Genomic DNA, 576,716 nt, shown 5'->3' with positions numbered 1-576,716 from the left:
GATGGTTTTCTAGAGAACAAATGATGGTTCTCTAGAGAACAAATGATGGTTTTCTAAAGAACAAATGATGGTTCTCTAGAGAACAAATGATGGTTCTCTAGAGAACAAATGATGGTTCTCTAGAGAACAAATGATGGTTCTCTAGAGAACAAATGATGGTTCTCTAAAGAACAAATGATGGTTCTCTAGAGAACAAATGATGGTTCTTTTTGTGAAACACAAAAGAAGTTGACGAGAAAACATTTGATACGAAACTAAAGGTAGAAGAGTTTGCTAAATATTGTATGCACAAATTAAGAGCAAAAATATTTTACTGTCTTATGAAAAAGAAAAATGAAAATGTTGTTTAGGTATGTATTGATATGCCACATCACCAACCAATTCCTAAAATAAGCGTTGGTGAAATATTTCATGCTCGACAATTTTGGCTCTATAATTTAACATTAGTTCGACATGATCAAGCAGTGAAAAATAAAGATAACCTATTTATTTATACCTGTTTGGAGACTCAGAATGGTAGATAATTTAATGAATTGTCTTTAGCCCTGGTTCACTATTTGTCTAAATTATAAAAAGCTATGATTACAGAAAAAAGATTTTTCAGAGCATGAAACAGTGCAAAAACTAGGAAAAGATTTGTTTCTTTAAGATAACCAAAAAATGGTCCACACAGTTTTTTAAAAAATAAACCATGTCTAATAAAAGATCAGAAAATTATTACTTAATTTCAAAGAAAAGATTGAAGTGCTTTGTGTTTATTCTGTAGAGCATGACTTTGTCAATTCTTTATTAAAAAAAAGGAGAACATTTTTTGAAAATTAATGGCAAAAAATCTTTGAGGTATCAGATGATGCGAGGGACTTCTATGCCAGTGCTCTTGACAGTGTTGAGAGAGTAATGTAAAATGCAGTTGATGAGTTTTACGAAGATAAACCTTTTGTTTAAATTTAATAAAAGTATTCTACTACACTTTTGTTTTATTTTCGTTACCATAGAATGTTCTATACTGTTATCTTAAAATGAGATTTAAATTCATCTTCTAAAAAATTTTAATATTAAGTCCATTCAAATAAACTTTTGTCCCAAACATTTAGCGGTCATACATTAATGACGTCTCTGCCGAAGGGGATAAGGGTATCAGTAAATTAATTCAGATGGTAAACAGAGGTAAAATGAGGATCAAATTTTGATTTAAGACAATTTAATTTTTGATTTAAAAATTTAATAATGACATAGTCCATTCGAAATTACTTGAAAAACCTTTAATCGATATTTGAGTCTAGTACCCCATTCACACTAACAAAACCGAGTTTTAATAACACTCCCTTTTAAAACGGTGTTTTATTTAGCTACCGTTTTTTTAAACTCGTTTATTTGAAACAGGGTTTTAAAAAGCAGTGTGAACGGAAAAATGCGTGACAAGTTTAAGTAACCACGATTAAAACAAGTTTTTATTTTTGGTGTGAATAGGGTATAATTGATTTAATAATGCATTTTTATGAGGTTAAAGAACCGTTTGTTTTTTTATTATTGTATGCTCACAAAGTATTCTATAATAGAGAATACATTTAAATACAACTTTATTACGCTGTAAAAGGCTTTTAATATTGTAAAAATAAAATAATTGCAATAAATTTGGCATTATACGTCTGATTTTTTCAAAAATCAGTTCTAAATGGAAAATCTAATTCATTTGAATTAGAATTCATTTGAATTAGATTTCCCTTTTGATACATATGATGATATAATGGTTTTGGTTTCAAAAGCGTCAAATTAAACATCAAATAGTAAAGATGCTATTAATAGTTAAAAAGGCCATTTGCTATAAACTGTGATGTTGTCGTCAAATTGTGTTGTTGTTGTTGATGGTTTCCAGATGCTTCTCAAGAGAAAAATGATGGCTAAAAAACAAGATTCTCTCACTATAAACATCTAACATTCAAATTAATTATACTCGAAGGTCTATTAGAACATAGTGTAAAAATTATTTCTTAAAAAGTGTCAATTTCAGTTTCTTTTACAATTTCTATTTTTACAATTGTTTTAACGTTTAACTTGCAAGTTTTCTTTAAAAGCTGTTTTTCTTTTTTTATGAAATGTGTTATAACACATTTCATAAAAAAAGTATATATACCCTCGTGGTATATATACCCACGATTACTAATCTCAAAATTGAGAGGACTTTGAATCACGCACTTACGCAGGTGAAGACTTTCCTTTCCAACGACTTTCAGTCTTATTAATTTCTTAATGAAATAGTTTTTCTTGGTCATCAAAAACATCACACATTTTTTTCAGAGAAAAAAGTAAATGTAAGAAGTTTGAATAACAGAGTTGTAGTCTACTCTTATAGTTTTTCATCATTCTTGATCTAAATTTCAAAATTAACAGCTGATTGAGAAGCAACTGTCTCAATGCGTGCAAAAATATATTGTTAGACTAATATATACTGTTAGAATTCGTTCATTATATTATAGTTTTTAATATTGCATTAAATAATTCATAGGCTAGGCTTAGCCTATTAAACAAACTTTCTTTTATGCTGCGAAACGAATAATTACAAAATTAATAAATTTTAGAGGGTAAATCGAGAAACTATAAAATGCAAATGAACCTTTTAAATTAATAAATGTCTGAATATATTTTTGAACCAAAAATGTCTTTTTAAATCGTTTATGGATTTGTTTATAAAATCCGAACCAAAAACCGAAATTGAAAAACTATCAATTTTAAGTCTTCAAATCCAAAACAATCTTTAAAGTAGTTTATAAAACCTTTTACGGGAGAGAAAACGATTTTTACGGGAGAGAAAACGATTTTTAGATGAAGCGCATTTATTAAAAGCGTTTGACTGCAGCCCCGTTGAGACGGGTCTTATGCTGGATGTGGACCCATCAATTTGAGTGATGAAAAAATTCTTTTGCTGATTACTATATGCTTTTTTTTTTAAATAGATAAATTTTAGTATTTTAATTGGAAGGGAAATGTTTATAAACGTTTTTTTCGCCACAAAACAAAACAAAAAAGAATTTGAAATTTTTTGAAACAATTTATAACCACTATGATAAAGCCACAAATTTGTACAAGTTAAAAGTTATTAGATATTTATTCCTTAAAAATCATTTCTAGACAAGCTTTGTTATTTCTCATTTAAAATCAGAATTTATTTAGCATAGTCTCACTTAAAATTCTAAATTGCAAAAACAATTTTTTCTCGCACAGATTCATTTTATCTTTTCTCGCTAAAAAGTTGCACAAAGTTTCAAGATCACAGGAAGAAAAAAAACGGCAATCCGATTTAAAAATTTTAACTCGTCATCCTCGTCTAATAGATAATTTATGTTTGTTTTGAAAAAAGAAAAATAAAGATCTAGTCTGTTAGAAAACGTTGAAAGATAAATATCGATGACTAACTACTACTTTTCTAGCAACTTTTCAATTCTTCGACGATAAAAGATGGCAATCTTCAAGTGAAAATTGTGAGGAATGAGAATTAAATTAAAAACAGAGATCGGGGAAAAAAAAAACGAACAAACGAAGGCTCATGAAATCGTTATGTAAATAAATGTTAAAAAAAAATAAAAGCGGAATAATGAAAAGTTAAAAACAATGACTGAGAAAATACGTACACATGGAGACCTATTTAACCAGCCATATAAATAAGTGGGTATAGCAAGGAAACAAATAATAATGGAGAACTATAAAAGTTTAAAAATAGAGTTAGGAAGAAAGACTTCTTGAAAAAATTATAAAGAAGAAAAAAACTAAACTTAGTTTTTTAAGAAGAGTTTTTAGAGAGAGAGAATTTTTGTGATTGAAGAGTTTTTGAATAAACAAGACAAGTTTTATAAGTAATCGAAGTAGAAAAAAGAAATTGTTGATAAAACAGAAGAAGTAAAGAGTAAAACAGAAGAAGCAAAGAGTAAAACAGAAGAAGTAAAGAGTAAAACAGAAGAAGCAAAGAGTAAAACAGAAGAAGTAAAGAGTAAAACAGAAATAAGAAAATGATAAAACAGAAGAAGTAAAGAGTAAAACAGAAATAAGAAAATGATAAAACAGAAGAAGTAAAGAGTAAAACAGAAATAAGAAAAAAATCGATTAAATAAAAATAAGCAGAAGTTTCGTCGCTTCTAATGAATAAAAAGAAAAAAAGATATTTGCATAAAACTAGAAGAGTAAAACAGGAGTAATTGATAAAAATAGTTTTAGACCCTACAAGTAAAATACAAAAATACTATTTTTAATTTTGTTATCGTAATTAATAAAAGATTACACACTAATAAAACGCATATTGAAAATTGTTGTTATTAAGTATATATTTACTTATATTGTCAGCCTACAGATGTTGTCAAGCCTTTTTCTTTTTGAGCTGTCACTCAAAAATTTCTTGATAAAATAAAGAAAGGTGTTACCAGAATACTGTTGCTACTCTAGAAAAAGATTTTTACAGCAAACAAACACTAAGAAGCAAAAAAAATAGTTTAAACTTAAATAGTTAATGAAGCAGATCGAAATTTTTCTTTTTTGTGTTTTTTTGCTTTTTGTCGGTTAGCTTAACTGAAAAAAAAATACTATACTATACATATTTTTATTTTTAGTTAACAACGCGTTCTAAGAAAGTGAAGTTGTGAATTTAAAAATGTGCTCTACCAAAAATTTTTCTGAAATTTGCAGCGTCTTTCAAAATTATTTTCTAGTATTTTTGTATTTATAAAATTGAAAAATTTATGATTTTATTTACATGATAAAACATCTTTTATGAGCATTGTAAAGAAAAAACATAATTAGTTTTTAAATAAATATTTTGTTTTAAAATAAACCCTTTATAACTTTTTTTTTTTTCTCTAGATTTTCAGTTTGTTGCTGAAAAGACCTATCTTTGACAACTTAAAATGATGATAACACTTGCAATCGGTAGAATTAGTAGTAAACAAATCAAGCATGATCCAATCCACAATTTTTGAGCCGCTCTAGAAGCTTTTTTCGCTTTCAACATATCGCCATCTTTAATAGCTGTACCGACCTATAGAACAAAAAATAGTTTATCGCAACCAATTATCTCATTAATGTGTAAGATTTAAATTTGTTCTGAGATTTTTAGTACTCCAGAAATTTTCATATGAAAATAAAACGCATGCTTCTTATGGTAACATAACGAAAAAGTTTTCTTAGAATTTAAGTGCTATTAAATAATCGGTTATACTTAAAGACTCGGCCTACTTTATACGTCGGATATGTTGCATAAATAGGCCAAAAATTAGAAGGCTAGTTTTTCAATATCTTAAGTTTCTGTATTTTAAAACTTAAAATAGTGATATTTGGTATATATATATATATATATATATATATATATATATATATATATATATATATATATATAAATATATATACTTTCAAGGGCAATTACTCCCTTCGTTTTTAAGCTAGAGATTAAACAAAAATAGTATTAAATAGAGGTTTTATTTCTTTATTTATATCAATTAAGTTTGTCTTCAACCAGTCCGTTTCTTCGGATTCGGCCAACTTTAGGACGAGTTGACCAACTCGTCCTAAAGTTGGCCGAATCCAAAGAAACGGACTGGTTGAAGACAAACCAAATCCAAAATTTTTCAGAAAAGCTTTATTTTAATTAGTAGTTGCTTTACGTCTTTCGCTTGCCCGTTACCCTAATACACTATGCCTTCGATTGGGCGACACTCCGGCACGGCTGGCGGATTGTCAACTTTTTTGACAAAATTGATGTCATGGGCCTCATAGCAGTCGGTCACGGTTTTGGCGTAATGCAATGACTCCAGGTCCGGCCAAAATACGTAATTGCCATCGGTATGATAAGCATTGATGAATTGCACTAATCTGCTCTTGATTCAATCCTCTTCGTAGATGACTTTGTTGACTAAGAGGCCGCTAGGGACCAAAAATGGCTTGGAAATATCTTTGTCAGGAGCGGCTAGCCAGACGAGCACCTTGGGTTCGAACTTGCGCTTTTTACAATATTTAACGCTCGATGGAGTCTTGTATTTGTCACTGGAGTTGTATGTAACGTTTCCTTTGAACATCGAGTGGGACAGCATAAAGAAAGACTCATATCAAGGATGGCCAATTTTCCCTGAAAATCGCGATAAAGACAATCAATGCCGGTCTTGATTCGCTCATTCTGGCCCTCTTGTCAATCAGGTATATTATGTTTGGTATAGGTTTTGATGTCAGTGTACCTGACAAGAGTTTTAATGATATGTGAATGAGTGCATCTAAATTTTCGACCGGCCTGGGTCATCAAAACCTTATAATTGTGGTCAAACATGGTTTTCAGACGATTGATGACCTTGGGGGTAATAATTTTGGCCGCACGACCACTTCCTTGCACTCTTTTGTGTCCAGAATTGTTCTCAGAATGTTTGATTACATCATACAAAGCGCTTCTTGGAATTTGTTCAGTATTGAAGTGATCTTCGGTGAACTTTTTACCTTGCGATTTTAACATTAAAGTAGAACTTGTAAATCCGTTTTCATACCTGCTTAGACACCATTTCTTTCTTAATTTTTAATAATTATCTAAAAACAAGTATATTAACTTATAGAGAATTAAATGAACTTTAAAATGGATTATATAAAATCTTTATAAGATCTTTATATAAAAGTGCTGCATTTTTTCAATTTAGAGAAACAATTATGTAACTGTTTAGAGACAAAGTTCTTCAAGTTTTATTCATCACAAGTTCATTATTTGTACACGAAAGTTAATAAATTAATCAAAAGTATTAAAAAAAGTTGATTTCTTTCTGGACAAAACAAGTGCAACTCGACAAAATGTTGACCAAGCTGTATTTCGCTATCAATATTTCGTGGCGAATCCTTTGTTGTCGATCACAGCCTTGCATCTTTGAGGCATAGATTCGATCAAGTGATCAATGAAACTTTGTGGAATCGCTGCCCAGGCCTTTTAGATTTGTTCAAACAGTTGATCCTTATTACGAACACCTTCACAATTAATTCTGCGGTTGACGATCTCCCACAGGTTCTCGATAGGGTTGAGATCCGGAGATTGAGGCGGCCAATCCATTACCGATAGGTGGTTATCTTGAAACCACTGCTTGACTACTTTTGCAGTGTGTTGCGGATCTTTGTCTTGCTGAAAAACCCGTTTTATTGGCATATTCCATTCAGCATGAGGTAACATAACATCTTTCAGGATATTTTTATACATGAAACGGTCCATTATTCCATCGTTTCGATGTATTGGACCTAGACCGTTAGCAGAAAAACACCCCCAGACCATTACATTGCCTCCACCATGCTTTACGGTCTTATGGCAGTAACGTAAATCGAGGCGTTTTCCGACCGGTTGACGTACATGGCAAATGTCATCGCTCCCAATGATGTTGAACTTCGATTCATCACTGAACAGGACAGTTCGCTATTTCTGCACATTCCAGTCAATATGAGATGTAGCAAACAGGAGTCTTTTTTTCTGGCTTTTTAGTGAAATCAGCGGTTTCTTAGCAGGGCGTCGAGAAAACAATCCGGCTTCAACAGCACGTCGTCTGATTGTTCGGTCCAATACAGGCAGCTCTAATTGCTTTTGTATCTCGACTGATGATATCCAGGGATCCTTCTTGACGGATCTGAAGATCATAAAATCCTCTCTAGAAGTGGTGGAACGCGGTCTTCCACCTTTGTTATCTGCTGCCAACTTCCCCGTAGAACGATATTTGGAACATAGTCTTGATACGGTCCATTTTTTCACGCGATATTTATCACAAATACTTTTTTGTGACATTCCACTTACGTAATCGCCAATAATTTTCTTTCTTAGTTCCAATCCAAGACTGTCGGGAGCCATTTTTGCACTTGAAGTCATAAAAATAATAAATATTTCTGGATACTACTGGATGCTTCCAGATGCTTCTTCTGGAAACTTCTGGAAGCTTCTGCATGCTTCTGGAAACTTCTGGATACTTCCTTTAATTATTAAAAAACTTCCGTGACGTTGACACGGACTAGACTTGAGAAAATGAAACAAACCAAAAAAAGTTGCACTTGTTTTGTCCGCTGCAAAATGGCACTTGTCAACGAAATTCTGCCTGTATGCTGTCACCTGTCAGCTGATTGCTCATGTCATGGCATGCTATGACTCCAGACTCCTGAACTGTTTGCTGTGGTAGTATAGTTCGTTTCGTTTTTAAGACATGTAAAATTAGGAACACTTTTTAGCATTGTTCGATGTTGGTTGCAAATGTTTTGTCCAATACTGTATATATCTATACTACACATATACTACATTTCTTTTTTTCTTCATTTTTTTCTTTGTCTGTTTTTGAAATATAATACAGCATCTTTGCGTTTACTGCCACATACAATCTTTTCTTCATTGTTATAAAAAGTATTTATTACTGTTCAATTGACAAGAGAAAGCCCCCTCTCGAAATAATCAGCACAAACAAAGTATTGGTTCAAATTAAATTCGTATAAAATATTTTCGCTAACTTTTCTGATGTCAGGAATTTCCAACGTATATAGACTTTGTTTCACTGCACGTAAAAGTTGTGGCTTACCATCCCCTATAACAGCTGCATTTCCTAAGATATTATTAGAGTATTTTATTTTTTAATTGGATACCCACCATAAATTAAAGTTTTGAATTAATTTTGATGTTCATCATAAAAATAATTTTGAATTGCAGCTGAAGTTGTTTCATGGAATATATTTAATGCAAAGTTGACATCTTCTTTATAATTAGCTGGATAGAGTCTATTTCCCTTATATACCTTTCTTAAGTTTACTGAAAGAGTTTCGCCTTTTTCATGTGCTCGATGAAGCAAAGTCCTAGAGACTTCTCCTGCAGACTCTTTTATGTTAAAACTAAAATTAGTGAACTGAATTGGTAGGAAAATGAACTTTTTAGTACAAACCAAATTGTTTCTTAGGTTTTTAAGCAAGCGTACACTATCATATATCAGATAAATTTTATAATCATTGTAAGTGATAAAGAAATTTTCTGGTTTGTCAAAATCATAAATGCTGAGCAATTTTGAATAGGCTAAGATATTTGTTGGATGATTCAGTAATCAATCGTCGGATGTTAAAGCCTGCAGATCTTAGTGTATTTAAACTTTCCTCTATTTCTCTTTAATGAAATCTCCACTTCTCTAATGAAGTCTTTTTTTGGATGGCTTTAATCAAATTAGGCATTGATTTCTTGAGGCCAACAATCATAAAAACTATTACTTCATTGTAGAGATTACCCTCTCGATCTTGTACTATTAATCTTCCACTGCGATATTCACAAGATTGCTCCAGATACATTTCATCTTAAAAAATTACACAATGATTGCTTATTTTGTCCTCATTCAACAATAACTTTAATAATTTTATTGAATCAATTCCATCTGATACTAACTTCTTTAATAGTGATTTTGTCAGTAAAGGAAGTTGTTCCAAAAGATGCGAATAAGTCGGAAATGATGAATACCTTTGCATTAGTGCAAAACGTAACACTTTTAAATAATATGGAGGACAACCTTTAAATTGAAAAAGATTAGTTTTAAAAGTTCATAAACAAAAGAATAAGAATTCCCTTCAACAAAGTTGTGCATGTAAAAAGACACCAAATTAAAATTAAACTTTGATTGATCTAAAGTAATGAAGAAGTGAAAGTTGACAACTTTTCGAATGTAGTTTTATATGCAAATTGTCAATCAACAATTATTGATTCAAGGAGTGAAAAGAGTACGATTCCGAGGCGCAGACCCTTATGTTGCATAAATTTATGCAACATAAGGGTCTGCGTCTCGGAATCGTATTCTCGAAATAAACCGGGAAAAGCGTAACAAGACGAGAAATTTCCCGGAAAAAAATAACAAGAGAAAGGAAATGATTGTCCCGGAATAAAGTTATAAATTGGGGCATAAACTTTTTCAGGGAATTTAAAAACTGTGTCCCGTATAATTACAAAACTTTACGAGACAGATCAATTATATTAACTAGATATCTAACTCACGCTTTGGCAGTGAAGAAAATTTTTTGCCAACCAAGTTAGTTTTGCCAGCCAGAAATGACGCACAGTGACTCAAAACAACAAAAAATGGCTTCAAAACCCTCACAATTTTTTGGTAAATATGATGCCCTTTTTTAAATAATATTAAATTAGAATGATGATTTATTTAAAAATTAAAAAATAGTTTTTTCATAAAACTTATATTTTACATTTTATGGTTAAAGAAGTTAAAAATTTTATTATTATTTTTAAAGAAATCTAAAAAATGAGAGATTTTTAATTAGTAAAAATGGAGAACTTTTAATCTAAATTAAAGTCCATATTTACTTTTAAGAAAATCTTTAAACTTTATATTTTTTGAAGAAATGCAAATGTCAATGAACCCATAAAAACCCTGTCTTCCGCCATTTTTTAACAATGGTTTATTTTATCAAAATAAATGAAAATGGCGGAAAACAAGGTTTTTATGGACTCATTGACATTTGCATTTCTTGAATTTGAGTTTTTTACTTGTATGACTTGTTTCAACATATCAAATATAGTTTCATGAGACATATTTTTGTCATTATATGCTACTTAGAAATTTGTTAAAATGTTTTTATTTGAATAATGATTTACTATTCAAGAAGTGCTAGATATTTGAAATAGCATTACTTAAAAACTTCAATATTTCCTGTAATATACAAGTAACATTATTTACTTAAACACTATAGGGAACGTCATGTGATGATTGTCAAAGAAGTTATAGCATAAAATGTTAAACAGTGTAAAGTGAAAAGTAATATAAAGTACTCAAAAATGTTTCTGATATATATTAATGATTTTAAAAACAACAACAACAAAAAGATTAGATCTTATCCCAAAATATACGTTAGCTAGGAGTGGATAAATTACAATTTTGGAAGGATTTTCTAAACGAAATTAAACAAAACTGAAGAAATTAGCAAAGAGAACATAAATTAATGCTACATTAGATAGATTTATTTCAAAAGTGAAGAAAAAAACTAAAACAATGTGGTAGAAATTATGTTTTTTTTTATTGAAAAAGAATATCAATGGCTTCAAGAAAATCTTATGACCAATAAAAGTAGCCATTTTGGTTTTGGAAAACCCCATAAACAATTGGTGGTCCTTGGAAAGCAAAGGAAAAGAGAAAAAATAAAAGAACTAGGTATTGAACATCATGCTCTATTGTTAGTCTCTGCAAGAATTACACTTTTTAAAAAAAGTCAAATGTTTTATAGATCAAAAAAGTTTAAGACACTTTGGATAAAACTTTTCCCTTAACTATGAGTGTAAAACAAACTCTTGCATTAGAAGTGAATACTGACCTATGCGGTAAACAATATTAAATGATCAGAAACTTAGCCCTTGGATACATATTTATCCCCTTCTTCCAATATATTTTAGTGGAAAGAGTTAAATACTGTCCCAAAAATATTTTTTTCCCCTAATTTCAGTTGTTACCATTAACTTTTATAAAGCTGTGTTTATATAGATGGTATAACAAAACCAATAATAACAGCTGAAATAAACAATTGCAATTATGTCCGAAATTCATTATATAAATTTCACATTAAGGATTAACTAGTATGTCTCGTTATGTTTCTTATGTCCCGTTAAAAAGATGTAAATTACGGGAAATTGTAAAGTTCCTATTTTGTCCGGGACATCTCGTCTGGTCTCGGTATCGTCCCGGATTTCAAGTGAATATTGAAAATTGTCTCGATATTTATTGCTAATCGGGACAAAACTTTTAGGATCGTCTCGTCTCGAATAAAAAAGATAACGAGACGCAGTTAAAAAGCATGAAAATGATGTATGTTAATGAAATAATGTTTGTTGAAGAAAATAGAAAAGTTCAAATAAAACACTTAAGTTATAGATGCTGTAAATTATATAGGATAATCGCATTACCTGATTGATATACTTTTTTCATTCGGAGTCATTATATTTTCCATTCTTAGAAAAAACATTTTACTGATTTGCTTAATTCAATTATGGCTTGATTAATTATTGAATTGTCATGGATTTTATGCGTATCACAAAGATAATGGCAATATTATATTTGACAATAGGTATTGCGTGATTGCACAATAAACGTTTAATATTAGTTACCACGTGATTGTTTGCCAAATGTTTTTTGGCAATTGAAGAGAGAGCTTCTGAAGGAAGAATACTGTCTGAGTATTTTTATCATCGTTTGTGACAAAATCAAAATATGATCAAAAAGTTTACAAAAAATTGAGGTACTAAAACGCTTTTATTTATTAAAAAATTTACTAAAATGCTTTTATTTATTAAAAAATTTACTAAAACGCTTTTATTTATTAAAAAATTTACTAAAATGCTTTTATTTATTAAAAAATTTACTAAAACGCTTTTATTTATTAAAAAATTTACTAAAACGCTTTTATTTATTAAAAAAATTACTAAAATGCTTTTATTTATAAAAAGATAAAAAATAAAAAAAGCAAACTAACAATAGAAAAAAAACAAAACAATTTATTAGATGAACTTAGAATAAAAATAAACACTTCTAGTTCGGATAGTCATATCTTCTTTCACACCTTAATTCATTTTTTTAGCTTAATTACTAGAAATAAAATTACTCCAGGAAAATGTTTTTAATGCACGTACAGTTGAATTTCAGGGCTTTAGACACCTCAATAACTTGCATGTATACAACTAATTTTCTCAAGCTCTCTTCTTCATCTTTCTTAACTTTGTTTTTGTTTAACGTGTTGAAGAAACTTGTTCATAGCTTCGTAAAAGAACTTGCATACGGCACATGAGGCATCCTTCATGGCTTTTTTTTGTTTGTAGTTGTTCAAATATAGTTCAAATATAGTTCAAATATAGTAAATTTTCCTGTCTGGTATTCTTAACTAAAAAAATGAAACTGAATTTTCCAGCTTCTGTATAATGCCAATATTTATACTTTTTATAAATATTAGAGTTCTTTATTTTTGTTTTGGAGTTGTAAAGAAGTAGGTTATTTTCACAGATTTTTAATTACATAAGTGTAATATCTCACAAAAACTAGTTTTTATAATTTCTCAGTTAGAATATTTTGATAACCCTGCATTTATTCATTTAATACACAGTGACATTTTTGGCTTTACTTTTTGTCAAACTATAATTTGGTTTAGGACCACTGTGTACCGCTTTGATACCTCTACGACGCAGCTAGGTTTCTTTGTTATTCATTATAAGGATTTCTGCTAAACGTTTTTTGATCCAATATCCCTATTGGCAGCCCCTCTTTGATAAATTATTTTATTTTATAATCTGTCAAAGCTTTGATCTTAAATAGTTTTAAGAAGAATAAGTAAATTTGTTTTGACATTGACCGACATGCCAAATGCATGCTGGCGCGGCTGACATGCCAAATAAGCAGTATGTGATTCGTAAGTATAATTTTGTATCTTTAATCTAAAAATAAATCTTAAAACGAATGTCTCGTTCTTTATTGAACTCCTTATTTTTTCTGCTAAGATATTTTTAACTATATGTTGATAATCTTACATTTACTAAATACTTCTTTCACATATTTTTTCTTCAATGAACTTTAATTTTATTGAAAAACTTTTAGTCTTATTAATAAGTCCCTATTTTTTACTTTCAACTGTTCAATTTCGAAAGCAAAACATTCTAAAAAGTTCTGTTAACATTTTAAACAAAAACATTAAACCAATCGCATAAACTGCCGTAGCGAAGATCCCTTTCAAGTAACTACTTCATTTGACATGATTTCGAATCTCCTACAACAGTCTTTTGTTCCCTTTTAGAAATAGTATTTTACAAATGTTAATGTTTTCTCACTTAATTTTAGTATTCTCGAAAACTGCGTTAATGTCGACCAAAATTTTTTGTTAAACAAAGTGATCTATGACTAATTATAAAGTTGTCAATAAACCAAATGAATCCGATAAGAAGTTTTTTTGTAACTTTTTAAGAATACAAAAACAACCTTTAAAATAATTTTAATTACTATTACCATTGTTTCTTATACAATTGTTATTATTATTATTGTTATCATCATCATCATCATCATCATCATCATCATCATCATCATCATCATCATCATCATCATCATCATCATCATCATCATCATCATCATCATCATCATCATCATCATCATCATCATCATCATCATCATCATCATCATCATCATCACCATCATTATTATTATAATTATAATTATTATTATTATTATTATTATTATTATTATTATTATTATTATTATTATTATTATTATTATTATCATTATTATTATTATTATTATTATTATTATTATTATTATTATTATTATTATTATTATTATTATTATTATTATTATTATCATTATTATTATTATTATTATTATTATTATTATTATTGTTATTATTATTATTATTATTATTATCATTATTATTATTATTATTATTATTATTATTATTATTATTATTATTATTATTATTATTATTATTATTATTATTATTATTATTATTACTATTATTATTATTATTATTATTATTTATTATTTATTATTATTATTACTATTACTACTACTACTGCTACTGCTACTGCTACTACTATTGTATTTATAATTATTTCTATTATTAATCATTATAACTATCATCATCATTTTATGATTATGTAAAAGACTTACTTCGAGAACCTTGCATATTGCACAAGCGCCCATTGGCCAAAAACAGAAGAGACATGTAAACACTGAACAAAAAACATTGATGTATTTGTCTTCGTTCACATCAATAGTGATGTTTGTTTCTTCTTCTAAACGATTCTCGGAAACATTCTAAAAAAGAAAAGAAATTGTGGATTTACAAATACTCTTGGTATATTTTAAAAACTAAGTTTTGGATTGTGTCGTTGGTACTGTGTTTTCAAGTTTTTTGTATCATTTTCATGGTGTTTTATCTTTTCAAGTAAAACACGGGTAATTTACAACAAAATGCTTGTTAAATTAGAGTAAAACCATGCTCAGCGAGTCGTACTTCAAAATAAACCGTGCTTAGCGGATCGTACTTCAAAACAAACCGTGCTTAGCGGGTCGTACTTCAAAACAAACCGTGCTTAGCGGGTCGTAATTCAAAACAAACCGTGCTTAGCGGGTCGTACTTCAAAACAAACCGTGCTTAGCGGGTCACACTTCAAAATCTAAGAACTTTTTTTTGTTGAGAATTTTGAATTTTTTCTTTTTCTTTTTTTACGAAGAAAATTAAAAGCTATATGATAGTATTTTTTTATTTGATATTTAACATATTTTTAATTGAAAATTCTAAGTTAAAAAATTAAAATGAAAACTTTTAAAATTGTTTTAACAGAAATTTATTATTACTATAAGTTTAAAATGGGCCATGGTTTATTACATCGTTTGTTACATACAAAGTAAAAGTAAAAATAATGTTAAAACTACAATTTACATTTTTATGCCTAAAAAAATTCATCGCGGATGACGTATCTTTTTGCAAGACACGTTTCCTTGCAGAGTCAATGACCACACAAAACGTATTTACATGCTAACATCTTCATGAAACGTTTTTTTCTGCATTTCTTGCATTTAATAACTTTAAACATTTTTCTTGCTTATCATAAAACATTACCAACGTCAAAACAATAATTTTGGTAGTTTTATTTGATTTTTCTGCGACTTTTGGTAACCATAATTCTTCTTGATCCTTGACCTTTTCAATTAAATGTTCTTCTGTCACTTATTTGCCATCAACTCTTTTATTTGCTTTGATTTAGCAAGAAAGTTTTGAAATTCATCATAAAAACAAGGAAAAACTTAAAACTCAAACAGTTTATAAACAAAGGTGGAAAATTTCTTTATCCAAGTTCTTTTAGCTGAAGAACTCGCAACTTCCTTCACAACAACAACAGACACCAACAACTAAGAGTAACAAAATATGTGAAGAATGAGCTGGAAGGCATACTATATGTTATCATCTCAACAAATCTCCACAAACCTCAAGGAAATATGTGTTGCATGACCATCTAAAAATAAAATAATTTTATCTACCAGTTTTTTTTTACTGGTAAAAGTTCTTAAAGTGACCATGTGATAAATGTATAAACTATTACACGATTTTTTTTTAAGCACCCATCCAATCAGAAGTTTTATCCAAGTGTCATACAAAAGATTTTTCAACTTGTATACAATAAGTAATGGTAAAAAGACTTCATCAGCATTGCAGCAAATGTTCACAATATAACTAGCATTACAATTATTAACAGTGAGTTTTAATACGCGCCAGGATAGCTAGTCTTGTTCGCTTTTAAAACCCGTTTCATCAGTATTTCATATGTACGATACTTCAGTTATGCCAGAAACTTGATATTGCTTAATAGGATTGTTAAAAAAAGAATTCATTATTTTAGCTGTACATAATTAAGACTTTGATGATGGTAATTTGTCAGGTTTTGGTTCAAAAAGATCTCTCGACCATCTTCTCATTAATCCATATTATCAATCTTTGGCACGTCAACTACCAAGTTGATTACTTTTTGAGGGACCTTATGCCTTTTGTGGAAAACTTGAAAGAGCTGTTAAGAACTCCTTTAAACTGTATCTGACATTAAATTTTAGTAATGAAAGATTAAATGAAAACTAATATAACTAATGATAATAAAGATATAACTATATTTACTCTATTGCTGATCTGTCGTTCTGTTTGGTTGTGCATCGGACCAAGAGGATGAACTGGATAAACTGATTCAATACTTGAAGAATAATCAGGGGGAAGGTCATCTCGCAACGTTACCTGACATTCAAAATAGCTAGGAGGAGAAACAGTTTCAGCTAACGCTGCTTGGGATAGGGTAATATACTCAGGCGGAGGATCATAATGTTCCAGACCTCTACAACATTGGAAATACTCAGGTGGTCTATCATTTTGGCAGTTACCAGAAGAGGGTTGATTAGACCCTAAATGAATAAGATTTTATTTGAAGCTAAAGCTGTAACCTAATGCAGTTTAAAAGCCTAAAACTCAGTTTTAGTTTTTGCTTCACAAGTCTCTCTTTTGCATTGCAATATTATATAACCTTACTTTAAACCCTTTGTGCAACAACGCATGCTTAAATAATTTTTGGCTAACAAAGTTGAAAGAGTCATAGGTGCAGGAAGTTAAGTTATTTAACTTAGATAAATGATCAAGAAGTTAACAAAGAACACATGTCATCATAATTAGTGGCAGAAAAGAGCCATGAAAGCTTATTGACTAATTAAAAAAGAGCATCAACTAAGTTTACTGATAAATATAGATAACCATATAAACAGATAATATGAAATCTTGTTATGACTGAAAAATAAAACCGTTGTTTTCTTAAAAATATATCGATAAAAAATAAGTGTGTTAAAAGCAAACTTAAAAAAATTGATTTTGTAAATATGTCATGGGAGGTGTAAAATCTTGAATAGCATAATGCAATAAAAACCTACCTGTCATTTCCTCATGGAAGTTTTTGACCACTTGTAAATAAATTAATAGATCATCTTACTGGGTTTTTTTTTGGTTAAAAGCAGTGCTATAAGTTTGAATCGCACACTTTTTGATGCTTTAACCTAATCAATTTAAATTTATGTCAGCAGTTTCGACTTAAACGAGTGAATATTACATCATTTAATGAATATCGCATAAATGCTCTATTTTCTTTAAACAATAGTAATAACTACAATACTTTTAATAATCCTTATTATCATTCTAATGAATCATGCATTAATAAAAAACGCTTGTAAACAATATTTTAGTGATTTCGTTTACTGATTTTCCACATGTTAAGAATTAGGAAAACGGCTGAATTGATCGCGAACTTAAAATGACGTAACAGTCTTTTTGCTTTACGAAGGATATCTAATATTAGATGATTTTGTATTAAACCAAATCTTAAAAATTTTCTAGGAGAATCTAAGAAAAAGTATTGAAAAATAATTAGCATTTTGACAACATTTATTAGATTAACCGAAAAACATTTCCGTCCTAAAATCATATCAGCAATTAACACGTTCAAGCGAGGCGGGAAACAGACAAAGGCGGGAATTAAGACGGTAGTTTGTGTTTTAATAAATTTGATTTTTTTAAAGTCATATTCTAGGTTACTCAGTTATATTCTTGGTTATTTCAAGTAAAATGTCGTTACATGCCAATAATGCAAAAATATGCGTACTCAATAATTGCTTTGTGACGTTATTAGTTTCTACGAAAATAAAGAAATTTTAAACTTTTGGAATTTTTAGAGAGATTTTAGTAAAGTGGGTTTGTGTTAAGAAAAAAATTGTAAGACACAACACAACCAGTACGCAAAACAACCAGTATGCAACACAACCAGTACGCAACACAACCAGTACGCAACACAATTAATTGTAGCAGATACAATCACGATTACTGGTACTGGTTGTGTTGCGTTCGTGTTCATTATTATTCCACACGTAGTTAATTTTATTATCCTCGAATGAAAATCAAGCTAACACAAACAAGACTGAGAAGATAAAACCAGAATTGTTATCTGTCCAATATGTCCAAGACAAGTTTCTGCTGACATAAATTATGTCCGAAATAATTTTCTGCTAACTTACTTTGACATAATTTTAGATCTGAGACATTTTCTGCCGACATAAATTATGTCATAAAATATTTTATATCATTAATCGAATCATTTCTCTAATTAATTGATTTACATCAACATCCAGCTTGATTCGTTTAATTAATTGAATCTCATCATCATTTCGATTCCTTGGAGCCGAAGTAGCTTCAACTAAGACGATTTCGCCTGCTTTTTCTTTGTGTTTTCGAAGAAGGTGACCTTCCAGGTTACTTAACTTGCCTTTGTAAATTTTTTTGCACACTTTACACTTTCCTCCTTCTTTACTAATTTCAAATTTTTTTCACTTGTTTATGCAATAAATTATTCTCCGTATTTGTCTTTAAATCTTAAGGAAAACAAGAACAGTGACAAGAAAATAGTTATTCCAAGATCTATTTATATCACAGGACAATCTTTTAAACCGCGAAAAATGAATAATTAGATGAATAATCGTTTATTAATGCGGCTAGGAAAATCGTTTTAATTTCTCAAACGTGTAAGCGGCCATTCCAAGTCTTTTAATTGTCATATTTTAGTCGTTTTATATGACAATTAAATTCAGTGTTGCCAAAATTTTTTACGTGTGAAATGCCAAAAGCGTGAATGTAAAATGCCATAATAATGCCTTTTCTCATATCGCGGCTGTTTCAAAATGATTCCGTCACTTTATCTTCAACAAATTTCATCAATGAGATCAACTAGTTAATCTTCGGATTGGAAGTCAAAAGGTGTTTTTTATTATCCCTTAAAAATTCTTGAGGAGCAAAAATTAATTTGAACTTTTTTTCCAAAGTAAATACTTTTTCAAGAATTTAAATTTTTCTGTGTCAAAATGCCAAAATAAAGGTAAAAGACCATAAAATACCATTAGATCAAAAAAAAAAAAATGCCAATTTTCCAAATATAAGCATCCTATAAGGCCATGATTGAGGGGAGCAGACACATAAGTATTTGATTCTAAGGGATTTAATTGCCAGTTTATTTGTTTGAGTTGTATCATTAACAATCTGAAAAGGGATATTTTCTCTTTAAAAAACGTGTAAGAGAAAAAAAAAATTTAACAACCAAACATTATCATTGATATTTGTTTTATTTGAAATAAATTTTCGGTTAAGATCACAACTCTTCAAAAAATGATTCTAACGGTTCGTTTAAATTAAAAGATAAGTTTTGGCCAGAGATTTTCTTACGGCTAAAAATTGCATTCTAACCGCTGCTTGAAATTGTCGGTTGAACTATGGTTAATCTATTTTAACCTGAAACGCCGCGCTGCACTATGCATCGCTTAGCGGAAATAGGATTTTGTACATAATTTTTAGTGATTTTTCATACTTAAACTTTTTAAGTTTTTTTTTTTTTGCATTCAGTTTTTAATTCTCTATAAAAAAAAATTATTTTTAGTTTTTTTAAACTTTTGACATCTTAAGGGTTTTTTTAATGTTTTAAAAAACTCGCATTTTTTGTTAAAATCTTTTCAAAGTATATGATAAGAGTTAAATTTCTATATTATTTTTATGCGAAATTAAAATAATAATGTATTTAATTGAATGTAAAACAAGAAATGGAAAAAAAAGGTTTTTCAATAGAATTTTTTTGCTGATTTTTTGATTTCTTAAACATTGATTGATTTAAGCATGTGGTCACAGAGGTCGCCTCGCTTTTTTTGAATAAAATATAGCTACTGCGAATCGACTTTACTGCCATGGAAAAAAATTGAGGCGACCTCTGTGACCTCATGCTTAAAAATCATTTTTACTACTGTGAGTTTTCTTCAAATACCGACTAAATTCTGTGAGGTAAATGAAAATTCCGTAGTTCAATAACATACGGTAAGTTTAAATTTGATTCAGTTTTACCTTGCGAAGATTTTTTTCAATGATATATTATATATACTAGATGTCTAACTTGCGGGATTTTATTGGACAAAAAGTGAAGCCGCTTTTTTTGTTTACAAATTGAATCCGCCATTTGTAATAAGGGCAAAAACTATATCCGCCATTTGTAATAAGGGCAAGAACTATAGGGTAAAGTGACCAAATTCCAGCCGCATCTTTACAAAATAGTTTCTACAGACATATTAACAAGAAGGTCTATATGAAAACTATGCATTTCTAGAAAGATAAATCTTTCAGCATTTAGGATATAATTACAGCATTTATTGTAAATGAAAATTGTTTGAAAAAACAACGATAACAAAAAGTATATAAATTAGACCAAAATACAACCACTATGACCAAATTTCAGCCAGGCGTATGCGGAATTAACCTAATTACAGCCAATATCAAAGACAAGTTTTTTACCAATACTTTTATGGGTTGGCATTTAAAGTACTTAAAAATTAATTGCATTACTAAATATTGTATCAATAGTTTTTTTAAATCTACAAATTAGCCGGTTGACAGATAAACAATAAGTAAAACAGTTTTAGCAAATTTGGACTTAAGATTTATTTAGTTTAAATTTAAAATGAACATGTTCTTAAACATCAATTAGAAAATGATTGCTTAACTTAATAAAAAGCATTAATCAATAAATAAACTTGCTTAAACTTAATAAGGATGCCTTAACTTGTAAAAAAATATGTTTTCAGGAGATGAGTTGCACCACCTTGTCCAAAGGCAAGAAAAAAAAAACGTTTACATGTTAGTAACAAATAAAAGGAAATTTTTTTTTAAATGCAAATAAAAACCAAACATAAAACTAGGTTTAATATTTTAAATAAGAACCTATTATGTGTAAATCAGGATAATTAAAGTCAATGTAATAATCTGACCTACTGTTTTAAAAGATTTGCATAGAATATAATATTTATGTTAAAAAAAAAAAAAGAATTCAGTGAACTATATAAAAGACTTTTTTAAGCAATAAGAACAAAAATTCATAACAACATAATCAAATTACACATTGTTTTTATACTTTTATTGGTTCATTTTTATAGCGAAGGTTTTTTTCTAGGATTATCTTTTGACAATATCTTTGCTTCTTTTATTTTTAAGTTTTGTAGTCTTTTCAATTTACGCATTTCTTTTTCCGTTTCATTTTGAGCTTTTTTTTTGTACCTGCTTTAATTGTGACTCATATGCTTCCTTAGAAGTAAGCACAAAAAACTTGTCTGCATACTTAGCTTTTTTGGTTTTTGTAAAATTTGCATCTAAATATGGCAAAATATCATTATCTCCATCTCCTGGATAAGATGAATTTTTAAAAGGGAAATTTGGGGCAAAAGATCGAGTTTTTACAAAATCAGAAGTTAAAGGAGTTGAAACTGTAAAATCAATTTCATACTGATCAATAGGCTGTTCAATTTCAGAGTCTGACATCATCCTAAAGCTGTCTTCAAACTTACTAGTAAATGCAGCTTTATTACTTGCAGCTTTTAGTTTTACAGTTTTCATACTTAGTTCCACTAAACCACCACTTCTATGTTCTGGAATTTCTACTACGGTTATTGGTTCAGCTAAATAGTCATGATCATTTGCTATAGCAAATCTTGGGTTGGTAATTATATGTTGTTCCAACTCAATATCTGGTAAAAGTATTTTTGTGCTGTCTGTTATTTGATTAATCTGCTCAACTGTTGTTGTATTATCAATTGTTTTAATTTGATCAAAGAGATTAGTCACTAACCTGTCTTCAGAATACACATAGTTTGGCAAGTAAGCTTCAGCTGGAATAATTGAAGGATTATATGGAAAGATTCCACATGATTTAAAGCCAGATTCAATATTGGCTTTTGTCATACTTTTATTCCAGGCCTTGGTTAAAAGTCCTGTGAAATTGGCCTTGTTTATTATAACCCCAGGGTGATCAAATCCTGGGCTGCTTTATTATATGAAACTTTGAATGGCTTAAATACAGTTCGATCGCAAGGTTGAAGCCAATTGCTTGTATGAGCAGGTAATTCAACAATTTCAATTTGGTTTTGTATGGCCATATCTATTAACTCCACGAAATTGTGGGAATCATGGCCATCCAAAATTAAAACTTGTGGACGTTGTGGTCCAATGTTTTTTAAAAATGTAAGCTCAAACCATAGTTTTGCAATCCCTTGTTTAGTCCAACCAGATTCACTTGGACTCCAGTTGGTTCCTTCAGGGGCATCTAGAACTTGAAAACTTTGAAGGGATTTTACTGTTTTCCCTTTTGGAATCACATGAGGTGGTAAGGCTCTTCCTGCTGCATTCACACAAACAAAGTAATCATTTCTCGATTTCCACTGGTTCTCATATGTAAATATTTAGTACCTTTTGCAGCAACAATTTTGTGTGCCTTAAAGTCTAGCTGCAGCCCTGTCTCATCCATGTTCCATATTACTTCAGGCTGACAGTCTTTAATGACTTCTTTAAGTGCGGTGAAATAATTTGCCACCTTTATCGGATTCATACATTGATGACGAACTGATGCTGTTGATTCTGGTTGTCGAAGAGTTACTTTTTTGTAATGGCAGTTGTTTAGTAGTCTCCACCATTTATTAGATGGTTTTCCATTCTTAAAAGAATATCCATATTTTCTGGCAAGCTTGCCAGCATATACCATGAATTGCTCTTTACCAAAACCAATGCCCATCCTAGCTCTGTTGTCTGCAAAATCAAGTAACTTTTTTTCAAGATCAAGTGGCATTAAACTTTTTCTTCCTGCTTTTGCACCAATCTCAATTTTTCCTTTTATCCTGCTCTGCAAAGTTGCTCGGGGTACTTTAAAAAATTTAGCAGCAGCTCTAACAGACATTTTAGGTGAAGTAATAACACTGTTTATAGCTTCAAGTAACACTTCCTCTTTATATTTCAAATATTTACCTCGAGTTGGAAGACATTGTTTCTTATTATGAAATTTTTTTTATTATCAGCCATTCTAAAATGAACACTTTATATTATAAATTATCAAAATTTTCAATTAAAGATTATTTTCTCATATAATTTCATTTATCAGCAATAATCTACATGAAACAATATATATTCAATTATTTAGACTTTTGTTTATTTTTAAGTCTTCGTCCTCATATTTGAAAAATATTACATAAATATTTAACTAAATAAGTCCATATATTTAAGATTGATAACTTTTAGGATATAAATATAACATAAAGTAGTTATATTAAAAGAACAAAATCTAATAATATAAATATCTTACAAGTATGAGTAACTTTTAGACACTCGTGAACCTAATTTCGGTCTTGGCCGGAATAAGGTATAAAACCTGGCCGGATTTAGGTCTTTCTACCAGGTGCATTTAATTCAGAAATACAATCTATAGAAATGACTCAGCATAATTATAAAACTAAAATTGTCTTTTTAAGAAATATATTTATAGTTTAAAATAATTGCCATTTCGTTAAGTAATAAATATTTAATGTTTATAAGCTTCAAACTGGATGCTTACGTAATCTTTTAAATCTAAGCTAGTACTTTTTTGAGATAAGTATTTGTTATTATAATACTTCTATTATAAACACCCGCCAACTAAAATAATGTTGGTTTTTTATTGGCTGAGTTCATACCAGTCTCAAAAAATTCGGATTTACAAACATAAAGCAGAAACCAAGACAGAAATATTAAATTTAAAATGTGGCTGAAATTTGGTCACTTTACCCAATCCGACGTGCGAAATAAAAGTTAAAAATGCACGTTTTTGCCCGAATTAGAAATTCACATTTCGGATCGAAGTTAGACATCTAGTATATATAATATATCATTGGGTTTTTTTAAATTATCAAAATGGCTACATTCACTCTTCGTCAACTTTTAACACATACATTTTCAGAGCAGGTGAAATAATCAGAAACTGAAGTAAAATGTAGTCTCTTCAATATGATCAAACATTCAGTTTCTAGAGAGTTTGAGTATCTTTTAGAGGATGAAGATAATTCTATTAAAGTCTTAGCACAGGAGGAACGTGATAACATATATATTATTTGCAAAGTCGGTGGTGATGTTCAGAGTGACCAATCTGAGTTTCAGAATGCAGAAACTATGAAGAGAGTTGTGGATGAAGACACTGTGAATATTTAAGTGTTTGTACTGTTGGAGAGTCGAAGTAGAAAAAAGTTACTATGGAAAAATTGTAATCCAAATAGTCCAGATGCAACCCATCATCTTATGTTTTGTTTTTCCAAAAAGACTGCTAGTTTTATTAAAGAGAAGTTTGAACATTTACAAAATAAAATTTTGTCTTTAGAGAATATTAAGTTTACACTTTATGAAAATACTTTTGTTATAAATTCAAGTTTGTCAACTATTTATACCACAATGAATGATGGTAAAACACTTAATGCTGTAGTATCAAAAATGCTTTTAAAGAATGTAGCATCTCAGTGCTGTCATGTATGCCAAGTAAGTCCTAAGGAGTTTAATTTGGAAATCATTTGGAATAAAGATAAAAATGTAGAAAAGAATATATTGAAATTTGGAATTTGTAGTCTTCATTTGTGGTTATGCAGCATGGAGTGGGTTTTTTTAATATTGCTTGCAAACTTCCAGCAGTGAAACAAGGAAGAAAAATTCCAGCAAAAAATAGCCAAGAATTTATTGAAAACAAAAAAAACTCCAGCACTTGTTCAAAATACAATTAAAAATAAGGGTATCTTTTGTCAGGAAGGGAAATGTTACATCAACACTGGAAATGTTGCATAAAAATTCTTTAATAATCTATCTGTGACTGGAAGAATTTTAAATTTAAATACCACTATGATCAAATTATTTGGTCTCATTTCTGATGATCAGTTTTTAAAAACCATTCCAATGTCACAGTCTTTGCATAGAATGGTCGTTCATGGTGTTTCTTTTATTAAATATTTTAAGTATTCAATAGGTTCTTTGTCTGAGAGTGCCATTGAAGCCAGGAACAAAGCCAACAAAATTGCACGAGTATGTCATGCATGTTTAACTTCTTTTGTTGAAAATACTAGTTTTAATACTAAATTTTGTTGAAAATCTACTTGCAGAGATGTATTTTCATACATCTCTGCAAGAAGATTAAGCTGATAACTGTTCTATGCTCAAAAAAAAAACAACAACTAATTGTTAGAAAAGTTGAAACATAAGAATCCCAAACTTTTATGTTTGAGGAAAAATTGCATCAATTGGCCTCAAATTGACTTAATTTTGCCATATTTTTGTTTTCCTCAAAGATGTGTTTAAAGTCCTATTTCTACTTAGTGATGCATAGTGCAGTTCTTTAAGGCTTGTTGTAAATATTAAATGTTGCTCCACATAAGGACTGCTGAGACATGTTTAGAATGAAAATTTTAATTATATTTCAATTATATACATTTATTACAGTGAATACAGTTTTTTCTTGGATGTATAATTATTAGAATTAGAATTTGATAGATAATTTCTATGATAAATAGTGTTTATCTTAAACTATACTATTTATTACAATAACAAAACTATTTAAAATTTTAATGTTTGTTGTTAAATAATTTTAGGAAGTCAAAGAGTAATGGTTCATATAAGGAAAAGAAATCAAGGAAGGATTATTAAACTATGCAGCTATAATTGATAAAAAACTTTTAAAAAACGGCTATTCTCATAGCCACATATTGTTAAAAACCTATTTTAGCATCAGAACCTTTATTCTGCATTTGAGGGGAATGGAACCTCTGGAGTATTTATTTTACTTTTATTTATAATAAAATACTTGTTATTTACTTTTTTATTTAACATGAAAATATAATTTGGAGACTAAAAATGCCTGTAACCCATAAAAAAGATAAACTGATATATCAGACTTAGAGTTTCAAATATAAAAAACTATCGGTTTTATATCTTTTTAATCAAAAATCGAATTAGTCCGGATAAACCAACTAAAAAACCGGAATGAAACCGGTTTTAAAAAAGACCGGAGTTTTTTTTATAAATATATGTATAAACAAACAATATCTCATAATTAATGCTTTGTTAAAAAAATTACTTCAAAATGTTAAACAGTTCTCTAGTTATAAGGCTATTTCCTTTTTTTCTATCAGCGCGACGCATAGTGCACTGGTGAAAAATTAAATTTTTAATAAGGTTTGCTTCGACCATAAATTGTTCGAACTATCCTTGAACGGAGTTAAATACTCTGACAAAGAATTATTTTCTATTTTTTATTATGTTGCAGACATAGAATTTATGCTGTAAATGGTTCGTCCCTTTAAAAGTTCTACTTTTCTTTCTACTTAACTTATTCTAATGTGGCACAGGACGCCATATAATGAAAACCACACTTAGTAATAAAAACTAAGTTTTAGACTAAGTTTTTACATTCTAATAAGGGGAAATCAAAACTTTTGTTTTGCTCGTCAAATTAATCTGAAATGAGCTATAAAGTTGAAAGATTTTTTATTCTAAAATAAGAAACAGCAAACGTCTCAGACATAAAGTTATGCCAAAATATGTGAAAAGAAAGTATTTCTGACGTAATTTTTGTCGGCAGAAAATGTCTTAGACATGAAGTTATATCAAAGTAAGTGGACAGAAAAATGTTTCTGACATAATTTATGTCGGAAGAAAATGTCTCATACATAAAATTATGTCAAAGTAAGTGGATAGAAAAATGTTTCTGACATATTTTATGTCGATTTAAAATGTCTAAAAATGTCTCTGGATAAAACATTAAACTCTGGATAAAACATTAAACTTAGTTGGAAAGTTTACATTTAAAATAATGATTTGACCAGTTACTTATTTCCTCTGTTAAGGAACTTGTAGATTTCAACTTCATCTGTACCTTTGCTGTAGGAGGAAGGTTGGGTACAAACTTTTATTTTGTTAATAACCAAAAGTTATTTAGTGAAATTCGTAACTCTTCTAAAACATATGGTTTTTTTGCTTTTGTAATTCAATGTAATAATATGAATTGAGTTAAATTGTTTTGGGTATTTTTACTTGTTTGGGTATTTCTACGGGTATTTTACGGATATTCTACGGGTATCAAGTATCGGGTATTAAAAAAAATCGGGTATTAACCAATTTAAAAAAAAAGAGTACTTTATAACTTTCGGATAATTACCCGATATATTTAATTCGGGTAGTACCTGAAATAACTACCCGGATCCGAGTTTGGGTCCCGGGTCACTAGTTGGTGCCTTCTTGAATATCATAAATTACTGCATTATCAATACTTTTCATTGAAGCAAAAGAGACATTGAACCGAGTTTCATTTTTAAAAGCTTCATTAAATTTTTCTCTAGGTAACTTTTTGCATTTCTTTAAATGATTCTTTTTTGATTCTTTAACTTCTTTTTCATCAAGTTTTTCCAACTTTCATCTGCAATCTTCTTTTGACGCTCATCATGAGTATGAGGCATATTAAACAACAAAAGAAAAAAGTTGTAAAAAATAGATCTTTAAAAAAAAGTAAAAATAGAAAAAATTAAAAATTACTTACGAAATGATAATGCGGTATGTAAAGTATACAGGGTTGGCTTTGTAAAAGACAAAACAAACTTTAAAAAAAGCTTTATATGTTCTGCAAACCATCAAAATTTAATTACCATTAAGCAACTGCTTTATATGATTTTATTCAAAGGATGTTGGTAACGGTTAACAAAAAAAAAAAAGTCAATCAAATTTACCAAATTGATAAAATGAATTTTTTTAGAAACAAGTTAGTACCTCTTCAAGCGTCAAACAACAGATGTTTTCTATCAGCTTATGATGTTATCAGGAACGAAGAGAGAAAAAAAAATAGCCAAACTGGTTTTAAATCTTTCTTGATCTTAGAACATCTTCTGCTAAAAGAGCAGGTTAAAAAGTGGCGACATAAATCATGAAAATGCAGGTTCTAACCATAAAATTACATTTTTTATATGCAGAATGGCCAAATTCACTATTCTAAGCTTTTATTAAAAGTTTACATTATCACTTGATGAAAGTTTGCTCATACCAAGTCTTTTATGTAAACCTTTAATGTAGGTACCACTGATCTCAAAATATAACTGGATAGCGTATTCAATTACCTTTTTCAACAAAAATTGAAGCCAAAATTGGCCTCCCAAGATGGCGGCGATCGGAGCTCTTAGCGGTGATCTATGTACATTTTATAAGGCTTTTTACAGAAATATTAAAGAAAATAAATAGAGTTTTGAAAGAAAAACTAGACTATGAAATAAAGTTTTAACGACTTTAACGAAATGAAATGATTTTCAAAAAAAAATCAGATGATTAAAGTAATTATTTTGATACTAAGGTACAAAATATTCGATATACTTTACGATTAAATAATATTTATGCATAATCTATGTACCTTTTAGTTCTTAGTTACCCAATGCAGTGTGCTAGAAGGTTGATAACATGACTGTATGGTAAGCGGCAGTGGTGTCTACTTACAATTTTGACAAATTTTATATTTTCAATTTTTGTAGCAAGATACCAGATATGTACATGCTGCATGAACTATTAGCTGAGTGCTGTGAGTACACACAACTCAGGGGTTCCTTCTAGGATTGTTTAATACATATATGTAATTAATGGATATAGTATTTAATAAAAATATTAAGTACAAAATATTATTTTCTAATATATGTTATTCTACTTATATATATTCTTTGTAATATTTCAGCTCTCAATAATTGAGTCAATTGTTTTTAACTTGTTATTCAAAACAAATCATTAAGGGAATGTTTTGACGACATATATTTTGTATGTTATCAAACATTATCAACATTATGTATCTTATCGAAAAATTTTTGATACGTAAATTTACAATAAACTATCTGCACTAAATGTTGGAATGCATTAGTACTTTCTTATCATTTCAAACAAACCAGTTTTTTAAAATTCAAAGACAGAGGAGGTTTAATTAAACCAACTAAAAGTGTTGCTATCATATGCAAAGAAACTGAAAGATGTTTCCAAAGGTTGCTTGCCTCAATAAATGGCCACCTTCCAAATGAAATAGGAATTCAAAATGGCATTTCTAGTGCTGTTTTGAATTCAGTTGATTGCTCAAAAATATTTAATGAACAAACTTCTCATATGTTTGACTCAGCTATAACTGATAACCATTTATTTGCACTGATTAAACTTATTTCAAAAAACTATGCAAAAATATATCTTTATCACCTGGGTAAAATATATATATATATATATATATATATATATATATATATATATATATATATATATATATATATATATATATATATATATATATATGTATATAATAACTCTAGAAGGAACCTCTGAGTTGTGTGTAATCACAGAGCTCAGCTAATAGTTCATGCAGCATTTATAATTTTTTTAGTGCCTATTTGATGAACTAATGCCTAAAAAACATTTTATCTTAAAAATAAAATCAGCTGCCTACCATGCTGTTGTGTTATTAACCTTCTAGCACACAGCATTGGGTAGTTAAGAACTAAAAGGTATATAAATTATATAACAAATGCTAACTATTTGAAACTTGAGATTTCTGCATAAGCAAACTAATACTTTTTCTTTACTTTTATTAAACAAACTTAATTTAAGCAAATTAAAATTAAAATTTGTACTTAGTTTTATTGAGAATTTTTATTTTATTATATTTATTCTAAAAAACGAAAAACAGAAAGTTAATATAGAGCAACTTTTTGTAAGAATATGTTTTGTTAAATAAAAAAATATTTATATTTGAAATTTATGTAAATATGTAATATTCCGTTATTTTTATGAAAAAAATCTTATGTTAAACAAAAAAACTAGATTTTTATTAGAAGATTACATATTTATCAATATTTGAGCTTAAGATATAAAACTTGATTATCATCAGTTTTTTAATTTTCATATCACCATTCCTTAATTCCGCCGCCATCTTGGGAGGCCAAACCTGGCTTCAAAAAATTTTTTGGTATACGCTATCCAGTTATATTTTGAGATCAGTGGTAGGTACGTGCGTATCTGGGTTTTTACGGCACCGATTTTAAAGACAAAAACTGTGACCTTTTTTTTCACAGCGTGCTCGAAGTCGGTGTGGTAATGATGTATATATTTGTCTTTTTTTTTAGAATTTTATATCAGTTTAGACTATTAAAAAAAGTAGAATGTTTTATGTTGAATAAATTATGGTTTTTTTTACGTGCAATAAATTTTTCAGTTTTTTTTATTGCTATTTAAAATTGTGTTCCTGTTCTGGCACTGCATTAATATTGAAGACATGTTGGTACATATTTAAAGTTTTACAGGCAACTGTATAGATCTATTTTCTATGTCCCTGCCAAATTTCATCAAAAAATATTTATGTCCACATACCCGAAAACGCTGAGGCTTTTAATGTATTTAAAGATCACCTCCATAAATATATATATATATATATATATATATATATATATATATATATATATATATATATATATATATATATATATATATATATATATATATATATATAATTATTTTAAATATTGCAAAAAAACGCGATATTTTTTTATGCATGTTTTATAAAATTTTATCATAAATTTTACTATTACGTTTTAATCATTAAAAATACTTTGTTTTTTTAATTCGAAACTTTTTTAGTTACGTTTTTTAATCGTTTTGCACGTTTCACTATGCAAAATCATGCGCAAATTAACAATGATACTATTACAAAGCTGCCGTTAGCCGAACGCGAGTTTTATACAAAAGTTGCATTTTTCTTAAGCAATGCTTCATAAAAATAATGTTACTTAAATGAGCATAACTTTTTTTGTAATGATTTTTTTTTCATAAAGTTTTCACCATTTCATTACAAATTCAGAGCTCTTTCGAACCATATATAAAACTTGAATAAATAAATGGTTTGAAATTTTTACACACGTACCTAATTTATGGTATCACACGGTGATTCAATACTTATTAAAACTTGGGATTTTATTATGCGCATGCGTTAGCTGCAAATATATAAATATCATTATTTTAATTAAAAGTGTTAAGCTTTCATTTTACTGTGCTCACTAGTTTGCCCGTTTGCTTATGTTTTTTTGTTGTTGTTAAGCTTGATCTTGTAAATAAAGCAAAACCGATCACAAATGAACTTGATTGAGTATTGTAATTATTAGAATTTGAAGTAGTAAAGTTGCTTTGTTGGGATCAACAAAGCTTTGTTTTTAGCGAAATTAACACATTTTATTCATTTACATTTTAGAAGAACTGAAATTTTTGTAAGATTTTGGTAAGTTAAAAACAATACTCCTTCTTTTTATCTTTTCAAAAAAAAAAATCCCTATTACCAGTCATTTTTTTATAAGAAAGTATAGTGTTTTTGAATAGGGAAAGTTTCACGAAAAAAACTCCGTAAAATATGGCGAGTAATCACCAACAAAAACTTTCCAGATCATGTAGAATATGTGGAAACCTTTTAGGAAAAGACAGTTTAAAAACTGACAGTAAAATAGATCGAATTTATAAAGCTTTAGGAATAAATGTATCAGAAGATTCTGACTGTAGTCATCCAGAGAAAATGTGCATGAAGTGTTATACTTCTCTTAGAAACATCGAAAATAGAGGCAGTAAAGTTTTCAAAGCTCCAAAAATTTGGGTAAAATGTCCAACAGTTGAATGCAAATGTATTTTTGGTATTCCTGGTCCAAAACCTCTATCTAATGTTGGGCAACCAGGAAAGGGTAAAAAATTGACAAAATTTCATATAAAATCATTTCTTGATTCATTGCCTATACAAGAAGATAAAAAAATTTTAACAGAACTAAACCATGAACTAAATCCACATACAGTTTTATGCATTTGTAAGATTTGTGGGGAAGTTATGAATCAGCCTGTCATGCTAAAGAACTGTCAACAATCATTCTATAGCTTGTGCATTTTATCAAATGTTAAAGATAAATTAGAAAATCAAATTGTCCATTATGTAAAACTAACTTTTTGAAAGACAAAAATTTTGAAAATCATGGCTGCAGAAAAACTTTTAAAACAAACTTTTTGAAAGACAAAAATTTTGAAAATCATGGCTGCAGAAAAATATCAAATAGCACCATAGATGAAAACGACCAATTAGTTAGTATAAACAGTTTTTACCAAATCACTGACACAAGTGAAATCCCACGAGAAGCCAATGATGCTGTTTTACATATCATTAAAAAAAAGTTGAATCAGTCCAGAACATCTACAATAGATTTTTCATCAGGTGGGCCTAGGGTAAGAAATATGTTTTTACTTTATAGCAAGTTAAATAGTGTTTACTTTTCTATTATGCTAGATATAATTATAATTATTAGAATTGTAGTAGTATTTAAACTTTATTACATCATTTTAATGCAATCTATATTTTAAGCAAGAGTAAACTAGTTTGATTTAGTTTTTTTAATATTAAATATAACTTATAAAAAAAATATATATATAAAATATTATTTTATTTTCTATTTGAAGTAAAGTTTTGTTTAATTTACAGCCACTTTGTTTTGTTTTTGCTCCCAAAGCTAATAAAGATAGCGCAAACTGTAGTAACAGCACTCTAAGAAAAGGAATTATATAATTCAACCATACAGCTGGTAGTTCTAAGGACTCTAAAATCTGTCAAACAGCTGTAATGTTAAAGTCATATGATAATGATGAAGCAAATAAAATTTTAAATAAAGCCAATATTGGAAGAGTGGATTTAAATGCAGAAGAAATGTTTGCTTTAAAAGCTGATATGGATATTCCTTGGAATAAATTGAAAACTATGGCTGGGTAAATATAAATATGGAACTTAAAATACTTTTTGTAATTTTGTTTTTTATTTGAGGACTTGTAGTTCATTTTTACAATTTTTTATAATTGCAAAACTTATTGCTTGTATATTATTATTCTAGGTGGTTAAATTCGAAAAATATTAAAACTGCTCGAAACAACATACAAAGAGTTGTTGCAAAGGAATGGGCTGGAAATGATTTAGTTGCTTTAGATGGACCATTTACATTTCAAAGTGAGAATGATAATGATGTTGTTGAAATTAAACTAGCTCCTTGGGCATATATCAATGACCAACCTCAAAATATAGAAAACCTACTAAATCTTATGGAAAAGTAATAACTCATTAATTTGAGATATTTTTAATAAACACTTAAATTTATAAATTACTAGAAAAATAAAAGTTAATCTTTATACTAATTTGTATAAAATAAGTATGTATATATATATATATATATATATATATATATATATATATATATATATATATATATATATATATATATATATATATATATATATATATATATATTGATATATATATATATATATATATATATATATATATATATATATATATATATATATATATCTGTGTGTGTGTGTGTGTGTGTGTGTGTGTGTGTGTGTGTGTATATAAAATAACCTGTTTTATTATATATAATAAAAAAGTGTATTGCATAAAATAATATATTTAAAGCTCAATGCTAACAATGCCTTGATTTATGAATTGATTTGAATTTTTTTGATATTTTTATTTATAGCATCAACTATTGCTTGAGTTATGCAATTCGATTCCAAAGCTAGTTGTAGACCTTGGATTTGTAGATACTGGTGTTCACTTACAATCTATTGATGTGAGCCAGAAATTTAAAAAGTTATTTTCATATTATTCTAAGTGTCATAATATTATGAATAGTTCACACTATTTCAAAGATAATGATATTCAGGAGCTTGGTAAATATATAACTAACTTTTTCGATTTTACTCTTGTAAATATTTCTCTTGATTGTAAATTATAATACCTAAACTACCTCTTGTTACTTTTACAGTATGATATTATTGAGTATTATTTTTCTTTATGTATTGTATAACGAAAAATCTCGTCAATTTTTTAGATTTAGCAATCAAAAAACTCATGAAATTTTATTGATTTACATGGCCAGATGCTTCTGTAACACCTAAAATGCATTTACTTGAAAACCATGTATATCAGTTTATTGAAAAATGGAGATTAGGAATTGGTGTGTATGGTGAACAAGGTGATGAAAGTTTACACGCCGAATTCAACTATCTTAATAGATTATTCTGGCATATGAAGGTTTGTAGTCGGCTAGAAAGCACTGTTAAAGAACATTTTTTAAGAAATCATCCTAAAGCAAAAGATATAAAGCCAATTGTAAAAAAAAGAAAAATGAGTTTATAAAATTTTACATATATTTTTGTAAAAGAATTTTAAAATTAGTTGAAAATTTGTTATAAATTTTAAAAGTTTAAAAGAAAAACAAAATCCTAATTTAAATTTCATTTTCAAATTGACCTTATTGATTTTAACCCTTAAGCATAAATAAGCTAACCTTACATTTTTTTTAGTCAAAAAAATAAAATAATTTTTGCTCAACGTTATATAAATTATCTCGATTTAAAAAAATGACTGGTGAAAATGATTAACATAAAATTTTTCCTTAAAGTATCGAGAATAAGAATATGTTTTAGTTTTTATCCAAAAAATTTTCAGTCGCAAGATATTCTTTAAATAATTGAGGGGATGCTGTTTTTTTTTCACCTAAAAACTTAATTATTTTAAACAAAAAAATCTCTTACTTTACGACTTATTATTATTATTTTTTTAAATTTAATAAAGAGGTTATCAATTATATAATTTAAAAACTTTTTATTTTTTTGATTGCGAAGACTAAATAGACATTTAGAAAGGAAATCAATCACTAAAGTTTTAAGTTTTTACGGAAAAACTGCTCCGCCATTTTTTTAAATTTTTTATATGGTGTAATTTAATGCGCATGCTCACAATAACATCCTACGCTTAAATCACCGTGATCACGGAAGGGCAAACAGAAAAAGCTGAATGTGGAAGATGTAGAACAGATCTAAAGTTTTTAAAACATTCCCCAATGTTTTTAAGCAGACCTAAGTAGGGTGTGTTTCTGAATAAAGGTTTACCTTTTTCTAAGCCTTGATGACGAAGATAGAAAATACATAACACGTTTTTTAGAAAAATACGAATCCTTCCGTGACAAATTTGAAATAAAAACTTTTCTCTAATGGACCATATAAGTAATATCTTTCTGAAATTCTCCAAAGTTTTATATTTTGACTCGATCAAGGTTTTATGGCTCAAAACAAAGTTTAAAAATATGAAAAACTTTTATTATGGTGATAAAATGTCCGTGACAAGAATTCCTGTGGTTCCGTGACAAAAAAATTTAACTTCCTTTTTTTTAGTTCTTTTTAGAGCTTTTTACTGTTTGAGTTTGTTTGATGTTTGTTTTATGAATTTTCTTCGTTTTGTTTTTCTTATTTAACTTTAGAACTAAATAATATAATGTGGAAAAGCGTCATTCACACAGACAGGAGGAATATTTATGTTGGTTAAAGAAAAAAGAAGAATATTTAAAAAAATGAAGAATATTTTAAAAAGGAAAGAGAGCGAAAGAAGGAGTTCCTTTTGGTTTTTGTTTGTTCTTCATCATCGACAATCCATAATTAAATTTATCTAGAGGTCTTAAATTGGTTCTGTACATTTTCTTTACACGTTCATTAATACATACTTGATTTCTTGGAATATGAATAATCTTCTCTTTTAGTTGGAAACAGCCTAAGAAAATGGAATATCAAATCAAGTACTTGGTCGTTCAGCAGAAAAAATTAAAACGAGCTATGCCAAAGTAAAGTCCACTACAAGTTAATGTGTATTTCTAAACCACAATACTTTTGAGTCAAGAAAAAGTTAAAACTTATAACTTCTTTTGTTTCCCCTCCACCCCTACCTCCACCCCTACCCCCACCCCCCACCCCCACACAATACTCTTTAGCTTCATATTTATAGCATTAAAATTGGCAACTTAAAATTTCAACTTCTTTAATGGTTTTTAAAAAAACCCGGTTCAGAAAATATTTTGCTAAATGTATAATAAATGGATAATAATCTTAAAATTTTCATAAAATCATGAAATAAAGAAATTTCTGAATTGAAACGTCTAAATAAAACGTCGCAAACTTAAAGAGGAGATAATTTGTTTTAATTCTTTTTGGGAAAAGATGTTTCAAGTAGACCCCAATGTTTACAGATCCTAAACGAATGTAAATTTAGGGGGTGAGATTTTTGACATTTTAAAAATCTTAATATAATTACAGTACAGAAACGTTTCACAGTGGTCCAAATGGTGGACAAAATGAAAAAATCTATATTTCTGGACTAAAATTTTTTTATGATTTTTTGAAACTACAATAAAATTCGACTTAAATGGAAAAGACTAGAGGTGATTATCATGCCTGGTTAAGAAATGACAACCTTTCAAAGTTTTAAAAAACATGTTAAAAAAACGTTCACACCGCAGAGTTAGATTTTTCACATACATTTTCTAATTTTAATTATATGCAGCAGATTTATAAACAAAAATTTAAAAAAATATTTCATTTCTCACGAAATTGAATGAACAAAATAAAAGTATTAACTCCTTTTTTTTTTTTTAACGTTATTAATAAAAAAATTTCATTTCTTTTAAAAAAATTTAATGCAAAAGTCAGTTTCTGCAAAAAAAAATCTCTTAAATTTTGTATACTTCCTCAAATATCTCAAAAACCGGAAATTTGGTAATACTAAACCATATATTATTTAGAAACTTCATACTGTTGCCATTGTTTTGGTATGCCACATATATTTACCAAACACCCGGTTTTTAAGTTATTTGTGGTTATAAAAACTATGTTTAATTGTTTCTTTAAGCATAATGCACAAGTTATTTTATCTAAACTTTTAAAAAGACTAAAAAAATAGCAAACGCTCAAGTTTAATTTTTTTATTTTACATAAACAAAGTATTAACAATGTCATTTTCATGTACTTTGAAACATGTTTTTTTACTATGCCCTATCTCACTACACAATTTGCATTGTAATCGACCTTTGTTCCTTTGCTCGGTAACTAAAGGGTCAGAGCCCACCCAGAGTCTTTTAAAACAATCTTCCAAGTTCTGCAACTGATTTGTTTTTCTTGATAGTTTTTCTCTAAATATTCTAAGTTGTTTGTTGTTGGCCTCCATGCCTTCCTCGCTCCATGATTTAAGTCCTGTATCATTATTTAACTCAATAAGCTCCCAAGTATGTCCTAATAACTTATGAATAGTCGGTGTCAAACTAACCCAGGGCATTTCTTGTCGAAGAAGAATGTTTGTCTCCTTACATATATCTCTATATTTTTTTATGTTAATTTTCTGACTAGATGACATAGCACGAATAATATTAGACAACAAGAAACCGTACTGCTCTGCTAACATTCTGGCATGTTTATTTGAAATGTAGTCAGTAATCAGTTTTCTATTTTTCTCATTATAAAGAAGATTTCTAGCAACGTTGCCAGTTGTAGTACTACCCCCTTGACCTGATGAATCTGCAAAATCCCACTTGATACCTGTTTTTTTTCCAATTAACTCCTGTATATTTTTTTTCTCTATTTCAAGGAAGTGCGTAGTACTGGCTGTCTTAGACTCTGTCCATGCGTGAACTCCTGCAGATAAATGAACCACAACTTTCATAAAGTGGTCAAATCCACGGAGTAATGCATGGAGTACTTGTACAGACCTTACGTTAGATCCAGCTATTGGACTTGCTGTTTGTCCATGGCGAACATCATAATCCTTTGACTTTTTAGTTAAAGAGCCGTCTTCTTGAACTAAATCCAAAAATATCTGCTCCATGGTTTCGATGTCTCTATTTATAACGAATCCCTGTTCAATTGTACATATATCTTCACATTGTTCCTTAGATAAATCACAAAGATCACAGTAAGCACCTCCAAGGCCCTGAAATATATTTGATGCTTTTCTGTCAAAACTGTCTGCAACAATGTTTACTTTAATATTCAAATATTGTCCGTTGAAGATAATAATGAAACCTTCCTCCTTCATTGTTTTTATATCCGCATTAAAAACGGTTAAAGATTGTGCATTCTCACGTGATTCTTTTCCCATTTGAAGCATAAGAGGCCTCTGTGAAAAATCTGAGTTTGGAGATATTTGTTCCCATATTAAGTTGTTTCCATCTGCATTAGAGTTTAAAAGTAAAAGTAAAAAACTTCTTGTTCTGTATAGAGAACCATATTGAACGGAGAAATTACCAGAAACAAAGTAATATACTTTTACTAAATTGTTTTTATCGTGTTCAGTGTTTAATGTTTGTTCTTATTCTGAATTGAATAATTTTATTTTAAAAAGCTTTAACCCATTTGGCGACGAAAATGTGGTTAAACAGTTTTTTTTGTTAATTGTTATATATGGCTTTTAATGTTAATTTTTGAGGGTTTTAATTCAATATAAACTATTGCTAGAATTCGTAAATAGGAAGTTTTAATTCAGTGATGAATGTCATTACCTAATTCCTGTGTTTAATGCAAGCTATAGCTTGCATGAATAGTTGTAGTTATAACTACGCAACATAAATAAAATACTATACAATATTTTTATTTTGTAAATACAAATCATTTTTTATGGTTTACAAAATTACATAATTAAAAAGTTTGATTCGGCGTAAAAATTTAGGCTGCATACACAGTAATCGCAGGGGTTGGAAAATGGTTTTCGCCGCTCCTTTATGAAAAATACAAGCAAGTAAAGGAAGGAGGTAGTGCTGTTAGGAAATTTAAAAACTAGAAAGAAGGATTTTTTTTTTTTTTTTTTTAACACCCATAAAAAAGTGACGCCCTGGGCGGATCAGCACCCCATTTTTTGCACGATTGCTACCCTGATGTTAACACATAGGCCGCAACTTTATAATATAAATCTGAGGCAATTTTGACCTGCCTTCAAATAGTTATATAAATTTGTCCGCAAAACAGCCCAAACGGACCACTGTGCGTTTAATGTTCAACGTCGTTTCGTCATTAGTTACTAGGCTTTGAAAGAGCGCGTTTTTTAAATGCACGCGGCCATTGGAGAAAGATCTCTTAAGCGAGTTGAAACATGTTTTTCCTTTTGGAATTTAATTATTAGTTTAGATTTGGAATTTAATTATTAGTTTAGATTTGGAATTTAATTATTAGTTTAGATTTGGAATTTAATTATTAGTTTAGATTTGGAATTTAATTATTAGTTTAGATTTGGAATTTGATTATTAGTTTAGATATATTACATAAAGTATCATATTAAGGTAAATAATCATCGTTAAGATCATCTTATAATTGAAGTAAGTATATAAAATAGTTATATATACATTTTTATTAGATAAAATAGAAGGGATTTAAATTTTAATTATATATTTAATTCTTAATAACAATTATAGAATCAACTTTTAAAATATTTTTTTTTAAAGTTATTGATGATACTTAAGGGTTTAAAAAAACTACTGTTCCACTAACAACTTCAGGAAAAATACTTCACGATGAGTTAATGGAAATAATTTCAAAGAATCAATAAGTTAGTACCTCCGTAAGTTTTTAAACTCAAATCATCATAATTAAGCATACAGTTGTAGTACAAGATTTTTACGTTATAAGACCATTTCTTTAAACAGGCCATCAAAAAAAGTTCTAATTTAATGTTAAAGTTATGAAATAAAAATTTAAAATACTCAAAGAGTTCAAAGCAAAGATGCCAGCTTAATTTGATAACAAACCATGGTTCACATGGTAGTAAAATGCAGCAACGCAAATTGGGAATGTGATTATTTCAGCTAATAGCATCCATGCTCTTAACTTTACTGTTTGAATCATTGTTTGAAATTCATTAGTATCGTTCACATGTGGAAAGGGGCGGTTGGGTATTGAAACTTGTAAAAATCTGCAAAGTGGTTCCCAACCTTCACATATATTATATTCAAGTAGTTTATGGGCTGGTACAATATCCTTGACTTCTTTCTGATAACTTTTATAAAAGTCTATTTCTTCGCCTCGATTGAATGATTTCACAAATTGCCCATGTGCATTAGACTCATTTTGAAAATAGAACTTTGCTAATAAAAACGTATCTAAAAACTTGAACTTGAAAATTTTAAGAGGAAACGTCTTGTGCATGCTGCACAAACTGCAAACTGTATCTTTCACCGATTGACGCCATTCCAATGGATCTCGGGTGCTTAAAATCACTTTAGCATTTGGGTAGGCTCGTAATGCTTGTTTGTAATGGAAGCAAAATGGGGAATCAACCCCGGCTAGAAATCCGTTCTCTAAGAAAAATTGTTTAAATTCTCCATCAGTTGCTTTTCCACTGTAGATTCTCTCCCACTCCTTCTCATAGTGATTTATATAACACATATGCGTGACCTTTCCTCGTAAAAGAATTCGCAAAGCGACCATTAATGAAAGAGTTCCAGTGCGAGGCAATGTTGCACCAATAACAATAAATTCTGGCTGCTTAGCAGGCAATTGTTTGTCTATAATCAAAATAAGTTTTTACATTTAAAAATTAAAAAGTTTTAAACCTTTTTAGTAATTGACCCAAATTAAATCAACAACAAATTAATTGCTTGCATCAACTTTTTAGTAATTGACCCAAATTAAATCAACAACAAATTAATTGCTTGCATCAACTTTTTAGTAATTGACCCAAATTAAATCAACAACAAATTAATTGCTTGCATCAACTTTTTATTTTAGTTGTTTTAAGAAAATATTTTAATGCATAATTAGTCCAAAAGCTTTCTATAATAAGTTAAGTCCAGCTTTCAGTTTTTCTGAGTCTGAATTTTTATTTATTTTCTTATATCAAAAGTACTCGTGTTATACTGCATCTGGTTAAATATGAGCCCAATCTTAAATATTTTTTTGAAATATTTTGCTGGTTAACAGGTTATGCAACAATATTTCAATATCGAAGTTTTTTAAAAATTAACAGAAGGTTATGCAACAATATTTCAATATCGAAGTTTTTTAAAAATTAACAGAAGGTTATGCAACAATATTTCAATATTGAAGTTTTTTAAAAATTAACAGAAGGTTATGCAACAATATTTCAATATCGAAGTTTTTTAAAAATTAACAGAAGGTTATGCAACAATTTACTGTAAGTAAGGAATAAAAACGGAAGAAGTTTCAAATGTTTTTTTCTGTTTAATTTTTTTTACTGATAAATTTTTACCTTTAAATCTACAAGATAAAAGAGAGTGAGAGAGTGAGTGAGAAATTGAGAGAGAGTGATAAACTGAGAGAATGAGGAAGGGAGAGAGTGAAAAACTGAGAGAATGTAAGAGAACCTTAGCGAGTGAGGAAGGGAGAGTGGGAGTGTGAGAGTGTGTGAGAGAAAGAAACTGAGAGAATGCATTACTCAATTGTTTCTTTCTTTTTTATTTTAGACATTTAACTTTATTTCGCAACGTGTTTAATTAGTATTTTTAACATTCCGATACAAGTTTCATTCAACGCAACTTTTAAAATTATTTAGAAGTATAACAAAGCCCTTTTCAAACATGTTTTAGGACCAATGCCGTATTTACCTATTTGCTAAATAAGCTACAGTTTCAGGTCTCACAATCTGCTGACATTTAAACAAATTTTTCTTAAGTTTAATTTCTTTTTTCTTTTTTTTTTTCTTTTTGATTTTTTTTTCATAATAGAATTTCACAAAAATACTCTTAAATGAACTTTTAAAATCTTTTAATGAAAAGCAAGGTTTGCTCTTCGGAAATCAAAAGATAATGGAACTATTTCTGGGTCTTTGGAATTTTTCACACCTGTTCCACCGTCTTTTAAGCCCTTACTGTAAAACTTTAACTTCAGTATTTAAGTTGATAGAAAATATACAAAGTATTTCACGAGGAAGGGACAAATAGCTATTTGGCAATCTATTATTCTGCAAAATGCCAATAAAATATATTGATTGCAAAATGCTTTTTACGGGACCAAATTCTTAGTAAAAACATACTTTGTAGAAAGTTGTTTCAATTTATTTTAAATATCCACTCAAAAGGTCTATTAGAAGCAATGAACTCAAAAGGTCATTTAGAAGCACTCAAAAGGTCTATTAGAAGTGTGAGGAGGGGAGATGAAGAAAATTGTAAAAATTATCCTTAAGTTTTCACCCGACTCAAGCTTATAACATTCGAACGAAGAAAAGAATGAGTCAACCAAAATACCTGGTGGATACACATGTTCAATGAGTGAGTCACATCATTAATGTTTAAAACTGTTAGAAATACAATGATATTAATTTAATTAGTTCTCGAAAGTTCTGTAACCTTTCTGAGACAAAGACTAATAAAAAGAAAACTTGTAAAAACCTGTCATACAAATAAATGATTGAGCGAAAAAGAAGAAAAGTTAAAAATAACAACTAAAGACGTATACATGGAGACTAATTCAACCTGTCATGATAAATAAATGATGAATGAGTAAGGCAACGATAAACAGCCAAAAACTATAAAAAGAAGGGAGAGAAGAATACAAAAACGAGGAGGACGAGAAGGAGGAGGAGAAGATTTTGACAGTCCTGCCTCACTTTCTATCACTCTCTATATCTGCGCTACCATTACACTTACATAGAACCAACCACTTTTGTCACATTTAATCATCACATCTTTAAAATAAAGTATTAAAATAATATAAAATAAAAATAAATAAATAAATAAAAATCCACCGCCCTCACAGAACCAATGAACTTACCTTATACCAATAAACTTACCTTCTTCAAATATTTGGAGCGTTTTGCTGTTCATTTTTTTGTTTGCGTTTATACAAGGCACAATTATTTTACAAAGTTATGCTCGCTATAATCAAATTTACAAACGTCAGTAAATGTTATTGCTTAACCCGGTTTAAGGGTTAAGCAATAACATTTACTGATGATACAAATTAAATGATTATTACTAATTAAATGATGAACCCCAATCTTATAAAACGTTTTGTTTTTTAAGAAAAGAGTTTTTAAAACCTTCTCAGAAAGTGTACTGTGTGCTATAAAATCTAATCTATTGATTACATTTTATGACACGCATAAGTACACTTTCTTAGTATGTTTCAAAGATGTCTGAAAAGAAGTCTTGTTTTTTCGCGAATGAAGCTAAGCTGCAAAAACATAAAAAATCAATCAAATATACCCCCAGTCGAACTTAACTACATATTGGTGACCACGTTTTGCGTAATTTAAATCGTTAGTTTAAAACCATGGTGTTTTTAAAGCCCACGCAACAGAAACTGCTTTTGCGATATTGTAAACTGCTTTTGCGATATTGTAGATCGAAGTCAAGCTTCCAACCTAGCTGTTAACGAAAAAGATTGTTTTGGGATAAATAATATGAGGTGCTTTGGCACTTTTTATCACTAATTCTACATTTTTCTCTGACTAACAGCAATATTTTGACACGTAAATTGTTCTCCACTTTCTATCAGTAGAAAAAAAAATTTTCTCAACATATTTCTGCTCCTTTTAATGTTAATAACATAATTTGGGAGTTCAATAAAGATTAAATAAAGATTAAAGATTAAATAAAGATTAAAGATTAAATAAAGATTAAAGATTAAATAAAGATTAAAGATTAAATAAAGATTAAAGATTAAATAAAGATTAAAGATTAAATAAAGATTAAAGATTAAATAAAGATTAAAGATTAATAAAAGATTAAAGATTAAATAAAGATTAAAGATTAATTAAAGATTAAAGATTAAATAAAGATTAAAGATTAAAAAAGATTAAAGATTAAAAAAGATTTAAGATTTTTATAAAGATTAAAGACTAATTAAAGATTAAAGATTAATTAAAGATTAAAGATTAAATAAAGATTAAAGATTAAATAAAGATTAAAGATTAATAAAAGATTAAAGATTAAATAAAGATTAAAGATTAATTAAAGATTAAAGATTAAATAAAGATTAAAGATTAAAAAAGATTAAAGATTAAAAAAGATTTAAGATTTTTATAAAGATTAAAGACTAATTAAAGATTAAAGATTAATTAAAGATTAAAGATTAAATAAAGATTAAAGATTAAATAAAGATTAAAGATTAAATAAAGATTAAAGATTAATTAAAGATTAAAGATTAAATAAAGGTTAAATAAAAATTAAAGATATTATTAAATAAAGCCATTCTCACAAAAAGTATTGAAGAAAAAAAACTAAAGAGTTATTTAGAAATTTCACAGCAACACTTTATTTGATCAAATAAAAAAAATAATGATTATAATTTAAATGAGCTTGTTACTGTATAGCGTCATTCACAGATCAAAATTAGATCTGGTGTGATTGGGAACCTGTGTATGCGGTAGTTCAACAAAACTTATGTTTTTTAAAGATGATTTTAGTGTTGCATACAAATCAGGGTTGGCATTAAAAAACCCACCCAAAAAAACCCACCCAAAAAAACCCACCCAAAAAAAACCCAAAAAACCCAGTTAAAAAAACCCCAAAAACCCGGTTTTTTTGGGGTTTTTTTAAAATAATATTTTATTTAAAGGATTCTTTTTGCTTGGTTTTTTTTCTGTGATTTATTTATTTCAGAAAAAATTTAAACATAATTATGATTAATTAAAAGATAATTATTGTTGAAAGGAGGATATGGATATGATCAGAATATAGTATTTAATAAGAATCAAAATTTTTAAAAGACATGATTTTTTTGAAATATTTCTGAAAAAAAAATTTTAGTATTTTTTACAATATACTTTCAGTGATCTCAGTGGCTTTCATCAACCATATCAAAGTCAGGCCTGTGTTCTATCTTACAAATTACTCAAGAAACTTTTATTCAAACAGTATTATTATTTGTGTAGCATTAAGTATATTTAACTTGCATATTTCGATGCAATGTGTATTTTTCAGAAAAAAATCTTTATAAAAGAATGAACTGGAAACCAAAGACACGTTGGCAATTTGTCAAGATGGATGGTCTAGTATTCAGAATGACCCAATAATTGCTCACTCATTTTATGATGGAAAAAAGAGTTATCTGTACAGTATAGTTGACTCAGGATCAGAAAAAAAAAACTGCAGAATACTGCTTCAAAATCATCAATGAAGCTATAGTTAGCATAAAAAATATTATAATAAGTTTGTATTTGCTGTCTGCACTGACAATGAAGCTAAAATGAAGAAAATGAAAGAGCTGATCAAGCAAGAGTATCCTGATATGTTAACATATGGCTGTAATGCACACTATATGAATATGCTACAGAAAGACATTTGCAATTCTTTTTCGACAATTCTAAAACAGGTTGTGGAAGTTGAGAAATATTTTAGAAATGTGCATATGGCCCATGGTTTGTTAAAGGAAAAAGATGGGTGCATGCCTCAGCTGCCAAATGAAACACGCTGGAACTCTCAAGTTGCCTACATTGAGACATACCAGAAAAATTATAACTTCTACATTGAGATCTATGGAGAGAAGATGGAAGATTTTCCAGCCAATATTGGAAGAATAATTGAGAATATAGCCATCAAATGTGAGGCAAGTCGTCTTCTTAGTGAAATGAAAAAATTGTGGATTGCCTTAGACAAGATTCAGAGTGATTCTTGTCATCTCTCTGACGCAGTTCATATCTGGTATTCATTGATAAAGGATGAAGAGCTATCCATATACTATAATGCAATAAAGTAGAGATTTCAAGATGCTGTACAACCCTTTCATATTTTGGCCTATATAACTGACCATCGCTATGTAGATGATTACAAAAGCTTCATTGATAATGATAATGAAAACATTGCAGAACAATGGTTAGAGGACAGGAACCCTGATTTCTTGGGTTTTTTATACAAGTTTAACTTGAAGGACAGGGAGGTGTTCCCCAAGCAAATGTTCTCAGAATCACTGAAGGTTATCTCTCCATCAGAATGGTGGAAAATCATTAAAGGAAAGGTTACTAGATCTCAAATCAGGGATAAAGAGGTTTCTGCCAATTTCTGCAGCTTTCTAGCTTCTCTACACTCCTGTCCTGCTAGCTCAGCCTCAATTGAGAGATGGTTTTCAACCTTTGGATTTTTCTGGTCGAAGATCAGGAATCGTCTTGGTGCAGATAAGGCAATGAAACTTGTGAAGATTTACAAACAATTTTACAATAGCTCAGCAGCTGACAGCAGTTCCTGTGATGATATCGAATCTGATCAATAAGTAGGTAAGTAGTAGGAAAAATCGTTTTTAACTTCAGAATAACCATTTAAGTTCTAAAAAAAAATTCTATTTCTATTATTTAAGTGTAATTTATATTTGTTTTATTTTATTCTTGATGATCCCAGAGGAAGTGTTTAACTGGAAATCTGTCAAAAACATCTGAAAAGCTGACAAGAATTGAAAATTATTGTAATAATCAAACAAAGTAAAATTATGTAAGAAGAATTTTATTTACAGTTCTTCAATTTATTAAATTTTCCTTGTAAAAGCTCTTTTCAATCAATAAATATAACTATTACCATGTGTTTTTAATTATTATTTTGAAAAAAATAAATGTATAAAGATAGTTTGAATGCAAAATAGGTATTATGTCTTTCATTTTCTAAGCAAAAAAAACTATTTTTAAAAAAACCCAAAAAAAAACCTAAAAAACCCAATAAAACCCAAAAAAACCCAGTGGGCTAGGTTTTTTTTAAAAAAACCCGGGTTTTTTCTAACCCTAATACAAATTTTCTGCCATAAATCGATGACGAAGATGAGGTTTTATGAAGAGATGAAGAGTTGAACCAAAATTACATAAGGCAGACTAGACATTAAAATTTTTTTCTGAAATCCTGTAGCATTATATGTCTAAATATAAAAATTATTTTAAATTCGATTAATAAATGTCTAATAGAGAAGTTTGTACCTTAAAAACTCAAAAAACCAAACGCCGATACTTAAATTTATCAGCTTTAGAATTTAACCACACTAAAAATCAATCTTCGTTTATTTATACCTGTCCTGTTGGACAGTCTCGATGTCCAAGAGGACATTGAACATGACAAACTATATAACACGGCGGAATTTGTTGCCTTAAAAATTAGTAGAACAGAAAAATCTTGTCTTAAAATGGCAAATAAGATTTAACAATATTTATATAATTTGATTTATATATGATTTTCAAAGATTAGATTTTGTTTCGTATTGCCGAAAAAGTGTGGTTATAAGTGAAAGATCGAAGAATATTCCAGTAAAATAGCGAATACGCACCCCACAAAACTTATTTTAATGATAGTTTTTGTCCTGCAGGGTTTTCATTTAGAAGAACTGATAAACATGTGTTTTATCTTCGAATATATTTTGATATTACTCCCAGCATGAAGAGTATTTCAAATGATGAAGACATATAAAGCCACAAACAAAAGGAAATCCAGTTCCATTACCTGAATGATTTCAAGAAGGTAGTATTTGTTGTTGATCAGTACCAATGCTTGTTTATTTTGTTTCCTCTATGTATGAAGCTGCGGAGACGGTATCAAAAAGTATATTATCAAAATGATAAAAATTATCAAGTTTATTTAAATTGTTTCTTTGTAAACCAAAAGGATGTCCAATCTACTCAAATGAAAAAATTGAGTTTTTTCTGATGCACAGAAGCACATCAAAAAAGGCCTATAATTTGCTGTTAGAAGATTTTCCACTTCCTTTGTCTTATTTAAAACCACTTTCAAAAGGTGGCATTGATCCGATATTGGGATTATCATTACTGTTGGGAAATTGTATTGTGAATGCTAACTTAATGTGGGTTTTAAAAATACAACGCAAAAAGTTATTAAAAAACCGGCATAGTTGTGCTCTAATTTTTTAACATAAAATACATCCTCATGCTTTTAACGTTCAGATTTATCAGCAACTTACCAAAAATAAATTGCATGCTCAAATCGCATCTTTAAACATCGTAACATAAAGATAACCTGCGACATTAAGGTAAATGACACTGAAATCAACAAATATGCGTTTGATAGGTTTTTGTGGTTTAGTATATTGTCTTTTTCTAATCTCGACAAGAAATCTTTTAAGCCGTTGACGTGTTTATGGTTTGAAATAGTGTGGAGCAGCTAATAAGGACCATTAATAGACTTGTAATAATATTATCGAGGTGAAAGGGTTATTTTAAAATTTTAATAAATTTATGCCAATTATTTTATTTACAAAAAGATGGCCGATGTAGGGAGAAATAATAAAAAAGTTTTACATTGGAAAAGTGGAATTCTCAATACTTTTTTAATTTTAAAATGATTTTCGATTTAATTTACAGATAAAAACCTATTCAAATGTTTTAAATTAAAAAATTTTAAAAATATTCAAATACAATGTTTTAAATCAGAATAAATTATATTTGTTTTAATATTTTTTTTACATTTTATCTTTAAGTAATGCTATTTGAGAAGTTTCGTCTATTAAGAAATCAAAACTCTGTTAGGAAATAAAAAAGAGAGCAACTAATGAATAATGTCCGCCCAACCTTCTAATCGAGAAGGTCCATTAAAATGGTAATTATCTATGTGCCATGGAGACGTAACAAAGACTGAGTAGTAATCAGTTCCTCTGAAGAATAATGAATATGCAATCAAGTAATAAAGTAGTTACTTTGAAACCATATTTGACAATCGTCCATTATAAAAGTATTTATAAGATTTTATAAAAGTAATAAAGTAGTTACTTTAAAACCAAGTTTGACAATCGTCCATTATAAAAGTATTTATAAGATTTTATAAAAGTAATTATAGAATAAAAAATTGCTTGAGACATAAAAAACACAGTTAACCTTCTATAGGTTTTTAGGATTGAAAAGTTATGCAAAAACCTTTTTAAATTTTCTTGGAAGTTTTTAAAACACGAAGTTACAAGAACAAGAGGTTATTAATATAACCATAAAATATAATTTCACCAAATCAGAAGCATATTTTTAAAATTGCAATCATTTCGCGAACATTTTACAAAGACAGTTGACTGTGCACACATCGAGCTGAAGTTCTATCTGGGACATCCTGAGAACATCTTCATAATAAAAACTGCAATGTTTATACTAACTTTAAATATACATAATAAAATAGGCAAATATAATTAAATAACAACAAGATATTACTGAAAAACAAAGTTCATTTTCTAGTGTTTTCTACAGAAACTCATTACGAGCATTTACAGTCAACTCCGATGTATTTTGTGTAGGGAACTCCGATTAGCTCAACTTCTCCGTCATTGTTGATGCTTAACTGTACGAAGGTCTTCTTTTCTTCCACATTTTTACAGTGTTTATTCAAACTGCTGCAGCAAGATAAGAGTTCTGTTACGCATGACGTGTTTCTAACCACCATTGCCAATTTGAAATAGTTGATTTGAAACTGCTCATTGTTTTTTGGGTAAAACATCACTACCTCGTAAGTACCAGCAGGCATTATCATGCTACTTGTCTTTGATTTGCACTCGCTAACAGAGTTGTCTTGAGCAGATTCTCCCGTTACCGATATCAGATTTAAGTTTGAAATTTCCTTCTCCACTTTCTCATACAGCCCCCTCAGGTTTTTGAAGGGAAAGTTTTGCGATTGAGATATTAGGTTTACAAAAGCGGGTAAATGTTTGATTTCTTTATCGCTGTCCTGAGAAACTGGCAGCGCGTAAACAAGGTGTGCTGCGATGATGGATAACAGACAGATCGTTTGCATTCTTCTGGATGGATGTTTAAACGCTGAAAGAGATAAAAACAACATCAGTTTTATGAAAAGGTTAAAGTTGAATCAAGTTTCGAAGGTTTTTTTTTTTTCGGTTTTCCTGTAAATTTCATGTATTAATTTTCATATATATATATATATATATATATATATATATATATATATATATATATATATATATATATATATATATATATATATATATATACCTAAATGCAATATGAATTGAACTCTAGTAACTACCTTTATTAGCTATTGTCCTTTTGACTCTTGTCTCTGACTTTAGTCCCTTTTTTGAGTCTCAGATTTTCCTCTTCACTGTGTTTCAGCTTTGCCATTTTTATCGCAAAACCCTGTCATATAATGTCAATTGCTCTACTGGCAGAGCTGACACTAGTCAGCTCTACCAGTATACAGATTGCTAACGAAAAACAACTTTTCATCTAGCAACACTTTCGCGTAGGAGGAAACACATGCGATCCTTTTTTCTGAAATTGTTGTTGTGGTAAGCGATTGTAATCTGAGAAAGTGAAAACAATCCTAAGCAAATAGAAGAAACTAACAGAAGAAAGTGTTTGTTTACTCATTTTATTTACAAACTTGTTTACACATTTTTGTTATGATTGTGTTTTTGCGGTAGCGTCAGAGATCCATGTTTTCTTTATACAAAAATCATTTCATTTTCTAACCAGCTACTTTCGTTTTCCTCAGTAAATTTTAACAAGTTTGCATTTATTGTTGATTTCTTTAAACTAAGATAAGATGGGAACATTACAAAGTTTTTAATGAAAGAAATAATTCAAAGAAGAGTAATGCATATTTTGATCAATTTTAAATGTTTTGTTTTTTGAAGAAGAAAAAAACAAAAAAGAGAGCAGAATCGTAAAAGTAAATGTACCTCCCAGAAGATATGCATTACATAGTAGAGCATTATTATTTCTATTTCACTAAATACTCATTGTAACGTCAACGAAGCTCAACTTCTCAATCTTTTATTGATTAAAATACTTCTTCTTTTATGCGGTAGTGATTTTTTTGCGGTATTCACTATTTTACGGAAAAATAGTTTAGAGTATTTGACACGTTCTGACCCTCTCACAACCTGTGTACAAATGTCTATAAATCCATTCTGAACAAAAACTTAATATTTTTCATCGATTTATAACTAAAATTTAATGATGAAAGTTTTCCTTCGATAAAACAGAAATCAATTTTGTTTTTAACAAGCTACTTTGCTACTAAAGGTTTGGTTACAAACATAAGGTATCTGAGCATACCTCGTTTGAAAAACCCACCGTGACACATGGTATCACTTACTTGTATAGATACCATCCATATTTGTTTGTATGTAAAGAAGCTATCCGAAATGATGCTACAATCTCAGTACTAAATATGTATAAAAAGCTTTTTTTCAAAAGTTATTAACATTTTATGATTTTTAATTTGAACTATAGGAACATTCAGAAATGCGTTCCAACTTTTAAAAAATGTAATATGTCTTTAATCGTCTTTTTTTTGAAATATGTTAATATGGTTTCAAACTATTAAATTTTCGCTTCTTTTAAAAATATTTTTACTTAAATAAAAAAAAAAAATTACTTAGACAATAAAATATTTAAGTCAAAATGTTTATAAATAAAAATTTTAATTTAATCTTGAGTCACATGTTATTTAGTGTTTATTATTTGTGTAATTTATACGTGTTATTTATTTGCTATATTTATTATTATGCTATTGTGTATTTTGTGTATACTTTGATTATATGTTCTATCTTTGAATAATTTATATATAGAGTTATATATTATTTCACTTGCTATTGGTATATAAATGTAATATATGTGTGTATATTACACATATACATAATTATGTATATACAAAACTGTAGCTGTAAAACACAAACTCTCTCTCTCACACATGCTCACATATACAGCTGCTAAAAAAAACTGTAGCTATAAAACACAAACTCTCTCTCTCACACATGCTCACATATACAGCTGCTAAAAAAAACTGTAGCTATAAAACACAAACTCTCTCTCTCACACATGCTCACATATATAGCTGCTAAAGAATTCCACATCAAGAGAATGACAATAAAAAATACATTTCAAAACTGAACTCTGGTGGTTGCCCATTCATGGGTTATTCAAAACCTAGGTTAATTTTTTCCCATGAGCAAGAAAGCTTATTAAAAAATTATTCATTGCAAATGGCATCTGTATGTTATGGGTATACTCCTAAAGATGTAAGTTATCTTGTATATGAGTGTGCTGTTCAATATAAAATCAAAATACGAGAATCTTGGACTGAAAATAAGATGGCTGGTAAACAATAGATGATAAGTTTTTTAAAAAGAAACCCTAAACTATCTATTACGAAACCAGAAGCGATGATAGGAGCAAAATAGTTTAACGCTGAAAATGTAAAAGTGTTTTATAATAAATTAGATGAAATTATGGATATATACAAATCGATTCCTTTACAAATATGGACGTTGAGAAACTGGTGAATCTACAGTGACAAGACCTAGTAAAATTGTGGCTGCAAAAGACAAAAGAAATGTTGGTGCTGTGGTATCTTGGGAAAGAGGCATCAATGTCACAGCGGCAACAGCTGTATCGGCCACAGGAAATACAGTGCCCACAATGTTTTTGTTTCTTCAAAAAAATTACAAAGATTGTTTTGTTAACAAAGGTTAACCAGACTTTATTAGGGTAGGTAATTGAAGTGGCTGGCCTACAGATATAGAATTCAAAAAATTTATGCAACATTTCATTAAGCATGTGAAGCGTTCAAAGAAATATAAAATGTTGTTGATTTTGGACATTCACTCTTGTCATTTACATTTAAAAATACAAAATTTAGCAAAGGGGAATGAAATAGTCATGTTGTCATTCCCACCACACTGTAGCCACAAGTTACAGCCACTAGACGTATCAGTATTTGGACCTTTTAAAAATAACTTATCAGGTGCATAAGATGCATGGTTGTGGAACAATCCTGGAAAAGCTACAACAATTTATTATATACCAACAATTGTCTTAAATTCATTGCCATTAACTATGACAATGAATTTAAGACAATTCTATCCGTAGAATGCAAACATTTTTGCCGATCATGATTTCTTACCATCATTTGTCATAGAGTGTATAGAACCAGCAAAACTTGAATCTAAGATATCACACGGAGCTCATTCTGAACCACGTTTAACATTATTTTCAAGTAAATCTTATTCCTTAAGCTCCTGAAGCATTTTCTCCGGAAACTGTGACCTTACCCAAAGGTAGTTCCAAAAAAGATATATTCAGCTGGACGAAGAAAAAGAAAAGCCACTATTCTTACAGATACTTCAGAAAAAAACTTAAAAAAGTTAAAAAAATTATTTACCTGTACCTGTAAAATATCAAAACATGAAAACTTCAATACAACTTAAATTTATAAGCTGAAATTTTTAAAAAATGTTTATTTACTATTGATGCCCCATTTGACACACTGGTTTTACTCAAAATTAGTTAAATGATATATTGTATACTGATATAAGTATATAAACTTTCACTAAGTTTGTTATAAAAAAAACATTTTTTCGAACTTTAAAAGACGTTTGAGCAAATTGTGTATAAAATAGAATCGAGAAGAATGTTTTTATTTAAAAAAATACCGCACAAAGATTTTGATTATTTAAAGAAGGAGTAAATAAATTTTTGCAAAAGAAGCTGTCCCTTCCACACCCCTCTATCTCTGCTTCTAGGTATACATCCTTTGAATATTAAATATATGTTGATGAGTTTACTCAAATGTCTTTAAAAAATAGATTAGTTAGATCTCATTGTGACGAGTTTGTTAATTCGTAAAAATCAGTTGAAATTTGTCGCTTTTCGTGTTTTCACTGTTGAACGATTTAATATTTAAATTTTATTAACTTAAATCTACTGAAATATAAATATACATTTTTCTTTTCATAAAAATAAGAATTTAGAATAAATTAAAAAGATAGATTTCTTAACATCTAGAATTGTAGATAATTTACCAATTTATTAGCAAATTTAAATGTAATTAATGAAAGCTGGTATAATAATTATACGATCCACGACAAAAATATGTAGGGCAAATTGAAAATTTTTCGTTATGCTTGAAAAGATATTTTCTTTTTTAAATTTAGTTAATTGATGACGTGAGTTTAGGGGAGGAGGTCTACTAAATAGTTACGTTTGATAAAAGAGAGGGATTAAATAGTAGGGATGGCACTTTTACTTATTTTGATGTAAAAAAAAAATTACTTTAAAAAAAAATTACTTTACATAACTTAGATTAAATTATGAAATATATTTACATTTTAAAGTAATTCATTTTTTAAAAAATAACATTATATTACATATAAAATTACTTACATAAAGTTAATTTTAAAATACGTAACTTATTAAAAACTTATTAAAAATGCGTTATTTTTTTATTGCAAGTAAAAGTAGTTTACATAAAAGAGTTATTTACTTTTTGTAAATTACTTTTAAAAGTAAGCCGTGTGAAAGTAATTTACTTTAAAAAGTAATTTAGATTTATATTTATGCAAACAGTTTGTATGAAAATGTAATTTACTTTTTACATGTAAAAGTAAATTATTTTTGAAAGTGATTTTACGTAAATGTAAGATTTTAAAAAAGTCATATTTACTTTAAAAAGTAAGAGAATTCTGCATCGTAATATGAAATTACTTTTATGCGTAAAAGTAACGAAAATTAATACAGGCAACTTAAATAAAAACTATTTGAAAGAAAAATTAGTTACCATTACAAGTAAATGTAAATTTTTATCATTGAAATACTATACTTTACTTAGTAAGTAAGTAAAAAGTTATTTTATTTACTTTTATCAAGTAACAAAGTTATTTTATGTTGTTTTAACATACTGATTGGTAAAAATAACAGCGTATTAAGGAGAATTGCCTGCTTCTGGGTACTTCTAGGTTATAATATTAGGAATTATTCTGCATGTATGCGGACCATTTTTGTGGAGGGGTTTTGTAATTTGTAAATAAGGTTTTGTAATTTGTAAATTAGGGGCAAGTTTAATAAACACGGTGGGTTGCTTCCTATCCATGCCAATCCTTGACTACGTCACTTTTCCGACGGAGCGCACTTTTTCGAAAACTTCCTTTATATTGCGCTTTTTGATTAAACATTATTTTTTATGGTGATATAACGCATCAGCGTTAATAATCCCTTCCGGCGGCAAAGTAAGATTATGCCGAAACACGAACGCTTTTTGGAGGTGCAAAGAATTGCCGTCCGCCTCCCAAAATATTTTTGCGGGCAGAATGTTTTTGCCTCTACCTACAGTAGCTTCCGCCTTCCGATTGGCGGCCGCTGCTGGAAATTTTTTTTGGAGGCTGGCGCCAACCAAAAGGTGAAAACCACTGGCGGTTGCCGTCAGAAGTTATTTTGTATGCAAAAAGATGAAAAGGTTGCCTTCAGTGGTTTCCACTTCTTAACTGGCGTCGGCCGCCAAAGGGAAGGGGGGTGGGTTGGGGGTGGGCGCAAATTTTCGCTTCCTGTCGCCAGAAAAAATGGAAGAAAGTTCAACGTTTGTTTTTACATTATTAAGCAATTTAAAGATTAATTAGTGCAAAATACATTTTTTCAAAAAGTATATTTTTATGCGGAGAGAGAAAACCTCATAATGACAGTAAGCAATTCTGTCGCAAAAAATATATTCTATTTAGGAAATAAAATATTCCGTCTTTATGAAATCTTTAGTTATTGAAAAAATTCAATTAAAGCCGTTAATCAACTCTAACGTCCCTAAACATATTTCATAATTCGTTTAACGTATTATCAAATATGTTTAGTGTGGGGCATGGACCTTTCAAAAAGTTTTGCAAAAATTATAAATCAAGTATAAATTATTTGATTAAAAACGATTTCCGTCAGGGGCATCGGAGGCCGATAGACTTTCTAGTAAAGGCTTATGCACCCAAATAATTTTCATTTTGGTCATCGTGGTTGTTGTTATCTACCACACTGAATAACAACAACCACTTTAACGCTATTAACAAGAACTACGCTGAATATTAATTCGAAATTTAGAAAATTATTGTAAAATGCAGACCAATTTAGTCTAACTGCATGAAAAGTCTGAATCAAAAATAAAAAAACTAGTCAGTGTTTTAAAACAAATTACAACTAAAATTTTGACACTTTAAAAGCAAATTAAAAGCCAAATAAGATTTGATTGCTTTTGTTTAAGAATATAATAAAATGTACAATTATATAAACGAAATCAATCGCTGAAGCAAGAAAAAGGCAGCAATTAACCATATCGCTAAGTCCCATTTGAAAAGTATTTTATAAACCCGTAGTATTATAGCCAAAGAAATCTTCAAAAAATATCCCTTATTAAATACAACTTAAAAAAAAAATGCTCCTTATAATAAAAAAAACAGCCCCATAAATCGCTGGGGTGTGGGGGAGCCTAGCCACGGTCCTGTTTGCAAATGCTAAAATGTTTAGGAACTACATAAATAATATATTAAAAAAAAACAAACAACTGATAGTTAAAACAAACGCTATAATGTGTTAAAGTAATCGCACAATTTTTTTGATTTGTCAAATCACCGAACCCCGCATTGGCATTTTTAAAAGACATGTTTCATAATAAAATGTATAAAAATTCTTCCACACCATCATAATATAAAAATATGAAATACAAACTACATAAGTGAAATATAAAAATTATGAAAAATGTAAAATACAAACTATAAAAGCGAATTACTTCCATTCTGAGTTACATTAAATATCAAATTTTAAAGTAAGTTTAATCATATCTTCTCTTTAAGGAGCATTGAGTAACGTAAGTTTCTTGAGCTCATGTTACATCTTTCTTTTCGATGAATAAAGTTAGCAACACTGAATGAGGATTCTAGCTCTACCGAACTAGCAGGCGAAGTACAAACCACTCTTGCTTTAGAGGCTAACATTGGAATATCTTTTTCATATTTGTATCAAGTTCATCAAATTTCCAATTATTTTGCTTTAAAGCGTAATTGAAAAAAAGACAACTCTTCTTTGATATTTCGCTTTGATTGTGTTTTTTCTATGCATAGATTGACACCGCACAATGTTGCAAGTTTAGCGAATCCATTTTTATGGTTCACAGACTGTTCAGGTGAATCTTGAAGTTCGAATCGAACATCTGAATCTCTTCTAAAAATGAAAATGAGTAATAATATTTGTCAATATGGAAATCTTTTTACAAAAGTACTTTAAAAAATTATTTACATAAGTTTAAGTATATTTAAATTTAAAAACAAATAATATTTTATAACTAACCACTTCTCGGCTGATTTTGGTCATTTTGCAAACAAGTGTTTACAAACGTTGACCTTCGAGGATATTGTCGGAGCATTGTATTTGAAAACGTTTTCAACAGTTTACTTTCTGCTTCCTGATATTCTTTTTCTGTAAGACACTCGTTAGTTCTCGGATCAAAGAAACATGCCAGTAAAGTTTGTAACTTTTGTTTTGGAGATATCTTTTCAATAAAGTATACCTTCATAAACTTTAGAAGACTGCTTCGTAACATGTTTTTTTTTCTCGACCAAAGAAGACGATTGCGATCAAAAACATTTAGCTGAAGATTCATTTTCAAGAAAGTTCATTAACGTATTTTGGACAAATTTGGCCGACGAAAGTGTTGGAAAATTTCTAGTAGAGAGAAGTTAAGTTGCTTCAAAGAATGGCGCAAGATTATAGTGTAAAATTTCTAGGAACTTCCAATCTTCTGATAACAGATTTAGTTTCTTGAGTTTACTAACTTGTTTTTCTGTTAACCCATTGATAGTACCAGGATCTATAGTAATTTTATTATAAACATTTTTAGCTTTAATTATCTTACTAATCATTAAAAAAGTTGAGTTCCAACGAACATGAAAATTTGACGATAAGTTATTTATTTCTAGCCCCTCTTTCTTAACCTCATCAAAAACAAATGATTGCAATATTGAAGACCTTTTAAGACCAAATAAAATGATGGATGAAAAGTTAAATAACTGATTAACAGTTTCATCTGTAGATGCTTCTTCCTCCTCGCTACTTTTATCATCATCCGAGCTCACGTTTTCCGTTTCAAAAGTACACGCATTTTCTACTTGATTGTTTACATCGTACATTTCAAGGTGTTCGTCCGACGATATATTTTTATTAGACTCGATATCGCTTTCATTGTAGTTATTGCAATAAATAAGATCCTCTTCGATATCTGATGTGCCATCTAATAAGCTCTGTGATGGTTTGGCCCACAACTTTATTCCATGATTTAAAACGAGATTTAAGTTATGACAAACGCATGAAAGCCGTAAAGCTATAGATCCCATCGCCTTTTTAATGTCTTCAGCGTTGTCTGTTGTTAGTGACATAACTTTACTATCAATATCAAGTTTAGTAATTTCCTTTTCCACGAATGCTGTAAGTCTACTACTTAATTGTCTTCCGTAAAATCTACGAAAGCAAACTATATTTGATTTGTATTTAAACTTCTTTGTTAAATAATGCGCTGTTATGCAAAGCCAATAGGATCCAACCCTATTTTTCCACAAATCGGTTGCTAGAGCAATATGGGTAACTGACTTAAGTTTAGCTCTAAGATTGTTCTTGTATTGATAGTATTGCTTTCTCAATCGCTTTGCTATTGTCTTTCGATGAGGCGGTTTGTAAATTGGGGCAAGAATGTTTAGAAGGCGTTGCATACCAGGTTTAATGTTTAGAAGGCGTTGCATACCAGGAAAATCGTTAAAAGGACGGCCATCTTGAATAATGCAGTTTATTACGGCTTCATCTATTTCATCTTTGTTCTGCATCCCAATTAACTTATCTTGAATGAGTAGTTTTTTTTGAGAATCGTAAAGGTACTCAGATTTTTTATGAACATGGAAAATATGTTTTCGCAAATTTAGTTCAGGCCCACACACAAGGTTTCCATTCTCCGGGCACATCAAACAAACATACTTATTTGTGTTGGCAACAAATGAAAATAGGGTCTTAATAGGCAATACTTTTATTTTACGGACTGATTTTATAACTTGATCATCGTCGGTATCAGAGTTCGAACCTACAGCACAAACAATAGTTTATAAAAATATATTTCAAGTATCAACGCAAATTAAAGACTGACACAAATACATGACTGTACAGCAAGTAATTATTCTGGGTCATTTAATTTCTTTGACCTTTCTGTTTTCATTCACAAGTTCATCTTAATATTTAAATAAAATTTACAAACATACCTGAATATGTAATATTGTCACCAGATAGACGTCTTGCTTCAACAGTTGGCGTGTTTGTTTCAGATAAAGTCTTTTCTGGCGATGTATGTTGATAAAATCTTGCGTTCCAAATAAGGGTCTTTTAGATAATTTTCTTTTTTTGTCTTTTTTTCCAGTCATTGTTGTCGAAAAAATTAAACAAAATTAATATGGTGCTCGCCTTGTTAACGAGAAGTCTCAGATTCAAATCGTAAATAAAGACCCTGATAGTGATTTAATTTAATTAGTTTCCTCAATCATTTTTATGTCTTTGAAGTCCCATACAGAATAGTTGGATTTATGGAACATAAGGTAATTAAACGATCGAAAACGAGTTTGTAACATAATTAAAGAAAAAGTAGAACATGTGAAAAAATTTTGAAATTTGAAGTTCGCCTAAGGAATGATTTGAGAATAGTAACTTAAATCAGTTATGTAACATAATTTCAATTAAAATTGCTACAACTGTCGTAATTAAAAATTGATTTACCCACAAACAATTACAATTAGGAAAACGTCATGATCACACTGAATTAAGAACAAGTAGGTACGTGTGTAAAAATTTCAAACCATTTATTTATTCAAGTTTTATATATGGTTCGAAAGAGCTCTGAATTTGTAATGAAATGGTGAAAACTTTATGAAAAAAAAATCATTACAAAAAAAGTTATGCTCATTTAAGTAACATTATTTTTATGAAGCATTGCTTAAGAAAAATGCAACTTTTGTATAAAACTCACGTTCGGCTAACGGCAGCTTTGTAATAGAATCATTGTTAATTTGCGCATGATTTTGCATAGTGAAATGTGCAAAACGATTAAAAAATGTAGCAAAAAAGTTTCGAATTAAAGAAACAAAGTATTTTTAATGATTAAAACGTAATTGTAAAATTTATAATAAAATTTTTTAAAAATATGCATTAAAAAAATATCGCGTTTTTTTGCAATATTTAAAATAATTATATATATATATATATATATATATATATATATATATATATACATATATATATATATATATATATATATATATATATATATATATATATATATATATATATATATATATATATATATATATATATATATATATATATATATATATATATATATATATATATATATATATATATATATATATATATATATATATATATGGAGGTGATCTTTAAATACATTAAAAGCCTCAGTGTTTTCGCCTTATTTTTATCGTTACTAATGAATTTCAATGAGAGATAAATATATAAATAACAGTTCTAATAAAATATATCATTATAATGAATAAAAAAAACAAATTTACTGAATTCTCTACTGTAAAAAACCGCCCCTCCCCCTAACACTATGTAACGGAAGTGGAAATACATACCTCCACTGCGTGGTACAATAGGGTATGTGGTCATGAATATTTTTTGATGAAATTTGGCAGGGACATAGAAAATAGATCTATACAGTTGCCTGTAAAACTTTAAATATGTACCAACATGCCTTCAATATTAATGCACCTCCGGAACAGAAACGAAATTTTAAAACCGAATGAAAATCACTGGTAACTGTAAAAAAAACAACAGAATTTATAACAAACAAAGTAACAGTAACAATAGCAGAAACAGTTTTATAAAGTGTAGCATTCACAGTAACGCTAAAAGAGGTGAAAATGGTACCTCCACTGGGTCGAAAAATACGGTATGTGGTCATGAATATTTTTTAATGAAATTTGGCAGGCACATAGAAAATTTCAAATATGTACCAACATGCCTTCAATATCAATGCAGTGCCAGAACAGGAACACAATTTTAAATAGCAATAAAAAAAACTGAAAAATTTATTGCACGTAAAAAAAACCATAATTTATTCAACATAAAACATTCTACTTTTTTTAATAGTCTAAACTGATATAAAATTCTAAAAAAAAAGACAAATATATACATCATTACCACACCGACTTCGAGCACGCTGTGAAAAAAAAGGTCACAGTTTTTGTCTTTAAAATCGGTGCCGTAAAAACCCAGATACGCACGTACCTAGAACAAGTTATCTAAACTTAAAAAAATCTCCTCACAAAAGTTTCGGCTCATTTTGGTAGTGGTTTGAACAGAAATTTTGGCCGAAACCGAATAAGTAAAAAGTTGTCGAAGCAGATATTTTTCGCTCACTAAATTGGTTGTCAAAAAATTATTTTTTTCTACGCGCCAACAAAACATGATACATACATACATACATACATACATACATACATACATACATACATACATACATACATACATACATACATACATACATACATACATACATACATACATACATACATACATACATACATACATACATACATACATACATACATACATACATACATACATACATACATACATACATACATACATACATACATACATACATACATACATACATACATACATACATACATACATACATACATACATACATACATACATACATACATACATACATACATACATACATACATACATACATACATACATACATACATACATACATACATACATACATACATACATACATACATACATACATACATACATACATACATACATACATACATACATACATACATACATACATACATACATACATACATACATACATACATACATACATACATACATACATACATACATACATACATACATACATACATACATACATACATACATACATACATACATACATACATATATATATATATATATACCTTTACAGAAAAAGTCTTCAACTTTATAATTGTAATTCCGTTACGGAAAGAGCTCAAACGTTCAACGGCGTTACAGATTTAACAATTTCAATATCTTTTTACCTGTGAATATGATAAAAATGTTGAAGCGGTTTTTAATGACGATATTTGAGGGATATTTTTGGAAAACTATCCGGTATAAATGAACAAGAAAATTTGTAAAAGGAGATTTTTTGGAGAGAGAACTATTACAATTTTGTCGATATGATAATAGTTATCCCTCCAAAAAATTTATTTATGTGGCAAGAAAGCTAAAATGCTGGCCAGTTTTAATGGCCTTATTATAATCTGTTTCTATATGCCCTTACTATATTTAGTGTCCCTCCTTAAATTTTAAATAATAAAAACATTTATACATAAAACCTTTAAAAAAACTACTTATAAATTTGCCTATCAAAGAATCTTTTCTTCCTAAACGGGTGTCTCCCAGGGTAAATGCGTTTTCTCCTTACTACTATGTTTAGGCTATTTCTAAATTGGTTTAAGAAAGAAACCCGAGAACCCCACCCAAATATCTCCCTGACAAAAAATAAAAGAAAAAGAAAAAAAAAAAACAAAAAACTTTTGTTTAAATTAAAAGATTGCCTCCCCCAAGTCCTAACCGTCAGTTGTTGTGTGTACTATTTTGTGCATGTTCTCCCTAACAATCAGTCGATGTATATGTACACTCCGCTGCACTAATTCCAAAGAAATTTGTCGATAAAACAAAAATAAAAAAGCAACAAATAAAATAAAAAATTTACACATTAAAAGCGGTATCAGGAAAGAAGCTGATACAAAAATAAAATGACAGTAAAGCGTATCTAAATATATAAAAAAAACTATTTAGGCATTTTTCCTGGGAGGTTTTTTCAGGAGGATATTTTTCTTGATACCGTCTGAATTCCATACGTTCCGTCATTGAAAATTTTCAAAAAGATAACTGTTCTAGCCTAAGACTAGTAAAATTTTTCCATGTTGGCCAGGAATTAAACTTTTTTTTTACCCAGGGTCTAACAATGGTTTCAAAGCAAATGCGAAATTGTTCCGGCGCTAGGAATGGTTTTAATTGCCAATATAATCATGGATTGGAGTCGATTATTGATATTTTAAAGGTGGCAGGGAAAAAAAAGTCTGAATCCGTTCAGACCAGTTGTTGCCCCAAATTAAATTAGCTATGCTTTACTGCAAGTTTTGATTCACTACATTTCACTCTCTCATACAATATCCTTTCAGAGAAAATGTTGACCAAAAGTAAATTTACTTACTTTTTAAGTATAGATTACTTTTAATTGTAATTAAAAGTTATTTAAAATGTAAACTTAAGTAATCAAAAGTAATTTTATGTAATTTACTTTTAATAGCCATTTCATTTTAGTTATAAAATAACACATGTCTACTTAGGAAAACTAATGATATAAGTAAATTTTATTTACATTTAATTGCATGTAACTTTTTTATAATGTATTTTAAAATGCTTTTTTTTTTTACAATTACTGTAATATAATTTTTCTAAAAATAAATTCTTTTTAAATGTAAAAGTAAGTTACATTTCGATGTAAAATTATATTATGTAATGCAGTTTTAAAAAAGTAATTAACTTTTAAATGTAAAAGTAAATTACTTTTCCATGTAACTCAATTTTAAATGTAAATGTAAATTACTTTTTTATATAATCTACTTACATATAACTTACATTTGAAAGTAAATTCACCTTTCTTTACAAAAAAAAATTGTTTTAGAGAAGTAAATTACTTTTAAAAGTAAATTTAAGTTTTTTTTGAACGCTTACAATTATATACGCAATTTACTTTTTCATAAAGGCTTACTTACTTGAGTAAGTAAAAAAAAAAGTAAGTAAAAGTGCCATCCCTATTAAATAGTGATGAAAAATTGGTTGCATAACGTGAACGATCCTTTAATCTCAATTTTTTTTTTCGTAAAGAATGATGTATTTTAAATAAAGGCCGAACTGTATTTTATTCAGACATTTAATTTTATTCAGACAGTTAGTTAAATCTCTCCAATTTGCAATGTGAGTTATTTCATTATGAATAAACTGCAACTGACCTAGTTTTTCTGTTAGCCAATTGTTTCTTATGCACTTCAAAAGATGAACATAGTCATATAAAATATAAGAACCATTTTGACATAACCAAGGTTTTCCCTCTACTGTTTTGAATTTAGAAAAGAAGCTTTGGTTAACTTTATTTCCATCTGTAATAATTGCAATTATTTTACCATTACACGTAGAAGTTTCTATGCTGTCTACAATTAATTTGCATTGTTCTAGTTGGAAATCTGAAGTCAGATTACTAACTGGTAAAACTCTTGCTGAAAATTCAGGTCCACCGTAAAGACTTTGACCATAAATGAAAGTACAGTAGCAGCTAATTTCTCTGGATCATTAACAGCGTTTCCAAAAATATTTCCACTTTGATATAATAATGCTGCTTTTACATAAACTTCATCTATCAATAAAACACAATTTCTTTTTTTTTTCATCTCAGTTCGATAACACAGAACTTAAAAAAGTTAAATCATCCTGAGAGTTTATTTTTGAAGTTATGCGTGTCAAAGTTCGAATACTTGGCAACTGATAATCATAACATAATCGATGGTAGGTGGAACGACTTGTTGCAAAATATTCAAAAGCTCTCGTTATTATATCAGCAGAATTGACAGCACAACCAACAGAATGATCTCCCATTACATTTAGATGCTCAAGAATTATTTGAATTTTATGATCCTTATCCTTAATTTTCAGATATCTAAGGGCTTCGTTTAAAGATGACTTTGTACAAAGAGAAGTGATTTTGTTATTTGACAGAGGTTTAATAGTACATTTTGAACCAAAATGAAATGCTTCGAACAACAAACTTTGATTATCAGCAAAAATAGTGGAACTTCACAATTGAATACTTTAGATTGGATGAAAATTGAATTTTTTTGCTTGTCTGTAATCAAATCATTATCATTAGAAAAAGTTTAAATTATCAATTATTTTATATTCTTCTAATTTATCTTTTCTGATACCTCTTTTTGAAGAAGAAGATAAAGTCTTTCTCATTTTTGGTGGTGGAGAGGAGAGACAACTTTTAAAGATATTTGGAAACACTGATGGAGCATGAATCGGTCTCAATTTACCACGACATAATGTAAACTCCGCTTCATCTGGCCAATGCAATTTACAAACAGCAGTGAATTTTGTAACGGTCCAATTTAAACGAGGGATACTCATAAACCATTTATTTTTTTCAGATTCTTCACGAGGGAATTTATATACAGATACATTACAACCTGAAGACTTATAATTTGAGGAACATTTTGGAACACAGCATTTTAAAGGCATTCTGAATTATTTAATTTAAATTCACTTGAAGAATAACTTTAGATATTTATGGAATATAGCAATCAATATTTTACACCTTTATCTAGGTATGTGCGTATCTGCGATTTTCGGCACCGATTTTAAAGATAAAGTCTGTGACCATTTTTTCACCGCGTGCTCGATGTAGGTGTCGTATGGATGGATTTTTGAGTGTTGTAAGTTTACTGCAATTTTATTTTTGTAGAGTGTTGTAAGTTTACTGCAATTTTATTTTTTTTGCACTTACTAATTTTTTAGTGATTTCATTGCTATTGAAAACTTGATTCCTGTTCTGGAAGTGAATTGACATTGAAGGGATGATGGGTTTATTCTCTAACTTTTGAATCAATTTTATATATCTATTTTCTATATACCTGCCAAATTTCATAAAAAAATAATGACACGCTCATATTCTATTTTTGCACGCAGGAAAGGTACAAAATATTCTTCTGTTGTAGAGGTTGGGGGGGGGGGGGGGATTTGCAATTAAGAGCATTTTATGTATTTGACTTTTTTATTCATTAAAAAATTGCTTTTTTAGAAAAATGAAACTTTATTTAAAATATTGTTGATTTTTTAAAGTATTCAAAACGTGATTTACACACAAACACACACAAAAAAAACCATATTCTGTTATTAGTTGAATAAAAATATAACCGAGGCAAAGTAATGCGCTATAAACTAAACAATGAAGTTCAATTATAAAACCACCGTAAGCCGAACGCTAATTTTTTAGGTTGGTTGCAGTTTTCTTAAGCATTCCTTATAATGAATTTTTGTCACTTAAATGGGCATAATTTTTAGTAGAATCATTAGTTTTTTATGAAATTATCACCATCGTAATACTGATTTAAAGCTCTTTACAAAGATGTATAATAATTAAATATTTGAATAGTTTAAAAATTTTGCACACTTTATCCAAACAAAATTTGCGTTTTTAAGGAGTTTTTAAAAAACGGCCTTCAGTCAAAAAAATCGCGCACGGTGTCGAGGCCTTCTATAAAGAAGGCCATGATGGCGATCAATGTAAGATTTCGTCTCTTTGAATCTTTTGATAATTGTTAGCACCGAACTATGTAATCGCTTTATTATTCTTCCAATTTCACAAGCGGATTTACCTTCCTGATGAAAATGCACCACTTTTACACGATCTTCATAGGTAATAGCTTTTCTGCTCATTTTTTCAAAAGAAAATAATTTTTTTTGTTTGAAATTAAACACTTTTATTGGTATTTTGGTAATGACTCAGGTCATTGATAGAATATTTAAACAAAAAAGGTAAAAATAAATAAAAAAAAAGATGTTTCCGCCGCATTTAGCATAAAAAATTCTTTGTGGTTCTTATCTTTTTCACAAAAAAAATATTAAAAAAATTTGACACATAATATTTAATCCTCATTTTTACAGGTTCTATTAATTAATTTTCAAAAAAAAAAAAAATCTTTTTTCTTATGTTCTATTTAATATGTTTGAAAATAAAGACTATTTTATTATCTTTAGAATAAAAAATAATTAAAATTATTTAAAAAAAAATATTTTTTTTTATTTAATGGTTCTTAACTTTTTCATAATACTGTAGTTTCACATTTTATATCAGTAAAACTGTTCATACAAAAGTTGAATACTATTCCTGAATTTAGATCTCAACCTTGTTTTTGATTTGAGTTTTGATACAATCCATTTTTAACGAAAGTCTGGCTTTTTGTTGGATACTTGACAGCAGAAATAGAAGATTCAGAAATAGAAGATTCATCTTGTATCGTGAAACTTGTATTTTAGTTTATACAAAGATATCACTTATATAAACATTTGTATAAGCAACTGGAACTTTCTATCAAAAAATGTTTAGACATATTATCAAAGCGTTATACGCATGAAATACCCATACTCAAGCGACTGCGGTGGGTTTAACATGACCCACGTGAATAGATATTTTCTTTAGTATAATGAGATATTGTTTTGACATTAAAAATAAAAATTACAAATCACTAAACAAACCAAATAAAAGAGTCTTCGCAACAAATTGGAAAATACCACTATGCTCATTAAAATGTCTACTATGCAATCAAACATTTTCAACAGGACATTGTTGAGATAAAAATAGTTTATTGTCTCGAGTTTTTCAAATGCTGTGTCATCGTGTTAGTGCATGTTAATGCTGTGTCATCGTCTTAGTGCATGTTAATGTACTATAAAAATGCTGTGTCATCGTGTTAGTGCATGTTAATGTACTATAAAAATGATGCTTTAACTTTTAGAGAATTATTAGAGAATTCCGAGGTCTCGAACACTCTTATTTTAACTAAGTGATATAAGAAATGAAAAGACGTATCAATTGCAAGTATAATTATCATTGGCGTATCCAGACGAGGGCAAACATCAGAGATGGAGTGTAAAAACTATTTAAAAATTCATTAGTTTTTGTTACTAACAATTCATTCTCAATGTTTGCTTACTGGCCATGCCGGTGGTGATAATTTTGTTATGGTAGATCATGTACGAAAAACGAAAAATTTATTTCGATTCCTGAGCAAATTTTACTTCTTTAGTTTTTTATTGAGAAGTTTGAAGTTAGAGAAATTTATTATATTTGTACTTACTTATTAATCTTCGTCTGCTTAACGAGGTTTTCATTAAAAAGATTTAAGTATGTAAACAATATCTCGCGTAATAAAAGATTAGTAAATCAAATTGGAGAGTTTTTAGCTTTGTAAGAAAGTAAATATATTATTGATTCAAAAATGGATGAAAAAAAATCTCATTTCAGTTCATTATGAACTTCTTGTTTGGCAGTTTCATTAGAGCATTAAGAGACGTCAATAGATCATTTTAAAGTAAAAACAAGTTTCTCCTTCTCAAAGATTGCATTTTTAAAGTTACTCCTCTTCAGAAAATACGTAATTTTAGCGAAAATAAACGAAAAAAGAAGTCACTTAATTAGCATTAAGTTTCATTTATTGATAAAAATCATTTTTAAGATTGGTTCTCATTTTTTAAGTTCTGTTTTTCAGCTATTTATTGATATTTATTTGCTGTGTGATATAATGATTTGTGATGTGATATAAGATATTTCCCTAAAGTCTTTAATTTAGCTTAATATTTATAAAAAAAAAAAGAAAAAACTTAGCTTAACGGTTTTTTTCCCCTCTTTGTTAGAAGCACAAAAATCGTTGATCAATGGAGGGTTGTTACACTTGCTACACTGCAATATTTGTGGTTATTGCTCCATTACTTTACTACTTTTTTAAAAAGATCAACACCCATGCTATTTGCACGACAAATACCAAGTTAGATGGAAAAATTGTGATTATTACAGGTGCTAATACAGGAATTGGAAAAGAAACAGCAATCGACTTAGCTAAACGAGGGGCAACGGTTGTTATGGCTTGCCGCGATTCTAGGCGAGGAGAGAAAGCTTTGGAAGATGTTAAAAACTTGAGTGGGTCGCCAAATGTTTTTCTGAGAATACTTGATCTTGCATCTCTCAGCTCCATTCAACGTTTTGCTTCAAAGTTTTCAGAAGAGTTTGACGCACTTCATATTTTGATTAACAACGCAGGGGTAATGATGTGCCCTCAATGGAAAACTGAGGATGGGTTTGAAATGCAATTCGGAGTTAACCATTTAGGACATTTTGCACTAACAAACTTGCTCTTAAAACATATGGTGAAAACTAAAGGAAGAATAATTAATGTTAGCTCTATGGCTCATGTTTACGGTGTTATTAAGTTTGATGACGTTAACTTGGAGAAAAGTTACGGCAGGTTTAAAGCATACTGTCAAAGCAAATTGGCAAATGTCTTGTTTACTAAAGAACTGCAAAAAAAACTTGCTGGTTCAGGCATAACAACGTATTCTCTTCATCCTGGCGCAATTCAAACCGATTTGCAGAGACACGTGATCTACTTTCAATTTCTTCCGCGATTTTTAGGAGTAAAAAATGTTAGAGAAGGTGCTCAAACTACAATATACTGCGCGACCAAAGAAGGATTAGAAGAGCATGCCGGAAAGTATTTTAAAGAGTGTCACGTGACAACGTCTTCAAACAAAGCCTTTTTTGATGACGCTCAGGCCAAAAAATTATGGGAGTTGAGCGAAAAGATGACTGGAATTGTTTTTCCGTTATAAGCTGAACTTTTTAACATTTTTCAACTAAAATTAATTTGAATCTTTAAATGTTTAAGATCATTTTACACTTAACGAAAAATTTTTACTAAAGTTTTTAAAAAACTCTTTGAAAGCAAAAAAAAACTCTATTATTATATTGCTATCTTTTTCTAAAACTAAATAAATTTATTAAGTGATGTATATACATGCCACAGAGACTTAACAAAGACTAAAAGGTTGTCAGTTCCTTTGAAGAATAATGAATATGCAATCTGATAAAAATAAAGTAGTTACTTTGAAACCATATTTGACAATCGTCCATTATAAAAGTATTTTATAAGATTTTATAAAAGTAATTATAGAATAAAATGTTATTTGAGACTTAAAAAGCACTTTTAACCTTCTATAGGCATTTGGGGTTGAAAAAGTATAGGGGAGAGGCAGGTACCCCCCGGACACTTAACGAATACCCCCGGACACTTAACGCTGAAACTAAAGAAGTTATTTAATCTTAAGTGCCACAAAAACATTCGTTTCATATAGTTGTGGCATATGCAAATTATCTATCCCAATACACCAAAACAATCGGTTGGGAGCGCTAAATATTGTTTGGTACCATCAGAAGAACGACGCATCATCATATTTAATTTACTTAACACTTTATCTAATTTTTATTTATACTTTAACTTTTTGTTAATTTGTGATCAAATTTAATTTACAATACTTATTTTAAAAAATTAATTTTTGCTATTCTTTAAACTTTTTTATTTAAACAGTTATTTGTAAATGAGGTATGATTGGGTGGTACCTAACACATGTTTTGAGGGTACCTCCAGACAACTTTTCACTTTAAGAAATTTATAAAGTAACAAAGTATGATTTTATAAGTAAAGGATTTATGTGTATGCCTGGGGCTACATTCAACTTGAATATTGTGTTTCATCATTTCTTTTGAAAGAAAATAAAATAAGGTCAAAAACTAATTCTTACAATTATGGATACAGATTATGTTACATTTGACAAAGATTAAACTTAATTTTTTGCATATTCATAACTTTTATAGTCCGCAAACCTGAATCTGAAAATATTCCCATAATCCTGAGGGATTAGGCACAATAATTGTGTTAAAATAGGGGATATTGTTCTACCTTTGACCACGTTGTACCTTTAGTCACTTTATCTTGTTGGCTTACTATTATCATTTTGAAAAAACATGAAGTGCCATTTAAAGTATTAGTCTGTGACAACTCTTCTTACCGTAAAGATCATGCTTGGGATAGATTATGTTTATCCACAAGAAATTATAATTTTTGGCTCTTAAAAAGTAAATATTTGTGTTTATTTTATTTTGATAGAGCTGTCATAAAAAGTTATTTGGTTGATGTATGATACTATTAATATTAACCAACATCTTTTTTTGTTATGAAAAAATGTTAAGATAATAATTTCTTAACCTAAATAGGGTATGAGATGATAATGAGCAGATGATAATAAAACCTATGACCAGCGTAGGATGTTGTACCTTTGAATGATCCATGTTGCGCTTTGATATTTTGCGAACTTAAACGAAAATTGTAAAGTTCATGTACTTATGTATAACTCGTCTGATGATCATATCTTTGCTAAATTTCTCTACAGCCATAAGAAAGTAAGAGCAGAAAAATATTTTATATAAATTTTTGTTTAAAATATGAAGGAACAAGGTTGGTTTTTTACTCAAGAAGGTATAATGATAAGTTATCTCAAGAAGGTGTAATGATAAGTTATCTCAAGAAGGTATAATGATAAGTTATCTCTACGTAAACCAACATATCTTGTTCGATCTTCTCCATTTAATAAAAAAACCATAAGAATTATGTAAAACTTATAAATAGGTTTCAATATGTTATCATTTTGAACAATCAAACATTTAAAACTAATTTATATCTTTAACTAAACAAAAAACCCCCGGAAGCAAAAGGTGGTCAGAGTACAACAGGTTTCCCTATTTGTACCACAGATTATGATCTATAGGATATATGTGTGGCATTATGTAACTTATATTGTGAATGGTAAAAAAAAAAAATGAATTGAAATTATGTATAAAGATTATGACCGGGGCTACCCTCAAAATTTGAAAGTTGATGGTTTTCTTACCTAATTTATTTTAAGCTTTGTGCATTTGTTAAGTCATTGCTTGTTTGTTTTTTGTTAAGTCATTGTTTGTTTGTTTTTAATTCAATAAATGTTTCAACTTTCGTTAAAATGGTTATTTCACTTTATTTTCCGTTAGCATATGGCTAATATCTCTATTATTGTTAAGTGTCCCGGCCTACCCCCATCTCCCTTACGCATACCTTTTTAAAAGGTTTTGTGAGTTTTTATTACAGTTTGCAGTAATCATGATAAAATGTCACATGAAAACATCTTGATAATAAAACTGCAATGCTCTACTCTTTTATTCTAACTTTAAATATACATGATAAAATAGACAAATATAATTAAATAACAACAAGATATTACTGAAAAACAAAGTTCATTTTCTAGTGTTTTCTACAGAAACTCATAACGAGCATTTACAGTCAACTCCGATGTATTTTGTGTAGGGAACTCCGATTAGCTCAACTTCTCCGTCATTGTTGATGCTTAACTGTACGAAGGTCTTCTTTTCTTCCACATTTTTACAGTGTTTATTCAAACTGCTGCAGCAAGATAAGAGTTCTGTTACGCATGACGTGTTTCTAACCACCATTGCCAATTTGAAATAGTTGATTTGAAACTGCTCATTGTTTTTTGGGTAAAACATCACTACCTCGTAAGTACCAGCAGGCATTATCATGCTACTTGTCTTTGATTTGCACTCGCTAACAGAGTTGTCTTGAGCAGATTCTCCCGTTACCGATATCAGATTTAAGTTTGAAATTTCCTTCTCCACTTTCTCATACAGCCCCCTCAGGTTTTTGAAGGGAAAGTTTTGCGATTGAGATATTAGGTTTACAAAAGCGGGTAAATGTTTGATTTCTTTATCGCTGTCCTGAGAAACTGGCAGCGCGTAAACAAGGTGTGCTGCGATGATGGATAACAGACAGATCGTTTGCATTCTTCTGGATGGATGTTTAAACGCTGAAAGAGATAAAAACAACATCAGTTTTATGAAAAGGTTAAAGTTGAATCAAGTTTCGAAGGTTTTTTTTTTTTCGGTTTTCCTGTAAATTTCATGTATTAATTTTCACATATATATATATATATATATATATATATATATATATATATACCTAAATGCAATATGAATTGAACTCTAGTAACTACCTTTATTAGCTATTGTCCTTTTGACTCTTGTCTCTGACTTTAGTCCCTTTTTTGAGTCTCAGATTTTCCTCTTCACTGTGTTTCAGCTTTGCCATTTTTATCGCAAAACCCTGTCATATAATGTCAATTGCTCTACTGGCAGAGCTGACACTAGTCAGCTCTACCAGTATACAGATTGCTAACGAAAAACAACTTTTCATCTAGCAACACTTTCGCGTAGGAGGAAACACATGCGATCCTTTTTTCTGAAATTGTTGTTGTGGTAAGCGATTGTAATCTGAGAAAGTGAAAACAATCCTAAGCAAATAGAAGAAACTAACAGAAGAAAGTGTTTGTTTACTCATTTTATTTACAAACTTGTTTACACATTTTTGTTATGATTGTGTTTTTGCGGTAGCGTTAGAGATCCATGTTTTCTTTATACAAAAATCATTTCATTTTCTAACCAGCTACTTTCGTTTTCCTCAGTAAATTTTAACAAGTTTGCATTTATTGTTGATTTCTTTAAACTAAGATAAGATGGGAACATTACAAAGTTTTTAATGAAAGAAATAATTCAAAGAAGAGTAATGCATATTTTGATCAATTTTAAATGTTTTGTTTTTTGAAGAAGAAAAAAACAAAAAAGAGAGCAGAATCGTAAAAGTAAATGTACCTCCCAGAAGATATGCATTACATAGTAGAGCATTATTATTTCTATTTCACTAAATACTCATTGTAACGTCAACGAAGCTCAACTTCTCAATCTTTTATTGATTAAAATACTTCTTCTTTTATGCGGTAGTGATTTTTTTGCGGTATTCACTATTTTACGGAAAAATAGTTTAGAGTATTTGACACGTTCTGACCCTCTCACAACCTGTGTACAAATGTCTATAAATCCATTCTGAACAAAAACTTAATATTTTTCATCGATTTATAACTAAAATTTAATGATGAAAGTTTTCCTTCGATAAAACAGAAATCAATTTTGTTTTTAACAAGCTACTTTGCTACTAAAGGTTTGGTTACAAACATAAGGTATCTGAGCATACCTCGTTTGAAAAACCCACCGTGACACATGGTATCACTTACTTGTATAGATACCATCCATATTTGTTTGTATGTAAAGAAGTTATCCGAAATGATGCTACAATCTCAGTACTAAATGTTTCAAAAACTACTCTGAGTGGTTTCCCGTGATTAATTAAAATATACTTTTCTTTTATTTGTTTCTAATAAGATTTCTTTTATTTATATTTGTTTCTAATAAGATTTCTTTTATTTATATTTGTTTCTAATAAGATTTTATTATAAGTGATATTGTACATTCATAAAATATTCATATCTTTTGTACTGTTAATGCAACCTGATCAATGTAATGATTAAGTTTTTGTAATGATTATGATGAATAAGTGTACTAAACAATCTGGGCATGTTTGGCATTCAAAATTACAAGAAACTAAGTGAATAAAAAATTAATTTTCCGTACTTCAAAAGCAAAAATATTTTTAACATTGTAAAAAAACAAAAAAAAAATTCTCAGAAACAAAATTTTTTAAAAACGGAATATCATGTAAACTATTTTTTAACATCCATCTTTGAAGATGAACATCCGTCGTTGAAGATGAACAGCCCTGTAACAAATACAATTTTTTATTAAAATAAAGACATCAGACATCAAAGTCAAAATTACGATACAACAACTTTATTGTAGTGCCTTCCATTTCAAAATACTATCAATTTTTTATGGAGAAAAAAAGTGTTAATCTATTTTTAAAAAAATTTCGAGTGGTAACACAAAACTTCAGTGAGATACGTAAATTTTGAAAAATCCATCTCAAACCACAATTTTTAGCTCACGAAACACTTCAATATAAAAATGGCTTTTAGTGTGAAGTTTTATACATTTTTTTCAAGATAATTATTTATCAATTATTTGAAGTCATGATTTTGTATAATACTGTTTTACTTAGAAATTTATAGTAAACGTCAAAAAGAATGATGCAACTAAAGTTAATCAATATACATTAAGGGTCTGCGTATATGATATTGGAAGAAAAAAAATCATCCAAATGACGAGAGTTCCGAAATATACCGAGATTTAAACTTAGTATATTACCGGTAAAAATTTTTGTAACGATTTTACGTCGTAATCATTCCGATGACACTTTTTTTTCCCGATATCATATCGGTATGATAACGATATGGAAATGAAACGATACGCAGACGCTTAATATTTAAATATAAATCTAACTCATTTAACCATTGTCTTTTTTATTTTTAATAAAAAAAAAAAAAAAAAAAAAGGAAGAAGAAGATTTATTTAAGGTAAATTGTCATTTATATTGATTTATGTGATCATAATACGGGTTATTGATTTAAATCTAATAAATAAAATCAATTATTTAATTCCCTTTTTTATTACTCAAACGTTCAAGTTCTATACCGACAGAGAGAAACCGACAGAGCAACTTGAAGCATTTTTGGGACTGCTTTCAAGATATCAAATAAGAGGAAAAGTTATTTAAAAAAAAATCTATAGCAAAATCAAGTTTTAACATTAACAACATTTTTAGACATACGTCATATAAACTTTATTTATTTGATTTGAAGCAAAAAAAGGATTTCTATGAAGCAAAAAAATGAATATGATTTATAAGATAAGATAATTATAACTTACCTTATTATTCATAAAAATTTATGAATAATGAGATAAGTTACCTTAAAACCAAGTTTGACATACGTCCATAATTGATTTAACAAAAATAGTAATAGAATAAAAAATTGCTTAAGACATAAAAAGCACTGCTAACCTTCTTTAGGTTTTTGGTGTTGAAAAGTTTTACACAAAGCTTTTTAAAAGGTGTTGAAAGTTTTTAGAACACTATATTTTATATTATAATCATCATAAAATATCACGCTTTACAACGTTTATTTTAAAAATAATTTCAGCAAACTAATAAATATATTTCGCATATATTTATAATAAATATATTTTCGCAATTGTAATCATTTATAAAAAAAATCACTAAAAGTTACGCTAATACGTCCTGTGCGCACACATCGAACTGAAGTTCTAACTGGGACATCCTGTGAACATCTTAATAATAAAAACTGCAATGTTCTACTTTTTTATACTAACTTTAAATATTCATGATAAAGTAGGCAAATATAATTAAATAACAACAAGATATTACTGAAAAAGTTCGTTTTCTAGTGTTTTCTACAGAAACTCATTACGAGCATTTACAGTCAACTCCGATGTATTTTGTGTAGGGAACTCCGATTAGCTCAACTTCTCCGTCATTGTTGATGCTTAACTGTACGAAAGTCTTCTTTTCTTCCACATTTTTGCAGTGTTTATTCAAACTGCTGCAGCAAGATAAGAGTTCTGTTACGCATGACGTGTTTCTAACCACCATTGCCAATTTGAAATAGTTGATTTGAAACTGCTCATTGTTTTTCGGGTAAAACATCACTACCTCGTAAGTACCAGCAGGCATTATCATGCTACTTGTCTTTGATTTGCACTCGCTAACAGAGTTGTCTTGAGCAGATTCTCCCGTAACCGATATCAGATTTAAGTTTGAAATTTCCTTCTCCACTTTCTCATACAGCCCCCTTAGGTTTTTGAAGGGAAAGTTTTGCGATTGAGATATTAGGTTTACAAAAGCGGGTAAATGTTTGATTTCTTTATCGCTGTCATGAGAAACTGGCAGCGCGTAAACAAGGTGTGCTGCGATGATGGATAACAGACAGATCGTTTGCATTCTTCTGGATGGATGTTTAAACGCTGAAAGAGATAAAAACAACATCAGTTTTATGAAAAGGTTAAAGTTGAATCAAGTTTTGAAGATTTTTTTTTTTTCAGTTTTCCTGAACATTTCTTGTATTAAATTTGTATCCACATATATATAAATATACATATATATATATATACCTAAATGCAATATGAATTGAACTCTAGTAACTACCTTTAATGGCTATTGTCCTTTTGACTCTTGTCTCTGACTTTAGTCCCTTTTTTGAGTCTCAGATTTTCCTCTTCACTGTGTTTCAGCTTTGCCATTTTTATCACAAAACCCTGTCATATAATGTCAATTGCTCTACTGGCAGAGCTGACACTAGTCAGCTCTACCAGTATACAGATTGCTAACGAAAAACAACTTTTCATCTAGCAACACTTTCGCGTAGGAGGAAACACATGCGATCCTTTTTTCTGAAATTGTTGTTGTGGTAAGCGATTGTAATCTGAGAAATTGAAAACAATCCTAAGCAAATATAAGAAAGCAACAGAAGAAAGTGTTTGTTTACTCATTTTATTTACAAACTTGTTCACACATTTTTGTTATGATTGTGTTGTTTTTATGTGTTAATTTTTCGGTAGCGTCATATTGCTTTTGTACATAAATCATTTCATTTTCTAAGAAGCTACTTTTTTAATAAAGGTTTGCTTATAAATGCATTGTCTGAGCTTACTTCGTTTTAAAAAACCACTGTCACATATGGTATCTAGCCACAAGTTATGGGGTAAGAAAATTTATGAAACACTCTTTTAAATTATGTATGCGCTACAAATAGCAATCTATCATTTTGGAGCTTCTTGTATATTATAAACATATATCATAAACTTTTACATAAAGAAGAGTCTATTAAGCAGAAATGATTGGAGTCGGAGTTGGAATTAGAATTGAAACTCTTTCAAGTCGACTCCACAGGTTCTTAAATTGGGATTAGGTTTTTAAGAACAGGAAAATTCCAAGTTTTTAAGAACAGGAAAATTCCAAGTTTTTTCAATTTTTATAAACAAGTATCACGTTTTTATACAAAAAAATGATACTTGTCTATAAAAATCCAAATATATATAATAAAGTTTGTCAATTAAATTTTTATGCACGTTAAAATTGCTCCAAACTTCCAAAATACAAAAATGAGACTTCGTGATCATAGCGAATCTAATAAATACAGAGGATTCCATGTTTATTGATTATTTGTCAGAGCTAATTGATAATTTTTCAGTTTTACAACTTGCAAAATACAAGCTGCTTTCAAATAATATTGTCTGCAACATGCTCATTTACCACTCAATAACATCAAGATAATTATGAATAGAAATGACGTGTAGTTTTTGTTCTATTTTACAACAAAGGCAATTTTAAAATCTCCATTTTCTTAGTAGCTTATTACATGCAGTGCTTCATTGTACTGCATATAATATGGTTCTATGATTTACCGGATTTTTTTAATAATCGGCAACTCGAAGTATCAGTGTTTTGATTTTCTGTTAATAACAGATAAAGTGCAAACTTCTGTATCAATCATTTAAAGTAAATTAAATTTAAAATAACTTTTATATTTAGATCAAAAAAATGTTGTTAAAGGTTTTAGAAAAAAAATTGAAATACCTTGAATACCTTATATTATTTTTTTTCAACCCTTCAAAACACAAATTACCATTCGATTAAATTCGTTAAACTTATTTTTCAAAAGAAACACATTTTGTATGAATATTAATAAACTTTAGAAAATTTGATTAGTTTTAAAAGACTGATATTGGAGTTGATACTTAGTTCGCTATTATTCGACTGAGATATTGAAGACTGACATTGAAGATATAAAAACTGATATTGAAGTTGGTACTTCGCTATTATTCGTTGTTAACGGAAAAATGGAACGCCACATAATAAATAATTATCAAAAACTGACAATAAACGTTTTAACAAATTTCTAAGTAGTATATAATAACAAAACTACTTTTCTTAAAACTATATTTGATAAATTAAAACAAGTATACAAGTAAAAAACTCAACTTCAAGCTTCCCACTATTTCCATTTGTTTTGATGTAAAATAATGTTAAAAAATATCGGAAAACAAGATTTTTATGGGTCGATTGACTTTTGTATTTCTTCAATAACTCCCTATACCGCAGGCAACCGCAGCAATCCCTTCATATTCTAAAAGTAACATTGTTAATTAAGTGAAAAAATTCATATTTCCTCGGAACTCGGTGGAACATCTTTTTAGCTGATATTTAATCAAAAAAGTATGAATATATTTCTATTTTATTTTAGAAAATACTTTTAATTTGAACTCATAATTCAGATTTTATTTTATTTTTTAATTAAATATATTTGAAATATAAGAGTTAAAAGATCTTAAAAGTAAATATAGAATTTTATTTTGGTTAAAAAGCCTCCTTCAAACGAAATAAAAAATTCTCATTTTTCAAATTTCTTTGAAAATATTATTAAATTTTTTAACTTTTTTTAACTATAAAATAAATAATGTAAGTTTTATTAAGTAACTTTTTAAATAAAAAATCAATGTAATTTAATATTATTAAAAAAAGGGCACTGTATTTACAAAAGCGTAGTGAGGGGTTTATTACGATTTTTTTGTGTTGTTTTGAGTCGCAGTGCGCCGATGCTTATTAGACATTTTCGTTATTGACTGATTTTGCCCAAAAAATTTGTGAAGAGTATTTTTAAGCATCGGTGTTATGTTTTTCGGTTTTTAACAAATAGCAACGAAAGAATACAAATTTCTATACCAATGATTTAAAATAAACCGAATTAAAATTCTAATTTAAGTATTTAGACATACTAATCTATTTGATTTAAAAAAGAAAAGAAAAAAAGGAATACTTTGCATAGCTTATGTAACTTTGTTTTAATCCTTCGAGACATTCGGTGCAAAGTTGCTATTCGATTAAGAGCCGTTTAAGTTGTTTTTATAACAAGCTTTAAACCACAAATTTATATAAGAATATAAACTTGTCATACTAAAAAAACTTATGCTTTAAACGCTTAAAGAGTTCTTTTTTAACAAACTTTAGAAAGTTCTATTTTTCTTAAAAGAATGGCTCAGAAGTTGATTATTATTCGTTATCATTCGTGAAAAACTTAGCGCCGATGGTTTAGTGGTAAGAAGTTAATCTACAACAACTTGTATAAATGGTAACTTGTATAAAAGAAGTCAATCTACAACATCTAACATCTAATATCTAGATGAGATGGAAAACAGGTCATATTTGGGATTGACCACCAGAAATTTTCCACCGAAAATCTCATTGTGGTTAACGGCACCAGAATGATAGGGTTTTAGAGAAAAAAATTCAGAATGCTCTTTTCTTGTAGAAGTGCGTGATAGAAGTAGCAAAACAATTTTTACCAATAAAAGAATGCTGGAATTATGCAGAAACAGCTCAACTTGGCTATGGAAACATTCTAGAATTAAATGATCAACCTGTACTATTTGAGCTTGTTAAAAGTAAACTAAGTTCTATGGTTTAGTGAAACCTAGTTCAGGTCAAAGATCATCTGCATTTCATTTTAAAGTAGTATAAGATCGCATCGAATTCAAATCAGAAATAGTACTATTACATTTTCTTACACCAATGAACTTCTGGGAAACATTAGCCTGTTTGCTTCTCAAATGAGGAAAAAGTGTATTTCCACTGGAGTTTTATAATTTATTGCAAAAATTACGACGATAATCTTCTGTCTTAATTGAAAAGTTCAAATATTAAAAAATTTACTTGCAACCGGCTTGCAACAATAACAAAAAAAAACTTTTAAAAATAATAATTTTAATTAACACCATAAAAAATTTTAAGTTACATAAACACGGGAGCTAGAGAAGAAGGTTTAAGTTTGGCTTCAGACTAGTCTTAAACTTAGTCATAACCCTAACATTAAGATCTTGCGGTAATCCTTCAGTTAAGCAGCGTAAAATAAATACATCCTTTCGCTTTTTTGTTGTTGTTAGAAAAGCGTCTGAACAAATCACTCACGCCCGTAGATAAAAAAATGAATAGTAATGAGTTTTTTATAAAAGGTTTCGTAATGAATTTAAATATTTTATATGAATGCAAATACTTTTGGAGTTATTTTGAAATAAACTTTTATTTGAAAAAGAACAAAAACATAACAAGAAATAAAAACACCACAATATTTTAAAAGCAAATTTATTATGTGTATTGCTGTCTTACCGTAAGAGAATGACAAAAAAAAAACTGCATTTAGAGAGGATATTGACGATGTAAACAAGAAATAAAAGCTGAAAACAGTGAATCGTTTTTATAACTTTGGCGCTTGGGCTACCACGTGGCATGACTAAATCAAAGCAATTCATTCTTAAAACTTTTGTTTTAGTTTATTAAAAGTAATCAAAAACTAGATACTTTTTTTGGAAAATGAAATTAAAACAAAAATAATGAATAATTTTTTATCTTTGATTCTTAAGAAATTTGTAAAGCTTATAAAGTTTAAATAGAAAAGTTATAATTATTTGCAGTTTTAAAGTTTATTCAATTAAAGTTAATTATGCAATCTAATTATGTAAAGTTTTCTTTCTTTTGTTTTAATTAAAACAAAAACAATCTCCTCCGTAAGTGCTGAAAAAGCGTTAGGATGTATTTATTTTACGCCGCCTAACTGAAGGATTTACCGATCTTGCACCAGTTTGAGATTTATTAAAATGTTATATGAGATATCATGGAGTATATTATCGATTTTGTTCGCATTTATTTTTGTTGTTTGGTTTTTTATTCCTAAATTCTGTAGACATGCTATATGCTCTACAACTACAAGACTGGATGGGAAAACTGTACTAATAACAGGTGCAAATACAGGTATTGGTAAAGAAACAGCTCTAGAACTAGCCAAGCGTGGAGCTACTATTGTAATGGCTTGTCGGGACTTGCAAAAAGGCAGTAGTGCTGCCCAGGATATTAAAAGTCAAACCAAAAACGAACAAATTTTTGTGAAAGAACTTGATTTGTCATCACTATTGTCAATTCAATTATTTACAGATTCTTTCTTAAAGGAGTTTAAGTCTCTTCATATTCTAATAAACAATGCTGGTGTTATGTGCCCACAACAAAAAACAAAAGATGGATTTGAAATGCATTTTGGTGTGAATCATTTGGGACATTTTGCATTGACAAATTTACTTTTGAAGCAGATGGCTGCAACTAAGGAACCTTGTAGAATTATTAATGTTTCCTCTAGGTTGCATGAGTATGGAAAAATCAATTTTGATGACATTAATTTTAAAAATAATTACTCGATTTATAAAGCTTATTCTCAAAGTAAACTGGCCAACATACTGTTTACAACAGAGTTAAATAGAAAACTGTTTAAGTCTAATATTACAGTATATGCTCTTCACCCAGGTTTGGTATCTACAGACATGAGTAAACATGACTTTCTTGTAAAGTATATTATTCCAAAATATTTTCTTAAAACTCCATTACAAGGTGCTCAAACCACAGTTTACTGTGCCACTCAGGAAGGTTTAGAAAAGCTTTCTGGATGTTACTTTGCAGAATGCCAGGTGACAAAGTCTCATCACAATGCATTCTTTGATGAAGGTATATCAAAGAAATTATGGGAGTTAAGTGAAAAAATGTCAAAAACTTTTTTTCCTTTGTAGACTAATACATTCTCCGTAAAGTTTTCTTATGACAGTTTTAAATGTCTCTAGTGAGTCAGTTTATAGCAGATATACTTGATGATTTTTGTATGTTATATAATGTCACATAGATAATTAAAACAAATCTTAAAATATTTTTTGTAACTACTAGCTGTCTTCCATTAAAATAATATAGTGATGTTGTAAATATATATGTATACAAAAAATATACAATTACCTTTTTTTTTTTTTTTTGCATTTTTTAAGTCCTAAAAGATATATTTTTAGATTTAGTGCTTGTACCAAGTAATCCTTTACTTTTTTTCATTTGAGACATCTTATTTGTTTTAAATACAACTATTCTACTGACAGGGATACTCAGAGCACTGGCAATTTTTGAAAAAACTAATTGTAAATACTTACAGCATAACAATGTTACACTAGTAATTCAAGTAGTTTCTCAAAAATTAACTCAAAAAAACTTTAAATTATAAAGTTGTTTTAACTGTTCAGTCAATGTTTTTTTTTAATTCACCATTGAAGTAGAAAATTAATTTATGGAATGTTATATGTGTTCCATATTATTTTATCTCCCATAAATAATATTTTAAATTTTTGAAGTTTGAATTTGTTCCACTGAATTTTAAGTTTTTTACAAATTCTTATTACACTAACAATCAGTGGCGTATCTAGGGTAGGGCAGGCAGGGCACGTGCCATGGGCGCCAACCTAAAAGGGGCGCAAAAGAGGCTTAGCATAGAGCGAGAATATACCGAAGAAATTGATTTTGACAGTGTTATTAAGAAATTTGCAGCAATTAAAGCTAGAAAAAAAATATTGTAATATATGTTACATAAACAAATTGTTTATTATAATGAATAATGAAGTTTTATTAAAAGTTTGTGTCATCATTTATTAAAAAGTTGAAGTTTATATGGGGGAGGAGGGGCGCAAGATCGGTGTTTGCCCAGGGCGCTATTTACCCTAGGTACGCCACTGCTAACAATAATGTTATCATTATTTGTTATTTATAAAAAAAAATCTTTTGATTTTAAGTCTTTCAAGCATTGAACACTATTAAGTATATATATTTATATTAATCTATTACTATTTAATCTATTACTATTTATACTAATCTAAAGTAAAGAAAAATAAACAATTAAATGTGAACAAATTTTAACTTTAAATCTTCATAAGTAAATTGTTTTTGAATAAATTTAAATAAAACTACATTTAGTTTTAAATGACCTATATTTAGTTTTAAACCAACTTTATTTAGTTTTTAATAATAGTACTAATTTTTAGGTAAATGTTAAGGGAAAAAAATCTAACTTAAGTTTTGTTTAAGTTTAGTAACTAATAATGGATGACCGCATGTTTTACACAACAATTTCTCTTGTTATTCTGACTCTCTGGATTTTGTTTAAGTGGTTTTACAAACATGCTGTCTGCACTACTGTAACCAGGTTAGACAATTATATAGTTATTATAACAGGTGCTAATACAGGAATTGGTAAAGAAACTGCAATTGATTTGGCTAAACGAGGGGCAATAGTTGTTATGGCTTGTCGAGATTTAAAGAGAGGGCAAATTGCTCTAGAAGATGTGAAAAAACTAAGTAACTCTAAAAAGCTTTTTTTGAGAAAACTTGATCTTGCTTCTCTCAGATCCATACACAAATTTGCATCAGGATTTATACAGGAATTTGATACACTTCATATTTTAATAAACAATGCAGGAGTGATGATGTGCCCTAATTGGAAAACTGAGGATGGGTTTGAAATGCAATTTGGTGTTAACCATCTTGGACATTTTGCCTTGACAAACTTGCTGTTGAAACATATGGAAAAAACAAAAGGGAGAATTATAAATGTTAGTTCAGCTGTTCATAAATATGCTACAATAAACTTTGATGACATTAATTCTGAAAGAAGCTATAGTAGAAGAAAAGCCTATGGCCAGAGTAAACTAGCAAATATCCTTTTTACAAAAGAACTTCACAAAAAACTTTTCAACACAAAAATTTCTGTGTTTTCTCTTCATCCTGGGGTTATTAACACTGAATTAGGAAGACATTCAATTTTTAAATACCTTTTAAAAATTCCTGTGTTTAAGTCTCCTGAACAAGGTGCTCAAACAATTATTTACTGTGCTACCAAAGATGGGTTAGAAAAGGAATCAGGTAACTATTTTGCAGAATGTCAAGTGAAGTATTCCCCCAATAAAGCTGTCTTTGATGATCATCAAGCCAAAATGTTATGGGATTTGAGTGAAAAGATGACTAGAATAACTTTTCCTTTATGAAGTTTTGTATTAAGTTTTAAGTGATTAGACAAAACATATATTATTTAGTTTCTAAAATACTTAAATTTCTAAAATAATATATTTTAGCATTTTTATGTTATTAGATTTGTAAACTTAAATTTATATTACTTATAACGCTAAAAGTCTTATATAAACTGTTTATGTTGAAATTTGCTAAGTCCAATGGTCAAATTTAAATAGAAATTATAAATAAGCTGTTTTTTTTATTAAAATGAGAGTTTGTAATTTTATAGTGTTTATTATTTACTTTTTTTTTTTTTTTGCTGAAAAGTATAATTGTTGAATAAATTTCAAAGTTGTTATTTTTCCAATAATATTTTTAATTGAAAAAATTGAAAAAAGAGAAATTGAAAAAGCTTAATACTATCACAGAACTATTGTATTTTTTTTGTGTTTTTTTTTAAAAAGCTTTGAAATTTAATTATGTAAAAATATGAAGAAACTATAACTTTATGACTAGTTTAGTAATTTTTGAGTAATGCAGTGATTGATATTAAAGCCATCCTACATATTGATGTTGATTTGATAGCTTTTTACATTTAAATATAAATATTGTATTACTTCATTATAGTATTATTAAAATAAATGGGACCTTTCAGTCATGCAATGTGTACCACAACAACACGCCTTGATGATAAGACTGTTGTTATAACAGGCGCAAATGTTGGGATTGGTAAAGAAACAGCATTAGAATTAGCAAAGCGTGGAGCAAAAGTTGTTATGGCTTGTCGAGACTTAAAAAAAGGGGAGGATGCTTTAAATGATATAAAGGCTGCAAGCAATAACAAGAATGTTTTTTTGAAAAGTTTGGATCTTTCATCTTTAGATTCAGTGAGAAAATTTGTTTCAGAATTTCTTGAAGAGTTTAAAGAACTTCACATCTTGATAAACAATGCTGGAGTAATGATGTGTCCATATTGGAAAACCAAAGAAGGATTTGAAATGCAAATAGGAGTGAATCATTTTGGTCATTTTGTTTTAACAAACTTACTCTTAAAGCGTATGGTAGAAACTGGAGGTCATGGAAGAATTATAAATGTCAGTTCACTTGCACACCGTTTAGGCTATATCAACTTTGATGACATTAACTCAGAAAAAAGTTACAATAGTATAAAGGCATATGGGCAAAGTAAACTTGCGAACATCCTGTTTACTGAAGAGCTGCAGCGAAGGCTGATGAATACCAACCTTTCAACTTATTGTTTGCATCCTGGTTTTGTAAAAACAGATCTAGGTCGTCACGGACTTTTCACCAGGTTTTGGTATGCTACAGCTGGGAGTTTACTTGCGAAAACACCACAGCAAGGGGCCCAAACTTCTGTTTATTGTGCCACTAAAGATGGATTAGAAGAACATGCAGGGAAGTATTTTAAAGAGTGTGATGTTTCACCTACTTGCAATTCAGCCTGTGGTGATGAGATGCAGGCAAAAAAACTATGGGATTTGAGTGAAAAAATGACTGGTACAACATATGGGCTTTAATTCTAAGCAATTCTAACCAGTCATTATTAGTGTTATTATCATTTTTTTTTTTTACTTCTTTTTGTAGTTCTAAATTTCTTACCAAATTTTAAATTAATCTCCGTGTTCTCAGTGTTTTCTTTAAAAAAGAAAATTTAAGTTTCTTTTCTGTTTTTTTTTTTAAATTTGTTATTAGAAATTGGTATTGAAAAACTCAACTACATTTTCGAAAATGATTCAGCATAGTATTTTTCATAATGAAATTTTTCTTCATCAGCAGTTTCTAATTTTATTTATTTTTCAATATTTCGTAAAATATTCAAAGACAAGTATAAAATCTATTATAGAAAATATTCATTATTTTAAACTTTTTTCGAAACCACTTTTTATTTAAAGGCTTTATAAAAAGCTGCATGTTAAACTTTATGAAAATTTTTTTTTAGTCTTATAAAATGTTTAAGTATTTCGGCATCAAGACCGTTATCTCTTGCATTGTTGTTGCTGGTTTCTTCATTTACAAAAAGATATTCACCGTCCTATGTGAAGCAACCACTAGATTGGACGGTAAAGTTGTAATTGTTACCGGAGGAAATACTGGTATAGGTAAGGAAACGGTGAAGGACTTAGCAAAGAGAGGTGCCACGGTTATAATGTCTTGTCGTGATATGAAAAAAGGCGAGATTGCCGTAGAGGAGATAAAAAAGGAAACTCAAAACAACAACGTCCTCATTAGGTACTTAGATTTAGCATCTTTAAAGTCAATAAAAAATTTTGTGTCAATATTTTTAAAAGAGTTTGACGAACTTCATATTTTAATCAATAATGCTGCCATCATATGCCCTTCTCAAAAAACTGAAGATGGGTTTGAAATGCAGTTCGGTGTAAATCATTTAGGACATTTTGCTTTGACCAACATGCTGTTGAAATGCATGGTAGAAACAAAAGGGTTTGGAAGAATTATCAATGTCAGCTCTCATGCTCATATGTACGGTAAAATAAAATTTGATGATATTAACTCTGAAAAAAGTTACGGAGTTCAATCAGCTTATGCTCAGAGTAAGCTTGCTAATATTATGTTTACAAAAGAGTTGCAACGAAAGCTTAAGAATACAAATATTACAGCCTATGCTGTCCATCCTGGGTTTGTTAAAACAGAGATAATGAGGAATTACCTGTCCGGTAAAATTTTTATTGCAGTATTCGGCACTTTTCTTGCAAAAAGTCCTAAATTAGGCGCACAGACATCAATCTACTGTGCTGTTGCGGATGGACTGGAAGAACATGCTGGTAAGTATTTTTCGAATTGCAAAATGGCAAGCACATGGAATAAAGCTTGTGATGATGAGGGACAAGCAAAAAAACTGTGGGAGATTAGTGAGAGCATGACTAAAATTGCCTTTCCGCTTTAAATTAATCGAAAAACACATTATAATCATTATAATTTTACTTCATCATGACATTAATGGCTTTTAATTTTGTGGTTTTTTTAATATTTCGTTTTTGATAAAATTTTGAGTAATGATGAGATTAGCTGCAATTTTTTTAGAATTTCTGAAACTTTTTTGTCATACCTTTAAATGTAAGTTTTTAATCCTAAATGTTGAAAATTATTTTTCTTAACCTGGTTTAACTTTTTGTTTTCTTACAATTATTATTTAACAGTTAAAAACTTATATTCTGTTAATTATGTTAATTATGTCTTAGCAAATATCTACTCACGTATAACGAATACATTTTTCTCCAAAAAAGGAAAAAGCGTTAAACAAAGAAATAATGAAGCTTTTAAAACTAAAATCTTGATCCCTTAAAGAATTTGTCTTGAAAGAGCAGTAGCCGTACATTTGGGCATGAACTTCAAAATAAAAAGTAGCTTTAAGTTGAGTCTTATTTAATAAATGCATGCTCTGTAATGTAATTAGAGATTTTCATGTTTGCGTCAGTAATATATAAGTTTTTGTCAAAGAGAGTCATCTCCAAAGGAAGTTTTTCTAAAACGATAATAAAACTTCAGCAAAATCATAATTATATTTCACAAGCAGTTCGCCGAAATTTGCGCTAACACAATTCCTGTGAGTTCATCAAATTGGAGTTCTAACTGGGACATCCTGTGAACATCTTAATAATAAAAACTGCAATGTTCTACTTTTTTATACTAACTTTAAATATTCATGATAAAGTAGGCAAATATAATTAAATAACAACAAGATATTACTGAAAAAGTTCGTTTTCTAGTGTTTTCTACAGAAACTCATTACGAGCATTTACAGTCAACTCCGATGTATTTTGTGTAGGGAACTCCGATTAGCTCAACTTCTCCGTCATTGTTGATGCTTAACTGTACGAAAGTCTTCTTTTCTTCCACATTTTTGCAGTGTTTATTCAAACTGCTGCAGCAAGATAAGAGTTCTGTTACGCATGACGTGTTTCTAACCACCATTGCCAATTTGAAATAGTTGATTTGAAACTGCTCATTGTTTTTCGGGTAAAACATCACTACCTCGTAAGTACCAGCAGGCATTATCATGCTACTTGTCTTTGATTTGCACTCGCTAACAGAGTTGTCTTGAGCAGATTCTCCCGTAACCGATATCAGATTTAAGTTTGAAATTTCCTTCTCCACTTTCTCATACAGCCCCCTCAGGTTTTTGAAGGGAAAGTTTTGCGATTGAGATATTAGGTTTACAAAAGCGGGTAAATGTTTGATTTCTTTATCGCTGTCATGAGAAACTGGCAGCGCGTAAACAAGGTGTGCTGCGATGATGGATAACAGACAGATCGTTTGCATTCTTCTGGATGGATGTTTAAACGCTGAAAGAGATAAAAACAACATCAGTTTTATGAAAAGGTTAAAGTTGAATCAAGTTTTGAAGGTATTTTTTTTTTTCGGTTTTCCTGTAAATTTCATGTATTAAATTTGTATCCTTATTATATATTTATATACATATATATGTATATACCTAAATGCAATATGAATTGAACTCTAGTAACTACCTTTAATGACTATTGTCCTTTTGACTCTTGTCTCTGACTTTAGTCCCTTTTTTGAGTCTCAGATTTTCCTCTTCACTGTGTTTTAGCTTTGCCATTTTTATCGCAAAACCCTGTCATATAATGTTAATTTCTCTACTGGCAGAGCTGACCAGTGTCAGCTCTGCCAGTATACAGATTGCTAACGAAAAACAACTTTTCATCTGGCAACACTTTCGCGTAGGAGGAAACACATGCAATCCTTTTTTCTGAAATTGTTGTTGTAGTAAGCGATTGTAACCTGAGAAAGTGACAACAATCCTAAGCAAATAGAAGAAAGCAACAGAAGAAAGCGCTTGTTTACTCATTTTATTTACAAACTTGTTTACACTTTTTTGTTATGATTGTGTTATTTTTTTTGTATTGATTTTGCTTTAGTGTCAGAGATCCATGATGTTTTTGTATAGAAAATAGTTCATTTTCTAACCAGCTACTTTCGTTTTCCTCAATAAAGTTATATAAATGTGGAGTTATTAAAGATATATTTAAATCAAGGTACAAAGGCAAGATATTAGAGTTTTTAAAAATATTAAAAGGAAAAATTCAAAGAAGAATTCGTTTTTTAAAAGTTTATAATTTTCAAGAATCTAAAAATAATTAAATAAAAAATTGAAGAAAAATAAAATTTACTTTCTAATATCTATGAAGACAGAACAAAAAAAAGCAGAAATGTTAAAGTACATGATTCTGCTCGGAATGTATGCGTAACATAGTAAAGCATTATTCTATGTATTTCATTAAGAACACATTATAATGTCAACGAATCTCAACTTCTCAACGGATCTTTTATTGGTTAAAAGATTTTTTTTTTGTGGCTGTGAGTTTTTTGCAGTGTTCTCATTTTCACGGAAAAAATAGTTTAGAGTAGTTTTAGAGAGATATTTGACTCTCATAAATCTTGTGCAAATTTCTATAAAATCATTCTACAGGGTGCGGCATTAAAACTGAGAATCTTTTAAACGTGGACACATTTATTTCAATTTTGAAAAAACGGAAAAAAAAAAGTTGACAAAATTTTTAAATAATATTTTTTGATGCCTTTTGACTCCTTTTTAACAGGTACCTTTAGGCTGACCACATTGTTGTGAGGCTTAGCTACTCTCAACAAAATCCCAGATCACATAGTTCAAGGTTGTCAGGTTGGATGAGTTTAAGGGCCACATTGAAGTTGACCAGAAATTCTTGAAGTTTTCTTTGCACTAAGTCGGCTTTTTCTTGGCCTTGTGCCGTCCCCATGCATAGTCAAAAACTTTGTAATTGGCATTTATGCATGGCTTCAAAACAACAGTTTTCAGAACTTCCTAGTAATCATTCTAGCCAATTTGAAAAAAAATCTCAACTGTTTGTTGCCTCCAAAAATAATTTTAAAAAATTTTCTTTCAAAAAAATAATTGTTTAAAAATGGATTTTCAACTGAATATTGGTTAAAATCTTTCCTCAAAAGTAATCCTGAAATAGTTCTTAATACCTCTGAATCTATTAGCAAAACATCACCAATGGTTCTACGTAGCAGATCAAAGGGATTTTTTGATCATTTTCACATTTATTTTAGAAAAGAAAAGATTGCTTCATGCCCTTTCTTATCTATATGATTTTTCAAGGTCGATTAGGCAAATTTTGAATTGAATCTGAGCACATGAACAACTTTCAACGAAAGGTTCAAAAAAAGTTAACAAAGTTAATTGATTAAAATCTAAAAAAAAAAACAACATTGTTTGCAACATTCATTTGGGACTAATAGTTCTATGTTAAAAACCATTTTGAAAAGAAAGATTACTCCATATGAATAATCTTGTTTGTGGAACTGTCAGTGGTGATTTTCTACTCACTCAAAATGATCCTTGAAATTGAAGTTGATATTCAGAAAAATGATGAGTTTTGAAAAATATAGCAAGTCTTGTTTTCATATTCTTCGACAACCATTCAAGTCACGTTTATGTTTCTTTATTAAAATATCGCACCGACCGGCGAATTCACATCATTTCTTTTTCTCCTAGTTGCACGCACATTAAACAAATGGCCAGTCATATTAGGATGGAAGAAGGAAGTTAGTGATTGGAAAAGAGAAAAGGTTTTCACTGAATATTGAGAATATTCATCTTAAGCGGTGTTATCAACTTAGATGACTATTCCAAATCATTGCCATCAGTATCATCATTTTCATCATCATAGTTGAAATTCAATTTATGTTTTTTTTCTTTAGTTGCTCTTTCTTTTTCTGTTGCCTTCAAACGTTCAATCACAACATCTTCAGTAAGGCACTCAACTTCAATTTTTCTAACGTTTATTTTATTACTATTTTTATTTTTTACATGTGAACCATTGTTAAATTGACTTTGAAAAAACACTTTCATCGCATACTCTAAATTGCTCATATCCGTTTTTATAAAATACCTCTTTCATTTTTCGTTTTTTTTTTTTTTTTTTGAAAAAACAAAAAAGATTTGTAATCAGTTATCAATTATCAATTTAACTGTATTTTTTCAGTTTTTATCACATACTTTTTCTTTTCGTTATTCAGAAGATTTTATTACTGAGGCCTTAGTTGCAATTAATTTGTATAAATATTAAAATCAATAGTACAATGTGTTCTTATTAATATGATTAATATGAAAAAAATTATCTATCGAATTGTGTTTTTTTATTGATAAATGTTTTAATTTTCATTGTGTAAATTTTGATTATAAATTTTGATTAAGTGTCCGTCATACACGATATATACGACGGACGGTATAACCCAATTTTACTATATAAATAACAAAAATAAATATATAACTCAATTATTAACAAAATATTGCACAACCAAATAATGGAAAAAAAAGTAGCTAAATTAAGAAGGAAAAAGATGAGAGCCATAAGAAAAGGATTTTTTGATAATGACTCATATATGTCAGTTTTCGAGTTGATTGGTTTTTGTTTTCTCATTTTCTGAGTCACTAAAACTTTCAAATTTGAGTAAGGGTATCTTTTTCACTACTGGGGGATTTTTTTTTTAGGTTACTGTTTTGACCAAAAATAATAAGGCTTTTATAATTTTTAGGATATTGATAGGACACTTAAGATATTAATAGGACGCATTTTACAATAAAATTAAAAATCGTTATTAAAATGTCGTCATTTTGAATCTACAAATATTATGATGATGATTCTGATCAAATCCCCTTATCAACATGTTGATCTTTTTTCAAAATTTTAAGGCTCAAACTCTGACTAGTTAAAAAGAAATCATTGTTTAAAAATGCAATTCAAATAGTATGTTTTGTTGATTCAGCATATTTTTGAGGATTTTTTTAATTTTTTCACTTTTAAATTTACTTGAGTTGAAATCTTTTTATTACACAGTTTTTGACAAATAATACACTAGTGGCCATAGAAATGGACACCCCTTCAAAATATATGAAAACTTCACTTTGGTGTGTTTTTTAAAAGAAAATAACCATATTTATGCGGTTTTCTATATTGATTATTATTTTTTAATGTGTTTAGATTAAAAAAAGCTAAAATTTTGATTTAACTTCACAATTTTAATATAAAAATATAACAATTTAATGACAGTGGCAAATTATGGTAAATTTAAGTTTTACAGCTTACAAAGCATGTTATTAAAAAAATGGCTTATAAAAAAAAACTTAATATTTTGTTGGATATCCATTATTTTTTATTACTGCAGCAATCCTACGAGGCACTGAGTCCACTAAATTGCCCAAATCTTCAGTGCTGATCACGTGAAACCAGGACTTGATTATAGCCTCTATTGATTGTTGTTTGTTCCCAGGTTTTTCTTTCCTTACAAGTTTTTTCAGTCAAGACCACAGGTTTTCTTACAGATTCAGATCCGGACTGTTTCCAGGCCACTTCAAAACGTTTATCTTTTTGGCTTTAAACCAATTTTTGACAGTTTTTGCGGTGTGGCATGTAGCACTGTCCTGCTGAAACACACAGGTCTCTGTTTTGCCCTCAAACAAATCATCAATCGATGGGAGTAATTTGGCTTCTAATATGTTTTCTTGGTATTTTGTGGCGTTTAAATTACCATCCAAAATGCGGATACGACCCACAGCATCTCAGGTCATGCATCCCCACACCATTACACTTATGGGATGCTTCATTGTAGCCAATGTGCACTCAGCTAAAAGATCTTCACCGTGTCTTCTTCTCACATAATTGATTCCATCACTTCCAAAAATGGAAATTTTGCTTTCATCACTCCAAACAACTCTTGCCCAGTCTTACTTTGTCCACTCCTTGTGTTCTTTTGCCCAAATCAAATAATTCTTTCGTTGTTTTTTTTATTTAAATATGGTTTTTTTCTGGATCTTCTTGCTTTTAAACCATTTTCAAAAAGCCTTCGGCGAATCGTTATTGAACTAACCGAAACTCCAGCGGCCTCTAAATTATTTTTATTTTCAGCTGAAGTTGCTCTTCGGTTCTTAAGTGCAAGCCTCATTATCATCCTGTCATCGTTGGCAGTTGTCTTCTTAATTTTTCCATTTTTTGGCATATTTTTGAAGGTATTGGTTGCCTTAAACCTTTTGCACACCTTCCTCACTTCAGATTTTATTGCTCCATTTCCCAACTTTTTGGCAATTTCTATGTACGAATAACCTTCTCCACGTAATGTAACAGCTTTGTATCACTTTGTAGGTGACCAACAAACCTTTCGCCATTGTAAATAAAAGTGCAACTTTAAAAAACACATCTTTAAGAGCACTTTCGACTTTTCACCAGCAATTATTGAAACTCAACTAAATGACTACAAAACAATGATCTTGTATTTGTAGCTTAAAAGATTTATGGATAAAAATGTATATTAGTAACGTAATTAACTATTAGTCATCACAATAAATAGACTAATTTCACAAAAGCACAAAAATAATGAGACATTCACCTTTTACTAGAGAAACCCATTAGCAGAGCAATGACTCATTTTTGACACCAATTAACAATAACAATTCATAATTATGTTTAAAGTTAATATAAACGATTAAAATTTGCAATTTCCTGTAAGCCAAATAATAGATGACATAGTTTCAGGGTCGGACTGGCTTGAAAAAACGGCTCGGGAAATTTTGGTCACGGCGGCCCACTTCATTGTATGTTGCATAGATTTCATATATATATATATATATATATATATATATATATATATATATATATATATATATATATATATATATATATATATATATATATATATATATATATATATATATATATATATATATATATATATATATATATATATATATATATATATATATATATATATATATATATATATATATATATATATATATATATATATATATATATATAGGGGCGCCGAGGGCCTTCACGCCGCCAATGACAGCGACTATGATTAACCCCCTTATTTTTCTAAATTTTCCTATATTATATTTGTAAAGGACATTATTGTTTATTATTATTTAAAGTATAAAAAAAAAATTTAAACTTCCCAGCCTAAATATTGATAAAAATAAATATTTCTAAAACACTGCTGTAAGTTCAATATTGACTAGTAAAGCAACTTTTTCATCGTTTGACTAGTCGATGCCAAGACATCAATTATTGCATCGTTATTAATTCTCGGAAGAAGGTCTTTTTCACAAGACATCAGCATGAATGACTGTAAACTTGACTGGCTCATCAAATTTCTTAATCAGTTCAAAATATATTTCAATTTCGAAAATGAACTTTCACAAGCAACTTGTGATGAGGATAATGTCAGCACAAATTTGTAAGCCAGAAACAAATTTGAATACACAAGACTATGCAAGTTAAACTTCTGGAGGACAAAGTAACAACAAACAATCCATTTTTTGCAAGATTTGCATTTATTTATGTGGCTGTCACTGTTTTCCACTTCTGGAATTGTAAAGACAGTTTCAGATTCTTCGGATTTATATTGTTGCATGTTGTCCGAGACAGAGTCAGATACTTCCGTGTCAAATATCAATTTATATTCATCTTCAAGAGTTATTTCGAAACTTTCCCATTTCCTCGCAAAGTCCGATAATTCCGTTTGAAGCTGATCATAAATTGTTTTACACACAATAATTATTATATTATTTTAAAAGTAGGAAAAAAATTATTAATTTTTTATTATGCATATGGCTTATTTCAAGCTTATGCGCAACATTTACAAATAAATTCTGTTTTTCAGTTTATACAGATGCTGATTTAACAATGTGAAACCCATAGGATAAAGTTTCGGCGGCGTCCCCAGCGCCCCTCCTTTTACATTTAATCATAAAAATCAAGAAAAATATTTATAACACACAATATTAAAATAAGTAAGCGACATTTTTTAGAATTATAGATGTCTTATAAAATGAAAACATAAAATTAAAACGTTAATTTAATAATAATAAAGTTAACCCAGCAAGCACACAACGTTGAAACAACGTTGAAATAACGTTGATCAACGTTGATCAACGTTATTTCAACGTTGTTTCAACGTTGTGTGCTTGCTGGGAAACAATATAATATTGTTAATCTTTATTTACAGAATAATGATAACTAGTATTCGAATTTCGAATACTAAACATTTGTATAACTATTAGACAAATAAATTTTTGTTTGAAACCGTAAATTCAAAAGAAACTAAAGCTGTAGATGACTTTACTTTTTCTTTCTTATTTTCTTTTTCATTTTTTTTTTATGCAAATTTTCTTGTAAGTTCGTTTTAATTGTTTATAGCACATATATTTTTTGGAAATGATTTTAACTTAAATTTACTATTAATATAAAACTTCTTTCGATCAGCTCAAGGTGGCCGCAAAAATTTATATAATTAGCCGGCAGATGGCCTTAAATTAGATGTAATTAGAAGCCAGAAAAAAAGTTATTTTATTTTTAGTTAAATTTTAATTTACATTTTATTTGGAAAACAAAATGTAGCCTAACTAAAAATATAATATAATTTTTTATGCCAACCGGCCCACCGGGAATCTCCCGGTATCCCGAAGGCCCAGTCCAAGCCTGCATGGTTTAAATATAAAATTAAATAGTTAAATCCACCAAATGCATATGTCAATTTTTCTAAGAAAAATGGTAAAAATTACAGGGGTGTCCATTCCTTTGGCCAGTAGTGTACATCGAAAATCTAAGTATTGACAGCTTTACTATTTACAGGTTTGTACCATTTTACAGGTTTTGTACCATTTTACAGGTTTTGTACCATTTTTAAAAGTTTTGTACCATTTTAACATTTCACTTCGATTTTAAATTCATGAGTGGGCTGGGTATTTTTTGTTTACTGTTCTTTATAAAACACATCAAACAACGATATTTTGCGAATTTTTCTATTTTATAAAACACATGAAACAATGATATTTCGCCAATTTTTCTATTTTAAATCAAATTTTGAAGTAAAAAAAAGCTTACATATATAAGTTTTACTTAATTGATTAACATTTGTTGTAGCAATTATGTTTTGCTAGTTAAATGTTAAATTAATTAATTAAATATTATTTGTTTGGTGAAATATTAAGCATAAATTAGCACTAAAAGCAGCATTTTTCGTAAGATGAGAAGCAATCACTTAACCAAGATCAACGCATTTCCTACCATTAACATTTCCTTTCATTTCCTACCATTAACATTTCCTTCCATTTTGAAATAGTTTTATTTCTTCAATAAAATACATAAATTTTGGTAACAGATCACCCGCTCAAAACTTTTCAAAAGTGCAATTAAAAATTATCGTTTTGGACAGATTTTTTTAAAAAAAGTTTTTTTTAAAAAAGTACGAAAGAAAGAACACGGAATGAAAAACAATTACAAATAACGAACAGTTTAAAAGAAAAGATGACCGTCAAATCATTAAATAATTTTTCAAAGTAATTTGCTTTAAGTCACTGCAGATTAACAACATGAAGTTGATTTATGTGTGCATTTTTTTGAAGTTCGTTTTTTTGGAAAAAAGTTTCATCAGAGGTGATTATGATGGGTTAGTACAACAAAACGTTTTGCTAATTTGCTTACTTTTTGATTGCGGTTTGTTTTTTAACTCGATGACTTTTAAAATAATATAACTTTTGTCGTTAATTTAGTGATAGTGTCGTTCTTATAAACCCGACAAATGACGATGTAGACGATTTGAGGAATTTTCTGGATACAAACAAAGTAAGTAAAGTGTTAAAATAGCAGATGTTGATGTTTGGAAATGGTTTAAAATTACATATTTAAGCCATTTGAAATCATCATATTTGAAACCTGAACATCTTAATGACACTCATTCAAAAAGATGTGGTGCTCTTTGTATTATAAAAATTAGGGCAAAATTAGGGCGAGGAAAAATGATATTCGATGGCAAAAAAAACAAGAAGATCGGCGATCGTATTATCAAACAAATGTGGTGATAAATACGTGAATATTTTTGTGTATTAGATTTATCACTATATTTGTGAAAAGCAAAATTTTAGAATGAACGAGAACCTCATAAAATCTCCATGTTTTTAATAACCATATTGTTAAAAAGAAGACGATTAAACTTTACATTTAATATTTAATGCTTGCTGGCCTGATGTTGACAATTATCACGAGGTTCGAGTTTTATATTAGAGATAAATTTTTTTTGCCTATACAGTTTCCCAAAAATTAAACTGAAAGAAGTAGATCATTTTGTCGTCTTCTGAAAGATTTCTTAACGTCTGCGTGAACAACTGAACACATGACATCTAGTGAAGTGTAGTTTTATTCTGAACTTTTGAAGACGTTATTTTCCTGCTGTTTCCATCAATTTTTTACAATTTATTTTATAAGAAAAATTTATCAAAAAAGGTTTCGTTTTTAAAAATGTTCTTTCCTTGCTTTTCTAACGAACAAGCTTTCTAATTTTGCTTTAAGTAGTTTTTTTTTATTTGTTTTTTTTTTGCTGCTTTACGTTGCAATTTAATTTGGCGGTTTCATTTTACGTCTGAAAATTTTAAAACGTCGTTTCTACTTCTAATAGTTTTTTCTCCATTTTTCACTTCAGTAAAAAAAGAAAAAATTACCTTCAACTATCATTTAAATTATCATCAATTGTCATATAAATCATACAAAAACGTGTTTAAAATGATCGATATCGTGTGCTTAGAATAAAAGCAATAGGGAGTAGGGGTGGGGGGTGGTGGTAGTGGGGGGGGGGGTGGATGGATAAAAAGTTCGTTCATTTGAAGCCTTAAACAAGTTTTCTTTCATCGCGATGATTTTGATGATTTGTGAGTCTTCTACTGGCATTGAGTTTAAAAATTCATTAACTTATGTTTTCAAGTTTTGCGTAAATTTATAGCATTTATTATTTAACATTTAATGTTTTGTTTAATTATAACTGTAGTTACATCCATTTTTATGAATGAATATTAATTTTTAGTTGGATGTTTGGCGTGACGGTGGTTTAAATGGCCATCCTTATCAAGTTCGCGTAAAGAAGCGGCAATTCCAGAAACTCAAGATGTTTTGTGACAAGGCAGGTATTCTTCTAAATGTGACCATTTCAAATATTCAAAAGTTAATAGATGAGCAGAGTATCAGTCATTATACGGAAGAGGGAAGTTATTTGCCATTTATGCCGATCTTCAATTACACAACGTATAACAGATATAGTGACGTAAGCGCCTTAACAGTCATGTTCTCTTTGGTTTTAAACGTAAATTTAATCAAACCACCTTTATTTCTGTAAATAGGAACTTGTATCCAGACCTTTAAACAAATGTTAAGGAAGTATTTGTATTTTATGTGATAAGGCATTATCTAATTTCAATCTTTTGATCTAAAGATCTTTTTTAATCAACATTTTTAAGGTAAAATATTTGTAAAAAAAAATACCACCCGGTGTTTTATGGAAACTATTCCTAAAGGTTTTTGTTTTAGATAGTTCAAGAAATTTACAATTTGCAAAATCTTCATCCACACTTAGTTCAAGTGTTTATCGTTGGGCGATCGTTCGAAGGTAGAGAGCTCTTTGCTGTCAAGGTAAAAGTTAATCTATCTCTTGCGCACACTTCCTCCCAATATTTATCTCTTGCGCACACTTTCTTGCAATATTTTTATATGCATATATAAATATGACCGCATACATATCTTGATATATCTTGGTTCATTTTTTTCATGAATTTTTAAACGCATTTTTAAACTTGAAAATTTATAGTAAGTTAAAGTAATAATATTGAAACATTTTGTTTGTATTTGACAGAGGATCATCACAATCTTTTTAGTTATCACGCACACGCTTCAGCAAAAACTTTCAAAATCTCTATAAAACCTTAATTTATAAAAAAATTATAAAGTTTAAAAAAAATACAGCTTCTTTAAAAAATTTTGTATTTTCGAGATTGATAACAAAATTTTTTAGTTATAAACATTTTGAAAAAATATTCCGTGTACACATTTTTCAAATTGCTTTTTTAAAAAATCTGTTTTAGTATTTCTTTTAGGTATCCTCTAGGGTTCAATTTTCTAACAGAAAACCTCTCGTTTGGATAGAAGGAGGTGCGCATGCGCGAGAATGGATATCTGTAGCTACTGGGATGTATCTTTTGAAAAAAGTAATAGATCCTTTTTGTAACATTCCGTAAAACTTTATTGATATTTTATTGCTTTTTTGTTTTGAAAATGGGTCAAACAATTTTTAAATAGATGGTTTCTGAATTCGGAAAAGATGAGAGAATTACGAACCAGATGGAGAAAAATGCGTTTGTATTTGTGCCCGTGTTTAACCCTGATGGATACGAGTATTCTCACACTACGGACCGCCTATGGAGAAAAACAAGAACGAACTTTACGTCATCAGAATGTCTCGGAGCTGACCCAAACAGAAATTGGAACGTATCTTGGGAAGGTTAATTCATTCTGAAATAATTTTCATACAAATTACATTTTTAAAATACTTTTCTTTTTATAAATTCCTTTTTAACAGCTTCGTTGGGAGCTAGTGACGATCCGTGTAGCGATGTATTCAGAGGAGTAGAGCCTGAATCTGAGCCTTGTGTATACTATTACGCAAACTTACTGCGGTTAAAGAAACACAGACTGCTTTCTTATTGGAGTCTTCATTCTTTTTTTCAGCTGTTATTGTTTTCCGACTCATACTCTCGAACTGTACCACATGATATTGAAGAAATGGTAAGTTATTATTAGTTGCCGCTTAGTGTAATGTAAAATGACGCTTTTTGTAATTATTCATCATGTGCACGTTTTTTTGTGATTTTCATCTTAAGAAAAAAGTTGGAGAAATTTTTGTAAGCGCCGTTGAAAAAAGATTCCAGACTCCTTACAATGCCGGCAGATCACCAGCGTTGTTAGGTAAACAGGAAATTTAACTTACTTTAAAATAAATTGCTTCAGTGTTGAGATTTCTATGGGTTACTTTGGAAACTTTTTAAACTAATTATATTAGAGGAAATAAAGGAATCGATGAAATTGAATAATTTAGGTGTAAGTTTGTTTTTGTTTTTTTTAAATCAATTTGTTTTTTGCACTGTTTTACGCATTCTCTGTTTAAGCTTAAAAAATGACGCTCTGTTACATTTAGATACCCTTCTCTCAGGGGTATCAGCAGATTACGTTCACGATAGCTTGAATGTCACACATTCGTACACTATCGAGCTTAGAGATCGCGGAGGGTTAGGCTTTTTGCTTCCACCAGACCAAATAAAAGATACATCAGAAGAAATTTTCGATGCTTTGATTGCATGCTGGACATACATAAGCAACACAAAAAAGATCTAGTTTATTTGACGATCATCTTTGTTGCAAAAGAAATGTTTTGTTGTGTTTTTGTTGCTCTGAAGAATTTTTTTTTTTATTTCTTTTACTTTTTAATCATATTTAAGAATATTGTGATCTTTTTAATCATATTTAAGCAAATTGTAAAAAAATTGTCAACTGCGATGGCTATACGAACCTTTGACAAAGAAATTTGTCAACCACGATGGCAATACGACCTTTGATAAAGAAATTGGCATTATTTAAACGTGAATGACGTTATTTTAAAAGAAGTTGGCATTATTATTTAAACGTGAATTAACATTTTTAATGATAACCAGCATTTTAAATTCCAAATGAGGAAGCAAAAGATACTGCGATAATTCTAAAGAAGTTGGAAATAACACGCAACGAGTTGCAAAAACAAAGCATTCTTTAGCACATGTAGTTGCATCACGTTATTTCCGTGAAAGTACCAAAAGATACTAAAGATAAAAAGTATATGAACATTGTTCCTCGTAGCGACTGATCAACTAAAAATATTTTACATATTTTTAAAATCTTTCTTAAATTTTCTCGTTGTTTGTAAAAGTAAAAATTTGGTTGTGCAAGCTGTTCAAATACAGATTTTTTCCTTTTTTTTTTTTCTAAGCTTTCACAATAGAAAATTTGATAAACCAAATTAATTAAGCTAAATTTAATAATGAAGTACCCACTCCGATCCGCTTAAAAATCAGGGATGCTTGTAACAGTAATTCTTTAATAAAAACTGCATCAAGTTCACAAAAATCAGTTGGCTTTTAGATAATTAACATGAGCATCCAATTTTTTTTTGCTTTAAAACTTTACAAACGATCTTTTACCTAATCAAAACTATCATACAGCATCATATAAATAACAACATCATATAAATAACAATATGATAAAAATAAATTTACAAAGATTGCTGTTTAATCTTTATCAAAAATTATGAATTTATCAAATTTAATTTTAATAATAACTAGAGAACAAAAAAAAAAACAAAGCAATTTGTAAAAAAAACAGTTTATTCTCGCAGTATTTACAATTGTTCCGGTTGTTGCCATGACGATCTCAAAGAAATCCTATGAAAACTTTTAAGTTTTTAATCAAAAGTTATTTTGTAACATTTTAAAGTTAATCACAGTACTGAACAGTTTTGATTATTGTAAAGCGTTTTATACGAGATTAGGGTTGATTCAACCGCGAATAGACGCATACTCTTAGGTGGCTATGCTTAAGCAAAAGGCTTTATAGAGTTTAATAATATAATTATGTTGTATATAGTTGATATCAAGTTTTGCCGCGTGTAAAATATGATCTTCAAAATCCATGTAAATTCATTTAAAATTACAGTTTTAATTATAAACTTAAATATGTGATTTTTTCTAGCAGTCAAATAATTTTTTGTAAAGAGCGCTTTTGATAAATTGACTATAGCTTAATCAACACACATCTTACATCCTTATCTTAAACCCTCACCCATACTCTTCCATAACAAATTTATTTCAAACTTAAATATGACAACTTGCTTATGTATAGGTTAGGTGTTGCTTACATTTGCTTACGTATTGTTTACGTATTGTCGCTATTGCGTTCGGTCGTTATTACGTTTATGTGATTTTCTAATGAATATTTCATGTACAGTGTGAGCAAAGATAAATGAAAAATCAATTCTTATTTTAGAAAAAGTTTCTTTTAGTTAAGAAAATTTCTATTAAATCAAAATTAGTAGCCCGAAAGAAAAATTGCTCTCCCAAAACTTAATTAGCTTTTATATTGATTCATTCGTATGGTTTTAAGTGGCTTTAAGCATTTTAAGGCGGGAATCAATCTGTTTTTTACTCTTGAAAACCGTTAACTTTTTCGAAAATACTCACCTATATACACACAAACGCACGCACACACGCACATATATATACGTACCTGTACATATATAAGGACATCTTGTTCGAGAGCAGACATTTTTGTCTGACTTAGTAAAACAAAAATCAAAATAGTTCATATATATCACACGTCATATATACTTTTTTTTTCTTTTGGAACATATTATTTGCTTAAATCCATGAATTCAAGTGAACAATATGTTATGCTATAAACTCATGTACAAATATACATATAAACATCTTTAAGCTTATAGCATTTTGAATTGAACAATACCAGATTTAGATCCCCCTGATTTTTTAAATACCATTATTTTAAATACCATTGTTTTAAATGCCAATTGTTTGTTCGTTAAAGGAATCCAAAAGATTTTTGCAAGTTTATAATTATGCATTCAATTGCAGTTCAATCATAAGATTAATATGAAAGAATACAAAGAATAAGAGACGATCAAATATTTTTTGTTGTGATACGTTTGAAACGAAAATAGAAGACATTTGACTCGGCATTTTTTGACTTTAATATATGATTTTGTTTCTTTTGCTCTTTTACAAAATGATGGCACTCAAGAATTATTTAAATTAAAACCGAAAAAAAAAAGAAAAAAAAAAAGATGATGAAAAAACTGCATAATGTGGCTTTAAAAACTTTTTTGTGGTAAAGAAAATATTTGCGATAAAGTGAATATTGCTCGTAGATTAAACAAATGCAATATATTCAAGAGACATCTCTTTGTAAACTCTTTGTAAAAGCTTTGTCGTATTTTTTATTCTTGATGACCTTCATCTTTGAATTCTTTTTATGTTGGCTTTGCTAAAAACAAGAAGACCATTTATACATTAAAACATCTACGAGTTTTTATTTGTTTATAAGTTTCTATTTATTTACAAGTTTTTAATTTTTTATTTTCGTTTCTTTAATTAGACTTTTAAAAAGCTTTTTTTTAAGTTCATCGTCATCGTTGATTGGTATCAGGATATCTGTAAGCTACAGTATGTCAGTGTGTGTTTTAATGAGGTTTATTCTTCATTTGCTAGTTGAACATTTTAGTTGAATGCAATAAATAAACGAAATTCATGGGAAAAAATTACTATTCAAGCAAGAACTGGAACGATGGATGAAAAGTGAGTTTTTCTCTTAAAGAGATTTCAGTTTATCTGACATTAAAAGTATCATATAAATAATATTTACGCTTGTCTTTTTTTTTTTTTTTTTTTTGAAAAAACTATTGCTAGATAATTTAATAGGAAGCCATTCTTACTCCTTTGATAATCTGATTGACATTTTCTCCGAGACAACAATCAAATGACTTAATTAAGTGCTTAATAGTTTTTGCGTTAAATTTAATGTTGTTTCTAAAAGAAGTGTGATTTTAGTAAAAATATATTTAATTAAAAATATTTAATTTTTTATTTAATAAGCTTTATAAGTAATGTAAGTTTGTAACCAAGGTAACACGAACGGCTATTTGTGTATTATTTTAAAAAAATATTTAAAAAGTAAAAGAAGGTAAAATGTAGCAAACTGAAGATAAATTTACAGTTTAAATTAGCAAAAGAATTTTAAATTAAAACGAACATTTGTTAATTTTAAAAAACCTTTCGATTTAATATCTTAACTTTTCTTTAACAGTTATTTATTTCGTAATCTCATTAATTTCTTGTGAACCCAAATTTTATGGAGGTATTCAGTCTTAAAAAAATATTTTTTTTTCTGTTTTTTGTAATGAAGTCATTTAAAGCATGGAAAGAAAGCAAAACTGGTAGTTTTCTAATTAGAAACCTACGGGTCAACTTTAAATTTCAAAGGTGACCAGTAAGTTGGTTTCCAATATGAAACTTCAAGAGTATTTGTGATATTGCACTTCTTTAAATTGTATGACCATTTTTAAATAGATAAAGTTGTCTGATGAGGAAATTATGGTTTATTTATTTAGAAAAAAACTTTTTTTTGATTTGTTTAAGTTAAACATTTTATTTCTTTTTGCTAACTTTTGGACATTTCTTCTTCTTTTTTTTTTTTAACTAAATGTTTTATGAATATTTTAAATTTACAATGATCGACGAAGAATTAATATAAACTTGTAAAAAAAGGTTTTGTTTTTATGGTATGAAGAAGATTGTATTGCATAATGCAGGTTGTATTGAATGGTATGATTAAGATTGTGTTGCATTGGATGAAAATTACTGTTGACATTTATGTGACAAAACTTATAAATTTAAATTGAATTTAATGAATATTAAAAATTCCAGCAATTTTTAAAAGTTTGTTTGTTATTATTATTAAATATCATTGCTAAAACTTTATGCTATCTACACACACACACACACACACACACGTTTAAACAAAACTTATATTATATGTTTAAATAATAGAACAATAATGGGAAATTTATACATTAATTAACAAAGTTCTTTTTTTTACAATCTGAAATTTCAATTTATACTAATAATAATAGTGACATGTCCAAATATTTGTTTCAAATCTGAGATATGGAAAAAGATTCAGTGTCATGATCGATATAGCATAAGTTTTTAATGTTGATCGTTTTTTATGAGGTGGATTTGCTTTATTCAAAAATACATTTAAATCCCATGAAAATATTTAGAGAATATTAAGTTTTTTTAACATTAAAATTTTTCGATGATTATTTTCTTAACTTTCTAAATATCTGTTACATTTGATCAAAACATAAAAATATGATACAAATTATTCATCATAAGATACAAATAACAGATTATTTGCAGGAATGGTTTTACAAAAGATACTTTCAGTTTGGAACGATATAAAGCTAAAGAAATAATCCTCGAGGGAAAAATGCTCCTATTGAAGAAACTTAAATGAAAATCCAATTTCCCTTTCCTCTCTCCAAAACCTGAACCTCAACTTTTATTCTACAAAGTATTTTTTCCTGATACCTAATTTTCTTTATTCACAAATGTGTGTGTTTGTTGATTATGTGTTTCAATTGTAAGCTATTGTTAATTTCAAAAAAACCAGTTTAACGATGAATTTATTACATGTGAATTTATTACATGTGAATAATCGAAATTCTGAACATTCATCTTGCACGTGTTAAATATTCAGCATTTCGACTATTCACAAATAATAAAAGAATAATGATGGTCTTATGAGACACTTTTAAAGAATGCAGAGAATTTTAAGCCTTTTATCATCGCGTAAAAGTGTTTAAAATAAAAAATACTTATTTGAATGTAATGAATTTAATGTACGTAGCTTTGTGTAAATAATGCATGCAGTTAATTTTACTATACGCACTATTTTAGATAAAAACAAATTTCTTTCTACTGATGCATTTCGGGTGGAATGTTGCGACTAACCATTTACCTCTTGAATATTTTAATTCTGGCACATGCAAAAAAAAACCTTCTAAAGAAAATTAAGTTGCAAGATCCCACTGCAGTCTGTAATGATGGAAGTCAAGGAATTTATTACATTCAGCATGATCCAATGCATACAAAGTGGATATTATTTCTTGAAGGAGGTGGGGCTTGTAGCAGCAGCGCTGAATGCGAAGAGAGAAGCAAAACTAAACCCTACTTTACGAGTTCTCGCTCGTATCCTGAAACAATAGAAGGTAGAAACCTATTCGATGATGTTTATTTTAATGACCACAATAAAGTGTTGCTAGTTTATTGTAGCAGTGACTTCTGGCTAGGAAATTATATTGAAAATGAACCCATACTTAGAGACAGTATATCAGAAAATCATAAACTTTCTGTAACAAGTGCAAGCGTCACCATCCCAGATATTTATGACAATGAAACAGCTACAAACAAGTTGAACGAGACCAAGTCCATTGTTCCTAATGAATCAGAGTCCAACAATATTCTTAATGTAACAAATTCTTATGTTTCAAATAAAACAGTGGTAAACGAGTTTTTCTCGATTAAACCACCAGAAAATAACGATAGTTTTGATGACAACATTACTAAAAGTTCTATCAGTGGGTTCTCCAACGAAAACTTCAAAATAACCTCGACTAAATTAATTCCTGTCATTAATATGTCCTATGTTGATTTGAATAACACACGCGTGACAGCGAATGAAAGAAAAGCGCTTCATTTTGACAGCGGCGCTGCTTCTCACTCTAATGATAAGAATTTCTTTTTTCGTGGAGTTAACATTTTTAAATCAGTTGTTTGTGATTTGATGCGAAACGGCTTAAATTCGTCTTCTACTATTCTATTAGCAGGCTCTAGTGCAGGAGGAATTGGAGCTATAAATCATGCAGACTATTTAAAGAAGAAAACAAACGTGACTGTATTTGTTATGATAGATTCATCTTGGCTCATAAACTATAATAACGTTTTAAATAACTTGAATTATTCAGGTATAATGAAGACGAAAGGATGTCATGATTTTAGCTTGGGTTTTCCCTGCTGCTTGTCTACCTCATGCATGATTACTCAACAGTATATATCACCAAGTATTCACATACTGGCTATAGTTAGTAAATACGATGTTTATTCCGTATTTCCAGACAAAAAATTTGATAATACGCGCACTCTTTTCGAAGTCTTGACAGAATTTCAAGCGTATGGCGGTCAACTTACCTATTCCATAAGTTTAATTGAAGCCTATAAAAGCGTGAGCTACTTAGTAACTACTTGTATGCAGCATGTCTACCTCGCAACTTCAGATCTTTGGAAAAATGTATATAACTCTAAAACCGAAGAAAATTTTCAAGGTCTTAAATTTAAACATATTGTGGATCCAGTGAATTTCAGACTAACGCAGATTAACGGATATAGTGCAGAAGATTTGTTTTTATTGTGGTATAAAGAAGTAAGCAACAACAGTTCGTCAGGAGTTACAGAGAATTTTAAGCTTCCTTTACGAAGGATAGATCCTTGCAAACGCTTACAGTGCAATACCTCTTCATGTCCTATTATATTATTTCCTGAAAATTATATCGAGCAAACCTCTAATTGGCAACGTACTTTGCTTATTACCGTAATTTTAACAATTGTTATAGTTGCTTATTGTATTAAGCTGTCTTGGATATATCATAATTGGAAGCTTAAAAAAACACAATCTATTCATTTAGCTGCAAATAAAGATTCAACGAAAGAGGAAAGCTCTACTTGCTTACCACCGTGCCCTCCGCACTCCTCAATTGGTATATCTTGCTCAAAACTTACTTACAACATTACTAGTGCTACTCAAACAGAATCTGATCCTCGTAATCGAAATGGAATCAAGATTCAAAAGCCCTTTACAAAGCTGCGTAGAAAAAGTGCGCTTGACGCTGGGCGTAAAATTATCAAAGGAGTCTCTGCTTACTTTAACCCTGGACAACTTGTTGCAATAATGGGACCGAGTGGATCTGGAAAAACCACATTATTAGATGTTCTCACAGCAAGGAAAAACTTTAAAGAAGCAGAGGTGCGTGAGGTTTTATAAACTGTTTAATTAGTACTTTAAAATATTTGATTCTTTTTAATGGTAAAAGCAAAAGGATAAAACACTTTAAATAAGATTACCAAAAATGATGTCACAAATTTTTTTAAAAAAATTAAAACCAAAGTTTAAGAACTAAAATTACATTAATAAAATTTAAGAATAAAAATTACATGAGCGCCTTCCACTGAGAACCCATTCAAAGTTTCAATATATGCGTCATGAACGTAAATCAACTAAAACTAAGAAAATGACAACACAATCAATGAGACCTTGATACTTACCAAAAAAAATGACACTGTAGTTAGTAGCTCTCGATAACTTTATTATTAAAAAAATAACATTTTAAATTTATAAAAGAGAAAAAAAAACAAAAAAAAATAAAAGCGAAAAGATAAAAACGGTAGCAAAAGAAAAATGGAAGCCAATTAAGCAAAACCAGGTTGAAAGTTGAATAAAAGTAAACGCTCTTGACAAATTTTGATTGTTTGAATGTTAATGTGGAACAGATTGCTTGGATGGCCAAATCAAGGCTGTAGCACCATTTATTTGAGGTCAGAAACACAAGCCATGACGAGCTAAACCTAAAACAAAAAAGGTAACCCAAATAAGTCTCATGTATAACTCATTTTACAGAACACTGCTCACCAAGTTTGCATTATTTGTTGTTTTTTTTCGGCTCATTTAAACTCGTGATCTCTGGTCTCAATCTGGTCTGCAATTCTCACTTTTTTTGTCTACTAAGATTTTATTCTCCAAAAGAAGTTTTACTAAAAAGAGAATTTCTTTTAATTTTTTAACTTAATTGACAGTTCAGCTGACAAACAGAATTTATTTTTTACATAACTTAATTGACAGTTCAGCTGACAAACAGAATTTATTTTTTACATAACTTAATTGACAGTTCAGCTGACAAACAGAATTTATTTTTCCTAAAACTCAATTCTTGATCATTTTTCAGAAACATATTTTTATCAATGGATTGCCTGCAGATGAAACTCGCGAGTGGTTTATTAAAAACTCTGGCTATGTCCTCCAATTAGCCACACCATACCACGAACAGCTAACAGTGAGACAAAATTTAACTTATAGTGCCATGCTACGGTTGCCATCTAAAATGAAGCTGAAAGAGAAAATGTGGCGGGTTGAACAAATTCTTGGCCAGGTAAAATGTCATATACTTAAATTAAATTTTTGGAAATTCCTTTTTTAAAATTAGAAAATCATCCTTTTTATGCTTTTTTTATTTGTTTTTACAGACGGGTTTATTCAATGTTGCAGATGTTGTTGTAGGTGGTAACACATCAAAGGGCAGTGGTCTCAGCGGAGGGCAGGTGATCTAGCATTATCTAATTCAATGTTAAATCCGACTTAAAAAGTAATATTTTATACAATTTACTTTTTTTTCTATATCAGAAAAGACGTTTGTGTGTTGGATTGCAGTTGGTTGATTTGCCTAGTGTCATTTTTCTTGATGAGCCAACCTCAGGTAACATTCTGTATAAAACATAATTTTTGTTAACTTAACGGCATTATAAAAATACAAATAAAAGAAAAAGAAAATATAGGCGGTCTTTAAAAGTTTTGACAAACAATTCACTGAGATCCTTAGGGTAAAAGTTAAACTGAGACAAAAAATCATGGAAACGCGAAATGAATTTGCTTAACTTAATTACAAATGAAAGTAATTCATTAATTACGCATTTCATAATTCAATTAGTTTATCTTTTTTCCAATACACAATACGCTGTTGTTCGGAAGGCTGTAAATTAAGCCTGGGAAGGCGTGTGAATGAGCAAAGCAGCTTAAGTAAAAATTTTAGCATAAAAAGTTCTTCTAATTTGGGATTGTGTTGATTAAATGTAACAATTCCAACATAATTATTTTGATGTGAGAAGAACAAGAAGCCGCTGGAGCTTAATGGGTGATTTTTATGAAGTTACACGATGAATCTTTTTTCTTGAACGTGAAACTTAAATCTTGTAAGGTATAATAGCAAATTAAAATACCATTTCCACAAATAGATTAGTCGTTAAACAAGAAATCAATAATAAATCATTGTTATTGGGTAAGATTCTTTCTGGCTTCTGTCCAGCAGTACTCTTCATTTTAATTTCAAATAATCAAATGACGAACTTCTTTTATTCAAGGTTTGGACTCCGCCTCGTCTTTAGAGCTTTTAGAAATGCTGCACGGCTTAACGCTCTCTGGCCGACTCGTTGTTGTTACAATACATCAACCCAGAATTGAGATTTTTCATATGTTTGATACAATCCTCTTTTTGTGTGACGGCCAGGTAGGTTTCAAAAAGTAATATTTGCTTTGATTATTTTTAGTTTCAATAAAACATTTTTTAACAAGAGCATTTACCAGCTCAGCTACAATCGCTTTTTTTTAGGCAGCTTATTTTGGCTCTCCTTTAATGGCCCCCACCATGATTGCCGAAGCTTTACAAGGATCCGGAAAAGTAATGTTTGTTTGTTATGACTTGAGTCACTTATTAAATTTATTTTATAATCTAGGATTTTAATACTAAAAAACCGATCTCCTTAGATAGCAGATTCTTCCAATCCTGCCGATACAATTATGGATGTTTTAAACAACACGGAGTTGCAATGTATCATCGTTGATCACTATAACCACAGCGGAGAGATAGAGGGGATCAACCGAGCTATTGCGCGAGCCAAAAGACATCCACAAAAAACGCTGAGTATGAAATTCCAAAAGTGAGTAAATAATTGTTATAATGTTAAACATTAAAACATACAAACTGAAAATTTCATATATTTAAATTTTTTTTTGTTATAGACAAACCTCCAGCATATCTGATCGTTTAATCGCATTGGATGGAAGGAGTTCTTCGTCACAGACATTTGCTCAGAAACTGTACTTTCCTTTAATATTTATGTTGTTCGCTTTGGCGTTGGGTAAGAATCATTATTTTTAAGCCCCTTAATAATTTTATGGTAAAACTTGCAACATTCTTTAACTTGTAGAAATGGTTTTGTTTAGGTACATGTTACTTTAAAACCAAAAAAGCAGTTCTTCTAATGTCATGCTATATGGTTTTTCTGTGTGCTAGCCAACTCTTTATGTCCTCAGTGATACATGCGCATTTGAACAAAGCTTTCGCGTTGTTTTCACTTGAAAAAGCTGATGGGATTGGATTTTCTCATGAGTTAGTATTGCATGCTTTTATTCGAATATTCTCACAGTCATCTATTTCTTTGCTTGGTGCATGCGTAATAATCTATCTTTGTGTACTAAAAGTCTATGACACTGAGAAATTCTTTCTTACGTCAGTCATTCACTTGCAGTTAAACCAAGTTTGGATCGCACTCATTATATGCATAGCTTGTTTGACTCCAAACTACTCACATCTAGTGACACCCATAGCTTCAGGTATTTACTATTAATTTTGTTAATTTATTTTGAATGCGGGGTGGGCGTTTTAAATCCGGATTGTTTTAAAATTTTCGCCATTTTTTTTCCATTGAACTCTATGCCTCAAAATTTAAAAAATAAACAAATGTAAACTTGATTTTTAAGAAAATACACGTTTTTTGGCAATTATCATCATCATATTGAAAGATTATGATCATAGACCTGCAATGGTAAAATCACTTCGCACCAGACATTCAGTCCAAGAAATTATTAAACGGTTAGGGAACCCAAAAAGTACAAAATGTCATTACAAAGAGATTAATTATGGTGTGGACTCTACAATTTGTAAGGAACATACCAGGGAGAGACCAGTCAGGAATCAGGATTTCATTATCAGGCTTCAGAAAATCATCAGCAACGATCTCATATTTCCATTAGGAAACTGAGCAAGTCAATGGATGTCCATGAAGACCTCAGGTACAAGTCCTACGTCCTGAATGTCAGGCAGATGTTGTTTGCTAAAATGAAGACAAGAAGAGTGGCTAGGTGCTCCCTTCTTTTAACATCAATCAAGCATGAAGCAGCCGTCTGAATCAGCTTTTTCAGTGATGAGAAAGTCGTCACTGTAGGTGTCAAAGTTAACAGTAGAAATGACAGATGGTTAGCTTAAAACCCTGAAGATGTCCCAGCAATAAGGAAAATTTTCCAGCCTCTGTCAAGGTCTTAATGGCTGTTTCAAGCAAACGTCATATCATACCATACCACTTCTTCTAGAAGGACCAAAACGTCAACAAGGAAGTATACCTAAAACTTTCAATGTGGTGAAACCTTGAATGGACAGATGTTCAGAAAATATGGACGAACAGCTGTTTTATGTCTTTCAAATGATCCTGCTCGTCGGCAACATGTTGGTTGTCGACGAGGTAGTGCACGCCTGCTCCAGATTCCGGAATTGAATCGAACAAGTCATTGAAGCTGAAGGTGGTTTGGATTGAATAAAATTAAAGATCTGGAATGTGTAAAGCACTGAAAAAGTTCAGAAATATATATTTGAAGTTTAAAATTTTATTCAAATTTTTATATTTCATCAAAAAATTCCGGTTTAAAAAAAACCCACTCTGTAGATATATTACTACCTATTTAAATGTTGTACCTAGAAAACAAAATCGTTTTTTCTTTAAGATTTGCTAATTCATACATAGTTAAAAGGTAACCCCCTCATATAAATTTGTATAACTAAAATTGATTTATAACTCATTTACTAGCTATAGCAGGTTTTGCTGGAGGCTTTCTGGTGCCAGAACCGCAAATGCCTATTTTTTATTACTGGTTGTTTTACATCAATCCGACTCATTGGGCATATTGTGGCACTATGTTCGTTTTAATGAGAAATATGACAGATTGTAAAAATGAAACCATCATAGAATGCCAGCAAAACACGGGTGCGTAGTGATGTTTTTAACTATAAATTTATTTTGTATTTTTTCAACTTTCACCAACATAATTCATTCATTTTATGTGGGTTTTTTTTGAGTATTACTTAGCTATACTTTGTGTTATAGGAGCTATGACCCTAAAGGACTTTGGTTTGCATAAAAGCAACCCTTATCGTTCTATGCTTGTATTATTGGCAATGTTAGTATCACTTCTCACAATGTCTGTGGTTGTATTAGAAATAACGCACGCCAAAAAGAAGTGGAAGAAAGTACTGGGAAATAGTTTAAAATCTATTAAGTTAAACTGTGTTAGGTAAGAATGATTACATAAAAATCAAGAATAGTTGTAACTTTAATTTTAATAAAATAATGTTGATGTTATCCAAGCTCAAATTTTTCATCTTCGTTTTTTTTTTCTTATTCACTTTTATAGTTATTATCAATCTTTTCGAGATCACCTTAACGAAAAAAAGAAAAAACGCAAAGAAGCCGAACGACAAAGATTATTTGAACTTGCTGAGCAAAAATACACATATAAGAGTCCGTTAACATCAAACGATACTTCTTTTGTCGAAGTCTGTAACGGCGACGTATTAATAGGAAATGACGAAAAGATCAAAAAGGAGACGGCATCAGGTAAATCTTATTTTTTGTTGCTAAAGTAGCTATAAATAAAAAATGATTTATTTATTTTTTTGTGACTACTTTGTTTGCTGATTTGTTGACGACCGGTAAAATTAAGCTGTATGTTGCGTTTTAAAAATTTTATTTCCTAAAGAAAAGATTTTTAACAAAAAGGCTTCTTAACTTTTTTCCTTTTAAAGTTGATGACGTACTTGAAGAAACAGAAGATAGCAGCAACGATGAAGATCATTATGATTACGTCACCCAAAACTTCCTTGATGTTCAAAAGGAACCGAAAAGCCGTTTAAACGGATCGTTTACTTCTTTCTTCTCAAAAATACAACACTTCAATCGTTCTGGAAATTCTTCCGAAGATAAAACTGAGATGAAGGTAAAGGTACACTTCCGTCGAAAAAATCAAAAGAAAACAAAAGGCGATAAATTTAAAGATCGAAGAAAGACTTTTAGTGGGGTAATAACGGAACATAGCAATCAGCAAGATAAACCTTCAAAACGACCGGCATCTGTTTCAGGTGAACCGTTCCGCTCCGAACGAAATTCTCAGATGGGATCACCGTTCGAAAAGTTAAAATACTTCAATAACGATTTTCAGAAACTAAGTTCTAGTAAGGAAGCATTGAAATTAGAACGGCAATGTTTAGACATGCCGCAATCAGAAAACGAACGCGGAAACGAATTTCAAAAGACATTACAGTTGATCTCTCATGGATGTTTATTACACGATAAGGAAGCAAAAACTAAAAACGATCAAAATAATGTTTATCCACCTGACATTGTCATTGATATTGACCAAAATTTAGAAGCTGAACGTCGCATACATTCAACAAAAACCGAAGAAAATAAACGTCCAAAACAGAAAAAAAAGAAACGCGATACAAGGAACGAAAGCAAATCTATTGACACTTGGTCAAAATATTTGGACACAGCCTCCCGACGACACGAGGTTGGTACTTAAATTTTTCTACCACTAAAAAAAATACTTACAATTAGTGAACAAAAACGTCAAGGTTTGACTTGTCTACTAATGGGGTGAATTCGGGTAGACTGTAAATATTTTGTTGAAATAGGGCTTCATACTTAATTTTTTTCCTAAATTCAAGGCCTATATTAATTTTGTTGTTGATCTAAGCCTTATGAAACTGTGAAAATGTAAAGTTATCAATAATATGTGAGCGTGTGATAAACGAAGCAGAGAAAAGGCTTAAAAATATGTTCATACTAAAGTAACGCCGGTACACATTGAGAAGGCCTCGATGACTCAGTTAACGTCAGGCCCTGTCAAAGGGTTAACTATTCAGTTTTGGTTTCGCAACCATTTTTTTATCAATCAAAAAATGATATACTTTTTTAATTGATCAAAAATGGAAAGAAAAGAGAATAAAAAATAAAGGAAAATTAGAGGATTTAGAAAAAGAAAAAGGAGAAGAATATAAAAATGTTAACGAAAGAAGTTGAAAAATAAGATAATAGTATCTCTTTAATTTTAAAATTAATGAAAATAAAATTGATGCAACCAAAGGTAAAATTTTTGGCGTTTTATTGAGGAAATAAATTCCCCCGGGCCGTGGCACAACGTTCAACCCTGGAAAGTACTGCTAATTTATTTAGTATTTATTACATACTGTTAATCTAAAGCTGGCTAAAAGCTTCACAAAATAGTCGAGACACTTAAAAAAGAGCAATACATCTACTATTTATCAAAAGTAATACTTAGAGATTAGAGTTTTGAAAAAAGATACAGCTGACTCGATATCTCAAACTCAATGGGAACCGGGGAAAAAGTTCGAGATATCAAGAGTTAACTGTATATCTAAAGAATGTTCAACCATTTTCAGAACGGAAAAAGATTGTCAGAGCGGTTGAGTTTTTAGTTCATTTTTAAATTTTTGGCGCATAATAGGAATAAATGATCCAACAATAGTCATACAACCAACTTAAATGATGTTTACTTTTCATTTACTACTCACTTTACCTCCTACACAATTCAAGTTGCAATATTTGTTCAACTAACACTTTTTGAACTTTAGAAGGTAAATGCAGGGCCGTACTAGGCTTTTGCGGGGTACTAAGCGAGAAATATTTTGGGGCCCCTGCTCTCAAGTTATTTTTTAAACAACTTGCAATACTTTTTCAGCAGCTAAAAGGGCTGAATCACGATTTTTAAGCAACTAAAAGGACCGAATCACTTGTAATTAGGATAAAAATCAGATACTACAACATTACACTTTTTACATTACATTTCTGCAAATTTTTAATTTTCTAGACCTTTTTGAAGCAAAGGTTTTAAAAATATTGGAAAAGTCCATTTCTTGACAAAAATCACTTTTTACTGATGATGTTGATAGCCCTACCAATCTCTTTTGGGTAATTGTTGAGCGTAAAAGGTTTTTTTATTAGTTTCAACTTTAAAAAGTTTCTTTCAGCAGAAGTAACATTGTCTGGACTTCTTAATAGTATACGAAGAGCAAAATAAGTTTTTGGGTAAATATTTTCCGGTTGACTTGCACATACCTCTTGTAGAAAATTCGAAACAGTTGCACAGAAACTTTGGATGACATTGCTGAAATGTTGCAGTGAAATGTTGCTGAAAATATGCAGTCCTTCACAAAGGTTAATGAGTTTAATATCACTTTTATCTTTCTCTGGTTTCTGGAGGTTGAAATTTCATGCAATCCACTTTAAACTTTTCTTGAGGGATTTTTTTAAGTCCATGTATATTATGCAAAAAGCCTTCTCAGTATGGTTTGAGTATAGTTAAAATCTTTTTTCTAAGGAAATAAAGGCACTATCAACAAATACTAAAAAGTATTCGATTTTAAATGATTCCACAGGATCTTATATAAAATCATCCTCCCCTTCATAGTAAAAATCTTTCTTCTTGGTTCTGCCTCGTTTGAGCTCTTAACTCTGTTGGTATTGTGAGGATGGAAAATGAGAAAATTGTAAACATCATCTTTATGTTTTTACCCAACTCAAACATATAATATTCGATCGAAGAAAAAAGCGAGTCAGTCAAAACACCTAATGGACACACATGCTCAATGAAATGAAAAATCAATAAGTCCCACCATTAAAACTTAATTTTTTTTTTTGCAAATACGACTAGAAATACAATGGTATGAGTTTAGTTAGTAAAGTTTTCGAAAGTTTTGTTGCATTTCTGAGACAAAGACTAATCGAAAGAACCACGCACAAAATTACTGAACGAACACAAAGAAAAAGAAATCTGTAAAATTGTCAGTTTTCTAAAAAATTGACTGTACGAGAATTCAAGAAATATCTGCGGACAGATAGAAAAGGAACGGTTAAGAAAATCTTACGGAGTTTCTCGGAGAGTTTTTGACAGAGCTTTACAAGAGAGTTTTTGAGGACGTATTAAGAAAGAGTTTTTGAAGAAGTTTTTATTTTTGGATTTTAGAAAAGAGTTTTAAGAGATTTTGAGTAACTCTCGCTTTAGAGAGAATTTTGGAGAAGAGATTGAGTAATTCTCGCTTTAGAGAATATTATGAGAAATTTTTGGAGATTTTAGAGAGAATTTAAAAAAAGAATTTATGGAGACTTTAATGAGAATCATATGAGAATCGTATGAGAAGAGTTGTTACAGAAAGTTGGTAAGAAAAAAAATTTCAGTGACTTTAAATATGTTTCATTATCTGTATTAATCTATTATTATTATTTGTATGAGTTAATATTAAAAGAATATATATCCATAAGAAATAGTTGAGAATATTTGTCAAGTAAAATAAGTAAGTGAAGAAAAACCAGTGGTAAGTATTATTTTTGTATGCATTTGGATTAAGGCAATATTATTGTTATTACTATATGCGTTAACAAAAGTCTCGGGCTTTTACCGCACTTCTATCGCCTTCTACGCTACAGACTGACAGCCCTACCAAACATCGCTGTTATCACACTACCTGCGTCACGCTACCATTACACTCTATTCCCGCGCCAACACTTATAGAACCAATGGAAAACGACAGAAGGGAAAATAATAAAAACCCTATCATCACAGAGAAGCTAATTATAAAAAACCGCCCTCACACTATAAACAAAGTACTTTAAAAACCTGAAGAACGAAATTCCTTGAGAAAATTGTTAGTTGTTTTAGAATAGCTATATCCTTTTCGATCAGCTATATCTACTTCAATCTCAGGTTTTTACAAGATTTTACACGTAAAACTCACTTTGGCTAAAATATCATATCGGACCAATTAAAAATTGCTCCGATATGATATTTTAGCCCCCACTGCGTAAGGCCTTTGAAATTCAGGGCCCTAGCAGCCGTCCAGCTTGCCGAGGCCGAGATACTCCCCTGGGTAAATCGTTTTGTCTACCAAAATATCTCTTTAATTCATCTATAAAGATACCTTTATTTTCTTTTTGTCTTTTCAATGTTTTTTTAGGAACCCCATACTCTTAGTACACACAGGGTTCAAACCTAATATTATTATGATAAAAATAGTTTTACCCACGTCATCTCATTTAATTTACAAAAATAGGATCAAAGTTTAGGAAATTTCGGCCAAATTGTAAATATATTGAGTTATGGTGAAAGTACAATTAAGATGTCGGTACAATATACAAAATTACCATATTAAGAAAAAGGTCGTTCACAGCCGCTATTTACAAAACAAAAATAATAGAATGCTATACACAGTGTAAGGTACCAGTATGCTATCTACAATGCGAATTACTTATTAAATAGCATTTACTACTAATAAATTGTATTAAACTTAAACTATGTTAAACTTTAAATGAACCAAACATTTTAAATATGCTAAACTTTATGTTAAAACTATGTTAATTTATGTTAAAATTGAATATTAGGGTTATTAAATTTTAGCTATATTAAACTTTAGGTATATTGCGCATTAAGTTCTGTTAAAAGAAGATTAAAAAGCAGCAAGAGGGGCAGCGAGCATGTAGAAAGAGAATCGATCATAAAAAAGGATGAAATCTTACAACGCACAGCATCATTTATAAAAAAAGATGGCACACTGCAAAGGAAAACCTCTTTACTTATTCTTAGGGAAAAGCAAATGAGCATGAGGTATGAGAATCACTTTTTATTAGAAATGAAAAAAATATTTAGCAGAAATGTAAATATTTTTAAGGAAAAGAAAAGTTTTCTTGAAATTTCAATTTATAAATTTTCACTTCATAAATCCGAAATTTATCATGGTCTACTACAAACACGCTTTGATATGTTGCTATAAAGAGGCCGATGTGAAGAGGCTGATTTACTAAAGTTGGTTTTTTTATCTTTCAAACTCTTTACATTATTTGACATAATTTGGATCAAGGTTTCTCAAATTATAAAATACATAAGAGACATAAATCACATAGTGAGAAACAGCATGACATGAAATCAACAGATGAAGATATCTCTCCAACAGGCTTGAAAGTAGATATAAAAGGCAGACCATAGGATAAGATTGAAAATACCGCAAAAAGGCAAAAAAGGTACCTACGTTAGTGAGTGTAAAAAAGACGAAATGATGAAAAACATTTTTCTTTACACAACAAATTACACTTATAAAACAATCAGTATTGCATCTGACATGTACACATTTTTTACACATTAGCTGTCGTTGCATTTTTTACACATCAGCTGTAATTATTGTAGTAGGACGTTTTATGGTTATTTTTATAACAAAAAGTTTGACAAAACAAAAAATTGCATCAAACAGTAAGGAATATACAAAAATATATTCAGCTTTAAAAAAAAATGTTTTAATGATGCATAAAAGAGTTTTTGTTTTTAGATCGCAACTACAAGAGTTTCAACAACAGTTATCTCAGGACGGCAGTATCTCTCCTGTGGCAGAGAAACAAATGCAATTAATAAGAACGAGAAACAAATATAGGCGCCTACCGCATAACTCCAACGAAGACGAAAACACAGTTGATGAAACAATTTCACAAGAGGCAGTCAAGAGCAGTCGACGAGAGTTTATTGAAAGATTAAGTCTATTATCAAGTGGAAGATCCAGTAATGTAAGCAATTTATGCGAAAGCAATCGTAATACATACGATGGAAGTAGAACGAGTTACGAAGCTAATGCAACAGTTGATAAAGAACCAAACACGAATATTTATGAAGATACCGTCTACGAAGATTTTGAAGATCAGAGTAGAAGACCATATTCCCTTTATTCAAACGAAATTAAATATCGTGAAAATGATCCGTTGCTCCCTGACGAACGTGCTTTAGGTAAGATCACTCAATGACTCCACTTTTATTTATTTCTTTTTACTGATACCATTGGTTAAAGGTTTGGATAGGTATTTTAAATAAAATTTTTGATTTAATGTGATTTTTAATATAGTTGAAGGCCTCTTGAACAAGTATGCACACTTGGAGACTTCAATAAGGGATAGAGCATCTTGCTTGCAAGAACATCCTTCCGTACCTTCAAGATTAACTTTCTCATCAGGAGTAAAAATAAAAGGACTCTCGCCAAATCATTCCCGAAAAACTAGTCGTGTTGAAAGAAATTCTTCCTCCAGCTTTAATAGAGATCAGAATTCAGAAGCTTTAGCAATGTCAAAACTTGATGAAGAAGACGACGAAACAAAGCAACAAGGACATAACTTAAACAATAATGACAATAATACTCTCAATGGCGAAGGTCTGGTTAACTCTGACGATAATGTTTTCACTAAAAATGATTCTGAAAAATCACAAATTAAGAGCTTCAGCACTTCATCAGTAAGTCGTACTTCAGATGTAACCTCACCTATAAGCAATAGAAAGCAAATGTCTACTTTACAAGTAAAACCACTGATAGTTAATAAAGAAACAGAAAAAAGCAGAAAAATTTCAATTACTGTAAAATCAGTAGCAAGAGTGGAAAAGCCGACCGAAATCTTCGATAACGAAAACTCGTCAAACCCAACAAGTAGCGATTACGAAGATGAAGATCCAGACAACCAAATCGAATCACCAAGGATAACGGAATCTCAACAAGAAGAAATGCTAAGAATGTATAAAAAAGAAAACTTCTTTAAAGATCGAAATGAGAAGACCAAAAAAAAGAAAAAAAGGGAATCCTTAGCTCCTGAAACTGACTATGATTCAGGGTCGACAAGTAGCGACTATGAAGAAAATTTTGTTAAAACAGAAGAAGGATTCATTATACCTGATGATACAATCAGTAAAGTTATAGCCTCCTCCACTATGGGTGCTCCAAATACAAGGTTAGGAAGAAGACGAGGAAGTCAAAATCAGCAAAGCGAAATTGAAAAAATGTTTAAAAAAGATAATTATCTTAAAGATCGGTCCAACAAACGTGGGATAAGAATGCCGATTGGATCAGCAGGAAAAGTCAATCAATTGCTGTCAAAGTTTGAAAATAACAAGAACATGAGTAAGTAATTTGTAATTGCTGTCAAAGTTTGAAAATAACAAGAACATGAGTAAGTAATTTGTAATAAAACTAAATTTTAAATTCTATTTTGTTAACATATATAGCTAGAAAAAACGGATGAATAGCTAAACCCATTTTCTTTAAGCATAATGCATCTATTTTTGAATTAGAAACTTTTTTTGACAATGAAGCATTTTTATCACATTTATGATTAAATTTATAGATATAGTGTTGTAAATTTATAAATATAGTATTAAAAATTTTAAATATAGTATTATAAACTTAGGAAAAAAAGAAAGTGAATTCGCTTTTTTTAGAAGCCAATCTTACCTCCAACAGAACGCGTAGAAGTTTAGAAAAGCTAAACGAAAAAAATGCAACGCAACGACCTTTTTTTAAAGTGCTAAAAACTCCTAAACCCAACGCTCCATCGAACACCCAAACCCAACGCCCAATATATTCCAGCTCCTCGTCTGACGAAGAAGAGAAAGTAGAAGCATCTCGAAGCTCGTTAAAGCAAAAGCGACCGAGAAAAATAAGTGAACATCTTGAAAACATCAACGAGTGACAACTTTTGTGATAGTTCAATCCTTCATCATTTAAAAGAAGTTTTGGTTTAAAACTTTTATATTTTTATTTATATACTATTTAGCTTTATATATATTTTGTCACTTTTTTGAGGGTGATTCTTATTCGAAGTAAATAATTTTAGACAAAGTAATTAATTTTAGAGTTGTATATTTATTTTAAATTAATGTTAAATTCTTAAAGAGCAAAAGATGATGTTGTTTTTTAAATACGAAATACTATACTTCAGCCTATCAGTTCATTGATTAAAGTTGTATCTACTTTAAGATATTCTTGTGTTGGATACTGTAACAGTGGTTAGAAAAAAAAAGCAATTAAACGAACAAGAGTTGTTCAAAAAGTTACGTAATCGCAGGATCAGCAGAATTTTTGCTTTAATGAATTTTAAATATATTCAATTAATTGATAACCAACGCTGATTAAGTCCTCTGTCAAATAACGCAGTATAATAAATTCCGAAATTTTTTCCGAAAAGTTAATTAATATAGAAAGTTTGGTCAGCATTGGGTAATCACAAATAAAATCTGGGCAAACTTTCCGTTTAAACACAATAAATTGAAAAAAATTGCTCCTTTAATCGGGGTATTCATTCTTCGAAATCAGCTTCCAAATCTGTCACCCTTCTCTTAAACTGTATTTTGTCTTTACATAGACTTTCTATCCATAAACTTTTCTGGGGACAATAAAAATTTTTTATAAGTTTTCTCATTGAGTTTGGTAAATATAAAATACAGCGGTATTTTATTTTTAAAATAAGCGGTTATTACACGAAAGGAGCTTTCTTACTCGCTAGAGAAATTTTAAGTTAAAATTAAAAATATTTTTTCCAATGTAATAATGGTGCGATGTGAGTGTACCTTCTATCTTTTAAATTAACTAATGCTTTAAACTTTTCTCCCGTTGTTGATATTTCTTATAAATAATAAAGATGACATAAGAAGATGATGCATGATGATGATGATGATGATGATGATGATGATGATGCATGATGATGATGATGATGATGATGATGATGATGATGATGATGATGATGATGAATGAAATTTTCTTAAATCTCTAGAGATTAGCCGCAAACTGGAAATTTTTTTCGGCTAGCCCCGGTTCTTACTGTCATAAAACTCAAAGTACTAACAATATATTTGTATCACATTTACTAGTATTTTTAATATTTGTCAGTGCAATAAAATTTCAGTGTTTTTAGACATTTATAATTGCAGGTAAACCATCGTAACTACGGACATTTCTTTTTAAATGGCTGATATAAACAAATCAAGATTATCATTTTTTCGTTTAACTAAATGAAAGATGGAATGGTACTTACTTTTCACAGGAGTGAAAATTTATTTTAAGGTAATCTTTCAATTTTAAAACATCATTTTTAAAGACCTGGAACAGATTTGTATACATAGTTACTAGTTGGTTACTATGTCTGTCCCAAAGTGATTAAATAATTTTTCTTCACTGTACCGAAAGCTGGTTTTTGTCATCAATTAGATTTAAATCATTAGTTAATTTAAAAGATAGAAGGTACAATCATATCACACCATCATTACTCGCATAAAAACAAATGATTGGAAAAAATATTTTTAAATTTAACTTAAAATTTTTCTAACAAGTTGAACACAGCTTTGTAGCACGGTTTGTAGATTTGGGGTCCTAATATCAATGAAATACCCTATGAAAATCCTTTTAGGTGGTAATAGTACATGTCTATGGGAGTCCATATTAAGGTGTTTTGAAATCCCTCATTAACATCCAAATGGAAATTTGTATCTCTAAGCATTTAGAAGCTAAATGATCTAAATTCGGATTTTGTCAGTGCTAATTTCATGCAGCAAACATGGTCTGTGAAAAAAATTAATAAAATAAGAAATGTTGCAAATCAAATATTATGCTTTTTTATTTTTATAACTTTTTTCAAAATTTGATTTATTACGTTAATTCAAGAGCATTTTTGAAAGCTCGAACCTTTTGTACGTATCCAGAGTTTTTTCCGGAAGAAAAACAAAGAAAATTGTAAACAAGGTTTTTGTGAATATATTTGTTAATTTGAAGATGCCAACGTTTGCAAAGACCCATGAAGAATGCAGAAAGTCTTTGTGACATTTGCATGAAAAAAGTTGACCAAGAGCTGACCGAAAACTACAGATCAAAAATCCTTCAACAAATCTAGAAAATTGTAGATTTCAATGATGATTGAGTGCCTTTGGCACTTTGTATCTCATGCCGATCTCAGATTGGAAAACTTTGTGATCAGAAAATAATATAGCAGAATACTAGACTGTCCAACAATGGAATACGAAAACTTAGTCCTGTAAGATTGGAGCCAATTTTCCCTCTAAAGTTTGCTCAAGCTGGCCAAAAGCTTCATGATCAGTTTATTGTCAGCAGCATAACTCTGGCAGAAAATAAGGAATCATGCCAGGTGGTTCATTGCCAAAGTCTCAGCAGTCTCAGTGAAGCTTTTAAATCAGCTCAAAAAATAACAGAATCTGCCATTTTGAAGTTGGGAATTGATGGAGGAGGCTCCTTTCTGAAAGTAAGCTTCACTCACATTGTTTTGGAGGAGGATGAAACGCCGCCAAACAGCCCAGTTCAGAAAACTATCAAACTGAAACCCTCAACCAAAGCAACAAGTGTAAAGCAACAAATCCTGATAGCACTTGCACTAAACACTTCAGAGAGCTACCATAATGTGAAGGCTATATTCAAGTTCAAGAAGAATGTCAGAAAGATTCTCTCATCATTTCTTGTGATCTCAAGCTGGCAAACATTTTATGTGGAATACAGTCTCACAGCAGCAAGCATCCATGTTGTTGGTGTGATGCCTCATCACCTAATCTCCAAAACTGTGGCCACCTGAGAACTTTTGGTGAGATCAGAAGACAATATTCCGAAATCATCAGAGCAGTACTCAATTTTCCAGATAACAAGCTCGTCCTTGAGGCTATCCCACCCACCCATGAAGCTTCATTTGCTACATGGTGTGGTAAATCACTTGATCAAAACTCTTTGTGATCTTTGGCCCAAAGCCAAGGAATGGCCCTCATTGCTTCACATTCCCATCCAGCTTTTCCATGGTGGTCATTTCAATGGGAATGACTGGATGAAGCTCTTGAGAGGCGTGAGCAAACTCCAACTGCTTTCAGAAAAGGAAAATTTTGCTCAAGCTCATGGCTTCATTCAAACACTTACGCTATTCAAGGATGTTGTGAAATCTTCCTTTGGACAGAATTTGGACCCTGATTACGAATCCAAGATTGCTCAATTTCAACAGAGCTACATTAAACTTCCGATTTCAATTACCCCTAAAGCGCATGCAGTATTTTTCCATGTGCCTCAGTTCATCAAGAAGAAAAAAATGGGATTGGGCCTCTTCAGTGAGCAGGCAACAGAAGCCTTGCACTTGAACTTCAAGGTTCATTGGGATAGGTACAAACGAGATTCTTCCCACCCTGATTATGCCAAGCATCTCCTGAAATGTGTAACTGAGTATAATAGCAAGAAAATCTAAACTCTGCACTAGAAAGATTTTTTACATAATTTACTTTAGGAAAAAAAGTTTGAAACATTTGCTTTCCCATGTGTCTTTTCTTGAAGAGTATTCTAATCAACTATCAGAAAGAAAATTATTTATCTCGTAAGTGAAGTCTTGTAGAAAATAAATGAATAAAAATAAAAAGTCCCTATTATTACAGATCTAGATATCATGTTTTATAAAAATTTCACGAAAACAAATATTTTGGTCTTAAAAGCTATCCACAGCGTATATGAAAGGAACACTTTTGGATAAAAACTTAAATGTCAAATAAGTCCTTTGGATTTTAATGCAGGATTTTGAAATTACTCATTTTGTGCTACAATTAGTATACACAACTACCACCTAAAAGGATTTTTGTAAGGTATATCATTATATATTAGGACCCCAAATCTACAAACCGTGACAGGTAAACTGTTTAAATAAAGCTTCATTTTATCTTAATTTGTTTCTTTTCAAAAGTAAAACTTGTTCCGTTAAATCGTTTTTAACCGAAAGTTTTCCAAAGTTATTTGATATTTATTATACCCTGACTTTTCGATTAACTGAATTTAATCATAACACCTGGAAATGAGAACTTCAATTAACCGATTTTATTCAATACACATTTTGATACAAAAAAAAAACAAAAAAAAAAAAACGCCTATCTTTTTCGGTAAAACACAATCGCTTTTTTCCGGAATGAAAGTTTTTGTTACAAACTGAGCCGAAAATAACGAAACGCAAAACGCTGATGCTTAATCTATATATATATATATATATATATATATATATATATATATATATATATATATATATATATATATATATATATATATATATATATATATATATACAAAATTACTTTTAATTTATTAAAAGTGATAAAGATTACACAGATTACACACTGAGAGTAGGTACGAAGTCTTTAAACATATTTAACAACCAATTTAATATGGAGGTTGAGGAAGCCATAAAATTTTAAGGGATCCATCATCCGCACCACAACACATTTTAAGTAAACTCAAATGTAAAATTTTTTAAAAATATTTCACCACTTTTTTAAGATGATTCGAACTCGTTTTTCCATTCTTCATATTTCGTTAAAAGATTCTTTGCCGAAGGTTTGGTGCGCTCAAGAGCGGATTCAACATCCGAAGTCATTATTGGGTCGATTTGAAACTCTGGTAAGCTGCATCCTTCTGTCAACAAAAATGTTTGTCAATCAAAATAAAGACTATCAATTTAAAGATAGGAACAAATCTTAATAGCATTATGTTGGTTCAACATTTTTTATGGAATCTTTTTTTAAGTAATAAAGCCAATCATACAGTTCTTTCAACAAAAATCGAGCATGAAAACTTCTTATATAATTTAAAGGCGGTAAAAACGAAAATAATAATTAAAAAACATGTATTGGTTCTAGTTTTCATGATATAAGCAGCCAACTATTGATGTAAGGTTTATAAGATGAATTATTAAACTTGCAGGTTAAATAATCAGAATTTATTACAATAGATAACCGAGGTTACGCAAATTTTACCTCACAACATTTTATCAAAAAGCACCATAAAAAAACAGACTTTGTGAGATTTCATAGCGTCACAGCGTCAGTTTTATGCAACCTAACTTTAACTCTAATTACACTGTATATTTAAATTGGATATTTACACTGTATATTTAAATTGTACATATAGTTATATATCGGACCGATATAAGTAAAGCAATTACATAAGCAAAACAACTTATGTAGATGCAGTGAAAGAGATATAAGAAAACTTGCAAGAGCTTTTAAAATGTGTTCTACAATTTACAAAGAGATGGGGAAAATTAAAGCTGCTTGTTTATATGACACCTAGCAGTATGAAAAGTAAGCACCAAATAAAATGTTTAAAATTTGAAATTCAATCTAGAATCATCAAATCACTACTTTTTGGAATAGAAATATGTAACTTGTCTAAGATCTTAAGTTAGCAAAAAAACAGAGTGAGCTACTAGCATCATGAATTAAAAAGATGAAATTTATTAAACCCTAAAAACACACTTTCTTTCTAGCTAACTGCTGACTAGTGCAAAATGAAAAGGCACCTCAAGTTTTGTGCAAACTTAAAAGGCATTAAATGCATCAAAATATAGCATAATGAGTATTGTTGGGCTTGAATCTTCATTATGATATATGTAAATTTTATTATACTTTTTTAACAAGTTTTTTATTTTTATTTTTTATACTTCATAATACTTCAAATTAATTCACTATGAAGAGTACTGAAAGTATCTATCAAGAATTAACAAAGACATAACAAAGACAAAAATTTCTCTGATTGCTTGAAAATTGATGCCTAAGTGAATATGAGGTCGAGGGATCTGTTAAAATTGCTGAAATGGTAAGGTTAGAAAAGAAAATCTTTGCATGAGGGGGCTCATTACTTGCTGATTCATTTAGTGTGCTAATTTTTACAGACTTGGAAGCAGCAGATTTTATTGGATGCTATAAAAAAATGTTTTTTTACTTTTTAAAAATTAGGGTATATTCATGAAGTATATATAAATAAAAATAAAAAATAAATAAAAAATATAGCACAATTTATATATATCATAATATATTACAAAGAGATGTCAAAGAAATTTTTTTGTTAGCTGTTATTGATTGATGCTGTGAAAAAAGTTTAGTTTTGAAAAAAAAGAAATTTAAATTAATTACACCTAACATAAAAAAAGTAGGTGAACTTAGTATTAAAGGATTGTTGATAGATATGTTGATAACTGCACTGTTTTGTTGAAAGATATGTTGATAACTGCATTGTTTTGTTGATGGATATGTTGATAACTGCATTGTTTTGTTGATAGATATGTTGATAACTGGATTGTTTTGTTGATAGATATGTTGATAGCTGCACTGTTTTATTTACCATGAAGCTATTTATGTACAAAGCTGAAACTTCTAGTATATTATTTAGTAATTTTTATTTATGTAGCAATTTTTATCTATTTAGTAATTTTTAACTAATTAATGGCACATAAAGTAACAACTACAATCAACATCAATTATCAGTCTGTGGTGACCTGAAAGTGGTTGCTATCTTACTTGGTCTTCAGGTTGGATATACTAAATTGTTGTTTCTTTGGTGAATACTACGCTACGGTAGATATTGCTGCCATGGAGTTAAAATATGAAGTTCCACCACTTATATACGGAATTAAGGTTATTTACCTCCATTACACATCATAAAAACTTCATGAAGATAATAGACATGATTAAACCAGTTCTCATGTAACTGAAAGGCAAATTTCTTTTGCTTAGTGTGGCAAAAATAAACAAGGGAATTTTTGTTTGATCCGTGAACTTAATAACGATACGTTTCTAATGACAAGTTTCATTTTCTGTTGTATGGCAAGGAAAAGGCTGAAATAGAATTATCATATTAAAGTCAAATTGTAGAGCAACGAGTGAAGAGCGCTTCCATTAATACATTGCAGCTGTAGAAATATGTTAATAAGGGTAACAAAACCCATCAGTCTTTGCAGATTACTGCTGGAGAATTGTAGAAGATAATCAAAGAACAGATAAATAGAAAAGAAAAATCAAGAGCAGCAGGACACAGGCTGAAGACAAAAATAGTGACAAATTTAAAATAGCGAACCTTTTAGACCTGTTTACTAACTCAGTTTTTCTTACAATAGATTATTTGAAGTATTTACTTGAAGTATTTTGTCATTATAATAAAAACTAATTTTTCTATATTCGAATTGAGATTTGGTTTCTAAATATGTATTAAGTTTTGACGCATAGTTTATTTATTATTCGTAAGCGGTTTGGGCCTGATCATAGCACAAAATTGGGTTTCGTGAGTAATGGAATGACACAAGGTCAAGCCCAAATAGAGCAGCAATATATTGTCAGTATCTCTTTTCTAGACTCTGGTATATTCCTAGGAGTATTCTTGGCTCTTTAAAATATTGGTTATGAGGTGCGCTGAGGTTCGGTGAAAATTTCAATCTCCAAATATCGAGAATTAACGCGACTGATGGTGACTTTTAATGAAATTTTTTTCGCGCATCTTGCTTCGAAAATATCTTAAAAAACTAAATAAGTGAGCAAATACCAAACTAAATTTTAATTAAGCCTAATAATTGATTTATTTAAAACAGATTATTCAATTAAATCGATTGAACCAATAAAAACTTAATAAGATTTGTTGTTGTTCCATTTTTTCAATAAGTTAGTCCTTATTCCAAAATAAGTTGGAAAATTTAAACAGAGATAAGAAAGGAAAATTTAAACAGAGATAAGAAAGGAAAATTTAAACAGAGATAAGAAAGGAAAATTTAAACAGAGATAAGAAAGGAAAATTGTTGTAAAAAGCAGAAAAAACAGTTAAAACTTCACTTCTTTAAAATTGTAATTTTGGTATCAACGTTCTGAATCATGGTTGAAGAGAGTCATACAGCTCACCTTTTTGATTGTTAAGAATTCAACAGAATTTTATTAGAATTACCTTTATAGTCTTCTAATACATCGAATATTTTTCGGATGGGACACATAGCAGCTTCCTTACAAACCAAACGAATATCTGAACCAGAATATCCATCCATTTTCTATTTGCAGAAAAAAACAGCCAATGATAAGAGAGTTAATTCATTCTGTTAGTTATGATAAATGAGAAAAACCAACCTTGGCCAGTAACTGATAATCGAGCTGTGACGTTATCTGAATAAACTTTGAAGAATCATTTCTCTCAGGCAGGAAATGCTTGATCATCTGTAATCTTGCATCTTCATTTGGCAATCCTACAAGAATGCGTTTTTCTAAGCGTCTTAACATTGCGTAATCTAATTCCCTAAAAGAGAAAATGTTCAAAGAAAAAAATTGTCACGACTTAAATTTTGTTAAAGGTGTACAAATACTTGCAATAAATATTAGGAACTAACATATTTAGTTATTATATAGTGGCGATAAAATTCGTTCACCAAAAAGTAGCATTAAAAGTGAGAGAAAAATGTAATATCAAAAATTTTAGTAAATTTATGACAACTACCATGGAATATTTGAAGCTGCTAAAAGAAAAACAAGATCATCCGTCTTTGATAAGCCATCCATCTGCAAGAGAATTTCTGTCTTCATACGACGACTTCCCTCATGCTCACTAATAATTTACTTATAATTTTTTATAATATTTACAAAAACATTAACCCTTAGAAATCGATAACTCTTAAATGTAATCAAATGAACTTGCCTCTCTAGTGGTCAAGAGGAATAATGTCTACTTTACGAATACGAAAATTAAGTTTTCTACTGATCGGTAAATTACAGGAGATATTTAATGATGTCTATTGAAACAACAAAATTTAAAAAAATAAAATTTTTTCGGTAAATTACAGGAGGTATTTAATGATGTCTATTGAAACAACAAAATTTTAAAAAATAAAAATTTTTCGGTAAATTACAGGAGGTATTTAATGATGTCTATTGAAACAACAAAATTTAAAAAAATAAAATTTTTTAAAAAAGCTACATAAAAAGTTACATACTTTCCTCCTTCCGTTACACCTCGCTGACCCATGAGGGAATCAAGCTCATCAAGAAAGATAGTAGAAGGAGCATGGAAACGAGCTAATTCGAATAACACCTAAAATAGTTCATTTTTATGCTGAAAAATTTTTCAAGCACCAGAAAATAATTATTAATAACTTATTATTTAATAACTTACAACTAAAAAAAATTGTTTTACCCGAACGAGTTTTTCTGAATCCCCTCTCCACTTGCTTACAATTGATGATGCAGATATGTTGAAAAATGTTGTATTACATTCTGTTGCAACTGCTTTGGCTAGTAAGGTTTTACCAGTACCTAACATAAAAGTTATAATGAAAAAAAAACAAAAAAAAAACGATATATATTGAAACAAAATTTGAATTGTTGAGATAAAAAGAATACAATACTCAAATGCTCTAAAACACAATCTAAATTTTTATAAAATACTCAAACATGCAAACAACAATATATACCACTAAATATGCAAACAACAATATACAACACTAAATATGCAAACAACAATATGTAACACTAGATAAGCAAATTGTTGTCTTCTAGTAATTGGTGATTTGTCAAAAGTATGGTCAGCAGTTGATGCTGTGCCAGTATTATGGTAGCAAGTTGACATAAAGATGTTTAGAAGTGATCCATTGAGAGCCAACATTTGATTTTTTTTTTTTTTTTTCCATCAGCAAATCAAAAAAAATTATTTTTAAACAATCTTCTCTCACGTCAAAATAAAATTTTGTTGTGAAGTTTATTGATTCTTGTTAAACAACACAAATAATTTTTTTGTTAAATATTATTTTCTATGAAATAAGTTTATGTTATCAACAAGATTGACAAAGACAAAAAAACAAACCTGGTGGTCCATATAATAAAAGAACAAACCCGGTGGTCCATATAATAAAAAAACAAACCAGGTGGTCCATATAATAAAAGAACAAACCTGGTGGTCCATATAATAAAAGAACAAACTTGGTGGTCTATATAATAAAAGAACAAACCTGGTGGTCCATATAATAAAAGACCTTTCCACGGTGAAAGTATTCCAGTAAATAACTGTGGATACTAAACATTTTTAAAACGAAAATAAACAAAATTGTAAAATGATGAAGTCTCAGATTTTCAATCTAACTTTACATAAAAAAGATAGCAACAAAAATAAACCCTTTTTAAATTGTTATTTTTGTTCATGTTAGAACTAAAGTGTTCGAGCGAAAATTCTGAATACATTATTTCATCAAACAAAAATCAGTAATGTGTAAATTTCTTTTGTTTCTAAAAGCAGATATCTTGAGATAATGTTTTGAACAATATACTTATTTACAATTTATATTCTTTTGAATAATATTCTTATTTATCTATTTAACTTTAAAAAATATAAAACTTTAAAAATGATCTTTTTCTGTAACTCTTACTTTAATAGGATAAACCACTGACTCTTTGACCAACCTCTTTGCACTATCTAATCCAATGATATCAGCCCAATGAACATTTGGATTTTCCAGGTAAATATCCTGAAATATTTTGTGCATAAAAATTTTTAGTAAAAAAAAAAAGTAATTAGTGTATAAATAAATTAAATTATATAGAGGAAATCTTTTCGAATCAACATTTATTTAAATAAAAAAAGGTCTAAAAAACTCTAAAACTTTTTTGTTAAACTGAATTTCATTCAGATTAAATCAATTAAAAAGTTCTAAAATTTCTTTATAGTAAAATCTCACTCTTGATACAATAGCTGCAAGTTCACGTAACTCCCCAGTAAATCCAGTACCTGACAAAGGCTTCATTAAACGAGTCTAAAAAAGACATCTAAATGAATACTACAATCAAAATAATAAAACTCTCAATAACGTTTGAAGACTACAAGGGCCCACTTTTCACCACAGTGGCCCACTTTTCCTATTTTTGAGAAAAATGGAATTTGGTGTTTGAAGATTTAAGTAGCCTTTAATGTTAAACATTTCTGAAATTATACAGGTCAAAAACCACCTAATAAAGGTGGTTTTTGGCTTGTATATTGCCAGAATAAGTAAGCACCATTATATGATGAAAATGATGCAAACGCAAAAATTTATGAAATGGGACATCTACCATTTTTCCTGTGTAGTATTCATTTGTAATAACTATTAAGTGTTATTCAGTAAGTTAAACAATTGTATCAATTTCTTAATTGTTTTCTTGATAAAAACTAATATTTTTTTAAAGCAATTAAAAGTTTAAAAATTAGACGGTATATAACTTAAATATTCAAATAAAAATATAATACCAAGAAGTGAGTTTCATGAAATGTAATTTTGCATAAATTATAATAACATACATTTGAATTACCAGTATCAACTAATGTTAACTCTTTTAAAGTGTCTGAAAGTATTGAATTGTAGTCAATAACAGGTTTCTAAATGTCAACAAATAACAATCCAAAATATCATACTATAAAATAAAAATGACATAAAAAAATTAAACTCAAAGGAAATTTAAATCTTTAAAATACTGGAGCAAACAAATACTTCCAGTTATGAAATTATTGATAAAACTGATGATTGATAAATACTGGAGCAAACAAATACTTCCAGTTATGAAATTATTGATGAAACTGATGATTGATAAATACTGGAGCAAACAAATACTTCCAGTTATGAAATTAATGATGAAACTGATGATTGATAAATGTTGTAACTAGAAATTGATGTAAAAACTTTTGAAACAGTTTTTTTGGAAATAGTATTTAAAAGATCAGTTTGACAAAAATATCTTTGACAATTTTATGATATCTAAGACTTTTAATCTAGCCCTACTCAGAGTAATTTAAGATTTTATATGTAAAAGGATAAAAGAATATACACTATAAAGTAAAAAAAATTATAAAATTAAATGCAGCAAAAAATTATCAACAACTGCTGTAAATCATCTTGTATATTGAAATTATATAAATATGGTAGCAGTTATGAAATACACATTTTATGACATCTCCTAATGATATATCTTAATTCTGTTGCATTACTTGATTAAACAAGATTAAAACATTTTTTCTTGTTTGTTTTTAAAGATTAACTTATTTTTTTGCAATTCACTCTAACATTTTTACATATCAAGGATTTCAGTTGAATACTTGCTGATGGTCTTTACGGTTTTTCTGAAGAGTAGATGTTCCAGATACGCCACAAACTTCCAGAGAACTTGATTGATTGGGTAAATCTTTATCCAGATTCTTGTAAACACAAAAAAAGAATTAAGATATTTTAAAGATTTTCAAAAATATACAAATATAAACTATATAATATTTTGGTATCAATTTTTTATTATTTTTTAATATTATTTTCTTAACCTGATCCTGAATAATTTATAAAAACAACAAGATATTTTTCTAAAACCTCAGATAATTTCTTTGACTTTGATGAACCTTTACAAATGTTTGATTGGCTTGGATATTTAGAAGAAGAACATCTTTCAGAGCCATGATTAGATATTGGGTTTAGAATATTTGGCAATGAGAATGATGAATTCTTACTACAAAAAAACACATTAAATTATGACAATCAATTTCTTAATTTATTTCATACAGATTAATAAATATATTTTAACAAAAATTTACAGATAAGTTCTAAAAAAACATATTTATGATACCTTTGATGTGAAAATTTCTGCACTGTAGGAAAACCTTTACTCAATGTCTTTTCTTTATAAAAGTAAAAAGAGCAGTTAAGTGTCTACTGAAATTTTAAACTTGCTGCCTTAGCCAAAGCTACAACTTTTAAATGAGTAATTTGTATAATTGTTTCAAGAATCTTACAAAAAAATAGTAATAACCAATACAACACTAACAAGACTAAAGTGATGCAACTCTAAACATGTAATGAAGTTAAGCTTATACTGAGGCTTAAACTATTTGATTGTTTATTTCAAGAAGAATTTTTTTTAAAAAAGATATTAGGACCATGAAATCAATGGAAGCTATTTTTTAAAAAAAAAGACAAGGTAAATAACCTTGAGCTCTTTTTGCGATTTTTGGCCATTTGTTAAATTTAACGTAATAGTATGATTCATATTCCTGAAAATGAAATCAACAAATATGTTTACAAGTATCAAATAAGATAAACTTTTTTAAAATATTTACATAATACACATAAATACCAAAGCCAGTGCCCTCCTGGCTAATTAAGAATTCTGAACTCTGTTTAACTTTAACAACTTTTCATCATAATAAACCCAAAATAAAAATATAAAAACTTTGTACAAAATATTAATTTATGTACCATAACTATTGTTTGCAGATCAATATTGTCACAAACTTGAAATTTTTTCAAGTAGGCACCAGCCTCAGCTTCAAGACATCTCATTGAATCAAGATATCTGGTAACAATCAAAAAAAGAAATATATACAGTGTTCGACAAAAAAAAAGCTTAGGTAAACTCTCAAAAAATTACAACAAAAAAAGAATGACAATCAAATATTCTTTACAATATATATATTTTTTAATACTATTTCAGGAAGTAATAATTCATTTCAATAGTGTATCTTTAATATTCTAGAAATATCTTTGGGCAAACTACAACCACTGTTTACGTCATTTTATTATTTGTCAATTAGAGCTAGACATGTCGAATTCCAGACAAATTTTTGGCGAGTTGTGAAAAAAAATATTTATTGTGAGCGAAAACGTAATCCTAAATTATTTTTCTTGCTTCAATTGTCGCTTTTTCTATAAAAGCACCCAAGTCGAACAATGCACCAGACAACTCAAAAAAAGATAAGAAAACAACTTACTGATTTTGAAAAGGGCCAAATTGTGGCATGGCATGAAAGTGGATACACTGACCATGAAATTGGAAAAAAATTGAATCGATGGTGCACTACAATTTGAAGATTTTTGTTCAAGTATTATTTGACGGCAAGTTTTAAACGCAAAGAAGGGAGCGGAAGAAGGCATAAAACAACTGCCAGGAGGACAGATTAATTATAAGAGAGGTTCGAAAGAATAGAAAGATAACAGCGGCTGAAATAGAGAGAAATTTTAAACTGGATGTTGACGATTGGACGGTTCTTCAAAGGATCCATTCTATTGGGAAATTTAAATCTTACTGGAGCGTTAAAAAACCATTTATTTCTGAAAGTAACCAGAAAAAAAGACTTCAATGGGCAAAGCAATATCAGAATTGGACAATCGAACAATGGAAAAATGTTTTTTGGAGTGATGAGTCACCATTTTGTTTGCGCTTTAGTGGACGGTCGATAAAAAAGTGAATGTATGGGGATGTTTTACTTCTTCGGGTGTTGGTCGATTGTATAAAATTCCTGGTATTATGGACAGTAAAATGTACAAACAAATCTTAATTCATCAACTGATACCTAGTGCAAATGAGCTCTTTAAAGATAAAAGTTGGGTCTTTCAGCAAGATTATGACCCGAAACATACGGCAAATAATGTGAAAAATTATTTGAAGAACAATAAATTAGTGGTTCTTTCTTGGCCAGCTCAAAGTCCTGATCTGAACCCTATCGAGAATCTCTGGAGTATATTGGATCATGGAATTAAGACAAGAGCTCCAAAAAATGAAGAGGAGCTGTTTCAAATTCTTCAAAATCAATGGAAGAACATTTCTGGGGAACTATTACAATCACTTGTTGAGAGTATGCCTCGTCGGTGCAAGGCAGTGATCAAAAGCCGTGGCTTCATAAAGTATTAATTTGGTCTATTTTGTTATTTCAATAAAAGTTCTCAAATTTTTGTCATTTTTTTCTTGCTTTTTTTCTATCTAAGAATTAATGCACCAAATAAAAATTTTTTGTTTATTTTTTTCTATATCAGTTGTAGAAATTTAGTTGAGTTCTCTTGCATGTCTATCTAAGCTTTTTTTTTGTCGGACACTGTACATAAAATATATTTATATTTTGAAACTATCCTTAGTTAAATAAATCATTTTCAATAAAATCAGTAGCATTAATAATGATCAAGTAATAAAACATGAGAAATTTGTTTACCATTCATGTAGGCAGCCACAGTAGATTTATCATTCATGTAGGCAGTAACAACAGATTTAATTGCTATTGCCAATTAATATGATAATGCAATAATTTGATAATTTATATAATGATGTAATATATAATTATTTATATAATAATTTAGTAAATTAATATAATGATGTAATAATGTATTAAATTAATGCAATAATGTGGTAATTTAAAAAATTGATATAAAAATGTAATAAATTTATTTCACTTACAATTAATTGATTTCAAGTAAATATAGCTTCAATTTAGTTAAAAAAAAAACCCACTCTCTTGAAGAGATTTAACCTTTCTCTTAATGAAACTTACCTTTCTTCTTAAACAAATTTAATCATTCACTTGAAAAAACTTACCCTTCCTCTTGAAGAAAATGTAAAACCAGCAGTAAAACATTTCTCTTTCGTTCTTCTGTTCTGTGCTCTTCCTAAAGAAGAGAAGAAATACTTAAATCAAAATATTACTTAAATATAAAACGTATTAAGAAAAAAAATATCTGGCAGTTTAACTGGTCAATTTTCTAAAAAAAGATTACTACAAATGTCAATCCATAGAGAAATGAGAAGCAACGAGTAAAATAAAATATTAAACTTTTTAAACAAAAAAAAAAGGAACAAAATTAAAGTAATAATAATAATAACAACAGTTGTAAAAATCTTGAAATAGCTACAATAGTAAGAAACAGTGCTGCATTGTTTACCATAACTTCTTTTATTTTCTGATATTTTCTGATGAAAAGGCACATCCAAAACTTAATATTGCACAAAAATCCTTGAAATATACTTTTAAAATCATAGGTCAGTTAACTTTGTCTTAACAAGTACAATCTATATTTTAAATTTAGACAATCCCCTAGTCAGGCAACGACTGATCATTTTTTGGCACATAGGTGGTAGCAGGGTGCAGCCAGTGATCTTTCATGAGTTGCCACTCTATGTTCAGTTTAAACAGCATCAGTTAGAACCCTGAAACATAAGCTTAAAAACATGTTACTCAAATTAGGATATTCCAAAGGTCACTTCAAAAGATTCTAGGGAAAGAGTTGCACTCATTTGGTAAACGCTCAGATAAAACTGGTACACACATTAACTAAAAACAGCCCTAAACTACTTGATAAACCAGAAAAGATCCAGGAGCTCAAGGCCAATCTCTAAACTAAAATTGGAGCACTACAGGCCAGAATAGGAAATGTTAGTATAACAATAAACTTTACATTTAAGTGAAAGGAATTTAGTTCTAATATAGAACTAATACTAGGAACAAGAATAAAACAAGCATTCAGCAAGTTTCAATAATTAAATATACCAATATCTGTAAATGTTTTTATTAGAAATGATCTGTGCAAGATGTAGAACTCATCTAGCAAACAATAAAAAAAAAGACCACAAAAAGATGATTATTTTTTCTATAAGAATTGTTTTAGAAAAAACATCTTAAGTACACCAGCATTGTCATCAACCAATAAAATCTATCTGTCCATAAAATCAAACCTTTACACTGCTCAAGATATAAGGGCAGCTATTCTAAAAGAAAATTGTATTGTGCATTTTTTACAGTTTGCTGACTAAAAATGGGCCATGTTTAATCAGCAAACTGTAAAAAATATAGTTTTTTATAATATGGGCAAAAAAAAGTTATGTATATTACAAAAGAGTATGAAAGTACCTTCTTAAAGTACAAATTAATACATCTTGTTTGAGTAAAAAAAAAGTACAACTTATCTAAATTAAGAAAAATTAAATTCTTTTTTCTTTTTTTCAATTCTATTTCAGAAGCATACATTTATAATGCAAATGTAGGCATGAACATGAAGTCTACATGCTTGTAATACACAAGAGGAAAAATATGTGTTCATTTTCTTGAGGTTTTAATTAAATCAGAATATTATAATTGAGATGAGCTATATAAAAAACTTTACAACTATTATTAGAGAATTACTATAATTTTATTATTCAAAATTGTGATTATTAGGAGATATTATTGGTTATGGGTTATGAGATGATGTCTGATAGATGATGATGAGATGAGATACTGTCTTGATACAAATGTTACCAAAATTGCTTTACTTTTTACTTTAAGTCTTTACGTTTAAAAAGATTGTTACACTTTTTGAGATTGATTTCAAAAATTTATGTGAAATTTCCTTTCAAATGATATATCACAAGCCTGTGAAGAAATATAAATTTTTCAGCTTTTTAGTGTGTTTTACAGATACTGGGTTATTTTATTATCCAGCATGCATTAAAAAATGAAAATAATATAATACCTTTTTTGATTTTTTGCTACAGCAGTTTTTTGTTTAAAAAAAAAAACAGTTAAATACAATTTCTGATACTGAAAACTTTTGCTATACTTCTTACTCTTAAATTAAGTTAACAAAGTTCTGGTATTTTTAAACTCATACTGCATAATTCAAATTTTTTTTTTACATCCTATGGGATAACTATCCTCTCCAGATTTCTTCATCTTTGGCACAAGATATTATTTAAATTATAACAATTTTTTATAATTTGTAGATTTTTGGATATTGAATGCAAAAAGCATAATTAGAAACCATGACAATCAAATCTAGCTAAGAGAGTGCTAAAAACTGAAAACCGGTGTTATTAACACAGTGTGTGTGTGTGTGTGTGTGTGTGTGTGTGTGTGTGTGTGTGTGTGTGTGTGTGTGTGTGTGTGTGTGTGTGTACTGTGTTAATAGATATACTGTGTTAATAGGTAATTATCAGACATTTTGAATATTATTACAATAAGGAAAATGAATACTTTTTCATAACATGAATTAAAATTGTTAAGTATAAATTTTTCATGAAAATGAAGAAAAACCAAGCCCCTAGTATATATATTTTCATAATTTTTCCACAACTAATTTCAGTGTGCATCTATTACTTGATACCTGACCTCAACTTTACAGAATAGTTTGACAACCTATTTCCAAAGAAAATTAAAAAGAAACCATTTCATATATTGTAGTGTAAGGCTAAATGCATCAAATGACCTACAATAAATTGTTGCAACTTGAGAAATTTCTCATTCAACCACTGATATCATTTGACTTTTTCCCACAGTCAAATATATACTCAGCTTAATGCAAACAACCACAAAGAACAAAATCTTCAAAAATGAGCACAACATGAAAATTGATATTGATAAATTATTAAAAAGGATATCAGGCAATATTTTTATAAAAATGTAAGAGTAATAATCAGAAAAAATCAGAAAATTATAAAAAATCTAGAATTTTAACATACATGGTCTAAACAGGTTTTACATTGAACTTCAATAGAACATTTTTGAACAGGTTTTACTTTGAACTTCAATAGAACATTTGTTGGATATAGTCCATCAAAATATATTGGAATGTTTACTAAAAATATCACTCACACTAATTCTTGCATCATTGGAGGCTTTTATTTGTTGGTAGCTAAGCTCACGAGACATGCAAGCTAGTTCTTATTGTTATAAATAGTCATATTTTAGTTCTACTAAAAGTAAAAAGCAAAACAAGAAAAGTTTTAAACACAAATTAATGTAAAATATAAACTCATTTTCCAATTCACCAATATATTTTAGATTAGCTCTTTGTTTTAGTATTATTTATATCTTAACATACATCCCAATTTATGTACTATAGGTCATTTTTTATTTGCTTAAAATAAAAGGTTTAATGATGAGCACTAAGCATTAGAAATAAGATAATTTTAATGTTGTAACAGAATTATAAGTTAATTAAGAACTTCTGAAGAGGTTAAATTCCAGTTTTTAAATGGCATACTTTTGTATAACTATTTAACAACTGAGTAATTACAAATAAATGCTAAAGAGTATTTAAATAGAGATGATGTATTTAGTACAATGTGCTAAATACACCTTATTCTTTAAGATACTCTTAAACAATGATTTGTGTAACTTTAAAACCAATATCTTATCAAAAAATTTAAACTTTTTTTAGAAAATATTTTCTATGAGAATCAAAAACCTTTTTTTTTTTCTCATAGTTTACAAAAATAAACATCAAATTTATTTCATATAAATATTTACTGTATAATAAACCCATATTAAGAAAATTTACCAAGCTATGGAAGATTATTTCAAATATTTTTATAAAACAAAATTTTACCTTTAACATAAACATTTTTTACAGTAAAACGAATGAACTCAAAATAGATCATTCTTCTTTTCAAGAAGGAAAGAAAACAAAAAAATTAAATAAAGTAAAGTTATCTTTACAGAATCAAAAAAAAGTACAAGTTCCTATATCATTTAACATCCATTTTAATTCCAAAACTTTTTTCTCAAAAAATGAAAAAGGTGCTACTAAGTCTCCATTTGATCATCTCCAACTGGCTCACTAGGCACACCAATCTAAACAAAGTCATATAAATTATATAAAAGTAATCTTAAGTTTTAAGCATGTTCTTATTGAAATTTCAAACAAAAAATTAACTAAACAATTTTAAAATACATCAACTCCACTTTGTGGCTCCATTGGTGCATCTTCTTCTTCCTGTAAAACCAAGTTATAAACAAAGTTATTTCAAATGTCATACATTCAACAAAATTGTTTAGAAATTATTTCATTTAAAAACCATAAAAATTAAGTTACCTCAGGTTTTTTGGTTTTTTTAGTTTGATCAATTAAAGCAAGCTACATATTTACATTAAAGTTAATAGTTTCAAGTATATGAGGATAAAAAAAAAAACAAATTCAATTTTTTTTTTAGAATATCATTAGAAGAGTTTGAAAAGATACAAATGGAGCAATATCATCATTGTCAAGTATTGTGAGTGGTTTGTTTTTGCCAACCACTGCAACAGTGCAATTCTAATAATAATAATTAAAAAAAAAAGAGAGCTTACTTTTGAAGTCAGGAAAAGCAACAAAATATGTGTACAGGGGTTGGACAAAGTAATAGAAACATCAGCTTAAAAAAAGCAAAATTTTCAAATATTTATAACATCTTCAAAATTAAGAGGTTTTTTTTGACTTAATTATTTAAGTCCTTTTTCATGTTGTTTTAAAATCTTTGTTTATTTTCAGATGTCATAAGAAATAAAAAAAAAAAAGTCATGGAGGAGGGATCAGTGATAACTTAGGTAGCTATATCATGGAAATCGGCTGGCTAATAGTTTCTCTTCTTGGTAGATAAAAAGCCAAGATTATTTAAATATTTTATCCAACCATGTTTATTCTCTATGATCTTGGTACTGTTTCTGGGGGGGGGGGGGGGAACACAATTTTTCAAAAAGATAATATTACACTTTAGACTGCTTGGCACAAGGAGCATTCTGGGCAAGTTGAACATCTTTTCTATCTACCACAGCCTCCCTTACTTTAATATAATTGAACCTTTTTGGTTCATATTGAGAAGAATTAAAATTGTAATATTTTGGTTCTTACTGAGAAGAATTAAAGCTAAAATAAAAAAAAAAAAGCTTTGGTTGGAAATTGCTACCAATGGCTGACTAAACCCTATTAACATCAACTCATCAAAACCTTTCAGCTGTTTCTACTATTTTGTCCAACCCTAGTATATTTGCTCCTAACAACTCAGTTAACTTTCAAAAAATCAGTTATCTTTCATTAAAGAGACTATAAATATGTAATTATGCAATTATATATCATTATGTGCACAAATTTGTACAGTTTAAATGAGGAGGAAAGAGTATTACCGATAACATAATAATAAGCCACTCTATGTCAAAAAAACACAATTAAATAGTAATAAGATAAGTAATTAAAGTGTAAGATGAACCTTACTACCTTATTATTAAGCTCTTGTTCATTGGGAAGACATTCACGTAGTGCTTGTAAACCATGAACAATAATCTCTTCATATGATGCTAAAACAAAGTAACTTTCAAGCTTGACAACTATTTCAATTTATGGAGGTTAAAACTTTCTTATCAGCATTTAACCAGCAAATTTTATTACAAAAGTTCTTGACATGAAACATGTCAACAACAACAAAAAAATCAAAAGTAAAAGCTATCATGTGATGATGAATTGTTTTATAAACTCTAAGCAATATGTGAACTAACTCTACCCCATAGAATGTTTGTATTTGGTCCTCAGACATGTAAAATGATAATTCTGTAACTTTAAAACATTGAACACACATTGAATTGCTCTTAATGAGCAATAGTAAGCTTAACCTAACAAAAACTAACTTTGTCAATAATTGTAAAACAAATAGTAAAAGTGATCAACCCATGTGTGAAAGGGCTTGTTTGATTGGTTGCATTAAAATTTCTTCAGTAAACATATAAACTGATTCTGGGAAAAAAGAGATTTTTTTTTTTATCTTTCTTCTTCTACTTCATAAATCCCACAATCAATGGACTTTTTATTCCAACACTTCATAAAATCTTTTAGATTGAAAGCTGTAGCAAAATTAAACAGTTGCTATTGAATTTACTTTTATCCACTAATAAAAGTAGTGAGATGTTTCAGTAGGCCTCTAAATTGTCATACATTAGGATGGTCGTTCTCAATGCAATCCTGATTAAAATAAGAAGTAAAAAGAAAGTAAAAAATTTTCATAAAGTAACTTTCTGGTTGAAGGTCAGAGCATTATCTATTATCACACTTAAACACCATTGAAATAGTATATTTACTTCTAACATCACAAAAAACTCCATTTCTCAATCCAATGTTTTCACTCTTCCAGTTAAGAAATACTGGCTCCTTTAAAGATCAGAGCACAACAAGTTTGTCTGCATACAGCATATAAATTCAATATGTTAAAAAAAGTATTCATACGTTAAACAAATGTGTTGGTATGACACTCAAAGATCTTGAAAAATCTATGTGAAAATTTAAGTAACATCAAGGCTAATATTGATAACTTTGTAGCTCTAAAAGTGCAAGGCCAAATTTTGCACTAAATTGATAATATTTACATATTATATTTTATCAAATTGTTTTAATAAGCTTTTAAGGTAATTCAATAAGCTTTTCATAAAATATCTACATAGACAATTTCTAGAACAAGTTACATAGGGAATTCAATAAGCTTTTCATAAACTATCTGCATAGGTAATTCAATAAGCTTTTCATAAAATATCTACATCATGGTAACTTTGCTTAATGGAAAATACTGATGGTTTCCAGTGAAGCCTTCAGCTATGATTTGTATATTCTCAAGAAAAGAAAAAATCTTACACTCTTTAAAATAATTTTTTAATGTGCTGTAAGATAAAGACACTCACATCGTCTTTAAAATCATATTTTAACTATGGTATTCGTCAACCTTATTGAATGCCATTAACTTGCAGTTTGATACAAAAAGGTCATTTTAATCTAAAATTTAATTTTTTGCAGACTACTATACTCATAGGGAAATGCTGTGATGACTACCATATGCAAAGGGAAATGCTGTATGAGTAGGTGGATATTTTGATTCAGCTTACAACTCAAATGGAAATGCCCATCTGGCCCAGATGAAAAAAGTTACTCCATGTCTGCTCTAAGCTAATGATATTAAAAATATTATAACTAACTTACATTCTGGGAACTTTTCTAAGTTTCGCTCCAAATATGTTCGAGCACTCTAAAAAATGAGTTCATTAACATTCATTTATCTTAAAAAGATTTAAAATTATGTATATATAATCTGTACAAGACTAAATATTGAAAAGAAAATATAAAAGAAGTACCTGTGATCTAGCACCAATAGACATTGCCTTACAATCATAAAAATTTGCTGATGGGCAAAGTTGATATATATGTGTACCTTGGCTCTATAAAATAAATTTAGTACCACTAAACATTGAAATAGACAATTCAATACTGCTGTAATTGATATTCCTCATAAGCATAAAAAAAAAAAAAAAGTCAGAAGTATTATACACCTGAGTTTATAGGGTAAGGTGAATATCATACAAATTAATTGTTACAATTGTATTCAATTGTCAGGCATTAATCTTTTACAATTGATGAATAACATTTTTTAACATTTTCATTTTGCTGAAACGACTTTCAGAACTTCCAACAGGAATTGAAAAGAAATGTCTTTGTGTTTTGTTTCTTTTAAACAAAAAAATTACATAAACACAAATATTTTTCTCAATAGAAATATTTAATTTTAAGGACTTATAAGTAATTCTGGATACTGTTAGTTTAGAAAATGAAGAAAAATATATTCATAATTTTAAGAACTTTTTTTCTCTCTCTTTTTAGCTGTACTACTTGTATGCTTCATTTTTCAAAGAAAAACTGAGTGAAGAAAAATAGTTTCTTATCATATTCTCAATTTTAAAATTAATTATTTAAAAAAAAAAACACCTAAAACTTACATATTTTAATTATTACATAATGTAATGCTAAACATTGTAATCAAAACTTTTAATTTCTCATTATAAGCCGCTCCCCTCCTCCCCCCCTGCTGTACTTTTCCAAATACAGCAGTTTAAGTTCTTATGCAACTCTAAGTTTTTTAAGTAGTTTCATTAAAAAATTGATTAGATGAAATAGCTTTTTACAATGAAAATTTATATTTTTTCAAAGAGAGAATGTCTGAGGAAAGAATGAATCAATTTACTTTAACAACCATTCAAATACTGAAACTTTTGGGTCCAAAACATATAATTCATGGCATTTCCTACTACAGGCCTATTCATTACACAACCTGATTTTTTTCTGGGGGCCTCTTTTTTTAAAGCCATAAAGAACTATTTCTCCACATTCAGACTAGTTTTTAAAAGACAAAATGTAATATTGTATACGATATATTGTAAATTATTGTTATATGATAAAATGTAAACAAACTTATATAATTTAAATGTGAAGTTTTAGAATTAATTTAAAGCAAATGATATATATTTTTAAGTTTGAGATAAAATCTATATATCAGGCCAAAAAAAATGCTGTGTGTATATTTGTCACTATCAAAGTGAAAAAAATATATATCAGATGAAGCTAGTACAACATTAGTGCATCAATTTCCAAATGATAATGTTAAGCATGAAAAATGGATAAAAATAGATTCCAATCTCTAATTTAGTTGTTACCAATAATACTGCTATTGGTGAGTTACACTGGCCTCTTAATTTTGAAGCAGTTACAGTGCGTGGAGGAAAATATCAACCAAAAAATGCTACATCTGTTTGGCTGGGAGTATCCTTATCTCAGATTCCAACAGTTCAACTCAAAGAACTTCCATAAGATCTTTAATTGAATACCATTGTTTGTACTTAAAATTTATGAAAATCTTTGAAACATTTCATAATGGGCTTAAGTGTAATGTTTCTAGTTTAATATTGAATTGAATGATAACTGTTTGACACCTGTCTAAGTTTGATGAGATACCTCAAGTTTTAAGCTTCATAAAAATGGACAATAAAGAGGAATTATGCAATATATTTCAGTTACGGGACCAAAAGTAATTGGATATAAATTTGTTCACTAGATATAGTTACATGCTTTTTTGTATATTTTCTAATTATGTAATTGTTTGAGAAATGATTACTAACTGCCATCTGTTTCAACACTCACTCTTTTTACTTCAAAAATTGCAAAAATTGCTGAAAGCAAATTTATATACTCAATATTTAATTCTCTTTCAAATAAGCAAAAAATATCTATCATACTACATGATGAGATTTATATTAAAAAAAAGTTGACTTTATCACAGTGGAACTATTTTTGGTAGATCAGAGGATAACTCAGTGAAATTGGCCGAAACATTGTTAGAGGTGATGGCTGTTTCTATAAATGGGGTTCTAAAGGCATTAACATGATTCCAAAATTAAAATTATGATCTGATTTTTTATTTGAACAGATTTGACCAACAGAATTGTCAGTAAAAACATAATAGTTAATATATGTGATGGGAATTGTGTCAATCAGGCATTTTTTTAAAATGTACAACTCCATTCCTGGAAAGCCATGGTTAACAGTAGATGGAAATTATTTACTGTAAGATTTTTTAAAAAAATACCTTGTAAAAAATTTTTGTAACATTTAAATTAATATTTGATGATAATGGAGTGACCAGAATTGCAAATGGATTCATTTTAAGCAGAAAAAATGCAGAATCTATAAGTCTTCTCAATTTATCTGATCTGAATGAAACTATTGCTTCAAAACCTATTGAATGACAGTGTCTCTCAACAGTTTTATGAGTATTTTCTGAAAAAACTAAGTTTATAGCGATGCTAACAATACTGCTGTATTTTTAAACGTTAAAGCCATTGGTGCAGATACAAGGCATAGAGATACTTTGCAGGCTGTAATCAATAATCCTCATGACAAGCGTTTAGATTTAATACAACAACTTGTTGATTTTGCAAGCCCACAAGTTAAACGTATTAAAGCAGAATTCTAAGGATATTGCAACTTGTATACATTAAGCTTGTTATGACTACTTTATGGTAGATTTATGTAGACATTTACTTAACACTTCTCAAAACTATGTTCTTCTTGCTCAATTTACATCAGATTACCTGGAAAAAGAAGTATACTTCATCAAGGTTCTAGAGGTACTTATTTTCTGAGTGTTCAACAGGCTATTAAAAAGTTACATATTAAGCATGTATTTTTACTTTTGAAATTAAACATAGAAATTGACAACTTTAATGTGGAATCTGGTCATCAATGTGTATTATGTCAATATAAATTGTCTGAAGACTGTTGCAAAAATCTTGATAACTTGCAAGATCTGGAATCTTCTATTGCTGAATATGTTAAAATGTTACTTATTCACATAGCTGGTTATGTTACAGCTATTAGATATAAGACTTTACTATATTAATCAAGAATGCATTTGTAGCTAAGTGGTCATGTTTTTGGGAACAAAACCACACTATGGTAATCTAGCTTTTTCGCAACAAACACATCAATAAATCACAATAATCTCTCCAAACAAAAACCTGCTTTACAAATTTTCTTGTTCATTTATACCAAATACTTTTCCAAAAATATCCCTCAACAATTGTCATAAAAAACTGTTAACACATGTTTACAATTTTTCAGTTTTCAATGGTAAAAACTATTAAAATTATTAGCTCCATAATCACCTCCTTGCAGGGGTAAGGAGGGTTGGAGGGGGCTGGAACTTGGTTCCAGCCATAAGCACCTTGAACATGGAGTCCGGGGTGGTCCAAACATGGCTTAAAACCTTCCCTGGGAGAAATTAAACCTGTGTGCAAAATTTGGTGAGCATTGGATCAAAACTGTGGATTTGTATAGCACACATACACACATAATTTCATCTTTATATATAAGATGGAGTTTATTAAAAAATTATTAGGCTATACATTCAAAAAACTTTTTAGTTTTTAAAGTTTTATTTAATTTATATTTTTATTTAATTTATATCTTTTTTGCCATAAAAAAGTAGTCCCCCCCCCCCCCCACACACACCAAAGTCTAGTACTCTACTAGATTTTTTTGATGAATAGGCCTAGTTGTGAATACAATCACTAACATAGAAAAACATGCAATCATTAAAAAGGCTTTAAGTTAACTGGGGACTAACTGGAGTTAAGCAATAATTGAATAAGTAAATTAACCATTATACTTGAAGTTTAAAAATGTTTTATAAAGTTTTTTTACGTATCTTTTTATTAAAAATTCTCTTAATTTTAAACAAAATTGTATTTAGTATTACACCAATCAATTGATGGCTACAGAACTGCAACAAACTATATTACAACAATTTACAAAATTACAACAAATTATATTGTGAAAATAACACAGGAACACAGCATGCTTTGATATAAATATCTTTCTATAAGTCTTTCTATAAGAAATTCTACAAGATATTTATATCAAAGATATAAATTGATTATTGATTAAGATGAGCAATCATAAATATATAAGCAATAACTTCAAGAGAAAAGCATATCTTTATTTGTGTATAAAAATACTTACATCATAGCCTGCAACTAACAATCCAACACCAAATGGTCTTCTACCATATACTTTAGTGGGCTTTTGCATTTCTTTTCATATATCAAGGTTTAATACTTATTAATATATGGTTTACAGAAAATGGTAACTATTTTTTCAAATGAATTACAATTATTTTAAAATTATCACTAAATTTTTTAATTATCCTTAAGATGGCTCTGTAACTGAAATTTACTGTCAGAGATTTAATTGTTTTAATTTAACTGTTTAAGCTGTTTTTTGTAATTTTTTTAAGAATATTTAATGGAAATTTTTTTACACTCTTTATTGAACATTTTTAAAACTATTTTTCATTAAACTATAGAATGGGAAATATTATATTGTAAAAAGATCAAGACACATCTTGCAAAAGAGCAAAAACTTGAGGTTTATCTCAATATAAAGTTGATATAATTTGAAGTTCTGAAGGCAATATTTATATAAAGAGAGAGGTTTAAATCAAAAAATGTCACCATTTTAAGAAAAGAATATTTAAAATATTTATTTGTTTTTCATTTGTTGTAATAATTATTTGAAAAGATACTTTCCGTAGTAGCACTGACCAATCTGGAGACAGGCAGAGGTAGGTCATAAACATATTTTGAATCTAAACACTCATCACGCATGAAATTGCTATACCATAAAATTAAATAATTAGAGAAAAAAATGTACTACAATTTATTACAGCAGCATAATAAGATGAAAAATTTCAACAGAAAATACCTAAGCAATCTTCCATCTGATGTAAGTCCTGCAATACTAACAGCAACATGGTCATCTATAGATATAATTTTCTTTTGATAAGATGATAGCTCTGATGAAGATCTCTAAAAACAAATTCATATCATAAAACATATAAATTAAAATATTTTAATGTGAGAAAGAAACTGCAATAAAATTATCAAATATATTACTTTTAAAGCTACTAAAACAGCAAAATCTTTAGACTTTAGGCCAACGGTTGCACTCCCTTGTTTAACTGCTTCCATTGCATACTCTATTTGAAATATACGCCCCTAGAAGAAACATTACCTCCATATACACACTTGAAATTAATTATATAAATTCCTTTAAACATCATTATTTTAAAAGAAAATTGAAAAATAATCTAAAGAGGACCTGAGGACTCCATATTGAAACATCATGATCATACTGATTACGATACTTTAAACAAAAAAAACATGAATTAGCATAAAACTATAATACTGAAAAGACATTATATATATATATATATATATATATATATATATATATATATATATATATATATATATATATATATATATATATATATATATATATATATATATATATATATATATATATATATATATATATATATATATATATATATATATACCATTTTCATTTTAGTTTTTAAGAATACTTTAAGGAACTCTTACCATTCTGAATTTATTCAATAACTTTTAGCTAGAAAAATAATTACACATAATTTTAAATAATGGCAGAAAATTTTCATTATACAACTTAAATATCTTACATTTAAAGCAAGTTATTTTACTTGCTTTAAATCATCTAAAATCTCTAGAATCTATTTCTAGAATGACAAAGTAATAAACAAAACAAAAAATATTTTTTGGAACTTATGCATATTGCTATTATTGAAATCTTTCAAAAATTTTGACGATAATAAGTCGTTTTTTAAATTGGTTTTAAAAAACTAAAATTGGAATTTTTACAATAAAGTCATAAAAAAACTTTTTGTTAATTGAAAACCATAAAAAATGAAAACCTAGATTTTTAAAACATTTTTACTCCTAATATTGAAAAAAAGTGCTAATGTTATGAGAACAATAAGCAGATTTCATTAAGGATATACTCGAATAGCATTTCTTATTTAGCAAGAAAATAGTTTATTTGTTAACTTAAATATTTAAAGATGAAAAATGTAAAACTTGTATTATTCGTATTAAAATTCCTATGTGCGCGACACAGCGATTTTTTCTAAACCTCGAGAGAACATAGAGCTTTATTTTGCAGAACGCAAATACAAAATTTATATAAGCTTGCCAGAAAAGTTTTAACACAAACGTTGTCGATCGACAACGTTTGTGTAAAAACTTTATCATCGAAAACGAACATTTTGACTTTATTATTTGGTACGGTTTTATTAGGTTCGATCAAAGAAATTTGCAGGCTTTTTAACGCCTTGGAAAAATACTGACACTAACAAACAGTGCTTTATTTGCATCAAGGAAAAACCGTACGTTGCTTATTTTACTTTAGTTTCCATGGACAAACAATATTTACCACGACTTTTGTATTCATAAAAACAATCATGAGGCTACATAACTATCCGTTCGCTTGTCAAATAGAAGGGTTTATAGCGGTATTTGTGTTTGGTATTTTACCATTTTGTTGATCTACTAGTTTACGATGAAGACATAACGCCATCTTATTTTTCATCCGTGGTACGGTATCCTGGGCAGCCAGTTTTATGTGGGCAGTGTTACCTCTTTTTGCTTTCGGATTTTATATCGAGTATGGCAAAGGTACTTTTTGCGGTGTGGACTGGAAGAATCGAAATAGATTCGTTAAAATTTATTCATGGAGTTTAATATTTGGCTTCATCGTCCCACTTTTTTACTTTATCCAAGCTTTTCGAAAATATTCCGATAAAAAAGAATTACTGACTTCAAAAACATTGTATTGGATTCCTAAGAGCAGCTTGTTTCAAATACTATTTTCTACTTTGTATTATTTTGGTCGCCGTTTTGTTTCATTCAAATATTACCGTTAATTGGTTTCGATATAGGGTCGTTTCCACACCTACCGTGAGTCGACACTTATCGTAGGTTTTAAATACTAACATAATTATAGGTATGTGTGCAAAATTTTTAAACTATTCAATTATTTAATTATTTTACATCTTAGTAAAGAGCTTTAAATCAGTATTACGATGGTGAAAATTTCATAAAATCGATTGATTCTACTAAAAGTTATAATTTTATTACTATATATTTAATGTTTATTTAATAGTCTTTTTTTTATTTATACACCCAAAAACGTTTAATAAAATGTTACTAATGCATTAAATTTTCATTTGGAACCGCGAGCGCATTTTAAACCAGACACAAGGACTACTATACGGCAGGACGCGCAAAGTCGATTTCCTGACTCCGCTAGCGAAGGCCATTGTTTTTATCAAAGTTGTAGTGTTCTTTTACGTTCCAGTAATAATTTTTGAAAATCTTTTACTTTTATTATGGTGAACAAATGTGGCGTTGTAAATTGTAAAGAGAATTATGATAAATTTAACAAGTGTCGTGTTTTTAAATTACCTAAAGATGAAGTTGAGAAACAGAGATGGATTAGCGTGCTTCCTTCACGTAAAAATTTTATTATGGAGCCATCTAAATTCTTTAAATGTGAAAAATATTGGCCTGAAAATACAGAAATGATAAAGGTAACGGGTGGATATACTCGACCAGCATGTGCACCATGTATTTTTAATGTTCCTTTTTCTTGTTTACTAACACCAAAACCTGTGCTTCGCCAATCTAAGCCTGAGGATCAGCAATTGAAGTATTTCATCAAAAAAGATAGAATAAATTCGTTTTCTGATTTATATCCTGACACCGAATTACACAAAAAGTATGAAAATATAGTAATATCTCGACAAGAGGATAAATTCTTATGCATTTTTATGTCAAAAGATTACAAAGAGAGTTTTATGACAGTTATTGTTTATGATAAGTGTACCTTGTGTTCACCACTAACTTTTTCTGCTTTTAAACATGGAATTAGTGTTTCATTAGGTAATATATTGAATCCAAACAATGGCTTAATTTTCTACTCACAATTTTTCGAAGCAATTAATTTAGTTCATAATTATAAACTCCATGTTAATGATGTTATTGAAAAGGTGTCAAATACTCTTTCAGAAAATGAATTTGAGTTAGATGATGATATTAAGCAAAAGAAATTGAATTTCATTACAAGACAACTTAGACTCTTGCTAAGTTTCTCTATAGCTGATTATTGCTTTGCAATCGAGTCTTTTTATAACTGCAACTACCATCATCTTCGTGATTTTTTAGTCCTTCCAAGTAAAAGAAAGCTGCAGTCTATAATTTCTGCGACTAACCCCACCCAACAACAAGTCGTCTTAAAGACAAATTGAAGACGTCTTGAAAACGGTCTTAAAGATGTCTTAAGCTGGTCTCAAATGAAACACAGTAAGTCACTTTTCTAAGACGTCTTAAAGTTGCCTTATTTAAGACATCTTAAAGTTGTCTTAAACTGGTCTTGTTTAAAACGACTTAAAGTTGTCTTATTTAACACGTATTGAAGATGGCTTAAACTGGTCTCAAATGAAACACAGTAAGTCGTCTTATCTAAGACGTCTTAAAGTTGCCTTATTTAACACGTATTAATGACGGCTTAAAAAGACGTGTGTATATATATATGTATATGTATATGTATATGTATATATATATATATATATATATATATATATATATATATATATATATATATATATATATATATATATATATATATATATATATATAAACTTTCAGTCTCCCGCCAATACAACATAAATATATTTATATTAGATTAGAAGGAGACTGGAAGGTGGTGACGGAAAATAGAAAGGTGTGAAAATATGAACTATCCAAATGCAATAACTGAAAAAAGAGACATGATATACTATAGAAATAAATTTCACAGCATCAACAAAAAAGAGTACATGATTATAAAATTTTGTTAAGATTTTCGTGATGCTGGTGCATTTTTTAATACACCCTGAATAAATTTATGGACTGTCTTCTCCGATTCTTTTGGATATGTCTCTCGGACAGCCGCTAAAGAGAGAAAACTAATAAAACAATAATAGGTCAAGAAAATCATTGTTTTTTTGGAAAGCAGCGTTAGAAGACCAACTTACCAATTACACACTTAAAAAGGTGAGTTTCTTTAAAACTTCTCTTTCCGCCCCTCTGTCCATCCATGTTGAAATTTATCATTAGCGAACAATCCAACATACTGAAAAATCAGGAGGTAAATACATAATTCAGAAAACTGATCATTACTAAAGTTACTAAGGAGAACTTGTTTTCTTATCAGCATTATATAGCCCTTAACTTCAAGTCCCATATGAGTTGTGATGAGCAAAAATCTATTTATCTGTAAAAGTATAAAAAAATATTTTAAAGCTGACTTAATAAACCTTTGCTCTCTTATATCGATTGGGTTTTCCGATCGGATATAATTAGCAATACCTCGAAAAATAAGGCCGCAAGAGCAAATTTCCATACTTAAAAAGCTTCTTTTTTTTTTTTTTTGCTTTTTTAGATAATGCTGCTCTGATTTTTTATTTTTTATTTAAAAAAAGTAAAGGATAATCAATGAAAAAATCTTTCTTGCCGCCGCATAATCCTACGTGTACAGTCACCAATATTAGTGCCTCCAATTTTACTCAGTCTTTCAATCTAAAAACAAAGTTGATTACAATTTATTTGGTTACACTAATTTTAATTCAACAATGTATATGTTTTAGTTTTGACGAAAAGTAAAACCGTTACGTAGCAGTAATGTAAATGATTTATGAAACAGTCTGTAAATGAACTTTTTAGTTTAGTTTTATCTTTGTGCCTTAATTAGAAGTGCGTTTGTTTAATACCAGATATTTTACCAATTTCCTTTTCATAGGCTCCTTAGCCAACTGATTTTCATTTTCATTAAAATTGTCCATGTTATTAATGTTTTCTTTTAACAAAAACACGTCTGGATCAATTACTCTATCAAGTCTGGTGTCAAGACGGTCGTTTAAAGACTTAACTGCTTCTGATAGCTGCTCGAGTTTGAATAACACTTTCCTTTGGAACTCTAAAGTATAAATTACAAGTCAATTAGTATACTCTCAGGTGCTTAATGTAAGGTAGGGTGGGAATCATTTCTTAAATCTTATAGATGGGGAAGGGGGATCCCCTTTCCCCATTTTATAAGGCCTCGAGGCTTTGTAAATGTTAGGTGGGAATTTGAATCCAGATGAAATAAGCAGGGGGGGGATGAATTTCTCTGATATCCCAAAGAAAATGAACAAACTTGTTCACAACAGGTTTCATTAACTTTATGCATATACTTATATGAGCAATGCCACTTTTATAATAGTTTCAATAGGATTTAACATGTTAATATGAGATTTATACTATGGTGAGGAATATTATGCCTTTGGTTAAAAATCGAGTTTTTTTTAAAGGTTGACAATTTTAAAAGGCTGGTTTACATTGAAAGTTTTTTTTTACAGTTTTAAGGTAAACTTTCTTCGTAGATAACCAGTAAAAATTGATAAACGGGGATGGGGTGGGAGGGAAAATCTTCCAAGAATTAATAAACATCCCCCACCTTGTATTAAACACCTGGGCGTACTATATTTATATTTGCAACCTATTCACTAAAATTCAGTCTCTTCATCCGCGTTATTTCTTAAAATATTAAGAATGCCTTGCTATATAAAGTTAAGCTTAAAACTTGGTTCTATTGCTGTTATTTTTAATAAGTAAAAGCAAGTTGATATGACTGGTTGGGCGAGCCCAAAAATTTTCGACGAATCCGACAGACTTTAAGAGAATTGAATTTCTATTGTTTAAAACAATAGATTTTTAAGAATGCACAACTAGCATGGTTTGCAAAAAAACAAAAATGTTGCACGTCCATCTCTAATACTTCCACGATTGAAGACATCTTAAGCTGCTTACTCCAAAAGACGTCTTGTTAAGATGTCTTGAGGACATCTTAAACTGGTTGTTCCGACAGACGTCATGTTAAGAAGGCTTGCGAACGTCATAAACTTGTTGTTCCGACAGACGTCTTGTTAAGATGTCTCACGGATGTCTTAAACTGGTTATTCTAAAAGACATCTTAAACTGGTTATTCCGAATATATAAGGAAAAGCCGGTTCTGGCGCATGAGCACAAAAAGCATGAACGACGCATCAATTTTTTTAATGAAAGTAGTGTCTAAAATGCATATTTTGATGTGTTTGAAGGTGATTTTGATGAATTTTCAGTTTTAAAAAGCGTGCATCCTTTTAAAAGTGAGCTTTAATGTTAAGATCTTTAATGTTGTTATGAAGTTGTTATCTTGTAGTGACCAATGGCGAAGGTGGTGTGAGTGCCATCATTCGATAGGATCCTTTTGTCATCGTTAGCGCTGAGTGCGACCTTGTTGATTTCTTCGGGGTATATGTCATGTTGATGGGATCGGAAAACGTTCATGGTTGCAAGGTGTTCTTCCTTATTTATTAGGCAGTCATAGTAGTCTTGATGAGTGAGGTGATTTTTGACCACGTTCTTTTTAACCCCTTTGCATTTTTTTTGTTCTTTATCTTCATCTTCTTTTTCTTCAGGGATGTAGTAAGAGTAGAGCTTGGGTCGAAGTCCAACAAATTGTGTGATTTGCTTTCCACCGGTCTCATCTTTGAACTTTCCAATAACCTTTTTATTTTTGCCTACTTTGAATCCAACGTTTTGAATGGCAGGATGGTCTTTTGGAAAGTCGCTTGTGTCAAATTTGCTTTCTACGTCATCAGCAATGTCTTCATAGAAATCAGGAGTTTCAATTTCGTAAATGAGTGAGTCAGTGTCTGTCATGAGTAATTTTAATCGATCACCGTATTTAGGTTTCATGTAGTCATAGTGGTGTTCAAACATGAGAGTCTTGCTCAGGTCGAGGATGCTCATTCCCAAGTAAACGGGTTTATCGTAAGTAACTTGTGTTTTCTTCATGTGAATGGCAGTGAGGTTTTCATCAAAAATGGTGCATCGACTAAACCTTTCCTTTTTGGATAGTTTCAAGACTTCTTTTCTTGTGGTAACTAGTTTAATATCGACATGTTTTAGAATGTTTTCCATGGTTTTACCAAAGACGGAGTTGTTCATGAGTTTGAAAAAATCCTTCTCAAATTCGTTTTTAGCTCTTGTTCTTTTATCGGTGTTGCCATCAATGTATTTTTTCATGAAAGGTTCTTCTTCAAAGCTGATTCCTCGATGAATTTTGGTGATGACAAGACCAAGTCGTTCATAGAGTTTGAGGTTTTCATGATGAATGACGTATTTTGTTTTATGGTTTAAATTGGGAACCAGCTTTTCTACTTTTCCAATTTTTAATCTTTCAGGAGCCAAAGGATAGTCGTTGTGTAAATCGTGAAGCTCTTCAGGATAGCTCAAATCAACTTCTAGAAAGCAAGGCATGCTACGCCAATTGTTGAGTTCAGTCATCCATCTGAACTTTCTAACGGGAAGAGCTTTGCTCATAGCCCATCCATAAAGATTGTTAGCGTCTAAGTACTGAATAAATGTAGATGGTTTTGAAGGATCATAGTTTGGCATGTATTTGTTATTAGCATTTCCAAGTTGGTTTGAGATCATGCATATTCCACCGCGTATTCCTCTTTGGATCATGTGGAGCATATCGATATCGGTGATCAAGTCCAGCTCAATTTTAGTTTCCTTTAACATAGCATCCCAGGCTAATCCAGGAGAGGTGTAATACCAAAGAGGGTCGAGACCGTAATATTCCATGCAAGTGTCTCTAAAATTTTCAAAGACATCGGCAAGATTCAGCACGTTGGACTTGTTGTATAGCTCGTGATAATCTCTAAAGGTTTTGCATCCAAATACGTTCCAAACGTTTAGAGCATGCGCGTAGTCTTCATCGCTGATGTGTTTATCATCTAGTCTAGAATAAAAGGCTTCTTTGAGTGGCAATTGCGTTTCGGAAAACTTTTCAATCGAGTCCACCCATTCATAGGGGTAAACGCCTTTTCTTAGCAGCAAATTTCTTTGTTCTCCGCTGTAGAATGAATTCAGATGTTTGCACATGATGTCTCCTTTTTTAAATCTTCTATGAGCGCAGTCTTTACAATTGTCTTTGTACTTGCATTTTTTACCTTTCTTATCAAGACAGTCCTTTTTGCATGTCTTAGGGTCTAATTTGGAGCACTCCTCACACAAATCTTTAACAAGGTTGCCAGTCAAATCTGCTAACGAGCTTTGCATGAACCTATAGCTGTCAACGAACCTTAAATCTCTATACACTTTTTTCGGTTTACCTTTCTTATCAATCGAATCTCTCACTTTAATGCTTTTTGAGAAACTGATGTATTTTTCTTCGCTGTTAGGTATGCAATTGAGTTTTCCGTTTTTCCCGCCTAATCTCTTGATGAACAAATGGCTGTCATAGCTAGTCAAGTTGTGAAAGACAACGGGAATAAATTTTGGAATTCGATATTTTTTATTGCAAGCATTATGAGCAGCACCACGGTACTTTCCAGTCAAATGATAGTGGTCCCATACTTTATCACCGTTAAGATCCTTTTCGCAAATATGACATTCGGTTGCAGCTTCAAACTTCTTTTCATCCTCATTAGTCCTAGGTTTCTTGTTTTCCCATTGTTCTTTCCGTGAATCGATGTCGTCATGAATTTTTAAAAAGTCAGCTTCAATTCTGGTAACAAACTTTTTACCTACGTCATCCTTATCGCTTTTTGCTGTGTACTCAACAGATTTAATTTTAAAGCCATCAGGTCCTACGATGTAATAGCTGAACGAGCTTGGAACATGCTTTTGGTATTTTTTGGTGTATGACTGTTTTGAGTCATGGGTGCGAGTGTTGTCATCGATGGGCTTGATGAAACTTTCAAAGTCGGCATAGACACAGTACGGAACTCTCATGGTGTTGTTAAAGTTTTTAAACTGAACAGTCGACCATTCTTTTGGAAGATCGATTCTCATTGGAGCGTTATCGTAGCAGTATTTTCGATGGATTTGAAGCTTTTCTTCAAGGTCGTAACCATGCATGCAATTTCTGCAAAAGTATTGTTTATGTTGATGTTTTGTTGCTGAGGAACCAGCAAACCGACTTAAATTGTTAATGAGGAAGTAATGGCTGTTTTTTTTGTTTGAGATAAGAAGCAAATCGATCTTGAAATTTTGATCATGAAATTTCGATATTTGCAAAGGTTGCGGTTTATTCTTTTCATACTCAAAGACGTTCACGCTAATATCAGGATTATTTTTCTCAAACTTTTCGACATCAGTCACCTTTAGAGGAAATTTAGAGCTCTTTCGATTTTTCAATCAACTCATTATCAATTCTTTCGTTGTCTCTATTTTTCATGTTAAGAGCTCTGGTGACACACCACTTGAAACATTCATTGTCGTTGTTTTCCATGTTGATGATGGCTTTTTTGTTTTTCAACTTGACAGGTAGCTCCATGTAAGAAGATCCATTAAAAGGCTCATAATCAGTAAAGCTAATGTCCATTCTTACAATCTTAGACAAGACGCAATTGGATCCCATCTTGTTGTAATTGGCACTGCTTTCCAAGATTTTTTCTTCCATTTGACTCATGAGCGCTCTCACATCTGTACCCTTGAGTAATCTTTCCATGAAGGATGAAAAGTTTGCCGGCTGAGTAGTTTCTTCGCCTGTTAAGATGCTTACACGCTTCATTTCACAGACAAGAGTCATTTTTACCTTTGTGTTGATTTCTCCTTGCATGGTCTGAATAACAGACTCTCTCACCAAGTTTAAGAAAGAAACAATATCTTGATGTTGAGAAGACGGCTCGTAAGAAAATACTCTGGTGGAGCGCTCTGCTGAATGCTTAGTCATATCAAACTTTATGGTGTAAGATTTTTCACGCGGTTTAGGAGCAATAGGAGGTTTTACAACAGGACTTGGAGCATCAAATGCAACACCTTTGAGAGACTTGATCGTTTTTTCCACTCCGCTTTTTACGCTGTTCACTGCATTTTTCACCGTGGTTGGAATGAAAGGATCAACGAGAGCATTTATTTTGTTTAAGCCATCAGTAAGCGCATTAATAGCAGTTGCCTTAAACCTTGAAAACCAGCCATCTTTTGCTGCAGTAGCAGACGCCGGTTTTTGCAAATGAGCAGGTTTCGGAGCAATTGGCGGCTTTACAACAACAGGTGGAATGATCGACGGCTTTGGAGCAATTGGCGGCTTTACAACAACAGGTCTTGGTGCAATCGCAGGACGCGGAGCAGGCAAAGGTCTCGCCTCAGTCGTTCGTCTACGTGAACCACTTCCAATGGTGGTATTATTTAAAGCTGCAATGAGATCAGCCTTTCTCATTCTTGAGACACCTTTGAGGTCTAAGCCTTTGATCACCTCTCTTAATTCTTTCACAGTCATTTCAGAATAGTTTCGATCTTTTCGATCATTAACAGACTTTTGACCAATGACAGGTTTTGTTGTTCTTATAGCTTCAACGAGCTGTTCACTTGTCATTTTGGTATAGCCTTTGATGTGTTTTTTTTTAGCATCTCTTCGTAATGATGCCATTGAGACTTTCGATTTATTTTCCATTTTTATTAACGGAAGAAAAAAATTTTCGGTGTTTTCTGAAGATTGGCGACTCATTTTATTTCCGCCGTGACTTTCCTTAAGTCAATTCAATTTTTTTAAAATCTCGGCACACTGTCGGCTTCTTCGAAAAGTCTTCCGCAAAAAATTACGATGGTAACCATGACAACCGTTTTCAATTCTTAAAAAAGAATTAAAAAATTCAGAGAATTTTCCATAGATCTGAAGGATCTTAAAAAGGATCTTATGAAACAAGATAATTAGCAAAAATTTCGCTTATGGAGTCGTATACATGCGCTTGACCCGTTTCATCAAATCTAATCGTGTACTTTCTTCCCCACTCGTCATGTGCAGTAAACTCGCATCCAGCCGCATGAATTTCTTTGTCTTCATCGAACACATGCGCACGACCCATTTCATCAAATTCAATCACATACTTCCTCTCCATTTTTATTGCCATGAAAATTTTTTAAAGTCAATTCAATTTTTCAGAAAAAAAAACTTTTTAAAGCAGCAGGATCACAGTCAGATGTTTCAAGCAGCAGGAGCGCAAAATCGACCCACTCTCCAAGAAGACGAAGAGAATTTTTCCCATTCTTCTGCAATAATATCATTTTCAGATTTCGACAAGTCATCCAACTCTCTTTCCAACATTCTTCCCATTTCTTCATCACCTTGCAAATTAATGTCTTCAGCTGTGAAACTGACAAGATGGTGATTGCCATCTCTGTACTCAATGACAATACTCTCTTCACCGAACTCTGTGTCATATAAACTGTAAACATTAACAAGAACCTGGTCCCCTGATTCATTCAAGACGACTGCATATGGAATACCATCTCTGTATTTAATGACAAGTCTAGCATCAAAATCAGAACGTAAAAATACATGATGGCGATGACCATACTCATCCATCAAATACTCAATAATGTCATCGTTGAAGCAGATATATTTTTTACCATTTTCATCAAACTCAACATCATCTTCAGACTCTTCAAAAACAGTTATTTCGCTGACATAACCATGGAGCATTTCCACATACTGATGTCCCAAGTCGTCAACGCGAACGACATATTGATGTCCAGCCTCATCCGTTTGAATCAAAACCCTTTTTCCGAAAGAGTCAAGCTCATAAGGGAGGCTGAATCCATATCGACTTTCCCAAAGTTGCTCACCAGAGGGACCTGTCACGTATTTTTCAGCAAACTTTTTTTTTCTTCATGAAAAGCCATCGCTGTAAATCTATTTTTCAACTCTTTTTTTTGAAGAATTGAAAAAATCAACGAGGGTAAAGAATTTCAAACTTGATTCCATTTTCAACCTTTCCATTTCGATTAGCAAAATATTCACATTTATGTCCAGTTCCTTTCACTGCCTTGTAAATAGACTTGTATTCAGTCACCTCACCCGTTTCAACGTTGGTCAATCTCACAGTGACTGGATTTTTTCTTGCTGAACGAAGCCATTCCCATTTTTGACTACCAACTGGCCTGCACTCTTTCACACTTTCCAAAAGATCATCTTTACTAATCAAGTTATTTTCAACTGCAAGCATCATCAGACCTAATAATTTGTTTGAGGTTTTGGTGACTCCGTTTTCCCTAAGCAAATTTTTCAAATACGACGTTGTATATCTCATTTTATTTACGGAAGAAAAAAAATTTTTTAGATTATTTCATAATCCGTGGTGACAATGTCGCATTAGATTCTTCGAATCCTTTCTGAAGGGTGTAAATATTCAAACTTGATTCCATTTTCAACCTTTCCATCTCGAAGCTTAAAATATCTCCATCCATGACCAGTTTCTTTCTCCGCTTTGTAAATAGACTTGTACTCAGTCACCTCACCCGTTTCAACGTTGGTCAATCTCACAGTGATTTTCTTAACAGGATCAGCAAGCTTCTTTTCTTTCGGTTCATGTATTCGCGGTCGACGTTTTCTCTTTTCTGTGGCTCTCTCCAAAATATCTTCTTTACTGATCAAGTTATTTTCAATCGCAAGCAACAACAACGTTGGCATATTTTTAGATGTTTTAGTAACACCGTTTTCATTCAGCAACTCTTTTAAAAACTTTTTTGTGTAATACATTTTATTTACGCCGTGATTTTTTTTAAGTCAATTCAATTTTTTTTTTCGCCAATGACACTGCTTTGATAAGATCCTCTTTTTTCATTTGCGAGTAACCCTTTATCGCACGATTTTTAGCTAATTCTTGCAATTCTTTTAACGTTTTGTTATCCATTTTTAGATAAAAAAACTAAAAATTCAAAGAATTTCCACTGATCCATACGAAGTCAAAGAAACTAATAAACAGCAGTCATGTGAGTTCCATTTGAAACAAAATTAAGCATTTTGTCAGAAATCACCACAGCAAAGATAACAGTGTTTGCAACAGTTGAAGTTCGAAATTTAAGGTTGATCACCAACTCAGCTGTTTCTGAAGACACTCTTTCTTTTTGCTTGCTGATATCCACAAAGAACAAGGGATACAATTTTATATAATGATGAAAGGTCAAACCAGATTGACAAACAAGTTCGTTAGTGCCATAATATTTTTCATCGAAAGAAAACGTATCTGCATAGGCCGTGGTCACTTTCTTTTCGCTAAAATTCAAGTCGTAATTGTAATTAGGGTACTTTATTCCATTGACAGTCACGTAAAAGTTGCTAATATTGCAATGGTCAAAAATGGACGGATTAACAGTTTGACTCGAGGATCTGTTTGTCTGTAGTCCAAACAAAACAAACATCGGAACGCTTTTGTCGGTTATTCTTCCAAGCGACCAAGTGAATTCCGTTTGACCAGCAGGAATAAGCTGTCTTTCGCATTTGTTCGCCTTGTACGCTACTTGAATGGGAATCTTTTGAGAGATCAAACTCATGAATTCAGCATTTCTTGAAACACTCAATTCGACACGAGGCATATAAAGTCTGAACTTTTTAATGTCGATCATTCCTGCACTAGCGCTCTGTAAATCTCCACTCTGTAAATCGTATCATCGCATTCTTTCTTGGTGAAGGTGATGGTGTGTCTGAACCCGTACACCACTTTGTCATAGGTTTCACAAAATTCAAAAATATGCTTCAAAGGGATCCTGCACGAAAAAGCTCCAACGGATGTAGTCTCTGCAAACAAATGGTCACGTCTAACTTTAAACCCATCATTTTCAACAAGATTTGAAATGTCCATGAACCACATTTGCTTCAAGCCATCAGTCACTTGAAATCCGTAAGGGTATTTTAACATTCCAAGAATGGTGGTGGCATGACCTGGATAAATTACTCTTTCCACTTGCTCTCCTGACAAGTCATAAGTCACGTCGTTGAACAAATACATCAAAGCATTATTCACCAAGGCGATCTTGTCTGTGGCTTCGTAAAAGGTTCCATCACTCTTTTTCAACACTCCTTCAATAAGAATGTATGCTTCTGATGGAAGTGTTTTAATGGACTGGCAGTCAATCTCAAAAGTGATCGTTCCTGAAGAATTTAAATCAAGATTGGTTGGAAGGTACTCGAAAAAATCCAACTTTTCAATTCCAGTGTCATACTCGGGTTTATCAGTCAGTCTTAATCGATCGGTAGTTATCATTTTCATTGAATCGAAGTTTTTTTAGATCATTTCATCATGCAATTTTAAGCCCTCTTCCCATCTTCACTAAGTCTTGGATTCGAATCTCATTCTGTTTCGACATTTTACTAATGGATGAACCAGTCTTTAATTTCTCAATGGTTTTTTTACCTTTATAAACAGCCACATCTTTAGCAGCAGAAATGGCAGAAAGAGCCAACTCTGTACCGGCAGATTTGGCAGCTGTAATCGCTTCTTGTCCAATTTTGCTTGATGCAGCATTTTTAAGCATAGTCATTGTTGCTTTTGACATACTTGAAGCAGCTGCTCTTTTGATGAAATTTTTAATCAAGTCTAGAATACCGCCTCCTCCAACAACGTTCTTTTTCACATATCTTCTTTTGTTCACAATGAGCATTTTTCGTTAAGATCCTTTCATGTTAGATCATCTCATGGCGTTAAATTTTATCAATCGTCTTCATTATCGCTTTGTATTCACTTTTATTAATTTCCTTTTGCCTCAACAGCTCATCGCAAATGCTTACAGCTACATTTCTAGATCCCGTATTTCCAGCATGCCAGGAAGCAATACTCAATTCAAGCTTTTCCAGCAGCGCATTCGGATCGCTTGGAAGAATAATCACTCCACGACCTTTTTTCCCTTTTTCAATACGCACCATTTTTTCCCAAATAGGAGCAATAAGTTTCTGATACTTTGGTCTTCTTGAAGCTTTCGGTTTATTCGGCTTCGTATCAGATCGTATAGCATCACTGTCCATTAAAATTTTTTCATAATTCTCCAAATCTTCATCTGTATACTCGCTTGGTATTTCAAACTTTGTCATGAGCTCCCAAAGACCTTTTGTTCTTTCATACCTTTCATCACCAACAATAGTATCATCTCCATCCATTTCAACCTTCATTTTACCGATGAACATTTTATCTCCAACTTTATTCACTTCAAAAGGCATTTTGGATACAAATTTTCCTTTAAGCATCTTTTCGTTGCTTTCGATGAGCGGCTTGAACAGCTTGCTCGCATTAGCTTGAAAATCAGCATCTAAAATGTTGTCATTGATGCTGTTTTGATAAATCCCCTTTCTTCTCTCATTAATCTCTTTCACAATTTCGTCCCTTTTATTAGCATCATATATTTTAAAAAAAGGCATCTTTTTTAAAATACGTTAATAAAAAATCATAAATCAGTTTTCACATTAATGTTTGATCCTTAATTTTTTTTAAATTCTTCGAATCCTGGGAAATCTATGATTTTTTAAACATATTGTTGAACGCTTGAATCGCGTCATCTCGACCTTTTTGGATCAAGTTTTCTTTCATCACTTCATCAATACCCTTTTTAGTTTTGGTTCGTATTTCCTCCATCAAGGTCTTAAACTTTTGAAGCTCATCAAGAATCAACTGAAACTCTGAATCGCTTATTCTTCCATCCACCAACGCTTTGTAAATGTGCTCGCTGATCGTGTTCAACTTTGACTCTGCCAGCACTTTTATCTTTTCATGCTTTTCCGCTTTTAAAGCCATTCTTTTGTTCACTTGACCTCCGACAATCGATAAAAAACCCATTCCAATAGCCACACCTTCAAACGCAATCGCTACAGGACTAGCAATAATCGTTGACAAAAGACCTATTCCAGTCGCACCCAATGCTATGCATAATCCTTGCATCGTATTGTCTACATTCGAAATGATCCTGAAAACGCGATGGTACTTTTTGCTCAAAGCCATTCTTTTCACTTTTTCAGTTTCTATTTCTTTCTGAATCTCGCCGATCTTCTGAAGACGATGCCCTTCATCTACAGGAGCTGATGGAAGAACTGGATAAATTTTTTCATTCAATATCTCCATTTTTTCATTAAGAAAGATTATTTTAAATCAATGTGCGTAATCGTGCAGAGCTTTTCACCCTTTTTAACAATCACGTCCTCTTTGCTGTTGCTGTTCACGTCCATAATAACGTTCTCTACAGACTCTGAAATAATGACTTCGTTCTTTCTATAATTCAACTGCTCAGTGATTTTATTCATTAATGTCACCACTGCAATACCTTTCTCAAACTTCAACCCAATGGATAAAGCTATCGTTGTATGGGAGAGAGCAGCAAATTTAATATCTTTCTGAGCAAAAATCTCATACTGTCCTTTGTCGTTATAATAGGGTGGATGATCCAACGGTTTCGCATACATAATAATATTACTCGGTCTTCTCTCTTCCAACTCTCTAATCCTCTCTTCTAAAAATTTTAGTTGCAATTCCAAACTATGAACTTCAGCTGAGGCAACATTTCTAAAAAACTTGTGAGGAGCATGCATTTTTGGAAAATTCTTCTAATTTTTAGATCATTTTGTCTTGCAAACTGATTAATTCATCGTTGTTCACCCACGAATTAAACGAGTCTGGATACCCTAACCATTTGACTAACGATCTGGTCTTTGTTTTACGAACGATTTTTTCAATCCTGAATATGTTTTGATGCGTCTTTTGCATTTCCTGCTCATAAAAAGTACCTTGAATTTCTTCACCGTTAGCATCAGCGATTTTATACGTGGGTGGATTCGTATGCTGAACATTTGATACGGTAAAAACCTCCTCAGTCCATCTCGGTGTATACCCCTTTTCAAAATGAGACTTCTTTTTTACGATCCTCACTTGATCACCCATGGAAAATTTCGGTTTTGCTGGTAATGTTTGATCCTTTCCATACAGATTCCACCATACCCTACCTTTATTCTTTTCATCGCTAGCTTCCACTGGAGTCATTTTGATGGAAGAGTGATTTGTGTTGTTGTAATTTTTCACCATCTCATCCAAAACGTCAATGTATTTATTGGTATTGTTGGCTGAAAAATATTTAAACATTCTCTCTTTCATCGTTCTGTTCCATCGCTCGACGACACAGCTTTTTTCCTCGTTTTCAGTGGAATACAATTGAACACCCAACGCTCTCACGTGCTTGTTGTAAAATTCTTTTCCTTTATCTACCCACAATTTGATGCACTTTCTTTCTTGGAATATCTTTTTCAACGCTTCAGCTACTTCAAAGCCTGTTTTGCTTTTTAACGGAACGATCCATCCATACTTTGAAAACACGTCGATCACCATGAGCAAATATTTCACGCCATTGTTGAATTTTGAAAACGATTGCATGTCCACCAAATCTGCAGCCCATATCTCATCCATGTCGTTCACAATCACCCTTCTTCTTTTAAAATGATGAATGACAGGTTTATGAAGCTCCTCTGCAAGCTGGTCCGTCCATTTCAAATCACTCACACCCAATCCGAATTTAGCTTTGGCTTTGATGATGGGAGCAATAAGCTTTCTTTCGTTGATCTCTCTTTGAGTGGGATTGGGAATCGAATTCATCTCCTCAAGCATCATCTGATCTGCTAAATTTCTGCTTTTAACGTCGTTTAAATATTTATAAGCTAAATCATGGTGATACGCTGCATTGTCCACTCTGTCTACTGGCTTGCTCCACTCTTGATGCATGTCGGTGGATGTGAGCCTTTTGTCTAAATTGGTTCCAGGTCCTGCAAAGTTCATTCCTGGAATATGCATTTCTCCTGGAAATTTTGCCCACGGAAGCTTCACTTTGCTCGATAGCTTATTGATCGATTCGACCAAATCACCTCCTTTTGTAGCAGGCGCATGCGAAGAAATAAATTGGCATTTGGTCGTTCCGCAAGAGTCGCAAGTCCCTTTCAACATAGGTCTATTGTTTTTTGTCATCTCCTTTTTCAAGTGAATGGTTTCAGTTTCTCTTTTGCATTTAACACAGTACATTTTAACATATATAAATAAGTTTTTTAACATAAAAATGGACATTGTTGATTTGTCATATGATAAAGAAAGCATAAGAAATCATAACAAATTCTTTCCAAGAGACATTCGAGGACTCATCGTTGGAAAGTCCGGTTGCGGAAAAACAACATTGATGTTAAACCTGTTATTAATACCTGGATGGCTGGATTATAACCACTTGCAAGTCTTTGGTAAATCTCTTTTCCAACCCGAATACCAAATACTCAAAAAAGGCTTTGAAAATAACCTTCCAAAAGAACTCATTTGCAAATTGCTTAATAAAAACAAGATGAAAAAATTGAATTTAAACCCTAAAGATGCGATTAATGAACTTTCTAAAAATTTGCAAAATTTCCATGGATCTGAAGGATCTAAAAATTCTTTCCAAGAATGTTCAGATAACATAGAGTGTCAGTTTTTCGAAAGTGAAGAAGACGTGCCTGACCCTTCCGTACTTGATAAAACCAAAAACAACTTGATGATCTTTGACGATTTAAAAGGAGAAAAGCAAAGCATGTGTGAAAAATATTATACCAAAGGAAGACACTCCAACGTCGACATGTTTTACCTTGCTCAACATTTTTTCGATCTTGACGGACATACTATTAGAACCAATTCCAATTTTATTTGTCTATTCCCTCAAGACGATGGAACTGTTGGTGAAATTTATAAAAGACACGCCTCATGTGATATGGACATAAAAGAATTTAGAAAGTTTTGTATAGATTGCTGGTCTAAACATCGTGGATTTGTCGTCATTGATCTATCCTCTGAAAAAGATAATGGAAAATATCGAAGAGGTTTTGACGATTTTTATTTTCTCGACTAATAAAAAGGATCTAAAAATTCGAAGAATTTCCACGGATCATGAGATGATCTAAAAAAATTTCTCGACATAAAAAATGTCAGGTACTATAATCGATGCAGATGATAAATCAAGTGTTATCACAACTAATTTTTTAGACAAAATCGTTTTTGAGAAAGGAAAAAGCTACGAAATGGCTTTTCTCGGACTTGAGACCTATAACAGCATTCCAAACATAAACAGCAAAAATAATTCACTCAAATACAGCATGAACAATGGTGCTCATTGGGAAACCGTTATCATCCCTGAAGGAAGCTACGAAATTAAAGACATCAATGAGTTTATACAAAGGTCAATTTCATCCACCATACAAAAGGCTCAACGTGGAAGTTATAATATTGCGAATAAAATTAGCTACTCATCAAGCAACCTTCAAATTGCAGTGAATGTCAACACCTTAAAATCAACCATTAAACTTGGAGCGAATTATATAATCGACTTTGACGTGGAGAACAGCATCGCCTCAGTTTTAGGGTTTACTAAAAGAAAATTAAACTCCAATTCAGAACACGAGTCAGATCATATTGCTAAAATTTTAAGCATCAATACCATTAGAATTGTTAATAACATCGTTGGATCATCCTACGTTAATGGTAAGCTATTAAACTGCATCTACTCCTTTTACCCGCAAGTCGACCCTGGTTACAAAATCATTGAAAGACCAATGCACTTGATTTATCTTCCTGTTCAAGTTCCTGAAATTTCAACCATGGTTACTCGCATCATTGATAACAATGGAGATTTGGTTAATTTTCGCGGAGAGGATGTTACAATACGATATCATATTCGAGAAGTGAAATAAATAAATTTCTTAACTCTATAAAATGTATCAAAACATCAAACTCAACATCTCGCAAGGTCAAGCTGACAAGATTAAAAAAGCGATGCATGATAAAACTGCAACCAGCATAAAACTCACTCATCAAGACTTGAATGGCGAACATGTTCTTGCTGTCACTAACGCGCAACTCAACCAAATTAGAAAAGCCTACGAAGCTGGAAAAGGTGTCACGCTCAAACTCAGCAAAACTCAACTCATGCACAACGCAAAGGTCGAAGGAGGATTCATCGGGGCTCTTTTACCTTTACTAGGAACTCTTGCCTCTCGTGCAGCTCCAGTACTTGCAAAAGGTTTATTAGGTGGACTTGCTTCATCTGCCGGCTCAGCTATGGTTGATTCTATCGCTGGACGAGGTGTCAATAAACCCAAAACATTTTACTTGAGCAAAGATGGAAAAGGAATAAAAATAACCAAATTTGGCTCTGGCTTATTCTTAAAACCTTGGATTGGAAATACTCAAGGTGATGGGCTCTTTGTTAAAACTGGAAAAGGACTCTTTGCTAAAACTGGAAAAGGACATGAAATAACAGGAGGATTCATCGGCGCTCTACTCCCCTTGCTCGGTACGCTTGCAACCACTCTTATTTCCGGTTCTGGTTTACTCCTCGGTCCCAATTCACCATTCAATAGCATACCCATTCTTGGATCCATTCTTTAATTTAAACTTTTTAACAAATTTTTAAAAAATGATTAACGTAGAAGGAATTGTTTTACCCAACGAAGCCTTAACCAACTTTCAACTGGAAAAGGCTGCTAAACAATTAAAATTAGAAAACTTTCGTGGAGTTCTTGTAAGAGACGAGTTACCGAAAAAACCGAGAAGAAAAGAATGCGGTATTGCAAACACTGGCGATTCAAGCACTGTAGGATTTCATTGGGTGTGCTGGTACAAAGACGGCGATAAGAAGTACAGTTTTGACTCTTATGCTCAACCTCCTCTCGTCGAACTGATTGACTACTTAAAAAGCCCCGTTTATTACAACAGCGAAAGAGTGCAGTTTGGTAACACCTCTTATTGCGGTCACTTGTGTCTTTACGTCCTGAAAAAATTGAATGAAGGAACCGCTTTTCAGGACGTTGTCAACACCTTGTGGTAACACTCATCAAGACTACTATGACTGCCTAATAAATAAGGAAGAACACCTTGCAACCATGAACGTTTTCCGATCCCATCAACATGACATATACCCCGAAGAAATCAACAAGGTCGCACTCAGCGCTAACGATGACAAAAGGATCCTATCGAATGATGGCACTCACACCACCTTCGCCATTGGTCACTACAAGATAACAACTTCATAACAACATTAAAGATCTTAACATTAAAGCTCACTTTTAAAAGGATGCACGCTTTTTAAAACTGAAAATTCATCAAAATCACCTTCAAACACATCAAAATATGCATTTTAGACACTACTTTCATTAAAAAAATTGATGCGTCGTTCATGCTTTTTGTGCTCATGCGCCAGAACCGGCTTTTCCTTATATATTTCCGAAAGAAGTCTTAAACTGGTTATTCCGAGAGACGTCTTATTAAGATGTCTTAAGGACGTCTTAAACTTGTTGTTCCGACAGACGTCTTTTCAAGATGTCTCACGAATGTCTTAAACTGGTTATTCTGAAAGACCTCTTGTTAAGATGTCTTAAGGACATCTTAAACTGGTTGCTGGAAGATGTCTTAATGAGGTGTTGAAAAACCGTCTTAAACACGTCTTTAACTAGTTGTAGACGTCTAGACGAGTTAAAGACAAGTTACACACGTCTTAAAGTCGTCTTATGTTGGGTGGGAACATTGATCAGGTTTTACAAAAAATATTTGAAAAAGTAAAGAATAATTAGCAGAAATATGTTATTTTGATAGTTGACAAGGTAAAGATTAGACCAACAGTTGCTTATTCATGTGGAGTTTTAAATGGGATGGAAAAAAATGATCCAGAATCCAAAGCAACCTCTATGCTATGTGTTATGATAAAATGCTTACATGGCGGATCTAGTTTAATGATTTCTGTTACTCCTGTTCACAAACTAACATCATTGTATCAGTTCATTGTTGTGAAAGAAGCTGCTATTATAATTGAAAAACACGGTGGAATAGTTTTAGGATCTGTAACTGATAATCATAAAATCAATCAGCAATACTGCAAAATATTTAACAGAATTACTGACTATCAGGCCATTCATCCATTAGACGATCATCGTGTTTGGTTTCTTTTGTTTGACACAGTTCATCTACTTAAATGCTTACAAAATAACTGGATTTCTGAAAAGTGTTTACAAAATAACTGGATTTCTGAAAAGTGTCAAAAGATATCTTTAGATAATAAAACCTTAGCTTCATTTTCAGATGTGAAAGGTCTATATCAGTATGAGAAAGAGAACATTTTAAAATCAGTTCCTTTATCCTATGCCGCTGTTTATCCTTCGAGACTTCAACTACAGAATGTGCAACATGTTTTAAGAGCATTTAATGAGAAAGTAGTAGCTGCCCTAAAACTAAAAGGAGCTTATGAAACCTCCTCTTTTATTCAGAATATTTTAGATTGGTGGAACATTGTTAATGTTTCTGCAAAAGGGCAAAATATTAGGCTGAGAGATCACAACTTGGGATTGTAATCCCGTTAATTTAGCGCATGAGAGAGCACAACTTGGGATTGTAATCCCATTAATTTAGCGCATGCGAGATCCCGCAAAAACTACTGCGGGATCCGCGGGATTTGCGGGATTTTGAAACAATTGCTTTTAAACAAAAAAGGTCAATTCTTTTAAACAAAAAAGACAAAAAAGATATCAAATTAAAAGTGTTTAATGTATTTGTGAAACAAATCAATTTAAAAATTTATCTTCAGCTATTAAAATATTTTTCTTAGCTATAAATATAAAAAAATCATTCAAAAATAAGCAATTATTTAGCAAAACATTAGTCGAACTCGTTCAAATTTTTTTTTGTTTAATTAATGATTATATTGAAATTTTCGCTAATGAGTATGTTGAAATTTTTGTTAATGAGTATGTTGAAAACGTGAAATTGAAAACGTGCGTGTATAATTGTAAAAAATATACTTTTAAAAACTACTTTTTAAAAAGTCTTTAAAAATTATTTACATCAAGATTTTAAAACAAAAGTACTAAGCATGTCGCAAATTAAAACTATATGGAATTATTTTTAAAAAAAGTGATAATGAAGAAAATGCGAAGTGCATGTTATGTTCGGCTATTTTAAAAATTAATCAAAGATCAACTAAAGGGTTATTAATCCATTTAAAAACTAAACGTGGCACCGATTTAAAATCAAACGTTTTACAACAAGACGGAGCTTCAACTTCAAAACAGCATGAACCAGTTGAACTAGAGCCTAAAATATACATCGACTGCGAAGACGAAGAAGTAATTCCATCGAAAAAAGTCAGAACAATTGACACGTTTTTCGTAAAGGAAATTTCTATGGAAAAAAATGGTATCGCGCATGGTTGCAAAAGATGGCTTTACATTTAATAGTTTTTGCACATCTTCAGATTTACGGTACTTGTTTTCAAAGAGTGGTTTCCGGCTCCCTACTTCACCTAATACTATAAGATCGATGGTAGTTGAATTCTCAGATTCTGTAAAAACCGATATAATGCAAAAATTCACATCACTAAAAAAGCAAAATCAAAAGTTTTCAATAACGTTTGACGAATGGACATCACAAAATTGTCAGAGATACTTAAACTTAAATTTACAAATGGAGGCGAAACACTTTAATCTTGGATTTATTCGAATCCATGGATCGTGTAATGCAGAATATTGCGTCAAGTTAGTTTTAGAAAGGCTAAATAGCTTCGATATTGACCTCCAAGAAGACATTATTGCCATGACCACTGATAGAGCAAGTGTGATGGTAAAAGTTGGTAAAATGATGTTTTGCTATCAACAGCTATGTTATGCTCATGGAATACAACTTGCAGTTATTGATATCTTTTACAAGAAAAACAGCGGAGAAGTCGAAGAATCGTTTATTACATATGAAAATTGTGAAGAAGAAGATGAATGTGGTAAAACTGAGGATGATGAAGTTATAAATAAAGAATATGGTTTGACAATGATTTTGGACCGAGCATCAGCTGAATTGGTTAGCAATTACAAAGATCTCATAAAAAAAGTGAGAAAGGTTGTAAAAATATTTAAAAACTCTCCTGTAAAAAATGATACATATTTACAGAAATATATCGTACAAGAACACGGGAAAAAGCTTCAGTTGATTCTTGATTGTAAAACTAGGTGGAACGGTATGTTCGATATGTTAGAAAGATTTCATAGACTAAAAGTGTGTATTGAAAAAGCCTCAATTAATGTTGGGTCAGAAATTCGTTTCACCCAAGAAGAGTGGTCCCAAATCAATGACTTAATTATTTGCCTGGCACCACTAAAACTTGGTCTCGAACTTTAATGCAGAAGAGAATCGAACCTTGTCACGGTGGAAACAACTTTTCAATTTATGCTAGATAAATTGCGAAAGCAATCATCACTTTTGAGCATAGATTTAGCCGCGGCACTTCGTGAGAGGTTTACACAACGTCGTAATAAGAATTTAAATGGACTACTAGTTTACTTAAAAAATCCGACGAAGAAAATGAACTCGGAAAAAAAGAAGCTGTAGATTTTATTAACAATTCCCAAATACTTATTCCTACAATTCTATCGCTGAAAAAAGAATTGGAAAATCAAGCACAGAAAGACAAGAACAGCTGGACAGAAAATGTAAAGGAGTGACCAAATTTAGATTCTTTAGACTTTGATAAATTATTGAAGCCGGAAATGTCTGCCTATGAAAGTAATGGAGTAAGAGGCAAGTTTCTAGATATAGCGCATAGTTACTTGATGACCATACCACCAATAAGCGTAGAGGCCGAGCAAGCTTTTTCAGCTGCTGGTTACATATGCAGTCCTTTGAGGAGTAGATTAAGTGATGATACTTTAAGTAGGGTCTGTTTCTTATGAGCCCATTTATTACAATCATTTTCTCAATTTGATATTTTAAAAAACAAATAAAGCTAATAGTTCTACGTAAAGCTAAAAGATGTTCTATGTACTTTGGCTTATCTTTTTGTTCATTAAATGTTAAGAATTATATTGATTTACAAATGAATTGCGTTTTTTGGCTTTATTTACCTTATCTTATCAATTTAATAAGTTGAGTATATTTTTTCTAAAATACTTGAAAGAAAAATACAATTGTCATTTTGCCTTTTATAATGTGCATAAGAAACCTACTAATCCCGCGCGGGATCCGCACAAAAGTTAAAAAAATCCGCGCGGATCCCGCGGGATTGAAAAGTGTGCGGGATTGCAATCCCTAATCACAATCGATCTGTGCAAGATAAAGATTCAAATAATCTTGAATTGTTTTTAGACATATTTAAATGTATGAAATCAGGACATGGACCTGAACGAGTTCAGTGTGTTACCCATGATACCAAAAAAGCCCTTGTGCAAACCACTGAAGGGTTGATAGCTATCTGCAAGCATTTGTTTTCAGTTAGTTTTGATTATGTTTTGCTTCGTGAGCTACAAAGTGACAGAATAGAAGGAGAATTTTCTGTTTATAGACAATCAACAGGGGCAAATGCTTTTATGGCAGCTGGTGATATTTTCTCTGCTTTTAAAAAGCGTTTAGCTCGATTTGCTGCATCATTTTTAGAATCAGTGGAAGTAGGGCAACCCAATAGAAAAGCTCACATATGCGAGGGTCCAATTAGTATTGAAGATGCAAACTCAATTGAAACATGCATTTATGATGTGAGTCTTTATGAAACTGAAGAGAACTCTGCTGCCTATGTGGCAGGGTGGCTTGAGAAAAAATGTGAAGGTGAACTAGTTTATCCAGATAATGAACCTAAACTAACAAATGAAGCTAAAGACTTTATTGAGGAAGTTTCAAGGGGATATTTGACAGTCCCATATGAGTGTACCTATCAGCTAGTTAAAATTAGTTTATGCTTTGTAAAAGAAAAAAAACAGAGCATGTTGTAGAAAAAGACTTATAAACATTCTTTCTGTAATGGAAACATGCTATGATTTAGGTTTATCTTCAAAAAGCCTTTTCAGGCGTTTGGCAAATGTTCTCCTGCATGGAATGCAGAATTTGGATTAAGACCAAACGAAAAATGCATGTCTTTATCAGACATCAATTAAGAAGGCACGCCTAGCTTAGGGTTAGGACTATTGTAATTGTAATTGTAAAAATTAAATACAATTACACTTTACAATACAATAATATTGTATTGTAATATTACAGAAACAATAAAAAAAATTTATTTTGGTATTGTATTGTTGTGATGAAAAACAATTACAATAAGTATTGTATTGTTTTTTTCTAACAATACAATAAATTCGAGAACTATTGTATTGTTTTGTTTTAATGAATTACAATTACAATAACTATTGTATTGTTTTGATGAAAACAATTACAATAACTAATGTAGTGTATTACTTTACATTATAGTAGAAAAGCTAACGTATTTTAAAGTATTTATATTCATCTCTGACAAACTTACTATTATTCTTGCTATTTTTTATTTACAGATTTGAAATATATTGCAAATTTTATTTTTTACATATTTTGATCAGAAGAAATTTACGTTAAAATTATTTTTGTAACTTGGACATGCCGATCCTGCGTGGTTGAGGTGACAAATTACCATGAGTGTGCCATATATAGCACATTTATGAGGATCATTAAAAAACCAAGTTATCTCTTTTTAACCGATTAAAGTTGTATAAATAGGGTAAAAACATTATTTTATATATGTTGATTAAAAAGTAACAAATGCGGTGTTGATCTTCAAAATATAATATAATACGCAATCGGTATTAATCTTGATCACCTTCGGATCATATTTAGATTTCGCATCACCTATCTTGTTATGTATTTCTAAGCTCTAAATGGCCGCAAAATATTGTTGTCTGATGATAGCCTTACTATTTAAAGTTGCCCAATTTACCATTCTGGCACCCCTTCCCCCTCCCATTATGTTTCAGTGAAATAGAATCAATCATTAAATATTAGTTGTACCCTATTTCAAGGATACAAGGGTATATAGTCGGCAACTGGACTGTTAAAACATTAAATTTTGACCATAAGATAACTTTTTTATATTACAATAGTATATTGTTATTGTATTACAAAGACGAATTACAATACAATATTTAATGTTATTGTAGTGGGTCATTACAATACACTTTTTTTTCAGATATTGTTATTGTTTTATAAAGATTAATTGCAATACAATATTTATTGTTATTGTATTACAGAATTGCAATAGTTGTAAATCACAAGTATTGTTATTGTTTCTAAATTAAGTTAATACAATAACAATAATTATTGTTACTGTTATTGTTTTCATTACAATTACAATAGTCCTAACCCTACTTGCAACACATCCCCAGAAATTTTATTTTTGATTATCATTAGAAAACATTTCCTCATTCAAAAAATGTAAACGACAACTTTTTTTAGAAAACACATACTTTAGTGCAGTGCCCAGGAATTTTGTTGTTCAAGATAGGTAACTAAGAAGCATGTGGCATACTCAAATTTTTAGTATGTTGATACTGGTAGCAAATGAGGATGACTTGCAAAAAATTAAGGTAATTGGAGCTAAACCAACCCCGCCCTGATCCCTAACTGCCCTCTTCCTAGAACTACGTCTCCTTTAATCGTAAAATTTTTTTTTTGTTCTATCATAAACTAGATCAAAATTCATCGACAGATTTCAAATTTCATCAAAAAATCTCTTTTCGTTTAAGATTTATAACAATGCAAAGCTTAAAATTACCCCCTGAAATAACTTTAAATGGTCTCAACTTTTAAACGAAAAATTTTTTTTTGTTGTAATTTGAAATCTGTCGATGAACTTTGATCTAGTTTAATATAAAACAAGCAAAAAATTGAGAAGTGTTTTTAGGAACCATACCCTGGGGGGATTTGGGGGATCTTCTCGAACACCACAAAATCGAGCCCATGCCCCATATTTAGATTTTCAGAAATGTTTGTGATAGATTTATCAATTATTTTTTTTAAAGTTTTTAAAAATTTTTGTTTAACATTGAAATTTACAGACGGATAAATAATTTTTATTACTTTCTATTTACATTTTTATTGAAATAAAAACAAAGCAAAGCAACCTTTATTTATTAACAATTAGTAAAAGCTAGTAGTTACTAATTGTTAACAGTTGCATAATAACTCTTTGCACGCGTTGATATACGAACTAAAAGCAGGTTTTTAGCCATTATATTGACATTTGAATGATATGACCGATATATCATGCTAATATTATCAATCCATATCAGAAGTTTTTATTTGATGCATTCATTTAAAATGCCTAAACATGCAAAAGAACATAGTGATTTTGTAAAAAATTTTGCATTTGCTGCTTCAGGAAAGGCACGGATTTAAGACCAATAAATAATCCTGAAACAACTTATTTAAATCTAAATAAAAAGAAAAATTACTACTCAAACCTTATCAAAGCTATATTCTGGAAAGATTATTCAGCGGATAATCCTGACCTTCCTACCATGCTTTGCTCAAAATGTAGAAAAAGGCTTGCAGGGACTGATCCTTACTTCATTATGCGGCCGTGTTATGAAGGTAATTATAACTATATCTTGATGTTTAATTTACTTCATTTAAAATTTAGTTTCGCTATTTTAGTTATTATAGTTGCTATACCTGTGCTATAAAATTTAGACCTGAATACCAGAGTTACTAGAGGGAAAAAATGTGAATGTTTTATTTGTGAAAATGGGCGCATATCAAAAATGGAAAAAATATTGGCCCCTATGGTTGAAAGTGTTTCGGGAAAGCTTATTTATCAAGGCGCTGAAGATGTTTCAAATAAACCTGCAGAAAGACTAGTTTGTCAACATTGCTATGCCCAAGTGGGACAAGGAATTCCACATCCTTGTACGAAATTAGAAAGACAAAAGAATTTGACTGCCATTATAAAATCAACATCCCCAATAACGCAAGGAAAAGTTCTGTCCAGCTCTATCAAAGATTTCAGCACAAATGTCTCAGAGAACACCTTAGCTTTGAAAACCTTTGGTCCGAAGCAACTCACTGTTTCTTTCGGAAAGACTGAGGTTAAGAAACCTTTCTTTTCTTTAGATAAATTGAACAAACTTCAATTAAAATTACATTCCAGGTAAGTTTTATTCTTAAAAATACTTTTAAAAATAAATTTGTTATGAGTTTAAAGCCAATTTTTGTAATAACTTTATTATGATTTCTAAGTAATCGCAACATGATTGAAGTTGCACGATTTCTGAGAAGTGAGGCAGGACGAAAAAGTGTGGAATCTGGTTTCAATATTAAACTGATTGAGAACAACGAATTAATTGGAAAATTATTCAATTGTGATAAACTCCCATTGCTATTAGAATTAAAGGAAAGCGAAGAGGTAAGTAAACTATTTCCAAAAAAAATTTTTATAGCTAGATAGCAATTTGTATCATTCATTTTGATTTTTTATGAATGTATAGTTGGTAGAAAAAGATACTCCTATTGTGTATTGCAATAACATTGAAGAACTCGTAGCAATAGTACTTCATCACAGAAGTCAAGAAACAAATGATTTTGATATCAAATTAGGTGTAGATGGAGGGCAGGGGTTCCTAAAACTACACTAATGTTGTTAACCCCCCTTTATTAACAGGCAACAAAAACAAAAAAATACTAGAACTTAAAAATATTCCTGGACTACATATACTGCTAGATGTTGTAGACAAAATTTTAAAAGAGATTGAAAAAAATTTATTTGAAAACAAGGAGTGTGGGTTACAGTTTGTTAACCAATATCTGTCTAAAATAAACATCTGCAGAGTGTCCTACCAAGGGCAGCATCGTTTGGAAGGCAATGCTTGTCATAAATTGCTTAAAAACATAGACAGCTTTGAACTGTTTTTTCAAGAGCTTAGTCTTGGAGATTCCGCTGCCAAATATATTAAGGTACTTAGAGATTTTGAAAAAATAGTCCATGGTTGTTTTGGAAAATCATTAAGCTCCACGTATGTTAAAGATCTAGAGGAGTTCTCTACGAGCTATAGAAATCTAAGGGCTACAATTCCTTTGAAGGTACACATAATTGAGCGAAATGTTATTGAATTTATCAGCATGAAAGGTGGAGCCTTTGGTATGATAAATAACTTTTAAATTTGATTAAAAATAATTTATAATCTTAGTAATTAAATACTCTATTTCAACAGTTGAATTGTAGAATTTGCATAATTTACGACGAATATTTATTAAATAAACTTCCATTTCTTTTGTACTTCTACTATTCTATAGGCTTAGGTTACTGGACTGAACAAGCTCTCGAATCCATTCATCAGGATTTCAATCAGTTTTGGCGAATGAAAAAAGTTGGAGAGCACAGCCCAAACTGTAAAGAGGCGCTGAAAAACGCGGTTGTTGCTTACAACTACAAGCACTTTTAAAGTAGCTTTCTATTTGCAGGAATGTAGTTTGTAAAAAGTAAAGTGTTAAATCTCCTATGAACAAACTTTTAGTATGACTTTGAAATGTAAAATAATAATGTAACCATAAAAATCAGAGTTTTTTTTTTTTTACTGTAATAAATAATTGTAGCAAACCCTTCTCGACCCCCAATAGCCCTCCCCAGGATATGGTTCCTAAAAACACTTTTCAATTTTTTGTTTGTTTTATATTAAACTAGATCAAAGTTCATCGACAGATTTCAAATTACAACAAAAAAAAATTTTTCGTTTAAAAGTTGAGACCATTTAAAGTTATTTCAGGGGGTAATTTTAAGCTTTGCATTGTTATAAATCTTAAACGAAAAGAGATTTTTTGATGAAATTTGAAATCTGTCGATGAATTTTGATCTAGTTTATGATAGAACAAAAAAAAAATTTTACGATTAAAGGAGACGTAGTTCTAGGAAGAGGGCAGTTAGGGATCAGGGCGGGGTTGGTTTAGCTCCAATTACCTTAATTTTTTGCAAGTCATCCTCATTTGCTACCAGTATCAACATACTAAAAATTTGAGTATGCCACATGCTTCTTAGTTACCTATCTTGAACAACAAAATTCCTGGGCACTGCACTAAAGTATGTGTTTTCTAAAAAAAGTTGTCGTTTACATTTTTTGAATGAGGAAATGTTTTCTAATGATAATCAAAAATAAAATTTCTGGGGGTTGCAAGGTCTTAGAGTATGTTCCTATGCACCGTGTTTTAAAATTTACAATAAGTGTTGACAATATATACGATAAGTGTGAAACACTTACGGTAAATATGGAAAACTGCGCTTTAAAAGTTTGATCAAAATAAGTACATTATTGATTTAAATTTCAGAGTAAGAATAATTTTAAACTAACCGTTATAGTATTAAATTGACGGCTGCAAAAATTCACTCCTAAAGCATTTCTACTTTTTGAGTAGTCTAATATATTATAATAACTTTTGTTAAACTCACGCTAGGTGTGGAAACGACCCTATACGTCAATGAGTTTGCCAACGTTAGTGCAATGGTAGTGGCAGATGTATCTTTTCTGCTCGTACCTAGAATGTTAGCAAATAGCTTAAAAGATGGCGGCAGAATGTCAAGCATTAATTGAAAAAAAATAACATTAAAGGAAATTTGTGTACAGAGGATACAGAGAAGGGAAAGCCAGGTGAGGGACAAGTCTTCGTTTGGGAGCATACACGCTTAAGAAAGCGAATTCGGTAGACGTAAAAGGGGAAAATAGATTTAAACAAGTGGGTTCAGGATTTTGGTTAAAAATGATTTAGAAAAATTGACGGTGATCAGAGCCTGAGAATAATATCACTGCAAAATTAGGCCCTAAGTGTGTGCTGTGTGGGAGAAAGGGAAGGAGAAGACATTAAAAAGAAGTTCACAACGATAAACTAGACTCATCTGTTAAGTTCTTATTTTGTGAAATAAGAACTTAACAGATGAGTCTAGTTAAGTTTTATTAAAAAAGAAATATTTAAAACTCATCTGTTAAGTTCTTATTTTGTGAAAAAAACTTTTAACGTTCAAACGTTGTAACCATTTGAAGATGGCATCCCCCACAAACAGGAGGCCGTTGTAAACTTAACGAGATCGTAATTTTTAAAAGAAAAGAAATTTTTTTCAAAAAACTCTTAAATATTCTCCAATAAATTTCGATCTAGTTAAGATACTAAAAAAAGTTTTTTATTATTCCATAACATTTGGGAAGGGGGGGGGGGGGAAATGAGGGAGAGGAATTAATCTTTGGCAACATTCTACTCATCTCCTCAGATATAGTTATAACAGATTCATGGGGGTCAAGCAATTAACATGAAAAAAATTGAATTAAATTTGACAAAAAAAAAAGATGTTTTTTTTTTGTCAAATTCAATTCTATTTGGATAGGCAACAGTTATTTTGTTTGTTAGAGTAGGAAATGGATTTTTTTAAGTTATGCGAGCATTTCTTTTGTTCATAAATGCGTTGCATTATAACAGAAAGATTGTGTTAAAAATATAAGAACGATATAGACTATTATAGAAAATCATATACGGCTTAAAAACATAAAAACTATTCAGCCTTAAGTTTATTTTATACAAATGCAACTCAAAGTTGTAAAAGATGTGAAATGCAACTAGGTTGCCTACTAAACAAGTAGTTTGAACTCAAAAAATTATACCAAATTATATTAAAGTCTGTCGGATTCATCGAAAACTTTTGTACTCATCTAACCAGTCATTTCGACTTCCTTTTATTTATTAAAGATAACAGCAATAGAAGCAAGTTTTAAGCTTAGTTTTATATAGATAGACGTTCTTTATATATTAAGAAATAACGCGGACGATGAAAAGAAATTGAGATCATTTGCTTGACTACTTTAGTAAATGTATAACTCGAGATATAATAAATAATACAAAAATCAACTAGTTTTGCAGCTACCTAGAGCACATTGGTTTCATGTCCAGGCATTTTGGGGTCAATATTCCTTAAGTACGCGTAATTCAATTTTGGTTCACTAAATTTTGTTCTGGAGATTAAAGTCTCCATGTTGAGCCCCATTGTGGTTGACCTGTAGTAATCCAGGAAGAGGATCTAAGAAACTTGGTAAAAGCCAAACGGTTTGGGGGATCATGAAAAAACTGGGAGTCAGTCACCAAATTGTTTCGGATGGTTTGAAACGCATTGGAAAGGTGAAAAATCTCGAAAGGTGGGTGCCGCATGATGTGAACAATGGACAGAAATTTTCATGTTTTTAGGTTTGTGCTTCCTTGCTTCTGCGCAACCAAAACAGCCCTTTCTTGGATTGAATTATAAAGTGTGGTGAAAAGTGGATTCTTTACAATAACCGGAGACGTTCGAGGCAGTGCAGTCAATGTTCCATTTTAACAACTTAGGAGGAAAAAATTCCGAGCACAAATATGGACTAAAACTTTGCTAATTTAAAGTACTTATTGGCTTAGGATTCATGAAAATAATAAAAATGAAATGAAAAAGCATACATAACATTTTTTGAATTTTAAATCAGAGCAAATTTAAAGAACTTAAGGATTTTAAATTTTAATTTCAATATTAAAGAATTTTTATGAAAGAGGCATTTAAATTTATATTTTTCAATTAAATAACAAAACACATTTTGAAAGAGGCAAAAATTGATTACTCAGTTATTTGGTATCACTGGCGATGACATGTTCATCTAGTGAATCCTAGGAATTGCTCAAAAGTTCCTCAAAAACTTCACATAATTGTCTAACTTTGCTCATTTTCTAATAAATTTAACAATTCAAGATTCATTTTAATAAGCTTAGTTTTCGGGCTCTCAAACTTGCTGTAATCGGATCTAAAGTAACTAGCAGTCTGTTTAATAAATCCGTATTTATGTCGATTCGTAATGTTTTCCTCGTAAAATATTCCTTAAAATACCTGTTTTGTTTGTTTCTAGCCTCTTGAGCTTCTTAAGAATATTATCCGATCGGAAGAATGCACGTTTCCATAATGCCTCTGCCATGAAAACTTTATGAAGGGTAACAGGTATAGGATACCATCCATATTGTTCAATGTATAGGTCCCGAGTTTCTTTTGCGTATGTTTCAAATTTATCCAAACTGGTTTTACAATCCGAGCTTATGCATTCTAAAATAATTCCTAAGTGCTTTATTAATTCTAAGCGCACTCCTGTTATCTCAGCCGATGTCGTAGCATTTCTGGAAAATTTACGAGCATAGTTTCCATCATTTGTATTACCAATTTGCTGTTTGAGTGCTTCAATTAAAAAACCCAAATCAAGTCTAAACTTTTTCCGGACTTTTTCTTTCCGTGGCACCATTTCTTTATTTTCATTTCCAGTTACTTGCCATATTTTAATTTCTTAGCGGTATGAAACTTGAAGAACGCATTCAAAAATCCAGACATGAAAAAGTGATAATCGAAAGGATATATGTTCTTTTTTTTCTTTTCTTGATAATATATCTATATTATTCATTTTAGTAGGTTTTGCCCCACATATGTAACAGAATTGTGTGGAAGAAAATGATGACAGCACATTGCAAACTTTTCCGTCTATCATAAAAAGTATCATAGATGGTATTATCGTAATGTCAAGATCTCCTAAAGATACTTTGATGTGCGCATTCGTCGCCTTAAATTATTGACTTCATTAATTATTAAATCTGCAGATTCCTTCGCCAAAGCCAGTTTGATGGGGCAACAATACCGAGTAGATGATGTGGCAGGTTTTTCCCAAATAATGGTTTTGGTACCCATTATACCACTGATAGTTTGTATTGGCACCATAGAAATACAAAATAAACATTCTTCGGTTGAATCCTACTCCACAAACCTCTGCTTATATTGTATCTGCTCCGACCTATTGCATCCCTATTTAATGACGAAGCCGCATGTATTATCGTTATTTAGAAAAAATTTCTCTCTCCCTTCTTAAATTTAACAAAAGTGAAAGAGTGTGTGATCAATGAGAGCTTGTAGAGGTATTACTGCAGATGTTTCTGTTATCATAACTTTGTAGTAAGAGGGATATGTATTGCAATTTAAGATTCCGGCTTGCTCACGAATTCGTTGGTACTGTTGAGTAGAAAAATTAGCATCCATTGTTAGTGCAAGCTCTTGTTCCGCCGACAATGATGCTGGTTACTTTAGCGATGACTCCCGATTGTTTTTTTAAAATTGCACCATGATTCAGAGATGCAACCAAAAGTTCTTTAACAATGGAAGCTGAATCTTTTTTTCCTTCTTTCTTTAGCTTAATTTCCGTGGCCATTCTTTGCTCTTGGTTACTTGACTCCAGGAGATGTTGCAAAATGTACTTTTGAGCTTTAGAAGAATAGGTGTCCAGGAAGAGCTGTTGAGGTTTCCCTATTTTTTTCCCGTTTCATCTCAGATGTTTTATAAAAGCTTCTAATTTTATTTTTTATAAACTTTAAAGCAGCTTCAGCTTTTCCAATATCTTCTATTTCTTCAAGAACATATCTCATCATCGCATCAAACTTCGAAATTTTCGGGTTTCGTTCCCATATATCAAAAAGTGCCATCTGGGAAATCGAAGAAGCCTTTTTATAAAATAGAGTAAATATAACTAGTTCGCAAATATCCGCAAAATGCTTTTTTTGATTTGATAACTCGAAGGTTTGAGGTTTAATTTGCATGTAATCATGCAATAATATTCGGTAATATTACTCACTTTTTAAATGAATTCTACAAGTCAGTAAAAGGTTTTCATTAAAAGCTGAAAACATCAACGATATGAGACGATTTTAACAATCCTTATTTCAACATAATTTAAAATGAAGTTTCAGACGCGAAACATTTACAAAAAAGAACTATATTTTTGTTCTCATAGCTGTTCTACGACTTTAAAAATTCACGCATACTCAGAAAATTAATTAGCAGCTGCATCGCATTACAAAAAAAATCTGGTTTGGTTTTTAAATACTTTGGACTATCTGCTAACGAAATATAAAACAAATAAAAACTTTGAAATAACTTGAAAAAATGAACTTTTTCCTTCTAGATTGTTAAAATAACACAGTACAGTGGTTAGACGCTAACTGCCCTTCCCAAAGGTGAAAATCCACTAAAAAAAAGACTATGTCTGCCGGTGTGATCAGCTATAACTTCTTGGAACCAGGTCAAACAATCACTGAAAAGTCCAATTGTGCTGAAATCAACAAAATGAATGCAAAATAACGCCAGCAGCAACTAGGATTGGTCAACAGGCGTGGTCCGATTCACTTGACAACACTTGGCGACACGTTTCACAAATCATAGCTTGAAAATTAAATGAGTTGAGCGTCGAAGTTCTGCCTTACCCACCACACTCCCCAGACCAACTTCCACCTTTTAAAGTACTTCTATAACTTTCTCACTGGTAGAACAATCACCAATCATTGAATCAGAATAGTTCTCCTTTCGACTGATTTGAATAAGCATTACTAAAGCTGTTCAATGTTAAAGTTTACCTACTAAAACCGACAAGACTTTCTCGACAAGCTAATAGATGTAAAATAAAAAATAATAGAGATTATAAAAATAAAAAATGACCTCTCCGGCTTGATGTCATGGAAAATTTTTGATTTAAAGGTGAAATAGAAATAGAAAATATAGTTAACTAAGGTACACTTGATTGTTTCATCTCACGTTGATTTTATATACATATACATACATATATATATGTATATATATATATATATATATATATATATATATATATATATATATATATATATATATATATATATATATATATATATTTATATATTTATATATTTATATATATATATATATGTATATATATATATATATGTATATATATATATATATATATATATATATATATATATATATATATATATATATATATATATATGTATATATATATATATATATATATATATATATATATATATATATATGTATATATATGTATGTATGTATGTATGTATGTATGTATGTATGTATGTATGTATGTATGTATGTATGTATGTATGTATGTATGTATGTATGTATGTATGTGCTGGTTAATGTTGGATTTATAAGAGTTTTGATTCTTTTAGATAATATGGAGGAATTAAAAGAATATTGTTACACCACAGCAGCAAAGGAAGAAGATGAAATAGAAATTTGTGTTTCCAAAAATACCTTTAAAGTGAAAAGTAATGGTAATGGTATAATTACATTTAATTATTTTTATTTGTTTAATGTCAAATCTATATTGTAAATTAATGTTTGTATAAATACTAAAAGAAAAATAAATAATAAAACTATTATGTTTTAGAGTTACCTGATTTTCCTTTTCCTCTGCCAGTTTTTAAATCTGTGTTGAAAAAAATCATTTGACTCTAATTTGTTATCTGGATCTACTTTCAAACAATCTAATCTGTGTTCTGGTACACTTTGTCTCTTAATTTTCAATTTTTTCAAAATTAGAATTTATATATTTTTAATCTACACTATTACTGAATTCTTATTTTTAGCTGACAATTTTTTACCTCTACATTAAACTACAGAGGAACAATCACCTTCATATTCTGGTGCGCTATATATGTATGTATTATGAATTTTCTACTATATTTTTTGTTCATTAAAGTTGCAATATTCTTTTTTTGTTAACTTTATCTTTGCCTACTTTATTTTTACCTTCACAATCAACTGAAATGGAACAATCAAATTTTTTTTAAATATAATTTTTTTTTTATAGACTCTAAATTAAAAAATTGCAAGTTCCCCTTTCCTCTTACCCTTCACCTTTTGTGGTCTGAAAGAGCTAAAGTCTCAGCCTTGGACAGGCATTCAAATAAGAAAAAAATGTAATAATAATAACAACAAAGTACAAAAAAATTTTAAAAAAGATTTGTTGTAGATTAAAAAAATAACTATTTTTTACTTATATATATAATTTTTTTTTTTTGCTTTAGTTATACCTCATACATCAGAACCAAACAAAAAGCTTCAGAAAACAGACATACAAGAAAAAACCATGATTGAAGCGCTTTAAATATAGAGAAGTCACTTAAAAATAAGTTTCCTATGGAAGTTGGAAGTAAGCTCTTTAACATTTACTTGATTTTTTTATTTGGAGTAAGTAAAATGTGGAGAGTGTTTGTACTCACATTTGGATTTTTTTTAGGTATAAGAATAATAGTTTTTAGATAATTTTGAAATTGTACTATTAAATGTTTCATATTCCATATATTTCTTTTTTCATTTTCTTCATATAATTTATAATATTAGCACATGATGTTCAAGATGGTTTCAAAGGTTCTTGAAAACCAGGAGCTCATTTTAGCTATAAACAAACAACCCCATAGTAATTTTGCAATCAAGAAATTAGACACTATTGCAGAGTATGAGAATTTTATCAAAAATTTATGGGATGATTGTGTTCGACTTGATTTGGTAAATCTCTATCCATATATAAAACTTTATAATCCATATAAACTAAAAGTGAAAATAGTTATTTTTGTATAATTATTTTGCCAAACTTTTATTTAGGTTAAACAGCTCAGTTTTTTAGGTGCAGAAGATTTTAAACAACTGACAAGATTGGTCATGAATAGGTTTTTTTATTATATTTTGTATAGCAATCATTTTTCGTATTTGTTGTAAATATTTTTTTTATGTATAGTAATTATGGAAATCAATAATTATAAATTGTTCAATATTTTTCATAAATTTTATTTTTATTCGATATGTTTTTTAGATTACTTACAAATAACCTGTTGACACAGTTCAACTTAAAAGGTTCTGGTGGAAAGATTGGTTTATTATCAACTAAATTGTATGACTTAATAGAAGGTAATCTAAAATAAGTTAAAACTATTTAACTTTTAATTTAGTTAAAAATCTATGTTAAGTTAAATTTATTTCCAATATATTTGATAAATATATCCTACATGATGCTTTATTTGATTTTTAGAAGTTGTAAAAAGAAGATTTGAAAAGGTTTCAAATGCTGAAATTAAACAGCAAATTGGACGGTATTGTAAAAATACTCCTTCACAGCAAAAAACAAAATAAAAAATATATATTCTTTTTTATTGTTATATTTTGTATATATTAGTATATGTTGTAAAAGTTGTTAAATAGAAAGATACTTGGTAACAATCCAACTAACTGTATTATATGTACCTTTTTAAATTATTTGCGTTTTTTTTTTTTTAATTTTTTAAATAAATTTCTTTTTCTTCTTTAATAACGTTTTTAAAAAACAAAGTAAGAACTTGAACTTGCTTAATGGTGTTTTTAATGTTGTCAAGTACCCATTATAATATGTAGTAGCAACTTAAATATACCATTAATACTACACAGTTTTCTTAAAATATAATTCAATAAATCTTTAGGCCGTCTTAAGTAAGACGTCTTTAAACAATCTTGAAAAGACGTCTTTAAGACGACTGAAAGACGTCTTTTTGTTTGCTGGACATCAATTTCGGAAAGGAAAAAAAAATTCGGGAAGGAAAGAAAAACTTTCTAATAAGGACCGTCGTAATCTACTCGAATTGTTGCCAAGAACCATCGAACAACAATTGTTAACGTTGCTGTCAAACATAATTAGCATCTCAAAAGTTCAATTTCTATGAAAAATGTCCGTCCAGAGCTTCATAATGCCAGATTTTATGGTGGGGCTGCTATCCTGAAACCTTTGCTCACAATAACAAACTTTAGAAAACGTTTAGAGTGGTGTAAAAATCACCAGGGCTGCTCCATGGAGCAGTGGAAGAATATAATATTCTCAAATGAATCATCATTAACGCTATTTCCGACCACTGGTCGAGTTTACGTCTGGAGGCAGCCTTAAGAAGTATATAACCTAACTGCCTTCTTCTTACTGTGAAACATGTAGTAGGATCTGTGATGATCTGGGGAGCAATCTCGTGGAAATTAACCGACTCATCAGTTTTTCTTTGTGGTGAAATCAATACTTATGACAATTTGACTATTTTATCTGATCAAATCCATTCAATGATCTTAGAACTGTTCCCGGAATGAGACGCAATATTCCAGGATGACATTGCCTTAATCCACACCACTTAAGTAATCTCATAATGACGTGATATTAGAACACACTCAACGTTTTCACGACTCTATGCCTCGCCGGATTCAATCTGTTTATTAAATATATTTTTTACTCTTTATAAGAATTTATTTTTTTTGTTTTTGAAGGTGTTTCCATTATTTTGGTCAACCGCTGTATATATCATGGGGATTCTAGAAGGAAGAAGTTTACCAGTCTAAAGTTAGAATGGATAGTCAAGATATATTCTAATTACTGAGGAATAATAAAAGTATATATACAATTTACACAATAGGTTGATAATAGATACCCTCCGCGAAAGGAATTTGATTTAATGATATTGCTTTACCGAATGAACCGATTTTTGACGGTTAAATAACATGCAAAAAAATTGTAATATTTATGTAGCTATTTATGTAGCTATTCATGTAGCTATTTACGTCGCTATTTACGTCGCTATTTATGTAGCTATTTGTTTGGCTTTTACTCGCTTTCACAAACAAAATTCTCTCGAAAGTCATTTTTTAATGAGCAAATTCGAATTGGAAATTTCTAATTATGTTAAACATGATTTTCATCTTCGTCTTTTAAGGGTTAAAAAAAAAAAAAATTTATATATTTTTAACAAGATTACAACATAATAAGTATCTTTATAATTTCCTGTTGAATAGTCAGTAATAACTAAAAATTCATGGCTACAACAACTTATAAGTTGCTAGTTTTCAAGTATTCAGAACTATTTACAGTTATTTGAACTTGTTTTTCTGTGTCCTTTGTTTCAAAACAAAGGGAACTTTTATTTTGATATCGTTAAATTTTAAAACCACTCTGCAGTTTGGAATCAAAATGGTTTTTATAAATTTCAATATGTGTTCCCTTGGTTTTGTTGGGTAGTGTACATATAGTTATTGCCCATCTAGAAGAAAGCCACCTGTCATCACAACCAAGCTTGTAAATTTCATCAGAAGGAGGATTGGCATAATCACCATTAGGTTCATGAGAGAGACGGTTACAGTTGACCCTGTTTTTAACAAATGTACTATCCAAAGAAGAAATCCAAAGATTTATTTGATAAAATCAGGTCAGTTCAAAATTCAAGGCGTTCAGCCTGTTTTCTAATTTTCATTCTAACTGTATGAAATTGTTAAAAAAAATTGCTACTTTTCTTTTTCCAGTCAGGCCTGAGGGGAGGGGCCAAAGAGCTATTTTGACTAGGGCATGAAGACCCATAAATCTAGGCCAACTTTTTTAAAACCAGCTTGTTAATAATCAAAACAAAAATTTTTATGCTAAGAGTAGTTACATTGATTAATGCCTGCAAGATTTATCAACCTATTTTGAAAATAGATAAAACAATTCGAAAACAATTCTGTTACTTACTGAAGATAAGGAAGTATTAAAACAGATATCAATATCCAAGGAGGATACTCATGGCGTACCACGCCTTTAGCTTCAATAACAGCTTCATTAATTGGGTTAAGGATGTTAGAACACCGCTATATATTGGCCTGAAAGGGCATCAACAATATCAGTTTTAAATTTTGAAAAATGTTAACCGGTAAATGCCAGTACGCATATTTTCTTCGGATTATTTACCGGAGCTTGTTTATTCTAGGTGCAGTAATATCGGATAGTATACCGGCGTTATGGTCAATCACATGAATTTTTCAATTCTCTCATATTTCTCTTTGCATTTTGTTTGTGCTTTAAGTTTTGTAAATACATACCTAAGAGCTGCAGTTTATCTACTTCTCTATAGCTCATGTATTAAAATATAAGAAGTAGGAATAATTTTTTAACATTAGTAAATAAATTAGAGTTGTTGTATACTAATATTTAAAAAAATCAAGATTGATGGCTGTTATATATTTATAATATAACCGAAATGGATGGTTAACATATACATCCATCCATCCATCCATCCATCCATACATACATACATACATACATACATACATACATACATACATACATACATACATACATACATACATACATACATACATACATACATACATACATACATACATACATACATACATACATACATACATACATACATACATACATACATACATACATACATACATACATACATACATACATACATACATACATATATACATGCATGCATACATACATACATACATACATACATACATACATACATACATACATACATACATACATACATACATACATACATACATACATACATACATACATACATACATACATGCATACATACATACATACACACATACATACATACACACAATACATGTAAAATATGTTTGTGTGTAATATTTAAATCTTTTTTTAGATATACGAAGTTATGATATATGAATTTTTAGATATATGAATTTAGATATATGAATAGAAAACTTAAATATCAGAAAAAATGCACCTGAATTTGTTGTTACTTTGTGCAACAATTCACTTGATACTATCTACCGAAGATAATTTACAGCGGAAGGTATGTATAAATATCAAATAACCATTTGGTTGTCTATATCAATCCAAAATCCATTTTACTTAGATATAAATCAATTAATGCATATTCAGAGCACTTTATTCTAATATGGTGTACAGGACAATTGAAGTTAGTTTTTATATTGAGTTGTAAGAATTATTTAAATTACTAATAAATTCTCCATGATTTTTAAACCACTATTTAAATTTAATTTTAAACTGTCCTATTCTTACAGTCAGGCAGGGTAATAGTATGACAGTTAAAATTGCAATGGAATAACAGGATGCCTCAATAATTCTCAAAAAAGTTATTACATTTTTTTTCATGCTCAATTAGCATAATTGTGCTTTACTAAAATCAAGAAAATAATTTGAATGACTCACAGATCTGACCTCATTACAAAAAAAAATGTTAAAGTTTGTATATTTCTTAAAATAAAAAAGAATTTTCTTCACTTAAAATAGATATAAAAATTAAATGACCACACTTTGGTTTTTTGGTTCTCTGACCACAAGCTGGTGATCAGAGATAGCTGTTATTTCTATAATTCTGAAATTGGATTTGGCCAAAGGCATTGGATTTCCTGGAAAAAAGATCCTATTATTAACATATATACAAAATTCAAGTTGGGGTAGTTACAGGACATTGATATTTTTTATAAAACATGCATTAGAATTACTTTATATATAATTAATTTGTATTTCTTATATTAGCTAACTAGTGTCTGTACTATTTTTTAATGTTTTATATTTTTGGTCATTTGATTGTAATCAAAACTAGCTTGTTTTATTATGATTATTTTTATTCAAAAATTTTGTTTCATAATTTCCTCTTTAGTTTTCTAAACCAATATTCAATCTATTTACTTAAATGTTATGAAAGTTAATTGAGCTTAAGGAATTGTGATACTAGTGTGACAGCTACCTATTGTAGCTTTGTAGCAGATAATGCTATATAGATATGTCAGTAACTAAATGGTTTAGTTTTGTGGCTAATGATATCCTAAAGATATAATTAGTCACAAGGCTAAAACTAGCTGCTGATTAAAATAAGCTAGTGATCCTTATTGCCTTATTGCTATCACCATTGTTGCAATTGCTGCTAATTTGTTGCTGGTTCATTTTCTACCAGGTTACCATTGTAAACATTTCAATTAGCATTTAACAAGGTGCACAATAGCTTGCTATGCTGCTAATAACCTTTCATATTCTTTTAGGTTTAATACTACACTTATTAGATCTTCTAGAGCAAGACTGGAGTATGTCCCATAATTACCCCCCATAGATGTTCTGTTTTTCCCCCAAAGTCTGGGGTAGTTACAGGACACCTAAGATCAGTAATATCTTCTGAACTAAAAGTTCTAGTTCCAAATCATTTTGAGAACTGTCAGATCTATAGCTAAAGAACATATGCAGAAAAAAGTTACAGCAAAATTCCACTGTCTTCCTAAATAATTCAAGGTTTGTTGATTTTTCCTGTAATTACCCTGCTTGACTCTTAACTGAAGATGATCCAAGCATAACTTGGCTCCTCATTCTGCATCATTATTGGTAAATTATGAGTGAGTACCCAAGATCTTTTCCTGTTATATGACAAACTCTGAATTCTATTTATTAGATCAGTAGGCTTTCTAGAATTGGTAGCAAATGGCTTTTCCACACCCATTAATCATTTGGAGAAAGTTTAATAGAAAAGAAACTAAAAACAGGCATCATCTCCTTTTTTTTTTTTTTTTTTAAGTGTTTGAAATAATTACATTCCTGCATTTACCTAAATTAAAAAGTATGTCTGTAAGTAAATAAAACATATAAGATAAAATACCTATGTATTTTGATAATTGTAGCTCATTTGTAATAGATAGGACAATCAGCTAACATATTCCTCTGGCAGATTGTAAAACATAATTGTTCACTCTGTATGTTGCTGTCACCCTGCAATCTTTTGGAAATATTTAACATCCTTGATGTTTAGAATTGCTAAATTCTGGTCTAAGAAACTGAGCAGATGAGCTAAACAATCTTAGGTAATCATATCAAAAGCTCAAGTTTCCAATTATCTTGTTTTTGTTACATTATATATGTTATTGCTATTTAAGCTGCAAATTTTACCAATCAAGCTGTTGTTCACATTTTTCTATTATATAAACAACATCTACTAAATAATTAGTAGTATGTGAATGTCAAGATGTATCAATTTTGTTTTTAAGATATTTGAATCAGTTGTTACATAATGTTCATTATTGAATATTATGTCATTTTTCATACTTTTCAAAAAGATAATTTTCTCTTCAAAACTCCTCAATTCACTTTTTGCAATTCTTTTTTTAGTACATCATCACTTGGTTGTTCTTTTGACACTAAATTTGAACAATGAATTTGGCATTAAAATCGGAAAAACCTTTATAAGTTTATAAGTTAATCAGAGCTGATTACTTCCACAACCATAAAATCATTGAGGAAGTTAAAATTAGAAATATTGCAATTCCATCAATATTCTGCAATGTCCCTTAACTCATTTTGTCTAACTGTAAAAAAACTCTATAAAAAGCCTTTTCTTTCTTCTGACCTTTCCAATGTTATAGACCAAGTATGCATAGGAGTAAGTGAAACACCATTTAACATGGCTCTTTTTTCCTTTTTTTTTTAAAAAAAAAAAAACTGTCAATAAAATGGGACATATCAGTCAATTAAAAAAAGATGTGCTTTGTAGGATGATCAAATCATTGAATAAGAAACAGGAAGAAGCAAGTGTAGACTTATGAACAAAAGTATGCTTGTGTCATTCAGCATTAAAGATCTTTTGCCCTTACTAGGATTTTTTTTGTTTTGTATTAAAAATAAAAAAAAATCCTTAAAAGGATTTCCCAAGTAAAACTGTACACAAAATTTAATAAGTCAAAAATCTTTTTTTATTTGTAATCAGTTTTTGTTCAAAATTTCATGTTTATGTAATTACTTGTTTTAAGATATCACCAATGTTGTTATTATCATTATTTTTACTCTTATTATTTTCATATATTATTATATATTGCCTATTATTAAATGGAATTAGCTTTGTATTTAATGGAGGAAAAAATATTTTTCTTCTGTATTTCTTATTTTTCACAGGTGGAAAAAAATGTAATAAATGTAACTTGTTCAAATGCATCATACGAATTGGTTCATATAACAAGCACCAGTTCTTCAAATAAAGATAATGTAATTCATTATCTGATATCAACCATAAATATACCTACTATTATCATAAAGCAAGTTTTTAATTCAACAAGCCTTACAATAAATGAGGCCAACATATGTAACAAAACAGGAGAAGCATTTACTTTTTCGGATGGCAATAAAGATTATTCTGGCATTGTTATAAACCGTATTATTCCTTACAATGATACATCAGACAATGTGTTATTACCGAAAGAAGCTTATATTGGTGCTGATGTAATGCCTGACTTTAAATGGAATTTAATTTCTGGAGATAACAAGAGTGTGTTTTTTAATGGAGAAAGTTTTAACAAAACGAGTCTGCTTTATTTTAATGTATGTTTGTTTGTTGTTTTTTTTTGTTTTCTTTTTTTTTTGTTTTTGTTTTTTTTTTCTTTTTTTTTTGTTTGTTTTGCTTTTTTGTTTTCTTTTTTCCAGTTATTTAATCAAGTTTCTTTTAAAAGAAAAAATTTAATGTATTTTTTAATTTATTCCTGTTTTACAAAAGATTTTTATTATCATTTAAGTAAAACGTAAATAGTTATAGTTTTCTGTTTTGTTTTTTTTTTTTCAGACAAAAATTTGTAATGCAGCTGGTCGTGCAAAGGATCTTCCTCATAACAAATTCCATGCTAATGTTTCTGAGTTCACACTTATTTTGAAAGATTTTTTTGCTGGAAATTTTTTACGTTATGCTATTGAAGTTGCTTTCTTTAGTTCACATCAAAGTGAGTCAGCTGGAAAATATTTTACTACTAGCTCAATTGATGATGAATACACTCCTGGTATATTTAAGCTTTGGCAAGTTAATTTTCCAATGACTGAATCGCAAACATTTGCATCATGGAAACCTGTTGTTTATATGAAAAAAGATTATTCAAGGCAAACACAGTCTTTGTTGTATCAATTTGGTACTGATTCTAAGTCATTAGGTACACAAGGAAAATTAAGTACTTATAGCTTTACAAAGTGGAGTATAGCTACTGGTATAAAAGGTGTTACATTTTATGCCTTAAATATTACTTTTGGAATGCCTAAAGATGGCTGGTACAAGGAAACAAATTTTTCAAGCTGGTATGATTTTTTTTTTAACTCTCTATATATAATATATTAAATGTTACTTAAACCCTTTTAGTTCATAATTAAATTTTAGTTAGGGTTGACTGAGTGTTGTTAATCTCAAGAGAAAAAAAAAGTGACAATTTCACAGCAAATGTTATATTAACAGGCATTAATATCTAGAAGAAGAAAAATCTAGGAAGGAGATATTGATACATTGACATTACAAAAATGTTATCAGCTGAAAATGAAATTTACTTAAATGATTATTTCAAAGTTATTAATTTAAACTGATCATTCTTACTTTTTTATTTTATAACATTGTTTATGTCATTCAATTACTTTTAAAAAACTTTTCAAAAATTCTTTTCTTTTAAATTGTGTTTTTAATTTTAAGTTAGTTACTTTACTTTGAAAAATGGCTGGTAGGTCAAGACACAATTTTTGACGAGGTTTTACTTGCAACAGAAATTCTTTATAAGAATACTACAATATTAGTCTTACTTGTAGAGTTAAATGATTTCTCTGTTTTGCAATTTGCAGTTAGGAAACAATTAGAGACAAACAATCTAAATTGTTCAATCTGTAACATGCCATCCTCATTGAACAAATATAGGTAAAACCAAGATGGATGGAGGTGGCATTGTAATGCAGACAATTTTTGTCAAGTTGTGCTCCATTGGTTCATTTTTTGCAAAGAGTCTTCTATCTCTAAACACTAATTTTGCTTTTTTTTATGTAGTGCTTTGATTTTATACAGACACAAATTACTTAAGAATTTTGCTTTTCCAGAAAAACAATTATAGATTTGTGCAACTTTATGAGAGAAATTTTTGAACAACAGAAGAAAATCTATAGCAACTCAGAAGCTTAGATGAAAATGGCAATCAAATAGATGTTGAGATTGATGAGTTGACTTATTTTTATCAGAAATATAATTGAGGTCACTGGTGGCAGGTTCATTAGGTTTTTGGAGCTATAGAGTAACATTCGGAACAATAATGTCTTGTAGGGGTGCCTGACAGATGTCAACAAACATTGCTACCCTAATAGAATGATAGATTTTACCTGGTAGTTGAATAATCTCTGATGATTGGACATTTTATGTTAATATTCCACAAATTTCAAATGGTATTTATATACATCAGGTCATTGGTCAAAAAAGGATCTTTGTTGATCCCAACGACCCATATTACTTATGATGTTATTTTGTAGCGCTCTTTTTTTAGGGGTTTTATAAAAAATTTTTTGAAATATTAAGATAATAAACTGAAATATAAACAATTTTTTTTTTCTTTTTATAAATTTAATTTACTATTTTAACAAGAAATAATTTTTTGAATAATTTAACTTAATGAAACAGACATTTTCTTTTTAACTTTTTCTCCATTAAATTTTTTTTTCTATAAAATATGTAGGTGACTTTTTGATATAAAAATTGTCTTCCTTATAAAAATATAGTTTGGGTTGTGTTATTTAGGACCGGTATGATTGGTTATGGTGATACTCCCATAGACTCAATTTCCCAGGTGGTTTTTATAATCATAGGTATTTGTTTTGGAGCGCCAGTTGTACTCATACTTGTTGGCATCTTTACATTACTAATTAGGCGAGTTAAATTTAGCAATAATCATTATAGTGCAATTAATTAATAGACGTTTGATTTTTTTTTTTTTTTTTTTTTTGATTACCTGCTCTTTTGCGTTCCTGATTTGTTAATGAAAAAATATCTTTTTAATAATTTGATAGTAGTTATAAGTATTTTAAATAAGATTTTTTATTGGATTTGTCATTATAGGCATTTTGGTATCTTTTTTAAATAAAAACCGAACTCAGAGAAATCTCAGTAACACAAATGTTTTATTGCCTTCATTTGTGTTTTATGATATCAAAAGATCTTGTTACGATTTAACTTCATATAATGTATATATTTTTGTCAAAATATTAAAAATATTTTTATAAGTAAAATTTTCTATTTTGTTTATGTAAATGAAAGAGATTTTTCTTTATTGCAGTCCTCCCATTTTGTCCCAAAATTTTGGTAATTTGTCCCAAAATTTTATTAATTTGTCCCAATATTTTTTATTAACTTGTATGAATTTTTTTCAGCATATGGTAGTTATAGAATAGTCACTATTAAATTAGTAAAGTATCTAGTAAAAGCAAATCATATCAATTGGCACAATATGTCTCCAATATGGTAGTTCATATAATAGTGTCTCCAATATGTAGTTCATATAATAGTGTCTCCAATATGTAGTTCATATAATAGTGTCTCCAATATGTAGTTCATATAATAGTGTCTCCAATATGTAGTTCATAGTGAGTAGGAGTCAGTTCTTGGAATTTTAACATTGACTCAACTGCAATTGATATTTGATTTTTCTTTAAACATTTTGCTAGCAGAAGAAGAGCAGTCAATAAGAGCTAAGTACTAAAAAGAGTCAAAGTACTAAAAAGAGTCAAAGTACTAAGAAGATCAATAAATTGAATAGCTAAAAAGTTATTTCAATCTTCACTCAGAGATCTTTCAATGAGATAGGTGACACTCAGAAGAATGTGATTTTTAGAAAATCTCAGATTTTAAAAGTTTTTGTATTTTTTAAAATTCCTTCCAACAACAACAACAACATCTTTTTAACTGTCAGAGACACCGAATGATGGAAGTGAATCACAGATGCTTTGCCGAATGAAATATCAATGTTCTTTTTTTACTGCCTTTATAGCAAATGACGTTTTTTAAAGATACTTCCATTAATTAAACCAAGAATTCATCTGATTTGCTCTGAAATGTCGAAATTGCCGGCAATACTGATGTCCAAGTTCGTTAAAATTAAGCTTTTATATTTTAATGATAATGACAGCAAATCCACTAAGGGTATTAACGAGTTGCTGATGTTAATGTGTGCGACACAAAAAGTTGTAAATCATAGAAACCATTTGAAATTAGATCAATAGCTAAACCTTGTTTTTCCAGAGGCTTCGTGGTACTTTCAAATTCATTGAACTTCAGTTGATTCGGATATTATAGAGGCTTTGATGTTTGCAAAGAATAGAAAATTAAGGCATGAATCCATACTTGATATTTCCATGACAAATTTTTTCTTAAAATCTGTTAACTTAGCTCACTCATGCTACAAAGCTGACCAGCAAGCAAAGCCTAAGTAGAAAGAGGAAGAAGAAATAGCTAACAAAAAAAAGCGAAGAGCAACTGAAGACGCAAGAAAAATAATTGATATAAATGATGTTGATTTGAACCCAAGTTAGAATTTTGTTTTTTCTCCTAGTTAAAGTATTTTAGTAGATAAAAGATTGTTATCAGCAGCTGACGAGTTGATTGCTGAAAGAAACAGTGATTCGAAGAAAAAATAGTGTTTTTGTTCAAAAAAAAAAGCATGACAAATGAGCTTCAGTGAGCCTAGTGTAAGATTGAAACAGGAGTGTAAAAAAGAAAGATTGTAGAGGAGCATAGGGTGTGTCGATTTTTTTTTTTTTCAAGTATTAAAAAAGAGTAGGAAAAAAATGTAAGTTTACGATTAGTTAACTACAGGGAAACTTTAAAAACTAAATTCCAATAAGTGCTAGTTCGGTAAATTTTGATTTTAATATTTCACATTTTTGGTCGTTTTAGACGTTATATTTATATTTGTTTATAGAATAGCGCTGATAACTTTTTTTTATCAATTCGCATGGTGTACGACGTACACCATGCATAGGCGTAGGAAAAGAGTAAAAAAAATTAAAAGTATATATAACAATAAAGGTCGAAGTTTTTAGCTTTTTAAACATTTTTGAAAGTCTTTATCTACTTCCCTACAGTTTTACGAGAGTCGCCATACCTTTTTTGCTTCTATTTCGTGGCATTAAATGTCTACCTACAAGTTGAGCTCGTATATATGATTCTCTTCGCTCATGTGTGTAAACATGGCTTGCAGCTTCAGTTACCAATTTGACACATCTTTCAACTGACTGCGTATGAGAATTCCAGTGAGGAACTTTCATAAGATTTTATAAACTCCTTGATTGTGGCAGAGGTAAGAGTGCAGGTAAGTGGAGGCTCAGTTACACTTAAATTCCATGCTGTAAGGTCTGATAGCTGTTTAGCATTAGGATTTATTTCTGGTGTTCTTCTTACTCTGAGACTACTATCTCCAACTTGAGTTACCTCATCTCCTATTCCTCGTATGTTAAGAATTCTGTTTACAGCTTCTTTTCTTTCTTCTGCATTTTTGCTACAAAGCACGGATTGTAAAATTGCTTCAGAATGTGCATACCACGCTGATCGTCTAATTGTTGGCATAACAATATCTAAAACATTTTTACCCTGAGTTCTAAGTAACTCTAGTTGATACAAGACATGTCTAGGTCCCTCAACCTAACTTGAATGAACTTTAATATTAAACCAGTTAGGTTTATAAACACTAACAATAAAATTCACAATTATTTTTAAATTATCTAGATTTGTACCAGTAAGTAGAGCATCCCGCCATCGGAAATTGGGTAAATTCCGATGTGAGAAATAGTTTATAAAGGTGACTCCGATGTGATGCGATGGTGAGGAATGGTATCACATCGGAGGTGTGATGTAGTCCGAGGCCGATGGGGAGAATTTCACGCACTCTCCGATATATTTTAAGATTTACACATTATCGTACGATAATTTCGCGCTATTTCACAATAAATCGTATTTAAAGTGTAAACTCGTAATAATGTGGTATTTCCGATGTATTTATCTATAATTACGAAGTTTTAGCAAAATTACACAAAATTACAGAAAATAAAAAGATTAAATCACATCGGAGTCACCTTTATAATAAAGGTTGTGAAATAGTTGAGAAATAGTTAATAAAGGCTTTATTAACTATTTCTCACATCGGAATTTACGCATTTACGCAATTTCCGATGGCGGGATGCTCTACCAGTAAGGCCATGATTACAAAACCAAAATTTTACAAAATCGAAGTGCTGTTGTTAGCCATCTACTGTGACAGACTGGTCCGATTTTCAGCATTCATAACCTGATAGGCAGATCTCCAGTCTTTATTGCTTGACAAATTTAATAAGCATAACTTTGGTCAGTGCTTAAATCATTAACAATCTTCTGACTAAGATAAATCAAAGGAGAACCTAAATTTATTTTAACAAAGTTGGTATTGATTTCAATCTCAGTTGCTGTGTCAAGCATTTTCCCAAGTGGTCCAGACCATTTATTATGAGAAAGCATTGGACCATCTAAATGTTCAATTAAATGTCTTAACCCTAATTCACCAGTATGTAGATCACAAACAATCCAAACTAATCTTCTATTTAATTTTTTTTCTACCCATTGCATGACTCCACCCGCCCAACCAGTATTGACATTTGTGTTACCTCCTCCAATAGCCATGAGATTTTGATTTTGATTTTTACTGTTTAACCAGTCAACTATGTGATTTGCAATAACTTCAGCTTTTTTTTTATTATTGGTCAAATCTGGAACAAAATGAAAAAGTCACCACCAGGGTCTTTTACAACAGAGTAATGTTCTTCTTTAATCAGACTAGGAAAACTTCTTTCATTTACCTCTATAAACATTTTTGTAGCATCTACTCTCCCGTCAAAAAAAAGACATGACACAGGGTTTTTTTCTTGGTCTACCTCAAACTGATTGTCTAATTCTTTTGCCATTTTTTCCTGAGCCCTTTTTACCTTGTTATGATCTATAATAAGATGGCAATCACTCTTGCTTATAATCTTTGCATCTATCAAAGCTGCTGTAGCTATTTCAGCAGTTTCTGTTAAACTTGTTTGGTGTCTCATACTAATCAGAGCAATATTTTCAATACTCATAGTATTATAAATTAAACATGTTTGATTCATAGAAGATTTACATTGAGTTTGATTATCAACTTGGATTGTTTTCTGACCACTGCCATCTTTAAATAATGAAGAGCAACTGTTTATACAAATTTTTTGAACATTTTCACTATACTCATAATCCTGAAAAATAAAATAAATTGTTTATATTTTTAATCTGTATTTAAACTAAAGTGTATACAACTAAGAGTTTTAAACTTACTTCCTCAATATGTGGCAATAAAAGAGATAAGGATTCATTCTTCTGCATGCAATTGATTTGTTCTATTTGATTAGACATTTTATCTGGCTTTAAAATAAGTTTTATATATATATATATATATATATATACATATATATATATACATACATATATATACATATATATACATATATGCATGTTTGAGTATGTGATGTAGTTGTTCAAGCTTTCTACTTAAATAGTTACCTTTTGTTCTTTATTTGTTTTCATTGTTCTTTGCTTTTGCTGTTTTATTTCAATTTTTTTGAATTCTTTCCTATCTGCACCACCAATATAGAAAGTTCCAAAACTGCCAATTTTAGTCCTCTGAGAGTGGATGAACTGAAGCTCTAAAATCGGTATTTTTTCATCTCTCTTACATTGACACTTTATATGAATTTTTTCCATACATTCTGAATCACATTTGTACTCTGAACAAAGGATTAGTTTACATTTGCAAAATAAGATGTCCACAAGATTGTCTAACTTTAAATTAAATCTTTCTTTTTCAGCTTTTTTACCACGTTCAATACTAAAAGCAACAGCTGGTTTCCATAAACACTTAAGTTTTTTGAAAAGTGTTTTTTCATGAATGACAACAGGATATGTAAAAAGGGCATTTGCTTTCAACCATCGGCCAAGTAAAGCGGGTAACATATCGGTAACTAGATGATCTACAGTATAGTTCCTAACATTTTTATCATTAATTTCTCTTAAAAACATACCATATCTTAGCATATCTCTAGCTGTTGGAAGCTCAGATGTATAAAGTTCCTTTCCACTTCCTACAATATTACTCATTTTAAAAGATAATCTACTCCTTGTTCTTTTTGCATTTTTATGTCGAATTGATTCCGGAGCTTCCTTTTTGGTCCGATTATGACGTATTAATTACTTTTTAAAGAAAAAAATGAGAATTTGCAAATTATTGGTAAGAACCAAAATAAGTGAATTAAGAATTAAAATTTACTAAGCTAGCACTAAAATGATTTCATTTTTGAAAATATCACTTTTCTTAAAAAATGGCGAAGTTATATTTTTTCACTACTCTTTTTTCGAAATTTGAAAAAGTTCATTTTACCTTAAAAATCGACACACCCTAAGAGGAGCAGGATGTTTTAAAACGTAGTAAAAAAAGTAGTAAAAAGTAAGTAGTAAAAAAACGTTTTTATTCTGTTTCTGTTTAGTATTTGAATAAAAGATCTGTAAAGTTGTTTTAAGTGAGAAAGTTGCTTTAAGTTGCTAAAAGTTTTGCTGTCAGAACTTTTCTTTTTGTCCTTTAAAAAAAGGTTTTCAGTAAAAAAAAAAAGCTAAAACAATTTATTTTCTAAAGAGTTGGTTGAATTTGAGTTTTGTTATTTTATCTAGTAATCTAGTTAATATTTGTTTTCGACTCCAGACATTCTACATTAATTAGTTGTTACTGTTAAAGATTTTATGCATTAAGCTATATTATATACTAGCTTTTGTTTTACAAGAAATTACAAAAATTACTTGTATTGTGTGTTATCGCCCCTCTGTTTACGCATTCGTAATATTAGAAATTTCGTGAAAATGTTAAAAATTGTCACACTGCAAAAATATCTGTGATTTCGCCGACTTAATTTTTGAATTAAAATGATGAATATAAAATCCGAAAATTATTGAACCGTAAAACTAAAACTAAAAACATGCACAAAAAAACTTAGATGGTTTTTAAAAAAAAAAAACAGATGGTGAGGCTGATTTTTTTCGAAGAAATAATATAAATGTTACATTCAAAGACCTCAAGGTCCTTAAGGCCAACTTTGCAAGTCTTAGCTGTTAAATCTTTGCTCTCGACTTATGCTGAAAAAAGTTAAACAAATTCTGAAACTAATATAAAAATAAATAAACCAGTTTATTTAATTGGTATGGAGATTTTAAAATTCCATTTGTAATTCCAAATTTCTATATTTGCATCGGCATGGAAAGTTAAAATATGCTTCTAATTCGTAGTAAGTTATCTTTTTTGGGTGGTTGCGGTGAAATGCTTTTCAGCTCCCAGCAACAAACCTCTTCTTAAAAATGCTAAAACAAAAAAAAAAACGAAATAAGAACCAATACATTGTCACATAAATTTTTACCATCTGAAAAGGAACAAAACTAATTATTTGAGAAATATATATATATATATATATATATATATATATATATATATATATATATATATATATATATATATATATATATATATTGTAAAATCTCGAGGATTAAAACTGATCGTTTGGAGAGACAATTTATTTAAGCAATTATGAATCTTTTTTGTATTAAAATAGACCGTTGCTACTTGAAGCGCAATGCGCTCTATGCAGCCATATGCTACTCGGAGCGCAATACTTTGTACGCATGCGCTAAATTTTTTTTTTTTTTTTTTTAATTTTGTTGATGTTAACCTTATCCCCATCCCTATCCCTAACCCTTACCCTAACCCTTACTCTAACCCTAACCGCCTATCTAACCAGGTTTATTGTGAAATATAAATCGCACTGTTATAATAAAATAATTGCGCATGCGTGTACAATATTGCGCTCTGAGCAGATTATGGCTATGTAGAGCGCATTGCGCTCTACGAAGACACTTCGATCATAATATTCATATTTTAATTTTAGTCAAAGGTATTACACTCATCTGAAATACCATTTCAGTAGTGAGTAATTTGTTTGAAGCAGAGAATCTTTGTATAAATTTTTAGTGCTTCTTCCGTCTTTCTCCGTACTCGTTGACAATCCCCAGATCTAAAGATATTGAATTTTGACTAATCTGAAGATTGGACACTTCTCTTAAAAGATTGTGTCTTGTCAAGATGGTCCTCTGCGAGTTCTACCGTTTTTTACGATTGTTATTATTGATGTATGACTTATTGACAGTGTAAAGCTCTCTTTAAACTGTGCTGTTTTGGTACTTTTATAACTGAAGGCGTTTGCTATTCCTATTTCAATTTCAATTTCAGTTTGGATTTTTGGTGTTCTCAATAAGAGATCTTTATTTTTTTAAACATTTGCCTTTCTTCACCATCGTTGAAAATCCACTTGTGATCTTGTCCTTGGAGATACTCCAATTATCTTGTTTTCTTATACTTTTCTACGATGCCCTGTACTATGACATTGGAAAGTTTGCATTTTCTCACAAATTTTTGTACAAATTTGATGTTTTATTTTGAATGATTTTCTCAACAATGTTTTTTATTGTCAATTAAAACAAATTCTCCACTTCACAAAATGAAATATTAAATCGACAGTTTTAAAGATGGTAAATTATTAGCAAAGTCATTAAAAGGCTTTCGGTTCCCGGTTGGAATACATATCGCATGATTAATTTTGAAGGACACTGTATATACAGCACTACTCAGCCCCTCATTTTATTTTAAACTCAATGCCTATTTTTGTAACAACGACATTGAAACTTCAACGAAATTCAAAATACCATTTGGTTTTTGGAGATTTAAGTTCAATTTTATTAAAAACAACGTTTTGCTAGAAGACTTTGACATTCAACTCGGTTTATAATTTGTGATGCATAAGCACGAATCTGAGTTACAGCGTCGTATTTTAGATTGTATAGCGCATTCAAAAATTTATTGGCAAATTAGAAATAGCAATTCAAGGTAAACATCCTAGCATTAGCGTCTCATGATTGTGCATGCTTGATTTTGAAGCAGCTATTATTTGCAAAACGAACTTTTTTTTACGTTAAGCTGCAAAAAAAACACCTCAATTTTAGAATTTTTAATTTGATGACTTAATTTTATTTTTGAAATAAAATGAAAAACTGTGCTTGAAAGGTGGCAAAAGTACGACCGTAAAAACTTATTTAAACAGCACTGCTTTCACTTGGTAATAACGATGCTCAATCTACCTTCAATCGTAGTTTTCATCTTTTTTATTGACTACGGAGCCGCTGTTAGAGCCGTCGGGTTTAACGCTTTTTACATGCAAAAAATTCGCGCTAACGTAACTTGTGGGACTCCTGCAGAGCAGTACTTTAACACTACTGAAGGGTATATATCACCGCGTTATCGACAACTCTCTCTTTGCGATTCTAGTAACCCCATTTATGCAAGGCCTCCTTACCTGATGCTGGATGGAGATTTATATACTTCATGGCAGTCCAGAAATAACATCGATTTTGCTTTTATTACAATAGACTTAGATGCGGTAAGAATTTTTTTAAGTATCTTATGATTCAGGTGAAATTTATGTTTTAAAATTTTCAGTTAAAAACTGCGACATTACTTAAACAACAGTATAATTTTTTTCTGACTACATAAAACCGTAATAGGCATTTTATGCGTGTTAACAAGAGTACATTTTTACTGATGTATTTTTCCGATGCATATTTTTTACGTATTTTTTCAGAAGAATATAATTTGATAATGCTCATTAATTGAATGCATTTTACAATCCCGTAAAGATATAAGTGCACAAAGAGATATAATAAGTAACAAAAGAGATATAATAAGTAACAAAACTCAAAAAAAGATACTTCAAACCATCGGAAGTAACAGACGGTATTATGATGGTAGTGATTTCAAAAAAGAATCACATTCGAATGAATTACTAAATAATAACTAAATTTAAAGCGAGTATTTTTTTTCCGAAAAGAAAGTTAAATTTTAACTGTGTAGCTTTTTTAGCCAGAGATAAAAAAAACAACAAAAAACAATGAACAAGTGTAAGGTGGTGACATTTTTTTATGAAGTGTTTTGAAACGAGAATATTCTAAACAAGATTCTTGAAAAGGTTTATTGATTTGAGAAATGAGAAAGTTTTTTGCTTTGAGAAACGCAAAAATTTCTGATTGAGATAAGAGTAAAAAATATTACGTACACGAAAAAGCAAATAGCGTTAAAATGTAAGTGAAGCGTGAGTAAGGTTTTGCATACCTTACGGTTATGTAAAAAGTTGCGATAAAAAGTAGCGATAAAAAGTAACGATATATTTGCTCAAATTTGATAAGAAGTAGGAGAAATATACTTAAAATAAATATGAGGCTTTTGGGTGGTAAAGGTGGTTTTTTTGGAAGTTCTTCAATTTCTCTGCATTAAAAAGAAAAAAAAAGAGATGGGAATGCAATAGAAAATATGAAATTATAAATTGCAATCAAATAAACTTTTACTTATGGAAGTTTCTAAGTTTAAAGTTTCTCAGCGTTAAGTATTTTCTTATTAAAACTTTACGAAGAGTTTTGGCGCTTTTTTTCAACAAAAAAAAACTTCTCTTTTCGTTTCTGACCTTTTTGTTGCTGGTAAAAGACATTTTTAAGTTTAATTAAACATCAACCATTGAAATAAATTTTATAGTATAATGTTTGATAATAAATCAAATAGTACTACTAGTTGAAAAGTAAAATATTTGTGATGGAAAACAAAGATAAAATACACGAACCAAACGTACCAAAGAAAACAGATTTTACAAGGTTTTTTGTATACACTGTTAAATTTTTATATTTTTGCTATTGAGCTAAATTTTTTTACTTTTGTTTATAGCCTGTTTACGGAAAACAGATTATTTTTAATTTTGGTTATTATCGTCGACCTGGACAAATTGCAATTTATAAGTCTTCTGACTTTGGTAAAACATATCATCCGTGGCATTATATGGTATCTCTAAGAGAACAGTGTACAAGTGTATTTGGAATACCAGAAAGCGAAATATACGTCTTACCTGACCAAATTACTACCCGAGTGTTATGTCAAGAGTACAGCGGTTATCCATTTGAATATGGAGAAGAGGTATTTTTTGTATAAATAATGTTTTTGAGAAATAATTTTTTTTGAGAACTTTAAAGGATTTTTGTTTTCATAATGAAAACTATGAAACAGTAAATTATCAATTTGATTTCTAGGTTGCCATAGATCTAAATGGTGATCTAAGAGGAGATGGCTCTAATATTTATGAATCCCCAGATTTACTGGTAATCCGCAGTAGTTACATGAAAAATATCTTAATTTGATAGATTGTTTGATTAAGTTTTTATATTTTTAAAAATAATTCTAACAATCTTTAATTATTACGTATCCCTCTGTTATTTTGTAGATGTCATCATTATCTTTCGGTTCTAATTTTATTAGATTCTATCAACTATTTTATAAATACTTTTTACATTACTTCTGCAAATAAATATTCTTAATAAAATAGCTGTAAACAATTCATTTGATTTAATTTTCAGAAATTTTGATGAATTAAATATTTTGAATTATTATTTTGAATCGTAGAAATGGATGAACACAACCAATGTGCATATTCGTTTTTCCGGGTTGTATAGAAAGTTTGACTATATTGATACGAGATGGGTATGAAATGGATTTTAAATCTTAAGATTATTACAATTGTTGTTAATATTAAATGTCGTTCGCGAATTTTCATCACGAATTTGAACTCATAACAACTCATCATCAGTATGAGACTAAATATATTATGCTTTTAGCATCATTATGATGTCAGTGAAATTTCATTAATTGCTCGTTGTGATTGTAACGGCCATGGTGATGGTTTAACTTGCCCAATAGATCCTTTAACTGGATTAAGAAAGTGTGTTTGCTTTGATAATACTTGCGGTACAAATTGCGAAAAATGTTGCCCAGCTTTTAACCAGTATCCTTGGATACGAGGGTCACAATCAATATGGGCATCGGATAATGCAACTGCTTGTCAACGTAAATTTTGTATTTAGGTTTAAGTATAAAATGATTTGTCAATAACCTAGGTCTCCCCCTCTGTTTTTCTTAGTAAATCTTTTTGTGTAGTTGTGATGGATTTTACGATGTCTTTCTTTTTAATCTTCTAGAATGTAACTGCTATGGCCATAGCAATTCTTGTCGATACAGTCAAGATATTGCAGACGCTCGTCAGAGTTTAAACTTAGATGGAGAATATTCAGGTGGTGGTGTTTGCGAGAATTGCCAGGTTAGTTTTCTAATATCTTTCAAGAAAAAGTATTTAGTGACTTTCGTGGTTTCTTTTTTTTAACTCGGCATTATATTTAATATTTTCTTTTTTGTAGCATAATACTATGGGGATCAATTGTGAGAGATGCAAACCTTTTTACTACAGACCATTGAATACTCCCCCGGATTCACCTAACGCTTGCTTAGGTTTGTCAAAATATTTTCAATATTTGTTAATCAAAAATCCTTTTACTTCCTCAAAAAAACTTAAGAGTGACATTGTTGAAGTTGTTCTCCGATTTTTTTCATTATGAATTTTATTTCATTATTAAATTTTTAAAATATCACATTTTTATGATAATCTCAAAAGAAATACAAAAATTTTACTTCATAAACTTAATTTAATTTAAACTTAATTTAGCATGCGGTTGTTCGATAGAAGGGAGTCAACCAGCAAATAACGTACTTAGGTTTGCTGAATGTATCACTGATGCATCTATGATAGCTACTTATCCTGGAAAAGTATTCAATTATTGTTTTTTTTTGCACTTTTTTAAGAACTTTTGTTAATTTTTCAAAAGAAAAATGATTAAAACTATTATTTCTGGTATTTAAAAAGCTAATAAATCATTAAATTTAAACTTACTAATGCGTTTTTTTTTCTTCTTAGAATGTAGGAGATTGTTTTTGCAAAGCAAATGTGATTGGACAAAAATGCGACATATGTAAAGATCAATTTTACCGATTGGAATCTGCGAATCCTCTTGGTTGCAGGCGTGAGTCTTTTTTAAATCATTTTTGCACAAAAACTTTAGATATGTAAAGAATCTTCCATAAGTAATGTATAACAAAATTTTTATAATTGATAAATATATCTTAATAATTATGTTCACATTTTTGAATGTCACACGTTCTTTGTACATTTTATATGTACAAAGTATTTTTATAACTTTCAAAAACTTTTGGATTCATTTTGTCAAAAACATCGAAATTTTTTATGACGACATTTTTTAAAATTTTTTTCTATGAATCTATCTTCTGTTATGCAAAAATTTCTACACTCTAACGGAGGCAGTTAAACTCTGTCCTCAATCTTTTTTTAACTAATAACTTTATTTGCTTTTATTTTGTTGATATTTTGTTACTATTGTTTTTCATTTTATTGTTTCTTGAATTTTTTTGGAATTTAAATATTTCACACTCCTTGAATAAAAAATTTTCCATTAAAATTTTATTTATTTACAGCGTGCGCATGCAATTTAGATGGAACCGTTCAAAGATTTAATTTATGTCACAAGGTAAGTGCTTTCTGGAAAAGTATTTCTAATAGATTTAAATTTATTATTGCTTCTAATATCATATTTTTAAATCAAAATAATAATACAAAAGGCTTTTTTTGACACAGGATTGCGTTAAAAATTTTAAAAATGTGAAGAAAAAAAAAAAAAACTTCTAAGCGTGGAAAGTTTCAAACCTATGTAAATAAAAAAATTTTACTTCCTTTTATAAATCTTTGTATGTTTAGCCTGATACAAATCTTTGTATGTTTAGCCTGATACAAAATGTTTAAATACCTAAATTAAAAAATAGAATATTTTTTTTAGATTAAAAAAATCCTTTATTTTAAAAAGTTTTTTTTTAAAAATCAAATTTTATGCGCATTCTTTCAACAAAATGTTGCCACATTTTTCCTCTCTGGAAACCAGCCCAATAAATTTCCTCTCTGGAAACCAGCCCAATAAAACAATCTGCATTATTATCTCCGGCAATAAAACAATCTGCATTATTATCTCTGGAAACCAGCCGGCAATAACAAATCTGCAATATTATCTCTAGAAACCAGCCGGCAATAACAAATCTGCATTATTATCTCTGGAAACCAGCCGGCAATAACAAATCTGCATTATTATCCGCAAACTCATGTTGATTTAGGAGATATTGTAACAAGTATTTGATTGCTTCTATAAAATTTCTTTATCTAACAAATATTTTCCCTTAGCAGCGAGAAAAACGGGACATTTAAAAACTTCCTTTAATATATATTAAAAAAAGAATCAAGCGTGTGTTATGAAAAATGCTTCTTTTGGACAATTCGAATTTGACTTGTAGTAAGCTTGCTTTTTTACGCGTTTTAAAAATGTAACCCTTTTGATCTTTAAAATATTTTGAAGGTCAGGTAATCTCTATCTTCTGAGACACTGAACAGCGGTAACGTAGTTTAAAAAAGTTAATATTTTAAAAAGATTTTTTATTTAGTTTTGTAACTTTCATATGATGAATATAAAAAAATAAAGTAGAAAAACCATTTAATACACAAAAGCGACAAAAAGATTATAAAACTTTTAAAAAATAAAAAAAAATGCAGTGTTTTATATCAGACAACTAATTTAATTTTTGATTTAAGTTCAGACATCGCTGTAACGTTTGTACTCCTTGATTTTTGTGATGATTTAGAAAACTCAAAAAATTTAGGGCCATGTTTAACTTTTAACCTCGCGTTTAACGTTCTTTCTTTGGCGAGTGTTTTCATGCCTTGCGCGATCAAAAGATTTTGATATCCAAAATTCTTGCCAAACTTCTTTTTAAAGTAGGACAAATACTCGACTTCGTTCATGAGAACCTTTTCGCATAAGTATCTATGGTAACGATCCACTTTAGGATTCATTACAAAACTGTTTACATCAACGTTTATCCCGAAACCTTTTGTGGTAACTTTTTCTGGTGAACATATTTTTTCGAACACTTTGTTCTCGTTTTTAAATTCTTTCACGTCATCCCAAAATGAATCACCGTAGTTTTTTATTTTTTCCCAAAACGTTTTGTTGAAGTGTTGATAGAGAATTACATCAGCACGATTCCATTGCTTTATACGTTGTTTTGTATGATCTGTGAGGTTTCCTTTCTTTAATCTTTGATTTTGTTTTATGTATAAAATATCGTCGTTTTGCCAGCAAAGCTCTTTTTTGAGTAAAACCAGACTTTCGTCAAAATATTCTGTGATAAGGACAAGCTGAAATTCGTTCTCCAACTTCTTCAGCACTTTTTGAATCACACTGTTATCTTCCAAATCCATAAAGTCATACCCAAAATCATAAAACATTCCTGACTGAAGCAAATTCAAAGTGTCTGGAAGATCACCCAAAAGAATGGTAAAGTTATACAAATATTCATCGGGATACTTTAAAAAATCTTCAATTGGATTTGAGGATTTACTTAATCCAAGAATTTTATCAAATTCGAAATAAAAAAATGAACTTTCAAACTGAGTGACTGGATCTCGAATAATACTGATATACTTTGCGTTGTCTTCCATGATCATCTGCATTTGATTTCGATTATACCTAATATTTATCAAGTAAAAAATCATTTTTGGTATTTATTTAATTTTTAATTTTATTAATTTAATTAAAGTTTTAGTAAACTTGTACATAAAGTTTTGTAATAATGGCGGCCGAACAGATTTGAATATAATTTTAATGCTTTTTGACTTTAATTACCTAGCATGATTTGATAAAATATTCGCAGGAAGACCATCTAACCTCAACAAATCTACGCTAGACCAATGGAATTTACGTGGCCAATCAAACCTTGTATTATCCATGTTAGGTAATGCAACAGTAAGCTCGTGTAGGTCTGCATATCGGTTTAGTATATTTGTAACTGTGCTGCTCGCAGTTTTATGAGTTTTTAAAAAAACAACATTTTTTTCAGGAGAGCATTTGCTAAATAAGAAAATAAAAACTGAATTTGCTTAATCTTATATCATTAGATCCGCCTGTAAAAAACTAATACTTACGGCCATTCCCAAGAAAACTTTTTTGCAGTATTAACATACACATTTGGTAGAGTAACTATGCAAAATTCCAAAATCTTTTAATCTTGTCCGAGTAAGATATTCCATTTTTAAGATTAAGATGAAAAAACTGATAAAGCATGAGTTTGAATTATATTTCAATCGGCACCAATTTTCATTAGTGAATGATATAAATGAAGCAATTACTATTTAAAATTAACATCTACTTGAAGTTTGATAATTGTTTCTAACTATTCAAAACTTATCTTAAATAAAAAAAAAAAAGAAAAAAGCATTATTATATGATTAAAGCATTTAAAATTTTACCTCTCTTTCTTCCCGTTTTTTTTTTATTGTTTCTTTAACTTTAGAGTTGAATTATCAAGTTTGTTTTCAAATCTTTTTACAAATCGGTTGTAAACAGTCAACCTTTCTTTTTTACGTTGCAACATACAAAAATGCCACAGGTATAAATCATAAAGATTGCTGTTAAACTCTGTTTTTTGTGTTTGCAAGAATGTGAATAAGAACTTACAACATTTATGATTGTAAGAAAAACAGTTGTCACAAACTCGTGAAAAAAGACTTTGATTTCAATAGGTTTTATTAAAATTTCTCCGTAAATTTGACCAAGGTGACCAAAAAGTTTCATTGCCTATATTTGATTGTATACAGATAAAGTCACTTGAAATATCGTGATTTTTTTGTGAAATATTGTGAATGTAAAACACTTCAAATATTGTGATTTGCAAGATTTGAAAACTAAAGCTGAATGAAAAGCATTCATTTAAAGGGTTACAGAAAGAAATAAAAGATACTTGCTTATTATCAGCTTCGAAAACCCTATTCCCACAACAAAAAAATATGTACAAAGTGTTTTACAAATCATTGATCAAGGTCTAAGTCGCTTCTGTACAGCAGGGATAAGACGTGCGCAATGTTCTTTCAATACAGAACTTTCTAACTACGAAATGAGGCAACTTGAATCAACTTTAAGCAACTTGTAACAAAATGGTTAAGCCATACTTTGGTCAGAAGTTTGCTGCTGAAGGAAAGAAACTCTCTGAATTCTTTACATTGTCAAAGGTCAGCATTTCTAAGGAGCAAGGCGCAACAACTGAGAACTTCAATGTTGTTCATTGCAAGAATTTGGAAGAATTAACTAACATAATCTGGTTGAAATTGGACACTCAGCAAATCAGCTCATCAAGAATTGTATAGATGATAGAGGATCATATTTGAAAATGAGTTTTATTGTTATTAACAAATTCCAGGGAATTGATGAAACATCCAGGCCTTCAAAAAAACCTCAAAATTAGTTACAAATTTGACAGCGCAGTACAAAAGAGCCAAGCACTAAGTAATCATCCCTATTGCAAAAAAAGTTTAAGAACTTTAATTTTGATCAAACCAGCTGCAGGGGGAAACCAGCTGCAGGGGAAGCCAGAAGCAAGAGAAAGATCTTCAAAGCCGAACATTTAGATTCAACCCTTTAATTCCGATCTATTTGCAGGGAAAGAGTGGAGTTATCAGTTCAGAGTATTGACATCCTCCAAAGAATGGCTGAAAGATCCTGGACCTTTCAAGTTCAAGGCTTCCTTGAAACTTTTAGACTCTTCAGAAACTTTGTCAATTCATGTTTGGACAAACTTTGGTTGGTAGTTTCCTCAAATAAATTGAAGACTTTAAAGAATCATACTTCCACTAGTCTATCTCTATGTATCCTACAACACTCGTTATTTGGAAAAAATCCAGAAAAAAAAAAAATTATTATTCAGAGTATGGGTTAAAAACTTGCAGTGCATTGTCGACTACAACAGCAAATATTTCTAAATTTCTTAAAGAAATTTTTCAACTGTATTTTAAAAAAAATATCTATAGAAGTTTTTAGCAAGAAAAAAATCCCACCAAAAGAAACAAGTGTGTTAAATATGAATCATTTGTACCAAAGTCTCAAATGGCAGTGCAGCTATATTCAGATTTTTCATATAAAAATGCATTTACTGTTTATGTTATTTAATATAAAAAAAAAAATTCTTTTTGTGTTTTATTTTTTATGTACAATTAATTATGAAAAGTATGGGAATTGCCGTAAATATTAATCCTGAATTTTTACAGATACATTATTATCACATAATTTTTTTTACATTATCACTTCTCGTTGTTTTCGCATAATCGCTATTATTCTTCTTCTATTTTCCTATTATTTCTACAATTATTTAAAACTCTTTTTTAAAAAACGAAAATAATACAGATTTAAAAAAGTAAGACATTAATGCACCTTTCTTTTTTGAAGATTAATATTTCATCGGAAGAATCCAGCAAACTTTTGTTTAAACTTGTGTACGCCATCTCGTTAGATTGGACATCTCTAATAGCACTACTGCGATAAAAAATATTTTTAACAACTACTGTATTGGTGTGATAAATGTGCCGAAAAATGAAAGCGTTTGTTTTTGAGTTTGTGACATGTATAAAAAACTAAAAACTGCATCTTGTTTTTCTCGAAATAATTTTAAACATAGGTAATTTTTTTACACTTTAATTACTCCAAAAATGTTTTTCAATTTAAAGGACTTACTATAAGTGTTCCTGCAAGTCCGTTTCGAGAGAATTGTTTGCTTTTAGTTGCAACAAACCTTCTAGTATCGCGTTTCTAAAAGATACTATTCTTGACATAGCAGCAAGGACGAGAAAGAAAGCTAAGCTCCATACAAACAACAACAGTACAAAAAAGCGGATTGGATGCATTGTGGCTGAATTATACGTAACGTCTGATTCATAATCTGCGTGTAGTCTTTTACATTGAATATGATTGGTCGAGGAAAGCATTTCGGTTAAAACAATTAATCAAGTAAATTGCGCTATATTTCATACTTTGACTTATCGCCAGACAAAAGTGGATCTGGCGTAAAAAAAAAAATTAAAACAAAAAAAACATTAACTTGAATGTCGAAGAATTAATGCAGCTGAATTCGCGTGATTTGAACCAACATAGAAACTGTCACCATGATGGGTTCATTGGTTTAACATTGGCAAACAGATGAAAATATGTTATTTGAAATGTTTTTAGGAAGATTTTACACTTTGAAAGATTTGATGCATAATTTGAACGCGAAGTAAATAGAACTTTTTTTTTGAAACCACCGCGGTTGAACTGCTTCCAGAAACCTAAATGCATTGAACTTGCGCTTTTTTTAACGACAACAAAAAAACTGTCGATCTTAATTACAGATCTTTAGGATTTTTAGTTTAATTTACAGTACAAAACAGTTTTAAGTCAATTCATTTTATTTCATTAAAAACATAAAAAAATTAAAACTTTTTTTTTAAAGGCCTCTTCAAAAGCTTAACGAGTAGCAAAGAGAAGCCTGTATCAAACTTAGATAAACATTAGAAGTCGATCTGTAGAGAGATTGTTACTGAATTTTGTGGGAAAAAGAAAACAACCTCCTGCTTTAAAGATTTTTAAAAACAGCTACAAGTTGCAAACAAAATTTATTTTTCTTTTTTTAAATAAAAGTCCTATCTGTACTCATCAGAACAAAACAAGCGAATTTCTTGTATAGCCAGGTTAGAGAAATATTTCTTCTGAGGTTCAAAGCAATGCTGTAACTTTGTAGACTAAGATCGATAAATCCCTGGACACAGTTTTTTAATGATTGAACGTATCTCTGATTTAGGAAAGCAAAGATGGCGCTAAGATAAACTGCCTTTTAAACCTCATGTTTTAGGTCTCTCGTCAAAGTAACCTCACAGGATATTGCTTACTGATGAATTGCATTCATCTACTATTACCTGATCTAATGTTCACATTAAGAACGATATATTGAGTATAAAGGGTTTAAAAAAAAGCTAAAGTATATTCGTCAATATGTGTTCTGAATATATTTTGTGACAACTTTTATCGTTTAAAATTAAATTTTGTTTTGAAAAAATCTTTACTAAAAAGTTTTATTTGTTTGCAGGACTTTTTTGGTCAATGCCCATGTAAAAGCAACGTAAAACTGCGAGACTGTACAAGATGCAAAGATGGCTATTATGACCTAAGAAACGATGATATCAACGGTTGTAAATGTGAGTTTATTTGCCCAATTGAAAAAACAGTCAGGTATTTCAGTAGTTGAAATAGCTGACATTGACAAATGTTTCTCTATTTAACAAGATCCAACTTAAAGCACGATTTCTCTTTTGTTGTTGTTGGTTCAGATACTTTTATTTTTTATTCCAAGTTTTGCTCAGAAGCAGTTTTTTTTACAGGGTGTGGATGTGACGCAGGAGCATCTATAAGTCCTTATATTTGCGATAAAGTTACAGGAGTATGCTCCTGTCGTGCACATACAACTGGTAGACAATGTAAACAGTAAGTTATTTGTTACTATAGAATCGGATTAAGGTGAGTTATTTTGAAAACTGTTTTTCCGCGCTTTTATATTAAACAAGAGCATTGATTTGCAATTCGTATAGAGTATATATCCCAATCTTTCACAATTTATATGAAAGTCATGCATGTCATTTTAGTACACCTGCCCAAGGTTAAAAGTGCTTGAATTGTTACTTGCTACAACAAAATCAATATTTATTTATTATACAACTGTATAGTTACAAATTTTCGGCAGGAATTTGTAAATACAATATAAAATCCAACTTAATTTTACAGTATTAAATGTTAAATATTTTATATTTCTTCTCCAAAAAAAAATTTTTATTATGAAAGTGATTGCAAAATGTCACAGAGATATATTCAATGGGGCAAATTCATTTACGAAACATAATTTTCTTACACTGCTGATTATCACACACTGGGCCAGGTTCAATGTCGTGGAACTGAAATGAAACCTTTTTTTGTGCATTATCTTGCTGGATCCATCAAAAAATTGGAGCGAAACAACACCAGTAAGAAATGAAGTTCTTTTGGTGGAATCAGTTAATGAATTAATGTAATTGGATGCAGATCAAAATTCGAGTTTATATAGTCTTTAAAAAATGATTTTACTGATTTATTTTCTAAATATTTATTGTACCAATAATCAAAACTTCAAAGAGTTAGTTTTCTCCCTAACTCTAATGTAGAAAATCCTTAAAAAAGATATTTTTCCAGATTGCACCAATTGCTTATTCTCACAAATAAATTTGAAAATAACAGAGCATTTGAGATCTTGCAAATTCAAATTCTCTGTAACTTCCCTCGAGTTTTAATTAAATTCAGTAATATCTTCCATGAACAACGATAGCTAGAGATCTGAGTGATTAGGCTGATAAATTTTATAAAGCGACCCGCGACGTAAAGCCTCATTTCAGCAGTAAAATGCTTAAATCATTAGTAAACATGCTTAATTCCCAAATTGAATGGCAACAATTCTAACCGCTACACTACCATTGCATCTAGAGATATAAAGATAACTATTTAAAATGTAAACAAGTTTTAGAAGTGTTAAATAATTTTGTTTAAACGTTGGTAAAGTAACAAAATATTCGTTCAAACGAATTTTGCACTTCGGTCCTTATTCTCACCAAAAATAAGAAAATCTTCGGGTTGAGAAGTTTTAGCCAATTCGTATTACACAACAACATAAAACGTCCAACTTTCGAACATTCAACATTCGAACTCAACCAAAGTTTGTATTTAATCACGTCTAATTAGTGTCATTTGTGGATTTACTTTGATAATTATGGCAGATAAATTCAGTGGCGTATCTAGGGTAGGGCAGGCAGGGCACGTGCCATGGGCGCCAACCTAAAAGGGGCGCAAAAGAGGCTAAGCATAGAGCGAGAATATACCGAAGAAATTGATTTTGACAGTGTTATTAAGAAATTTGCAGCAATTAAAGCTAGAAAAAAAAAGTTGTAATATATGTTACATAAACAAATTGTTTATTTATAATGAATAATGAAGTTTTATTAAAAGTTTGTGTCATCATTTATTAAAAAGTTGAAGTTTATGTGGGGGAGGAGGGGCGCGAGATCGGTGTTTGCCCAGGGCGCTATTTACCCTAGGTACGCCACTGGATAAATTCAAATCAGTTTTTATTCAACAATTTTCAAGTTCAACTCTTTTCACACATTTTAAAAGTATTGATTTTATTTAATCAACTGATTTGCAGTTTATAATACAATGTTCTTCAAGCTATTACAATTAATACCTCCCAGAACTTTATAAAATTTTTAAATAAGGCTATCAACACAGTTTATTGAAGAAGTTCCAACAAGTGTTGCTTTCATTACTAAAATACGGAGAAGTAAGAACAATGACTATTACTGTTCTTTAACCTAATTCTGAGCTATAATAATTTCATGTTGGAATGGGACTATTAGGGAAAAGAGACACTATTGTTATCCTATTGATTACCTGATTGAGAGTCTATATTTGCCCCAAAGATTTGAAATACATAGTTAGTATTTTTTTTTTTACCTTTATCTATTGTACTTTTGAGAAAGTAAATGAAACTTTTAACTTTTTTTGTATATTGTAAATGAACTATATATTTTGTATCAGCTTGGTGCTAATTTGATATTTGAGTATTACATGAGTTACTGGAGAGCTTCAAACTGCAATCATAGGTTGTCTTTGATGATTAGACATTACAGTTGATTGTAAGAAGCTATCAGACTGTTGATTTAATATAAAGAAGCAATAAAAATTAGTGAATTACCTTCACAGAAAACTTGTGTTGATTTGAAAATTGAGTGCAAATGAAGTACATTTTATCTCTAGTATTTTAATTTGTAATCTATTTAATGTTCTTTTGTCTATTTAATTTTTTTAATTTAATTTTTTTTTTATAAATCTGATTTTGCCATCAGATTTGGATATAAAAATAAGAAATATGTCAGGCAATTGGTAATTGCCATAAGAGACCACATCCTCAAGTACTACCTTGAAGATGGTGTAAAGAATACTATTAACAAAGTGGTTTGCATGTTGGGCCCTATTTACTAGGGTAAAATTCTCAATTTTAAGAGCTTTTTTGTTTAAAAGAAACAACAGCTATCCCTTTAGATTGAGGGAAAAAGGTAAATTATGGTTAGATCTTAAAATTGAATTTAACAAATGTGCTAAAAAGAGATTGAGAGATAGGAGCCTACAAAACCATAGGCAATACTTGTAGAAAGATTTCTGAATCATCAAATTAAAAATGTAGTTTGTTCTTAATATTTCTGTAATGCTTTGATGATCATAAAGAACTTACAATTTATCAGATATCACCAGTATCAAAAGTATTGGTTAATATTCTTTTAATAATTGTTGCAATTTGCACTTGCAAATATCCTTTAAAAGACCAAAATCAACCATTTTGCAACAATTGAGTAATTAGTAAATATAACTGTAATTTATGGTGAAAATTCTTTATTGTTTATGCTGACACAAGAAAAACTACTATTACAAAAAATTGTGAACGAAAAATTTTTCATTCATAACATACATTTATGGGATTCATATTTTGTTTAATTCCTTATAAAAATATACTTTCTTTCATGAAAGTATTTAAAATTGTTTGAAGTATATGAAAGAAATGTGAACAGTTAAACAAATAAAATACCTTAAAATTCATAGATACTTAGTTTTTATTCCATGAAATTTTTATATATTAAAACCTCCAGTCTGAGTTGAATGATCAGTAGGCCTTGTTTCATACCAATTCTAAAGGATTTTATATATATATATATATATATATATATATATATATATATATATATATATATATATATATATATATATATATATATATATATATATATATATATATTCCATTATGTTAAAAATGTAAAAAAATTAACTTGGATACGTTTCTAAGCAGTCATAGAATATTCAAATAAATAGTTACTCAGTAGCCAAGATTAAAAACAAAATTATTATTTATATAGAAACCTAAAATTTGTAGTCTGAAAGCTCATTTTTCATAATTAAAAATTTTCAAAAATACTTTTAATCTGTGGAAATTTTAGTACTTTAACCAGATTTAGATTGTGTGGTTTTAAATAAGAAATCAGAAAAAAATAGTTTAGTTATACAATGTAACAACATTATATAACTAAATTATATTTTTCTTATATCTTATTCTTACAAATTTAGAGTGGAGCAAGGGTTTTACTTCCCAGATCTCTATTACATTCAAGGAATAAGAAATGTATATACTAATGCACAGGTTTGTTGTTTAATTCTTGTAAAGTTTTTATTTTTGTAATTTTTGGTATAGTTTGGTATTTTACAAAATATAATTTAAAATATGTTTTACAAAATGTAATTTGGAGTGTATTTTACAAAATATAGCACAATTATGTACTAAAATATTTACTAAAATGCTAGAACATCAGATATCTTGTTTAAAATCTCTTTGTATACTTTTAGTCATTTCTTCAGACAACAATAAAAATTCCTCAAGATTCTTTATATTATCTTCGTGTTGGATACACACTGAATGCCAGTGTTCCTGTAAGATTATTCTTAGAATTAAAGACCTTTTCAACAAAGCAAGTAGTATTTAACACAAAACCCTATGCAGATGTAAACTTATGTCCCAGAGGAGAATGTAATGGAACTTTTTTTGCTAATGAAACATCTAGTTTATATTATCTAGGAGCAGGAACCTATGAAGTTTATATTTCATCATCTTTTACAAGTAGCCTTCTAACAGTGGTTAGTAATCACTTTACTTTATTTAAAATGTTTAATTATGTTGTGTTAATTTTGATTCATAAATTAATTAAATTGTTTTATGATTATTTTATTAAAGAGTGAAAAGTTTATTGACAAGAGGAATTACATCAAATAAACAATATAGAAAGATAACTTCATTTATAGTTCTTTACTAGATTATTTGTAGTTTTTTTATTTTTACAAACAGCTTATATTAAAGGCTTTTGCTTTCAACAATTTTCTGAATCCTCAAAAAAAAAAAAGCAGTGTTTCCTTTACTTTTCTAAAACAAATTTTCTGTATTTCATTTTAAAAAATCTAAAACAAGCAAAAATGATTTCTCTGTTTAACCAAATCAAATGTTCTCAAATGTAAAGAAAACATTCCACTGTTCCACTGTATTGTGAATGTTTCTTCCAGGAGAATAATTTGAAAAAATGGCTCCAAAACATGTTTTACATGGTTCCATTAGGGCTGCTAGTGCACTGCTCATATGACATGATCATTGAGTATGCACTAAATGTTAAACATGTATGTTTAATAAAAAAGTTAGATTTTAAATGCTCATGAGCTGAAATTATAAGTTTAAGTAAAATACAGAGGTTATTTGAAGGTAATCTTTAATACCACAACTATTTTTATTATCATACTTTTCTGTTAAGAAAAAAATTAAATGGATACTTTTTGCTATGAAGCCACATTGGTTTATTCTATAGGTTATATTATATTATATAACTATTACTAATATTAAAACAATTAAATTTTTGAATTAAGTTTTGGTAAGAAATTCAGTGATGTCAATTATTTAATTGCATTTGAATCCAACCCCATTGGTTAAAAAGGTGACGCTAAAGACTGCTGGAACTCAAGTTCCACTTTTGATTCTTTAAGTTTTGTTATTAAAAAGCAAGTGACTTAAATGTTGGATTACAAAAGAGAAATACAGTTAAAAAATTACAATTTAGCTTTCTCAAACATTTTTCACAAAACATGGAATCAAGTATCAAAGAATTAAATATTTTGATGTCTACTTTTTGTTACCAGGTTTTTTTTTATGAAAGCTTACTCTTTTTAATAAAAATTGTTACCCAGAACACCATTACGTCTTATCTGTTAAGAAGAAAGTGTATTAATTGTTGTTAATGGTAATAACAACATATGAATTTTTGTCTGTAAAAGTAGAAAAATAAGAACCAAACACCATGGACTAATGAATATGTGGTTTCAACAAGATAATTTTCTTCAGTTATTTTATTAAAGCATTATGGAATTTTTTAAAGAAATAATGGGCAGAAGATATGTTTTGTTATATAAATTATATATTTTAACATTTTTATTATAACTATTGAATATAAAAACTATTGCTTATAATAATTGCTATAAATAAATGCTATTAATTCTCACTATTGATTCTCTGAAACCTTTAATGAGACTTTTAAGTAAAGTTGACAGGTGCTTTTTTGGAGGCCAACTGTTAAGAACAAAAATTTGTAAAAAAATTCCAAACCAAGAATGAGTACCAGTATTTATTTAAGACTTTTCTTTAAATTTATTTTTTTCTTTAAACATTTTTAGATTATTTTAGTAAAAATGAACTTAAAAAAAAATTAAATAAAGAACTTAAAATTATACTGTTGGACATAATTTTGAAAAAACACAAAAAGTACTTTCATTTTGAGCATATTTTTTGTTTGTACAAAGCCATAGATTGATGAAATCAAATATTTATTGTTAGTTTGTACAAAGCCATAATCAAATTACATTTAATTGCAGGTTTTAATTGGGAAATCAAACTATATTTAATTGCAGGTTTTAATTGCCACAAAGCAAAATTTCATAATTCTATTTTTAATTTAAGTAAGACAGAATTTTTATTTGATTCATTTTTCTCTCAAATAAACTGTTTAGATATTTAAATCCCATTCAAAGACTACAAAGAAAAAAACCATATCTGTTCAATTTTTCAATTTTGCATCTATTTTATCATTTACTGGTGTTTACTACTTCTGACAATATAAAACCAAAAAAATACCATTTTCAGGGGCTATCTAGGTGTTTAAAAAAAAGGCTAGGTTCAAATTATAATGGCTGTCCAATCTATATGTGTTATATAGATTGGACAGCCATTATAATTTGAACCTAGCCTTTTTAGTAAAAATTTAACATGTTTTTCAGTAAAAATTTAACATGTTTTAATGAGACAAATGAGACTACAGGGGAAGATCCACAGTTGTCTGCTTTTTCTACAATTTGACTTAATTAGCCAACTTTACTACATACATACATACATACATACATACATACATACATACATACATACATACATACATACATACATACATACATACATACATACATACATACATACATACATACATACATACATACATACATACATACATACATACATACATACATATACATATATATATATATATATATATATATATATATATATATATATATGTATGTATGTATGTATGTATGTATGTATGTATGTATGTATGTATGTATGTATGTATGTATGTATGTATGTATGTATGTATGTATGTATGTATGTATGTATGTATGTATGTAGTAAAGTTGGCTAATTAAGTCAAATTGTAGAAAAAGCAGACAACTGTGGATCTTCCCCTGTAGTCTCATTTGTCTCATTAAAACATGTTAAATTTTTACTGAAGTTCTATTAATGATACTATAATATGTAGTTCTAAATTAAAAAATTCATATCAATTGTTTTTCAGGAGCGTATTATTGCTATACCAGCCGAGTTTATTACTGCTGATATTTTATTTGAGAGTGATAGAATACAGTTCTTGCAAACCTGTGGTGACAATAATTTAAAGTAATATTGCATTTCTAATAATCATACATTTTCAAAATTTTTCTTAATTGTGCATTTTATGTATCGTAAAAATGTTTTAAAATGTTCATTGAATGATAAATTATATTATTTATATATATAAACATATTTATAAAAGTATTATATTTCATATCTAACCCTCTTACGTTAAAAAATTGACTTGTCCTTATTCCCAAAACATTCCAATTGTTCTCACTGGTAATCTTGATAACATTTTTCAAAATTTAAATTGATTTATCAACATGAAATCTGAACTTTTTCCATATACTAGTAATGGTACTATTTAACATTATTATCATCAGTTCTTTCACTTTTTTTTTTGCTTTTTCTTTTAATTGTGAGCTACATAAATGTTATACTTTATGTTAACTATTTTATATTTGATTACAGTTTTAGCTTGATCAGCTAATTTGGTTATAAAGGTAAAAATAAAAATGTATATATTCTATAAATGGCTCGGCCTCATAATTTTGATGTTGTTATTCTAAACAAAAGTATGACAAGAACAACAACACCAGCTATTGATGGTAGATCAGCTTTACAAATGAATATTTGGAAATAATGACAAAAAAATTACCATGAAGATTATCAGCAACATTTGGTCTCAAAAGTGAGATAATAAAGATGCTAAAATAGATAAGTTTGTCTTTCAACATTCATTCAGATGTTGCATTATTTAATTCATGATCTTAATGATGGTGCATATGTAAAATGATCTTGTTGAAGCAAACAATTTGCTATGAAAAGGCTTTGATTTAATGATGAATACAAACTTGTGAGAAAATCATAAAACTTGATGATAATGCTAAAATTAGGATAATACCAGTGAAAAGTAGATCAACACCCAAATGCATCAAGAAGTTTCAGGCAATCAAAAAAATTAGCTGAGAGATTTCATTTTTAGCCAGTAAATGGCTACCTTGACAAAGCATTGGGTTCAAAACTATGATGTTGGCATGTCAGCAATTAGAGGCAACCATGTATAAAAGAACTGATGACAACTACAGATTCAAGTAACATTCAAAAGAAGCAACAATATCATTCCCTGTGCTACTGTCATTGTCCCAGTCTTAATAGACCTGGTAGTGAAGGTGGTGATGACTCATCTGGGTCTTGTGTTGATACTTCAACTAACTCTCAAATTATACCTAATACCTAAATACCTTGTTTCTCGATGAAGTAGAAGAAGGACTTACATTCAACTTTAAACAACCAGGAGGACTACACTAAGCTAAATGGGTGGCTAAATTCATGTAATTTAATAAAATCTGTCTGTTGGTGGAACATATATTTATAATCTGTTAAAGGCATAAGTTCATAAGGTAAGAGACTTTGCTACACTATCATATAATATCTGGTGGATGCTGCATCAAATGTTTTCTGGAATGACCTGATGTTATCATGCTCTCTGCTGATGTATGTATTTGTGCATCCTGAAACTTTAAAAGTGAAATTCCAGAATTAAAGTGATATCTGGTATGGAAATATCCCTTTCACTCTCTGGAGCAGTACGGTTTCACTTGAAGAGCAATTGGTTTTAATATAACAATTTTCTTGCTATCAAGCCATTTACTAGTTTTCTTTAGCCTCAATCTTGTTTTGACACAGAATTTTGGAATCCAAAGTTTCCACAATCAATTTCTATCACAGCAAAACTTGTTTGTGGTTTACATATATTCATTATAATTATTTGTGACTACAGTATTGCTGCAAAATAAGTACAAGTTGTCTAAATTTCATGATAAAAAAATTTAAAAAATTTTTTTTTTTAATATATGGCTAATGTTTCAATATTTCTTTAAAAATGACTTTGTTGGTGGATTACATATTTGTTGCCCTTCATTCTTTTTTTGTTTACATCAATAAGATTTCATATTTGGACATTTTTTTTTTTAGGTTATTTACTCAAAAAATTTTAGTATAAATCATTCTTGTAATTTACTTATGTTAAAAGTTAAATGAACATTAGGTTCTTATTAATTTATATGCAAGTATTTGAATTATATAATACATATATTTTATTGTTATAGACTGGGTACCTCTGATGAAGCTACATGTTTGGCTGGTGTCTATAGTATGACAGTAAAATTTGAAGATGGTGCTTTACGTAAGTTTTTACATCAGTTAATTGTTATAATCCTAAAAATGGAAAGGGGAAATGTTCTAATGGATAGGGGAGTTGTTCTAATGGAAAATTGTATTTTACTTAAGATAAATCTTTTTAATTTCCTTTTACATAATCATAATTTAATTTTAATTTTTATATTAATTTTTAAGCTTGTAATTGTAATCCTGTTGGTTCTCTCTCATTTATCTGTGACAAATTTGGTGGTAAATGTCAATGCAAACCTGGTGTTGGTGGTAGAGATTGCTCATATTGCTTACCTGGATTTTATGGTTTCTCAAGTTCTGGTTGTACAGGTTTTGATAATACTTATGTTATATAAATATATATAGATACTAATTCTTTTTATTGCTTTATGTTTTAATATGAATGAGTTATTGCTGTTATATAAAAATAAAACTAAAACGAAATGTTTATCATATAAATATTTACAAATAATGATTTTAGTTAGTTAAAAATATATAGAAAAATGAGTTTGGTTCTTAACAATAGTAATGGGGATGTAACACTTTCAAAAAATGAAATTATAAAAGTAAAACACTCAAGCACAGCATGCTAATTTTTTCTTTATAGGCTTTCAAGTTTTTTTTAAGTTCTGTTTATTTTGTATATTTTAAGTCAAAAGATTTTTTTTAAGCAGTATTGAAGATAAATCAGTTTACATCTGAGTAAAAGTTCTTACATCTGAATAAGTACTTGTCTTTTAGCTTGTAACTGCAAAGGAACAGATAAAATTTGTAACCCTCTTAATGGCTTATGTAATTGCCCTCCTAACACTAAAGGAAGAACTTGTGACCCATGTGAATGCAATGGAAATAGCAATCAATGTACTCGAGATGGTGTATGCCTTAACTGTCAGTTTAACTCAATCGGTGATAATTGTCAGTATTGCAAATCAGGTTTTTATGGAAATGCTTTGATAAATCAATGTTTAGGTGCGATTATAAATATATTTACTTCTTGCATTTTTTAATGTGTTTGCTATAATGTAAATATTGTTTTAACATAAAGAAATGATATTGTATTCTGTATGCTGATTTGTTTTAATTTGATTTAATTCAGGATGCAATTGTCATATACTTGGTTCATATAATAGTTCATGTGACCTGATGACTGGACAATGTTATTGTAAACCTGGAGTAGTAGGCCAAACTTGTTCAGAATGTGCTGTAAGTGCTGTTTAGATTTATTTGTCAATAACAAAATGCAATAAGTATTATGACAGTTATATATTATTATTTATTGTATTTTATTAGTACATAAGTCTTTAACATAATAGTATTGTTATTATACTTAATTACATACACAGGTATAGCATGAATCCATTGAAATTGGCTCTTGACAAAAAGTGTCATGAAAATTACTACACAATGTAATTTCTAATTTCTGACTTGGATTTATTATATAGTTTCATGATATGTGTACATAAAAAATTAGTTAAGAACTATGTAATTTAAGATTCACTATTAAACAAAAAAAAACACTAAATTTAACAAAATGTATGTATTTGAAGATTATCCATTAAGAATTATTTAACTTAAAGCTAATTGGAAGATAAAATGCAATAAATTGAAAGTTAACCAATCAATAACAAGTTAGCAAATAAAACTGATCAAAATAACGTCAAAAACTTAAATTTAAAAAGCACTTATTATATCAAAGTTCAAAGTAGAGCTTATCTCTTACTGGGGTTCAAATAGTGTAATCTACTTGTGCATAATGATTATGTTTTATATTATGTTTGATGAAAATGAGATTATGTTTTATGTGATGAATAAGTTTATATTTTAAAGTTAACCATTAGACAACATATTAAAATGTACATAAACTTTTTTTTAAAAAAGGAGCAATCTTTATTGTTAAAAGTCAAAGTTGCCTAAAGAATCATAATCTAGCTTGAAAATTGACCATTAATGAATCCTTGGTTTTATTCAAAGGATGCTTCAATCATTATATAAATGCATTTCTATCATTATTTAAATGAAGTCTGCTCACTTTGGAATAAAGATATATTAATTATGAAGCACTGATCCAATTACTCTTGATTTACTTGTGGTGAAGATATAATCTATAAAAAAAGTGACACAAAATTCAGCACTAAATAAATACTGATAGAGCAGATGCCTTGAATTGATGTTTCTCAATTAGTTTTAAATATTTTGCATTTAAATAAAACCAAACATACTTATGTGAGCACCTTTGTGGCATCTGAAAAAGTGTTTTACAGTGTTTACAAGTGTTTTACACACTCTTTGTACACTCTCACTCTTTGTTTGGTTTTTCAGTGACTTCGTTTTATATACAATTTTAACCTTGAAAATTTAAACAATTAAGTTTTATAAAAACCAAATAACTATCGTATAAAGGCTACTTCTTATTTATACTTTTTAGCCGTATTATTTTGGCTTAAGTGCAAGTGGATGTAAATCATGCAATTGTAATATGTATGGCTCAGCCGAACAACAATGCAACAATGACGGACAATGCTTATGCTATACTGAAGTGCAAGGTCTGAAGTGTGATAAATGCAAAACTGGATACTTTGGTCTACCAGCAAAACCATGTTCTGGTAAATGATTTTTGTTTTACAATTTTCCTTGTTAAGGTTTTCTCTGTTTTCTAAGCATCATTTGATTTATGCATTTAAGAAGTTTTTCTAATATATTTATCAACAAATTATTTTTTGTTAAAAATGGAAATTAGTTTTTTTCTCATCTAAATGAAGTTAATATTTTTGGGTTTTAGCATGTGACTGTAATGTTATTGGTTCAGTTCTTAACACCAACTGTGTAAATGATGATTATGGACAATGTGTCTGTAAACCTGGTGTTGAAGGACGGGCATGTAATGGTTGTCAAAAACAATATTCTGATTTTGGGATCAATGGCTGTAAACGTAAGTTCTATTATCTCCTTGTTGATCTTTGGCTTACAAACTTCTGCTCTTTTTCTGAAAAAATGTTAGTTTTATCAACCTTATTTATATTTAATTTAAATGGAAATGAAAAATCTTTGGAAATCTTGTTAAAGAGAAATAAAAGATCATATAAAAGCATATTAAATTCAATATTAGTTAATTATATAAATCTTTTTCATTCTAGTTTTATTCATGAAAGATTATTGATTTTATTATCATATTAATTTATTGTTTTCTATTTGATTTTTTATTGTATATGAAGTATGTGCTGATTTTTATCCTTTTTATCTGAAAGAATGTCCACTTTGCACAAGAAAGCTTCAGTTGTATGCTGATAGAGTTGTAGAAAAATTAGAAAATTTAGAAGAACAGCTAGAACTGACACAAAATCTTACTGAATTGCAAACTGAGTTGAAGTTCACTCAAGCTACAAAACAACAAGTAGAGGTGAATTTCTTCTATAAACCATCTACACTAAATATTTTTTTTCTAAGGAAAAAATTAAGAAAATCTTTTAACTTCTGTTTTTGTAATTTTTTAAGTTGAATGGAATATACTTTGAGAATCGACTTTTACAAGGCCAGAAAGATTTTGCAGTGCTGCACAATGATAGGCTTATTCCTTGGAATATGCGACTTACTGATCTTATTAATGAGGTAATGGCTATAGAATTTTTACTGAAAAAAATATTCTATAGCACTAAAGACAATGACAGGTATAAATGAAAAATAAAGAACATGTAAGGGCTGGCATTTTGATTTCTCATTTGCCAACTGTAATCCTTTTTCATTTTCATGCCTGCTTTTTCTGTAACTATTTTTAAAGATCATAGAAAAAGTTGAGACTTTTATATATAATGATGTCTAAGTAATATTTTTTAAAATCTTAGGGAGAAGTTGAGATTTTTATGTAATTACGTTCTAGTAACATTTTTAAATGGTTAATTCTCTTAGTTTATAGGGAAATCTTTTATGTAATTACGTTCAAGTAACATTTTTAAATGGTTAATTCTCTTAGTTTATAGGGAAATCTTTTATGTAATTACGTTCAAGTAACATTTTTAAATGGTTAATTCTCTTAGTTTTTATAGGGAAATCTTTTTAATTTAATTACAGATTAATAAGGTACAAGGACAAGTTGTAAATATGAGACAGATGACATCAGAAAGCTCAGAAAGAATGACCTCTATATATAATGCAGCCATTCAAGGGGATCAGATGAGTAAAGGTGAATCATTTTATTTCACATAAGAAAAAAGAAAAAAAAAAAAAAATCAAGCACATTTTCTTAAGAAATAAAATTATCTCATATTCCAACTTTTATTAATGCAAATTTGGAAATGTGTGATGGGCTCTGTTTTATTTGGCTGATTTTTACATAAAACTGTTAGAAATAAACAGAAGTTACTATTTACAAAATTTGAAATGATCTAAATTAAAAACCTATAACTAAATGCTTTGATTGAGAAAAATTATTGCCACAAAGTATTAAGCAATAACTTAAAAAAAAAAAGTAGATTGGTAAAAGACAAAGTGGTGATAGTTAAAGTATGAGACAAACTTCATAAGTCTTGTCTAATTTAATTTGAATTTTAGTTTGAATTGTTAAAACATTAACTTTGATAAAGGTGTTAAGATTTTTAGCAGTATAATAATTTTTTAAGAAAAAAATCTGTATTTCTTCATATAATGCCATTGCTTATAGAAAGTGAACGGTTTGCATCAGCTGTATTTTCTTACTTGGTTGGTTTAAATTCCCTCGCTACTGATATTGTTGGCAAAGCATATTCCTATTCACAAAATGTGCCTACTTTCAATTTTGAAAGTTTTGAAAAGATAATCGATAATGACTTGCAGCTATCGAACAATTTGTTAACTAATGTGACAAATATGGCAAAAGAGGTAAGCATTTTTGTTGTTGTTATTGTTTTTACTTTATGTTCTAGAATTAAAAAAGATTTTAAAAATGTGCATATAACTACTTTCTTGCAGGTTGCCAGCCATCAAACACTAGCAAGATCATTTTTTTCTAATTTCGATCAAATTGAGTTATTTTTTAAAAAAAAGCAAGAGCAATGGGCTTCAACTTTAACCAATTTTGTTGACCAGATATCTAATGTTTATGCTAAAGGAAAGCAAATTGAAAGGCTTATGAATCAAACTCAGGTTTTTTTAAACCAGAACTTGTTTTTTATAATCAATAAATTTTTATTGTAAATCATGGTTATTATAATTGTTCCCAAATTTGAATGAAATTTTGTGTACTAAGAAATTATTATGTAAAAAAATTGAATGTTTTAAAAATTTTTTAAAAAGAAATTTTTATTGCTTTTTCTAGAGTTTAGTGAAAACACAAAAAGAATTCATTGATTCAACAATTACAGAACAATATAATATATCACAGTATTTATCACAGACAAATGCATTGTTTCAACAAGCTTTCAGTGTATACGAGGTAAAGTTTAATGTTTATAAAATTTTCTAAGCTCATTAGGGTGGATTTGTTAGGGTGGATTCATAAATGTGGATTCATTAGATGCAGGGTTCAATGTTACAAAACTTACACTTTAGTGAAAAGGTAAAAGTTTTCATGCTACAAAAATATTTTTTAGAATAAAAAAACTACAAAATATCTTTATGATTATAAAATAAAATCACAAATTTTTAATTTCACACACCTTTGATTTTTATACTATGGCAAAATTGTTTAACAATTTTAGTAACAGTTTTTTTTTGAAGTACAAAAATTTTACCATATATCAGTATATATTTCTTTCATAACACCGAACTCAGATAGCAATTTTTTTTTTTTTTTTTCATAAAATGTTTTACTAAACAAAAAAAAAACAAAAAAAAAAACAAAACCAATATTCTGTGTAAAAAAGGGAATAAAAAAAGGAAATAAAATTTTATCACAGATTATAAATAAAAATGTTTTTTAGACGTTTCTATTAGCTTCAATTTTAAGCATTATGAACAAAATAATAATTTTCAAAATAATTTTACTGATTTGTAAACCCATTGCTTTTTATGTTTTTAAAAAATATCTTTTAGATTATAAAATCAATTTTTTAAAAGCAATATATATTCTTGACAAATAAATGAATTTTAAAAAAAGCACAAAAAGCAGTATTTAAAAAGATACAGTTAAAGAATGTTTAATACAAAAATTGAAAATTAATTAAACCAGTTTTTGAATCTGATTTTTTAATACCTTCAAACTGATTGGCAAGACAAGTTGAAACAGAAATAAAAAGCTCCAAACCAGTGATAGGTCTGATAGAGACTATGGTTCGGTTTTTAAGATAATGTTCATAATTTCTTAGAGTTCTATTTAAAGTTCAGGTTATAACTTATTACAAAAAAAAATTTGAACTTTTTATAACCTTAGACTTAATTTTAAGAAAGCCTGCATGCTTTGACAGGTAATAAGTAATAGTAATAAACCTTGTCTTTAGAAAACTTATATGCAAACACAGAGAATAAGTGGTAGTATTGATGTGATGTTCATGCAATACAACCCACAAAATAGCATGGTTCGTGTTAATGTTCTCCAAGGTTACCAACTTGTGGCACGAGATTACCCATCAATGACGTCTAATCCATTTTTTACTTTAAAAATTTCTCCTAGCTGGTGGGACCAAGGAACACTAGAGTCAGCTCCTAAACAAGGTTTAAAACAAGTTGCTAAACCATTTTCTTTTAAGCAATTGTTTAAATTTGATGCAGGCTTAGCAATTTGTATAGTTAATTAATTTTTTTTTTCTTTCATCAGCAACACTTAATCCTAAATGGGACTGGCCTGTTGGTGGAACTTACACTTTTTTTATCACATCTGAGCAGATGAAAGTAACAAAGCTAATTATCACTATTCTTGATTATGATGAAGATGGTAAACATGATTTCATGGGTGAGGTGGTTATAGATTTGGCATTAATCCTTCCAAACATCACTCAATCTGCAATACAGAACACATATGTTTTAAACCCACAGGTATAAAAAGTTTTGCTAATAAATATTTTCTTCATATTTAAATGCTACTTTTATCTATTGGCATACTTTTGTTGATTGAACAACTAAAAATGATTTTTTTATCATGTGTAAAAGTTTATTTTACTTATCCTTTAAAGCCGCCGCACCCTCTGAAATCTCATTGACAATTTTCATACAGAGTATGAGAATTTTCTCTTTAGGGAGAAATATACCAAATGGACCAGATAATTTAATTTTCATGAAATGTAAAAATCTTGCAAATTGCTTTTAAATTTGTATGTTATCAATATGTGTACAACACAGGATTGATTCTACTCCCATCCCAAGTATGAAGACCATAGCCATGAAGTTGCTAGTAATCATTAGCTTCTTAAAAATACACATTAAACTCTGACCTTGGAAAAGTACAAAATTTGGTTGAAAAGAAACATTTTGTAACAATCATGTTTCTTTAAATTTACTTAAAAAAAAATTTTTTTTTAACAATTTTTTAAAATTAAGTTAAGCCTTAAACAATGAAATGTGTAAAAGTGAATTAATTATTAAAACTAATTGCCAAATAGTTGGTTTTTAAATTTTTTTTCCAACAACTAGTTTTAAATGATTTTTTTTGTAAAGATTTATTCAGTACATTTGGTGCACATCTGTTGCTTGTCTGATGGAATTTTGATCTGCAGTGTGCTTCTTAGAGGCTGTTTCTAAAGTGTGAGGTTAAAGCAGCAAAAAACTCTTCTTAGCTGAATTCAGACTATAAAAAAGCTCAGGTTCTTTTACAGAAACACAATCTCTTTAAAGAAGTTGCACAAAAATTTTCAATTCTGACTTAAAAATGATAAGTAATCTGATGGTTCAATTATCCAATGGTTATCAAAGAATAATTAATAATAAAAAATAACTGATTTTAATTATTGTCAATTATGTTGTATTTAACTATTTCTTAGATTTTCATTACTTTTTCATTTGTACTCTTGATTCTTTTTCTATTTTCTATTTACAAGCTATTTATATATTTATAGGGAGTAATTTTACAGATAATCTTTTTATAATTTTATTTTTTTCTCTTATGCCTTTTTGAAAGACAATAAATTTTATTGAAGTCAGAACTCATAAATAGCACTTTTCAGGTACTGTTTTCAATTCTTACTCATTGAACTTAACATTGTGATGATGGATTTTAATTAAAATTATTACAAAAGTGTGTAACAATTTGGTGATTTTCTATATATACATAATAAAAAACTTTTGTGTAAACATTAAATTTTGCCATTCAGTATATCATTTGCACTTTCATTTTTTGATTGTCTTAAATTTCTATGAGTATAACTACCTAATTTTGAAACATTAATTAGGTAGTTATACTCATAGAATTTGAAGCATGAGATGCATAGGTAGGTGTTAATACAGAAGCAAATTACTTCCTGGAATTCATAGATAGCTTTCTCTTTACTTCTGTAAGTGAAAATTAGCTTTCTTTAAAAATAAAAATTTAGTAAATTTGCAAAACTCTATGTGCAGACACCACTAATCAATTCTGATTTTAAAATTTGAGAAAATAACAAGTACAAACTCAACTTACAAAGTACCCTGGAATGATCTTACCCTGGATTAATGCTTTTACTCTGGGTGAATTTAGATTATAAATTATCATTTATAATCAAAATTAATATGTTTGGCATGATTAGTTTCAACTGTAACATTCAGAACATCTATTGAGTTTGAAAACCATTTTTTTTCTATACATTCCAGCTAAATGCCACAGTTCTGATAACTCCTCAAATAATTGAATCCCTGCCTTTTCATCAACAACTGAACTTGTTGTATTGTCCATAAAGTTTGGATCAAGAACTGCTTCTGAAGCTATTGGGTATTTTTATGTGTGTTACATTATTACATTTTAATGTATAATTTGTGTCATGAAAAGCAATGAGTTGATTCCAAATACGATTGGATTAAATTGAAACGCTTCTGCTTCTGCTGTGGGACCCAGATTTCTCGCCAAAATCCAATTCTTAAATACATTTCTGTTATATCATTAGCTAAAGCTATTGGGTATTTTCAAAATCACAAGATTTGGTTGAAGTTGTGGACCTTGATAAATGGCATCATTAATTGATTTACCTTTTTTTTTTTTACAGAACCATCAAAATTGATATAAGTTTAGTAGTTGATTTATTAAGATGAATAACTGGAAAATGCAGCAGGTACCAACTATTGGATATATTTTTGTTATTGACTTGATTGATGATGTTACTATAGTAGCTGCTGAATCTTTAGTTCTTTACTAAACATTTTTCTGTGTTTACAATTTAATCTATTGTATAATTGTTATCCAATAGTCTATTTTCTTTCCAGGATATCTTAAGCTCATGCCTTTTGTTTTCCATTTTCACTCAAGCCTACATTACTGAAAATGGAAAATGGAAGAAACAAGCATATTATGTAAGCATAAAGTGCTTTAGTTTCATCTGGACAATTTTTATATCCTCTTTGCATATCTTAAATATTGTTTTGGAGATATATTTTAGCTGCTTCCATCTTCACCAGTTTTAATAGATTAATCATTTAAACTATTTATTACATTAAATCTTTCAAATCAAGAGCCAATCATGTCTACAAAAAATACCATGGTTTCTTGTAGACTTGATTGGCTGTAGTATGTTCCATCATTATTTATCCATTCAAACTCACTATTGTTTTCTTTGTTAGTATTATCTTCTAAAAAGTGTTAATTTTTTTTGGTATCTTTATTTATATAACTGCTCAACTGATGGCTACTGTTGATTTGTTGATAAATTCACCAGTCTTTTTTTTTGTCCCAACAATTGTTGTTTCAACTTAGATTAATCAGCTATACATTTATCTTCTAATTTCTGTTGAGATTTTGTGCTCTTTCTTTTATTTATGGTATAGCTTTTAACCACATTTATCTGTGTGAATGCTATAGCATTGCAGATAGTTGAAGGCTTTGTTTTAGTATTTTTTTCTTCTTTTTTTGATTTATCAATTCAGTTGTTTAACATCTATTTATTGACATGCTCTACAGCATCTGCGTAGTTTTTACTTATCTTCTTAATTTCTTCATTGGTACTTTGTGTTCAATCAAAAGCTCAATAAGCTCTTTTTGTGCCTTTAAATTTTACTTTAAAAGAGTTTTTTAATTGAAACTTTTACTTGGAAGTTTATCATTCTTAACCAATTGAAAAAGTTGGTGTCTCATTCAAGTAGATGAGACTTTAAAACATGTTTTTACTTTTGTTAATGTATAGGGTGTATCATATAGGAGAATATTTTTTTTGTCTTTTTTTAACAATAAAAAAGGAAAACAAAATACATGTTTTATTAAAAAATTACATGGTTATGTAAGCTGAACTATTGTTTAATAATTTCAATAAATGTAATCCCCCTTCATTTCAATGCTCTGATTCAAGACAAACAGGCTGCAAGCGCATATGAGATGGTCTTTATCTATCTTGCTCATTACTGTGACAATGCATGCTTTCAGGGAATCTTTGTTATTGTGGAATGTTTTTTGACACCTCAATCAACAATGCCTTAATCATGATAATCCAACAGATTCAGATCTGGAGAGTTTGGGGTGATATGATCATAAAAAATGTCAGTTTTGAGTGTTTTGAGGGTTATGTAATAGTACAGAGTCTTGTTGAAAAATGTATAGCCTTCCATTCTTACTCTATTGATCCATGGCTTAACAGTACTTAAAAAGTCAATGTAAGCAAAAGAATAAACTCTTAGTCTTTGTTGAAAGAATTGTGGTTCCATCACATGTCCTTCATTGCTATCTCTAAAACTATAACATATGCAGGAAATGTTTTGTGCATGCCTGTTAGAATATTGGAAGGGTCAGCACATAGGCATCTGTCCATTCTTCTGTTTGCCTTTTGATTTTGATTAAAATATTTTTCCTCTAAAAAAATCAAAACATGTTTTTCTCATTAGGATGTTTCAGTTTGTTTACCAGCCATTTGTATTTTATCAAATAATTCTCTTTGGTATTCTGTGACAAACTGGCCTCTCCTCATCACATAAGACTTGTAGTAAAGATTTTCAAGAACAGTTCTTCGAATTGTGGCTTCTGAGACACTCAGGTCTTTTATGATAGACCTCATTGACTATTGGGGGTTCTTGTCAACAATAGTCTGAACTTGTTGAATAAATTCAGGTTTTATAGTGTAGTCAGAGCGTTGCTCATGCTTTTTATGTTTAGCAACTTTATAAAAATCACTATCATTGTCTTCAAAATCCTTAAAATTTTTAAAAGCAAAAGAACAGGCGGCTTGATAAAATTGTGCAATTTTAAATTGCTGTATTCTGTCTGTATTGCCACTATTACAGTATGTCTTTTCATCTCTTGTCTTAGTTTATCATTTGCCGTCATTAATTACCTAGGAAAATAAAAAAAAATTATGAAACGTAGAAATGGTGACAATATGTGATTTTCTCAAACACCTGAAGCACTCTGTAGATATTTCATTTTGAACAACTATTTAATCTTCAATCTACTGTTTTGTAGATTTTCCATTTCTCTTTTAACATCCTTCCTTTGAAAAAACTAATCTTTATTAACAGATTATGATCCAATGGTGATTAAAGAGTAATAACAATTATGCATTGCTTGCTAAAATATTTCTAAGATTTTCAATAAATATTCTTTAGATATCCACTTTATTCAGAACTTATGCCACACACTCCTAAAGACTCCCATTTAAATACAGTATATCTGCCTCTTTTTAAAGTACGGGAACAACATGGGTACATTAGGGGTTAGTTTGAAACAAATTAAATAATCTGTAAAATAACTTAGTGATAGTAGGTTGATCTCTTTGTGCTATGTTTTATGCATGAAGAAACCAAAGTTTACTAAACCTGGTCAAAAACTTTGAATAGTTATTTATGGTCCAGTAAGGACCATAAATGACTATTCAAAGTTTTTGACTTGAGGATTTGGGAGGCCACATGATTTTTCAACAACTGAAAATTATAATTGGCCTTAACCCAAGGGAGAACTTTTTTTTCTAAAATTTTGACATAACCCTCAGTGTTGAGGGTTATGTCAAAATCTTGATGCATTTCTCACAAAAGATTGTGAAGCATGTTTTTTTTTTAAAGTTATGATATATGTAAAAACAAGCAATCAAATTTATCATATAGAATCTATATAACACAAATACATGAAAAAAAAAAAAAAATTGAAATGGCTATTGTATTAGTGTTACCTCACTATTTTAAAACCCAAATACTTTATAAACATAAAAAAATTTTTTTAACATTTTAAAAAAGTAACTAACAATATTTTTCAAATTAATCAAGGGGTATGTATCCAGATGGCTGGATACTTTTCCTGGTCCTGGTGAAAATAGTATATTGGACCTTCAAGATATGTTAAAATCACAGATCAATACTGTGACAGACTACTTAAATGAGGTGTCACAATTGCAGTCTTTGGCAGATGTCAAGGCTAATTTGCTGCAAAAGCAAGCTCAAGATTTAGTAAAGTATGTTTTTTTTTTCACTTTATTTTTATTATTAAATTTTAAAAATTGATGTGGTCTGGCTGAACTAAGGTTACAATCATGAATATTTTTTGATTATCATAAAAGATTTTTGATTTATTTTAATACAATCAACTGATTATGTTTTCATTATGACAATATTAAAATTGGTAAAGTGATGTTTGTTTAATCTCTTTTTAATAATAACAATTTCTCAATTATTTAGCACATTTGACCTTGCTAAACAGTATGCATCAAAGGCGGTTAATGCTGTTAATGCATACAATCAAATCTATCAACTTATTAATTCTTCATTAAATGCTGCAGCATCTGCTAGCTCTTCAGTTCAGGCTTTCACATTGTTGGTATGTTTTCTATTATTACTATATTCAAAATTTTTAACTAATTCTAAATTGTTATTTTAGTGAATGATGACGAATAATTTAATAACAAAATATTTAAATACAAAAGCACAATTATATGCTTTTAAAATTAAAATGCATCTAATAATTATTGAAATAGTTAAGACAATTTTGCATTAGATATTTTAAATCAAGGCAATTAATAATTATTCATTCAAATGTTTGTTATTTTTCTGTTCTATTTTTGAATACAATTGTCATATGCTGCCATCAATGAAATTAAACCATAAAATAGTGTAATAAATCAATCCATTAACAAAAGTATAGTAAGATAATAGTATTTGATTAACTGTTTAAAAATTTCAATAAATTTAAATTTTATTTTAGTTAAATGGGATATCTGTTTCGGGATTCACTTCAAAAACAGATACAGAACTTTTAGCTGCACAGCAATTTCTTTCACAGACAAGAAGCAGAAATATTTCTAGAGCAGGTCAGCTAGTTTTACAGTTTTTTTAGTTTTATTAGTTTTGCGATTAAAAAAAAACATTTTGTATGTTTTTAATCAATAATTTTTTTGTATATTACAGTGCTACAAATTGATCTTCGATCAGAAACATTTGGGAGCTTTGGTGTCAACTCACCACCTAGATCATCTATAATCATCAATGGTGTTGAATACCATCCTAATATAAATGGCCACACTATAATTTTGCTAAGTTATGTTTCAGGATCAGTTCTTGATATTAAAACATTTCGAACAGATATGAATCAAAATGCAGGTGCTGAGTTCTTAGACTACTTGGTGAAACTTCAAGGTATGTTTTCAAGTTAACCTCTATTATAACATGAATTTTCAAAAAGCTGTTTAAAATACTTTATCTAATATATTTAGTGTCAATTAAGAAATATTATCAAATAATAACAATACGTTTTTATGAATTTAGTTAATGTCATATATAAAATATAACTTTATTCACTAAATGTTTTCCTAATAAATTTTGTTTTAATGATAAGTAGATGTTATTTGTAGCTTGCTCTCTAAAACTTAAATGAGTTGTTATTTCCTTGATTTAAAATATTCAGAATTGTTAATTCTGTCATTAAAAATGCTGGTTTATTTTTAAATGTTACTATTTTATTTTTTATAAATTTAGCTGATGTCATTGTAATTATTGTAAAGCAAGGTGAAGGAAGTTTTGCTGGATTTTATCAAACTGCTATAATCAATCAGCTAATTGGGCTAGGTGGACAAGCTCCATATTTTAGTGGGAATAGAGGCTCTTATGTTTTATTGGGTTACCGAAAACTAAGTGGAAATGCAGTTCCTTGGGTAGCTCAAGATTTAAAAGCAGAAGGACTGGGACCTAGTAAAATTAGTAAAATGGTTTATTTAAAATGTAAGATTTTTAAAATTTTGATTAAAATCTTTTAAAATTAGTTTTTGTTGTTATTTTTATTATAATTTTTTTTATTTCAGCTACTCTTAATGAATTGATTAACATAGCAAATAGGACATTTTTGGCAGCCCTCCCACAGTGGGATGAAATTAACCGCTTGTTTCCTCTGCTCAAGGTGAAAACTCAGGAGCTGTTGAAAGAATCATCTACCGGTAGGTTTATGGTTCCGATGAGTTTTAAAACTTTGAAAAAAAATTTAAATAAAGCTTTATCTCTTTATAATTAAAGCACCACTTGTTCAAGCTGCATTGGAAGCTGCAATTGTGGTTATTTCACAAGCTACTCTTTCAGCATCAAAAGTATTCCAGGTAACACAAACCCTGCTTGGTTCAGTTGATGAGCTATCAAACAAGTTTAATTATCTTGTATCTGCTTCAGCCAATGTCACCAATGTGATTGCTGAGGGTCAAGAAGTTGGTATGAAAAGGATTCTTTTGAGTTTTTTAAAGTGCAATTTATGTTTTTATAACAAGAAGTAATCTGAATTTTATCATAGATGCTTTATAAAGTTTACACGTTTTATAGAAAGTATAATACACATTTTATAGCAAAAGTAGAAATCTTTTTTTAATTTTAGTTATGCAAGCAGAATACAAACTTCAATTTCAAAAACAAAATATTGCTGATGCTCTAGCTTTAAAGACATCATCAGCCATTTATAATGATTTTATTGAACAAAAGCAAAGTGAATTGGATTACAAGTTGTCACAGCTTAATGCTATTACTGCTAAGATGCCATTCACAATTAAGTACATGCAAGGTGAACAATCTAGCTTCCGATTAAGCAGCACTTACACTGATCAAAGAAGGTTCATGACAGTTTCATTTGATTTCATTGCATATAATAAGAATGGTATTTTATGGTATTTGCTGTCTGCACCTGGGACATTGGTATTATTTTTTTATAAAGTATTAAATTGAATATTGTTGATAAAATAAAAAGTATAAATGATAATTAACAGTTAACATAATTTCATTACTACTGCTGAGTTTATTTGATTGCTTGTTACAGAATTTCAAAATTCTTATAGGCAGGTAGTATGGGTATTTATGTAAAGGATGGCTTTCTTTATTTTACTTATAACTTGGGTCTGGGAACAATTTCTGAAAAGATTCGTGACATTCGTCTTGGGGAGTGGAACTATATAAATGTAGCCATGATTTTTAAAGATGTTACAGTGAACTTTAAAGACTCTTATGGTAATTGCATCTATTTAAATTTATTGATAAATAATACTTGTTCATTTGTATGCTATTTATTTCATGTTTAAATAAAAACTGCTCATTTTTTTTTTTTTTTTTTTTTTTTTTTTCAGGTTTAAGCTCTGTTATAAAAATGACATCTCCCTATATTAATGATAAAGCTTACATTACTTTAAATGCAAACAGCATGTGGTATCTCAATGGATTTCCTGATAATGTTATGGTATGACAAAAAGTCTGTAAAGTTGTTACTTTTATCCAAAAAGATTGTTTACATGTGTCCCTCTTACTTTTTAGTTTAGTCTTAAGTTAAAATATTTCCAAATAGCTATTAAAAATTAAATCTGGAAATCAAGTTTTCTCAACAATTTTTTAGAAACAGTTAACAGAAACATTTGGGTCAATGAGTGCTATCTATGACAATATCTACATAAATGATCAGTATTATAATCCATGGAACACAGATACATATACAGGAACAATGTCTTATGAAAATTACAGATATAAACTATTGACCAGCAATGGAAGATTGGTGACTTTGTTTGGCACTGGTTATATTAAGCATAGCATAGGTAGCTTCATGGTCAACAAAGATTATTCTTCGCTCAAATTGGAGTTTCGCACCTTAAAGGACAATGTTGTTATTTTTGGTGTAGTAGGAACATCTGGAAACTTTGTGTATGGTCTTTATATTGATCAAGGAAAATTGAAGTTTCAGTTTGCAACAAGCTTGGGTAACGATATTGCAATTTTAACAACAAGGTTTGTGATTATTTAGTGTATTTTCAAATTATTCTAAGTATAAATTTTTTTTTAATAGTTCTTCTAAAAAAATAATTAAATTTTTTAAAATAAATTTTTCGGAAATTAGAAATATTTACAATAATGGTGAATGGTATGAAGTTCAAGTCTCTAGAAGCGGAAATAATGCCACATTAAATGTGAAACCATCCAATTCACTATATCAAGTACTAGCTGAGTCAAAGTCTAGTTTTCTTGGTTCCGCAAATATTCCAGCTGGAGTAAGCATAATCTTTGGAGCCCCATCTAAAGATAGGTAAAGAGCAAATTCAATTATTATCATAATAATAAAAAAGTTAATCAAGTTTAGCAACTATTAAAAACCTTTGTATTAAAAAAAATACAGCATATGATTTGTTCTCTATTAGCCTCATTCTTCCCCCAGTAGTTGGAACATTTGCTGGAGACATGCGAAATTTGATGACCAGTAGCAGCTTAAGCATTGATTTAGTTGCAAGACAGTGGAATGCAGAATATCTTATTGAACAAAATGGAGCAAGTTACTATGGACAGATTGATGGCCAAGTATGGTAATTTAATGTTATTTTTTGAGTCAATTATATCTAGTCCATCCAACTCACTTATTTTAGAACTTAAACCTTTTATGGAGTTGAACTTTCTTCTTGTTTTTTATGATGGCCATTGTTGAGCACCAAAGCAAATAAGTTTTGCATAGTGATCAACAATGGAAAACAGCACTCTACACTTTATAAAAACTAACTCATGCGACACATTTTGTAAGCAGCGAATGCTGTAAATTACTAAACAATATTAATATTCTATTTTCAAAAAAAATTGGGGTTTGCAAGTTTTTTTTTTGATCAATGCCCTTTGAAAATTTCTTGCTGTGATTCAGAATAGGAAGTATAATTGAATGAAAAAATTCTACAATGCAAGTATTTTCTATTTTCCATCACCCTTTCGCATTATATTAAAAGAGCACACTATGTTAAATCACATTAAAATCAATGCTTCTAGGATTTTACGGTGAGCCAAAGAATCATAATATACATTACAAGCTCTCCCAAAGATTATTAGCCACCCAGAGCATGCTATATGCTTGGAGTTGACTTGTAAATGTTAATATTAGTTGTTTGTAATTTATTTAAAAAGTACTTTTCATAGAAAAATTATTTCTGTATTTTTGAAAGGTAAATAATGTAAAGAAATACATTATAGTAATAACATTTACACATGGTACTGATATTAGGTTTCATTCAATTTTCCACATAAAGATTACAATAGGGTTTTTTTTTGCTGTAAAAATGTGAAATTTTTAAATGCTGAAAAATGCAAAATGTTTAAATTTTAATGTGCAAAAAACATTTAACCTAAAATCAATAACACTTTTTATATTTATGGTCCCTAAAAGCACAATACTTTCACCTCCCAAGTGCTTTCTAAAGGTGGCACTCTAAAGACATTCCTTCAGGGTTTTAAAGTTTATTAAAGAACAGTGTGTTCTGGCTCTAAATCCAATATCAGATATCCTCAAAACCCAGTTTATCTTTAATAATACATTTTTTGTGCTTAATTTTTACCTCCTATATTTTATCAGGTTGATCTAATTTTTTGATGTTGGTAAAATAAGAATTTTTTTTAAATCTTGGCTTACATAATCATTATTTCTTGAACAGATTGTTACTGGCATGCGTTTTTATGGTTACATGTGGTGGGAGAAGTCAAGTTCTTATGCTGTATTAAAGAGTTATCAGACAGAAGACATTAGTTCCATTTACATAAGCTTTAAAACAATTCAATTGACTGGGATAATTTTGTATAGACCTTCAGCAGTAAGTTTGAAAATATCTGTCATTTTTATGGTTTCTTTTATTTTTAATTTGTTTTCTTTTCAAATTTTTGCAAAATTTCAGAGTTGATGATTTGAAACTGTTTTGAATTACTTTAGTTGCAGCACTTAAAAAGCTTTTTTTGTTTTATTTTTTATTTTCTAGCCTAGTGGCTATCACTTTTACATAGGGTTGGTAGCTGGAAATCTGTTTATTGCATTTGCATCTGTAACAAATACTTATAGTTACCAGCCTTTTGTAACCAAGAACAAAACTCTTAGCGATGGACAATGGCATAACATGAGTGTTGCCTACACGCCTCAAGGGTATTTTGTTATTCTTAATTTTTAAAAAAAATGTGATTCTTAATTTAAAAAATTAAATTTTTTTATAATTATTTGATAATATAAGCATTAATATAATTGGAAATATAAAATATATTAAGAAAATAAAGTATATTGATAAATGTTAAGAAAATAAACTATATTGATAAATATTGATAAATATTAGGCAAAAAGTCATGTGTAAAATATGAGTTAGTCTACAAAACAACTTATTTTGCTGTCTAAAAATAGAGTAAAATGCTGTCCAATTTCACTATGATAAGGTATTAGCACCTATCACCTTATATTTTGTAGGCAAGAAGGTAATAAGTGAATTTTCCATGACACAAGACTATTTGCTTCAATATTTAATTTTCCACAATTTAGAAACTAAATGGGTCGGCTAATTCAAAATATCCCTCATAATAGTTAAGTATATCTAGAGATTTAAGTGAAAACTGAATTACTAAAAACTATAAAAAACGGACATGAACTTTTGTCTTGTATCAACTGATGTGTATAGATATAAAAAGATATTATTAGATGATGACGTATTTGATGATGATGATGTCATGAGATTAAGTGTCAGCAACGAAACTTAATTTTTAATTGGTTTTTACAATTCATATCATGTTCGGTATAATTAAATACCATAAAATCATGGCCTACTTAAAGTATACGGCCTTATACAGCGGTGGCCAAAAATTAAAGACCACTCTTTTTTTTTTTCAAAATTTATTTTTAACCTTAGTATAATTTTATTTTGGAAAAAGGTATCAAAAAAAGAAAAACATTTTTAGAAAGAATTTTTATTGTATTTTATATTTATTATAAAAGAATTTATAATTTTTTTACAAAATAATGTTTAAAAATTAAAAAACTGACTAGTAAAAAATGTAAATGGGAAAAAAAATTGGACAAAATTTTAAGACCAGTTTCAAAAATATTACAAAAAGCAATAAAAAAAAATAATTTAGAAACGTGTTGTTCCTCCATTTGTTTTCAAGCACTCTTGTACTCGTTCTGGCATTGAATTCATTAAAGTTTTGATTACTTCATCAGGCACATTTTTCAAATGATGAGAGATAGAAGATTTCAAATCTTCCAAATTGTAAAGTTGTTCTTTACCAAGCTTTTGATCAAGCCACGACCATAAATTCTCTATTGGATTCAAGTCTGGACTATTGGCAGGCCATCGAAGCACTTGAATTTTATTAGAATTGAACCAATCGCTAACAACATGCGCTTTATGACACGACCCATTATCTTGCTGGAAAATAAATCCATCTTGCAACTGCCATAAATCAATGCTAGGAATAAGCGAGTTTTCTAAAATTTCGATGTACCTTTCTTTGTTGAGTCTACCATCGAATAAATAAAAAACGCCAACTCCACAGGCACTCATACAGGCCCAAATGCCTATTGAACCACTGCCTTGTTTTGTTCGTTTCAAAATGCATGATTCATTGAACCGTTCGCTTGGAAGTCAACGCAACATTACGCGACCTTTTCTGTTGTCTACCTCAACGTTCATTTCATCACTAAAGACCACACGGCTCCACTGATCTGTTGACCAATTTTTATGTAGTTTGCACCACTCTTTCCTGGCAAATTTTTGTTTTTTATTTAAGCTTGGTTTTTTTGCAGCAGCACGCCATAGATAATTTAAATTGTGGAGGACCCTTCGCACAGTTCTATGGCTTGCTTTCAGACCATTTGACAGTGTCCATTTCGTAGACAAGTCTGTAGATGATGCTTGTCTGTTTTCTTTCATTAATCTCACTAACGAGCGAACATCATGGTCATTTGAAATTTTATTGCGTCCAGTCCTATGACGATCATTAATTGACCGGGTCTCTTTGTATCGTTGAATTATGTTAATAATGCAAGAGTGAGACCTTTGGAGCTTTTCTGCTGTTTGTCTGATGCTATAGCCTTCTTTTAATACAAGAGCCGCGTATCTGTCTTTTTCTTCGATCTTTACACGCATTTTTACAATATTTTTATATCCTTATTGCAATTCAAAAAATAAATGTTTATTTGATATTGAAACTCAGGTTTCGACATTTTATTTTATAGCCAACGTAATAAGCAATTAAGACAGTTAAAAAAAATAATGGATTATTATTTTTAATAAGTGCAAATTAAAGATTTGAAAGTGGTCGTTAAATTTTGTCCAATTTATTTAAAGAAGATTTATAAGTACTCATCCGTTTTTTAATAAGTTAAACGCTATTTAATTAAAATTAGATTAAAAAAATTATACCACTTTAATCCGTATGTTTTAATTACCAAGTTATTAAAAAAAAAATTTCATATGTCAATTAGAATCTTAATTTTAATTTAAAGATTAAGAAACCAACTAAAAAAATGAGTGGTCTTTAATTTTTGGCCACCGCTGTATTCCGCATATTTGCCGAAAAAATAGAAGGTCATTAAAAAAGAATTACTGTGCTATAAAAAGCAAAGCAAATAAACAAACAAAATGCGTTTATTCTTAAAAATACTTTCTATTCAACAACAATAAAATTTCATTTTAAGAATTTTTTTTCATTTCTTACATTTTTCTAGAAAAAAAAAAAAGAAATATCGTTCATTAAAAACTTGTTAATTTTATTTATGTTTAATCATGCTTTTTTCGCCTTTTTTTAAAACTTACTATATTGTCCATAATATTTCCATCAGTAATTATTTTTCTTTTATTATTGAAGAATATATTACTGATTGTTTTGTTTATGAGATTTATCCCAAGTTTTTGGTGATCAGAACAAAGGATATTTTCTTTCTGAGCAGTTGTTCTTAATGGCAAATCGGTGTTGTTCATTACATCAAAAGTAAAGTCTAAAATTACAAAAGCATCACAAGTATAATTACCCAGATGGTAGATGGTATAGTCAATCCTCCCCTTGATAAAATTTCAATATATTGTTTATCTAGAGAATCATATTCATCTACTCTAATCATTAGGTCATTACAACATTTACCAAATCTTTTTGAAATTTTCTTTGCAATATAGCCTGCAATATGAAAGGCAACTTCTCTGCTATCTTCTGACAAAGACAAATTATTTAAAGAAGTGCACTTAAGTTTTTCCAAAACATTGTTTAAAATATTTTTTTGATCTTTTTGAAATCACTATTGCGGATGTCAATGCCTTCTTTAACTAAACTTTTAAATGTCATAATTCGCTCAGAACACAAGACATCTTTTAAGCTCACCAAAAACCTGCCACCACTCATCTGTCTGTACTGTCCAAGCCTTCTCTCTATTGGATCACTTTGAAATCTTGCAGTCATGACAAATTTATAACCATCGTTTAAAAGATCTTCAATTAAAGAAGCATGACAATTAAGTGTTTGTTTAAATGCTGAACTAGTTTGAGCAGGCATAACAAATTTCTCACAGTTCAAGATTTTTTGTTTTTCCCAATTATCAATCCATAATGCCATTGCTCTTAAAAATTCTGGTTTTTTATCATGCAAGATAGCAGCATTTCCTAAATAGTTATTGGAACAAAACTGGTTTTTACTATTAGCAATAATCCACCATTTATTAAACAATTGTAAAAAGCCAACAGCATCCTCACAAAAAGGAAAGTATGATTTCAAACCAGCTATTGTACTTTCATTAAACAAGTCAAGAGCTACTTGAACATTTTGTTTATATTTTCCTGGGTGTAGCACTTTATTTGTTAGTTTTAGAGTTTTACGTAAATCTGCATCTAAGGCAAGATCTTTTTTATGGACGTCATGAAACAGTTTCCAAGATACTTCTCCACCTTTAACTGTAATATCATCTTTAAACCCAATAAACTCAAATGGGGGAAACAAAAACCTTTTTCGATTTAACAAGTTGTTTCTCACATTTTTAATTAAATGTACTGCATCATAGAATAAATAAACTTTTCTGCAGTTATATAAAATTGAGAAGCTATCAAAGCCATTTTTGTATTCTAATAACAATTTATTAAATGCAGAAACATTGCTTGCATGTTTATCGCACACAATAGCTCGCACAACAAACCCACTATTAAGCAAAAGATTCAAAGTTTCAAGAATCTCATTTTTTAACCAATCACTATAAATTTTTACAACTGGAATAGCTTTTATAATGTATGGGATGTTTTCCTTAAAACTGTTTATCATAAAACAAACAACACTTTTATAGAGTTCACCAACATTGTTTACACCTGTTATAGTTCCACTAGAGTATTCGGCACATTTTTGCAAATACATTTCATCAAATATTATGCAGACATCTTGTGACATTTTGCCATCTTCAAGTAATAATTTTGCAACTTTTAGTGCATCAATGTTACCAGAACAAATTTTATTTAATAAAGAAAGTGATGGTAATTGAAATTCTTCCAAAAGTACTTTGTAGGATTGCATAGATGTATAGCGCAATAATAATGCATATCGAATCAGGTTCCCAGAGTAAATTGGTTTTTTTAGATATTTTATTTTTTCAAGTTCTTCAAAAACTGAGAAATTTTTTTCTGCTTGACTTCTTAAATAGGCAGGAAAGTTTTCAAACATACTTTTACGAGTTAATGTACAATTATGACCATTACGAAACCATTTTGGTAATGGCACTAAACAACCCTTATAAAATAGTTTTACATGTAAACTCTTGTCAACTCGTATACACTCAATAACTTCTGGTATAGAAAGCTCATTAAACAACATTTTTTAAAATACAATATGATCATTATGTTTGAGCATTTGGTAGCCACTTGGGCATGGAATATCAGCAATGCAATTTAAACTTTTTATTAAATGATTTTTAAAAAATTCACTGCTTTGATCATTCTGGTAAATACGTTTTGTTGGAGATTTTCTTTCCAAATTTATTGTTGGTATAGAAGATTTTGGTATAACATTTGGATGTATAGTTGGTATTGGTTTTAATTTCTTTATTAAACGAAATCTTTTTTCTTGTTTTCCATGTTTTAAATATTTTTCCTGAAAATGTTTTGAACAAATAACTGATGACTTAGTTGGTATCCAGTTTAGTCTATTTACAAATTTTATCCATTTTGTTCTTAATTCTTCATTTACACGAAATAAAAACACTGGCACCACATCATGTCTGGAATAATTAGAAAAACAACCAACAACACAACATTTGTTAACCATTCTTTATTTTCAATATTTCAATTTTAAATTTATGTAGATTCGTTTTACACTTTTATTTAAAACCGCATACTAAACTGGCCTTCTATTTTTTCGGCAAATATGCGGAATATAAGGCCGTATACTTTAAGTAGGCCATGCATAAAATGATACTAAAGGTGGAATGCAAGAACCGAACTTCAAATTTGAAGTCGAACTTCAAACCTTAAGTGCGACTTGAGCGAATGCACAAAGCGAACTTCAACTCAAGTCAGACTTGAAAACCGCTAAAAATAGACCTTTTTCAAGTCTGACTTCAAACCAGACTTGAGAGAGCAAAAATTCCTTCCGAATGCAAGAACCCGACTTGAAATTTCAAGTCAGACTTCAAATCTCAAGTCTGACTTGAACGGAATGCAAGAAGCGAACTTGAACTGAAGTCAGACTTCAAAAACGAGAATTTTTGAATTTTCAAGTCATTTTTTCAAGTCTGCTCCAGACCAATCTTGAAACCAAACTTGAAAAAAAAAAACAGACCGCCATTATCATTTTGCTGATGCGTAACAAAACTTTACTATTACTATATAACTTATTACAACCTTTGCAAGTATGAAAATGAGTTTTTAACAAGCAAAAGTAGTTACTTGGGCATATTGACCTAATTAATTTAGAAGGTTACATTGTGAATGTATATTTTTAAATGAATTCATTACAGAAAACTGAATATTAACATAGCGAAAACGTGTGTCTTTTAAAACATCCTGTAACTCGTATGTAATGATTCTACATGTCATATTTTGATGCCATTAGAAATGTTTATTAGCTTTTTGAAATGTCGAACATCCTAGCATTATAAAAGGCTATTGATTAAGGCACATTTTTGTGATACAGTATAAAAGTAAACTCCATTTAGTAATAAATAGTTGCAGTTATACAAAGAGGTGATACGTGTAAAAGGAGTAAAAGAGAGTTCATGAGAAGTAGTTACAATTACATGAAGTATTAAAAAAAACTTTTTTTTAAATGTTCAAAAATGAATCGGTATGAGCTGAATTTTAGAAGAAGAAGAAGAAAAAATATGCCAAGTCACACACCAAGGTTTATTATTGACAGAGCTAATCCTTTAGAAGTTTACCACGGTATAGAATTTAAAAGGTGCTACAGATTTTTCAAAAAAACCTTTCTAATATTAGCTAATGACATTATTAACAACAATGTTAACAATCGAGGGTGCCCTCTTTCAACTGTACAACAACTGGCTATTGCATTTCGGTTTTATGCTACTGGTTCATTCCAAGTGAGTAGATATTCAAGAAACAGTATCAGAAAATGGCACCTTCTTATTGTAGATTTTACATTACGTTTTTAAATAACAACATTTTATACCAACAAATGATAATATACTTAAGTAACAATAAATAAACTCTTTTAGAGAATAATAGGAGATTTGGAAGAGCTGAAACTCAACTGTTTGTCCAGTGGTTTAGAACATTTCAATTCAAATGGCTAACAAAAGATATCAGTACATAAAGTTTCCAACAGAAGCTGATTCTTTGATAATTCAGCAAAAGTGATTATAAGTTTTCATGGATATCTGATTTTGCTATTTCATACAAACTTCAAACTTTTCTTAGATAAAGAAAATATTTATATTTATCAACCATTATTTAGATTTTACCAAATTCAAGGATTCCCAGGATGTATAGAAGCAATTAATGAACACATATTCCTATAGTAATTCCTTGTGGAGAAAGCGCAGAAATTTATCGAAACAAAAAGGGATTTTTTTTTGAATTGCCAGGTCATTGCAGGTGCTTCAAATGAAATTTTATCTGCTTGTGTTCAATGGTCTGGAAGTGTTCAGGATTCATTTGTTTTTTGCTAACTCAGCTATTAAACAAGTTTTAGAAGCTCGCCAACATGTTCATGTTTCAGGTGATTCTGGCTATCCTTATAAACAATATTTAATGACACCTTTTTCTAACCCAAAAATGAAAATGAAATCAGATACAATTACAGCTTTAGAAGTACACACATGTTGAATGTTGTTGTTGAATATTGTTTTGGTATATCAAAAAAAAACAATACCCTTGCCTTAACATTCCCTTAGGAACAAAACTGCAAAATTCCATAGCTATAATAATATCCTGTTTTGTGCTTCACAACATTGCCCTTCTACAAAATGATTATTGTGGAGGCAATGAAATACAAAATAACAATGAAGAATGTGGTGCTAAAGCATTCACTAAAGATATTTTTGCAGAAACAAAGCAAAAGTCAAATTTCAGAATTAATTTTTTTTAAAAAAATTTGTGTCTGATAATGGATAAAGGGTCTAATAACGAAAACATTATTTTCAAATATTTATACTACATATTATTTCAAAAGAATTACATTTTATATTTCAAAATAGTATTATATATGAAAAAAACAATTTCACTAAAAAATAAAGTGATAAATTAAAACATTCCAAAAACAATTTGGATCTGATATTGTTAGAAAATAATAATCCTCACATAGAATAATTCTGTTGTGTTGCTTTTTTAAAACTTTGTGAAAATTTTAACTGTGAAAATTTTCACAAAGTTTTGTTTGTATTGTTGCATTTTCTGGAGAGAGTTTTTTTTTTATATCATCTATTTCTATTTGTTTTTGCATTAGTTCTTTATCAAGATCATGAATTTCATTATATTGCTTTTTTGTATTTTTTTTTTATTTAGAGATTTTTGTTTAACGTTAAACTTTGTTCTTTTTCATGTGTAAATGAGCAAGATGCTATTAATGGTTTTTAAAAGTTTTCTTTTCTGTTTCTATAAGTGGCCCAATAATTTCAGAAGACCTGTCTCCATATGTGATCTCTATTGACTTACATATGTAAATGGTATACTTACATATGTAAATGGTATATATATGTGTAGGTATATATATATATATATATATATATATATATATATATATATATATATATATATATATATATATATATACACACACATAGTATTATGTAGTATTAGTATTGAGAAAACTAATTTTGTTTAAAGTAATTTTCTCAGTATTTTTAAAAAAAAAGACCATTATTTTCAATAAAGTATTAGTAAAAAGATAAATAAAAATACATTGTAGTATAGTATCATCCCCAAAAAGCGTCAAAATAAGATTCTGCATTTTCTAGAACATTTCCATGTATTTTAATTCAAATGGAATCTGTTAAAATGGAGAAATCAAGAGAAATTGTCTTGATCACTTAAGTAGTACATATGACCAACCGTTGTTTACCAACAACTTAGGATTTGGAACTGAAAGTGCCAAGATGAATTTATTTTTCTGACGAAAAATACATAGCAAGAACTTTTTTTTTTTTACTGTTATTAACTTTTTATTTAATCGTATATTACACAAATATCATTACACGGAATTTGTTTCAGTAAAAGGTTTTTCCCGTAAAAAAAATCCATTACCGCTATTGGTTGCGAAGTGCATTTATTGATAAACGCCCTAAATTCAACGCCTCTACTATTTTTCAAGTTCGACTTTCTCAAGCACGAACTTGAAATTTTCAAGTCTCGTTTACGCATTCGCTCAAGTCAATTTTTCAAGTCTGACTTGACAAAGTCGAACTTGAGATTTCAAGTCGAACTTGACTCAAGTTCGGTTCTTGCATTCCCCCAGTTAAAAAGCGCACATGGGATACGCGTGGATTTTTCCATGTGTAACCCATGTGGGGATTATTATTTTGTCCCATGTGGGTTTCGTATGGTAAATCCCACATGGGTTTTATATGGTAAATCCTACATGGGATACAGGTGGAAAATACCACATGTTATAGATCTTAAATGCCACATATATTTTAATCCAAATGGTATAAAAGTAGTCAATACCCGATAAATGAAAGTCCGAATGCTTCTATGATAATTTTTAAAAATCCTTTAATTTAAAATTAATCATCAAAGCTTTCTAAAGCATATATATATATATATATATATATATATATATATATATATATATATATATATATATATATATATATATATATATATATATATATATACATATACATATACATATATAAAACATTAAAACAATAAATTTGATACAAAATTTCACTTTAAAACGAATACCATTAAGATTGTGATAGTAATAGCATAAGGAAACTAATATTTATGTATTATTATATTATATTATAAGTCATTTTATAAAATAATTGATTTTATAAAATGAATTAAAAAAACTGTTTTTATTATATTTTAGTTTTTTAATTCATTTTATAAAATAAAAATATGGAAATAAATACAAATTATAAAAATCATGTAAGAATCATTTATTATTTCTAAATACTATATTAATGTTAGTCTACAAAGTTAAAATCAATTTAGGGCATCACTATGAGTTCTTTTGCGATTCGCACGTCCACCTCTGTCTCTCGAATTTATAAAATAGGTGGTCAAAGCTTGCTCAATCGATAGGTTCTCAGCATTACAATGCTTTTTTCTTACACTTTCTAAAGAGAAATATGACAAAATGATTACTTTTTTACCTAAATCATAGGGTCATCTATGCATAATGATGTCAGATGACCCGGTTTATTGAACACCATCCCCCTTTATCAAACTCGGTCAATTTTTTACCATCTCCCATTGAAAATGATGTCAGTTTTTGTTATCATATTATGATGGTATATATGAATTTTTAATATAATATTAAAAATGCTTATACAATCAATTTTTTTCTGGTTTAATTATACATTTATTCTCAAAAGTACTCAATTGAAGTAAAAAACAAGACATAAATTGTTCTTTCAGATAAGCAAATTTATTTCTGAATTTAAATTGTTTTTCCAATGATCTTTTTTGTAGTTTTAATTAGCAAAAGCAGGAAGTTTTATACCACATTGTTGATGTAAATACCTCTAAAACATGCTCATAGATAACATAAATTTAAATGTTGTACTTTTTTTTTTAATTCAATTTTTTAATTGACATTGTTTTTGTTTTAACATCCCCTCCCCATTGTCAATTATTGTCAAACATTTCAGTTCACACTGCCCCTCTATCTACTGGCATCGATTATGGAGAACCCCATAGCCTAAATATTAGATATATATATATATATATATTACTTTTACTTTATTTACAACACCTTTTGATATGCAACAAAATCATACAAAGCTTACAATAATTCAGTTAAGATTCAATCTGAGTTATTGAAACGTAATAAATTTAACATCAAAAGAAAAGTAAAGCTGTCATCATTTAAAATGTAAAGGGTGTTGTCAAAATATGTTGAAAATATAATTAAGTTACCTTTCACTAGATCCTCAATCAAATTCATGGCCATTTTGCCATTTTTGCCAGATCTGTTTGTCTCTTTTGCCATTTCAGATGTAAAAAGAGACGACATCATTCGACTTACAGATTTTTCTATAGTGGCAGCATTAGAGTAACTGAGCCATTGTACCTATATATATATATATATATATATATATATATATATATATATATATATATATATATATATATATATATATATATATATATATATATATATATATATATATATATATATATATATATATATATATATATATATAGAGAGAGAGAGAGAGAGAGAGAGAGAGAGAGAGAGAGAGAGAGTAAGAAAGTAAGTTATAAGTTAAGCTAACGTTTTTAAAAGTTTCAACTTACAAAGTTTTTTCTGATCTCAATGTCTTTTAATCTATCCACCAGCACTTCAAATTCCTCTCGAGACGAAATAACATTAAAAGTTATTTGATTTGAAATGGGCGTATTTCTTTCTTGAAGCAAACCTTTCACTTCCATCATAATATTTTTTAATTGTTTAATTTCGTACTCAATACTTATTAGGCGGCGTTTAACATCATTGATTTCACTACTGGTATTGGTTGACACACATTTAACTAGATTACCTTAAAAAAAAATTTTCTGAAGAGTCTATTGTAAGTGATTTCTAATCACATATAATAATATATAAATATACAAATAATATATAAATATAAATATATACATATATACCTTCTATTGCAGGATATGCATCACATGATTTTTCTTGTGAATGTAGCTTAGAAATTTGATGGTTAGCGGATATAGAGCTTGAATTAGAACTGAAAATATTATTGTAAAAAATAAACAACAGAATAGATAATAATCAAAATAATTATTAAGAATTATTACCTATTAAGATGTTTTAATGGAGGCAACGTTTTATTTGTTGTAAAAGGAAACTCTGTAATATAAAAACATAAACCATCATTATCATCATGATCATCATGATCATCATCATGATCATCATCATGATCATCATGATCATCATCATCATCATCATCATCATCATCATCATCATGATCATCATGATTATCATCATCATGATCATCATGATCATCATGATCATGATCATCATCATCATCATCATCATCATCATCATCATCATCATCATCATCATTTATTGTAATTTTTTTACCAGAGGTAACTTGAGAAAAGCTCAAAGAACTTTCATTAGAATCTAAATTGGAAAAGTTCAATTACATATCAAATATGTTGTTATGTCTACTTAACTGCCTAAATAAAATAAAAAATAAAACAGAAAATATAAAAAATTACTTGACATTTCTGATGAAATAGGGCAAAATAAACTATTGGCTTTATTTTTTTGTCCTTTTGAATTTTCTGAAGTCGATCCACTATAGTAAATTCATATATTTTTAATTTTATTTAATTCTCATTGTTTCAGTAAAAAAATGTAAAATAGTATAAAGCATAAAGCTTTATACTTTTAGTAATATCAACTTATCTAGTAACTGAATGTAAAAGTAGTAAATATTTAAATGAAATTCTGTAATAATATATGCCGGATTTAAAGACTAAAACTAAAAATATTGTATTACCATTCATAACGAGAAGTTAAAAATTTTTTTCTACTTTCTGGTGCTTTTTCCTCAAAAGAAGAAGAGTCTTCAGCCTGTTTGGCTCTTATTTTTGCTGTTTTTTCATCATCTAAATTTTTGAAATATAATTATAAAATAAAAGATTACTAACAAATTGCAAAAAAACTATTGACTACTTATTGTAAAAAACAATTGTTAAAAAATATAACGTCTATAATATATACAAATAGAAATTTAATTAAATTAATTACTGACCAACTGCTTCTCCAAGTATACGCACACCAACCAAGCTCCAATCATCACCGGGAATTTCACATTTGGTTCTCACCCTATTAATTTTTGTTCCTTTGTATGGGGGCCACCAACATCGTGTCTCTCCAACTAGCCAACTTTCGCACACATAATCTACACTGCCATCTTCCTCTATAAATTCCACTATGTAAAACGATGTCATCTTAAAAAATCTTTAATATTTTGTTTTATCTATAATAGAATCATTTTATTTATTAACTTTATTTAATAAAATTTATTAACTGAGAAGACTCTCAACTTCGAAATATTTATCAGGGCATTAGCCAGGAAAATATTTTATACTGCATTTTTGCGATATTGGGAATTTTTATTGTTATTGTTCCGCAAAACATTAGGAATTTTTATTGAAATTTTAAGTCATTGAGTTTTGGGAATTTTAAACCCATTGGGAATTCCGTGGTATACGTGGCACCATTGGGCTAGCTAACACCCTGTTTATGTAATTTTTTAATATATAGATAAATGTTAATAAATTTTATAAATATTGTTATATTTATAGAAATTTCAGGTTATTAAGTGATAATATCAATAAAACAATTTTTTAAATACAAATAAATTGCTGCTTATATTAATAACAACATCAAATTTTATTATATATATTGAGGCATAAAACTAACCATAAGCTTATTTTCCAAAATAGTCAATTGATGGAAAAGGAAAGATTATTAAAGTATTGTCACACTGTGAAAAAGCAACACATTTCTGAATTACTTTAGATTTTCTAACATGTCCTGTTGGTGGTAAATACACTCCAATATGTAACAAATTAAAAGATTGTGGATAAGAATAAAAATCTCTACATCTTTCCATTAAAAAACCTGTCCCAATCATTGTATTACTATCTAATGATTCAAGCTGCATAATTCCTTTTTCTGTTAAAAAAAATTGATCATTTGGATTTTTTGACCATGCAAACACTCTACAAGTTTGTGAATAATTCAAAATTCCAAGCTCATTAACTCGATTTATGGCCTGACTTAAAAGGTTTGAAGTGCCACGAAATCTTTTTCTTAAAACACCATAGTAACTTTCTGCCCAAAACGCAGACCAAAAGCCAAGATTGCCATACTTCTCAATATATTCAGGAATATGAAGAAGCACATGGACATTATAGACTAAATGATGCTGACCATATAAAGTTTTCATTCCAGAAACAAAGCTAATTAATGCTTCATTACCAACATGTATCATACTCTTCCAATTATCACAAGAAAAAGCATAAATAGCTAAGTGTAAAAGCATAAAATGATGGTATTCTGTTGAAGGCAGTACAGATTTAAGGGCTACAGGACCTACAAACAAAAGGAAAATTCTAAATTCAACGGCTTTCCATAACCTTATTTCATCAATCGATCGTGGGCGCCTAGAAAATTCTGATGGCAGACATTTTCCTAAAATACAAATAAAATTAGACAGCAAATTTTTACTTGATGAGATCAGTCGACTTTTTCCTCTAATCTCGCAACACCAAATGAGTAACAATCGACGCACATTTCCAAGATATATCAGGTGCATTGGGTCAGGTGGGAAACATGTTACCATTGGAACTATTGTGACTAAGGGAGACTCTCTCAGTTGGTGTCCGTTTTTTTCCAAATTTAAAAACTGTTGATCAGTTCGATGCACACCAATAGTTTCAGAAAAAACAACTTTTTTAAATTCGTTACAGTAAGATCCTTCATCTTGACAATAATCACAAGAAAAGTATCCTCCACATTGTTTTGTACCTTTACAAAAAGACCTGGCTGGTGCATCGCAAACAAAGAAAAGAATTTTAATTCTTATTTTTGGATAAATGGTTTTTATATTTTCAGACACTTGATTAAAATCAATAATGAATGGCAAAAAAAAATCAACTAATGAATCTGGCTTTGAAGAACCAATGTGTATACCTGCAACAAATGGTGTTTGATCTAGAGATTCATTTATTTTACAAAGTATAGGCCACATTGATTTGTTTGTAGAGTTTTGAAGCTTAACACCATCTACATTTATTGCTAGTGATATAAGAGTTTCTCCACCATCAACATAAACTTCCTGTTTTAATTTTTTATACTGAGATCCTTCAGGAATAAATTCAGCATTTAGCCCAGCATTAATTCTATTTTCTATATTATCTTGTATTCCAAAATAGTGATACAATTTGTTTGCATTGGTATAACTTTTATTAGAACATTTGATCTTGCTAAGTAAAGTGGTAGCGCAAATGGGTAAATTATTATCAGGACCAATAATTTTTAACAATGCTGAAAATGCATTTTTTGATATGTTATATTGTATATACCATAAAATAAGTTTGTCTTGTAATGAAAGCTGTTCTAAGTTAGAATTTTTTAAGTTAGAATTTTGGTCATCATCTTGACCTAAATTGTCTAAACTTTGGAAAAAATCTTCATCATTTGAAAAAATAAACTTTTCAGTATTTTCATAGTGAGTTGCCTCATTTGTAAAATCAACAGCAGAATCGTCAACTTGAGATGTAGTAGGTAAATCTGCAGAGCAGTCAAAAGGCATATTATCTTCACTTTTTCTAACTTTATTGACGAAATAATATTTCCTTTGTGACTCCTATAAAATATAATGTAAAACCTCACATTATTAAAAATAACTGACATTATTTAAGATCATTTAAAAAGAGTAAAAGAGAAAAAAGTATTCATTGCATCATTTTTGTATATGACATGTATTACATATCATGTTCAACAATAATAAACATTCTTACTGATTAAGAACTAGTACTAATTAACAAATTTGAACAAATAAATAAAAAATAGTGAAAAAAACAATGAACAAATAAGAAGTTTAATTTGAACTTTAACCAAAAATTGAATTTAAATTAATTGGTACTAATTTGTTCAAGCATAACCTTAAAAAACAAGTTTATATAATAAATTATATGTATGACTAGTTCTACATATAGCTAACTATCAGGATATCAGGTTATACGTATAACTATATGCATTTTGAATCATATTATTTTATTTATATATAACTTTAGATCATATTACTTTAAAAACTGGACCCAGTGTCTTTATTCCCAATAACACTGTTGTACTCCAGATTAAAAATAGAAAAGTTTCTATAAATACTCTGTTTTTGTTCCTCAATGTAGTTCGTAAGTCCCTGAAGTCTTAAGGACCTTATTATATCTAAAGTTAAAAGTTTAAGAGCCTAAAAAAAGTTACAAAAACCCATCTCCCCCTATTTTTTTCTTTTTTTTAATAAAGAAAATTGGAAATTCTTTAACCTCCATATCTGCATTTCTTTGTGGGACACTGCAGTGTCCCATGCATGCATGCTTGGTTTTTGACAACATTTAAACTTGCATCAATTAATTGTTTGCAGATAATATACTCAAGAACTATATTCAAATAACTATTATATTATCCTAATAATACGTTAATTTGCACAAATTTTAATCTTATTTCTATAAAGAAAGATAAACATTATTCGTGGTACTTACATACTTGCTTGCCATTCTCTAAAATAGTATAAAATATCTTTACACAATAGAAATGCAACCTCGCCGCAATGTCGATTTTAAAACTAAAATTTTTTTTTTTAGTTTCTAGCTTTCAAATTATAATTTGAAAGGTTTCTTGTGGGTTTCTTGCAGGATTTACGTGGGAACGTGGGTTTCTGGTTGGATTTAACGTGGGATTTAACATTTCTTGTGGGATTTAACGTGAGATTTAACATTTCTTGTGGGATTTAACGTGGGATTTAACATTTCTTGTGGGATTTAACGTTTCTTGTGAGATTTAACGACCCTGGTATCGATTAACGTTTCTTGTGGGATAAAACGTGGGTTTCTTGTGGGTATTTACATGAGAACTATAATTCCCATGTAAATCCCACAAGAAACCCACGTGGGATTTCCCATGTAAGTAAATACCATATGGTTCCCACATGTAACCCATGTGGGAGTACCCACATGGGTTTAAAGTGACAAATTTCCATACGGATACCACACGGGAAAATCCGTCCCACGTAAATCCCATCAATCCCACACGAAACCCACACAGTACCCATGTGGGACGCGGTTTTATTTTTCACTGGGCCACCCTTAATGTTGATCAGAAAACGATGTCAAATAGGTGAAATTGTGGGCTATAATCTATTATCTATAACCAATAACTACTAAATATGTAAAAAATATTGTACAAAAAAAATGAAAAGATTTATTTTTATTAAACAAATAATAAAAAGTAAAAATAGTTTTATCTTAAAGTTAATAATAAATATTTTTTTTGCATTAGTTTCCAAGTTCAAGTAGATGGAGAAATTTTGTATCTCGGTTGGTTTGGAAATTCTTTAGCAACTAAAATAGGCATGGGGGTTATTTACGTTGGAGGAATTCCGACTGGTGTTTCGGTTGATCTGCCTCTACCAACTATTGCATCTTTAGCAATTGACTTTTATACATTTTTAATTAATCGAGTGTAAGACACTTAAATTTTTAAACTTATGCTTGCTACATTTGAAAAATTTTTAAATGTCTCATTAAATGGCGTTCAAATCTTAATTCACTTTTGCGAATTTTATGTTTATTTTAGAGAACAGAATTTCTTAACTTCCTTATCTAGTGGTGTTTCTTATGCTGGAATAACACCAGGTCTTAATTCGCCTCAACCTTTGCCATCATGCGCAGCATCATTTCCAGATTACCTATATGCTCCAGATCCACAGCCTGTTCAATTCGGAGCTGCACCTTGGGATGGTTATCAAACATACATTGGTTATAAATTGAGCCTTGAAACTCTGCAGAAATATTTTTCTAGCAGGTGATTATTGCTAGTTTCATGGTGTCCACATTTCTGAATTGTCCTGGATTTCTACAACTGTCCTTGAGTGTCCTGGAAAAAATTTAATATTGAAAAATAAAAAAATTTTATACTAAAGTTTCATAGAATATCTATTTTCTAATTTCATTAATTTATTTAAAATACTGAATACATACATAATACATACATATACACACACACACACACACACACACACACACACACACACACACACACACACACACACACACACACACACACACACACACATCTGTGTGTATTTATGTATAGAATATGTACATATATTCTATTAAGTTCAATTAAATATTACTTAAGTAAAATTTACAGTCATAGTCCTGAAAAATCAAAATAAAAGTCCTGGATATCCTGGAATTTTATTTCTAAAACTCTATGGAGACCATGTAGTTCACAAATACATTTTAAAACTAGAATTTTTTTTTCTTCTGTAATCAAATCAGCAGCCTACTCATGAGTCTGAATCTTATAACTTTCTAGTTTTGTGATCACGATGACCTTCAAAGCTATGCTATCGGACGGTATCATCTTTTATATTGCAGACAGTGAAACAAACCCTACGCAGTATGTTTCTTTAGAACTCATAAACGGTCAACTCAGATATGAGTTTTCTAATGGCGACGATAAGGTTTCTATAGATACAGCCAACACGACCAACTACGCAAACGATGGTAAAGTATACAAGGTGAGTGAATGAAAAAAAAAAGACTTAACTTTTCAAGGGGATCTTACTGAATTCACGGAATTTATGTGATATATTTTAGGTGTACTTATTACGGATCTATCAGTTCGGTGCCATGCTTATTCCCGACACCATGGAATACAAAAATGATCGTCAAAGCAATGCTGCTTCTATGATGACGTTAAAAACTCCGTTGTATATTGGTGGTATACCGAACAGTGTTAATGCTCAAAATTTTGTAATGCGGAAATATGGGTTTGCTGGTTGTTTTCAAAAGTTTGAAATCTCTTCTGGGTTTGAAACGTATCCTATTGATTTCACGAAGCCAGATCTTGGTGGAACACAAACTGGAACTGTCCCGTGCTATTCTAACGTTGAACCTGGAGTTTACTTTAACGGCAACGACTCGTGGGTCTTTTATGGTACGTGAATATAGTAAATATTAATTTTTTTAAATTATTATTTTAAATTTGATTTTAAAATTATTTTAAATTTTTATTTTGATTTTGATTAAATTTTAAAATTTGCTTAATCTTTTTATTGTTATAACTAATACTAAAAATGCTGTTATAATAATATTAAAATGTTATAATAACATTAAAATGATGCTATTTTGCTTGGAAAAAGTAAAACAAGTATTTCTTCCTTCGCGTTTTCTTTTATAGACTCGACATTTCAGTTGGACACCAATTTTGAGATGGTAATACAGTTTCGGACTTACCAGCGTTCTGGGCTGCTCTTCTACATCTACTCTAAGCAAACGCCTCAGGGTGTTGGTGTGTACTTTCTTATTATGCCAATAGAAATTTTCGATGTTACTTTTACAGAATATTCTTCATAAACGAATGTAAAATAAAATAAACGAGTCAATAAACGAAGATAAATAAAAATATATCAGGGTTGTGGGTATGGGGAGGGCTAGAAGGGTTGGTGAAATCATTTAAGTAAGTTTTCTTTCATCTTAATTGATTATACCAATGATGTGTTGTGAAAAATGATTCCCGGTTCTAGCGTGAAAATAATCTCGAAAAGATTACAAGAGATTCTTAGGTCTGCGAGAGTAGTATCCAAAATTAATTTTTATTATTGATATAATGCTTGTTTATTTACCAGTCGATCGTTTGATATTTTTCTTTGTTATGTATTTTTAAAGGAGGAGATTATGGCTCTTATGCTCTGCTTGAACTTAATGATGGAAAGGTAAAGTTTGTTTTTCAATTTACATTTGAAAGATTTGTAAAATTTTCACAAAAATTTTTTTGTCTTATTTCATTTTTATTGTATTTCAATCATTTAGTAATTCATTCCTACGTTCATTTATAAGCTGTGATAAAAATTAAAAATAATTATATTAAATAAAAATAGTCTATTATATTAAATACGAAGGTTGTTTTCCGATACAAAGCCAATCTTTTTAAAAGCGGTCAAGTTTTCGAGTGGACTGACAAGTCATCGGACACGTCGTTTTACTTATGTGATCAAAAGTGGCACACTATTAAGGTGGTTAAATCTGGTCAAAGTGTGACTATTGCAGTCGACAACATTCTCGTCTACGGCGGAGGACAAACTGATGTTAATAATAGCGGAATAATCAATGGTTTCATGTATATCGGCGGAATCAAGAGTAAGTTTCGGGGGAATGTTTTTTTTTTATCTATAAATCGTAAACTCTGGGGTGTTTACTAAATATCTCAAACGCATTTCACGATATTTACTTATAATCTTTTTAGGTGGTATTTTCAAACCCGGTTCGTCGTCGCGTTTTTTTAATGGATGCCTCAAAATAGTTTCACTGAATGGAAGTACTGACGACATTCATGAAGGTGAAGACGGAAACAATATTGTGTTCGGATGCGCTACGTTTTGATTTAGTTGACATCAATATTTAAAAACTATATTTTAGAATATTTGGTAGATGACAAAAACTATTTTGATTAGTTGGACCAAGTTGTAGTTTGTTGACATTAGTTTATCGTTCATTACTGATCGGAAGTTAATATCAAGATTAACGTTCGGAAAATTGTGCATGACAGAAACTTATAAAGAAGAGTGATACTTTTGATATACAATAGAATAAACGTTGCCTTTTCAAATGTTATTGGCTAATCAGTTTCTTCTCCTCCCCGAAGAACCACCTCATTTTAGGGTGTTTCTTCTTTTTTGAAAAATTTTCCAATTCACAGATAAAAGGTCCGAAATAGCCACTACGCAATGATCTGATGCTCAAAGAATACTTTTTCTCGGTTTCAATATTATTGTTAGTGGTAATTTAATATTACAAATACTCCAAACAGTTTTAGAGTAGGCCTAAATCTCCAAATGTTAAAAAATTAAAAGAATACATGGTTTCATTTCTCACAGGATAATCCCCGTCCACAGTGCGCTTTTTCTATGAAAATTTTTTGCGTCATAAACAAAAAAGAACGCGATCAGTAGCTTTTAGTTTTTAGAGCTTTCAGCAACAATCATGATCTATCAAGTCTGGAGAGAGTAAGAAATAAATTTCAAAGGATTATGTGAAAAAACTGTAATCAGATAATCGTAACTCGGCAAGTCATCACGGATTCGTTCACTACAAAATATCAAAGAAATTCTTTAATTACATTTCTCGAATCATGACTTAATAACCATGTTAGTGGCTTCACAAGATAAACCTGCAACTGTATTTATCAAACTATTAAAATGAAAAAAATTGAAGAAAGATAAACTTTTCTATTAACAACCAGGTTAAGTTTAAGTGCAAGTTTTTCTCATACTTTTTTTGAAAATTCTTGTTTCTATTACTTAAGTTGTACGAAATATGAATTACAAATGGCATACAAATCGCATCTCAAAATCATTCTCGCTGACGTAATATAAAATCCTAAACATAATTTCCTTATAACTTAAAAATATCAGCAAAAACAACCAGTTGAACGAAATATTTATATCCTTTCACGTATAAAAACAACCGGTTGAACGAAATGTATATTATATTCTTTCACGCAACAAAAATGATAATTTTAAAACCAGCGAATAAAATATACACTGCTGAAAGATGCAAGAACACAATGCGATCATAAAAAACCAGCGATTAACGATCGTAAGAGGATGCGTATCGAGATACGATTCGCTTAATTAATTGACCATCATCAGGTCGCTATTTTGCTTCGGTTATATCCGACCAGTCTTTACCTATTACCGGGCCAAAATGATTGGTAGCTTCCTTTGAGGTCTTTTTTTTGGCTGGCGTTTGTACTAAACGACACCTGGTGAACAGACCCACGATGTGTAGCTGTGTCCAGCTGTTGCTGGAGGTTTCCCAAATGGCTTGCCTGGGAAATAACATTGAGGCTATTAGAGGGAAAAATAATATTTAGAGAATAAAAATGTGATTATTTAGAGACAAAAAATGTGATTAAAAAGCGAGTTATTTTCTAATCGAGATGTTGAAATTAAAACAAATTTTATATTTATTCTCTCTGTTTTCAGTTCACGGTAACATTACTGTACTAAACCAATCAGAGAACGGCAACAATTAGCACATACACGTTAACATGTTAAAGATTGATAACATGTTTACGCGTGTGTATTGTGAGTTTTATGAAGATATTCTTTTGAGTAGAAAAAGGAAACAGTCTGTTACCGATCCTTTTCAATACAAATATTTTTATTTACCGAACGTTTCACAAAAACACCCAGTACCTGGCCACTATGTTGCGGCATCATGTAATGGTTCACATTGCTCAAGTGTTGAGGGTTCTGGTTATGAATATGCAGGCCGTGTTGTGAACTTAAGTTTGCTACTTGGTTGCTATGGAAACCTTTTGTCGGCTCTTGATTATACTGAAGATTGAAGAAATCAAAAATTTAACTTTTCAATAACCACACACACCACACACATGAAAGAATATGTAAAACTTAACTTTTGAGTAAATTCAACAAATGATATAATCGAACGCTACTTTGTTGACTTTTGACAGTAAAGGAAGATTAAGGGCGTTGCACTAATGTGCTGTTGTTCTCAATATTTCAATGCTTTACCCCCTTGTTGTAACTTGCGCTTGTGTTGCATTTAGGATGGGTAAAAACAAATCGTTTAGCAGAATGTACCAGAACAAAACAAAGCTCTAACATACCTGGCTTTTAAAAACCGTCTGTGAAGGAGAATGGCTGGAGCTGCTTGTTGCTATAATACAATTGTTACAATTGTTGCTATTATCAAGAAGCACAAAATGATAAGTTTACTGAAAAACGCAAATAAAAAAACTCTATTAAATCTAAAAACAACATACAAAAAAGTGACACAAACAATGATTCAATTTTACACACATTTGCATTTTGAAAGTGACAATTTTAGGGTGAAGATTTCTTTAAATAACCGTTACCGAAAATTTAGTACCTGTAAATTTGCTTGACGCATATCCGCTTTGCTGTGACTGATACTGGGATGGAAACTGCGCAGTTACAGGTTTTGTTTGCGCTACCTTAAAGAAAACGAGTTAAAAATTTAGGAACAAAAAAACTAGAGAAATTTAAGGTAATTTATCAAATAAATAATTACTTGGTAAACTGATGGATGATAACCTTGAGCCATCATACCAGGTTGATAGGCGTAAGCATAACCAAACGGAAGCTGACCAGCTAAATAAGCTGCTTGTTGGTGGGCTGTTATATTACCAGTAGCCATATGTGGATTTGCTTAAGAAAAAATCCAATTTAAGATATAATCCATTGCAAAATAGTTTGTTAAATAATTACTTAAGTCCAACTAAAAATAGTTCATTAATGCAATAAGAACTTCTTCTCAACTGATTTTAAAGTTACAACTTCAACTTTGATTTTATCAAAAGTCCAAATAGTGAATACCTTGTGCTACGTTACCAGCGTCATCGGTGCTTGTAAGAGAAAACTTTGAGTCGTTACCTATTAAAAAAAAAAAAATTGTAACGAAACGTTATTAGAGTTTTATAACGTTACTGGTATTTATCTTAGGTATAACAAAAATCGCTCATGCCTTGGTATGCTTGTAACCCATCCCTTGTTGAGGTACCAAGAGCAGCCTGGAAGATTGGAACATCATAGGGTTGAAATTGAGACTAAAGAGATGATAAAAACAAAAGTTTATATATATTGCTTCTAGTGAACACTTTCAGTGTTGTTGCTGTAACTTGTAAAACCTTGTCTTTTTTTATTTTTGTCATTATTATTATGTACAAACTATTTTAATTAGTTACTTTTGGTGGTTTTATCAATATGTTAAACAATAGGGTATTGTATAGTATAATTCTCTAACAATCATAAGGTAACAACAAATAAGGTTATATTAATAACAATAAGGTAACAAAAGTTTTACAGTAGAAATAAGGTAATACTATTAGCAAACATCTTACATTGATCTTTATGATTATTATAGCTTAGAAAAATATCTTTCAATTTGATTTTTTTATAAAAATAATTCTTTCAATTTGGTTTTTTTTCTTTTTTAGAAGCAAAAGGTTGCAATTCTTTTTGAAGACTTTTTTTTCCATGTATAAAATGGGCTATAAAAAGACCTCTTCACTACTTTTTAAATAAATAAACGTAAATTATACAATTTCAACTGTAAACTACATGACTTGCAAATCACAATCTTTGATGAATTACATCATCATTTTAAATCAAAAACAGCACACATTCCAAAAAAGAAACATAGAATAACTCTTGTTTTTATGCAGGGTGAGTGTAAATCAGTATAAATAATATATTGAATATTTATATCACTTTACAAATAATTGAGTTGAATACTGTATACAGTATATATAAATTAAAAAATCAGGGGGTTATTAAGAGCAAATTCAGATCATATGAATCATAATTTTTTTTTGGATAAAAATGAAAACAATAAATAGAAAAAATAGTTTGCATAGTATGCAATGGATGCAAAAGATCTAATGCAAAATATGTTATATATATAATATGTTATATGTGCAAAATATGTTGTGATGCAAAATATATAATGTGTGGAGGTTTTATATGCTTCATTTAAGATAACAAAATTAGTTCAACATGAAATTGTTATAACCCCCTGACCTGAGACAAATTATTGATCTAACTTTCAATGTTGTCACAATATAAGAAGAACACATGGACACTGATACATATCAAAAAGAAAAGCAGCAGAAATAGAACATTCTAAATGTAAGTGCCAGTTTTAATTTTATGAAAGAAAATAAAAAAGTTTTTTTGTATACTTTTTTTTATAACTAATTTTTTTAACTTTCACAAGTCACCCAATAAAATTAAAATTTTTTTGTCTAGGTTATTTTCAAACATGCTTCCAGGGCACATTAAGTAGACTACTAAGCTAATACTTTATCTGTAATATAGACTAGCTGCTAAAACCTCTGTAATGAGCACAGTTTTTGATATTTTAGGAGCACAACAGCAAATAGAAAATGTATTGGAGTAATAAAATATATTTTATAAAGACACATTACTTGATGAGAAGCTAATACTACTCTTTGTATGTTTTAAGATCAGATTATAGTTGATTGCAATCTTTGGATGAATACAAGTGACATTTAAAAAAACAACTGAAAAGAATTTGAATTTCTGTCACAATTTTTGCAGGTGTCATCTTAACTATATTAAACATCAGCAATATTAAACATCTTCTAGCGCAAATGATCATCCCAAAAGAGATACTCACTTTTGTTGATTCATTTAAAATGAACCCTGAAGATATTGACTTCAACCAAATATTAAACCGTCTAAATCCCAACAACAATAGGTTGGGAACAGATGAAACAATAGCTTGTCGTATAGTTGGATTATTGCTGGGAAAAATAGGAGACAGATTCGAAGAAAAGTATGATAGTAATAACAAAAATGCAAAAAACAATAACAGTGCATACACTAGCAGACCTAATGCAACCAATGCAAAACACATAGGACCAGACTGTTGAAAACAAATGAATTGGTGAAATTTACAGAGTAAATAGATTTAGACATTAGTTCTTCTAATGACATTACAATGAACAATTCATTGTTATTCAATGACTTAAAATGACTTCTAAATCTATCAAGTTTATATTTATGTATTTTAGTATGTAAATATTTGTATGTCATATAACCTTGTTACTATTTCATAATCTTTTGAAAAATAATCTTTAACATGTTAAAAAATTGAATAAAGTTTTATAAAGAAAAAATTACACTATTTTCACAAAAGATTGAAATTTGTAAAATTTATTTTGTTGAGACACTATAAAAACTATTTTTCTTTTTTCTTTTCTTTCTACACTAAAAAGGGACTGGAGCTCACTGAGAACAGCTCAGTCATGATCATATGAAAATCACATGACAAGATAGCTGTAGTCAGTAGAAGCACCTAAATAAAGTTATTATATATTAATAACAAAGTTTGAACAGTCCATGAATTATTTAGTATTTTCTACCTTCTTTAATTCAAATTCAAAACATGTTATTGCTTTTTTGATAGATGTCAATGAAAATTTTTGTCCTGCCTAAGCAACAACTCTTATAAATAAAGATGTTTATTTGTTAAAAATACCATGAGTATTGATTGAAAAAAAGTTAACTTGGCAGTTTCATATTGTACTTCTCTATAAACTTTAATGTTACAATAACAAATAATATTGCAAACAAATTAGATTTTTTTACTGATTATCATTAAAATAAATGAAAAATATCAACAACAAACATTAACTTCATCAAAGTTTATGTTTTTATTTTTTTTAAAAAAAAAAAAAGAAAAAAAAAAAGAATAAATTTAGAAACAAAGAAACAGCATATAGGAATACTAAATTAAACAGCATATAGGAATACTAAATTAAAAAGAGGAAAATTGAATTAATTTTTTAAATTTTCAAAAATGTCCCCAAAAAGAAATTCCATGAAATGTCATATAAAGAAATATTGGAGAAAAAAATATTTTCTTTTTATCTAAAAACAATAATGCTTTACATAAATTCAAAAAAAATCAAATTAAAATTATTTTTTTTACTGGCATTCTTTGCATTTGCAAAAGCTCCTCAAAGTTGTAACTATGTATTGGCTGATGCTAAAGAAAAGAATATAAAGAAAACTTGTTATCTTTATGATAAATAGATTATTATTGATAACTCTGAAGTTTTCTAAAAAGCCATAGGAAATTATAGTAAATATATACCTGATAAGTAGGTAGCATTCCTGGTTGAACTCCAGAATATATATTTAAATGAGGGTGTATAGAGTGTGAACCAACAACAGTCTCATCTAAAAAAAATAATCATCATTTCCCTAACAGAATAAAAAAGAATGTAAGTAAAGTTAAAAGCAGTGTAGAGCAACTTAAAAAAAATTAAACTTCCTTTGATGCATTTTGAGATGTTACAGTAAATCATTGTTAAATTTAACAAAAAAATTCAAACTTTCAATAAAAGAATAGAAAACCTTGAAGCTTTGAAGATGCTTGAATACTTGTAACTGAAGCAAGATCAAGCATTTCGCTGGATAATGCTGAGGTTGAATATGAAGATTGAGGGAGAACACCAGGAGGTACAGGTATACTAGATGTAGACTTTAGTGAATTGTTAATATTCTAAATAAAAACTTATTTTAATTTTTCTTAGACTACGATATTTACAAAAGGTTTTTTTTAGCAGGAAAAGTTATATATAAGGACTTAGTAACATGATCTTAACAGTAGCATAAATATAGCATATAAGAGTAATAATTTAAAAAATCACTAACAGAATTAGGATGAACTTTCTTTATTGAAACATCACCCATTGCCATTATTTGATCTGATAAAGCCTTATCTGAAAACTCAGCCGTAAGATTTGCCCGAGATAGCTCCTCCATTAAGACTAACTGACTTTGCTTTGTTAAAGATTTGACATTTCCAAATGCTCTTTGTTCTGTTATTGTTTGCTCTCTATCACGATGGTCTTGTCCAGTGTGTACAAAATTTCCAACTAAATACTGCTGCTCAGCCAAAATATTTTGCTCCTGAAGTGATTTGGATGGTACCAGACTAGGCTCTCGCTGATATACATCATTGGTTTTAAAATTTGACCCAAGTGATGATTGTTCAGCTACATTAGGAGCTAATGGTCCATTACGAGAAAAAACAGTTAAAGGTGTTGTATCACTGTCAGAAGACAAAGAAAATGGAATCGACTCTGGAACCTAAAAACCAGTGTAACAAAAAACTAACAAGAAATTTCCAAAAAATACTCAAAAAAAAAACAACTATGATTTACAGCTATAGTTAGCCAAAGACTCTAGTCCAACAAGAAGCACACCATGAGGGATTTTATGTAATTTAACGATAATATCTTAAACTTATGTAATAGTTATCTTAAATTTCAAATAACACTTTGTGAATGACTTAAATATTATCAGACAGATTTAAAACTTCAATCTCATTCAGAAATCTGATTAGAACTTCAGATATTTAAACCAAACTTTTTAGAATAAAAACTAACCATGTGAGATAAGCTTCGGGCTGGAGAGTTAGAATAATTCTGTTGAGTTATTGGTTTAAAACCAGGTGGAGTTTTTGGAACATCAGCTTTTGGGTTAACAAGTGTTTCTAGTTGGGAAGAAGAAACTCGTTGCTGCGATAATGAAGTAGAAATAGTTTCTGCTTTAGAATGTCTGGTGTCTATCAAAATATTTTCTGTAGATGAAGCACTAAAATAATATTTATATAGCCATTTATTTGTATAAATACTTTTGTTTCAAGATTTTTATTTAAATCTTTAAATAATATTGCCATGTGCTGAAATAAAATTGTAATAAAACAACTGCACATCAAGAAAACTTTTAAAAAGGAAGAAATTAAACCTTAAAGTCAAAGGAAGCGATGATTTTTCAGATATCTTTGATTTTCCAGGGCTTATTGGTCCGCTACCAAATTCCAATCCTATAAGCTGCTCTTCAATATCAGCTACCATGTGTGCTGTTCGGGGCATAACAACTGGTTGAGATGGAATTAGGCTGTACTTAACATGTGCCTTTTTAGGTTTTTGGGAACGTGTTTGAAGGGATTGAGGTTGTTTAGGAGTCTGCAATTGTTCTTGCTCAAGCTTGTGACTTTCTGTCACCCCTGAGACAACAGGCATAGAAGAAAGCATTCGATGGCTAGACTCTGGTAGAGAAGACATTGCTTGAGAAAAAACCCTATCATTTAAAGATGTTACTACTAAACCTCCTTCATGGTGACTGGAAGGAAATTGGTTACTAGCAGCAGCAGTAATGTAACGAGATATATCATTTGTATGCTGATATGATGTAACTTCTCCACAAGTTGATGATGGTGGAATGGAACAAATAATTGCTGCATCAATACTAAAACAAAGTATTTGTCATAACTGATTACAAATGATTTTTTAAATCAGATTATTTTATGAAAACTTAGAAATTTCCAAACATAAGAAGAAATGTTAAAACTGTTGAAAAATTTTCATATAAATAAATTCGTATAAAAATGAAAAATATAACAATTGCTTATAACTTCATCATAAAGGTAAGTACTAATGAAAACAAATACTTCTCCGGAACATATTTCTCATCATTAATTGATGCTAGAGCTGAAGCATTCCAGTGAGTAGAATCCTGGCCATTTACTTGTGACCAACTATGGTCGTTTGGAACCAAAGATTCAGTTGGCTGAGATGACTCTGCCTAAAATGTAATTATAAAATGTAATTATAAAATGTAATTATAGTGAATAATTCACAAACACCATGTTTAGAGGTTAAAATCATATAATTAAAATACCTTTGACCAATCATCATTTGTGTAATCCGTTGAAACTGGGATAAAATCATTAACTGAACCAGACCAATCTTTAACAAGAATAATTACGACTCAAATAATATTAATGTATAACCCAAAAATATAAATTTTATAATCTAAAAAATATTTGAAAGTTTTATTAACTTATTTTGGAAAATAATAAAATATATTTCATCAATCAATTCTTTTATTCCTAAAAAGCTCCTATACTAGTGCAAGTTCTTGTGAACTTAATTGTTTAAAAAAAAAAAAAAAAAGAAGAATTTTTATATTATTTTTGTTCACAAGAAACTTGGAAAGTAAATTCTTATAAAAAAAAAAACCTTTGCCATCATCATCCATTCCTTTTGCCTCAACATCCCATGACTCCTCTGAAATAATAAAGTTGGTTAAAAAAAACCATATAAACATAAAAGGTTTTATTGAACATCAACTTTTTTTCTTAAAACTTAAAAATACCTTCACTCAGAACTCCATTTTCTGATTTCCGCAACTTTTGTGTGCGAGACATACCTCCTTTTACAACCCCATGTTTATTTTGTCTTGATGCACTAAATGAAGGACATTATTGATTTGATATAACTAAACTTACCATAATTTAAAATAAAAATGTTACTAGTAAAATTCAGTTGTCAAGAGAGTTCAACCATAGGGCAGTATAGTATTAAAAACTTAGTTCTTTATTAATTCATTATTTTACAACCAATCAGATATTCTTTATATATTCAATATTTAAAGTTCTATTAGTCATCGTTATTTTCTTAATTTTATAAATGTAGTGAAGTTGAAAATGTTATTCAAATTAAAAATCATAATGCTGTTATTGAAAAATATAGAAAATTTTAGTAAATCTCAAAAACTATATTTCAAAACTTAATATTTACAAGGATTTTGGTTGGGTTTTAACTTTTTAAGTAACCTGAGAATTTTATACATTTAGCAAAAATATTGGTCTACACATAGGCTTTTTAAGTGGAGAATATAGTTATAAAATATAACAAGAACATTTTTCAAATTTACAACTTTATGCACTATCAAAAAACAGCTGTTAGATCAAACTGGATGCTTAACATCAGTGCAGCAAAAGATTATAGACTGTTTAATATTACTATAAACCTCAAAATATTTTCATAATCTCTTTGGAGAGTGTTTGTATAAAATTGAAGTTATTAGAAAAATGTTTCTTTTAAATCATCTTTTATGGTGCATTCTAACTTCAAAGTGATGGATCAGTCAGAAACCAGTAAATATCTTTATGGAATATAATTTTAATACTGTTAAATGCATCATAATGGTGCATCATAATGATGCATCATAATGGTGCATCATAATGGTGCATCATAATGGTGCATCATAATGGTGCATCATAATGGTGCACCACCTGCTCCCAATTGCATCATCTTGTTAATGTAGTTGAGAAATTCTGAACAAGATAATTTTTATATAATAAACAAGCTGAAATTTTCCTTCACATGGAATTGAAGGAATGTTCGTTTTTTTTTTTCCAAAAAATTTCCCACTTAAATGAAAACATCAATTTTGTAAAAGTAATTAGAAATTTTTGTATTTAAATCTGGATTTAAAACTTTACAAAGTAAAAACTTTTAAAGTGAACAGTTTTTAAAACATCCAAGTGGTGATGATATCTAAGACAGTGGCATAGCTAGAAAGCAGCAAATATCTGAGATGAGTGTTTGTAACAAAATTTAATATTTAAGTAGTTTTTACATCTCTAACATTTACTCTCATCTAACTTTGCCACTGCCCAGACATACAAACCTACTTTTCTCAAGTTTGAGAGACATGTTTTTATTTGTTTTGCCTTAACATGCATCAATTCTGTGAATCTGAGAACAATTGCTCACTTAGGTTTTGCACAAAATACACCTATTATTATAAGAATCATCCATTGTATTATCAAATACTATGCAGGAAAAAATCAATACTTTCAGTGTTTAACCTAGTTCTAACCATACTTTTTCTCCTATTGCATCAAAAAAGTTCTTTTGATATAAAAGAAATTTGAAATTTTCATTTTGTGTTAAATTATTTATTGGTGTCATCTTTGACATAATTGTCTAACTACCAATAATAACAAGTTAGCCAGTTCTTTAATTTTCTCTACTGATTGGTTTAAACCTTTTTCTTTGATATGTTTATTCATGAATATTTTGTGCTGTTCATTTAAGACAATACCAATCACAAGACTGACAATAATTAGTAGTACCTTCAATCCATACATTTTAAAACTCTTACAAAGTTAACATAAAGAATGCAAACTGAGTACTTTAAATTAATAGTATACTCTCCAACTTTCTTATACACTAGCCATTTAATGAAAGCTTATTTTTAGTTGCTACGTGTATAGCAACTGTCTTTGTTAATGAATTATAGCTACATTCTTTGCACATACTATCTTACTTTCTTTGTTGTAGTTTACATGCTTTTTATCAAAGAAAGAATTTAAAAGTTTCAAGAAACATAAGTTAAAAATAAAATTTACAGCTTAATTTTAAAATTTTTTAGACAATAGAAAATAAAAATTGTATGAAAAAATATATAAGAACAATTTTACAAAGTCTACTTATGTTCTTGTTTTTTTTAAATTTGATTTGCTTTTAATCATAAGAACTGAAATAGTGAATTATTGAACTAAAAAAAACTCAAGAAATTGGACTGAGAAAAGCTCAAACAAGACCTGACAAGATATTAATCAAATGGAAATCAATTAACAGTGATCAAAAATTAATAAGATTCACAGTTTTAGATTAGGTTCTTTTAGAATTTTAATTTTGAAAAAGAAAGTTTAGACAGCTTCCATTTATTTACTTATTAATTTGTAACTTATTACTTACAAATTTAACTATCATTAAATAATCTGTTTTTATAAACTATATTTTCACAATTTACATTTAAAGAATCTTGCTGTAACTGCAAATATTACTTTAAAATCCTCAACAATATACTAGCTAAGCCATTCTATAGCTAAGAAACTAGAGGTAGATAACTTTGTAATAACTAGCTGCATTTTACACAACCCTTGGGCATTTGTAACCAGTTTTTTAAACAAACAATAAGAAAGCTTGCTCTAACTATTAAAGTTAACCATCAAATAAATTATCATTGCAAATATAGAAACCAGCGTTATAAAAATTTTTGTCATGCTTTTTTTACAGACTCATAACAAATTCAGTGGTTTCTATGACTTATTTTAGTTTTCTCATAAAACAGATCATTTTTTAAAACCTGCTTCAGAACAAAATTTATAGAACTAGCTATTAGGTAGGGGTAAAAACTTGAAAAAAGTCAAAAATGTAACCATATTTTCCTCAGTGTTTTTCAATTATAAGTTTTAAAAGATTAAAACATTTACAATACCTTTGAAAAGTCCCTCCACCTCTACCAAAAGCACCTCTTCCTCCTCGTCCACCTAAACATTTTCAAAACAAATTCTTTTAAATTTGGTAACAATTTGCATTTGCATCAGTAAAGTTTCTAGCAATTGTAAAACTACAAAAAATGTCGTTTGTAAAAACTGTAATTTATGATTCACCTTACTGCAGAAAAGATTTTATTTACATGTCATGAATTACGGTTTTTACAAATGGCACACTACTTGATTTTTAAAGTTTCTGTTTGTGTAAATATCAAACACCCTGAAAAACTCATAATATAGACAAAATTCTTCTACTTAAATCTTTTTGTAAAACTTCACTTATTCAGAAAATCCTTAACTTGAAATCAGGGCTTTTTATTAAAAAATTTTGTTAAAATATTTTTATTTCATCAGAATTTTATTAAAAGTTACCCTTATTTTTTAGCAGTCCATTCTATATAATACTTTTTCATACCAATAAAATGTCTTAAGAGATAAAATGTTAAAGTAATTTAATATTTGCGTAAAAAAAAAAAACCACCACTTTAAGGAATAAAATTGAATGAAACAGGTTTTTTTGAATGACTACTTAAAATGAATATCAAATTTCTATACTTTGATGATATGTAAGAAGAAATCATTTTTTAACATCCAGGAAATTGAATATTCTTTTCTGTTAGGTCCAATATTTGCTTTTATAAAACCTGAAAATTATCCCAGGTTGTTAATCACCTTTAAGCAACTGTAGAGAAAGAAAACATAGCAAGCAAATACAAAACTTTGAATACTTTTTAGTTCTGCCATACAAAAAGATAAAGACGCAAAATTTTAAAAAAAATCATCTTTAATTTGAAAAGCACACAACAGGTGACAAAGTTGTTAAACACCAAATCAAGGAAACTCGCATCTTGTCTAAATAAGTTCATACAAATTGGAGTTTAGACCTTCTTTCAGAATCCCTTTTCAATTGCATGAAATTATTAGAGGAATTCTTAATGTGCCAAAATGTTCTGACAGCAAAGAAAATTCAGAAAAGAAGTCTGTTGTTCTTTGGAAAGATCTTGATGAATTTATCTGCCATGTTCTGAAGTCTCATTCTCTAATCAAGAAAAAGAAAAACTAAAATGATTATTTCCAAAATTTGACTTGGGAAGTTTGACTGTATAGAGGGAAGAAACTTTTTCATCATTAGCATTGAGGATATCACAGAAAAATATCAACATCAGTTGGAAAAGGTCAAGGCAGTCATTGTTTGTGATTTGGGAGCTAATAACATTCTTTGTGAAATCCAACTACATGCTTTAAAACATCCTTGCTGTTATTGTGAGATCAACACTGATAATTAGGACGTTCCGTAATTTAATGGAGAAATTCTTTCTGCCCCCCTGGCAATTTTCCCATTTCTATTGTTTATATAAACATATTGTTAAATTTTTTTAAGCCTGAATTAACGTTTAAGGTTGCCAACATGCGCTAGAAATAATAGAATTTATGTATTTTTATGGTTTTTTACCATATAAAAGCCTATATTTAATGTAATTTTTTATACCATACATTTTAAGTTGGTAAACACTAAACAAACATATATACCAACAAAATTAATGGTAAGTTGAATATATATATTATGTTGTTAGTGAATTGTATAGTAATTAACAGGATTGTATGTTGCAAAATCGTGTTATAACATGAATTGACATCTTAACTCAATCCCCTCATGCTACACTCCATTGACAAGTTGACTGTTGTTAAGTGTGGGTGTTTTATTAGATTGTTCAGGTTTTTAATGTATCCTTTTAAATTATAGTTGGCAGCCTTTTGTTAGCAAATACTTTTACGTTGTTGAATCCAAAAATGGGTTTAATGTTACATTTGTTTCCTTTGAATGTGTTTAGTTTTATCTTAATACAGTTTAAACAACTACCTAATATGAATACAATTTATATGTATAATATAAATATTATAATGTAAATGAACAAAACATATATATACCTTAACTATATTGTTAGTATATGATTGGTGATTGCTTTAGACATGGCTGAATCAACAATATAGAGAAGACAACAGTCACAAAATATTGGGTTGATAGGAAATTTTATTGATGCTCTGAGCCAAACAATTATTCCTACTAATGGGGATATTTTGAAAATATTTTTTCACCTTAAGAACTGTGAATTTAAAACTGAGAAATCAATAAAATCAAATTCAATTGTTGCTGATGGAAGCAGTTCTAGAAGTCTGGCATATGTGAAGCAGTTCTAGAAGTCTGGCATATGTGAAGCAGTTCTAGAAGTCTGGAATATGTGAAGCAGTTCCAGAGGTCTGGCATATGTGAAGCAGTTCTAGAAGTCTGGCATATGTGAAGCAGTTCTAGAAGTCTGGCATATGTGAAGCAGTTCTAGAAGTCTGGCATATGTGAAGCAGTTCTAGAAGTCTGGCATATGTGAAGCAGTTCTAGAAGTCTGGCATAAGACCGGTATTGAAACCCAAAGGAAAGATAAAATCAAAGAAAAAATAACTAAATTGCACGATGAATACAGGAACGTTCAAAAAAGATAAGGCCAAAAATCAAATGAAACTAAACAAAATAATTTTGTAGCAATGCTTGAAAACTATTTTTTTATTGCCCACATTAACGCTGAAGAAACCATTTGGAAAGACAGACTATGGAACGATAAACAAAAAGTGAAGACATCCTAGGCATTCCAAAAATTATGAATGGGAGAGGATTAGTCCAGGCAGAGACAAGCTTTGATCTCATTTAAGACTGGGAGTTGAACAAATCTATCATTGGTATGGTATTTGATACCACAGCTTCCAACTCAGGATGGAAAAATGGAGCTTCTGTCATTCTAGAAAAAAAAGTTGAATTCTAAGCTGTTTTATTTACCATGTCTCCACCATATCTTTGACCTACAGTTTTGGAAGAACATGCAAATGTTTAAAAAAATTGACCCAGGAGTAGCAGAAGCAGCTTTGATAGCTCAAAGAAGACAATTATCAGTGATAATCTTGGCTGGCAAAGATTATTAGTGATAATCTTCATCAGCCAAGGGATATAAATGGTCCAGCATACCACAAATTGCTCAAAAACATTGACAAATCAAAACTTCTTGCTCATTTTAAGCAAGGGTTCCACTATGAATTTGGTGTGAATGGGAACAACAGATTTAATCAACAGATGTGTCATTCTGACTATAATAAAAACTTTCCAACTCAGTTGTTGAATAGAACAGGAAGCATCTTTAAAAGACATGCAAAAAAGTGATCTGTATTGTTTTTCATTGTCTTTGTTGTTGTTGTTTTGTTTTTTTTAATTTAAGATTCCTTTTTAATCTATGATTATTTTACTTTGTGATAAACTTTCAAATTAGTTGTTTCATCAAAAAAAACAAAAACAAAAACTTCTTTAGTCAAATTAAATAAATTATAGCATATTGATTATATTTCAATATTTTAATATTGTTTATTGTTTCACTAAATTTCTAGTTAAATATAAAAAATATTTATCAAAATTTGTTAGTTTTTCTTAACACAAGCTTAGTTTAGAGTTGAATTGATCTTTTTTTTTTTAATGCATGTGAATATTTTGGTTATTTTGGCTGCCAGCAGAAGAATAATTTTTAAAATTGAGTCTCAAAATAGCAACATTTTTGATAAAATACAAAATAAAAATTGATTTTGAGGAAAAAGCCCTTAGAACCTGATTTTATCTTTAGGATTTTCTAAACAGGTGACAGATGAGGCTTTTGGTTTTATACACCAAAAGATTGAGTTGGGAGAATTTTGCATTCATGAGTTTTTCAGGGTCTGTATCAACAGTTTACTGAAAATAAAGAAATTACATTTTCTTAAGAACTGAAATGATCATCACTAGAATTCATATTTTTATTCATAAGATAAAAGGACGTTACTTGTAATAGTAATACCTACTGGTGTTTTTAGTAGACTGGTGTTTTATGTAAATTAAAAAATAACAATTATTTAAAATAGAAGAGAAAAAAAAATTATGAGGATAAAAATCATAAGAAATATGAGTAGGATTATAAAACTATAGCTTAAAAAATTATAAAACTATCTGATAAGAAGTACTAACAAACTATGTTACTTGCTTTTGTGTCAAACTTTTTAATGAAGACAAATGCAAGTTGTAGAAAAGACTCTTAGTACAACACAAAGATCTTTGAATCAAATGCAAATTGTACAGATCTTTAAGTATTTTTTTTCATTAATACTTTTATCCTCAAAGTGCTTACTCAGTTCCCCTTTTTCAACTTTCTGTACTTAAAGTATTTTTTCACTTTTTTTAGTTACTTGTTCACAGTAATATATGGTAAAAGCTCCCATTATTTCAATGCCACTCCACTCCTCTTCATTTTCATTTGCATAAAAGCTTCCCTTTCATCAGTTTGATTGTTTGAATTTGGAAGAAAGTGACAAAACTATGTTAAATTCAAAGAATTCCTAAAAAATTGCAAGTATCTGCACTTTTCTTAAACCACTAGTCCCCTAGGAAAACTTTGGTGTATTACATCTATTTTTCAAAATATTCTGATAAAATTTATTTTTCAAAACTTATTATCTATGTACAATCAATTGCAGTTAATCCAACAGTATTATCCGAACTTATTCCAAAAATATTTAAATAACATTTTTTAATTGCAGAACATTAGATTTTTATTTGATACAAACCCTAAATTTGGTGTATAATTGTTATATAAATTTATATTTGTGAATTTCTTGCACTCAAGAATTCAGCCAATGTTAAAAGTTCCTTTTTCTTTGAGCCAAATAACTTCCTCTTTTTAGTTGTCATAAGATTTCTTCACATAATTTATAGTTGACTTTAGACAGCTTCAATAATTATGGGTATAGTGATTGAAAAGAATTTTAATATTTTGGGAAATGCCAAATTATGGTAAATTTATCATCTGCTTATAGTTATGCCATTATAGATTCAGCTGATATTTTGTTTTCATTTTGATGTATATTTCTCAAATTAATTTACATGGTGATTAACATAGTACTTCAAGCCAAATGTGGAATCCTTGGTACATACAATTTTTTTATGGCAATTAGTACAGTATCTTGCCTTTATGCAAATTTTTTACAGTGGACATTTAACATCTCAATGAAAAATTTTTATGTATACATAAAAATTTAACAACTTTAACATAAATTTAAAAGGTGATTTTTGTTAGTAGAAGATTTTTTCAAGACATTAAATTTAATATCTTAAAAAGAATCTATTTAATACAAACCCTTCAAAAATGACAATAGTTTTGCTATTTTGCCAATCTTTGCTACACCGTAAAAATGTTTATGTCATTTTTGTAAAAAAAAACAAACACTAGTAACAATGAAATTACTTTTAAAAACTTAACGCAATGGCACACTATAACTTTTAACTTATAGAATTAAAATTACTAAACCTAACATAATAAAACAATGGAAACACTTCAATACCCCTAAAACCTCCTCGGCTTCCTCGGCCTCTTCCTCTGCCACGACCTCGTTCATTTGTTAGTTGGTAACTTCCTGTTTTAAAATCATCTTTTTTAGTATCAAATCTTTCATTCTCAATATTATAGTGTTTTTCTTGTTTTTCGACTGATGGTCGAATAGTCCAGGCTAAATTTCAAATAGAATCTAATTACAAGGTAGTAAACATTTAACAACAATATTTGCAAAAACTGGTATAAAACAAAAACTAACCATTAAAAATCCTCAAAAAATAAATCTGGTATTTTTAAATTAGACATAAGAAACTTCACAAAATTCAATTTTCAAAATCTCACATTTTCCTTCTTTTGTATTTTTGTCTTTGGAATAATTTTTCAAAGGCTTTTGCTCTTGCTCTTCAAGTTCAAGTGATTTATCAGATAACAAAGGCACACCAAGGTTTTTTTTACCTTTTTTTGTTGCAGTTGTCTGCCAATCATCCTGAAAAAAAATGAATGTTTCAAAAGATTGAAACAATTTAAGACATGTGGAATGTTGCACTTATTTTTCTGGAATCTTGTAGCTTTGTAGTTTAAATATATAGACTAGTTCAAATGGATTTAATTCACATGACTTATATAGACTTTTGTACTTTATTTGATATTAACCAAAAACCCAAATGCTAATTCAAAACACTGGTCAATAAAGCTTTTTCATGCCATGGCTATGTAAAAATCATCTTGAAACTTGTGGTTCATTTAAAATTACCTCATACAAAAGGAATATTACAAGCAATCTATGCAAAAAATATCTGTTACATTTTTAATGTTAACTTGACGATCAGAAAGGGCTTAGGCAATTTACGTTATTAGTATTTTATGGTTAAACAATCTATATGACTGGTTGAGTAGAAGGAAAGCATACTCGTGGATTACTGCAAAAAAAAAAAAAAAAAAAAAAAAAAAAAACGTTCATCTATCCTAAATTGCAATCAGCTCTTAGTAGTACATGTACTAGTAGTATTAGTGGCACATGAAAAACTATTTCCAGCCCCTGTTTCTTCAAAAGATGGAATAAAGTCTACAACAGATGAGATGGAGATAGAAGAGAACACATCTGGCAGAAAACAAAACCTTTTAGTTGACCTAGACTACAGTCTTAATGTGCAGATAACATTTAGCCGAAAAGAACCCAATGATCTAATGAAAGAGTTGACTTTTGTGATATATTAAACGAGTGACAAATGATAAAGCAGCAGATTTTGTTTCTCAGTTGAAGGTAAATACCTGTTACAGAAAGAAAACCTAGTATGTAAATATCATAGACAAATAATACTGAAGATCTTTTTTTAGGAACTTCACAGGTTTATTCAGCATCAGAGTTCACCTAAATCTTTAGGTGAACTGTGTGTTATTATATCAGATGGCTTTGAGTTTACTTTGTGTAACAGAACAACCTGTGCTACTCTGATGCTGTATAAACCTGTAAAACTCCTATAAAAGGATCTTTAATATTATTGCTATAAGAAAAAGGGTCATCAGTTTAAAAGAGCATGACTAGATCAAGATTTTGTCTATGATATTTATATACTAGGTTATCTTTCTGTAGCAGGTATTACCTTATTTACCTTCAACCTGAAACAAGATGTGCTGCTTTATGTATATCTCTAGATTGATATGCTATTGCTATTTCAAACCACCATATAATAATCAGTAGAGATTTGCATACATTAATTTCTTTGTTTTTGGAGCAACTATACTGATAACAATCATTAAATTGTGAGCTCAATCAGAGGAATTTTCTATTTGAAAACAATCAGAGGAATTTTCTATTTGAAAGTAAAGAAATTTTTTTTACTTTTTTCAATTAAAGTTATAAAATAACGAGTTTGGCAGTTTTAATTAAATTTGATTAAAGAAACTTTTAGATAAGATGATATTTAATAGAAACAGAGATAGTTTAAAAACATTTAGCAATAAACAGGTGAAAGACTTCATTAAGACAATGTTGGAAAAGTGCAAAGAGTTTTTGAGAAAATATGCTGGCAGATTACATTCACACAAGACATGGACAGAGCACAGATCAAACTGTAAAATGGTCATCTATAGTTTCTGAAAATATAGGATTTTTCTGCCTCTTGATCTTCACTACAAGTAACAAAGGAGTGAATATTAAAAGTATTTAAGCGACTTCTTTCTAAGAATAGAGATCAGTTTAAATAACAAAAACCCAAGGGTTATAACCAGGCTTCTATGGTATTTTCAAAGACTGCTACCAGTAAATGATTCTTATTTACACAAAAATAAAAATATTACCTGTACACTTTCATACCGGCCTTCTAGAATATATCCAATTGCAATTGAAGTATCATAATTTGCATCATGTAATGCAAGCGAAACTATATCAGGAGGTTTTTGAGTTATTTCAGCAACCTAGATTACAAAATCATTGTGATGCCTCAACAAGTATTTTAAAATTGATCCAAAGTAATTTTATTGTGTTCTATTTAGTAATGGAAAAGTATCAGCCCATTACAGAATAAGTATTAAAAAATTTTAATTAGTTTTAGTTTTACACCTTTTTATAACAGCCATTGTATATACAAGGGTCATGATTTTTTAATAGTAACAAAAACATATAATGATGTGTGAAGCTATTAATATTGTAATAAATTCTATCATTTTAAAACAATCAATTTTCTATTTGCAAGTAAAGAAATATTTACTTTTTACAGTTTTATTAAAGTTTAGATATAAAGATTTTTAGATAATTTTTTAGGTAATTAATTAATTTTTTAGGTAATTTTTAACAGAAATAGAGATAGTTTAAAAATATTTCATTAATTGAAACTAATGTTTCAAAAATTTTTCATGAAAATAACAGGGATATGACAGTTTAAACAACAGACACTAAATAACTGTTAAGAAAATATAATTATAAAAACAATAAATTAATTTAAAATAGTCTTTTACTGTAACTTTATTTCCTAGATTTTAGACTTTCACTAAGACTAAAAACAGAATGAATCCACCTTATATAATAACAATTGTAGGTGAAAAAGACTTAGCGCATTAATAACTTTATTCAAATAATAATAATAATAATAATAATAATAATAATAATAATAATAATAATAATAATAATAATAATAATAATAATAATAATAATAATAATAATAATAATAAAGTATTGCTAAATTTTTTATTTTAGATAAGTTTGCTTATAACAAGAACATACTTTACTCTTTAAATGAGTTGTATATGTTCAATAAATTGAAAAGTGTTGCTTTGTCTGAAGAAACAAGAACACCAGTTTGTGGATAAAGTAAACTTTTACTGACATTTAAAAAGTAAGAATTCAGGGAATAAGTTTTTTTAACCATTATTTGCTATGTAAATTTGAGATTTCCTGTTAGAAACTGATGAAACTTTTATGGCATATAATTGTTAGGATTACATATTAAATTTGACTGCTTTCTTTATTTTTATTATGGTACTTTAAAACTTTGAATATACTCAACAAAAAAGCATGGATCAAAATGATACAACCATTAAATTAATAATATTTTGTGATATATTAAACGAGTGTAAAAGTTAAACTTGAAATTATTAACTTTTACACTCTTTATTTCAATTTAAAAATCAAAGCATGGAAAGAGAAGATCAAAAGAAATCTTGCAGAAGAACAATTTTGGGTTACAAATAAAAGAAAAGACAATGTCATCACAAGGCTTTCTAAAAACAATAAGATAAAACCAGCTACTCATGTAATTACTGAACTCCACAAAAAATACAGAATTAAATGTAGTCCAGGAGTTTTAAAAACATATATGAGTGTTTCAGGACTATTTATAAAGATTCTAGTCAAGAAAACATTGATTCTCTATAAGAATTACATTAATTTCAAATTAATTTTACCTTATACCATCAAGTTTAAAGTATCAACATTACACTGTAAAGCATAATAGAGAAACAATAATAGTTCGGGATTGCTTTAGTTGCAACATGATTGTTTTAAATCAGCCCATTGATAGTGTTCTTAATTATGTACAAAAAAATCATTGACAAGGTAATGTTTCCACATACTGTGCATAAACAGTCGGATGGTTCTATCAGCAAAATGACTCAAAAATCAATTACAAATTGGTTCAAAGATTGTTCCAATCAAAGAATATCCAGGTCTTGGAGTAACAATTACAAATTCTAGATTTTAATCTAACTGAATATTTTGGGATTTTTTAGATCAACAACTTAAACATTTTTTTTTTACAAGAAATTTTGGAACAAGATACAATTGAGACTTTAATTAAGCTTCAGAGAATCCATGCCAAGACATCTGTTTTTAATATAAAAGGCTAATCAGCTGAGTACTGACAAAATTTAATTCATTACTTGATGGTATAAAAGAGAGGAAAAAAATATATATTGTTTTTTGTTTTTTTTTTGCATGCTTAATTTTGAGTGTAACATTTTAAAAGATTTACCTCATTTGTTTACTTTTGGTAGACTAAGTACTAAGTGGAAGGTTACCATTAAAAAATAGCATTAATTTTAAAAATAATAAAAGAAATTAAATTTAAAAAGTAGTATTTGCAGCAACCTATGACAAAAGGTTTTTCAATTTCTAACAGTAAATTTCAGTGTAACAAAGAAATAAAAAAGTGAATCTCCTTGTTTTGGATACTACTATATACACACTTAAAAATAAAAATTAGAACCTCTTTCATTTGTTTCTGCACCAGAGAATCATCTTTTGTGTTAATTTGTGAAAGTTTAGCATAACGAATTTGCTCTTCAGTAGCCTTTAAGAAAAACAGAATTTCAACTACATTTTGAATAAGATCTTTAATATATTTTGTAAAAACATATCAGAAAAAGAAAAAGGAAAGAAAGGAAAATAAACTATAAAGTATAGTTTACCATCTGTGATTTTTTATCACTTAAGGTATCATCCAATTGGATTCCAACTAAAGCTTGGTTTTGTTTAATGTCCTTCATATCTTTTATACATAAGGTATATACAATAACTATGTACACAATTAACAATATTTGGAACTAAAATAAATAGTTTAATTTAAGAAATACAATAAAAATAATTTCTCGATGCTTACAATGTGTGCAAATACTATTTATGTAAACAATTATCAAATTTATGATTTATTTATTAAAGAATTTAGTTATAATTGCTTTTAAGTTTTTTTTAGACCAAAACATTTGTAATGAAGCATTTACAAAGAAAAATACTCCAGTAAGTTATGTTATGCTATGTGTACAGCTTGTATCTATTAAGTAATAAAGACTTTTATAAGCTTTAGCATTTTCATAGACCTGAAGTATAGAAGATGGTATGATACATGTAAAACTACCTAGAGAAACTGCATGCATAACTGCTATATAGTTATACTGGGTATATCCTAACTATGATTAGTTATAGCAAGCTACCAATATACATTTATATTTTCTTGATGTATGCATCTTTAATTGAGGTAAAGTGAGTTTTTGAAAAATAATGCTGTAAATTTACTTTAAAAAAGTAAGAAAAAACAAACCTGATGCGTCTAAAATATTTATGAAAAGATAAGAAGAAATCCGATACACTTACCCAAGAAAAAGAACAACATAATACATAAAAATATTACGACAATTGTGCTTGTCTCAACATCAATGTGAATTTTAATCACGTGATTTTATTCCTGCGCCTTCACTCTGGATCATTATTACAGGTAATAACTCGGGACAACCAAACTTCAAAAAAATTCTCTGTCTTCGAACACCCAACGAACTTTTAAGTTTGAAAATTTTGTCTTAAAAACAGAAAAATATAGGTAATAAAAAGCTATCGATTAAAAACAAATGAAGTAGCCGTTATGTATTAAAAAAACAAAAAGTTTCAATTGATATGAGAATTTTTAGTATTTATAACCAGGGGCGGATTAGGCTTTTGAAAAGGCCCGGGAAATGCTATCATGAAAAAGTCCCACCAAGTGACCTTTTTTTTAAAATTGTATTCGCTTGTAACCCCTCACTTTTAAATATTTTTGTAACACTATTGAACAATAAGGGCTTGTATACACTTGTTTAAAATCAATAAAGATGTTATTTAAGTACATGTGTTATATTTGTATTATAAATTCATATTTAAATCACAAAAACTAAAAATCATAAAAACAGTAACTTTTTTAATTCACCACTCGATTTAGCAAGTTCATCAATAATTTCATTGTTGGTTATGTTACTCAATATGTCCTTTTCAATGCACATCATCAACAGTGAGTCCAAGTGATCTTCTGTCAACTGACTTCGCAATCTTGTTTTGACACATTTCAACTTGCTGAAACTCCTCTCACAAGCCACTTGGGTAATTGAAATTGTGAGTATGAATTTGTAAGCCCTGTGCAGCATGCAGTAGCTCTTGCCGTAAAGATTATATTTTCGAAGCACATGGTAGCAACAGTAAATGCACGAGCGACACTTCTTTAGAGGGCCGCATTTATGGTTGGTGGCGTCATCTTCAATTTCAACCTCATCCTCATCAATCGTGATTTGATCAGAACAATCGTAACTCTCTTCCAATGTTTTTTTTAAAACTGGCCACTTTTTTGCAAAGTCCAACAGCTCAAGCAACAGCTGCGCTTCTTCGCCTAAAATATAAAAAGATAAAGATAACTTATAAATATTCAAAATAAAGAACAAAAGAGATAACCTTATCTAATGCTAATTAAAAATTTAATGAAGTTTACCAATTTGGAAAACAAAAATACTTAAGCAATTACTAATAAAATTTAACAAGAAACCAATCAATTATATTTATAAGTAAATTTACACACCAGTTGCCGAAATATGACATGAGATTTTCTGAAGGGCTTTTTTTGGAATATTACACTCCAATAACTCAGAAAATCCGTTGGGGTCAAAACAACTCGTATCAGAGTACAGTTCACCGTGTGATGCAAACCGAGTCGACAGACTTCTTAACACTGTGTCTAGAATACCATTGTGGACCTCTACTTCAAACTTTTTTAAAGGATCTGTAAGTGGATCATCATTTGCTAATTCTCCTGCCATTACTTTTCTTGTTCTTTTGCGTACCATTGGCAAATCTGTCTGTATAACACAATCACATTCTTTCTCGTCAAGAATGGTTGCGGACACATTAATGAAATGGTCTGCAGCCACCTTAACTTGATCAAAATTGCGTGATTGAGTCTGAATTTCTGAAATAGTTACTTTAACCATCTCAAACGCCTTTATGAAATTCAATCCAGACGTCTGTAGGTATTTGGACAGTGGTGTGGTTGACTCCATTATTCTTAGATATACAAATCCCGTCAGTACAGTCTTATACTTCAATAAGGGCGTTAATAGACACTGCGCATCATAGCGTGCTTCAACACTTAATTTAGTGGAAGAGACTGCTATTTCCAGTACTTGAACGACGTCTGTGTATAATGCTCCTTCACCGTCGCAAAACGTACCAAAAAACTTTTGAAGGGCATCGTGTTTGGACCCCCATCTAGTAGCACCGATAACACTTAGTCGTTTGTGAATGTTTTGGCCATTTTTTTCTTTCATGTGATCAGTCCAAAGGTCCATTCTCAAGTAGGACTCACAAAAAAACATAGCAGCCTTTTGAAGTATACCAAAAAGTGTCATTGAAGCTTCATTACTGCTGGTGGCGTCACATACGACCAGATTTAAAACATGCGCATAACACCATGTGTGAATGTGTCCAGGAGACGCTTTTTCTAAGAATGTAGTAAATCCATTGTATGCCCCGGCCATATTAGACGCGCCATCAGTACTATCTGACACACATTTAGTAATATCAATGCCATTTTGTTCCAAAACATTTGACATCAATTTGCACAGATCACTGCCTTTTCCAGAATGTGAATCGACCACACCAATAAGTCGCTCCTCAACTTTGTCGGTAACGTATCGCAGGACTATCGCACATTTATCCGCTTGTGTTACATCTTGAGTTGTGTCAAGTTGCACTGAGAATATTCCCGCTTGTTGTACTTCTTCAGCAATGGCACTTTTCATTAATTTAGCGATTCCTAATATAATTTGGTTTACAGTGGATTTGGAAATGAAAGTATTTCTGTTAGCTCTATTCCTTTTATCCTGTTTATCATTCAGCATGCCTTTGTCGATAATTTCCTTCAAATGCGCTTTTAGAATTTCATCGTACTTCGCAACAAGAATCACGATTTCAAGAAATGTTCCATGATCCACTCTGTCGTTAGCCAAAACATTGACGGCTTCGCAACCAGCCTTACCTCGATATGGCATACCACGTTTACCAATCACTTTGACAATTGACACTACTCTGTCCACGATCAATCTACGATGTAAAACTTGCTGTTTTCGTAGACAATATTGCTGACCTTGTACCATATCTAGAATGGTTCGATTAGCAGAGAAATGTAGATAAGCCTCGACACATTCTTGGTGTCTCTTTGACGATTCGTGTTCCACAATACGTTGATGAATATGAGTCCAACTGTTAAAACCTGTTACAAACAAACTTGGTTTCTGCTTCTCATTTCCATGTGCCAAACAAACACTGCAAAACAGGCACTCTTCTTTTTCTGAAAATGAAAGAAACATACGCTGCATACCATCTTCAGGACGGTAATATACCATTTTTGAATTAAAGTGACGTGTTTCAGGCTGATGTGGGTGATATTTATAGAAAGTTGTCAGTTCATTCAGGTGAGGCTTATTAAACCAATCATTCACTCGGGTAGTAGTTTTTTCGTTATCACCAGTAGGTTCAACCATGCTTGAAGAAGCTGTGATGTTTAGAATGAGGATTGGTTGGGTCATTTCATTAGTGTCAGTATGAACGCCATCTTCATCATCAAGGTTTGTTTGGGTCTCTTTAGCAACGTGAGATTGAACCTCATCAACAGGCTCAGCATCAGCATGGTGTTGCAGGGTATTTGAATTCAGTTTAGAAAACATGGATAGTAGATTTTTAGTTTTTTTAGCATCTTCTCGCAGAAGCTTTATGTTTTTCTCACGTAACTTTTCATGTCCACTTTTTCGCTTAGACATCACACCTGTAAAAAAATAAAAAAATAAACATTTGTATTAGCCTTTTAACTACTATGATAGTTTTTATTGATTATTTTTAAATAAGTGTTATGAATGGAAGACCTGCGACTGTATTGTTATTTGTGTGAAGTTTGTTAATCTGATTATTTTTAAAGAATATAACTTAAAATTTTAGAATACACTAATTTTAATATTTTTTAAAATAAACCTACATTTTATTAAACCTACATTATTATTACCTACATTATTATTAAACCAACATATTTATTAAAATAAACCTACATCTTCATTAATAATAAATCATTCATATTTTTTTTTTTTATAAACTGTGTAGGGGTTTCTTGTTAATATTATACATACTATATAAAATATAAATAGATTACTTTTAATTTTTAAATAGTAAAATACCATATTAATAAAAAACCAATATTTATGTAAATACCTAATTACTTTTTTTGTTAGATATTTTATATTATATTTGTAATATTGTTTTGATTTAGAAAATGTTTATTGAAATAATAAATTATAAAAGAAGCGTTACATTAAATTAAAAATTCTATATAAAATATGTATAATAAATTATTTAACGCGTTTTTATTTAACTCGTTTTATTTAAATAATAATCTATAGTGAAAACAAAGTTGAATAAAGCAAAATCTGAAGTAAATTTCAACTCACAATTTTTTATTACTATTCTAGAAATTTATTAAAAAAATTAAAGAAAATACGTTTTAAAATATTATAAAATTTTAAAATGTTGTATTGCTGACGGCCCACCGGGAAATGTCCCGGTGTCCCGGTGGCCTAATCCGCCCCTGTTTATAACGCCCCTATATACCTAGTTTATAGATGACAAAATGTGAAAAACCCTATTTCTGACACCTAAGCAGCAGTTGACACTTCAATTTTAAAAATAAGAAAACTACAAAAATTATTGGTTTACTTATCATTCAAAAAAATTATTTTATCATCGAGGATAATTTTAAATTTAGTAACCTGAGACGAACGTAAGTTATATACGTAAGTTAAATTTCAAACGACTTTCGTTTTTGAACGTTGACAAGATCAAATATATGGTAAATTGTGTCAGATATCTGAAAGACTAAGAACAATTTTATAATTTTTTTTGATCTGGTAACTGATACGAGGATGTAATCCAGTAACTGATACAAGCATATAATTCTTGTATTGACCTGAGGAATATACCAAACTTATACCAAACAAGTATGCACTATTCTGAGGCTGATCAAAAGGTATTGGCTGCAGTAAAAGAAGGCATATATACATTAAAAACTAAGCATTTATGGTACGTTTATTTTATTACATGGTTGTCAAATAAACATAAAAAGGAGAAAGGAAACTTAGTTAAATGTATGTTATGTGTTGCTTATTGTGGATTTACTTCAACAATCTACTTCTTTAATTTTTACAGTTCTTTTAAAAACAAGTGAGTAATAATAATTAAAGAGAAATTGACAGTATAATTATTTTTTAATACGACATATAGCAGGGTTAGAAAAAACCCAGTTCACTGGGCTTTTTTGGGATTTTTTAAATTACAGTATTTTTACCTTTAATTTTGGGCCTAAAAAGGGTAATTTTAGATTTTTATTTTTAGATTTAAATGATAAATTGAACTTTAGAGAATGCTTTTCCTTTTCAACAATTAAAATATTCTAAATTGTTAAGCATAATTAAAGAAAAGAATATTATTTCGAAGTAGGAGAAAAATAGGATATGAGTGTGAAGAGATTTCCCAGGTTGATAAGAACACAATTAAGTAGATCATTATGAGCAGAAAATCAGTAATAAAGTGGAGCGTGTTCGTGCACATCTAGAAAAATGTAAGATAATGAAGGGCAAAAAAAATGAACCAGAATATAATGTTCGAAGCTCAACTGTTAGAATTAGTATTGCTTCTAATGCTTCAGATATGTCGAATGTGTCGGTTTCTGTACGCCCAATTCCCAACCCAACTCAAGGAAGTAAGCTGAAACCTTCTAATCTGAACAATCTACTTATCAGAAAAATTTTTTAAATAAGCAGGTTGCTCGCTTTTTATTAAGCTCAAACCTATCATTAAACTCAGTTGAAGAGTCAGAGTTTCAAAAGGTTTGCTCACTTCTGCAGCCTGGATATATTTCACTTAATTGGTAGAAATTATAAGTAGAGTTGCTGGATGCTGTGTAAAATAATCTCTTAATTGAGATTTGTAAGGAACTTGAGAACAAAACAACACTGGTTATCTGTCAAGATGGGTGGTCAGGCATTCAGAATGGTCCAATCATTGCCACTCAGTTTATAACTGAGTTTTTTTGCATAAGATTTTTGATTCTGGAGCACAGAAGAAAATTGGAGATTATTGCTTCACGATCCTCAATAAAGTAATTGTAGAGATAAAGAGTGGCTAGTAGAAAGAGATCTGAATTTTATTAGTTTACTGTATAAGCTAACTCTCATGGACCAAGAAATGTTCCCTAAAGTTATGTTCTTGTGGTTAGATGCAACTTACCAATGGTGGTCAGTTGCAAAAGAGAATTCAGCTTGTGTCTCTCACAGTAAGAATTTATCCGAGTTTAATGAGTTTTTAGCATCTCTGCACTCCTGTCCAGCCACTTTAGCCTCCATTGAGAGATTGTTCTCAACTTTTGGGTTCATCTGGACAGACATAAAGATCTACAAAGCTCTTCATAACCCTGATGAATAAGTAAAAAATTTTAAAAATAAAAAAGCAGAAATAAGTGAATAAATAAAAAAATAACTAAATAAAATACAACTAAACCATAGTAAAGTCTGAGTGAAATGAACTCTGCAGTGAATATGAATATCAGTTAAGCTAAAAATTTAACTCGCTTTTAGTTTACTAACGACGAGTATTCTGAAACGATAGAAGGCTAAAGACTTAAAATATGGCTCATTTCTTAAGAAAAGACAAAACATTTATAACTTTTTTTGGAAAGTAATACATAAATACTTATAAAAAAAATCCTTTGAAAGGTTATAGGTTTGATTTAATCCCAAAAAATCCTTATTTTTAAAGAATTATTGGTTTAAACCTGTAAAAAAATACTTTTTAAAGTTTGAAGATGGCAAAAGTTTGATTTTTATAGCAAAAACTTCAAAAAAACAAAAAACAAAAAAAACTCATTTTTTGGTAGATCTTTTTAGGGGAATTTTTTTGGGAGGGTTTTTTAATGCCAATCTTGGCATTTAGTAATAGATGAGGCGATACCTTAAAGTTTAACAAAATCTTAAGCAAATACTTAAACAAGAAATTATCAACTATCAACAGAAGTTCCTATTTACACAAGCTAACAAAAAAGTATGTTGTGAAAATTTTTAAAGAAATGCATCTGAATCTTGTATACTTCATATACTACTCATATACGTTTGCTGAAACCGTATCTGGCATAAGTTTTTTTGTATCAGCTACATTTCTCTAGCAATAGTCCTTGATTGTATTTGAAAGCAGGTAAACAAGCTAAATAAAATAAAGAAAAAATTAAAAATTGTACATTTTTTCATAGTTTAGTTACAGATTTTATTCAGTTTAACACACCATGCTTTTTAATCATAAACTCATCATTCATATAACTAAAACTGTTGTGAAACTTTTTAACAAATAACTTATTTAGAGCACATGGGAAAAAAGCTGAAAAGCGAAGTTATGTTGGCTGAGAGAAAACAAAAAGTTGTAAGTGAAGAAGCAATTACTGAAAGTCCCATTAACCACTACTACCAACCTAATTTCATTCCAATTTACTGGATGCTTTGTATACTAAGATGCGCAGAAAATAGATTTAAGTTTAGAAAACAGATTTAGAATTTCTCATATTCCATATATAACTAAATGTGCAAAAATGGTGGGTGATATCACTTTTTTAATCTCATTTTCAACTTAGTACACCCAAAAAACATAAGAATCAGATGAAATTCTTAAAATTGATGTTTCGGTTAATGAAGTATATTCACAAAATATCTTGTTTAAGAAGAAATTTGTTGCACTGTATTCAAATAAATTGATCCTAAAGAAAATTATTGACTTCATTTCACTTTAAAAAGCTTTACAAATATAAAAAAAAGCATGCAAACCTTAACTTAAGATCAGTAAAACAGTGCAACAAAATATTTTCTTATATAAGCTTTTTAAACAAATTAGGCTGAATTTTTAGTATTTTTTGGTGCTGACCACATCTGGAATTAATTGTTTTGTATCACTTATAGCTCTCCTTTATATGTTGTTACATTTATTAAACATGATATGTTTTTGTATTAGTAATTGCGTGATCCTAAACTAGGGTTCTTCTTGTTCTCCTCCTACTTCTCTAATGGACCTAAATCTACATTTAGGAGAGACATACAGAGATATTCTAGAGACACACTTATTCAAGTCATTAACTTCACAAAAAATTCTTGATTTGTCATCCAACCAGTTTGCCAGTCTTCATCCTGACTTATTCCTTACATTTTGGAGAGATATTAATTTCTACAAACTACATGAAACATCAATTTTAAAGTTTATCTTAAAAACGTAGGAGCACTGGAAAACATGAAACAATCTGGTGATATTCCTAATGATATTCTTCTTAGTTTCATAAATAAGTAATCAATAAGTGGAATAGATTAAAAAACTTGAAAAAATTTTTTTAAAAAAAAAAAAAGGAAAAGTCATATTATGTGCTCTTTTTTCATTTTTATACAAGCAAAAAATAGAACATGAAAAAATTTGAGTTTGAAAAGAAAAATTCTGAAGAAACACTAAGTTGTATTACAAAGCTAGGACAAAAATTCAAAAAATACAAAACTTCTTCATCACATTGTATCCATGTAATTAGATATTAAGGAAAAAATTTTCTAAAGAAAAACAAAATAGGGAAAAAAATGCAGAAATTTCATGGCTATGTAGGAATAAGTAAAAATCACTAGGGATTTCCAAAAATATGTGGTACCTTGAAAGTTTTTATTTTTAAGAATTAATGACATCACAAATGACAGAGAAGAATAAAACTATATGATAGATCAAATATTTGAATATAAATATATATTAAATATATAATTACAGTTTTTAAAATCTTATGTATACCTACTTTTTCTACTTTTCATAATTTGCTAATTATTTTAATTGTTAAGTATGCAATAGAAACGATTTCGATGTTCATTTTCTATATGTAAGACATTCATTATTATCCCAATTCAAAAAGTTCATACTTCGTTCTTCATTTTGTTAACTGTTTGTCACAATATAAAACAGTCCTCTGAAATTAAAGGGAACAGAAAGTTGTCAGTTATGTAAAAGAACTTGCTTCTACTTTGCTTCCTGATTAAATATTTGTTTGACTTGTAGCTTAAGTCAAAACATTTTTATAAATTCATGCAAAATGTAGATTTAAGTATAAGGTAGCTCTGATGCTCATGAAAATTTTTAAATTTTATTCCCAATTAAAGTTGAGAGGGTTTCTGAAGTATTAATTCATGCACAATCTAATCATTCATTAATTCATGCAAAACATATTCATTTATTAATTCATGCAAAATGTAGATCCAAGTATAAGGTAGCTCTGATGCTCATGAAGATTTTTACATTTTATTCCCAATTAGATTGAGAAGGTTTCTGAAATAGCTTCACCGGTTAAACACGTGTTACTTATTACTTAGGTCTGAAAATATACTTTTATGAAAAGATATACATTTAGAGAAAAATGACCCAGACCGTAGGATAACTATCCTTTCTCAATAGCAGTTGTTAAGTTTGTAAAAAACTAAAATTAACATTAAGCTGTTAAATATCGTGCCATTAAATATTATGACTCTTCTTCTGCTACCATGCAATATGTTGGGAAAGGGAACTAGTATAAAGAGGACCTGACAACTATTTTCCACCTCACTACAGTCTTCAGATTTTCGTCGCTTCTCTAGTAAAACTAATTACGATAACACGTCTTTTTTTAATACACTGGTATCAAATCAAACCACAAACTTCTGATTAAGTTTACGAGCAATTGTCAGACATTTTACTTAGAATGATTTTTCTGGTTTCCTTCGCATCGCACTTCCATAACATAAATGAGTAGATCTTAATGAGCTCTCTGCTGATTTCAGGATTTTTCGTCATCGAAAAATGCGCACTGTTTAGCTCAGCACCTCTTTATTTTTCTGAACTGAAAGAAATAATAAATGATGAAGTTGAATAAAAAACCAAGAAACGACTTCTATTCATAAACACTCAATTATTGATAAAAATATGATAAATATAATTTCTAAATAAATTTTTACAAATTTAACACTGCAAATAGTCGACCTTAAAATCGTTTTTCTTGTGTAAAAAACGGAATCGACAGATCACATGTGGTTTAAGCTTAAAAAAGTTAAATAATTATGAGTAGATTCACAAATAACTCATTAACAGATTTTTCTTTCCTCGTTTTTCTTATTCTTAGCTATCTTAAATATTATATTTTACTCAATCTATTAAACAATAATGAAAAGTCTTATGCAAAACCTATAAAAGAAAGCTCTATTAAATAGTAATGAAAATGATTATGTAAAAACTCTAAAGTGAAGAATTCTTTTCATTTTCTCAGCATGAGGGTGTTTAAAGTGTATATGTATAAGTGTATGTATTTCTTTTTGAGAGTGTTTAAAGTAAAAGGGTGTTTATAAAAATTTATAGACGATCAAACAGATTTTAGGTCAATTAACAATTGCGGTCAAAAAATAAATTCTCCTTTTTTTTTATAACTGAAACAAAACAAACAAAACTTAAAATGAAACGTATTTAGAAGAATTAATATTTTATTTTTGAAACGTTTAAGAGTAAAAAAGGGGAGAAATAATTTACTGTTTTTTGTTTTGAGTTCAAACTGCTTATTTAGTAGGCAACTTAGTTGCATTTCACATCTTTTACAACTTTAAGTTGCATTTGCATAAAATAAACTGAAGGCTGAAAGGTATAATTCATGTTTCTAAGCCGTATTACATTTTCTATAATAGCCTATATCGTTCTGATAAAACTAACACAATCTTTCTGTTATAATGCAACGCATTTATGAAAAAAAGAAATGCTCGCAAAATTTAACAAAATCCATTTCCTACTCTAACAAACAAAACAACTGTTGCCTATCCAAATAGAATTGAATTTGACAAAAAAAAAACATCTTTTTGTTAACTGCTTCTCCCTCATGATTCTGTTATTACTGTATCTGAGGAGATGAATAGGATGTTGCCAAAGATTAGTTCCTCTCCCTCCTTCCTTGCGTCATAGTTTTCAGCCAAGAATATTTGCACTAGCAGATTGTTTTCTAACTTTAAAGAACTGCTGTACCAGCAAATAGTAAAAAATGGATCCTAGTTTCTAAAGTGTTTGAAAAACGCTAGAATTTTCCCAATTGCTTAGGCTGTGTTAATGTAAAACATATCGTTACGCAAACATCAACCTGGGATTCGGGATTCAAGTTTTACATAAAAAAAACTTTAAATTTGTTTCGATCATGTCAAATATTATTTATAATAAACTGCGGTGATTGGAGCCTGGGAGGAATCTTAACCAGAAAATCGGGTCCCCCTCTCCCAAATGTAATGGAATAATAAAATACTTTTTTTAGTATTTTAACTAGATCGAAATTTATCTGAAAAAATGTAAATATCAAAAACTTTCTTCTCTTTTAATAATTACGATCTTGTTAAGTTGACAACGGCTTCCTGTTTGTGAGGGATGCCATCTTCACATGGTTACGTTTGAATGTTAATAAAATAAGAACTTAACAGATGAGTTTTAGTCTTATCGTAATAAACTTTTTTTTAACACACACTTGGAGCCTAATTTTACAGTGATATTATTCTATTATTTTATTTACAGTGATATCATTCTCAGGCTCTGATCACCGTGATATTTTCTAAATCATTTTTGCCCAAAATCCTGAACCCTTGACAGAATTTGCTGTCTTAAGCTAAAACTGGCGCATCCTTCTCTGCATCCTCTGTAAACAAATTTCCTTTAACATTATTTTTCTTCAATCAATATTTCGTATAAATTTATTTTGTTTATTTACAAAAAAATATATTCTTTACCCGACAAAAAAAAAAAAAAAAAAAAAACGTTACAAAAACGTAAGTATTAAAAAAAGGCGAAAGAACGAAAAATCTTCAAAATTTTGTCGTAAAGTTCGTTGGAATTCTCGTTTTTATAGATTCAATGTAAACACATCGCACTGCAATTTCTAAATTTAAAAATCAAGCATAATGGATTTTCTCCGCTTGGCATTCTGCCGCCATCTTTAAGCTATTAGACAACATTCGAGGAACGAGCAGAAAAGATATATCTCCCACTATCATAACACTAACGTTGGCAAATTCATTGACGTATGTATCAAAACCATATAACAGTAATATTCGAAGGAAAAAAAATGGCGACCATAACAATACGAAGAAAAAAAGTATTTTAAACAAGCTGCTCTTTGGAATGAAATGTAATGTTTTTGAAGTAAATAATTCTTTTTTAAAGGCATAACTTCTAAATGCTTGGATTACGTAAAATAGTGGAACAGTGAAACCAAAAACTAAACCCCAAAAATAAATTTTAACGAATCTATCTCTATTCTTTAAGTGCACACCGCAAAAAGTACCAACGCCATTCTCGACATAAATACCGAAACCAAAAAGAGGTAACACTGCCCACATAAAACTCGCTGCCCAACACGGTACAATGCGCACCACGGATGAAAAATAAGATGGCGTTGTGTCTTCTTCGTAAACTAATAGGTCAACAAAATGATAAAATACCAAAAAAAACACAAATATCGCTGTAAACCCTTCTACTTTACAAGCGAACGAATAATTATGTAGCGTCACAATTGTATTTACAAATACAAAAGTTGTAGCAAAGATTGCTTGTCCAAAGAAACTGTAAACTAAGCAACGTACAGTTTTTCTTTGGTGCAAATGAAGCACTGTTTGTTTATGAGAAAAAGTTTCTAAGGCGTTAAAAAGCCTATAAGCTTCTTTGATTGAACCAAATAAAACTGCACCAAATAATAAAGTTAAGATGTTCATTTTATACCGTTTTTACACAAGTTTTGTCGATTGAATGTGTTTAAAACAAATCGCTTTATATAACTGCAAATCGAAATTGTTGCCAACAATTGCATTTAAATTGTCTTTAATTGCATTCATCGGAAGATAATTTTACTATAATTGTTTGCGTGCTCTGGAAAATGTTTTTTTTTTCCTAATTCTTACGTAACTAAAACTTTTAATGTAAAATGTGGTGTCAGTTAAATAAAGTCTGAAACTTCAAACACATTAGGCCGGGTGAATAAAAATGAGCAATTGCTTTTACTCAGTAATTGGTCAACTTTACGTGAATAAAAACTTCAGAAGTTTTCTTCATATTTTTATTCGCGTAAAGGTAAGCAATTTACTTAGTAATTGCTCAATTTTACGTGAATAAAAACTTAAGTAAAGTTGTTGAAGTTTTTATTCACGTAAAGACGTAACACGTAAAGGTCTGTCGAGAAAATTATTCGCTTATCTTTTCGTATATGAAAATAATCCAATATTCATAGTGTATCAAATGTCTTAGCTATTAGACCGCTTCTCGACCTAATGGCCAGGATCAAGTGTAGCTAGTCTAGGCCGGTGTGCTTGTATAAAGCTGATACTTTTCTTTTTTTTTTTTCTCGCCTGCTCTTCAAAGGGGAGGCTAACTCAGGGTGGACGTACTACTGGCTTTTCCCTGGAGAGGATTTGGTAGTCTGCAAGGCAGTTGCTGGATGACTTTAAACACTTCAATACCTCAAATATTAACTTTCCACAGTGTATCAACGCATTTGGAGGTAAGCAATTTGCAATTTAGTCGCTATGGACAAGGTTAAAGAACCAAAGTTGAAAAAAAAAAATCTTGAAAGTATGAAAAAGTACATAAGCTATAACGATCAGGGAGTTTAACATGTAAATTGTAAGTCTTATATCGTTCAAGCTGTCTAACAAAATGCCAATATTTTTACAAAAAGTAGAAGATTCATGATTGATCGGAAAATCAGTCAACTGCAACTTCTTTGTGGTAAGATGTTCAATGAATCTCATGTTTGATGTTTTAAACTTTCTCATACTTCACGAGAAAAAATCAAGACTTTTATCCATTTTATTCAAAAAACGAAATGGAATATTGCACATATTTGTCTCCATCAAATACATAGGCCAAAATGTATACAAAAAATTTTCTACAGAACATGCTAATGCTTACTTAAGTCCCACAACAAATCATTATTGTATAGGTATTGTCTACCGATAATCTACACTACTCGTAAGAATCAACAGTGATACTAAGATAAAAAACTAAAATTGCGCCCTAAGACGTGAATCGTTTCTGTAGTCCCGAAATTATTTTACCAAGTACTAAAGGTCAGCTTTTATTAATGAGGTGTTGAAGAAGAGATAAAACGAAAATTCACATATAAATGGAGAGGAGCATCTAGAATCTTCAGAGCGTCATTTGCGCAAAAAAAAAAAAAAAAAGAAAAAAAAGAAAAAAAAGAAAAAAAAGAAGAAAAAAGAAAAGGGACCTTTGCTTAGTAAAGTGAGAAAGTCTATTAAACAAAATCATAAAGACAAAATCGGCCTGTATTCACATTTACTAGATTATAATAAGAATTTTTGAAGTTAAAATTGAACTAAGCACAAAGCTTTGTTCAAATCTTAAGGTTTAAAGTTCTTCATCTTTCAAAATTTCAATTTTATAGTGAAAAAATCATAGTGTGCAAACCATTCAAATCACTTTAATATAATAAGAAATATGCTTTCTCAAAGCATTAAGCGCAGATTGGTAGCGTCATTTTAGTTAAATGCAAAGCCAAGAGTAAGAGCTGGCAGTTCATTGAAACTATCTTCTTAGTTTCCCAACAAATCTTGGCCATCTCCTTAGCTTTTCGATTAGGCAAGCCTAAAAACGATCTAGTTTTCTCGAACATAAACTACAGATCACTAGATTTATCATATAACGCTGTTTGTTTAAACCGTCTAAACATTTCATAGAGGCTAACACTTTTATGGGTCTGTTCATACAACTTCTTCAAAACTTCATCCGCACTACCCTTTTGTAACAAAATGGATTCGTTTTTCACTGCTTCTACATCTTTGACATCCTAAAAAAATTTATGTGCGCATAAAAAATTTCGAAAGTGCGCAGAAATAATTCAACAAAACAACAATTTAATTACTTTTCTTTTTCTTTGAAAACTTACACAAAAAAAACAAAACAAAAAAAAAACAAACAAAAAAAACAAACAAACAAAAAAAAAAACAGTTGTTTTAAATATTTTTTAAAATAAAATGTTCAAAAATATGCTGACCTTAACAATGTCCGATCGTTCGACTTTAGCGATATCTCTGTCGAACTTTACATCTGATGCAAACGATAATAATTCATAGCTCAACGTCTCCAAATGAATTTTAGAAGAATTCACACTAATGCGAACCTATGAGTAAAGAACATAACTTCTATAAGATACTCTAACAATTAACCCATAAAATTCCCAAATCAACCAATCAAACCGTTTACTTTTAAATAGGCAAATAAATAGACATCTCGAGAAGTATTGTCACACCGGATAGTGATTCTGTCGTCAAATTTCGTTAACGAACCTTAATCATACATAAAGAATAACATTCGTTAACTCATAAAAGAAAATACTTTTCACACTTTTTTTTCAAGCAAATCTTTTTACGGTTTTATATTAAACTAACCTTGTTTGTAAACTATACGCCCGAGTACGTCATCTTCATAAGCAACTTCCCCAAACTTGTTTTTCAAAAAGACAACACCTTTTACACCATATCTGAAACGATCACAGACAAAGAAAAAAACTTCAAGTAACCAATCGTAAAAATACAGTTTACAGTATGCATCGGAGTTTGGTTTTTCTGTAAATAACCAATAAAAGTACAAACTCCATCATTCTTTTAAGATAAAACGAACATTCTAAAGTTTATCAAAATAGAAGTCTTTATGCGTTTTAAACAACTAAAATTTTTGGTGTGATAACTTAATATTTATATTTTGTCATCAAGATTCACGGATTTAATCTTTTGAAGATTTGAAACAAAACAATAGATGGCATTTGAGATATCAAAATTTTTCTGCAATATAACTTTGTATGTCTATTTATTTGTAATTCAATTTATTTCAAAAGACGAATATAGAATATTGTACTTTCTTATCATTCGTTATTAACGGATAATAACGAATAATAACGAATTAACGGAACTTTTCAGATCTAATAAAATATATTTTAGCGGTTCAGTTGTTTTAATCAAGTAAAACACCTTTGACACTCATTAGTTCCCAGAACATTAACTCGGAATATTATTTATATAAAACCTATTTAACTACCTGGGTACAAACACAAGCACACCATTTGAACGCAAATTATAGACCAATCCATCTGCAAGACAAATACGATTATCTAATTGGTTACTTTTAAAGTATTGGGTGAGAAAAAACTGAACCGAAGCTTTCTGAGCGTGATCGGCTTCCTAATTTATGTAATAAACCAAAATTAAATACAAATGATCTACAGCAGCACATAAACGCTTATCTAAATAAGATAAAAAAAGAGACAGCAATTTGAAACTTTACTAAGTATTTATACTCTGTGCTTAATATTCATATGATCGCATATTGATTGCAGATCACTATTTCCAAGCAACTTTTGATCGTATGATGAATTCACAGACGCCAGTAATAAACGATGAACCTAAAATAAGTTTTTGTTTAACAATTTAAAAAAACAGAAACAACAACGAAAAAAAAACTTTAAAAAATAAAGTTTTTTGGTTGATTATTTCTTGTTTTCCTGAATCTACAATTGATTTGATATGTAAGAAAAGTTGTACCAACACATCAGCATATCTTCTTATAGGAGAGGTAAAATGAGTGTATACATCCAATGCCAGGCCTAGAGAAATAGTGTTTTCAATTTTTCCTTCGTCATTCAGTAACTCAAAACAAGTAAAACCAAAAACAACAACAAAATAAAGATAATAATAACTGTTGCTGAAATAAAGAACATAATAATCACCATAGTGATAATATTTTTCAGCATCAAAAGATCCAGTAGAAAAATATGAAGCTACATTCATTGCTTGAGTGGCAAGTAATCTGAAAACCTAAATATATAACGAGTAATTCCTTTCTGGAGTGAACGCTTTAAAAAAATACCGTTATTAAACAGCTATAAATTTATAATAAGTTTAAAGAATCTCATATCTTTTCATTTAGTAAACATTTGCTTCAAAGAATTGAAATCATAAAAATACCGCAAACCTTATTCACATGAGGATCACTAACGCCACAGACATCTAAAGAGCTAGCTAGACTCTGATTCGATCTAAAAGATAATAATCTATCAATATTTTACACAAAATAACTTCCTGACTTTAAAAACATTAAACATGAACAAAAATTAAAATTTGAATAAAAACTTTCAAAAAATAATGAAAAAATCAACAAATCCAAGTAAACCCAGATATTGAAGACAAATTCACTTTGTTTATTTTAATGATAAGCCCAAAAACAATATAAAAGTTGTACGTTGTATCAAGTTGGAATCCAGCAGCTCTTGCACAATCTTTCAATGGTGTAAAAAAATCTTGGTTAGGTGGAGGATGGCAGCGGAGCTAAAATGGACCAACCAACATGCATGTACATCTACATATCTATTAGATCTAATACTTTGTAGTAACTACTAATAAAAAATTCGAAGTGTCTTCGTAGAGCGCAATGCGCTCTACATAGTCATAAGCTGCTCAGAGCGCAATATTGTACACGCATACGCAATTATTTTATTATAACAGTGCGATTTATATTTCACAATAAAGCTGGTTAGATAGGCGGTTAGGGATAGGGATAGGGATAGGAATGGGGATAGGGATGGGGATAGGGATGGGGATAGGGTTAACATCAACAAGATTTTAAAAAAAAAAAAAAATATTTAGCGCATGCGTACAAAGTATTGCGCTCCGAGTAGCATATGGGTGCAGAGAGCGTATTGCGCTTCAAGTAGCAACGGCCTAAAAAATTACTTACTAAAGAGTTTGTTTTAAAAGTATCCTTTGTTTTCTTTGCCACCCAGTGGTTTGCAAAGATCATGCATTCAGCTATAGTTTCATGTACTTCTAGTGACTATTTAAAACATATCTTAACAATCAGAACATTATAAAATTTAAGTTCAACTTATTATTAACAAACTCATAAGCTGTGCACTACTGATGATAATTACCTTTTTTGGAGCCAATTCATTTACTTGCTTTGAACTACTGACTGATAGCTGAATTTCTCCTCCTTCAAGATCAACAGCCCCTATAAAAATCATAAGAGTATTACAAACATATACGTCATATGCATACACTATTGGGTATTGTTAAGGCATTCAATTAAATACATAATTATATTCATAATATATAAATACTCTATTAAAAAAATGGTTGTTTTGTTTATTATCCAATACAAAACACAGCGCTTCTTACCTTTGCTAGATCTTTTAGCTTTTAGTTTACGAGCTACCTTCATGAGCAAACAGACTGATTTTTGAAGTTCTTGGTAACTTTTAAAATATATATGACTTATATGAACAAATATACAAATGTATATTACTTATATAAACAAATATATAAATGTAAGGTTGGATTTTTTTAATAAATAAGAACACAAAGAAGAAATGTAAAAATATAAATGAAAACTTAAAAATACAAGTGGATATGTAAAATTAAGTAAAAATGTAAAAATATAAGTAAAAATGAAAAAAATAAGCGGAAACATAAAAATATTAGTGGAAATATAAAAATAAATAGCTAAAATAACAACCAATTTTCTATTGATGCAGGATGGATATCTTTGAATTCTGGTATAATATTAGAAAGTTCCTTTAATTGAATCTGATCCTCACTAATTGCTTGGGCAGCCTAAGAAAATGACAATTTAATTGTGCATTAAAAAATGAAAAACAAAATAATTTTTATTTACCATAAAATAAAATTTGTTGTAAGCATTTAAAAAATAGTAAAAAAAAGTTTAAAACTTTCAAAAAAAAATTTGAAGCAGAAGTTTACTTCATAGTAAAGTTTGTACTTGGATCTAATAATGGTTCGACCATACCAAATATCGATAACATCATAATTGTTGTCTAATTTCCAAATGACACTGACAGCATATCTAAATACATAGTTTTTCAAAATTCAAATTTTGAAAAATTCACTCTTTAAGTAAAGAAAAACATTTAATGAAAAATTTTCAGTGAAAAAAAAAATAGTAAAAATAAAAAGTTTTTGTTGCTTACAAAAAAAAAAAAAAAATTAATAACTATGGAAAAAAAAAAAACATTTTTATATAAAAGAAATTAAAAAAAAAAAAAAAAAAAAAAAAAAAAGAAATTTAAATAAACCTGTCAACTCCACTGATCAATGAGCATAAATCAGAACTTAGTATTGCAGGTAACATATCATAACGTCTGTCAGCTAAATACACAGTTGTTGATCTGTTAATAAAAATCAAGGTTCTGTTTGAAAAAAGTTAACCTCAAAAATTATTTTTACGCTTATTTTAAAAAAAGGAGAAAAAGTAAACAAACACTAAGAAATCAAAAAGAGTTTTATGACAGTGTTTACCTTGATCGAGCATCCAAATCTGTAAAGCTATTTGGTTTGACAAAGTATGAAACATCTGCAATGTGAACACCCAACTCTATTACATCACCATTTTGTTCTCTAAAATGAAACATGTCTACAATTTATAAACACAATATACAACCCACATTATAACTTATACTAGTTATGTAACCAATTTAAGTAAAAAAAGCAACATTATGCTATTTCTTTGATAATTATCATCATCATGCTTACTGCTATCATCATTTTTATATTTATTTCACCTCACAGAAAGAGCATCATCAACATCTTCACAATCTTTAGGATCAATGCTGAACACCAGGTGAGACCCCCTGCAAACAACATTAACATCATGGTGATCAATTGTGAATGGTTTTTCTGAAACTTTTATTCACTACAATATTTTTATTACAATTTTTAGTTTTATAAAAGTCTATTTGTATAAAATCTGATTCTAAAAGCGACAGTTCTCATAATAAAGCTACATTTAAGTTTTTCGTACATATTTATCAAACATTTTAAACATTTGAACTGGAAATCCTGTGTGTGGACACTTTCTTTGAAATGGATAAAGTCTTTATTTGGAGACACTTTAAAAATAATGATAAAGCTCTTTCAACTATTTATAGATTAATCAGACATGCAGAACAAGAAAAAAATATTACTGAAAAGAAAAGAAGAGGTTAAAAGCCAAAATTCAGCTCTTTAAGAGAAGGAAACATTTTAAGAGAAGCATAAAAAAGAAAAATACAAATGTAGCAAATCAACAATTTCAACCATTTGGTAGCTCGCCTGAAATGCCACAACCTATATTTCAAATATAGAAATTACAAATTTATAATTGATGAGTAATACCTCACATTATTTAATGCCAATTTGTCTGGGAATGATATTTTTTATTCCAGTGACCGAAATAAGGCAGATAAAAATGTCAGATATTTTTGTTACATTTTATTGGACACACGTTAACATTATACAATACTTTAAAAAACATTTAACTTGAGCAAAAAAAAAAAAAAAGGATCTCAAACTCAAGATGATTTTGGTAGAAAATACATTTCTAAATGAGTCGTTTCAAAGGTTTCTCTTTTGAAAATAAAAAAAGAATATAATTATAAATCATATAAAACTTTATTTATCTTTAGTTCTCTATCTTGCAATACAACTTAAAATTACTCCTTCACTAAAAATACAGTTGCAGTAAGTGGTTTGAGTTACCAAACTGATTTTTTATAGTAAAATCAAAACATTAAAATAATCTGAAATGTAAAACCACTGAAAAAAGTTTTAAGTTCATCAACATTTTAAGTTTAATCACAACAAACAGATTAACAGATTGTTTGATCTGTTTGTTGTGAATTTTACTTTCATAAAATACAAATTAAAAAAAAAGCAACCCAAAAATTCTAAAAGAAATTATAAAAAACCTTAGATCTCTTCGATTCATGAGCTCAAGCTCTGTTATCTTCCAAGGGTCATCTTTAGTATTTAAAGGCATTTCCTTCATAACCTGATCACTGAAAGGTGTTACAAGAAGATTATGCTCCACAAGAATGGCTGCAATTTCAGTCTCTATATCACCTATGGTTCCCAAAACCTTCACAAAATGACCATTGGGATAAAGTGAATTGGTGTCCCAACTATCAATTCGTACAACAAACCTAAATCCAAATTTATTATGTAATGAAATTATTTTGAATATAAACAAAAAAATAAAATTTACAAATGCTATTTACTGAAATAAAAAAATTATAAAAGAAAAAATAAAGTAAAATAGTAATTTATCATATTTCATTAAACTTTTATTAAAACTATATATATATACAGTATTGTGAATAAGTTTTAGCCCACCATAATTTTATAATTATTTTTCATTTTATCGTAAAAATATGAAGGACTTATGAAGTAAAAAAAAATCAGGTTTTATAGACACATATATTACAAACAAAAATATCTAGAAATAATTTAATAAAATATGAAGGACTTATGAAGTAAAAAAAAATCAGGTTTTATAGACACATATATTACAAACAAAAATATCTAGAAATAATTTAATAAAATATGAAGGACTTATGAAGTAAAAAAAAATCAGGTTTTATAGACACATATATTACAAACAAAAATAGAAATAATTTAATAAAATATGATACAAAAAGAAAAAAACAATACTTCGTCCGCTTTTTGCGTTGATCACAGAAGCGAATCTCCTGGGAAATGATTCATATAAATTTGTAATGAACTTTTGTGGAATATTGTCCCACTCTCTTTTTAACATTCGAAAACATTTTTCAACATTTTTGAGTAATATTTAATCTTTTTCTTATCCAAATAATCCCAAACATGTTCAATAATGTTTAAATCTTGACTTTGAGCAGGAAAGTTCATTACTTCAAGAACTCCCTCCTCACACATCCTGTAAATATTTTTTTGCCATTCAGGAACAATGTTTGAGATCATTATCTTGCTGTAGAATGAAATTATTACCAATTAGTCTCATTCCAGATGGTATTGCATGATGTCTTAAAATTTATATATATTGTTCTCCTGTCAGTTTGCCATCAATTCTGATTAAATCACCTACTCCAGATGATGAAATACAACCCCAAACTAAAACAGAACCTCCCCCATGCTTGATTGTTGGATGTGGACAATCAGGGCAATAAGCCTCTTCAACCCTTCTTCTTACATACTGTCGTCTTTTGCTACCGAACAATTCAAATTGTGATTCATTTTTGTATAGTTCACGGTTTAACATTTCATGCATTCAATTATTATTTTCTGTTTTGCATATTTAAGTCTTTGTTCTTTATTGCCATGATGTAGTAAAGGCTTTCGAACTGCAACACACCCTCTTAACCCAGCTCTTAGTAAATGTCATTGAATGCAAAATGAGGAAACATTTGTCCCAGTCGCAGCCTGAATGTCTTGGGCTAGTTCACAGGAGGTTTTTTTCCGATTTCGCAGAGACACATTTTTTTAATACTTTGGGTTATGTTTTGTAAGCTTTGGAGGTCTTCCACTTTGAGTTTTATCCTCAAGAGATCCTGTGTTTTTAAATTTTTTTTATAATTTCTCTAATGGCTGTCCTTGAATATTTTGTTTTTTGGACAATTTGTTGTTGAGAATAACCTTCTTCATGAAGCACAATAACTTTTTTACGCCCCAGAAGTGGAAGATTACCCATTTTATTACTTAAATAACAATAAACATAATAATACAAAAGAAAAAAAAAAACTTAAATTAGATTAAGTTTTGCTCTTAGAAAAACAAAAACTAATATTAAACACACAGTATCTATGAAATATCTTTATAAACTGTACTATCATCTAATATGAAGCCTTCACAGCAATAAATAAATAAAAATGCAAGAGCAAACTAAAAACCTATTCACAGTACTGTGTGTGTGTTTGTATATATATATATATATATATATATATATATATATATATATATATATATATATATATATATATATATATATATATATATATATATATATATATATATAATATATATTTATATATACATATTTAAGAATTATTGCAGTACTCAATAATAATGTATAACTAATATCATGACTAATAGTAATCTATCTTTTCAAAAAAAAAGAAAAAAAAAGATAACAGAGCGAAATTCACTTTAAGCCTCAAAATGAAAGCATACCGCTTATCTTTTAACTTGTTTACTTGATGTGTGCAAATACGAATCTTTGGAATCCTTACATCCCAAGGAACAACTAGTAGCTATAAAAAACCTCAACATGTAACAGTAATTTCATTTGCATTCAGAAAATCTAAAAAATAACTGTTATGATGACAATACTTTAGAAAAAGGTCTTAGTAACCCAATTTTTTGTAATTGTAATGTTGACAAGCATTATTAGTATAAGAGAAAATGTTTAAAAAAAGGTTCAATAAACTGATTTTCTTAGTACAGCTGCACTAAAATGCAAAAAATATGTAAAAAGATAAAATATGTAATAAAATATAAGAAATTCTTAAAACAACTTTAAACTTGCAAAAATTTTCCACCCAAAAAGCTAGAATACCAAATATAAGGGAAAAACAGACCTTCCCTCCAGTAAAACCAGAAGAAAGTTCAGCTATAGAGACAACAACGTCTCTAAGGTTTCGTTGAAGAACACCAACAACACAACCTGTAACCATGGCATTTGCCTCCTTTTCCAACATTGAATCCTCTTGTTAAACAAATTTCAAAAATTTTTTATCAAAAGATACAAAATATAGAAATAATATCTAAAGCAATTTAGCTGTTTATTAAGGAAATATTATAACTAACTTTTATGGCATTTTTTTATAAGAATTAAATTGACCTTCACTAATAGAGGCAATGGACGACACCTTAGACTGCCATTTTTCTTTTGGCAATATTTCAACAACTACCAAATCACCATTGAATGCACGATTTCTAGAATAAAAAATTTTGGAATTTTTTTAATAACCATGTTTTTAGAAGTTGATTTCATCAAAAATCAAACAAAACTTTGTTCAAAACAACTAAAAAACAATTTTATAAAAGTTCAGTCATCTAAGATTTCAACAACATTCTTGGTATCAAAATCTAGAATACAATATTTATTAACCTGAGCCTGATTGATTTATTAGACTATAATTCTGAGGCAAGTTCATAGCTGTCCCTTATTATTACATTATATTATCCCATATAATATATTACTTTATGTTCTTGGTCCTCCTGTTTTTTTTTTTTTTTTTTTTTTGGAACTTTTCAAGATTTTGATTTTGTTGAAAACTCCTGTCAACAAAGTAAACATTTTAAAAATACTCTGAGTAACAGTCTTTTCAATATTGTGAATATATATATATATATATATATATATATATATATATATATATATATATATATATATATATATATATATATATATATATATATATATTGCAGTACATTATAAAATCACCTTAAAGCTGTGCCAGGAATTAGGATATCATTTTTTAAAGAAACTGTTTTTGATTCTCTAAAAAAAAAGATTTGATTATTTGATTTATAAAAAAAACTTATATTACTAAAAAAGTTTATACAGTGCTTGAAAAATAAAACGCACATACACTAAAGAAACAAAAATAAAATGCACATACACTGAAGAAACAAAGGCTTCTTGGATTGGATTATGTTTATTCACTCTCAGGTAACTACTCACAAACCTACCCTAAAAAAAGAATTTGATTGTCTAAGATACTTTAATTTATTAATTACAGAGAAAAAAATATTTGAAATATTCTATTTAACAAATTTCTACTATAAATTTACTATTGTTACATTTACTAAAGTATAACTTTGTTAAAGTTATTCATGTTACTTAGTAAGGTGGAATGCATATTTAGTAAGGTGGAATGCATATTTAGAGGTTGAAACCAAAAGCTTAAATGTCAGTTCTAAGTTCTGGTACAAGCACAATATTCCAGTTTTCCACAAGTTCTAGATTCAACCTGAACTTGGGTTAGACTGATTCTAACCTTTTTGAAAATAAACAAAATGAAGATTTCCTGTACACAAAATAAGGATTTGCTGTACCTATATATCCTTAAGGACTTCAGTGAAGTGATCCAAGAAGTTAGCCAGAAGAAAGCCAAACATAGCAGGCACTGTGCTATGATTTGTAGTTACTGTAACAGTAACAAATGTACCCTGATGTAATCAATCATTTAATACTTTGGGTAACAACTTTTGTAGATTTTTTACAGTAGTAATACCTGCTTTATCATCATTATAATTGTTATGGCATTTTAAATTATAATGGCTCATAACATCTGTCAGTTTATCAAAGTATTAGTTGGCATGTGTATGTTTAAAACTGTTGGTCAACATGTTGAACAGTTTTAAGCCTCAGTTCTACAATATATCAGTAATAAATATAGAAAATCAATACATAAAAACCAGCAAAGCATTGCACATACTTTTTCTAGAACTAAAGATGTGTCCCACTTCACCTTGATTCACTAACCTGGTTTCCCTTACCTATATAATAAATTTTTTTACTGCTTCATTCCTTTCCTGTCTTTCACTTTCATTAAGAGGAATGGTGTTTTTAACAAAAATAAATTCTAAGAGCTTATGTCACATGTGTTCTTATAAAATATAAACATTTATCATATTTATGTTATACATGCTAAAAACTAGTATACTTTGGTTTTGTAACAATACCTTATCAAGGTACTGTTTTACAGGATTCCATTTGAGTTCCATGCAATACAGATCGACAAGTAATTTCTTGTTTGCAGCACACCTCTATCATGTTAGTATGTACATATATGCATGTACATATATGAATCCATGACAATTTGTGTATTTTTTTGAATAAATCTGTTAAAGATATTTTAACTTTCATAAACTTTTAGTAGGAACAAAATAATTACCGATTTAATACCAGCTTGAAGAATATCTTTAGGATAATAGTCACGATACTCTTTACATATTGCAGTGCCTAAGAATGTTTTCAAAAAGAGTATATATTTTAAAATAAAGATAAAAATTATGAAAAAACTGTCTTTAAAAATCAAACTAGAATACTAGATTATAAAATTCTTAAATATTTTATTCTCAAACTAAATACTACACCAGGCTTTTTGATAAGAAAACCTACTGCATCATGTGGTTTGTACCCTTTTTAAAAGAAGTTGATTGTTTCCATATGTTTACAAAATATCAAGTCTCAAATTACCTTTTTAAATTTGTTATATAATTGCTGTACAAATTAGATAATGCATTTTTTTTGACAGATTTAAATAGATGAAATATCACAGGCAGAATATTTTAAAGAAGATAACTCACCAACATTGGTTTCTGCACCAATTAAAGATGTTAAAGAATCATAAAGGTCATGCGCCTCTGTAAGGTCAGGCCAAAATCCTTTTAAATAATCTTCTGTAGTCATTATGAATACACCTTGTGTTTCACTCCCATATGTCTTTAAAAACTAAAAAGAATTTTGTTACTTTTATAATCAGCCTAAAAAGATTACACAAATTAAAAACTTGTAAAGCAGCTCTTTAGGTTGACTGTAACATTGTTTTTATATAAAAAAAAAAAAAAAAAAATTCGAAGATGTACACCTGCTGATTTTCTGTAAGTATGATAATAGAAACAGCTCCATTTAAATGATTATGATACCATTTTGATGCATAGTACAAGTTTCTGTACAAAAAAAATATGATACTTAAACTTTTACACATTTTATTTATAACTGTTTTATTTATAAATAGCACCAACTAAGAGACTTTTATTACAACTTGATTAGTCAAAAACATTTTATTACAACTTGATTAGTAAAAAACATTTTAACAATCAAACACTATATACATACAACATTCTCCATGTATCAATATCTGTTTTTAATGAGCGTTTGATATAGCAACCTCTATGATGTTCATTGTTAAACAAAATTGATTCTTTGTCAGGGTCTTTTAAGAGTGACCTTAGCTTTTCATATTGTTTCTTATTTCCAATTTGGTTGATCTAAAATTGGATTAAAAAGTAATACAATAAAACTTTGGTTTTTCAAAATGAAAAAATTTAAGCTTTTTTTAGAAAAATTGATTTTATATAACTTCAAACTCTTATTTTTACTTAAATAGTTACTTAAGGTATGCAAAAATAATCTTGCATACTTGTGGATTTTTTTAAAGACACTTTTAAAAGTACTTTAATTTTTAAATACAATAAATTTACAAAATTTGAAACAGTTTGCATGAACAGGATTCCAGTTAGGGCTTTCAATTCCAGAATTTCAAAATAAACTTGAGTAACCTAAAAAAGAAATTTAAAAATCTTACGCAGAAAACACTACAAAAGCCCAGAAAGACATTAAAAATCCAGTGGGCCCTGAAAACTCTTATTAAAAATCCAGTGTCCCTGAAAACTCTTGTTATAAACTTGTTGTTTAAGGTGAGTGAGAACATTTTGGATTAAACCTATGCAATTAGGGTCTCTATGTGAGAATGCTTTCTGATAAAAATAAACGAGAGATGAAGAGATCATGTAACCTGATTTTTTAAATCTAAATTTAATATTCTAATGAGAGGTCATGTGATATGACCAAAGCTTTTATTGAAAAATTTTTACTAATTTTTAAAATTTTAAACTAAATTTTAAAACAAAAGAAAAAGATAAATATATGTTAAAAAAAAAAGTAAGTAATACTTCACAATCTGGTACTAAATAATGGGTACAGTCAGTTGGAAGCATTTGACCTAAAGTAAATGTTACATAAGCTCTATATATTCTTATTTAGAAAAATACAAAATATTGCATTAACATCAACAAATAGGCTTTTCCACATCTTTCTTTGTATTTCAAATACAATAGCTAAACAAAATTGCTTATTTTCCAAGAGTTCTTAAACAGTCTAAACCTACCTGGCCACTTTTCACAAGAGTTACAAAAACCACTTTTGCAAGGTATATCATTTCGCAAGTAATGCTCACATACAACTTTCACACTTTTTGAATTCTTTTTGACAAGCAACACCTTTTCAAGCTTTTGCATGTTGCTTGAAGAAATATAAATCAAGTTATATAAAAAGTGATAGTTTAAATTCTTATCTTAAAAATATATAAAGAGATGTAAAAAAAAAAAAAAATTAATAAATATTATGTTGGAAAGAAAGTTCTTTTGCACTTTCATGAAATAGTTTAATCCATTATAATTCTGAACACTAAATCATCAATCTAAAATTTAATCACCATTATTATCAACAACAATTCTCCATTTGTTAGGCAAGGAATGGATCTCATTTATGTAGAAGATGCCTGGCTGTGCCTCAAAAAATTTAAGAATACTGACTTCAAGTTGGCAAACATCATCAAAGCTCTTCTCTGATGTGAAATTGCAGGGCACAGAAAAGCTGATAGTTGCTTGAAGCAATGTCTAGAGAATAAGATGGGTGGGGTAAGGTCTTCCTCTATAAGCTTATGAAAAGGCAGCCACCTATTGTCATGCAGAAAATAACATTTGGTACTGTAGCCACATTTGAGTGACTTTCTGTCTGAGTCTGTTCAATTGTTGACAGTAATATTCAGCTAATATGGTGGTGTTGGGAAGAGAAGTTCAAAATGCACAATGCCATGTATATCCCACCACATTGATAACATGACCTTCTTTTGGGCTCTGGTTATGCCCATTTTTCAGCATCAATGCACTAATGCTTAGTACCCACTACTGATTGCCAGTGATCTAACCAGTCAAGGCATTGCTTTTTGGAGAGCAGGAATATATAGATCTCTAAACACATGTTTTTGTCAATTGTGTCAGACTGTGGGAAACCCAAACTAAGAACATCAGAGTGTGGAGACTATACAGTTGGTACTGAGTCTTTCCACTAGTTTGCACACCACTTCAGAATGAACTTTAATTGGACAACCGGATCTTGGATGAGCCTAGGTTGGATGTCATTGGAACAAAAACATTGAAGCCAAATTCATTTGGTCATTTTGCCTTGGCCTAGAGATTGACATATGTTATGTTTGACCTCATCAGTGGAATGACTGAGCTGAAACTCATATAAGATGCAGTATTGAATATAGGATTTCTGATCTGACATTTTACATCAAGTGAATCACTTGTACTTGCTTATATAATTACGTGGAAATTTCTAGATAATGTACAGTTGATGCATTAAAACAAAATGCTAGAATATACTAGATTATCATAGAACCTTTGATGTTCTAATGATACCCATTTGTAATTGCACAAGTGCAAAACAAATTTCTTTCCAACCCAATAAGTTAATTCAAAAATTTGATTAAAGTTGTTTCTCATATTGCTTCATTATTCTTGCTTCTTAGTCATGAAAACAATAATTGACTTTTAAATAGTGTTTTAGTAGATTTAAAATTACAAACACTACTTTTAATAAAGAGATTTAATAACAATATAAACAAATTTAATAAATAAATCTTTTTTTCTTTGTTTTGAAATAAAATTCAAGGATTTGGTTAATTTGTATTATTTTAAACCATACCAAAAAAAAGCAGACTGATTTTTTTTTGTTAACAGATGTTATAAATACTGTTCACAACCAGATAGCTATTATCTATGATAATTGTTTATAAATAATTAAAATTATTTACAATTATTTTATATGAGGTCTTGTAACTTTTTTAGTGAAAAAAGTAGTACCAAAAAAAAAAAAAAAATTTAAATCTATCAAACAAAAACAAAAGAAATTTTCAAATGATTAAATTAAAGCTTTACTTTTTAAAATTAAAGAATAACAAAAAGGGCATTTATAAATATTTATCTTTTGTAAGACTTAGTCAATATTTGTAATAAATTCTGTGAAGTGATATCTTCATCATCTTTGTGTTTTCTTTTTTGTTTTCCCTCTTTATATAACTTTATTCGCTTTTCTCTCAAAGTTTCTAAATATGGTGAGTTTAATAATTCAAAAGGTAAATTGCCTTTTATCATATCAAACAACTCTTTCAGATCAAGAAATAGATGTTTATTAGAATTGTTTATAAAAGCAATAGATAAGCCACTAAAATGCATTTGTCCAGCTCGACCAACTTGATGAACATACTCTTCCATTGTGTTTGGGAAGTCAAACAACAGCACCTAAACAGAATATAATTTTATACCTACTTTAAAATCATCTTTATTTTGTAACAGCAATAATAAATTTTTTACTAAATCAAAACAGAAAATTTTTAAATAACTTACCTGTCTCACATTAGGAAGATCTATTCCTCTGCCTAAGACATTAGTAGATACCAGAATATCATATGATCCAGTCAAAAAATTGTTTACAATCAATGTTCGTTCTGATTGTGTTTTATCTGAATGCATAGATTCACACTTTAGGGAAAATTTCTAGAGAAATAAATTTTATTTAGAAATTTTCTAAATTTCTTGATATAACATATGTGCAATAAAATTTCAGACAAAATAAAAAATCAAATTATTTTAACAAAAATAAACTTTAATTAATGGAATTTTGGATAATAAAATAATATTAAACTTTTAGACAACATTTTCATCAATTCTTTTAATGGTGAGTCTTGAAAGCTCTTAAACGCTTTTCTTGTCAATTTTTTTTTAACTTATTGATGTCTTACACTCCAGCCATCATTTTAACATTAACCAAAAATCTGGTAAGTTGACAGTATTTTCCTTTTTTCAAACAAATGGTACTTTTTGTTTCCAAAGCCAATCTTGGACTATTTTTGAATAGTGAAAAGCTAAATCAGTAGAAATTCTTCTTTACAAATATGTTTGTTGACCCCTTGATTGCCTGGGATTATAAAAGACCAAACTGGTTTTACTTGTTCAGCATAGTTGATATACTTATAAACAATTTTTATATTCCATCCTTCTAGCTGAAAATGCTACTAAAAATAGCTTTTCTTTTGCAATATCCCTGGCAATTATAAAATTCTTACAGGTGGAGAGAATTTAATAATTTTAAAATAAGTTTAATAATTGATAAAGTTGATCCTTGAACTTTCAAAAATTAAAAAATTATGATTTTGTCTGAAACTTTATTGCACATGTTTTTTATTTAAAATATATCAAAGCAATATGAAGAGAAATATCAAAAAAAAAAAAAAAAAAAAAAAAAAAAAAAAAAAAAAATCATTAAACTCCTTTTAAATTGAGTAACTGTTTGCATAAATTATTCAGAAAAGTTTATTTTGAGTTTTTAAAAGTATATAAACCTGCATCAAAGCATCTCGCAGCAAGTCTGCTCCTTTTTTTGATTCAACAAATATTAGCATAGGTGGAGTAAAATGTTTTGAGTCATTTAATATTGCAAACAGCTTTCTTCGCTTGGAGGCTTCTTCAACCCACAAAACAAGTTGTTTAACATGAGCATTTGGAAGACCTGACACTCCAACAGATACCATAACTGGATTCACCATCATGCTTTGTGCTAATTGCTCAATGGCAGGAGGAATTGTAGCTGAAAACATCATCATTTGCGGTTTGAATGGAATAGCATCAATAATACATTTAATCTAAAACAAGAAATCAGAAAATTACTGACAACCATAACATATACATACATACATACATACATACATACATACATACATACATACATACATACATACATACATACATACATACATACATACATACATACATACATACATACATGCATACATACATACATATATACATACATTACATACACACATACATATACATACATATAGCTTTAATACACTCAGTCATCTTTCTTTGTGCAGAGTTTGAAAATGCAGCTAAATTCTGAGCAATATAGAGTAATTGCTTATATTGAATGTTTGCATGGTCAACAGGCTAATTCTATTACTCAACAACTGAAGACAAAACTGGTGACAATATTCTATGTATTAAAAAAGATTGGCAAATTCCTAAGACTCTTTGAACATGTCAAATGTTTTATCCAAAATGGTTAAACTAAAAATTAAAAAATATTACCGCCAAATCTAAAAGTCATTATCAGCTCAATAAAAACTATTAAAAAAAAGTTCATATCTGTAAAACAGCTACATCTAGTATGTGTACCTGATTTTCAAACCCCATATGCAACATAACATCCACCTCATCTATTGCTACTACTTTGATTTGGTCAAAGCAAAGATAGTTTTTATAATTTTGCAAAATATCATTGATTCTTCCAGGAGTGCCAACCACAAGCTGAATCTTGTGCTTTAGTCTGTAATAAGAACAAAAGAGAATTAAAGCTTGTAATAAACAGCTTATTTGTAGAAATAATAACACCAAAAAAAATTACATTTTTCACACATACACACAAATTATAAAAATTATTAATAGCTAAATAATCAGGATTTATTCCAAAATGAGAAACAATCAGATTAAAGAGGTTTACAATGCAAACAATATTTCTCAACAAAAAACTTTTTTTATTGACACTGTAAATTTATTAATTTTTTTCTTTGATTTATTGAAAGGAATTTTTTTCTGTTGTAAAATGTGAAGTTAGCCCCAAACTTTCTTCAACAGGATTTAAAAAAACAAATCTTGTTTTTAAACATGTCTTGTGATGTAAATGATGTACAGTACTGTGAATAAGTTTCAGCCCACCATAATTTTATAATTATTTTTCATTTTATTGTAAAAATATGAAGGACTTATGAAGTAAAAAAAATCAGGTTTTATAGACACATATATTACAAACAAAAATATCTAGAAATAATTTAATAAAATATGATACAAAAAGAAAAAACAATTAATACTTCGTATGTCCGCCTTTTGTATTGATTACAGAAGCAAATCTCCTGGAAATTGATTCATATAAATTTGTAATGAACTTTTGTGGAATATTGGCCCACTCTCTTTTCAATATTTGGAAACATTCTATGACATTTTTGCGGTTATATTCAGTCTTTTTTTTTTATCCAAATAATCCCAAACATGTTCAATAATGTTTAAATCTTGACTTTGAGCAGGAAAGTTCATTACTTCAAGAACTCCCTCCTCACACATGTCCTGTAAATATTTTTCAACCACTCAGGAAAAATATTTGAGATCATTATCTTGCTGTAGAATGAAATTATTACCAATTAGTCTCATTCCAGATAGTATTGCATGATGTCTTAAAATTTATATACAGTGTTCTCCTGTCAGTTTGCCATCAATTCTGATAAAATCACATACTCCAGATAATGAAATACAACCCCTAATGAAATACAAACTAAAACAGAACCTCCCCCATGCTTGATTGTTGGATGTAGAAAATCAGGGCAATAAGCCTCTCCAACCCTTCTTCTTACATACTGTTGTCTTTTGCTACCGAACAATTCAAATTTTGATTCATCTGTGTATAGTAAACGGTTTAACATTTCTTGCGTCTAATTATTATGCTGTTTTGCATATTCAATTTTTTTTTTTATTACCACGACGTAATATAGGCTTTCGGACATTAACACACACCCTTAACCCAGCTTTTAGTAAATGTTGTCGAATTCAAGACGAGGAAACATTGGTCCCAATTGCAGGCTGAATGTCTTGGGCTAGTTCACAGGAGGTTTTTTTCTGATTTCGCAAAGACACATTTTTAAAATACTTTATGTCATGTTTTGTAAGCTTTAGAGGTCTTCCACTTCAATTTTTGTCCTCAAAAGATCCTGTGTTTGTTTTTATTTTTATATAATTCCTCTAATGGCTGTCCTTGAATATTTTGTTTTTCGGACAATTTGTTGTTGAGAATAACCTTCTTCATGAAAAACAATTTTTTTTACGTTCCACTGGTGGAATTTTACCCAATTTAGCACTTTAATAACAATAAACAATGCAAAAAAAAAAAAAAAAAAAAAAACTTGAATTAGAATTTTGCTCTTAGAAAAACAGAAAATGATATTAAACACACAGTATCTATGAAATATCTTTATAAACTGTACTATCATCTAATATGAAGCCTTCACAGCAATAAATAAACAAAAATGCAAGAGCAAACTAAAAACAAATGAGCTGATACGAATTGGGTTCAGATTAGCATATAATAAAAATTAACACATTAGATATCTAAATACAAAAATCTATTTATAATTTTGATAAATATTGCTTTGTTTGTTAAAATAGTGTTTAGTATTGTTTGAAGTAAGACATTATTTTATATAAAAAAATATTCAGAAGCTATTATTCAAAATATGTTAAAAAAACATGAGTTTCGATAAGTGGGCTTAAACTTATTCACAGTATGCAGAGGAAAAAGAAGAACTGAATTTAAAGGAGCTCTTTTCTGGGCTCTTTCAAAAATTTTCAAACAAATCAGAAAGTAAGAAATTATACTTGTGAGAAAACTTACTGCACTCCAATTGTAGCAGCAGTAAAGAATCTGATATTAAACAACTTAATGACAAAGAAGACTTTTGAAATGAGTTTAGTTGAAAAAACTGTTGTTTTGCTTCTCAATAAGTCTTAATTAATCAAATGAATTCATTCAAATTTTAAAGAACTGGATGTAGAAACCTTTTTAAAAAGCTTGTAACTTTACTGTGAGTCATCAAAAAGAAAGTTAAATGCAATTTAAGGAGTTAACTGTATCAACAAAACTGAAAAATTCAATTTTATATTTAACATAAACACAGTTGTTAGTCAATGAACCACGAAATAACTTTTAGTGTTACAGTAATTTTATATTAACATAAACACAGTTGTTAGTCAATGAACCACGAAATAACTTTTAGTGTTACAGTAATTTTATATTAACATAAACACAGTTGTTAGTCAATGAACCACGAAATAACTTTTAGTGTTACAGTAATTTTATATTAACATAAACACAGTTGTTAGTCAATGAACCACGAAATATCTTTTAGTGTTACAGTAATTTTCAGTGCTATTTTGATTGACTTGCAACATCTACCTCCTGTGTTTACCACCTGCATTTTAAAGATTTGCTGAAAGATTTTTGTAACTAATTGCTTCAAAATTTGTTTGTAATAAATTTGTATAATAAGTTGCAGTAAGTTTGCTTGAAAAGTCAGCAATTCACTTCAATTGCTTTAAAAAGTCTTTTTTCATAATAAAGGCTAACAATTTTTTCAATCATTACTAATTTGATTAGTGCTTTTCACAATTAAAGAAAAAAAAAAAATGACTGATAGAATTTTAAATGTGAAAAATGTGTTAAACATCAGTCTTTTTTTTTTTAGTAGATCAGTTTTTCTTTAGTAGATCTTCAGTAGATCTTTTTTTAGGAGATCAGTCTTTCTTTTTTTTAGCCCTGCATAGCTTACCTGTTAAAAACCTTAAAACCTTTTAGAAAGCAAATTATAACAATTTAAGTTAAAAAATGATACCTGTTTTAGATAAAAAATTAAAAGCTCTTAATTTTTTTTTAGGTCACAGAGAAGATAATAAAAATGTTAGAAGTTTAAAAAAAAGGAACATCGAGGTATTTAGAGTCAAAAACAGGTTAAAAAGAACTGCCAAAGGTAAGTCTGGATCAGGGAAGAAGCCAACTGTCATCATGACTAAGTTAGTATAATGGAGTCAGGCTTTAGTAATCTTTTTTAGATAATAACTGCTTTTTGGGCATTTAAAATACTCCTCCTACATTTTACTTATAATACACAGAATGGATCTCTTTATTTGAATAAAGTGAGAAAAATGCAAGACCTGAAAAAAATATCTTTAGTTAGACAAATGGGTGGATCTTTTTGAACTTTATCCTCTTTAAAGAAAACTATTCCCAATTTTTAGAAATAATGAATGATGAATGAAAGAATCTTTATGGATTTCCTAGTCCTCTCTAATGCTTTTTATAACTTTTTAAATAAACTTTATAATTTTTTTAAAGCCCCCTCTGGAGTTTTTATAAAGCCTTCAAAGAACATGATACCTTGGTCTGATTGATTGTGCTCTAGATGAAGTATCAAGGCAAATAAATGTTAGATCAAGAATTTTGAGATTTTCAATTGGTGGATAAGGACAGTTATCAACTAAAAAGACAACAAAGTTTTTTAAGATTAAACATCTAACCTAGTAACTTTTCATCATCTAGCCTAGTTATTGCGGCTACTGTTTAAATAAGTTCAAATAAAAAAAAAAAGAAATACAACAAAAAAAAAAAAAAACCATTGACACTTTTTGATGCTTATAACATGGTTAATAAAAAGCATCTCTAAAAAGGAGGTTGTCAATGATAAAAAATTCTTAACAGAGGACAACTTTCATGGGAATGGACCATAAAATGAGTTTTTTTTTAATATATATACTTATGTTAAATATGACATATTACCCATAACCATTACTTAAATTACATCTGGCCTATGTATCATAATTTGGCTTACATATAAACTGAATATAGTTAAATTTAATAAACTACTTATAACTAAGTAATCAGCTTTATAAATTAAATGATAGCATTTTACTAAAAGTTTGTTTATCTAGTAGGTTAATCTCTAAAATTATCATACAGTAATAATTTAAGACATTAAAGTTTTTGTAATAAGTTTGATCTTATGTAATTATAACAAAACAGAAAAACAAAAAAACTTTTGACCTGTGCAATTGAACGGGAAGTGGATTTCCACCAATTAGCAATGCTGTTGAAAAGTTAAACAATGATTTAGAAAGTGCCTTTGCTTGTTCTTCTATTTGAATGCAGAGCTCCCTGGTAGGTGCAATAACAAGAGCTATTGGGTTTTTGCAGTATTTGTGAGATCTTGGAAGCAAACCTAAGTGATATGAAATAGAATAACAACAATAAAGGATATAAAAATTTTCCAGAAAAAGGATGTTTTTTTAAGAGTAAAAATGAGGCTTGTTGGTTTTTTATTAGTTGTTTGACAAGTTTCAAATAATCATGCAATCAATTTTTTTTTTTATTTGATTAGTTGAGAATTTAAAAAACATTACCTACGCATTCATGAACAGCCCATATGATTGGCAACAAAAAACTTGCTGTTTTTCCACTACTAGTAGCTGCTGAAACTAATACATCATGACCAAGCATACACAGTGGAATAACTTGCATCTGGACCGGAGTGGGAGTTTGATAGTTATTTTCTTGTAAATTCTTACTTAATTGAGAAGGGAAATTAAAATCTCTAAATTCAAGCAGTATAGGTGCTCTATTTAAACCTTTCACTTTAATTTCAAATTTTTCTCTAATGAAATCTAGTTTCTCTGTGCTCATTGACAAAACTACTGGGTGAAGTTTATATCTGACTTTGGACTGATAAAGTGAGTCAAATGATTCATTAGATTCATTGCTAACAATAAAATCATTAGCAATTTTAGATTTTATATGTTTCTGTTTACACTCTAAACTGCATATGTCTTCATCAGTGGCATCACAAATATACTCACCATACTTGCCACATACAACACAAACAGGCTCATCAAGGCCAGGCCATCGCTGTTCTGAGCTGAACTTCTTAATCTCATCTTTTGAACTATCTGCTGATGTTGCCTGATTTGCATCATCCAAAATAGAAACATTTTGTAAAGGTTGAATCTCTTTGACTTTCAAATCAGATTTATCATTTTGAGAAAGTAATGTAGTTGACTGAATATTTTTCTTATTTGCTTTTGTACTCCCTAAAAATCTCAACAATAACAAAAATACTTAAAAATGTAAAAAAAAAAAAAAAAAAAAAAAAAGAAACAAAATTAAAATCAAAATTTAAAAAACCAAACATTTTCTTTTTATTAAGAGAACTTTAAACTTATTGCATACCTGACTTATGATGTAAACTTCTGGGGACAAATTGAATATGTGTCAAACTCTTCATGCCTCCATGGCGACTATAAAATTTTAGTTGTTAAAAAGAGAAACAATTTTAACAAAAAAAAACTTTGCTGTTCAAAGTCTTAAGTCTTTTATATAAGTCTTAAGTCTTTTATATAAGTCTTTTATATAAGTCTTTTATATAAGTCTTAAGTTTTTACAATTTTAATGTTCTTTTAGTTTAACACAATATTATTGTTGCATTTTTGTTGCATTTTTTTTGTTGTTTCCAAATCTTTTGTTATCTAGAACTCATATATTTTACTCATATTTCAATCAAACTTATTACAATATGATTTTTAATAAAAATGAAATCTCTTTTATAGCCATTCTCTCACAAACATGCTCTTTTTAGTAAAATATATTTAATCTGAAGCATCCAATAAAACAAGCAAATGATTTATATGCTATATATTTCAACCATTTCCAGTGTTTTCACAAAATCTATAAATAAATTCTTTATAACAAAAATATTTTTAAAAAATTAATTAACAGAAAGCTCTCTAAATATTTTATAAAATAAAACAGTTAAAAGAGTTATCTTCTCTTTTTAGGGAAAAATTTAATGAATATAATCATATTTATAAAAACGGCACACACTATGGCAAGCATGATCCAGATTGCCCAAGAGCAAGTTTTATTGGTAAGTTCTTCCAAGCGATCTGACTCAGTTTTTAATTTCTTACTATTTTGCTCTGCCATTTTTGTAGCTCTTTCTAACTCCTGAAAAAAAAAACAAAAACAAAAAGATAAAAGAAAACTCATTAACTTAAAGGAAATTAGGAATCAAGATAAAAAAAGAAAAACCCTCAAAAAAGTTAAGAAATTTTCAAGCAAATCTATATTGCGTATACTTAATTAATATGGAAACACACGTGCAAAAATACATGTATTCTCTTAATGCTCACCAATCCTTTTATAATGCAGTTAAAAAAAAAAAAAGGGAGCCCATTTCATGGGTCAGTATTTTCAATGAGCCAATACTTATTTTTAATTTTCAGTATTTTATTGAGATGGTCAGAATTTTAGTTATCAATTTTTGATTAAATGGTTAATAAATTAACCAAGTAGTCAGTTATTTAAATAAAATGATCTGTATTTTAATTAAAATAATCTGTAATTTAAATCATATGAACTGTAACTTAATTAAAGTAATAGTCCTCTAATGAAGAAGAAAATGACATAAAAGAAAAAGCATCATTGAACCCAAAGAAACAGAAACAAAAACATGAGTAGATAAGATAAGAAACATACCTTAACATGAAAGATGCAATTGCAGGTAAACAGTTTTTAGGTCATCAGACAGCTAGCTCTCAGACAGCTAGGTCTCAGACAGCTAGGTCTCAGACAGTTAGGTCAACAGACTTTTAGGCCTGAGAGCCATTAAAGCCTACAGACATTTAGGTTTATTGTATATTTTTTTGGTGTGAGAGAGAGAGGAGATGGTAAGGAGAAATAGTAAGGAGAGAAAGAGAAAGGAGAGAAAGAGAAAAAAGAGAAAGAAGAAAGAAAGGAGAGAGAAAGAAAGGATAAGATGTGTTTTGTTCTCTCCTCTAACTATCTCTCTCTTTCTCTTTCTGTTTTCTTCTATTTCTCTTTCTCTTTCTCTTTCTCTTTTCTTTTATTTCTCTTTCTCTTTCTCTTTTCTACTAGTTCTCTCACTCTCTTCCTCCCTCTCTTCCTTTTATCTATTTCTTCTCAAGATTTTTTCATCGATAACAGCAGAAGATAAATGGAGTTACCATTATTCTAACTACACTAAAGATGGAAAAAAATCATTCTAAAGATGTATAGCCATTCATTGATGCAAAGAACAAAGTGATGCTGCAGAAATATGGCAGTATATTCATTCCTCTTGGTGAATTAGAAAAATGGTGCATAGACAATAATGTTGTTCTCAACAGTGACAATGAGCCTTTCATAATAAATTATAAAATTTCATAATAAATTATAAAATTACTCTGATGGTTCAGATGAAGAACAAGAAAAGTATGATGTCCAAAATTTCAAATCTTTATATCAACAAAAAGACTCCTATGTTAAGCTTCAGGAAAAGAAAAACTACATGTTGATGCAACATACAAACTAAACTGACAAGAGTTCCCTGTCATACTAGTTGGCACCACTGATATGAACTGCTATTTTCATGTATTTAGAATCACCATGCGTCCCAATGAAAGAACTATAGATTTTAAGCTTATATTTGAAAGTATTTCTTACGGTTTGCAAAAATCAATCAGAGAAAGTATGGACCTGAAGTATTTATCTCAGATGGTGGTGATTCAACTCAAAATGAATTCTCTAATGTTTGCGCATATGCCTCAGAATGTTGATAAAAAGGCTGAGACTGTAGTGAACAAAAACCATCAAGATGAAATTATTGAGGATATTGAAACATTGCAAAAAAATTCAGAACAAAAAGTTCTTTAAGAAAGCTTCAGATTTTTTTTTTGAAAACACCAGAATTTTGGTTGAATTCTCATCAAACTTGGTACAGAGGCTTTAGACATTTCACACCAAGTGCTAACATGTGCTCTTAAATCATTTGAGTGGTGAAAGATCAAGACACTTTAAAGGAGAGGCATCCATTCTCAAGATTTAAAGAGATTGCATTAGAGATGGTTACAAACTGGTCAAATGAATATACAACCAACATGAAAAAATACAGCTAAGAACTAACAATTGCACTAAATTTGTGGACAAAAGGTTATCAGTCAACACCAACAAATCAATCTCATCCAAGAAAAAAGTTGAAACAACTGAATATTATTTACCTGCAAATGATAAAATCAAAACTACTCAGAAATATAATGACAAACTAAATTGAAATACTGACAATTTGTTTAAAATACTGACCCAAAATTGTATATTTATTGACCAAAAAATACTGACCAATTCATCATAAATACTGACCAAAAATTTGTAAAAAAAGTAAAATACAATGTCATATTTAAATTATAAAACAAAATTACTCACTAAATTATCAGCTTTAATTATTTGATTTGCAACAAGAGAATTGTGCTTCATTGACTGTGCCATTTTTATCATTTCATTTGCAACCTTTTCTTGCATATCATGGTGAGCTTTTATAATTTCATCAAAATTATCTTTAGCTGTTTCACTGTTATTTCTACATTGAAAAAGTTATAAATAATAATTATTAACATCTTTTACATTAAATTCTGGAAAAATGCCCAATAAAAGCATACTTCCTTCTGCGAATCTCATCACTGGTTTTCTTGTCACCTTTAATATAAAAAAAAGAAAGATTGAATCTAAATTTACAATTAAAGATTAATTCAGAAGAGAATCTATTTAAAGAACTGAAAATATGGTAAAAAGAAAATGAATTTAACAAAAAGTTTTTAACTAGTAAACCATCAGTTGAGAAAAATAAAAATACTACAGCTCTGTTTAAAAATTTATATTTAAATAACTGTAAACATACCAAATAACTCTTTTCTTATATCTTTTTGATGTTTTCCTTTCACCTGCATATGAAGGTCTCGCGTGGAATTTCCATTGTATGAACTATCTACAGAGGAATTACTAATAACTGATGATGGCAATAAATGGTGACATAACATTACTCTCTCCAGAGGATTTTTCTAAGAACATAAAAGTTAATCAACTTTTATTGAAACATGTTTATTAATATAATAGTGTTCTGATTATTTAGTATTACAATAATGCTCTGTATAATGTGATATTGTAATAGTGTTCTGTGTTATGCTGTGTTATAATAATGTTCTGTACATTGTATGACTATAATGTTCTGAATTAGTAGTATTGTAATTGTGTTCTGTATTATGTAGTATTACAATAGTGTTCTGTTTTATCTTGTATTACAGCAGTGTTCTGTATTATGTAATATTATAATAATGTTTGGCATTTTAAAGCATTATATTGTTCTGCCTTTTGTTTATAAAAATTTATAATCAAACAAATGAATTTTAAGAAAGAATTGAAAAGGATGATTATCTAAACTTTACCATCTCATCAGCCTTAACAATGTCTTTAAGAAACACAACTTTTCTTTTGTACTCTCTTAATGAATCATTTTTGTTTCTACAAAATAAATAGAAATTTACTTCTACAGACAACTGAAAACAATCATCAAAATCAAACTAATGAAATATTTGTTATAATTAAACTTTTATTACTTATTTAAAATTAGACCATGTTGAAAGTTTTCATTTTAACTCACTCTCTTTTTTTCAGAACCAAGAGGTACATGTAAACATTTAAAGAATTTCAATTCCTTTTTAAACTCATTACATCATTGTGCACATTTGCTAATCTAGAGCTCTATGTATGAAGTCTTTTGTGTCTAGCATGATTGATTACAATTAAAATTTGTTGTAGTTTTTTGATCATTTGATATTAATCAACATTAAATATAGATGGGACTAATATGAACTACATAATTATCATACTACAATGATATTGATAATTGTAATTAAATGTGTTTTTGACTTTAAAAATGTCTTACTGAGATTCACTTTTTTCTAAATACTCAATCTGGCGATCTAAAAATTGCAGGTACTAAAAGAAAGGAAAAGTTTTTAATATATTTGTGGCTTTATTTACAAAATTCTGCATAAAACAAATTTGTTAAAAAATAGTTTTGCATAAATTAAATTAGTTTAAAAATACAACTGGATAATAGAGTGAAATGAAGAAATTTTTAAATAACCAAACTTCTGAATAAAAGCCATTTGATAAAACCATTATGTTGATAATGGCTATATTTTATGATTTTAATTGCTTTTAAGGTTTTACCTTTGACAATCTCCAATCAATCCGTTTTTCTTCACTACATGCAGTGGAAGCAATCTTCTCACATTGTTCAAGCAAACGACAAATATCAATTTCAGTCTTACTATACCGACCCATTTTATTTTGTTTAATCTATAAACCTATTATCAGTTCATTAAACATTAAATACCTGATGGCATTTACAACAAAATAAAAGTAAATAAAAGATAAGATAAAATCATTCCACAAATATTTTTATATATAAAAACAAATCTGAAATATCTGATAGAGAAAAATTCGTCTTTTAAAAATGATTATCAGTTTTACAAGACAGAAAAAAAGTTAAAAACAATCATAAAAATCATAGAAGAAGAGTATTTTCTTCTAGAATGCTATTAAATCAATGTCAACTTGAAGCTCGCTCTCCAGCTTTTCCTAAAAATATCAAAAATAAATATAAACTTAAGAAAACAAGTTATGTAGTTTAACTATACTTCAAAGATAATGTCTTACTAATTCACGCTTTGCTTCTTCAATTTTTACTTTTGCTAGATTTAAGTCCTATAAAATGAAACAAATTAACAAATTTAAAAAAAATATTTTAACACAGAGTTTTTTATTTTCACCATCATGTTGGAATTTTTCTACTATAAAAACTATTTTATTACTATAAAAAAAAAATAGGAAGAATTTTAAGAAATTTATTACTATAAAAAAAAAATCTCACAGGGGGAAGACGTTTGTAGGTTTTCAACTTTAACTCCAAAGGCTGCAACTCTTTTTTAAGTCCTTCTAAGTCCTGACATGAAAATATAAAATATGATGTAAAGTTTAATTGATTGAATTAAAATTTTTATATTTATTTGAAATGAATATTAAAAAAACTAAACCTTGGCAAGCTGAATAAGAGTTTCATGATGAAATCGGCTATCCACAAATTTATTTGCAACCTAAAACGTTAAGATATTTTGAATAATTTTTAAAATTAGATGGTATGAAATTTTTTTTAGGCATCCACTTTTCCCTTATTTTTGTTCTGTGTAATAAACAAGACATATCACATCATAGTAAATCTATGCTGCACAACTTGTGTGTTTCTTATACTAAAAGTTATGCACTCTTATAGCATGTATAACATTATTCTGTGTAGAATTAAATCATGTGTAGATTTATGAATAAAAAACCTTTACATTTTTTAAATTTATACAATTTAAAGTAAAACTGAGTGCACATTTTCTCTCATCCCAAATGCTTTCTATAAAATAACAAACAAATACTTTTGATGTTTTCTCTACTATTTTTTTTTACTACTTTCTCTTTCTCTACTATTTTTTCATGGCTGATTGATATTGCTTAAGAATTGCTTTAAGATGTCTTTAAAAAATATTTTCTAATTTAAAATCAAATTTTTTGGTTGAAATTGATTGACACTATAATTACCCCATAGTATTGTAAAGAAGATACAAGATTGACCTAGACAAATTCAAATGGTTTTTGGCTCTCAAACTGCTTTTTGCAGTATAGATTTTTATAAAATACATAGTCACTTAAAACATTTTAATTAGATGAAAGCTCTATTAAGTTTGTTAGCTGAACTATGTAGTTTTATGGATATCATTTTGTTAAGTAAGTTGTTTGTCAAGTGTTAAGCAATCAACAAGCATGTAACATGTAACAAATTTAACAAGCTTGCAATCAACATAGTGTAATCAACATAATATTAATTGACAGTAAAATATGTTCCAGAGAAAAGTTAACTATAAACTTTACAAGTGATTACTTTATTGTACTTGTATTACTTGTCATAAATTTTTAGAAAACCATTATAAAAATTCAGATTGCTGTTAAGATATTACAGTGGTGAAACAGGTTTTTTTGCATTTCTGAAAGCATGGACATGAAATTCAAACAATTTCTATTATATGTATCTGAGTGTGTTAGTGAATCAAAATTTGACTGCAATTTTCCAGAAAGTATACTGAAAGTGCTTTAAAAGCAGTTTTTAAAATGCATTTGAAACACTTCCTCATTTTGCAAAAAAAATTAATTGTATATACATTGTATGTTTTGGTAAAGGCAAGCAACAATTATCATAAAAATATTATGGACCTCATTTTACAAAATCTTTTCTGATGGTTAAACATGAATGAATATGACTTTAAAGATATTTCTAAGCTTTATTTTGAAAATGACAGATTATTTTTAAGCTTTAAAAACACTACCTGTAAATTAAAAAATAGTAAAAAATAAATGTGCAAGAAATTTTGTTTGTTTTATAGACAGAAATACAAAAAATATTATCAAAAATTTCCAAGAACTATAATAACTGTTGAAGGGTTCCTTTAGGAATTCTTGAGATGGCCATGATTATAACTTTAACTACAAAAATGAAACTAACTATATGGCAACATTAAGACTAGATTGTATAATGTGATGTAATCACATAAATCAACACTATTACCTTGAATTCCTCAATTTGTTGACTATATTTTTCTGCTTTTGCTTTTAATTGTAAGGTTTCATTTCTTCGTTTTTCTGTCATTAAACCATCAGTATATGAAAATTCATATATAGAAGAAAAATACCTAATTTAAATGTAATATGTAATTAATATAAAACATAACAATAAAACAGATTACAACATATAGATAAAAAAACTACAAGTTCATCATACTAGCCTAATTAATTGTTTTCAATTAAAATTGGGAATTGCAGAATGGAAAAGCAAATCATACATTAACTTAGGCACTATTTTTAAAAAATATTTCATAGATGTCAGTAGATTTGACTTTTTCATGAAAACATATGGCACCAAATGCAAGGAAATGAAAAAAAAGAAAGAAAAAAAAACGAGATTTAAAATTTATTTTGAGGTCCAAAATAGGTTGTCATTGACATCTATCTATAGTGTGTTTTGCTTACAAACATATTACCCATTTGCAAATGGCCAAGCGGACAGTTTATTAACTCAATTCAAGATTTTTTGGTCAGATTAAATAAAAGCCAGGGAGTGGAAAATAAGGAGTCAGGACATCAAGATTGATCAAGACTGTCAAAAGTCAAATCATGCGCAATCTTCACATTTCTAGGAAGACAGAAAGAAGTTATCTATGTTTACTCACACATAACTTCTTTCTTTGTCAAATTTCCTAACTAAACAAAACAGAAATTGTCAAGAGAGTTGGAAAAAGTATGAAACTGTTGTCTATAAGATATACAACAAAATCTGTACAATTGAAAATATCTTTTTTCTCAGGCACAACAAGTATACTAAGTAAATCCAAAGAAATTTAATATCAACTACAAACAAGATATTTATACCTACAAATTCCCTTCAAAAAAATAAATATATTTACTATTGACATTTTAAAATTGATTAGCATTAGAACTCAATTTTTTTAAGAAGCCAAAAATTTTACAGGAAATTTTGTATAAACATTAAGAAATTAATGCAGAAAACTGGTTCTTTAAAGTTCTGAAACATTTCTTTTAAATAGTTAAAAAGTTAAAAAAAAGATTATAATTACTTGTTTATAGCAGCTACACTTTTGTTTATCTCACTAAACTGTTTTAGAAGGGAATCAACATCTTTATCCAATTTATTGATTACATTTTCTGTATCTTTGCATTCTTGCAACAATGCAGATATTGCCAGGAAGTAACTTGTGAATTATATATATTAGTTTAAAAATAATGCAACATGAACTAGAATCATTCATTATGTTATCTATCACATTTAAATCAAATACTCTGCAATTTTATCTGGAATTCAAAGAAGCTAACAAACATTTACAAAACTCTTTACATATGTACAATTAAAAAAGAAACACTGCAGGTAAACATATACTTTGTTTTTGAAGTGTCTTTTAAATTTAAAATGGTAGCTAACTCAGCCAGAACCTTGATGTTTTGCTTACCAGCATTTGAAAGAGAATCTATTGGCAATCCAAAAACAGCAAGAACATCTTGAATTCTGTCTTCTAGAAAACAAAACAGAAAAATGTGCTACTGATCTAAAATCTAAAATGCACAGCACATCTAATTTAAATTAATATATATACCATATTTTTAAAGACAGCATAAATTTGATATTTATAGATATAAATATATATACTTTTTAGGGAGAAAAAAACCTGTCAAACAATATATGGACAAAAGACAGGCTTATAAAGCAGAAATAAGTTCCCCATAATCTTTGCAATTGTTATACAGAGAAAAACTAGCAATAAAAAAACATGAAAGTAAAATGCTGAATATATATTAAAAACACCAAATAAAAATCATACAAAATTACAACATAAGATTGGTTTGGTATGACTATTGTGCGATAATAACCCCTAATTTATCCTAAGCTTATATATTTTTTCCAAAGATTCTAATAAAATCTTATAAATAACTTTAAGAAACCTCATTCTTGTTTTAAAAAAAATTTACAACAATATGTTGTTAAAACATTTTACAAATGTTCTAATTGAAGAAAAATTGCTGGAAAATAATAGCAGGATACCACTCAATGGCAACCAACAACTTGACTATTGAGTGGTATCAAATTGAAAAAGAAGTATCAAGCTTATAACAAAAGAAATAAGATTTTCCAAATTTACCAATTCAAATCATACACGCAAAACTGGATTAAGTGCTGAAGACCTTTAATAAAGTGTAAAACAAGGAAAATATACATATATGGTAAAATCAAATTTTTTGGTTTGTGCATGAACTTTTTCAGCAAGGAAATCAAATTAATTTTTTTTTTATTATATACATATATAGCAAATGACACACAACACTATGTTACAAAAAATGTTAACCCTAAAGTCTTTAAAAGTGCATGTTTTAAAATTGAATTTAAAAAAATGATAAAGAAAATTCTATTGTGTTTCAAAAATTCTTAGAACTTGTGCTTGTGATGTAATTCATTTAATTTTGGAGAGGATGTAAACAAAATATGAAATTTGTTTTGTGCAGTAAAAAAAAGACTTTAGGGTTAACATTTTTTGATTTAACTTTGTATTTCAGCATCAGCTTTTTACTGTTGCACAACCAGGAGCCTATGATATCAATATTTCCTTGAGTTTGAAAAATTCCAGTTTTCAATCTCAAGGATTAATATCGATAACATAGGCTTTAAAAACCTTTAAAATCTGACAACTCTACTTTGAATTTTAGAAACCTATTTAGAAATGTTCCCTACCAATTTATTATTTAAACTCTTCTATTTACACTATATACATCTAAAAGTTATAAGACCTATGATCATTAATAAAGTCTACCTATTTTTGTCAACTGATTTATGAATTATGTTGTTTTATGTGAAAAAAAAAATTAAATGTTAACTTAGGATACATTTGATAATTAAATAATTTAATAATTTTGATAATTAAATGTTAACTTAAGATAATTTTGATAAACATTTGAAATTGTACCTTTTTTTTTTTTTGCCAGCAAACAAAACAGAAAAGAAGAACAGATAACTTTTTTTCTAAATAACTCACACTAACAAAAAAAAAAGTATCAAAGTACCAATACACTATATACTCTGTACCTACCTTACACAATATACTCTGTACCTACCTTCTATTTTATATTCTTCTGTCTTTTGCTCAAAATCTTCAATAGCAAGAGTTGTTAATCGATTTAGTTCTTTATTGTGAAGATAAAGAGAATACAAGACAGAAATTGTATAGTCATTTATTTCATACTTAGGAATAGATTCTTTGCCAAACAGAGACTCTAACCAATTTTTTATCTAATGAAATAAAAAGAATAGTACAATAAGGAATATATATATATATATATATATATATATATATATATATATATATATATATATATATATATATATATATATATATAATTATGTATGCAATTGTGACCAAACCTCATTATGTTTTTTTGCTGCATGTGCCATGCAAAAATGGTGCAGATTAATGTTATGTTTTATTAGTTCTAAAAATATAAAAACATCCCCAGAGTGCATGTGCCATTTGTATTTATTTTTGTAGAAATAACTAAATACAACTAAATATAATATAAATTTAAACCAATATTAACTAATATAACTAAACTAACTAAAACTCCTTAACTAATATAACTAATATAACTAAAACTCCTTAAAAATAATATTTTTTTGGTTCACGTTTTGTATAATATTTTCTATTTCTTAAACTTAATGTTTTATATTATAATTTGCAATGTACCTATTTTGACCTGTCATTTTTGACCCAGTCTACTAAAATTGAAACAAAAGCAGATGGGGTGAAAATGTTCAGAGGGGTAAATGATAGAGTGACTTACATCGGGTATAATTTCCATTCGGTTGCCGTTTGTAACTAAAACCTTTATAGCAGTGTTTAAGTAAAAGGTTGTATCTGTATAATTTTTCAGCCATTTGAAAACGAATAAAATTTGAATATATACATAATGTATGCATTTTATATACCGGACAAAGCAGTATCACTAAACTTTAATTGTTCAAACTATAACACATATCACTGACTAGAGAGAACTTCTAGATTCTTTAGATGGACAATTGTTGGTTAAGAGCTACCTTAATAAAAGTTACCTTAATGAAAATGCGACAACGTATAATCGTTACAAAGCTAACATACCACAGTAAGACTGGGTTAAATTTTTTATGAAGCGATGTCAAAAAGAGTTGGTAACAACGTCAATCGCAGTAACGAAGTCAACGAAGTAACGACTAGGGGAAAACCTCAATGAATGGGACAGTTTTTGCAAAATGCTTTTTAAACGTAGATAAAATTGTTTAATATATATATTTAAATATGTTTGATAACCACAGACTCTTGCTCAATGATATAGTAAAACAAAAAAAAAAGGATTTGCATTAGGCTATTGGTAAAAAGAGAGTTTTATTGGAGCATTACATTTGTCCCATTCATTAAGTATGTCTCATTGGATGGGACAAACATTAAAGAATTTAAAATAAACGTATTTTATTCAATCATTTTTCAAATTAGTTTATTAATTATAAATGTTGTTAAATATATAGATACATACATAAAGACCACACAAAAAATATTTTTAACTTTTAACATTTTAACTCTAACTAAATTTCAATCAAAGTAGAACTTTCTAATTTTAGAATATTATATTTAGTTATTTTTATTTAAGTAAAATATTGCAGTATAAAAGTGTGTAAATAATACCCATTACCCATGGGGATAAAAGTAAGGGACAGCAGCATCCCTCTGCTGAGCTGTAAATAATACTTTATTAAATTCATTCAATAGGTAGTATTTTGTCCCATTCAATATGCGCATCACTTTATCCAAAAATGATTAGTCACACCAAAAACACCATTAATTAAGCTTGAATGTTTTACTCACTGCAGTACTAGAGACTGCTATCTATTTAAGCATGGAATTTTATTTTCCATAACTTCAAAAATTGCTGCAAAATCAGAAAAAAAAAAGCATTTTTAAAAATTACTTTTTACATTCGAAAACGCAATAACATCAATTGTCATTACGGTCATAGAGCAATAGGATGGATGAGTCGGTCAGTTGAGTTCTTGTTTCTCTCACTCTTTGTTACAGGAATTTGAATATCCTTACATCGATGCTTGTATAAGAATCTGAGTTTGTCCCATTCAATAATCGTCCCATTCATTAAGGTTCTCCCCTACATATTGTTTTTTTCTTCTTGTTAGAGGTTATCCCTCCAGAAATCGTTTACAATAAAACCAATATTATTGCAAGATCAATAACTTGTTATTTTTCGCAAGTTGTAATACAATGCACGCATAAAAAACAGACAAGAAGAGACATGTTTTCAGACAAATCTGCATAGTAGCTCTTGCTACCCATGGTTGTAGTTATGCAAGTATATATTGTCATACAATGTCTTCATATACTTTTATAAATTTTCACACATCATTAATATGTTATTTCTCTCTCTTTAACGCACGTACCCTTTTGGTCTCTCTTCTTCGTCTGGTGGCTAAGATCACTAGGTTTTTATACAGCCCAGTTCAAAGGATATATAGCTGTTTTTTTCAAAGCCAAACACCTTTGCAATATTAGGGCGGAAGACGTATTGCGAGGAGCAGTGAAAGAAATTTCTTCTAACGGATAATCGTTTGATTACTTTCCAGCAAGCACACAACGTTGAAACAACGTTGAAACAACGTTAATCAATGTCGATCAACGTTATTTCAACGTTATTTCAATGTTGTTTCAACGTTGTTTCAACATTGTTTCAACGTTGTTTCAACGTTGTGTCAACGTTGTTTCAACGTTGTGTGCTTGCTGGGTTGATATTTTATGGACTACAAAACCGGGACAACTCTGGTCATGGGCATAATGTTGGTTGCCATTTTTCAGCTGGAGCGATTACAGCAAATATGAAACATGATATCAAGTTTATTACGTTGCAAATCATCAATTTATTTTTTAACAAGTTCCAATTTTTAGTTTCAGTTTGACTTTGATAGGTTTTTTTTTTTTAACTATTAAAAGTCTAACATACCTTAGTATACTCTAGTTTTCTATGGAAATGATGGATAGAAGTTTCTAGAGATCTCAGTCTGTATGTGTTGGGAGGTTAACAGAGAATGCAAATTATAAGGCAAATGGTAACTTTGATATGCTGAGTTACCATGATTTGATTAAAAATATAATTAACGTTTTTTTGTTGTTTTCGTTTTTTTTAATGTTTATTGTATTTTTTACTAGGTACATTATGTCCTACATTTAATAGTCTTATGTTAGACATAAGACCATTAAATATAGGACACAATGTACCTTGAACCACTGTAATTTGATTGTAGTAAATCTACAACGCATGTTGTTTCATCAGTTTGTTTTTAAATTTGGTCTGTGGCTTCCGTGAATGTGTTTTTTTTTTTTGTTTTGTTGCATAAAAGACTTCTCTTAAATTGTTACTTGGAGATACTTAGATACTTGAGATAAATACTTAGAGATACTTAGATACTTAAGATAAACACTTGGAGATACTTAGATGCTTGAGACAAATACTTAGAGATACTTAGATACTTGAGATAAATAGATACTTTGTTATAAAATTTTGTTTTACAATTTGCTCATGCCATAAACATCAATAATTTAACATAGCCACTGAATTTAAGATACCACCTAGGTCTAAAAGCAAAATAATATCCGAAGAACCTTTGAAAGAAACTGTTACGTCAAGGGTTGTTAAAGGGTTAATTTCAATCAGGTTAAGTTTTTTCAAGGTTAACAAGCTGAACATTGAAAATGTTTAAAAAATCATATTTTTAAACATTTTCAATGAACAATTCATTGTTTTCCAGTTATTACAAAAAAAAATGTTCAGCTTTTAAATTCTATAAATCAAATGGGTTTTTTTGTGGATTATTTTGTTGTCTCAAAATGTTCTATTTTGAACATTTACGCTAATGGGGAATGGCGTAATAAGCGATCTCATACAAGCGTGTTTAATGACAGAACGATTCAAAATTTAAAACTTTAAATTGAGTTTGGCAAACATCCGAATTAAATGCATGCGTTTTATGCAAAAACTTCCGAATTAAATTCCTGATTTGCTTACGTGTATGTTGACACAATCAACTTTTAATGAAAATGGGTTCAAATATTTATTGACCACCAACCACTATCGTTCAAAACTGCTTTTAACAAATAAATTTATGAAAACATTGCAAAACATCTTAAGAGTTTTTTTTATCTATAAGTTTATAGAAAAATCGAAAAATTCTGACAGTTTTTCTTTTTTTTTCGTAATTTTAAGCTGTTTTATAAACTAAAAACTTCAATCAATAAAAATCCATGTAAAACCAAAACCAAAATCACAACATTCTGATATAAACATTTTTTTTGGGCCTGGGTATGAAAAATTATATGCCATATTCTTTATATGAGTAATCTCGCGTCAATAACCCCCAAATCTTGGGTCGTAAGGGATTACTGAAGTAATTTTGTGTTTAAGCATTTTATTTAGGAGGATTGTAAGAAGAGGCCAAAAAATGTCGTTTACTGGAAAATGGCATTGTAATAAGCCTGTTTATCTAGTTTGAAAAACGACTATTTGTAGTATTTGTCATTATTATGTTAAATAGCAAAAAATAAACATAACAATTCAATTATTTCTTTTATTTAATTTACAAGAATTAAATTTTACGTTAACTTCAACTTAGCATGGATCAACACAACATCAAATCACTATAATTGATTTTTTTTAAAGATTTTGGCACTTGCAAATAAAAATTTTGGCGACATATAATAGAATAATGATAACATAGATAATTACAAATGTTTGGCAACAAATTAGAACTTAAAATCAGATTCAAATTAAGAATTAGAAATCCTGAAGACAGAAGAAAAAAAAGATCGGAGAGAAATAGTCCACTAAAGTTTAAAGCGAAGCAGTGATGCGAAGAATTAGAAAGAATTAAACGAAATTAACTCACTTTAAAATAAGTAACAAAATCAAATAAAAGAGGAGTGTAACACGCTGAACACCCGAACTTTACACTGTGATCAACTAAACTGTGTTAGGAGCTTTGAAAAACTGCACAAGCTGTAACAAGGTGCAACATGAATAATAGAAAAAAAAATCTTATAATGTCATATACTATTAACTGAACTATGCACTGTATGTCAAGGATTTTTTGCTTTATTATCCTCCCGCTGTTTAGAAAATTTTTCTTTATTTTTTTTTTGTAACAACTCTTTGTGATTCCTACTTTGAAACTTTTCTAGTGATGCCGTCAACTTTAGAAATACTTGAACTGACTATCCTGGTTCTGATTGCTTTGTTTGGAATCACTGGGAATTTGCTAATCATTCTTCTTTTCGCTTTTGGTGGAAGTCAAATAAAAGTTTACAGAAACTACTTTATTGTTAGTTTAGCTGCTGCTGACCTGATGATTGCGGGAGTTTTAGTTCCATTTTGGACAGCAAGTCGAATGCGTAAGTTTTTTTTAAAACTAATGATGCTCATAAACAAACATAATAATGCCTAATATTTTTCCTCGAACAAGTTTTCTCCTCCGAAGTTTTTAATTATCGATTTACAATCTAAACGATAATCAAACCTTAGCATGAGCAACAAATAACTAAGGGTCTGCGTCTCGGAATCTTTTTCTCGATATGAACTGGAACAAGCATAACGAGACGAGAAATGTCCCGGAAAAAATTGACGAATAAACTGTCCCGGAATAAAGTTATAAACCGTGACAGTAAATTTTCTTTCGGAATTTAAAAAGTGTGTCCCGGATATCATCGTCTCGTCTCGTCTCGAATAAAAAAATAACGAGACGCAGATGCTTACAAATAACGACGATTTTTTTTAGAGAAAGTGATTCATGTATCTAAAGAAGTAAAATTCACAAATGGCAAGGATAAGCATTACTCCTTAAAAGCAGATTTTTCATATCTCTAATTTTGAATAAAATTTAAAAGTTTCAATATATTTTTTATATTTAAAGTATGTCATTTTTATTTATAGTGTAAGTTATCAATATATGATGGTTTTTAGATAATTACTTTTTCGATTTAGGTATACATCTAATTTCTATTAACGCTTGGAAGTTCTTTGCAGCTTTCGATGTATTGTGCGGATCAACTTCAATACTGAATCTGACCGCTATAAGTTTAGAAAGATTGTATGCTATCAGATATCCATTGCGCCACTTTACGTTAACGCCGCTCCCATACACTGCCGCTATTGCTGCTACGTGGTATATTGGATTTATCTTATCTGGTGCACAATTAATTGTTACTTATAGCCATCAACACGAAATGATGCAATTCACATTAAGCATATTTGTACTGGTGTATGTGGTTCCAATTTTAATAATTGTTCTCTCTTATTGCATCATATTCTATTACGCAACCTCAAAAATAAAAGGGAGCTGTCGAGCCAGCAGACTAAAACGGGAATTGAAAGCAGCAAAGACAATCGCAATAATAGTTGGTTTGTTTATTCTTTGTTGGACTCCGTTCTTTGTGATAAATATATTAAGCAGATTTTGTAACCAGTGTGTCTCTAATAAACAATTCCCTAGTTGGGTCAACGCATCAAAAATCTTACACTACAGCAACAGCACGATGAATTTCTTTGTTTATGGATATCGAAGTCGCGATTTTCGACGAATGTTCCGCGATTTTTTTAAAAAAAAGCTTCAGAAAAAGTATTAAAGACCTTTTCCTTAGTATATATTCCCTTTTGAAAACTTGAGTGTCTAAAAGGAATTTACATAAAAACCTCATGGTCTCTTAGATTGAAGATAAGTTTGATTGGAGAAGAAGAGACATTTGATTGGTTGACAAATCTAATTAAAATCCATCAGCTCTATCCTTTAAAACGATTTTATGGTTCATTTCAAACCGTTAATATTGTCAAATTGTTTTCCCCCTAACCCTCAGATAATGAAACTAAGCATCTCGGTGTAAAATAACCTAAAGAGTTCACATTAAATACTTTTAGAATTGGAAATCAAGTCATAATTTGGCAACCTTACTTCATACTACGCTGCAAGTTTAATAGCTTTCCATTAAATTTCTGTTAACTCAAAGATATACTTAAAAATAAACAATTTTTGCAAGGAGAACGACATCTTAACGCAAAAAAATTTTTGTACCAACCTGCATTTTTTGTACCAACCTGCATTTTTTGTACCAACCTGCATTTCTTAATTTGGAGAATTAATAAGAAAGATATTATTTTTTATTTAGAAATTGTTAACTGTATTAAACAGCTGAAACCTCAACACCTTTGACTTGTAGAACAGAGAAACCTATACTGGATCACAACGCAGACCGAAAAACGCACAAAAATGAAACATAAAAACGCAAAAATAAAAAAATGTTAGGAAGAGTTTTCTTTATTGCATGTATTGCATACTCCCAAAGCTCATCATTAACAAAACGAAATATTTCACCACCATGTGACATTACAGAATACAGAAAAATGGCATTTCTAAAGATACATAAATTTTTGTAATAGCACAATCGGTTTAAAGTAAAAGAAATTTTACCGAAATTGAAGAAACCTAATCTTGAAACACTTTTATTAAAAATATATCTTGTTGTTGATACATCATTTTATTAAAAAATATATCTTGTTGTTGATACATCATTTCCTTTTAGACAAGAAACGTTTATGTCCAGTTCTCATAACACACTATAGTTTATGTCTAGTCTTTTTTAAATGTACATAAAGTGTTAAAATATTAAGATTAATTTTTGCGTTAGCACTTGTTGCTGCCACGTCCCACTCTATAACTCCAAAATAATATCTAAATACTCAGATTAAAAAAGTGCTAGAAAAAAAAATTTAGATTTAAGTGTAAAAGAGTAAAAGTTATATTTTCTTTGTTAAAATATTTTTTTTTTGATCCTACAAGTTTCAAAATAAAATATTTTAACAAATAACACTTTTATCTAAAATTTTTTTTCTAATACTTTAATTGGAGTGTTGGGATATTTCGGAGTGAAACATGGCAGCAACAAGAGTTAATACCATAAGTTAATCTTAATAATTATCTTTACTAAGACATTATAAAGTTTTAGTAGAAAAAAACTTTTTCAAAAGAACTTTGGAAATTAAGGTTCATTGATTAGCTAAACAGCATATTGAATATTTGGACATCAAAAAATCCTTATTTTAACTTGCATTAACTCTTCTACCAATCTCATTAGCTAATCTACCAATCTCATTTACTAATCTTATTTGCAAGATCTAAAGTATTCGCTTACTCCTTAAAATATTGTGAAGTCATCTACAGCTAAGTTGTAAGTTATCTTATTGAGAAAAGGTTTCTGACATACGACTTACTCATCTCTGAAGAGTTAAAAAAATTCTTGATATGAACTAGCTGTCACTATGAGAAGAAGCTACACAACCAATGAACTAGTCCTTTTTTAAAATAAAGTATATAATACGATTAAAACGTCTGTAAAATTGTGAACTGAGTTTACTTTAGTATTATTTTCTAAAAAATAAACATCAAATCAATTTTTATAAAACAAGGACCCGAACTTACTACCGATTTCATTGTTTGAATCAACATTCTGATAGACACAATATACTTTTATTTTGTTATTTGTTTCATAGAAGCAATTACAATTACAGAGGATTTAAATTTTTTTGGCATGAAGAACCATACTGAAGTGATTCGCGACAATTTGTAACCAGAAAGAATTTGTGGTTTTTATGGCATGAAAAATGGAATATATTTTGTGAAAAATTCAAGAGCGGCAGAGTAAAAAGAAATTTGTAGCTGACTGTTTTTAAGGCATTTTTGTTGTGTTCATTTTAATTAAAATTCTTTTGTAGATTTCTTTAAATTAGTTTGTACGAGTGAGGCTGTGTCCAGTAACTAATTTTTTGTACATATCGAGACCTAACGGTGAAAGAAATTTATTCATCAAGAAAATTCCATTTGTTTGAAGTTTCAGACTTTATTTAACTGACACCACATTTTACATTAAAATTTTAGTTACGTAAGAATTAGGAAAAAAAAAAATTTTCCGGAGCACGCTAACAATTATAGTAAAATTAACATTCGATGAATGCAATTAAAGGCAATTTAAATGCAATTATTGGCAGACATTTCGATTTACAGTCACATAAAGCGATTTGTTTTAAACACATTTGTTCAATCGACAACGTTTGTGTGAAAACGTTATCATCAAAAACGAATATCTTGACTTTATTATTTGGTACGGTTTTATTAGGTTCGATCAAAGAAATTTGTAGGTTTTTTAACGCCTTGGAAAATTACTGACACAAACAAACAGTGCTTCATTTGCATCAAAAATAAACCGTACGTTGCTTATTTTACTTTAGTTTCTATGGACAAACAATATTTACCACGACTTTTGTATTCATAAATACTATCATGAGGCTACATAACTATCCATGTCAAATAGAAGGGTTTACAGCGATATTTGTGCTTGGTATTTTACCACTTTGTTGATCTACTAATTTACGACGAAGACAACACCATCTTATTTTTCATCCGTGGTACGCATTGTGTCGTGTTGGGCAGCTAGTTTTATGTGGGCAGTGTTACCTCTTTTTGTCATTCAGATTTTATATCGAGTATGGCTAAGGTACTTTTTGCGGTGTGGACTGGAAGAATCGAAATAGATTCGTTGAGATTTATTTATGGGCTTTAATTTTTGGTTTCATCGTCCCAGTTTTTTACGTAATCCAAGCTTTTCCAAATTATTCCGATAAAAAAGAATTACTGACTTCAAAAACATTGTATTGGATTCCTAAGAGCAGCTTGTTTCAAATACTATTTTCTACTTTGTATTATTTTGGTCGCCGTTTTGTTTCCTTCAAATATTACCGTTAATTGGTTTCAATATATAAGTCAATGAATTTCCCAACGTTAGTGCAATGATAGTGGCAGATATATCTTACATACTCGTACCTAGAATGTTGGCAAATAGCTAAAAAGATGGCGGCAGAATGTCAAGCAAAGATGATGCATTATACTTGATTTTTAGATCGGAGGTTCCTATTTTGGGAAACTTTTCTGGATTGAACATTTGCTTGTCAAATATAAACATTAGCGTTCGAAGTGTATACATTCAAACTATAAATACAAGAATTGCAACGTACTTTACAACAAAATGTTGAAGATTTTTTGTTCTTTCGTCGTTTTTTAATACGTTCGTTTTTGTAATGTTTTTTTTTTCTGGTAAAGAATGTGTTTTTTTTTGTAAATAAAATAAATTTTTACAAAAAGTTATACGAAACATTGATTGAAGAAAAATAATGTTAAAGGAAATTTGTTTACAGAGGATACAGAGAAGGGAAAGCTAGGTGAGGGACAAGTCTTCGTTTGGGAGCATACGTGCTTAAGACAACGAATTCTGTCGACGTAAAAAAGGAAAATTGTTTTAAACAAGTGGGTTCAGGATTTTGGGCAAAAATGATTTAGAAAATATCACGGTGATCAGAGCCTGAGAATAATATCACTGTAAAATTAGGGTCCAACTGTGTGCTGTGTGGGAGAAAGGGAAGGAGAAGACATTAAAAAAAGTTTACTACGATAAACTAGACTAAAACTCATCTGTTGAGTTCTTATTTAGTGAATAAATCTTTTAACGTTGAAATGTTGTAACCACGTGAAGATGGCATCCCCCACAAACAGGGGGCCGTTGTCAACTTAACAAGATCGTAATTTTTAAAAGAAAAGAAAGTTTTATATATTTAAATTTTCTCCGATAAATTTCGATCTAGTTAAGATACTATTTTATACTACCCGATTTTCTGGTTAATATTGTTCCCAGGCTCCAATCACCGTTGTTTATTATAAAAATTATTTGATATCACGTAAACAAATTTAAAGTTTTACATTATGTAAAACTTAAATCCCGAATCACAATTATTATGAAAACCATATTTCCCTCTCGTTTAAACCAATTTTGATTTTTGTAAGTCGACTAAATACTGACTTTACGAAATCGAAACGCCAACTGCGACGAGAACGTAAATGTTATGATTTTATCGTAACATTTACGTCGTCGTCGTCGTAGCCGTTTTTAGTTGAAATATCGTTACGAAAATTACTATTAAAACTACACGGTATGAAAACGTGTAAAAATTATGTAAAATGTTAACGTTTTTAAAATTACTTCACGTTTTCAACACAACGCCAAAATTTTAATTTTCACGTCCGACCTAGAACTTTAAAACAAGAGTAGGGAATTTACCCCACTGATCTCTATAATAACCGGATAGCGCAACTCTGAGCAAAACTTCTCATTTTTTGACGCCAAAATCGCCATATTGGAAAGCCCCAAAAATTTAAATCCCGTAAGCTTTAAGTTCTGTTTTTCGGCTTAACGCCTTAATACGCTTATTAGATTTCAGCGTTCTGAGGCTTTCCAATATGGCGATTTTGGCGTCAATTTTAATATTAGAGATGCGCTATCCAGTTATTATAGAGATCAGTCGATTTACCCAGAGCACACGCTTGCGCATAATCAATATTTTGTGCAAAGACGTTGCAATTGCAATTTGCGTTTTGATTTCGTAAAATCGACCAAATATTTTTAAAATCTTAGTTACGGCTGTATTTATTACGGTGCTTTCGAAAATGCAAAAAGTGCTACTGGTGGATGTTTTTTTTCAAATAAATTATTTCCATTACAGTTCCAGACAGCCTCCCGTTAGAGGCCCAATGCTGGCCCAGTTCCGCTTGCCACAGCAACGCGATGCCGGCAACTGATCACGGCCCAATGTCAAAACGGCCAATGGCCCAGCATCGCTAGCCAGCACTGGCCCGGGATCATTTTCCAGCATTCGTCCGTGATCGTATGCCAGCACTGACCCGTTACTTTTAACCAATATACATTCACTAACGCACTATTATTAGCCATTTCTAATGTGATATCGCACAAAAAGCAAATACAAAAGTAAATATTTTTTGATATTTATTCCAGTTCAAATTGACAAAAATAATTTTAAATAGTACAGATATTATTGATAGATTGAAATAGTGCTATTTATCAAACGGGTTTTTTCGTTCTTCTCAAGCCTTTCGTCCACCATTTCGATCTCCTGAAAGCTGAAAATACTCTTCAGCCAACGCTCAAACTCTTCGCTTGATGCTCCCGAGTTTAAATGATTTAGTTTTACAGCACCTAAATACAAACTTTAACTTGACAAAATTATAAATATAACAATTGAACACATACAAATAAATATATATTAAATAAAAATAAAGATTTCTTCTTACCCAATAAAATCTTTTTCTTCTTCAAGTTTTCCACTGAAATAACCAGCTCTTTTTTAACAGCTGTAAAAATCAGGATCTCTTAGAAAATTCATTCTTAAAATTCTAGTAAAATAAAAATAAACATTTACAAAAATAACTTAAAATAACTGAAAGTATAAATTCTAAGCATATTACTACTAACCAGTGCAATGAAGTGTTCCTTCACTCACTTCAGAATCCGTCTGACAGATGAACATCGATTGAATGTCAATGAAGACCCTGAAAACTAAAATTAAGAAGAAAAAATTAATGAAACTGCTTATTTTAACAATAGGTTAATGTGCATTTTATTGCATATACATACATATATATACACATATAGTTATAGTGCATTCCAAAAATGAGGAGAGTGACCATTGACAAAAAAATTTAATGAATATAATACAAGTATCAATAAATTACAACCTTAAAAGTTATAAATTACAACCTTTAACTTAAATTCATGACTACATTGTAGTGTACATATATATACTAAAAATACCAAAGTATCTCAAAAACCTAGTGCAAATAAAATATGAAATCAAAAACAATTCATTAAACATTTATGGGAATCAATTCTATGCCAATTATATTTACCAAATGTAATTTCTCCATTCAGCAGCTATTGAATGCATAAATATAGACAATGTTGTTATAAAACTGTTATTATAAGAAAGAAAATTACTTAAGACACAAGTAAAATTAACCTAAATAAGTTAAATATTTCAATTACTACCTCATATAAAACTATGTATGAAATAAGCATATTGATTTTGTCAGTAATAATGTAAGAAAATAGACTTAGTACAGATTTCAACAAATTAAATTATAACAAGTGAAGTAAGGGTGAAACAACAAAACTATCATCAACTTGTTGAATACACACTTGAGTATTCTGTCATCTAAAATTGCAATGTGTTTAACTTTATCTAAGTGTGATACTAAATGTGATTCTTAACAGACTTAAATCACACAGGTTTTTTAAAATTAAAACCTTGCAAAAGACACAAAACTGGCCAAAATGATATTTTGCTACTTTTAAACACCACCACCAAAAATAATCACCACCTGCTTGATATGCAACTATAAAATTTGTTGAGTTTTTTAAATAGGCAAATCAGGATGAAACAGACAGAGAATACACATTAAAGATGACAAAGCAGTCAGATTAACACTAAACTGAACAGCCCAATCAGCTAATAGGGTAGTCAAATCTGATGAGAATATTTCATCATCATTATTACAACTAAAATTTAAATATGACCAAGTTCAGTTTCAACATTAACATTGTTATCTGAAAATATATTAACAACAGTTCCAAAAACTGAATCATTATTATCTACAACTTTTTCACTTATAGCAGGAAAATTGTTTTTTCTAGATATGTATGAGGGGGTAACAGTTATCTCACCAAATGAGTTTTGTAGATTAAATATTTCACAACTGATATCTTCATTAAATATTTGTTTCAAGCTTTTTAAAATAACTCTAACTATATATGTAACAGAACAATACATTATCCCGAAGTTAAGATGGAAAAATATATAAAGATTTAATTTGGATGGTTCACTCTTATATTGAATTGCTAAAATGAGAAAAGTAACAATTGACAAAGTCCTTTCATGATTATAATGTAAATGACAATAGATTACAACCAAGGTCACTTAAAATGAGTTTAAAACTAACTTAAATTAAATAAGATTATTTTAATGACAAGTAATAATAAAGGAGCATATAATAATAAAAACAAAGATAAATTAATAACAGCAAAAACAACACCAAAAATAAACATAATAACAATATATATATATTGTTATTATCTTTTCTTTGTTGTTGTTATGCCATTATTTTGTTATCATCTTTATATATATATATATATATATATATATATATATATATATATATATATATATATATATATATATATATATATATATATATATATATATAATATATGAACTTCAATAAATATGAATTCTCTCAATACTAATTTTTTATTTTATCTAAGAAATTTTCGCTAGATTATTGATACTAGCATCTTCAGCTTTAATTACAAATTATTTATTAAATTAAATTACAAACAAACATTAATGTCACAAAGTGACATTACCATTAATATCTAGTATAATTTTTTATTTTATCTAATAAATTTTCGCTAGTATCAATAATCTAGCGAAAATTTATTAGATAAAATAAAAAATTAGTATTGAGAGAATTCGTATTTATTGAAGTTCATATATTAAATTTATTCAACTCTCATACAAGATGTCGTCATTTAAAAAATATATATATATATATATATATATATATATATATATATATATATATATATATATATATATATATATATATATATTCACACACACAAACATATATATAAATAATATAAAAAAGGTGTTAATTAAAAAACTTCATTATCTTACAGTTATTGTGATTAAAACTTTATCTTCTAACCTTTAAATTGCCTTTTCTTTAACCATTTCTGTTTTATTGTTAAATCAATATCTTGCATGAATATTATTCAAACTGTTTAATATAAAAACATAGCTAACCTTTATATAAAATAACTGTAATGATGTGTGCTAACATAAGTGAAATTTACATTATTTACATCATACGACATCTAAACTTTTTACAGTAGTATTTACTACTGCAAGAGTTAGGATGTAGCAATTGCAATTCTAATTACAACATAATTATACGTTTTAAAAAAAAAGCAACATTTTTTTTAATAGCAAACGTACATTTGCTATTATTATTACAATACGTTTTGTAATAATAACATAATAAAAAAACAACAGCAAAAGCAAGAAATTTGCGAAATATATCTTGTAAGCATTTGTCTTCGCGTCTATAAAATCATAATGGCTGACGCAGAAAATATTCAAAATAATGGCGGTTATGGCAAAACGACATTCGGCCAAAACTCTGTAGCCGCCACAATCGGGCCATTGTTGGCCCAATATCAAATGCCATCGCAATGGCGTACGACTACTCGCCAGAAGCATGCCAGACTCGGGCCAGTATTGGCCCGTTACTAGTCTTGTCGTCACGGCGTGCGATGATTCGCCGGAATTCTGGCCCAGTGTCGTAGGCTGTCTGGGTAGTTACATTATCCTGAACAGTCTTATTAAACAAATCCCATAAATCCCATAAGCTTAAACTGCTACCACGTGATCAAAGGTTCTGTTTTAAAACTGGGGACAGCCATTTTGATAGATTTTTTTGTTGACGTGTGAAAATTTAGAGTTTGTCGGAAATTCGCATGGCTCGCTGATTTCTGCGGCCTCTTTAATGTAAAATAATGAGTTGCACGTCCATTTCTTTTACGTCCATGATTCAATGAAAATTTTTGTAAAAACTTACTTTAGGGGCTGACATTGCATGATAACCGTTATTACATGTGTAGTGATAAACGCATTTAAGGAACTTGCTAAATTAAACCAAGGACGTATTAGTAGATGGACGTTCAACGCATTGTTATACATCAAAGGTGCCGCCAATTAGCCAAAACTATGCTTGTTACCGTCAATTTTCTAAATTCATGATACAGATACTCCGACTTCAACCCGTCAAATTTCCGTCAAAAAACCTCCCTCAGTAAACCCATTATAATTATGCATTACAGAAGCTTATGGTTATAAAAGACAAAAAAATTAATCAAGAATAGTTCACAAATCTGAAAAAGGTTGATTTGAGCTATGAACTTTGCTTAATAAAAATTTAGCTGTGTTTAAACATTAACGTCTAAAACTAGGCTTTTGCAAAAAGGCTATGCTTGGTTTACTAGAATGGATAGAGTAAAGTGAAACAAATTTTCCTTATTAAATTGAAGCTGCTATGATATACTTTAAAGGTCGAAAAAGATATTTTTAGTGTTCTTTTCACCCCACTCTCAGATTATGCTTCCCACTTTAAGGTTCAAATCAGAGAGTATTTCTTATTTTTGTCGGAAATGTCGAACTAATTTGCCTCGCTTTTTTTTTCTCTTGAATTTGTGATTTTTTTCTTTCGTGAACGACCTAGTTAAAAAATTTCTTACTTTCGATACCTAAACTGCATTTTGTCTAAAGGTATTATAACTAAAAGCATCTTAAAGTTCATAAAATACTATTCGTTTCAGGAGTTGGAAAGATATATAAAGTATGTATTTTTAATGAGCATTTTTGTTTAAGCATTTTTAAACTGCCATGTAGAGCTACTTTAAGTTATAATAATCTTATTTTTTTAATTATTACTGTTGTTACTAATAGTAACAACAGAAATAATAAAAATGATAAGACCATACTTTTAGTTGCATATTCTTAAGCCTTCTACAAGTGATGTATAGCCTTATTTTTAACCTTTTCTAGATATTATATCAAAAGAAGTAATTTTGTATTCATATTTATTATCTCATTACAGGATAAATAATGAGTCTTCATGAGGAATATTTAAAACATTTATGTAGAAAGTGTGGCTGCATAATAAAGCAGGATAGTCACTATCAAATAAAACTTGTTGTTATCTATAAACAAGCAATTCTTAGCTTTTACAAGCTGGATACCTCAGACTATCAAAAAGTTCATCCTGAATATTTATGCAAATCATGTTATATTGTCTTATACAGGTTAGATTTAAAATCAAAAAAAGGCTTTGAAGTTGAGAGGAATGATAAATTCTTCACTTTTTCTGAACACACAAAAACCTGTTATGTACGTAACTCACAAGAGTTGGAAGAAAAAAAAAGCACATGTGATAAGTATTCATCAACAGTCAAAAGCATTTGCATCAAAACATGGTTTTGACTGTTACAATGAAAATAACAAAAATTATTTTGTAATAGTTAAAATCAATAGTTATCGCCAATCAAATGGCATGTATTGTCTAATTGCTTTAAATCGTGAAGTGCCATTATCCATTAATATTAACAAATCTCTTCCAGATCAACTAAATCTTCAATCTGCTAATATTATATTCTCCAGCATTTCATGCATAAACATCTGTAAATGTAATAATGACTTCCACTATCTTTTTTTCTAATCAGAAATAAATTTTCTGATTTTAAAAATTTCCGAAGCACATCAAATGAGGATGTTGGAATAATTGAAACGAAAGAAGGCAATACATTTGAAAACTTATTAGACATAAAGGTTGTTCATTAATATGTTTAGAAGTCTGTTGTGATTTTAGTACCATCTACCATACTAACTTGGCTGTAATGGAACCCAGGTTAAAGAGAAATGTCAATCATCTATTACCTTTAACTAGCCATTTTTTAACTGTGTACATTTTCTTACACCAGTATATGTAAAAAAATGTAATAAAGACAACTTGCATTCTTCTATATGGAAGTTCAATAGTACATTACAACAATTTACAGTTTTGAATAATTTCTAAAATCAAAATTAAGAGTTATTACAATATTTTCATAATCTGGGAGTATTTGCAAATATAAATTAGCACCTGTTTAGGCGTTAAGCTCCACAACATGTGAGTATAAGCACACCTTTAGTGGCAATTTAACATTTCTTTTCATGCTTTTTAAAATTCGATTCTCTAAGATATTTATTGTAACGTTTCAGACAGGTAAATTTAGTTATTAAGCGTTCTTCTGTTTTTTTCAGCATTTTGGTTTCTTCTGCAATCAGCTTCTCTGTAGGAATTGCTGGTGGTATGAGCTCCAATTCAAAATCCTCTGATAACAATTCCGCTAACTCTTCAAGATCTATCTCAATAAAATCATCCACAACTAATTCAATTTGGTTATCAATACTTTCAAGCAAAAAAGAATAATCTTGATTAATAGCAAAGTTTTCTGTCATACTCATTTTATGTATCAATGCTCAGTAAAATACTTTTAAAAATATTTTTATTGGATAGTCGAGACCATCTTTTTCCGACGTCGAAAAAAATAAAAATACTCCCCGGTTTCGCAATTATCACCTATTGTTTCGCTTTTGTTATCTAAACAATAGCGTAACACGCATATCTTTTTTAAAAAACAATGCGTTGAACGTCCATCTATTAATACGTCCTTGATTAAACAAAATTGCCGTAGTTTAAAAATCAAAAGTGAGTAATTAAAAATTAGTGATTTTCTCTTACAACTTATTTTTCTAATCATGAAGATATTTTCAAATGATTATCATAATTTTCAAGAACTTTTCAAATCGATTATCTAATTTTCAGGAAATTTTCAACTCGATTACCTAATTTAACGAGTTTTAGCCCGAGATAAAAAGTTTAAAACTTGCTTAGACTGATGAAAAGCAAATAAAATTGTAGTCATGAAAAAAAAAAAAAATTACGCAGGGAATTTAGTTTATCGTATAAGAATAACATTACGTGGGGAATTTAGTTAATCCTATAAGAATAACAGTATGCGGGGAATTTAGTTTGCGCCGATTTAATTTCTTCAAGAAGTTAGAATGGAAATATGCATCCTCTACAAATCTAACAGTAATAAACATTAATAATGAAAAATAATAACTTATATCATATTAAATATAATTATTACCTTATTACATTTATAAAAAAATAATTGACAGTCTCTGCTCGACAAATTTGCGAAACTTGTTAGTTTAGTCTCGTTAAACCAGTCATAACTTCTTCGAGTTCACAAGACCAAATATAATTAACAACAACAAATATATATTAAATATATGAAATATATAATGACAATTGCTATTGAAGAGAATGCTAGGATTACCATCATAAACATTTCTTTTCTTCATAGTTTAAAATATTCATTAATTTTCACTACAAATTTTATTTTGTTTAAAAATAAGAGCACAATGTAACTTTTTAGAAATTTTACATATTTTTGTATATTTCAAACTTTTTCTTCCCAAAAAACATACTTTTTTCAATAGTTATAACTTAATCTAATTATTTACTTTAGTTACTTATATATGTAAAAAATGTTAAAAAAGAAAATGTGCTTTTGTAATAGAAAACTGAGAAATTTGAAAAGATTTACACTGTTATTAAAATGCTGATGCAGCTAAGGCATCGATCTTCATATCGTTTCAATCACAGTTAATAAAGTTTTTAAAAAACTTTAAAAAATTAAAGCTCATTTTTTTCATCGTTTGGCAAAACTTCCTTTTCCACATCTAAATCACTTTCGTTAGAAGCAATTACTGATTCTTCACTATTGCCTTCTTGCAATACACTATCTCCATATCCTATGAAACCTGGAAAGAATTGAGAAAGGTATCTCAAATCTTCTTCTGTCAAAAGATCAACTTCTTCCATTGAATACAGTTTGTCTTTATTTTTATCAATTAAACGCAGAACCTAGAGAATTATAAAACCACAATGCAATGTAAATTCAAATCCAATGTAAATTCAAGACAAGAACAAAAGTTTGGTACTTGATACATGGCAAAACCACATCGACAGAAAATTGATTTTATCAAGTTTCGATTTTATCAATTTCAAATTTTTCATAAACTTTACCAACATGATACTTCAAAATTATTTTTTGAAGTGTCACGTTGGTAAAGTTTATTTTTTAAAATTCAACTAAATTTGAATTTTCACGTAAAAAAGAGGTCGGAAATTTTAACGTAAAAAAGAGGTCAAATGTTCACGTAAAAAAAGAGGTCAAAAAAAAAGAGTAAGAAAGAAATAAAAAACATAAAAAATGAAGTTCATAAGACTACCGATTTCACTGTCTGTGTATCAAATTGATCTCCAAAATGTTTCTAAAAAAAATAAGAAGCTCCGTTAATAATCATCTATCACACCACTATCGTCACTATAGCTACCGTTACACGTCATTATAATTACTATAATCACTGTTAACGCCATTAACCTCACTTTAATCACCGTTATTTTGTTCTTATCGTCGCTATAATCATTACCATGAACAAAAGCATTCTTTTTTTGCATTTGAAACGAAATTTAAGGAAACAAGTAATTCGTTTACAGCACTTGATACTCGCAACTTTAAACGAAATTATCTGTAATCAGGAAATAACTTTAGTTGGTGCCCTCTCACTAGCTCTGTTCGACGTTCTTTTCAAACTTGCGATTTTCTCATATTAATTAATGTTTACTTACAAATGGATATTTAAAATGTACTTCAAGCACATTTGATTATGGTATTACAACACATACCAGTAACACTTTTGCCATTTCTAATCGAGACATCTCCTCTACTTTCATATCCAGCTTTAAAATAAACCTAGAAAAAGAAAAAAAAAAAAAAAAACAACATTCGAAAACATTCACAACTTTCAGAGTTGCAAAAAACAATCAGAGAAAATCAGAGGTTAATTGTAAAGTTACTTGATACTGTTGAGATTACGAAGCATCAACTTGTCGAGAGAGAAAGATACATTTTCTTTGTATATTTTACACTCAGTAAAATTTAAATTTTTCATAGGATAGAACCACAAATTAACTGCCATATTTCTCTGGTTGTCGGAAAACGAACGAACTTGGTGATACCACCTAAATTTTTAAAGATATTCTGACGATGTTTACATGACAACTCCGTCAAACTTGATGGCCATTTTTATAAATTCGTCTTAATATCAATTTTAAAATAAACAAAGCAAAGAAAAAAAAAAAAAAAAAAAAAAAGCAACAATCAAAATAAAAACATCCACCGACAAAAATTTGTTTAGAAGCGGAAAAAACAACCGAACTTGCGTTAACATTTTTTCAAGATTATAAAATGATATCAAAACAACCATCGAGAAATAAAAAAATAAAAAAAAAAACAGCGAGAAACTTTAGTTCTGTTCAAGTTAACACTGTTTTTACCATGTACCTAAAATAAAAATTATAAAATTGCAAAACCTTACATTGCAGGTATAAACAAGCAATCGCCGGCTTCCATTTTTGCTTCCCACCAAGGTACATTAGCTATACCTGGATACTTATTCAAATCTACTGCATCGACGTCAACTTTACTGTGAGAAAGATCATCAGCATCAAGGTCAAAATAAGATCGATATTTCTAAACACCCCAAAATATATTTTTAATCACCCCTAAATATATATCACCGCTTAGCATCATTAATAATACCATTGAAGTAAAAACCAGTTTTATCACTTGATTTTAACTAGTCATGTCAAGATTGAATTTCATTAAAAAATTATAAGTATTCATAAGGTATCTAGGGCTTAACTAACTTTTAATACTTTGATAAAAAAAAACATTAATAAATTTTAGTGGATAATGGGTATTTGTAAGAACATTATGCTGAAAATATTTAAACTATTTTTTACACTATGAAGAAGTAAATTTCTTAACCCAATGTGCCATATAAAGATCTTTTTTGCCACTAAATAAGCAATTTATGTTATCCATGTTATCAAAATGTAAAACTGATCTTGTTCCTCCGCTTGAAAACCACATAACAACATCACTTATGACATGTGCAAAACCACCACAACACACCATTGGAAGCAGCCGCAAATCAGCTTTTGAAAAAACATAACTTCTCTAAATATATTTGTAAAATGTGAAAAAAATAAAAAATAAAAATAAATAAATAAATAATCATTTTCCAATAATAATAAAAAAAATATTTGTTACTAAACGAATTAAACCTGACAAAACTAAAATTCTTAATTTTAATTTGTAAAACCATTATAATTCATATTGTTTAATCAATTAAAAAGAGCTAAAAAAGTTAAAAACTTTTTTTTATCTAACCTCTCATTGTGGCGGGAAGGCTATTGACCATGTAAACATCAGAACTTTTATAATGATCAAGGAATCTCTTTAAAGTCCATTCTAAAAGATTGTCAGAACGATTCTCTTTCTTGCCTTCTTCTATAGCGCACTTGACGTCCCCAAAAACATTTCTAACAAATAAAAGTCTCACTTATCCAGCTGCAACAATTTTAAAATTGAGCTTTGTTGGAAATTAAATAGTACATTAAATAGTAAACATTATACTAATGTTTTATTATAAAATTATATCATAATTACATAAAACCATTTTGTACTACTATATTGTAAACATGTACTTTATATGTAACTTTGAGATTTTTTTTTTACTGAAGCTAAAATAATTTTAAAAGAAAGAATAAACATCATACAACATAATTTGCATCTGCTAATCATCTACTATCATAAAGTTTGAACAAGAAATAGCTATTTGAATAGTAGTCCTCTTTGTAACAATATTTATCTAAATATTGAAACACTGTTGTGCTCTGCAAATTTAAATTACATTTCTTTTCGACTCTATCTTTATTGTGAATTATTTTTCATTTCAAATGTTAATTTTACAAATCATTTTTTTGTGCAATAAATAGAAAAACAAAAAGCAAAAAGCTGTGTTCAATCTTTGTATTTAAATAACAACGAGAATTACCATTATGCAATTGTAATAATGAACAAATATTGCATCATTCATCATTATGATTAAACTTTTACACATTATTTTTTAAATACAAGAAAAGGTTAGCTGCATGTGATGTATTCATTTTTTTATCTTTCATTGATTTTATGATGTAATTTAAATTATTCAGGAAATAAACTTGTATTTTGTTATCACTTTTCCCTCATTATTGTATAAAAGTGTTAAAAAAGGTTTAGATTTATTGTAAAGTCTTCACAACTGATACACACAGATAATTTTACTGATTATTACCATGATTTGTTATTTGACAAAAAAAACAACTAAATTTGTTAAGATTCGGAGAAATGTTGGATTACATAAAGTATTTTATGGTTGTTTAAGCTCCTCTAAACCAATAACCCGCGAATTATTCCAAACTTATCTAAAAAGTTTAATAGTTTAATACTTATAATAACTTACAAGCTATCAGATTTATCAGTAAACTCTAGCAAAAAGTAAACAATATTGACAAGGAGAGAGAAAATTGTGCCTTTAAACCACTTAAAAAAGGAAGAAAAAAAAGATGGAATATATATATATATATATATATATATATATATATATATATATATATATATATATATATATATATATATATATATATATATATTGAATGATGTATGTAGTGAGCTGTATATATATTATGTATATATACAGCTCACTACATACATCATTCAATATTTTAAACAGAAAAATCTTTTTGAAAAAGTTGTCTTGTTTGGCTACTTTGAGAAAATCCCTTTTAACATTTTAAATTTTGTATTAACAATGAAATTTTTTACAGCTATTTAAAAAATGTGATCTTATAAAAAGATTTATAAATACAGTAAATTTATAAATATAGAAAAATCTTGATATAAATAACATCTTAATGAAACTCTACTCTGTTTTTTACAACTTTCTTTGTTATAACAAACTCGAGATACAAAATATTTCCCTTATAAGGTTATTTTATCAAGATTCTTTATGGCTGGGAAATATTTATCATAAATATTATTTAGATTTTTATAGTCATCTTCCTAATAGAATTAAAAACATGTTTTGTAAACTGCTGATTGTTACTGTTGATTACTCTAGTTGTTAACCGTTGTGCATCAGCAATTAGAAAATTTTACTGACTTGTGTATGTTTACATTTTTATCACTGCATTTCCAAAATCTGCAAACTACTCTTTATAATATTTATTATTTTCAAGTTAGACTTATTATTTTATTTAAAGAAAAAAATAATTATATTCTGTAAAATACAAAGAGCAATTATAATAATATGAAAAAGATGTTTATGATTTTTTAAGATTTTATTTAATATACCTTAAATATTCATCTGTCCATAATTTAAAGGCAGGCATATGATTGGCTGCATTTTTGAAAACAACTGGTTGGCTAGCAAGAACATACTTCTCAAAAAAATGAATTGTGCTGGGAAACTCATATAGAACATCAACATGCCCTTCACTATCGTGCTGCATCCCAATCTGCTGCAAGTGCCCTTTTTTTATCTCAATTTTATTTTCAAGATTATCAAGGTGCCAATGATATTCTTCAGATATCAGACTTCCACAAAAGGAAAGCAGGAAAAAAGAAGAAAAAACCGAAGACATTTTCAATAAAGCAAACTTCATCATTTTTTACTTTGAACATTTTTTGTGAAAAAATAAATATGTATAATTTTTTGAGCATTAGAACACACACAAGATAATGAAATTCAAAATAAAACATAAACAAAATCATAAACATATTGGAATTTTCAGTTAAATTATATACATTAAGAGTATGAATTGTATATATAATTACAAAGTTATCAGCCAAAATTTAATTTTTTTTTAGTTTTTTTTTGCCTTGTATCACTGTAGTGTCATCAATTATTATCTGTCATTGTATCAACTGATGGATTCCCAGAACTAGTTGTTGCTTGAACCATCTGAATTGCGACAATACCATTGGGATAAAAAAGCCCTGCAACATTGAAAAAATTTCCTTCTTTTAATTCAACTGTGGCTACTAAATTAAGTAAAAATTATCAAATAAAAAAGGTAAAACCTTCTTGCTCCAAAGTTATCTCATGAGAATTTCTCAGCACTTTGTTAAGGTGAGGTATTACAACCTCGAATTCATGCACAGCCATGTTGGTTTTGTCACTTACATAACTATAAAGAAAACAGAAGCAAAGCTTAAATCTTTTTAAAATAAAAATATAAAGCTCATATAATATTTACATAAAGAAAAGAATAAGCTGATGAAAAATGAACAATATTCTCACTTGTATAAAAATTTTAAAGATGTATTTCTATTTGTTTCCCAATCAATATTCTAATTATTCAAATTAGCAGATAATCAATAAAAGTAACAATAATAACAATTAAAGACAAAAATCAAAAAATTAAAATCAAAGAATCAACAAAAAGCTGCTGTAGGCTCAATTATCATCCCTTAACAAAAAGAACATTCACAAAAAAATGAAAAAAAAGGAATGGTAAAATTACTAATCCATTTTGTAGCTTTATTCGAAGCATTACAGCATCATGAGAAATAGATTTCAAAAGTTGAGTTTCTCCGGTAGTCTGCTTCTTATTTTCATCAAAATGGCGCAAAAGCTTTTCTTGCTCAAACTGTAAATAAGCAATCCATGTCATTGGTTATTTTTTTAATTTTAAGCAAAAAAATAATTTGGACTTCAGGAAAATAGATTTTTATTTTATCTAAGATCTCAATAATGCAAATAAAAAAAAACAAAACGAAAAACAAATCAACAACATTACCTTTTCCAGCTTCTGCTTTTTCTCTGATTCTAAATTCATCTTTAAGTTTTTTCTTGCTCTTATTTCTTCTGCTTTCTCCACTCTAAAAGGATAAAACTAATTAAAAAATCATATATTCTGACAAAAATTAGTAAACTGGATTGTGCTTACTTAGTTCGCTTTATTAACTCCAAACGTTGCTTTTCTTGAAACTTATGCTTTTCATCAAGACTTTTGCTGTATCGAGAACTGATAACATCCTGTAAACAAAATTAGAAAATGTTCTTGTGCAAAGCATAGTAAGAAATATTAAACCAAGGAGAAAAGATATTAAAAAAAAAGCGGTGATATAATAGTGCTAGAATAAAATTCTGTCAGATATATTATGCAGTCAGATGTAAATAAAAATTCTTTTTCTGGGTGTGAATAAAAAATATCAAATTAACAGAAATAATGCATTAAAACTACTGTTCCCTACTTTATAAGGCTGTACCCCATCAATAAACTCAGATGAAGTGTTAGACACTGAGCTTTGGTTTGAGTTATCACCACTTTGAATTGTGCTAAGATAGCACTCAGGATGTAATTCTATCCTAAATGAGAATATATAACCTATTTTTACATTAACATCAATTTTTAAGCAACTTGGCATATAATCAGATATCAAGGAGTATTTAAAATGTATTTTAGCTTGGAATAAATAAAAATGTACATATTTCAGTTATGTAACTCAAATTTTCAGTTGTTAAATATACTTTACCCTTCAGGTATTGCATATATTCAACCCTTCAGCTATTTTATATACTTAACACTTCAACGAGTAAGCTGCACTTCAGTTCAGTTGCACTTTTTGTTTTTGTTTTTAAGTTTTATATTCTCTTTAATGACTACGCCAATAAAAATATAAAATGACCAGTTTACCAGTCCATAGCAGGTTGAATTCCAATATTGCTGGTTGCTATCAATCCTTTTATAGCCACATTTTTTTCGTAACCTTAAAACAACCTTCTGCATAATATCATAACTAACTTTTTTATTATCATAACTTATATACCACAATAAATTGTATAACAAACTTTTTAAAAAAACTGAGATACCCATTTCAACAAGGTAAGATAGTAACGTCATATCAGGCTTAACTTCTTGAAACATACTTTTATCTATGACAAGAATTGTTGAAGAAAAATAAATACAAAAAATTAACCTATGATTTAAAAAGTGAACTTCAAAAATCAAACTTATTTTTCTAAAGTTAATTTAAAGGTAACACTTTGACCTACATTTGTTCTGGATTTTCTTAAAAAAACTTAACTGCAAAAGAATTTTACAATCTTTTAAACATTAGGATCTATTCACCTGGTTTTACCAAAAAAATATTCAAAATAATATTTTGATGGGTTTTTTCTAAAAAATACTATTTAAATCTTTGATAAATCTTAGTTTCAAATGGCATATTTATAGCATCTATTTAATAGATCTATTTAATATTTTCTGATATCTGATTTATCAAGTACTGAGAGGCCATCACTTTAAAATATGAAACCCTATAACTTACTAGAATATAAAACCCTGCATTTTAAAGTTTTTACATTTTTACCTGAAAGCTTTATCTTTTTTTTTTTCAAAAAAGATACTTGCTATAAAATTGAATGCATTTCCCTCACCATAGTAAATTAAGTGAAAAATGAAACCAAAAAGTAAATCAAATAATTATGTTTTCACATTATAACATTATAAAGGAAACACAATGTGCTTACATATCTTCAAGATTTTACAAATACTGTAGACTTAAAAATCTAATATTATACAAAAAAAACAGAGAAGTTATAGAGATTTTAAGAACTAAGTTTGCAAAAAAATTTATTTGTTAAAAAACAAACCATCTTTTGATCTAATATTTAAAATTTTCTTCTCTTCTGCATTTTCATGTAAAGGTTGGATTGATTGTAAAATATTCATTTCTCTCAATTCATTCAGTAAAATGTTATGTATTTGAGTAATATCTACATTAACAGGTAAAGTAAGAAACTCATTGTCCTAAAAGGATAAAAAAAGTATAAAAAACAAAGTAAAATTTTAACACTGAATTCAAATGCAATCTTTACATAAAAACAAACTGTGTTGTGTTCCAGATCATTTTGAAAAAAATTTAAAAAAAAAAACCTGTTCAAATCCACACAGTAGCAAAAGAGTTCTACAGGATTCAAAACACCACACTTTTTTGTTGAACTTTTCATTGGCTATATAAAAACAAATACAAAAAAAAGTGTTTCTTGCAGAAAAAAGTAAAAATAGATAAAATAGATAGTGAAAGAAATAAAACTGAAAATTCAAGCATACCTATTCTAATTTTTCTATACTTTTCACAGCTTTTGTTTTTAAAAATATTTTCAATATATGTAAAAAGCAGTTTTACTGCGTCTTTATATTCTTCTGTTGTACAACTTAATTTTAATTCATTCTGAAAAAAAAAATTATAAAATTATAATTACAATTAAAGTAACAAATATATTTATAACTAAAACAATTATACATAAATAAAATATACATGAAAATAAGCAAATGAAACTTAATTTAAAATTCATTTTATCTAAGAAATAAAATATGTAAAAGTAAAAAAAATCTCACCAAAAAACATTCAAGCATGCTGTTCATAATTGGAAAAACTAAAAAATTATTACTATGCTATAAAATAATATTTCAAAATAAATTAAAATTTAAGTAAATATTAAAAACATTTATTAAAAACAATTTTAATATTTAAACAGTTAAGTAATATGATAATAATTAAAATTCGATGACAAAAAACAACTTAGTGAAGGAGAATATTTCTGAATATTGAAGACTACAAAATATAGAAATCTTTGCAGCATTTTTTGTGTGTAAATATTTAATTACAATATAAATTTTTCAAAACTATATTTTTTTCAAAATTTTAGCGTTCATAAAACTAATTTTCCAGGGAAGATGAAGATGTCAACTAAAAAGCAAACTTTTTCTTGCAGACGCATGAACCTGTGCATCAAGTTTATCTAAATAAAAATAATATTTTATAATTATATTGGTAAAAAATAAAAAATAAAAAAAATAAAATAAAAACAGTTTAAGTTGAAAGATGATGAATGTTGTGCTTAAGAAAAAATATGGCACTTGCATATAAAGAGAACTTGCCAAAAAAGAGAAATACAAGAATTAAAAGAAATTGCTTTTACATATTTTGTGATGTCCTTTCATAGAGAACATCACTTTGAGAGGTTGAGGATTTTCACACACAAACAGATATTCTGAGGACGAATCTTCTTTGCATTCAGGGTGCTGAAAAAAATTTAAAAAATAACAATTCCACATTACATGTTGCCATGTATAATGAAAGCTGTCAAAATTTAAGACTTCAAAAAAAAAAGATAATACAAACCTAAAACTTAACATTAAAAAAGCATGGCGTAGCAAACATAAAAAAAGTAAAGAGAAGTTCTTTTTAACAAAAAAAATTATGCCTTCATAACTAATATTTATTTTGATTCCTTACAAAATTGGACAGAATTCATGTATAAAATTTATATATACATATACAGTGTCTCAAAACATTTTTAAAAATATTTTTCCTAAAGAAAGTGCTGTATTTTCATAAATTTAGACTTTTTTGGTAAACTCAAGATTAATGAAAATAAAAGAACATGTTTTTAAATTGATTTTATTTATTTTAATGTAAAATATGAATCACAAGGTTTTCAGTCTTAAAATAAAGGAACTTAGGTCGTTTTTTTATTGTCAAAAAAATATTCAACCAAACACATTATTTGTTTCATAACAAATTATTATATAACAAAACAATTATTTTAATACTTTGTGGGCTCCCTTTGCTTGGATTACAGCTTCTAGACGTCTAGGTATTGATTCAACTAAAGATTTTGTTTCTTCTGGTTGAATCTTTTCCCAGGCTTCTTCAATTGCCACTTTGAGGTTATCTTTTTTGGAAAATGACCGATCTCCAATTTTTCGGTCTATGATTGTGCGGGCATTCCAAGACCTCAACATTATTTTCAGCAAACCACTCCTTGGTTTTATTGGCACTATGCTTGGGATCGTTATCTTGCTGAAATGTAAAATCAGATCCTAGCCGAAGTTTTCGAGCAGATGACTTCAAATTTTGCTTTAATATGTTTCTGTATTGCACCTGATCCATTAAAGTATCAATAAATTTGAGTTTTCCGACACCCTTCCAAGCCATTGAACCCCATACCATCACATTACCGCCGCCATACTTGACAGTTCCTCTCATGCAGCTTAATTTGTAGGCTTCTCTGGCTTTTCTCCAAACTTTTTGGGCTCCATCAGATGACTTTAAGTTGAATTTCGATTCGTCACTCCACAGGATCTTTTTCCAGAAACTTAACTACATGTTTTTGAACTTCTTAGCAAACTCCAATCTTCTTTTCATGTGTTTCTTACTCAAATATGGTTTATTACACACAAGTCGTCCTTGAAATCCCTGGTCTCGGATACGATTTCTGATTGTCTGATGGGATAATTTGATTCCATAATTCTCTTCAACTTGCTCAGCCAGTTTTCGAGCAGAAATGAAGCGATTTTTCTTGACTTGTATAATTAAGTTTCTATCAAAACTTTTAGAAGTCTTTTTTTTGCGACCCTGCCCTTCTTTTGTGGCTGTTGTTCCGATCAAATTATACTTCTTTATTATGTTGGATACTGTATTATGAAGAATTCCAGTCTCTTGCTGCACCTGACGATAGGTTTTACCCTGATTGACTAGATCAACAGCTAAATTTCTCTGAGAAACAGTCCAGTGACGTTTACCTCCCACCATTTTACTTAAAAAAACATGAAACCTTCTTTTTATACATTTTTTTTTTACTACAAAAAAACAGTTTTTTGTTATGCAATTTCATTAATTGTATAAAAATTTGCTAAAATATTTCAACAAATTTCACATAAAATTAATTAAACTTACCTAAATATCGCTTGGTCGGATAATTTTTTTACAAGCCTATTCAATACTAAGTCTCTCTTAGGACAAATAATAAACCAACTGAAGCATGAATCAAAAAATATGAACGCTAAATAGCATACTATTAATACCAATAGAATTAAAATGACAGACAAAGTATCCCTATTCATTGTTTTTAGTATAATTTAGAGCGTAAACATTTTTTTTTTGGGAAAAACTTGTTTGGTCGGATAATTTTTTTGAGACACTGTATAAACTTATTTCTTTATGCAAGTGTAAAAATCTGTTTAAATATTAGTCCTGCCATTTCAAAAGTTGGGATTTTAAAAACAACAACAAAGAAAGCAAAAGGAAACCAGTAATGTTTGAAGACGCTGATTTGGAGATGTTATTGGACTAAGATTCATGCCTAACTAAAAAGGAGCTTGCTGAAACCTTGGGAGTGACTCAACAGCAATTTTAAACTATCTCAAGGGCATGGGTATGGCGCGAAAGCAAGGAAATTGGGTTCTGTAAGATCTCAAACCAAGAAACATTGAGTGCCATTTTTTTCAAGTGCTCAAAGGACAAAATCAGAATGGTTTTTTGAATTGTGAATGGGGACAAATAGTAGATTTACTACAATAACCCAAAGTGTAGAAAAATCATTAAGACCAGTCAACTTCAACAGCAAAACTGAATAACATGTTACAAAAGTCTTCAGAGACACTTTGAAGGTGCTTTTATGGAATATCCTTCCATACCCCGTATAAAACTATTAATATTGATAATTGTATACAATACAGCTTTTCATGATACTGGTGTAAACCTTTTGGATTAATTACACAATATATGAGTTGATAATACACGTTAGCACTCTGCATTAATTGATTAGAATTGCTAGCAAGTAAAAGTAAAAATATATAATGGATAATTTACATATAGATGCAAGTAATTGAACACTTTGAACTTGGGTTAGTATGCATCTTGATTTACCTAGCAAGCTAGCTGAGTCAATTATTGACTCAACTAACCTGCTAGTAATAATAACCATAACAATATTATTACTTTTATCGCTAAAAACAAAAACAGTGTTAAATATGTAACAATACAAACAGCAAAAATAATATCATTCAAAATAATAACAATGAATAAAAAAAAAACTTGAGATCATGAAAAGGCATTTAAAAGGCATCAAAAATTAATAGACTTACAGAGTTAAAATAATCATTATTTGACAGACAATCTATCATATTAACACATCCAAGCAGACATCCACTGGGATAATTCTTTGGGAAATCAAACACTTTGTCTATTTAAAAAAAACTAGCATTTCAATAGTGATAATAGCTGAGAACCTTAACTCTTGGTAAAAAAAAAAAAAAAAAAAAAAAAAAGAAAGCCAAACATTTGCCTCATGCTCATATCTACCTGGATAAAACATTCGATATTGATTTTCAACTTGCTGAATCTGCTCTTTCTCTGGTTCTTTTGCTGTGGCTGCTATCCATAGGCGACCTCGATGAGCAGTATACCAACTTCGACCTTCTATTCTAAAAAAATTAAAATATCAATTGATGATTTTTATAAAACTGATGATTAATTCATGCTAAAACAATTTTAAAAAATTATTTGAAATCATTATTAAAAAAATAGTTGTTTTTTTTTTAATGATTTTTTTAAAAATGAATATATTTTTAATATAATAATGTAAAGACTTTTTTAACAGAACATTTTTCCCTCACTTTTTGATGCCATAAATGAGAAGTGATGCCCAAGGTTGATGCATACTTAAACACATTCCTAAAGATAAAGAATTTAAGTATTGAACCTTACACAAAAAACAGACACAAAAAAAAAATTTTTAAATTGTACAAATGTTACCTTGATCAACAACCTCCTGTAGTTCTTTATCCTGAAGTCTAATCATTCGATGAGCTACTTTTTGTTGTGTATTTGAAGTTAATTTTACATCAGCTTTAAAACAATTCGATTGAAACTGTAACAATTAAAATTAAAATCAAATAAACAACTAAAACAAAAAATTATTTTATAACTACAGTAAGTTAATAAAAAATACTTTTAGTAATTAAGATTAAACAAGAAAATTAAAAAATTGATAATAAGGCTTCTATATACTTGGGGTGGCTCAATAGGTATTCGAGGATCAACTAAAGGATGGTTTTTTGTGTTTACAGCTAAACTGTTGGACTTATCATCATGCTCAATAGTCTTGATGATATCATCATCTTCACCATTATAAACAACTAAATACAAGAAAATTGTATTGATTGATTTGTTCTTTGAAATACAAACTTTTGCAGAACAAATCTACTAGGTATACAAAACCGCTGCTTACTTTAGATTTGTTTAATAGCAGTCAAAGCTTAATACAATAATATTTAATTCTTTAATTTCAAAGTTATTAAAATTGTTAAAAAAAAAAAAAAATGAGCTAAAAAAAATAAGCTCTTAAGCTAAAAATGCTTATTGCTCAATATAACTTTTACTCATTCTTTTTATATGAGTATTTTTTCTTTTTAACTAATTTAATTTTTAAGTAAGTACTATTTTCCGTTCTTAATACTTACAGTTATCTTCAGTAGATTCATAGACTTCTCTTCCTAAAAAATCAATACGTATTTTCCTATCTAATACAGATTTAAAGCGTTGATCACGAATTTCTTTATCTCGCTGAGCCAAAGCCTCTTTTTGCTTTTTTGAAAGCCAACGACTATTAGTTGAGAAGTAATCTGCTTCATCATCAATAACTTTTGTCCGTTTTGTACTAGAATTTCATATGCAAAATGAAATTAAAATAACTTATTAGTCACCTAAAAGGGAAAAAAATAGCTTCTTGTTTAATGTATGAAATTCACTTTTAATATCTCTACTGAGAATCTTTGCATGATAACATTAATCAGAAAAACCTAACTGTAATGTTTTTGGCTGCATTCTAAAAGGATATATTTTTGATAATTTAACCTACATCATTTATTTAGGTCTTAATTTTTACTTGCAAAAATGGCAAGAAAAAAAAAACTAACAGTATATGATAGAACGTTTGGTTGCAACAACAAATACCTGAATATCAAGTTGAGTTTAATAATTAGAAGTTCAGTCAGAATAAAAAATATGATAAATGCTAAAATATTAAACTTTGCCTGTTTTTATCAAATTCCAAAAGCCGATCTTTTTGAGCAAGAGCTTTCTGTAATCCTGCATTGACTTTTTCCTCCTCTGTCTCTTCCTCTATAACCTGAAAGCAATTACAAAACCGATTTCTACTATTTTCAACATAAAACAAAACATTTCTACTATTTTCCTTATAAACAACATGAACAAAATATTCTTAAACAGTTTTTAGTGTAAGTTTATAAGATTTTGATAAAAAATTTATTTCAATTGAAGGAAAATTTCAAATTTCTATTTCACAAGCTCATCACAAAAAAAGAGTTGGTTTCACCTCAGCTTTTTGACTCATCAGCTTTTCTTTTAACTTCTTACTTTTCTTAGATTCACGGCAAATTATTTCTTGTTCTTCTAAACTGCAGACTAGATTCTCACAAAATATACAAGGACCTAAAAATAATTTTTTTTTCAACTATCTTATGCCATAATATTTTATTGCAGTAAATACCTATTACAAAAATAATTAAGGGCAAAAATAAAAATAATCTAAAAGATAAAAAAAACAACAACAACAACAAAATATTCACAGGTTGAGATAAAATAACCATTTAAAGGTTATTTTAAGTGAATTTTATTTTTATGCAGTCAACAGAAAGAAGATTACATTCCAAAACAAAAATATTCCTAAAGAGGAAAAAAATGTTTGTAACTTGCATAAGGAGCAACTTTAAAACATTTCTCAGACCTGATCCTTCCTGTTCACAAACTATCCGTCCACATTGAAAACAATTATTTATTAGTTTATGTTTCTGAGCTAAACATTGACAGGGATGACGACCTGGTAAAAGGATAGTATCTGTTTTTAACTTTCCATCTGCACTATAAAGGGGTACATATTTGAAATTACGTCGCTTGAATGGATTTGCACCCTAAAAAAAAGATGAAAGTTAAAAACAATACAAATAAAGATTACCTGTTTCATTTTATTTTTATTCTTTTTTGCATAATAATTTTTTTTTCTAACTAAAAGTATGCACACTATGCTTATCATAATAACTATAACATTTTTACACCAAACCACTATATAATCAAAAGATAGACAACTAAATTTTACCTTTATTTGGTTGATTTCATTACTTGACAGGCAATTTTTGTCAATTAACTTTGCATCATGCTTCACTTTTCTTTCCATATGTATTGGAAGAGCATCTTGATGTGATATCTTAATAAAAAACATTCCAAGATATTTGTTACTTTCAATTGTAAACTGTCTTTCAGATTATCCAGATATTGAGTTTATGTATGTACATACTCACACAAACTCCTTATTTAGGTGAAAAACAGTTTTTTTGTGAATTTCTATCATTAATGAGATGGTGATGTATGTTGGAATGCAAATTAACACACACTAACATATTATTATTTTCTTAACTTAGTTTATTGAGCGAATTGTTCACACAAGCATAAACAGAATACTGCTTGAATAAAGTGGTGGGTCTCTAGTAAGTTCTCTATATATAATCAAGGATATTGTAAAAGATATTAGACTAAGCCTTTCAAGAAATGACCAAATTAAATTTTTTTTGATAAGATAGTAGATATATATATTAAAATGGCATCTGAAATTTTTTTTCAAGTATTGTCAAAGGAATAACCTTTATGGATATACTCTAGTAATATTCATTTTTAATTTGACAAATGCAAAAACTTTCTTGATTACTATTTTATATACATACATACATACATACATACATACATACATACATACATACATACATACATACATACATACATACATACATACATACATACATACATACATACATACATACATACATACATACATACATACATACATACATACATACGTACATACATACATACATACATACATACATACATACATACATACATACATAAATATATATATATATGAAATTTGAGCTTGCATTATTGATATCTAGAGGTTGCTCAACGAATTTCAATAGTAATGGCCTTATTTAAATTGAAATTGAAATTTCAATAAATAAATAAGTTAAGGAAACAAATTTTCAGAGAACATTAAAGCACCAGAAGTGTTATTTCATCACATACAGTTAAATAGAATGAATACAATTAAAAGCTAGGCATTAAAAAATAATAATTTTCACAATCATTGTAACCAAGTTAGTGCAAAAACTATTGTCAGAGTGCTTTGCACAAACTAAATTTCAATATTTAGCTAAAACTGAATATTAAGTTAGTTCTTTGAATTCTCTTCAAGCCCTTGCAGCAACACACACTTCTTTGGGTCTGGGAATTTATGTGCAAATTTAAATACAACTTGCAGCAGGTATTATTTCTATTCCTTGTTTTTAATAATAGACAAATTAAAATCTTGAATCAGTTTGACCCCACATTTGGTAATGCCGTACACAACCCCTGGGCTCTGAATAAACTAATTGGCCTTCTAGGATTTAACATTCTGTTCCTATTGCACAGAAAGTATTTTTGTCCAGAACTTGGTAGTAAGTTCCAGTATTTCAAAGAATTTAAAAGTAAAAGTTGTTACAAAATCTTCCAACCCTTTGCTGAAGCCCAGTCTGCAACATTATGACTAAGGCTTTGTGCTGTTGCTGCAATTAAATATGTATTTCTCTACCACTGATATTGGTATGATCAAGAACAGATGCTAAATGATCTTCTCTTACATGATGCTGGAAGATGATGTAGATGAAAATATGTTATATGCACCAATTATTTTGGCAACCTTACGCTCATCATCTATTTAGGCTATTTTTCTGTCAGCTACTTCCTTTCTTCAAGTTATCTGCCTTGCAAGCCAACTTCTTGTTGATAGCCTCCATCTAGTTCTTTGAAAAAAATGATCAATCTTCTGGTCCAACTTATGACAGCATTTACATGTGCAATATCAAACAGCTTATTAATCTGTATGAAATGCATTTTTTTTAAAAAAGTAAGAATACTAAAAATTTATAAACTTATCCATACACAAAACAGATTTAACATTGAGCAACCTCTAAACTTTATCCAACTAAACTGAAACTTTGCATGATTTAATTTTTCATCAAAAAACACAGGATAAAGAGATGCCATACTCAACTTTAGGAGAAAGAAATATCATTATGAATTAAAGACTGCCCTAACATACAGATATGCATATAATAAACTATTTGGCATTACAAAGTTGATTATAATAAATTTATTAGTTATAGTATAAATCTTTAATTTTAAAATACATACAACCATAACAACTAAACAGTTTATAACCTCTAAGTTGTTTCCTGCGTTTGTTGTTCGTTGAATGGATTTCATTTTCTTTTGAGAAAGTTCTTCATATTTTATGTTTTCTGATGGAGCAGATAAAGTTTCATTTTTATTGTAAACTCTATATTTATCTAAAGGTGGTTTCCATCTTTTTAAAAACTCATCAAAAAATTGTTTTGATTTTGGCTGATTTAGATCAAGAAGGCTTTTAAAGTATTCTTTGATATCTCTTTCACTCTCAAATGATAAAATGTAACTAAATTTAAAATAGTAGAAATATATAAAAACATATTTAAAATTTTGACTATTTTAACTTCCATATAAAATATATACAAAGTGTAAAATACTTTTAGTAAAGAAAATAATTGAATGTATGCATGTAGATAGCATACAGTGTGTGCCTAAAAGTGTATGCTGTTTCTGTGACCAAGTATTTTGGGTGACTTATTGATAGTGAAAATTTTATTTTGGTATTAACAAGAACTATTTTTGTAGTAAAGTAACTTTTTAAAATAAATGTAACTTTGTAAAAGCTATAAAATGCTGTATTAAAATTTGATTTCAAAATTAAAACCATAACCAATCATTTGAAACAAAATTATCAATAGATAATCTACTATTATATCCCTTGCAAGTCCTTATTGGAATTAATCTTTTAAAATAAATATCAATATTTTTATAAGGATTAAAGAAAAAACAAGATAATAAACCTTATATATATATATATATATATATATATATATATATATATATATATATATATATATATATATATATATATATATATATATATATATATATACATACAATAGGTCAATTATGATGACGAGAATATCACGGTTTAATTAATACAAATGCTACTCACCTAGTCATATCATTTCCAGCTGGAAATCCAAGCAAATTAGATAAATTTTCCTTAAACCACATCTCAAAGCTTTCATTATTTTGCATTTTTAATCAAAATTTATTCCTTGCTTATAAATTTAAAAAACGATCTAGTTGCTAATATTTCTAAAAAATAGAGAAATAATGTTGTACCAAGAAAACTTACTGACGTAAATAAATTTAAATGTTATACACTTAAACAACTGTTTTGAAAACGTGAGTAGTTTTGTTTGTCAGATTTTTTTCCCAAGAGTTGACAAACGGCGGAAATCTTCTCGTCTCCATTTTTCTTCTGCAGCCATTGGCAGCCGCCTCCCAAATTCTCCCTGCAGAACGATTTACCTTCTACCTCATGATTCTTCCACCTCTCAATCGGCAGTTACCATCAGAATTTTTTTGAAGGGAAAATGTTTTGGAGGCTGCGGTCAACCCGGAGGCGGAAGCGTTTAGAGGTGAAAGCCAGAATATTCTGGGGGCAAAAAAATATTTGGAAGGTGGCCGCCTGTGGCTTCTGCTTCTTAAGAAAGTTTCTCTTTCAGCGGAATGTTATTTAGCCGCCGGCATTATATATTCTGGTTTTCACGAAAAGAAACATTCTAATGGTTAATCAAAATTAATTGATTAAATAAGTGCAGCTTTAGATTATCCGAAACATTTTTGCTTAATTGACTTTTATAGCAAATATATAAATCAGTTACTTTAATGCTTGGTTGTTCACTCATCCCCCTCACCCATCATTCCTAAACTTTTTTTTAAAAAAATCTATTTTTTTAGAAGTCCAGACATGAGGGTACTTTTTTCTAAAAACTACCCTCATGTCTAGATACGGGTGACTCCGTTTTTATAAACTACTCTCGAATGAATCATGTAAAATACTCACGAATGAATCATGTAAACTGCTCATGAATGAACCATACCAGTCTCATATAAGAATGTCATATACGAATCATAGAAGAGCATCGTAAATCTTTTGCCAATGTCGGAATTAAACAGAACTTTAAAACAAAGTATCAAAAAAATCTGATAAAGCTGGATTATTTTAGTACAGAGTAGTTTAAAAATTCTGACTTTTAGTGGTTAACAACGCGTTTTTTTAAAAGACTTTGTTAACCCTAGGTCATTTTAGGGTAGTAAATATATACTCCCTAATAAAAATTATAATTTCTATCAGAACAAATAAATTCTACATATGGAAATGTTAAATTGTACCTCGAAAAAAAATTTCAATTGCGTTTTTTGACATATAGTTTATTATTTTCTCCATTTCCAAAGTAATCATAAAAGACTTATAAAAACATAAATAGTAGGTTGATCTCTGTCCTAATTAACTGCTGAATTTCATTTGCTTTGGTTTACGTTGAGATGTGCAATTTGTTTTAGCCAAACAGACAAGAACCAATTTCTTGAACCGTAAAATACGAACCTTCGCATACCCCAACATACAGTAAAGAATATTAAGCTTCAATCTTAACTTCAATCTTTGGTCTGCCTAATTTTTAGGACTAAAACTGTGTTTAAAGATTTTGTTTAGAAAGTAGTTTTCTTTTTTGTTTTTAAAGTATAAGAAACCAAAACAGAAAAAAAAAAACAACAGAAAAGAAAAGAAAAACAAACAAACAAAGAAAAAACAGGCAAGCACCAAATAGGCTTTTTTTTTGCTACTGAGGTAAAAATATACATAGAATGCAAGAATATATCAAATATATGGAGCACATAAATATATAAAATATATGGGGTATGTAATAAACCTTTGATATATAAGCAACTGCTTATAGAATAAACCCCATATATTTTAAACATTGAATTGAGCACTTTGTATAAACAAACTACTTATTCAATATATAAATTTAGTTTTAATTTAGTTAATAAACTATGAGTAATTAATAATTAGTAGAAGTTAGTAAACTATTTATTCAATATATAAATTTAGTTAAAACTTATTTGTTTACCAGTTTGTTTTTTTTAAAATTTGTTTCATGATTTAGATTTTGATCAGATTATATTTATTGTGAAGTAATTTCTTTAAATCAAAGATACATTTACTATTTTGTATTTGCTTTTGTTAACTGTAGTACACAGTCCATAATCTTACTTTGTAGTTTATGGGCTGTTCTGCAATAATTTTACAAAAAAAAAACGCTGGCTAGTAGTCAGTTATTAATTTATCAACAAAAAAAAAATGCATTTACTTATTATACACTTTGCAACTCTAAATTTTCACCATATAATTTTTTTTTCCAGTTGTTTTTAACAAAAAGCTTAAAATAAGTGACAATTTAAGACCATAGTTTCCGCTTTCCCAACGGTACTTGTTTTACCCAAAGAAAAACTTTCTTTACGGAATATTGAAAAATTTCTTGGTACAAGAATTTTAGAAAACTAGTATACTACTAGGACGTGCTAGGACTAGTAAAGTAGGACCCTTTTTTTTTGGCCTCTCTTTGATCACATATTTCCAATCGTTCTGTTTAAGTGTTAACCATATAAATAATTTTATTAGAAATTGAAGAAAAATTATTAATCGTATTTATTTTCTTATTAGCCAAATTCATATAACGCGGTTTGTAGGGAAAAAAATTAAAATGGTAGCGTTTTAAATAACAACAAAATCGTGTGAAGTCTATTTTTGTATATAGATAGTTTTGTTTATATAAATTTCAAATCTTTTTTAATAAAAATAGCGACTTTAGTTTAAAGTCGTATTATGTCGAAAAGTATAGATTGATTCAAAAGTGAAGAAATGAATTTTCAAAAGTAAACGGTTTTTTTTATATTAATTGTGAAATCTACTTATGGTATTTTACTAAAAATGTTGTTTTCTGAAGCACATGTCCATCTCACCATTTTGAAATCTAGGATAGCTAAAGCTATTAATTTAAACTTTTTTTCTGAATAAAAAACACGAATAGAACAGCTTTAAAATGCGCTAAAAAAGTTTAAACAAAGCTATCATTTTTATTTTTTTCCCTACAAATAGACCCAGGCCTCTGACGTGAATTTGGTTAATTGGAGTACTTATATTTTGCTTAAGCTATTATTCCGTAAGTATTTCACAGGTAATAAGGACTTGATGAGTACATAGCGAAATACTTTTTGTTTACCGGTGGACTTTTTACCAATATAACTCTTCTTTGGTACTTTATATGCTGAGTCAGCAAAATTTGCTGGTTTATAACTGTTGCTATGAATATTCTCTTGGCTCAACATGCTAAATCAATGTAGTAAAAAGTCAGAAAACACTTACAAATTACCATTAGATGAAGAGTCTTGGAAATGTTTACTTCAAAAGTTTAAAGATTCGCATCCTCAGAGTGAGATTTATTTTTCAAACTCATCAAGATCAAGCATAAATTTTTTTTCAAGTAGTTTATCGACTAATCCTTCATTAGACAATGAAAGTAATACGGATATCGTACCTTTACCAAGAAAACCCATATTTGTTGATGGTATGACGTTAGAAGAAAAAATTAAACTAGTTCAGTGTTTTCTCAATAATCTACAGTATAATCATTTAGGCATTCAGTTTTTTAATGTTAAAACAAGAAGGCCTGTTTACAGATTAGCTGAATTAGCAAGAGATATCATTAAGAATCCCCTACCAATAAAGTGCTTAGAGGCAGTTATTGTTGCAATATATTTGACTTCAAGTATTGAATCACTTCAGCGATTCACAATTCGTTTCAAATCAAGGTTTCAAAACAAAGTTCATCGCCACATTGTTCTCGGTCTGTATTGGTATTCCCAATCTTATTTTGGTGCTATTGGTTTAAGTAGGCGTAGTAACTTAATGGATAAACCCATGAAGTATAAAAGTTTATCTGATTTAATATTTGACTATCGAGCTAGCTACTCAGAATGCTACCATTGTTTAACTAAAGTAAAGTTAAGTTCTGCAATTACTTCAAATATGCAATCATCAGATCAAATAAACTGGAGTTACTATAAAATTTCAATGTTTAAAACAAGTGAAGAAGATATAATAAAATCTTTAGAAATTTACACAAGAGAGTTGCGAAAAAGCAGGTGGAAACTCTAGTTCTTTGCCTTACTTTTTTATATCTTGTAGATATTTACAAACCTTAGCTAAGCTATTATATATTATGTTATGCATATGTGTTGTAAAAATGTTTTACTATTTTAGTTTAATATAAAAGTCCAAGTATTTTGTGTATATCAATTATTTATTTTGAGTCTTCTTGAGGATTGCCATCTTTGTTTGTTATTTTATAAAAAGATACTAATCTTTTTTTGTCAAACCTTTCTGTCAAGTATCCTTTACCTATTGATAGTCTTTTCTTAAATACATGCTAGTATTCTTCACTATTAATGTCCAATAAGTCTTGTCTGAAACATAATGTTTGATTCTTTTATCACTTTAATGTAAGAATCCTAACCCTAGAGCTTTTCAGTAATTGAAAAATTGATTGAAGATAGTATCAGGATATTGAATAGATAAAATGAAGAATCTATAGATTGTCTGAAGAAAATAAAAGATGTCTTTTATTCTTAGGAAATAAATTGTTGATTGTATTAATAACTGATCTGCATTTTTTATTTTTGTATCAGAGTTTTTTTTAAAAAAATATATTTTATTGTGTTTCAATAGTCATAATCATCAAAATGAACATTTTGAGCAACATCTTCTTAACTTGGACTGCTGCTATTTGACAAAACAACAAACATAAATAAATCATGAAAGTTGGTTTCTCTGATTACATACAAACTAAAAAACTGGAAGGAGAAGAATGCTTAAGAAAAAAAGCAAGAAAAATGGAGAGTTTTTTTGTTTTTTTTGAGAAACCTTTTAAACAACAGAAATGTCAAGAAACATTTTTTAAGTATAAAAGAAAAACTAACAAAAATGGATTGCACCAACATCAAAATATAGTTTTTCTGTTCCTTTGTCCTTAGTGCCTCAATCCAATCCTGATCCTTCCATCGATATGGGTTGTGAGAAACGAGGACAGTTGTCAGACGTACTTTACCTCGTATACTATTATATAACGCGCCAAAAGCATCAATAGCATTTATAAGACATTTGCTTCAGGTTTTAAATTATGTAATTATCGAAAGTATTTACTGATCAGTTCTATTTCAATTACTTGTCAGAAAAATTTCCGATTGCATTATTAACTAGATTAAATTTTGTTCATATTAAAAGTTTAAAGAACGAAAAGATCTTAAAAACAACAAAAATCAGTCAGATGAGTTGAAAACCATGAGAATCTCGCTAGTGAATCATCTCAACAGCGTTCGCATCAAATCCTTTCACTCTAAAGTAAAAAGGCAAACTTGTGCTGTTTTACAAATGTGTATTAAAGGTTTCGTTTAAAGAAATTTAAAAAATCAGTTTGAATTTTACATACTTAAAAAACAAGGAACAATAACCGCGTAATAAATTCATCTTAAAGTGAAGTTAACCTTAGCACAAAAATCTTTTTACTATTCATGTGCAAATTTGTGTAATGAGCTTCAGTTATATAGGATGTAATCTGAATGTAATATCACTTTTTAGTTTTATGAGTGAAAATTTACTCTTTAAGTTGTTATTAATTTTTACCTCATGAAAAACATTGATAGCAGTGTCATTTTGTTACGCCAAAGTTTACATCCTTTTTTTAAACAACGGAACTAAAATACCATGTTACATACATTTGGCAGAAAACAGCAATGTTTACATAATTTAAAATGACTTTGAATAAATCACAATATATCTTTAAACAGATACCAAAAGCAACCTTTAGATTAAGGATGCATTTCAGTATTTACCACCAGGTATCTGTACTCTAGGATTCCAAAGTAACAAGATTGCCATAAAATATTATTTCAAGTGATTATGCAATCAAAGAATCAAATTCATCATTGTCAGTGTTTTTAAACAGTTTGTTGTAAACCTAATTTTGATGAAGAAAATGATACCCTTAAAATGGTACCCTTAAAGATTTATTAGTTGATAACCAATAAAGAAGATGCGTGATTGCAAAGAGATTTTTAAATTGAGGATTTTAAGCAGAGAATGATTAAAATGCATAATCCTATCTGGTAATTGATTGATAGTACGAACTTCAGCAAGAAATAGAAGATTTTTTATAATTTCCTACCCAGCAAGCACACAACGTTGAAACAACGTTTGTTTCAACGTTGTGTGTTTGCTGGGTAAATAACTTTCAATAATTTTTCTCCTTAAACGAACATTTAAAAAATTCTCCGAGGGCATCTTTGCGATCTTGACAAATCCATTAAAGTAAAAAATTATAGTAAAAGTTATAGTAAAAATTATCGTAAAAAGTTGTTAGATCTACTTTTCAAGCTCAGTATGACAATCTCAGCAAACTTTTAAACTTAAACACAATCTGAAAGATTTAGGGAAATGGCTACCAAAGTCAGATCGTTTCAACAGTGCTAAAAAAAGCGAAAACAGGGGAAATTCTAAAAAGTTATCCTTTTTAAGCGTTCAAAATAGGGATTGCAATCCCGGAGGTCTTTTTCAATCCTGGGATTTCGGGATTGAAAAACGTCTATCCCGGGATCCCGGGATTAATCCCGGGATTGAAAAGCAGATACAACATCTATATAGTATTAAGTAGAGTAAAAACAGTACGTTTAACTAAAAACATATTTATAAAATTAATTTAATTTAACATGTTAATTTAATTTTAAATGTTAACTAATGTTAAAAAATCATGTTAGAAATAAGGAGATATATTATGTTTTTTGTGCTTCGAAATGCGACTTCAGGAAGCATAACGTGTCCAAAGTTTCATCGCCCAAACGGTTACAGATTTTTGTATTGAACAGTCCAGCGGAAGAAAATGCCCTCTCAGCCTCAACACTTGTCGGTTTCACGGTCAAAAGAAAAGAATAAACTCTTTCTAAATAATTGCCACGTGTACCCACATTTTCAAATAGTGTCATTTCTTTTTGAATTTTTGATGACAACATTTAATCTTTCCAGCAGTTCTACCGAAAGGTTTCGACATTTAAATGAAGAAGGCACTGTAATTATTTCTTCATCAACTTCAACGGGGCTTCGCCTGTTATGCAGGTATTGCAGAAGTCCACTCATATCGGTTCGGCGTTCATGCATGCGAGTCATTAAAGCTCTGCGCATTTCTTTGCTTGTATTGTCAGCATCTTTTAATTTTGTAAGCATGAAATTAATAGCAATGTCTGCTGTAAATAGGTTAGAATCTCGACGACATATTGCTTCAACCGTTGCTTTAATGGGAACGAAAGTTGTAATAATCTCTGATAATATTGTCACTTCATCATGTGACAGAGCTATAGAATTATCTTGCACTGGGTAAATATCAATTAATGATTTTTGTATACAATATTCTACTTTGTAAAATCGTTTAAGCAATGACAGAAGGCTGCTCCACCGTGTTTTGCAGTGCATTATTAAAGACAGTTGTTTTCCAAATTCAGCCTTAATATATTTTTGTAAGATGTCGTTCTTGGTAGGTTATTGTCTAAATTTTAGTATTAGATTGCGTACTTTTTAATGACTGGCCCATAATGAACTTCATTTAGTTCAGTTTTAGGCCTTAGATTTTCATGATTGTAGTCCAACAAATCTTCCTCAATGTCCTCATTCTCGGATGAATCACTGTCAGAAAATTAATTGTTAAAATCTGGCTGATTTGCATCGAATTCTCTTACAACTTGCGGTAATTGATGTTCTTTTTATAAAGAACATCAATTACCGCAAGTTGTATGCCGTGAGCAAAGCATAATTGTTGGTTAGCAGGTAGCAACCTGCCAACTTTTTTCATAAAACTTGCTCCGTCGGTCATTATAGCCACAATGTCTCTGTGTAGATCAAGGCTATGGTTTTTAAGTCTTTTTTCTAATAGTTGATTGCACTTTTCTGCTGGTATTGAATCTGCGCTAAACATAAACTCCAGAACTGAAAGTTTTGTCAATGAACGTTAATATTCATGTAGCGATGATTTCGAAGTGACGTCCATTCATCAAAAGACAAAGAAAATCTCTCTTCTACACCGAATTCCATTTTCTTGCGCACTTCAATTTGATGAACTGAACCTAATCTTATTTTTTTGCTGTACTCTACTACAATTATTGTAAAATAAATATAAACCGTAATATATAATGATACAATGTCTGGGTATCGCATGGAAGCATATTCTTATGAAATTATTTTTCATTGCTCACAAATATATTATTTAAATCAGATCGTATTCAATTTTTAAATAGTGTATATGCTAACCAACATAACAGTGCGAAGTTTTTCACTTTTGTTTTTGTCTAAATCAATCCTTTTCGATATAGTATTTTATTATACAACTGAAAATAAAATACTTTTTACAATTTTATACTTAATAAAAATTATTTTATTGATACGCAAAATGATTGTTATTTTTATATATTTTTTCATTATGCTTTGTTTTGTTGGATCTTATAGGGAATCCCGGGATTGATGTTAGACAATCACGGAATTTCGGGATCATAAAAAAGGCTGGTATCCCGGGATTGTAATCCCTAGCTCAAAAGCATTCAAAAAAGTGATGTACATAACAATCAAACAGAATTGATTTCAGGGTGTTGAAGAATAGAGAACCCCCTGGAATTTACCGCGAGCCCTTATTTGCTTTTGCGAAAAAACACAAACTCTTTGATAATATACTTCTTTTTCTCCAAAATGCTCAAATTTTATTTCCTAACTCTGAGTGTGTTGTTGGCCAAAATGAACAAAAATTTATTTTAAATGTTTTTATCCTTTTAACCCGGTCTTCTCGAAAACCGTGGGATGTTTGTAATAAAACATTAAACTTATTTTTTCAAGATTTAAAATTAAAAAGAAGTTAAACTCGCGTTTTAATTGCAAAGCTATCGACTAAAGCAAATACTATTGCAGAATCTAATAGGTTTTTTTTTATCTTATTCTATAAATAAAATAGTTGAGATTTTCTCATCTTAAAAAAGATGTTAAAGGCTACATGGGCCGCCACATGACCATCCTTGTTCACACTGACTATCTTTAGAGCAGTACACATAATTTTTGTTTTGCGAGCTCTGGAAAGCCCCATTAGTGTAGCACCACCAATTACCATTACATTTTGACCAACAATACCCTTTGGTGCAACCACATTTCTTTCCTTCTTCACTACCATCACCACATTTCTTAACCGCTAAAAGTAAAACAGTAATCATATATACTACTTTTCCTCTAAAGAAAAGTAAGGTTCCACAGAGGAAAAACTGTTGATTTAGTAAGCGCAAACTATTTAATTGATTACTGATTTTTCGAACAATTTTAATTTTAATGATGAGATTAATACTTTTATTTGATACCTCTGCAGTTATACATGAGATTTATCTGTTGTATGTCATTTCCACTAAACCCTTCTCTATTTCCAATTAATGACTGATCTGAAGAGTTTTTGGTTCTGATTGTTGTTTTACCGTTACCGAAAGCTGTTGAACCATAATGCATCATGGAGCGAAAGTCGTATTCTGTATCTAAACTGTTTACCCTGCTAGATGACTCCTTGTCGAAATTGAAACGCATATCTATCAATTAACGTATAAACATCACATTAACATCATTTTCATTGAAACGTTTAATAATAACAACACCGAATTAACTTTTAACGTTAAAATTTGATTAAAATTACAGAGAATATTGGATCTAAAAAAGCTGATGTAAGCAGTATAGTAAAAATCTATTAAACGAACCAGGCTGAATGTTTGCAAAGATGATTTCGACATGAGAATCACGATCTGGTCGCGATTGCTCGTGATGAAGACCTGTGTACAAAGGAAAATATTTTTTTTTTGAATATACCTACATAAACCTACATATGTTAATTTAAAAAGATATGGGTTTCTATAAAGTCATTAAGAAATCAACCTATGGAGTGACCAATCTCATGCATAACAGTTCCAACTCCCTCGCACCCTTCACCTATTGAAATTCCATTAATTCTGTCACTTTTGTAACCGACTGGTGAAGAGCATCTATTAGAAATATTATCAAAAATTTAAACGTTTAACAAGCAATCGATTCTCACAACGATATTAACTAAAAAGTATTTTCTCATTATTTCTATACCGTTAAAACCATTATCAAATTTATTACCCTTTTCCAAATTGAAACTTGATATAAACGCGTTCTGTTGTTCTTGGTTTAAATTTTAAGCAGGTGAATTTATGATACTGCTCTATGGCTCCTTGAATTCCTGATCTTGCAGCGGAACCTAAGAAAGATATTAGCATGATGGCAATCAGTGTAAATTTGTTTGTGGTTTAAAAATAAATACAACAGTAAAAATGCTGCTATAATTGATTTTGTTCTTGATACTCAAACCTTACCCAACGATTTGTCTATTTCGTATGGGACAGTATTATCAGGCCATCTTCCTCCTACCATGCTGGCAAACCCATTTTTTATTTTTAGTTTTTCATCTGGATCAAGAACCATATCACCTTGATACAATCCTTTAACTAAATAGATAATTATTTTTCAAATGTGACTAACAGTTATTATTTAAGTCTAAAAAAATAGACTTTATAAGGCAAAAAAGGGATTTCAAAGTATTTTAGAAATAAACATAAAAGTTACCTTCCATTTGACTAACCCATTGTGCTCGTATCCATCCTACCAGTATGAAGCTTAAAAAAATTACATACAGCTTCATTTTCAACCGACGACAGGGTCTTCAAACGGTTTATTCAAAAAGTGACAAAGGGTCAGAAATTTTCCTCTTTTTAAACGACAACTTAATCAAACAATTTGATCAAAAAATTGAACAGCTGGTTTGATATATCGGTGATTATTGTACATGGATTCGTCTGATCAAATATAAAAAACAATCTAATCTATCTTCTTTATTTATCGTCTTTTATTGACTATGACATCTATATCAAAATTTGAAACAAAAAGTTATATGCATTAAAGTAAATTTGATTTTTTATCAATTTTCTAAAAAACAAATAACTTACGATTTACTTTCTTCTTGTTGTTTTTACGTAATAATATAGTAATATAGAAAATGGAAATCTTTAAACAGAGAGAGAGAGAGAGAGTGTGTGTGTGAGAGAGAGAGTACGAGAGAGAGAGCATGAGAGAGAGAGAGAGAAGTGTAGAAAGAGAGAGAAGAGTACGAGAGAGAGAGAGAAGAGTACGAGAGAGAGGGAAGAGTACGAGAGAGAAAGAAGAGTAAGAGAGAGAGAGAGTGAGAGAGTACGAAAAAGAAATTAAGAGAGTAAGTAAGAGAGAGTTTTTATCGGAAAACCATCTGCAATTAAGTTTTTATTTGGTTCTGAGAGATTTATAATCTTACTTTAACAAATATGAATAGGTAGATTTTTTGGTATGGGTTCATTTTTAATTAGGACTTTACTTTTTAAGCTGTTTGTTAAATAAATGCTAAATATTTTCCGTACACAAATATTAGTGCTGTTAATTAATAGAGATAGTTGATGCGATAACTTTGTCGTAGTTTGGCTTGCTTACCTTTGTTATAGCTGTACAAATAATTCTCTAGATAAAAGGTTACGCGCTAGTAATTCGGAAAAATGAAGAATATAATCCTTTCATTGGCAGTAGAAGCCTTTATTTAAAAAAAAAAAACAAAACAAAAAAACAACATCTTTTAACATTTTTTGTATAAAAAAAAAGCAAACCAAAACAAAACAAAGATTTCTCTAAGGTTTTGACAGTGATCAAAAAAATACTTAAATTTTCCTTCTTTTCTTTTTTTTCATTTTTAGATTTATTATCAATTTTTGGTAACCGTTAAAAGTATTTTATTTCTGTTACATAAGAAGAAAATTTGAGACCGTGAAACAGCAACCTTTAACACTTTAATCTAAAACTTGATAAAAAAGGTGTTAAGTTTTTCAAAAAATTTTTCAAACGCGCACCACGGATTTCACTATGCATTTCACATGCGCACCAGTAATTCCACTTAATCTTATTACAAAAGTAAAGAATAAAACAAAAACAAAACCGGTAGGGTTTTTAAAACAGCAGAGATATTTTCTAAAGTTAAAGTGGATGTAATTCTCAGACTAATCCTGAACTAAATGGCTTCAAATCGGATTTTTTTATTACTTCAGAACTAACTTCAAGTTAATATGATTATCATACCATGTCTCTATCTTTACACAAACAATTAAAGCATGAGAAACAAGCAGCAGAGTACCACCTATTAGAACATATTCTAAAGAGACCCAAGGTGCCTTAAACAAGGCAATCGGAATTACTCGGCTAGATCATGCCTGGAAAATTTAAAGAAAATATAAAATTGAAAGTCAATTCCATTTTATACTTTTTCAGAACTGACCCAATAATTTCATCATTTGCAACTCAAAGATTATTTTAAAAAAACCAACATTCAAATTTTATACAAACGGATTAAGGGAAGAGGGGGTGGTAGTCTCTTTGAACGGCAACTGCCCTCCCTAAAAATTTATACAAACGGATTAAGGGAAGAGGGAGTGGTAGTCTCTGTGAACGGCAACTCCCCTCCCTAAAAATTTGAAGCAAAACTTTAGTAAGTTTTATTTCCAGTTTCATACACGCCCCCATGGATCTAATATCGTGGATATAATATCTTAGATCCTACCACTTGACAAAATAAACTCTTTGAAGTCCAAAGAGCGCACTAAAAAAACCATGATGGCATTGGATAAGATTTTTCTTTTTTTTTCATAGAAACCTATTATCTTTGCGCTATTTCTCTTTTGGGGAACCATCCTTCCTATCTATCATCTGTCATTTAGATGCTTCAATTTCTGCTACATGACCCATTTTTTCACATGGCAACACTTTGTTTTTTTGTAACAATTGATTCAACCATCATGGTATCTAAAAAAACAAAAATAAAAATTACAATATCTGAAATATATTTTTTATTCTTTAGTAAATTTTTCATTGTTCTCCGTTTTTCCTTTAAAAAACTTTTGCAAAAAAGTATCCTGCATTTATTTCTCTGTAAACTTTGTTAATTAGGTTTGGACTAAATTTGCTTCTGTTTCAGAGTCACATTTTGATATTTGAACTCCAGATAACATTAACTACATTTCCGAAAAATCTGAAGAGATTTTTATTCAATGCATCTCTAGTTTAATGTGCTTACTTTTATTTTTAAGAAAAAAGAACATGTCTCAAAAAAAAAAAAAAAATTAAGGTGCCAAGCAATAATATTTAACAGCAACAGTAAAACCGACAAGCAAGAAGCTTAATTTAACAGGGGGTTATAACTCCTTCAAAATAACTAAAACGTTTACCGGTTCGCGGAACTTTTTTTTAACGGGTTCCAAAAATAATTATGCTATCTCCTTATAATTATGCTATCTCCTTATAAGCCAATTTTTCGTCATAGTAAATGTTCATTTGACAAGAAATCCTAAACATATCAATATGGAGAATGACTACTTGTACTCACTAAATGTCAAGCTAAACTTGCAAGCAGCTTTGAGTAAAAAAATGTAAATTGGGGATATCGAAATCAAATTTTCAACAAAATGTTTGAAAATTGTTAATATCTTTGATTCTTTGTTCTTGATTTTTTTGTTCAAACCAATAAAACGCTCGAAGCTAAAAATAAAAAAACGATTTATTCCCCATTTGAAGAAAAAGCAATTGTAGCTTTTATAATAAATGTATATACAGCCGCTAACAAAAGCTGATTTAAAAAATAATAACTTCTAAGTGAAAAAATATTGATACTTTTCGAGTGACCAGTTTGCTCGGGGACATTTTACTAAAATAAAGTTTTTGTTAACTTGTTTACTAAGGTTTGATCTTCGTTAGGGCACATTGAGCAAAAAAAAAACATTACATAAAGTTTTCAAAGAAATAACTGACTTTTATTGAAATATGTTTATATTAATGGTAATATTAATCTGGCCAATAGAGTACTAACACAGTTGATGGCCTTAAGGTCAGTTAATTTTTGAGGTTCTCTTAAAAAAAAAACAAAAAACAAAACAAAAAAAAACAACAGTCAAAACTTTTGGCCTGATCATTAATGATTCACAAGTTCAAGTTTATTTTAATTGCAAATTGAAAATTTTTATGAACTTAAATTGAAATTTTTATGAACTTAAATTGAAATTTTTATGAACTTAAATTGAGTAACACATCAACCACTTGTTTGAGATCCATCTGTCAGACAGTGTATATTGTCGATGGAAATAATTCATATAATCTGCCGTTCTTCTCTTTCTTCTGAAGCAGCTTTTGATAATTTCGTTTTTTGAGTAGGATAGTTCTGCACTCGCCATTGTAATCTATAATTCATGGCCGTCAAAATAGGAGCGCAAAAGGCACCAGCCTTTCAACTTCTTTATTCAATCCAATTTTTTAAAAGCTGCAAAAATACTTAACATAATGAGGAAAATTTTTCTTGCAACGGTTTGAAATTTTTGCAATGTGAGTCAGAAACTTGTCTTACTCTCTTATTTCTCTTATAACCCATTTATATCTACAGCGCTCATAAGTTTAAAACTCAGATTCGCAGACATCGTGGTGGCTTTTTATTCTTGTTTGAAAAACAAAGTATGAATGTATAACTCAAAAAACGAGTTTAGGATAATTTTATTATAGCGTATACTTATCTATTACTAAAAAGTCACATTTCTTAACATTACCCATCCTGATGTTGTTGGCCGTGGTATTTGTTAATGTTCCATATGCTTAATACATTTTATATAAACAATATGGATGATTACTAAATATAGCTAATTAAAAATTTGTATATAATTTATATATATATATATACATATATATATATATATATATATATATATATATATATATATATATATATATATATATATATATATATATATATATATATATATATATATATATATATATATATATATATATATTCATTTATTTGTATAAAATGAATAAAAACACCTTTTTATGGAACTCTGAGTTTCATGCCTTTCGGCAATCATCAGCCATAATGTATATCGTTACTTAAAAACCGTTTAAAAATTACAAATTAAAATCATGGTAGAAAGAGTTCTGACGTTACTAAACCGAAACTAAACAAAAAGACGTCAAAGGTTTTAGTCCCTGGTGTCGAATAAGGATAGCAAAAGTTTCTTTGCATGACGGCACTTTGATATTATTTCATATCTTTTGTTAAGTAAGTTTTCTCCTTTGTATGATAATATATGAAATTTTTCGCGGAGACAAAGATTACAAACTTTTGCTGTTTGATTGTAGGGCTTGCATTGTGCTACAATCTTCCATGTAATCACCGGTTTCAGATTTTTAGATTTTAGCATTTATACAAATAAATGAATAAATAAATATTGCTCTATTATTCAATAGTATCGAGCACTCTCAAACGAACAAGAGTATTTGTATTATTATACTATAACAATACATTATATATTTTGTATATATATATATATATATATATATATATATATATATATATATATATATATATATATATATATATATATATATATATATATATATATATATATATATATATAAATAATTTAAAATATATTAATAGTAAATAATTCAAAATATGTTAATAGAAAATAATTTAAAATATATTACTAGTAAATAATTTAAAATACATTAATAGAAAATAATTTAAAATATAGTAATAGAAATTGTTAGATATTCTATGTTTTAGTTTTAAGCTCTTAAAAAAAACGCAGATCTCACCTTTTTAAATACAGTGCCATGAATTTTTAAAATTCCTAGCTTCTAGTTTAAACATTTTACACTAGTTAAAAAATTTTGAGTCGGGGGAAAGTGGCCCGGCTCAACTGCGAATTATCCTAACGTTTTTAAAGTAAGCTCGCTTTTTGTTGATATGAACTGCAATTTTTTAGTCGATGAATTTAAAGGTTTTTTTAAACATTTTATTTAAAGGTTTTTTTTAAACATTTAAATGAAATAAAAAATTTTTTTTTTACGTGACGCTTCCCTAGTTGACTATCTTACAGAAAACTTATAAGTCTTGTAGGATGGCAATATTCTTATATTCTCCTTTAGGATATCCTAAAGGATTCGTAAGATCGTAAGTAAAAACAGAAAAGTTGTTTTGTTAATGTTAATTCTGTAAAATATACTTTTTTTCACAAATGAAAAAAAGCGCGTTTTTTAACTTCACTCAGATAATTAAAGGAGAAATTAAGAAACGCGCTTTTTTAACAATTTCGTTATAAAAATTTCATTTTCATTTGTTATAACAAGGTATATCCTGTTTAATCTATAAAAACGTTTACATTTTGTTTGGTACATAAACATGTTTAGTACATGTACTAAAAAAAAACAATATCTGCTATACTATTTATTTAGTTTTTAATGTGCAAAATTTATTTTACACAGAATGAAATTTTATTTCAATAAGAAAATATTAATTCCAACTTAAACTTACCTATTACGAATCTAAAATTAAATAGCCTACAGCATCCTATGAGAATCCTATTTTGATCCTTCAAGATCTTTTAAAATATTCTTTTAGATCTTACCTTATCCTGTAAGAATTGCTTTAAATCCTACAAGATCCTTCAAAAGGATGCTTATAGGTCTTGCAGGGACTTGTGCAACTCAACCCATAGGATTCTTGTAGGATCTGTAAGATCAGTCAACTAGGCCCTAGTTGACTATCTTACAGAAAACTTATAAGTCTTGTAGGATGGCAATATTCTTATATTATCCTATAGGATATCCTAAAGGATTCGTAAGATTGTAAGTAAAAACAGAAAAATTGTTTTGTTAATGTTAATTCTGTAAAATATACTTTTTTTCGCAAATGAAAAAAAAGCGCGTTTCTTAACTTCACTCTGATGTTTAAAGGAGAAATTAAGAAACGCGCTTTTTTAACAATTTCGTTATAAAAATTTTAATTTCATTCGTTATAACAAGGTATATCCTGTTTAATCTATAAAAACGTTTACATTTTGTTTGTTTTAGCTTTTCCGTTTGATAGTCGTTTTGTTTTAAAAAGCTTATGGTCGTCTTTATTAGGCTTATATTTTCGTTTTATTTTTATGAGGCTTATATTTCATTGTTTAAAATAAGGCAATTCATTATCTATCAAGTATCTTACAGAGGATGGCATCTGCACGCAGATCAATAAAGCGCTCTTATAGACATATTGATGAATATAACGAGACTGATAATGAAAGTGATAAAGAATGCAAAATTTTGGATGATGAAGTAGACCAACTTATCCCAGAATCTTTGGAAACCAGTGTTTGCGATGGCGATGACAATGCAGAAAAAGATGTCAGTGATGATTTAAGTAATATTTCTCAAAAGTTAGAAATAACAAGTATGACAAGAGCTCTTTTTATTGCCTCAATTGCACTTCATGCAGTTCAGTCCGGCATTAGCAACAGTTCGATTGAAGGAGTGATTAAATTGTTTCAGGTATACAAACCCTGTTTATTATTTAAATAGTATGTTTTATATTTTTGTAAATTGTAGTGCTGGTAGTCTACCAGCACTACAATTACCAGGTAGACCAGTTGGTGGTTGTTTTTCAAGTTCCAATATATAATAATAAAATATATACAAAAATGTATAGGTAACAATGTAAGGATTTGTAAAAATATGTAAACATAATTATATTCTTACAATTCTCTTCTGCTTTGTAGACTCAAGAATTCAGTGGAAAAATAACACCTGTTTGTTTACATGTTATGATAACATGTAAATAAATAAATGTTATTTTTCACTGAGTTCTTGAGTCTACAAAGCAGAAGAGAACTATTATGGCTATCAGACTCAAAACCACAGCATGTGTTGATGGTTTTAATGCAAACCATAGAAACAATGACCTTATTTGTACCCTTTAAATTTAGATGTAATGCAATCAATCAATAACACATGTCAGTTGATTCCATAAATAATTCAAATTGTTAAATGTTTACATTTAACATAAATACTTTGGTGTATGAATTTTTCAAAGTGTACTATAAGAGGTGTAGCTATATGGTAGGGAGGAATACTTAATTATTTATCTAGCAAGAAATATATAGCATGTCTGCCATAATCTAAACATGCTGACAATTTCTTATAGGTGTTATAAAAAATGCTACAAAGTGCACATTTATGAACTATTGAAATATATGATGGTATTTATAATTACAAAATTAAAGAAGACTCTAATATAAAATATATTTGAAATTAACTTCTATGCTATTTTCAATTGATAAAAATATTTTACATTCTTTGAAGAATCTGATCTTGATCAACTTGTAGTATGCATTTAAATATTTGATCAACATAAAGCATATATTTTATATTCATTTTTTTAGCTTGCATTCTTTATTGAGAATATTCCTACATCATGGAAGTCTATTACAAGTTTTCTTAAAAAAAATGTGTATGATTATTCTTCAATGTTTGACCTACCGATACCTACAGAACCTAACAGTACAGATGAGTTTGTGGTGTTTAATCTACATATGCAGTTAGATCTAATTTTAAGTGTTTATAAGCCTATGATTATTCAATACCGACAAGAACTAGTTAGTGCTGGAGATGTTATAAGTTTGGCTCCAACATTAACATCTGATATTTTAAATTTACATTTACTTATATCTGCAGATGGAGCTAACCCTTATTTTAAAAAGAAATCGTCATTTTGGCCATTGCAGGCAACTCTACTAGACTTGCCAAACAATGTTAGGTCTCGTCTAGAAAATTCTTTGTTTTTAGTCATTTGCAGATGCACTGGTAAACCTAATTGGGATTCTTTGATGCCCTCTATTTTTGAAAAGTTCAGATTTAGACAAGAAGTTAATCTTCCATCTGGGTTGACTGTGATCATCCATCCCTATGCTGCTGTATTTGATTTACCTGCTCAAGCACATTTTTTGAATGTTGCGCAGTTCAATGGAGAGTTTGGATGCCTGTTTTGTAAACATCCTGGAAGGCGCGTCGAATCTGGTAGAGGCAAAGCACAAGTGTACCCATATGAGCCTGCAGTTATTATTACATCAATTGAATTTAGTAATATCGCATTATTAGCAAGTAAATCAAATTCTATTAGACAGGTTAAGAAACCTATTTTTGGAATTAAAGGTCAGTGCTCACTGAAAGATTATATTTCAGTGCCAGATAATATTTTAATAGATGGTATGCATTTGTTGTATGAAAATATAACTTCAACTTTACTCAGCTCATTTTTTGACCCTAAATACCGTACTAAACCATTTTTTTTAGGTAGCAGAGTTAATTCACACATTTTTAAAACATGCTTGCAAACTATATCATTACCACATGATTTTTCAAGGTCTCCACCTTTAACTGATTTGAAAATGTGGAAAGCACATGACTTCAAAAATATGCTTGCTTATTATTCTGTTCCCTTACTTTTATTTCATTTGCCTCAAGGTCATTGCATTCATTTTATGTCTCTAATTATGTCATGTCATTTTGCTAACAACGTAAATTCACGGAATTTGATTGATAAGTTGGAAACCTGTGTTCAGTATTTTTATTCACATATGAGTTTTTTTTATCCTTCTAATTTTGCGACAATAAATGTACACTTATTATCGCATATTCCTAGGCAAGTTTCAAAGTTTGGTGCTCTTTCTTATTCTTCCATGTTTAGTTTTGAGTCAAAAAATCATTTAATGAAAACTTATATGAAAGGTACTAAAGGTCACTTATTACAAATTTGTTCAAAGATTGCATTAGTAAAATCAATATCATCCTACATAAATAATGCAAATCTTTCTCCATCTCTTTTAACTAAGTTAAAGAATGTAATAAACCTGACTTCTTTGTCATACAATGAAACTCAGATTTTAGATGCACATAGAGTTATAATCAATAATCAATGCTATCATTCATTACAGTATAACAAAAGATGCTCTTCAGTTAGCTATATTGTGCAGTATCGTGAACATAATTATTTTAAGTACGGCAAAATTTTGTCATTTTTACATGGTGAAGTTAGTATTGCAAATGTTTCTGTTTTAAAACCTGTAAATACTATAATTGATCTTTTCAATTTTGTTGATCTATCTCCTTCAGAAATAATAATTTGTTCTTATATTTCTGAGTCTTTTATTAGTGTAATGGAAACAGAGGAGGTTCATTCAATTCCTATTGCATCATTTATCACTAGATGCCTGTTATTTCCTGTACCTAATAAGGTTAATTTACATATTGTTGTTCCTATTATATCTTTATTTGAACATGATTAATTTGTACCTTATTTGAATATATAAATTTTAATATGGAAATTGTAACACCTATTTGTACACGATTAATTTAGTATTTGAACATTAATTTGTACTTTAATTAATTATGTACATTTTAACATTTTTGTTTTATAGTTTGAGTTTGTTTGTCATCCTAATGAATGCTTGTTGAAATGTTTACTAATGACAATTTAGACTGTTTTTTTTTTTGTAAGGTTGTAACATGCATATATGTTCATGTAAGTGTCGTCGTTTGTTAAACAATTTTTTTTATTGTAATCTTTAGCAAAAAAACAATTATGAATATGTACCTGGGTCAAGAAGGGTCAAGCGACTTCTTCCTTTTTTGGTTCTTAGGGCTGAAAGAGTTCCTAGAGCCTGTTTACTTCAGCTCTACAGTTATGAAATCAATATCTCTTCATAAGAGAATGTGGCTGAAGAAAGTATGCATGTTTTTCTACTTTTTCTTATTGTTTGTTGCACAAAAGCAATCATAATATCTTTGTTCTATTTCTTCATTTAAGGGCGATGTTGTAACTTTAAAAATCAATAACATCGACTATGAAGTCAAGCTTTATGCTAGGGGAACTGAAAAGGATTTAAAAACCAAAATGAAAGATCTGGAGAAGTATACTAGTGATGGTGTTTCTACTGACACCATATTTAAAGATGACAGTGCTAAGGTATTTTTTCATGACATATTTTAGTCTTATGGGTATTGTCTATTTGAGTTCTTTCCAAAAGTTTTGGGTTTTATATTTTCAGTTAGAACTACTTTTTATAGATAAACTTACATTATGAACTACCAATTTTTAGTATTGATATTTGTTTTCTATAATATTCCTATTAAATGAACAATAATTTCATAGGAGACATTTAATTTTAGCTTGTTACTGAGCAATCATCTGCTGATTCTGATGAATATCAAGATTGGGGCTTATCTGCAGACTCCTGTATATTACTTTAAATTATCTATTTTCCTATTTTTTTTAAATATATCTATGGTTACATTAATAGCTTATTTCATTTTAGTAGCTAGAGTCAATAAAGAAAATTCACTTCTTGCAGATTTAGAAATGCAATTTGGTTTAGCCACAGGTATGTTATTAATTGCTAGAGTATATTTTATATAACTTTTACCAATCTATCTTCTATTATCTTATCAAATGTTTTTTTTTTGTAGAATCAACACCTGCCAAGAAAAGGAATCTTGATGCTGAAGATGTCATTCCAAAAAGTTAGTTTATGCTTATAAGTATATATTATGCAAATATGCATTAGTAGATTAAAATCACTATTCAATTTTGGAACAGCATAATTTAACTGAAGACATTTTTTGATAGTTTTCATTGTATTTTCTTTGATAGTTATTGTTAATAATTTATTGTGTTAATTTATTTAAATTAAAAGATATGCTAGATATATAGGTCAAATCATTATGTTTCAACCAATTTAAAGAAAACTTTGTGGGTCATCATCTCTGATAAACTATTTTAAAATTGTAAAAATAGACTATTTTTACAATTCTTAAATCAAGGGGGCCATTATGTAGTGTTTAAAAGGCTATATTTTCGAAACCATTGCAATTGGATGTCTGAAATTTCAAATTTAACCTATCTACATGATGTAGATAATGATATGTAAATGTCAGGAAAATCAGAGATGGTGACCCACAGATCATTGGTTGAACTATAATGATTTGACCCGTATACAAAGTTTTTGTTTCTATTTCAGCAAAGCTTAAACATACTGGTGCTCCACTTCAATCACCTCATTGCTTATGCAAAAAAACAGGTTAGTGTTTATAAAAACTAACCCATAGGTATATATATATTGAAGCCACAAGTAATAAAATAGATGTATATATACATCTATTTTATTACTTGTGGCTTATGCTAGTACATCGTTTAACTTCTCACCCATTGCATACAAAAGATATGTTGTAACATATCCTTTGTATGTGCTGGGTGAGAAGTTAAATGATGTACTTGCACAATCTATAGACAGCTGGTATAGTAATCAGGTTAATTTTTGCTATTTTAGTGGAAACCACCAAACTAGCTGGTCCTCAAATTAACACAATGTCGTTTTTAAATACCGCAAATTTAAATAGTAAATTTTAAATACATTGATAATCCAAAAATCTGGAATACCTTTAATGGGATGCCAAATTTCGAACTACCATACAAATAAATTAACTTTTAAAAGGAGTTCCTGTGTGTGGGTGCACAAATGATTTGGATATATTATTATATGGTTTAATTTGTACATTATTTTGATATTTCATGGTGCTGTTAGTTATATAAAGCTTTTAAATAATAATGTGCAAGCTTAATCCTACTTATGTATGTGCTTTTAACAAATAATACCTTACAATAAAATTAGATAGCATTATTATCAATGTATGTTTTTTTATTATTACAGAACATGATGTTGTGCCTCTATCAGCTTCATCATCTTCAGATATAAGTACATTATTAGCTTTAATAATTAGAATTGTTGTTTCTGTTTACATTTACTTTATGGTTTAAATAAAGTTACAATATACCATGTTAACACCATGTTACTATTGTTAATCAATCTTAAGGTTGATTAGCAATAGTTATTTTACCCATGAATGAGCAGGCATTAATTTACCTTGTCTTAAAATCATGTGCTACACACCCTAAGATTAATGCTATGTTATGCTCTAGCTTCATAGGTAATATCATATATTCTTACAATTGATCAATTGCAACTTTTTTGTTTTTGTTGTCTATTTAATTCATAAGTATTTGCATACGTTTTTCTGCATTTGTTTCAGTTGCAGCTATCAATAACCAAACAAAGGTGTTGCAGGAGTCTAACAGTATGTAAATTTTATGATTTTGTTAAATAATTGTGATGATAATGCTGGTAGTTTTTACCAGCATGATCATCACATTTTCTTAAACTGTAAATTATATTGTATAGGTGTGCTCATTAGTACTCAAAAAGAGACCAATCGCCTTCTACGGTCGATTCAACAGCTACATCGAGAGACTGTCAATTTGCTCAGTAATGAGGGCTCAGCCAATCAAGCGACTGAGAGTGATGTAAGTAGATCAGCAATTGTGCCAATCATTTTTGTCACAAATTAAATTTTGTTGTCTTCTTTTTGCAATTTTGGCAAAATGGTTTTCTAATTATTTTTAAATATTGATAGGCTACATTTGTTGATGGAGATGGGCGAAGCAGACGTTTAGACACTTTAAACAGGTCGAATGCAAATTCATTTGCAATTGATTACGTCAAATGCAAATTTGGGCCAGACTATATGTCAAGTCATATCTTTGAGCCCCATGGAAAAGCTGATAGGTAAGTTTAATTAGGGCATGCTTATGTAGGCAGTGTTATTTGGCACTTCGCTAATTTAGTGCCTATATGAGTTAGCTATTTACACAATCTATAAAGTAGAGGAGAAAATTGACATTCTGATATATATCTTTATTTCTTACTATAGAACCGCAGTTCCTGATGCAGCAATTCGAGATCTTAAGGAGCAACTTGCAAGAGTTTTCGCCAATTACTCGTGGGCGTGTGTAAGACGAAGTCTGAATCAGAGTGGCCTAGATTTGAAGAAAAAACGAAAGTCGTCAGTCATGCCATTGTAATTGTATGCAATGTAATTGCACTAAAAAAAAACAATATCTGCTATACTATTTATTTAGTTTTTAATATGTGCAAAATTTATTTTACACCGAATGAAATTTTATTTCAATAAGAAAATATTACTTCCAACTTAAGCTTACGTATTACCTATACGAATCTAAAATTAGCCTACAGCATCCTATAAGAATCCTATTTTGATCCTTCAAGATCTTTTAAAATATTCTTTTAGATCTTACCTTATCCTGTAAGAATTCCTTTAAATCCTACAAGATCCTTCAAAAGGATGCTTATAGGTCTTGCAGGGACTTGTGCAACTCAACCCATAGGATTCTTGTAGGATCTGTAAGATCAGTCAACTAGGGGGGAATATTGGCCATCCTACAAGACTTATAAGTTTTCTGTAAGATAGTCACCCTAGTTGACTGATCTTACAGATCCTACAAGAATCCTATGGGTTGAGTTGCACAAGTCCCTGCAAGACCTATAAGCATCCTTTTGAAGGATCTTGTAGGATTTAAAGCAATTCTTATAGGATAAGGTAAGATCTAAAAGGATATTTTAAAAGATCTTGAAGGATCAAAATAGGATTCTCATAGGATGCTGTAGGCTATTTAATTTTAGATTCGTAATAGGTAAGTTTAAGTTGGAATTAATGTTTTCTTATTGAAATAAAATTTCATTCTGTGTAAAATAAATTTTGCACATTAAAAACTAAATAAATAGTATAGCAGATATTGTTTTTTTTTAGTACATGTACTAAACATGTTTATGTACCAAACAAAATGTAAACGTTTTTATAGATTAAACAGGATATACCTTGTTATAACAAATGAAAATGAAATTTTTATAACGAAATTGTTAAAAAAGCGCGTTTCTTAATTTCTCCTTTAATTATCTGAATGAAGTTAAGAAACGTGCTTTTTTTCATTTGTGAAAAAAAGTATATTTTACAGAACTAACATTAACAAAACAACTTTTCTGTTTTTACTTACGATCTTACGAATCCTTTAGGATATCCTATAGGATAATATAAGAATATTGCCATCCTACAAGACTTATAAGTTTTCTGTAAGATAGTCAACTAGGGCAACTAGGGAAAGCGCGTTTTTTAACTTCACTCAGATAATTAAAGGAGAAATTAAGAAACGCGCTTTTTTAACAATTTCGTTATAAAAATTTCATTTTCATTTGTTATAGCAAGGTATATCCTGTTTAATCTATAAAAACGTTTACATTTTGTTTGGTACATAAACATGTTTAGTACATGTACTAAAAAAAAACAATATCTGCTATACTATTTATTTAGTTTTTAATGTGCAAAATTTATTTTACACAGAATGAAATTTTATTTCAATAAGAAAATATTAATTCCAACTTAAACTTACCTATTACGAATCTAAAATTAAATAGCCTACAGCATCCTATGAGAATCTTATTTTGATCCTTCAAGATCTTTTAAAATATTCTTTTAGATCTTACCTCATCCTGTAAGAATTCCTTTAAATCCTACAAGATCCTTCAAAAGGATGCTTATAGGTCTTGCAGGGACTTGTGCAACTCAACCCATAGGATTCTTGTAGGATCTGTAAGATCAGTCAACTAGGGTTTTTTCATTTGTGAAAAAAAGTATATTTTACAGAATTAACATTAACAAAACAACTTTTCTGTTTTTACTTACGATCTTACGAATCCTTTAGGATATCCTATAGGATAATATAAGAATATTGCCATCCTACAAGACTTATAAGTTTTCTGTAAGATAGTCAACCAGGGCACTTTTTTTATTAAAAAAAAAAAAAAAAAATTGCCGCAATGTTTTTTAAAAAATACCACGCACAGTTTACACCTATATAAATTTTAACTTTAAAACATTTTATTTTGAAAAGTTTGCGTGGAATTTTTTAACGAGATAGTTTATCTGGTTTCTAATAAAATACACAAACATTTGGTAGATTTTTATAAAAAATTATATTTTTTAAAAATAATTATCAATTTTGATTCGTTTTCTGCTCTTTATGAGCTGCCCTTGGACAACAAAAGATATCATTTGTGCGTCCAGCAGTCAAATGAGGAGTCGCAAACGACTATTAAGCAAAAATTGTTATTTCAACCTCCTCATTTGAGTTTTACAGTTATCAGTTAACTATATAAACTTTAAGGAAAATTAAATTAAACTTAAATCTGTTAAAACAATTGAGCCTTCGAATTGTGGTCCTTTTTTTAAGTACGATAAATTCGTTGATTTGATTAAGAATTTTAAAACTTCGAATTTAATTTTCTCATATACATATTTAAATTACTTACCAGATTTGTGCACTAACTGATACAATCGTCAGGAATTCCCCTTTAAATTTTACTACTCCTTGTTTTTAAACTCAATTAACTCAATGGTTACTTTATGACGATGTTATAATGTTATTGAATTATCTTTTTGAGCGATTTGATAAATAACAATTTTGAGTTCAATAGTGTGGCTTAGTAAAAGGGAATCAAATTCATTCCTGATGTTAGGAATAAATCCAAAGTTCTTTCCATTCTTTACTTTTTTTCCAAGCGAGTACACAACGTTGAAACAACGTTTAAATAACGATGATCAACGTCGATCAACTTTATTTCAACGTTGTTTCAACTTGTGCTTGCTGGGTTATGGTTCATATTTTATTGCGTCATTGATTTCTCTTTCTTTTTTTTTTTTTTTTTTGCGTCACCGAGTAGCCAAAAGGCAACTCTCATATACACATAAATAGAACTCTGAGTAGAAAAACTTGTACCGTTCAGCTTTCATTTGAATGAAATCGTCTATTGAATGCAAAACTCTGATTGAAAATGATGATTGAAATTAGAAAAGTTACTCTGATTGAAATTGATGAAAATGATGAAAAACATCATTTAAAATTTATGAGTATTTTTAAAATTCTTTCAAAATGTGTAATATTTTATCGTGGGAAAAGAAAAGAGAGTTTTTATTTTACTGACTGAAGTTGGGTCAATTTGCTGTAACATATTGTGTGTTTTCTAAGTTCGAAAAATAGTTTTATGATTCTGGGTGATTCAGAAACTTGTGCTCAAATGCTATTTAAACTTGCGAGCATCTTTTCAATTTTTTTTTCTGACTTGTAACGGTTTACAGTTCGGAGTTAAAATTTTTTCATGTGTTTACTTTTAGTAACGAAATCTGATAAACTTATTTTTTTAAAGATCTATTTTTAAAGATTCTATTTTTTCAAATTCATCTTTTAAAAGTTGTAAAAAATGTATTCTATTTTGAGATAATTTAGGAATGGAGACAGGAATGTACGAACTGAGTAGAATAGATAAAGATAAATATATAAGCGATTTAAAAGTTATCGATCAATATTACGATGAGCATTTAAACGAAATACTGAGCGATTGTTTCCATCGAGGAGATGTTGTTTCTGCCAATCGTTTGCTTGGCTACACTGATGCCCTCATGGCTACTTGTGCTACTTTTCTTGTTCTTCCTATACGAAATTTAAAAGATATGGATGCAAATGAATCTTTATGGGATTTTATTTTTTCGATTCGCGCAGAAATTGTTATGTTCTTCTTAGGATTTACAGTTGTGCTTACGATATGGGAGAATATCAACGTGCGAGCGATGGTTGTTAAGCGTGTAGATGATTTTGTTTTAATTTTTGTTACATTAAGTCTCTTAGCGACAAGTGTCCTTCCATTTTCGTTAGCACTTCAAGGACATTTTAGCTACGAAAAAATATCAATTGTGCTAACGTGTAGTATATTAGGATTTATTCAGGTGATGGATATTATTCTTATTCTATATGCGATGAAAACGCCAAGAGTTCTTCATATCGAGATGCAGAGCTGGACTAATTTTGAACTTAAAAAGTTTCGAAACAGATTTCTTATCAGGCCAACCATCAGTTTACTTTTGGTAATAATTGGATGTCTTTTTTGTTTTGTGCATTATGCAGTTTCTTGGGGATTTATTGCAATTTTAACTTTTATGCCGACAATTCGTAAACTTATTCTATATTATCGCCGAAAAATTTCAAACCCTCTCAACACGGGAAAAGAGATGTTTTTCTTTTATTTCTCTAAAGGCAATATATCAAAAGAACGTGTTGAGATTATGAGCGACGCTGCAACAGCGATCATTGCGAGCATTCTTGTGCTTGATATTACGGCCGAGAATTTTCCTTCACATGCTGATGTTAAAGAAAAAGGTCTTAGCTCTGTACTTACTCATATGAAGCTGGAATTTTTAACGTTTCTTACTGCATTTACAATGGTTTCCACACTTTGGTACACCAATCATACAGTCTTGCATTTGTTTAGAACAGTTACAACCCTTATGCTGCATCTGCAGAAAGTTTTCCTTGCTTTTTCTTGTCTCTGTCCGTTGGCCGGAAACATGATTTTTAAGTTTTCCTCGACCGAAGACCAGAACTCAAAACATAGTGTGCTATTTTTATCCATTATAGTTTGTTGGTCAAGCTCAGCAAACTTGATGATATTGCTATATGGGCTCCTCACTGGTACAAAATACTTACACCATTGGGCTGCATTCGGAAGTTTTAAAGCAAATGCTCACCAGCATTTGTACGTGATCCTCAAAGTATCTAATATACCTTTTTGGTCATTTCTTTCTATCCTTGGTTCACTCGGTTCTCCAAAAACTGCACAATACTTCTTGTATGTAAGTTCTACTGCATCATTGTGCTCATTTTTTGTTTTAAAACTTGTCTTCATGAACCATGTGGGTAAGAGCAATAATTTTCATGAACCGCAGTTTGAAGAAGAAAAATGTAAAATAGATGCAAGAAAAAACAGCAGAAACACTATTTTATCGAATATTGAGGTTGCGTAAATAATGACGTTGTTTATGTTTGCACTTAAACCTTCAAAAAAATACCTCGAAAGTATTTTAGTAAAATGGTAAACTTTGTATTTTAAATGTTGTAAATATTCATTTTGTAGAAAAAAATTTTAAAATGTTGTTATATAAAATACTTACATGCTTATAATGATATGTTGTATAAAGTATAATTTATATATTGCTAGAACTTTATTAGAAAATGATCTAAGAAATTGTCAAAGAAAACAAACATTAGTGACATAAAAAAGAAAACAGTGCTTCTTATTCTTCTTGTTAAGTGTCTTTGATGATGAAAATGTCTTAATAAATTTTAACATCTTGTATGAAGGTTTCAATAAAAAAACCATTATTGCTGACATCTGCAATAAAATTTAAAAAATCAAAACGGCAAATGTAAAAACTGGCAAAAAAAACTTTTGAGAGACGGAGAAGTCAACCGGAAGAACCAAATCACTAAATAGCCATACTCGCTAACAGTAGGAAGCTATCAATACATGAAGAACATTATCCGATTGAATATTATAAGATTATTTTAAGATTTTAATTTTTTTTAATTTTAAGATTTATATCAACATTTTTGAACTGACACTTTCATTAGAAATTTTTCTGGTTCTTTGAAAGTAACGCTCTATTCCCATTGTAGTTTTTCTGGTTCTTTGAAAGTAACGCTCTATTCCCATTGTAGTTTTTCTGGTTCTTTGAAAGTAACGCTCTATTCCCATTGTAGTTTTTCTGGTTCAAAAAACGTGAAAAAACGTCCCGAAATATAACAAGTAATTGGTAAAAAAACCTCAAGTCTTTAGAGCATTTTCAATGTTAGGATATGCATCAAAAAAAGTATCAATTGATCGCTTACAAAATTTCGAATGGGCTAACATTTTCATGACATCATGAAGTTTAGATGAAATGTTAAATTTCCAATATGTAAAATGAGTTTAACTTTTTTTGTATTGTTGCATTTTTTAGTAACAACGCACAATGTTCAATTAAAAAAAAAAAAAAAAAAAAAAAAAAAAAAATATGTCAAAAAATAGAATATTTTTAAATTGGGTTTTTGCATGTTTTTGTATAAGATACCATAAGAACCTAAAACTACCCAGGTAAAAAACTAGATGCAAGTTCACTACGTAAGTTGAATCAAACTTTGGGGGAGGTAAAACTCTCGTAAACAAAAAACTAATCAATCATGCTTTTTTTTTTTTTACCAGAAATAAATATGTATTTAACAACAATGTGACAAATATTTAAAATTTCTTAGAAATGGGGATTTGATGGCAGTACTTGGTATAGTGAAAGTAAACAAACATATAACTGTGACGAAGTTCGTATTATCATTGATGCAGAAATCATTTTTGAAAATCTTTACTCTTCTTTAACTCGATATTGTTTATCAATTCGTTTCCAATTTTGAAAGAAACTTCGCAAACTTCACAAAATGAAAAAAAGCAAATAGAATCGCAAATCAATCACTTACATCCCACAACAGTGACGTGCGACAATTTTTGGTGTTCATTCAATTGATTTTTACTAAGATAGACAGTAATCTTTGTAACGCAATCACAGATACATTTTCTTAAGCATGCTTCATTTGTAAAGCCAATCTGGCTAAAATCATTTATATTGATGCTTGCCAGAAGAGACTAATTAACACAAACAACCACTCGTTTGGACTTTCAACACCACATGCATCGAATTAGATATTTTGAATACTTTACACATTTCATACAGACTCACTTTGAAAAAAAAGGCGAATAAAATGAGGGAATGACTAAACAGACTTTGAAATCAGGAAGAAAATCCGAGAGGAATTCTTTCAAAAACTGTTCATGTAGAAAAGGTGTGACCAAAAGGTACGGGAACTACCAATGATGAAAATAGAGGATATTTCTAAAATTATGAACTGCTGATATAAACGGGCTGAAGAAAAACTTAATTAAAAGAATACAGACTACTCTTCAAGCGTTGTCTAGTAAATACCAAATCAAGATCATAGTCTTTAATGAATATTGTACTGATACTGTTAAATTAGTTGTTTTGAGGCCTTCAAACCCCCTTTTGGGCCTCCTATGCCCATGAGGAGCTGAATATAAAAAATACTGGTAGAGTAATTATCCAGCTTTAAAACAAATCCTAAACCGTCAAGATATCTTACCCCGTTTAAAAGTTATCAGAAACCTCCTTTTTATGTCAATTTAAACACTTTGGAGCATCAGATTTTTTTCTTTCAGGTTTTCAATAATAATTGTTGATCACCCGCTTCTGCACATTTACATAGAAAGAGACTTTTGACATTTTATGAAAACAGATTTAAGTTTAAAGAAAGTTTTCAGCCAAAGTCGAAATAAAAAATTAAGAAAACAAAAAAATAACGGAAAAAAAAAATTGAAACATTTAATGGGTAAAAAATCCAAACTTTTTACCAAAAAATCTTGGTGGTTTTTATCATGAAGTTTTCTATTTTTATAAAAATAACACAAGAGATTTTCTATTTTTACAAAACTAATGTAATATTTAAAATGTAATTTTTACTGATTTATGAAGTATTTAGTAGTCTTAATATAGAGAAATCAATTCTTACTTACATAAGTTTAAAATATTTATAAATTAGTTATTTTAAAATTTGTAATCCGAAAAAAAAATTTAGGAAGATCTTAAAATTTTTTATCTTTTTCACCATCTTTATTCATGTGAGCCATCTTTAATCATGTATTCCATCTTTATTCATGCAAGCCAACTTTAATCATGTGATTGGTTTCCTTTGGGAACACATGTCTTTAAAATTACAGAAAAAAACATTAAGTGAAAAAAGATGATTGTCCTGTATGATGTCAGAGTTTCTGTGGGCTTCTGACCAAATCCACATTTTGTGAAACAATTTATCACTTTTCTTCTCTAGTAATGTACATTAATTATCTAATAATATTTAAATGTACAAAATATTAAGATTTTAATGTGTAATAAAAAAAGATAACTTTTACTTTTACTTTTGTGTTATTTTTTAAATATTAAAATTCCTTACACAAAAATTCTTTTTAGCCTCCTATAAGCATTTTGTTTCTTACAAAATTATGAAAGACGTTTGTAAAAAAAAAAAGCACGTCAACCTCCTAAAGAAAAAAAGGGCGCCAACAAGATGTCATCCTTAGAGGCCAGAGTTCGGAAGGGAGAAAGTTATGATCATTTGTAAACCTTTGGAAAAATCTTTCATAATTCATTATCAGCTTTACTCAAAGTTTTAAACATTAAATGGCAATATTTGGAAAATAATTTATTTTTGTATTTTATTCTATTTATAGCCATCTATAGAAAAAAAATCTCTATATCACGGAATGGAAAGATTTAAGTAGACAAAGATGGTTGTCTTGTAGCGTATAACTGGGTTTCTAAATTGCAAAGTAATGGAAGTCTCCAATCCCAATTCTGTACCTTTTGAGATAGATCTCATAAATATGATTGTTTCTGATCAGAATAACCAATTTGGTAGGAGTGATCAACACATGTTCTAATGCATGATTAATATCCTGACATTCACATCCTTCTTTTAGGTAAACGTCATAAATAAATGCTATTAAAGCTGAAAAAACGGTTCACTAAAAAATAAAAGACTTTTTTTTTTTCATTTTGCATGAGATTATCAATATCTAAAACGATTTGAATGCGAACTTTTTTAATAATTAATTTTCTGGTTCTTAATTTGTAAGCAGCATAAGAAGATCTTTCAACAATCTACTGGGTGTTGTTCTTGTTAGTGGATAGTGGTATTACTTGATTAATAATATTCCTACAACAAAAAAGAATAAACTGTAAGAAAAAATAAAGACGTGTTGAGAAAAACTTAAACGACAAAACAGAAAGAGCAAAGAAAACAGACAATCACCTTAAACTTTAAATATTTTAGTTTAAAAATAGATAAGTTTTGCTTTAGAAAAGATTTTTAAACAATTGTTAATCACAACTCTTACTTTTTTTAAAAGATGTTTTTTTATGTATAGACTTTTAATACCATTAAATAGGTTTTCACAAAATATGTCAGACCATCGTGAGAGCTTGTCAAACGCATGCAAAAGAAATCCCACTCTAAAAGATGAAAGCTCAACTAATAATCCATCAAATCTAGATAAAAAGGAATATATGAAAGAACACGTAAACGATATATTACCAGAAAGCCATCGGCTTGGTGATATATTTACAGGAAATCGCATGCTTGGTTATGTTGATGCTATTATGGCTGCAAGTGCCACTTTTCTTGTGGAACCAATCAAATTCATTGATAAAAATGAAGCTAAGCACACAATTACTGAATTTCTATACAGCATGCGCATTGAATTTATCTTGTTTTTTTTGGGCTTTGTACTTGTGTTAACAATTTGGGACAATATAAACGTGCGATCAATGGTGATTAAGAATGTGGATGACTTTGTTTTAACTTTTGTTACCCTGGAGATGTTAGCAACCACAACTCTTCCATTTTTATTATACCTTCAAGGAAATAATCCTCACGAATATGTTCCCTTAATATTAACATGCAGTGTGTTGGGATTTGTTCAGATTTTAGATATAATGTTGATATTTTATGCTATGGAGTCTCCCAGAATCCTACATATAGAGATGCAGAAGTGGTCAAAAACAGAACTTCGAAGGTTTCGTAATATAATTATTCTTCGACCTGCATTAAGTTTAATTCTAGTCTTGATCGGGGGTGTGCTTTGTTTGGTGAACTATTACATCACTTGGGGGTTTATTGCCGCTCTAACTCTTGTACCAATAATTCGCAGCTTGTTTTTGTTTGTTCGTCGACGAATGAAAACGTCAAAGAAAATGGAAAAGTATCAGTTTTATTTTTATTTCTCGAAAGAAAATATCCCAAAAGAGCGCATTGAAGTGATGAGTGACGCAGCAATTGCAATTATAGTATGTCTTTTAATACTTGATATTACTACCAATACCCCCTCTCACAACTTAAATGATTTTAATAAAGAACTGAAGTTTACGTTTTACGCATTTCTTGCAACATTTGCAATTGTTTCAAGCCTTTGGTACGTCAACCACTGTATCATTCATTTGTTTCGGACAATTACTACTACAGCGTTATACATACAGAAGCTCTTTCTATCGTTCTGTTGTTTGTGTCCTTTAGCTGCAAACTTGATTATAGTTTTTGGTACCAATGATAATGAAAGTTCAAATATCAGCATTCGTTGGGCAGGTTTAATAGTTTTTTGTGCCAGCATGGGAAACGCTTTTCTATTTTTGTACGGCTTTTTAACAAAAGATAAATACTTGCATCACTGGGCAGTATTTGGTCGCACTTTAAATACAATGTCTCGACAAAATAAGTATATTTTATTTAAAGTTTTAAACATGCCGTTTTGGTCTTTATTGTGTACTCTTGGCAGCCTGAGTCCTCCGAAAGTCGTACGCTATGTTTTGTTTGCATGTTTTCTTGCAACCCCATTAAGTTTTTTTATTGCAAAACTAGTTTTTATGAACCACTTTGGAAAAAATTTACATGCCAGAGAATTTCGCTTGGACCACGACAAAAGTATTGAAATGTTTTCTATTGAAGTTACCGAAGAAAGGAAAGATGGTGTTGCTTACTGAAGAAAAAGCCATAGAATAGTTTCGTCTGAGGAGTTGCAAAAAAATTCGCTGCTGCAATTGAGCAAAGTTCAGAAAAACACAGATTGACCTTAATTATCAAACTTCTTTAATCAAACTTAAGAATTAAAAGAAAATGAAAATTTACAAATTATTGAATGTATACAATATTTAAATTATGTAGTTTCCATTGGCAGTTAACAACGTAACCTAAAAAGTTTTGATTTTCAAAATTAAAAAAGCAAACAATAATTATTGCGTAATTTTGGTATGTAAAATATAGGTATGCAAATATTAAATGTTTACTCAATATACATAGTATTTTATATTTTTAGTGGGTTTTATATTATCACTATGACGTTTAGTTTTTTCTTTTAATTTTTAATAATTTTACTACATTCAAAAATTAATTGCAAATGACAGGTGCTGACATTTCAAACTTTCGCATATTTTTAAATCATAGGAATAATAATAATATTGATAATTTTAATACATTTTGTATAAGTGCTTTCTCTACTTTTATTTTATAGTTTTTAGTTTCTTTATGTATTGCCCACTACTCTACACTATTATAGATATTTTTCTTTCCCCAATTATTTATAAATTTTTCAATGAAATTCTTTGTTGAAACTGTTGTCAAGTTTTTGCTTCAAAATCAAGTTATTTAATTCATTAAGTCTGAATAAGTAATTATTTTGCCTTCTCCGAGTTTCTCTTGAAACTATTAGGTGTATAACTTTTCTTTCCGCCGTTTTTCGATAGATGGCCTTAGAGAACGTGGTGAATATAACTGTCGGGTCTAAAGTGTCATTTGGCAACTTTATATGCAACAAAGGTACCACTTCCAAACATAAGTAATTTTAAACTCGCTTCATATATTTTTTATCGCTTTAAAATGTCAGTTTACAAGCCAAATTCTCACCATTTGCGGGAAGTTCTACTTTACGCGTTCATTTCAAAAAAAATCTGCGGCAGAAGCTCATCGAATGCTCTCGTATACGTATAGTGAAGCAGCTTTTAGTAAAAGATTGTGTCGTGAAAGGTTTCAACGCTTCAAGAACAGTGATATCAAAGTCTCAGACCGGCATGTCGCCGGAAGGGAAAAGGTGTTTGAAGATGATGAGTTAGCAACTTTCTCAACGAAGTCTCGTGCCAAACACAAGAATAGTTGGAGGAATCATTGGATGTGACTTAGCTAGTCATTTCTAAGCGCCTCAACGCCTGGGAATGGTTAAGAAGCATGAAAATTGGGTACCGTACGAGTTGAAGCCGAGGGACGTTAAACGGCGTTTGTTTGCTTGTAAACAGCTGCTTCAATGACGGAAGGGATTTCTGCAACATGTCGTGACCGGGGAAGAAAAATGGATTCACTACGATAATCCCAAACGCAGAAAATCACAGGGTTTGCCCGACCGTGTTTCCACATTGACAGCCAGAGCCAATATTCACGGCTCCAAGGTGATGCTCTGTATTTGATGAGACCAGCTCGGTTTAGTGTGCTAGGACTGCTAAAATTGAGGCAAAAGATTAGAAACATTACAGGCAAAAGATATAGAAATCAACTGATTCGTTTGAGACGAATCAATTGATATCTATATCTTTTGCCTGTAAATTTTTGGTTTTCCATTTTCATCATGCTATTTGCACAGTATTTTCAGATATTTGCATTATATATATACCAACTGTTGTTTGAATATCTCTATTTTAAATAGAATTATGAAGTTTGTCGCGCATAATACTCTCAGTGCTCTCCTTCAATATAAAAATAGTCTCAGTGCTCTCCTCCTCCTTCAATATAAAAGTTTAGTGACCTGCGAAGTTTTTCTTATAGCGGAACGAAATCCAAATTCACTTTTACTCCCTCTGAATTTATTTAATGTTAAGCGTAGTATTTAAACGTAGTATTTGAATCTAGTATACTAAACATTTGATAGATATAACTTTACTTTGAAATAGCGACGACAAAAAATGAGACGAGAAATTTAAGCATGTTGGATTGATAAAATCTGTTAGATTTAGAAGCAACTACTTCTTCATGGCAAATAAGGTTCTTCTACAGTTGCGGAAATTTTGCCCTACACTTATAAGTTCATTGCTAAAGTAAAACAATTATAGTTGTAAATACTTGAACGTGTCGAATCCAATTATGATAACAAATTTTGCTTTACAAAAAGAAAGTGATTCTTTCAGCTCTGTGTGGTAGATCAGCAGTAGAACGATACAGCTGGGTGTTTACTTCTTCGAAGTTTAAAAGTTTTAGGTATTTTAAACTTTTTCATGCTTTAAAGAGTATAATATTTTCTTAGTTATTTTCTAAACAAACTGCATTAATAAGTCATCCACTTCCGTTTCTTTTCTTCCTAACCTCAAAACTATTAAATGCTGCGTTGATTATCGTTTGATAATCAACATTCGTTGATATGATTACTTTATGATTATCGTTGATTTTCTGTTTTTGCTTACCCAAACAATTTGGTTCTTTCTTTATTTTCAAAACCTAAAATACTTTTATCATCTGACTTCAAAGTTATTACTTGAAAATACCGAATCTTTAATGAAATAAAATACCGAATCTTTGATGAAATAAAATCAAAGTTGGAAAGAAATTGCCTTTGTCGTTTGTCGTACTAAAACGCATGGTCACGGTTTGAAAATTTTGACTTTTTGCCGACTAAATATCCAAAAATTGCCTCTTTGAGGGTTGATTCTATATATATTGGGGACTCCAAAACAATAATTTTTAAAATCCTGGATTAAAATTCAAGGGAGATATTTAGCTTTGCATTTTTTTACTTTTTTGGATACTTTAAAATATTTGTTAGCAAAAATAGATTGTTTTTTTACCATACTCTAACGATTGTGACACAACCAATTCCCTTCGGATAGTTATTTAGAATATTCTCTTTAAATAATCATTAATAATTGCTACACAAGTAATTCCCTCCGAATCAATATTTGTGACACTCTTCAGACAATTATAATTGATTGCAAAACTATTTCCTTGGAGACAAAGATGTAGCACTAAACTTATAAGTCATTATACGAGAAACTATAAACAGTTTAACAGTAAAAAATTAATTTTAATATATTTAATATATAAACGTAAACAAAAGTTACAAATATTAACATAACTTTCTTTATGTTACGCTAAAAGACCATGATGATTGCAGAAGGACAGTGTGTGTTATTTGTATGAAGAAAAGTGACAGAAAAATTTCAAAACATTTCATTTATGAGATTCATTGCTTCATTTCATCATATGTGAATTTTCAGGATGAAAGAGTGCCACTTTGAATATGTGTTACATGGCGTTGCAACCTGAAAAAATTGGGTGATAGAGCTAATGCCTTAAAGGCAATACAGCTTTACAGTTTTGATTCCATTGTTGTGACGTTTTTAACAATTTGTCAAAATGCGATGGTGAAAAGCAACCATTTGAAAAGGTTCTTGCATCAAAATCTTTGCAAGAAGAAAGAAACTCAGTTGAAAAAGAATGCACAAAATGCTTGTCTATCATTGCTCGTGGAATTTCTCACAATTGCAGTGATACAACTCGCCGTGCAAACTTATATCAATTTGGATTGGAAGATTCTGTGGGCGCAGAACAAGTTGCTTCATCTGTCATTGCATTGAAAGAAGCATCTCCGGGCTGAACAATTCGTCTTGGTCAAGCTCATGCCAAACCTCTTTCGATAAGAAAAGGTTAATTATTTTTTTATTCTGTACATTCTGAGCAATACAACTGATTTAGTTTTCTTTCTTAAGGAACATCTGGAGCTCATTCACTCTTTCAAGGCCCTTTGACAACAAAAAATGTGGTTGATATTCAGCAGAGTACTGGGCTTTCAAACAATAAAATCAGAAAGCTTGGATCTTTTCTAAACCAAATTAGTCCAGTTCGCCTTCTTGAGCCAAATTTTCAATAGAAATTTGCATCAGCAGGATCTAGTCGAAAAGATTTTTTTATTGCTACCAATATAAAATTGCTAGACTCTAATGAGGTTTGTGACATTGTTCATTGTATTAATTTAAAAACCCTAAAGGAAAACATCAAAGTTTCAAAAGATGTGATGAGCTCGGACGCTGTGAAACTGGGCCTTGATGGTGGAGTGTCCTTTTTCAAAGCTAGTTTGAGTCTAATTTCTGAATACCAAACAGAACAACAAAGTCCAGTAAAAAAGTCAATTAAGTTGACTTCAAGTGAAAACTTTAAAAGCACAGGTGTCAAAAAGCAACTAATTGTAGCAATCTCTGAAAACACCCCTGTAAAAATTTGGCAATACCAAACTGATTTTGGACCTGATGCAAGTTCATGAATTAATTGACAAATTGATTCTGTCATGTGACATTAAGCTTGCAAATGTTATCTTTGGAATTCAGTCTCACAGTAGCAAGAATCCTTGCTGCAGGTGCAACACTGAGTCGACAAATTTGAACAACTGCGGCTAACTCAGAACATTTGGAACACTCAGAGAGCAACATCAAAAGTTTATTTTATCTGGTGCTGATCTAAAGAAATCAAACGAATTCGAGAATACTGTTCGTCCACCAACATTTCGATTCCCAGATGAAAAGCTAATTTTAGAAGCTATTCCTCCAATGGAACTTCATTTGCTTCTTGGCGTTGTTAACCATCTTATTAAGCACTTGGTTCAAGTTTTACAAAAAATAAAAAAATGGTTGACCTCAATACATATAAAATTACAGCCGTACCATGGTGGTCACTTTAATTGCAATGATTGCATGAAGTTGCAGAAAAATTGACACTCTGAAGCAGATAACCGTGGCTGATAAGGCACTTGAAGCATCATCCATCTGCCATGTTCTACATTTGTTTCTCCAAGTGGTTAATTCTTGTTTTGGATGCTCACTCTCTCCAGACTTTGAGAAAAAGATACAAGAGTTTAAGAGCAATTATCTAAAATTGACTGCTTCTGTCATACCAAAAGTTCATGCTGTCTTTTACCATGTTCCACAATTTCTAAAGCACCATAAAACTGGTCTTGGAATTTACATTGAGCAAGTAACAGAGGCACTCCATTCAAATTTCAAGCCTCATTGGCGAAGATTCAAAAGGATTATGTCTCATCCAGATTATTCCAAACAGCTGTTGAATTTTGTTGTTGATTACAATAGCAAGAAATTCTAAGAAGCACAAAATAACGAAGATATTTGTGATAATTAAATTTAGAAATATTGTGAATAATAATTTTACATATTTATTGTGTATTTTTTTTATTGTTATCGATTTATTTATTTATAATAATATAATATAGTATATATTAAAATTATTTGAGCTAATTTAGGCTTTACAATTCCAAAACAATGTATTTTAGTGAGAAAATTCGATAATTTCGAAGCTAAATATCTCCCTTGGATTTTAATCCAGGATTTTTAAATTTATTGTTTTGGAGTCCCCAACATATATAGAATCAACCCTCAAAAGGGAAATTTTGGGATATTTAGTCGGCAAAAAAGTCAAAATTTTTAAACCGTGAGGTTTTTGTGCCCAGCGTTAAAATGGTTTTGGACTTATTATATAACTTTTACAAACATGATTTTACGAAAATGGTGATCACAAATAAAAAATGATGACAAATACAAATTGTGCACTTACAGACATTTTTAAAAACATAGTTGTGAGAATTTCCTTTTTGGATCCTGCCTTTTGCAGCAAATATCATGGTAAATCATGAGTTAAAAATAATTCTAACGTAGAATATGCTTACATGACGTATATTTGTACTTACATGGCGAACTGTAGATGAGCTGTAAGTACTAAATATACGAAGATTGATATAAAAATGTCACAATAATTGAATGGACAGTCCACTAGCATTATTTTGGTACTAAACTAGATTTTAGGCGACGTAAAAATACAAATGGTGACTTTTTTAAAATATTTTCTAACTTAAAACTGTCTTTAAATTAACTTTAGTACCAACTGTATTGGACTCGTTTTTTTTGCGTTTGATTATTAAAAAACTTAACCTTAAGACTATGTAAAGCCGGTTTTAGCAATTTAAAGCCAGTTTTAGCAATGTAAAGCCAGTTTTTATTTTACTTTTCAAAACGCGTGGTTTGCTATTTTTTAATGAACATCGAAAAATTAACGAAGAGCTTTTGTTAATGCTCTTCGTTTTAATTTTTATTGTTAATGTTAATTTTTATTATTAATGTTAAGCTTAATATTAAACTTCTTCTGTTTGTTTTTCTTTGAAAATTCGAAACTAAAATTTTTATGAGCTTGTTATGAATAAGGACAAAAATGTTGATTGGTCTCTGAAATATAATATTACAGTAATAAAATTGGCTATGAACTTCGATTATAAAATATTATTTATCAAAAAAATAAAAAGGGTTACATTTCCGTGCTATAAATAGATATTTAAATACTCATGGTAGTGTTTACTCATGGTAGTGTTTACATTTCTCATGGAATTTTTTCCAGTTATATAATTTCTATTGAATTTGTTTTTTACAAAAGCGACCTTTTGTATAACGTCATGACGTAATGTAATAAAAATATAATAAAACAGAAAACTAAAGCTTCTACTAATCAAGCTTACTGATCTTCGTTTAACAAACCGTGAAGTAGATATCAACATTTAATTTCTTTTATTATGTAACCTTTGGCAAGATACAATAATGTTTCTGGTCCAATCTGCACAAAAATTAAAACAATAGAAGTTGCCATAGATGTTAATCTACAGCAGCATTATTTTGGACAACATATAAATCACCAAGGGATATGTTGTTATTTTGAAGATTTTTCTCATCGATTGCTTCTTCCCTTCTGTCTTCTTCAATATTTCCGGTAGATTTTTTCCCATTTTTTTCTTCATCTAAGTGAGAATCACAAGAGCGAATGTTTTTACCGATATGATTCATAAACGCTAATTTTGCAAAAAAGAACGTCAAGGGAGATGCAAGAAAGCACATGTACAACACAAAAGGTGCAACTTTCGGGGAACCCAAGCTGCCTAAAGTACACAACAAAGACCAAAACGGTACATTCAACGTTTTGAATATAATATACCAGCTCTGTCGAGACATTGTGTTAAAGTTGCGACCAAATGCAGCCCATTGAAACAGGTACTTCTTTTCTGTTAAGAACCCATACAGAAATAAAAAGAAGTTTGCCATGCTGGCGCAAAAAACTATTAACCCAGCATAGCGAATGCTAATCTTTGAACTTTCGTTACCTTTCGTACCGAATTTTAAAATCATGTTCCCGGCTAAAGGACACAAACATGAAAATGCTAAAAAAAGTTTCTGCAAATATAATGCAATGGTAGTAATGGTGCGAAACAAATGTAAGACGCAGTGGTTGACGTACCAAAGTGTTGACACCATAGCAAATGTTGCGAGGAAAGTATAGAATTCAGACTGCATGTGCTCTAATACGTAATTTAATCCTTGTTTTGAAACTTTTTCACGATCAGGAAACTCTTCTGTAGTAATATCAAGAATTAATAGGCAGGCTATGATTGCAACTGCTGCATCACTCATCACTTCAATGCGTTCTTTCGGAATGTTTCCTTTAGAAAAATAGAAATAAAACTGATACTTCTCCATTTTTTTTGAGGTTTTCATTCGTCGACGAGCATATAAAAACAAATTGCGAATCGTTGGCATGAGTGTTAAGACAGCAATAAATCCCCAAGAGACAGCGTAGTGAACCAAACAGAGTACACTACCAATTATAACTAGAATTAAGCTTAAAGCTGGTCTGATCAAGACAATATTGCGGAACCTTCGAAGTTCAATTTTTGACCATTTTTGCATCTCAATGTGAAGGATTCTGGGAGTTTCAATAGCATAAAATGTAAGCATTATGTCTAAAATTTGAATAAATCCTAAAACGCAACATGTTAAAATTATTGAAACTTTTTCATTTGGGTAATTTCCTTGAAGAGCTAAAGAAAACGGGAGAACTGTTGTTGCTAACATTTCCAGAATTACAAAAGTTAAAACAAAATCATCCACACGCTTGATCACCATCGTTCGCACGTTAATATTTTCCCATATAGTTAGTACAATTGTAAAACCTAAGAAAAACATGATGAACTCCGAGTGCATTTCGTATATAAAATTTGCGAGTGTTTGGTTAGCTTGTGTTATATTAATTTTTTTAATAGGAATGACAAGAAAAGTTGCGCATGTGGCCATTATAGCATCAGTATAACCGAGCATGCGGTTTGCTGAAGCAATATCTCCAAGATGCGGATTATCTGGCATTATTTCATTTAAATGCTCGTCAAAGTATTCTTCTGTTTTACTTTTCAAATTCTGTTCTTTTATGACATCACTTTCTCTATTTATATCTGACATCTTTATTTTAAGCTGAAAAATAAAAATATGCACATCATAATATTTACAAAAAGATTTTTTCATTTTTTCTCACTTTTTGATGCTATCTTTATAGACAATTGCGTAATAAAGCATAATTCTATTTAACAATTTTATGTTCACCCAAAGATGGAAAAATAAGCTCTTTGGATAAAAAACGTCTGACCAAGCAATATTTGAAATTGTAATTAGTTAAACTAAAAAAAAGTAAATACAAGAAAACAACAAGAAAAGTAAATAAATATAAAGAAGAGAACAACGTCTGGCAACAATGAAACTATATGAAAGCAAAGTTTCGTTTTCAAATCTTGCCACAACACTGTTCTTATTTACAGCTTGCTGCTGATTGATTTTCCTTTGAGGCAATTTTTTTATTATTTTTTTTTTCTCGCTTGATAAGGTCGTTTAGGTATCTTGGTGTAATGAATTAAATGAAGCGCCAAATCCTTGCATTAAAACCTTATACTTAACGAACTTCTAAAATTTTTTAATAAACATTTATTCTTGTTTATACTTTTAACTTATAGTTCATAATTTTTTTTTTTTCAATTAACAACAAAATTTTTTTTACAACAAAAGCATTAACTTCAGAAACTTCAACTTGGGCGACCAAGACAACAGCAATTAACTTTGTTGTGAGGTTGGAAAATGAACTGGAAATAGTAAAACACAAATAACGATTACGTTTTTTTTTTTAAAAAAAAAAAACGAATTTTAATCACCTTTAATGTTAAAAAAAAAACGCAGTTTGTTTATGTAAGAAAATTTTTTCTTTTTCTTCTTCATCTTGACCAAAAAAAAATTGTCTAAAACCAATAAAGCTTATTATCGAAGTACTCAAAGAAGAATACGACTCCTTGAGTGTATAAAAATAGAGATCTTTTTAAGAGGACCATTAAAAGGTTTTGGAGGTTGAAATGAAACATATTAAAGAATCCGAAAATAAATTATTTAAAATTAAAGGTGTTCAATATAAAATTTTTCAAAATGAAAATAAAAACATCAATTTTTCTCATAAATAACAGATTATTTCCGCGTGCAATAAATGCTAATCATAGCTTAAAGATAGTGCTTCTTAAAATTTATACCAGCGCATTAGCATCGTACTTTTTTAACTAGCAATCGTATATTTTTATTGTGCAACATCTACCTATTCTTTTTAAAATGGCGTAACAAAAATGGAACAGCTGCTCGATCAAAAAAGGATCAATTTTTACTTAAGCATCGATTATCGGAGGTTTCTACTCTCAATTAACTTTTGCCATTTAAATTGAAAACATCACTTTTTTAACAAGAGACCAAAAATTTATCCTCGTGCAAATTTTTCCGCTTTGTACGCGCTGTTGGATTCTAACACGCCATTTGTTATTCTCCTGTTAACAAGTGATTTCTAGTCACTTAAACTGACTATGAATAAGTTAATGTAAAGGAGGTTGTAAGTAGATTGGTAATTAGGTTTCTTACGAGATATGAGATGTATAAAGTTCAAGACTTTTCAAGTTGAAAAACGTTGAGTTTTATGTGATAATGAATATATAACTAAAAAAAAACTTTCAAAATAAAAACATAAAATAAATTTCAGAAAATAAAACTCAGAAGAGAAAAATTTTTTAAAAAAATCTTTACTAACTTTTGTAAACCATTTTACATCATTTTAATTACTCGTTATGTCTTTTGGCCATAATCTTTTTTTTCGAAGACTAAATTTTTCTTATTTTCCAATATTGATTAGAATAAGCAAGCAACTGAAAATTTCTTTTTTAATTAGAGGCATTTTTCATTAGGAAAGTTAAATACAAAATACCATACTCATACAAAAACCAGCTTTTACTTAAAATCAAAACAAAAATGGTAGACAATTCCGTTTCACAAAATTTTTCAGTTTGAAATGATGTAAATAATAATTAATAAATAATAGCTCACCCATTAATTTCATTTGCAAATAAATCATTCACGCTTTTATTAAAAAATATCGCGTTGCACTGGACTACTTGGTCTTTAGGGTGGTACCTCACCGCTTTAGAGCGGTAAAGTACCACCCTAAAATCATGCAAAGTTTGGAAACAAAAAATCGTCTTCTGAAAATTCATTCTCGTATTTTGTGCCTGCTGGAAAAATTTAAAATGAGATAAGTTGATGCTGGTTTTCGTAATTATTAAAATGTTTCAAGACCTTTACTTTTAAATCAGTTGTCAGTTAAAACGTCAATTATTGACTTTTACGATCTTTGACGAATAAACTATGATGGAAAAAATAAACTATGACTACGATGAAAGAGAAAATTAAACGTAAAATAACAGCACAGTAATTTGCTCATAAACTTGAATATAATCAAAGTTACATCAATCAAATTTATAAAGATGTTTTTCGCTATTTTTTTAAGAGTGAAAAATGAAACTTCATAAAAGTTTCCATAATCTTTTTATTACCTTTTATAAAACGTCGCTTGTAGCATTTACATAAATTTTATCATTATTTTCTATATTTTCGTGTTTTATAAGATGCATTGGATTAACTGATAATAGTTATTGTCTTAGTTGTTATAAGTTTCACGTAAATCATACATTTCGAATCATGTTTTGAATTATATTTTGAATTATATTGTAAATTACATTTTAAAATAAAAAGTAAAATAAACAAATTCGTTGATGAAGCAAAAAGGAAGTAGTATAGTTTTCTATTTAAAGTTCCTGTACGAAGAACCTCTTTACATTTGTTTTGATGTCTGTATTAAGAAAAAAAAAAAGAAAAAATAGGAAAAGATTTTGAGTAGGTGTTTTATATGAAACTGCAAGGTCTAGGCGTCATTCGTCATCGAAATCGGTAGGCATTCGTCAGTTCTTTTGAATATCACATCGCTATGTCAACAAAGGTTTTTTTTTATTTTTTTATTCCAAAAGGAAAAAATAATGTTTAAAAAGTTTCGATAAAGATGGTTTTCTTTGATCAGCATAAAATGTTCATATATTTACACATTTAAATATTTTTATATTTATTTGCATATTTATGTACTTATTTATATATTTATATATTTATTTGTTTTTATATTTACTCACATATTTATATACTTATCTACATATTTACATATTTATATATCTATACGTTTATATATTTATTCATTTAGCCATACATTTATTTATATAAATATTTTTATATTTGAACAGACCTTTCAATTAAGAATCCCAATGTTGTTAACTTTAAGAAACAAACGAGTTGTTTACAGTGAAAGTTTTAAGAGGACTACCCTAATCCTTAAAACAAACCAAGTAATCTCATACTCTCAATTTTGCAGAGATAATTGACTTCTATTCATGAATATATTCTGTTGCATTAAAAGTTTGAGATCAATTTAGACATGCGGCAACATAACATTACTTTATGGAAACCGGTCTTACAAAGCAATCAAAACCATCTGTACCATAAACAAGAGAATAATGATAATGTAAAGTGTAAAGACAATTTATATTCTAATGAAACCTAAAAAAAACATTTTATAGAAACAAGCAAGTTTTATAAGCAGTAAAGGAATAGTAAAATATAATTTTTTAAAAAGATTTTAAAACTTTGATTGATAGTTTAAAAATCTCTTAAAACTACTCAAAAATGCAATTAAACAGATAAGTGAACGTGGTAGGAAGAGGGGGGGAGGAGAAGAAACAGGGAGATTTTGCTCTATTTCTGACATTTCTTTATAAACTATTCACATGAAAACTGATTTTTTGTTCAACTGGTTTCAAACTGCCATCTGTTTAATAGTTTAAATCAGAAAAATAATTTAGCACCATTTACTTACTGAACTTTTTTTTAGCTTTTTTCGTTAGAATTATAATTTCACGAAATAAATGAGCGACTTGCTTTTTTAAGTTTGAAAAAATTTCTGATATTGTTTTATTTTTTCAACGAGCAGTTTCAAGTTTTTCGAGATAAATTTACACCAAATTAAAACGCATGCTGCTACAAAGCAAGATCTTTTTTTTTTTTAAATAGTATCTGAAGTATATAATACAAATTGAATACTTCAAGACTAAAGACAATAATTAGAATAATGGCTTTTTAAAAATTGCCAGGGATTCTTTTCTTTTAACAAACTGCTTACCTATTCCGTAATTTTTGTAAGAACCAAACTGCAACCGTAATTTTTGTAAGAACCAGAATGCAACCGTAATTTTTGTAAGAACCAGAATGCAACCGTATTTTTGTAAGAACCAGAATCCAACCGTAATTTTTGTAAGAACCAGAATGCAAAAGATTAGCAATAATTTTCCACACAACGTTTAACTACATGTTTGTACTTTTTGCTTCAGGAAAAGAAACCATCTGTCAACTTTCATAATCATCAACTACGATCTGATATCATTTACTCCCTTTTGCTTGTCGATAAATTTTCCTATCTCTAAAAACATTTACAATGAGATAGAGTTGTAAACAAAATCTTCCCTACAGAATTATAAAAGATTGATTATTTACGAGAAGCAAGTTCTTTCAAAAGCTGTGATGATATGTTTAAAATCTTCAAATATTTGTTATTTATAGAATCTAAAAATAAAAAATTACATTTTGTGTTTTGCCTTTTTTTTTTTTTGTTTTAAATGTTCGATGTCAAATACAAAAATTCGAAATTATAAATTATGTATAGTAACCGGTTTCAAACTGTATATTTAAAAATAGTAACCTCGACTGCATACAAATAATATCAGCAAAATGGTTACTAAATAGTCTGAGTATACTAAAACTATATTTTCGTTAAGCACGTCCCTGAATCGCTAAGGAATGACCCTGAATTAAATCATAGTTAATGTCTAAGACTCGTTTAACTTTTAGATAAACCAAAGTTATCTTCGTATCATGTTCGTACAATTAATTAGTTGCTAAGTTGTTCAGCAGATGTTCCTCTTCATGTGACTTATCATTTACGCGAAAGAATGAAGGCGGGAAAAATAGATGATTTTTTTCTAAACCATCTTTTTTTTAAATTTAATTTGTAGGCGAAGACAACAACGAATTTATAGTAATTCTTTTTGCATTACTCTGGGACACGTGTAAATGAGTTTGGAACACTTGTATGAGTAAACGACTATAAAATATATTGATTTTCCTTTCCTGAATGATTAGTGAATTTTTTTTGGCTTTTAATACGAAAGAAAGTTGATCAAGTCTGAAAAACCGTTGAAGTTCAAAACAGCTGATACACGAATAATGACGTTTTAAATGTTGACGTCAGGGAAAAATAACTTAAAGAGAAAGTTTCAGTTGATAAAAAGAGAACTTTCCAAAACCTGATTTCAATAAAATGTACCAATTATCAAACTATATAAATATATATATATAAATATATATATATATAAATATATATATATATAATATATATAAATATATATATATATAAATATAAATATATATATATATATATAAATATATATATATAAATATATATATATATATATATATATATATATATATATATATATATATATATATATATATATATATAAAGAGAGAGAGAGAGAGAGAGAGAGAGAGAGAGAGAGAGAGAGAGAGAGAGAGAGAGAGAGAGAGAGTACGAAGAAGATTAAATTATGTTTATTTTTTTATTTTTCTTGTTGTCATCAAAGGTTTTTCAAATCTATGCTTATCATGACGTTTTGAAATAAATAAACAATTTTGTTTAAATATGCTGGCTCAGCATACCAAAAATTCCGCTCGTATGTAGTTTCAAATTCAGTCATACTACTTAGTGATATTGTGACAAAGCCGTGCAAACTTACAGGTAGCTTTGTTTTGGTTGCTTTAGGCAACCCAGATGAGTTTTTGGGTCACAGATTGGCGTTAATGTGATTTTAAAAAATTTCTCTACTATGTTTAATTCAAACGTAATTTAATAAAAATTATACAAAGTCTGTAAGTTCTTTTAATGTGTACCTTTAATCTATAAGTGTTAGATCATAAAGAAACTTTTTTTATGTTTGTGACTGTAATCCATAGTAGCAATCATTTTAATTCCGAATAAGAGATTGTCGTTTTAAACAAGTATTGATTGGAAATGGCAACGGCGGAGCAAAGCATTGCAAAGTTTGCTTTTTATAAACATTGTAATATAAATAACATAGAATAGTGCGCTTTTATAGTATAACCAATGGTAACATGGTTATATCATAAAAGCGCACTATTCTATGGTGCGCCGTTATAAGGAAAAGTTACTAAATGAAACGAAGAAAAAACCTTCAACATCACTACTGTTCTCTTCATAAAAAGGACATCTAAATAACCCAAAATGCATTTATACCAAACCTTGTGTTTTGCAATTTATCTACAAAGATGTCATCTAATTATTTGAAAAGCAACAAACCAATCACACATTCTCATACTTGAGAAGGTCTTTTGCATTCGATTGAACAAGTTTTTAGCCATAGTGGGTTGTTTACACAACTGCATTAAAAATGGAAGACAATAGAAGATCAATAATATAGAAGATCTCGTTAAATGACATTAAAGGATAAGAACAACAACAAATGTAAAAAGCACATAAACAAATTGATAAGATGATGAAACATCATGAAACCTAAAATTCTTTTATTAATAAACTTAACTTCTTTTTTATTTTTGCTGAAATTTTTTTATCAGATTTACGTTTAACTTCTGTGAAATTACTTATAAGCCCTCGGCCTTCATCACGGCCTTAAATGACACTACCCATGCCCACAGCCTTGCGGCAAAAATGTCTTTAACTATGACTTAAAGTCCTTAAACTATCCCTCAGTCTTGCATATTTCTGGTCTTGATTTTAGACTCAAGGGCGCTGTCTTTAGCCTTACCATTGCATAATGAGTGGAGGTCTCAGCTTAATTGCTATTTATAGCATATTCACAAAAGTTATTAATGTAAACAATTTAAATTCAAACTTGAATTTTTCTAGATATTGTTTTAGCAAGATGTTGTGGTATGTTATTTACAATGTCTTCTGAAAATTGAAAAGTTTTAATGATTTAACTTTGTTTTTTTTTCCTCTCATTCGAGAAAGTTTTATTCCCCAGGTTTGATCTTCAGTATTTTGGTTTTATTTTGGTCTGTAAAATGAATGTATTGTTTAATTTATTAAGCCAAACATGGCTCAGATTTTGTTTAACTAAATTTTTTCTTTATCTTTCTAAGCGTTGATAGATTATATAAGATATTTCAGTATGTAAGATTGAGGAAGGTCTTTGGGCCCTGTTAAGCCTTCGAATGGGCAATTGTTTTGGGGGAGACCCAAATACGGACGATAATAAAATTGTTACTCAGAGCACCTAAAACCATAACCACAAACTTTGAAAAAAAGGAACTAAAACTGAAATATGATTAGGTACTTGTTCAGTTTTAATTTTTTGAATGCTCGAAAACCCGCTCCCATTCAATATCTGACATTACCTGAACTCTACCTGAACGGTCCTCGATATAAATAACAGTAAAAGTAATCAATAGATGTAAAAGGGAATTAATTATCTTTTTCGAATGATGTACTAAACTAAAGTAAGCTTTTTGGAATCATTTAGCTTCTACAAAAGTCGCAATTGTGTAAAATTCGTTTTAGAAATAAAAACTAGATCATTCGTAAATGTATACTTATTTAGAGAGTGTTTCATAATAAAAAATTTTTAAACAACCCATGTTCTCTGATACGATTTCTATTTGTTTGAGGTGTCAAACACACAACTTCTAAAAAGAAACACAAGATTTTGAAAAGAAAAACTTGATCAGATATCACGAAAAAAATATAAGTATTTTAAAAGACAACTTATTTTTTTGATGCTATTTTTAAAATTACGGGTTTTCTTTAAGTATAGGGGAGAACCTTTAATGAATGGGACGATTATTGAATGGGAAAAACTCAAATTCTTATACAAGCATCGATGTAAGGATATTCAAATTCCTGTAACAAAGAGTGAGAGAAACAAGAACTCAACTGACCGACTCATCCATCTTATTACTCTGTGACCGTAATGACAATGGATGTCATTGCGTTTTCAAATGTAAAAAGTAATTTTTAAAAATGCTTTTTTTTTTCTGATTTTGCAGCAATTTTTGAAGTTATGGAAAATAAAATTCCATGCTTAAATAGATAGCAGTCTCTAGTACTAAAGTGAGTAAAATATTCAAGCTTAATTAAGCGTTTTTGGTGTGACTAATCATTTTTGGATAAAGTGATGCGCATATTGAATGGGACAAAATACTACCTATTGAAAGAATTTAATAAAGTATTATTTACAGCTCAGCAGAGGGATGCTGCTGTCCCTTACTTTTATCCCCATGGGTAATGGGTATTATTTGCACACTTTTATACTGCAATATTTTACTTAAATAAAAATAACTAAATATAATATTCTAAAATTAGAAAGTTCTTCTTTGATTAAAATTTAATTAGAGTTAAAATGTTAAAAGTTAAAAATATTTTTTGTGTGGTCTTTATGTATGTATCTATATATTTAACATTTATAATTAATAGACTAATTTGAAAAATGATTGAATAAAATACGTTTATTTTTAATTCTTTTATGCTTGTCCCATTCAATGAGACATACTTAATGAATGAGACAAATGTCATGCTCCAATAAAACTCTCTTTTTTCCAATAGCCAAATGCAAATCCTTTTTTTTTTGTTTTACTCTATCATTGAGTAAGAATCGGTGGTTATCAAACATATTTAAATATATATATATATATATATTAAACAATTTTATCTACGTTTAAAAAGCATTTTGCAAAAACTGTCCCATTCATTGAGGTTTTCCCCTACGATTTTTTTTGCAAACTGTAAGTAAAAAATGAAATAAATCTGTTCAATCTTTATTTTCAACGTATCTAACGTAAGAGTGTTGCACTGAAAACTTCTCTAACAAGACTTCTTAAACTGGTGTTAGGTGACTTTAATGTAAACCACTTAGTAACACTTTAAATAATTCAATACTGATATCTTCACAGGAGCGGATCCAGGGTGTAGCAAGTGAAGCAATTGCTACAGCCAATTCGGACTACATTTATTATTATTTTCTACTCACATATATAAAAATATATATATATATTTTTATGTAAAATAACAGAAAAATTTTTGATCAAATTTTGGCCGCTATCGTAGCTTAACTAATTTTACTAAATCGAAAAATAAAATTTTCGCTAAAAAAAACCCGAGTTTTTATAGTGTTTTGTCTCTCATGTTCATAAATTTTTGTAAGAATGTCAAACATTTCGCAGCGTAGCCACTTAATTTGGAGCTTAATTTGGAGCTGTATCAAGCGTTAAAAGCAAAAAATCACTCTTTAATAGATCAGATTAAACTATGTAATACCGCCGAATTAAACAATTTCTGCCAGCAAAACTCTGAGGGAATATATATTTTGCATAAATTGTCTGGTGCAGCCGATGGTTCTATAGATGCTGCAGCAAGTAATATTTTGGCAAAGTTGTATGCTGATAAACTTATAGACGAAAAAACGTATTCCATGGTGCCTGTCAGGTAATATTTTTTTATAGTTTTTGTTGATTTCTAGCTGAGCAGCGCAGTGGATGAACAGATATTTTTTAGTTAGAAGTTCTTGATTTATAATCAAAACAATTCCTAAAGTTCGTAAAACTTCTTGTTTTATAGTCAAGCACCACAACCTGAATACCCTATGTTTAGCCACTGCAATGCTATATATATAGTAATCAATAAATGTGTGTATATATATGTGTGTGTGTGAGTGTGTATGCATATAAATTTAATCTTATGTCCAGAACTCCTCAAGATGGCAATTGTTTATTTTCTGCTGTCTCCCTTGCTTTAATCGGAAAAAATACACTCGCACCAACTCTTAGGCAACTTTGTGCAATTGAGTTATACAAAAACGCAAATTTTTTTGCTGTGCATCCTGTTTTTCGTCTTGGGCATTCAAGTGGTGTTTTTCGATCAGAAAGATCTGCTTTTTTGTTAGGCATCTCCAATGTCGCATGTACTGCATTTGAGGCTAAAAAGTCTAAAGTTGATGCTATTTTGGCTGAAGCATTAAATATTTCTCAATCTGGTGTTTGGTCATCTTTAGTTTGTGTGATGTCTATCTCAAATATTTTAAAAGTATATTCTTATTTGTATAATATAACATTTAAACTGATTTGAATTTTATTGTTTTATAATATGAATATTATTGTGTATATATTTATTTTCTATTTTAGATTCCTTTAAAAATCTTTTATCCTACTACCGGAGATGCATGTCTAGAATATCTATTTAGAAGTACATTGTACCCACAGTCTTTTCAGAAATTCGATAAACCCAATCAAATAATTTACTTAATGCTGTACAATGTTGACACAAAAAAAGAAATTCCAAGCAATCTTACACATATGGGAAAAATGCATTTTTTCAAACCTAATCACTATGTGCCTCTGGTATCTGTTAAAAGCGCTCAGCCAGAATTTCTAAATATTTTAGTTCGTACTCAAACAAGTTTAAATTCTGCAAAAAATATTGTTGTAATGGGAGAAAAACGCACTTCAAATACCTAACTTGTTCAAATACCCCACTGTTCTGCTGTTCAAAAAAGTAATTTGACCAAACCCTCATCGAGTATTAAGAATTTTTTTTCTGTGAACAATAAACCATTGTCTGTGTCTGATTCATCTTTAGATTTAGATAATAAATTAAAAAAATCGATATCAGGTGTCATAATTCCAAAACTACATGTAAATTATGAAAAGTCAACAACAGAAGATGAATGTAACAAATTTGATATTGGGTTGTTTGTAGACAAAGTGGAAAAATTATCAAAGCATGAGAAGTATAATCTTCTAATGAACGTATGGGTGCCACCTTCTGACTATATATTTCCTAAAACTAATGGTCGTAAATGTAACCCTGTTTGGTTCAAAAAATTTTCATGGTTGTCTTATTCAAAATACTATGATGGGTTGTTCTGTATCTCTTGTGTTCTGTTTGGAAAAGCCTCTTTAACTACTCAACTATTTTATAAATTACCATATCGGCTTTGGTCAATTGGAAGTGTAAGAATATTATCACATAATAACACTTCTCCAATGCATAAAATTTCAATACAGATAATGCTTGATTTTCAAGCAGCAATGAGTAATAAAGCCATACCAATTAATTTACAACTCAATAAGCTTCTATCTGATAATATTTCTAGAAATCGGCAAATTTTGTTTTCAATATCACGTGCAGTTCTTTATTGTTGTAGGCAGAATATACCGCTTAGAGGACACAGAGATGATGCCAAACATCTGGTTGAGCAATGTAAAAATGGTGGTAATTTCCAATGCTTATTAGATCTGATGGCATTATGCGGTGACAAGATCTTGAGTGACCATTTTAAAAATGGTCCTAAAAATGCTACTTATCGATCAAAGACAGTGCAGAATGAGTTGATTGATATTTGTGCAGGTGTTGTTCAATCGCTATTGACAGACAGAATAAAGAAAGCAAAGTTTTTTTCTATTTTAGCTGATGAAGCTTCAGATGTTAGCCAAACAGAACAAATGGCTGTAATTGTTCGATATGTGGATGAATGCTGTAAAGTAAAGGAAGATTTTCTAAAATTTGTTTCTTGCAATTCTGGCTTGAGTGGAGTTTCTTTATCAACCAAGGTCAAGAAAAGTATACATAAACTTGGTCTGGAAATGTCTTATTGTCATGGGCAAGGTTACGATGGGGCTGGAAACATGGCAGGGCGTCTTTGTGGTGTAGCAGCATTAATTTTAAAAGATTTTCCTAAAGCTCCATACATCCACTGCTTTTCCCATCAACTTAATCTATGTGTTGCCAAAGCATGTGCAATTCCTTCCATTCGAGATATGATGGATCATGTTCGAATTGTCTCTGATTTTTTTAATAATTCTCCAAAAAGGTTAGAAGACCTATCTACAAAAATTAGTGAGCTATGTCCGACATCTTTTCAAAAGACAATCAATGTTTGTAGAACCAGGTGGATTGAAAGAATTGATGGTCTTGAAGCCTTTATTGAATTATATCCGGCTATAGTTGCATCTCTTATTTGTATCAAAGAAGATGTGACATGGAACTACAAATCCAGAGGTGATGCTTCTGCATATGTGGCAATATGTTGTTCTTTTAAGTTTATCATCACCTTAATCATAGTTAGGAAGTTATTAGGCTATATAAGACCACTGACAAAAACTTTGCAAAAAGTTGATCAAGACTTCTCAAAAGCTCGTAAAGATGTGGAAAATTTAAAGAATACTCTTATATCTCTTCGGAGCTCTATTGATATTTCACACACAGAATGGTATAAAGAAGCTGTTAGCATAGCTGCAACTACTAGTACAATGCCATCTAAACCAAGAACATGTGGTCAACAAACACAGCGTGATAACCATGAAGTAGATGATATAAGTGAATATTATCGAGTAACTTGTTCGATTCCTTTTCTTGATCACATCCTGATACAGCTAGATTCTTTATTTTCTTTAGAAAATTTAGCATTGCTAGATAGTTTCTCCATTATACCATCAAATTTAATTTCTGACAAGGAGTGGAGGAAAAAAGTAAAAGAATTTGTTCGTACATACCAAAACGATTTACCAGAACCAAGCTATCTTTATGCTGAGTTGGATATGTGGGAAGTTTACTGGAAAAATCACTCTGATAGTGCTCCTAAAACCATTTCAGATTCACTACAAAAATGTGATGACCATACGTTTCCCAATATTTCCACTATACTTCGAATCCTTTGCACATTACCAGTGACAACATGTACATGCGAAAGATCATTATCAGCTTTAAAAAGAATTAAAACATCCTTGCGCAATACTATGGAGAATGGTCGTTTAAATGGTATTGCCATGTTGCACATTCATCGAGATATTGAAATTGACTTGAATATTGTTGTAGATAAATTTGCGACTGCATTTCCACGAAAAATGGAATTTAAAAATATATTGAACTCGGATGAATAGATACATTTGCTACAAAGCTATACTGATTACATATATATATATATATATATATATATATATGTAATCAGTATAGCTAGAGAGAGAGAGAGAGAGAGAGAGAGAGAGAGAGAGAGAGAGAGAGAGAGAGAGAGAGAGAGAGAGAGAGAGAGAGAGAGAGAGAGAGAGAGAGAGAGAGAGAGAGAGAGAGAGAGAGAGAGAGAGAGAGAGAGAGAGAGAGAGAGAGAGAGAGAGAGAGAATATATGTAGGATATTTTTTTTTATTGCTGATAGAATATTTACAGGATATTTTTTTGATGCTATCATGAATACTTTTATTACTATTTCTTATATTTATCTTATAAGGTTTTGTTAAAAAAGTTTAAAGGTTTTGAGTTTTTTATTTTTTATGAAATTTATTTTTCTTTACATTTATGGTACATTACATTACATTTATTAACTTTTTAAATTTTTGAAGGGTATCTATATCTTAGGAAGAAAAAAAAAAAAAAAGGTCCTCTGGTTTTACTTCTGTTTTTTTTTTTTTTAAAAAAAAAGTTTCTCTGATTTTACTTTTGCTACAGTCAATTTTTTTCCTGGATCCGCCACTGCTTCAAGTTAGCCAAAATTATACCAATCCACCAAAAAAGGTCTAATGTAAGTAAAATATTTTAAAAAATTCTGCAGAAGAAATTTTACGACTTTTTAAACCAAAATCAATTCTTATGTAAACAATAGTTTTCTTAAAAAGCATTTTACAGCTCACACTCTCATCAAAATTACAGAAGTATAAGAATTTCTTTTAATAATGGGAACTTTGCTTGTGGGGTTTTGATTGATTTACAATAAGCTTTTGACAACGAAAGCCATAACAAAGCTATCTTATCAAAGCTTATTTATCATTACGGGATCCATATTAGGTCCTCTTCACTTTATCATCTATATCAATGATCATAATCTTTCTATCAAACATTCAAATATGTTTCATTTTTCTGATGATAATAATCTTCAATTAATAATAAACTCTTTCAAAAATTAAGTAAATACATTTATCAGAATATGGCCAGTCTTGTTCAATGTTTTCGAGTAAATGAAATCTGATTGAATACAAAGAAAACAGAAATAATAATATTTAAGACGCAGCATACTGACTTTTCTATAAAAGCCAACAAAAATTTTTCAAAATATTTGAACTTTAGTATTTTTATTTGAACTTCAGTATACTTGTTAAAACTTGTATTTGTCATGTAATAAAACTTATCTTGGTGTTGTGATAAATGAAAAACTTTCATTAAAAAAACATATTATTGACCTTACTCTCATATTAAGCCATTCCAGCGGCATGTTAGCCAAAGTTCGATATGACCTTAACTTTTAAACGTTACTACTTATAAACGTTACTACTTTATATTTCATTCTTCGGTTCACATTTACGATGTGCATATCGAATTTTGGGACAATCTAAAATTTTCTGTCTTTCTAAATCGCTTCATTTCAAAATAGAGCAATACAAATAATTCATTTCAGCCCAAGAAATTTCTCTTGTGACATTCCTTGTCATACATCCGAAATTCTTCTTTTCTATGACTTAATCCAGGTCTTTAATTGTTCATTTGTCTGGGATCAACAACACTGTCTCCTTCCTACTACTTTGACAATAAAACAACACACGGACATAATCTAAGATCAATCAATTGTAACAGCTTAAATATCCCACTAGAACAGACAATTAAACTTGGAATTCCATTAGAAACTAGTGTATGTTTTATTGGAACACTCTTCTGGATACTATAAAAGCAGATTATTATGATTATAAGTGTAGTAACTGATAGTAAAAAATGAACGTTATTTTTCGTAACAACGAAATTTCATTTTAGGAGTTAGAGATAAATCTTAAAGCTTATAAACTACAGTCTGAGTTGTCAAAACCATCTTATTCCTAAAAGATAAAGCACCAGTAGATGATGATGACTCAAATGGAATTTTGACAACAATAAACTCAATTACTTGCTGGGCTTATAAAGAAACTATAAATTTATCACTTTATATCAAAGTACACCTCTTTACTGCAAATACATTTCATCAAATAGAACCATGTAATCTTTAGATATTTCTTCCTTTTTAAGCAAATTTTACTTCAAAAAGCATCTCAAAAAAAAAATGAAAAAATCAACTAAAAATTAACTAACAAAAATTTCTGCAACATAGCCTTCATGAATTAGTAACTTGTGAACACTAAATAGCAAATAGTACCAAAGGTACAATTCAAATACAAATAGTACCAAAAGGTACTGTATAAAGCTTAGTTGTATCTAAAGCTGAATCTTGGAAAAATCGCCTTACAGTATTTGCATTGTTTGTTTTTCTGCCTCCTGGTTTTCAAATGTCGACAAGTTTGTCCATTTGTGATTTTACATTATCAATTACAGTTACTTTTGTTTGTTGCATTATAGCTTTTTCAGTGGTAGTGCAAATTTGCCATTTTTTTATTAATAGTCTATATGATATGTGCAAAATACACTTGAAACATCATATCCAAGCATACAATTAAGACGATTTTTTATTTTTCGTATAGGGTCTCATTTGTTTTTAGCTTTTCAATTTATATAAGTTATTCATACCTTTTTGTGTAGTATTACAAATGCCAGAGAACTGAAACGATGAATCTGCAAGAGAAGTATTTCCATATATTATGGTCAAATAAAATGTGTTCCCAGTAGATTCTTCATTGGACGTCCTAAGACGTCCAATGCCTACTGAATTGTAGATTGATCACATTGCTATCTAAGTAAACTTGGGTTGGTGTAAATGATCTCTAATTTTTCCAACTTCTTGATTAATTGAGATTTTTTTTTTAAATACAATCTTCAGTGATCAACAAAATTAGTTTGACAAAGATCTCTGATTTTGCATAATTCTGTTATTGTCCTCTATGAGGCACAAAGGAACAATAAAAACAGCGAAAAGTTTTTCACTGATGCATTATGATCACCTCCTTTGCTTGTATGTTACCACTACTGCCACCACATCCCAACTTACGTATCATAACTAACTCTGAGGTTTAGTTTGCAGCAGTATCTCCTTTTGAACTTCCAATAACCTTGATATTGTATGGTTAACTAATTTTGTAAAAATGTTTCTGCAGATATTTCTGATATGAAAGTGGGGTAGCTTAGAACCTTTCTTTTTTGCAACTGTTATGAAAGAATATAATGGATGTATTTTAGCATCAGAAAGCATCAGAGTATAAGATCCTTTGGTAAATTCTCCATTCATTTATAAAGTCAAAGCTTCGTCTGGCATCTATGGAATTGCATCACTTGGGGGATTTAAAAAGAAGCTTTTTTATACAATTAGCTCATTAAAGAGTAGAATCCAACTCGTCCAACATTTTTGCAGTATCTCGCTTTCCTGTTTTAAATAAGTTAAGTTGCGGTGCTAAAATACGTTTGTTCCTGTTGCTAGCATCAACAAGAGAAGCAATTTCGGAATACCTTGCCCTCAATTATTTTTCCATTTTCTTATTTGACCTATTTTTGAGCTGGACGGCTCCACCGTTTCTTCTTGTACTCCATTTCTCTGTCGCCATCTAACCTAGGATACAAAAAAAAATACTATCCAACCAAAATGTTTGTCAAGTTCTTTAAACTTTTTCTTGGTCCTCTTACATTTTCCCCCACTTTTTTTTTTTTTGTAGAAAAATTACAAAAAGTAATAATAACTTTTTTGCGATTTGTATTTGCATTTTCGACGAGGTCATGTGATCTTACAAACGTATCTCTTCAATGTCGTTGATTCTTCTTCCGCAACATCTTCGCCTCGCTAAACATTATAAAGCTCTCTTTTAGTGTTGGTATGCTTAAAAAAAATTGAAATAGAAATGCCAGCAAAGTGGCACCTGGTGGCAGCTAATTTATCACGAATTTGTCAGTACACCAACTACTCTAAACAATTTATAATGGACATTTAAGTGAACTCTGCGGAGTTTCCTTATAAATGTTTAGCTAAAGATAAAAGTGATGATAAAATACAGCACACAAAAACTACAACTTTCCATCAGTTATTCACACAAAAAGTAAAAAAATTTTTACAATAAAAAAAAAATATTAAAAAGTTTAAGCATATTCATGGTTTTAGTTTGCCACAAATAAAAATATTAAAAATTTTTTTAGAACTGAGAAATTCCAAAAACCATTTTTTTATGACGTAAACGCATAAAATACAAATTTGATTCAATTATGCAAATCCAAGTTTGACGTTAATGAGGTATCTCAACTTTATACTGATTTTGAAACAAGTGCCGAACCTAATCTATTTTCACAGTCAGAACTGAATGACTTCAGTGAAGAACAAGATGGAAGATTTTATCAGGATTTGATGGAAATGATATCAAGGAAGGTGGAATACTTAAATGATGGGTTTTTGGATGCGTTTCATCCAAATCACAAATTTTAAAAGGAAATCTTACAACCGGAAATTCGTTGAATAAAACAAAACAAAACAAGATACCATAAAAGTATTTGATAGTTGGTATTGATTGATTTATGTTATTTAAATACATTGTTAGTATTTATGTTATTTAAATATATTGTTAGTATTTATGTTATTTAAATATATTGTTAGTATTTTTATATAATTTAAGATAGTTTTGAATTTAGGATAAATTATTTTCTTAGGAATCGCTTTTTTTGCGATTTCTTCCGTGGGCCCTTTTAAAAAAAAACAATGTATTGGCGAAAATCTAAACGTATATCTAATAAATCTAAGTGTTTAGCGCATAAAACTGCCCAAAGATCAGTCATAAAATCCAAATGGGACCAACATGAGTTCAAATTTAAAGACCTGTGTTATTGTTGCTTTTTCCAGTAGACTTAAAAAACTAAAAATAATATTCTGAAAAATTTCGGTATGTTACTGGTGGGATGTTTCGCGCTATATCTCATATGGTTTCGCGCTATCTCGTATGTTTTCTCGCATTACTTTCTTTTCTGGAATAATATCTCAAAATCAATCTAAAATTTTCTTTTTTATTTTACATTACAAATTTAACTACAATTTTATTTAGGCATCTTAAAATAGTTTACAATAAATAGCTTTCAAAATTTCATAACCGATTTGTGGTTGAAATGAACTTGTTAAAATCTTCCAATTTAGACGAAGAAAAAATATCTTATTATCCACCCACTAAAGATCTGGTGTGACGTCAGTATATAGGCACAAAACTACAGAGAGCATATCTCGTGAAAAATGCTTTCGGATGTTGTTTTACATTTGGCTTTAGTAATTATGATCAAATTATTCATATTAAAACTTTTTGATACAAAAACAATGATAAAAAACCAACCATTCAATTTTAACGTTACAAGATGTTGGCATATTTTGAGACGCTTAACGCTTACACGAGGAAAAAAAAAATCACATTTTTATAAACATTGATTGATTCATTTGAATCCTTTATGTAAAAAAAATGGTGAATCCTTATGTAAAATGGATGTTGTAATCTAAGGTTGTTATCATTAAAAAAATGTTTTAAACTTTACTTCGAGGTAATCTCTCTTTTCAAAGGCAATAAAAAAAATTAAATCAAACTCCTTAACGACTGTTTTTATAAAATTGAAATTTTGATATGAAAAAAGGTGTAAATTAAGGAAGGAGGAGAGTGTCTTGCTTATCTTAAGCGAACTCGATGTAAATATCAAAAAAAGTTCATAAATATGGTTGTAGTAAAGTTTTGTATACCCATATATTGCATATAGCTGTAATTTATACAAGTTTACAACACGATATAAAAGTATAGTATGTAATGAGGTATGAGTTTTAAAACAAATGGCAATTTTTGTGAGAAATTTAGAATCAGGAAACAGATCGTTTGGTTTTACGTATCATAATATTAACAATTTCAAAAATAATTTTTAAAAAATATTTTTGGAGTTTTTTTGAAGTGAGATTTTTTTTTTTCTTTGAGAAAAATTTTTATAAAACATAAAAACTTTTCTCAAAAAATGTTTTTATAACACATAAAAACTTATAACACATAAAAACTTATAATACATAAAAACTTGTAATGCATAAAAAATTTTCTCAAATAAAAAAAAATCTTAAAATTTTTTGATTTTCTTTTTTTTTATTTTACGTAAACGTAATATCAATGTATAATATAAAACATACATGTAATATATATGTAATGTATATATGTAATGTATCAATGTTACGTATGAAACACGAGAAGCGAGAGCTTTTTTAGAGATTTTTTTAGAGATTATTTTAGAGTATAAAATGTTAATGAGAATCTTTGCTTCTTGCCACATTCAGATCAAATCTTTTCTGAATCTTGATTTGGTCTTTAGCGATAAAACTAAAACCAATAACTAAGATCAATTAAATTTGTTGTTAAACCTAAACCTGTTAAACCTGTTCTTAAATCTGAAAAACCTGCTGTTCGTAAGTTCAAAATCTAAATCTATTCGTTGTTCTATCGTCTCGGAGTTCATAAAACAACGTTTACACTTTAGTAATGGATATTGTATTTTATGTGATGTATTTAAGGAATGAATTTTAAAGTTTAGATTTGTTTGCATACTTTAGCAAAAAATGACCTATTTACTTTATATCAATAGTTCTGCAGGGAATAAAGATTCAGAAAGCTCACCAAAATAGCATCAAATCCAGTTATTTGTGTAAGGAAATCCCATTTTTAAAGTTTTTTGAGAGTTTTTTAACTAAGTAGATGTATACGCTGCAAGGTTGCATAATACTTAGTACAAGGTTGCATAAAATTTAGTTTTTATAATTTTCCCATGACGCAAGAAGTTTTAAATTTATTTTTAACATTTATTTTAATGCAAATAAAGTTGTTTTTTTTCAGTATTGAAAAACGAAAATTTTAAGAACTTATTTGTAAAAACTAACATAATACTAATTTTTATGAACTTATCTTTGTGTGATAAACGTTTCTAAAAATTATTGAAGGTTTTGATTGTTAAAAGATTCTAAAAACTATTTTCATTACATCCCAACACTCTGTTTTCAGATACAACTAACAGAGAGTCATTTTCATTATGCTATTAAATTGAACACTTAAATTTGATTTAAATCAGCTCAAAACATCAGACTACAAGTTTTTCATGAAAAAGTTTTTATGAATTTTCTATTATTGGTTTAACTAAAGATCTTTTTATGGATTGTGGATTTAACAAAGTAGATGTATACGCTGCTAGGTTGCATTTTTTTTTTTTTTAATTTATTTGAAATAAGTTTTTAAAAAAGTTGAAAATAAGTTTTGAAAACTAAAATAAATTCATTTAAAACTTAAAATTTTAAATTTATTTTTTCTTAGTAAAGAAATTTTTTCTTTGAAGATGAAACCTGAAAACAAAGAGCAAACTGAAAAACACAAAAAAGTTAGAAGTAGGAGTAAGCACAAGCATCTGGAAGAATACTATGATGAGCATCTGAATGAAATTTTACCAGAAGACCTTCATCGGGGGGATATTGTGTCTTCAAATCGTATGCTCGCTTATTCTGACGCTGTAATGGCAACTTGTGCAACTTTCCTAGTACTTCCTATAAGAAATTTGAAAAAACTTAATGAAACTAATCAACCTCTATCAGACTTTATTAATTCACTTCGCACAGAGTTTATCATATTTTTTTTAGGGTTTATAATTGTGCTCACTATTTGGGAAAATATGAACATTCGAGCAATTGTGATCAAACGAGTTGATGATTTTATTTTGACATTGGTTATTTTTGAGATGTTAGCGACTACTGTTCTACCATTTGCGTTGGCACTGCAAGGGCATTATCCTTATGAGAAAGTTTCCATTTTAACAACATGCGTTGTTTTAGGCATTCTTCAAGTACTAGATATTGGAATGGTTTTGTATGCAACACATTCACCAAAGCTTCTGCATATTGATTTGAAGAATTGGTCCAAGTCTGATCTTCGAGAGTTACTTCTGATAATGATTTTTAGACCATTAATTAGTTTAATTCTACTAATAATTGCCGGTGCGTTTTCTTTAGTTCACTTTGGTATATCTTGGGCCTTTATCGCTTTACTGACCTTTATGCCCATAATTCGAAAGTTATACTGGTTCATTCGTAGACGAATGAACAAATTTGAAGAAACAGAAAAAGACTCTTTTTTGTTGCATTTTTCAAAAGGTAATGTTTCAAAAGAACGTGTTGAAATCATGAGTGATGCAGCTATTGCTATTGTTGCGTGCATTCTTATACTCGATATTACAGTGGAAGAATTTCCAACTGAAAAGGATGTCAGTGAACACGGTCTCAACTACGCGTTAAAACACATGAAGTCAGAATTTCTCACTTTTCTTGCCACATTTTGTATAGTTTCGGCTCTTTGGTACATTAATCACACTGTTCTCCATTTATTTAAGACTGTGAACTCAATTATGTTGTACTTTCAGAAAATATTTCTCGCATTTTGTTGCCTATGTCCTTTAGCTGGAAACATGGTTTTGCAATTTGCCGCAAAGGGTACTCATGACTCTAAAATTGCCATTCGTTTTTCTGCAATGATCGTGTTTTGTTCGAGTATCGCGAACTTTTTAATTTTATTACATGGTTTGCTAACTGGAGCGAAATACATGCACGATTGGGCTTCGTTTACACACTTTAAAACAAACACCCGTCAGCATTTGTATACTTTGGTTAAAGCATTGAATATACCATTTTGGTCATTGATTTGTACTTTTGGAAGTTTAGGATCATCTACTGCAGCACCTTACGTTTTGTACGTATCATTCCTTGCAGTTCCTTTTTCATTTTTTCTTTCAAAAGTTATTCTTATGAACCACGTTGGTAAATCTGCTGCTCATTTAAGAATGACTATCATGCATAGAACAACGTTAACCAAACAAAAGAAAGCAGAATGCGGAAGTGTAAAGAGAGATGTAGCACTTAAACCGTACACTTCTTCACAAAAAGATATTCATGCTTCACAAAATGATGGCACAAATTAGTAAATGTACAACTCATTAACAAACTTTCAGCATAAAAATTGTTACTGAAGCTCTTGAAAATTTTTAACACGTTTTATGAAAAAAGATTCTGATGAAAATTTTTAACACGTATAGTTTTATGAAATAAGATTCTGATGAGTATTATGTAACTAAAATAGTCAAACGACTCTCACAATTTTTAATTATAGGAACTGGTGTCTCCCATTTGTATTTATAGGTATTGGTATACCCAATAATGAGAAAAATTATAAGTTCTATTTGCGTGACAGCTCGAAGAAAATCTTAACAAATTCTGTTTTTGAACTTGATTATTATAGCGTGAGTAATATCTGAAAAAGTATAAATATGACCACACCACTGCTTTGTTCGCTTATTTTGTAAAATTCAAATTAAAACTTTTGATTGTATATTTCTGAATTAATGTTTTGAAGCTTAACTAAATTTTGAATAAAATGACAGTCTGAAATTGTATGTTGTATTTCAATCGTAAAAAAATTTCAGAGAAATTTAGAGAAAATTAAACTCTAATTTGTTTTTAGTTAATCGAAAGAACTTCATAAAACTTTTAATAAACCTGTATATAATTTGTCTATTCTGCTGTCTTGGTCCGGACAATTTTTCTTGATCCGGACAATTTTTCTTGTTCCGGACGATTTCTATAGGAACTGCTGTTTTAAACAAGGAATAAAATTGATTCTGGATTGATTTTTGTGTAAATACTTTCTGATATATTTAAGTAAAAAACAGAGAAATCAAGAACAATTTTCTTGTAGTAAAATCAATAATTAAACAGTCCAATTATTTTCCTATGCAGCCTCAATTATAACATGACATTTTTGGATACAATTGCGTTTTTCAGAATTACGAATTAGCAAAAATATATTATGAATTACGTAAGTTTATAATTTTGAAATAATGTTGAGAATTAAGAAACGATTAAAAAAATGCTTTAATTAATATTGTTTGCGTAACTGTGACCTTTTTTTTCCAACTCATCTGATCAATATTCCATTGTGATATTTTTTCCCCAATTCTGACTTTTTTGTATGATTCGTAATTCAGATCAAAATATCACTGAATGTTTTTGTAGTTCTGACATTTTATGAGCCGTTCTTAATAACTAGGTTCTTAATAAAATGAACATTTTTTTGAGAAATTTTACTTTTAAAGTCAGTTATGCATTATTTTTCTTTTAAAGTCAGTTATGCATTATTTTTCTTTTAAAGTCAGTTATGCATTATTTTACTTTTAAAGTCAGTTATGCATTATTTCAGAAATAAGATTTCTCTGTACCTTCTCACAAACATTTTTAATTTTAAAAATTTCTACATGAATAACTTTACATTATTCTATTTATTAGTTTTTTTTTAATTTTCTAGGCAACATAAAACGAGGTAGCAAGTAACAGAATAAGGGAGTAGGTAAAGCTATCTTTGTTGTTTGATGACGATCCTAGTGTAACATTAAAATAAAATGCAGCTTTAAGCTTTTGTACAAAAAATATTGAATCAGAAAAGAAATGTGTATGTACTATATACATAATTGTACGCAATAATATATGTAATAACGCGTATTATATACTTAATAAAATCTATCTACTACATACTTATACGTATGTACTAATTACAAATCATACAAAAAGGTCATAATTGGGAAAAAAAAAGCCACAATAGGATATCAATTTAATTTATGAATTGGTAAAAAAAAAAAGATCACAATAATGCAAACAATATTTAATTGAAACATTTTTTTGGTCGATCTGTAATTCTGAGCATTATCTTAAAATCACGATTTTACGTTATTCTGAAATATGTTTTCGTAATTCTAATATTTTTGCTGATTCGTCATTCTGACAAATCTAATTTTATCCAATTGACGCTGCGTAAGAAAATCATTAAACTATTGAATTATTGATTCCACGTGCTAAAAAAAATTATAAGTAAAAGAAATAAAAGGTAACAACTCGATAATAGAAAATATTAAGTTTAAACATTATTTAAGTATGGTTTCGTAATCAAGCATAGCTTCTATATCCAGATTTAGCATATAACTAGGAAATCTCATCGGGTCCCGTTTGGCCGCCGAATGGGTAATTTCAAAAAAGTTTTCGGGCCCCGGACCCGTTCGGGTATAGACCCATTAAATACCCGATAGCCCGATAATCCGAAACAATGATCAAACGGGTTAACGTGCACCGACAGCTAAGGAACCAAAACCGATCAATTATCGGGTACCCGTTCAGGTAGTAAATTTTTTTTATACCCAAAAACCCGAACCCGTTCGGTTTTTGGCTTTATCACCATTTGGGTCCCGAAACGTAGTAAAACAAATTTTTAAAAATTGCGAAAATCACTGAAAGTCACTAAAATTTGCTTCGAGTTATTGCTTACGGTAATTTTAGCATCTTTGGAAGAGTCTGTGAAATATATAAACTTAAATTTAAAAAAACTACTCAATTAAACTTATTTAAGCTGAGAATTAATTAATGACGTATTTAACTAAAGTCCACAGTTAATTAAGTAACATGGGTAAATGAAACAGGCTAAATGATGTGAAAATAAATGCAGTTTTGGTACCAAAAGTTAACTTTCTTAACACTATAATTGTCTTAGTCATCATAGAATTGAAACACAGACAAATGTAGCATTTTCACCTTTGAATATTTACCTAACACTCATAACAAAATAAAAATTCCATGTAGAAATTGCCTAAACATCATTTTCATAGACAAAACGTTCTCCTTTCAATCAACTCGCGCTTATCTTCTGCTTCCATTTGCTGAATAAAGCTTAAAGAGAAGCTTCCAAATTGTTGTCGACAGGGTAGGCTGTCATCGACAGGGAAGGCTGTGCATCGACAGGGAATGGTTCAATCTCGGAATCTTCTTCCCCACGTTTGCTAAACAAATTTAAAAAAAACTCTTTGATAACTTCTTTAGGAGCAAATTCTGAAAACTAAATATAGTTTCTTTGAACTTGAGTTTCAAGAACTTGGCGTATTGGTCTGAAAAATAAAAAAAGAGATTTTAGAAATTTTGGCTTTTATGGAAATTATTCGCAACTTTTCCAAATAACTCGCATTTTTTTAATTATTCTCAATTGATTATATTACTTTAGATTATTTGTAGCACTTATTTATACTAGCAACTTTAGATGTAACTTTTGACAACCGGCACGTCTAACGGTGGATTGGAAACTTGCACACGACAGCCAGTTACATTGCAGTTTTTGACTAATAATACTTTTAAATAATTTTTCACTCACATTTGTAACAAGGATCCAAGTGGTTGGCAACCAGTAGACAATTTGCCTGGATTTTTTCAACTTTAAGCGATGCTTGAAGGCAATTAGCACCCTGTGTAAAATTTACAGGCACTTAACAAAGAAATTAAACTAACTGGCAATGTATTACCTGGTTTTTCGGCTTCGCTTTCATGGGGAGGCAGGTCATCTGGATCTGAAGATAGTGTTGGATTTTCTTTTTCATGTTCACTTCCTTCTTCGCTTTCAGTATCAACATCGCTTAGACCTTGTGATAACTGAGCACTTGACTGGCTAGCAAACATTTTTGAAACGTTTTGTTTTTTTACGTACATTCGATTTTAATTTCAAAATTTTTAAATTATAACCTTTCTCACATTATTCCAAGAAACGGAAAAGGAAACAATTCTAAAGACAAACACTGATGCTTTAACGATCGCTTTTACCGGGTTTGGCTTACTTTGAATTTTTCGTAACAACCAATCAGAGTTGAGACTTTCAAATAAAGGGTGAGATACAGTTATTTTATCAACCGGATCGCGTGAATAGAATGAGAAAGTATATTAAACTTTGTTCAACTAAAAAAAGGTCGAGAGAAAATGTAATTATTGCGTTTATTACGGCTATATTCCACTTCGGGAATTTTTTAGATATATCAATTATTTTTGAACAAAATGGACCTTTCTCGTAGAATACCCGACAGAACCGTTCGGGAATTATTTTTTTAACGGGTAATAGGGTTCGGGTACCGATAGTAATAATAACTTTCAGGTATTGATTATTTAAATTACCTGACAGATTAAGTCGGGTTGGGTATAAAAAATTTCAATTACTCATTTTTATCGGCCTTATTGGGTAATACCCGTTCGGGTAGTTACCCAATAACGCCGATAAGTCCGATAAAACTATTTTTAGCTTTTATCGGTGTCCGATACCCGTTCGAGTCGGGTTTCTTTCGGTTACTATTGAGACCCGGACATTCCCTACATCCAACAATGCATAAATTGAATAATATCTATTTTAATTTTAGACATTGATGGTTTTTTAGATGAATGGAAAAGTGTAGGTGTCCACGTCGATAATTTTTTCTATAAAAGTAAACTTACAATTTACTTTTCTAAAAATTCTCACTTCACCACAAAAACAAGACAAATGATTCTTCATACCGAAAGATAAAACTGGAATCTTTCATTTTCTGTTTATGTCTCGTGATACCTTCGAAGCCTTTTTTAATGTGTTTTCAATTTTTATCCAGTAACTCCTGCCCCAGTGTACGTCTTTCCTTTCAAATTGATCAAGCCATACATGATATTTTGTGTAAAAATATGCAACATCGCTTTGTATTTTTTATCGCAGCACTTTGTGCATTTTTCTAGAAAAAGTTGCTGCTTAATAGTTTGCATACATGAAAATCGTAAAAATAAACACTTAATTAAAATTTCCCTCGCCAAATATAATATCATAAATATTTAAGACCCAATTCAAATATCTGTTATAATTTATGAGCTTTAAAAACATAACGAAATATTGGAAGTTCATCTTTCAAGGAATTCATGATAAGTTACACATTTTTACAATAAAGTTCATTTACATTTGTAAATATACACTTATTTGCATTTGATGCTTTTTTACGGTTCATGTAAAGTATTATAAAACTATGTTTTTGTTCCAATTTTTTTAACTGAATAAAAGTTTTATGGTTTTCCTCTATCAGTTGGAATAAGTTGACATATAACTAAATTATATAACTTCAATCGTGTATTTTATCCTTCATTTACAATTCATAAACGTTTATAGATACATGTTTTTCTAATTTTTTTTTTCTAAATCTAGCGCTATAAATTTTCTATAAATATTTTAGAGTTAGTTTTCTTTTTTCTGATTGGTGGTAATATCCAACCTTCCTTCTTTGTTTTCTTCTTCGTTTATAAAACAGTTGTTTGTTTGTGTTTGTTGACCTTTCCCATGGTCGACTGATGTAGGTATTAAAGAATACGTGCACTGATCCTGCGTGAAAACCATAGTTTTACGAGTAACCTTGTTTCTACCTTTCAGTGCTGGATAAGCCCATGCTGCCCATGCGGATATTAAGCCTGCCATTGTAATAACTGCTGCTGTTTCTAACACACCAATCATTTGAAAGATGCTTGTTACCTAAAATATAAACATATTTTAAAATGTTGCTATTTGCATTTTTTCTGTAAAAAAGTGAAAGAAAGGACAAAATAGTTTTTGATCCCTATAAAAAAAAATTAAACAAAAATAACAACCTCTCCTTAAAAATGAACTCGTTGTGGAAGTTTCCTTTTTAATTTTAATCGGCGGAAGTTATACGCTATGTAAGTAGACTGAGGCGAGAAATTATTATTTAATACACTTTCGCGTTTTAATCATAAAACATTTAAATGTATTTTCTTTTCATCTTCAAGTGCAGAAGAAATGAATGATTATTAAATAAATAAGTTAACTTGCTATTATTATTGGATTTATGAAGATTTGTAATGTCTACTTTATGTAGATGTACCAGGCACAGAAAGCATTTCAAAGCAGCCGTTGCTTTTCTTTAATGCTATCGGTATAATGAGTCATAGTTTAAATTATAGAAAGTTACTTAAGGATGTGACACATTTAAAAATAAGTCTGACACATTTATCTTTGAGCTAGAAATTACTATATAAATAAAAAAAAATTATACTTTATCAATAGGATCTATTTGTTTGATTCTTTTTCTTTATTCATTTTAACTTATATACATTTATTTTTGCTTTTTTGATAAATATGAATTTCAGATGTGATATACCATTAGATCCGTTTAGGTCTCGAGATGTATAATCGAAAAATTGAAAAAGCCAAAAATTTTTGAAAAAGTATACATTTTTAGTAAAACATCAAGTACTTCCAAATTTTGAACAATCCCTAACTACTTACTAAATACTGTTGCCAACTAAAGCTAAATTTGCAGGTTAATTAGTTTCTGAAGCAAGATAATTGTAAAAAAATTTCTCAACGCTTCACTGTTGAAGTATCAGATGTCTGCTCACACTAAAATCAAAGGACCTTGATTCAATATTTTTAGATAATTGGCTCCAAAAAAACTGTTTACTATATTAAGCTAGACCATGAACATTTGGTGAAATTGCTTCACTAGGTTTTAAGTAACCTTCTTACAATTAGGTTAAATATATTGTCTGTTCGTTTAGTTTTTGAACAGTCCACTGTGAAGTTTTGGTCTTCAAAAAAAAAAAATGTATTTGATTGCGTCATTGAAACATTTGGTTTAGTTAGTATTTTTTTACTAATACTTTTAAAATGGTTAAAGTTTCTAGATAAAAAATTCACAGTTCCGTTGGAATTAAAAAAGGTTTGTTAACACTAATTTTGAGGGGAGAGAGAGAGTTGAAAGTTTCTTCAGTCTTAAAATATGTCAAGTGCTCGACAAAAGTTTCACACTAAGGGAGGGGAGGATTGATCCAAGAAGTTGATTTTATGCCATAACAAGTATTAGGTTGTTTTATAACGTCAATTATTTAGATTTATATATATTTTTCTCTTTTAAAGTTTTTAACGTTGACATCCGGGTTTGAAAAATTCTTTTCAGAATATTCATTTTTAAAATAAAAAATATTCATACAAAACCTTTAAAAAACCAAATGTCGACGCCAGTTTTCTTTTCTCCAGAAACTTCTTGTTGAACAACAGCATGATTCAAAAAAGTTTCCACCTAACCAACCACTGCTAAACACTTTTGGCACTGCAAACCCTTGTCATTTCATCCAAAATAAACAAAGTTATTGGTTTAAACTTTTTTATATAAGGTCATAAAAATTGGTTCTAGATTTTTAATAAAGCTTCATTAAAAGTTTTTCCTTTAAATTAAATCAAATCAAATTAAGTTGTGATAGAACGTTCCTATTTGAATGTCCTATAACAACTTACTCTGTGACGTCATTAAATACAGTTTTAAAAAACGTAAGTGTAAGTGACGTAATCAAAAATCTTACCAAAAAAAACTTCATCAATGAAGCATTCGAGTTTTGTACTTCCGTTAATAACAAATGAAAGCAAGTAAAATTTAAATTTCTATATTAGCCATTTGAAATAAATATGATTTAAAATAACTAAGATATTTAGGCATAAAGATATCAGATTCCGAAAAGGACTTTGCAATACATTTTATACCATATATTTAAGACCAGTAGAAATTCACCGTAAAAAAAAAAAAAAGAAAAACATAAAAACCAACAATTTTTAATAAGAATATGTCATTTTGCTGATGTGCTTTTGGTGAGTTTTTTATTATTTCCTATTTTTTTTTTTTTACCTTGAATTTCTACTTACCCTACTAATGATTTTTAACCCTCCAAGATATTGAGCTCAGAATTGTAAAAGTCCGCTTGAACAGTTTTCGAATAAAACTGAATCATTTTTTTTTTAAGAAAAAGATTTTCATGTATATATATATATATATATATATATATATATATATATATATATATATATATATATATATATATATATATATATATATATATATATATATATAGTATTGGACAAAACATTTGCAACCAAATAATGCTAATTTAGTTTCTTTATATAAAAGTGCTGCATTTTTTCAATTTAGAGAAATAACTATGTAACTGTTTAGAGACAAAGTTCTTCAAGTTTTATTCATCACAAAGTTCATTATTTGTACACAAAAATTAATAAATTAATCAAAAGTATTAAAAAAAGTTGATTTCTTTCTGGACAAAACAAGTGCAACTCGACAAAATGTTGACCAAGCTGTATTTCGCTATCAATATTTCGTGGCGAATCCTTTGTTGTCGATCACAGTCTTGCATCTTCGAGGCATAGATTCGATCAGGTGATCAATGAAACTTTGTGGAATCGCTGCCCAAGCCTTTTGGATTTGTTCTAACAGTTGATCCTTATTACGAACACCTTCACGATTAATTCTGCGGTTGACGATATCCCACAGGTTCTCGATAGGGCTGAGACCCGGAGATTGAGGCGGCCAATCCATCACCGATTGGTGGTTGTCTTGAAACCACTGCTTGACTACTTTTGCAGTGTGTTTCGGATCGTTGTCTTGCTGAAAAACCTATTTTATTGGCATATTCCATTCAGCATGAGGTAACATAACATCTTTCATGATATTTTTATACATGAAACGGTCCATTATTCCATCGTTTCGATGTATTAGACCTAGACCGTTAGCAGAAAAACACCCCCAGACCATTACATTGCCTCCACCATGCTTCACGGTCCTATGGCAGTAACGTAAATTGAGGCGTTTTCCAGCCGGTCGACGTACACGGCAAATGCCATCGCTCCCAATGATGTTGAACTTCGATTCATTACTGAACAGGACAATTCGTCATTTCTGCACATTCCAGTCAATATGAGATGTAGCAAACAGGAGTTTTTTCTTCTGGTTTTTTAGTGAAATCAGCGGTTTCTTTGCAGGGCGTCGAGAAAACAATCCGGCTTCAACAGCACGTCGTCTAATTGTTCGGTCCGACACAGGCAGCTCTAATTGCTTTTGTATCTCGACTGATAATATCCAGGGATCCTTCTTGACTGATCTGACGATTATAGAATCCTCTCTAGAAGTGATGGAACGCGGTCTTCCAACTTTGTTATCTGCTGCCAACTTCCCCGTAGAACGATATTTGGAACATAGTCTTGATACGGTCCATTTTTTCACGCGATATTTATCACAAATACTTTTTTGTGACGTTCCACTTACGTAATCGCCAATAATTTTCTTTCTTAGTTCCAATCCAAGACTGTCGAGAGCCATTTTTGCACTTGAAGTCATAAAAATGATAAATATAAATAATCACGCTTCTCAAGGCCTACCGTGTTACATTTACCTTGTGATGATACAATAATGCTCTGTGGAACACAACGTCTTGGTTGGATGTGGACTGTATTGATGTAATGAAACACTTGTTGTATTTCACTTCTTGTATTGATGTTCTTCGATAAAACACTTTGATAAAACTCACTTTGATAAACTGTCTTGATAATACTGACTGATTGACTTCCATATACTGACTGAATTACATGTCGATTTACATGTCTCTTATATAGTAAAATGAACCTGAGTGAACCTGTTCTGGAAGATTCTAGATGCTTCTTTTCGATGCTTCTTTTCGATGCTTCTTTTCGATGCTTCTTTTCGATGCTTCTGGAAGCTTCTGGATGCGTCTGGATGCTTCTGAATGTTTCTGGATATTTCTGTATGCTACTGGATGCTTCCAGATGCTTCTTCTGCAAACTTCTGGAAGCTTCTGCATGCTTCTGGAAACTTCTGGAAACTTCTGGATACTTTCTTTAACTATTAAAAAACTTCTGTGACGTTGACATGGACCAGACTTAAGAAAATGAAACAAACAAAAAAAGTTGCACTTGTTTTGTCCGCTGCAAAATTGCACTTGTCAACGAAATTCTGTCTTTGTGCTGTCACCTGTCAGCTGATTGCTCATGTCATGGCATGCTATGACTCCAGACTCCTGAACTGTTTGCTGTGGTAGTATAGTTCGTTTCGTTTTTAAGACATGTAAAATTAGGAACACTTTTTAGCATTGTTCGATGTTGGTTGCAAATGTTTTGTCCAATACTGTATGTGTGTATATATATATATATATATATATATATATATATATATATATATATATATATATATATATATATATATATATATGTATATATAAATTTTATTTTGCAACTTTATTTAGTTTTTAAATAACAGGCATTTAAAGTAGAAAAAAAAAAAAAAGATTTCAATTATACAATGACTATATTTTAAGACAAACTTGATAACTAAACAATTAATAGAAATAAAGCAATTAAATTAAATAGATTAATTAATACAACCAACTATAAAGATAAGGAGGTAATGTAAAAATTATCAGTCTCTTCCTTTTTACTGGTACAAAGGAACTCATCGCCAAGCGTATAAGACACTGCTCTGATTGTTGCAATTTTACATGCAGTATTTTCACTAAAACTATGTTTCCAAAATTTGATGAAAACATAGTTTCAAGTTTTGCCTGGTTTACCGGTACAACAGCATTGAGTTACTCGTCAGTGTAGGGGAGAGTAGGGTATCGGCGAACAGTTAAGGGGGAATGCGAATAAAGTCACTCGTTATAAGAAATTACTCATATTTATTTTGTGTTATTTAGTCTAGCTATTCAGTCATAAGCCCCCAAAAACGATTTTTATAAATCTTGTTATAAAATGAAAATTTAGGGCAAAATTAAACCCATTGGTGTATGGAAGTACACCAATGGGTTTATTATTTACGTACATGGGGTAGTTCTGAACACACCGTAGGGTAATCACAAACACTGTTGGGTAATAACAAATAAAATGCTAATTGTAATAAATAAGTACAAAAATCATAGACAAAACCTTAGGATATGCTCACCTCCATCAGGTCTTACAGTTTTAATACATCATCCAGTCTTCCATGGGCGGATCATGAAACTTTTCATTGCAGTTTAATACAGCAAAAAGCTTTTAAAATTAATATTTTGTTTCTTAAATGATAAAATTTAAAAAACTAATACAAACAAAAATCACAAACGAAACCCCGGGATGTGCATTTACCAATTGTGCACTTCTCGTACAACCACATCTGACAGAGAAAATATTTGAAAGTGATATAGAATGATTTGATTGAACTGGTAACAGTTAGTGGGCTACAGTCTCATCAGATGACAGAACTACACTAGAAGGATGCAACGAAAAATTAATTAACGCTTCAGGTGTTTTGGTCATGTGCAAATCTTCGTGTAAAGTATCAGTTTTATTTTGTAGCAAACAGACATTTTTCTAGTTCTCTGACCTTTGAATGTTGGCAAGTAAACTTTTGTTGATCCAACCTAAATCACTGACAGTGGCACTGGTATCACCAATTCCCCCTCCCCTCCTCCCTCCCCCGTAACAATTGATCATATAAAACAAATATGTTTGTAACTCTTTTTAACTCATTCCAAAACTAATTTTATTAAATGAAATTACGTATCTAACAACTTGTCAACTATCGTTTACTATCATCCCGTTTTGACCATGTTCGGTGTTACCCCGCATTCGCCATTACCCCACTCTCTCCTAATTCCTTGTTTTTTTGTTTGCCAATATTTGCATTTTTCTATATTGACTAAGATAGAGTAAGAATTTTTTTTTTAAAGCTAACAAGTAAGTGTGAAATGACTATATAAATATATTAAATAAATAAATAGTATGTTCAAATAAACTGGAAATCTTTTTATTTCAGTTTTTTCTTCATAACTTTCTTCCGAAACTTAGCAAATTCAATTTTCCTAAAAAGATCATCTTCAGCAGAACTTTTACCACAAAACTATATTTTATATTTAAAGCTGAAATTTTTTATTTACAAAACTGGAATGTCAGATATTGGATAAAATTTAAAACAATCTACTCATAGTAATTCTTTTTAATTCGTGTTAAATTTTTTAAAATTAAAAAACCAAATATTTTTATGCAGTATGATAGAACGAAATATTCTAAACAATAATGTAAAAAAAAGTTTCAAATCTTTTTCCCTATTAAAGATAATTCTTTAAAACTAAAAATACGAAACCTGTTCAATTTTACATGTCGTTAAATTATACTCGTTTTTACTCTAGGTAATCTATTTTAAAAGACTGATATAGAAACTTGTTCTTTATTTGTTAACGACGATTTTAAAATAACAAATAACCGGTGCTTGTTTTAGAATATTTTTTCCACAACGCATTCTTACGAGAAAAGGAGTTCAACGAAGATTTCATGTGAAAGCTGGTATTTAACTTTTATTTCGTACAAATTATTAGCAGTTGCAACCCCCTCTTCCTTTCTATGCTATGCAGTTAGAAGGCGTGAATAGATTCTTTCGTTACTTAATGTCTCTTTTTAAAGTTTTTCTTGTTGGATGATTTAAATTTTTATATTTTACATATCTAGAGATCAATAAAATGATCTGCCAATATATTACACCGGTATTACATACACCGGTAGATCATTATTGTTCTCTAGATATGGAAAATTTTAATGAAAAAAGAAGAAAGAAGAAAATTAATCCATTTTTTTGAGTTTAAACAAGGAAAAGAAGAATAACCCATGCTTTTGCGTTTAAACATGGGTTACTTTTCTACTTTTTCTGTAACTCCATATCTAGAATTTAAGATAAAAGGAAAATTGGTAAAGAAGAACAATTTTCAAAAAAGTCGACATAAAGTAGGATGATAATCTGTACCTACCACAAAAAAGTTTGACTCATTTTTTCTTTAGTAAATTTATTTTAAAATTAATAAAATACTTGTAAAGTAATCTTAAGAAATACCTTAAACAGCTTGGTGATATCAACGAATTTATATCAACGAAAGGTCAAAAGATACTTTTAGAGTAATCCAAATCAAGATTACGTTTCCTTCCTCAAAAGTTATCTTGGTTAAAAAGCAATTTCTTGGTCAAAGTCCAAAATCCAAAATAGAAATTCTTCTTGAGAATCATGAATCATGAATGATGAATCATGAATGATTTGATATTCTCCAGGATCAACGAAAGAAGAGAAAAAGAAAGAATGAAAATAAAGAACAGGGTAGAGAAAAACTCTACCTGAAATAATTTGAAAAAAAAAAAAAAAATTATTTTTTTTTGATTGATATATTATTGCATGCAATTACAAAAAAAAAAACTTTTTTAAAAACGATTTCAAGTATTGGCTGCCATTTTTTAAATCTTAAAGTAATTTAAATCTAACTTTGATTGGGGAGGCCGGGGCTAGTTGGCTGCAGTTTTGGCTTTTGAGCTCTGTGCATTTCTGGTTGACTTTTTTGAGGATGTCAAATTGCAGTTCAAAAGAATATGAATTTGGCAAGCATGTTCAAGTGTCAAACATTAAAATAAAAATCATTGGTGGCCCAAAAAGGGCTTCAGAAAAAGAAAAAAGTATGTACCAACTTACTCCGACCCGGGGTAGGTTGCCTATACTCTCAAAGTAAGTTGGCACACCATATAAAAAGAGAAAAATTTAGCAACATTAAGCATCTGTTTCAAGTGCATCTTTTTTATGAAAACTCTTGATAATTTTTATCCAACAAAATTTTTTGACATTAACTTTTATTGCCCTTAAGTCGATCGAATAGACTTTTCTTCTACAAAAATAGCATCAACAGCATTTTTTGTAACATTTTTAGAATTTACAGGCCTGTGTACTTTTCTTTTATAATTTCTCATGTTTTTAGATCTGAAGAGTTACATCTCAGTGAGCACGCTACGAAATATAAACGTTTTGTTCACTTATTTTATTCGTGTTTCCGAATAAAATAAGTGAATAAAACGTTTATATTTCGTGGCGTGTTCACTGGGATAACTTAAGTGAATTTACGGCTAATGCGAAAGGTGGTAAGTTGGCACATGTTGCCAACTAGCCCCGCGATCATTGTGCCAACTAACCCCAAAAGTGTTTTGCTCACAAAATGGCTTGTAAATTCCCAAAAACGCGAAATATCGAAAAACACAAAACGTGACTGGTTAGATTGAACCATACAACACTTTTATCTATTCGAGTTTACTTATAGCTAATGCTATTGCTTTTTAAAATTGAAAAATTAAAATAGTTACAAAAGTTACAAAATTAGTAAAAAAAACACAAAAATTGCTATAACTTCTATGCGCATGCGCTTATAGCTCTGATACTACACTCACTGAAAGATGAATTAGTTAAGTGGGAAGGTTCCGTGTGAATTTTTGAAAGTTTTGGTGGAAAATTTCAAAGTTAAACGTGTGTCAACTTACCCCTAAAGCCAACTAGCCCCGGTCTCCCCTACTGATGCAAATCTAAAAATTCTCCGATAAATTGTTTTAAAATATTTTCGTTGAATATTAAAGTTTTATTTATTACAATGTAATTATCGTAAAAATTGTTTTATGAACGAACATTTTTAAAGTGATTTAGGGTAAAACACTCAGTGTTCGCCATGCGACCACTGACACTCAGTCTTCGCCACTTGGTTACTAAAAAACATGCAGAGCGAAAACTAAATGCTGGAAAGTTCAGAAATCGTATCTAAAAAAAGCTTTGATGTTTTCTTTATAACTGACAAAAATCGCAATATCTATCGCAAATTAAAAATAACGGCGCAGATTTTTTTTAAAAAAAACTGTTCTAAAAAACCTTAATGCTTCATTAAAAATTTTATAAAAGCTTTTGGATAAAAACTTTTGTAAGTTTTCAAAGAAAAAGAAAAGTAATTAAATTGTTGTTTTGTTGAATTATTTCTGCGCACTTTCTAAATTTTTTATGCGCACATCAATTTTTTCGGATGTCAAAGATGTAGAAGCAGTGAAAAACGAATCCATTTTGTTACAGAAGGGTGACGCAGATGAAGTTTTAAAGAAATTGTATTAACAGACCCATAAAAGTGTTAGCCTCTACGAAATGTTTTGACGGTTTAAACAAACAGGGTTATACGAAAATCTAGTGATCCGTAGTTTATGTTCGAGAAAACTAGATCCTGCTAATGATTGGTTGGATTGTTTTTATGTCTTCACTTATTTAAACGCGTGCTATGAATAGGCTTCAAAGACTATGTCATGAAGAGAAGAAGTTTTGAAATTAAAAAATCTCATTTCCATTACGAGGAATATTTAGAAGCAAACAATATTAATGTTCGAGTTTTTGAAAAGACACAAAACATCTTTATATCCTAAAATATGAAACTTCTTGGTGTTTAATATTCGTTTTTAGGTTGGCCTAATCGAAAAACTAAGGAGATGGCTAAGATTTGTTGAAATACTAAGAAGATGTCTTAATGAATTGCCAGTTCTTACTCTTGGCTTTGCATTTAACTAAAATGACGCTACCAATCTGCGCTTAATGCTTTGAGAAAGCATATTTCTTATTATATTAAAATGATTTGAATGGTTTGCACACTATGATTTTTCACAATAAAATTGAAATTTTGAAAGATGAAGACTTTAAGATTTGAACAAAGCTTTGTGTTAAGTTCAAACTTAACTTCAAAAACTCTTATTATAATCTTGTAAATGTGAATACAGGCCGACTTTGTCTTCGTGATTTTGTTTAATAGACTTTCTCACTTTACTAAGCACTCTTCTTTTTTTTTTCTTTATTTTTTTCTTTTTTTTTTTTTTGCGCAAATGACGCTCTGAAGATTATGATGCTCCTCTCCATTTATACGTGAATTTTCGTTTTATCTCTTCTTTAACACCTCATTAATAAAGGCTGACCTTTAGTACTTGGTCAAATAATTTCGGGACTACAGAAACAATTCACATCCTAGGTCGCAATTTTAGTTTTTTATCTTAGTATCACTGTTGATTCTTGCGAGTAGTGTAGATTATTGCTAGACAATACCTATACAATAATGATTTGTTGTGGGATTTAAGAAAGCAGTAGCAAGTTCTGTTGAAAATCTTTTGTAAACATTTTGGCCTATGTATTTTTTTCTCGTGAAGTATGAGAAAGTTTAAAACATCAAACATGAAACTTATTGAACATCTTACCACAAAGAAGTTGCAGTTGACTGATTTTCCGATCAATCATGAATCTTCTATTTTTTGTAATAATATTGGCATTTCGTTAGATGGTTTGAACGATATAAGACTGACAGTTTACAGGTCAAATTCCCTGATCATTATAGCTTATGTACTTTTTCAGATGTTCAAGATTTTTTTTCGTTTTAACTTTGGTTCTTTAACCTTGTCCAGAGCGACTAAATTGCAAATTTCCCACCTCAAAATACGTTGATACACTGTGGAGTATTGATATTTGAGGTATTGTAGTGTTTAAAGTCCTCTTGCAACTGCCTTGCAGACTGCCCACTCCTTTTCAGGGAAGACCCAGAAGTACAACAACCATGAGTTTGCTTCCCCTTTGAAGAATGGGCGAGATAAAAAAAAGAAAAGTATCACCTTAATACAAGCACAACGGCCTAGGCTACCTACACTTGATCTTAGCCATTAGGCCGAGAAGCGGTATTTGATACAATGTGGTTATTGGATACATTATGGAAGGAAGGAATTGTGTTTAGAGTCCGCCAGTTCTGAGTTTGCCTCCCCTTTGAGTAGTGGGCGGAAAAAAAAAGAAAAGTATCAGTTTAATACAAGCACGCCGACCTAGCCAGCCCACTCAACTTTAGCCATTAGGCCGAGAAACGATACACTGTGGACATTGGATTACTTTCATATATAAAAAGAGAAGCATGAAATTTTCTTGACGGACCGAAGTACTGTTTCGCAATACTTGTGCACTGGCATAGGCAACTCATTTCGCAACACTTATAGCGCAACTCATTTTTTCTAAAACAACATGCCAAAGAGAGGAAAAGAAGCTACCAAGTCATTCAAGTAAACTTACAAGAGAGGTGCTGTAAAAGGTGGGACTATGTAACTAGTGATCGCTCTTTAGTCCTATTTTTACTTTTTGCTACAGCATTAGAAAAGCTATAGCCATAGTTTTAATGTTCCCTCAATCTTAATATGCTGTTCTAATGACTTCCTGCAAACAAGCACCACCGAGTAGTTATGTACTGAATAAAAGAACCTTTAAAAGCTAGTAGATATATACTCCCTTAAAAATATAAGCATTTCCGAACATAAGCGTTCTCAGGGTTATTACTGTATGATTGTGTCTTCTCCAGTACTATCCAGCCTTCTAAAAGAACGCTACTGCAGTATTTTGGGAGTACTTATTTACAAAGCTAATAACATTGCTTGCTAAAGTAAAGCGATTGCAAAGTATAAATCATTGCAATAAGTTCAGATGTGCTACGCAAAACACGAATCTGCAATTGGTGAGTTTTATCTGAAATTATGAGTTAGTGGTTTAGTTCGGATTGATAAATAATTCGCTCTTAAAAAATTTTATTTAGAGTAAACAAATGGTGATAAACAGAAGAAAACAGACTTTCGGAAAGTTTGTAGACATTTCAGAATTTAAAACGGATAATTTAGGTGACACGTCACATTAACAACGGATAAATTAGGTGACACGTCATATCATTCTGAAGAATGAAAGTATCTACGTCACATAATTCCTATTCACTCAAGAAAATAAAAATTTCTGCCCTCAGATTAAATGATATCTAAATGAATGATTTCTATTATTACTTGCGCAACCGCGCACTTACAGATGGTCAATAAAAATTAACACCTCTTTTAATCAAAATTTTCATCAATCCATAAAAATTCTTTCAAAACAATTGTTGAACAATTATTTTTGAATAAAATTTAAATGATGTCTTCATTTATTTACCAGTTAACAAAGCGTTTCTTAGTAAATAGAGAATCGATTTTCCTCTACCATGAGAAACAATAAATTTTCCTGATTCAATTGAAATTTTTATAAAAACTTACTTTACTAACTTACTACTTTAGGGGGTTGATGTTGTGTAATAACCGTTATTATATATTATGTAACCGTTATTATATATTATGTAACCGTTATTATATATTATGTAAAAAACGCATTTAAGGAACTTTCTCGTACTTCACGAAAAAAAAAAAAAAATTTCAATCGTTGCTAAAGTAAAGTTTGTCGTAGTTTAAAAATTAAAAGTGTGAGAATTTGTGATTTTTATAACGTATTTTTCTGATCATAAAGATATTTTCAAATGTATATAGATATTAGAATGTAATAAAGATATTCTCACAGTATCTTAATTTTCACAAAATTTTCAACTCGATTACCTAATTTAACGAGTTTTGGCCCGAGATGAAAAGCTCCATTTGTTTGAAGTTTCAGACTTTGTTTAATTAAGGGCCTGTTTATATGGAAAGCGGGCTGGCTCGTTTGCCGAGCCAGCCCGCCTTCCTTAAAAACAGGCTCTAACACCACATTTTACATTAAAGTTTTAGTTACGTAAGAATTAGGAAGAAAAAAAATTTTTTCCGGACTACACAAACAATTATAGTAAAATTAACATTCGATGAATGCAGTTAAAGGCAATTTAAATGCAATTGTTAGCAGAAATTTCGATTTTACAGTCACATAAAACGATTTGTTTTAAACACATTTATTCAACCGACAACTTATGTGTAAAAACGTTATTATCAAAAATGAACATCGTTGACTTTACTTTTTGGTACGATTTTATTAGGTTCAATCAAAGAAATTTATAGGCTATATAACGCCTTGGAAAATCACTAACAAACAGTGCTTCATTTACATCAAAGAAAAGTCGTACGTTGCTTACTTTACTTTAGTTTGTATAGACAAACAATATTTACCACGACTTTTGTATTCATAAATAAAATCATGAGGCTACACATAACTATCCGTTCGCTTGTCAAATAGAAAGGTTAATAGGCGTCGAGTTCACGGGGGCAACAGTAGCAGTGCCCCCCTCCCCCCCCCCCCCCCCATACACACACACACACACACAGGAAATTTATACTAATAATATATTATCACGGATTATCTCGGGGGCGAATAGATACTCTCGCCCTCATGATAATACGTAATAATATATTATTAGTATAACTTTCCTGAGGGGGGGGGGGGGGGTACTGCTACTGTTGCCCCCGTGAGCTCGGCGCCTATGGAAGGGTTTACAGCGAAATTTGTGTTTGGTATTTTACAATTTTGTTGATCTACTAGTTTACGATGAAGACATAACGCCATCTTACTTCTCATCCGTGGTACGCATTGTGCCGTGTTGGGCATCTAGTTTTATGTGGGCAGTGTTACCTCTTTTTGGTTTTGGATTTATATCGAGTATGGCAAAGGTACTTTTTGCGGTGTGGACAGGAAGAATCGAGATAGATTCGTTAAAATCTATTCATGGGGTTTAGTTTTTGGTTTCATTGTCCCACAATTTTACGTAATTTTACGAATGTTGGCTAATAGCTTAAAAGATGGCGGCAGAATGTCAAGCAAAGATGATGCATTATGCTTGATTTTTAGATCGGAGGTTCCTACTTTTGGAAACTTTTCTGGATTGAACATTTGCTTATCTCAAATTTAAACATTACAGTTTGAAGTGTTTACATTTAAATTATAAAAACGAGAATTACAACGTACTTTACAACAAAATGTTGAAGATTTTTCGTTCTTTCGTCGTTTTTTGATACGTTCGTTTTTGTAATTTTTTTTTTTTTTTATGGTAAAGAATGTGTTTTTTTTTTTGTAAATAAACTAAATTTTTACAGAAAATTATACGAAACTATGGTTGAAGGAAATTTGTTTACAGAGGATACAGAGAAAGGAAAGCCAGGTGAGGGACAAGTCTTCGTTTGAGAGCATATATGCTCAAGACAGCGAATTCAGTGGACGCAAAAGAGGACAATAGGTTTAAACAAGCGGGTTCAGGATTTTGGGTAAAAATGATTTAGAAAAATTCACGGTGATCAGAGCCTGAGAATAATATCACTGTAAAATTATGGGAGAAAGGGAATGTATGGGAGAAAGGGAAGGTAAAGACATTAAAAAAAGTTTACCATGATAAACAACACTAAAACTCATCTGTTAAATTCTTATCTAGTGAAAAAATCTTTTAACGTTCAAACGTAGTAACCATGTGAAGATGGCATCCCCCACAAACAGGAGGCCGTTGTTAACTTAACAACATCGTAATTTTTAAAAGAATAGAGAATATTTGATATTTAAATTTTTTCCGATAAATTTCGATCTAGTTAAGATACTAAAAAAAGCTTTTTGTTATTCCTCTACATTTGGGAGAGGAGGGACCCGATTTTTCGGTTAATATTTTTTCCCAGGCTCCAATCACCGCAGTTTATTATAAAAAATATTTGACAACATGTAAACAAAGTTAATAAAGTTTTACATTATGTAAAATTTAAATCACGAATTAAAATTTTTATGAAAACCATAAATCCCACTTGTTTAAACCAATTTCACTTTTTTGCATGTTGACCAAATATTTTTCAAATCTTAGTTACAGCTGTACTTATTACGGCGCTTTCCAAAATGCAAAAAATCGCTTCTGGTGGATATTTTTTTTCAAATAAATTATTTCCATTACAGTTTGAGTAAACATGTCTTTTTATGGTTAAAGAAATAAGAAGCCGTGCTGATGTTTGCGTAATGATATGTTTTACATTAACACAGCCTAAGTAATTGGGAAAAGTCTAGCGTTTTTCAAATACTTCAGAAACTAGGATCCATTTTTTACTATTTGTTGGTACAGCAGTTCTTTAAAGTTAGAAAACATTCTGCTAGTGCAAACATTCATGGCCGAAAACTATGGTGCAAGGAAGGAGGGAGAGGAAGTGATCTTTGGCAACATTCTTCTCATCTTCTCAGATACAGTTATAACAGATTCATGAGGGTCAAGCAATTAACAAAAAGATGTTGTTGTTTTTTTTGTCAAATTCAATTTTGGATGAGCAACAGTCATTTTGTTTGTTTGAGTAAGAAATGGATTTTGTTAAGTTTTGCGAGCATTTCTTTTGTTTATAAACGCGTTTCATTATAAGATTGTGTTAAATATATGAGAACGATATAGACTATTATAGAAAATCACATACGGCTTAAAAACATAAATTAAACTTTTCAGCCTTTAGTTTATTTTATGCAAATGCAACTTAAAATTGTAAAAGATGTGATATGCAACTAGGTTGCCTACTAAATAAGCAGTTTGAACTCAAAAAATTATATCAAATTATTTTAAAGTCTGTCGGATTCATCGAAAATGTTTGGACTCGTTTAACCAGTCATTTCGACTTCCTTTTTTTTATTAAAGATAACAGTAGTAGAAGCAAGTTTTAAGCTTAACTTTATTTAGACGTTCTTAATATCTTAAGAAATAACGCGGACCTTGAAAAGAAATTGAGATCATTTGCTTGACTACTTTAGTACCATGTATAACTCGATATATATGAATAATGCAAAAATCAACTAGTTTTACAGCTACCTAGAGAACAATGGTTTCATGTCCAGGTAACTACTCTATCTATTATTGCTATTTGCTGCATTTTGCAAGATGAATATAAGTCTGAATAACTTTTTAAAAGGTTTTGCTTTATCAAACGAATTATTAAAAAAGCCTATAAGGAAATACACCTACTAAAAAAATAACGCATAAAGGAATATATATTATGGATCTTATAAAGTAGTCGAGGCAAAAAATAGTGACATGTCGGAAAAATACTAAAATGATACACAAAATTAAGGCTGGCGAATGAAGGACCATGGAGTTAAATGAAAGCAGATCTTGATAAAAAAGTTCATTTAAGCTTTTTTACATTTCGCTGTACTTTTTTTAGTCATTTCAAAATTATTCTTTCAGGTCTATATTATCATCGACACACTTTGTTTACACGAAAAAGTTCTCAAATTTTTCAAATGTTTATCTTGAAAAAATGATGAAAGTCTGTTCGTGCCGACAACTCATTTCCTTTACCTTGGTGCAATTTGTTTAGTAATTTGTCAACGCGTGAAGTAGTTACTTTATCCTGAACAGTCTTACTGAACAAATGCTATAAAAGTTTAAACTACTACCACGTGATCAGAGGTTCTGTTTTAAAACTGTGGGCAACCGTTTCGATAGTTTTTTTTTTTGTTGACGGGTGAAATTTTATCGTTTTTCGGAAACTCGCATGGCTCGCTGATTTCTGCGCCCTCTTTAATGTAAAATAATGAGTTTCACGTCCATTTCTTTTACGTCCATGATTCAATGTAAATTTTTGTAAAAACTTACTTTAGGGGCTGACGTTGTATGATAACCGTTATTACAAATTTTGTAGTAATAAACGCATTTAAGGAACTTGCTAAATTAAAAAAAATTTTTCGTAGTTTAAAAATCAACAGTGTGAGTAATTAAAAATTTGTGATTTTCTATTACAACTTATTTTTCTAATCACGAAGATATTTTCAAATCAGTATCCTAATTTTCAGGAAACTTTCAAATTGATTACCTAATTTAACGAGTTTTAGTCCGAGATGAAAAGTTCAATGTGTTTGAAGTTTCAGACTTTATTTAACTGACACCACATTTTACATTAAAAGTTTAGTTACGTAAGAATTAGGAAAAAAAAAACATTTTCCAGAGCACGCAAACAATTATAGTAAAATTAACATTCGACGAATGTAATTAAAGGCAATTTAAATGCAATTGTTGGCAGCAATTTCGATTTGCAGTCACATAAAGTGATTTGTTTTAAACACAATTATTCAATTAACATCAAAAATGAACATCTTGCTTATTGTTTGGTACGATTTTATTAGGTTCAGTTAAAGAAATTTATAGGCTTTTTAACCCCTTGGAAATATGCTGTTATAAAGTGTTTCATTTACATCAACGAATAACCGTGCGTAGCTTATAGTTTCTATAAACAAACAATGTTTAACACGATTTGCTAACACTATTCTACATTGTATTATTTTGGTCGCCGTTTTGTTTCCTTCAAGCAATAACGTTAACGTTAGTGCAATGGTAGTGGTATTTCTATCTCACATTATAGTACCAAGATTGTTGGCTAATAGCTTAAAAATGGCGGCAGAATGTCAAGCAAAGACAATTCATTATGCTTGAGTTTTGGGTTTTCTTTTTATAATTATTGTCAACTCAATATAAAGGAAGGATAATTAATAATATATTTATTTCTAATTATCTTTCAATAATACCATGTTAATAATGGTTAACAATGTTTTTATAAGAACTGTTGTAAATGAATGTTTTAAGATTAATATTTGTAGCTACACTGATATCTTTTTGGATAATAGTAAAACACATTTTTTCATGCCATTCATATATTTGTAAAATACAAATAGTTTACACCCATGATACATATTAATATTGAAAGAAAAATACATTATTGTAGTTATTCATTATTTTTAGATAAAGAGGACTAACACGGAATTATAATAATATTTATCGTCACCCTAGAATTGGTTTGTTCAATATCCACTTTTTACTGAAAATGAGCTACTTTTACAGAATTTCATTTTAAGATAAGCTTGTTTAATATCTACTATGAAATAAACAGAACCTGCATTTCTCATCAAAATATTCAGATCTCTTTTGTTCAAACTCCAAAATGGCGTTTTTAAGATAAAAACCAGCTAATCTTTGACAAATCTTAATCTTTGGCTTTAAGAAAGATAAAAACCAGCTAGTCTTCGAAAGTACTAATACTTGGGGGCTGAAATTTTGAAAAAATTATCTTTTGAATTCATAATGGAAATAAAACTAAGGGAATTAGTTCAATTAAATTTTCATTCTTCTCATTTGGTAATGTTAAATGTATAATTGGGTGCTGTTGTAGCGGATGTGATCTCATTAAAGTCATTACGTCTATAAAGTTTTAGTTTGGCGTTACAGCTGAAGCTTATTGCAGATCACATTTTCTCCTCATGAAGTTTACTTAATTATACATTTTTTTTTATAAGAAACTTTTTTATAAAAAACTAGTACTAGAAGCCCCAAAAGCTTAAGAAACTATGCTATTAATAGTTTCTTAAGAACTCTTATCTTATGAAGAGCTCGAGGAATATTTCCAAATTTGCGATCTGTTCAGGGGGCAAACCTGAGAATTGGATTACATTAACAAATCGTCGGTTGACAAGTAAAATTCATTAAGTACAGTTTTATGGGAAATTGACTTTTATACACTATGATGCCCAAATATTAACATTTATGAAATAAATATTGTTAATAGTATATAACTAAACTTATTTATTTTATTTATCCAAAATATCACATTGACATCTCGATAAGTAGAATTTTAATAAAGTAAACTAAAACTCATTTATGTCAAATTAGCTGCAGTGTCACTTAATGAGTTTTACTTGTCAATAGACCAAATGATGATGGAATTCGAATAATTTTAGTTCACAGTAAAACTTTTCAACTTACTTGTTAACATGTTTTCAAATTGCATTTTAAGTACTTTTTCTCTCTTTTGATACTTAGCAAACTCTTAAGAAACTTTCAGTGATAGAATTGTAAAAAAAGTACCCTTAAAAAAAGAAACTTTCTAGTGCTAGCTCATTTGCTTAGTTTCTTACAAAAAAAAAATAAAAAAAAAATGTGTAACGAAAATTGTTTTTAATTCACTATAACTATGTAGATGATTGAAAAAGTGTCCACTGTTTACCAAGGGGGATACTTTTTCAATCATCAAAATTTTATGCAATGTTAGGGGTCTTACATCTAAGTAGTTAGCGCACCACTGGTTTTAGGAGTATCTTATACATTAAGAACTTATAAGTTCTTTTTAAGTTTAAATAAAACTAAATTCATTTATTTTAAACAAACTTTTAGATTGACAGAATACAAAACAAGAATTGATATTATGGGGGAGAGTGGGATGAACTGGTATATCCCATCTAAGTGCTCATTTCTTCATCCAATCCAAATTGGCTACAGTCTCATGTTAAAGGAGAATCTTTTAAAAGATTTTATGGGTCTTTTTATAAAATTTTCTAAATAATACTGCACATTTAAAGAGTTGAATTAATGATGAAAGGTACGATATTATTGACTTAGGTTGAATAGATAGTAGGTACACAACTGAGTGGTAAATGTAATTGAGAAACCTAGAACACTTCAACAAAATTACCTTAACTGTATTTTTAAGTATAATATCTATGAAAGTGGCAGCAGCTTAGTCAGCTGGTTGCTGGATGTTTTAAAAATAAATAAACATTCAAGAACATCAACATGGAAAAATATTTTTTAAAAGAATATTTGTAAAAGGAAATAAACCAAAAACAATAAAATTGATCATTGAATATGGTTAACTGGAAGATTTTATTACCATGCATTCCTGGAATAAATCCAATCTTCAATATTAATGATGAGAACTAACATTTCCATGGAATAAATATAAAACAAACACACCAGACTATTTACAATACACTTTTCTTATATCAATTGCACATCATTTGCAGGCATTGAAACTAATGAGACTATTAAAAGTTTATTCTGTGTTTGTTACATCAACTTTAGTTGATATATCTTTTTCTGCAGATGGAAGATCAGGTGCACCAAGTAGATTACTCTGTGAGCTTGATGGTTTTCGATGAGGAATGACCTCTGGAGTGGGAATGGCTTTTCCAGTGATAATAGTTGCATCTTTTTTTTTGGTACTTTTCTCTACATTGTAATCACCTGAGTCAAAATACTTTCCCTGTAAACAAACAAATGATTTATGAATATTTTTCAAGAGCAAAACCAAATAATAACAGGTTCTTCAAACTAAATAAACTAGGTAAAACAACTTACTCCACCCTTTCCTTGTAATCGCTTTCGGAGGAAATCAGACTGCTTTGGAGCACTTTTACCAGGAAATTTTTGTTTAAAATGATCAGCTTCAGTGGCCTATAAAGAGCTATTCAGATATACTAATAAAGTATGCTTTTTTACAGAAACCAAATTTGAAAAAACTCATGTTGGATAACTAAAGCAAGCACACCTATTGAATAGAAGTTTTCTGCACAAATTCTTTTTATATTATGATCATTAACTTTGGAGTCTTATTAATTTAAATATATGCCACAATTGTAGTTACAATAAAAATGAATTTCATATTCTACATAAAAAATAAAACTAAAAAGTAAAATAAAACATAATAGCACCTAAGTAACTAGTCTCTTTTAAGCCTAATTTAGCTACTACTGTATTTTATTGAAATTCTACAATGCGAATAGTGTAGCAAATTTTTGGTATGCTATATTTAACATAGCAACCGTGACTAATCTTATTTATGAAACAAAAATAAAAAATTATTCCATTTCTCATCAGAGACAGTGATAGTTAAAAAAAAAAAAAAAGAAAGAAAGAGAACTTTTTTTAAAGAGAGAAACAGTTTTTACCAGAGAAGTTTTTTACTTCTTGTGTAAAAAACCTTTGGCCTAAAAAATGAAACAGTTATTTGTTATTTGAAACTTGTACTTAGTTATATGTACCTAGTAACAAGCACAGGCAAAAGATATGCAAATTAGGTAGACTTTGCATAAAGAAGTGTTTTTATACATCAATAGTTCACGTACAATTTACATTACCTACCTATAAGAAATAGATAGCTGCAAGCTTTGATAAATTAAACTTACATCTGGCTGAATTTTCAAAGAAGCTTCCATCCTACTTTTTCTTCAAACTCTATAGCTAAACTTATTTCGTAGGTGCTTTTTCAATATTATTATTGTTTTAATATTACCATGCTAAAAAAAAACTTTAGAATATATTTTTCAAATGTATTCACGGATTTCACTATACTGGAGAGGCTAAAACAGCACGTTCGGGATTCATATAGCTTTTTTTAATCAACGTTTAGCAGAATTTTAAGGACGTAATGGTGACTTCATCGGAGTTCTTAAAATAGTTTAAAAAATACAAATGATATAAAAAATATTTCTTTTTGCAGAAGAGTGCTTAGCGGTTTATTTAATTTTAATTTCCGGACTTTAGAAAAGAAAAAGATGGTTTCAGATGGTTCTCTATGCCCAATTATCAACATAAAATTGTTTATAAAAATAATATATAATCGAATCTTCTTTAGTCTAAACAACCGAAATAACGACGGTAAAAACTTATAAAAACTCCCCCTTCTTAAATGTGTTAAACTAAAGAGATTTACCGTTTGACTTTTCCATTAAAGTTTTAAAATCCTTTGTAATAGCCCTGGAATCGAGGTTAACTATACAATTTAATAGGCTCTTTGACTAGTAAATTCTTAAACATTTGTTCAACAATCAGACTTACAATATAGCTTAAAGTATATCTTGCATATTTAATACATTTAATAACAAGAATAAGAAAAATGACGACATTTAAAGGTATGCGCAAGAAACATAAACCCTCAAGGTTTTACCGTCTCAGTTTTTCAGTTTCTGCGATTCAGGTTTCGCCGTTTCTGGTTTCGTCATTTTATCATAAAATTTTATAAATAATAAAATCCTGCAGCAGGAGAACAGAGGTCCCAGAAGTTATGGATGTAACAGAGGTCCAGAAAGTTAAGGATATAACAGAAGTATTATAACAAAATCAGAAAATTCATCTTGTAGGGGAAAACTTATTATTTTTTTTTTTTTTACATCTGCAATTTCGATCGGAATTTTTAACTCATTTTTCGGGCAACAGTGGCTCTATTCTAGTGGGTTATTTCGGGCAACAAAGGGTCTGTCTTTTAAATGACAATTTTCACTTATATTTAATTTATTTGTGATTATTATTTTATGAAATACAAAACAATTATAGTTTTGTTAAGGTCAGAGAAGTTAAAGAGATGGAACGTACCCAATTTTAAATTTTATTCAAAATGGCGTTAGAAATATATAATTTTAGAAACAAAAGATATTTTTATCAAATTGAAGCTTTTTTTGCGTTTTTAAATTTTCAATAATTTAATTACTTTATTCAATAATTTCCGTTAAACCTGTTACAATTTTGTAAAGAGATTTTTAAGACGCCAATCATTTTTATGATGGCTATTTTTTATGAGAGCTATTTTTTAGGAAAGATCTTTTTTGAACAAATGACAAATTGTTATGTAACATGATTTTTAAGTCTATTTACTTATCCTTTTTTTTTTAAAGTTACCTTTTTCATTGAAAAATTAAAGTTAGAAAAAATATTAGATTAGAGTTTGTAGTTAAGGAAATAACTTTAAATTGTAAATTTACCTAATTTAACGCACTTCATGCTTTTATTTCTTTTTCATTGTTTTTGATAAAATGATTGCTTAAGCAAACAACCTAGTATTTGTTAAAAAATTTAAGAAGAAACTCTACTTTTAGCTGAACTTAAATTCGTAATGCATAAATTAAAAAAAAAAAAACAGAAAAAACTCAAAAAAGTGTCTTGCGCATCAAAAGATCAATAAAATAAACCATATATTTTTACATCGACGTATATTTTTATGACATAGTTCTTCTCCGACATACTTTACACCGACGTACTTTTACACCTATGTATTTTTACACCAACGTATTTTTACTCGTCTTCTCATATTTAATTGAAAATATTTTAATCAAATTAATTATTAATTTTGAGACAATTACTAAAACAAACAGTACTCGTAATAAGAAATCATTTATTTTATAAAGTTTACTTACTTGCTGTTGGGGTTAAATTAAAAATTTAACATGGAATTTATGATAAATAAAGATGAATGAAAGCTAATCTAAGAACAGAACGTAATTTGAAGGTGAAATTTCATTACTATGCTACAATCTTCCCTCCGTCAAACAAGCTAAGACTCATTCAAAACATCCTGTTATTTCTATTATTAATTTAATTTGGAAAGGGAGGAAAAGAAATTAGTCCTGACTTATTACAATGTTAAGTTACTAAAAGAATAGTATGAAAATGGCACCACGATGCTGTTTATTACATGATGCTGTTTATTACATGATGCTGTTTATTACATGGGTATATCATTTGATAAATAATTGTAAACTGACTGAAGAAGAGTGAAGAGGCACAGAGAGCGGAAAACCTAAGTTGGCAGTTATTGAGAAATAAGACAATTTCATCAAATTTAAAGGAAACGAAAACAAAAAGTTTGGTTTTTTTATATCTCCCCAATTTAACGCTTTTAATTACTAACGGTAACTAACGGTATTTTGCTGAGAGAGCATTCTCAAAAATGGTAAGGGGTTTTTCAGGTATTTTATGGTATATAAAAAATGGTTAAGAATTTTCTTCAATCGTAAACGTTAAATTGTTTATAAAAGAAAATATTTTAAAAGAAGAAATTTTAAAAGAAAATCGAAACTTTTTAAAAGGTTTAAAGTTTTAATATTTTATCCCGTCTGACTTTTTTTTTACTCTTACAAAAGAATATATTTTTTAGTTTATAATTCAATTGATTGCTTTCTGACAAAAGAGAGCCTCAAAATAGTTATATCGCTCAAGATCCTTATTCCGGCATGGAAAACAAGTTTCGAATTTATAACAAAAAATAACCCCATCTGTTTAATTTGCAAAACAACTCTTACGCCAAACAAAACAAGTTAAACGTCATTTGAAATAAGACAAAGCACATTTTCTAATAAGTGCCCATAAAATTCAGGTCACAGAAAAATTAAAAATGAATTCATTAAAATATGGTTTCTGAACAAAGCTTTTATCATTCAACAAAAGCAAATAATACAACAGAAACAGGCTTTCTTATAGCTTGTAATATTGCATGAGTAAGGCATTCTTAAAGTGATGGAGAACATTTAAAACAAAATTATTCCTTTCTAATTTTGATCCAACCTATCTTAAACTTCAATTTCTACTTCTCGCAGAAAGGGTTACAAAAATGATCCGAATTCCAATTCATTGTGCAATGCATCAAGTTCATTAAGCATCTAAATATTTAATTTATACAATCTTTTTAAAATCAATAAAGCTATAAGTTTTATTCGATTAAATATTTTGAATCAAATATATTCAAAAAAGAAAAAAACATTTCTAATTAATATATTTGTAACCAGGACTTCTTACTTGATTTTATATTTTTGACATATTGGAACTTCAAAAAACATACATAATGGAACTTCATCAAACATACATAATGGAACTTCATTAAAAAATTGTGAACCTGATTGATCAGCAAAGAAGTCTATTTTATCAAAGTTCCACGACTTGGTTTATTAATTATTATATTTCTACTTGGTTTATTACTTATTATATTTCTACTTGGTTTATTAATTATTATACTCACATTGAAATGTTAAAACATATTGCTACCATACCCTTAGTGCGTAACGCAGCTCTTTTAAATTATTACAAGATGATCAAACAATTTGAAGAGTTCTTTCAACAACACTAAAATAAAAATGTTAACACTTTCAAATGGAAGGTTTTCTTCAAATGGAAGGTTTACTTGGTTTTGTTAAAACTTTTTGTGTGGAATTGGTTCTTTTTTATCCTTCGCTCGATTAAAATGTGAAGCATTATTTTATTGTCCATCCAAAAGTGAAGCACTTAAATAATGCTAAGTGTAGGGAACTGAAGTAAAGTTCTGAAATGCGGGAATTTTTCGCTGGCAGTGAAAGAAAAATGAGCGCCAGATTTATTTTAATGGCGCAATAGTTACGTCATTTTTCGGATGAAATGTAGAGTTTGTAAATTACTTAAAAAAGAATTTTTTATGGGATTAAATAATTAACAATTGTAATGTGAATAACCTTGAAACCAATCTTCAAACCTAAAATATTCCGTTAGATCATTCATCTCCATCTTCAACAAATGGATTTTGTTTCAGGTTTTTTTTTATCTAAAAGGTTTTTTTTGAAAAATATTGGATTTGTTGTGTTTATAATTTATGATGTTTAAATATTTTATAAAAAAATGGCTGAAAGTTCAAACTTTTTATGCAGACAAAATGTCCCCCTCGGATAAATGTTTAATTAAAAGTTGTTTTACAAACAGCAAGAACCTTTATGTGCCCAGTAAACAGTTTTTATTAACACGCCAGTGAAATTAGTTGATCACGTTGTGTTATTAAACACCAGTGAGCTGCCTCAACAGAATACGTCGCAAGTAAAACTCCCAAAAAACAGTAAAAGAATCCCTAACAAAAACTGTTAAAACTTTTTAAATAACTTTTGTGTGCAATGATTTTTCGTCTGTAAAGTGGAAATTTTTTTTTAATGACAAATTAGGAATTTACATACATACATACATATATATATATATATATATATATATATATATATATATATATATATATATATATATATATATATATATATATATATATATATATATATATATATATATATATATATATATATATTTATATGTATATATGTATATATGTATTATTATTCCTATTATTATTATTATTATTATTATTATTATTATTATTATTATTATTATTATTATATAAATGTTATTTTTAGGCATGACTTAATGAACTTTTGGAGAGACACTTGGAAATTTTTTAGGGCTGATATTTTAAAAATGATTTTTTTATTCGGAAATTATTTTGAGGTGATATTTTTAAAAAATCAGCCTCAAACAATTTCCGAATAAAGTATTACGAATTCTAATTATATTTGATTTGACTTTTAAGCAGTTGATTAACATGCCTACTTTTAGAGTATCAGATTTTTGCTGCTAATACCTGCTAAACTGTATTGAAGTTTCTGCTGCTAATACATGCTAACCCATTGATTGTTTTTTGAAATATTAATTACTTTTACTTTACCTTTGATAAAACACTTATAAACATATAAAGTGATGGTTGGAGGAATATGAAGGCACGAGTGCCTTATCATATGGCCAGGTTTGGACCACTCCGGATTACATGTTCAGGGTGCTTGTGGTTGGGACCAAGTTCCAGCCCCTCCAATCACAGGAAATAATTTTAATAGTTTTTAGTGAAAACAAAGAAATTGTAAATATGTGTTGCTGTTTTTTTATAACAATTTTTGAGGGATATTTTTGAGGGATATTTTAGTAAAAGTATAAATGAACGAGAAAATTTCTAAAGACAGGTTTTTTTTTGGAGAGAAGATTATTTTGATTTATCAATGTGTTTGTTGCAAAAAAAGCAACATTACCACAGCGTGGTTTAGTTCTTAAAAACATAAGAACATGGCTACAATTGCATTTCGGATTAATACAGTAAAGTTTTATCTTCTAATAGCTGGAAAACCCGACGTATTGTACCGGGTCCAGCGAGTTAAAAATAAAAATTTTCAAGTTGTAAATTGTTTAAGAGCAATTTTAATTTTTTTCTCGATGTTAAAAAACTATTCCCAAAAGTGGTTCTTCCAAGACGAAAATTTTTTTAGATTCCCTATAGAATTTCTATTGATTTTTGAGATTTGATAAAAGTCTTACAGAGTTTCTTAAAGATTCGCATAGAATTCGTGTTGACTTTTGAAACAGAACTTTTAGCCAGAGAACTGGTTATAACCTCGATTTAAATTGGTGTATTTACGTCAGAATTCAAAAAAAAAAAAAAAAAAAGAAATAGCTTGTGGTATATTAAAAGGTGAAGGATAAAATTTAGTTGGTTTAAAGAATAATTTATTTTTCTATCGTTTTTTCGTTTTTTGTCTAAGTTTAAAGACGATTTGTTACTTTTAAAGCAATCATTCACTTTGATTAATTCTCGCTCAACTATTTTAAGAAAAAATCTTTTTGAATATACGAAAAATAAGAATCTTCTCGTGAATATGATAGTTGAGAGTTTTCTGCAAAGAAAATTTCCAAAATGAGTTTTTCCAAACATTTTATTTTAATTCATTTTTATTTTATACTTAAAGAATGCATCCCATTATCATATATTAACACACATCATATATTATGTTATCATATATTATCATATATTATATAATTCTTATATGTGTATATGAATCATATCTATATCAATCTTGTATTACGGTAGTGTTTATAATATGTACAAAATTTCGTCCGATGTATACAAAACAGTGATAAAGGATTGGCTTTGAGTTTTTTTAACTTGAGCAGTTTGAGTGGCTTTGAGTTTTTTTAATCTGCGCAGTTTGAATGGTTTTGAGTTTTTTTAACCTGCGCAGTTTGATTGGTAGAAAAAAAAAGGATAAGAAAACTTAGTAAGAGCCAAAAATTCGTCATCAGAAAAATAAAAGAGTTTTAAAGCCTCATGGGAGAACTAAAATGCTTGATAATGGATGGAGGATAAAAGCTTGACCCAAACGCTTGATAATAGATGGAGGCTTTTAGCAACGAAACGAAAAACATTTTTTGGGTTAAGTTGTTAGACTGCATTTGGAGCTGCAAAGAACTCCTTCGCCGAAAGGGACAGAGAAAAGTTTTTTACGCAGCACACAACTTAAATTTAACTTTTATTTAAACAACGAAATGCCTAACAGCAGTAAAAAAAAATTCTCATAGACTTTGTAAAGACGTTTTGGTTTTAGAGATTTCAGGCCAGAAAGCTTTTTCAATACTTGCTCAAATCTCTGAATAAACCGTTCCGTTGTATTATCGCCCTCTATCCATTTGAAATTCAGATTATGATCACGATAATCTTAAGATTCATTAATCTTATGAAGTGTTGATTTTGATAATTATAATTGTGCATTGCAAATTATTAGGATGAAAAAAGAACGCCCAATATAAACAACTACTTGAATGCTAGAATTATTTGAATGCAAGAAGATTGTTTGAATAACTTAATGGAAACCTTTTGTCGCTCACTTTTTAACTTCAGTTCTTTCAGAAATTAAAACGTTAGAACATTTTAGAAAATCATAGAACTTCCCTTTTAGAGAAAACCTTTTTGTTTTAAAAAACTAATCTTTTGACATTATAATACTATTTTTAGCACTGCTAACTTAAGCTTTTATAAAAGATTTTATTTTGAAAACATGACTTGAAATCATCAGCGGTTTGAACATATTTTGCTATAAAAGAAAACTAGAACATCGAATTAATATATGCTCAATAAATGCAAAATATCAAAACTTACCCTATTAAAAGTTTAGTCGTTGTTCACTTTTTTTAAAAAAGACCTTTTTTGAATTATTCCTTTAAGACTCATTAGACGGCATAATTTTACAAACTAATCAAGCGCCTAAAGTACAATCGGTCATACATTTTTATTAATTTCTCACTAAAGCTGTAAAGTCTCTATGAAAGCTTTGTTAAGGTTTTTAAATTTATAATAAACATCAATATTTTTTTGATAAACATCAAAAAAATACGCAATTGATAGATTTAAAAAAAAAAACATCAAAAAAAATCTGCAGATTTTTAGTTGCCGACCTCCAGCTCAAGATATAACTAATTAAACTTATCTAGAGAGATTTTTCTCCGTATTTTTGAGAAAGTTAGTTATTCTCATTTTTCTTGTGGAACTCATGTTAAATTTAGCAGCAAGCCAATCACAATGTTGGTAAAGTTCATAGGGAATCTATGAGCGCACAAGTTCTCCAAATTTTAAAAAACGTTGCAATAACTTTTAGGTGGTAATTGAGCTCAAAGGTTGAATACATTGAAACCACAACTTTAAAATATTACTTTAAAAATTCACAGCATTTATCAACAATAAAACGAGGATATATGTTACAAATATTACAAAAACGATAATTCATCAAACTGAAATATTTATGTTATTAAAGTTATTCAGTGGTATTAGAACTATCGCAACGAATATAATTTTCGATCTTTATTAATTCTAAAAAGAGATAAAAACAGGCAACATTACTCTGCCACCAAAGGAAAAAACACACTAAATAACTAAAACCATTTTTCACTTTGATAAAACCATGTCATAAGAAATCAATTAAGCTGAAAATAAAATCTTAAAATAGGTAGTTAGGTAAGCTAGTACCTGAAGACATGTGGCAATTGAGAATGCTTTAGTTGCAAGCTCAATGAATTTCCTTAAAATGCTTTACAACATTTTAACATCAGAACTCGATAATTTAGAACTCTTAAACAACTTATCCTTCGTGGTTTTTTGCAGCTTTTTGTTGGCTTCCAATAAAACATCGCGATTAAATTCTATAGGCACATCTGTGTCGCTAATTGGTACTGGAATACCTAGAACATCAGGTATCATGTATGGCTTTAACCAACCAACCAAAGGATTTCGTCCAGGTCTATACTGAGATAATCGATGATAAAATAGGACACCGTCGAGCTGCAAGAAAAATTAAAATACCTAAAAAGATATTGTAGGAGTTTAAATGGGGGAGGGAGGAAGAAACTACTTTTTGCATTTTCGGCAAATTTTAGCCTCGAAGGACAATTTAAGCGTCAGGATCGTCGTAAGGTTTTATGGATTAGAGAGGCAAAAATAACATTAAAAAAGAACTTAAAACACAGCACAAGAGAAGCTATATTTTTACTAAAGTATCTTAATAGAATAAATAAATATAAAGAACATGTGGCCTCTTTATTCAGATTTAAATTGATTTGCATAGTTTTTAGATAAAAAGTTTTTTAGGAGGCCTTATTAGCAATCAATAGATACTTGGTGGAATAACTGAATATGGGAGATACTTTGGAATTAGAATGAAATTTCAATTATTGATGATTTCAACAAAGAGGTTGAGCAAGTATGATACATTCCCATGGCTGTCATCAAAGTAATATTTAATGAACTTTTTAAAGATCATTACCTACTCTACATAATCTTCTTGTGGCTATTACTGCTCCAGCTATTTGTTGGTAAGTTTTATTATATATACACACACACACACACACACACACACACACACACACACACACACACACACACACACACACACACACACACACACACACACACACACACACACAAGATTTTTAACTCTAATAGATACAGCATACGAAAAAACATGGCCAATTCAAGACATATAAAAACTACAAGCACAAACACTTACCTGAAAATCATGATGTTCAGCAAGTATACTGGCAATATCTTTTTCAGAGCATGAAGTGTGTGGACATGGAAGGAACTTAAACTAAAAAGCAAAATTTTTAAAACTTTAAAGAACCAAAAAAAGGAAAAAATTAAAAGAAAAATTAAAATCAGAAAAGGGAAATTTAATTTTGTACCACTTCTAAATGCATCAGTGAATAAGAACTTTTTTACCACTTCAAAATGCATAAGCAAATTGAAATATTTGCAACTTACTGGATTCACTGAGATATTCTTATTTAATTCATGTGAATCTTCAAGCAACTTGGTAGTCATCCAAAAGAGACGAAAATCTTTCTAAATTAAAAATAATTTCCATAACAAGTTTCAGAAAGGAGATATTAGACATTTTACAGAAAATCTGAAGTCAAAAACAAGAAATATTTGTTATAAAAATTCATAAAAAAGACTGCTTTGAGTTTTTAAAGATAGAGTGTTAAGTTAAAACAAAAACAGAAATAAAAAATTTAAAAAATAGAAAAATAGTTGAGAGTTCTTCATTTGTAAGAATGCTTGTTTTTTTAAAACTCAAATTTTAAAATTTTCTTTTTTTCTGCTCTCATAACTTTTATTTCAAATCTTTTTGAAATAAAAATTATGAGAGCAGAAAAAAAAGAAAATTTTAAACCTTGAGTTTCATCTATAGCTCAATACATGCTAAGCAAGTAATACTTGTCTCTAAACTCTTTGTGTGCAATAAGTGAAAATTAGTACCAAAAGTTCGTAAATAAAAACTATGAGCCTAAAAAACAATACAAAAAAAAAAAAGGGAAGAACTTGCCTCACTTTCATAAAAACAAACACCTTTATAAAACATTAAATCAAGGATCCAATAGGTGCGATTTACTTCATCATAAATGCAATCCAACAGAGTGAATGAGTTTTTTGCTAAAGTCACAAAGAGTCAGCAAAAAAAGTTTTTTACTATTTGCAAAGTCTTTTTCTTTTACTTTTAATAAAAAGTCTCATTTATTTATATGAAGAAAAAAAAGAAAAACAAAAAAAAATAAGTTTTGCACAAATAATATATATAATGTGAAATAATACTTGCATAAATTGGTCAAAATAAAGCAAATTCCTTATACTTTTTTCAAAATGTCTAAAATGCATTAGCCCAAAAAGTTAATAACAACAGTTAAGGTTGGAGGGGATTCCATAACACTGCATGACTGCTTCTGGTATAGCCTAATACAATATCATATGCATAATGTAATATGGTTTTTAATCATATGGGTAACTTACATTGTGGCAATTTAAAATTAAACATTTTCTCAGAGTATTACTAGGCATAACATTCTTTTAATATAAGCATTGTTTTTGTATTTTTCCATTTACTTTCACAAAATTCTTCATAGCTGGGGTCACTGAAGATGTCTTTAAGATAACAGAACTCTAGGACATGTTTCAAAACATTTAATGCAACTAAATGTACATTTCTCTGCAAGGGCTTCTTCGAACAAAATCTACTCTAAAGCAATTGGCACCTACATAAAAACTTTGAAAAAATGCCCAGAAGTTATAAAGTTAATGTAGACACAAAAGATTGTTAATTTGGAATCCTGTGAATTTCTTTGTGAATTTCTTGTTGTTTTTTTTTTTTACTTTCATCCATTAACTTTTTGCATCAATTATCAAAATTTGCATTAAGCTTGTAGAGTTTATGTCATGACCTTTTCAGGTTTTTCTAATATAAATGGTTACAGAACTAAGTACTGATGCAATTTCATCCATTATTTTTGATATATATATATATATATATATATATATATATATATATATATATATATATATATATATATATATATATATATATATATATATATATATATATATATATATATATATATACATACAGGATAAAATCTATTTTTCATATTCTGCAATAGGATAGTCACATCATTATTATTTGTGCACTTTCTTTTGAATACTTTAATAACTTTTGAAATTACCACAGCAACAAGGAAAGCAATTAAAATTAGTACTAAAAAGAGTACTAAAACATACATATCAAAAATATTCCATCAATATCTAACACAAACTTCAAAGCGAAAAGCAATTTAAACAAGAGCCAGTTTCATCTTTATGAATGTTACTGCATATTATAAATAACATTACCTGAACTATGCCAAGATTTAAATGATCCTCCGGGAAGAAGTGATGGAAATTTGTTTAAGCAATAACCATTTTTTGAATATGCGCTAGTTAAACCCTAAAGGTTCAAGTATTAAAGCAGCAACTTTAAATAGAAAGTAGAACAGAAACTTTATCCAGCAAAAATTAAGAGACAAAATAAAACATACTTTATGGGCAACAACAAGAACTCGTTTTCCAACAGGAGCTAACATCACTATCCAGTTACTTTCTAGATCAGGTGGAGCATCTACAAGCCATTCTGACAGCATTAACTAAAACAACATACTATTTTTTTAACAAGCTGTAACAAAACATTTTTTTATACCTCAATGTAGCAAGCTTTGTTAATACTGTAAGTTAAAAATTAACAAAATCATAGTATGTGAAGTACACCCTAACTATTTACTAGTGAGAAGGATGATATGCTTTTGTGTGAAGAGGATGATAAATTTTTGTGTGAAGAGGATGATAACTTTTTGTGTGAAGAGGATGCACAGTGGTCCAAATGGTGGACAAAATGAAAAAATCTATATTTCTGGACTAAAATTTTTTTATGATTTTTTGAAACTACAATAAAATTCGACTTAAATGGAAAAGACTAGAGGTGATTATCATGCCTGGTTAAGAAATGACAACCTTTCAAAGTTTTAAAAAACATGTAAAAAAAACGTTTACACCGCAGAGTTAGATTTTTCACATACATTTTCTAATTTTAATTATATGCAGCAGATTTATAAACAAAAATTTAAAAAAATATTTCATTTCTCACGAAATTGAATGAACAAAATAAAAGTATTAACTCCTTTTTTTTTTTTTAACGTTATTAATAAAAAAATTTCATTTCTTTTAAAAAAATTTAATGCAAAAGTCAGTTTCTGCAAAAAAAAATCTCTTAAATTTTGTATACTTCCTCAAATATCTCAAAAACCGGAAATTTGGTAATACTAAACCATATATTATTTAGAAACTTCATACTGTTGCCATTGTTTTGGTATGCCACATATATTTACCAAACACCCGGTTTTTAAGTTATTTGTGGTTATAAAAACTATGTTTAATTGTTTCTTTAAGCATAATGCACAAGTTATTTTATCTAAACTTTTAAAAAGACTAAAAAAATAGCAAACGCTCAAGTTTAATTTTTTTATTTTACATAAACAAAGTATTAACAATGTCATTTTCATGTACTTTGAAACATGTTTTTTTACTATGCCCTATCTCACTACACAATTTGCATTGTAATCGACCTTTGTTCCTTTGCTCGGTAACTAAAGGGTCAGAGCCCACCCAGAGTCTTTTAAAACAATCTTCCAAGTTCTGCAACTGCTTTGTTTTTCTTGATAGTTTTTCTCTAAATATTCTAAGTTGTTTGTTGTTGGCCTCCATGCCTTCCTCGCTCCATGATTTAAGTCCTGTATCATTATTTAACTCAATAAGCTCCCAAGTATGTCCTAATAACTTATGAATAGTCGGTGTCAAACTAACCCAGGGCATTTCTTGTCGAAGAAGAATGTTTGTCTCCTTACATATATCTCTATATTTTTTTATGTTAATTTTCTGACTAGATGACATAGCACGAATAATATTAGACAACAAGAAACCGTACTGCTCTGCTAACATTCTGGCATGTTTATTTGAAATGTAGTCAGTAATCAGTTTTCTATTTTTCTCATTATAAAGAAGATTTCTAGCAACGTTGCCAGTTGTAGTACTACCCCCTTGACCTGATGAATCTGCAAAATCCCACTTGATACCTGTTTTTTTTCCAATTAACTCCTGTATATTTTTTTTCTCTATTTCAAGGAAGTGCGTAGTACTGGCTGTCTTAGACTCTGTCCATGCGTGAACTCCTGCAGATAAATGAACCACAACTTTCATAAAGTGGTCAAATCCACGGAGTAATGCATGGAGTACTTGTACAGACCTTACGTTAGATCCAGCTATTGGACTTGCTGTTTGTCCATGGCGAACATCATAATCCTTTGACTTTTTAGTTAAAGAGCCGTCTTCTTGAACTAAATCCAAAAATATCTGCTCCATGGTTTCGATGTCTCTATTTATAACGAATCCCTGTTCAATTGTACATATATCTTCACATTGTTCCTTAGATAAATCACAAAGATCACAGTAAGCACCTCCAAGGCCCTGAAATATATTTGATGCTTTTCTGTCAAAACTGTCTGCAACAATGTTTACTTTAATATTCAAATATTGTCCATTGAAGATAATAATGAAACCTTCCTCCTTCATTGTTTTTATATCCGCATTAAAAACGGTTAAAGATTGTGCATTCTCACGTGATTCTTTTCCCATTTGAAGCATAAGAGGCCTCTGTGAAAAATCTGAGTTTGGAGATATTTGTTCCCATATTAAGTTGTTTCCATCTGCATTAGAGTTTAAAAGTAAAAGTAAAAAACTTCTTGTTCTGTATAGAGAACCATATTGAACGGAGAAATTACCAGAAACAAAGTAATATACTTTTACTAAATTGTTTTTATCGTGTTCAGTGTTTAATGTTTGTTCTTATTCTGAATTGAATAATTTTATTTTAAAAAGCTTTAACCCATTTGGCGACGAAAATGTGGTTAAACAGTTTTTATTTTTAATTGTTATATATGGCTTTTAATGTTAATTTTTGAGGGTTTTAATTCAATATAAACTATTGCTAGAATTCGTAAATAGGAAGTTTTAATTCAGTGATGAATGTCATTACCTAATTCCTGTGTTTAATGCAAGCTATAGCTTGCATGAATAGTTGTAGTTATAACTACGCAACATAAATAAAATACTATACAATATTTTTATTTTGTAAATACAAATCATTATTTATGGTTTACAAAATTACATAATTAAAAAGTTTGATTCGGCGTAAAAATTTAGGCTGCATACACAGTAATCGCAGGGGTTGGAAAATGGTTTTCGCCGCTCCTTTATGAAAAATACAAGCAAGTAAAGGAAGGAGGTAGTGCTGTTAGGAAATTTAAAAACTAGAAAGAAGAATTTTTTTTTTTTTTTTTTTTAACACCCATAAAAAAGTGACGCCCTGGGCGGATCAGCACCCCATTTTTTGCACGATTGCTACCCTGATGTTAACACATAGGCCGCAACTTTATAATATAAATCTGAGGCAATTTTGACCTGCCTTCAAATAGTTATATAAATTTGTCCGCAAAACAGCCCAAACGGACCACTGTGGGATGGTATGTTGATGCATAAGGAGGATGTTTATGTAAAATTTCATAAACTACAATTATCTTTAGTAAAAATATTTTGTGGCACAAGGACTGGCTTTATAGGAAACTATAACAAAGTTTTTTAAAAATTGAGATTTTAGTCCTTGACAACCACATCTGAAACAAATAGCTAGACAAACAATTAGGTTTGAAAAATTCATTTGTACCATAGAGGCTATACCTGCTAAACACTTTAAAAGACCATTTTTTAAACTTATAACTTAAACTTGAAATATTATTTAAACTATTTTTTAACAAAATGATCCTGTGATAAATGGTTTTAATCTCTATTTTTATGATCAGCTATCAAATTAAGAGGTATAATTGTATATGGACTATTTTAGTATAATGAAACAAACTGAAAAATAATCATTTGAAATATCATAGTACAGTCTTGTAGTAAACACATTTTCTTGTTAACAACTTTTATTTAGCCCATGATTCAATATCAAAAATTACAAAACTTAATTTCTCTTTCATATTGCAAGATACAAACTAATACTAAGCTATTGCTAAAATATTTTACTTTATTAAATAAATTTCTTAAAACTAAATCTACAACATATCCTTCTCCTTACAATATCAAAGTAAAACTTTTCTGAAAACTTTTTTCTAAATAAGTAAAATAGACTCTGGTTAACTATTTGCATAAGAAAAAAAAACATGGAAATAAAATTCAAAAACTAATTTAAGCAAAAAATATTTAAAAAACTAAAAAATATTATAAGCAAAAAATATTTAAAAAACTAAAAAAACTAGATTGACATTATATCAAATGCAACGCTTAATGACTCATACTCTAACTAAAAAACTTTGAAACCTATTGTCATCATTAATCTTCAAAATTAACAATAAAAATGTAAAAAAATTAAGAATTACCTGATTTTTGTAAGGGTTATATTTCTTTATTCTTTTTGTTTTTTCTTTCTGCAAAACATTTGATACATTTAAAGAAACTTTACAATAGGTAAAAACGGCACTTTACAAAATTTAAAGTAGATAGTTTTAAAAATTTTCCTCTAGGTTTTTCTTAGCTTTTTTCAAAAAAAGAGTAAATTTTCTAGATTTCCCAGATCTTATATAAACACTGTTAGAGTACTTTTGTTGATTATCAACATAGCAATAAAATATAATAAAAGATAATGTAAATAGTACCTATTAACAAATTTATTTACAAAAAATATAAAATGTTATTTAATACTCTTACACTAGTCAAATCTTCAACTTCCATAGAAGCCAGAGTGAACTCATCTTCGTTAAGATCACCATCAGCAAGCTTTCTAGCATAGCTTAATGCATCAAAGCGTTTTCTGAAAAACAAAAAAGCTTTTAAAAGAAAAATTTATATGCATGTTTAACAATAATCACACTATGGATTTGCAAAGTCATTTAAATAAGGTCACTGCCTTTAAAAATACAAGAGAAAAATTTAAATTGTTCTAGGATGTCCAAAAAAAGTTATGGCTGCTTTTTTGTTTTAAAAAAATCATTGAAAATAAAACTTTTTTCAATTTCTATGATTCTTAAATTTGAATTCAGTAAAAAACAACTTAACAACTAACACTTATAATTAGCAGACATGTTCATTAGTTAAAATAAATGGTGGTAGCCTTAAATTTATGAGACCCCTGCCAAAGCAGCTAGTACAGTCAAAATACAGATGAAGTAGAATGAAAAAAATTAATGGTTCTCCAATGCCTTGAATAAATCAGAAGCAAAAAATCTTAATGTAGCCTATATTTATTTAGAAACACTGTATAATCAACATTGCAGCAATTTTTTTTTTCAGAAAATTTTTTTGTTGTTGTTAGTAATAGAAAGAAAGCAAAAAAACATGTGTATACTGTTTTTGTTGCTCTAAGTAATCTCTTCTTCGATTTTGTTGATCTCCTGACTTATAAAGTCTCTCCTTGTATTCACAAAGCCTAAAATAAAATAAAATCTACACTAACTACAAACAAATTTTAAAAACACAACTATTTTTTAAAAAGAAACTCATTTAAAAATGATACCTTGGGTGTTCTTTTGATGTATCATATATGTTGCTTCCAATAGCCAAATTAAATAATTCAAGAATGTCATCTGACATGGTATCTTTGAACTGAAAAAGTTAAATAAAAATACTTATTAAAGATGTTTTATAAATGGTGAACATTATAAGTTGCAATATATCTTATTTACTACAGATTAAGAGGTTTGTATAATTTAGAGCTTAATGAATGAAAATAAAAGAAAAAAAGAAAAAAGCATTTTGACAACTTTAGAACATTAATAACACCGTTAAATTTAAGAGTTATATATAGATTTTTTTATACTGTTAATGAAAAAATTAATCCTTTTTAAAAGATATATAAGAATATTATGAGTCTTTCTCAGAGAGCACTGACTTGAAATAAGCAAGTTATTATGAATGAAATTAATAATCATTCAGAAATAAATATATAATAAGGACTGAAATTCTCTAAACTATAATTTAAATGAATACGGTTTCATAAAGTTTAGGACCCTTAAAAAAACAGTGTATACAACGCCGTTGTGTACACTGTTTTTTATAAGGTGCGTTGTCAACGGTAAGCAGAGTTAGCCAAATTACTCATGTAAGCAATCTTCTATTCTGTCAATTCAAAGATTTTTAAGTTAAGCTTGCCTGGAAAGCAAAGTACACATTGCAAATGGTAAAGAGTTTAATACAATAAGATATTTTACATAGGGTAAAGTTAATCAGAAAAAATATTCTTGAATGCAATTAAGTCACAACTTAAAGTTGCACTTAATTCGTAATTTTTTTTAACTAAAAGTTTTTATATAGAGAATGATGTCAGGTGAATTTGTTTTGCGCAAATCAGTGCAGAAAGTAAAAAAAAACTTTTTTTCCCTAAAACTTCTCGGACCTCAAAGTAAACTTCTTGTTTATGTTCTTCTGAGAACACACAAGACTTTTTATATATTTTTTTTTCCTTTTTCTTTTTTCTTTAAATTAAGATTTAAAGCTTTATCTTTAAAAAAGCGTGTTATAATGAAGGTTTAAGTACCCGAGTTTCGAGACATAAAATGCTCATTAAGTTCTTAAAATATATATGCAGAATTGCCAAGTATGTATGTATGTATGTATGTATGTATGTATGTATGTATGTATGTATGTATGTATGTATGTATGTATGTATGTATGTATGTATGTATGTATGTATGTATGTATGTATGTATGTATGTATGTATGTATGTATGTATCTTTTTTTAGCTCATAAAAATGTTTTGTAAATCATGTGGTGGAGCAGTGGAAGATGAAAGTTCACAAAAAGTTTGCACCAGTTGTGGATCTGTTCAAGGTAATTTACTTATCTATTTCAGTTCAAACGTTAGATTTTTAAAAGAAATTTAACTTTGATTGTTGTGTTCTTTTGTTATGTTACCATTATTTTCTAAATAATAAGTACTGTTTCCAACTATTTACTCCTAGTTGTTCATCTTTTTTTTAGATACTGTATTTTTAGTTGACACTAATGCTGTTTCTGGAACAGAATTTAAGTATTTTGAGTCAAATAAATCACAATTACATTCCTATAGGACATTTGAAAAACTTTTTAAGTTTTTATCTTCTCAGTTAACTGGAGGACTAGAAGTTGTAATTCCTGAAGCAACTCTGTTACTGCCAAAGTTATGGAATCAAATTAAAACGAAGAAAATAAGTAAGAAGAAAGAATTTATACAAGCTCTCTTGTATTTGCTATACCGTCAAAGAGTAAACGCTATTTCTATAAAACAGTTCTGCCGAATATCAGGTTTTGATAAATTTTTACAAAAGCATGCTACAATGCTTCAGGAATGGTTTGAACTCCCAGTTTTGGCTGAAGATAAAATGGAAGTAATTGCTGAAACAATTAAAGGAACAGTGCAAGTTTTATTTAAAAAACCAAATCCTGTCCTAATCAAAGAAACAGAAGCATTAGCTCAACGTGTAGGCAGAGTGATTCATGAACAAGAGTTATATAACAAAGGGTCTACTGCATATGTTGCAAGTGTTGCAGCAGCAGCCTCTCACATATCTTCTCAAAGTATATATAAAAATCAAAAGTGTAAAATAAAGTTGAGTGGGAAGGGAACCAGTTGGTTTAACTTTGAAAAAGTTTGTTCATATCTTTGTATAAGAAAAGGTTCATTGTGGAGAGCTGTGAGGGAAATTAAGCAAAAGTTATTTGAGACTGTAATGAAATTACCCGTGAACTGCCCACCAACAGTAACTAGTTATAGAGATGTGTACATAATTATAGCTGATATATGTGATTACCTGGAGTATTATAAAGAGCAGGATACCAGTGAAGAATTGACAGAAAAATCTGCGATGATTCCAATTGAAATTAAAAAATGTATTATGCGATCTCTAAAGAGTTTGCTTTTTTCAAATACAGAAGCTAGAATATCTGCATTCGGTCTACAGCCACCATCTAGAAATTCTTCTAGGGAAAACATTACATATGATATTAATGTAAATAAACTAAAGCTGCTCATTCAAGATGACTTACGGTCCAATAGAGTAAATTGTGAAATTTCAAGTAAAAGTTGTAATGATATTTATGCCAATGCAGTTAATTTAGATTGTTTTGGTAACTATATTATTTTTGGGTACTCTATTCGATATGAAGTGTTAGAGTTAATGAGGGATCTTCTTAGAGCAGGGTGCCCTTTAGATGAACTCTGTACAGAAGATATTGTTAGTCTATCAAAAAAGTATCTTGAAACAATAAAAAATGATGAAGATTTATCTGAGCTTTCTGACAATGAGTTAGAGTTATACTTTAATGATTCATTTTTTAAATCTCATTCAGCATTATAAAAGATGTGTTATATAAAATACTTTTTTATGGAAAACTGAAAGCAATACATACAACAAATGTAACTAGTTTCTTTAACTTCATTCTGATCTTAGTAAAATTACTTGTATATTTATTTTTAAGCAAACACTATTTTTTTAATAAAATCAAAATCAATTATTTATTTATTTCTTACTCATTTCTTAATAAAATATTTATCAATATTTAAGTTATAAAAATTGTTTTTAAACATTTTAAAACATAAACATTTAAAATAAGATTTAAATTTTGAAAAGAAAAATTATACCAGGTTAATAATATAGAATAATATAGAATATAGAATAATTATTTAGCAAAGATTTATATTCTAAATAGCACAGAGGTAAGAAAAATTTTATTTTTTAAAAAGATGTTTATTACCTTTGTATTTTGTGTTAAGCAAACAATCTATGGAAATTGATGATAATCACTTAAATATATATATATTAGGTTATTAATATGTTTTTTATTATAGGAAATTAAATACCAACACATTTTTATCATTTTGAAATCTAAGAGGTGTAAGTGTAATAAAACCGTAAAAACTTTACCCTCTGGGGATTCAAGCTCATGAAAAGAAAATTGTCTCTCTTCATTTTGTAATGTTTCGATTGCTGTGGAACCAAGAAGGAAAGACTATTCTGGAAGAAGTAACTGTATTATTTCTGTTATCCAACTATTTATTGAATACTTAAGTAAGATTTTAGAATTTATAAGTTCTAGATTGTTTTCATACTGCAGCCTGGCTCTTTTGAATAAATTTTTAAAATTTATAATCATTTATTTAATACATTTGAATTAAATTTTGAAAATCAATGAAGCTTTTTGTTTTTGGAATATTATTGTTTTTTGGAATATTTTTCTTTTTTAAAAAGGTTTTTGTTTTTAGAGTTTCATTTTTTTTTTTTTAGAATAGTGTTCCTGAAATAGATCATGACCAACAACTGAATTGTTTTAAAGATATAGTAATTCTATCAGGTCATACTGCACCTGTTAGCTGTGCTTTAAATATTGACAGTACTCGGTGTGCATTTTTCAAAAGTTTGATTAGCAATTTACTTTGCATATTATCTTAATTACATTCTGCACATTTTAAATTATTTTTATGTTGTATAGTATGTAATAGTATTTGTTGCATGTATTAATATTTATAATATGTAATAATATTTATAGTATGCAATAATATTTATATTATACAACACTACTTAAATTTTTTTTTTTCAATAAAAATTTTTTGATTTAAACTTTTTGATGTAAACTTTTTACAATAAAATTGTTTATTTATAGCTTTTTATCTATTGGTCATGATAAGAAAGCTGTAATGTGGGACACAAAGGTAGCAATTGTAGCATTTGTTATTTTGTATTTATTAAACTACAGAATTTTTTTTGTAATTTGGCTGTTATAGTAAATAATTACATAAGAAAAGTTAATTACCGCAATTGATTTTATCAATTTTGTTAAATGTTCTGTTAAAACTCATTGTATAAAAAGTACTAGATTTTCTTATATAGTGTTGCTTATATTGTTAATAAATTGTTTACATGTAGCATTAATTTGATTCTAGAATGGCAATAGTTTGTTTACTTTGTCTGGTATGGCTCACTCTGTTGTAAGCGCTATTTCTTTTGGTAATAATCTGCACAAATCTTTAAAAGAGAATGTTTCAGAGACAGTCTTGAATATGCTGGTCACAGCTTCATTAGATGACACAATCAGAGTAAAACAATTTGCTTCTACTTTTATTGAAGTTAACTTGATACTTTTATTACTCTTGTACAGATATTTCATTTAACAAGTATTTACATTATGCTTCAAGAAATGCATAATAGTATTAATATTCTATGTATTTATTAAAACATGGTATTAAGTTTAGATTTACTGCAGAAAACAAGACAAATTAATTAAGCTCTTGTTTTTTTTGATTTTTTTTGACTTTCTGAGGCAGGTCTAAACTTTTTGACTCGATCTTTTAAGCTAGAGGCATAGTAAAAATAATTGTTCTTTTAATTAGTTTATTGTACTTCTTCATAAACTTTCACTAAGTTCTAAATCCAAGCCTTCTTACATCAAAATCAATTTAAATAATATTTTGATGGATTTTCACTATAGATCTGGGATTGTCTTAATGGAGAATGCAAAAAGATTGTTAAAGAGCATGGAAGCACAGTTAAGGTAAGCAAACGAAAGTCTTTATAATTTGAATTCTAAGATTATATACTTTTTATTTTATTTTATTTCTAAAATCTCAGTTTTTTTTTTCTTTACTCAAGTTTAAAAAGTTAAAACCATTATAACCAACAAATAACTTAGTGTTCTTTTATACTGTTGTTATTATTATTGTCTGAAAAACTTGAAAATTAATGCAACATAATAATAAGCACAAAAAGGATGAATAAAATGCCATAAAATGAGAAATATGTATAAGATATTATGTTATTGTAGAAATAATACATATGATATTATGTTAGTGCAGATTTGTTCTCTTTTTACTATTATCAGTGAAAACCAAAAAGAATCAAAATTCTTTGCTTAAAGTTTTTTGCAAAAGCAATTTGTATTTAACGTTCTCAAAATAACTGTATTAAAAGTATGAAAAGTACTGTTTACTTATATATACATCAACTATTAATTTATAGTTGGACATATAGTGAATTTTAAATTATGCTATATTTATTATAACTTTAAGTTATGCTAAATAATTTGGCACAAGCTGAAGAACTTTTCGTTATGAACTACACTAAAAACTTGCTTAAACTTTTTTTTGACACATTTCTTATGTAATAAACATCTTTAAAATAAATTTTTGAAGACTATACAGTCTTTTAAAAAAAATAATATTAGTTTAGCTAAATGTATCAGGCTTTAGAATTTTTTCATATTTGATTAGACATTACTATTTATTTTAGTTTTAAATTTACTATTTAATTTAGTGTTTCTACATTCTAAATAGACCCTCAATATTGGTTGTCACTGGGGGTCAAAATCTTTGTTTATGGGATACTTCATTCAGGTTACTCTACTCTTTTGAAAGAAATTCTTATGATTGTAAGTCTAAGTTTTATTGGATGTATGATTGTAAGTGTACTTTTATTGGATGCTTTATTGAACAATGATTTGATATATTCTAATATTGAACTTTAGGTGAAAGGAGTTTAACATTTGTGATATAAACTTTTTTCTTTTTGATTAACCATTAATCATTTTGCAGTTTTTCTTTGTTTGGACTCTCATTGTTATTGTGCCTTTAGAGACTAAATATAAAGACTCATCAACCTCAAGATCTTGCAACATCTTGCTGGATTTTTTTTACCTTTCCTAAATAACTTCCCTTATTCAATTCACAGATCTTGATCATTTTCTGAATGAGCTTATTTTTACTTATTCCCATAGGTTTGAGCCAAGTTATATAAAAGTTTTTATTTAGATATTCATTCAATACTTCAAGTGAAAGAAGACAGAATTGTCACCGCTAGCGACAATCCTCATTTAAGTAAAATTCCTTTTAGTATAATATTTTATTTTTAAAAAATTAGAGGTGTTTTTTATCAGTAGATTCTTGTCAAATTTTTATTACAAAATTTTTATTACAAGGACAGTTTTGCTGCAGGGTAAAATTTGCAGGGTAAACTTTTATTTCATATGTTAATTTAACTTTTTTTAGTTGTATTTGATATAAAAGAAACTGATAACAATTACATACTTGAAGAAAAACAAAAGTTGTATCCGCACCGAGAACCAGTATCACTAATTGTTCCTATCATTGGTTGGTATATTTTGGTGAATTATGTTTTTAATTCATTAAAGTTACTTTTTAAATGTTTTGCAATAAAGTTTTGAACAAAAATTTAGCAAGCTGAAGCATCAATCAACAGCACAGCAGAAGTTATTTTAATTTTAAGTTTAACATTTAAATTGACAAATGATGACAAATGGGTCGACATGTATTTTGGTTTATTATCTAAAAATCAAAAAATTAGTCAATATGTTCAGCATAATAATGTTTGTTTGTTATTTTTATGTGCAAGAGGTATAATATATCTCATGAATAATGGTTGGGTAAATCTTTTGTGTAAATCATTTATAAAATTTAAAAATGAATTTCTCTGTTTTAATTATTAAATTCTGCAAGGAAAAATTAACACAAAACAGATTTTGACCTCACTGAATGTAAAATCGAGTCTGGGTTGTAACATAAATATCAAACCACACTCAATTCATTTTTTTTTAACAGTCATTATTTTTTGATTTTCTCAACAGTCATCTTGACAAATTTGCTAAGAATTTAGGTAGCATATCAGCCATACCGATGTAGCGAGATAACAATAGCCTTTTCAAGTATTAAAAGAAACTACCTCAACTGAAGATCCTTTAAAAAAAGAGAGAAATGTGGAATTTACAAAAATAAAGTATCACATAAAGAAAAGTAAGAACTTACAGAAGTAAATCTAATAAATAAACCTGCTATAATTCATGTGATCCTAAAAATACATATGCTTCATATTTAAAAAAAATTAATTTCCACACATTTTTTACATAACTGCATACATTTTAGTGTGAATATAGACTAATCAGTTGTTATATTTAATTTTTAAATACTGGTCAAAAGTTTAAGTTCACTTTTTTGTAAAATTCTATATAATTTAGTCAGCTAATTAGTAGATTTTATCGATTATGTACATCCTACTAGCAATAAATTGAAACATGTTCCCTTTAAAATGAGGGAGACTGTTTGGCAGTTCTTTACTTGTTTTAATGACTGTTTCATAGTGCATGCATATAATATTTAGCATCATCTTTGTGCTTCAACGGTTTTTTTGTGTTTTACTTTATACAAAGGTGAGTAGAACAGTTTTCATAATAAATATAGTAACTGTTGCAGAAACATAGTTATCTAATTTAAAAATTGTCTATTATATTTTAAAATACACTTTTTATGTTTTAATAGTAAAAAATTGGACTAAAGAGAGGAATTGAGTGTAGAAACATAAATTATCATTGTGGCATTACTCAGAAAAAGCTATTCAGCACAAAAATTTTTTAAATGTTTCTCAAAGTGCAGTCATGGGAGCATTGCATAGAAAGTGCAAAAGTGGGTGTAATAAGAATTGTTATTGATCTAAAAAGATTTCAAATCAAAAGGACAAGTTCATCTGTGTTTAAATTAAGAAAAATTGTACTCTCATAGCTGTTGAAGTTTGAGAGCAACTCAACTCCACACAGGAAACACCAGCATCTGTTTCAATGGTACATAAAAATTGTATTAAAAGATTGAGTTGGGCAAAAATATAAAAAGTTGGACAACTGAACAATGGTTTTTAGTTTTATTCACAGATGAATAGAAGTTTGAAATTTTTAGAGGATTATATTGACAGTATGTTTGATGCTTTGTTGCCAAATACATAAATATTCAATGTGTTATTCCAATAGTTAATCATGGTGTAAGTTTGTTCATGATCAAGAGATGCTTTGCAAGGAACAAAATAGGTAATCTTGTGCAAATTGAAAGCATTATTTACAAAAAAAATTATACCTCAAAATTGAATTGAAATGTTCAGTAAATAAAAATTATTACTCATAATTAAAAGAACTAAACAGGATTTATAAATATATTGTTTGTTTGTAAAGATAAGTAACAAATATGGAATATTTTATAACAAATATGGAGTATTTGTTATAAAATAGGAATACCACTCATTGAACCGAAGTATAGTGAGCCTGGTCATAGTTCTGTACAGAATATTGACACTGTGCATAGTGTGATTGAGAAAAAATGAAGACATTTTGAGATTTACAGCCCTCCTACCTTATTCAAGTTACTGTCATCTATTGAAAAAACTTCTGGAGTAGAATTGAAAGTCATACAAATGAACAAAGATGACTTCAAAAACTTCAAACTTGCTTCCAAGTCTTGATATTTCCATAAAGTGCCTTTTGCAAAGGTAAAACTACTGCGTCATGAAAAACATCTACCTTTTCATATTAAATTCAAAAAACCGTTCTCTGGTCTGTTAATTGAAGAAAGATTGGTAAAAGGTACCCCTCAGAGAAAAATATAAGCAGAAAGTAGAAATTCTGAAAGAATTTCCTCTATTAAAAAATGATTCAACGCGTTTTTTGCTTTCAGAGAAAAAGGTTTATGACCTTTAGTCAATGGTAAAATATTTTGTTGGTGATGATCTTGAATTTTGTAATACTCTTTTTAAGTCGCAAAGCCTGAACAATTAAATATATCACTTTGCAAAATGTTTTAATAAACATTGTATATATTTATTTCTTTACTGTAAAAAAAGTTACAATAATGGAAATGGTTGTTTTTTATATTTAAGGTTTAACTTATTTATATCATTTTTCACAGACTAATTAAAAGATTTGTGTGATAAATTAGTTTTTTTATTTTTATTTATTCAAAAATAAATAATATTAATAAAAATTGCTAAGTGTAAAAAAAGAAAAAACTATTAATATTTAGTTATTTATAAATTGAGTAAGTAAAACCTTACATCATACTCAATTTATTAACAAGTATATTTGTATAAGAAGCTTATTATTTTTTATATAAGAAGTTTGGAGATTAAAAACTGTATATTTCTGAATTTAATGCTGATAAATTGGTTACTGGGAATGAATTAAAGAAAAAAAAAAGCGAAGAACATTCAAACTAAAATTATATTAATGCTATTAGTCATTGTTAGTTACAGCATAAGTAAATTTAACCTTAATTCACCTACTATCAAACTAATTGCATCTATGACAATTGTATTCTGACAAAATGTTCTGATTTTGAAAAACATTTGTCGTATTTGAAAAATCACGCTCAAAGTTATAGGGGAAGTTTTTTTTTTTGTTTGTTTTTTTAACAATTTAAACAAAAACTAATATTGATTTTAGTCAACTTTGTTAAATTTCAACAGGTAATTAAATTTACATAAAGAGATTTTGGAAACACAACCAATCAATAAAAAACAGCTCAGCACATTTTAAAAAATTTGATAGAATTAAATTGAAACTGAATTACTGGACAAACCGATTGCAAGAGAGAATCACTGGACAAACCAATTGCAAGAGAGAATTACTGGACAAACCAATTGCAAGAGAATGTGCTGCTGTTACACAGGCAAAAGACAAATGTTTTGAAGAATCAAAAAAATCTTCAAAAGTTTTGTAAGAGTCAACATATTTTGTTTCAACAAGGGATACTTTTTTTATAAATAATTCTAGCAAAATACAATAGTTAAGGAAAATCTTGGTTTTTATTATATTTAGTTAAAATTATGAGGTGAGCATAATCTTTTGACCAGTAGTATCAATTGATGTTAGTATTGATTTTGTTTTTCTGATTTTCAATCATTTTGTATAATTATAATTGAGTAAGATGTTATGATGAAAATAGTAATGAGTAAAACATATCATATGGGCATTACACAACCAACATAATTTTTGACAAATCATGAATGATGAACTAACAGTGTGATGTCTTGTGAAATAAAGAAAGCATCAAAGGTTTTGCACGTTTTGCTGCAACACCAATTAAAGTTAGAAAAAGCAAAATTCTTATAGCAATTGTTTAGCTGAAGCATCTTAAGGATTTTCCTTCTATAATTACAGAAATGGTCATAAAAGATACAAACAACAAATATGTAAATAGAAAATACAAGAGTTCAATAAATAGTAAATCCTATTTTAGTATCAGTCTAATGTTGATCAACCATACGCAGCTGTTGATTTTTCTGAAAAAAGGAAATGTTCAAGGTTTAAGGTTTAGAAAAGCTGCAGAGTTGCCATGTCATTTTTTACCAAGCTTGCTTAGGAATTCTTCTCTGTTTCACTCTCATTAACGTCTACGGAATGATGAACCAATTTTGTCTACGCAATGATGAACCAGAATTTTCATCAACTTTTAGCTCTCTGTTTTAGAGACAGACAATTAGTAAGAAGGCTGATGTGTTTTAATATTTTTAAAAAAGTTGAACCAAAGGAAGTACAACTTCAATTAAAAGAAGCCTCTGTCATTTACTCACCTACTCCACCAATATCCAGATAAGGATCTTATCCTCCAGGACTTTGAGAAATTGATTTATCTCAAAATGATGAAGAATAATAATTGATGATTTTTAAATACTTTAAGTTAAAAACGATCATTGTAAGGAGTGATTATGTTTTTTAAAGGAGGAATGAAGAAAAAGAAGCTCCATTGAAGGGTTCATAAGAGATGGTTAGAAAAAAAGTGTTTTTTTTGATTGTTAATGGTCTCAAATGCATCCCTCAAGATTTATTTAATATAACTGCAACAATACCTTTGTTTTGAACTTGGTATTTGTAGTTACTTAGTAACACATAATATTTTTTTGTCAGTCCAAATTGGAAATTTCTAACATGATGAAAGAACTTTTTTCATAAGTAACTAATGCTGCTTTGTTTAATTTGAATTTATGAAATTTTTTTACAAATTGTATGTAATTCATTAAAGTTTCCGATTCTCTTTATGTCTAAAAAAATTACAATAAGTATGCAATAAGTCATGTAGATTTGTAAAAAAAGTAAACCACAAAATGGAGTTTAACAAAGTTAAGCAACAGTTTTTTTACATTTAAAAAATATTAGTTTTTTAAAATATGCATTTGACAAAAAATTGCATATTTTAAATTGTTTTATTAATTCTTTTGTAGATGCCATGTTTGCTTCTGCTTCAGTTGATGGTGGCATAGTTATTTGGACTTCACATCGTTTTGAACCTCTGAAAAAGTTCAATCATCATCCTGATTATATTGACCATGAAAATCACACTTTTCCGTATGATGTTCAACAGCTGCTGGTGTTAGAGCAAGTAAGATATCCAGATTTTATTATTTAGATTTTCCCAAAAGAAAACAAAAGAGTTATGGAAAATGAGTTTACAATTTTACATGAAAATTTTTATAATAATAACAGATAAACAGTTAGAAATATTACATAATTAGTTTTTTCATATGTTAGAAGTATTTGATTGCAACAATTGGCTGTGGGTTTGCAATATTTGACTTAACTCTCAATGCCCAATCCAATGGTATTTTTATTATGCTTTTTCTTTAAAAAACAATGAATTGAATATGTTGATTCAATATATTTTGTAACATTCAATGTATGTGCAAATTAATTATGTTTTCTACTATCTTCTTTTACATTTATTTTTAGAAAAGACTATTGTTGAACAACCGTTAGCTCACCATGCACAGGTTACATCAGTTGCTGTACTTAATGATGGGCAAGTTTATACTCATATATGTCAGGAAAATTAAAAAATTTTCATAACTACCTCCAAATATAAGGAAACAAAGAAAATGTTGACTTTTTTAAAGTTAACTGAAACCATAGCAACAAGGTTTCTGTTTTTGTTTTGTTGTGGTTTCTATTTTTAAAATATTAAATTTAGCCAAATTTTGGCAACTTCTTCTTGTGATGGCACAGTTCGATTGTGGGGAGACAGCGCAAGTAATATATTTGTAATTAATATGTACTTTTGAACTATTTTAAAATTTTTTCTCTGTTTTTTTTTGTTTTTTTTTGTGTATTTGATTCTTTAATACAAATTTTAGTTTTACAATTTTTTTTTTATCTGTATTTTTTTAGTAATAAATTTCTCATCTTTATTTTTTGTAGAAAGGTTTTCAGGTGAAAATGTACCAGCTATAGAGAAGCTGATTGGAAAAAAGTTATTAAGTTTTTAAAATATTTTATTTTTAATATTCCTTATGATTTTTTTTTTTTTTTTTTTAATGTAAAAGTCATTGAGAGTTGTATGAAAATTTTTAAAAAATTTCTTTAAAAAATTGTACCTTCTTTAAAAAACTGTACCTTCTTTGATTTCTTAGTGCTTACTTTGGGACTTAATTAGCTTTTCTCTTTCCTTGATCTTGTTTTTTCAAAATTTTTTTTTTTTCCTGTAGAATTTTTCAGTGCCCTAATTTACCAGTCAAGCTAAGTTTATTAGGTGAATGCCGTATCCATTTAAGCTCTGTTCAGGTAATTTAGTTTATTGCGTGTCTAAGTTACATAAAATTGTGCATTAAGTATTTTTATGGAAACGCATTTTTTAATTTTATGCTTTAAAAATTGTCTAATGATATTTCTTCTTATAACATTGCACAAATGTTACTTATGTGAATAGTATTTTTTTTTTTACACATATTTGGTACATATGGCTTTTTTTTTTTTTTTTTTTGCAAATTATTAACTGTTAGTCAAGTAGGGATTTAAAGAATGTTTAATGGTTTCAGATAAAAATTTCTGTGTCTGTCTTAAAAAGGTGAAATAGCAAAAAAAAATTCTAATTATCAAGTTTAAAAATGCCATAAATTAAGTTAGAGCTTTTGAGGTCAAGGACTTCATATTAAAAATACATTTTTATAAATTCACATGCAGCATGAAACTTAGATCTACTTTCATGTTGTTACAACACAACGAGGTTTTAAGAGTTAATTTTCTTTTTTGGAATATAAAAAAAGATTTAGTCAATTTGTTAATTTTTTTATGTATACTCAGACATTAAACAGTTTTTAAAGTATGTATTACCTTTTAATTATTCACTAGGAAATTTAAGGGTATTGGAGGTTTGAAACCCACGCTCAACTTGCATGAAAGAATGACATTTAAACAGTACTTACAGATACAATTAGATCTGTTGTCACATGCCAATAAATGAGAATTTTGTCTCCCAAGATTCTGTAGCTTGAGCAAACAGCTCTCACTAATTGTTCTTAGTCAAAACCTTGTTTTGGAACATCAACTAAAAGATGATGAAATAAGATCTTTCTCTCAGAAACAATAACCAATATGTGTTTTAAAAATCTTGCATAAAATAATTTATTTCGGTCTTGCATTTGTTTTTAGTATTTAAATCTTTTGATTTAGCAATATAAAATGAAAAGCTCAATAGCATTCTCCTTCTGCTCTTCTTGCTCAATAGCATTCTCCTTCTTTCTAATAGTTTAAGAGTTGTCCTTCTTCTTTTTGATAGCTTCAATAAAATATATTTTGGAACGTTTCACTTTACTTAAGTTTGCATTAGGCAAAATTGTTACTTGTCAAAGTATAAACAATCTTCCCGAAAGTATTGAAGTCAACCTGATTTTGATTAGAGATCACTGATTCTAGTTTAAAACAACCTGATTTTGATTAGAGATCACTGATTCTAGTCTTCCCGAAAGTGTTGAAGTCAACCTGATTTTGATTAGAGATCACTGATTCTAGTTTAAAACAACCTGATTTTGATTAGAGATCACTGATTCTAGTCTAATTTCATCATTACAAGTCCTTCATGTTATTTCGTTGTTAGAAGTTGTTGTGGAAGCTATACCTGGCAAAGCCAGCGAGTGTGTTTCCACACTTTGTCAGCCTATTCTTTGTTTAAATTTTCTCTAGCCTTAAGTCAATTTTTTCTTTGAATCCATTTAGATTAACTGAATTAACTGTCACTAGGAAGAGTGTTCCAGTTAGTTGATGCTCTGTTAAGTAGAAAATTGTACCTAGGAGTATAATTGCTTATATCTCTATCATACCACAAGTTATGTTCTCTCATGAAGAGTCTGTTTTGAATTTAAAATCTTTTGCCTGCTGAAATTTTTATAAATTACTAAATAATTTGAAAAGCTGAAATTTGATCGCCTTTTTCTCGTTTCTTTTTTTAATGTTATAATATTTAATTGCTTTAGCCGTTCTTTGAATGTTAAAAAATGTTTTTAAAAAAAGTTTCTCCCATGCTATAATCTTTACACTTACTTTTACAATCATAATGCATCACTAAACATTTCTCCAAGTTAAACTTCAATAACCATTTGCTAGACCACTCACATTTTCTTGATCACATTTTCTTGATCATTTTGTAAGTTTAAAACCTTTTCTTCTGTAGAAACATCAGCTAACCACTTTGCATCATCAGAATACATTTTAGTTAGACTTTTAAGCAGCTTAGGCAAGTCATTTACAAATATAACAATCAATACCGAGCCTTGCGGAACTCCACTAAAAATTCTCTCCAATATGACTCAGAATTGACTAGAACAACCCATTGCCTGCGATTTTTTAAGAAAGCTTCGATCCACTTTAGAAACAATCCTCTAATACCATAGCCTTCCAACTTTAGTAATAGTCTTTTATAAGGAATAGTTTCAAAAGCTTTAGATAATATATAGCGTATTTTATCAACTGGGATGTTATTTGCTAAACAGTATGATATGAAATTCAACGTTTCCAATAGATTTGTTGTATACGGTTTACTCTTCAAAAATTCATGTTACTCTTTGCAAATGAGTTTATTATCATACAGATACTTTTCTAATAATAACCTTCTAGTAATTTTCTAATAAAGTATGCCTTCTAATATTTTACATGGAACAGATGTGACACTGGTCAATAATTGCCTGGATCAAGTTTATCACCTTTCTTAAACAATGGTGTGATGTTGGAAGATCACTATCGTTTTGGCTGTTTATTAAAGATGCTTTAAATATTAATGTTAAGAGATAAGCGATTAAACACGCGCAATTTTTTAATACAATAGCGTTTATTAAATCAACTCCACCTGTTTTTGAAATATCTAATGCGCTTAATCTTTTGGCTACTTCATCAAGATTTATCATAAGATTATTAAATGAAGAATCAATATAATTGTCGAATTCAGGTAATGGACCATCATCTTCAGTCACAAACACATCCTGTAACTTTTTGTTCAACAATTCTGCTATTTCTTTAACATCGTTTATTATATCCCCATTAAAATTTCGTAACGCCTTGATAGAACTCTTAATATTCTGTTGTCTATTAACATAATGCTATACCAATTTAGGATTAGCTTTGCTATCTATCAACTAGTTGCTCTTTGTATATTTTTCTAAAAAATCTTTTTTCTTTTTTCAGATTTTTACAAAAATTTTTGTATCTTTCAATTAATTTCTTATCTAACCAATTAGAGTTAAACAAAGGTGATTTTTGCTTTGTTTTTTCGAGTTTAATCGACATAAGCATATTACACGTTTTACAGTAACGTAAGATATAAACAAGTCATACATCTCTTGAACTGACTTGGTTTCAAAACATTTAAACCAATTTACGTTTTTAAGAATTCTAGATTTGCATAATTTTCTATAATCAAATATATATATTTGCATAATTTTCTATAATCAAATATATATTTGCATAATTTTCTATAATCAAATATATATTTGCATAATTTTCTATAATCAAATATATATTTGCATACTTTTCTATAATCAAATATATATTTGCATAATTTTCTATAATCAAATATATATTTGCATAATTTTCTATAATCAAATATATACTTCGAATCTGAAACGTTCAATTTCAGTATCATTCATAATCATTTCCAGTGCTCCACCTCACCATTTAATCGATGAAAAATTGAAATTTCCCATAATTAATAGATTTTTAAATCCCATTTCATTTACATAACTTACATCTCTCTTGAATATCAAGTCAATATCAAGCATCCCAATAAAACCATCTGGTCTACATATGCATCCAATTAAGTACTTATCAGACCCAAGTTACATTAAGTTTATTACTTATTACATTAAAGCGTTTTTATATTTTGACTTACAACTATTTTTATAAATTTTATTTAAATTAGAATCCAAAATGAAATGGAAGTTTTAATCAAATTTTTAAGCACTTTTATTATTTAAATTTATTATATGAATTTTTAAAGTACTTTTATTATGAACATGTGCTTCCTTACGTAAAGTGCTTTAAACTGTTATTTAGAGGCAAAATAAAATCATTTTCAATCTTGTTTTAATTATACTATTTATAGTGAAAGAAATAGTAATAATAAAAGTCATTTTTTAAAATGACTTTTTCTCGATTATTTTGCTTTTTTGAGGCAAAATTTTTAATATTTTATATCTTATTGCTGCGTTTGGAAATCTGTTTTTAAGGGTATTGTTGATTGTGGCAAAGAAGGTTTTGTTTCTTATGGTGCTGACGATTTTCTTGTTCTTTGGAAGGTAGGTTTACTTAAATGCAATTTACAGATGTATACATAATTTATATATAATTTTTATACATGCATGCATGCATGCATGCATACATACATACATACATACATACATACATACATACATACATACATACATACATACATACATACATACATACATACATACATACATACATACATACATACATACATACATACATACATACACCTACTGTGTACTGTAATTATGTAGCGTCTAACAAGCTGAATTGCGTAATTAGCTTAATACGCATAAAATGTTGTCATAAGTTACTGCTATCAAATCTCAAAAATGGCCCCTTTCATATAAACGTTTAGCGTGTAACTAACACACATCATTTGTTACAATTTTGTAATAGTTGTTAATTATATTTTATCATTAGTATGTGAATGAATTTAAAAAAATTTAAAAGTTATCAGACTGACCAGGAAGATCTGTTAAAACTCTTTTTAAAAAAATAGGTTTCTGTTATTACTCTTTAACCATATTTAAAAGTAACCTTTTTTACGGTTTTACAAGAGTATTTTATTGGAAGCATTTTTTCCCTTTTGTCAAACTGAAAATAAAAATATCTGCAGGGTGTCTCATAAAAGCAATATGGTTATTTTAGCAATATGTTAAAAATATAAGCAATATGTATGTTTTTAAAAATGTTTAAAATTTTGTCTCTGGAAAAACATTTAACTTTATCGTTTATTCGAACATTGAAAAACTGAATTTAACATAATTTAACATAATTAAAAGCGTAAGCACATCACACTGTGAACCAGAGAGACCGCCAGGTTTTATGTCGTGTCACTCGATCAAAACCTTTATTATTAGTTTAGTATTAATGTATATGGTTAATTAAAAATATTTTTAAAATCTGGTTTGCGTGCTAAGGTTGGAAAAATCAATTTTTAAGTTTTTACATATATTTATCACGTATAATTATCATAACCAAATTAAACACTTTTTCCATTAAAAGCATTTGTTGATTTCTAAACTATTTCAAGATTCTATTGTAGGTATTACTATTGTAATAGCACTATTATAATAATAGACATAAAACCTGGTGGTCTCTATGGTTTACAGTGTGAGACACCATGCTGAAATGTAGAACCGTAGTGATCCCCGTCGTATTGGTTTCTCGAACTATAAAATTTCTAGAACATTTTATGGTCTTTTTATAATTTTTCATTTATACGCGATAAAATTTCTAAAACCTTGATTCTTAAATTTCTAAAACCTTGATTCTTAAATTTTTGATACTGATATTGCGCCATTCAACTTGCTGGACATAGAAAAAATAAAAGGAGAAAAAATAAAATGTTTCTATATTTTACAAAATTTGTAAAACTTTTAATAGAATTCAGATGTTTTGAATCAAAGAAGAGATCTTATGTTACAAGAAATATTAAAAAGCATGGATCATTGAACTTTTATTTATTCTACGTGTAAAATGTGTCTTAAAGATTTCAACTTCTTTCGAGAGGTGCTTCTTTTTTTGACTTCTGATTTTGACGAAGCGAACTGTGAATTCTAGTTATTCATCTATTCATCGATTTTTTATTTATTTTTTGTTGTGTAAAAATTAAAATAAAAAATGGAAAAGCAAATTTTTATCAGAAATTTTTATAAACGAAAGTTGTTGTTCTTTTGTTATTTTTCTATTTTGTTAAAAATTTCGTACGAAATTTTTGTTAATTATTCAATTTGGATAATGGAATAAACATGAAGGCAGCCCTCATAGTTTGGTTGAGACGAAAACTCAAAGAAGGTCACTCCGCGACTTTAATATTACCGTAAATATGCAAAAGAGTATAAAAACATTTATTAACCTTTTTTTTTTTTAACTTCAATTGTATATTATAAATATACAATTAACATTGAAAATATTCGTATAAAAATATTCTTTTGATTTTATCCGAAAATCACGAAGTTAAATTTTGCAAAAGCTTTTTTTTTTCCTTATCCCTATTATGATTCATTTTTCCTAGACGTTTATTATTAATTTGGCATTTATATTTAGCCTCAATCAAAAAAGATGAAGAATTCTATTTGTATGCTTCACAGTAATAATGCTCATACTTTTAAGGTTTTATAAAAGTTTAAATCAAATTTTATAAAATCTTAAATCAAAAGGATTCGCAGATTGTTTTATGTTGCTTTCAAATGGAGTGCATTTTAGTTGTAAGAAACCTCAAAAACCAGTCATAATGGCATTCAAACTTTCTGTTTTCTTATCGATGGCTACCAAATCCATAGATAAAAGGAAGGTATTGAATCAAATCCATCTTTTAAGTCGGGACTAGGCTTTCAACAGGTTAATTAAAAATACTTATTGTAATATCTACTACTCCAACTCTACACCACCTCTCTATAGCTACGAAGGATTTTGGAGCCTGAATGAGTTGGTAGAAGATGAAGAGCAAAAAGTTTCCGAGTTAGAGAATGAAAATCGCCAAGCGCCTGGGCTTGAGTTAGAGAAGCGCCTGGGCTTGAAGATAAAATGTTATTCAACCTCGTGATAACACATTTTACTTTTGAAATCTTTGAACAAAATATTTCTTTCAGTATGAACTTAAATACAAGAACTTGAAACAAGAAGTTTTCTTGTGATAATTTTCAACATTTTTTATTTTGCATCAAACCAACAACTTTGTATCATGTGACAAAAAGTTAACAACTTAAGTATAACAAATAAAATTTATAACGGAATTAACAATAAAAAATATTTACGAACAGAAGATTTACAAACACTTCAAAAGATTCCCATATTAAACATTAACAGTTAGAGAAAGTTCAAAAAAATACATATTTTCTTATATAACCCTTTCTCTTTTTAGTTAATCTAGGTTTCCGTTTCTTATCCCAGAAAATTCAGCTTGTAAAGAAATAACAGACTTAAGTTCGACATTTTTTATAGTTTCGTATTCTGCCATTTTTTCTTGGTCAGAGCATGGTTTACGTAAGATGGTAAAAGTGTATCGCAAATGAGGTACAGTTTTTCCAACATGGTTCATTAGTGTGACTTTAGCTATAAAAAATGAGCACACAGATGCAAAGAATGTTACATACAAAACGTAAAGTGCTGAAGAAGCGGAACTTAAACTTCCGGACATACAAATTAATGACCAAAATGGTATATTTAATGCTTTAACCAATGTATACAAATGCTGACGGGTGTTTGTTTTGAAATGTGCAAATGAAGCCCAGTCGTGCAAGTATTTAGTTCCTGTTAGCAAACCATATAATAATATAAAAAAGTTTGCAATACTTGAACAAAGCACGATCATTGCAGAAAAACGAATAGCAAACTTGGAATCATCGTTCCTCTTAGTTGCAAATTTTAAAATCATATTTGTTGCAAGAGGGCAAAGACAACAAAATGCCAGAAATATTTTCTGAAAATACAGCATAATCGAGGTAAAGGTTTTAATCAAATGTAGGACGGTGTGATTAATGTACCATAGAGCCGAAGCTGTGCAAAACGTGGCGAAAAACTTGAGAAACTCAGATTTCATTTGCATCAATGTATTGCTTAAGCCATATTGGTTGACATCCTCTTGATTGGGAAATTCCTCCACAGTAATATCAAGTATAATAATGCAGGCAATTACAGCAATAGCTGCATCGCTCATAACTTCTACACGTTCTTTCGAAACATTACCTTTTGAAAAATGTAACAAAAACGAGACTTTTTCTGTTTCTTCATATTTGTATATTCGTCGACGAACGAACCAGTAAAGTTTGCTAATCGTGGGCATAAAGGTTAGTAAAGCGATAAAGGCCCAAGATATACCAAAGTGAACTAAAGAAAACGCACCACCAGTTACTAGTAAGATTAAACTAACTAAAGGTCTAAAAATCATTATCAGAAGTAACTCTCGAAGATCAGACTTGGACCAATTCTTCAAATCAATATGCAGAAGCTTTGGTGAATGTGTTGCATACAAAACCATTCCAATATCTAGTACTTGAAGAACGCCTAAAACAACGCATGTTGCTAAAATGGCAACTTTCTCATAAGGATAATGCCCTTGCAGTGTCAACGCAAATGGAAGAACAGTAGTCGTTAGCATCTCAAAAATAACCAATGTTAAAACAAAATCATCGACTCGTTTGATTACAATTGCTCGAATGTTCATATTTTCCCAAACAGTGAGTACAATTATAAACCCCAAAAAAAACATGATAAACTCTGTGTGAACAGCAGAAACAAACTCGGAAAGAGATTGCTCATCTTTCTTTTTTTTTAAATTCTTTAAAGGTAGTACAAGAAAGGTTGCACAAGTTGCCATTATTGCGTCAGTATAAGCAAGCATGCGATTTGTGGATACAATATCTCCTCGATGATGATCTTCCGGCAATAACTCTTCAACATGATCATCATAGCGTTCTTCCAAGAGTTTGTGTTTACTCCTGGTTCGAATGAGCTTTTTTCTTTCTGAGGATGCGTTTATTTCTTCACTTTCCATCTTATTTTTAAAAAAATGCTTTTTATTTAATAGACATTAATTAAAATACTATTCATAAAATTTTTCAAACATTTCTAGCAATGTTAATTACATTTTGCTTAGCATTAATGTATTATCTTTACTATAGAACTTGCGTGTAGATGTTTTTTTCATAAAAAAAAATACACTAAAAGTATAACAGTAAAGAATTATCATGTGGCGAATAAAATTTTTACAAATAAGTCTTTGATATATCTGTTTATGAGCGAGTGAAAAATATATTTTTGTAAACTTTAGCGTATTAACTCATGTTAGTCGTTTTTATGACCATGCATAGGGATGATGTATTGGGATGGATGTATTGGGATGGATTGTGCGCGATGGTTTTAATGGATTTAAAAAAAATTGGCTGTATTGTGTTATGCTGAAATAAATTATTCATATTCACGAATTGTGCTAAATTTGTCACTTTGAGAGGTCAATTTAAAAATGGTGTAACACTAAACTGTTCAAAAGTATGTATAACACTAAACTTCATACAGTAAGATAGGATAATGTTTGTAAAAACCAGTACTAACATAATAAATTACCGGCAATCATCAGCCAAAATGCATAAATTTTTACAAGAAAAAAAAATTTGATTAAAGCCTTTTTTTTACTATTAACTTTATTAGGGGTGGGCGATTGTATATTTTAGCTGAAGATTGCCGGTACGCCGGTATGAAAACTTAAATATCAAGAAAGTTGTCATCCTTCACTGTACTTTCAATGTAATTGCTATTTTCAATTGAGCACTCTTGAGTGCAGAAGTCTTTTACTAATATATATGTATACATACATACATACATACATACATACATACATACATACATACATACATACATACATACATACATACATACATACATACATACATACATACATACATACATACATACATACATACATACATACATACATACATACATACATACATACATACATACATACATACATACATACATACATACATACATACATACATACATACATACATACATACATACATACATACACACATACATATGAGGGTAGCTATTGCCCTAGTGCATAAAGAAAATGAAAAAGAAATATTTCTCTACAACTTATATGTTCCAGTACTAGCACTACTAGTGCTAACAGTTTATCCAGTTCGTTACTTTTTGTTAATTTCGCTTTATCAAGTGCAAAAAAACAAAAAATGTTGGAAAAAAATTGGGCCTTAAAAGTTATAAATTGATTTCTGTTCTATTTTCTTCTCAAATAGTGTCATTACAAAAAGTTGCATAAGTTGCTAATACGGACATGTTAAGTTAATTTTATGACATTTTTTGAGAATTTGAGAAGATCTGAAAACTAAAATACATAAAATGGGTCCAAAAGCAATAAAAGAAACATCAAAATGAAGATAAACTAAAATTAGCAGCAGTTGGTAAATAGTTTATGAGAATTGCCTCAGAAATTCTCAGAAAATTTTTAAAACGACGAATAAGTGCTATTTAATATCATCCAGCATCTGGATGATAATTCTCTTTAAAAGATGTGAATCTGAAAAGCATAATCTTCGCTTTATCCTACTGAGCTTGCGAGATGGCGGTGGAAGTATTGATTTTTGAAACTGCTTTAATTTTAATCGAGTAGTTTTGTGTAATATCTCTTTACGATTGGAAAGGTTGAATCAACCAACGCACATTTATATAGAGACGCGAGAGAACTGCATGATTCCATCGGTAGTCATGCTGATTGTTTGAAACGAATGTTCGTAAGCTCGTATAGAAGAAAATGCTTGGATGGAACAAAATTATTTTAATGCCTTTGCCAGTTCGATCACTAGATATTATTCCAATAAAAATTATTTGGGCTCGGATGGACAGAGAGCTAGTTGAGGTCCGAAAAAATTCAATAAATAAGAGTATAGTTCCAAACAAAATTTGCAGTAATCTAGTTAAATTTTTGCAAAAGTGATGCATAGCTTGCAAGAAAGACACGTTAGGAATATATTTTAACCTACCCAGCAAGCACACAACGTTGAAACAATGTTGAAATAACGTTGATCAACGTCGATCAACGTTATTTCAACATTGTTTCAACGTTGTGTGCTTGCTGGGTATACACCCACTTGCAAGGTGGCTTTTTTAAAAAAAGATAAACTTTAATTTTTCTTTTCGCCTTATTATTCAGCAAACCGCTAAGACAATGTTATTTTCATTGATGTGACCCGTTTAAAGCTTATTAAATTATTTTTAAAAATGCAATAAATTTTGCTACATCTCAGATGCTTCTTCTTTCTTAATATTCAGTCAATGGTCAAAAGAATGGCCAAAACTTTCCCTATTTGCTCGTTATCAAAGAGAAAACACTTTATGTCATCTCTTTCTATTAAATAAACAACTCGTAAGAAAGATTATTAATCAAAAAAGGAGCACGCAAACGTTGTTGAAATTAGCACCATATGCCTCCTAGTTCTAACGGCTTTGGTATGTCATTTTCATTTAAGCTTTTCAACTCAATTCCGTATGTTAGCTTTAACTTTATTTCTGTGTTAAGTAAAATCTAATTCAAGGCATAACATACTAAACATATTGACTTGTCTCAGGCTCTTTAAAGATATCAGTCGTTTTTAATCTCAAGTCTGATATGCAAAAAAAGGCAGTTAAATTGCGAATTGCAAGCTAACCGCATTTATGCATTATCTGCTCCAGAAGAATACTATTGCTGGTCTGTGCTGTTCTGGTAAACTTGACTATGCTAACCCAGCAATCACACAACGTTGTGTGCTTGCTGGGAAGGTTGTAATTGTAACGCTTGTTCTATAGGTAGTTCCCTCACCATTAAAAAAACCTGGTTTTCAACCGAAATTTTAGTCGATTCAGTTAACTTCGCCTCTGATTAAAATGTCTTTTTTTATAAACTTTGAATAGTTATACAAATATAAATAATTAACAAATAATTGATTTGAATATGGTTTATATAAGCAACATTCAATGTCATTAATTTCAGTTATATTGGAATTGATGATATTGATAAATTTAGTATGGTATGAATAATTATAACATTTGCTAACTAGCCATAAGTGGATCCAAAATATTTCTGTTATTATATTTTTTTTGGTCTATTTTTTTAATCTTTGGTGATAACTAAATTTTTAATTTTCGTGTAAACTGCATCACATAAAACAGTTCTGGCCCACTGCATGCTGGGAACTTTAGTTATTACATGACTCAAAATTTAAGCTTAATTCAAAGAAATAGAGTTGTAAATATGGTTCTTTATTCATATCTAGCGCTGCTAAACAGTGAACCTATAAATTTATTAAATTTTATCAGCATTATTTTGTATTAGAATCACAATAATTATTTTTATGAGATATATTTGAATAGTTTGGAAACGTTACCTTGACACACTTTGAATTTTTTCACGCTGACATTGTTCTAAAATTAAAGTTCATGTCAAATTAAGTATTCTTATTTCATGGTGCGTTTCATATGAAGCCTGTGGTGAGCAACACCCTACAAAAAGGATCGATAACTACAAATAAACGGTGACCAAACAACCTCATAACATTAAAGCTAAGGAATTCGTTTTATATGTTTTCATAGAAACATAAAATCTAAAAAAAAATTTATTGAAAAATAAAACCTTGCAAGCGTGATAACAACTTAGAACCAAGAAAAAAAGAATGAGGTAAATATGATTTAAAGTGAATTGTAAATAGCGGTCAAAATAAAAAAAACTGTAAATATTGGTGGAAATAAAAGAATGATGCAATACTGTAACCAATTTAATTTTTTATTTTTAAGTGGAGATAAGAAAGTAAAAGGGTCAAAGAAAAAACTTGGTTTGAGCTTTTTTGCGAGACCAAGTGGAGTTTTGATGATGTTAAATCTGGTATGCTTTTTGTTACTTTAACGCATTGATTAAAATGAATGAAAATCTCTAGATTGATTTAGTGTTTAACGATATTTAACCAGTAAAATCTCTAACTTTGAAACGTAGGTCTCTAAAATTGTTTTACAGCTGAAAAAAATTAAACTTTTTAGTTGCTCTCCTTGATCTGCTTCTTTTTAACTATCGGATGGACAGGGTCACCATCCAGTTACTACCAGGTACCCTTATATCTCGCTACCACAGTCCATGCGATCGTCATGCTTGTATTTTACATCATAATTGTAGCAAAGAAAAATCATTGTTGCTTTTCATCTCCGAAAGGGTTGCATTTTACGGTGACGATTATTTTTTCGTTTTTAAAAATGCGATTGTTTTATTTTATTGTTTTATTTTTACTAAGGTTGATAAAAAAAAAAAAGGTTAGAAAAATAAATTTTTGTTTTTAGATGTTTATTCATACGACTATCACAGCTCTCACTTTCATCGTATTCTCTGGAATTCTGGCAGTTCGGGCCAGTAAGTTGGACTATGCAGTTTCAAAGCCATTATTTGTTTTGGATATGTGCAGCATTAACGGATGTGATACTCTCGCAGCTGCTGCGGTTTGTATTTATTTTTTGCACGAATAAGATTTTTTTTATGTCTTTCTTGAGTGAAGTGTTTGTTTCTTTTGCGTTGAAGTAATAATTTGTTGCTCCCAGTTTTTATAGCTTTGTAGTGTAGGTATATTATGTATTATCATTAAATTATGCTACAGTTACGCTTTGTGATTGAAGATATAAATCGTACAATAAATATTGTTCATTAGACTTTCCTTATAATTTTCCTTTTTATTTCCAGGGAATTGGATTGGTTACTGCAGTATCTCTAATCGCAGAAGCATCATTTCATGCGTGGGAGTGGCAGATTTTTTCTAAGTAATATGTATTTTTGGGTCAAATAAACTCCGCAAGTTTTATCAGTAATCAATCATAGCTTGATTTTTGTGCAAAAAAATTATCTTTAACGGACACTTTTTTAACGATTGTGTGGAACACAAGTCGCTTCTTAAGTAAAGTAACTAAAATTGTGTTTTAATAAAAAGAAAACAATGTAAGCCTATTTATTTATTTAAGATTGTGAAACCTGACACTGTAATATCATTATATTTATGACTATATTTTTGAATAATTGAGACGTTACTATACAGACTATATATTTTTGAGTAATTTGAGACGTTGTACATCTTAACCAAAGCTTTTTTTAAAGAACTTTACTTGAAAAAGACATGCTATTAGAAATACAAAGTTTTTAAGATTTTAACAATAAATTTATTAGCTTTTTATTTTGCATTTTCATTAATATAAGTAAATGCATAGTATTATGTTGGTCTTTTAGTTTGTAGTGGTATTTTAGGTACGTATACACTGGCGTGTATGTCGACATCGCGTATAAAACTTATTGATAATATTGAGTTATTTTTTGTCAGAAATTAAAAACCCACGAATAAATCGTAATAAAAAAAAGTCAAAAAGTTTAAAATATCAATTGTAAAATACATTTACAATTTTTAAAACTTCCATTACTCGTCAAAACTTTAATTGTAGAACTTGTCCGTGACATGATTTCTGACATGATACTTTGTATAATCATTATTTCTGTATATTCATTATTTTCATTCGCCTAATTAGTTGCATCAGCTTCCAAATCATCTGCATTGCCTTCCAAATCACATACATTATCTGCAAATAAAGCATTATATTCCGATCCATCCATACCATTTTTGGATACCGTATTTCAGGAATGAATATTTGATCATAGATTGATTTACAAATTTTTGTAATACGAATAATGTTAGGTAACTTTAAGTTGCCATCTTTGATTATAAATGCTGAGCCTAAATTTATCCACTCAGTCCGCATCTTATCAAGGGGATATTTAAAGAGTTTGTTGATACAGACTTCTAGTGACTGGATGCCGGTAGCTATAAACTTTTTTTTTTATTTATATATATTTTTTATGACTTGTGTTTAAGTCGAAGTGATAAATTTGATTTAGTAATCTGTCTGAAATTTCTCAACTTATACGCGAGAAAATTAAATACTCTGTGAGTTTTAAATAAATTTTCTAGGAAAATTGGTTAAAAAAAAATCGCCGCAGTTTTTAAGATTTGGTGCTGTAGTTAGGCTTGGATTAGGTTTGGATAGGGTATATTTAGGTTAACTTACTTAAGGGGGAAACTACGAAATTAAAAAGTGGTTTAAAAATAAAATCATATATCATCATGTTTAATGGAACAACTTACAAGATTCATCTATTAATAATTAAAAAGATTTTTCTAGAATAAAAAATAACTAAATTGAATCTACCGTTATTAACTATTTAGTTATTAACTATTTACAGAAAATTGAGTAAAATTCGTTATAAATTTAAGATTTTTTTACGATTGTTAACGATATTTCATTTTTTCCTTTTATATTATAAATAAAAATTCGAAATCCTTATAAAAGTTATCTTTGATCGTTTTTGAATTTGTTTTCTTTCATCTTCAAATAAACAATAATTATAATAGAAGTAAAAATTAATCGTAGATTTTCTAATTTAAATATATCTGGAGATCTAAGTTAATGGTCTGATTTTTATATTTACTCTAGTTAAATTCAATTTACACTTGGGAGGGGTAACTTTAGCTAGGGAAAGTCATCTTTTTCACTCTCCTTTTATGTTCTTTTTTACTTTTTTGATTTTATTATAAGCTATCAAAAGAAACAAAAACATTTCTTAAACTTTTTGATGGCTAATGAAAAAATTGCTTAACTTTTGGATGGCCAATAAAAAAGTTGCTTACTTGAAGCGTTAATAAGTGGCATGTAATTTTTTTTTGCAAAATTATATAATAGAGAAAATTAATTTGAATAAATATTCCTCCATGCTGAAATATTTATTATACTGCATAGCTTCCCATTTTCCAATTTTAGTTTTTCTTTCAACCATTAAAGAATTTTCGTCTGACATTTTTGAAACATTTAGTTCAGAACACTTATCCAGACAGTGTGATTCGTGTAAAATTTCACGAATTCACGTACAAGTAAATTGTTTCAATTTTTTTTTAATAAACTGTTGAAATTTTTTGAAACTCAAGAAAACTATCTGATTGAAACGAAATGATTGCGACTTTTCACGATTATTTAAGATGTTCATGAACATTCATAAATGAGATTTATGTTCGTGAACATCTTAAATAATCGTGATTTTTTTAAGTTATGGTTTACATCTCACGAAAAACTTCGTGAAGTAATAAATACGATCATTTTGGTAACAAAATCAATCAAAAAAGAGAATCAGGTCAAAAAAAGCTATGATAAGATCACGCTTTAATTCAGTATTTTGCATGACCAGCAGATGCTTTTTCACAGACTCGAATACATTTTGGAATAGATTCAATCAGATGCATACGAATTTCGTTTCAAATTTTATCTAGTGCAAGTTTCAATTGCGCAACGTTTTCAGCATTCTCTCTTCATATTTTCTTGTCCATACATGACCAAATATTTTAAATGGAGTTCGGATCCGGTGATCGTGCAGGCCAGAGTAGAAGATTAGCTTGTTGCCTTTGAAACCACTCTTTCACCGAGTTGGCAGTATGTGCCGTTGCACCTTCCTGTTGGAAAATCCAATTTTATACCTTCCAAAAAGTGATCTAGCATTAAGCAAAAGGTTTTTCTCTGAGGTCTCTTTGTAATTATACTGGTTAATTTCCCCTGTATAAATGTTTTGAAATCCTATTCTTTAATGAGAAATTTATCCCCATATCGAGCCGCCACCGTCTTGTACTCATGGTACACAAAATCTTTCCTTTTATTTCTTTGAAGCTAATCTTTTAAGGATAAATATTGATTTACAATTAAACACCTCAAAATTTGATTCAACACTAAAAATGACTTTCGATTAATCTTCTACTGACCAGTGAAGTCTTTCCTTACAACACTAATAACTTTTAATCCTATTTGCTACCCTTAAAAGCGGTTTTCTGGCAGCAACATAACAATCAATACTCTTTTAATTAACACACCTCCTCTCTCTGTGCTATAACTAAATAGCTAATTTTAGGATCTTCCTTTAATAAAATAAGCTTTGATTCCCTAGAATTAAGTTTTGACGGGTTGCCAATTCCTGATGAATCTTAATTATTATTTGAAAGTTTGTAGTTTTTCATCGTTGTTTGAACACAGCAGCAAGTTTTTAGGATTCTCGTATTATTAGTTTAAGAGTTTTTAAGTTTAAATTAACTGACCTTACATTTTTATTATTATAGTTTTTTTGATCTGGTTCTCTCTTTTGATTAATTTTGGTACCAAAATGATATATATTTTTTTAATTTTTTTTATTTTGGTTATAAAATTTTGGTCCATATAAAAAATTTTTTAAAAATTCCTCTTCTCTTTTTTTTATTTTTTAAAAAGCATGGAAATAATTTAAGTAACTGATAAAAAAATCCAAGTGAACTTACATATTTGAAAGCCACTGTATGTCGTAAATCATTTTAATTATCAAATAACGTTATTTTAATATATAAATACTTAGTTTTATATTTTTAACTTTTTTTTATCCGATTGTGCAATCAAAGTTAAAATCACATCTTTAAAATTTCTTTTGTTAAAAGGTTTAAAAAAATTTAGAATTTACTTTTAAAATAATTTACGTAAATTTTTTTAGTAACCCAAGATAAACGTTTTAATCGTTTCACATGTCCTCGTCACTTTTCTGGTGCTTTTTTTAAAAAGCTTATAAAAAATCCGAATCGATCAATAAGCTAAGAAAAAATGATGTCAGTTAAAAGTTAACAATTTTAGTTGTGTTGCTACAAGTCAATTTGGAAATCTCTTCTTTCTCAATTCAGAGGCAACGAACTGATGCTCAACAACACAAAAAGCTTTTTAAAAAACTGAAAGTTTCGTAATAGTCGTGGCAATAATTTATGAAACAAAGAACTTTCCCCCTTATATCTGTTAAAGAAAAAGCTTATTAAACGTTGAAAAGAGATAAAAAATAATAATAATAATAATAATAATAGTAATAAAAAAAAACAAACAATAAACTAAAAACAATTTTAAAAATGCGAAAAGAAAAGAATGTAAAGAAGTATTAGATGCCTGCAAGAAAGAATACATCGGCCGGTTAGCAACCATGTTGTTCAAGTAATGTATACGACTAAGCCATCGCCAAATTGATAAACGGTTAACAAATTGACAAATCATAGAAGTTAAGAAAAAAAAGGACAAATTAGACCTGTGCTACACTTTGTATTAAAAGATTATAATAGAGTTTTTTCATTGAATCTTAATAACGAATTTGTTTTCTTTAGACGCTTTCATTGCTAAACTTTTAAAAGCTATTAATAACGATGCTAATAATTACGATGGTAATAGTTACGAATTCAAAGCAAAATAAAAAGTGTTTTCAAAATAAAAGTTTATAAATATTGAACAGTATTTTCAATTGAGAAAAAAGTGGAAGAAATTAATTATACGTGCAATAGCTTACCTGCAGTTTGTCGTTGGTTCGAAAATTAAATGAGGTCGCCATTTGTTCTTTTGTGTAAAAAGCTTAAATTATCTTTTGAACATTTGATGGACGTTTTCGATAAGAAAACATCCTATATTTGCATAATATAATTACTTAATTTCCCATGAGTCATTTTTTTTTTCTCCTATCATTTTTAATTAATTACATTATTTATTTTTTGGTGACCATGGAATCTGTGACGGCAAGAGAGCAGTTTGTCATAAAGGATTGTAATTGATTGTGAAAAATAATAAAATATTATGCAGAAGCTTTTAACTTATATGATAGAAATATTTCCGTCTTTGCAACAATCGTGTTTTAGGTTGCAACGTGACTTAGGTTGATAATTAATTTGGTTTGCAATCACGCAGGAACGTGCTTTAAACACTTTACGTTACAGCAGAATTTTATGTTAAATTGCTAAATTAAAATAGAATGATAAAATAAAATAGAATTAATGCAGCTGTAATTTTTGTACTTTTCCTAGAAATCATTTTTGATGCAAATATACATTTGATATATTAAAAGATCCGACAATGACGACGATTACGACAATGACTACGATGACGACAATATTGTTAAGAGTTCGTTTTTTAAACAGTTTCTTAAAAGTAATTAAAGCTTCGACACTGGTTATTTTGAAAATTAATAGAATTTAGATATTGCTTTATTTGTTTCCTTGTAAAATTTACTGAAGGAAAAAAAAAAGAATGTTTTGAGGGAGAATTCCTTTTCTTCTTATACTTTTGTTTTTTTGTCTCATTACAAGAAAACTGTGGATCTAAAGGTCAAAAATTAACTTTTTCTTAAATAAATCAGTTTTGTATTAAGTTTCTTATCCTTGGTTATTTGACGCATTTTTTCCCCGTTTGCATTTGTGGCAATTTGTTTGTATTTCAATGGGCTTGTGAACTTCTTGATTTGCCTTGGTTAAACTTTGACAAGCGTTTAAGCTGGACTTGTTTCTAAAAGCACACTTACCTTGAGGTTATTAAAATCCCTATAGAAGGAAAAATACATTTTAGAGTTTATACTTAGTTTTTATGTTGATCAAATATCGGCTGAACTCAAGGTAAAAAATTTTTTATACAACAATCATCCAAAGTATAGATATCAATTTTGGCTGGTGTGTATTTATGACGTCGCCTATTTTAATCATAATATCTTCCGGTGATACCATTTTGTTGACTCAGTGATGCTTGTTTAAATGTTCAAAAATATTTTTACTGAATAATCATTTAATATTTTTATTGATGTATCATAGTAACATAGTAATACAATTAGAATTAATTCTATTGGTCTAACTTTTACTAATTGTAGTGGAATGACGAATTTTTTAAATTAAAACCACTTTACAATACATATTTTCCGTGGCCAGATCCGTCAAGAAGGGAATTAGCAGAGAACTAGTCCTGGGCCTCACTTTGGGTGAGGGCGCATTTCTCATTTATTCTATCGACGAGCTTCGTGACGCTGTTACGTAAACAAAAAATAATAACTTTAAAGTGAAATAATTTTAAACGTAAGTAGGAAATACATGTTTAAGATATTTAAGTAAGAAAAAATGTTTTTCTCTAATAAAGTTTCTAATTATAAGTATTCAATTATCAGTATGAACAAATTAATAAAACTTAAAATTAACAACGTCGGCAGAGTTGCGTTTGTTATTGGAATATTATTAAAACATTTTAAAAACATTTAACTCCGTCTAAATCTTCGTCAAAAAAAGAAGGGAAGGAAAAAAAAAAAAAAGAAAAAGGAGGGGGAGGCGGAGGAGGAAGAAAGACAAATCTTCCATTTCCCCTGCATCAGATAGCCCTGCATTTTAATTTTTTTAAATTTGCCTTAAAAAATTATATTGTGAATGAATAAATACGAATTGTTTGTGAAAACCTAAGGGATCTAGACTAGAAAGTGTTCACAATTCTTATGGAAGAATATAGATAGTGAACGGGAAATTTCGGCTTCGGTTACAAGTTTCGGCTGAAACTGGAATTTTTGTTTCAACAACATTCTACTTGTTCGGTTTCGACTGAAACTTTGGTTCAAACAATTACCGTAATCATGGACGTATATAGGGATGTTTATATGGGCAAAAGGATAGCCAGTTTGACGAGATCACGGCAAAAAATAATAAGATCTTACTTGCCGGGCTAACTCTCTTCTTCAAAAAAACGTAAAATAAAATTAAAATGAAAAAAAGACACGGTCGAGATCTCGGTAAACAGGCTAGCCCTGAAAAAGAGCTAGACTGCTTTTTAAATGAACAGACCTTAAGAGATAGACGTGCAACTCATTGTTTTACATCAAAGAAGCCGCAGAAATCAGCGAACCATGCGAGTTCAATTTTACAGTGATATTATTCTCAGGCTCTGATCACCGTGAATTTTTCTAAATCATTTTTACCCAAAATCCTGAACCTGCTTAAACTATCCTCCTTTTTTACGTCGACAGAATTCGCTGTCTTAAGCGTGTATGCTCCCAAACGAAGACTTGCCCCTCACCTGGCTTTCCCTTCTCTGTATCCTCTGTAAACAAATTTTCTTTAATATTATTTTTCTTCAATCAATGTTTCGTATTATTTTTTGTTAAAATTTGTTTTGTTTATTTACATAAAAAAAAGCACATTCTTTACCAGAAAAAAAAAGAAAAATCTTCAAAATTTTGTTGCAAATTCTCGTTTTTATAGTTTCAATGTAAACACTTCGAACTGTAATATTTAAATTTGAGATAAAATTGAAACAAGCTGCTCTTAGGAATCAAATGCATTGTTTTTGAAGCTAGTAATTCTCTTTTATCGGAATAATTTGGAAAAGCTTGGATTACGTAAAAAAGTGGGACAATGAAATCAAAAACTAAACCCCATGAATAAATTTTAACGAACCTATCTCGATTCTTCCTGTCCACACCGCAAAAAGTGCCTTTGCCATACTCAATATAAATTCCGAAACCAAAACGAGGTAACACTGCCCACATAAAACTTGATGCCCAACACGGCACAATGCGTACCACGGATGAAAAGTAAGATGGCGTTATGTCTTCATCGTAAACTTGTAGATCAACAAAATGGTAAAATACCAAACACAAATATCGCTGTAAACCCTTCTATTTGACAAACGAACGGATAGTTATGTTGCCTCATGATTGTATTTGTAAATACAAAAGTCGTGGTAAATATTGTTTGTCCATACAAACTAAAGTAAAGTAAGCAACGTACGGTTTTTCTTTAATGTAAATGAAGCACTGTTTGTTAGTGATATTCCAAGGCGTTATATAGCCTATAAATTTCTTTGATTGAACCTAATAAAATCGTACCAAAAAGTAAAGTCAACGATGTTCATTTTTAATAATAACGTTTTTACGCAAACGTTGTCGATTGAATTAATGTGTTTAAAACAAATCGCTTTATGTGACTGCAAATCGAAATTGTTGCCAACAATTGCATTTAAATTGCCTTTAATTACATTCATCGAATGTTAATTTTACTATAATTGTTTGCGTGCTCCGGAAAATTTTTTTTTTTTCCTAATTCTTACGTAACTAAAACTTTAATGTAAAATGTGGTGTTAATTAAATAAAGTCTGAAACTTCAAACAAACGGAACTTTTCATCTTGGGCTAAAACTCGTTAACTAGGTAATCGAGTTGAAAATTTCATGAAAATTAGGTAATCGAGTTGAAAATTTCGTGAAAATTAGGTAATCGATTTGAAAAGTTCTTGAAAATTAAGATACTGATTTGAAAATATCTTCGTGATTAGAAAAATAAGATGTAATAGAAAATTACAAATTTTTAATTACTCACACTTTTGATTTTTAAACTACGACAAAATTTTTTTAATTTAGCAAGTTCCTTTAATGCGTTTATTATTACACAATATGTAATAACGGTTATCATACAACGTCAGCCCCTAAAGTAAGTTTTTACAAAAATTTACATTGAATCATGGACGTAAAAGAGATGGATGTGCAACTTATTGTTTTACATCAAAGAGGCCACAGAAATCAGCGAGCCATGCGAGTTTCCGACAAACTCTAAATTTTCACCCTTCAACAAAAAAATCAATCGAAATGGCTGCCCACAGTTTTAAAACAGAACCTCTGATCACGTGGTAGCAGTTTAAGCTTTTATGGGATTTGTTTAATAAGACTGTTCAGGATAAAGTAACTACTTCACGCGTTGACAAATTACTAAACAAATTACACCAAGGTAAAGGAAATGAGTTGTCGGCACGAACAGACTTTCATCATTTTTTTAAGATAAACATTTGTAAATTTGGGAACTTTTTTCGTGTAAACAAAGTGTGTCAATTATAATATAGACCTGAAAGAATAATTTTGAAATGACTAAAAAAAGTACAGCGAAATATAAAAAAAGCTTAAATGAACTTTTTTTATCAAGATCTGCTTTCATTTAACTCCTTGGTTCTTCATTCACCAGCCTTTTTTTTGTGTATCTTTGTAGTATTTTTTCCCACATGTCGCCATTTTTTGCCTCGACTATTTTGTTAGCTCCATAATATATATTCCTTTATGCATTATTTTTAGTAGGTCCTTATAGGCTTTTTTACAATTCGTTTGATAAAGCAAAACCTTTTAAAAAGTTATTCAAATTTATAATCATCTTGCAAAGTGCGGCAAATAGCAATAATAGATGGAGTAGTTACCTGGACATTTCATGTTTTGGCTTTTCATGTTTCATATATTATTTGAATTGTTATAAAAAGCACATAATAACCCATAAGTTTTTGTCAAATAAAATTTAGTTTATATATAGCTGGTAAATCATATGTTAATATTAAATGCTTAGTTATTCTTGCGGTTTGCCATAAATTGGCAAAATTCTTTAAATCTTTGAAAAAAAAATTTTTTTTTTCATTGTATTTATATTCATTTTAAGTATAAGTTATTTATCCTTAACTTTATATATATTTCTGTTGTTAAACATAAAAGTAGAAAACTCTATAATATTCATAAACTGGATGTCTACTGCAATATAATAGATGGAGTAGTTCCCTGCCCAACAGGCACAATACGTAAAAAAGACGTTTTATTTCTATCTTAAACATGTCTTATCTAGCGTAGATGCGAAAAAAAACATATTTTAAACGTCTTTCGAAGTCGGTATATTATGTCATCTTTAGATTACGTATAAAATACGTTTTATTCCTAGCTGAGCTAGACAAGATGTTTTTTACAAGGAGGTTTAATCAATGATGTATTAAAAATAACTAGATGTCTAACTTCCGCGTATTTTTTGAAGCAAAAATCGGCCATTATGGAGGGCAAATTTAACAAATTATAAACTTCATATTTGTTTTGTTTCGATAAATAGCGTAAAGATTTTGCCCCCCATAATGGCCGATTTTTGCTTCACTTTTTCTTATGCCGATTTACGGCAGTTAGACATCTAGTTATTCTTAATATATCATTGGGTTTAATACACAGGAGACGGCATAACGTGACTTTTTTGAAGCCAGTTTTGAAATTTGGTCGCTATCTTGGTTAACCCAAAAGAATTTCGCGGAACTTAGGATTTTATTTAAAACTTTGTTAAACCAAATCAAAACATTGCAATGATTGCGATCAAATAATTGAATAATTGGTCAGTTTATGCTTGGTAACTTATACTATTATGTAAAGAATTATTTTCTAACTGAAAGTCTTCTTCAGTTCATTTCAATAACATTCGGAATACTGAAAAAGACATTCAGATAGCTGTATTTCAACATGCTACCAACAGAGACTATATTTCAGATACACGAAAGATTCTTGTGAAAAGAAAACCATATGTTTGTGAGTTGAAACAAGTATGTATTTACATGTGTATAAGATAATAAGCTATAACTTGAGTGTATGTATATAAATGCATACATATACATGACACTATCATAATATATATATATATATATATATATATATATATATATATATATATATATATATATATATATATATATATATATATATATATATATATTACAAAAAAATTTTTTTTTTTTTTTTGACAGAAACAAACCAATTCATATTAAATTCGTTTAAAATATGTTTTTTTCGCATCGGCGCTAGATAAGACATGTTTAAGATAGAAATAAAACGTCTTTTTTACAAATTGTGCCTGCTGGGATGGTACTAAAGTAGTCGAGCAAATGATCTCAATTTCTTTTCATCGTCCGCGTTATTTCTTAAGATATTAAGAATGTCTATACAAAATTAAACTTAAAACTTGGTTCTATTGCTGTTATCTTTAATAAACAAAAGGAAGTCGAAATGACTGGTTAGACGAGTCCAAACATTTTTGATGAGTCTGACAGACTTTAATAGAATTATTTTTCTCTTGTTTAAAACAATATAATTATTGCCAACGTGCAACAAGCATAGTTTGCAAAAAAAACATTAACGCTGCACGTCCATCTTTTATTCTTAAACTGTTTATTCCGAAAGACGTCTGAAACTGCTTATTCCGAAAGAAGTTTTATTTAGATGTCTTAAGGACGTCTTTGACTGGTTGTCGGAAGACGTCTTAATGAGGTGTGGAAAAGTTGTCTTAGGTCTTTAACTAGTTGCAGAAGTTTAAACGAGTTAAAGATAAGTTACATATGTCTTAAAATCGTCTTATGTTGGGTGGGAACTGTTGTAGTATTTTAATTGAAAACCATGTTACATAATTGATTCAACTTTTGTTCTTAATTCATTCTTTATGTGAACTTCAATTACATAAATGTTTTCACAACTTCTACTTTTTATTCAGTTATGTTATATACTGATCATTTAAATACCATGTGTTCCATAAGTCACTACAAAAATAGATCCATTTTATTTTTCCAAATATTCAAACAATTTTGAATGATAAATAAAAGTCATAGGAACGGGGTTTGTGAATATCATTTATTATGAACATCATCAATTTCCAGTGTGAATTGAAGTTGATCAGTAAAAAAACGGATGCATTGGTCCAACATTTTGGTAGTTATTAGCTGGCCAGTATCTGATATTTGAGTCTTTAGATTTTTAAGTGTTAAAGGTGGTCTGGGTGCATACACCAACTGTTTTAGATTGCCCTTGTACCAGAAATCGCAAAGTGATAAATCTGGTGAACACGGTGGCCAGAACTGTGGGAAAAAAAAACTAATAACACAATCTTTTGTTGAAATTGTTGCACATTTCTTTTTATTTGCAGCTGAGTGCCATCTTTTTGATATTTTGTTGATGCACATTTTGAATGGGCTTTTATATATGGAGCCATATGTAAACAGTTTGGTCTAGATGAAAATATGACTTATCTGTCCACAGAACTTTGTCTAGATCATCCAACTGGTTTTCCAAAAACCATGTAGTGAATTCCTTTCCATATGCATATTTGTCTGGTTCCAATAGATGGCGCACTGATATGCAAAATTTAGTAGTTTATTTAAAAGCCCTAACCAATAAAAATGAAAATAAAATATGATTGGTTCACCAGAAATATGTATTTTATACTACATAGTATTTAAAAATATATAGAAATATATATTTCATACTGCATACTACATAGAATATACTATATACTACATTTTATATAGAAATATGTATTTTATACTACATACTACATAGATTTATTTTCTGCAGTGATTGTATATTTAAAATAGTTGTTTTATGTTATTTTGGCAATAATTTGTTTTTCAAATTTCGACCTGTTTTTCCGAATTTGTTTTTTCGGTTTCAGTTACAGTTTTAACTGCACCGAACTTTCGGTACTTTCGGTTTAAATTTTGGTTTCGGTCGTTCACAAAATAAAGATATCGTGATATTAAAAAAAAAATTATCTGCGATTTTTAAAATTCTGGCTTACAGCTTTGATATCAACAATGAAAAAAAAAAAAAAAAAAGATCACGAATTAAAAATGTTTTCCTTCCTAATATAATTCATATATTTCATCTTAATTTTTAATTTTTTGCTATCTTTTAAGGAGAATCATTAACAAATAATGAACATACAATAATTGCGCTAATTTACATCGATTGCTCATTAAGGACTACAATAAAAACGCATGTAATACTTATATCTTTTCAAATTTTATTTATTTGCTTCTGTTATAAATTACTTATTTGTGGTAAACTTTATATTTGTATGGCAAAAGATTGCTATCTCGTGTCATTTTTTAAATGTATAACAAAAATTGAGGTTTTTCTTTATACTTAGCATGTGTCCGGCTGTTTTAAAATGAAAACTTCTTTTCGATCTGCTATAAAGATTAGTTTAATAAAATCAACACAAAACCATTCCTTACAGTAACTTTAGATACTCTTTGCTAAAAATGTCGCGACTAATGACGAAGGAATATATTGTAAAAGATCTTTTTTCATTATTTTAAGTCGTTATTCTTCAGCGTCATCTTTATACAATTTGCTGTTTTGTTTTTATTATTAAAAACGTGAAACTAAACGGGTTTGCACCGCAAACGTTTAACTAAAAGGGTTTGCACCGCAAACGAAAATGCGTGTATATTTAATTTATTGAGGGAGCAAGCAGACCAATTACGTTGTTAGACTTTCCATCGCCAATCTTTAACAACAGAATTGTCCCATACTGATCATACGTTGATAAAAGTTTGTTTTCTATAAAGGAAGCAGTTTTTTTTTCTTTTCTATGGCTCAACTATTTTTTAGCGGAAATTTGTATGTGTAATTTGTTTCAGTTTCTATTTTTTTTTTGGCCAAAAAGACAGCCCTAAAAACCCTTATCTTAAATAAAGAAAACAAAGAAAGGTTGTTTAAGGTTGATTGGACCTCGATGAAAAAGTAGGGTTGTAAAGAAAGGCAAAGATTATGAGAAGGGAGTGAGAGTGTAGCTTAAAAAAGCAGAGTTATAAGTAAGCATCAAAAATTCAGAAATTAGTTCAAAATATTTCAACAAATATTTTTGCAGTAAAATAACAGTTACGTAAAATATTTTTCAAACTAAAGTTTTTAGAATACTTTTTATTAAAACTTAGCTAGTGTTTCCTCTGAAAAAAAAACTGAAAATGAAGTCTGATAATAGCGTAAAGAGTCTAAGCCTGACTACGCCTTTATGATTCATTTTTGATAGTTGAAAATTGTTGATATGCTATTTTGCTCATTGCGCAATTTACTAATTCGCACGGATTTTACTTGGCATGGGTTCTGACTCCATGTGTTCATTTTCAGAACTATACTTATATAAAAACCATGTTAAGTTATAAATGCGTGTAGCTACAAAGCATAAAAGTGTAGTAGCATCAAGTTACTTTATGTGGGATCCTTTCTTATTGGCTTTGTAGTAAAGCTCTCTATGTTAATAATAAAACTTTCAAAAAGAAGTCTTTTAACCCATCATTTGAACTAAAGATTATCTGTAACTTTGTTTAGCTTTGAAAGAGTTACTTTTTGTTTGGATATTTGATTGCTAAAAGTAACTGGTATTTAGCCATCTGTTTTTCTAATATTACTTTTAATCAAGTTTCTGATAAGACAGGCAGTAGTAATGAGCTAGTCAGAGAAAACGTCTTCATAATCTTGAACCCGTTGTTTAGTTATCTTTATTCTAACATGCACCTTTTATTTCCATTAATTAACTTAAAGCTTAACGCCTTAAAGCTGATGCATTTTTAAGTTTCACTCCCGGGTATTTATTCTATTATTTTTATTCTCTGCTAAAAAACGTTTCTCTTTCTTTTAAGCTAAGTGAATTTTAAGTAGATGTTTTTAACATCCATATGTTGGATAATGTATGCCTGCATTTAAGTATATAATGGTTTATAAAAAATAAAAATTGGCATGTAACTATTTTTTGAAGTTCTTCTTTTCAAAGCCAAACTGCAACAAGATAATTGATACATTCAAATTCTTTTAAAATAATTTTTTGTTTTTCATTGATTTCCATTCCCTTCTCTTCTCAAACCAACTATTTTTGACATAATTTATTAAGTAATATTATAATTTTTACTTTTTAATAAAATGTCCATCTGGATTAGTATAAAAATTTTGTCAAGGTTTTTTGAGGGAATAAAGATACAAAGAAATTTGGCAAAATAAAGTAGGCTTAGCAACTGTCTCATGTAATGGATATGAAGTCTCATGTAATGGATATGAAGTCTCATGTAATGGATATGAAGTCTCATGTAATGAATATGAAGTCTGGCTTGAGTCTTACTAACAGAAAAGTAGCATAAAGATTGTTTTTTTTCGAGAATTGTATCAGAAACACTTTAACTAAGTAGCATAAAGATTGGTTTTTTTTTTGAGAATTGTATCAGAAATACTTTAACAAGAACAGTGGCATCCAAGGTCATTGTTCATTCAGAAGGCCCAGAAAAACTACCAGATGTGAGAAAGGTTCCACAGCTAATCATGTAAGAGCCGATCTGAAATACCCTTTTCTTGTTTAAAAATTGCAGTGGTTTTTTTTTGCAAACATTGAAAGTTGACGATGGAAGCATTGGTATTTGGGGCTGCTTTAATTTAAGTAAAATAGGTTTATGAAATATCTATAGAGGTTGAATTAACCAACAAATACATAGAGGTGCTAAAGAACTACATAGATTTATTAAAAGGCATGCTAATTGATTCAAACAAATAATGGCAGTTCCTACAAATTGGTGCTCCTAACCACACAGTTTGCATAATGATTGTGTGGATGATTATGAAATGAATTTAATGCATGGTCAGCATGATGATATTTGTATTTAAAAAAAACCTACTTAAGCTTGGATGGACAAAGAGTTAATCAAGTTAACATAAATTTAATACAAAGCCTAAAAAAAACTAAAAGTTTTTTGAAAAAGAATTCCAATTCAATTTTGAAGCAATCTAATAAAACCAATGGAGATGAGATGCAAAGCTTTCAAAAAAGTGCATAGTTTTTTCTTAAAAAAAGACTAAAATGTAATTTTTCTTTGGAACTTTTTAAGCTTATCAAATTTTTTGTCTTTCTTGTTTTGCTCCATTAGAATTTCTAGTAAAATTAATTTTTAGAATTGTTTTTGATATAGGTTTTATCTAAAAGCAAGTTAAAAAGAAATAAAAATTCAATATCTTTATTGGTTCTCTATTTATGATACTTTAAAGAAGTTATAAGCAAAAAAACAGTCAAATTATTTATAAAAGTGCAGTTATTATATGTGATATTGTAAAGAAAAATAGTACTTATAAGTATTGTATTTTATGTATTAGTATACAGTTTACCCTTTATTTATAGCTTATATAAGAAGATCTCATGGCTGCTCCAGCAGGTAAAAAAAACAAGCTTGGTTTAAAAATTGCACCATTAAAACCACTGAACACAGTTGAAGAGAACCAAGTTTCAAAGCCTCCTTAGTATGTATATTCTTACAAATGCTAAATATTAATTTACACATATTGGAGAGAATATTATGTTTGCAAAATGTGTTACATACAGTATTCAATATCAGCTATGTGCAGCTGCACTACTAATGTTTATTAAAACAATCAAAATGTCTTATTTTGAAAGACTTATTCTATAATTTAATGGTGTAATGTTCATATGCTTTTTTAATACAGAAAAAAAAAATTACAAAATTTACAGCTCTTTTTTTTTACTTTAATTGTAAACCTTTTTAGTAATAAAACTTAACAATTTCTTTTTTTTAAAAAGTGATGCCCACAGCAAACAAAATGTAATAGCTGATTTAAAGCTTGGTGATTTGAGTCTTGAAAATTTAAGTGAAGACCAAAAGTCACGTCTGGAAGAATTTCTCCGCGACAAACAAAAAATAAAAGGTGAATTAAAGGATGAAGACTTTGAACGGATACAAGAACTTGGTGCTGGGAATGGTGGAGTTGTACTCAAAGTAAATCATAAACCAACTGGTCTAATCATGGCTAGAAAGGTAGGACTTTTTTTTTTAGCAATTTTTTCAATTTCTATCGTTTTGTTAACTTAAAAAATTGCTTTATTATTTCAAACTAATTTTCAAAGATTTTTAATTTTAAAAATTTGTTAAGCTAAACAAATATGGTTTCCATATTCATTTCTAAAATTCTTTTTTTAACTTAAAACTTCTCTTTAAAAATATTTCTGTCTTTTGATAAACTTATATTAAGTCTGTCTTGTTTGCAAAATGTGTAAAAAATTAATGACACTTGTTTTACTTTATATCAATTTTTTTTAAAACCTCTCATTTTCTACTTGAAATGGTTTTTAAAAAATTGCATATGAAGCAATATCAAAAAGCAAACACAAGTTAAGTTTGTCTGGTGATAACTTTTAAAGAGATAACATTTAATGTTTTTTGTGTTGCCCACTACGGTTAAGGAAAACCAGAAACTTTACAACAGGAGCATTGCACTCATTTTACAACATTAGAAACATCTTCAATTGTTAAAGAAATAGTTGTTCAAAGATTTCCAGGATTTTTTAGACAGCATTTGGACTATTGAAATGGTGAAAATAGTTAAGGTTTTTTTCTTTTCTGATTCTCAAGAAAATTTTGTGTAGAAAGAACAACCAATAGTTGTAACAAGAGATAATGCAAAATAATCTTCTCAATTGATAGTTGCAAAATGGTTTTTACTTAACTCCTTTTATTGTTTAAAAATCTAAACGTTGCGCATTCAATACCAAGTACAAAGGAGGACCCAATGATAAATATTTTATAAAGGCTCAAAATTGATTTCAATGGAAAAAGATCTGTTTATTCAATAAAGTTTTTATACCAGATGTCTTTAAACAAGTTGATAAAAATTAATTTTTTGGTAGCTTGAAGTACTCAAAGAGCTATTAAAGTTTTTAACCAATGTGCATTTAGTTTGTTTACTATCTCATTCCTTGCATATTTTGTAGCTTTTGGATGTTGGAGTGTATTGCCATGTAATGAAAACATGGTGTTAGATGGTTCAAAACTATTTGAACCAACTTGGTCATGTGACAATCTTTCTTCCATTTTGGTTAAATTTTATTTTCAAGAGACTTAGCATTCAAATGTTCTCATGTGGTTTCTGGTTTTAAAAGCACTAGTCTTCAACCTTTGAACAAAGGTAAAATTGACATGGAAAAGTTAAATTTTGCAAAAACATTTAATACAAGTATCTCAAAAAAGTTTTTTAAGTAAAACTTTTTTTTAACGAAGCAAATGCAATTAATTAGTTAATTTCAAGACATTGCAACAGAAGTCATTTCTCTTCAATGTAATAATCACAAAACCAACTAATACACAATAAAATAGTACAAACAAAATACACAATAAAATGGTACAAACAAAAGCATTGTTTAGTTAAAGTTAAAAATTTTTTGTAACGACACATTAATCCACAATTACATGATAAATGGAATCTAGATGTTTTGAAAAAAAAATTTAATTATTAAATTATAAACAATTTAATGGTTGAACATGATAAAAAAAATGTTCTTCATAATATTTAAAATACAGTAATATGAAAAAGATTATTAAAAGATTATAAGTAAACATCCTAACTAAATGCATAATAGAAATTAGTCAAAATATAAATACGTGGATAACTTCTACTGTATATGTTAATTTTTTTTATATATTTAGCTCATTAGACTTGAGATAAAACCAGCTGTTCGTAACCAAATAATGCGAGAGTTAAAAGTATTGCATGAATGCAATTCCCCCTACATTGTTGGTTTTTATGGAGCATTCTATAATGATGGAGAAATATCTTTGTGTATGGAGTATATGGTGAGTACTATTTCCTATTTTATATTTACGCTTTTCAGAGCATTTGGCATATCATACTATATCTTAAATATGATGATTTTTTTTAAAGTTTTTTATATTTGAAGAAGTATTGCATGGTAAATTTAAAGAAGTGTTGCATATGAAATTAAAAAAAAGAGAAATGTCATTTTTGTTTTTCTTCCATGCATTTTGCTCCACTTTACAACTCAAAGTCATTTTTCATTTGAATTAAGCAATAATAAATGGTCAAATTAAATTGATGACACAGTAACTGTTTTTGCTATAGATTTAATTTAGTATTGTTTGTATTATGGTATATAGTTATATTTTATCTCATGATACATTTGTGCCATTTTTAAGATTTTTTAATTTTAGGACGGAGGTTCACTGGATTTAATCTTAAAAAAAGCACTTAGAATACCTGAAAATATTCTTGGTGTAATCACATTAGCAGTAAGTTAATTTTTTTATTACTTAAAGTTCTATCTTATTAACTATTTTTATAGAAACCTATCTATCATAGTATATCATAGTATATTATTTTTTGCTTGTTATATGAATGTGTAAGTTATACTTTCAATTGTTTCATTTATACTTGCATAAAAAGGCCAAATATTACATTTAACTTAAATATATAATATGACTTGCTCTACCAAGTGTGTATGTACTGTTTTTTTTCTTTTTGGATTAGCTAAATAGTAAGTATGAAAAAGTTTATTAAAATTACAAGCAGTAGTTCTGTGTTTAATATTTCTGTTTTCTAGGTTTGAAAGCAGAAAAACTGCCACTAAAGTAATTGTAAGCCAAAACCTAAACATCTGTCTTCAATTCTAAACATTTTGTGTAAACCAAAAAGCCCATGTAAAAAAATTTTATTGCAAAAAAGATGGTTGAAAGTTGACAGCGCAGCAGCACAAAAATTGCTGTGCTTTTATATTGTTAAAAAAGTTTTAAGAAGATTTTTACACTGTTGAAGTTTCTCATCTTCTTCCTAATTCTGAAGATGAGAAATTTCTTCATTTTGATTTTAATGTTTTCATCAAGTGACTAACAATATAAACTAAAATAGATAAAATAAAGCTTACAATTTAATGAATAATCTATTGAATATTACCAATTGTCTAAACTATAGATTAAAAGTTAGTGCAGGTCTAATCCTGAATTGTTCCTAGTAAACTTTTGTTGTAAATTAAGGTTTTAAAAGGATTGGCATATTTACGAGAGAAGCACTCAATTATTCACAGAGGTAAGATTTTATGAATATCTTTTCTTAAAAGTAAACAAATAAAATTGCAATTTCTTAGTTAAATACAATTAAATTTAATTGCTGGAATCAAAATAAATGTTCTGAGTTTTTTTTCTTATTTGTGGTGGTGGTTTTAGATGTTAAGCCATCAAATATCTTAGTAAATTCTTTGGGAGAGATCAGGTTATGTGATTTTGGTGTAAGTGGCCAGCTCATTGATTCAATGGCAAATACATTTGTTGGGACAAGATCTTATATGTCAGTACGTTATTTTAAAATGCATTCAGACTGCCTAATTTTTTCTCTGTGGATGGAATTTTCAAAATGGAAAATTTCTTAAGGATTTAAAACCAATATCTAGCATTTACTTTTATATAATTTTATATGTATCATTTAATTTAATAAAAAATTTTTAATTGAAAATCTATAATTAGTTTATCCAATGTTTTTAGCCAGAGCGACTCCAAGGTACACATTATTCAATCCGTTCAGACATTTGGAGTATAGGGTTAAGTCTTGTAGAACTTGCACTAGGACGATATCCAATTCCTTGTCTTACAACAGATGATTTCATACAGATATTTATGAATCCTGAAAAAGGCACTCATGTTTTGCCTCCAGGGACAAAAGCACCTCCAGGTGTTACTGAGACTAAATCAATGGCGATTTTTGAGCTCTTGGACTATATTGTAAATGAGGTAGTTTTTGAACATTATATTAATGAGTATTATACATACATACATACATACATACATACATACATACATACATACATACATACATACATACATACATACATACATACATACATACATACATACATACATACATACATACATACATGCATACATTTTTTTTTTATGATAATATTGTCAAAACAAATGATTTTTTAAAGTTTTTTAAAATAACTTTTATTAAGCTTTAGTTAACAAGTTTAAAAAATTTTGAAATTTACCAATTTATAAATATAAAAATGCAAGAATGGGACATAACAATTAAATTGGTTTTATAAAATCTGATAATTAACTTTAAATGGATTGAATTAACTCAAACTTTGTAAAAGTTAATTTTTAAGATTGCTTTTATGCATAATTGGATGTGATGAGGCATGAATCCAATCAATCTCATGCAATTATCATTTAGAAATTCTGTCCAAGTCTCTGATATTTGTTTTTTAAGGTTTTCAACTTAAGTTGAAATTTATATTCAGCAAGTTTTCCATAAATCTAGCTCCATATATGCTTAATAGGATTCAAATGAGGCAACAAAGCACATCAATGAATAACTTTGTAGTTTTTCTTATTGAACCAGTCTTGAATTTAATAAGCAATATGAGCTGTAATGTCATCCTGGCAAAATATTCAATAGTTGATTCTTTCATAGATTACTTTAGCTGACTGTTTTAAACACTTTTCTTGAGTATCTTTGTAGCTATATTGATTGATTCTTCCAGTATATATGTTGCTGAGACCTAAACCTGCAAGAAATGCATCCCCATATTCCAGCTGAGACTCAGCCTACTTGTAATCTTGGTATAATATAGCAAGATGAATACTTTTCATGTTTGTATTTTTTAACATACACCTTTCCTTTGCAATTTAATACCTCAAAGTATTCGCTTTATTACTAAGAATTTTATAACACCATTCTTCAACAGGCTAGTTGGCTCTTTCTTGGCACCATTTCAGTAGTTTTAGGCGGTCTTTTACAATCAAAATTTGTTTTTTAATAGTGATATATAATCCTCTTCCTTTATGAGTAACACCTTTCTTATTTTTTCTTTGCAAATTGTAACATTCTTTAAAAAATCATTGAATTCTCTGGTTAAATTATGAATGCTTATTAGTAGTTTAAACAATGATTCCAGAATTTGATTGGACTGTGCAAAAAATGACATTTTGTCTCTTTCAGTTAACTTAGTAGGTCTATGGTACTTTGGAGAATTTTTGATTAATAAAAAAGGTTTTTAAAAGAATCTTTTTTTTTTGACAAAAAAAAAGTTTGCCCTCATAAATTTTTTGGACACATATACACACACACACACACACACACACACACACACACACACACACACACACACACACACACACACACACACATGTATTGCATGTTAAAGCAATTAGTTGTGGTGAAGTTTTTTTTATGCTGTTGTTTTTTATACTTCTCTCTTGTAGGAACCGCCTAAATTACCTAGTCAGTATTTTTCAAATGATTTTTGTGATTTTGTCAATAAATGGTAAGACTTAAATGTTTGCTAAATTTTTTAGTGAATTTTATATTTTTCCTATGCTTAAGAATATATATTATAAGAGCTGACTTTCCTACACTTTCATTAGGATGACAGTTTTTTTTTTTTTTTTTTTAAATTACCACTACATTTAAAGCTTCTCTTCATCTCATTACGAATTCAAAAAGAAGTTTGAGAAAGCTGAAAACACTCTAAGTGCTTTATGTAAAAATTGATTTTTATAATATCTGTTTACTTTTCATTAACATTAAGCTCAATTATTCTTTGTTATGAACTAATAAAATGAATATTTCAGGCCTACATATGATTTTAGAAAACTGATTAAGTATTGTATTTACAGATGAGAATGGTAAAAGCAAAAAAATAAAAACATAAAACATAAAACAATTCTTTATATAATTTAAATACAAGTGTTAGAAGACCATTTTATCTCCTTAAATTACCTATTTCAGAATTGCCACCTTATCAGCTTGCTACCAATTGAACAGTTTTAAGACCAATATCTTGTTAGTTCTAGGTAAAAAGCTTAAATACAAACTTTGTTTTGATATGGTATGCAAAGAAAACCCTGCATGTTAGCAATAAAATGAAAACTTTTGACTCCTCCAAAAAATAGTAAATATCTGGAAATTCGTCGGATTTAGAAACTATTTAATTTCTGAATTAAAAATTCTTGAAAAGGTTGTAAAACTTCAAAACAAATAGCAGCTTATGGCACAGCAACAAAAACTAACTTAGAAGATAAACAGCAGAGAACAAAAAATTATAGTTTCAAGTAAGGACGTATAACATTTTTTTTAAATACATGTAAATTTGTATAATGATATTTTATACCAAGGTTTAATGCATGTTAATATATAACTATGTAATTTTTTTTTAAGAATAATGGAAGGTCTTTTTGATATTGGAAAAGCAAACATAGAAGAACTAATCAGTCAGAGTTCCAATATGCCTAAAAATAAAGAGAGTATAATGGAAAATATTTGATTTATTGAAGGTCAGTGGATGAAAGAGTTCAGTTCATTAGTCCCATTAGAGATAAGGAATTAGAAGCAAGAGTTGAAAGGAGAATGGAGAGTTCAGTAAGAGTATGAAGAATACAAGAAGAAAATGTGAACTCATGGAAAATGAAGAAGTTATCAGTGTATACCTTGAATTCAATAAGTATCTTTCAGCTGATTATGGTCTGGAAGTGGAACCCAATTTCAAAAAAAGCAAAGGATATGTTTAGAATCAGGTATTTATTTTCTTTACTAAATTTTCTGTCCTTATTAAGCTTTTATAATAAAATTTCTTTATAATTTGTAATTTATTTAGATTCTAAAATATGAGTTCGAAACAGAATGAAGACAATTCCAATGAAGTCCAAATATCTAAAATGAATAAAGAAAACAAACACATGCAACTGCCATTATTGATCATAATGATATTACCAGAGACAGCCTTATAGCTGCTACAACACCTTTAAGTGTATTGCTTGTGTAAGAAACTACTTAAGTGTAGAAATGAAAGATTTAAAATTAAATAGAGAAATTTTAAGACAGAAATACTATGAAACTATAGTACACAAAGGTATTGAAATACAAGAACTTTAAGGTGTGTTTTATAATCGCAATTTTCCATGCACCCATGTTTTTGAAGTCTAGTCTTGCTAAGCATTCTGTTTTAAATGACTTTAGAGCTTTCAATAATGTACAAATTATACAGAAAGAATGGAATTTAAAGGCAAGTAATGCACTCTTTAAGAGTATGCAAGCTCATTATCAAGTCTCCTAATGCAGTTATTTTGGTTTTAGCTGATTCACGTCTTGATCTTCAAACTAAATCAGCCATTTTAGAAGCTTTAATTCAACATAAAGTGCCTGAAATACAACTTATAAATTTAGAAAAGCCAACAATTGTTGTTCCTAATGATAATACTCATTTGAAAGATTTGATTGAAGAGGAAAGTTGGTTTGTTTTTATCAAACTGGATTTAGTTAGTGAGATTAAAGATTGGTTACCATTCATACTAAAGGCAACTTAGAAGATTCTGAATCTTACAGTAACTTTTATTTTAAAAAAAAAAAGACTTATGTGTCACAAATGATTGTGCAGAAAGAAATATCGGAATAGTCCAGCAATTTTTCATCTCAAAATGAAGAACAATGACAAAATATCCTATTAATAGTCAGACAACATTGCAAATTAACATCTACAAACATTTCTCAGAGAGAATTAGGCCATGTTTAATAAATATATATTAAAATATTAGGAAAGTATTTTTTTATAGTTGTTTTAATTTTACATACCAATTTTTTTGAAATTATACCACAAAAAGCTGTGAAAAATGTGTTTTATGCATAAAACCCAAATTCTACATAAAGCTGTTCCTCTTCGACTTTTGTGATGAACCTTTTTTTGGTGATCTTCTAAGGTGACATAGAACAGTTTTTCACGTAGCGGTGTTCCAGAAAAAGTTAAAAAGTAGAAAAAAATTGTCATCCTATGGTGCATATTATAGGATCTGATTTTAGACATGATCTCCATTTGATATATACAAAATAATGTGCATAATTGAGGTTAAAACCACACAACAAGTGTGGTTTTAATTTCAATTATGCACATTATTTTGTATTGTATTTTGATAAGAACTTTTTTCTCTCTAAAAAGCATTTAATGTTTAATTTAGTTTAAAAAAGAATCCAAACGAAAGACCAGATGTAAAAGAGTTAATGGTAAATGTTTGAAAGCTTTTAACTCTGGCTTTTAACTATACTTTATCAACTTAGATGCTCCATTTTTTTTTTTTTTCTTTTTTTTTTTTTTTTTAACTTATTTGAGCTTATTTTTTTTACTCCGAATAAACTCTTAAAAATGAAAGCTTGTTTGTTTTTTTTTCACAAAACTTTTGAAAATGTATTAATTATACCTTTTAAATTTATATTAAAAACTTTTATATTATCTTAAACTTTTTCAAACTTAGGAACATCCATGGATGGTTAAAGCTGATGCAGAAAAAAGTAACATCGACTTCGCAGGATGGGTTTCTAGTCTACTCTCAAATGGACATATAGTACAAACCAACGTATGAAAACAGTTGTTAAATTCACTCGTCCAAGTTTGCAACTTAAACATCGGTAGTTGTGTTTTCTAAAGTTTAAACGAATTCATATTTTTATCTTTTTTTCTATCGAATAAAAACCTCTAATCACCTGTAATTGTAACCTAACAGAAGTTTTCGTAACTCTTGATTTTCATTTATTCTTTTTTTTTTTTTTTTTTTTTTCTTCTTTCGTGATTTAACTTAAATATTAGTTTAACTTAAAGTTGAAAACAATTTGTAAAATCCTTTTTCTCGTGGTTTTCTTCGAGAAAATCTTTTTGTGAGAATATTTATGCTTATTTAATGTGTGCATGCGCTTGTGTGTGAGTGTGTATGTTTTTGTGTGTGTATATACTAATCTATATATAAATATATATACATATATATATGTGTGTGTGTGCGTATAACTATTCTTATCCAATTAAAAATAGGTTTACAATTATTAGCGTGAAATTTATGGCTTTATATTAAAATTTTAAAATGGAAGTGTTTAATTTAAACTGTGAGCAAACATTTTAATTTTATCTTAGGAAAGCATCATTGCATACATAAATGAACTCTTCGAATAATATCTATTTTCCGATGTTTTTTTTTTTGTTTTTCTCGTAAAAATGTGTATTTGTTTCTATACTGAACGATACCTTAAGGTTTATTATTTAAGATTAGTAATGTATTATATGAAACTATTTTTAAAAACATCAATTCAATATTCGATTTGAACCGAATTATCTTTTAAATATTTCAGCCTTTCGGTGCTGTTTGTGTAACCCCCCCCCCCCTCCCCATACGACTCGATTATCAATAAAGTAATCATCATGAAACGAACATTTAGGTGAATCTTCTAAATGTTTACTAAACTTTAAAAAGACCAAGGTTAATCTTGTTTTGCTAAAACTGTGAAATGTAAAAAAAATCGGTTAGGGGTTGAATGAAAATTTGACCGCAAAATTTTTTAATCGTAAATATGCTGTTGGAAATAGCCTGATCTATTTCTGGGGGTCTGATTCAAAAGACTCATAAACGTGAAAGTGTGAGCACAAATTTGCTTGAAAAATCAAAATATGTAAAGTTGATTAATTTTTATTATGTTTTACTTAAGAAAAAGTGCGAGTTATAATTAACCCGATATGTGAACCTGCGATGAGATCTTGTTCTTAACCCACGGATACAATAAAACCATTTATGACTCTGGAATTTTTAATCAACATGAAAGAAAAGAGAGAGAAAAAAAGAAGAAATATTCACTAATACAACAGATAAACGCGATATTATAAATTTAGTTTATTTTGAAGTTGTGTTTGAGTGACATATTCGAAGATTTTACAGTTGTCAAAATTTGATTGCGTCGTTCTCATCTCCAATTGAAATTAGATTCTGAGTTTGGTCTAAAGAGAATCACAGGCGAAAAAATGAATAAAGGATTTTTAGTGACGTAGGGTAGGGCGGGGCTAGTTGAGCAATTTTTACTAAAACTAATAAATCTCTTGAACGGTGCGTCGGATTTGCATAATTTTTTCACTGTTAGAAAGAAAGTTTTATCTGCTAAGAATTGCTTAAGAAAAAAAAGCTTTTTTAGATTTGTTTGACAAAATGTTCCCTAAAGTTTACTAAGCTGCTATGGGGTAAGTTAAAAATAAAGCTGTATGGGGTAAGTTAAAAATAAAGTTAGTAACTTAAAATTTTTATTTCTGAACTTTTGACTTAAAATACTTATATATTTTATTGACTAAGTAATATTTAAGTAAAAATATTTTTAAAAGAAGCAAAAGTTAAATAGTTAAAAATCATACTAACATATTTAAAAAAAAAAAAGATTTCAGATATTTTTTTAAACTGTTAAGAGTATTTAATAATGATTAATTTAAAAGTCTTTATGGACCTTAAAATGTTTACCCAAAGAAATTTGTTTCTCCGTATCCGATAAAATCCTGTTTTATCAATTTTTTTCAAACCTGGTCAACTTATCCCAACTTGACTAGGTTACACAAAAGTCAGGTTATAAAAAGAACTGTAATACTTTGGGAAAAATGGCTAAGTATAATCGAAAGTCAAATAAATGGGTAAAATATCAACACTTAAGTGATGCCATACAATTGTTTTTTGGCCTTTTTTGGTCTAAAATCGAAAAAGTGCCATTGCATCTCACTTGACCATGGTCCAACAACCATTTGATGCGCATTGCATTTCCATTATTTATACCTATCTTTCATCCATTAGATGTTTTGGCATTTGATGAGTAGTTTTTGAGATATTTTAGTTGCCCAACTTGCCCCTATGCTCAACTAGCCCCGCTCTACTTAAAGCTTAGCTTAAATTGAAAGTTAACTCTGCTACAAAAACGCTTTAAACTAAAAAGAACACTAAGTTTTTGGGTGAAAAAATTTACTTTTTTTTCTTAAAAAGTTTTAAACTTTTGAAGAGTTGTTATTCAAAAGACTTAAATTCTCAAGATTTTCTTAAGCTTAAAATCTCAAGATTTTCCCAATCTGGTATTAAATACTTAATGTTAAAGTATTTAATACCAGATTGCGTATCGATGTAAGAAAATCATTTTAGAGAATTACTTTGTAGATTTATGCATTACAATATGCCTTGTCTTAACGAAAGATTGAGAGTGAATCAAAGTTTGGTTTCTGCAATACAAAGTTTTATTTCTGCAATTTAAAGGTTTATTTCTTATTTTTACGATTAACTTTTCTTTTAATTGTTGAAAATTTTAAACGAGTAAAACACTACTTGATATTATACGTACCAAGCGGCTCCTTGCGGTGTAAGGTTGCGAAGCGGTTTAAATACTGCTCTTATCTTCAAACCATACAATTGTAGCGAGTAAATATCAGTTTTAAAGTTGGTAGCTGGAACATTAAAACAAGCATTCAAGTCATTTTTTCCACTGATAATAGGTTCTTTTTCATTGTTTATTACATTTAAATGATATAACTTATTATAATTTATTATAATTTATTGGACAACATTCCATCAACACAAGTTTTACCGGTGTTACTCTAACAAAGCTTTTTACCGGTGCTACTCTAACAAAACTTTTTGTTTTCATTTGAAGAAATAGATTTCTTTTCAATGTTACGCATTAATTAGAATACTTATATAATTACTTACTAAAATTTACTTGGCATACTTTCATGTTGCTAACTTGCATAACCATTTCTGGGCATCAGACTTTAAAAAAATTTTTACTCTTTACTTTAATTTTTACTAGTTGAAGCTATCTTTAGAGTAGCCTGGCGTTATACGTGTACCATCACCAATTTTCTGCGTATTGATTTTTTGTTGCTTAAAGAGAGCTTTCTCTGTGTCTCATCTTGGCTTTTTTTTGATTAACAACTCAAAAAGTCTAATCTAAGCATGAATTGTACCCAGCAAGCACACAACGTTGAAACAACGTTGAAATAACGTTGATCGACGTTAATCAACGTTATTTCAACGTTGTTTCAACGTTGTGTGCTTGCTGGGCAGATAATCAAACCATGAGTTATAGATAATTTCAGTCCATCAGATAAATATGGAACTTTGTAAATGTCTTTTGGTAAACATCCACCTATAATACAACATTGGCTGGAACTTGTTACATTTGATAAGGCAGTATAGTCTTTGCCAACTATCATAGAAATTTGAATGGTAAATCAGAGTGAAATCGACTTGCTATTAAATAACTCAAAGCAAGTTTCTACATTTTTAGAGATTTCAAAGTGATCTTTGAACGTGGTTTCTTCGATATAAAAGGTTGACAGTAGATAAAGGCTTTGAATTCCTCAAAAATCACAGTTGGTGTTTCTCTCAGATCACATAAATGGTGATCTGAAGTGGAAGGCATATTAAAAACGATGACTCTTCTTATTTCAAATCACGGAGACTATTAACGTTTTCTGTTTTAGTAGCGTCCACGATTTAAAAAAGAATTTTTGTTTTTCTAATCAAACAACTCAAAAAATGTTGTTAAATGATTGTATTTTGTAGAATCTTAAATAGAAATGTTTTTATATCGTAAAGGGTTAAAAACTCGCAAATATTAAAATATTTATCTAAAGACAAAATTTTCATTGTTGTTATGATATTGTTGTGTTTTTCATAGACATTAAATTGCAAAAAAAGTTATTAGTATATTAAGGAAATACTAAAATAGATGTACTAAAAAGGTTACAAAAAGTTACACTTTAGTGGTAAGGCAACAACAATCACCATGTACACAATAAAAAAAAATTTTTCTTTACAAGTATTTGTTAAGAAATAACTATTGTATATTTACACAATTTGGATAAAAGATTTGTAGTTAAAAAAGTTTTGGGAAGTATTCATCAATAAACAGCCTATTAAAAAAGTTATTTTCGCATTACCGACTATTAACCAAGCGTGAATTATTTGTTACAACTTTGCTTATGGAAAAAATTGGCAAAACAATTTTTGTCACATGCTTATTTAGATTCTTTGTAAATAAACATGTGACAAAACAATAGGTTCAAAATGGTAGTCAGTAAAAATGATTTAAAACAAAACCAGTGTAAGAAAGTTAATAATTAAATGAAAAAGATCGTTATTAAACACTCCTCAAGTTAAATAGCCAGGTGAAGTGAAGTATTTATTGATGTTGATTATTTATTTTAGTAAACATTTCTGCTAATGAACATGTGTCGATACAAAAAAAAAAAGTTCTGTCATGAATATTATGAATATGAGATCGACATAAATTTAGTTTTGTTACAATATTTTAAAAATTTGAAGGGTGTAAAGCTAATCTTGTCCTGTAAAAAAAAAAATAAACTGATCGTGGTTTTTTAATACGCTTTTAAAAATTTTTTCAAAAGAAATACCGAACTGTTTTGTATTAATGAGGAAAAATGTTTTCCATTGAATAAATCTCTGAATATTGAATAATACAGAACAGATGAGAAAACTCGGCGTGCTTGCGTTTAAGATACTATTTAAAAACCGAAGAATTATTCTTGTTGTAAAAAAGATAATACTAAATTTACCTTAGAATTGAAGATTTAATGAAACCTGTTTGCAAAAATTTTTCAAGAAATGTTTATTAGAACTGTCATTCTCACAAGAAGTTTGAAAATAGTTTTTTGTTATAATTAATCTTGAGATTCTTTGAAACGAAAATAGTTGTTAAACAATTATGAAACAAACTATTTATAAAAGAGTTAAGTGTTGAAAGTAAGTCGTTTTGATAGAAATACATTATTGCCGTATTACGCAAATAAGAAAACTCGCTAAAAAGTAACCTGCCCCCTTGGATAACTTCTCACTATTACAAATCTGCGTTCTGCAATTTATTAAGTGGCTTATCTAAATTATCAATCGAACCCATCTAAAAACTTAGCTAGGCGAAGAAATTTATAGTGAATATAAATGAGCCGCAGTAAAACGAACCGTTTCAAATGAAGTAATCTAGATTAATAAACGTAAAGATACTGCTGTAGATCAATCTATTTACTATAATTAAGTTTTAAAAGTCGTATGCAATTCAACAGCATGTAAATATGGCAAATGGAACACCTTACATTTTAAAGATATTCTGTGTTTAAAATGTGTTTAAATTATACTGTATTTTCACTTAAATTGTTATCTTTGAAGTTCCTAGATTTCAAACCATCCAGTACAATAATAGTCTTTAGAAACAGTGTTTTTTTTTGTCCAAAGATTAAGAAGTATGGCTCATCTATTGACCTGATAATAAATTTAGAATACTGTATTTCTACCTTAATACATTACATATATTTATATAATAACTAAGTAATAGAAGCGTCATAATTGAATAACCATAGGAAAAGGATTGATTCAATATACTACTTAATGTTCTTTTATCCATTTCGGTGGAATTTAATAAGACTGACTGGCATTTTCTAAAACCTTGTTATTTTGACTCCTATTAATAAACTAGCAATAAGTATATGTTAACATACATAAGTTTTAAAAGCATTGATACACCTTGTATGTATATTAGAAACTGAAAGATGTCTCTGGCAGGGCTAAAAAAACAGTTTAATAAAACAAGTCAGGTGAATGTTTTTCTTTTTTGCACTTCTTTATTTCTGCTTTAAATCAGCATTCTTAAAACTGGAATCAATATATAATAAATATACAATTAAATTTTTTAGTTTTTGAGTGAAAAAGTAGCAGGAAGCAAAGGTTCCCAGCTTGAAGAAGAATTTAAGGAATTAGAAAGGGTAAACTACATTAATAGTCAATAAATAGATTTCAAGTTTTTAAAAAACTTTTAGAAAATACACTTTTTTGATTGTTATCAAATCAAATACGAAGTAATTTTTTTTATGATAGATAATTTTTTATCTAACCTGTTAACGAGAAAGTAATGCACAGGGTGCATATGCTTACAACATATTTATTTACAATTTAAGTCTGTTGTTTTATTCTACTATTTATATAACAGCATAGGTTGACAGGACTTATAGGAATCTTCTACTACTACTGTAATTAAAAGTAAACAATCCATAAACATTGTTTGTTAACACTCTTTTCTAATGTTATTTATGATATGTTGCTAAGAATATATTTATCTAAGTTCTTCCTTATTTTTACTTTTATAAGATAATAACAAGCAATTATAAAAGTAAAACCAAATGTTTTTAAATTTAAGATTTTTTGAATTTTTTGTTTAAGTTTAATTTGTTAGTTGGAAAGACATTTCTTAAGTTTTCATTCACTGTGCAATTTTTTTCAAATAGTCTTCTTTTACCTTTTTTCTAAATACTGATTTTAAAAAAATAAAAGTAATTTTTTTTAGCTGAGCATTAAAAGTATGATCCAATATTGAATGGTTTTAATGCTGAAGGTGGTTTAATGCTACCTTTAGTATTAAAAAAATGATATTTTTACATATGCAAATAAAGATAAAGGACTTGAAGTTCTAAAAAAATCCAGATTATTTTTATGTTAGTATATAATGCCTTGTCCCATTAATAATGAAAAAATATCTCTTGAAATACTGGTTAGAAATTGATATTTTTAAAAATTTATTTGTAATATATAGTCAACAAGGTCAATTGAGGTAAATGTCTGAAGTATGCCAAAACAATATTGAACAAGCCAATTAAGCTTTGGGAAACTCCCATTTGGTGTGATGAATTGAAATTTAATCTGTTCAGGTCTGATGGAAAAGTAATGGTATAGAGAACACCCAAAGAAGAGTTTGAACCACATTGTACAGTGGCTACAGTCTAACATGGTATGGGTTCTGTTACTGCTTGGGGTTGTTTCACATAAATTGGAGTTGGCAAATTATATATTTTTGACCATACAATGGATTAATTTTATTATTGTAATATCTTAGGGCAGCATTATCTGTTACCATCAATCCGAATTCATCAATTTAATTTCGGACAACAATTCATCAATTTAATTTCGGACAACAATTCATCAATTTAATTTCGGACAAGAATTTTTATTTGTCTATAACATTGTTCCCAAGCATACTTACAGATCTAGTCAAGGATTGGCTCCAGCAAAACAATATTCAAACATTAGATCAGCCTTAATTATCACTCAATCTAAATCCCATAAAACATCTATGGGATGGAGGATGAAGAAACACAAGCCGAAGAATATCCATGAGCTCTTGAAGAACAAATGAAATAACATCAAGTTTTCTGTTGTTCAAAAACTTAATGATTCAGTACCAAGTAGATTACAAGAATGCATCAAAATCAAAGGTTACCTGACACTAGATTTGATGAAATACTTGTTTCGAGATGAACAAAAAATTTTTTACTTTCCTCTGAGCCAATAATTTTTGTATATGATATTTGAACAAACTTATACTGTTTGTCAATAAAACAAGAATAAAAATGATTAAAAAAGCTGAAACTTGTAGTATATATGCTGATGATAACAGACCACACAATAATACTAACAATCAGTGATTTTCTCCTATAATTCTTATATGACAGCAAAGATAAAAAACCTATGCAAAGGTGGGCTAATAACTTTTGGACTCACTGTATCAATATAATTTCAAAAAATTCCAATAACTTCACAAAGAAAGTAAAAAAATAAATGATTTTTTAAGATAAATTTTTTACAGTTCTTTCAATTGATGAAATCAACCATTCAATATTTTAAAACCATATATCAATAGAGATAAAACAATTGAGGTCAATGTGTGTTGAAGTCGAAGCTTTGGCATTGCTAAAAGTCGTGTATGAGCGTGTTTCAAAATTGTTAAAAGTTGTATAAAATTTAATTTGATGGTTTTCAAAACCATATTAGTTCAAATAAAGTATATTTATGTAATAAACCTCTATGTAATAAAATCTCTATGTAATAAAAAAAGGGTTAGAAATGTTAACTCATTTAAAACAGCTCCACATATTTATTATCATACTTACAGCTTCTAATATTCATGATTTGCTTTGTCTAACAAAGTATTATAGCGCATTGTGCCTAACTGAGTTTTTTTTTTTTTAGATAAACTATCCTCTAACTTTTCCATTCAATTATATTTCTTCTTTTACATTTTATGGTTCCATCTTGTCTGTGCAGATAACATGTTTGACTTGGTGCTCATACTTTTAAATTATGATCAGTTATAAACTCCTTTTAGCTTAGTTTACTTAAAATTTAAACTAAAATTGTTAGAGTAAAATTGCTTTGTAAGTTTTAATTTAGTTATTATCAAAGTTGGTATGAGTATAGACTTAACATGTAAAAGATTCTTTCTCTGTTATTCCTGGTCTTTTTTTTAAATTTCTTTTAAATTGCTCAAATACTTTCAAAATATTTTGAATAATTGAATTTTTGTATAAAATCCTGTAAAAAAAAAACAAAAGTCACTGTTGATGTCATTGTAAATATTGCACCAAAACCTGCATCAAAGATATTGCTACAGATTTTATAGAAATAATTCTTCTAATTAGAACAAAAAAGTTCAAAATCAAGTTGTCAATGAAAGGCTTGAGTTAGTTAATGAAGTTACTGATACATATGAGTGTATGTATCAGTCATTAAATTTGAGACAATGTATGATAGTGAAAACAAAGTTGATAAGCATACAGATTGTCAGATCATTTTGTTTAAATCTCCTTCTTCAGAAAAAACTTCAAAAAAGCATGTTTGATCAAGAGTGAATTTTGGGAACAGAAAGGTGGTGGCTTAAAATATGTACAAAAACACCTTTTGACCTTTTGAAAAGTAACTTCCTGTATATACATGCTTGTATTTGTGCTTTACTTATTTTTATGTATTTATTTGATTTAATCTTTATGTAGGTTCTAAAAAAACAGCAGTAATTGTGGTTTGCTTGTATTTCAATCAATTATGAAAATTCTTTCTAAAATTTTATTTAGAAAATAGATATTGTAACACGCACTGTGGAGGACCTTCATAGTAAGTCCAGAGAATATCTGCAACCCAATCCAAGTAAGGAAAAATGTGTCAAGTAATTTATTAAAAAGTTGTTTTGCTTTAATCTTGTTTAATAAATTGAGCCTTATCAAGCTAAGTTCATTTTGTAAATCCTTTGAATCACAAATCATTGTTGTTTTAATATCTATAATTTTTTTAACTTATAATTTTTTTACCTTATAATTTTTTTACCTTATAATTTTTTTACCTTTGTATTAATACATGTTCTTTTAGTTTATTCTTTACATTTGTATGTGGTTTGCATATCAAATTAAATTTTAAAAAAATTCTTAAACATTTAGGTGCTCGTACGAAGCTTGCTGTCCAGGCATCATATCAAAAAGCTCGTGGTCAAACAAAGTCTGCCAAGTATCCACAAGTTGAGCAAACTCTTGCTGATGTTTTTTCAAAAGCTGGCAATGAATTAAATGATGAGCTTCCTTACTGTAAGTTATTCCAATGAAAATGTTTTTCTATATAAGTATTTTTAACTTTATAAATAAGTTATGTCCTACAGAACCTCTATTACACAGAGAGTTACTTAATCCTGATTGAACCATTTTATTTAGCCTTATCCCACTGCCTATAATAAAAATGTGTTCATATTTTCTACTTTTTTGTTGTTTATATTTAAAGTTTTACCACGTTTTTATAGCACAATCACTTTTGGCCTGTGGCAACACTTTTACTCAAATGGCTGAAATCAAGGATTCTTTGGTTAGCTTAACTATTTATCACTCTAAGAATCTTCATCTTTTTTTTTATATTTATATTATGCAATTGTGTTAATTTTTAATAGAATTTTTTATATATTAAATATCTTATTATGATCATTATCCTATTGTATTAAATATAATGAATAATGAAACTTCAAGCGGAAAAAAAATTTTACTTAATGGTTTTTTCTTGAGTTCACATACAAATACCTTCTTTTTTTTTATTCATGGAAATGGTGAAAAATCAATAACACAAAATGTTTTGACTTAATTTAAATCAATATTTTCACTTTTTCATCAAACTTTTTACATAGTTTTTTTTTTTTAGGAGTTTAGTGTTAAGCAAAATTTTTTGGATCCCCTCTTCCAATTGCAACAAAAAGATTTGAAGGAAATAAATGTAAGAAATTATTAACTTTCTCTGAAGCCACTCTGTAAAGCTTGTTATATCTGCACATTTATGTAGCATGTATAAAATAATTTCAACAGTTTTAGTGCCTTTTGTTTGAGCTATGTTTCATATATTTCAATTTATGGGAATTTAAACATAAAAATGTTTTGAATTGAATGTATTATCCAGTTTCAAAGTACAAATATGATAATTTTGATTATCAAATTAAATTTGTTTAAATAACATTATAAAATTTTCAAAAGATGGCCATGTTTTTTATTTGTACTAAATTGGATTGTATCATGTTTTGAATGTTGATTTCAAGCATTTTTGTGTTTTGGTTTTTGTTAAATACAGGCATATTGATATGCTTAAATTTTAGAAATCTTTATCAAAAATGCTGTGCTCATGTAGAATTTCTCTTGACATAATCTGATAATAGGAAGTTTATTATCTATTTTAGCATCATCGAAAAAAATTAGAAAGTCGTCGTTTAGATTATGATTACAAAAAGAGCAAAGGAACCAAAGGTTAAGTTTCTTTCTTTTTTTTTTTTTTTTTTGGTTTTTTGCTTTTGCTGTTTCTGCTCATCACAAATGCTATAAATAGTAAAATTGCCCTTAAATTAAAAAAAAAAAAACCAAGTCTTGAGTATAAACAGCTAATAAGATTCTAATCCTTGTTGTGGTATGATTTTATTTGAGTTGAAAAGAAGAAATTAAATCATAAAAATATTATTTTATCTAGTAAAAAGTGGTTTAAATTTTTTCCTAATCCACCATTAACTATTTTAAACATTTTTGAATCCATGAAAATTCAGAAAATGTAATATATCAAGACACACTCTAAAGCAAATCCAAGACATATTGAAAAATGGCCTCCCATTGTGTGTTCAGAGACAAAGCAAATGAGATTGAAAATAACACCCAGGAATGAGAGAATGGTAGTAAAAATTGTGATTACTAGCAAGAAGTTCTAGCAAGAAATTTACTGCTTCTAATCCTACTTAAATACTCCCATAAAAATTTCATTTGAATAAAGTTTAATTTAAGCCTTAGTGTTATCTTACAAAATAAAAATTGTCAAGAGTTGCATAAAAACTGGCTTTCATAATACACAAAAATAGTTTTTTATATATTACAAAAAGCTGTTTATATATTATGAAAACTGAAGCTAATAAATTTGAAAAGCTCCACTTGTTGAAGTTTTATTTCAATTTAATGAAGATTTATAGACTCTAAAGATAAATGGTTCTATGAAGAACCAATGAGGGTTTTTTAAAGAATTATTCACAGTACTGTATATATATTGTTTTTTTTGAGTTGTATTATTTTGAAATACAAAATCTCATGCTCATGTAAGAATGCTTAACGCTATGTATAAATAGAGCAATATATAATGAAGAAATTACAACTATGTATAGTACCTAAAGTCTCATATCTTGTGGCTTCATCAGCTATGAAATGCAAAACAAAACTAAGATAAAGTTGTTACAAAATTACAAAAATTAAAAAAAAAAGAAAATAATAATTCACTGAATTTCTAAACTTATAAAATAAAAACCTTACTTATCTGCAAGCTTCTTCTGGTGGGTGTTCTGTGGTTAAAAAAAAGAGATAGAGAAAGAGAAAACTCTCTGGTACACATAAACACATGTGTTTGTGTATATTTGTGTGAGAATATGAGAATCAGGGTGTTGTAAGATTTGATTAAATTGTTGTTGCGTAGCCATCTTTTTTATTATTATTTGTCTTGTTTTATTAGTATTATCAGTGTATTTTTCATCAGTTATCAGTTACTAGTTGTTAAATGAAAGACTAAAAAAATCAGTATGATATAAAAAAAAGTTAAACACGAAACAATGTCAGACTTTCTTCATACAAAGTTCAAACAATGACAACTTCATACAAAAGATTCGTCATTCTGTGAATTGTAATTTGGATTTCTTTATTTGAAATACCAAATATGATGTGTTCAAAAGAGAATAAGGTGTGTTTCAATGGAATAAGGTATTTTATATTAAAAATAAAATTAAAGGCAAAGATGCATGATATCATGAATTAAAAGTCTTAAAGCGTGCTGCTATGGTTTATATTTCTTAATAAATTTTTCTTTCACAAGATTAGATAAATTTACATTCTAAAGTTGTGATATTGTTCTTCAATGTTGTCCGCGAAGAATTAATTGTGCTAATGAATAGAGTATGAGTATCAGTAAAAATGCTGAGAGCTTATGTGTGATGAATAGAGTATGAGTATCAGTAATATGCACAGAGTTAATGTACTGAACGATGAGCACCAATCGGATTACAAACCTCATTCATCACAATATAAATGAATTCTCAATGCATTCTTACCTTTAAAAATGACATGGTGGTTTGCAATTGAAATTGTCTGAATACAAACTTAGTAAATCTGTGTTACTAGACTTTTCCTCTTTTTCAAGTTTTCTTTTTATTCAATTCCAGAAAAGCTCATTTTCAACTGTTTTAGCATTTTTTTGGTAAAACTGTTTCACATTGAAAAGGATTCATCATTTGTTGTTTTTAAACCATTTTCACATATATATTCATACATGTGGTGTAATTTTATTCAACTGGCAAAACAATACTTAAATTTAACTTATAAAATGAAATGACCTTTTTGTTGGAATCAACCACAGATAAAACTAGAAACAAATCAATTTGATTCAAAATACTATATACAAAGTTTTCCCCAAGTTACTTTATTAGCATATAAAAGCTATGACTAAAATATGTCAGCAAAGATTTAACTTCATTTCCTACATCTAAATTAGAATGCAAACTACTGGTTACTTGACTGCTACATTCATCAGTAATAGCATCAATAATAATCTCTGCTGTAGTTTTAAAATTAACATGCTCTGCTAAAATTTCATTTTCCATTGTTTAATAAAATTATCAGACAAAAATATATTGTTGGTATTTGAGCTGCATTGAAAATGAAACTGTGCTTATGGACATTTGGAGATACAAACATTTAACAGATTTATATTTGGCAGGACAGCAGAATGTAATAAAAATATTACACTCTGGAAAAAAACAGTTGTATATTCATACATGATATGCAAATGTTGTAAATTTTATTGCAGCAAATACTTTTGCATAACATATATACAACAAGTAAAACACAAATCTTGAGGCTATTTCAAAAAAAATTATTTACTAAATACAAAAAAATTTAAAAAAAAACTTTACTCAATAACTTGCTATAAATAATTTCATAATTATTGCTAAATACTTAAACAATTAGAAACTCAAAATGCTTATCTAACGAACAATTTTTTCTCTTAAATCATTAAGACGTTTTTCCTCTAAATATAAACAAACATGTTCAATTGACAAATTTAAGTCTCTCATTTCTAAAATAAACTAAAAATTTAAAAATACATGTTATTTTTTACAGCATGATCAAACAAAGTATTGGTGCACTTTAAGTCAAATGCTGCAAAAAAACATGACATCTTGCAAATTAAGTTTTTCTAATACTATTCTTAAGTTATGGTTTAATTTAGAAATACCATCAGCTTTTGCAAGAGTTAGACAATCCTGAACACCAGAATTCATATAAATTACAGACTTTGTACATTTATTGGCATCAAAGATGTTGTTTATAACTTTCAAAAAGGATCCTCCCCCTTCAATAGAATTTTGTACAAATGCAGAATGAAGATCATGTTGATTTATCATATCCAGTATGAAAAATGATGTCTCTTGAACACATACAAGAAGATCCTTTGAAAAGTTTCTCTCTTCACTGTTGAGGAAATCTATCTGTAAATATATTTAAGTATATAAATAATCATCATTATTTTTTTAAGCACCAAAAAATATTCTTCACTTTCAACATCTTGTTGAAGCATGTCTGAATTGGAAATTTAGAGTTAAAGCATGAACATCGGATTATATTTATGTACATTACACAAACACATGTGTTTGTGTAATGTATTTATGTACACAAACTAGATAAAATAAATTCTAAATTATATATTTGTCAATTGTAAACTTCATTTTTTTAAAAGAAGATAGTGTAACTACTAATTTTTACACAGTAGCTTTACAATATTTATTGTAGAACTTGCATTACATATAGATAATATATGAAATGCATGTTGTAGTTATATGTGTAGCCATTATAAATTCTACCACGCTACTTTAAAAATCTTGAAGGGTCTCTATATAAATAATGTATCCATATAAAATGTATAAACATTCTAAAAGTAGTTGTGATTAATAAGTTATCTTTTCTACATGATAAAAATGTGGTTCCTCAAGATCCTTCAATGGATTCCTCAAGATCCTTCAACGGATTCCTCAAGATCCTTCAAATTGCCAAAAATGTTAGGCTTTATAGCAGTCTTAGACCTAATCCTGTGCTTACATTGAAAAGCATTTTGTAATACCTAGTTAGCATTTTCCATTTGACCTTAAAAAGTGATTTTAAAATACAATTTTGTAAATAAAATTGCTTCATTACAATTTATGTTTATATATAAACAGTAGTAATATAGTTTTTTAAATAATAATGTATAAAAACACATCAGTGTCTACAGAGATTTAAGCTTGCTTTATGATGGCACATTAAAAAAAATTTTTTTAAGCTTTAACATAAGGTTTTTAAATTCAAAAATGTTTTTAATGATCAATATACACTGTGACATTAAACCTGGCAGCCTCTCTCATTCACAGAGTCTCTTTCATTCAAAATCTCTCATTTGCAGAGTATTGAAATTAAATCATCAACCAGGAGGGAAAAAAAAAAAGGTGAAATGTATTGAATTCTTTAACCAGGAGGTAAAACCTTTACAATTTAGTTGAGCTTTGAGGTAATTGTTTTTTATTGATAGTTGGATAATTATTCTTTGTGGTTTATATTTCAAAGTAGAATTCTAAAATCTTTGTTTTTGTCATCCTTTTTTATTTTTTGCCGACTCAACTAAATCATTTCAATTTTTGTGTAAATATTCTCTTTTTCTTAATGTTTGTCTGAATGCTGGTAGGAGGTAATATTTCCAATAAATTTGTTTCTTAAATGATGCTTATATTATTGTTACTTAAATGATGGTTATATTATTATTGTTATTTTAAACTCCAATGTTTGAAACTGTTGTTTAACAAAGTTGTTTTCTAAAAAACTTATGGTCAATTTTAAAACATACACCAATAGTATCTACTATCTTTATATCTATAAAGATGAATCGAGACATTAAGTTTACCTGCATATTTTATTAAGTTTACCTACATATTTTATTTCATAATAGGAAGAGTATAATAATTTTAAATGTTTGTTATGGAGTTAAAAATTAGTAATCAATGGCTTAAAAAAAGTACTGAGTGATCACACTGTTGTCATGATTTTTTTAATTGGTCCAAGAATTTCCCAGAATTAAATACACCGTGGTTTTAGTTTTTAAAGATGTACCTAGAATTTACAATTACTTTTAATTCTCTGTTTTATTGATGCCAATGTGACTTTTCTAGTTCCAGAAGAAGAGTTAAATATAGCAGAAGAAAAATTCTCTGAATCAAAAGATTTGTGTTATAACAGCATGATGAACTTTATAGATAGTGATGTAAGTAAAGTATTATATTACAAAATTTTTCTTTGATATTAATTATGTGAATACTGTAATTTTTTTTCCTTTTATTTTTTTTGTATTATTTTATTAAATTTGTTTAATATTTTTGGGCTTCTTATAATGCTCTACAATATATAAAATTCAACAAGAACTTCATAAATTGTCTAACACTTTATAAATATCATTCTGACTTTTGCTTGAATGTCAGGTTGAACACATAGGTCAAATACATGCTTTTGCTGAAGCTGTTCGGGACTATCACCGCCAATGTGCTGAGCTAATGGAAAGTTTAGTTAAGAAGCTTGCAGATAAGTAAGGTTTTTATTTTATAAGTTTAGAAATTCAGTGAATTATTTTTTTCTTTTTTTTTTATTCATTATTTTTATTATTATTATTATTATTATTATTTATTATTATTTATTATTATCCTGGAGATTTGTGGACTTTAGATAGACTTAATAAAAAACATCAAATAATAGGTATTCTCTTAATACAAATAGTAATTCATTATAAGAATTTTTCGCTAGCTTATGATACAAAAAAATTAAATATTGATAATGAATATATTTAAATTATTGCTAGAATTAATATTTTTAAAAGTTTAGATTTATTTCTGCTAATCCCATCTGTTTTAATAGCTTATCTGAAGCAGCTAGCCGTCCAAAAGAGGATCGTGTCTTTATTTCTCGTCCCAAATTTGATGATAGTGGTAGTTTAAATGCTTATGATGTGATTGAAAAGAACTCACCTCTTCCAACACCCACTGCTCCACAAAGATCTGCTGCTGTTGCTCCCAATGTTAAGTCCAAGACTCCATGCTGTCGAGCATTGTATGATTTCGAACCAGGTTAGTTTAAGTGTTGGTAATTTAAAGCTTTTATTTAAGTGATGTTACATCAGCTACCATTTTCATAGTTTCAAAAAGTTAGGCTCATTTAAAGTAATTTTTTTATAGGTTAAAGTTTTAAGATAAAATAAACCTGAAAGTATAGTTAATTAGAATAATTAGAATAATCATTAAGAGTTTTTTAAACAATAGATTTTGTCTTAATTACAGAAAACGAAGGAGAGCTTGGTTTTCAAGAAGGTGATATGATTGAACTGACAAGTCGAATTGATGAAAATTGGCTTGAAGGGCGTCTGAATGGACAAATTGGGTTCTTCCCGCAAAACTATGTAGAAGTAGTAGTTCCATTATAGAGTTGATTAAAGTGATATTTCTCTTACCAAGAGTCAGATATCCTTTCTTTAAAAAAGTCTAATCATAGTCTGACATTACAGGCTTCCTTATTCTGCATTCTTGTTTGAAAATAGTTTTATATTCCTTTTTCTTCCTTTTTTTAGTGTTTTTTTTTTTTATCTTATAAGCGGAGAAATCTTCTCTTCAATTCGAGGCCTTAAATATTTTAAATATTTTAATTGGTTTATTTGCACTTTTGATATTTTTTTGATGTTCTTCTATGTATTTGAAAAGGTTTTGGCTAAATTTTAATGAGTTTTGTGACTTATGTTTGTCATTACAAAAGAATCTCCGCACTTTTTATCTATTGCAAGGTATCTTCAAAAGTTTATTTTTTGTTTCACTTTTCTTCTTTTTTAACTCTCATAAATGTTTGTTTTTATTCTGTGTTAATTGTAGTTTTATATTATACATAATTATTATGGCTTTTGGAAATAATTTGTCAAAATAATTAGAAATATTTTCTGTACTTTTTCTTTATGCAACTTCTAAGTATTTTGAAGTAAAATTGATTTTCCTATATTCTTGTTGTTGTTGTTTTTTTAATTCTAATTATATATGTATTTTTTGTTCTTTTAAGTGAGCAATCACAGCAGTCATTTGTGGGAATATCAAAGATTTTATTTTAAAAAAATGATGCTTTTTAATCTTAAAGATAACATTTTTTTAAAAAATATACTTCAAGAGCCATTGTATATTTTAAGAATATTACATAATTAACCCTAAATACCAGTTGATTTTTAACTCAAGTTTCTGTCTTTGTTGGTGCTTGATATGCCCAAGAAAAGTTCTGGGTGGGGAGTAAATACGAAATCTGTGGAAGCTCAAGAACGAAAAGCTGAAAAGAAGAAGAATGAACAAGAAGCTAAGCAACGTGCTATAGAAGATGCAAAATGGGCAGACAATGACAAGTTACAAGAAAGAAAGTTGCTTAAAAAGGTTTTTTTTTTTTCTTAAAAGTAAAATTTTTTTGTTTTCAAGAAGTTCCCTTGGAATTTATATTACAAATGAAAAGGTTAATATATTAATATTTATATTTATAATAGGCTACATAAGTACCAAAATTTTTATGTTTTATGCAGTTACAATTTACTCTTACTCTGCTTTATCTTACTCTGCTTTATCTTACTCTGCTTTATCTTACTCTGCTTTATCTTACTCTGCTTTATCTTACTCTGCTTTATCTTTGTTTACCTTTACTCTTCATAAAAATCAGCATAAAGCTATGTTAGTAATAGAATATAAAATAGCTGAAGAATATCTTTGTGCCTTTATAAAGCAAATTACAAATGAAGAAGTTTCACAGTGAAAAATATTTAATTTGTGGTTTTAATTTTGTTTTATTAACTTATATTCTTATTTTTAAAATCTGTTTTCTGATGTTAAACTAGGAAAGTAATGTTTTATCAGAGAAATCTTATGAGCAGCAACAGGATGTAAAACATATCTAAATATATCTAAATATAAAAGCCTGTCAAAAAAGTGTTTTAGTGGAATTCTGTAATTAAGTTAGCTTACTAGAGTTACACACAAAAATTGTTTTTTTATGTTAGCAAGAGATTTTTTGCATACAACAAATATAATTTAGCAAAACACTGTAAAACCATATCTAGAACATTTGTTCAAATGTTACTACGGTTTCCTTGTCTCAACAATAAAATAACTTTATAATTTAACACATTTTACTGTATTATTGTCATAAAAGTTAATTATTTTTGCTGAACTTAAGGAAATTTTTTTAAATGTTTTTTGCTTCAAAAAAAAATTAATTTTTTATTAATTTGTTATTTTACTTTGAAAAGAATTATTGTTCTTACATTTATTTTTGTTGATAATTTAAATCTGATTGATGTCTAAAGCTGCTGTAAAATCAAAGTTTTGGATTTAAAGATGTTGTAATGAGCTTATATATTCTATTATTTGTTCTATTTGCAGTTATAAAGTGTAGTTATAAAGTTGCAGTTATAAAGTTGCAGTTATAAAGTTGCAGTTATAAAGTGCAGTTATAAAGTGCAGTTATAAACTGTAGTTGCAGTATGCAAAAACTATTATAGTGCACCCAAATAGTTCAAATCAACTTTTTAATTAAAAGCTTTAGCATAATTTAACTTATATAAAAACATTGAAAGTTTGGTAAACTTTATTTTAATTTAATGGCACAATTTTTTTGCACAATAAATTCAAGAAAAAAGATTATTAAAGGTATGTTATGTTGTTATGGGAAGTTTTTTAATGGAATATCTAAATATATAAATTATTGTAAGTTTTATTTATTTCAAATGACTGATACTTATTCATTATTCATTATTAGATGAGAAAAGTGTCATGTTAAGCAATTTATTTAGCAATTGTAAATTTAAAAAATTGTATTTTGAATGTCTAACAAATAATTTGATGTTACATTTTGCTTTTATATATATGTGTGCTGTAGAACCTTCCATTTTGTTACAGGAGAGCGTCACTCAAAAAAAACAGGAAACATTAGCCAGAAAGCTAGAAGCAAAAAAGCTGCTTGAAGAAGAAGAATCAAAGTTGGCCAAGTCTACAAAAGTAGCTCCTGGTACTTTTAAAAATTATTTCTATTGTTAAATAGTTTTCTATTGTTGTTGCTAGAGGTAGGAAAACAAATGTAAAAATCCTGTTATTAAATTTTAATCTCCCAACAAAAGTATCAGTGAGAATCCTGTTATTAAATTTTTATAACCCAACAAAACTATCAGTGAGAAATGTGCACAACAAATGCACATAGAATAAAGGGCACAAAAAATCAATGCAGTTTCAGATTAGTTTTTCATTTGATAAGATAATAAGTTCTTATGACAGTATTGTAAGAATAGGACATGAGAGCTAATTTATCGTAATTTTTTAAAAATTTATGAAAAAATATATAGCATAAAATGCTAATCTGAAGCATAGACTGAGTTTATAAAGTAAAACTGTTTGCTTTATTTCACCAGTCATCTTAACTATTATTTATTTATTTTTAATAAGACTATATTCTTATGTACAACTGGGTTTACAAAATTGAATTTCTTCCTTTTGCACTTTACTAACAATGTCATTATAAACAATTATTTATTTTAACTTGAATTTATTACAAGTTTTAAAATAGAATAAACCCAATAAATAGAAGCTGTAAAGAAAAGGTTTTTTTTAACACTAAAAACTCAAAATATTATTTCTAAAAAGGTTGTCTTTTTATAGTTGGACCAAAAAAAGTAACTCGCTCTGAAATTGATAAGCAAAAGGAGAAGGAGAAAAAGCAAAATGAAGAGTTGTCAAAGCAGTTAGAGTTGCAAAAAAAACGTATCACACAAAATCCTGAAATGGAAGCTGAAAATCCCAATAGAAAAATGGCACAAATGCTTGAAGAGGAAGGTTTGGTCTTGCTTCTCGTTTTTATTTTAAGCATGTAAAAGATTTTTCAATATAGTTATACAACCGTTGCTTTATCTTATGTAAAGTTAAGTATTGGATAAATTACTTAATTCAATCACTCAAATACATCAAACTATTTTCATTAGAAGTATCATTTTTTTAATATGTATTATCAATCAATTTTAAATGACATTTGAAATGAAATTTGCAAATGCAAACCTTTTAAAAGTTTTGCTCTTTTTTTTTAACAAGTTTTTTTAGTTGCATTTTAAGCATTTTACATAAGTAGTTTATTGACATCTAATTAAGAATTTTTAATTCAGGTATTGTTGAAGCCCGAAATATTGATGAAGCTGTTGCTGCACTCACATTGGACTCAGAAGGCTCTGTTGATCTCCATCCTGAGAAGAGGTTGAAAGCAGCATACAATGAGTTTGCTGATCGAGAATTAGCAAGAATTAAGGAGGAGAATCCTGGATTACGTTTATCACAGTTAAAGCAAATACTGTGGAAAGAATGGCAGAAATCTGCAGATAATCCCCTTAACAAAAGATAGTATAAGTTCAAAAGTTAAACCATTGAACATATTATCTTTTATTTATATCAGCTACCTTATATATAATTTTTCTTAAAAATCCGTATTTGTAAACATTTAAAAAGATAGATCTGAAATTTATTTGAAAAATTTATGAGAAATTTTTGATATCCTGTGAATTTTTTTTTTTTACTTTTTTTATCTCAGTAGTGAGATATTATTACTAAGAAATATTTATTACTGTTTCTTTTTAATTCTTGATTTTTAAACTTGAACTATTCATTAAAAAAAGATTTAAAAAATCTCTTAAGTTGTAGAAATGCACTAAATAACTTTTATTTACTGTGTTTCTACAACTTCAGAGGTATGTGTATGTTAAATTTTCAAAGATTTCCTCAACTCTTACTTTTCTTTGTCTTTAAGCTAAATATGGCTCAAACTAACAGTTGCTCTGGTTTTATTTGCTTACATATTGGTGCTGGTTACCATAGTATAACCAATGAAACACTTTACACTAACCTCTGTAAAAATGCTTGTAAGCTAGGAAAAAGGCTCTTAAAGAAAAACTATATTTGCACTGATATTGTTGAAAAGGTCTGCAGTTTTCTTGAAGATAGTGATCTTACAAATGCTGGCTATGGCTCTAATATTTGCCAAGATGGTAGCATTGAGTGTGAAGCAGGTATTATGGAAAGTAAAACAAAAAGGTTTGCTGCTGTTGTATGTGTTAAAAACCTGATGAATCCAGTTCAGTTAGCAAAAATATTGTTAAACAATCAGTCTGAAGAGCATGAATTAGGACTTTGTCCCCCAATGATTTTGGCTGGCAAAGGAACTAAAGTAAAAGCAAGAGAATTAGGCTTGAAGTTGGTGAAAAACAAAAGCTTGAGATCAAAGAAAGCTTGGGAAGATTTTTTAAGTTATCAAAAAAGAGTACAGACTGTGACACATTTAAAAAAAAAATCGAATGAAGTGATTTCAGATGGTAATTCTCAAATTGGAGAGAATTCTAAAGACAGCTTGCAAGTTTTGTTTTCTTCAAAAAAACAAAAATTGTCACTTGAATTTAAAGATGAAAAAGAAGTTGATGAATGTCTAAAAGAAAAACAAATTAGTGAAAGGTTAAATACTATAGGTGTAATATGTATTGATACTAATGGTGAAATGGCATCAGCTATTTCAAGTGGTGGTATAGCCTTTAAGAAGCCTGGAAGATTAGGTCATGTTGCACAATATGGTGCAGGTTGTTGGGCATTTCAATATTCGCCTTCTATATTTGTTGGTAGTTGTACATCTGGTTGTGGTGAATTACTTGTACAAACAAATTTGGCAAAAAGAGCTGCAGATTATTCTATGAGTAATGAGATTTTGAATTATAATGATTTTCTACTAGATGAATTTGTTAATTCCCAATTTATAAGTAGTTCGCAGCTGCGACTTTGTGGACTAATTGTAGCTAAATTTGTTAATGAAGGTAGTGATTGTTTTGTTGACTTTCATCTTGCTCATACAACAGAGTCCTTTGGTGTGGCTTTTATGGCTGGTAATATGAAGAGTCCAAAGGTAATAATGTCTAGATTGAACCATCTAACTACAAGGGGTCCTGTTTCACAAGGTTTTTTTGTAAAGCTATGAAAATGAAGAACATAGCAACAACAAAAAAATTGAATATCAAACAAAAAAATGAAATAAAAACTTTGAATTTTAGTGAGCATATGCTTCTTTTTTTTTTAAAACATTTTTTTTTCTAAAATTTCTAAATAGTTCAATAAATTAAATGTAATATATTTAATATATTTGAAGTCTAATATCCTTTATCGTTATCATCTTTTGTTTCACCAACATGATAAACAAAAAGAATATGTTCTAATTTCTTACTCTTACATATTTAATTGAACTCCAATTACTCTATAATCTTTTTTTTGTGTATTTTATAGTTTGCTTTAAATTTTTTTTTCAAATCTTTCTATAAAATTCATATTTTTAGGAAGATTTATAATTTTTTGAGTACTTTAAGCAGTAAATTACTCTAAAAATGTCGGATACGTGGAGTAAACTTCAGGCTCACAAACGCAAACAAGAAAATTTGCGTGAGATGTTAGCTAAGAAAAGAAAAGAGAGACAAGTTTTGCTGGAGAGCACTACTGCAGGAGAAATTGTTAAGCAAGAATTAGGTTTTTTTCTCCTTTTGTTTTTTGTTGTTTTTTTTTAAAGGCTAAATGTTAAAGTTGATATTTAAAGAACATACAGGAAAAAATGGCTGGGTTGCATTTTATAGTTTGTGACTTATCACTGTTGCTCATTAGATAAATATTGTTTGTTTTGAAAGATATTTTAAGTTTAAACACAGCTTTTCTGTCCTGAAGAAAATCTGATGAGAATTTCTCTATGCCATCCATATCCTAAATAGCTCTATTGTTGCTTAAAAAAAAACAAGTTGCATATTTATCTAATTCTTTAGGACAGCACTAATGGTCATATACAAAATTGCATAAATTTTCATAAAATTAAGACCTTAATTTTGGACAAGAGTCCTGATTTTGCAAATAAGTTGAAAGTTCAATTTGGTGGATGTCAACAAGTATTTTTTGATTCTTTAAACTCCTTAACTTTTAAAAAAAGTCTTTTAGATATATGTAAATATAATAAATCAATTTTTATCAACTGCATGTATCTAATCTTGATATTGCATTCTATTGTTTAGCCCCATGTTTACTTTTAGTAAAATTTAATAACTTAAATCAAAGTAGTTTCTTAAGTAAATTGAATGACTTGTTTAATTAATTTAAAGCTTGCTTTTAAGTTAATTAAAGTTTGTTGCAGTTTACTTACAAAAGTTACCTTTAAAACTTGTTAAAATTAAATTATTATAAATAATAAAAATGGAAAAACAATTCCATGGATCGTGGGAAAGAGTGATTCAAAAGATCTTTCCTTCATCAACTAGCAGTAAAACAAAAAATATTAAAGTAAAGACTGCCATCTAGCACTGATTTGATGATGAATTGTGTGATCTTGTGATGTATTCAGTAAAACATTTCTTTTGCTTAAGTATTTAATATCTCAAAAGTGGAAATTCATCACTCTGTTGTTTTTTCCTGTGCACTTGATTTATTAAACATAAAATCTAATTACAGTTCAAATGAATTAAAAATCAATTTTTATGAATTTTGTAAAATTTTTAAGTTGATGAGGAGAAGCAAGAGAAAAATGAAAGTGTTGTAACAAATGCTCCTGGGAAGGTTGAATTAGATACAGCAGCCATTATTGAGTTGGAAAAGTACATAACTTTAGAATTAAGTAAAAAAGAATTTTTGTTGCCATTAGCAATTGAAGACCTGCAAAAGCATTTGGAAAAGGTTTGCATTGTTATATATTTAATTGCATTAAAAAAAAAAAAAAAAAGTAAAATTAGCAATAAATTTTTTTTTTCTTTTAGGTGAAAAAAAATGTAAACAGGTCAAGTATTATGATTGTAGTTGAAAAATTGGAGGCTCAAAACTTAATTAGGTTTATAAAATCTGTTGTTTTTTTTTTTAGTATTATTATCTAGTACACTTACAAAGCTTATGAAGATAAATTTACTGTTGAATTTTTGAATTAAACTTAAATGAATTCAGATTTTGTAATCTTTTTAGTGTGAAGCGAATAGGAGAATCAATTGCCATTTATGATTGTGAATATTTGAAAGTAATATTTTATTTTATTTTTTATTTTTTAAATATTTTTAAAAAATGTTCTTACTACATATTTTTTTAAATGTTTGTTTTTTAGTTGCGTGCAGTTCTTGGCAACCTTTCTACAGGTGCCTTGTTTTTTGTAGTAGTTGTTAATAATGTCATTTGTTGTTACTTTATACATGGTAATAATCTTATTTTCTAAATTTACCTTGAAATAATTACTGAATGATCAAAATATCTCAGTGAAAAAATTTTAAAATATTGTCATTTTTTTAAACTAAATCAATTGGTACAAATAACTAAATTTTCTTATTAAAATATTTTCATTTTTAGCAAATGCTGATAAAGTAGCTGTGGTTGAAAACAGGTACACTAGAAAATAGTAGTTTTTCTTATATAGATTTTCTTGTATTGAGAGAACAGAAGCTGAAAAACTCTGTTATGCATTAGATAAGTAAACTTTGAGTTGTTTCTTATCTAATATTTTGTAAAAGTATTATAGGTGCGATGATCTTTCTGCTGCTTAGCTAAATGTTCAATTTGTTCAAACTTTGGCAAATGTTCAACCAAAAATTGTATTTTAAAATTTTCATCCTATAAAATATTTATCTTCAATAGTCTTTTTTAAATTTATTTATATTTTTTCAATTAAAACTTCTAAACTCTGAAAAACATTTTTACTTTTCTCAACATAAACACTTGAGATTATCAATATGATTTTAGACGATAATTAAACTTGGATAATTTGTATAATTATTTTAATGATTGCCTTATTTTCTCCAAAAGAATTAAAAATAAATATGAAACTTTAGTAACTTGTGTTTGGAAAAAAATCATGTGTTAATGTTTGGGTTCAGTGTTAGGCAAAAAAGCTAGGTTCAGTGCATCACTAAAATTTTATTAGAGAGTAAATGATATTTTAATTATTTTGTTAAACATATTAAATAATGACTTTATATGGCTGATGAAATGGCCAAACCTAATCTACTAAAAAAAAATAATGTCAGCTTGTACTAGAAGCATAATTAGTGGCACTTTGGTCCAAAGGATCAGGCAGGTTGAAAGTTCTTGACCTTAACCAGAAAATTATTATTTAGATTAGAAATTTTATTGGAATCACTTTATTAATAGCTAAATTTTTTTTTTTACTGGAACAATTTTTTAATGAAAATAAAGTTAAAAGAACTTCTTTTAACTTTATTTTCACTCTTTATATTTTTCTTTACTTAACTTAACTTCTTTTGTTTTAAAAACAATAACTTTTTTCTTTCTTTAAAAAATGTGTTAATAATCTAATTATGCACATTTTTTATTTTATGTCATTCAGAGATTTAACAATAGTTTAAGTTCGTTAATATTAGGTGTATAGTGTTTCCAAGAATGGGAAAATTTAATTCAATATTTAAAAATTTTTACCTTAAAAATGTTGAAATGTTTAAAAAAAAAAAAAAGCTAAAACTTTACATAAACATTTAAATATTTTTTCTTCTTAAAAAACCTGCCATTTTACCTTTTTAATCAATTTACCTAAGATTTTCTCTAAAATTTAAGGGGGCCTCTAAAAATTCCACTTCAAATAAAAATCCCTTTTGTAACCATATTTATTCCATAAATAGGAGCATATTATGTAAAAAATATCATTATAAAAAGCAATTATCATGCAATTTTAAAAAGTGCAGATTAAAATGAAAAAAAAAAACTACTAGTTTTTACTTAAAACTTGCTTCATATGTTTTTCTCTACTTAAAAGTAAAAAGATTTTTATAATTTAAAGTAAGCATTGAATTAAAATATTTTGGGTTTTGCAGGGTTTTGATGTTAACATCTCTTAACAAACTGGTTTGCAACATTTTTATGGTTTTTCAACTCAATTCTGGTATTGATTTTCAAATTTCAGGTCAATAGACAAAGAATTTAAATCACAATTTAATCCCAATTGTATATTTTAAGATTATTGGAAAAAACATTAAAGATAAAAAAATCTAATTTGAGCCTTGCTTGTTTAAAATAACAACTTTGATTGAGCATTCCCAACAATAGCAGGAGTAAACAGTCTCTTTTCAAAATACCTGGTTTTATATGAATTGGAAAAAAAAAATTCTCAGAGTTCCCTAATGGATCATGCTTAACACTGTAATGTCCTGGAAAGAAATATGTGACTGGTCATGCTTGAAGTTTGATGTGATTTGCATTATCCCAACTTTTTCATAAGCACAAGAAAAACATTTGCTAAGTATAACTAAGCTGCATACCAACTAAAAGAAAGTAACCATTTTCAAGTTTCCACATATGCTTTGCTTATGATCTTCATATCTGGTGAACTTTAAGGGAACCTTCATAGTTTCTTCATAGTTTTCTTTGAAGTCAACTGTATGTGCATCAAGAGCAAATGATTATTTATTGTGATTGTTCAGAAACACTGCTTTCAAACTGCTCTTGCTCAAATAAATCAACAATTTTCATTCATTAGGATGAACTTCATATCCCAATTCATTCATAAGTTCATGGACATTATTTTGATTTATGAATGAATTGGGATATGAACAGTAAAATGTTGGAAGTTTGGCATGACGTACATGAAAATGGAACATTGTTGTTCTTGTGTTAATGGTTCCACTCTTGTAGATGGGAACCCAACAGTTCTAACTTTTTAACAAAGTCTCATTTAACTAGTTGGCTAATTAAGTAAAGCTGTTTGAGTGTCTTAAGTTCAGGTGGCCTGTTCAAATCAATTGGTGATTTCCTTGTTTGTTTATTCACTTCTTTCATCACTTTCAATCTCATTAAGGCTCGAGCAGGAACAGGAATATCTTAGTTAAGTTGGGCAGGTTTCAGAGCTGATTTGCATTTAAGATTTCTAGTCCTCATTGTTTTTCATGAAACCTCTTGCACATTTATCAAGTAGGAGTAACTATTTTCATGAAACCTGCAACATTTGTCAAGTAGAAATGACTATTTTCATGAAACCTACAACATTTGTCAAGTAGAAATAGCTTTTGTCCACATGATTCTTTCATTCTTGGAATACCATCAGTTAACTTAACAATATTGATCTACCCTTCCGATTCAATTACTATATCAATTCAGAGGTACAAAGAGTACAACTTACATAAGGTCCCCATGACTTATTTTAATCACTAATTTTACAACTAAAATAATGTTATCAACTCTGACATGATGTGTTATATTTTTGTGCAGATCAGTCAGCATTACCTAACCACATATATATTGCCAAAATCTGTAAGGTAAATCACCAAATTTCATTACAATAGCAAAATTCAGTATAAATAATCTTATTAAAATCTAACTTTTATAAACAATAAATGTTGCAAAAAGTAGTTGAAAACCCCTGTAAAAATTTATGCAGATGCATTAGAAGAAATGTTGATTATTTTCATCAGATTTAAGGAAGCAAAATAATTTTAGAAATGAAATTTTATCTTTTAAATTCACAATTTTATTTTAAAGTGTTCTAATTGATATGATTAATATTTACATTTTTACTTTAAGTGCAAGAACTTTGAACCTGTCATTTGTTTTGGTCTACAGTGTTGGAGGCTTCATCTCATTTTTATTCTGTAATATTGAAGAATTGCAATATGACATTTTTAGCAATTAGTATTTTTAACAAATAAGATGTTAAGGTTGATCAGGTGATTACAAAACCAATTATGGTTGTTCACTTTTGATTATATTTAATAAGTCTGAGTAATATTTGTTTATCAATTTTAAAGTTATGTTAGAGGTTTTTAATGCACTTGTCTATCTTAACGAATAAGATAAAATTTAGTAAAATATTTTTTTAGTGATTCAAAAAAACCCCGCGATATGAAACCAGAAGCTGATGATCAAAAGGATCTTATTGCCGTATTTTTTTTTACATTTGTTTTTTAATAGATGATTTTTTGTAAATAAGGTTGTGATAAAAAGCTTTTTTTAATAAATGTCAATATTTCAGTTATTTTTTGTCAGAATTTATTTTGTTTTTTTTCTTTTAGAGCTTGCTATCAATTCCAACAATGAGAGAATCTGAGGTTATCTTTTCTCAACATTTAGTTTCCCTATATAAAGCTAATATTAGTGGATTTAATTTATTTCCTATGAAAACAAATTTATGTTATTTAATTACAAACGATAAAAATGAAAAACTTTATTTTGTGTAGAACAAAAAAATTGGAAATGAAATTCTTGATCTTCTAAATCAAAAGACCGCCAAGGTAATTTGTTATCTTCTTGCCTAAAATTATAAACAAGTTGTACAATTTTTTTCTTTCCTATCTTAATAATTAACTTTTTTTATAGGAGCAATCTTTGATTGAAAAATTCAAATCACAAGGTGGTGCCATGGTGCGTGAGTTTTGTCCTTTTGGTACAAGAGAAGAATGCAGACGCAGCAACTCCGATAGAAAAAGGTGTAAAAAAGTAATGAACATAAGGTTATTAATAATTTTTGGATTCCTTTACTTGTTCACCTTTTTTATTTTTATTGGTCTCAATCCAAAAAAATCCTGAAAAGCATCCCCAAACCATCATGGCCAATCAACCATCTTGGTTCCAATTTGAGCACTCTTGATTTAATCAGCTGCCAACTTGTCTTCTCACTTTTCATATGTACTTTTTTTTGTTTCCAATATCAGCCCTTGATAACCAAATCATTATATTCCTAAAAAAGAGTTTTTAAAAAGAAAGTGATTTTCTTTCAATCCCTAAAATATACCTCATCCTAAAAAAATACCATGATGTAATCAAAGGAAAATATCATGATGTAATCAAAGGAAAATATTTATGATAAAAGAATTTAAAAAGGAAATGTTATAGAACTTATTTATTTAAGTACTGTGTAATAAAAATTTGGACTGTAGTATTTGAAATAAAAGCAATTCATTTGAAGAATAAATGTCATGTCTACACTTTTCAGCAATGTGTGGTTGATATCTATTTGTATATTAAATTTCTAATAATTTAATACTAATTTTGATTTGCATAAAGATTACTGTTCAACTTAACTAATATGAATTCTTCTATACTTTTTTGAATGTCAATATGTCTTTTTATTTTTATAGTTACATTTTAAGAAAATAATCCAAGCACATACAGATGGTAACATGATTTTTTGCTTGTTTTCACTTTTTTACTGTTCTCATTTAATATTTTTTATTTCTCTGTAGTTTTGCTTTTGTTACTAAATACTCTTCGTTTTTTTGAAGTACTTTCTGTTAACAAATGTTGTGCAATTTCCTTTCTTTTGATTAACACTCTTCTGTTAATGTTCTATTAAACTTCTGTTGTCTTTATATAGAATTTCTGGGCGACTGTTCATTTTTAAATACCTGTTTCCACATGGACACTTGCAAGGTATGATTATTTAGAGTATTATATTTTTAAGAAGAGGTTGAGAAACTTAAATACAGAAAAAGTATACTAGTTGAAACAAATATATATTTCTCTTTTTGATTTTTTTTCCTTTTTTTTTTTTTTGGAAAGAACTTTATATTTTATAAAAGTTTGTTTTATGAAAGTTTGATTTATGAAAGTTTGTTTTTTGAAAGTTTGTTTATTTCTGAACTTTAAAATTTTATTTTTGCACTTTTAGTATGTTCATTATGAAGTTGAACAACAAGGGTCTGAAAGTTCAGCAAATAAATTGAAAGACACAGTTGATACAAAGGTTTGTGTTTCTTGCATTAAATAAAATTGAAGTTGTTCTTTTTTTAGAAGTCACACTGCACCAAAGTAACTACTAGATTTGCTGTTGTGAAAAAATAGTTGCCATTTTTCTGTCTATCAAATATTTTCAATAGGGTTGAAATCATATGATCCTGAACACCATAGAATGACTTACATTACTCTCAGTGAACCATTCAGAAATCAACTTTGCTGTGTGAGTAGTTGCTCTGTTTTGTTGAAATTTCCAGGTTTGACTGAAATCTCTGTAAAAAAGGCTTGCAGATGGTAAAAGTGCCCTTTTCTGTGTTTCTTTGTAGATAAATTTATTGATTTGACTTTTGTAAGTGTTGCAACTTGCAGTACCATGATGGGAAATATATTCCCAGGTTCCAGCAGATCCTCCGCCTTTCTGGATCATTGGTATACAAAACTGTCACTCATCTTTCAGCCATTCGACAATAACTTTTGTTTTGTAGTTTGCAGTTTGAATTTTGGCTTGTCACTGAAAAATAACTTTTGGCAAGTCTTCTACTGACCAGTACAATCTTTAAGCCACTGACATTGCCTTGATTTTACTGTCACTGACAAAAGTGGCAATTTTAAGTGCTGCATATGATCTTATTTTTTGTTTTTATTTTTTTAAACACTTTTCTTATTTTCTCAGTGCATTCACCAACTCCTATTAACTTCTTGTTGATCAACTCAGCTAAATTTGAATTCTATTCAGTCTCATTACTCAGCCTAGGATTAACTCTTACCTAATTATAAATGTAGTTGATGTCTCACTAGCCTGACTTTTGGGGTCAGGCTTTTATGAATCGTTTTTCACTATTTTACATTTAATTCACAACTTTATTTACCAAGATTTACCAACAATTACAATAGCTAAAACTGTTTCTTTTTTTTCTTTTTTGAAAATCAAGAGTTTTTATTGTATCATTTAAATGCTCGATCAAAATTTCTAAAATAACAAATTAACAAGTTAATAACTTTTTGTAAAAAATATTAAAGTAACGTATCGAAACGTATATATATATATATACGTTATAAATTTTGGTAAAACCTCTAATTAAACAAGTTTTGGTGATCAGCAAAAAAAGTCGACATCTTGATCGATTTAAGTTTTACCTCAAAGAAGCTATTCAATATTTTATTAATATATATTCAATATTCTATTTATATGCATAAATACAATGTAGCAACTGTATAAGAACTTCCAAATTAACAATTACTAATATCCTTCTGTCACCATGATCACCATGAAGCTTCTCCTGTCTCTTAAAACATGCGTAAGTTTAAATGCTTTCTACAAAAGTGTTCTTCATTGGTGGAACACTTTTGTAGTACACATTGGTAGAACACTTTTGGACTATAGAACATCATCAAACTCTAGTCTTATATCCAAAAAACATTTCCTAGCACTAAAGTAACACTAAACAAAAAATAAAATTCTGGTAGGGTACCAATGTTTAATATTGCCAGTAGTTTGTTTTGTATCTAGCTTTAATGTAGAATTTCCTTCACAATGGTGACTTTGAGAGAATTTCTTCTGTAGACAAACAGAAAGCAGGCTTAGTAAATATATTTTGAATTCAAAAATATAAACTTTTTTTACAAATCTAGTACAAATGTATTTAGTATTTGTACTAGATTTTTAAAATAAGCCTGTAAATAAGCCTGTAAATACTTCTCCTATAGCCAGTACCAGCAACAGCTGGATAGTAATCGTTGTTCATCAAATATTTTGGAAAGATATATAGCTGAATTTAGTAACCTACTTTCATATTATTCCCAACAACAACAGCATGTAGAATTGTTGGTTGAGAGAAACACAGTTTGTTTATAAATAGTTTGTCACAGTTTGTCATAAACACACAATCATCACAGCCATCACACATATAAATACACAGCCATCAAAAATTTTTTGAATAGTATTACTTTTCAAAGTTTTCAATTTTTTGTGAACAAATAGGGCGAAAACATTAAAAAAAAAAAAAAAAATCTCTTGAAATAAAAACTATTAAAGTTTCATGAAAAAAAAACTTATAACTTGCTTTCATCTATGTTGCCAACTTTAGCGGCAATGATTGCTTGACAATGACATATTTATGGCAAAACTAATGTTCCAATTTTTGAAGTTTATTTTATAGCACTCACTTTTTACACTCTTGAGCATTATTTTTTGACATTTCTGTTTCATAATCTTATAGTTTAAAAAATTCTGATTCGTTCCTATTCAAAAGATTGAGATGGTACGATTTGTGGTCAATTTTTAATTCCATTTCTGTCTAATTTATCCTATAAAATTTAAATAAGGGAAAGATTGTTTGATTGGGGTGGCCAAATCTTTTTTTTTTTCTTTTTGTTTTACTTAATTGATTCCTAAAACCTTTTGAGGAATGCTTCATTATCTTCTTGAAAAATGAATGGTTCTCTAATTATCAAAACTTCCTGAAGGAATGGCACAATTTCTTAAAATGTCCTAATGTCTATCATTATTCTGTCTATTTTAACAATATCATCCAAATTATTACCATCAAAACAACCCCACACCATGACATTACCTCCACCATGTTTTACTGTTGGCACCACACAGTTTCATCCTACAATCAATCGTCTCTTCACTGGTACAACAGATGTTGGATCTTCTCAAGAACTTTAATTTTTTTTTTTGCATTGATCTTGGTAACTAAGATATTTATCAAGGTTTGTTCAGGGAGTGTGTTTAGGTAAAGAAACTGTAAGCACTCATTTGAGATGATATGAGAGCATACATTTTTAAGTTTATGATTTTTTTTTCAGTATTTTTTTTATGACTTTTTTTTCAGTATTTTTTTTATTTTTATATCATCTATCCACGTTTATATTACCATGATTTACCAATATAAAAATAAAAGTAAATAAAGTTAAGAAAAAATCATTTTCTTAAATCTCTGTCGTTTTAATATTTTATGGAATGTGTTAATTTTAGTTTATCTTAGTGTGGTAAATTAAGAACTAAACTTAAACGCCCCCCCCCCTCCTCCTCCTCCTCCTCATTCACAGAACTTACATTCTGTGCTAAAAATAAAATTAGTGAAGTTTGAGACAATTTTTTTTGTTTTTTTTTTTGTTGTTGTTGTTTGTCTTAGTCAGGTAAATTCTTATCTAAAAATATATCATAGTACCTTACATGTGTTTTAGAAAGACTTTTTTCTGTAACTATATGCATAATACTTTTGTATTAAGAAAGCTTCAAAATTTTAATTAAATAACAACATGTTTTTTTATTAAAGTTGTCCATGATTCAGATAAGTTATTACTTTAATTGATTTTTTGTTGTCATTGTTATTATCTCAGCATCTTTGTTATTTTTTGTGCGGCTCTCTATGTTGTTGTAACTTTCTTAATTTAGAAGACAGATTTGTTAGGAGGAAAAATAATGTTGATGCCACCACAGGTTTTTTTAATTTTTTTTTTGTACATTTTTACACAAGTTTTATTTATTTTTGTGTCTGCATAAGTACACAGTTTGACTGTTATAAAATATTATAAAATATCAAAAAGCTCTTTTCTTTTGAAATGCATTTTTCTCATTTTTTTAGTGGATTCAATGTGATGTTCGAACACTGGACTTGGAAGTAATCGGAAAGTTTAGTGTCATAATGGCTGACCCACCCTGGGATATTCATATGGAGGTACGTTTAGTTATTATTAAGGTCAGCACTAAAAATCTTTCAGCTTTTTGCCTTTTTGTTTATTAAAAAAAGATATATAATATAATTATTGTGTATTAAATCTTTAACGTTTAAAAGGCATATCGATTATGTAAATGGGTCCCATTTTTCTTCGATTTAATATCTCAAATTATTTTTTTAGCTTCCTTATGGAACAATGGCTGATCATGAAATGAAGCAGCTGCAAGTAGGAAAACTTCAGGACGATGGATATATCTTTCTCTGGGTTACTGGGAGGTTATCAAAGTTTTAAAGTTCTAGCACTTATCTGGTGTTTATGTACCATACATAAATTGTTTAAGAATGGAAAAGTTCGAAATGATAATGTTTTAAATTTCTAATTTCAGTTGATTCAAAACTCTTTCGTGTTTTTAGAGCTATTGAACTGGGACGTGAATGTCTAGAGGTTTGGGGGTAATTTTACATTTTTTTTGTTTTCTGGTTTGATTTTTTTTTAGTTATGTTGCTAGAATTATAGGTAATTACTTCATGCTTATTTTTAAGGTACAAACGAGTCGATGAATTGATTTGGGTGAAAACAAATCAGTTGCAACGCTTGATTCGAACCGGACGAACTGGACATTGGATTAACCATGGAAAAGAGCATTGCATTGTGGGTTACATTTTGCTCAAGATCTTTGCTTTTTTTAAGTTCTTTCAACATTTTTCAAGTTGTGTGAACATTTTTACGAACCATTTTTAAAACAAGTCCCTTTTTTAAAATACTTATTTAAAAAAGATTTACTCCTAAAATTACTCAAAAGTGATATTTTGTTTAATCATCTTGTTTTAAAGATTCAATTATTTTTTTGTTCAGATCGGTGTTAAAGGCAGGCCTGATCCTTCGATTTTCAACAAGGGGCTTGATTGTGACGTTTTAGTTTCAGAGGTATAATAATATCGCTACTTATACTTTTATTTGTTATAGTATATTTTGGATGATATTACATTTTGTTATATTGCATTAAAGTAGTGAAATAATTGAGTTAAATCCAAAAACAATTAGAAAATAATTTTTTTGTTCACTAGGTTCGAGATACGAGTCATAAACCAGATGAGATATACGGACTAATTGAACGCTTAGCTCCTGGACAAAGAAAGTTAGGTGAGTTGAAAAGTTAGGTGAGTTGAAAAGTTAGGTGAGTTGAAATCACAAGTTAAAAAAGAAAATCTCAAAAAGAAAATACAAAGTGAAATGGGAGAAAAAATTAAATATGAAGATGTTTTTTAATACAGTTTTAGATTAAATTGTCAAAAATTTCCAAAACGTTAGAATAGTTTATTGCTTTTTAACCTACAGTGTCCTCTAAATCTAAGGGAACTTTTATTAGATAATCCTTTATTAAATACACTATTTGCTAGTAAATTTGGAATGTATTCTTGTTTTGTTCTCACTTATGTCTCTTTCAACTGTTTTTTTGTATGAACATAAAACAATATAAATCTAGTAATATTTCAAAACAAAGAGAGTTTTTATCTTAATACCCGTTAAATAGGAGAACAGTTACAACATAAATTGCTCATTGAATGTGCTATAAGTTTTTTATAAATTTAAATGTGTTCCATTATCATTATTATTATTATTACTATTACTACTACTGTTGTTGTTGTTGTTGTTGTTGTTGTTGTTATTATTATTATTATTATTATCTAGAAATATTTGGTCGACAGCACAACGTGCAACCTAATTGGTGAGTTTTAATTGTAATTTTGTGATGTTTTTGCTTCGGTTTTTATACGTATGTTTGTGTTTTATTTGTTTCTAATAATTTGTTATAAGCGATCAACATGACAAAAAATTGTATACATAGGATTACTCTTGGCAACCAGTTATCCGGAGTCAACTTAATTGAACCAAATGTAGTGAAGCGTTTTAAGGAAAAATATCCCAGCGGAACGTGCATGGAACCCGATAAAAAACCTATACCAACCATTATTGATGCAACTCCTCAGCAAGGCGGATTGGTTTGAGGAATTAATGCAAATGTCACTTTTGCTTGAGTATGACAATAAAAAAAACTTATAGTGAAGGAGGAACTTGCCCCAAATGTTATTCAACTCTACTTACATTTTTAGAAGAAAACTCGAAGTTTTAAAAGGCAGTTATATAAATTATTTACAATTTTTAAACGTCGTTCTTCATACAAAACAACATTTGTATCACTTAGGTTTTTTTTTCTTGATATGAAAAAATCCTTACCTACATTTTGAAACGAACATGGTTGCTATATAGCATAAATTGCACAAAAAGTTGTTTTTATTAACAATACCCTTACCTTAATGTTAATTTTTACACAAATATTAACCTCGTCTCTTAGAACAATTCTTAGAACAATTCTCAACTCGAACAGAAAAATTTGATTTAATATTATATTACTTTTCATCTCTAATAAGAATAGACATGTCCAATCACAACTAAATAACTGTTTCAAGTAGTGAAGGCATTTTCTATAACCAAATAATATCCATCTGCAAGAGTTATGATTGTTTTAAGAAAACGAGATATAATATTGAAAACAAGTTAGTGTTAAATCGTGCCAATAGATAGTCATTTGATCTTCAAAAATGGTTTAGAATATGGTTAGATGTCGAGCATTTGAATTGATTCTAATTAGAACTAAGTATTGCTATAAGCTCAATCGCTTTGGTCTTCATTTGCCAAGATAAACTTCTAAGTTGTACTTGTCTTTCAATGAATGTTAGCAGATAGTAAAAAAATAAATTCCTTAAAAGTGTTTTTGCCTTGAATTTAACGAAGAAAATAATTCCTTCAAACCGTTAAAATACTGGAGATTTATTTAACTTTAAAGACTACTAAAATAGAATGTCTGTCTGAAAGTTTCTCGCTTCAGTCATTAAAGTTAAAAGTTGAGTAAGTTAGGAACTTCTTAGTCATAAGATAGATCCGTAGTTAAGTTGTCTTAGAAATAGCATTTACAAGCAATTATAAAATTTGCCAGAAAGATGAAATGAGATGAAGTGGGAGTGACGAGAAAGGTATTTTAATTTGCTGAAATTAGTACGTTCATAAATTTGTTATGTGTTCAAATTTTGAACCATTTTAGTTTGTTCAAGTTGTATTTTTGATACAAATTTTCGATTAAAAAAAAAAAAAAAACCAGAAAAATAAAGCATAAAACGTTAAATTTCTATAAATTCAAAGTAAGAAATTTAAATCAAGAGAAGTTTCAACCTAAATAGAGATTTTAATATAAAACCGAATTTTACACTTATTATTGCTGTTTTGTATTTATTTATTTTTATTTATTTATTTAAGGGGGGGGGGGGATGTTAAAAAGTTTAGCGATATAGACATTTTTATTTAGAGTGCAACTCAATTTTTCGATTTATAGCACAAATCGCCTTGTTTCACACCCCCAAAAAAATTGATTAGAGTCTAATTAATATCAACTGCAACTGTTTGAAAAATGAAGCTTATTCTCTATTATTACAATAAAAGCATAAATAGTTACACATAACCGCTTCATCTGCAAAAAAATTATTATAAAAAAATATTTCATTATTTATTGAAGTGTATAAATATAAATAAATTAGCTATTAAAAGTATGAGCAAAATAAAAAAAAAAAAACAAAAACAAAAACTTATCAGTTATGAAATCACTTGTCCAAGACTTTTAAAGAATTCAAAATCATTTCAGAAATGTTAGTATCTCTGATTGGTAAAATCATTGTTTATAAAAGTCTCTGTTGAAAATTATTTGGCAAATAATTTCTTTAATATGATTTGTATAGCATTAGTAAAATTCAATTTCAGTCTGTAAGAATATCTTCGTCTATATATAAACATATAGTATTTAAATAATATCAGTATACGTTGTGTATAGACATAGTAGAATATACACATATAAAAAAAAACAGACGAAATAACAAAACTTCTTTCTTATAAACTTTATGTAACTTCGTGTAAAAAGATAACTTGTTTATTTTGAAAGATAAAATTCAAAACGAAATTAAAACACTACTTTATAAAGAAACCTCGTTTGCAACATGAAGCTTAAATCTTTTTGAATAGCAAAGATCTCTACCTAGAAATTTCCTGTGAAAATATTTTTTAATATAAATTTACTTTAGCAAACACCGACCTCAACTTACAAAAGCAAGAACAGAGTTGTTAATCCCAGTAAGCAGCATAGTTACCATACAAACCAAGGGCTAATGGACCACCCACTGTCAAAAGTTTCATTGTAGAAGATTGATAACTATGAGCATAGACTGCATTTGGGTAACGTTCTGTATCCCAAAAGAACTCACGGAAAACAGAATCACGCCTCTGTGAGTAAGAACTTGTAATTAGTTTTGAAAAAGAAAAATACTATCCTAAAAAATGTAAAACAACCATACCAGCCAACCTCGACCTGTTCTTTGAAAAAAGGGCGTCCCATCAATGTTCTCTAGCATTTTGTTAACACGGATATCATAAAACAATAAAGAGCCATAGCCAGTTCCAATTGTAACAATAGTGTCATTAAAACTGACCGAACGCACACCTGCGCAGAGCACGAAAAATCTAATTTAAATTGTTATTTAATGTAATTTACGTCAATTTTTTAAAAGAGCTTTTACTGTTTATGTTCATAATAGGTTTCATAGTTTTTTAACTTTTATTTATTATTATCATTATGTTAGTTTATAATTAAACATTTTACATATTTTTAACAAAAAATGGCGCGATTTGTGAATAACGGGTGATAACACTTAATTTGACCTGCAGTTTTAGACAAATTTCTTAACACCACGATCAATTTGAAAAATTGTAAGCACATTCAATATATTTCATATTTTTCCTCTCTAAGAAAATATATAATTTATCTATAAACTTTTTGTTAATTAAAAAAAAAAAAAAAGATTTCCAAGTCAGAGACTTTAAGAAAGCGTGAGCACGAGCTTTTATTAAACGCATAATGATAAAGGGAAAAAATTTACAGCTGACCATTTTATGGCAGAATTTGTACCAAAATCAGCTATCTATACTATAATAAGACGTATAAAAACGAAGCTAGCTGAAAAAAAGCAACAGGAAGTGGTCGTAAATTTAAAATAAAGACCAAAAAGAATATTAAGCGCTTAAAAGAAATGTTTGACCACAAGGATGGAATTTCTCAAAGACAAGCAGTCCAAAAGTTCGATTGCAGCCAAGCTTACATTTGTAGAACACTGGCAACATAGACTGAAATCCGTTCGAGAAAAAAAAAACATTCCAAGCCGTACCGATATTCAGAAAGCATTCGCAAGAACAAAATGCAGAAGGCTGTATGAAAAATTTTGAAATCGAGCTTTCATTTTAGTTGACGAGTCTTATTTTACTTTAGCACATACTAGCATTAATGGTAACAACAGATTTTACACAAGCAATATAAATTACACCTCTACAAACGTAAAATTCAAACCTGTTGTTAAATTTGATAAAAAGTTGCTTGTCTGGATATGTTTTTCGAAAAATGGACTATCGAAGCTTTCTTTGTTTCAAGCGACCTTGCTCTCAACCAAAAAGTTTATTTAGAAGATTGTATTAAAAAGACTAATCCCATTCGTTGAAGAGCACTACTATTCTAATGATGAGTATGTTTTTTGGCCTGACTTGGCGTCTGCTTACTACGCTAAAACCATGGTTGATTACTTTCGAGAGAAAATGGTTGATTTTGTTGAAAAAGAAGACAACGCATCAGACTTGCAAGAATGTCGTCCAATAGAGAATTTTTGAAGTATTCTTAAAGGACTGGTATACAAAAATAATTTTCAAGCTGAAAATTTAGATCAATTAAAAAAACGTATTCAGTTTTGTATTCGTAAAATCGACACAAAGCTCATCCAGTGCTTAGGTGAGTCGATTGTTTCTTAAGTTGATTTTGTCCGTAGAAATGGTGTAATCGAAAAAAACCAATTTCAAATAATAAAAATCAAAAACTGTCTTCGTGTAAATTTAATCTTGATTTTGAAGTGAGTTATGACTCTTCAAACAAAACGCCAAATTAAATGTTATCACTTCTTACGCTGATTAATAGAAGTAAAAATTTAAAATAATTGTTTAAAAAAAAAATTTAATAATTTAATTACAAGAAAAACTAATTATAGCATATCTTTATTGACAATAGAAATTATATATTTAACTATTTAAAATAGTGATTGATGCATATTTAAGAGTAATCGCAAAGAAAAAAAAATGTTAAATTCAAAAAGTCATAGATCAGTCATATTCTTCAAGTAGAAAATATGTCTATGGCTTTAAAATTACTTTTTCGCCCCAGAAACAAACAAATCTATGGCATAATGAAGAAAAAAAAAAAAAAAGCAATATTATTCAGCGATTGGATTTTAAACATGTTCTTTCTTTTTTCCTTACAATTAAATTTTAAAAGATTAAAATTGAAATAAGAGATCAAAAACAAATGATGGACAACTTAAGTATCTACCTGCTCCTTGATCAGTTGAACATAATGAACCAACAGCTCTTGCAGATCTGGTTTCAAGTAAAGACACGTGTGACAACGAACCAACTGCATATAATAAGTTTGTCTTTTCGTGTGCAATACAAACGTTTTCTTTCAAAAAAGGCAGTGAATGACACACAACCTACATAATTAATTGCCTTTCATTACTTGTTTTAATTATTTAAAAAAATTAAAATGAATCTTACAAAATATTTACTTGAGTTAAGTTGTTAACATCCCAAATATGAACAAAACCATTCGATGTGATAGTTGTTAAGTGCTAAAAAAAAATTTTAAAAAAATTGTTTTTCCAAAGTTACACAAATTGTTTTTCCAGACTTGCAGTTAGTCATTTATAAAACTTAAGAACTCAAAAATATAAGAACGCATTTTTTCAATATTATAAACAAAAGAGAAGAAATATGAGAAAGAACTATTTGCAATGATGTTACGCTATTTTGTAGTGAAGAATGCAAAGATATCAGAGGACTGCTCCCAATCATTTTGTTTTGTTGTAGAGAAATAAATGTAATCTTTTTTTTCAAATCACTATGACAGGCATATATGTATTTTCTTGCATTGTTTTTCACCATTTTATTTTGTTGGATTATGAAAACATTCATAGCAAAACATGAAAAAATTGGTTTTCAAAAAAAATATGAAGTAATTAATAGAATCATGAGAAATAAAATAGAAATAAAAGAAAAAAGATTATATTTTTTAAAGAGCAACATAAGAGGAGAAACTTTATTGGTTTTTAATGGGAGAAAGTTGTTTGTTTGTGAAAATTGTTGTTTGTTAGTGACAAAAGTAAAATTGAGCTTTTGATAAAAACCCTTCAAATGTTTTACACCATGTATTTTATCCCAATGATAATCACAAAAATTACAATCTTTATTTCACATTTTTTCTTAATAAGTTTACATTTTTGATTGCAGCAACTACAAAAAGGCCTTTTAATTCGTAATTTTTAATTGCTGCAATCAAAAACAAGTCATTTTCTATAGATTTTAATGTTAGTAAAACCAACAAATAAAGTTTGGTACTAAATACAAATTGTTGAATACAGAGCTACACTGATAAGCTACTTAAAGGAATTTTTAATAAATCAAGACATCAAAAAAGGTGTAGAAAAAATAGTAGAGATAGAGGCTAGAAAGTTAAAATCCTAATAAATGCTTGGATTTGGACACTATACTGTCATTCTATTTAGAGGTGGTCAAGACCCTTTTTTGAGGGAGTTCAGTAAAATTAAAGTAAAAATGTTACAAAAAAATATAAGATAACAAATAAATCCTATGAAAAGGAGTGATGAAGGGGGACATGAGCTCTGGCGTTGATTTCCAGAAAAATCTTTTTTTACTTAAGGCTTGTTTCTATTCAGGAAAATATTGCCCATAAAATTGTTCGTTGCTATTTTTCTATTACTATTGAAGATTTATATGTATGAAGGTTAAGTAATGCAATCAAACTATTTTAGTTAAAAAAAAAAAAGAGTTTAAAATGATTGATCATGGAAACTTTTAACTTTTTAGTTCAAAAAAAGTATCTACATCTCAACTGATGCAAGTCACACTCAGCAGTTATATTTAAAAAATTTCAACCATCAAACTTTGTAAACACATAACTGTACAAAATCTAATGCACCTCCAAAAAAGGATTGTAGGTCATTGCACGAACTTTATCCAGTGTTTTGTTTCTTTCTATGGTTTTTGTAGGCTTGATGACTGATACAGACGCTTTTTTGCTGTCCATCTGATCATGTTCATTCAATACCCAAAATGCTAGGCATTTATCACGTGAACCTTGAGAAAATTCATTTTAGGAAGTGTCAGAAAAAAGTGCATTCAAAGAATTGCATCAGATAATCACATGTGATTTATCTGATAATTTGAATCTGCAACAATTTTTCTAATTTTTTTTTAACCTTTTCAGAAAATTTCTGTTTTAAGGTATTAGGGTTATAAAAATAAAGCCTGCATACAATTATAATGCTGTAGCTATAGTTCTGTGGAAATTATTTTTAGGCATATCAAGTGAAGGCCATTGCATACTTAAATATGAAATAGTAAAAAAAACTTTCTAATATAGTTTAGATAAAATTGAAAAAGATTATTATCAAAATGATTCAGCATAAATATATACCTGTTGCAACAACATCATCTGATATCCATGATGAAGTGAACAACCAATCAGTGTGAAACTAAAAATATATGCTTTGTTTTATCATTTTAGCTTCATAAACTAAAAATTGCTTGTCATTGCAATCTTTTATATAAAAACGTTATAAAAAAAACTTTTATGATTAGAAATAATAATGAAAATAAGAAAAAAAGCTTTTTAAAAAAATCATCTGCAATTTTCTTTTACAAGAGTTTTAGTAAATTAACCTATAAATGTTTATCAAATTGGTATTTTTATTACTAAAAGATAAAGGTTAAAAGTATTTACCTCTCCAACAGCAATTGGTTCGATACTAGGGAGTTTATAAAATGCAACTCCATTTGGATTTTCTGCTCCTGTAGCAAGTCTTGTTGAGCTTGGATTTATTGAGATACTATGAATGCCACAATTCTTTTCAGGAAAAGGAGTTTTACCAGAACCTTTTAGTGTAGGAATTTCCCAAAGTTGTTTTGAAATGACATTTTGAACTAAAAGCTATTTAAAAAATAAGGACAAAAGACTAATTATGAAAGATGATTTGAGAAAGAACATTCAGACATTACAAACTATTTCAGATGATAAGTATTTATGACCAAGATCTTACTTAAAAAATAAGTTTTGTTATATAAGAACTCTAAATATGCTCCTTGATAAGAACAGGAAAAAAAAGATTGTCTCTTATTTATGTGCTAATTTAAAGGTTAATTTTTTAATTTAGGTTAATTTTTTAATTTTTTTTCCTCAAGTTTAAATGATAATTAGTTTTTAAAATCCAGGATAACATTTGGACCATCCATCATATGAAAAAGAAGATACAAATTCCAAATTAGATTAAAAATTCTATATTGATCAACAAGCTGTTGGTGGTTACAACAACTGATAAATAAAGTATAACAGTATCGTTCTACTAGTTCTTCTTTATTTGACAAATACTGAAGATATCCACCAAACTGCCTTTTTACTTGATAAGCTATTGTCTTGTCAAACTTGTAAATGGCCTTTAGCTAATATCACATTTTAAATTTTAGCATAGATAACAATAGTTAATTGATATTCATACTTAAATTCTCATTCATCTTGCTTTAAATTCAGCTAAACTTATTGGTTGACAGGAGAAAGCCACTTGAATCTGCTTTTAAGAATGATTGGTAAATGTTTTTCTATTTAGAGCCAAGAAATCTTATACATTTGGTAGATTTGCATAAATTCTTAAATTTTAAAGTTTTTAAAGTAACAAGTAGATAAGACATTTCTTTTAACAATATGTTTATCACAGGTAAAAAAGCACATGGTCAAAAGTAACTGCATAAATTATGAAGTTCAGTAAATTGAAAATGCTGAGTATAAGATTTAAAATTATAAATTTTTATTGAAGATGTGAAGTCATAATAAATAAAATACTAGCATATATATTTTTAGTTACTTTAACATCTGAAATATATACTGATTGTGATAACATTTTGCATGATTATTCAATTTAATACTTTGAATGCAGAATGATTCCTGTATTTGTAACTATGTAATGAAATTATTTTTTAAAACATTTTCAAATAATTATAGTAGTTTTTCATGCAATTAATTTCTGCATAAAAGTCAACTTAGCTTATAGTAATTCTTGTTAGTCTATTTTTATCAATTTTATATTTTAGTTAAATTTTAACATAAGGGAACATGAGAGAGTATGATTCTCTTAAGAAGTTATTAATATATGTATATAATTAAGCATTTTTAAATACTGTTAAAATAGAGTAGCTTCTAGTAGTTTAGTTTTTTCCTGATCAAACTAAAAACATAAAGAAATACCATCCTATATATTTTTAAAAAAATTTGAAAAATACTGTTTTGAATTTTCGTTTTTGAAAATTTACTAAAGATGATTCTTGTTTGACTTAAATAATGTAAGAGATGACTGCAGCATAATCACTTGATAAAAATTACTTAATACAAATATACAGTTTTTTAAGACCTATTTTTGAATTTTTTGAAGTTATTTTATGTATCTTTACATTACAAGAATGTTGTAGAAAATATATAACCTTGTTGCATTTAGTACCACAAATGACATGCAATTCATCAAGCCATTGAGCAGCAAAAATCTTATCTATGTTTCCAAATATTAATTCATTTTCTTGAATTGCTTGAGGTATTCTTTGTGATATGCAACGAGAACGAACTGATTCCACTAGCTTTGTATCAGTATACTCTTGTCGTAAAGAGATATAAGAGAAGATATTGTTATATAATGGTGAAGTCTTCATTCAAAAATTAAAAAAAGATTATTAAAACCCACAATCCAATCAGCCAAGTGTTTCATTTGGGTTATTTATTGATTTCTGTCTTCTATAAATAAATAAATATACATTAACGCATACAACATTTTACATTTAGTAGAAATTATATTTATAAAATGTGTAAAAATATTTTAGTTAGGCAAACAAATTATCTTAAAAAATTTATTTCAAATAAGTAAATTTATTTTAATTTAAAATCAATTATCTTTTATCATCTTATTTAAACCACACGCATACATACATAGACCAATAACAGGAACAACAACAAAAAAAAACAGTTTGTTATCTACCATATTTGTTTTGAAATATGCAATAGAAGCAACGGTTAGAATTAAAACGGTTTTTAGAAAATCCGGAAAATATAAATTCAAAAGAAAAATGATGTAACATTAGTTGAGCCATTTTTAAGCTGTAGTTTTCTAGCATAAAATGTTTGAAAAGAATAAATTTACATATTACGGCCAAAAATCTTTTTAACTTTTAAAAAAAATTATTTATGAATTGGCGAAAATTGTTGAGTC

General features: G+C 29.0%; 46 protein-coding genes, 6 long non-coding RNA genes and 14 pseudogenes across 123 annotated transcripts in view; 32 read left to right on the top strand and 34 right to left on the bottom strand.

The window, feature by feature from the left end:
- Window positions 1-13,099, bottom strand: part of LOC145187257 (alpha- and gamma-adaptin-binding protein p34-like) — a 91,670-nt gene extending 78,571 nt beyond the window's left edge. Inside the window, exon 1 of the mRNA XM_090090829.1 lies at window positions 13,092-13,099. The gene's annotated coding sequence lies outside the window, so the exon portion shown is untranslated. The remainder of the gene's footprint in view (window positions 1-13,091) is intronic.
- On the bottom strand, window positions 4,785-17,615 carry LOC145187909 (uncharacterized). Of its 2 annotated transcripts, XM_090090844.1 has the most exons (4): window positions 17,445-17,615; window positions 16,651-16,928; window positions 14,649-14,795; window positions 4,785-5,023 (listed from the first exon to the last, which is right to left on the bottom strand). In XM_090090844.1, exons 1-4 carry the CDS (start codon window positions 17,449-17,451, stop codon window positions 4,874-4,876), a joined length of 582 nt encoding a protein of 193 aa, XP_089946970.1. In that variant the 5' UTR covers window positions 17,452-17,615; the 3' UTR covers window positions 4,785-4,873. The 2 variants fall into 2 exon arrangements, with proteins under 2 accessions (XP_089946970.1, XP_089946976.1); XM_090090850.1 differs by lacking the exons at window positions 4,785-5,023; window positions 14,649-14,795 and adding an exon at window positions 15,846-15,997.
- A 3,814-nt stretch (window positions 17,616-21,429) lies between these two features.
- Window positions 21,430-24,191, bottom strand: LOC149893023 (uncharacterized; annotated as a pseudogene).
- A 7,507-nt stretch (window positions 24,192-31,698) lies between these two features.
- Window positions 31,699-33,415, top strand: LOC149893022 (uncharacterized; annotated as a pseudogene). The gene is made up of 3 exons (XR_016454176.1): window positions 31,699-32,676; window positions 32,930-33,210; window positions 33,333-33,415. The product of XR_016454176.1 is annotated as an uncharacterized LOC149893022 (transcript).
- A 604-nt stretch (window positions 33,416-34,019) lies between these two features.
- On the top strand, window positions 34,020-34,732 carry LOC149893021 (uncharacterized; annotated as a pseudogene). The gene is made up of 2 exons (XR_016454178.1): window positions 34,020-34,167; window positions 34,329-34,732. The product of XR_016454178.1 is annotated as an uncharacterized LOC149893021 (transcript).
- A 1,862-nt stretch (window positions 34,733-36,594) lies between these two features.
- On the bottom strand, window positions 36,595-39,294 carry LOC149893020 (uncharacterized). The gene has a single exon (XM_090076801.1). It carries the CDS (start codon window positions 38,426-38,428, stop codon window positions 37,256-37,258), a length of 1,173 nt encoding a protein of 390 aa, XP_089932927.1. The 5' UTR covers window positions 38,429-39,294; the 3' UTR covers window positions 36,595-37,255.
- Window positions 39,295-39,876: 582 nt separating this feature from the next.
- On the bottom strand, window positions 39,877-43,714 carry LOC149893019 (uncharacterized). 2 transcript variants are annotated; one of them, XM_090077543.1, is made up of 2 exons: window positions 43,473-43,714; window positions 39,877-40,814 (listed from the first exon to the last, which is right to left on the bottom strand). In XM_090077543.1, the coding sequence occupies exon 2, from the start codon at window positions 40,735-40,737 to the stop codon at window positions 40,042-40,044; it is 696 nt and encodes a 231-aa protein (XP_089933669.1). In that variant the 5' UTR covers window positions 40,738-40,814; window positions 43,473-43,714; the 3' UTR covers window positions 39,877-40,041. The 2 variants fall into 2 exon arrangements, with proteins under 2 accessions (XP_089933669.1, XP_089933601.1); XM_090077475.1 differs by lacking the exon at window positions 43,473-43,714 and adding an exon at window positions 43,058-43,455.
- Window positions 43,715-45,508: 1,794 nt separating this feature from the next.
- Window positions 45,509-46,476, top strand: LOC149893018 (uncharacterized; annotated as a pseudogene).
- Window positions 46,477-56,778: 10,302 nt separating this feature from the next.
- LOC149893017 (uncharacterized) lies at window positions 56,779-57,861 on the bottom strand (annotated as a pseudogene).
- Window positions 57,862-57,937: 76 nt separating this feature from the next.
- On the bottom strand, window positions 57,938-59,400 carry LOC149893016 (uncharacterized; annotated as a pseudogene).
- Window positions 59,401-67,511: 8,111 nt separating this feature from the next.
- On the top strand, window positions 67,512-69,876 carry LOC145187451 (retinol dehydrogenase 12 pseudogene; annotated as a pseudogene). Its single transcript, XR_016446153.1, has one exon. The product of XR_016446153.1 is annotated as a retinol dehydrogenase 12 pseudogene (transcript).
- Window positions 69,877-75,640: 5,764 nt separating this feature from the next.
- On the bottom strand, window positions 75,641-78,186 carry LOC149893015 (uncharacterized). Its single transcript, XR_016449393.1, has 3 exons — window positions 78,172-78,186; window positions 76,732-77,008; window positions 75,641-76,550 (listed from the first exon to the last, which is right to left on the bottom strand). It is a non-coding gene; the product is annotated as an uncharacterized LOC149893015 (long non-coding RNA).
- Window positions 78,187-80,550: 2,364 nt separating this feature from the next.
- Window positions 80,551-82,409, top strand: LOC145187279 (retinol dehydrogenase 12 pseudogene; annotated as a pseudogene). The gene has a single exon (XR_016452930.1). The product of XR_016452930.1 is annotated as a retinol dehydrogenase 12 pseudogene (transcript).
- Window positions 82,410-83,410: 1,001 nt separating this feature from the next.
- LOC149893014 (retinol dehydrogenase 11 pseudogene) lies at window positions 83,411-84,945 on the top strand (annotated as a pseudogene). Its single transcript, XR_016452931.1, has one exon. The product of XR_016452931.1 is annotated as a retinol dehydrogenase 11 pseudogene (transcript).
- A 92-nt stretch (window positions 84,946-85,037) lies between these two features.
- On the top strand, window positions 85,038-87,713 carry LOC145187280 (retinol dehydrogenase 11-like). The gene has a single exon (XM_090088821.1). It carries the CDS (start codon window positions 85,083-85,085, stop codon window positions 85,977-85,979), a length of 897 nt encoding a protein of 298 aa, XP_089944947.1. The 5' UTR covers window positions 85,038-85,082; the 3' UTR covers window positions 85,980-87,713.
- On the top strand, window positions 86,411-87,713 carry LOC145188253 (retinol dehydrogenase 12 pseudogene; annotated as a pseudogene). The gene has a single exon (XR_016452929.1). The product of XR_016452929.1 is annotated as a retinol dehydrogenase 12 pseudogene (transcript).
- Window positions 87,714-96,614: 8,901 nt separating this feature from the next.
- LOC145187549 (carboxypeptidase A4-like) lies at window positions 96,615-101,297 on the top strand. Of its 6 annotated transcripts, none has more exons than XM_090088770.1 (9): window positions 96,615-96,936; window positions 97,040-97,112; window positions 98,344-98,580; window positions 98,844-98,945; window positions 99,407-99,517; window positions 99,609-99,810; window positions 99,889-100,094; window positions 100,190-100,274; window positions 100,519-101,297. In XM_090088770.1, the coding sequence occupies exons 1-9, from the start codon at window positions 96,860-96,862 to the stop codon at window positions 100,698-100,700; spliced, it is 1,275 nt and encodes a 424-aa protein (XP_089944896.1). In that variant the 5' UTR covers window positions 96,615-96,859; the 3' UTR covers window positions 100,701-101,297. The 6 variants fall into 6 exon arrangements, with proteins under 6 accessions (XP_089944896.1, XP_089944919.1, XP_089944889.1 ...); XM_090088793.1 differs by having other exon boundaries at window positions 96,616-96,936; window positions 98,848-98,945; XM_090088763.1 differs by having other exon boundaries at window positions 96,618-96,936; window positions 100,504-101,297.
- Window positions 101,298-103,500: 2,203 nt separating this feature from the next.
- On the top strand, window positions 103,501-121,620 carry LOC145188371 (uncharacterized). Its single transcript, XM_090086728.1, has 18 exons — window positions 103,501-103,702; window positions 105,866-107,987; window positions 108,964-109,167; window positions 109,262-109,336; window positions 109,419-109,491; window positions 110,153-110,298; window positions 110,401-110,469; window positions 110,556-110,728; window positions 110,811-110,929; window positions 111,015-111,404; window positions 112,652-112,828; window positions 112,949-113,135; window positions 113,256-113,458; window positions 113,647-114,410; window positions 118,330-118,520; window positions 119,236-119,684; window positions 119,800-120,840; window positions 121,158-121,620. Exons 2-18 carry the CDS (start codon window positions 105,906-105,908, stop codon window positions 121,406-121,408), a joined length of 6,594 nt encoding a protein of 2,197 aa, XP_089942854.1. The 5' UTR covers window positions 103,501-103,702; window positions 105,866-105,905; the 3' UTR covers window positions 121,409-121,620.
- A 1,514-nt stretch (window positions 121,621-123,134) lies between these two features.
- LOC149893013 (uncharacterized) lies at window positions 123,135-125,014 on the top strand (annotated as a pseudogene).
- A 787-nt stretch (window positions 125,015-125,801) lies between these two features.
- LOC145187833 (katanin p60 ATPase-containing subunit A-like 2) lies at window positions 125,802-140,012 on the bottom strand. 5 transcript variants are annotated; one of them, XM_090088977.1, is made up of 17 exons: window positions 139,876-140,012; window positions 136,848-136,918; window positions 134,741-134,837; window positions 134,472-134,535; window positions 134,112-134,163; window positions 133,859-133,994; window positions 133,597-133,695; window positions 132,805-132,882; window positions 132,209-132,283; window positions 131,900-131,998; window positions 131,486-131,549; window positions 130,675-130,793; window positions 130,475-130,572; window positions 129,982-130,089; window positions 129,618-129,783; window positions 129,442-129,541; window positions 125,802-126,147 (listed from the first exon to the last, which is right to left on the bottom strand). In XM_090088977.1, exons 1-17 carry the CDS (start codon window positions 139,930-139,932, stop codon window positions 126,008-126,010), a joined length of 1,623 nt encoding a protein of 540 aa, XP_089945103.1. In that variant the 5' UTR covers window positions 139,933-140,012; the 3' UTR covers window positions 125,802-126,007. The 5 variants fall into 5 exon arrangements, 4 of the variants coding, with proteins under 4 accessions (XP_089945103.1, XP_089945106.1, XP_089945112.1 ...); XR_016452942.1 differs by having other exon boundaries at window positions 126,044-126,147; window positions 130,475-130,556; XM_090088980.1 differs by lacking the exon at window positions 134,472-134,535 and having other exon boundaries at window positions 139,876-139,978.
- A 684-nt stretch (window positions 140,013-140,696) lies between these two features.
- On the bottom strand, window positions 140,697-150,386 carry LOC149893012 (proteasome subunit alpha type-1-like). Its single transcript, XM_090088989.1, has 14 exons — window positions 150,305-150,386; window positions 149,788-149,815; window positions 149,504-149,548; window positions 149,299-149,400; window positions 149,108-149,211; window positions 148,929-149,017; window positions 148,367-148,437; window positions 144,151-144,234; window positions 143,999-144,044; window positions 142,256-142,335; window positions 141,245-141,316; window positions 141,098-141,139; window positions 140,957-140,998; window positions 140,697-140,856 (listed from the first exon to the last, which is right to left on the bottom strand). Exons 2-14 carry the CDS (start codon window positions 149,788-149,790, stop codon window positions 140,809-140,811), a joined length of 828 nt encoding a protein of 275 aa, XP_089945115.1. The 5' UTR covers window positions 149,791-149,815; window positions 150,305-150,386; the 3' UTR covers window positions 140,697-140,808.
- A 34,422-nt stretch (window positions 150,387-184,808) lies between these two features.
- LOC149893011 (uncharacterized) lies at window positions 184,809-187,964 on the top strand. Of its 2 annotated transcripts, XM_090066501.1 has the most exons (8): window positions 184,809-185,469; window positions 185,910-186,014; window positions 186,330-186,399; window positions 186,771-186,895; window positions 187,079-187,251; window positions 187,348-187,412; window positions 187,556-187,650; window positions 187,772-187,964. In XM_090066501.1, the coding sequence occupies exons 5-8, from the start codon at window positions 187,090-187,092 to the stop codon at window positions 187,870-187,872; spliced, it is 423 nt and encodes a 140-aa protein (XP_089922627.1). In that variant the 5' UTR covers window positions 184,809-185,469; window positions 185,910-186,014; window positions 186,330-186,399; window positions 186,771-186,895; window positions 187,079-187,089; the 3' UTR covers window positions 187,873-187,964. The 2 variants fall into 2 exon arrangements, with proteins under 2 accessions (XP_089922627.1, XP_089922620.1); XM_090066494.1 differs by lacking the exon at window positions 184,809-185,469 and having other exon boundaries at window positions 185,814-186,014.
- A 3,192-nt stretch (window positions 187,965-191,156) lies between these two features.
- LOC149893010 (glycosylated lysosomal membrane protein-like) lies at window positions 191,157-197,302 on the top strand. Its single transcript, XM_090086839.1, has 4 exons — window positions 191,157-191,345; window positions 194,450-194,872; window positions 195,111-195,610; window positions 197,076-197,302. The coding sequence occupies exons 1-4, from the start codon at window positions 191,271-191,273 to the stop codon at window positions 197,245-197,247; spliced, it is 1,170 nt and encodes a 389-aa protein (XP_089942965.1). The 5' UTR covers window positions 191,157-191,270; the 3' UTR covers window positions 197,248-197,302.
- Window positions 197,303-200,575: 3,273 nt separating this feature from the next.
- On the bottom strand, window positions 200,576-202,562 carry LOC149893009 (uncharacterized; annotated as a pseudogene). The gene is made up of 3 exons (XR_016452339.1): window positions 201,879-202,562; window positions 201,654-201,740; window positions 200,576-201,574 (listed from the first exon to the last, which is right to left on the bottom strand). The product of XR_016452339.1 is annotated as an uncharacterized LOC149893009 (transcript).
- A 603-nt stretch (window positions 202,563-203,165) lies between these two features.
- Window positions 203,166-217,954, bottom strand: LOC145187832 (galactose-3-O-sulfotransferase 2-like). Of its 2 annotated transcripts, XM_090086823.1 has the most exons (6): window positions 217,886-217,954; window positions 217,607-217,756; window positions 214,953-215,542; window positions 214,653-214,754; window positions 212,076-212,300; window positions 210,812-211,919 (listed from the first exon to the last, which is right to left on the bottom strand). In XM_090086823.1, exons 3-6 carry the CDS (start codon window positions 215,201-215,203, stop codon window positions 210,953-210,955), a joined length of 1,545 nt encoding a protein of 514 aa, XP_089942949.1. In that variant the 5' UTR covers window positions 215,204-215,542; window positions 217,607-217,756; window positions 217,886-217,954; the 3' UTR covers window positions 210,812-210,952. The 2 variants fall into 2 exon arrangements, with proteins under 2 accessions (XP_089942956.1, XP_089942949.1); XM_090086830.1 differs by lacking the exons at window positions 210,812-211,919; window positions 212,076-212,300; window positions 217,607-217,756; window positions 217,886-217,954 and adding an exon at window positions 203,166-203,720 and having other exon boundaries at window positions 214,953-215,399.
- Window positions 205,303-264,273, top strand: LOC145187831 (uncharacterized). 3 transcript variants are annotated; one of them, XM_090086704.1, is made up of 52 exons: window positions 205,303-205,846; window positions 207,178-207,423; window positions 207,537-207,605; window positions 207,907-207,984; window positions 208,119-208,347; window positions 208,479-208,597; window positions 208,695-208,785; window positions 209,000-209,100; window positions 209,249-209,354; window positions 209,824-209,876; window positions 216,340-216,448; window positions 216,632-216,734; window positions 220,446-220,518; window positions 220,722-221,009; window positions 223,754-223,854; window positions 225,903-225,979; window positions 226,150-226,293; window positions 226,705-226,932; window positions 227,060-227,166; window positions 228,389-228,566; window positions 228,743-228,892; window positions 229,209-229,360; window positions 229,456-229,569; window positions 230,029-230,140; window positions 230,618-230,814; window positions 230,905-231,078; window positions 231,251-231,367; window positions 232,371-232,584; window positions 232,688-232,905; window positions 238,234-238,418; window positions 238,642-238,780; window positions 239,165-239,270; window positions 239,368-239,595; window positions 239,935-240,177; window positions 240,258-240,389; window positions 240,466-240,654; window positions 240,815-241,128; window positions 241,269-241,437; window positions 241,554-241,663; window positions 241,817-242,202; window positions 242,312-242,497; window positions 242,610-242,766; window positions 243,879-244,034; window positions 244,197-244,357; window positions 260,938-261,120; window positions 261,235-261,462; window positions 261,979-262,183; window positions 262,263-262,602; window positions 262,846-262,956; window positions 263,334-263,380; window positions 263,567-263,804; window positions 263,911-264,273. In XM_090086704.1, the coding sequence occupies exons 1-52, from the start codon at window positions 205,535-205,537 to the stop codon at window positions 264,045-264,047; spliced, it is 8,610 nt and encodes a 2,869-aa protein (XP_089942830.1). In that variant the 5' UTR covers window positions 205,303-205,534; the 3' UTR covers window positions 264,048-264,273. The 3 variants fall into 3 exon arrangements, with proteins under 3 accessions (XP_089942830.1, XP_089942838.1, XP_089942845.1); XM_090086712.1 differs by lacking the exons at window positions 205,303-205,846; window positions 207,178-207,423; window positions 207,537-207,605; ... (7 more) ...; window positions 216,340-216,448; window positions 216,632-216,734 and adding an exon at window positions 218,318-218,763; XM_090086719.1 differs by lacking the exons at window positions 205,303-205,846; window positions 207,178-207,423; window positions 207,537-207,605; ... (7 more) ...; window positions 216,340-216,448; window positions 216,632-216,734 and adding an exon at window positions 219,174-219,385.
- LOC149893008 (uncharacterized) lies at window positions 253,772-256,894 on the bottom strand. Its single transcript, XM_090086850.1, has 9 exons — window positions 256,622-256,894; window positions 256,367-256,475; window positions 256,083-256,162; window positions 255,943-255,984; window positions 255,657-255,708; window positions 255,498-255,586; window positions 255,150-255,391; window positions 254,769-254,922; window positions 253,772-253,966 (listed from the first exon to the last, which is right to left on the bottom strand). The coding sequence occupies exons 1-9, from the start codon at window positions 256,818-256,820 to the stop codon at window positions 253,833-253,835; spliced, it is 1,101 nt and encodes a 366-aa protein (XP_089942976.1). The 5' UTR covers window positions 256,821-256,894; the 3' UTR covers window positions 253,772-253,832.
- Window positions 257,192-260,390, bottom strand: LOC149893007 (uncharacterized). The gene is made up of 2 exons (XM_090086806.1): window positions 258,106-260,390; window positions 257,192-257,970 (listed from the first exon to the last, which is right to left on the bottom strand). Exons 1-2 carry the CDS (start codon window positions 259,190-259,192, stop codon window positions 257,303-257,305), a joined length of 1,755 nt encoding a protein of 584 aa, XP_089942932.1. The 5' UTR covers window positions 259,193-260,390; the 3' UTR covers window positions 257,192-257,302.
- Window positions 264,274-265,134: 861 nt separating the features above from the next.
- On the bottom strand, window positions 265,135-287,478 carry LOC145188198 (uncharacterized). Of its 9 annotated transcripts, none has more exons than XM_090086766.1 (24): window positions 287,364-287,478; window positions 286,682-286,816; window positions 286,480-286,563; window positions 284,078-284,194; window positions 282,119-282,263; window positions 281,787-281,951; window positions 276,326-276,377; window positions 273,407-273,498; window positions 273,271-273,318; window positions 272,930-272,997; window positions 272,700-272,833; window positions 271,994-272,497; window positions 271,633-271,840; window positions 270,896-271,333; window positions 270,596-270,743; window positions 270,333-270,418; window positions 270,168-270,224; window positions 267,177-267,258; window positions 267,029-267,085; window positions 266,724-266,860; window positions 266,562-266,646; window positions 266,299-266,348; window positions 265,865-266,005; window positions 265,135-265,513 (listed from the first exon to the last, which is right to left on the bottom strand). In XM_090086766.1, the coding sequence occupies exons 2-24, from the start codon at window positions 286,757-286,759 to the stop codon at window positions 265,418-265,420; spliced, it is 3,072 nt and encodes a 1,023-aa protein (XP_089942892.1). In that variant the 5' UTR covers window positions 286,760-286,816; window positions 287,364-287,478; the 3' UTR covers window positions 265,135-265,417. The 9 variants fall into 9 exon arrangements, with proteins under 9 accessions (XP_089942892.1, XP_089942866.1, XP_089942877.1 ...); XM_090086740.1 differs by having other exon boundaries at window positions 265,135-265,494; XM_090086751.1 differs by having other exon boundaries at window positions 286,682-286,761; window positions 287,364-287,450.
- On the top strand, window positions 268,165-269,417 carry LOC145188199 (uncharacterized). Of its 2 annotated transcripts, none has more exons than XR_013847013.2 (2): window positions 268,165-268,339; window positions 268,576-269,417. It is a non-coding gene; the product is annotated as an uncharacterized LOC145188199 (long non-coding RNA). The 2 variants fall into 2 exon arrangements; XR_016452353.1 differs by having other exon boundaries at window positions 268,210-268,339; window positions 268,460-269,417.
- Window positions 287,479-288,181: 703 nt separating the features above from the next.
- LOC149893006 (zinc finger MYM-type protein 1-like) lies at window positions 288,182-290,932 on the bottom strand (annotated as a pseudogene). Its single transcript, XR_016452336.1, has 2 exons — window positions 288,589-290,932; window positions 288,182-288,402 (listed from the first exon to the last, which is right to left on the bottom strand). The product of XR_016452336.1 is annotated as a zinc finger MYM-type protein 1-like (transcript).
- Window positions 290,933-293,224: 2,292 nt separating this feature from the next.
- On the bottom strand, window positions 293,225-297,019 carry LOC149893005 (uncharacterized). Its single transcript, XR_016449181.1, has 3 exons — window positions 295,912-297,019; window positions 294,193-294,305; window positions 293,225-293,520 (listed from the first exon to the last, which is right to left on the bottom strand). It is a non-coding gene; the product is annotated as an uncharacterized LOC149893005 (long non-coding RNA).
- A 4,370-nt stretch (window positions 297,020-301,389) lies between these two features.
- On the bottom strand, window positions 301,390-315,030 carry LOC145187407 (DIS3-like exonuclease 1). Of its 6 annotated transcripts, none has more exons than XR_016449385.1 (31): window positions 314,875-315,030; window positions 314,660-314,709; window positions 314,189-314,266; window positions 313,824-313,975; window positions 313,573-313,654; window positions 313,292-313,436; window positions 312,877-312,944; window positions 311,599-311,669; window positions 311,421-311,477; window positions 310,815-310,909; window positions 310,552-310,679; window positions 310,145-310,224; window positions 307,909-308,142; window positions 306,745-306,813; window positions 306,482-306,580; window positions 306,259-306,351; window positions 305,927-306,029; window positions 305,682-305,779; window positions 305,345-305,421; window positions 305,098-305,177; window positions 304,905-305,015; window positions 304,410-304,495; window positions 304,143-304,206; window positions 303,898-303,985; window positions 303,713-303,774; window positions 303,469-303,573; window positions 303,210-303,352; window positions 302,564-302,655; window positions 302,379-302,461; window positions 302,170-302,295; window positions 301,390-301,962 (listed from the first exon to the last, which is right to left on the bottom strand). XR_016449385.1 is itself a non-coding variant. In XM_090076972.1 (31 exons), exons 1-31 carry the CDS (start codon window positions 315,002-315,004, stop codon window positions 301,792-301,794), a joined length of 3,105 nt encoding a protein of 1,034 aa, XP_089933098.1. In that variant the 5' UTR covers window positions 315,005-315,030; the 3' UTR covers window positions 301,390-301,791. The 6 variants fall into 6 exon arrangements, 4 of the variants coding, with proteins under 4 accessions (XP_089933098.1, XP_089933100.1, XP_089933099.1 ...); XM_090076972.1 differs by having other exon boundaries at window positions 304,905-305,000; XR_016449384.1 differs by lacking the exons at window positions 301,390-301,962; window positions 302,170-302,295; window positions 302,379-302,461; ... (4 more) ...; window positions 303,898-303,985; window positions 304,143-304,206 and having other exon boundaries at window positions 304,905-305,002; window positions 305,099-305,177.
- A 1,653-nt stretch (window positions 315,031-316,683) lies between these two features.
- LOC145187317 (putative ATP-dependent RNA helicase DDX59) lies at window positions 316,684-324,787 on the bottom strand. 2 transcript variants are annotated; one of them, XM_080063681.2, is made up of 7 exons: window positions 324,654-324,787; window positions 323,831-324,514; window positions 323,475-323,649; window positions 319,010-319,160; window positions 318,175-318,474; window positions 317,180-317,329; window positions 316,684-317,074 (listed from the first exon to the last, which is right to left on the bottom strand). In XM_080063681.2, exons 1-7 carry the CDS (start codon window positions 324,706-324,708, stop codon window positions 316,754-316,756), a joined length of 1,836 nt encoding a protein of 611 aa, XP_079919807.2. In that variant the 5' UTR covers window positions 324,709-324,787; the 3' UTR covers window positions 316,684-316,753. The 2 variants fall into 2 exon arrangements, 1 of the variants encoding a protein (XP_079919807.2); XR_016449386.1 differs by having other exon boundaries at window positions 316,823-317,074; window positions 317,180-317,295.
- A 313-nt stretch (window positions 324,788-325,100) lies between these two features.
- LOC145187320 (vesicle transport protein USE1-like) lies at window positions 325,101-329,684 on the bottom strand. The gene is made up of 7 exons (XM_090076977.1): window positions 329,487-329,684; window positions 329,197-329,249; window positions 328,697-328,772; window positions 328,153-328,312; window positions 327,914-327,950; window positions 327,681-327,834; window positions 325,101-325,427 (listed from the first exon to the last, which is right to left on the bottom strand). Exons 1-7 carry the CDS (start codon window positions 329,598-329,600, stop codon window positions 325,242-325,244), a joined length of 780 nt encoding a protein of 259 aa, XP_089933103.1. The 5' UTR covers window positions 329,601-329,684; the 3' UTR covers window positions 325,101-325,241.
- Window positions 329,685-329,745: 61 nt separating this feature from the next.
- On the bottom strand, window positions 329,746-335,441 carry LOC149893004 (HAUS augmin-like complex subunit 1). The gene is made up of 9 exons (XM_090076976.1): window positions 335,341-335,441; window positions 335,034-335,208; window positions 333,310-333,442; window positions 332,990-333,124; window positions 331,924-332,047; window positions 330,353-330,412; window positions 330,190-330,261; window positions 329,976-330,023; window positions 329,746-329,897 (listed from the first exon to the last, which is right to left on the bottom strand). Exons 1-9 carry the CDS (start codon window positions 335,437-335,439, stop codon window positions 329,847-329,849), a joined length of 897 nt encoding a protein of 298 aa, XP_089933102.1. The 5' UTR covers window positions 335,440-335,441; the 3' UTR covers window positions 329,746-329,846.
- Window positions 335,442-339,801: 4,360 nt separating this feature from the next.
- LOC149893003 (adenosine receptor A2a-like) lies at window positions 339,802-342,556 on the top strand. The gene is made up of 3 exons (XM_090076971.1): window positions 339,802-340,011; window positions 340,184-340,393; window positions 340,983-342,556. Exons 2-3 carry the CDS (start codon window positions 340,186-340,188, stop codon window positions 341,621-341,623), a joined length of 849 nt encoding a protein of 282 aa, XP_089933097.1. The 5' UTR covers window positions 339,802-340,011; window positions 340,184-340,185; the 3' UTR covers window positions 341,624-342,556.
- Window positions 342,557-346,755: 4,199 nt separating this feature from the next.
- Window positions 346,756-348,971, bottom strand: LOC149893002 (uncharacterized). 4 transcript variants are annotated; one of them, XR_016449380.1, is made up of 4 exons: window positions 347,651-348,971; window positions 347,366-347,449; window positions 347,185-347,244; window positions 346,759-347,089 (listed from the first exon to the last, which is right to left on the bottom strand). It is a non-coding gene; the product is annotated as an uncharacterized LOC149893002 (long non-coding RNA). The 4 variants fall into 4 exon arrangements; XR_016449383.1 differs by lacking the exon at window positions 347,651-348,971 and having other exon boundaries at window positions 346,756-347,100; window positions 347,185-347,286; window positions 347,366-347,395; XR_016449381.1 differs by lacking the exon at window positions 347,651-348,971 and having other exon boundaries at window positions 346,926-347,089; window positions 347,185-347,286; window positions 347,366-347,395.
- A 4,921-nt stretch (window positions 348,972-353,892) lies between these two features.
- LOC145187432 (lysine-specific demethylase 8-like) lies at window positions 353,893-359,175 on the bottom strand. Of its 2 annotated transcripts, XM_090081441.1 has the most exons (8): window positions 358,862-359,175; window positions 356,858-357,009; window positions 356,453-356,622; window positions 356,001-356,155; window positions 355,480-355,644; window positions 355,309-355,375; window positions 354,852-354,893; window positions 353,893-354,483 (listed from the first exon to the last, which is right to left on the bottom strand). In XM_090081441.1, exons 1-8 carry the CDS (start codon window positions 359,173-359,175, stop codon window positions 354,253-354,255), a joined length of 1,296 nt encoding a protein of 431 aa, XP_089937567.1. In that variant the 3' UTR covers window positions 353,893-354,252. The 2 variants fall into 2 exon arrangements, with proteins under 2 accessions (XP_089937567.1, XP_089937574.1); XM_090081448.1 differs by lacking the exon at window positions 358,862-359,175 and having other exon boundaries at window positions 356,453-356,644.
- A 102-nt stretch (window positions 359,176-359,277) lies between these two features.
- LOC145187433 (uncharacterized) lies at window positions 359,278-363,064 on the bottom strand. 2 transcript variants are annotated; one of them, XM_090081458.1, is made up of 13 exons: window positions 362,917-363,064; window positions 362,629-362,749; window positions 362,452-362,528; window positions 362,169-362,325; window positions 361,386-361,448; window positions 361,210-361,282; window positions 360,767-360,881; window positions 360,460-360,548; window positions 360,310-360,391; window positions 360,034-360,159; window positions 359,811-359,860; window positions 359,591-359,697; window positions 359,278-359,506 (listed from the first exon to the last, which is right to left on the bottom strand). In XM_090081458.1, exons 1-13 carry the CDS (start codon window positions 362,941-362,943, stop codon window positions 359,409-359,411), a joined length of 1,185 nt encoding a protein of 394 aa, XP_089937584.1. In that variant the 5' UTR covers window positions 362,944-363,064; the 3' UTR covers window positions 359,278-359,408. The 2 variants fall into 2 exon arrangements, 1 of the variants encoding a protein (XP_089937584.1); XR_016450631.1 differs by lacking the exon at window positions 359,811-359,860.
- A 40-nt stretch (window positions 363,065-363,104) lies between these two features.
- Window positions 363,105-372,855, bottom strand: LOC145187431 (activating signal cointegrator 1-like). Its single transcript, XM_090081431.1, has 14 exons — window positions 372,501-372,855; window positions 371,639-371,891; window positions 369,483-369,590; window positions 369,114-369,297; window positions 368,703-368,818; window positions 368,401-368,495; window positions 367,828-368,024; window positions 367,376-367,503; window positions 367,121-367,235; window positions 366,982-367,039; window positions 366,668-366,789; window positions 366,451-366,548; window positions 363,501-363,603; window positions 363,105-363,320 (listed from the first exon to the last, which is right to left on the bottom strand). Exons 1-14 carry the CDS (start codon window positions 372,584-372,586, stop codon window positions 363,265-363,267), a joined length of 1,719 nt encoding a protein of 572 aa, XP_089937557.1. The 5' UTR covers window positions 372,587-372,855; the 3' UTR covers window positions 363,105-363,264.
- Window positions 372,856-375,541: 2,686 nt separating this feature from the next.
- LOC145188150 (tubulinyl-Tyr carboxypeptidase 1-like) lies at window positions 375,542-377,123 on the top strand. The gene has a single exon (XM_080064718.2). It carries the CDS (start codon window positions 375,726-375,728, stop codon window positions 376,554-376,556), a length of 831 nt encoding a protein of 276 aa, XP_079920844.2. The 5' UTR covers window positions 375,542-375,725; the 3' UTR covers window positions 376,557-377,123.
- Window positions 377,124-381,154: 4,031 nt separating this feature from the next.
- LOC145188054 (blastula protease 10-like) lies at window positions 381,155-383,401 on the bottom strand. Its single transcript, XM_080064609.2, has 7 exons — window positions 383,106-383,401; window positions 382,856-382,987; window positions 382,623-382,740; window positions 382,395-382,501; window positions 382,220-382,291; window positions 381,836-382,054; window positions 381,155-381,672 (listed from the first exon to the last, which is right to left on the bottom strand). Exons 1-7 carry the CDS (start codon window positions 383,179-383,181, stop codon window positions 381,470-381,472), a joined length of 927 nt encoding a protein of 308 aa, XP_079920735.2. The 5' UTR covers window positions 383,182-383,401; the 3' UTR covers window positions 381,155-381,469.
- A 6,011-nt stretch (window positions 383,402-389,412) lies between these two features.
- Window positions 389,413-392,647, top strand: LOC145189011 (uncharacterized). Its single transcript, XM_090093406.1, has 3 exons — window positions 389,413-389,906; window positions 390,797-391,565; window positions 392,566-392,647. Exons 1-3 carry the CDS (start codon window positions 389,589-389,591, stop codon window positions 392,568-392,570), a joined length of 1,092 nt encoding a protein of 363 aa, XP_089949532.1. The 5' UTR covers window positions 389,413-389,588; the 3' UTR covers window positions 392,571-392,647.
- Window positions 392,560-396,375, top strand: LOC145197730 (uncharacterized). Of its 5 annotated transcripts, XM_090093429.1 has the most exons (13): window positions 392,560-392,647; window positions 392,911-392,934; window positions 393,053-393,138; window positions 393,220-393,378; window positions 393,582-393,648; window positions 393,728-393,793; window positions 393,879-393,932; window positions 394,430-394,489; window positions 395,120-395,164; window positions 395,499-395,543; window positions 395,648-395,769; window positions 395,880-396,031; window positions 396,177-396,375. In XM_090093429.1, exons 2-13 carry the CDS (start codon window positions 392,919-392,921, stop codon window positions 396,325-396,327), a joined length of 1,023 nt encoding a protein of 340 aa, XP_089949555.1. In that variant the 5' UTR covers window positions 392,560-392,647; window positions 392,911-392,918; the 3' UTR covers window positions 396,328-396,375. The 5 variants fall into 5 exon arrangements, 4 of the variants coding, with proteins under 4 accessions (XP_089949555.1, XP_089949549.1, XP_089949546.1 ...); XM_090093423.1 differs by lacking the exons at window positions 392,560-392,647; window positions 392,911-392,934 and having other exon boundaries at window positions 392,980-393,138; window positions 393,731-393,793; XM_090093420.1 differs by lacking the exons at window positions 392,560-392,647; window positions 392,911-392,934 and having other exon boundaries at window positions 392,980-393,138.
- Window positions 396,376-399,269: 2,894 nt separating this feature from the next.
- Window positions 399,270-401,435, top strand: LOC145188128 (endosomal/lysosomal proton channel TMEM175-like). The gene has a single exon (XM_090076734.1). The coding sequence runs from the start codon at window positions 399,606-399,608 to the stop codon at window positions 401,172-401,174; it is 1,569 nt and encodes a 522-aa protein (XP_089932860.1). The 5' UTR covers window positions 399,270-399,605; the 3' UTR covers window positions 401,175-401,435.
- A 3,025-nt stretch (window positions 401,436-404,460) lies between these two features.
- LOC149893001 (endosomal/lysosomal proton channel TMEM175-like) lies at window positions 404,461-407,091 on the top strand. Its single transcript, XM_090074888.1, has one exon. The coding sequence runs from the start codon at window positions 405,168-405,170 to the stop codon at window positions 406,782-406,784; it is 1,617 nt and encodes a 538-aa protein (XP_089931014.1). The 5' UTR covers window positions 404,461-405,167; the 3' UTR covers window positions 406,785-407,091.
- Window positions 407,092-407,543: 452 nt separating this feature from the next.
- On the top strand, window positions 407,544-411,930 carry LOC149893000 (uncharacterized; annotated as a pseudogene).
- Window positions 411,931-413,052: 1,122 nt separating this feature from the next.
- LOC145188125 (endosomal/lysosomal proton channel TMEM175-like) lies at window positions 413,053-419,474 on the bottom strand. Its single transcript, XM_090076901.1, has 2 exons — window positions 419,230-419,474; window positions 413,053-415,127 (listed from the first exon to the last, which is right to left on the bottom strand). The coding sequence occupies exon 2, from the start codon at window positions 415,113-415,115 to the stop codon at window positions 413,484-413,486; it is 1,632 nt and encodes a 543-aa protein (XP_089933027.1). The 5' UTR covers window positions 415,116-415,127; window positions 419,230-419,474; the 3' UTR covers window positions 413,053-413,483.
- Window positions 419,475-424,370: 4,896 nt separating this feature from the next.
- Window positions 424,371-428,089, top strand: LOC149892999 (52 kDa repressor of the inhibitor of the protein kinase-like). Of its 2 annotated transcripts, XM_090076807.1 has the most exons (3): window positions 424,371-424,620; window positions 424,881-425,217; window positions 425,316-428,089. In XM_090076807.1, the coding sequence occupies exon 3, from the start codon at window positions 425,934-425,936 to the stop codon at window positions 428,070-428,072; it is 2,139 nt and encodes a 712-aa protein (XP_089932933.1). In that variant the 5' UTR covers window positions 424,371-424,620; window positions 424,881-425,217; window positions 425,316-425,933; the 3' UTR covers window positions 428,073-428,089. The 2 variants fall into 2 exon arrangements, with proteins under 2 accessions (XP_089932933.1, XP_089932934.1); XM_090076808.1 differs by lacking the exon at window positions 424,881-425,217.
- A 5,710-nt stretch (window positions 428,090-433,799) lies between these two features.
- On the top strand, window positions 433,800-437,325 carry LOC145187713 (endosomal/lysosomal proton channel TMEM175-like). 3 transcript variants are annotated; one of them, XM_090075133.1, is made up of 3 exons: window positions 433,800-433,856; window positions 434,666-434,725; window positions 435,407-437,325. In XM_090075133.1, the coding sequence occupies exon 3, from the start codon at window positions 435,407-435,409 to the stop codon at window positions 437,033-437,035; it is 1,629 nt and encodes a 542-aa protein (XP_089931259.1). In that variant the 5' UTR covers window positions 433,800-433,856; window positions 434,666-434,725; the 3' UTR covers window positions 437,036-437,325. The 3 variants fall into 3 exon arrangements, with proteins under 3 accessions (XP_089931259.1, XP_089931265.1, XP_089931255.1); XM_090075139.1 differs by lacking the exon at window positions 434,666-434,725 and having other exon boundaries at window positions 433,835-433,856; XM_090075129.1 differs by lacking the exons at window positions 433,800-433,856; window positions 434,666-434,725 and adding an exon at window positions 434,983-435,265.
- Window positions 437,326-441,820: 4,495 nt separating this feature from the next.
- Window positions 441,821-444,202, bottom strand: LOC145187780 (uncharacterized). 2 transcript variants are annotated; one of them, XR_013846924.2, is made up of 2 exons: window positions 442,566-442,934; window positions 441,821-442,449 (listed from the first exon to the last, which is right to left on the bottom strand). XR_013846924.2 is itself a non-coding variant. In XM_090066525.1 (2 exons), the coding sequence occupies exons 1-2, from the start codon at window positions 443,995-443,997 to the stop codon at window positions 442,159-442,161; spliced, it is 357 nt and encodes a 118-aa protein (XP_089922651.1). In that variant the 5' UTR covers window positions 443,998-444,202; the 3' UTR covers window positions 441,821-442,158. The 2 variants fall into 2 exon arrangements, 1 of the variants encoding a protein (XP_089922651.1); XM_090066525.1 differs by lacking the exon at window positions 442,566-442,934 and adding an exon at window positions 443,932-444,202.
- A 17,943-nt stretch (window positions 444,203-462,145) lies between these two features.
- LOC145188135 (cAMP-regulated phosphoprotein 19-like) lies at window positions 462,146-463,580 on the bottom strand. Of its 2 annotated transcripts, none has more exons than XM_080064702.2 (3): window positions 463,352-463,554; window positions 462,525-462,620; window positions 462,146-462,429 (listed from the first exon to the last, which is right to left on the bottom strand). In XM_080064702.2, exons 1-3 carry the CDS (start codon window positions 463,379-463,381, stop codon window positions 462,220-462,222), a joined length of 336 nt encoding a protein of 111 aa, XP_079920828.2. In that variant the 5' UTR covers window positions 463,382-463,554; the 3' UTR covers window positions 462,146-462,219. The 2 variants fall into 2 exon arrangements, with proteins under 2 accessions (XP_079920828.2, XP_089925352.1); XM_090069226.1 differs by having other exon boundaries at window positions 462,341-462,429; window positions 463,308-463,580.
- Window positions 463,581-471,235: 7,655 nt separating this feature from the next.
- LOC149892997 (snurportin-1-like) lies at window positions 471,236-480,848 on the bottom strand. 3 transcript variants are annotated; one of them, XR_016451928.1, is made up of 11 exons: window positions 480,014-480,848; window positions 479,846-479,926; window positions 479,209-479,311; window positions 478,881-478,928; window positions 474,936-475,040; window positions 474,751-474,844; window positions 473,417-473,523; window positions 472,852-472,932; window positions 472,598-472,678; window positions 471,562-471,873; window positions 471,236-471,405 (listed from the first exon to the last, which is right to left on the bottom strand). XR_016451928.1 is itself a non-coding variant. In XM_090085643.1 (10 exons), exons 1-10 carry the CDS (start codon window positions 480,088-480,090, stop codon window positions 471,625-471,627), a joined length of 1,026 nt encoding a protein of 341 aa, XP_089941769.1. In that variant the 5' UTR covers window positions 480,091-480,848; the 3' UTR covers window positions 471,465-471,624. The 3 variants fall into 3 exon arrangements, 1 of the variants encoding a protein (XP_089941769.1); XR_016451929.1 differs by having other exon boundaries at window positions 473,422-473,523; XM_090085643.1 differs by lacking the exon at window positions 471,236-471,405 and having other exon boundaries at window positions 471,465-471,873.
- On the bottom strand, window positions 475,267-477,824 carry LOC149892998 (uncharacterized). Its single transcript, XM_090085633.1, has one exon. The coding sequence runs from the start codon at window positions 477,088-477,090 to the stop codon at window positions 475,918-475,920; it is 1,173 nt and encodes a 390-aa protein (XP_089941759.1). The 5' UTR covers window positions 477,091-477,824; the 3' UTR covers window positions 475,267-475,917.
- Window positions 480,849-481,227: 379 nt separating the features above from the next.
- LOC145187637 (WD repeat-containing protein 41-like) lies at window positions 481,228-498,583 on the top strand. Of its 4 annotated transcripts, none has more exons than XM_090085606.1 (17): window positions 481,235-481,327; window positions 483,324-483,498; window positions 483,760-483,872; window positions 484,136-484,184; window positions 484,416-484,568; window positions 484,961-485,023; window positions 485,782-485,896; window positions 486,276-486,341; window positions 486,513-486,614; window positions 491,518-491,675; window positions 491,825-491,894; window positions 492,023-492,092; window positions 492,261-492,319; window positions 492,488-492,539; window positions 492,775-492,850; window positions 496,783-496,851; window positions 498,212-498,583. In XM_090085606.1, the coding sequence occupies exons 2-17, from the start codon at window positions 483,451-483,453 to the stop codon at window positions 498,278-498,280; spliced, it is 1,332 nt and encodes a 443-aa protein (XP_089941732.1). In that variant the 5' UTR covers window positions 481,235-481,327; window positions 483,324-483,450; the 3' UTR covers window positions 498,281-498,583. The 4 variants fall into 4 exon arrangements, 3 of the variants coding, with proteins under 3 accessions (XP_089941716.1, XP_089941732.1, XP_089941723.1); XM_090085597.1 differs by lacking the exon at window positions 481,235-481,327 and adding an exon at window positions 483,055-483,191; XR_016451918.1 differs by lacking the exons at window positions 483,760-483,872; window positions 484,136-484,184; window positions 484,416-484,568; ... (10 more) ...; window positions 496,783-496,851; window positions 498,212-498,583 and adding an exon at window positions 481,478-482,891 and having other exon boundaries at window positions 481,241-481,327; window positions 483,324-483,453.
- An 884-nt stretch (window positions 498,584-499,467) lies between these two features.
- LOC145188138 (endosomal/lysosomal proton channel TMEM175-like) lies at window positions 499,468-510,823 on the bottom strand. 3 transcript variants are annotated; one of them, XM_090085584.1, is made up of 3 exons: window positions 510,732-510,790; window positions 504,715-504,829; window positions 499,468-501,323 (listed from the first exon to the last, which is right to left on the bottom strand). In XM_090085584.1, the coding sequence occupies exon 3, from the start codon at window positions 501,321-501,323 to the stop codon at window positions 499,692-499,694; it is 1,632 nt and encodes a 543-aa protein (XP_089941710.1). In that variant the 5' UTR covers window positions 504,715-504,829; window positions 510,732-510,790; the 3' UTR covers window positions 499,468-499,691. The 3 variants fall into 3 exon arrangements, with proteins under 3 accessions (XP_089941710.1, XP_089941700.1, XP_089941695.1); XM_090085574.1 differs by lacking the exon at window positions 504,715-504,829 and having other exon boundaries at window positions 510,732-510,823; XM_090085569.1 differs by lacking the exon at window positions 504,715-504,829 and having other exon boundaries at window positions 499,468-501,341; window positions 510,732-510,789.
- LOC145187655 (uncharacterized) lies at window positions 504,839-506,655 on the top strand. Of its 2 annotated transcripts, XM_080064110.2 has the most exons (5): window positions 504,839-505,004; window positions 505,121-505,208; window positions 505,361-505,543; window positions 505,655-505,810; window positions 506,049-506,655. In XM_080064110.2, exons 1-5 carry the CDS (start codon window positions 505,000-505,002, stop codon window positions 506,127-506,129), a joined length of 513 nt encoding a protein of 170 aa, XP_079920236.2. In that variant the 5' UTR covers window positions 504,839-504,999; the 3' UTR covers window positions 506,130-506,655. The 2 variants fall into 2 exon arrangements, with proteins under 2 accessions (XP_079920236.2, XP_089941748.1); XM_090085622.1 differs by lacking the exon at window positions 505,361-505,543 and having other exon boundaries at window positions 504,840-505,004.
- A 9,043-nt stretch (window positions 510,824-519,866) lies between the features above and the next one.
- LOC145187809 (dual specificity mitogen-activated protein kinase kinase 1-like) lies at window positions 519,867-531,527 on the top strand. Of its 2 annotated transcripts, none has more exons than XM_090096730.1 (11): window positions 519,867-520,169; window positions 521,948-522,066; window positions 522,365-522,599; window positions 524,265-524,411; window positions 524,787-524,864; window positions 525,606-525,657; window positions 525,795-525,919; window positions 526,110-526,355; window positions 527,832-527,893; window positions 530,577-530,622; window positions 530,871-531,527. In XM_090096730.1, the coding sequence occupies exons 2-11, from the start codon at window positions 521,966-521,968 to the stop codon at window positions 530,976-530,978; spliced, it is 1,200 nt and encodes a 399-aa protein (XP_089952856.1). In that variant the 5' UTR covers window positions 519,867-520,169; window positions 521,948-521,965; the 3' UTR covers window positions 530,979-531,527. The 2 variants fall into 2 exon arrangements, with proteins under 2 accessions (XP_089952856.1, XP_089952851.1); XM_090096725.1 differs by lacking the exon at window positions 519,867-520,169 and adding an exon at window positions 520,693-521,102 and having other exon boundaries at window positions 530,871-531,526.
- LOC149892996 (uncharacterized) lies at window positions 527,985-530,461 on the top strand. 2 transcript variants are annotated; one of them, XR_016455260.1, is made up of 3 exons: window positions 527,985-528,680; window positions 528,903-529,142; window positions 529,223-530,461. It is a non-coding gene; the product is annotated as an uncharacterized LOC149892996 (long non-coding RNA). The 2 variants fall into 2 exon arrangements; XR_016455257.1 differs by having other exon boundaries at window positions 528,787-529,142.
- A 724-nt stretch (window positions 531,528-532,251) lies between the features above and the next one.
- On the bottom strand, window positions 532,252-534,183 carry LOC149892995 (uncharacterized). The gene is made up of 3 exons (XR_016456322.1): window positions 534,108-534,183; window positions 533,743-533,845; window positions 532,252-532,375 (listed from the first exon to the last, which is right to left on the bottom strand). It is a non-coding gene; the product is annotated as an uncharacterized LOC149892995 (long non-coding RNA).
- Window positions 533,518-548,836, top strand: LOC145187248 (endophilin-A3-like). Of its 4 annotated transcripts, XM_090099825.1 has the most exons (12): window positions 533,519-533,657; window positions 536,956-537,010; window positions 537,110-537,178; window positions 540,314-540,386; window positions 540,674-540,817; window positions 541,027-541,088; window positions 541,416-541,487; window positions 541,942-542,008; window positions 546,979-547,070; window positions 547,285-547,388; window positions 547,715-547,923; window positions 548,134-548,836. In XM_090099825.1, the coding sequence occupies exons 2-12, from the start codon at window positions 536,966-536,968 to the stop codon at window positions 548,274-548,276; spliced, it is 1,080 nt and encodes a 359-aa protein (XP_089955951.1). In that variant the 5' UTR covers window positions 533,519-533,657; window positions 536,956-536,965; the 3' UTR covers window positions 548,277-548,836. The 4 variants fall into 4 exon arrangements, with proteins under 4 accessions (XP_089956013.1, XP_089955951.1, XP_089955881.1 ...); XM_090099755.1 differs by lacking the exon at window positions 533,519-533,657 and having other exon boundaries at window positions 536,323-537,010; XM_090099887.1 differs by lacking the exons at window positions 536,956-537,010; window positions 537,110-537,178 and having other exon boundaries at window positions 533,518-533,657.
- Window positions 548,837-548,973: 137 nt separating this feature from the next.
- Window positions 548,974-553,924, top strand: LOC145187249 (coiled-coil domain-containing protein 124-like). Its single transcript, XM_080063577.2, has 4 exons — window positions 548,974-549,255; window positions 550,768-550,876; window positions 551,521-551,694; window positions 552,018-553,924. The coding sequence occupies exons 1-4, from the start codon at window positions 549,091-549,093 to the stop codon at window positions 552,248-552,250; spliced, it is 681 nt and encodes a 226-aa protein (XP_079919703.2). The 5' UTR covers window positions 548,974-549,090; the 3' UTR covers window positions 552,251-553,924.
- On the top strand, window positions 552,596-553,924 carry LOC145187247 (threonine aspartase 1-like). Its single transcript, XM_080063574.2, has one exon. The coding sequence runs from the start codon at window positions 552,596-552,598 to the stop codon at window positions 553,862-553,864; it is 1,269 nt and encodes a 422-aa protein (XP_079919700.2). The 3' UTR covers window positions 553,865-553,924.
- LOC145187792 (N(6)-adenosine-methyltransferase catalytic subunit METTL3-like) lies at window positions 553,673-567,542 on the top strand. Of its 3 annotated transcripts, none has more exons than XM_090099417.1 (23): window positions 553,673-553,792; window positions 554,217-554,403; window positions 555,416-555,588; window positions 555,669-555,739; window positions 555,868-555,919; window positions 556,004-556,034; window positions 556,243-556,276; window positions 559,716-559,776; window positions 559,908-559,943; window positions 560,073-560,126; window positions 560,212-560,331; window positions 560,973-561,009; window positions 561,209-561,264; window positions 561,503-561,577; window positions 564,971-565,015; window positions 565,161-565,253; window positions 565,435-565,529; window positions 565,668-565,706; window positions 565,797-565,905; window positions 566,110-566,181; window positions 566,322-566,397; window positions 566,947-566,983; window positions 567,104-567,542. In XM_090099417.1, the coding sequence occupies exons 2-23, from the start codon at window positions 554,265-554,267 to the stop codon at window positions 567,261-567,263; spliced, it is 1,665 nt and encodes a 554-aa protein (XP_089955543.1). In that variant the 5' UTR covers window positions 553,673-553,792; window positions 554,217-554,264; the 3' UTR covers window positions 567,264-567,542. The 3 variants fall into 3 exon arrangements, with proteins under 3 accessions (XP_089955543.1, XP_089955613.1, XP_089955680.1); XM_090099487.1 differs by lacking the exon at window positions 553,673-553,792 and adding an exon at window positions 553,914-553,936; XM_090099554.1 differs by lacking the exons at window positions 553,673-553,792; window positions 554,217-554,403; window positions 555,416-555,588; ... (2 more) ...; window positions 556,004-556,034; window positions 556,243-556,276 and adding an exon at window positions 559,417-559,562.
- A 1,470-nt stretch (window positions 567,543-569,012) lies between these two features.
- Window positions 569,013-576,495, bottom strand: LOC145187939 (DDB1- and CUL4-associated factor 12-like). 5 transcript variants are annotated; one of them, XR_016446130.1, is made up of 9 exons: window positions 576,437-576,493; window positions 575,941-576,244; window positions 574,193-574,399; window positions 573,887-573,944; window positions 573,389-573,546; window positions 571,959-572,021; window positions 571,724-571,883; window positions 569,655-569,820; window positions 569,018-569,583 (listed from the first exon to the last, which is right to left on the bottom strand). XR_016446130.1 is itself a non-coding variant. In XM_090070052.1 (9 exons), exons 2-9 carry the CDS (start codon window positions 576,160-576,162, stop codon window positions 569,425-569,427), a joined length of 1,173 nt encoding a protein of 390 aa, XP_089926178.1. In that variant the 5' UTR covers window positions 576,163-576,244; window positions 576,437-576,485; the 3' UTR covers window positions 569,021-569,424. The 5 variants fall into 5 exon arrangements, 4 of the variants coding, with proteins under 4 accessions (XP_089926184.1, XP_089926190.1, XP_089926178.1 ...); XM_090070052.1 differs by having other exon boundaries at window positions 569,021-569,583; window positions 569,655-569,800; window positions 576,437-576,485; XM_090070058.1 differs by having other exon boundaries at window positions 569,013-569,820; window positions 576,437-576,495.
- Between the last annotated feature and the right edge of the window lie 221 nt (window positions 576,496-576,716).

This window comes from Hydra viridissima, unplaced genomic scaffold, assembly GCF_058129835.1.
Source record: "Hydra viridissima isolate aposymbiotic clone 2 unplaced genomic scaffold, HvirCarnegie_v1 scaffold_1, whole genome shotgun sequence".
Lineage (NCBI taxonomy): Eukaryota > Metazoa > Cnidaria > Hydrozoa > Anthoathecata > Hydridae > Hydra > Hydra viridissima.
Note: the sequence above shows the minus strand (reverse complement) of the source record. Positions and strands in the feature narration are given on the sequence as shown.

Coding starts and splice junctions, on each gene's coding strand:
- LOC145187909 (XM_090090844.1), bottom strand. Junction 14,796..16,650: donor AACGACAGATCAGCAATAGA/GTAAATATAGTT, acceptor TTTCTTTTTTAG/AATGTTTCCGAGAATCGTTT. Junction 5,024..14,648: donor CAATATGCAAGGTTCTCGAA/GTAAGTCTTTTA, acceptor TTTGTTCTATAG/GTCGGTACAGCTATTAAAGA.
- LOC149893020 (XM_090076801.1), bottom strand. CDS start 38,428: ATGCTTCAAATGGGAAAAGAATCACGTGAGAATGCACAATCTTTAACC.
- LOC149893019 (XM_090077475.1), bottom strand. CDS start 43,091: ATGAACAGCAAAACGCTCCAAATATTTGAAGAAG. Junction 40,815..43,057: donor GCTCCAAATATTTGAAGAAG/GTAAGTTTATTG, acceptor TTTTGATTATAG/ACAAACAATTGCCTGCTAAG.
- LOC145187280 (XM_090088821.1), top strand. CDS start 85,083: ATGGGACCTTTCAGTCATGCAATGTGTACCACAACAACACGCCTTGAT.
- LOC145187549 (XM_090088763.1), top strand. CDS start 96,860: ATGAAGTTGATTTATGTGTGCATTTTTTTGAAGTTCGTTTTTTTGGAA. Junction 97,113..98,343: donor ATTTTCTGGATACAAACAAA/GTAAGTAAAGTG, acceptor ATTAATTTTTAG/TTGGATGTTTGGCGTGACGG. Junction 98,581..98,843: donor CGTATAACAGATATAGTGAC/GTAAGCGCCTTA, acceptor TTTTTGTTTTAG/ATAGTTCAAGAAATTTACAA.
- LOC145188371 (XM_090086728.1), top strand. CDS start 105,906: ATGTTGCGACTAACCATTTACCTCTTGAATATTTTAATTCTGGCACAT. Junction 110,470..110,555: donor CTTTACAAGGATCCGGAAAA/GTAATGTTTGTT, acceptor CGATCTCCTTAG/ATAGCAGATTCTTCCAATCC. Junction 113,136..113,255: donor ATTAAGTTAAACTGTGTTAG/GTAAGAATGATT, acceptor TCACTTTTATAG/TTATTATCAATCTTTTCGAG.
- LOC145187833 (XM_090088977.1), bottom strand. CDS start 139,932: ATGTCTCGTGAGCTTAGCTACCAACAAATAAAAGCCTCCAATGATGCA. Junction 136,919..139,875: donor CCAATGATGCAAGAATTAGT/GTGAGTGATATT, acceptor TCTCTTCTTTAG/GAAGAGCACAGAACAGAAGA. Junction 131,999..132,208: donor TTGCAGCTATTGTATCAAGA/GTGAGATTTTAC, acceptor AAAATATTTCAG/GATATTTACCTGGAAAATCC.
- LOC149893012 (XM_090088989.1), bottom strand. Junction 149,018..149,107: donor TCAGATGGAAGATTGCTTAG/GTATTTTCTGTT, acceptor TTTATGGTATAG/CAATTTCATGCGTGATGAGT. Junction 141,317..142,255: donor AACAAGAGCTTAATAATAAG/GTAGTAAGGTTC, acceptor TATTATTATTAG/AATTGCACTGTTGCAGTGGT.
- LOC149893011 (XM_090066501.1), top strand. CDS start 187,090: ATGATGTTCAAGATGGTTTCAAAGGTTCTTGAAAACCAGGAGCTCATT. Junction 187,413..187,555: donor ACAAGATTGGTCATGAATAG/GTTTTTTTATTA, acceptor TATGTTTTTTAG/ATTACTTACAAATAACCTGT. Junction 187,651..187,771: donor ATTGTATGACTTAATAGAAG/GTAATCTAAAAT, acceptor TTTGATTTTTAG/AAGTTGTAAAAAGAAGATTT.
- LOC149893010 (XM_090086839.1), top strand. CDS start 191,271: ATGCACCTGAATTTGTTGTTACTTTGTGCAACAATTCACTTGATACTA. Junction 191,346..194,449: donor AAGATAATTTACAGCGGAAG/GTATGTATAAAT, acceptor TATTTTTCACAG/GTGGAAAAAAATGTAATAAA. Junction 194,873..195,110: donor CGAGTCTGCTTTATTTTAAT/GTATGTTTGTTT, acceptor TTTTTTTTTCAG/ACAAAAATTTGTAATGCAGC.
- LOC145187831 (XM_090086704.1), top strand. CDS start 205,535: ATGCTCAATCTACCTTCAATCGTAGTTTTCATCTTTTTTATTGACTAC. Junction 238,419..238,641: donor CAAGCTCAAGATTTAGTAAA/GTATGTTTTTTT, acceptor TCAATTATTTAG/CACATTTGACCTTGCTAAAC. Junction 238,781..239,164: donor TTCAGGCTTTCACATTGTTG/GTATGTTTTCTA, acceptor ATTTTATTTTAG/TTAAATGGGATATCTGTTTC.
- LOC145187832 (XM_090086823.1), bottom strand. CDS start 215,203: ATGCTTTCCTCGACCAATCATATTCAATGTAAAAGACTACACGCAGAT. Junction 214,755..214,952: donor GACTTGCAGGAACACTTATA/GTAAGTCCTTTA, acceptor TTTTTATCGCAG/TAGTGCTATTAGAGATGTCC. Junction 212,301..214,652: donor TTAATCTTCAAAAAAGAAAG/GTGCATTAATGT, acceptor TTTCTTATTTAG/CAAATGCTCTCCTGAAAAAA.
- LOC149893008 (XM_090086850.1), bottom strand. CDS start 256,820: ATGACATCGTTTTACATAGTGGAATTTATAGAGGAAGATGGCAGTGTA. Junction 255,709..255,942: donor CTTTTCTCAAGTTACCTCTG/GTAAAAAAATTA, acceptor TTTATATTACAG/AGTTTCCTTTTACAACAAAT. Junction 253,967..254,768: donor GATTGAGGATCTAGTGAAAG/GTAACTTAATTA, acceptor ATTTCTCTTTAG/AAAGTGTAAGAAAAAAGCAT.
- LOC149893007 (XM_090086806.1), bottom strand. CDS start 259,192: ATGCCTTTTGACTGCTCTGCAGATTTACCTACTACATCTCAAGTTGAC. Junction 257,971..258,105: donor AAGTCGACTGATCTCATCAA/GTAAAAATTTGC, acceptor TTTTGTTTGTAG/GTCCTGTAGCCCTTAAATCT.
- LOC145188198 (XM_090086732.1), bottom strand. Junction 276,378..281,786: donor AAGCCGAGGAGGTTTTAGGG/GTATTGAAGTGT, acceptor GAAAATGTTTAG/GTGGACGAGGAGGAAGAGGT. Junction 267,086..267,176: donor TGGGTTACAAGCATACCAAG/GCATGAGCGATT, acceptor TTTTTTTAATAG/GTAACGACTCAAAGTTTTCT.
- LOC145187407 (XM_090076972.1), bottom strand. CDS start 315,004: ATGCAAAAGCTTGAAAAGGTGTTGCTTGTCAAAAAGAATTCAAAAAGT. Junction 312,945..313,291: donor TGGTGCAGAAACCAATGTTG/GTGAGTTATCTT, acceptor AAACATTCTTAG/GCACTGCAATATGTAAAGAG. Junction 306,814..307,908: donor ATGAATCGAAGAGATCTAAG/GTTTTTTATAAT, acceptor TGTTGTTTGCAG/GGGGTCTCACCTGGTGTTCA.
- LOC145187317 (XM_080063681.2), bottom strand. CDS start 324,708: ATGAAGAGTTTGACACATATTCAATTTGTCCCCAGAAGTTTACATCAT. Junction 323,650..323,830: donor GGCTGTTCATGAATGCGTAG/GTAATGTTTTTT, acceptor CATATCACTTAG/GTTTGCTTCCAAGATCTCAC. Junction 317,075..317,179: donor ATCTTCCTAATGTGAGACAG/GTAAGTTATTTA, acceptor TATTCTGTTTAG/GTGCTGTTGTTTGACTTCCC.
- LOC145187320 (XM_090076977.1), bottom strand. CDS start 329,600: ATGGGTCGGTATAGTAAGACTGAAATTGATATTTGTCGTTTGCTTGAA. Junction 328,773..329,196: donor TTAGAAAAAAGTGAATCTCA/GTAAGACATTTT, acceptor TTTATTTTGTAG/AAACAAAAATGATTCATTAA. Junction 327,951..328,152: donor TATAAGAAAAGAGTTATTTG/GTATGTTTACAG, acceptor TTTATATTAAAG/GTGACAAGAAAACCAGTGAT.
- LOC149893004 (XM_090076976.1), bottom strand. CDS start 335,439: ATGCACTCTGGGGATGTTTTTATATTTTTAGAACTAATAAAACATAAC. Junction 333,443..335,033: donor AGAAGAATATAAAATAGAAG/GTAGGTACAGAG, acceptor TTTGTTTTCTAG/AAGACAGAATTCAAGATGTT. Junction 329,898..329,975: donor AAGAAGCAAAGCGTGAATTA/GTAAGACATTAT, acceptor TGATATTTTTAG/GAAAAGCTGGAGAGCGAGCT.
- LOC149893003 (XM_090076971.1), top strand. CDS start 340,186: ATGCCGTCAACTTTAGAAATACTTGAACTGACTATCCTGGTTCTGATT. Junction 340,394..340,982: donor TTGGACAGCAAGTCGAATGC/GTAAGTTTTTTT, acceptor TTTTCGATTTAG/GTATACATCTAATTTCTATT.
- LOC145187432 (XM_090081441.1), bottom strand. CDS start 359,175: ATGATGAAGTTTGCTTTATTGAAAATGTCTTCGGTTTTTTCTTCTTTT. Junction 356,623..356,857: donor CCTTCCCGCCACAATGAGAG/GTTAGATAAAAA, acceptor TTTTTTCAAAAG/CTGATTTGCGGCTGCTTCCA. Junction 356,156..356,452: donor ATCTTTATATGGCACATTGG/GTTAAGAAATTT, acceptor TGGGGTGTTTAG/AAATATCGATCTTATTTTGA.
- LOC145187433 (XM_090081458.1), bottom strand. CDS start 362,943: ATGAACAGCATGCTTGAATGTTTTTTG. Junction 362,529..362,628: donor GTATAGAAAAATTAGAATAG/GTATGCTTGAAT, acceptor GTTTTTATATAG/CCAATGAAAAGTTCAACAAA. Junction 360,392..360,459: donor GAGTTAATAAAGCGAACTAA/GTAAGCACAATC, acceptor TTATCCTTTTAG/AGTGGAGAAAGCAGAAGAAA.
- LOC145187431 (XM_090081431.1), bottom strand. CDS start 372,586: ATGCAAAATAATGAAAGCTTTGAGATGTGGTTTAAGGAAAATTTATCT. Junction 368,496..368,702: donor TGATGAGTCAAAAAGCTGAG/GTGAAACCAACT, acceptor AATTGCTTTCAG/GTTATAGAGGAAGAGACAGA. Junction 363,604..366,450: donor ATAATGATTATTTTAACTCT/GTAAGTCTATTA, acceptor AATTTTTTTCAG/CACCCTGAATGCAAAGAAGA.
- LOC145188150 (XM_080064718.2), top strand. CDS start 375,726: ATGCTAAATCAATGTAGTAAAAAGTCAGAAAACACTTACAAATTACCA.
- LOC145188054 (XM_080064609.2), bottom strand. CDS start 383,181: ATGAAGCTGTATGTAATTTTTTTAAGCTTCATACTGGTAGGATGGATA. Junction 382,741..382,855: donor CGAAATAGACAAATCGTTGG/GTAAGGTTTGAG, acceptor TATCTTTCTTAG/GTTCCGCTGCAAGATCAGGA. Junction 382,502..382,622: donor AAGTTTCAATTTGGAAAAGG/GTAATAAATTTG, acceptor TATTTCTAATAG/ATGCTCTTCACCAGTCGGTT.
- LOC145189011 (XM_090093406.1), top strand. CDS start 389,589: ATGGCATCTGCACGCAGATCAATAAAGCGCTCTTATAGACATATTGAT. Junction 389,907..390,796: donor GAGTGATTAAATTGTTTCAG/GTATACAAACCC, acceptor TCATTTTTTTAG/CTTGCATTCTTTATTGAGAA.
- LOC145197730 (XM_090093420.1), top strand. CDS start 392,995: ATGAATATGTACCTGGGTCAAGAAGGGTCAAGCGACTTCTTCCTTTTT. Junction 393,933..394,429: donor TGAAGATGTCATTCCAAAAA/GTTAGTTTATGC, acceptor TTTCTATTTCAG/CAAAGCTTAAACATACTGGT. Junction 395,770..395,879: donor ATCAAGCGACTGAGAGTGAT/GTAAGTAGATCA, acceptor AAATATTGATAG/GCTACATTTGTTGATGGAGA.
- LOC145188128 (XM_090076734.1), top strand. CDS start 399,606: ATGGAGACAGGAATGTACGAACTGAGTAGAATAGATAAAGATAAATAT.
- LOC149893001 (XM_090074888.1), top strand. CDS start 405,168: ATGTATAGACTTTTAATACCATTAAATAGGTTTTCACAAAATATGTCA.
- LOC145188125 (XM_090076901.1), bottom strand. CDS start 415,115: ATGTCAGATATAAATAGAGAAAGTGATGTCATAAAAGAACAGAATTTG.
- LOC149892999 (XM_090076808.1), top strand. CDS start 425,934: ATGAACGTATGGGTGCCACCTTCTGACTATATATTTCCTAAAACTAAT.
- LOC145187713 (XM_090075133.1), top strand. CDS start 435,407: ATGAAACCTGAAAACAAAGAGCAAACTGAAAAACACAAAAAAGTTAGA.
- LOC145187780 (XM_090066525.1), bottom strand. CDS start 443,997: ATGCTGTTGTTCAACAAGAAGTTTCTGGAGAAAAGAAAACTGGCGTCG. Junction 442,450..443,931: donor CGACATTTGGTTTTTTAAAG/GTTTTGTATGAA, acceptor TTTATATTTTAG/GTAACAAGCATCTTTCAAAT.
- LOC145188135 (XM_080064702.2), bottom strand. CDS start 463,381: ATGGAAGCTTCTTTGAAAATTCAGCCAGAT. Junction 462,621..463,351: donor CTTTGAAAATTCAGCCAGAT/GTAAGTTTAATT, acceptor AGCTCTTTATAG/GCCACTGAAGCTGATCATTT. Junction 462,430..462,524: donor GATTACAAGGAAAGGGTGGA/GTAAGTTGTTTT, acceptor GTTTGTTTACAG/GGAAAGTATTTTGACTCAGG.
- LOC149892998 (XM_090085633.1), bottom strand. CDS start 477,090: ATGCTTCAAATGGGAAAAGAATCACGTGAGAATGCACAATCTTTAACC.
- LOC149892997 (XM_090085643.1), bottom strand. CDS start 480,090: ATGTCAGATGACATTCTTGAATTATTTAATTTGGCTATTGGAAGCAAC. Junction 478,929..479,208: donor AAGTTGAAGATTTGACTAGT/GTAAGAGTATTA, acceptor AATGTTTTGCAG/AAAGAAAAAACAAAAAGAAT. Junction 473,524..474,750: donor TAAATCTTGGCATAGTTCAG/GTAATGTTATTT, acceptor TTGTGACTTTAG/CAAAAAACTCATTCACTCTG.
- LOC145187637 (XM_090085590.1), top strand. CDS start 481,249: ATGTTTTGTAAATCATGTGGTGGAGCAGTGGAAGATGAAAGTTCACAA. Junction 481,328..481,477: donor CAGTTGTGGATCTGTTCAAG/GTAATTTACTTA, acceptor TCTTTTTTTTAG/ATACTGTATTTTTAGTTGAC.
- LOC145187655 (XM_080064110.2), top strand. Junction 505,209..505,360: donor TTTTGATGATGTTAAATCTG/GTATGCTTTTTG, acceptor TAAACTTTTTAG/TTGCTCTCCTTGATCTGCTT. Junction 505,544..505,654: donor CGAAAGGGTTGCATTTTACG/GTGACGATTATT, acceptor TTTTGTTTTTAG/ATGTTTATTCATACGACTAT.
- LOC145188138 (XM_090085569.1), bottom strand. CDS start 510,773: ATGGCGACCTCATTTAATTTTCGAACCAACGACAAACTGCAG. Junction 501,342..510,731: donor GAACCAACGACAAACTGCAG/GTAAGCTATTGC, acceptor TTAAATAAAAAG/CATTTTTTTAAAAATAAGAT.
- LOC145187809 (XM_090096730.1), top strand. CDS start 521,966: ATGGCTGCTCCAGCAGGTAAAAAAAACAAGCTTGGTTTAAAAATTGCA. Junction 524,412..524,786: donor CTTTGTGTATGGAGTATATG/GTGAGTACTATT, acceptor TTTTAATTTTAG/GACGGAGGTTCACTGGATTT. Junction 530,623..530,870: donor CAGATGTAAAAGAGTTAATG/GTAAATGTTTGA, acceptor TTTCAAACTTAG/GAACATCCATGGATGGTTAA.
- LOC145187248 (XM_090099825.1), top strand. CDS start 536,966: ATGTCTCTGGCAGGGCTAAAAAAACAGTTTAATAAAACAAGTCAG. Junction 537,179..540,313: donor AATTTAAGGAATTAGAAAGG/GTAAACTACATT, acceptor AATTTTATTTAG/AAAATAGATATTGTAACACG. Junction 542,009..546,978: donor AAAGAGCAAAGGAACCAAAG/GTTAAGTTTCTT, acceptor TGACTTTTCTAG/TTCCAGAAGAAGAGTTAAAT.
- LOC145187249 (XM_080063577.2), top strand. CDS start 549,091: ATGCCCAAGAAAAGTTCTGGGTGGGGAGTAAATACGAAATCTGTGGAA. Junction 550,877..551,520: donor GTCTACAAAAGTAGCTCCTG/GTACTTTTAAAA, acceptor GTCTTTTTATAG/TTGGACCAAAAAAAGTAACT. Junction 551,695..552,017: donor ACAAATGCTTGAAGAGGAAG/GTTTGGTCTTGC, acceptor TTTTTAATTCAG/GTATTGTTGAAGCCCGAAAT.
- LOC145187247 (XM_080063574.2), top strand. CDS start 552,596: ATGTGTATGTTAAATTTTCAAAGATTTCCTCAACTCTTACTTTTCTTT.
- LOC145187792 (XM_090099417.1), top strand. CDS start 554,265: ATGTCGGATACGTGGAGTAAACTTCAGGCTCACAAACGCAAACAAGAA. Junction 555,740..555,867: donor GAGGCTCAAAACTTAATTAG/GTTTATAAAATC, acceptor TAATCTTTTTAG/TGTGAAGCGAATAGGAGAAT. Junction 561,010..561,208: donor AATCCAAGCACATACAGATG/GTAACATGATTT, acceptor GTCTTTATATAG/AATTTCTGGGCGACTGTTCA.
- LOC145187939 (XM_090070052.1), bottom strand. CDS start 576,162: ATGAAGACTTCACCATTATATAACAATATCTTCTCTTATATCTCTTTA. Junction 571,884..571,958: donor ATGTTAACAACTTAACTCAA/GTAAATATTTTG, acceptor TTAATTATGTAG/GTTGTGTGTCATTCACTGCC. Junction 569,584..569,654: donor GAACAGGTCGAGGTTGGCTG/GTATGGTTGTTT, acceptor TCTTACTCACAG/AGGCGTGATTCTGTTTTCCG.